Source organism: Momordica charantia (genome assembly GCF_013281855.1).
Source record: "Momordica charantia cultivar OHB3-1 chromosome 8 unlocalized genomic scaffold, Mcharantia_2.0 BLBB01000008.1, whole genome shotgun sequence".
In the NCBI taxonomy this organism is placed as follows: domain Eukaryota; kingdom Viridiplantae; phylum Streptophyta; class Magnoliopsida; order Cucurbitales; family Cucurbitaceae; genus Momordica; species Momordica charantia.
In genome coordinates, this window is record NW_028275166.1 from 31,567,049 (window position 1) to 32,124,401 (window position 557,353).

The window sequence follows — 557,353 nt, forward strand, 5'->3', positions numbered from 1 at the left end:
AAGATTCGAACCAAAGTACATAAATAGAAATTAAGGGTACTTTCGAAATAAAAAAAATAAAAAAAGAAAAAAAAAACCTGGAGTTTTGGGGTCATATTAAAGTATGTGGAAAGGGCCAATTTAAAATGAAGTCAATTGGTCCCAAATTTAAACAAAAAGTGGCTTTTAGATCCAATAGTACAATTCATGCCACTCCTTGTCCGACAAAATTTAAAAACAAAATTATATTTTCTTTTAACCATTATTAAAATTTTGATAATTAGGAGAAAAAATATATAAAAAGAATAAAAAAGAGGTATTATTTGTGTTTATGAAAAAGAAAATGTCCGTCAGGACCTGAGACAGATGCTAACTTGTCAATACCTAAATATTTTTTCAAATTTAATTGAATTCTAATTATATTTGTTGACTTATTTTGTATTCTATGCCCAAATAGTTACTTGGTTATTTGTTTTTCACATGGAAATTGAACTAATACTTATTTCTTACCTTTTAATTAATCAATGGTGGAATCTTAAAATACAAGTTTCGATCAATAAATTACAAGTGAATATTGTGTTAGCTTCATTTAATAGTTTCTCAGGTAAAATAATAACAATTGAATCAATTAGATCCCTTTCCTATATGCTATATTACATTCTTCTTATATATATTTTCACAATAAAATGTTGAATTAAAAAGCAATCATAAGCTTTAAACAAAAATTATTTTGAGGTTTAACTCTCTTGTCAATATTTTCTTATCAATTTTAAATATGTTATATACATACATACACTAATTAATGAGGAAGAACATTACTTTTCTTTGTTTTGTTTAATATATTACATTATATATGGATAGAGATTCGAATTTATGATTCTGTAAAGGAATAGAGGTATCTTAGACATTAAATTATACCATAGACAAAGGTAAAACAGTTTGGTTTAGGTTGATTTTCGACTAAATCATTGAAAAGATATGAGTTTAATAAACAAATAAATAATTTAATAGACCGAATTGAAAGCAATTCCTAAAAAGACTAATCAAATAAACCCATTTAATTTTGTTTGATTTAGCTCAGTAAATTTTTCACAGGAAAAATTTCATTAAATAAATGATGTGAAATAAATAACACCAATATTAATAATAAAGATTTTTAACTTCTCTAAAAAATGAGAAATAACCGTCATCGATTTTTTTATCGACATCAATATGTTACAAAGTATATAGGAATGTTTGAGTACTAATTAACTAGAAATTTGAAGTCATTTTATGATGGAAATTGTTGCAAGAATCTCTTGACTTCTTCTTGCTTTCACACTCAAACACTCAAAATTCCCTCTCTTTTTGTTTCACACCACACAATCTTTACAAAAATACCCTTTTTTTTGGCTTGCATCATGCATTTGCTTGCCTTAACAAGCAACTCAATGAAGTAAGAAATTGATTAATTTTTAGGGTTATGATGAAAACAAAATCTAATTGGGATTAGGGTTATCTATTTTCTTGAATTTTGTTGTTATTCTCACAAGATTTGACTAAAATATTGAGTAAAAAGCCTATTTGATAATGATTGTATTTTTTATTTGTCGAGCATAGCTCAATGATCGATAATTGTCATATATCACCAACTAAGAGGTTGTAATTTCGATTCTCACCCCACATGTTGTACTAAAAAACGATTATACTTTTTATTTATTGACAATCGAATTTTAGATGATTTTTTTTAATCCCAGCCATCTTGTGAAAGAGAGAATAGCTTTCAAATTCTGTTTCCATTTTTTAAATTTGATTAATATGTAATTTTAAAATACTTTTTTTCCCCTAAAATAGAAAAGTTAAACAAAGATATTGTTAGTTCATAAGTTAGATATATATATAATTCTTCATATATACATTTGCTTTTTTAGTTGTCATAATTTCTATTATTTAGACTTTTGTTGTGCTGTATATATTTGCAGTAACTCATATTATACTTGCCAATATTTTTATTTTTCATGGCATTTGTAACACTTTGATTATTTAACTTATTTGAAATTTGAAATTTTTAATCTTGTAATTCTTTTCAAGAAAAAATGTTTTTAATTTTAACTCAATTATTTTTAATTTTATTTTTGGAAAAAGAAAAAGGCAATAATATATATATATATATATATATATATATATATTTTAAATAGAAGATGAGATAATTTCCTTCCTATATGTTAATAAGAAATGAAATAAAATGAAAACTATTTCATCCTAAAGATTGATATTTTTTTCCTATTAAGAAAATAAAAAATTGGATTTCTTCCAAAATTAAGTAACCATATAGTTGACATTTTATATGCCACGTGCTTCTTTTTTTCTAAACATGCTTTTGATAATCTTAGCTATGTACTTAAGTTTTTAAGTCTTTCAGGACCATCCTTCTATAGTCGTCTTAGGATACGATCCCTCTCATTTCGATGTGTTGTCAGTTTATTCATTGTGCTCCTCTATTCACCAATCACACACATTAGCTATCATTTCACCCGTGATACATAAGTATATAAAGGGTTTGAAAACTTAAAATTTAATTTACATCTTACCAATTAATCTTTAATAATATCGAATTTATGGAGATTATTTAAAATATACTAACTGAACTAATGAAAAGTAACAAAGAAGAATTCACTTGAATAGCCGTTGAGATAGAATTTTTTTTTTACTTGACTAACGGCTAAACAGATGATAGAACACTTACCCTCATATAAGAAACATAATTCCTTATCCCAATCGTCAAAACGAGCATAACTCCTGATAATTGACATATATTTCCAACCAATAGGATGTGAATTCGATCCCCACCTATACCCATCCTTATCCTAAATCAATGCATTTCATAAATTCTCAAACAAAATTCTAAGAAAGAAAATTGAATTTCTATGGACCATATGAAAAAAAAAAAGAGAAAAAGAACAATGATAATGTGTGGATTGGCCAAAAATGAAAGTGAAATTTGAGCAAAAACCCTCCACTTGGTCCCAAAATGGGTGTGTGGATGCCACACTCCACACCATAATGTGGCCTAAAAGCATTGAGAGTGATGGGATGAGGTTTGGTTTTGAGTTAGACCATTATAATTTTTCCATCCAAAAACTCAATACATCCAAAAATGCCCCTATCTTTCAAATACATATTATAGTGACATTTCATTTTTTGTTGTCCATTTCTTCATAACTATTTACCATCTTCCCTCACTTCTCAATTATTGTCTTTTGCTACATACTCTCATATAATTGCATTTTTGGAACCAAAGTTCAAATTATCTTCTTGCCCCTTCCCTCCATTTTTATTCTCTTACCCTTTTCTTTTTATGATAAACTATTTTATATTTTATTTTAGTCCTTGTGATTGTTCGGATAAATTATTCAACGGAAATCTAAAACGATGTCACTTTTTTTTATTTAACATTGTGTCGATACTTGATTTTGGCCGAGATGACAGTCAGCAGCCAGTTATATGTGATTCTGTCTTTTATCTTAGGGGAGCATTGGGAATCGAGAATCTACCACTACGACTATCATATTTATCATTCAATGAGTTTTTCGTCAGTATTTGGAACAAGATCATTTGACAGCAGAAACAGCAGAAAATCATCCTTCTACTGAATGTCAACAGATTTCTTGTCTGTCAAAATCTTTCTCCTCCTCATCCTCTGTTCGAGCTTAGGCTCGGATACACATATTCTAATAGATGATGGCCACGTGTTTGTGTTGAATTTTACCTCATAACAACATGCTTGAACATATGTGTGCAACCATATATGTAGTTTTAAGTGGTAGGTTTCCAAATAAAATTGGGTTCTTGTTAAACAAATAGTAGAAAAAAGATGAGGGTTAAGGTAGTCTTTTATTTTTCTAAAAATAGTATTTTTATATAATATCAAACTCATTGTACTAATATACATAAATTTAAGGTTTATTTTGATTCATAGGTCAAGCTTTCTTTGTAGCTGGTCCAAATGGAGCCCATTTACCCCAAATCTCTTCTTTTTTCTTGGCCCAACATAGAAACATTAAAATTTTAAATAAAAAAAAAAAAAAACTAAGTTAATGATCTCCAAAGCTAAAAAAACTGATCGATTTCTCTTTCAAATATTTTTACTTCTTCGAGACTAATAGTGAAAAAAGAGTAACATCTAAAATAAATTGTTATGGATACATATATTAACCAAAGCTCTAACTATTCCATAATCTAACCCATTCCATAATCTAACCTCTATAATGATCTTATATTCATGTTTTATGTTTTATCAATACAAATTCAAGTTTTCATAAATTAACTCTCTCGAGCATAACCCAGTGGTAATTGACATATATCTCCAATCAAGAAGTTGTGAATTCGGACTCATGTTGTACTAAAAAATAAAAATAAAAAAAATAAGAAAGAACTCTGTATACTATTATAAAACTCTTTAAATATATACTTATTGAATCCATATTCTAAGTAATGCAAAATCTTAACATTTTATTAGTATCAATTTCTTCTCTTGTCACATAGAGTTTGGTGTATAGAAGTTTAGATAGCTAGAGTGAGCTAGCTATGATTCTTGGTTTCGAATCGAAGATCATGGAAGAAAATTACCGATATTGCATCAAGTGTGTTCTTGAAGAACGAGAATACATGCGGATGTTTTTTCAAAAAACTTCAGGAATGGATTAACTTTTCTCAATATTTTATAAAAAAAAACGTCGGGAAAAAGTAGCTCTATCGCAACGATTTATATTTCATTGGGAGAAAGAATTTTGTCAAATGAATTTTGGTGTGTCGGGAAAGTAATTAATTCTTGTAGTGACAACGTTAGTGTATATATATATATATACATACATATTTCAATGCATGCACCAATTATTTTCTCATTCCATAAAGATATCAATACTCTGAAACTCGTATACACCTATGAATAAGATACTTAGGTGCATATTGGTTCATATTCTGAAACTCGTATACACCGACGAGCGATGCGATTAAAAATTTGATAGTTGTTTATGTTTTTTAATATATATATAGTTTCGTTAAACTTCTCTTCACATTCATTCCATATTTATTCCTTGGGAAACTGAATCCAACTTACATGCAGAACCAAGAAAAAACCATGCAATAATATTTTCTTGTTCCACAAACATTACAATTAGATAGTTTATATATATCATATATTCATATGAAAGTAGATATATATATTTCTTTATTTTGGATAATTAATTTTGTAATGTGTTTAATTAAATTAATTAAACACATTACAATCGAGCCAACACAACAGAATTGATAACCTCGTCCGTGGGATGAAACACTGTAAGAATCTCAAACCCTTGGAGATCACGAGCTTCCACAACTGGATAAAGGAAGGCGCGTGCTCCATACGCGCTCCTCAGCATCAGCAACGCGCCGCCGCCCATGTTTTTCCCCAAGTGCTCGATCACCTTCACCTTCTCCTCCCGCTCCATCCCCACCAACGCCGCCAAAAATACCACTTGGAACCCCCTCAGCTCGCCGGTCACCTCCATGATGTCCGCCGTGTGGAACACCATCCGCCGCTCCAGGTCCCGGTCCCCGGCCACCAGGGCCGCAGCCTTCGCGTTGGCTGACGGGTCGACGTCGAAGTTGTGGAACTCGGTGGCCGGGAGGTACTTGGAGGCCATGATGATCGACGTGAACGGGAGCGCCCCAGAGCCAACGAAAGCCACCTTGGACGGCTGCGCGTGGCGTTCCAAAATGGAGAATTCAAGGTGTGCAAGTTTCAAGTAGTTGGAGTAGTAAGGGAAAATGGAGAGATTTTCAAGAGGGTTTTCATGGGAAGCTAAAATGGAGGAGTAATGGTGCTCAAGGAGGGCCTCGGCCTCGCCGCAGAGCTTGATGAGGTGGGACCTCATTTTTTGGACGGCGGAGCCGAGCTTCGAGACGTCGATGGGTGGCGGTGATGGTGGCGGTGGGGCGCAGGTGAGGACGAGTTGGGAGAAGAGGGAGTTGACATCTTTGGAGGGTTTGAGGCTTTGGAGAGTGGAGATTTTGTGGTAAAGTTCTGAGACTTTTTGGACCAAAAGCACTTCTTGGCAACACATTTTTGAGCTAAATTTAGAAGCAATGAGGAAGAAGACGAAGAAGAAGAGAAGAAGATCATAGGGTAGCTCTAGCTTGCACCAATGGGGTCCTTTTATATGTGAAGTTTATGGGGTTTTGCCACACGAGAGGGAGATTAGAAGGTAGGCATTTGAATCTTCGATCTAGATTATTAAGATTGAGCTGTGTTCGAGTTGACGGTAGATATTTTTAAGGGAGAGATTACAAGTGGGAATTTAAAATTTCAATAGGTAAAGATATTCGTTACTGATATTCGAGGTACATTCGACTGGGGCAATGATGTTTTAGTTTATAACAAAGGAATTTTTGGTTATCTATTAAAATGAGGAACGTCAACATATATATATATATTTTTTCTTTTTTATATTTGTGAGTGTCCGAACAAGTTTATACGCATCTCAATTAATCTCACAGAACAACCGTTTGACTTTACAACATTTAGTGTCGAGAAACACACACGAATAACTATTGTATCGAGACTACTTTAATTAATTTATTTAACAATTGGCAGGTCTCCACTATTTTAAAAACAATCATGTAGCAAACTAATTTTGGTTCTAATTCGTCGAGTAAGAACAATTGAAGTAGCTTGAAAAAATAAATAAATATAATAATGAAGAAATTAACTAAAACTTATTATAGGTTCAGACTAGATGTTTTAAGTAGATGGATTAAATCTTAAAATATCTTCGAATTAATATTCAAATACAGCGAATCTAAAAATTCATGGACGAAACATAAATTAACCTAAGGATTTCATATTGAAACTTTTACTATTCTTATATGATTTAATATTTCATCCTTTAGTGGGATCATCTAGTTGAATTCACATTAGTGAAAAGTGTCATATTTTTTAAGATGTTATGAAAAGTACCCTAGTTTTAAATATATCAGTAAAATATATAATACTTTTTTAAAAAAATTAAAATTGGATGCTAAATACGAAGAAATTACCTAATATGTATGTATTCCAAAAAAAAATTTACCTAATATGTGTATATAATAATTTTCAAATTCTAAAAATTTAAGGGCCAAAATGAATAAAAAAGGGCAAAATCTTAGGTATTTTATATATTTTTTTTAATTTACGACAAAATCCTCATTTTCCACTCCACCTTCGAATATGACTATCACTCAAATAACGACTCTCAAGAATTCGAAAGATGCGTGTTTTTCAATCGTTATGCATCTAATAGTTATAAGAACACTCAGCTACGTAGTATTTTATTTCATGTTCCTATAATTAAATGAAGAAATCGGACTAAAAATTTTCTCCAAAAAAGACCAAATTATCCTTAATTATAGTATTTTGAGTAGTTTTCCCAATATGGTAGAGCATATATTGCATGTGGACGTTATATTTATATATTGAAATGACATAAATTCATGAATGGTGTGCTATGTCGACATTCCTAATTAGATTTGATTTTGATTAGGTGCATGTTGCAAATCATTAACTCATTGACATTAATATAAATCATGATTAGTTAGAAATGTGTCCAATATCAATAAAGTTTAATCCAACTATAATATTTTGATATATCATACCTTTGTCTTTTTCATCATCCAATGGCTTTCCAACAATTATATATTTCTTATGACATAAATAAATTGGCTTGACTATCATTAAATTTTTTAGAAACAGATGAAGAGAGAAATGAAGAAAAGATGTTTTTTTTTTTGTTTTTTAAAAAAATAAAGAGCTCTCAAATTTTTAAGAAGATCAGTGTTGATTGGTAAGTACCGAAGTATTATTGTCTTATAATTTGACTTGTGAGATTTGGTGACAAATACGAAGTTATTAATACCTTAATTAATTAACTTTTTGCTTTGCTAGGGCGGGAGATTCGAACTTATAACCTTTTAATTAGAGACATGTGTCAATTGCTACCGAGTAAGCTCATATTGGCATTTTAATTAATTAACTTAGATTTATTAGATTTAAGTTGATATATTTTACCATGTTCAAAAATTTTTAACTTTTAGCTAACTTTTAAAAATAGAAAAAAAAAAATTGAAGTTGTTTTTAGGATTGTTTGATAAATTGCTTATTTGTTTTTCTTCATAAATTTATTTTAAAAAAGGTTATAAAAAAAATTCTTTCTTGAATTCAATGTCACGAGGATCGACTAATATAATAACTCTAACGAATGGTAGGTTTCATGAGTTTAAATTTGATGGTGGAGGCAAAGTAAGGTTTCCATTTTCCTCTTCTTGATCTCTAAATCTCAAAAAGTGGTGCATAAAGACATAACAATAATACAATCATATGTTTGGAGATGAGTCCTCCCTTTGGCATTTTGAATGGCCATTAGCCATCTAAAGCCAAAGTGGGAGTGATTTATAAATCAAAGTGTGGGCATTGCATGCCACCATGTGCCCTCCACACATTGTTGTATGCCTTGCTTCTTCCCTGCTGCTCTTACCAGTGTGCCATCCCCATGCCATTGCCACACCCAAAAACTAGCTTCCATTTCCTTTGGATGTCCTTTGCAACCAAGCCTGAAAAAGGGTAATTGAGAGACACTCACTTGCAATCTTGTCGTGTTTTTCGCCATGAAAAGATTGATTGATGTGCCTGTATTTTCACTATTGTACACTTTGATGCTTCTAATCAAACTTTTGTTCGACCATGTTATGTTTAAGAGTAGATGGGTTGCACTCCCCATATTTCTTTTCTCATAAGATTGTAGGGGAAGATATATCTTTTATCTTTTTGATATCCATAAGTGTCCGAACTAGTTTACGTGCACCTAAGAGAACCACTTGACTCTACTCCATTTAGTTACTAAAAAGATACAGAAAATGATATTAAATCTTTCCCAAGTCATATACCTAGTTTTATTGCATTCGTGGTAGCAATGTATTTGATCTCAATCATAGATAATACTATCACTAATTGTAATGGTCACATTTTTTCCGAATAGAAATCGGCATCTCATAAGAGACCTTCTTTTATCCAAATCTCCAGCATAATCAAAAGTCCAGAAAACCAAACTTCCACTAATATTGAAATAAGAGGGTTAACTCACTTGTTGGTTTCTTATTTTCCAAGTGAAATGGCTAATGTTTAAAGAGCTGCCCTATAGGGAGATTCATCAATTTGACATTTGCCATGTTAACCTTCGTAGGATTTCTCAGTAACTAGACTACAGCACCCTTAATTTCTCCAGCTTACTTACTATTATGAGAAATATCCATATCAAGAATTCTACTTGGCAGCCTCTAGATCTTTCATTAAAAACTTCAAAGCTCAGAACAGGTTTTAGTTTTGCAAGTCGTGTTCGAGGCTTACGCTCGAAGGCCCCATCTGAGTCTTATGCCTTCTTTGGATCATAAGAGGCGTTGCACCTCTATAAGAATATTCGAAGGCTTTCGAGTCTTGGGTGTCTGTAATGGTTAGAAAAAATAATATTAACCTGTTATGTACCTGTGCTGTTGATACATTTTGGGTTATGATAATTCAAGTCATTACTATTTCTACCACCAATATTTTGAAAACATTAAAAGCTAAAATTTGAAGTGTTTTGATCCTATTAGTGATGATCATGATAATGATGATGTTAAGTATGACATTTTGAAATTTTTATTCAAGTATCAGCATGATTTTTTTTATATTTTCATACATCATACATTTTAGTGATTTATATACTTTTTATTTAAATGGAGACCAACTAAAAGAGAGGAGATTTTAAAAAATGAAAAGACAAAATATTCAACATGTATAGTAGAGCATCATGTGTATCATGAAGATTAAATAATTTTACTATTATGATAGAACATCACAAGACACTAATCTGTCTACTCGGTTAGCATCACCATAAACATATGCTGTACATTATACGAAATTCATCAAATATATGTGGGGAAAAAAAGAAGCATACAATACAACAAGATGTATTAATTCTACAATTGACTGAAAGGTACAAGAAGCCAGGATTCAATCAATTTGATTCTTAAGAAATCAATCTTTCATGGGTTATAAGTTTGAACTGACCTCCAAGCTCCGACATGGTTACAAAATCATTTCGATTTCTTGTCCGAACCAGCAGTACTGCTATCAACAGTTGATGTGGCAGCCAATTCCATCAACCTCTCATAGTCAATCTCACTAGACCTGTATTTCAACTTGAAACCACTTTGAATCCATGATTTGATACAAAGGAGAGCTGTTGTGCTATCATGAGGCATGCAATATCTTTGTTTGTCGATGTCGTCACCTCTCCCGCAAAACAATTCTTCAGGAGCCAGTGAAGTTGCCTGCACGGCCAAGAAGTCTCGAGCCATAACAGAGAGTCGTGGATAACGTGTGCTGTTAACTTTCCACCATTCTAAGACATCTGTTGGTATTGGAGCTGGAGGCTCTGATAAATATTGTGTTAGCTCATCAGTCGCGTTGCTCATGCTCGCCCTTCGCTTCTTTCTAGCAATTTCCTCAGCGAAAGAGACACTTCCCCCATCCTCAATCTCCTGTGCACTATAGCCACTGGTCATTGATGGAAAATGGTTGGAAGAATAATATCTCATGAAATGAGATCTGGCTTCCTCCAAATGGTTTGCCGAGTTAAGATTCTCTGGAATCAACTCTCCTTTGATTCGAGGATCAAGAATTGCAGTCATGTATGTGAAAATGTTGCAAACCTGATGATTGTAATTCTTTGCTTTCTTGGCCATATCTTCTGCAGCACTCTTTAGCCAGTCCGGGTTGTGCCGAGATTCTCTACAGGCACCAATAGTCTCAGAAATGTGATCCATAAAGAATAGAACCAACCCAACAGTTGGAACCTTATTTGTGCATATATTGTTCGTGGTCTTATAAAAGGGTTCTAAATATTGATGCATAATATTAACTATGTTCTTCTCGGCAGTGTTCAAAAGCATCTTGCTTCCAAGTGTTTCCTCATACTTCCTGATAACAGCTTCCATGGATTTCCCTGCCTACATACAAAAAATTTCCATGTAAACTTAGTGGACGTGGACCAAACATTATATACGTGACAAGGGGAAAATAAAAAAGCACTACCGTAAACATTCTACTGATATATCATTATATTGGACAAACATTAATAACTCATAGTATCCAACTGTGGGAGCCTAAGGCAATTCAAATCAGTTTGTGCAGCAAATGTTCAATTTTTGGTTTGAACTCTTAGAACACATTGTCAGATGAGGCATGTGAGGTATGAACTATCGATTCTAAGCCATCTATCGGAATAAATTTGTCTGAAGTGCTTTTCTTGCATATTCTTGATAAACTATCGTTTCATCAAGTTTCTTTGTTTTTTTCTTCTTATTCGAGAAGGATTTACTCAGAGAAGATGTATACTCGGCATCTATCTCCCTCCCTCCGACGAGGGATTTACTTATATATGAAATCCTAAAAGAGGCTAAGAAAAAAATTACTAATGCAAATTACTTCTGTATGAGGCAGAAAATTTAATCTAGAGATAGGAGAAATTACCTTGCGTACAATATCGAGCATCTGATAATTTCCACTCCACCTTGCTGAAGCATCAAGTGGAAACTTCCAATTACCTTCTTGGTAAACGGCAGTAAATTGAACAAAGTCCTCAGAGATATCCAAGCAGGCATTCAATTCTAGTGCAAACTCCCGAACTTTTGCAATGATTGGCTTTGTGGTTCTTAATCCGTCATCGATGATCAGGTTTAGAGTACGGGCGGCACAAGGAATATAACAGAAAGGCCCGACTTTCTGACCATCCAAATGCTCTTTTAAAGCATGACAGGCATGCATTGCGTTTTGACTGTTATCATGAGTACATGAAAGGATTCTATTTTCTATGTTATACACCTTAAGAACTTTCACAAGAGAGTGAAAGATCTCCGCACTTCCACATGGATAAGGTATGTGAGCGATATCAAGAAGCACCTTTTGGAAGGACCAGTTTTCATCAATCCACTGGCATGTAACACTCATAAAAGAAATTTGATCGTATGAATTCCAGAAATCGAGAGTGACTGAGATCTTAGATGAAACATGTTCCAAAGAGGCTCTTACATCTTCCTGCATGCTTCTGAAAACTTCCCGAAATACGGTTTTATACTTTTCAGCAGGCCATAGTTGAATAGATGGATTGAGAAACTTATAGGAGTTGGCCAGCCACTTTTCTTCCAAGGTTGAAGGAGGAAGAGAGGATAATACAAGCCACTTAATTATCAACCAATTTAAATGATCATAATCAATCTGTTGCGGTTTCCCTTGAGGTTGAGATTTCTTGACTATGGTGACAGGCTGTGGTGCGGGATTATTTATAATATCGCCAGACTTATCATAACCTGGATGCCGATTACTTAGGTGTCTTCCCAAATTGCCTGTTCCAATGAAAAGAAGATTGTCATTATAAATGAAAAGACATGCAGGGGCTAAAAAATTGGAACTTGCGGATTTGCAGCATGTAGAAACATAGATTAAAGTTCAACACTTGATCTGAAGCAAAACCAATTATGAAATCATAAAATTTTTTAAGTTTCATCTTGGCGTCTTTTTTTGCAGTAAAAACTAACAACACCAATGTAAGAAGCTCCATTACTCCTCGCAGATCATTGAAACACTCTCATTCATTCTTCAATGTTAAACATAATCAACCAATAAATAGTATCAAAATTACCAGTAGCTGTTGCAATGGAATAGCTCTGTCCACAAAACTTGCACCTTCTGCTTTTTCCATCTGCAGCAGTTTCAAAAAATTTGAGATAGACTGATGTCATGGTCTTTTTTCTGGGCTTTGCTGAAGGATTAGGATTCCCCTTGTCAGAAGAACCCAAACCGATATCTATTGGGTCAATGTTTGGTATGAGCGACATATCCATCACGGACTTGGGTTCCAAATCTACTCGCAGAAACACAGAGAAAGAATACAGTCATTATAATGTACTATCTTATTTTTGCACAGAACCAATATTCAAAGAAAGAATAATACACAGACAAGAGCCAAGACCATAGAAAAAAATTATGTTTACTCTTCCATGTTACAAGCACACACGCAAAACACCGCACACAATATTTCCAAGTTCCAACCACAAGCTAATAATCTACAAACCAGTGTCAAAAAATTTCATCCTAAATTGTTTTCTGTAAGAAAATATATCATAAATATACTTGCACTTAGATGAGTTATATGGAAGAACTTTAAGCAAACAAAAGGAATTCTGACTAGTAAAAATCATTGTTGATGGCTTTGTGCCTGAGTCCAAAGAACAGTCAAAGTGTAAACAAGTTTGCGTGTACATGCTTTCTCACTAACACTTACAAGTTACGATTAATAATATGGTATAAAATTCATTATCTCTGCGCCTAAACACTGAAAAACCATATAATTTGGAGCAGATGAAAAAGAATCATGTGCATGATACATAAGTATACAATTACCTTTAAATGTTTTAAATCCATTATTCACACTCCAGTCCATTTGGTTTCCCGCTTTCCCACTAACAGTCCCTGTCTAACAGCGAAATAAAAATAAAAAAAAAATGGAAGGATAAATAAAATAAACAACATGAACAAGCCGAGTTTCGATCAAAAGATTCAATTATGCCACTAATAAATTGCCTTGCCTTAATAAGCAACGGGACTGTTCATACAAGCATACAAAATCGAGTGATTCTTTTCTTCTAAATTGTTTAGAACACGTTTATACAAATGCCGTATAACTTTTCAGAATGTACCCATAACAAGTAAAATCACCTAGACTGAAGTTTGTACAGACCACAAAAGAACCACTTCAAAGAGTATGAACTCCATTTCCAGACATGACAATTAAAGTTCACCAGCAGAGAATCTAACATTTCTAAACAACCCCATTCAGTAAGTTTCTTGATTCCAACTCAAACTGATGAGAGCACGTACAAGCAGCTCATTTACTGACGATCAAGCTACAAAACACTAAATGCTAATGCTAACTACAATCCGAACGAGAGCAAACAAAAACAAAACTTCTAAGCAGCTGCTGAAATTAACGACTTAACTTACCCCGAAATACATGGAACTGAAAGCCGAAACTCCAACGGCCCAGTCCTTATTCCAACGCGGCCCCAATTGTCAAAAACACACCCCCAACAAAGGGTCCTCCAGAAATCCGGCCAAAGAAACAGAAACCCATTTCCCAACTCGCACAGAAACTCAAATCAACCACCTGGGCGAGTGAGATGAGGAGGGTAAATTCAAATTAGCGGGAAAGATTGAGTAGAAATCGAGTTGGGTTCGTGGAGAAAGTGGGTGAGGGAGCGATGGAGCGGCGCGGGAGGGATCTGAGCCGGATCGAAGCCGGGAGGGAGAGGGAGTTGAGTTGAAAAGGGGAAAAGGGGCTGAGTTTGAGCAGAGCCGCGAGCGAGCGAGCTTGTGATTTGTGGAGTGGAGAGAGGGAGAGAAGAAAAGGGGAAGATTGGGGAAGAGGGTCTGCGATGGCTCGGCTGCGCTTTGGCCATTTTATAAAATGGAAGGTCGAGTGGCTGAGCGAAGCGCAGATTGAGATTTGGCGATGCGCCCATTTCCCACTCTTCGCCTGCGCCTAAGCCAGCTTAGCTTCCTTTCTCTTTGGCGCGTGCTCGCGCGTTTCTTACAATTTAAATAAACTTCATTTTCTTTTTTCGTTTCCAATTACCACCTATATATATATAAAAGTTTACACATTATGTTGATTTTTTTTTACTACCAACCATTTCATCATCGAGAATCCAACCTCCAAATCTCTAAAAAAAAAAATAGATATTAATTATAGTTGAACTATATTTATGTTGGTTTAAATTAAATAAATCAATAGTAGATTATGTATATTACTCTACTTTCGTTGATTTATTTAATTTTAGTTTTTGATCGTTTTGATTTTTTATTTTTGAAATATCTATTTTGGTCTCTCTACTTTTAACAAGGTCAAATTTTTCGTTTTTGATTTTTTTTTTTATATTAGGTAACACTTCCCTTATTAAACTTTTTGAAATTTGATCATAAATTTGTATTAAAAAAATTTTATTGTATGAACATTTTGTTACGAAATTTTGTAAATCATTTTTAAACGACTATTGCAAACTAAATTTAATAGAAATAAAATTACAAATGTAAAAATTAACCAAAGTCAAAACTACATTTTGACTAAAAAGTTTTTTCTTTATTCAATTTTTACTCCTAATTTTGCAATAATCGCCTAAGCTTTCAATTTCATTAGATTTGACCCTAAACTTTATACGTGTTGCGGTTTTTACCATTTTTTTCCTTTTTTTTTCTGCTAAACTTTCCATTAAGTTTGATTAATGCTGCCAAAGTCATAAAATTAAACTAAAAGCCACACTAATGTTTTTTTTCTCTAAACTCTGTTAATTTTATATTTGTCATACGAGGCACCTGAGGTTTTTTTTTCCTTTCTTTTTTTTTCGATTCTTTTAACAAAAACTCATCGAAAGATAAAAAGGGTAATATTTATATAAATTTAAGATAAATATTGCAATATTTATTATAAAATTGATATGAAAATTTGGGTTTCTCCCCTATTTTTATCTGGTTCTTTTTATAATTCCTTAGCTTTGAATTTCTCGACTTTTTACATAATTTCTCTCCTTTCTCTTAGAATGTTTAAGATGCTTACCAAACAAATTTAGTTTTAAAAGGAGTCCCTCGACTTTCAATTTTATGCATCGATTCATAAAATTTAAAATTGTTTAACATATCCAATTTATTATCTTGTATCTAATTACATCTTAATTATATCTCCTACATGTCAAATTTGTATCCAACCTTACCCAGACACGAAATGACGAAACATTCCACTCTCAATTTTATGTCTAGTTCGCGAATTTTTAAAAAAATTTATAAAAAGTTAAAACCTATAGTACACTTTTTAAAGTTAAAAATATGTATTAGTAGAACAATAAAAGAACCTTAAGCTAACTACAAAAATAAGGCTTTTTACTTCTTTCAATTAAAAAATTCAGTCAGCTACCCATTTTCACTAATGAACCAGCAACAAAAATGTAAGCTGACAGGTAATCTAGAATGTCTCCTGTAAAATTGTTAATAACACACTATTGTTGAACCATTCAACTATGCATCCAAAGTATTCATCATCTAAACTCAGAGTTTTCGTATGCTTCAGAATCATCAGACGATGTAGATTTGTAGTTGTACGATTCTTCAGAATCTTCAGAGTTGGCGTAGATAGGAGCTTCATTAACATGGGAGTCGTCGTCGAAAGCTTCATTTTCGACGTAGGCTGCCTTTTCATGGACTTCACTTTCTTCTTCACCTTGAACAAAACTGAGCATGTAATGCACTCCATTAACAACATCATATATCATCAGTCCTAATCTACCTCCAACCCAACTGCCCAAATGACTTGCTACAAGATACCCGAACCTTCCGAGCCTCTGCTCACCGAGGAAACCTCCTGCGTAGGCGCCGAAAAGAGTCCCCGAGCCCCTGAGGAAGCCTTCAGCAATGGTACCGCCATAGTATAGAGCTTCGAAAAAATCCCATCCAGAAGAGATGATCGGCCCTATTATGCGTTTCGCTTGTCGCTTTGCCAGCTTTGCTGCCTTGGCTCCCTCTTTCTGTGCTTGTTTTGCTGCATCTTTTGCAGACAATCCCTGGGACACTGCATCAGCCAATGCGGTCTCGAGTGCTTTGTGTCGTGCCATCTCGACATGGGCAGACTGTATGTTGTAGAAGTAGAGCTTTACCCCCTCCTTCACACCACAAGCAACAGACCCAGAACCCATGTCAAAACAATTCAAGAATGTGAACTTCCCACTTTGGGATGAAGCGTTCTCCCCAACCAAATGTCGACATTTCTCCGCTGTTAATTTTTTTTTAACAAATGAAAGAGAGAGAAAATATTGTGAATACAACAAAAAGATGTGAAATTTTGAGGATGAAAATATACACTTAATGATATGATATGATCAAAGATTTTAATTCCTTCAAAAACCTATAAGATTCAGTCTACTAAACAAAACCCACATCCAAGACATAAAAACTTCCATCATTTAGATGCATAATTTTCTGCGAAAAGCTTAAAATTTGTTTAGTAATGTTCCCGTTTCTTGTTTCTTGTTTCTTGAGTTGCTCTTGTTTCTTGTTCATTGTTTTTAAGAAACATTTCTAAAATTGTGTAAAACAAGAAATAAAAAATGGTCACCAAATATAAAATGTTTCTTTTCTATATTTCTTTTTTCGATAGAAAAGAAAGAACAAGAATCGAGAAACAATTATCAAACGCGATTCTATTTTTCTTTATTAAAAAAGAGAGAGAAACAAAACATGAACCTTACCAAATGGGCCCTTATTTTTTCCATATTTAGCTTAGCTCAGTGAGTCAAAAACTTTATTTGGAAATGAAATTATGATAAATTGGGTTTTCATCTTGTAAGATGGGAGAATATCATTCTCCCCTAGAGAATGGAGGATTAGGTTTAACCTTCCAGAATGAACAAATCTCTCCTTGCAAATGGATTTGGAGATACCACTGTGAGAAATCTGCCCTTTGGAGGAAAATTATTGATGCTAAATATGGCTCTACTCCATTGAACATTAAACCGAGATCTTCTTCTCTAGCATCCGCGCAAAGGGACCGTGAAAATCTATCCTAAAATACCAAAATCTGATCCATGATAGGATGATTTTCAAGGTTGGAGATGGAGCCATTACTTCATTTAAGTTGGAATGAAATGGTATTTTCTTTACAAATTCCCTTTTGCATCATCTTTCTCAAGATAGGACGTCTCCTATTTGGAAAGACCATCATCCAAAGAAGGTAGAATTTTTTCTTTGGGAAGTCAACCATAAAACCATCAAATACTCATGACAGATTACAAAGAATAATGCCTTATATGTGTGTGTATATATACACACAATTTAAGAAATCAAACTTTCATTGAGAGTAATGAAAAAATATACAAAGGAGGGCATAAAAAAAAAAACTTGACTACAAGATTTCCCTTATACAAAGGGGCTCAAATCCAAAAGAATAACACCAACTAATTGAAAAATATACACAAGACGAATGCCTTATATGAATTTTATCTCCCCACTGGTGCACCTTCTGCAAGCATGTTTTGAATCTCAAGGTCACATTTTACTATCCTGTGATTTTGCAGCAGCTTTTTTGGAGGAGATATTATTAGCTTTCGGGCGGTTTTGTGACTCTCCCTATTGATCCTACTATTCTCCTCTCACTCACTCTATCTGGACACCCGTTTAGAAAAGAGAAGAAATTTCTTAGAACGAACTTTGTTGAGCTTTTTCTGGAGTATTTGGAATGAAAGAAATCACATCTTCTTTCTTGAAAAAGAGGTCCCTTTTTCTAGGTTTCTTGAGTTCATTACTTTACTTTTCTTCACTTACATCCAATTGGAGATTCTTTTTTTTTTTTCTTCTTGATTTGGGGTCCTTCCCCTATTTTGTAACTTCGTACCATCAATGAAACTGTTTCTCATAGAAAAATATATATTACCATTGAAATTCCTCTTCAAGATCAACACTAAACACATCTCGGCAGTGAAAATTTAATAAGAAACCCAATGAATGAAGCGTATTATGAACAATACGGGTGCCCTGGTATGTAATAAGAAAAAAGAAAAAGAAGAGGAATTGGCGATAACATGTTTTCTAAGATGCCTTCTACATGTTTCATAACTACGAATCAAAATCTATGAGAAACTCAAACAAGATCCAAGATAAATCAGCACACGAAATTCAGTTCCATTAAGATTCTCCCACTCCACCCAGCTTCTCAGATTCCAATAAATCAAAACAATATTACACCTAGCGAGTAATACGAAGATTTCACTTTCTTTCTTCTGTTACCCTCCATTTTCTCGAGAAACAAACATAATCGAATACCCAGAAAAGAGAAAACAACAGGGTAATTTAAATGTACCTGTGAAACTGAGGACGATGGTGCCGACGATGAACACCAGAAATTGGATGCGCTTCTTCTCAAAATCGAAATCCATGGGAAAATTTTTCTCGACCCTACTGGGATCTTGGTAAGAAAATGGTAGTTTGATGATAAAAATTGACACAAGAATCCCAAATATGTGGCAGAGAAATCAAGAAATGGAAGAAGATTCGGGAGGCAAAGTGTGGGAGGACTAGTAAAATAAAGCCGTGTGTGATTTGCTTGTTGACCCGTTGCCCGTTGGGTTTTATAGTTTAATTTTTTATTTTATTGTAATTTTGAGTTCTGTTTGTTTAGTTTAATTGATTACTTGTTGAATTGAATGGTCTTCAAAGAAGGAAGGATATTCAAAACTCATTTCGGATGGGGAGAAATTAATCATCAAAAAGATAAAATTATAAAATGAGGAGATTATTTTCTTTGAGTTCACCCATTCCAACGTTCGAACTTTAGATAAATAAATAATGTCCAAACTAATTGAATTATACTCATGTTAGTAGAAGGAATTCAATTTTTATCTAGGTAACTTTAATCAAATTTGTCTTAAAAAAAAGTTTAATCAATTTTAATCCTAGTTTTTTTAGTTTTGTTTTCGCAACGAAATGGATTAAGGTCAAATTTGGTCCAGGTATGACAACTAAAGATCTTGAGCGCCCTTGACAAGAAAAGACACACACAAGAGAGGTAAACACTATGACGCTCAAGTCAGTTTAAGCTCGACTTTAATATGGAGTTCGAGATAGAACATGATATGTGATGCAGAGATACAGTTTGATACTTGATGTGGAAGTAAGGTCGTCGATAGGTTATCTGATAGGCGGTTATTGATCTCATCCCACAGATCGGGTGTCAAACGTCTATGGTCGAATTCGGGTCATATCTTCGCTGCAAAAGAGTATCAATGTGGCATTTACGGCCTAGTATGGAAGGTTGGTCCCTACTAAGGTGGCTCATAGGTAAGACTTTATTCTCCAACCTTCCTCCGTTCTCCACCTGAGTGTGAGAAGGCTGATTTTCTTTCCCAACAAATTTCGAAGTGCTGTAGTTTTTAGATTATGTAAAAGTTCTGTTACACTGGATATTAATTTTCATGAAAATCAACCAAAGGTGTTTGGTTTATTCTTTGACTGGTATGCTCTCTTCTTTAAAGCTTATGCCGTAGAAGCTGACATCAGGCTATTAGCGTTTTATCTGCAAGTTTTAAAAAACCAATGCACAAGATCAATAATTAAATAAATTTCTCGTGAGTCAACCATTTCAACAAAAAATTCAACTTTAATCTCATATTTCTCATCCACTTCAATATCATTTTTTTAATTATTGGATGAATATCATTTAACTAAAGTTCTATGAACTTTTGGTCACAGATAAATATTTTAATTTGTTGAGTTATACTAGTTGACATTAAACTTACACGTTAATAACCTAAAAAATGCCTTAATACCTTAATAAATGTAACATTTTAAAAGTAAAAAATTAACTTTGCCAAAAATTTATAAGAATAATGATTAAAAAAAAGTAGGGTAGGGTAAAAAAAATAATAAAGTAAAAGAAAAAAGAAAGCTTTGTCCAAAATTGATAAGAATAATAATAATTAAAAAGGAAAAAATAAAAGGAAAAAAAATAAAAAGAAAGCTTTGCCCAAAATTGTTAAGAATAATAATTATTAAAAAGTAAAAAAAAATAAAAGGAAAAAAACTGCGCCCAAAATTTATAGGAATATTAATTAGAAAAAAAAGAATAATGATAATAATAAAGTAAAAGAAAAGAAGAAAGCTTTTCCCAAAATTGATAAGAATAATAATTATTCAAAAGGAAAAAAATAAAAGGAAAAAAAAAACTGCGCCCAAAATTTATAGGAATGTTAATTAGAAAAAAAAAAGTATATTTTAAGAATATTTTTTAAAATTTGTTAAGATATGACGATGCCGTCCCCTCCTTTGCTGCAGCAGCAGAAAAGATAAGAATTAAAAAGAGAGAAGAAAAGAATCGTCGCCTGAGAGATTCGAACTCTCGCGGGGAAACCCCATGTACTTAGCAGGCACACGCCTTAACCACTCGGCCAAAGCGACGCGTTGTTGTTCATTCATTGTTAATAAACTTAATTATTCCATATTTGTTTAATATTCTTATCTTTTACAACAACAAACGTAGAATATTGTCTTTTCAAATACTAGTGTATTACCACGTGCAGTAACATTTTTTTTTAATTATAAGGTAATTTAAATTTTATATAATTTCACGTAAAATATTTTAAGTATAATTATTTTTAAAAATAATTAAGATTAATTTTTATATATATTTATTATTATTGACAGCTAATTACTAATAATAAAATGTACTATTTATAATTATTTTTTAAATATACTATTTATAATTAATTGTTAATGATATATTTTGTAAATAAATAAATTAAAAGTAAAGGAAAAAATTATATATTAATAAAAAAGTAAATAGGTATTTTAATATTTTTATTTTTAAATTATTTCAACCTAACATGGGTCCTTTATTTTATTTTTTTAATATTTTGTTTGTTTATTAAATATTTGTTTAGAGCTGACATTTTGTTATATATGTTGAATTTTTTAATTAAATATAAATTATTTTATTGATCTAATTTTATATTATAATTAAAATTATTAAAGAAAATTTCTTCAAATTATATTATTAGAAAATAAAATGACCAAAAGTTTTATATTCCACCTTTTAAGATTCTATATAAATTATTGTTTATAATTAATTTATTAATTAAACATTTTTTTATGTATTGATTTCTATGATTGTTTTTTTTTTCAACAATAAGAACATGAGCTTGTAATTATCTATATTTTAAACAAATATTCAAAATAAAATTGCTCAAAAAAGAAACATTCCAAATAAAAAAAGTACACTAAACAATAAAAAAACATTAGTAACAAAAAGAAAAATCCAAATCCTAAACTAAATAAAATTGCTAAAAAAAAGAAACATTCCAAATAAAAAACACACTAATTAGAAAAATAACAATAGTAACAAAAAAAATCCAAATACTTACTATACACTCATCTTTTAGAGTAAATATGCTCATTCTTGAAGATTGCTTGACATATACTATTATTCAACTTTGTAAAATTGTGGAATGGTAATGTCACAAACCTAGTATTCGAGATATGTAGATTCAACATATGCCTCCCTTACAACTTGATGAATATGTCACAAATATCTCGAGATGTTTTCATGATTGAATCATCTTTGAGAGATGTTTGAAGGAACTAAGAATAAAAAAGTATTGAAACTTGTGAAAAACATGTAGAAGAAACCTATTTTTATAGTAGTAGAGGATAAAACGTTACAAAAGTTTTTCAAATTCTAAAACTCTTGAAATTCTAGTATGAATTTTAATTAAAGAAAAAATTAATTTTATGTTGTTGGAAAACTTTGTGCATTCCAACTTTTTATATTCCATGCATTTATAGTATGGATAATTAATAATTAATAATTAATTTAATATTTGTAATAATATATTAATGGTATAATTAGTAATTTGTAAATTTAGTAAAGGGCAAAAGTGTCCAAAAATGTTTTTCCACATCCTACCTTTTTAATATAGTATAGATAAGCTCTCGGCAAGAAATATATTGATTTTTTTTGTGAGAAACAAGAAATATATTGAAATTATTTATGTTTTATTTCGTTAATTAATATTTCCTAGATTTCAAAATTAAATCTAAATTCAATAATAAAATGTCCACCAAGGTAAAAAATATTAAATATTTCATAGTTCCAAGCCAAAATAATATTCATAACTAGCCACAAGATTCAAAAGGAAAAAACATAATAACTAATTAAAATATTAATCTCACCAATGAAATCGAGTAGTAAAAAATGATAAATTTCAAATATTTTATTATTATACAAAAAATTATTTCCCAAATAACAGTTATTGACATTCAATTTAAATTTTAAGATTTTTTTTTATTATTTCTCTCATTAAAAGAATTAGAAACTTGAAATATATATCAAGTATGCCCTTTTTTTTAATTACAATAATGGTACTAAATGATATTTTGTTTCAAGAATTGTAGAGTTGGAAGAAAATGATTTCTTTAGATCGAGGAAGACATAAATTCTCTTAGAGTCATAGGTTTGAATCCACACACCCTATATTTATTGTACCAGAGAAAGAAGAAAAAAAAATAATGCATAAATACCTTACAGAATTTCCAAAAAGCAAAGTGGACAAGCAATACCAACCTTAACCCATAAGATTCATGGTCATGTTGTTATTATTAAAAAAATAAAAAATAATAAAATAAATAAAAAGAAGAAAGAAAAAGATCAATGATCATGTGCTTAGCAAGCAAAGAACTACAAATTGCTGCAATCTGAGTACCTTTAATATCACAGGTAAAGTTAAAAAACATTGTATACAACTTGCTTCAATGTCCATTGTCCTGTTAAGGAATTTTAAACAAATACATAGATTCAGAGTTTGGGTCGACAAAAAGACCCCAAAAAGAAAGAGTCACGATATGCTATTGATCGATCCTTTTGTACCGACCCGACCATCATATCATTCTTCGATATCCACCGACGCCATATGTAACTTTGGACGCTACATTCACTCCTGACTTGAAGATGACGACACTGGATATCGAAGAGCAGTTGTCATTACTTATGGACCCGAAGTCGAACCTCCATTCATCTACCCACGACTATTACGTAGCAAGAGATGAAATCAGCAAATGCAGGTCTAAACAAGCCAACTGCGACAGATCAGCATATTTCACATCTCGACTCCACGAGCAACTTCTGCAGCTTCCATGACTAGCTTAAAACTTACATATTCTAATCAACATCAATGAAAGCGAAGTTCGGTCAATATAAGACGAGAGACACATTTTTTTAGCGTATTGCAAGATCTTGCCTTAATGTAAAACAGAGTGCAGATCTTCACTGCGAGTTTGGATTATGGTCGGTCACCGATCCTGCAACGAGGACCTGAAATGGAGAGGAAGTTAAGGTAACTATAGATGACAAGAGAAAGAAGAGAATGAAGCATTCTTCTCTAAACTATGGAGAGGAATTATATCGGCATCAGCATAAGAACTAACTACTATATTACCTGATTGATTAAAGCGCAACATCACAATCTCTCCTAAAGAGTAAGGACTTCTGAAGATGGTGTCTGTTGCCATCTTAGATGCATTCATTACCTTGAAACGTCTGCTGGCTTGGATCATGTCGGGTTGATCAGCGACACTCAAGCCGTTATCCAGTTCACTCTAAAGTTGCGATGTTATCTATTGACTTCTATCGGGACACTTGATAAAGATGACCTTCTATGTCGGGAAGAAATCCTTTCTCCATCATTTCTTCTCGAATTATCTCGTAAGTAGTTCGGTTGGGTATCAATCCCTTCTCCAGCATCTCATTAAGAAGTCCATTTGCATCTTCCAACTTACCCTTTCTACAATAACCTTGAATCAACACGTTATACGTCACCACATTAGCCCACCTTCCATCTTTCTCCATTTGCTTCCTCACATTCAAAGCAGCCCTTAAATTTCCTTCTATACAATAGCCATTCAACAAAATGTTGTATGTCAAATGACTTGGCCGTAGTCCCCTGTGAAACATCTCATCTATGAGTCCTGCTGCCTTTTTCGGCTCCCTTTTCTCACACCATGCACTTATCAAAATATTATACGTTACTAGATCAGCTTTCAGACCTCTCTCTTCCATTTCATTCAAAAGATTCTCGACTTCCTCCATTTTGCCCTCCTTACAAAAACCGACAATAAGGCAGTTGTAGGTGGAGACATCGGGTGGTAGTCCTTTCTCTAACATTAAGCTTCGCAGCAAAAACGCCTCGTCCATCTTCCCACACTTACAATATCCATCAAGTAATGTATTAAATGTTATAACATTAGGAGCCAGCCCTTGTTTTCCAATATTATCAAACAACTCCCTAGCTTCTTCCAACAACTTCTTCTTACAGTACCCATTAATCAATGCATTATAAGTAACGACATTTGGCTTCAAGTTCGAATTCGACATTTCATCAAGCAAAGTATTTGCCTCATTCAACTTACCTTCATTGCACAAACCATTAATCAAGGAATTATACGTCACAACACTTGGCTTCAGGCCCTGAATCCGCATTTCCTCGAACACCTTCAATGCAGCTGATATGTTCTCATCTTTACAGAACCCATCAATCAATATGTTAAAAGTTACATCATTTGGGCTAACTTTATTTGCCACCATTTCCTTCAAAATGGCATCAGCTTTGTACATCTTCCCCACCCTGCCCATTTTACAGTATCCATCAATGAGAGTGTTATAAGTAACCACATTGGGCCAAAATCCCCACACTTTCATATCATCAATTACATCTCCAGCTTTGTTTAATTTCCCTACCTTACACAACCCATTAATCACAATATTAAATGTAATCAAATTAGGACTAACTTTCCTCCTAATCATCTCCTTATAGACAAATTCCACGTCCCCAAATTCACTCTCCTTCACCAGAGCACTCAACAATGGGTTGCAAGATAATACAGATAACTTATACCCATAATCACCAGATCGTTTAAACGCCTCCAATCCCAAACTAGTTTTCGAATTTTTCACATATGCCAGCACCAACATATCAGCAATTATCGAATTGGCACAAAATTGGTCGCCACACACCGAAAGCGTATAAAAAATCAAAGAAATCGTGCAATTTGTTTCTCCCTTGACAAAAGAATCGAGAAACGATCGAATTTTGGGGTAACATTTGGCATTGGCTAATAAATTTAAGAGTCTGCAGAATAGTTCGATGCTGTAATTAACTTTAAGCTCTTTCTGGGACCAGTTGAAGTACCTGAGGACGAGCAGCGGATCGACGGCTCCTGAACCGAGCAATAGGTGAAGAAAATCGATGGGGCTTTTGAACTTGAAATGGGATTTGAGGTTCGACCACTGTTGCCGGGAAATTAGCTCTGAGATTATTTGTGGATCGAAATCGTTCGACGAGGACGCCGTAGAGGTTGAATTGTAAGTGCAGAGCGGCGGATGGGTTGTTGAGAAAATGTATTTCCGATCAATTTTCGCCGGGAAAATTCTCCACGGGAGACGATTGACGGCGTTCATGTTTTTCAGTCGGAAGACCGACAAGAAGAACTTGGGGATGGTGGGGGCAAGATTTTTTATTTTTATATTTTATAATACAAGATAAAAACAAGTTGGCATAGAATAACGGTTTATATGTAATTTTGGTGTTGTTTGTTTGATGAAGAAAATTATCAACTTTAGTGCGTGAAGTTCGGACTTTGGATATGACTTACGAGCTAGACCAAGATCTCTATTTCTATAAAAGTGAGCTTTCGACTACACCTTAATGAGGAGTGTGTCTAATGTCTTGTATCTACACACCTACTTCTTGAGGTTTATTCGACTTCGTTTGTCGAGTTGTTTGGACTTGTCCAAATGATAAGATTTATCCAGCAATTCTCTTCATCTAGACGAGTAATGATCCGATGTTGATACGTGGCACGTAAAAAATAAAAAAATTTTACAAAATCAATTTAATCCAATCAAACTCAAGTTTAACTTACTTCAATTTTTTTTAAATGTACGTTCACTGGAAACTTCACTCTATAAAATATAGCGATAACTTTTATTAGTTTATAGATACAATATTATCGGTAGGAAATATAAAGAAATATTTTGTTTTTTTCCTATTTTAGTACATGTGGGGATGATGATCAAACTCACGACTTTTGGTTGGAGATAGTTATATTCACTCTAGCAATATAGGAAAATGTTGAGAGTTATCTCGTGACGCTTCAAATCTAAAATACAAATATGATGCATTACAATAATAATCAACTTTTTCTTAAAAAAAAAGAAGAAAAACTAAACCAATTTATCACTTACATTTATAATATGATAACTTAATCATATCACATAATTTTATTATTTTTCTATTGAAATGAATATCGCATAAAAAATTTGTTCGCACCTGTCATTGGTTAATAAAAATAACAATTTAAGAGATTTAACCAAAATATTTGTAACGAATTAATTAATTAAATTTTTAAGATATGCAGGCTAAATTAAAATCAACTTTAGACTAAGGATAATTAAACCAAAAAAGTTCAAAATTACCGGATGGGGTGGGTTAGCATGCAAATTTGGGATTACGAATTTACGATTAGGCGATAGTTTTCCAAATTTCAATGTTTTTGAAAAATAACCCTATCTATTCTACAGTCTGCTTCAACTCTCTTCCATGGCGACTCATTTTTCCGCTTCTCTTTACTGCAGTTGAAAAATTCACGTTACGGTCCGCTCTCTCTCTCGCAAGATTCTCGGTTTCTCGGCCTCTTACATTCCACTCTCTTGGCCATCGCAGGCCTTCGAAATCTTTGGTGAGTTTGTTTTCATACTTAATTTTACTTGTGGAACGTGTTTTACTTTCAGTGGAACTGAAATTTCGAATGTTGTTTCCCCTTAATTTTATGGGCGCGACTGGATTTGGGGTATTTCTATGCAAATTCTTACAAAAAGGAATTGACATGTTGATGATTTCCTTTTTTTTTTTTTTTCTTTTCAAGGGTTATGGAAGAGGCAACAAACTGAATGTATCTCATGCTTTAGCATTGTGTTTCTGTAACATTGTGCCTCTGAAAATTGTTCTAATCTTATCTGTATCCGTTCCAATTGTTCAGAATGACAATATTAAACGAATTGAATTAGGACTCTCCCCTGAATTTGCAGAAAATGAAGGAGAGGTTAATTCTCCTTCATCTGTTATTGGAAAGATCCTTTATTGTTTGAAAAACAAAGGGCTTGTGAGATACATTTAGTAGAGTGGTTTGTCTTAAACGGTGAGGAGGGAACTCCTTTCAGTTTGCAATGTAGAGGAATTCCAAGGAGAGATCTCTTTGTTATTGGCCAAATATTTAAAAGAACAAGTTGATGTGGCCTTTTTTTCCCCTCTTACTTCTTCATCTCTCTCTTTTATGCTTGATTTTCTTTTAACTTTTCAAAAATTTGGACCATGTGATACTTTCTGGAAGAGGATTTGGACTTCCAATATGTGAACTAGGAGGTAAACCTAAATCCATTTTGTAGTGAATTTTAGTATTGTTTACTTATCTTCTAAATAGGGGTATCACTAATCTATCGTGTTCAATATTTTTTAAAATATATCTTGATCTTCATAAATATTCTATGAAGAATTTTTAATTTAAATCTCATTTTGGTCCTCGAACTTTCAAATTTTTTCTATTTTGGTTATTGAACTTTCAAATGTAACACATTTTGGACCTTGATCCTTCAAAATATCTATTTTAGTCCATAAACTTTTAAAAAGTAACTACATGGTTCTTGATATGTGCCATTTCTTTTCAGGTGCCCTGGGGGTATAAAACCTTGAGGTATGATGATAAGACGCCATGCTGGTGTGGTAAAACCTAATTTTTCCATCATAGTACCTAAGATGCCTACTCTTAAATGTTGTAAGTTCACATTTACTACCACATCAATTTTCCAAACGCCTTCTAATCGTGATAGAAGAAGGGGTTTGATTACCCGGCTCCAATACTCTGATGGTGATAGAAGAACAGTATCCAAATCACTGCATTCAACTATTACATCAAAGCCATCCAGCACTAGAGTGGGTAGAAAAGAAGGAAGTGCTTCATCATTATACAGTCACCCTAGCTTGGTGGAGATGAAGAATGTGAGGTTGGAAAATCGTGCAAAGGTTTACGAGTTCTTATGTGGAATTGGTATTGTTCCTGATGAACTTGATGGTTTGGAGCTTCCTGTAACAGTTGATGTTATGAAGGAACGAGTTGATTTTCTTCTCAAATTGGGACTTACAATTGAAGATATAAATAACTACCCACTTGTTCTTGGCTGCAGTGTTAAGAAAAATATGATACCAGTGCTTGATTATCTTGGTAAATTGGGTGTTAGGAAATCTACTTTCACCGAGTTCTTAAGGAGGTATCCACAAGTCCTCCATGCTAGTGTTGTTGTTGACCTTGCTCCAGTAGTTAAGTATCTTCAGGGCATGGATATTAAGCCAAATGATATCCCACACGTTCTTGAGAGATATCCAGAAGTACTGGGCTTCAAGCTTGAGGGAACCATGAGCACTTCAGTGGCATACTTGGTAGGAATTGGAGTGGCAAGAAAAGAAATTGGAGGGGTTTTGACCAAATACCCTGACATTTTAGGAATGAGGGTTGCTCGTGTAATCAAGCCTTTTGTTGAATATCTCGAAAGTTTGGGCATTCCGAGATTAGCAGTGGCTAGGTTAATAGAGAAGCGACCACACATTCTGGGTTTTGGATTGGAAAAAAAGGTCAAACCCAATATCCAAATGCTCTTGAAGTTTAATGTAAGAGAAGAATACCTTTCTTCTATAGTAGCACAGTATGCCGAGATCATAGGAATGGACCTTGAAACTAAGCTTCTAAGTCAAAGGAATTTACTGAAATCGATAATTGAATTGGATGATGATAATTTTGGCACTATTATCGGAAAGATGCCACAAATTGTTAGCCTTAGCAGTTCAGCTGTAATCAACCATGTGGATTTCTTAAAGAGTTGTGGGTTTTCCTTGGTGCAAGTAAAGAACATGGTTATAGGTTGCCCCCAATTGCTTGCTTTGAATCTTGACATAATGAAACACAGCTTCCAGTTCTTCCAAATGGAGATGGGAAGGCCTCTTGATGACTTGGTCACTTTTCCTGCATTCTTTACTTATGGTTTGGAGTCCACAATAAAGCCCAGACATAGGAAGGTTGTGCAGAAGGGAATTACCTGCTCTCTTTCATGGCTCCTCAATTGCTCTGATGAAAAGTTTGCGGAAAGGATGACCTATGACACCATTGATATGGAGGAGATGGAAACTGCACCAACATTCGATATGAATTCTCTTATACAACCCCGGAATGATGATTCAGATTCCGACTATGAAGAGGACAGTGAAGAGGAGACTTAACAGGTTATTGACTTGGCTTCAAGAAACGGTCCAGACTGGAAGATAGTGTCTATTTCTGACAATTGCGGGATCTCATTAGAGTTGGCGAAAAGTTTGGAATAGGTAATCCCCCCAGTATTGTTCTACCATATTAAACTTGAGTACAGTTTTTGTTCACTTTTACCAGGCAAACTGTTTACCATTAGGTGTGACACACGCAATAATTCTGTAGCATTGACCGTTATGTAATGTGAATGTATATTTATGGCTCGTAGAAATTGTTTTGCATGAAATTTGTTGTCGCTCACAAACTGCATCTGTCATCCTCTTGTAGCTATCTTGCTGTGGAGGAAATTAGATTAGTCTTATGATTTCGGTTTACGACTCTAAACGTCTCAAATTTAAGAGATGTAGGTTACCTACATGAGTAGATGAATGGAAAGAACATGATAAGATGATAAGATGCAGACATGTATGCAGTAGAACTTGTTTCTGTGATACTTGGGGGACAAAGTACCAAGCCACGAGCAGTGAAATAATTGCTCCATGCTATCAATTAGGGTTTGCTGATCGGACTTTACTTTTCAGGATCAGATTGGGGAATAGAGTCTCATATTTTCATTGAACAAGTTCCCTCGTAAAAGGCCATTGCTGTGTGATTATGTGCTAAAGAAGTTCTAGCTTGTGAGGTGTAACTTGGAATTGGTTTGTTCTATGAACATTTTAATAACACTATTTATGCTTCAATCCTGTGGACTCGATGCAGCACGGTCAAATGAGCTTGAGAATAGGCTATTTAGCTCATGGCTAGTTATTTCAAGATTGTGTCGGATAGATCCTTGAATTGACAACTTTGTGTCATCCCTAATAACTTTTTATTTTGTGTTTAATAAGTACTTTGAATTTTGCATAGGTCTCTAACCTTTTTGATTTTTATCTAATTCATGAATTTATTTGCCACAATATGAATTTTGTTTCTAATAGGACCATAGTCTTTCAATTTGTGTCTAATAGGTCCATAAATTTTAAAAAAAATTGCTCATAAGTCAGGACTTGTTAGACACAAAATCGATAGTGATAAATTTAATTACACTTTTTTAAAGTTATATTAGACACAAAATTGATAGTCCAAGGATCTTTTAGACACAGTCTTAAAAGTTCAGAGAATAAACTTGTAAACTTATAATTTAGCCGAACGAATGGTAGGTTACTATTTGTATACAAATTTGTATTATTATCTTGGCTTTATGGCTATGTCAATATGTTATTTGACTCGGATGTTAATGTGGCAGGCTGGATGGAAACAAGAGAAAATGAGCCAACGAGGAACTTCTTGATTCCAGCAGACACTATTTAGGAAGAAGAGAGCAACTTGAATGTTTGTTAAAGGCAGAAGAATAAGATACCAGAGAAATGTAAGAGGAAGAGAATTCTAATTCTTGAAGGATTGCAGGCTTAAAAGTGGCACTAGTTTACTTCGTGATTTAATAAATTTTAGTTTTTGTAGTTTCGAGTTGGCAAATTTATGTAACGTACGTTTCAATCGTGCAAGTGAATGTATTATAGAACTTGGATTTATGCAACTTGTGTAATTTTGTAACAGGATTCTTGGTCGTGTTGGTAGATCTTATAGTTCAACTTTTTCTAAATGTCTGCCTTAGTTCTTCAAATTTAAAAGTAATTATGAATGGATATTAACTACTAAGTTGACTCGAGCAGAAATATCAACGAAGTTATTTCTCAAAGTTTAACCACTAAAATATATATTTTGAAAGTTTATGGGTTAAAATATAATGATCCAGAAAGTTTAAAATCTTGACCCAACTTTAAATACTTTTTTTTCACTAGAAAAAGCAATAACCATTAAAAATTAATGTCTTTATTTTTTATTTTTTTATTTTTATTTTACAACTTCTAAAAGCAATGACCAACTCGAAAAGTTGTTTCGATCGACGCACAACGATGGGGAAGAAGGATGGATTTCTAACTTTGCTGTTTGGATTCATAATATAGTTGCAAGTGACTTTTCTTGATTTTAGTTTTATTTAAGGTTTTTTCAAAAAGAAAAAAGAAAAGAAAAAAAGAAAAACCAACTCGAAAAGTGAACTCAATCCACTGTTTTTCAAGTATTCAATCAATGCTCTTAAAAATAGGTCAAATTTATTAGTGAGATATGAAATAAAACATTTGTTTTGTTTAAATTTTATGTTATAATTTGAAAAAATCTATAATATTATTACTAAATTAAATTTGAGACAGCCAATTTGAACATAAATTTAGTGTCACTCGTTGCTTTTCTTTAGGTTCGTGGTTCTATTTTTCGTTTCATATCAACTTCTAATGGTCGGAGGTTCGAGTTTATTCTCGATTTTATTGTTTAAAAAAAAAAAAAGAGAGGTAATTGTCAATTACTTTTATAGCTGCCTTTAATTAAGAATGGTTTGGCTAGGGGTAATTTTGCTCAATTTCGACCAGGGGTGTTTCAGTAAAATCACAAACTAACCGAGGGTTTACGAAGGGTTTTAAAAATACCAACCTACTTGTGGGTTTTTTTTTTCAGCGGAGCTCTTCCCCGTCCATGGCGGTTGTTGCCGATCAGAAGACCACCACCTGAATTAGAACTGAAAATTCGCTTCAAGAATCCCATAAGGAAATAGCATATTTTTTCGATTCCAATTCAATGTTGAAGGTTGTGAACTCCTCATGCTTCCGGAGCCGGCTCCACAATCTGGCCCCGAGTCTCCGGCCGGCGACCGAGTCGGCCTCGCCTCTGGCTAGGGTTCTTGGGTCTCTCAGAGGACTGGGCGGGAGAAACTCGAAGTTGTGTGGTCGGGCGTTTTTCTGCTCCGACGCCAGTGATGGGTCGGAACAGGTGGTTGAAATGGAGGCCAAGGCGGAGGAGGCCGGGGCGGAGGATGCTGAGGCGAAATCTTCATCTGCTATTGTTCCGACGAATCCTCGACCGGAGGATTATCTGACGGTTGGTATTGAGTTTTGATTTTCATTCGATGTGTGGACGAGGAGGGCAAAGGAAAAGGAGAAACATGTTCTTTTCCCCATCCATTGAATTGATTTTTCTGTTTAATTGGTGAGGGAGGAGTGGGAAGTAAGAAATTTTGAAATGCCAGTGATGTTGAATACTGTGAGGATTGAATTTGGTGTTTTGATTGGTGGGCTTACTTGGCTGAGCTGAAGGGTTGAAGAGAAAAAAGAGAAGAATACAAAAGGATAAAACTTCATGATTATGATGATATATTTGAGTTTGGAGGGTTTAACTAGACTAAGTTATATGATACATTAGTATTTTGGTGAAACTCTCCTCTTGCCATAAAAGTTTTATTCTTGTTTTAGCGCGGTTTGATTGTTAATTTGACTGATCCAGAATGATCTTTTTCTTAAAAAAACCAAGAAACGAGATTATTGATGTTAACTTTCTTATTAATTCCCCTCCAATTTTTTTTCTTTGGACAGGTCTTGGCGTTGCCATTGCCTCACAGGCCATTATTTCCTGGATTTTACATGCCAATTTATGTGAAGGTAGCATAAGTTCTTGGCACAATTGGATTACATTGTCTTGTCATTTAAGTTGAAGAGCTACCGTGTACTTTGATATTTTAGTTCCGTTTGGTGGTGTTGGTATCATGCTGTTTATATTTCAATTTACATCAATTAGTATGCTGCTAATGGACCAATTTATTAGAGGCATTTACTTGTTTGTGGGGAAGGGACATGATACGTGCAATGTATTGCAGGATCCTAAACTATTGGCAGCTCTACAAGAAAGCAGAAGAAGGCAAGCTCCATATGCTGGTACCTTCCTTCTTAAGGATGAACCAGGGACCGATCCTAGTTTAGTTTCTGGAAGTGAAACAGAAAAAAGTATAAGTGATTTGAAAGGCAAAGAATTATATGATAGGCTTCAAGAAGTTGGCACACTTGCCCAGGTACTTGTATTAGTTTTTGCCCCTTATTTAATTTGCAGCAGGAAGCCCTATGTTTTAGTACATAATGAGTTGATTCTATACTCTCTCTATTGTTATTTCAGATTTCAAGTATTCAAGGAGACCAGGTGGTGCTTATTGGTCATAGAAGACTCCGAATTACAGAGATGGTAATAGGAATAATTTAATACATAGTCATTCTGCCTTTTCTCTTCCCCAGCCATATGCTCATCTGACCCATAAGGGTACTTAAATTGCACTGCAATATTTTTTTCTTAACGATTTTGTATCAGGTTTTTATTTGATTGTTTGAATTACTGAGCTTATGATATTTATGGTTTTTGAATAGGTTAGCGAGGAGCCCCTAACTGTGAAAGTTGATCATCTCAAGGTATGGGGTTTTACATTCCCCATTGAATCGTTTTTTAGGTTTCATTTGAGAATGAATTTGTTCTCTGTTGCTAATTTTGTTCCACTTTTCTTCAGGATAAACCTTATAATAAAGATGATGATGTTATAAAGGCAACTTCATTTGAGGTTATATCTACACTAAGGGATGTTTTGAAGACCAGTTCTCTTTGGAGGGATCATGTTCAAACATACACCCAGGTACCCCCTCCACTTAAAAAGAGTGAAAAAAAACAAAGGAAAAAAACAAATCAAAGAAAAAAACCCCAAACATAAAAAACAATCTAAGCATACTTGAAGATTTAAATGTAAGTAGATATTTGATAGACTCCATTTCCATTTCAAAGGTTGGCCATATGTAAAATGTGGCTGTTATGACTACTTTTATTTTGATTGTGATATTTTTCTGCGATGTGCAGCATATTGGCGATTTCAATTTTCCAAGATTAGCAGATTTTGGGGCGGCAATATCTGGAGCAAATAAATTACAATGCCAGCAAGTGCTTGAAGAATTAGATGTAAGCAGATATTTGACAGACTCTTAAAAATTTTGGTATTTATTGGGTTGGGTGCATCCTTGCAAAGATAGATTTTTTATTTTTATACGTTTTTTGGGCAAAAAGATTAATCATCTTCATTGATCTGAATGTGTCAGGGATTTAACTTTTCACAGTCTAGCAGTCTAGCATCAATTAACTTTGCAGCTTATTTCTTTGGTTCTATTCTATCTGATTCTCTTACTCCTTTTCTCCCTCTGACTTAGGTATATAAACGATTGAAACTTACACTTGAGTTATTGAAGAAGGAGATGGAAATAAACAAGATTCAGGTATGTTCTGATATTTTCCTGATATTTGACATTTTGAACAATGTATTAAGACTAGTCCTTTACCATGTTCAAATGAATGTAGAGGTTTTAATTTCCTTTGTAATAAAATAGGTTCTAAATGTATATGTTTAAATTCCTAATAGCTATGGTTGCCTAAAAGAATTGCATACTCTGAGCCCATTGGCTAGAGACCCCTTGAGAATTTGATTTTGGGATCCTCTTTGCTGAAGCACGAAAAAAAAAATAAAGATTTTATGATATCAGAAGAATCCATTCTCTTAACTTCCATTCATGGTTCTTCTTTAATGGGCTGTTTTTTTGTATGTCCTTCTTGCTCTCCTTTTCATTTTTCTCAATGAAAGATTGGTTTCTTATTAAAAAAAGAAAAAAAAAACTTCCATTCATGGTGCTACTTATCGATGTGCTAAAAGTGATTGAAAGAAGGGCTATGTTTGAAAATTTTCAATTGGAGAGTGGTCAAATGGTCCCAAAAAAATCACCTGCATTCCTCATTTTCATCTATTTAAGGTTATTGGCCTTGCTGATACTATCCTTTAAATGATTACAATAGGAATCTATAGCAAAGGCAATTGAGGAGAAGATAAGTGGCGAGCAACGTCGTTACTTATTGAACGAGCAACTTAAGGCCATTAAAAAGGTTTGTGCACCACCTTGAGCATCACATTGTTATTGATCCGCATCTGCAAATATAGTTCTCCCAATAGTTACTACTTACTAGCGAGGCTTTCCTCTTATCTCAAACTTTTGACACAGTTTATTGGAATTTCTATGTTCAGGAGCTAGGACTTGAAACAGATGACAAAACAGCTCTTTCAGGTGAGCCAGTGATGGATTTTATTTTGGTCTGTGTATATACTCGATATAAATTGCACAGGGAGTTCTAGAAAACTACTAGATTTCTAATGAATAAATTACTAAGAAAATGTTCGCAAGAGAATTTGATGACCTAGACGTGAGTGGATTATGCAGTTTCTCAAATGAGCTTGTATGAGGAAGATTGAAAAATTGAAAATGACTTATGTTGAAACCTTCATCTATCACCATAGGAAAGTTCTACTGAATTTTTGGGAACATGTTAATAATGATTTCAGATGTATTTTATATCCTTGAAAATGTTATGGTGGTGATTGTTGGTAGCCCCAATAGGATAATGCAGACTGGAGGGACAAAGTTAGGTTTTGCTTTTCATTTTTTCCCCCATCTATTATGGTTACACTAATATTTTACTTCTGCTGCAGCAAAGTTTAGAGAAAGACTTGAACCAAACAAAGACAAATGTCCTCCACATGTGGCACAAGTTATCGAAGAAGAGCTTACGAAGCTGCAGCTTTTGGAGGCCAGTTCGAGTGAGTTTAATGTTACAAGAAACTATCTGGATTGGTTGACTGCACTTCCTTGGGGAGTTTACAGGTTTGTGGACTTCAACCGCTGCAGTTTTCATTTATGACTTGCTGATGCAATGATGGGGAATGTGACGTTTGTCTCTCTTTTTTTTAATATTACAACTGCAGTGATGAGAATTTTGATGTTCTTCGCGCACAAAAGATTCTAGATGAAGATCATTATGGATTAACTGATGTGAAAGAAAGAATCCTCGAATTTATTGCTGTTGGAAAGCTCAGAGGAAGTTCACAAGGTTTTTGATGCTCTCTTCTTTCTGATTGTGGGTTAAAGTACATGCTATGATAATAAAATTTTCTCATTTCTCAATTCTCCCCATTTTGTATGTTTCATATCATAAATGAAATATTTGTTTCTTACCAAAAAAAAAAAAAGAATTGTCATTTCATGCTTGTTTGACTCTCTTCTTTCTTACATTTTGCTGGCTTGCTGACGTCTTTCCTGACAATAATATTTTGATGGATGTTTTTCTGTACCTTGTTCTTATTCTTTATAACCTTATCGCTGTATAGTTAGATGTCCAATGATACCATCCTTGTTTCTTTGATATGCTTGGTGATTTTCTGACAAACAATATCACTGAGTCATGCTCGAGTATAATACTTTTGTTTCTGGATGATGCAGAAGCAAAAGAGCTGGTTAATTGTTCGTAATGTACATCATAATATGCTTAATATGGCAACTTACTATTATTTTATATTAAAAAACAAGTAATTATATTCTTAATTTGTTAATTCGTGAACAAGTGAGTTACTTCACTTCATGACAGGAAAAATCATATGTCTCTCTGGTCCACCTGGAGTGGGAAAAACCAGTATTGGTCGTTCAATTGCCCGTGCCTTGGATCGTAAGTTCTACCGATTTTCTGTTGGAGGATTAGCCGATGTTGCTGAAATTAAGGTTATTCTCGGGCTGAATCCTTGTACCTTTGAAAAATTATTTCATGTACACTTACTCCAAAACTGTATCCAGGGTCATCGGCGAACCTATATTGGTGCAATGCCAGGAAAGATGGTGCAGTGTCTCAAAAATGTTGGAACTGCTAATCCTCTAGTCCTTATTGATGAGATAGACAAGGTATATGATTGCAGGAAAGACTTGAGAAATTTGGCCTTCTTCTTAGAAGTGTTCATTCACTACAAGTTTAGCTTTAATCATTTATCTTGCTTCTTGCAGCTTGGAAGAGGTCATGCTGGAGATCCTGCTAGTGCTTTGCTGGAGCTTCTTGATCCGGAGCAGAATGCTAACTTTTTGGACCATTATCTTGATGTCCCAATTGACCTTTCAAAGGTGGGTTAAGGTGATAAATTCTTTGTTGGTCATAAGGTTTGATCATTCTGTAAAGAAATTGAACTTAGCATATGAAGTTGGAGCACTAGTTTTACCAAAAGTGGTTCACCGTTCGGAAATGTCTATTGCAGGTTCTTTTTGTCTGCACGGCAAATGTTGTTGAAATGATACCCAATCCTCTTCTTGACAGAATGGAGGTCATTGCCATTGCTGGATATATTACCGACGAGAAGATGCACATAGCGAGGGACTACTTGGAGAAAGCTACACGCGAAGCATGTGGGATTAAACCTGAACAGGTTTCTCTCTTTCGCTGAGGCGCCTGTATGTAACTATAGGATACCATGAAATATGTATAATTCGATTAATTTCAGGTTGAAGTGACTGATGCTGCCCTTCTTGGTCTCATAGAAAACTATTGCCGAGAGGCAGGGGTTAGAAATCTACAGAAGCACATTGAGAAGATCTATCGCAAGGTTCATGAAAGTACTTGACCTTTGGATTAATCTTGAGATTTATTTGATAATGGAAACTAGTTTTCACAAGCCATAAGATATATCTTGGACCTGTTGCATGGATCACAGGATAAATAACCTTACCATGTAATTTTATTTGTAATGTGGCAGATTGCTCTTCAGCTTGTAAGACAAGGAGCATCAAATGAACCTGCACCGGTAGAGGTTGTCGAATCTAATGAAGAGAAGCTAGAGCTAATAGACGAATCAAGTCAAAACAATAGTGAAAGCGAGAGTCAAAGTGAAAGTGAATTGATCAATGAAAGTAGCCAAGATAAAAAAGCTGAATCCTTTTCCGAGGCCGAGAAGATATCGGGTGATCTTCTAGCTGATGATTCTCATCCCAATCAACCTGTGGTTTCCAAGGTATCTAAGAAATATAAGTGCATTATCCATGTAATTTAGCTGAATTCCTCCCCGTTTCTAACATGGGAAAATGAAATCTAGCTTGACTCTCAAATCTAAGCAAAACTGGAGTAACTTATGCAGTACCACTACCAAAGTCATATCCTTGAGCTAAATCAGATTTCATGTCCTGAAATTTTCGTGGCTTTGGCAGGATGAATCAGAAACAAGGCAAATCACTGAAAGTGAAGTCACCAGCGAAATCGAGAAAGTGATCGTGGACTCACCAAATCTAGCTGATTACGTGGGGAAACCAGTTTTCCATGCCGAGCGTATTTATGACCATACACCAGTCGGGGTTGTGATGGGGCTTGCTTGGACTGCCATGGGAGGTTCCACTCTCTACATAGAAACCACTCAAGTTGAGCAAGGAGAGGGGAAAGGGGCGCTTCATCTGACTGGTCAGCTTGGAGATGTCATGAAAGAAAGTGCTCAAATCGCTCACACACTTGCCCGGAGGATATTGCTCGAAAAAGAACCAGATAATCCCTTCTTTGCAAACACCAAGCTTCATCTTCACGTTCCTGCCGGAGCAACGCCCAAGGATGGACCGAGTGCTGGTTGCACCATGATAACATCTCTATTGTCACTTGCCATGAAGAAGCCTGTCAGAAAGGATCTAGCCATGACTGGAGAAGTAACTTTGACCGGAAAAATTCTTCCGATTGGTGGGGTAAGTTGAAGAATTCTAGCACTTGCTATAATTTATCTTTTTCATGCTATTATCCTAGACTTGAGAATACAACCTACATTAGTGGTGGAAGCTGAAATCGAGTAAAACTGAAAGAACCAGTGAAACCAACTGAACGATCAAACTAAAAGAACAGACGAAACCAACCGAACTGATGGCCTGGTCAGTTTGAAGTATATTTGTTGGCTGGTTTGGTTTTTTCCGTATGAAATCGAAAGATAGTAAGTTGGTATGGTTTGAATAGATAGTAAGTGGTCACCTACTTGAGATTTACTATTACTACTGCCCTTAGACAACCACATGGAGTGGTATTAGGCAGTCACTTTGTGAAACTAGTTGTAACGTCCGAAGCTTTACTTGAACACTCACGAATATTTTGGGTAAAAAATCGATTTTAATTTGGCTTAGTCAGTTTTTTCCACGGTTCGATTAGTAAGACTTACAGACAGTAGGATAAAATGAAAAGATGATGTGTTTTGCAATTTACGAGTGACAAATTAATCTTACTCATGTATTTTAATCTTTTGTGTTCTTTTCATGTCCTTTACTTTTAGGATAATACTTGGCTCCTTAACAGTGATGATCAAATCTTGTCCTCACCACCATTAAAAAATTGACAACTTATATTTAAAAATAATGTTCGTTTTTGCATTACCCTGTCTTAGTTATCAAACATTTAATAAACATTTAATAGGGGTAAGGACAAGATTCCTCCTTACCCTTGAGGAGTCAAGTGTTTTCAAGAGGTTTAAGAAGTTCTTCCCACATTCAAAACATTGTTCTCAATCACACTCAAATTCCATCTCTTCCTGTACTTGCTTTTACAGGTGAAGGAGAAATCCATAGCTGCAAGAAGAAGTGAAGTGAAGACAATAATATTTCCTTCTGCAAACAGGAGGGACTTTGATGAGCTTGCTTCCAATGTCAAAGAAGGTCTTGATGTTCATTTTGTGGATGAGTACAGCCAGATATTCAACCTGGCATTTGAGGACAAACCATAATGAACCAAAATGAAATTTGATCATACACTACTTTACATTTAACACTCATCTGGGTTTCTTCATGACTAATTAATGATTTATGACACACAGAACTACCCAGTTTTGTATTATTTATATGTCTTCAATTGATGAAGGGAGAGGCTTTGATTAATAACCTCACCCATTCTTTCACCGGCTTCTCTATTCTCAGTGTAATATTTATGAACATTAATTATTAAGATAAGTGGAGATCAATCTTTTCTTTATTGAGGTTATGTTTTTCTAAATCAAAAGAAATATTGAATCTCAGTGTCTTCAATTTGTAGTCGTGCTCTTACTTAGGTGCTGCCTTGTTTGAAGACTTCAATTTAAACTCTTTTCTCAAACCTCAATAATTGTAGGTCTTTAGGGGAGGAAAATATATTTCCCAATGAACTTAAAGTTGATGTATTAATCTATATACTGTTTCAATTATACTTAATTTTGGATTATGCTTCTACAAAAAATCTCATATGAAAAGTAACATATTTATTAGTCTCAATTGTTTCCTACAATGTATCAATTCAATCAAAATTAGACTTGCTACACCAGAATCTTATTAATGAAGTGAAATAATTCATGATTTAGAAACATAACAAAAAGTCTAAAAGATCTGTTTATTCTGGCATTAGGTCTAGAGCTCTCCTAAGGCCCTGACTCGCCAAATAAAACCTGCCTCTTGACCAGTGCGGTCTAGCCCACTTTGTGAAAGACTGAAGTTAGAATTCAAATGTAATTCAACATAAATCATAATAACTCCAACACTAGGTAAAAAAAAAAACAGAAAAAGGAAACCATTCATGAAAACTGAACCAGAGATATAATCTACTGAACAACGTCAATACATATTAATATTGTTTTTCGCAGTAATGACATTGGTAGATTAGATTACAAGAACTAGTTTTTCAGGACTAAGCATCCTAATTTCTAACCATAAACTAACGGGAAACATTAAAGATCATAGAAGTGGTCATATGTGTCAACACAAACAAATTTTCAGACTCCCATGGGTTGCGTGTGCAGCATGCATGTGATAAATTTTGTTCCTATTTGTGTTTGACATGGCCACACGGGCCATGCTCATCAGATTAAGAGGGAAAAGCTTGAACCACACCTGTCAGATCCCGTCGTCATGGCATGGTGGTTCCTGATGTGGTATACGTCTTCAAACTCAACTAAGGTGATCTACTGAGTTCTTCAGGTAGAGCTAGATTTTCACCAGCTCCATTTGCAACATTGTTTTCCTCTCTGCCATTCATATCATTGAAACTCCTTTTCCTGACAGAGTGTGATTTCTCCTTGAGGTAATCATCTTCAGGCTCTTTTCCCTTGCCTTTCTCATTCTCAGGTTCTTTGACTGATGCCATATCCCCATTTTGAGGAGGAAACAATGGAGGTTCCCTGCCACTCAATCGACAAAATACTTTTTCGACTGTGTCGTTTATTTCTTTGCCCAACCCATTGTTGTCCAAAATCAATTCCCAAACAGATTTGGAGGCTTTCTCAAGCACTGGTGCTCTGCATAACATCCAAAATTATTTAAATTGTAAGAAAACAAAACATGTTAGTTCATTTACATCTTTGTAACCTCTTAAATAGAGAAATAATCATGAACATTCTAGACGTGGTACGAGATTCAAAAACTATTAATACATAGAGGATACACAATCTGCTTTTGTTTAAGCTTTAGGATACTATATTCTCTTCTATTCTTTTCTAAAGAATTTATTGTTAATAAAGTTCTCTCTTTTTTCATGACGGAAACAAACTCTCTTCCTAAATCATGCTCATTCAAATATATACTCATAGAAACTTAAGCATGCTTCAACCACAGACCTCACAAGATGGAAAAACAAAAAACTCAGTGTGCAATCCTTTCAACAAATTGAAAAGACACAGTGTGATGAACTTTAAGTACTTCCTCGTGTTCAGTTCAGTTAACAAGAAAAGTGAAAAGAGAAGAGGAAGAGTGGGGAAGTAATAGACGTTTAAACATTAAAGTAGAAATAATAGTAGAAATAATACTGACTCAAGTTCCTGTCGAAGAGAATCAAACAACTCTCTTTTGGTCTGCTTTTCTGCCCCAGGGGTATTAAGGACTTTGCTCTGTTCTACCATTTTAATGGTGGTATTCTTAAGCTCTTCCTGTAACAAGGAAGATACACGAATCTTCAAATGCCAATCCAAACTCAAAAACCATTCCATCACAGTATCACCTTATCATATCTAAATTCAAACAGTTACCAGATAAGCCAAGTAAACAATGTAGAGCTGAAAAAAAACAGTAAATTTCTCTTACAAACTATTGTCCCGACAGAAAAGCATAGATTATAATCCCACTACTTGGCCATTACTTAGGAGCCCCAGCAGTTACTATCAGCAACTCGATACACCCCCATCCATATTGGATAAAATGAGAGAATGTATTACTTTACTCGCTAAGAACACTAAAGAGAACGATTCAGTCAGACATGGTTCACGGATTAGACTTGTGTAACGTATGGTTAAAAGATGAAATCTAAGTTTGGTAGGTTAAATTGCTTAGTTTGTTAATCCCACGAACTGCTTAAACTCAGGCTTATGAAATCCACCTTCTATACCAAAAACCAACTTGTTTTCTACAACTTATTTCACCCAAACTTTGCAATCTCACGCTTATGCGTCTTATTCTGAGCTAGAGATTACTGCATAGTTGAATCAGTGGTGCCAATTTGAAACCCAAATAAAATAAGACAGGTTTGTGGAGAGAGAGGGAAACTGACATTGGCTTTGAGCTGGTTAATGATCTTCAACCTGAGAGAATCGATAGTACCATCATTCATCAGCGACTGCAGCACGTCTTCTGGAGTTATTATTGATGAGGAACTCATGAATCCCGTTCTCGATTCCGCTGTCTCCGTTTTCTCTTCAATTCCAGTTTTCTTCTCGCTTCAAATCGCGACAAAGATGCTTTCAATCTCAAACCTGCGAACGGAATGTTAAAATAACAGACCGAATTCCGCAAGACTGCCCAAAATTACATCAAAGTGATTTGTACCCGAAAGAATAAGAAGAGACATAATTAATGATCATGAAACCCCACGAGGAAGCAAAATTTCGGTCGCGTAAACAAAATTTTCAAGCGAAACAAACAGGGAATATAACGCGATGAGATGAAATCTAACAGAAATATTCTGAATGATTGAAGCATATGGATTTTTTCAATGTGATTCCGAATTTGAACAGATCTTTCGCACCTTGTCGTTGGTTTATCCTGAGGGCTACCGCCAGAATAATTTCGATGAGAGTTCGTGGGGTGGGAAGGAACTAAATATAGTTTTTTTTTTCTTTTTTTCTCTAATTACAATTTTAACCCAAGCCTTTTAAAATTCCATCTATTTGGTCTAATTTTATTTTTCTTTTGAAAATATTTAAAATATTTTAGTCAAAGTTTAAATTAGATCTTGATCCTAGTAGTTTTCCTAAATCTAATAAGTCATCGCTAATTTATCTTTTATTTATAAAAAAATCCGCTAACTTTTTTTTTTTTATATATTTACCCAACTCTGAACTTATTAAAAAAATACCCTTTTATTGTCATGTAAATAGGAATATTTTTTCAATATTTTCCTCCATATTCAATATGAAAAGTTGACAATACCTTTTTAGATGAGCCTGGGTAACACGTTCATTTTGCGAGTTTGACAACTAAAATTGAGACTTTTAAAAACACATGTATCAAATTAAAACTAAACTCGATGAAATCAGCAATTTTAAATGTGTGAGATGAGAATTGAACTCACACTTTCTTAATTGTAGATATATGTCAATTATACTAAACTATGCTCGTTTGACAGTCAACAATTTAAATTTAAAGAATATTATAATTGTAAAAAAAATGTGAAATTTGTTGATCAAAATATAGGTTAATAGATAAAAGTACTTATCATTTTTAACGAGGTCGAAAGTTGAGTCCTTAACTCTACATTAAAGACAAATAGGAAAATAAAATTATTTTTGACCCTCCAAGGTTGTATCAATTTTCATCACTAGCTTTCAATTTCATTGAACTGAACTTAAATAAGCATCGATTTTTACCTTCTATTTACTAATTCATAGGTCAAGTTTAATAAAAATAGAAATAAAAAGCTCTAAAAATTTACTAGTTGAATGAAAACATTAAATTTGATTAATGCACAAGTTCGTCACCCGAACTTACAAATTAAATAAAAAACAATTATAGTATCGTTTTTTTTAATAGGATCAGTTTCATACTAAATACATATTCTATAATTTATCTGACAAATATTTGAATTTTAAAATGAAAAATCAAGGATAAAGATCGCAACTCTTCTTAAAATAAAATTTCTTTTATGAAAGTACTCTTTAAAGTTTAAAGTTTAAGATGATATTGTAACATTTATTTAAATAATTATTTTATACACGATACTTTTCTTTAAGTTAAAAATGAAAATTACCGCATTTATCTAAGTTGGAGATGAAATTGGGTTAAATTTAAAAGTTGATGTTATAAAAAAAAAAGATTTTAAGTTTTGAGACAAAAACAAGCTTTAATGACACAAATGGCCCTCTTCTTAGCACTTCAGCCCACCTTCTTAATTTCCCACAAAACCTTCGCCAAATTCTCGAAACCCTTCTGCTTCCACAGATTCCGATCAGCCAGTATGGCGGACCCATCAATTCCGGTGACCGGAAACAGCCCAGCAACAGGACAGAATTATCCAATACCGCTCTCGCCTCCACTACCGGCCATATCCAAGAACTTGGAGCTCGCTAGGGCCATGGCGGCCTCCTCTAAATCCAGCCTCTTTGCTTTATCAGCAACCGATGTTATATTCGAGGACGAGTGGCTCATTGCTGTAAATAAGCCCCAAGGGGTTTACTGTGAAAGCGTTTTGGCCTCTGTTCCTCGTCTTCTCGGTGATTCGGCCATGGCTGGTGAGCAGAGTGGAGGTACTACAACTCTCTGCCTTTGCTTAGCTCGTGAGTTTGCCATTAAGAGTCAATTGAATTGTGTTTGGGTGTTATTTTGGAACTTTTTTTTCTTTTTTTGAGAAGTATTCAAAATTTGGACTGAGCTCGGCAAGCTGAATTCATTTTTACTCTAAACTTTCAACTTCATCGAATTGGATTGCTGCATTGCAATCTGCAACTTGCTCTCATTTTGAATAGTTAAAAAACATTATTACGCTCTTTTCATGAATTACAAAATAGGTATCATGATATGAAAATTGAGACGTGATACCAAATCTTTGAAGCTTCAATCAGGGCTGAATTTTTGTTCAACCTGTTGAGATTTAGGAGCTTTGTTCGACCGTAGATCCTGTGCATTGATTTGCTAAGGCATAACTTTAGTGCATTGAAATGTTATAGCTTGATTTTCATTGAAGTTAGTGGGTGAATGTAATGGAAATATAATGGAAGTCGAACTTATGGTTGGAAAGGAATCTTCGCTCTTTTGAGGATAAGGCTAAGTCCTTTGAGTCATTTTGTGATAGTGTCCATATTAACGCACGCCTCATAGTGGTGTCATACAAATAGGAAGCTCTTTTGCAATTACAACCTTTCTATGATTTTACAGGATTGGAGAGTCATTCTCTCTTAGCTTTTCCTTTTTTGGAGAGGGACTTCTTGTCCCTTGTCCTTAGGCTGTTCTTTGGTTCTTCTGTTTATAATATGTCTCAGTTTCTTATTAAAAAAAAATGGAAGTTATAACAGTCATTTAAGTTTAGGGTTCAATTTGACGAAATTGAAAGTTTGAAATGAATAATTACTCGCTCTGCCAATTTAAAGGGTAAAAATTTGAATTTTTCCAAACTTTTTTAACCATAGAAAAGGAATGCTTTATGGAATCTGTTTTCATTTTTTGAATCTATTTAAAAATGAAATCTCATATGTTCTCATCCCCTTTTTGTTTTTTCACGAAACACCTTGCCCAATGGTTTTGTCAACAAGAATCCATCTTTAGTGTTTTTTAAAACGAACAATATTTTCTACTCAACTTTCAAAGAAGTATTTAGGTAATCTCATAAAATTAATGGTACTGATGTTTTTAGGGGTGCTTAGTGGTATAGTATAGATAGCATGATAGGTGGGGATGCCTTGGGAATTTGACATGAATACATTTACTTAAGTGGTTTCTACTGCTTTCCCTATATTGTGGAAACATTTTGAATGTTTTTTTTTTCATAAGCCAGTTGATGTAAAGGGTTTAGCTGTATTCTGGTTGTTGAACAGAGAGGTGCTTGAGTGTGTCTGAAGTTTAAAAAATTTGTCTAAAATGATGTCATGTATTTACATCTTTTGATTGTTCTATCATTACCAATTTCTCAGATTATTCTTACCTCAGATTCTCCAAATGCAGGGATCCAAATCAGCTTGCCCGAGCTTCATCTTGCTAACCGCCTTGATCGTGACACAAGTGGGGTGATGGTTATAACTAAGTCGCATAAAGTTGCTTCTAAATTGGTGAAGGCATTTACTGACCACAATGTTTCAAAATCATATATTGCCTTCTGTGTTGGCTCTGCTCCGAAATGGAAAAAAATCAATGTCAAATCTGGTCATGGAAGGTCAAAGTTTGGGGTCTGGCGTGTCTATGCTGCAGCAGATGTGGGTCGCTCCTTACCTGGCGGTTCGGTGGTCAGAGACATGGAAACCTATTTTGAAGTACTGTCTGTAAATGGACAAAGCACCATGGACGAACTTCCAGAAGTAAGGAAAGATGAAGAAGAAACTATTGTAGTCCAATCGAAATCTTTGATAGATATTGATGCCCATAAGGACGAGATCTTGATTAGAGCACGACCTCGCAGTGGAAGAACCCATCAAATCCGCCTGCACTGCCAATATCTTGGAATTCCTATTAGAGGAGATGTTAAATACGAGGGTGTCATTGAGTGGAATGGAAATATTTATGACAGCCATGAGCTTCATGCTGAGAGCTTGTTCTTTGTGCACCCTGTTACTGGTATTCCTCTCAAACTGCAGGCTCCTCTACCATCATGGGCAAGTCAAGCATTGCTGTCCCAACAACAAGAAGTGAGCTCTCCATCAACCTTGAAGCATGTGTCTTAACAAGATCATTGGCACAGCTAAATGAGAACCAAAGAATTTTCTTATTAAATGAAGAGCCAGCGAATGCCGCTATAGCAAAATGGGCAATGTTCAATCAACTTCCAGCAAGTGCCACTATGAACGGTGTTCTCACCGTTGGCTCCTTGTCTGCAGTTTCTCATCTACACTTGATATTTCTGCTCCTTATTGAAGCAGAGATTTGAACGAGCTTTTGTGCGCACAGAAGTTTCTACGAAAATATCAGTAGAGTCGTAAACCAACCAACTTGCAGAATTAATCCTGAATATTTGAGAGGATGGATGCTCACAACAGGTTCTAGAAGGGAAAGATGAAGTATGCATGTATAAGGCTCATAAAGTTGTGCAAAGCCCTTCGGGAATGCATCTTCTGCAGGCATTTTATTGATTAAATTTGTGTTGAAGCAGAAAATTCTATGGTTGGGATGTTGTTGTTTTATATTGAGACTCATTGTTATTTCTCTCCCTCTCCGTTCAGTTGAGCAACTTACTGATCAAAATATGAAGGAATAATAAAGCTGTTCATGCAGCAATAAATTATGAATAGAAGAATAAGTAACTATAGAATTTTTATAGAATTTTTTAAGATAAATCTTCCTCTTTTGACATTTTTTGTAATACTCTTCAATTACACTCTTCTTCAATTACACTCTTCTTGGTGGTGTTATAGGCATAGAAAATCCTTTTGTAATTATAGCCTCTAAATGATTATGCAAGATTGGAGAGCTATTCTTCGGTGGGGGGCTCACCGTTTTGTTCTATGCTTTTGTCTATAAAATGTTTCTTATAAAATAATAATAATAATAATAATAAATAGAAGAATAAGTAAGCATGTCGAGTACGATCTTTGTCGATATTTATCTTTTATCGATAGATGCAGTTATTTTTTTACATGAGATAAAGGCTGAAAAAACAGAAAGGGAAACAAAAATAAAGGTCTGCCCCATCTTTTAGTGATTTCTCTAAATCAATGGCAATGTGATGAAGAATGATAGGCTTGTAAAAGTAGACGATGCCTTTTAGAATGGAAAGACAGCTATTGCTCTGCACATCTCATGGAATATTTTATACCACAATATTGAATTTAATTAGGGGAAGAGATTTTTTTTTTTTTTAATATCTTTTTACCCCCTTGAATCACAACCAGAAATGTAGGAAGAAAATAGTAGCAATAAATTTGACTGACTTCGTACAAGTTGACTATAAACTTGAGATAAATGAACCTTCAATGCTAAGGAAAGGAAGTTGATGAAGAAAGTCATCGACCCTTTAGCTTTTTTCATTTTTTGGTTCCTTAAATAATCTTTCTTAAATTCAACATGATTTGGTTTTGAAAGTTACAAAAGTTTGACTTTTTTCCTTCCTCTGCATTCTGATATTTTGTCATTGTTTTGTTGTCTGAATTGGGCGAAACAGATGCTTCTGAAACCATGCTTCTTTCTTGTCATCAAAATTCAACCAATTTCGAGCTATCTTTAACTTCATATTTTCAAAGATTTAGATCCAAATCTAGGGAACCCATTGAAGAGAAAACTTAGCAATGAAGGAACTAAGTTACCTCAGTTTGGATTCCTCGTTGAACTTGAAATTTTCCAACTTTGTGTTCTGAATAAATAAATTAAGGTTAGTGTAACAAGTAACCAAGGCAAATTGCTTTTTCCATAAATATAAATTTGGTCAAGTCATATACTTTTCTAGGGAAAATAGGACTTTTATCTAATGTTACTTAGAATTAGATGATGGAGGCTTTCCCACACAAGGCAATAACAAATTCTCGTCCACTTTTTAATCAATAGTAAAAAGATAACTAATTGTCACTTTCAATAACCAGAGAGACTTTCTGTACTTTTACTGTTTCATTGAGATAGGTTCAACCAGAAGTTTCCACATCATTATCTAGTATATTTAGACAAAGCCTCTGATGAATGCCAAAAGGCCAACCACAGTTTTCTGGTCAAACCAGCCAGTTTTAACTTATTATAGACTTCTGATGGCTTTGCAGGTAATTTAAACAGATCCTTTGGTTTTTCTAGTTTGGAAATTATACTTTTTCCAGAGTCGCTTCAGACTGCTGCACATCAAAACCCGAATTTGCTGTTGTTATATATGCCAGGAAACCTCAGGGAACATTGTGATCTTTGAAAATGGGTGGTTTGAGTGAGGGTCTGACACAGTTGCTGATACCTGCAGCTGCCTTGCTTGGTATTGGGTTTGCCCTTCTTCAATGGCTTTTGGTCTCAAGAGTTAAGATTTCTGACTACTCTGATATGGATGAAAGCCAAGAAAATAACTTGATTGAAGGAGGAGGAGAGGAAGGTATTGACGATTTTGAGGTAGTCCTAAAGTGTGCTGAAATTCAGAAGGCCATTTCTGTTGGTGAGCTTTTTTTTTCTTCTGTTGAAAATTTATTGCTTTTCCTTTTCTTTTCTTCTAAAATACATTTTTGACAATTACTTGATTAGGATCTCTGCTCTCAACTTTTAAAAGCTTTATGCATCTCATTTGGAGAAATTCATTTTTTGTTTGGATATCAACTCTCAAGAAATGATAAATTTGTTCTAGGACAGGACATCCTTGTCTTCCAAACAAACATTGAAGAATAATCTCTTTCATTGCCATTTTTAAAGATGAAAAAACACAAAAAGGTGAATTTGAAAGGATGCAAAAGTACTCTCTCCCTTACCCCACGGAAAAAATATAGCATTATCAAGTGATAATCAAGGTAGAAATGACATAATTTTTGCTCCTATGACATTGTAGAGTTGAATCCCCTATGTCATAATATGTCCTTGAGTTTATATCCGAAAATATCTTCGATTTGGTGCAATGCACAATATGCTGCAGAAAGATTGGATAGAAGATTGTTGCAGTGTATAAGATGAACTAAAAATTTCATCCTTGCGAAGCATTATAAAAAGTATAGTAGTATATTGATCTGAATTATTTGTTTTTTTGCTTTCAGGGGCAACATCATTTTTATTCACCCAGTATAAGTACCTAGTTGTCTTCATGGTAGCATTTGGAGCCATCATTTTCCTGTTCCTTGGCTCAGTTAAGAGCTTCAGCACCAAAAGTGAACCTTGCACATACAAGAAGGGAAATATGTGTAAACCAGCTCTAGCCAATGCATTCTTTAGCACTATTGCCTTTTTGCTAGGTGGTCTTACCTCGGTTCTTTCTGGTTTCCTTGGAATGAAGATTGCAACTTATGCAAATGCCCGAACGAGTCTAGAAGCACGAAAAGGCATTGGAAAAGCATTTGTTATCGCTTTTCGCTCGGGTGCTGTGATGGGATTCCTTCTAGCTGCCAATGGCCTCCTTGTATTATATGTCTCCATCAATTTGTTTAAGCTGTATTACGGTGACGACTGGGAAGGACTGTATGAATCTATCACGGGTTATGGTCTTGGAGGTTCTTCTATGGCTCTATTTGGAAGAGTGGGGGGAGGCATATACACAAAAGCAGCTGATGTTGGAGCTGATCTTGTAGGGAAAATTGAAAAGAATATCCCTGAAGACGATCCACGAAACCCTGCTGTAATTTTCTATACATTTCTTTTGTCACTCTAATTTCTATGGTACTTTTCAATACTTGAGGAATTAAAGAGAGATTATTCACTCGTATTCGACTCTATGAGATTATCGAGGCGTTCAGTCTGATGATATATAATTTGTTTTCCAGGTTATAGCTGACAATGTGGGTGACAATGTAGGAGACATAGCAGGAATGGGCTCTGACTTATTTGGATCTTATGCTGAATCAACCTGTGCAGCACTTTTTGTAGCATCAATATCATCCTTCGGCTTCACACATAACTATGCAGCCATGTTGTACCCTCTACTTATAAGCTCAATGGGCATTGTGATTTGCTTAATAACTACACTTTTCGCAACCGATCTCATTGAGATTAAGAAAGTGAGTGGAGTTGAACCATCATTAAAGCGACAGCTTCTTTTCTCCACTGTCCTGATGACAGCAGGGGTAGCTTTGGTCAGCTTGGTTGCTTTACCTTCGAAATTCACTCTCTACGATTTCGGCAACGACAAGGTCGTAAAGAACTGGTACGACTTTGCTGATTACAAGAATCTCTTTTCCCCCGTAAACATTAGTCTTTATGCTGACTAAAATTATATCCAAATGCAGGCACCTTTTCTTCTGTGTTGTGACAGGATTATGGGCAGGACTTGTGATTGGATATACAACTGAATACTACACTAGTAATGCTTATAGGTAAAATATCTCTTGGAATAAATATATTCTAACCTATCGGCGGAAGCTTTTGAGTTTTCTAGTAGTTTTAATATGATATCGAAGCAGGAGGCTTTGAGTTGAACTCGTATAACGTTATGGGAGTGTAAATGTTAAGAATACATATAAAAGAATAACTTTATCCTAATCTAATTTAAACATTTGGCATTTGGGTTTAGTGGTTTAACAATATCTTTCTTGAAATTGAAAAAGGCATTCGTATAAAATCTGATATATGGCATGTCTCATTTGGCTGAAACATGAATTGTGATGAGATCATTTGTGCAGTCCGGTGCAGGATGTGGCTGATTCCTGTAGAACCGGTGCCGCAACAAATGTGATATTTGGATTAGCTCTTGGTTACAAATCCGTCATAATTCCCATATTTTCGATCGCCTTATCCATTTACGTGAGCTTCCGCTTGGCAGCCATGTATGGAATTGCGATGGCTGCTTTAGGAATGCTTAGCACCATTGCCACTGGTCTAGCCATTGATGCATATGGACCCATTAGTGACAATGCAGGTGGAATAGCCGAAATGGCTGGAATGAGCCACGAGGTACGCGAGAGAACCGACGCTTTAGACGCTGCAGGAAATACAACTGCTGCCATAGGCAAGGTGCCACTTCTTCAACAATCATGTTTCTGTTCTAAACATTCTGAGAGCTAGCTGCATCATGTTGCTCGCAACTTGCTGTTCTTATATTGTGCAGGGCTTTGCCATTGGATCTGCTGCTCTTGTTTCCCTCGCCTTGTTCGGTGCCTTTGTGAGCCGAGCAGGCATCGAAACAGTCGACGTCATGGACCCGAAAGTTTTCATTGGACTGATAGTAGGTGCCATGCTTCCATATTGGTTCTCAGCAATGACAATGAAGAGTGTTGGCAGTGCAGCGCTGAAGATGGTCGAGGAAGTTCGACGACAATTCAACTCGATCCCGGGGCTGATGGAAGGCAGGACAAAGCCGGACTACGCGAATTGTGTGAAGATATCGACGGATGCTTCACTTAGAGAGATGATCCCACCTGGAGCTCTGGTTTTGGTAACACCACTTATTGCTGGAACATTCTTTGGAGTTGAAACTCTTGCTGGGCTGCTGGCTGGTTCCCTTGTTTCTGGTGTGCAGGTATGTCAATCTAACTGTCTCCCCACATTTTAAACAAATTATTCTGTTACAAAACTCCGGAGAATTTCATATTACTTTAGGCTTGTTTCATGACGATATCGATATTCTTTTCAGTTTTCTGTTTTTAAAATTTGTGTTGGCTTCCGACACCATCGTTTTTTCACATTTTTTTTCCTTTTACATGTTTGAATTGACAATTTTTAAGAACATAAATCAGTTTTTTTTTTCAATTTTTCGCTTAGATAACAAAACAAATAAATACAGAGGTAGAAGTAGTGGTTTTAATCTTAAAAAACAAGATAGGAAAACATTAATGAAAAAAACAATAAAAAATAAACAAGAAATGAAAAAGAAAAATGAAAAAAAGTTGGCCTTTAGTTTTTCTATCCTCATTTCTCATAGGTCCCCTCCACTTCTTTCTTTCCTTTTACTACTACAAGGGTATGGACTCCTCTTTTTTCGACAAGGACATATTTATCGTTGACTTCTTGCTCTTTTTCCCGATCCTTAACTTTTAACAAGATTGATACACGTGGAATTGATGCATAGAAAGTGGTAGTAATATTTTCCCATGAACAATACTTAGATGCTTATTGATCAGCACCCACCAATCAAAATTTGATGGCTCCGAAAAATAGAAAAAAAATATCTCTTTTTCTACATTTCTTTCTTCTACTTATTAAAAACTTAACGGTGGTCGGTAAAATATGTGGGTGCTAATAGGTAAGTACTTAAGTATTGTTATTTTCTCTCTCCTCCCGGTTTCTTTGCCAGCTTTTCTTCTTCTTCATTGCTTTTGTCATGCTTTAACCTTGCTTGAAACACAACCATTGTAAGTGGCAATGATGATGAGCTTTCTTTACCATAACTTTACTTCTTCAAATAAATGGCTCTAAGTTGTCTCTCTTCAAACTTCTTAGGTTGCTATCTCTGCTTCAAACACAGGTGGGGCTTGGGATAATGCCAAAAAGTACATAGAGGTAACATCTCCTCCACACTCTTTTTAGCATTCTTTTTCTCAGTTCGAATGTGTTCGGGAGTGTTTTTTCAATATCTCGTAGTGCTTTTGACTCGCTTTTTAAATCTTTCGTAGCTCTTGGACTATGTATGAGAAAAACGCTTTTTAAAACTTCTAAAATACTGACAGTACTTCAACATAGTGATATATTATTGTTTTGTAAGAACTATGATTGGGTGGATCAAGTCATTTTGATTAATCTAATACGACAATAATGGTTTCGATCGAGAAAATGCAGGCAGGAGCAAGTGAACATGCGAAAGCGCTCGGTCCGAAAGGGTCGGAGGCTCACAAGGCAGCTGTGATTGGTGACACAGTTGGGGACCCTCTCAAAGACACTTCTGGTCCTTCACTCAATATCCTCATCAAGCTCATGGCTGTTGAGTCTTTGGTTTTTGCCCCATTCTTTGCTGCTCATGGTGGCCTCATCTTCAAGCATATATGACAACAATAACCAAACTTGTTCCTTTGGTAGCTAAACTAAATAATGTAGATTACACATCATTTGCCCATTTTGATGGTTTTGTTTGGGTGGATGCTCAAAAATCTAAGTGTCTTATAATGTTAACCGTTTTTCTCCTTTGAGCTGGTGGGAGAGAGAACAAGAGTGTCAGTAATTCAACAACATATGTCAACTAAAACATAGCCCAACTTATAAGACATATATCATCGATTAAAAGATTAGATATTCGAATCTTCACTGTCACATATAACTTAAAGAAAAAAATTCGACCTTTATGTTACCCCCACAATTTAATAATGTTGCATGTTTTTTAGTGTTCGATAAATACTTATTTTAGTTTTAATGTTTAGTTTAGTGCATAATAAAACTTGACATGTACATTGTCCAAGAAACAGTAAAAAGAAAAAAGAAAAGAAAAGAAGAAAACCCTCAACAAGTACCTTGATAATAAACAATGTCTCAATATTTTTTGAAGTTAAAAGAAATAATTTTAAAAAAAATATAATCGCATTACTCAATTTGTTAAGACAGCTATTTCTGACTACAAAATTTATAAAACGAGGATAGTTTATACTAGTAAAATTTGTTTATTTTAAATTTCAAATATTTCGACTTAAAAATATTGTAAAAAATATTTAATAATAATAATAATAATAATAAATAATTATGGAGAGAGATGATCTTTGATTGACTTCCAATTTAAGCATCCAAAAGATCCAAATGATATGAATGAGTGCCAACCTACTTGGAACATTATTTTTCTAAACAAACACTTGGCCATATCTTATCCTATGGTGCTTTGTGCCCTTCATGATCTCACTATTAAACCATTTTCAAATAAGCATGTAATGGCTTTCCCCAAATGGATTATATATTTTTAAATTCCATTTATTAATTTTGTTAATTAGAAATAATGGCAAATAAATTACATTCTAGATAAACCCTTTCTTATTTCTAACTTTGAAAAATGGGTAGAAATTTTGGAAAAGACCCAATCAAAATTTTCCCATTTCTAGTTTTTCTTCCCCAAAATATAAATAAAAATATTATTTTAAACTTATAAAATGTATAATAAATATTAAAAATAAATAAAAGGTAAATTTTGTTTTAATATTTAATATAAAAAATTAATTTTCACATAACAAATTTACTGAGAATGAAAAAGAAGAAAAGGTTATAAACATTTTTCTATTTTTTTAGTTAAGAAATAAAAACAATCAACAATCAACCATTACAAAATGTAATTATATTTTTATTTGTTAAAAAAACAGAAACAAAAAATAAAAAATATATAAAATAATTACCGAACACCCCCTTAATATGGAAGCCTATCTGATATCTGTATCTGTTGGTTACTTCGATTTCATTTCTATTTGATAAAAAATCTCAAATATCAAATCTCAAATTATCAATAATTTCTAAGTTTGAAAATTTTCTCCATCTTTGTAAACATTTCAAGTTTTAGTAAATTTCTTAAATTAGTTAGAAATTTGAAAAACTACCTACCGTATCAAACCAATTTTATTTAATATTTTTTAAAATTTAATCAAATTTCAAAAATAAAAGACAAAAATAAAGAAAATGGTCTATTTTTTACTATTCAATTTGTTTATTTCTCATTTCTCCAATATAATTTTAAAAATCTTGTCCAATTTCAAAAATAAATAAATATTTTTCTAATTTTCAGAATCCTACTATGACATCGAAAGCGTTTTCAGAAATAAATTAGAAAAATTAAAAAATGAATATAATATTTAAAAATAGAAAATAAAATAACAAAATTGTTATCATTCAGCCGAATCCATCGTTTACCTCTTTCTCAAAATTAAATAATATATTTAAGCGGCATATTTTTGTCCTCCGGATAATTCCATTGGAAAAAAATTACAAAATTTAAACGAGAAAAATCCCGAGAAGGAATCTGCTACAACGACGATACACAGTTTTCTTCCACCCATCCAATAAAAGCCATCCACGTGTCTAGTTTGTAACTGATTTACCAGGTCATAGATTCAGTCCAATGAAATCAAGTTTAACTCTACACACGTGTGGCGTCCAATAGAAACCCGAACAAGTCGTGTAGCAACCAATCAGAAGACGCCACGTATCAGAAAAGTCTATTTGGGAACTCTCTATTGGATACTCTTTTTCCACGTCAGAATATATTTCTGTTTTAATTTATTTCCAGGATCGACTGAGAATTTGTGACGTACGCCCCCTATATAGTCCCAGTGATCCTCATTTCGCTCCCCCACTTTGCAATTTCTCTCTTTGCCTCTCTCTTTCTCAGTGAAGCTTTGAAGCTTGAAGCCATGGCGTTTAGGGTTCGAAACCCTAATTTACTCTCTCTGATCCTCCTCTCTCTCGTCGCCATCGCTTCCGCTAAGGTGTTTTTCGAGGAGCGTTTTGATGGTATAATGAATTTCTTTTTCTCTCTCTGTTTTAAATCATTTCTAGATCCATTTTTCTTGGCTTCGTAATTTACGTGCATTTTTAGATGGCGATCAATTCGGACCGTACGTTTGTACAGTTGAAGTTGAATTTGGAAGTTGATTGTGATGGATCGGCTGTATTGTTCTTGTCTGATCCTGTCTTCGATCTGTTGATAATCTAAATGTAATCGTGTTGAATTTAATGTTGAGGTCACAATGTAGATTATTCGGCGTAGATCCGTTTAATTTATTTATGTCTCTTCGTTTGAGAATCATGAAATGTTTGAATTATTTGTTTGATATGTTGAAATATTGGTACTCTTTGATGAAGGCTTTTGATGTCTTGAAATGGATTCCAATAGAATGAGATATACTGTTAAAATTTGGTGATGGATATCGTTATTTCTTTAGTGGATGCGCACCATTTATTATTATAAAATCTATATAATTTGTGTCGATCATCCTTTTCTGATACATTTCCATAGGTTTTGGAATATGAATCTTATTTAGAACTTGATGTCTGTGATTATCCTGCGTTGTATCCTTCGCATTTTATCATCAGTTGCTATCTAGTCGTGATCTTATTTCAAATTCTAACTATATTTGTTGGTAATGTTAAAGATGGATGGGAGAGTAGGTGGGTTAAATCTGACTGGAAGAGAGACAAAAGTTTAGCAGGAGAATGGAACTACACCTCTGGAAAATGGCACGGAGATCCTAATGACAAAGGTGAAGCTCTTACTATGTCCATTTGATAACATTAGTTTGACTTTCCGTGTGTAATGGTTGGTGCATACCTGAGTTTGAATGGTTTCAAGCAATATTTAGTTTATTTTATATTCCTTTGATGTCCTAGGTATCCAAACTAGCGAAGACTACAGATTCTATGCTATCTCAGCTGAGTTCCCTAAATTCAGCAACAAAGATAATGTTCTTGTTTTCCAATTTTCCGTCAAGCACGAACAGAAGCTTGACTGCGGTGGTGGTTACATGAAGTTACTCAGTGGTGAGGTTGATCAGAAGAAATTCGGTGGTGAAACTCCTTACAGGTTAATACTGAACCCTGTGAAGTTTCATTTTATTCATTCATTGTTTATTAGTTATTATTCATGGAAAATATTGTATTGACTTTCTTACGATTTTCTTGTTGCTTGCAGCATCATGTTTGGCCCAGATATCTGTGGCTACAGTACTAAGAAAGTGCATGCTATTCTCAACTATAATGACACTAATCACTTGATCAAGAAGGAAGTTCCCTGTGAGACTGACCAACTCACTCATGTTTACACCTTCATCATTCGCCCTGATGCTACTTACAGCATCCTCATTGATAATGTAGAGAAGCAAACAGGTAGTTTGTACAGTGATTGGAGCCTCCTCCCTCCAAAGAAGATTAAGGATCCCGAAGCCAAGAAGGTAAGTACACTATAAGCACATTAATGTGGAGCCCATTTAAGGATGATGTTTGAGGTTGTGGATTCTTAATGATGTCTCTATGTATGCTACTTGCAGCCAGAGGATTGGGATGACAAGGAGTACATTCCTGATCCAGAAGATAAGAAGCCAGAGGTAATGATACCCTAGTTATCTAGATTCCGCTTGGTATCCAAATTTGCAACATATATCTTGAGTATATGTATTCTTAGATTCACTTGTTTCATGTAACAGGGGTATGATGACATCCCTAAAGAGATAACTGATCCTGATGCCACTAAGGTAGCTATTGAATTTTTTCCTTTTAGCTATCTTTTTAAGGAGAAACTCTGTTATTAATGTGCCAAGCTACTCGTTTCAGCCACAAGACTGGGATGATGAGGAAGATGGTGAATGGGTGGCTCCAACCATTCCCAATCCGGAATACAAGGGACCATGGGAACCTAAGGTAGGGTTATGTTGTTCCTTCTTCACGCTAATCTATGCAGATTAAAATTATCTCGTTTTCCATTTCTTTATTTGGGAATTTTAAATATCATTTTTTGTTCTTTGCAGAAACTTAAGAACCCTAACTACAAGGGGAAGTGGAAGGCACCATTGATTGACAACCCAGGTTGTTTTCTATTGCTGTTTTTAACCTCAGTTATGTTGCAACGATCATCAGTTCGTTGGAAGACTTTTGTTTCTAATTCTTTTGAACCCTTTGCAGATTTTAAGGATGACCCCGAGCTCTATGTTTACCCCAACTTGAAATACGTTGGTATTGAGTTGTGGCAGGTACGTTTTCCCTCTTTTTTTAAAACCACTTCTGATTATTTATTTGTCTTGTTCTTAGTTTCGTACATTGATGATGACCCAAATTACTGGATATCAGGTAAAATCAGGCACCTTGTTTGACAATGTGTTGATTACCGATGACCCTGAATATGCAAAGAAGGTTGCCGAAGAAACATGGGGCAAGCACAAGGAGGTACATTTTAAACTTTCTTGTTATGGTTTATTTTCATAGTTTATCTACTCGTTTCTGATTGAGTTTCGTGCATCCTTTAAGGTGGAGAAAGCTGCATTCGATGAGGCAGAGAAGAAGAGAGAGGAGGAGGTAATCTTTTTGTTCTTTTACTGCTGAAATAATATAGTTCGAAGTAAAAAGCTTTTCGTTTTATTCATAGAAAACAAATTTAATAATTATGAACTAAATTATCGTTTACCTGAAACATGCCATTTAACTGTTGAATTTGTTCATTCACCAGGAAGCCAAGAGTGATCCCGTTGACTCAGATGTAAGTATCATAGAGAAACTCCATCTTTGAACATTACAGCGTTTGAGATGATTCATTCTGTGATATAATTTTAATACATTCTTTCTATCTAGGTCGAGGATGAGGACGAAGACAAAGCAGACGATGCTGACTCTGATGTAGAGGCAGATTTAGACAAAAAGGATGACGGAGCCGAGAGTGAGGAGGAAGACAAACATGTAGGTTTTTATTCCCTATTCAAATATTAAGGATCCAAGTCCAGTTCTAGCATATTATCTCCTGACAATTCATATGGATTTATTCTTTGCAGGATGAACTGTAAGGAGAGAGCACATGGAGTTCACTTGCAGAAATTTTCCCTTTCCCCTCTTTGTTTTTTTTTTTTTCCTCTTTCTAGTTGTAGAGTTATCCGTTGGAGAAGAAAGACCAGTCTGATGCTTTTATGCAAAAATGACTGGTTTTGCTTGAATTTCAGTTTTATTTTGAGCCATTAGGAAGAGAGAGAATAGGACAGTTTGATGAACCAAAGGATCCTGTGTTGGATTTTTCTTGAAAGAATTCTCATAATTGATTAACGAAATATTATTCTCTTGTTGGATCCTAACTTCTAATTTTCATCTTGGGATTTAGATGGTCTGTTCTAAGTAATAGGGCTGAGATTTTGAACAACTTTTGATTTAAGGTAAAATCTCAATACTTCTCCTCCAAAACCTTCTAAAATAAGAAATGGTGCTTTTAGAGAAAAAGTCGCAACATACTTTAAATGCTTTATGGTGGGAGTAGCTTTAATCTTGTATGAAGGTAGGTAGAGCAGCAGAAACAAATATTTCATTGTTCATGTCCTTTTTGAAGAACTCTTGATTAAAAAAAATCTTACTCAAATCCTAGTTATGTAGCTTGCAATTAAATGTAGGAATGGGACAGATCTCGGAGGTTTCCGACTGCCCCTGAGTTCTATAGCACTAACTGTCTAAAACTTAACCGTCAAGATGACTTTCATGACTTACTACTAGCTTTAAACAGAAATGAATAAATTTGCTTTTCTGTTATATCATAAAAAAGGAAACTACTTTTTTTTTTTTGGCGCGCTATCTACATCTAAAATTTAGTATTTTAGAGTAATGGGTCGAATTAAAAGTTTTCCATTATCAGATTGGTTGGTGCAATGTGAAAAAAGAAAACAGAAGAAGGTGGTGCAAACCCCAAATCCAAACCAAATAGTGAGACGTTTCTGCGAAGAAAAAGAACATTCTTGCTGCTCATGCTGCAGAACAAGCCATAAAGGAAGCTATTATTTTTAGGAGATGTTAAGTTACCGAACAAAAATTTTGTCAACTTCTTCGCCAAATTCGAAACTATTATTTTTTAAGTGGTCTAATTTTTCTTTGGAGTTTCGCCAGAAGAAAGTACAAAAATAGACTTTCCACTTCCAAATATTTATTTTATATAAATCCAATCCTTTGGATTTTATATACTTCTAAATATTTCTTTTACATAAGTCATTAAATCTAATCGTCCAGATCCTAAAAAATATTATTAAATATATCATATTTCTAAAGCATTTTCTTTAGGTATTTATTTACCATCTTCCAGATAAATCTTAAGACAGAAAATTAAAAACCGATTTAATCTTAAGACAGAAAATTAAAAACCGAAATCGTCGATGTGAAATACTAAAAAATTGACTTACTTATTCTAATAATAAACTAGAAAATAGAATAAAAAGTCAGCTGGGTTTTTTCAATAATTACACAAACTTCACACCTACAAGACTTCAATTTAAAAAGAAAATAATAAAAGTTGTACAAATTGCTGGGAAAAAGAAAAAAAAAAAAGGAAAAATAGAGGATAATTCTATTTGTTTCCACAGTCTTTAGGCTTCTTTACTATCAAAACGGGGCACTTCACGCTCTTCGCACAGTGGTTGCTCACACTCCCAATAAATGCCCTGCAAAATTTACCTCTCTAATTACACATCAAATTTTTCTAACTTTAACCCCAAAAATTAAATATAATTTATAGGTTTATATGTCATTACTGTACTTTATAAACCTCTATTTTTATTTCATATTTACAATTTTTTTCATTTCAGCCTTTAATATTTTATAAAAAATGATCATATTTTAGTTTCTATTTACAAAAAATTTAACATAAATTTTACACCTAAAAATCCTCTACTACAATTTAATAGGTACATTTCACGAAATTGTGTTGCGACTAAAAGAAATAAGATAAAAATAAAAATGAATGTACTAAAATAAAGTATAGAGACCAAATGAACCTTTTTGAGAATACAATGGTCAAAGATGAATCAAGATCAAACCTAATTTATATAAGTTTAAACTTGACAACTCGTTTATCTACCCAATTTAGACCTACATTACACAAGTTTAGGGTTTCTGATTTTAAATTATATAAATTTGAAGTTAAATTAAAGACCAAACTTTTAAAATTGTAAGCCAACTTGAACCTAATTATTTAAGACATATATTATCGATTAAAATGTCAAATTCGAATGCCACCTTCATAGATTAATTAAAAAAAAATATAGTAATGTAAAGTTTAAGGTATTGTTTAATGACTATTTTTTATTTTATTTTTCTTGTGTTCGGTCTTTCAATCACATTTTAAAAATTTGACTTCTATTTTGAAAATGTTTACAAAATTTACGTAACATAAACAAATGAACACACACGTGACATGTAAAAACATAAAACGAAATGGACCACTAGAAATTACTAACCTTTTGATAGGACCATAGCCGTGGCTACCCATGACCAACACGTCAGCATCCAATTTGTCCACCATTTGACAGATCACCTCCCTTGCGTCCCCACTTACAACTTTCGTCTCCACCTTCACCTGTCCCCACACCCAAAATTCATCATTTTCATTTTCTTTTTTCAAATTGATGTAACTCATATGGCCCACAAACTTTGAAGTAGCGTCTAAACTTCAAATTTTACAAAAATTTCTAATCGGTAAGTTATTAAATTTATTTTTTTAAGTAATATAGTTCAATAATGGATAATTAACACTATGAATTTGAACCTATTTGTACTAAAAAAATATTTTTTTTCTTGGTAAAGAATTGACTTATCCAGAGATATAGTAGAAAGTAGAAACTCCTTTTTAGTAAACTTTACAACCTTGGTAAAGTTCCTTGTTTTTCTTTTTTCTCTTTTCAACACTATTAATTTGATACTTATTTTATATTTCTTATTCTTCATTTTTTAGAAAAATGTTCAAAATTATATAAGAATTTAGAAAACAACAAAACTAATTTTTTTCCCTCGTTCCCGTTTCAATATAAATAAAAAATTTGTTTCCTGTTGGGAGTCATGCAATTTTACTTCTTTTTTTCTTTAATAAAAAGAAAGAAAACGAAAACAAAAAATCAGAAACGAACGGATCCAAAAAAATTTGATATCTTCAAAAGGCAATGCCAAGGGTAGAAATGGAATTTCGCATTAAAAAATTAAAAAATAATAATAATAAGACACTTACGTTTTGTAGATCTTTACATAGCCTGTTGGCCTTCTCGACAACGGCCTCCGCCACGTCATTACTATACCTCTCCAACGCGGCCACAACATCCGCCGAAAACAAATACCCTACAAAATTACAAAAACACCCACCGTTCAGACCAACACTAAAAGCCCCAAAATAGCCCTCGGGATCAGTCAAATTTACGCACCTGTGCCATCCAAGGCGGTGTAAACCGGGCGGGGCGGCCGCGCGTACAGAAGGACGAGGGCATCTCTGGAATTTTGAGAAATTACGTTCTTCAGACACCATGAGAGCGCGTATAAGCTCTCCTCGCCCTCATCGACGGCCACGAGGATCCTCCTCTCGCGTTCTGACACGTCACCCATCTGACGATCTGATGCGAATCCGACGGCCGGTAATAATTCTCGAAAACGGTTGCCGATTAAACAGTACTACAAGCGCCGTAGCCAGTTTGCTGGAAACACTGGATTTACAGCCGGCGATATTTATAGGAGAAGAGATAAAAAAAAGAAAAAAAGAAAAAGAATCTATTTTATTTTTTGTTATTTATTTAAATAAAAAGGAAAAGAATACCATTGGCGGTTTTGGGTTCGGGCTTACGGGTTTGGGCTTCCGGTTTTGTGGTTTGAAAAAGAGAAGTCTGTGGGCCAGTTTTTGTATTTATTTAAATTTTAGAGGGAAAAAAAATATTTTCAAATTATTTTTATTGCCAGCAGCTGGTTTGGAATACAGAATTGGGCCCCACTTTGTTTTATTCTTCTGGTAAATTCAAATTCATTCTTCTTTTTATCTCCCTCAAAAATTATTTTTCATATTAGTATATATTATATTCGCAACCATGGAATTCATGACATCCTAATTGAGAATATTATGTCTCGACTAATTAAATTATGTTCAGATTAACTAATGATATAACATTTGATTATAAGAAACTAGTAGGATTTTAATAACTTAGTAGGGGACACTCCAATTTTAGCTCATATAAATAATGTATTTATTACCGTTACAAAAATAGATGGTTTAACTTTTATTATGACGAAAAAAAGAAAAGAAAAAAGAAGAAATAGTTAACAGCTATTATGAATCTTTTTCTAGGATACATTTTTATTAAACTTTTATATTATTTATTAAACAAATATTTATATTTTAGTGTATGAACTTTAAAATTAGGTTTCATCACCATAATATTATTTTCGTTTATACATTTTTGTGTTCTGTTTTATTATTTTTAAAAATATTTTCAAAGTCTAAGTAAAATTTTGAAAACTAAAAAAAAATTATAGTATTTAAAAACTTGTTTTCTTTTTAAAATTTATTAGGAAAAGAAAATAAGTAAACATATTAAAGAGACTGAGCGAAAACAAGCATAATTTTTAAATACATAAAATTAAAAACAAGATTGTTTCATAAATTTTTTTAAATGATAATTTTGGTCATTGTCCTTAGTTTGTCACTAAAATTTCGATCCACCCAATATCTATCTCAACCAAACATGTGTACTATAATACGTAATGTTAACATGAAACTGTGAATAGACATTTAAACTCACGATTGTATTTACTATTTTAAAATATTCTATTGTAATTATTAATACTACGAATTGAAATGTTTGTTTTATTAAAATTTGATGATCAAAATATAATACATCTAAAATTTAGGACTAAACAAAATAGTGTTAAACAGGATACATATATATATTTAAATTTATGTTGTTATAGATTAAATTTGTTTAATCATAATTTAAAAAAGTACTTTTGATTATTTATTTAATTTAGATAAAAAAGGTGTCATCATTTCTTTCAAAGGGAAGTTCAGAAAGAAATATAAAATTAATGAAGAGTATTAAAAGCTGGGGATCAGATCTCCACCATATTATAAAACCATAATTAGAAAACTAAGTTAAGAATATGACAACATACTGCATCTAATTTAATGTTAAGGATAAAGATTAGAAAACCCTAAAGTTAGACTTTGTATCTTTCATTTTTCTTTCCCCGTATGGTCAAAATTTTCTTTCAAGATTCGAAAATAGTTCACCAATATAATTTGTGATAATATATTAAATTTCATGCTTATCCCCTATGAATCACTGGACCACATTCAAATATGTGTCATTGCTTTTAATACAGTGAAGTGTCGTACTTGTTCAGTGTGCCTCTCTTTCACTAGATGCTCTAACCGTCTTTGACAATATTTATTATGGTTTGGGTATTGTTTCCAAATGAAATAGGGTCAAGTCACAAAACAGAGTGAAAATATATATATATATATATATTTTGTTTTTTTTTTTGTTTTTGAGTACAGCATGATTTTGGTCACGTTGGTTTTTGCCTAAAATTAGCCCAAATCTATTTATTTTCTTTTGTCACTTTTAACATAATTTAGTAAAATTAAATGCATAAATAATTTTATAACTAAGGGTCCATAGCTCAGTGGTAGAGCATTTGACTGCAAATCAAGAGGTCCCTAGTTCGGCCCTTGTTTTTTATTTAACTTACAAAAATATCTAAAAAAAGAGTTATCAATAACATGAGAAAACATTATAAAAATATGCCTACCAAAATATAGAGAAACAAAAATTAAAATCAGCAGCTATAAGCCATACTCTTAAATATTAGAAACTTCATTTTTCTCAACATTTACATAAATATGTATTTTTTAAATATAGTAAATTCTTATAAAAAAATCCAAATCAACCTCAAATGAAATATAATATAAAATATAATAAGAAAAGTCACACTTATACTAAAATAGTGAAAATTTATGATATTTTTTAAATACATATTATATTTATGGTATTTAATGAAATTTATCCATTTTTTTTTCAATTCAAATTATGAAAGAAAATCAAGTTTTACACAAAATTAAGACCGAGACCAATTAATACACAAGAGATTGACCTTTATATAAATATCCAAAACCTTATAAATCTCAACAAAAATTCATGTGATGTCTTTTTCTAAAGTCTCATCAATTTATTTCCATATATATAATTTGTAGTTCAGTGGAACACACGTAGTATTTTCTTTCAATGATTCTTCAAACGATGCCTCATCAAATGGTACGAATTGCAATATTTTTTTAAAATTCAATAATTGTAATAGTGAGAGATCAAACCTTCAACTTCGAGGAATGCAATTGGTACCTTATGTATATTAACTATACTCGGAGTGAGGATTCAAAATCTATATATAATATTATAAAATTAAAAATCTAGGATAGAAATTAGTAAACTTTCATGCTTATAGGGGAAAAAGTTGAAAATTTTTGGAAAATGACCAAAATATGGGCCTGTGTTTTCCAAAAGGGGAATGGGATAGGCCCATTGGGCCTCCATGTGGGCCTGCCTAGGGCTCCATTTCCCCCCGAGCTTCCAACAGAAATGGCGGCCACCACACCAGTCTTCTCTCACCTACATATTATGCTAATATTAACGTTTCCCAGATGCTGTTTTTGATTCGTATTATTCTAAATCCCTAAAACTGCCCAGTTGCTCTTGTTTTTGGGGGATTTTAGGGGCTCGATCTGGTGGGTTTACGGTAAAATTTTGCAGCTTTTCGAGGTCATTTTTTGCTTGCATTGCATTCTGTCGGAGGTAGATTTTTTATTTTCTGTGTTGGAAGAGGAAGTTAGAAAATGTTTTTGGTCGATTGGTTCTATGGAGTTCTTGCATCTCTTGGGCTGTGGCAAAAGGAGGCCAAGATCCTTTTCTTAGGGCTGGATAATGCGGGAAAAACGACCTTGCTTCATATGTTGAAAGACGAGGTGCGTTTTCTTCTGATTCTCAAGTTAAATTTCTTAATTTATTCTGCTCGATCAGTGTAGGTGTTTTGTCTTGTTTTGTGTTCCTGCTATTATTTGTCCGATGATGGAACTTTTCGGTTGTTTTTAAAGTTTCTCTTGCTGGATGCAATTGAAAATTGACGAAATGGAATGCATCCAATGAAGATATCATTGAAGTGCTGTTGAATCTCGATTGTTGTTTTTAATTCAGGATTATTTCTCAAATAACAGGGAAACAGATGTTTGGATTCAGAATTCTGAAAGAATAAAATGGTTACTTGTCGTTTTTTAATCAAATTTGTTTACTAGATTTACCAGAACGTGGGGTGTAGTGTCAGCGATCAATTAAAGAGCTCATTTCGTTAACTTGTTTTCATATTGTAGAGATTAGTTCAACACCAGCCGACCCAGCATCCAACTTCGGAGGAGCTGAGCATTGGTAAGATCAAGTTCAAGGCCTTTGACCTGGGAGGGCATCAGATAGCTCGCAGAGTTTGGAAAGATTACTATGCTAAGGTATATTTTGTCCACACGCTTTATTTGTCATTCTTAATTCTGGATATTGATTGTTTGTGCAGAGAACTATATGGGTCGAAATGATTCCATATAATGGTTGTAGTTTATTTGAGTTGAAAGTCTCAGTCGACTGAATGAGTAGTTTTATACAGAAGAAATGCTAGTCTTGAACTCTTGTTACTTTTAACTCAAAAGGTTATTAAATGGTTTCATAATGCTACTGAACCACCTTTTCAGTTTTTTTTTATATTCACTGGAGGCAGAAATTATACGGTTATTTTCTGATGACACATCATCTCCTTGAAAGGTTCTGCTTCCAGTACATAATTGATAATTGTATGGTAACTGAATATTTTATACATCATTTGCTGTATCGTGTTGCCTTATTTGAGGGAAGATTTAAACCTTTACTCCAAATGATACCTATTTGTACATTCATTGATTTTGTCTACCTTTGTGGTTATTTGAGCTTCAAACAACTTTACCATTTCGACAAATATCCGCTGCCTTCATAATCCCAGACCAACCAGTTTGTGTTTTTCTGATTCATGGGAGGCAGAAATTACATGGTTATTCGCTGATAGCATATCTTCTCCTTGAAAGGGTCTGCTTATAGTACGTAACCATAAATTTTTCTCATTATTTAAACCACTATTTAACTGTAATTTACTTAATGAATTTATGCCTCATTTACTATATTTGAGATCCCAAACATTGCGATACCACATTGCTTTATTCGAGGAGGAATCATCCTCTGCTTCCAAATGCCAACTATGTTGTCAACATCCATTGTTTTTGTTCACATTTGTGGTAATTTGAAGTCCGAACCATCACACTGTGTTCAAAATGTTTCCTTGCCTTCATAATCCCAGACAAACTTTTTTGTGTTTCTCTGATTCATGGGAGGCAGAAATAACATGGTTATTCGCTGATAGCATATCTTCTACTTGAAAAGTTCTGCTTCTAGTACATAACCGTACATCGTCACATCATTCAATTGTAAGTAATACTTACTGAATGAACCTATTGCTTTCGTCGAGGAGGAAAGATTGAAACCTTTGCTTCCAAATGCTAACTATGGTTTTAACTTTTAACGTACATCATTTCATCTGCCTTTGTGGTTATTTGAACTTTGAACTGTCTCACTGTGTTCAAAATTTTTACCTGCCTTCATAATCCCAGACAAACCTTTTTGTGTTTTCCTGATTCATGGGAGGCGGAAATCACATGGTCACTCGCTGATAGCATATCTTCTACTTGAAAGGGTCCGCTTTTAGTATATGACCTGAGATTTTTATTGTCATTGAAGCCATTCTTCAACTATTTTTATTGTCACATGGTCACTCGTATTTTGTTTGACATTTACTAAATTTGAGATCCCAAATACTGAATGACCCTATTGATTTCTTTGAGGAAAAAAGACTGAAAGCTTTCATCCTATGCTTACCATTTCACTGTGTTCTTTTCCCTGCCTTCATAATCCCAGACAAACCTTCTATTTTTCTGATTCATGGGAGGCAGAAGTCACAAGGTTGTTCGCTGACAGCATATCTACTTCTTGAAAGGGTCTGCTTTTAGTATATAACCGAAGATCTTTCTTGTCATCGAAACCATTATTCAACTATAAATATGACCTACGGATATTTTATGACATTTACCATATTTCAGATCCCAAATACTGAATTTACCATATTGTTTTCTTCTGAGGAGGGAAGATCAAAAGCTTTGCTTCCATATGCGAACTACGGTTTTAACATCATTTCTTCTACCGCTGCGGTGATTTCAACTTTGAACCACCACTGTTTTTACCACCTGCCTTCATAATCCCAGACGAACCTTTTTGTGTTTTTCTGATTCATGGGGGGCAGAAATTACATGGTTATTCGCTGATAGCATATCTTTTGCTTGAAAGGCTCTGCTTATAGTACATAACCATATATTGTTCTCATCTTGAAAACACTATGTTTTACTTACTGATATTTTGTGACATTTTTACCATATTTGAGATTCCAAGTACTAAATTAGAGGAGTCAAAAGCTTTGCTTCCAAATTCTACTCATGGTTTTAACATACTTTGATTTCTTCAACCTTTGTGAAACTGTGGCTATTATATGTGGTTCTTTAACATGTTCTAAAATATTGTCTGCTGACACTGTCTTACAAAGGGCAGATTTGCTCACTCATACGATCTTATACTTAATATGTCGTGTCATTTTCTGAAGGTGGATGCTGTAGTTTATCTGGTCGATGCGTATGATAAGGAGAGATTTGTGGAGTCAAAAAAAGAGTTGGACGCTCTCCTCTCCGATGAAGCATTAGCGGACGTTCCATTTCTGATTCTGGGCAACAAGATTGATATTCCATATGCTGCATCAGAAGATGAATTACGGTTCAATTTAGGCCTAACGAACTTCACCACGGGCAAGGGCAAGGTAAACCTGACCGACTCCAATGTCCGTCCTCTCGAGGTTTTCATGTGTAGCATTGTCAGGAAAATGGGTTATGGGGATGGTTTCAAATGGCTTTCTCAGTACATTAAGTAGATTTTATGTCTTCTCTTTCTTCTGAGAAACAAATTATTTGTTTAACATTCACTGTTACTGTTTTCTGTTGGTATGAATCTATGAGGGGTAAGATTTGTTCTTTTACCTTTTTTTTTTCATTTCCAATTGAAACTCCCACATCAAAGTTTGATCATAAAACATGCTGTAGTGAATTGGCTGCTCTTTTCTTCATTGCTTCTCTCTATACACGTGAGGACAAGATTTATGACTCTCTCTCTTTCTCTTTCTCATTGTTTGTGACCATTATATTTTTAGAAACATTTTAGAAAGTTGGATTCTACCTCAATTCAGCTCTTGTAAGCCTAGTATAAAGTAACCATCAAACAATAATGTTTTCTCAAGTCCCTAAGATCCAATTCATATGTAACACAAATGGAAACTTGGAGAACTAAGTGATAAAGTATTAGAAGCTACTTCATTCAAATAATAATGTTTAGCTGCTCCTGCAAAATATTTGACAAAAAAATATATCATCTCACTCTTTCATTCCTCTCCTAAGGCTGAAGCCATTTCAAGGTTGGGGACACTTTGTATGTAAAGGTAAGACTCCTTGGTTATCAATGAAACCGAAAGCAAAAAAGACTTGTTAGCAAGATTTTTGGCTTATTCTATATTGGAAAAAATTTAAGGACAATGCATGTATTTTAATGATCCTATCTTTGGAATGCACCAACTATAGTTTCATATTACACTCTTTGATCGACCTGGAAACATCACAAATTTATATGTTTCGCATCTACTTACTTATTTTTAGGGACATTTAAACCTTTTTCAAATTATAGCAGAAAAACAAAAAACTCCCCCTAGTTGCCAATTCACCTCGACAACCAACACTTAAGCTTTTACAGGGAACCTTAGGTTCCCTAACTATAGCCGTGGGATATGCTTCAAGTTGTAGATACGATCTTCATTCCGTAATTGTTGAACTCTAAAAAAGAAAAAAAAATTATGGTGTTGTAATTGTACTTTAAAAAAATGCTGATTATTTGTATTCATCTTCATAAATAATTTCTATTTGAACCTATGAAATTAAAAATACCACGCTATTATATTTCAGCATGTTTTACTTTCCAGTTTCTAAATTGAAAAAATATATATATGTTTTAAAATTTGGTGACATTGATATATATAAGAAAACTACAATAATGAGCTATAAAGATTTCGATAGTATTATTGATATATAAAAAAAGAAAAAAGTGTAAATCAAATGGGCATATAGCTCAGATGGTAGAGCGTTTGCTTAGCATGCGAGAGGTACGGGGATCGATACCCCGGATCTCCAAATTCCTATTTTTCCCCCAATTTTTACCAAAATGAGATCTTCGCAGCCGCATCAGTAATTGACCCAACAGCAAAGAAAAGAACAGCAAATGGGATCGATGAGAAAAAATGAACGTAAATTCTTCTTGTTCTTTTGCTCCAAAAAACTGAATATATAAATTCATTTTAACTCGACGAAGTGGATAATTAGTTACATTGCGAGAGTTTGAAGTTTCAGTTTCAGATGAGAAAACTTGTCCTTTTCATGTAAGAACATGGTTCCCATTCACTTCTCTTGATCCTCTGAGGTGTACCTGCCATTATCTTCTGTAAATACAGACAAATATTGAATGGATCTTCATAGCTGCCCATTATTCCAAAGATGGTATTCCAGTTTCCATTTTGATTTGAGGCCAGAGTTCCCACATCCATAGTAAGAAAAATCCATCTCTATTGCTCTTGGTTGGCATTCTTTTCGATATAAATCACAAGAAGTCCGTAGTCATTGATTAATTTCACTATAAAGCTACACAATTTGTTTACGCACTGCTAAGCGTGTCGAGATGGCTGAACTGCTTCATTCTAGTTCAACGGGTGTTCTCAACATTAAGCTTCAAACAGAACTCGAAACATCTGTCTGTTCTTTTAGTCCTCCACAGATGTAACAACACAGAACATTAAAAAGGTAATCATCAACATAAGATTAATAGTTTAGCCATTGGCACTCTGCCCAGGTGCTTTCGTGACGCTCTTTCCTCTCATCCAACCTCTGACATTCTCAACATCTTCCCATCTCCCTTCTGCCGCCAACATATTTGACAGCAACACATAATTACCAGAGTTCCATGGTTCAAGACTGATGAGTTCTTTCACTGCCAGTTCTGCAAGTTTCAAGTTACCATGAGTTCGGCAAGCACCTAGCAAAGCACCCCATAAAGTAGCATTTGGCTGCATCGGCATGCTTTTAATCAAGTTGTGAGCCTCCTCCACAAGTCCGCTACGTCCCAAAAGATCAACCATACAACCGAAATGTTCAAGTTTTGGCACAATTTTGTACTTATGCATCATTGAAGAAAATATCTCTCGACCCTTCTCTAACAATCCCGAATGAACACAAGCGGTCAAGAGGGCTACAAACGTTGCATCGTTAGGCTTCACATCCTTCCTTCCCATCTCCATAAAAAGGTCTGTAGCAAGTTCTCCCTTCCCATTTAAAGCAAAGCCCAAGATCATTGTATTCCAAGAAACAACACTTTTGCAAGTCATTTTGTTGAAAATGTTGTAAGCCCCTTCTGTATTCCCACATTTACAGTAAAAATCGAGAAGCGAGTTCCCAACGAATGTAATATCTACCAAGTTTCCCTTCGAGCTCGCATAAGCATGGATCCTTTGTCCAACAACGGGAGCTCCTAAACGAGAACATACAGGCAATATTGTAACCACAGTAACCTCATCTGGCGCAAAACCCTGTTCTTCCATCTGTTGAAACAGTTCTAAAGCTTCAACATCACGCCCACTTTGTGCTAGACAGGAAATAATGGTGTTCCAAGAAACAATACTACGGTCACTCATTTGCCTAAAGAGATATATCCCCAAATCCACATTACCCGTCTTACAAAACCCACGAATCATCAAGTTCCAAACAATCACATCCCTATGAGGCATTGCATCGAACACCTTCTTCGCATCCTCCATCCTCTCACAACAAACGTACAACTCAACCACCCCAATACGAATAGACCCAAAATACTCAAACCCACGTCGCAGAACTTCGCCCTTCACACACTGACCAAGCTTGTAATCACAAAGATTCGAACAGGATTTAAGCAACGGCGCAAAAGTGTACTCGTCGGGAACAATCCTCTGTTTCTTCATGGAGGAAAACAGGAGAAGGGATTGTTCAAAGGGGCCACATAGGGAATGGGCTTTAATCATGGAATTGAAGAGAAAAATGTTCGGATTTTGGGATTGGGAAAAGACGCGAATCGCATATGGCATCTTGTCGAGAGCCCCACAAATGGAGATGAAATGGGCAAGAATTTGATTGGATTGGTGAAGGCCATGGCGGAGGAAATGGGCGTGGGTTTGAGTGAGATGCATTCGAGTTTTGTGGCCATGAAGAAGACGCAGGATCTTCCGCTCAATCTCACGAAAATTTTTGTTCATCTTACAGAGAAAAATGGAATACGGCACACAGAGAAGAGGAAGAATTGAAGAACTGGATTACGAAATAGGAACTTTGGCGGGTAATAGAACAAGAAGATTAGAGGGGTATAAAAGTAATTACAGAGTGAGTTTCAGATAATGTGGGAGCGGTATGCAATTTTTTCATCCCAAGACTGAATTTCTTCCCTTTTTATGTAATGTCACTTATTTAAATTTCAATAATTAGAAATTTAGAAGATGTCACACCGACTACATTTTTTTGTTGTTTTTATTCGTGACAACATTGAACGAGCTTGATAGGAAATTTAGAGAACCACATTATTAAGTAGTAAAATTCGAGACTTTTGAGGCTCAATAATGCACAACAATGGTCGAGCTTCGACCAACATGTGAGAACAATATTTCCAACGAGTTAGGTAAAACTTTACTAAGAGATTCAATATCTTTATTTATCAATTTCATTTTATTATTTAAAGAAAAATTATGAAATCCTTGTTAACTTTTCATTAAATATATATATATAGTGAAATATATATATACACACATATATATTGACTACATGTGTAGTTATTTTCTAATAGTCAGAATATCGACATGTCAATACCAACTTAAGCATAGTTGTATAAGTTCGAATTCCTACTCCCATGTATTGTTGAACTCGTGAGAGAAAAGATTGACATATCTAAAATAATATATGTATTCAAGTTTGAAGCGAATTTGACAAGTAATTTTTATAATTTATTTTAATTTTTAAAAATATCAGGTCAATATTTACTAACCTATGCTAGAATTGTGCATTGCCAATATTTTGGAAACCAAAAATAAGAAAATTAAGAACAAGTACATATTTTCTATAACAAGTTGGATCAAGCTCATCTCAAAACTGACCTAGCAACTAATTTCATCCCGAGACATGAAGAAACATTGTATATAACATATGAATTAAATGTTACAGCAAATGGCCATGTTAAGCTCTTCTAATTCTTCAATGTTCATATTGAAAATCTTCAGAACATATAACTTACAGTCTTGGGAGGTGGGAAACCCAAGTTTGGACCTTCCCTTGCACATCAGTTCAGATAAAATAACTCTGTAAGGATCACAGGGGCAAAGCTAGAAGATGAATCTGTAATTGTCACTTCTTGGATGAACGGAAGCCCCCGAATCCCATCATTGCCGCAACGTCGGGATCAATTTCGGGTTCCTCTTCTGCTGCCTTCTCTTTCTACACTCGAGGAGGAAAACAAAAGTGTAGAATGTGATCTTCTCTTTCCGTAATAGAGACTGCATGTTTTTGGCCTAAATGATGAAATGGTGAAAATGAAATCACAGTACTAACCTTCTTCTCTTTCTTCCTTTCTCGACGCTGGCGTCTCCGTTCTTCTTCTTCTTGTTGCTGCTTTACTATACGCTCTTCAAGATCTAAGGAAAGACAGAAAAGATAGTGCATCAGTTTCCATCACTCAACAAATCATAATTCTGAAAAATGAAACAAAAGAATAGTAATGATATCCGGTTATGATAAATTTTTGGAGTCAATCATGCACATAATAATAACAATAACAATCCATCTATCCATCGTGAAGCAAAACTAACTTATAAGCCTAACCTTGCTCTGTGAAGCTTCCAGGCGTTTTTCTCTTCTTAAGAACTTCAAACCGCTCCTGCACCTATTTCACATAAAAGCAACTTAGCCCCGTAGACACCGAGATTTCATTTCACAAATATCTATAATAATAGACTAGACAAATAATTCCATCTTCCTAAGTATTTACTTTAGAGTACCTGCTCCAGAGATGCCCGTTCGACCCGCATGGACATACCCAAGGCTCTCTGATCTACAACATAAAGTCAATAGAATAACAAGGTAAAGAAAATATAAAGCCTGGATATTTCACAAAATTGGTTAAAGTTGTGTCGAAAGTTGATAGCGTACGTTTCTTTCCATTGATGTGATCCAAGTAATTTGCAGAATCCTTGACCACACATTCGCAAACGGAACAGTAGTATCCAGCCTGAAGAAGAAATCATTAATCAGAAAAATAATAAGGTAGCAAGTGCAAATTATACTTCATGACAGGGGCACACAAGGGACACACTCAGTTCAAGAGCACAATTACCAAAACCAGACATGCAAAGCCACCTTCACCTTTTCCTCTCAGCTTTTCTTTTCAAGTGCTCAAATTTATTTCAAGATTCAACTTCAGCAATTGTGAGAGAAAAGATAGTTAAGTGTAATACCTGCTGGCTTAGAGGTGCAACTGGAGTCACAACCTGCACAAAGGTGATTCATCATTCAACCATCAATCCAAGTATGATACAGTTCAGAATCACGACAGTAAACAAGAGCCAATGACCTGTTTTTTAATCCATATCATATGTAATTAACAGAGCAACTGTGATCTTAGATTTAGAAAGCTATTTTACCAAGTATATGTAAGACAACTGAAGTTAATAGTCTATTTGCCATTAATCGAGAGTGACTATTCACCAGTTCATAGGAGAATTCATCCAAATAGGAGGCCTAATGAATAAAACACATGCTGTAAATTCACATTCAAAATAGTCATTCCCCATCATATAAGTGCCTTTATATAGGAAATATAATATGCCAGTTAAACATGTACGGGTAATATGAAAACTAGTCTTATATGTCTGGAAATGATGCTCCATAGAGCTTGAATCTACATCCATACAGAGGCCACAGCCAATCTGACAGCCTAAAATTTTATATACTTGAGTTTTTGAAAGTTAATGTGCTATTTGCAGAACAGAGTGGAAAAAAAAAACATAGTAGCTCAAGACGGTCTTTGCTTCTAATAGAACCCCTATTAATAAACAACCAAAACTCCATGAACCATTACAAAAGAGAATTTCAAATACAGTTTTTCCAACAGAGAGACCAAAATACAAATTGATTCGAGTAACAGAGAGAGCCTGGCCCGACTTACCTGAGTCTTTCCCAAGCGGGACTCGAGGTCTACCTCATAATCTCTATGTTTCAATGGTTTTCTCTGCACTGGTGGACCTTTCACTGCAGAAAGAGGACAAATTAAATTCGAACCATCAAACCAAGTCTACATATTATAGCATCTATACTTACAGGTGAACACAAGAAAATACTAAACAGAACCCAAAAACAGCAGGAAAGAAAATTCTTACATTTGGACTTAACCCTCTCAGCCTCCTGAAATACATTTTAAAAACGTCACAATCAGCAAGAGGAAACATTTGAGGAACACTCGCGTAAATAAGCACAGCATGATTATGAGAACGATAAATTCCAAAAGCCCCAACCTGTTTTTCACGGTCACGAGCTCGTTCCAAATACTCCTCTCGATCAAATTTCCTTCTGAAGGTGTTATCAACTCCAGCCGCCTACAGAAAAGAAATCGTCCGAAATTAGTTGCAAATACAGCACATCGTATTGCGATAAAGAAAGAGTAAAAATTCTTGATTATTCTGAATTATTCCGCTTGCTTTATCCTATTAAATGGGGAAAAAATGGAGAAGAAGCACTCGGACCATTCTAGTAGAGATAGAGCATCAGTGACTTAGGGTTTTAAAATCAAAACAGGCGATAAGAACTTACAGGATTGCTGGTATGAGCCATCGCTGCCTCAAAAAACTTGACCTAACTACGGAAACTCAAATTTGATTCTTCTGAAAAACAATTCCAAGAGAATATCAATAAGCAAAAAGGAAGTAACAAGAATGGATACGAATTCGAGAGCAGAAGAACGCCGAATGAGAGCGGAAGCTTTAGAAGACAAGATGAAAGCGTAAAATCAAAGATTATCATAGAAAAATTAGGAGATGGAGACGCACAGGGCGTTTGGTCTAGTGGTATGATTCTCGCTTCGGGTGCGAGAGGTCGTGAGTTCGATTCTCGCAACGCCCCCAACAACTTTGGCCGCCGGCCGGTTGCCGGTTTTTGATCCTTTTGCTCTCTCTGCTTGATGATTTCACCGGTGCGATATGGCAGTTTTCAACCCTGATTTTTCTTGCTTTTCTTTTGCTTCGATCTTTGAAAGTGTTAATATTGGCACTTTCGATAAACTTTTTCTTTCTTTTTTTCTTTTTTTTTTCTTATCAATTTCAGAAGATAAATTTAATCCTTCAGAAAAGGAAAAAAAAAACATGTTTAGTTCCTCTGACCTTCTTTAGAAACTCATTTGCGCTAATATAAAATAAAGAAATATATGGATGAAAGTATGGTTTATCAACTTAATATTTAAAAACTAGATAATAAAAACAAAATGATTATGGACCTTAATTTTTTAAAATAACACATTATAATTAAAATTTTCAATTCAATTATATTCGCATTTCGCTCCAGGGAAATTTTGCTTCACGTAAAAATTTAATATGTGTTCTAAAAATGTCACAACTTTTTATTTATTCTCAAATATAAAATTGTGCAGAGTATATGGACCGCGAGCCCCAACATAATAAAATTATATAAATAAGCCTTTGTGTAGTGGTGCACTTCTCAAAGTTCTCAAAGTTCTCCTAGTTGCTGGAGTTCGTCTCTTCGTCCATGCATTTTTCATTTAAAAATATATAAAAAGAAAAATTCTTACGTTCATTCTAAATAAATATTTAGAATACATTTTTTGTTTGATATGTTTCTATTTGATCTCTAAATTTCAAAAGCTTATAGTTTGGACTTGCATTAGAGTCTAAGGTTGGAGCTTTTTATAGTGAGAGAATTTGTAACGAAAACGAAGAAAACAATATAACAGAAACAAGAGATAGAGTGTATGGAAGAAGAACCTTTCGTTACAAATGAAAATATGTTTTAGTTAAAATTCATAAAACAAAAGTGTATTTTACTCTAAATTTTAAAAACTACAATAATTAAATTTACAAAAGAAAGTGTGGAGACTGGGACTTTTTGAGATCATTTAGCAACGTTCTCATTTTCAATTATTTATTTAGTTTTTGAAACATGTGCATCTGAATTCTGATCTCTATAAACATTTTAGAAGAAAAATGTATAGTTTATTTTTCATTTTTTCCTATTATGAACTATATTCCAGCACAAGTACTGACACGAACCAAATTTGTTCTCTCTTTTCTACGAGATTTCTCTTGCATTCTAATGTTTTCTGATTTTCTCTTTATGTTATTGGAGATTCTCATGTTTTTAAACGGGTTCGAAACTGCCATTTTTTTGTTACCCCAAACTATTACCACCAAACTGGGTCAACAATGCTGGCGCAATTGTGTTGTGGGCTGAAAGGGATGGACAATAGAGGCCCAATACCAAGGCCCATAAATGGGGTTGTTGGGTTTGGCAATGGGCCAAGGATGAGAAGCAGACAAAAAGAAGTGGGCTCAGTGTCCATCCCATCAGCTGTGGGGGGTGGGTGGATAGGATGTTGACAGTGATAGAGACTTTCTCTGTACTTCTTGTTGATGGGTCTTGTAATAGCAAGAAAATGATGGTGTTGGACCATGGGGGATTTGTTTCTCACGCCAATAATCTCGATCACCGCATCAATTCATCTTTTAAGAACGTCAATCTAAATATAGTTCAATTAATTAGGAAAGGTACGAGATTAGATGTTCAAATTTCTACCCCATGTATTTGTTGAACTCGAAACAGAAAACTCATCTTTAGAGATGGCAAAAACAATTTTTACAAGAGGTTGAAGTCTCCATACGATGTCTTATTCTTTCAGTGATGTGACTTTAATCTTCGAGACGTGTCGTGGTAGGTAGTATTAAGAAAACTTTGCCCGAGCAATTAGGTTAGCTTTACGAATGTTCAATCGTTTGATCCTTTTGTTTTTTCTTTTCCAATAAGTGTGATTGTTCTGATTGTAACAAATGTATTTTGACTTATACTTGAGACTCTCTTGACAATAATGAAAAGATTATGTTCAGTTGTAGTCTTTTATCTTTTGATTAAGATTTGCTAGATATTACTATCTTTAGTGAAAGGTGATAAAATCTAACATGGTAAATTATTTTTAGAGATGGCAAATGAGTTTCATGATGTAATAATTTGGTTGTAATTCATGTCAGGATTGAAAGCATCATTTTGATATTGAAGAAAATAAATTAGGGTTTATCTTGACCTCAAGTGCAACCAAGAATGTCTAGCTTTTAGACTTTAAAATACAGCAACTCGTCGTGTTAGATTTTGTTATTTCAGGAATTTATTTCATTTTATCAAAAAGCAGGAAGAAAAGATATTAGCAACGTATTAAAAGACAAATATTCAATGAACAATGCATGTTTCATCATTAAAAATAGATATTTTAACCATATGAGAGGAAGAAAACAAGAAGTCAGAACGAGTATAATTCAACTAGTTAAGACATGTATCCTCGATCAAAAGGTCAGAAGTTGAAATCTTCACATCGTGAACTTAAAAAAAATACCATAAATAAAAGAATGATTGTGATGTTTGTTGAGAACCACCCATGTGAGCATATGAAAAACCTACCAAAGCATTTTAGTAGGGGAAATGTCTAGGAAAGTTTGGTCACTTCACTTGTGCAGCTATGGGAAGAAAGAAACAAATGTCTTTCTTAACTTCTTCCCACCTCCCCTTTCACAAAGTAGTCAACCATATGTTGCAGAAGTTGGTGCTTTCCTTAAAAAACTAGAATAAAACAACCCCCATCCCAACCCCGATTCAACCTCTAGATCACTCTACCCATGAGATTCTCGATACCAAATATTGTAAGGTCATTGCTGAGATCCTATGAGATCAATTGAGTCCCCCCACCTCCTCGATACCCTGGTTCACCCTCATATCAAAATCACCAACATCGAGCCAAATCTCACTCGCCACAAATTTTCCAACATCAAATGTTGTAGAACTAGGCTTTGATCGAACGAGATCACCTGAGATACTCCTCTAAAAGATCAAAATCCACAGCATTGGTTTAGATCTCTCTCCCCCACGAGTTTTTCAACACCAAATATTATAAGATCGAGTTGTGTGGTCCTATGAAATCTATTGAGGTGTGTGTAAACCGACCCAAAAGAAATACATGTAAAAACAATCAAGTCAAATATTTCCATCACTCACCCACCACCCATCTCTTTCTCCTTTATGCTAATGTCCAGGAAACAGCATGGCCCCATAGAGATTAGAGATACAAAACGCTTGGGTTAATTCATTGGGACATAACATATCCATATCCACTTCCCCACCCTATTGGCCATTATTCTCACAGAGCTTCCTAATTCAGGCAAAACAAAATCAAACTCGAAAAGTTTTACCTTTTCTCCTACCACTTCCTTTTAAACAAAACAAATTCACTTTTGTTTCCAAAAATAAAAATGAAAAAACCAGTGATTGGATCTCATCAACAGTCTGGACCCTACGTAATAAAATAATATATCTATCGATTACTCGATTACATGACTCTATGGCATACCCCTGAGTCTTGTCTATCGGGCCTGGTCTTAGGGTGGGCAAAACAGAACCTCGTTGAGGATTACGGGGTGGGTATGAGCATAGTATGTAAGGAAACTCGGGTTCCCGATACACTGAATATCAAAAATAGAAGAAGAAGAAAGGAAAATTTACCTTAAATCTCTTCCAAGTATCCAGCAAAAGGTAGGCAGGGCCACAGAAGATGAGAATAGCACCAAAAGAACATAAAGTTATCTCTTGCAATTTGTCTGTAAATGGGTCATCCCTTGTGGATCCGTAGGTTAAGATGGGGCCTATTCTGCTGCCCTCACACAGCAATGTCCCATCAAATAACATGTGAGCCATAGCCATATAATTGATTTCATTTCTCACACTTAACCAAAAAAATCAACACTATTTCTCTCTCATCATCATCATCATCATCACAGTTTGGTTTAGGGTTTCAACACAAACCCCATAAAAAGTCACTAATGCATCATTCATCATTGCACAACCACAAAATGCACAGATTCAACACAATTACAATCTTTTTCTCTTTATGTTTGTCTATGGTTAAAGAGGAAAAAGTAAGAAGAGATCTAAGAGGTTGTTTCCAACTTTGGAGATATTCTCTGAAGTTTTAGATTCAAGTCCTCAAGTGAAAAATTTTTAAATCCAAAATCCTTGATGTGTCTCCAATCCGCCTTTTCAGGTGGGTGGAACTTCTTTGAAGATTAGTAGAGGAGTGGGCCATGAGCATAACGCAAAGAGTGTGCTCTCCGATACCCAGTTATTAAAAGAAGAAAAAAGAACACCGTTTCTAACTTTAAAGAACAAAAACTCAATACAAAATATTTGGATGATTTTATTTTATTTTATTTTTCCCCTTAAAGAGTTACATTCTTGCTCCAACCTGTTCTTAGAACAACTAAAACGCTTCCAAAACCATAGATTACTTTATGAGTTGTTCAATCATAGTTCTGAAAAAACAACTTCTAAAATCAGAGGAAACAGCAACAAATATTATATAAACTACATTTGAGAGTAGCATTTGTTTAGAAGCTGTTGTCTAGAGTTTGTTCTTACTCCCACAATCATAAACTTCCACAAGCTAAATCTCATCTTATACACAGATTTTTATGGAGAAAATGGGAGATAGATAATAATCTTAGCTGACTGAAACAGTGCAGCAGAAGAAAGGGTATATATTACAATGCTGGAAGAAACAGTAACTTAACACAAAAGCCATTGGGGGTGTTATAAAAGAAACACCCCATTGATTTCTAAATTCTACAAACACCCCCTTTGTGATGGGGTCCTCAGAAACTTGAGCTCTTTTGGATTAGAAAAAGAAGAGAAGATCAAAACAATAACAAGAATACATTAATATAATCATCATCTTAGCAGAGAGAGCAAGTTTCAAGAAAAGGCAAAAGGAAAAATTGCTATACAATTTTCTTTGAAATGAAAAGCTAGCTATATCTTATTGAATTTATTTGTCTTGTTTTTTTACCTGGAAGAGACAGAGTTTAAAGCCCTTGCAAAGCCATTGACAGCTCCATAGCCCTTTGAGCTGAATCCCAAGCAGCCAAGCAAGCCTTGTCTGTAAGGCAAGAATGTCTTCCTCCTCAGCTCCTCAGCTTGAGCTCTGTTTTTTGTGTAGTGCAACTCGTGAGGCGACGGTGGAATCCGCCGTTTTCCGACGCCGTTCGTCGGCTTTCCGGCCGCCGGCTTCTTCGCCGGAGCTTGCCCACTTCCCCCTTTAACCTTCTGTGCTGATGGTTTGGCAACCTTTTGCTTTGGAGCAGATGAAGTGGAAGTGGAAGTGGATGCTGCTTGATTTGTGGGAGGTTTTTTCTCTTTTGCGGAAGAAAATGAAATGTTGGACCAGAATTTGTGATTACTGCTTCTTCCTTCGCTCTTGCTTCTGTATAGAAAATCCTTCAGAGAAACCCATCTCTTCGAGTTTCTTCCGGCGGAGGAAGATCTTGAAGACGAAGCAGAAACTGAAGGAGTGGTCGTTTCTGAACTTATAAACCCTTCTTCTTCGTTCTTCTCCATAGTTTTCCCCTCTTCGGAATCGTTCTCCAAAAAGCCCTCTGCATTCAAATCTCCATCGTCGTTTTCCGTCCATTCCGGCGGCGTATTCCTCAGCGGCGACATAGATCTGGTTCTCCGCCGGAGAGACTTATCGCGAAGCCGCAGATCTCTCCCTCTAACAAACCCTACAATTTCTCCCCCTTCGTCTTCTTCATCTTCCCCTTCAAGATCCAGCAATGGCGCCAGAACCTGAGGCTGTTCCAAGTGAGTCGAGAGCTTCATCGGCCGGATCTTCCCGTTCAAGAACAACTCATCCGCCGAGCTCATGGACCCGACTGAACCGGAGCCATTAGACCCGAACCTCCCGGAGAACTCGAACTCAAACGAAAACGAATGGCTATCTTTCAACGAAGACGACGGCAACTGAGCAGATGAGCTCGAGGCTTTAGTTATGGCGAAATGCATTGGACTAGCCGGAGCGCTGTAATAGAATCCACCAACGGGTCCACGGCCGGGGCTCGAAGGGGCACTGACATAAGGAGTGGAACAGGCGCTGTCGACGTCTTCAAAGACCGATTGGGGATCATGAGCACCGTGAGTTGCGCCATTAACGGATTCTTGAAGCTCGGTTTTGATATCTGAATCCAAGCTTTCGCCGCCATTGTTGCTGGTTTGGAGCTCCATTTGCTCTGCAATCTATTTTCTGCGCCAAACTGAGAAGAAGCTCTGAGAAACGAAGGAGCGTGGCTGCGACTTAATAATTTGGGAGTGGTTTACTAAATTGCCGTTCAACTTCGCGTTTATTACATCTATGCCATTGTCATGATTTTTCCAAAACACCCCTCGATGGCAAGATCCATGTCCATTTTCCTAAATTTATATTTGGTAATTTAAATGGATGTTTTTTTTAGGCAAATTTAAATGGATGTTATTATTTATTGGCTTCACAAAATTACATTTTGTATTCAAAAATAATATTGGAAATTTAAACATAAACATAGAAAAAATATTTATTCTGCGCACTTCTTTCTTTAGGTTTAAATAAAACTAAAAAAGTCTCTGTATTTCGACTTTGATTCATTTTGGATTTTATTTTTATACTTTTAAAGAGTGATTATTTTTTCTTTATTTCCAAAATTTTAACAAAAATTTATGGGTACATTGTAAGAAATTTAATGTATATAATGATAAATAAATTATTATGAAATGATTAAAATAGTTACTTTTTAAAAGAATATGAGATATAGATACATAACAAAAATTGAAAGTATAAGGATGAAATGGATATTAATTTTTTATTCTACTGTTTTTTTTACTTCTTATTTTATTGTTTTTTAGTGTTGTTGCAATTGTATCTCTTTTTTTGTTATTGTATTATTGTTTATCTAGGAAGAATATGAGATATAAATAGAACCGTTAAAGTAGTTTGTTATAAGATGCTTTTAGCTACTTACCTTTAATTTAAAACGAGTTTTTCAATTTAAGTAAAATTTAGAGAATACAAAGAGCAACAAAATAAATCTTTTGAAAATTAACTTTTTTTTCAAGTTCTCCAAACTTAATAATTTAAAAAACATATCTAAAAATAGACCCAGAAAACAAACACAAACAGTGTCATTCTAAACCAAAATTTTATCAAACGGAGTCCTTGATTGATCTATCTAGCATTAAAATTGTAAGACGATTTGATGAACAAACGTCAAAAAGTCACAAAATAAACTACCAAACCAATCAAAATTAAACTAAAAGAAACTCGAGAACGAAACCGACTAATAAATATAGTTCAAACGAACTAGATTCGATTGATTTTTTCGGTTTTCACCTCACTAGATTTCAAGGACTAAAATAAAATATTGAAAAGTTGAGAAGTTGAGAGGGGTAAAATGGGTATTAAACAAAAATGGTAGTTAGATGATGAAAATGGAGGGGTAATTAGGGCCAAGGGGAGGAAGCACATAGGATTCTAGGCTTGGGTGAAAAGGTAAGGAGGGACCGAAGCTGAGGTTCGGAGTCCGAAGCTGGGACACAGATTTCAATCAATAATGAATGATGAAACCCATCAACTGTTTGATTAAATTAGGTGATAGTAATCAGAAAAAGGGAATTAAATGTAACCTAAAAACTGCATGAAGTAAGCAGAATTCACACTTTTCTTTTCCTTTTTTTGCTCTTTTTAGCTCTTTTCCCAATGAAAAGAGAATATTTTGCACCAAACAAATTTTACTCCCATTTACCAATACCCTCTTTTAGCTTGAAATTCAGATATTTGGATTTGTATATTTCATATTTGGACTCTATATCCAAGGTTTAAATCTTGTTTTATTCTGTCAATCCATCATGGTTAAAAGATTAATACACTTATTTTCATCTTATTTTTTACACGTTGTACTAAAAATAATATATTTTTTTAATTTGTGTACATTCATATCTATTTTTTATTTATTTTGGTTAATTTTTAAAATGTTTTATTTTCAATTTTTTTTCAATTTAGTCCTTATAATTTTAAGACTTCTGTTTTAGTGATTGTATTTTAAAAAAGTGATCAATTTAGATTTAGTTATTGTTTGTAAAAGTTTAACACTCAACCTCCGACCTCAAATGAAAGGAATAAGATAACTGTAGACATTTTTTTTTTTTTTAATTTATGTTTGGTTTTGAAAGCTAAAAGCTCCGTGGTAAAATAATGTTTTTTTCTTCTTCTGTTAGAAAGTTCGGCTAATATTTAAACAGACAAAACACAAGAATTTAGTTTTCAATAACTTAACTATAAAACGTTAAAAACAAAAAATCATGAAAAAAGAAAAAGAAACATAATGATCTTTTTCTTTTATTTTTTTAATCTATTAAATTAAACCGATTTAAATTAAATCTTTTACTTTTATCATATTTAAATTTATAAACAAATTATATTCCATCATGTGAGAATGAGGATTGAAACCTCCTATTTTTAGTCAAAAAATATATAATTAATTAATAACCTCAAAATTATTATTATAATATAGATTTGAATCCAATCTGGAGGGTAATAAAATAACTAAAAGAAAAAAAACACAAGTAGCATATAAAATATTATCTAATTTGAAGAGATGACATAGGATCACATGTAAAGGATGTGAATTGAAATTTTTGAAAATTTTCTTAAATTCATAAATCAAGGTAGATATTGAATAAAAATTAATTGAAATTAATTATTAAGATATAATGAAAGATTTGAAAGTCAACATCATATCCTAAATGGTTGATTTTCACTTCAAATTTTTCAACATGTGACAAGAGAAGATATTCAAATATGATAATATGAAAATTTTCAAGAAATCCAGAGAGGTTGAAAATAATCTCTTCTAAAAAATAACCAAAATCTTCACCAGAGAAGTTCCCCCTTTGTTTTTTTAATTTATTTAATTGGTTGATAAAATTAAATATTAAAAATTACACGTGCTTTCATATATAATGTAGAAGAAATCACTTTTCAAAAAGAAAAAAAATCGAAATTTTATTTTTTAAATGTAGACAATTACTTCTATAAAATATTCAACACTTCAATAAATAAGTTAATTACGTATTTAATAAATATAGGTTTTCAAATAGTGGGACTTATTTTATTTGGTTCATTATCATTTTTTTATTATTTAACAAAAAAAAACTAACTTAAAATTATTTTTATATTCATTTGCCTCATTAATAAATGTCTACCTGTAATTTCTTATATGTAATTATTTTGAGTCATAAAGCAGATTACTATTCTTGTTAAATGATTAGTAAAAACTTAAAATTGGGGCTTTGATTTAGTCTCTAAAGTAAATTTCAATACCTAAAGAATATTTAATTTAAAAGTTTAAAAGAAGCAAAAACATATAGGTCGTGATTAGGTTAAAGTCATCATCTAGCAAGTTCGACTCACAGACAATCAACAAGTGAAGCACCGATTCTTTTACACCAGTTCTATTAAGAGATTGACACTTGGCAACTCACGAGTAACATATAGATTCATTGTTGCCTTTTACTCATTCCCTTTCTTCTGATGGTCCTTTCTATTCTTTTTCTAGTATGGTTCCCCGGTAAAAACACCGAACGCCCAAATAAAATTCGAGAAATTTTTTTTTCCCATCTAACCCCTCGAGTCAAGGGACTGCTAACCCTAAAATTTTCCTCTAGTCAGCATTGCCATTTTTTGCTAACCCTAAAAAAAAAAAAAAACTGTTAGTGATGATGGAAAGTACTTGAATCCAGAAATCACAGCTTCCTCTGCAATATTTGTCTGCCAATCCCATTAGTACCACCACCAGCTCTACACTACATGAAGGACAATCAGTATGACAAGTTTTCTTTTCCAAGAAAACAAAAGAAAAAAAAAAGAATCTAAAAGAAACTCACCATCTGACCACTTTACATCATCAGTAAGTCATGTTTGCATTTTGCAACCAGAAAAGAAAAAAGATTAAGCAGAGATCTCACGCAGTAATAAGAAAATCACTGACCAATTCATTTACTAAAGAAGTTAATATCCTCTTCTCAATCTGAAGCCCCTGTTCATAGGCTTCTTGGTCAAAGTTGAGCCATTTCCCATGTTGGGTGCTCATATCCTTGTCCACAAGTTCATCTACCATCCATTCGTCCATGCATTTCCATCCCTCAATCTCCCTCCATAACTCCTCTGCCAAATTACCATTTTCAAACAATTTGGCCCATGGAACCCGAGTTTTCGAACTTCCAACTACTATTTGTTTGAACTTTAGTTCCAAACACTCATTCACGCAGTCGAACAGAACCTTCTGTTCAAGCTTGAAACATTCCGGTGATGCACTGTCTTTGTTATTTTCCTCAATCTCCAGGTTATTGTAGAGACTGGGAGATATGACCATTGGGGCAGCACCCAATGTGAAGTTTTCAAATGCTAGCTCAGCTTTGCTTAGGATATCCCTCACATATTGGAGTTCCCAGTCATCTGATCTGTGAATGTTTATTGGACTCGACATTATAGGTGACTGATTTCTGAACTTGTCTCGGTCATCGATGGTTGATGCAGAGTTGACTACCTGCGTCTCGCCAAGCATTCTTGGGTAGAGATTTGTAAGGTCTAACTTGATTGCATCACCACGTGGAACTGAAGAAGACACACAGCCTGAAAAGAAGAAGAAAAAAGGTAAATACCCAACAAAATTTACTAAATGCGATGCTTGGAATTTACATATCGTCTTACAGTAACAATTTCATATGATTTGGAATGGATGAAACAGATGACCTTTCTTTTTCTTTTTTTCTTTTTATAATTGGGAATTGGAGCTTCCCTCCTTTATACCCAGGGGCACTTGCACCTGCTCTAAAGTCCGGACTCGGGAGACATAAGCCAGTATGACCAAGAGACATCAAGCACTTGCCAACCGGGCTGCCCGTTGGAGGCCTGAAACAGATGACGTTTCAAAGTAGACAACTAAGACAGTCTTCTATTGCTGTCGTATCATCTAATCTATTTCTGTTTTATTTTCCTTTCCCAACATGATGCAAGATTCTGATATCTTCCCCAGATGTGACATAAAATCTAGAATCTAAGTTCCCTTTTTAAACAGAAAATGAACATCCAGAATCTAAATTCCTAAAGTCCCTTGAAATTGCATGATTCTATGCAATTTTCCTGATAAATTTTGGATCGAAACTTACTAGTGACAAACTGATTTTTCAGAGGATGCATTCTTCACATAACTCAAAAAATCCCCAAAGGGAGAAAGAGAGAGAGAGAGAGAGATTAACCATGGATGCTATTTCCATCGTCTGGGGAAAACCCGTCCTCAATTGAAGATCCGCTCACGGTAACTGTTTCAGTGTTGTTGCTATCGTCAAGTTCTTTCATTTCTTTCACTCCCTGAAATTGGAACAAGTTTAAGCATATAGAAAGAGTATTGAGAAACAGCAAATTATTCCCGATTCGAATTATTAAGAGACTCCATTTTCTGTATTAGGAACGTAATGAAAATACCATCAGGTGAGAGATGCAGTAGCAGCAAGGAGAAATACCTGATGCCATTTATTGAAAACCAGATCGTTGCTATCAGTCGACAAGTGGTCACAATCATGAGGACTATCTGAGTATCTGCAGCTCATGTCATTTTCTTTTTTGGCACATTCCAGTGTGGCAAAAGCATTTTGAAAATTGGATCCAGAACAAGAAAGAATGCCATCTCTCTCCATACAAGATTGGGAGGACTCAACCCTACATGTCAATTCCTGAAGTTTTTGTTCCAACAAAACACTTAAAGCATCACCGTTAATGACGTTTAAATTGGGCGAAAATGATGATAGGTTCTTTAAATAATCATTCTCACTACAAGAATCAAAGACCAAGCTGTGGTTAATTTTTACAACCTCGTCCGAGTGAGGTTCTGAGATAGATTTCTTCAGTGGGGATGTGAATGTAAAAGAAACAACGTCCATTCCCAGCTTCCTGTTTTCATCACAGTTCATGGAACCATCAACTGCAATATTATATTTGACAGATCTCTCACCATCGTGGTTCAAAGCATTAGATACAGAACTTCCATCACTACTAACATCCTGACTAACAGATCTTTTTTTCCGTGAGGCAGAATTTCTCTTCGAAGATGCAAATTCTTTTTTAGCATCAGTTTCTCTAGTGCGTGTGATTTTGGATTCTACTTCAGAGTTGAGTACAACCTTGTTTACCGTTTTGCTAGAACCTATGTTACAATTAGCAGACTGAGACCTTTTGACAGGCTGATTCAAGACTGGATGTTTTGAAGGCAATTTTTCTTTGTTGGGTAGAGAATTCTGTTTCTGATTGTTTTGCGCGAGTACATTGTTATTCCTCTTCATGGTTCTCTTCTGCGCAGCCTTTTGCATGCTGGGCTGGCTCTTGAAAATTTGGCTTGATTTTACTTCATTATGCTCTTTCCGATCCATTGAAGCCGAGTCGCTACAAGAAGTTGAATCCCCTTTACTATGAAGATTGACCCTTGCTTGAACTGCAAGAGAAACTGGTCTTCCTTTATCTTTTGAAGTGTTGGAATTACTTCTATCAGCTCCAGCAGACTCCATCTTTGACGCTAGAAGATGTTCTGATCCACCATAGTTCCTGTCACTAGGCTTTCCTTTTCTATACTTGCCAATATAATTTTCTGATGGTTTTTCAGCTCCTGATAACTTACGTGCAGTTTCCACTTTTTCTTTCAAATCCCGGATTCTCAAGGGAACTGAGGAATTGGTAATAGATGTCATTTTACTCTTCACAGGCTTTCGGGGACTAGACTCAATTATCTTGGTGGCTGCCTCCATTAAATAACCTGTGTTCATTGTTGGAGTAAACCCAGGGCTCTTGATAGGAGACAATAACTTATGATGAGTTATAGGAATAGATTTAGCAGACCTTGGAGGCAATACTTCAGTTTGAAATCTCTCGATTGGAGTCTTCGGTATTTTCTGTGCCCTAAAATCTAAGAGATTCCCTGAAAACCTCTCCAACTTGTTGGGCATATCAATATAATCCACAGAATGACCATTCCATACACCATTGCTGTTATCTTGATGAGATGCCCTGACAGAGCGGGATTCTAAATATGGGGTAGAACATGGCTCAGGTACGTTAGAAGGCAATGAATCTAACCCCATAAGTCTGGCAACTACACTCGGGACTCGGCCCCCACATTTTTCATCACTAGTTTTGGTTAAAGCAAAATCCCAATCACCATTTAACTTATAACTAGAACTTGCTCCATCATCAATTGCCTCTATCTGCAGATAGATAATCATTCAGAGAAGAGGATAGATCAAGAAGAAAAAGGGAACAGAAATACCAAGGATCAGAACTAAAAGTAGTTCTCACCTGATAGAGCTGTGGCTTTGACAAGTTATCAACATTTTCTTTGCCTTGCTTCATTCCTTTTTAGGGCAAAATAGGAGGGATCAAAATATTAAATCAGTACACTACATGCTTAAAAGTTAAAAGTTTCTTCAAAATTCATTAAATTCATTTCATTATAAGGGTAAAGCAAGCATAGAACCCGAAATAGCTCAAGCCAAAAAAGTATTGTGTACCAGATAATTCATTGCTGCTTGAGAAAAGCCTTTTCCGAGATTTGCCATTCCAATCAAATAAGTTAAGAAAGCCTCCTTTAGAGCGTTTCTTCTCAACCTCCATTTTCTCATCTACAGAAGGCCTGGACAGCAGCCATTATTTTTACAAGAAGGAATACCAAAACAGAACCCATAACCAAAAATTTCTCAGAATTTATCTCACACATTATCCCAACAGCACAACCAACAACAGAGGAATTTGATCCAATAGGATCGATACGTAGATATTTAGATGGTAAAAAAAATGTAGCAGGAGGAAGGACAATACAAGATGAAAAAAAATGAGAATCCACATTTCTAGTACCAATGAGCCTTCCACGAAACCCTAATTTTACAACAAGAGAGGGAGAACCAAGCATATCTAAATCCTCTCATCAAATAACTATTTAGCATCCAACAAAGAGACCCAAATTTCCCGAATAAAAAACAAATGAGAAAAGACCGAAAAGGAACAGAAATAGCAGGCACTGCACTCCATCAAAATGGTGAACCGAGACCTTCACTGTTCGAACACAAATTTCATCCAAACCCCAGCATCTACGGAGCCGCATTTCCAAATTCGAATTAAAATATTCATCAGTCAGTGAAGAAAACTACCAAACAGTTACTATTTCAGGCATAAACAGAACCCAAAACTCACCCATTCCAATGGAACCAAATACATACCTCTCAGCAAACAGATCCCAATTTCCAAATCGCTGGTTTGTGACAATAACAGATCTAATCGGAAAAAGGCGCAGAAATTGACCAAGATGAAGGGTTTAGAAAGAAGATAACCGTGACGAAGGGAGATCGTCAGGCGCTGAGAGAAGAAGCAGTGAAGCAATGACAGGTTGGAAGAAGACGAAAGCATTAAAAATGGTGGAATGAGAGAGAAAGAGAAGCTGAAAAATCGGTCTCGTGGTGGAAATATTTAAGGAATTGAAGGCTCCTCCCTGCTCTCTGCCCTCAGTGAAGTTCTCACTTGAATGCTGCTCCCTCCATTTCTCTCTCTACTTTCTCTCTCTTCTGCCATGTGAGAAGCAGGGAGGTTTTGTGCTTTGGCCCATATTGCACACCAAGGAGAAAACCCAACTTCGAGGTGGGCCCCACTAAGTCAAAATTAAGATTAATTTAAAAAAATATTTCAAATATTTGGAACGGATCGAATCCGGACCGTTGAATTTTTTTTTTTTTTGTTAACGAGATTTTGTAATAATAGTAAAGAAGAAAGAAAACATAGAGGATAATTTTCTATTGCCTATTTTATTTAAATTCTCGTCTCTTCTTTTTCTCTCTCTACTGAATATATTATATTATAAAGTTTCAAATTTGGAAAAAGCTTTCTTATTGGTTGATGGAAATTTTGGGATGGCCAATTAAATAATATCCTACTTCCCTAGTGTTTTGTTCTTTTTTTATTTGGAAAAATGGAAACTTTGACCCCAAAAAAAAAATTTAATGTGATATATTTTTTCTTTTTAATTACAATGTCTACATGTGGAGATTCGAACTTACGATTTTTTGATCGAAGAGTGCATTAACTAAAATTGAAGATTCAAACTCACAACTATTTTGATTGAAAATAAATGCTAACTATGGCTCAGGTTGGCCAAATTTGATTCATTTTGGTCTTAGACTTTCAAAATGTTTATTTTTTAATATATTTCCAATTTTTCATATATTACTCACAACTTTTTTATTGCAGATAGATTTCTTAACCTATTGAACTATGTTGAGGTTGACACCTTACAAATATTAATTCCAAAGTAAATTGATCAAATACTAAAAAGAAAAATAAAAGTAAATTGATCAAAACTTACATATCTTTATGTACGATTCTAAGTTGAAAAGGGTCAAATGGGGTAGGTTTGGAACATAGTAATACAGCATTATTTTGGAAAACAGTGGTGTGAAATTTATGAGACTAATGAATAATTGTATTATAGTTGTCTTTAAAGGAAGAAACCCAAGTCTCTAAAGTAATAAAATGCAGGTTGAATTAGGTAAAAAATAGAAGTTAAAAAGGCATTTCGATAATGTTCTCATATTGTGTTTCTACTTTTTGAGAAAGATAAATAACAATCTATGACCATCATTTCTCATTTTTAAGAAACGTTTCCAAAATTGTATAGAAATTTTTAAAACAAGGTAATAAAAAAAATTAATTCTTGTTTCCAATTTTATCTCAAATGTAAACAAAGATATTATTTTATCATTCTTAACTCATGAAATGCATATTAAATATTAAAAAAATAAATATAAGATAAAAATTTTGAATACATAATTTAAAGAATTAATTTTCATATATAAAAAATTAATTTTTAATTTAAATATGAGGGAACTAAAAACAAGAAATAATTACCAACATTTCTCTAAAACACAAAAAAGAAAAAGAAAAAAAAAGCAAGAAATAAAGAAAGAAGAAGAAGGAAAGAAAATTAAAGATAAAACCAGAAACCCAAAAATGTTACTCAAAGAATCCTAAAATATTGGTGGTTTGCTTCCATTATTAAAGAGAATAGTATTTTTGGACAACTATTAAATAGAACAGTTGAAAAATACGTTCTAAATTATTCAAGTTATAAATAGTTTATAATAGTGAAATTAAATGCTCTTTAATTCCACCTAATTCGAGGAGGTATTTTTCGCTCTTAAATTGTCTGTTATTTTTTTATTTTTTTATTTTTTATCATTCTTCAAAGTGGAAAAGGAAGAACGTGTAATCTCGAATGAAGGTTTTGACTTTTGAGTCCACATGTCAGTTTGTTTATTTCGAAATTAAATTAACTTCTAAAATTCGCATCTCATGTTTCACCAATTTAAGTTTTTTAATACTCATCTTAATAATTTTTATACATCCCAAGTCCACACTTTCCCAATTTCAAGCTACACAAGTTCAAAATTTCATCAACCAAAGTCTTCTAAATAAATATGCATTTTAATCAAATTTTAATAGTCGCTGTAAAGACAAATTCACATTCAAAGTTATGAAGCTAAAGTCAAGAAATTCATAGTTAACCACACCTCAACTGATTTAAGACATATATCATCCACTGAGAAATCGGAAGTTTGAATCTTCATCCCACACATTGTTGAGTTCAAAAAAACAAAATGTCAAGATACCCATCAAAATAGGAAGTTTAAATATCCTAATCTGAAGCAAACAAAAACCGAAATATAGTGGCACAATCTTAGCATCCTCACCAACTATCACATCCCAAAATAACGTTGAAAGATAAATAGAAAAATACATTAAAAGTTAGAAAACTTTTCAAACTAGCTATGCTATAAATGTCTAAAACAAAAGAATTACAAAACTTTGGAAAAACCCACCACCAAATAAGAGAGACCATACCTGGACTTGTAGGAGCTAAAGAATCAACTGAGACTGCCTTGAAATATATGTGTGAGCTCCATTTGAGAAAGCAAACCTAACAAAATTTTCCAAGTTGAACACGGAAGCCAAGAAACTCGTCAGAAACATGTGTAGGAACATGAGTAGAGAATAGACACTACATAAGCAAACTCACAATGAATGATTGGTTAAATATAATAATTGCAAACAATCAATAGATTTATTTTGATTGAATATTATTTAACAGCATTTATTTTTGAAACAATTCTTGTCAGTCTCATTCATCTTCCTATTGATCCTGCTGATCGCCACAGCTCTTTCTTTTTCAAAAATTTAATAGTAAAAGATGGATGTAGAGCAAGTACCCAAGTATTATTCGGGACTCAAAGATGTTGAATTTTCTTTCTAATAATAATGATCCAATACAAATTTGACTTGGAAAGCATAGATTCGTGACAAACAAATAGAGTCAGCAGGACAATGATTGGACTTAGCTTCTCGCCACACTGAACGTGAAGTTTGGTCCCACTTCAATTCTAGCATCTCTACATAACATTTATAGTCAATGATTCAATTGATAAATTTGTAGTGTTTTTTTCTCTCTTTTTTTCCTTGCATTTCATTTCATTTCATTTCATGTTTTGATTTGAAATGAGAGGATGTTCTTGAGAGAGAATAAAAAAATGTCTACATGCAGACGAAAAGCAAGAAATCAAAATAAAAGAATGTTATCGAACACTCAAGCTTACACGATTCAAATCCCTCTGTTTCTACTTTTTACTTTATACGTTTAAAAGAATAGTCTCAAATATTAAATTTGCATAAAATTAACATTTAAAACAAATAAAATGATCCTATTTGATTTTAGCACAAAAAAGTAAAAACCATGTTTATTTAACTATTTCCTAAAAATAGTTTTTCTTTATTTGACCCCCACTGTGCCTATTTTCAGAGCTGAAATCTGACATTCTTTCAAAATTTTACAGGCTTTTAGATAATCGTACAACTTAACATTGACCAGCAACGTCATCACAGTACTTCAAAGTTCAAACCAATGCTACAGCAACACAAACCCAAATCAACATGCATACCTCAAGAAACAAGTATTAACTAACCCTCAACTACTAATAAAATTGTTCCTCCTCAAATTGAAGATTTAGTGAGAAAATTGTGATGCGGGGAAATTTTCTAATCAGTACCTACTCCTCCCCTTCACATTTTAATGCATCATTAAATAATATATTGTTTTATTTAATGGGCCCACGCTATTCTTAAATGTTGCTTTTATGAAGTGAAGGGAGGAACTGTAGTACTGGAATTTATTCTGCCATCAAGCCACAATAGTTGAGCATATGTGAAGTAATGGGACTTAGTAAAAGTACCTGGGTTGAGTTGAGGGGAGGACAAGCAAGTTTGTGAATGAGAGTAAGCGTACAAGAAAGGAGTGTCCATGTGAGTTAGGAACATACACGTAGTGGGAGTGGGGCCCATAAGATTACGTGTGGGCTCACGTTGATAGGGGAATATAGGGGAAGTTAGTATTTTTGGGGGAATTATCTTTTATCAGTATTTTTCTTGTGTTTTCTATCCTGAGAATTGGGAGAGAGGGGGACCTCTCTAATCTCCCTTATTTGTGCTATTGATAACTAAAATTGAGGCTGAGGCCTGTCAATTTTTGGTATCGGAGCAGTGTTCTAAGGAATGGTGGGTAAGATGGAGGCCAGAATGAAAACTCTAAGAGGAAAAAATTATGGAAATTCAGGTTGTAATGGAGGAGAAGTTGGATTTGAAGGTAGGGCACATTAGGGAAGAGACAAAAACGATGTTGTAATAGATTGGAGGCACATGTTTAGTGCGGTTTAGGCTTGACTAGGAATATTCCAGAGGGAGAGAGTACAAGTACCTCAAATTACTGGATAGTTATGGTAGCTTTTATATCTTTTATATTTCAATATATTTGTAGTTGTTTGGGTTCTACCCATTTGCAGTCAAGAAGGAAGCATTTATAGCCTGCACTAATGGTACCATGACAAAGGTCTGAACTGTTGTCCCAAGGATTAAGGCGACATGGTGTTCAGTTTAAAGTTACCTTTAACAGCTAATGTCATATGCTCAGGAAGACTTCTTGAGACAGTTATCACATGGATTAGAGCCATATTTGCATGCTTTTCGATCAAACGACTCACCAAAATGCTGAAGCAACATTTGTCTCCGACATTCGTCCTGTGAAATTTTACAATAAATGAAGGAACAAAAGTCAGCCTTCAACTAAATCAAAGTTACAAAATTATTGAAAATAACGAGGCATTTGATGCAATCCGAGTTCCTGACCTTGAGTTCACAGAATTGTTGCATTTTCTTCGCTTGAGACATTGACAACTTAAAATTTTCACTCTTAAATCCTTTTCCATTACGTAACATGCATACAACTCGGCTGAAATCCTTTTTCTGGTATAAGACAATACATGAAGCAGGGCAATCATCCCTTCCAGCTCTTCCTGATTCTTGATAATAGCTTTCTATTGATTTCGACATTGTATTGTGAATAACAAATCGCTGAACAAATACAGAGAAGAAAGGAAGAGGGATGAATGATGTAATAACGAAAATGTAGTCATCAAAAATGAGTTGTAAAAACTTGCAAGTAAATAGAATATGCTGAAGAATACATAAGATAGCTTCATATATGCCTTACTCAAAAACATCAAGCATATGCATATAAAACACATCACCAAAGTTTCCAAAGCTACCTTTACACAGCTGGCAAGCTTTGACTTCTCAGAAAGATTAACATTAGAACATAACTTCGAACAGACCCTAATAACATTCAAGAGAGAGGGCAAGACTATGGTACCTAACCAACTACTTTGCAGGAGTTCTATAACAGCGTGAAAGTAGGTGCATTGACAAAGAGATGTATGATATATTTTGGCATTTTATGAAAAAATTACAGATCCTTTCTTCTTTTCTCTCTCATGATAGGGAGGAAGGAAAGAGGGCAATATAGTAAATAGTTCATTCATGAAACGTCAAAGTCAAGTTTAAATTTTATGATTTTAATATGTAAAACATTAGTACAAATTTTAAGCAGACACTATAACGACAATAACTGCTACAGTTGAAACTTTAAGATGCCATTATCATAATTGGGGAATAATGCATTCTTCAATATTCCTCGCATCAGTGTTCTAAATTGGAAACCAGTTAAATATCATCTCTCGTGTTGCACAAATTGGTGTAGTTCAGCGATGACCAACAATCTCAAACAATAGCACGCACATCATTATGACATTCAAAGCCTCAAACAATAAATGAACTTACCACATCTGGCTTGTCTATTCCCATGCCAAAGGCAATTGTAGCGCAAACAATCTGGATATCTCCTACATGCCATTTCTTCTGTACCATAACTCTCTGGCGAGCCGCTAAACCAGCATGATAATATGCTGTCTTGATTTTAAATTTTTTATCTAAAGAATCTGATACCTCTACACATTCACTTTTTGAAAGACAATACACAATTCCACAATAATTCTTGAAACGATCCGTTATGAGCTGTCCAAGCTGCATCAGAGGTTCTTTTGTCTTACACACTACTTCATACTTCAGGTTAGGCCTGTCAAAGCTTCTTTCAAGGATGAGAGCGTGAGGGATTCTTAAAGCTTTTAATACATCCTACAGCATATAGAATGAGATGATGAAATACTATTTTAAGCAAAACACACACACACACACACACACACACACACACAAAACAAAACAAAAGAATGAAACCGAGCCAATGGCATCTCTAGTTACCTCACGAACTGACTGTGTTGCTGTTGCTGTCAGTGCCATCACTGGGACATCCGGGAAATTTTGCTTGAGACATCCTAGACTTCGATAATCTGGGCGAAAGTCATGTCCCCACTGGCTGCAACATTGGAAAAAACAAACCCCACTCAATGGCATGATTTCCAATGTAAGACTAGTCTGATTTACCTATCCCACCACGCTTAGCTGTTTACTTTTTTTTTTCTTTTTTTTTTTGAAATCCGTGTGTCCGAGCCAGCTTGCGCGCACCTCGACTAATCACGGGTCAACCGCCTGACCCTACTACATTTGGTTGATAAGGTAACTCGTAGGATATTAAATCCTAGGTAGGTGGCCACCATGGTTTGAACTCATTCCCTCTAAGTCCTTTACACGCTTAGTTGTTTACTAAAACTCATTTTGAGGTTTTCTCCTATTTATCTGCCTATTATCTCTCATTTTGAGGTTTTCTCCTATTTGTCTGCCTATTATCTCCAAGAAGGCTTTCACACAACCTCGAACAATTATTATCATACTTATCAAAACTGGTAAGATTAGCAAAAACCTAATAAACATATTGGCATGCTTCCTGATGTAAACAGATAACTCACGGTCTTAGAAATGGCATAACAAACGACAAATTAGATTGATGCTCATGTATTTGTTGGTTCAGTCATTGAGCGGAAATTCTTTGCAATACTGATGCTTCTTGAAAAATGAATGGAGTGCCCACCCTTTGAATTTGTGTACCATCTACATCCAAGACCCATAAGCTATATACTTTATCAAAAAGTTCACGAATTAAACAAATAAAATTCCATACCTTACACAGTGTGCTTCATCGACAACAAAACCCGCAAGTTGTCTCTGTCATCATATTTTAAACTTATTGTTATCTATAATATATGGAAGTTTCACATTAAAAATAAAAACTTCATCGCATAAATTTACAAGCCTTAGAAAGGTCACCTTCAGATACAGGAATCTTAGAATCTCCAAAAATGACTGATTTGCTATTCTCTCAGGAGTCACATACAAGAGCTTGCATGAAGGTTTATCTTTCCTACAAGCAAGAAAGAAAACACGATTTGAAAATGTACTCGAGAAGTATAAAATAAGTTCTGAAAATTTCAATGTATAATTGCTTAAAGCACGTATGTCATGTTTTCTCTAAGAGATTTGAGCTCGGAGAACTCCGAGAGCATTAAAATAAATATCCCAGTAGAGAAACATAGATATCATTCTCCCTAAGACAAGGAACAGCTTTTTGTATGTATCATATCATGTACATTGTAGAAATATGAACATAGAACAAGCTTAAAACATCACCAAATATCATGACCAGAGAAAGAAATAAACCTTGCCTCAATTCTTGAAGGACAGCAGCTGCTTGAGAAGTGGTTTGTTGAGAATTTAGAAACGTTGATGGTATTCCAAACTTGAGGTTCAATGTGATTATTTGATCCTGAATTAGGGAAAGGAGAGGAGAAACGACAACAGTAACACCTGGTTGAATTGTTGCAGGAAGCTGTGGAGAATAGGCAGTTACATACATTCAGAGTGGTGTAGAAAATTACAAAAGAAATATTAAAAGACATGCATACTGACCAATACAAAAGTAAACAAGTTCCTCTTCAGCTTCAGTTTTAAAAACTCGTAACATACAAAACATCTAAAAGAAAATATTTACAAAGCTAAAAAGCCATGTGGGATGGATGACATTGAACCTACGACATTCCATATGACAGGTATTGATGCCTTGGATAATCCAGGGATACAAAAAGCAGTCAAAGAATTTTTTGGGACCATAACAGCCATACTTTGTAACATTGTATATATGTTACATGTCTCGGAAACCTTTTTGCTTCTTGTTCCAAATAAATCTGTGAAAAAACCTTCCTCGATGAAAGAATTTTCAAGAAGTAAGAAAGATAAAAGCCATCAGGAACAAAGAAATCCCCAAAACTTAGACTTGAGCAGCACTCCCATTAAGGGTGTGTTTGGAGTGATTTTGACATAGCCAAAATCACTTTTGCCATTGTAAACTCGCTTGCCTTTCTATTGATCATGTTTGGCAAAATTAAAAATTGATTTTAGGAAACTTTAAAATCACTTTAAATTGATTTTAAAGGTATCACTTAGATGATGATTTTGAACAATCAATTATACTTTAATCTCTTTTTTTTAATATCACTCGTTTTACCATCACTCCCAAACACACCCTAAATATTGAAAAAGTAAATAAAGGCAAAAGAAGTATCAGTACGACTGGTAATAGATGCCAAGCTGAAATATAAATCATACATTTGGTTATCTTTCTATCTCCATCTTAGTCTTTAAAAGCGTGTAGGAAAGGAAGATAATTTTTTTTAATAAGAGTAGGAATGGAAGAGAATATGACCTGGTAACATAAGCTTTTGCCACCTCCAGTTGGCATAAGTACGAAACAATCCTGTCTTGACACAGCTGCTTTACAAGCCTCGTGTTGCAGAGGTCGAAATCTTTTGTTTCCAAAAATAACAACATTTGCCAATTCAAAATCATCCAAAGTCTGTAACTCTTCGTAACTAAGAGTCTTGTGCCCATCCTTTGATGTCCCAGAGGACTGTCTTTCCACTGAACCTGAAGAAACTGAACCCCGACCAGTGCTGCTTTTGCAATCCTTCAACATAACTTATTAACTCAGTACTTAAAAAAAAGCTAAAAAGTTTCACTCTCGTAAAGGACAAACAAGTCAATATGCCCTCGACGATAACATGGATTACTTGCCTAGATAGGCTAGATTTAAAATAAAATTGAACCATCTTGTCATTAGGTTATGCATTTAAATTTCTAATTCAGTGTACTATTTCAAGGCACTTGTAGTAACACTGTGGTTGCCAAAAAGGCTTACCCTTGATCTTGAAGAATATTTGCTTGAAGTGAGGATAGAAATAGCCTGATCAGAACAATAAGAAATGGCAGAATCAAGATTTCTCTTCTTTGAAGCTATGAAGTCTACATCATCACTTTCACTGGATGAATCAATGTTAACCAAATTTGGTTTTCCCTCGGTTTCGGATGTATCTTCTATGATATTGATTGTGCCTTTTCTGTCATGGAAGTTGTGAACTCCATCTTTTTTCTGGATATTTTCATCGAAGATAATATCTAAAGCACCACAAGCTTCGGACTCCATTGCCTGTAAATCATCCCACTCCTCATTATCTTGAGCAGACTCCGCAAGAGCCACCAAAAAATCATCTCCACAATGCTCAACAGACACAAATTCCTGCCCATCGTCACCTGAACAGAGAAGCGCATCATAAACAGATAATTGACGGTGCTAGTTTTACTCGTTGCTAGTTAATCTTACTCTAATAAGATAATCCCATGCGTCAATCAGTCAGATAATCTTCAACGCGCATCATATGGATCGTGTAACATAATTTTTAAAACTACTTCGAAATAATACATTTATAATAATGGTGTTCTTGATACGGCAACAGAACAAGGATTAATGATTTACACTGAATATTATGCCGGTATAAAACCATATTCTCGTTTGAACCATCCACAAATTCCCACGACATGGACGTTTTACCCACTACGTTGCACAGATGAATTCAGTAAATATAAATTAATTAAAAACGAACGAAAACGAAAAATTACAGTTCTTCATTTCCTCCACCCATAACTGGGAAGCTAGATTTATTAACATTGCCAAAACCAGATTCTTACTGTATACATTACAGAATCAACGCAAAATAGGTTAAACGATGTTCAATCACCCTCATTCCAGTCACGAGACAAGTATACAGATGAAAATGAAGTGGAGTTTAGGGTTCGGAAATGGTACCGTATAGATTGATTATGCGGTCCAAGCATGCCTTCGCCGATTCCTCGTCGAAACCGAATTCGGCGGCCAAGCTTAGCAATCGAACTCTCTCCAGTTCCAAGTCGTGGCCGCCCATTTCTGTGGAGTTTGGTTTCTCCCGCGCAAAATTGCCTTTTGAAGCTATTCGACCTTGATCGCGCGAATTTCGTTTTATATATATTTCTTTGTTATGGTTATTTAACAGGCTCCTAAAACTTTAAAAAACTGTAAGATTTTGGTTAAAAAAATAAAATAAAATAAACGGTCAGATCTTGCCAAAGCTTAGTAATTGGCATACATCTAGTTCGAATCCCCTCTCATTTTAGTTTTTTTTTTTATTTGGTTGAATAATTTAAACTAAATTAAAAATAAATAACTAAAAGACTGAAAGTACTTTTCATAAACTTATTTTTATTTTTTAAATTCGGCTAATACTTCAAATAGTATTTTAAATGTAGGTAAATGTATATTCTAAATAAAATGTCAACAAGCAAACATAATCTTTAAAAATATAAAACAAAAAATAAAACCCAAATTGTTATAAAAAATGAGCTTTAACTTTCAATTTTTTCCAGTCCCTATGTTTTCAATGTTTTAACTTTTAGGTATTTTCTTTACCTTTATAGATTTATTGATTTGACACGATATTTAAAGTTTAGAGACTTGCGTGGTTTGGCAATACCTCAAGCCCAAACTTGCGTGTTCTCTCGAACGATCCACATGTCAATTATTTATTATGTTTATTTTGTTTTGAAAAGGATAACTTAATTTTATTCAAAATGGGAACAATAAATATGATTCTATTATTAAACATCAAATTCTCCCTTCTAAAGTCAGCTCGATCTAGTTTGAGAGACACCTGTGCTTCTACACATAATAAAATTACATGCAGGTTTTTTCTTATTATAGCAAGTATATGTGAAGAATTTAACTCATATCTTATTGGTTGGAGATAGCTGTCTTAATTTAAGTAGGTTCAAGTTGGCTACACTCAATGTGTTTGTTAAAATGTAATCATTAATTTATAGTAACCTGTATATGTTGTGTCGATAGTATGTATTAACACTTTGCAAATAAAGATTACAATTATCACTGTTAGGAAAGGTACGTGGATTAAAACAAACATCTTGACAATATGATGGCTAAAATAAATCAAAGTTTAGACAAAAATGAACATTTTGAAAATATGGCGACCAAAACGAATGAAAGTTGAAAAAACCAAAGCAGTAATTTAACCTTATATTCAAGTAAATGGTTTGTAGGTTAAGATGTTACTAAAGAAATCATAACATGTAATACGGTCTTGTCCCATTCTTAAACTTACCAAATAATTATATTCAAATTTTTGTATAAATCTTGTTTGAGTTTAAATTCTTGATTTAAGTTGACGTGGGGTTTTGTTTATTGACATATCAAGCATATCATTGAGTAGTCAAAACGAGTATAGTTCAGTAGTAATTGACATACATCTCTAATCGAGAGGTCAATATACCTAACAAATTTTTTTTTGGCCTTTTGCCTAACATTGAAGTATATTAAACACGCGAAAGATATAAACGATATACTTGATATTAATATCATAAGAGTTTTTATCATCTTTTTAAAATAATCGGGTACAACTGACTTTCTATTTTGTATGCCGGTAATTTTTGCTGTATTTATGAATCCCAATTATTAATTTTTTACTATATTTATTTGCAAGCAGCGTAATTTATTCATTAATTTGGTTTCCAGCAAAATTTAATTACATTGGCCTGATTCGGCTTCCTCCATCATTGGCTCCGCGTGGGATATAGAACTGAATCAAAAGCCGGGACTGGGAGAGAGAGCCGCCGCGAGAGGGGGACAGAGCCGATAATGGAGACAGAGACCCGAGAGAGATCTCTGCATCTTCCAGGAAACTGTGAACATGGAAAACAATGGGGTCAGATTTCGCGAGGAAGTTACAGAGTTCGAAAATTTCAAAAGACCCCAGTACAATCGCCGCATTGACTACCGATACCGACCCGGCGGTCAGTCCACACACTGCGGAAAGTTCATGTAACAACTCTTCAATCAATCATTTCCTCTCCATTTCCTGAAATAAACCCTAATTTTTTAGTTTTCGTTATGTTTTTATTTTCCCCCTTTTCGCAGTGGGGCCAATGAGATCAGTTTTGTCTGTCCTCTCCACGTTTGAAGCTCCTTCCAACTCGCAGAACATCTAACTTTTTGTCTCACTTTCAAAATTCCTTTTGTTTTCACTGTCGCCACCGTTGGCCCATTTCACGTGGGTTGGTCGTTCTCAAGGAAAATGGTTGCTCCATTAATGTTCTAAGTGCAGCTACTTCGATTTACTGTGAATTTTCCCAGAACTTCCACGGCAATTTCAGCCTCTTGAAGTTAAGAGCTTAAATGGAGTTTCATGGAAAATTTCTTCTGTAACTTCTCTGCTTCTTCTTGATCATTTAGCCATGCTCCTTGATTTCTCTTCAACTTCTCTTCCAGACCCACTCCCCAGTCACGGTCACCTAGGAACACGTAAACATTTGGTATTGGTCGATATTTTATTGTTTTGTCTCCGCTATTAGACAAAGGACAGGGCAGTTTATTTAGTTATCTAAAGCCCAGAGAATTTCTACCAACTTTCCATGACAAAATCTTGGCAATGTCAAGCTCCCTTTAGAAAATGGTTTTTGATGATTTTAAATTTTAGTTTACAATATAAAATTGACTTCAACTATTTACGCGTTTCTTCTGTAGTTTAATGGAAGCTTCCTCCTCCCTTCTGAGTGCCATTGTCAATTTCCGTTTCTTTATAAATATTTCTTGTTTGAGTAATTCGTTAGAGATTTTGGTTGTTTTGGGTTAATTTCTTGGTATTTGATGGTACAGAAGAGGCCCTTTCACGTCCAACATGGTGATGGTTTTGGAACTCCGAGTCAAGAGCCAAAACGAATCAATATATTCCGGACGTGAGTATATAGTTAGTTCAAGAACATTGGTGCTTTGTACATTGAAAATTTGTTTTCTCACATTTGGTCTTCATTTGTGTTTTTGCAGGGCTGTTGGAGAGGATAGCTTGTTTTCTATTCTGGAACCTTTGATTCGGAAAGTGGTAAGACAAATTTCTTATCGTTGGTTACAACTGAACCAAATGATAGTTATCTGGATGTTTTGTATGGTCTTAGATCTTTTTCATTATTCTCAATGGAAGTGTTGTTTCTTATTAAAAAAAAAAAAGAAAAAATTGTAGTCAATTTTAGCTGAGAGCCTGAGAGGAAATTAGAGTGGTAGACGTAGATCTCATACACGTTTCTATCTAATGCTCAAAATCTGGTGGCTTGATGGAAAACAGAAGCTCTGTGTTTGACTAGAGTCCCTTGTGTACTTAATCTAGTTTCTACGTTTTTTTTCTCCTTTCAGGGAGAGTCCGATGGAGTTTTTAAAGAGTTCCAAAAGAAAAACTTCCATAAATACTTGAGATCATGTAGGAATTTACACCTAGTTGTGGGCCTCTTTGTCTCCCACCACTTGTTAGTTTAAGTTTTAAAATTGTATTTAAATAGTAAAAGTAAATATATAGAGATGTGGCTAACACACTGCATAGTTCAAATGTTTGGACAAGCTGTGATTATAGATAGTGAGCAGACCTTTGATTTCAATCAAACATCTGACATTATTTGTTTTCTTTACTTTATGTTTGTGGATTAGGTAAGAGAGGAGGCAGAATGTGCCATTTCCAAAAACTTCCCATCATCTTCAAGGTACGTACTTTACCCTGTCATTGCTCTATTTTTACATTTTTTTTTTCCTTTTCTGTAGAACGTTTTTGAATTTCCTCTCGGCTAGTTAATCCTTTTCTCCTGTAAGCTTTTTCTGCGGTCAATTTTAGGATAACTGGTTTGATTTTTGAGTCCAGTCGTATGGTTTATTAATTCATTAGTAAAATTCGTTGGCTTACATGTATTTTCTAACGTGTGATAACTGATCCTCTTTCCTTGTGCTCCATCTAATTTTAGCTTCCGTTTGGTTCTCCAGCAGCTCAGTTCTTGTAGCTGAAACAACATCAGATGGATGTAATCTGCAGCTGCTGTTTGACAGCAAACTGCCAAAGCGAATATTCACAAATAATCCGCTGAAAGATGAGGATGGCAAACCATTGAAAATTAAACTATACGACGCCAATTCCAAGACTTTGGTGGAATCAGGTCCACTATCATCAGCAAAAGTTGATTTTGTTGTCCTCAGTGGACTATTTGCTAGTGATCGAGAGGATTGGACTGAAGAGGAGTTCAATTCTAAAATTTTATGTGAAAGAGAAGGTAAAAGACGTCTATTAGCTGGACCCCAGAGCATCGTCTTGAAAAATGGGGTTGGATTAATCAGTGATCTAAGCATCACAGATAATTCCAGCTGGATGGCGAATAAGATGTTCATACTGGGAGCCAAAATTTCACCAAAAAGTTCTGGAAAACAGAGAGTTAAGCCGGCCAGAAGCCGCCCTTTTTCTGTAAGAGACAGCCGTGGAGAGGGTAAGTCGCAATTTCTTGGCACTTAGAACTTTGGATAACTAAATGGCTTTGTGGTCCAATTAGTGGTTTATCTATTTGCCTCAAGTAGGAAAATCGTGAACTTTGCATTCTTGTGACTTGTTGATTTTCATTTTCTGGACGCCAGATTCTCATATACTTGTTTTACAGCTTAAAGCTTGCAACTGACTGGTTAGTTTTCAGGGTATACGAAGCACTATCCTCCAAGCTCGCATGATGAAGTATGGCGTTTGGAGAAAATACGAAAAGATGGTAAATACCATGAGCAGCTGGCTTCAAACAACATATTAACTGTCGGGGATTTTCTCATGTTGAATGAAATGAATCAACCCAAGTTACGCCATGTAAGATAATCTCTTGTTGTGTTAACTGCATCGTTTATGTTTTCCCGTTTATCTATTTGACTGACTCTAGGAAGAATAATCTTGTAACTCACCCTTGGTTTTGTGTATATGACACTGCAGATACTTGGCCTGTCGGATAAGATGTGGCGAAAAGTTTTGAACCATGCTAAAACCTGCATTATGGATGATTGCACGGTTTCTAAATACCCAAATGGGTGTGATGGGGTATTCTCTTCTATTCAACTCCATCTTTAAAGTCTGCCGTGTTTCTGTGTTCAGTGACTATAATTTTTGTATCGAAGGAAAAAAGAAAACAAAAGAGGAAAAGAAAAAGGAATCATGATCTTTATCATCTTAAAATAATTCTTCACTCTTATATAAATTTCTGGTCTGAAACTTAGTAGCAATCATTTTCATTGGCAGGCATTAGTTGAAGATCTGAATCAGCCAGCATACCTGAACAGATTTGATGAGCAACCAGCTAACAGACTGGCTTTGACCTATCAGCAAGCTGGTCCTTTTATTCCTCCAAATCTAGGATTGCAACCATTGGAACCTTGCATCGTACATCCACAAGGTATTATAATCGTTTTGTATTTTGTTTTAACCATTATGGGTTTGATGGATTTAGAGGGAATGAATTCAAATCATGATGTCTACCTACCTAATTCAAATTATGATATCTACCTATCTAACATTTAATATTAGTTTCCTAAATGTAGTAGGATAAATTGGTTGTCCCATAAGTTTAGTCGAGGTGCACGTAAACTGACCCAGAAACTCACATATATAGAAAATTGGTTTTTGTTCTTTCAGGGGCCGATTTGACGATTCTTGTACCCTTAATAAATACTGTAGTATACCAGATTACACGTTTCTTCAAAAAATTCACTGCCTTCAATGCTAAATTAGCTCTTTTTTTCCTGCGTAGATGCCTTCAAATTCACTTTTCTGAGGCAGTTGATTTTCAGGAAATAAATTATAGCAAAAGGGGCATAACGCCTTTAGTCTAAGAGATTTATATACTTCTTTATAACTGTTTTAGTCTGTGTTTGAACCATCAGTTTGATCGCTTTGATCTCTCGGGTCTTAGCATGAAAAACTCGTCATGTTAAGATTCCACAAGTTGTCTTCCTTTCTTTTCTTGCGTGTGGCACATGATTGTATATGATGAAAATGCGATTCGAATCTCGGAATGTAAATGATAGTTTGAGTTCAAGTATCTATCTTCAATGTCTTCTTCCGCCATTTCTAATTCTCTGAAACAAACTAATTCTATTTTCTGAGCAGATGACCTGCTAATTCACGCTCCTACAACAAACAATGACAACAGCGAAGGAGATGGAACTCCCTCAATTTTCCAAATCCAGAACGATTTGGACCGAGTATTTCATCCGACACTGCAACCCGGTTACCATGTCGAAGACTTTCATTTTCTGCCACAAACTCCGTTTTACTTCCCTCCTCAAGCAACACTTGAGCATGGAAATGATCGTCCTTCTTCGAGTTACACCACGGAGGCTGGGGGGCGTGGCATATTTCCTTCTTATCTGGATCACGGTGCCAATATCTTAAATGGGGCGGATTAAGTTTCAACGCTTAAGCGATATCAGTTGGATCTTCAAACTAGAATGGCAAAGCCATTCAGCTTCAGATATCGTCTCGCCGTGTTCCAGTTCTATCAAACTTTAGACAACTTTCTGTGGTCTTAGTGTCAAAGTCACTCGCCATGTTCCGGTTCTATCAAATTTTAGACAACTTTCTGTGGTCTTAGTGTCAAAGTCACTCGCCATGTTCCGGTTCTATCAAATTTTAGACAACTTTCTGTGGTCTTAGTGTCAAAGTCACTGCACACCCAAGGAGAAAAGTTACTGCTAAATTTGCAGGTCCTTAATCTGCTTAAGTTTTTGTAGATAGTTTTCTTCTGTGTTTTCCTGCACTATTTTTCTTTCCCTTGGGGCCAATGTGCAGCAAAAGAGTCTTTGTAAAGAGTCAGCTGTCCTCTTTTTAGCTTTTTTTCAACTCTGCAAATTCAAGTTGTTGTATTATTATCAAGTGGAAAGGAAAATGTTTTTCTTTGCAATTAAACTTGTCAAAGATGCAGAGGTTCCTACCTCAGGAAGCCTCGTTGGCTCACGGCTTGGGGCGGCGTTCTCCATCCATTTGGAGAACTTCATAATGGAAAAAGCTGCCACGTTACGAAGTACTCGTGTTATCGAGTATTGTCCGGATGAGTCCTATGTGACAAATATCTAAAGAACAAAAGGTGAAAGGTAACTTTAACTAATTATACAAGTAGTTTCTCAAATGAAGCCTTTTGTTACTTGAATTATAGAAAGAATATTCTTGAACTTTGTCATTCGTTTAAGAAATATCTTTATCCTTTCAAAAGTTTAAATACTGTGTTTGATTTTTCGTAAACCCTTTAAAAATATCTGACAATTAACGTGCCAACTTATCTAAATTGTCAATCAGAATTTTCTCAAAGCATTATTTATCTGTTGTTAATAGAATTTCCAAGTATTTATAAATCTACTTTTAAATGATAGAAGTATTTTTTAAACAACAAATTCCAAGGGAGGGTATGAGAGTAATTTCGGGCTTCTCGTGGTCCCATTTCTCAAGCGAGTGGCATCTGTCGTAAATATTGTAAATATGAGTGGCATCTTTCGAGGGATAAAAATATCTAGCATAAAGTTTTCGATTAACCAGCAAAGAGAAATCTCTCGAACTTTCCTTGTACATAACTTTTTTTTTCATCTCCAGATATTTTCATCTCTCCCCTACCGTCCACACGCCAATCGTTTGAAAAACCATCGCAACTCTGGCCCTCGCTCTACTACTTCTTCTTCCTCCTCTTCTCTGCTTTTGAAGCTCGCCGTGCTATGCTGGTCTGAAACTCGTTTTACTGCTCTCTCTGGTGGTCGTCTCCCGAGGTTCTGCGGCTTCTCTTTGTTCTGATTCCGGTTTTCTATGGATCGGGGAGGAGGATCCGACGGCGGATCTTGCTACTACACCATCCTCGGGATTCGTAAGGATGCCTCCTTCTCTGATATCCGTACTGCGTATCGCAAGCTCGCTCTGGTACTAAATTCGGCGTCTCTTTTTTTTTTGCATTCTCAATGTGAAATTCGATTTTCTAGTTATTCTGTCTGAGATTTGCGTGGCTCTGTTTTGGAATGAAATTTGGAGGAGTTTCTTTCTCTCTCTTTATTTTTTCCTCTTTCCGTTTTGTTCGATTGGAGAGCGAATTTGTGAAATCTGAACTGTTCTTCTCGTTTCTGTCTCGCGATCAAGAAATGGCATCCGGACCGGTGGACGCGGGATCCGGCGGTGGCCGGAGAAGCCAAGCGGCAATTTCAGTTAGTACAAGAAGCGTATTCAGGTGAGATCATCGGTTCCTCCGCCCAATCCCTCTCAATTGTGTAACGCCGTTGAATTCCCCGTCACTGGTTATAGGAAAGGGCACTAACGGGCGTTAGATTGCTCCGTCTGCCTCTCTCACAGTTCTTTCCGATCAGGCCAAGAGGTCCGTGTACGACGCCGGTCTTTACGATCCCACGGAAGAAGACGATGAGGTTCGTATATATATTATTTTTAATTATTATGAATTATTATTATTCCCTTTTTTTTCTTCTCTCTTCTCATTTGGCTCCGGGTTTAGATATTTTTGGCATGCAATAATCACATCCACGAAAAGACGGTGTCGTTTTTATCGTGGTCTGTAATTTGAAAAAGGCATTGGATTTTATTTATTTACTTTTCGCCGTCGTCCTTGTTCATAATTTGCCTTTGCTTTCAAAAGCTGTCATCCAATGGCGTGTTGACAACTTCCTTCTTTTATCATTTCCAAATAAATTTTCCGTGGAATTGTTTTACACTTTAAAATTAAGTATAGATTTAAAAAATATGTTTGAAAAAATAGAATTATTATGGAACAAACGTTTTTAAAGGCAAAAGTTTGAAACCAAAATCAAGTTTATTGTTCATTTATCTTATCAATTTTTATTTTTTAAAATTGGGCAATAAAAAGTAAATATAACATAAAAATCATCTGAAAAGTAAAAAACCAAAAAAAATTATAATTATTAAAATAAGATACTCGGTCAAACAAGTAATTATGAATCAAATTTTATGAAGCATATTTTTTTATGAGTTAAATCCAATGTATTACGAATCAAATATTTTTTTAAATTAATAATTCATATTAAACAATTTATTGTCTTTCTTTCTTGAGAAAAAAGAATGCTCTCTCTTGTCCGCTTGCGGTGCAGGAATTTTGCGACTTCATGCAAGAGATGATCACAATGATGAACAGCGTCAAACCGGAGGTAAATCCTGACGTTGAAATTTCCGAGTAATTAATATCAACGGACGATACCTGTGATCTAATATTTCAAGTTGGTTTTTCTAGGGTGACAGCTTCGAGGACCTACAGAGGATGTTTATGGAAATGGTCGGTTCAGATGGCATGGGAGGGCTAAGCGCGACCGACAATCCAACGACCACGAAGAGGCCACGTCCGAACGGTTCCAGATGTAGCGCGGCCAAGCGCAACGCCTCGCGCTGCTAAATCAAAACGTCCCGTCAGCGTAAGATTTCTTCCGTTCCGTTGTAATTTGTGACAATGACGAAAATATCCCTGGTTGACGTGGAAAGATGTGATTGGGCGGTGGGGAATTTGCTGGGCTATTTATCCCATTTTGGGCATTGAAGGTGACCTGTTAGTTTGCGTAATTTAGTTCAAGTTGGAGGGGTTTTACGGATTTTCCTTGCTGGGGAATCTTTGGCTACTCTTTTTCCTTTATAAATAATAATTATAAGATCATCTCGTAGCTTCCCTCATCGGCTTTCAATTCTCCCTCATTTTCTTCCAATACGGCGTCACATTTTACATAAAAAAAGAAAAGAAAAGAAAAGAAAAGAAAAGAAAAAGGATCGTTTGGTCAATTTGAAAATAAATAATTTAATAAGGAAAAAAAACATAATTGTATTTCTATGTTTTCTTGATTGAATATGCGTTTCGCAGCAGATTTTAAAATTAACTCTCAACTTTAAGTTTTAAAGTTAATAATGTATTTGTAAACCTGTACATGTTGAATCTAAAATAACAACAATGGCTAAAATTATTATTATTTTTTTCATATTTTAGGGTTTAAAATTTATGAATTAAAATAGTTAACTTTTTATTCTTTTTCAATAAAATTAATAGATTAATATACATTTACAAATTCATGAACCAAAATAAAATAAAATTGAAAAGTTGGGATCAAGATATGTTTATTTTTTATTTTTTTAATATACATCGAGAATGATTGAGAATTTGAATTCATGATGTGTGATGAGGAGGTATAGGTATTTCCTATTATTTTTTTTAGCACTGACAAATCATATTTGTGGAGATTAAGAATTTAACTTTCGACCTAGAATGAATGAGATATTTTAACCATGGAGTGATATTTATATTGGCAGGCATACTCCTATGGGATAAGTACGTAACTAATCTATTTTGAGTTTGAAATTACAAAAATGACTTAACTATTAAGAACTTACACAATTATCTAAAGATTGTCTCTTTATAGATGGACCCCGTTATAAAATTACAAATTTCTCTTCCACAATATAGAATTAATAAAAATATAAACACAAAATCAAAAAATGGAAAGGAAAAAAAAACTAAATATTGGACGATTTTGATACAAATTCCTAAAATCATTCATAAATTTAACCATTGAATTGAAATCCTTAAATCCCTAAAATCATGCCTACATTTACAATTCAGTTGAAATTCTCAAATCCCTCCGTTTATTCGCATTGCCAGTCTTGTGGAAAAGAGATGTTCTTCGATCTTCACGCATACGTAGCACCCTGAGCGGTGGGAACTTCATGGTAGAAGCACCCAAGCGCAACGACTCCATAGTAGAAGCACTCAAGCGATAGCGACCCAACGACAGAAGCTCATGAGTAGCGACGATCGGGTACGCACACGGCTGACGACAATATTTGGAGGTGGGTTCATGGTCTACTAGTGCGCCACCGTCTGAAAATGCACGGGATGGAGGGATGTAGGGGTGGACAGCGGATTAGAGGAGAAAAAGGGAGGGAAAGGAAAAAGTCTAGGTTTCAACTATTTTTTTAATTTTCTTTTCTCGTTCTTTTTTCGGGAAAAAAAATCTTGCCACAAAGGTTATATATTATATAAAACCTCCAAATTTTATATTATTTATATTATATAACCTAATTTTTAGTACGAAAACCTCCAAATTTAGGTATACGTTGAATACTTATGTTGGGTATATGTTAAGGTATAACGTTAATATGGATTAAATTTTGAATATATGTCACATATACTTCAAAGTATATATTATATAACCTAATATTAAATTTATACATAGAATGTGTTGATCATACTATAAATTGGAATATATTATATAACTTAATAGTATATGTACCAATAAAAAGTATATATTATATAACTATATATGTTTATCATATTATTGCCAAAAAAGAGGCGTGAAAAAAGAGACCAAGAAAAAAAATAGGTAAAAAAGATTTCATGATATAGAGCACTCGCAGCGGATTCTAACAAATACTATATTCTGTGCTGTGCATCGAAGAGGAATAAGAATAATAACATTCATTACGAAAGATTGGAATTGCCTTTAGGTATCTATATTCTAGGCTTTCGGCTAATTTAGTCTAATTGACTACTATTCCTAGTGCTACTCCTACAGCTTCCCTTACGCCGTAGTATATAGACACTTGTTCAGAGAACCCTTCCTTTATGTTATGATATAAATTGGAAAGCGGAAACAAAAGAGAGAAGAGCGGGCATATGCCAAACGTGAATACCCCCTAAGCTACAGGTTTTTCCTGGTAGAGAGACCCAATCTTGATAAATGCCACGACTTCAGTCTTTTTCAATAAAATCATCAAAATCAACAAAGCCCAAATTCTCTTTCCCCTTCAAGTTTATTGATGCGTGAATTATACTCTCCCGGATCCTTCCAAGATGCACACCAAACTTGATAATCGGGGATCGGAGAACCTACAAAACCAATCAAACCTAAACCGGTGTGACTAAGGACGGTAGATGGATAATCAAGTTAAAGTGTAGAGAGTAGGGTCTTTTTGCATACCTCTAGGCTTTGCCTCACCATTCCATTTATAGAAGTCGAGTTCTCATCCCTTTAGGGTTTACCCCAGTCGAATCCTTATACATCTTAATATTTGGGCTCGTTCGGTCGTTGTGGACTTTAGGTCAAATCGAGAATCAAGTCGGGATACTTCGAGTGGGACTGCGAAACGGTTGGGATAACCGCTACGGTTCTCGACTGGGGGGCCGTGGAGGCACTGTTCGGCCAGGGCCGACCCAAGTCGTCGGGTGCCGAGCCCTCTTTCCTGGTTCGGGCTTTCTCTCGGGTTTCCTTCGGGCCCCGTTGCTTGGTCTATTCTTCTTTTATCTCCCCATGACACACTCCATAACAGTATATAGTTTATAGTTCATAAGTTTATGTGAGCTTGATTTCGGTTGATCGATTCTTTATCATAAAATCAACACTTATTGTTTATAGTCGGATATATAGTTTATATCTACGAATAAATACCAAGTTTGTAGATGATTCTGCCTCAGTTATAAGAATTCAATAACCTGATATAGTTTATATATGTTTTTATCGTCTATTGGGATATATAAGTGTTTGTATCCTTTAATGTATATATGATATATTAGTGGATATATCTTACAACGCGGGCCGGCAGACTGCGCGGACGGGGTCCGTCGTATGTGGATATGCGGATATATGTTTATTGAGACTTCAAAAGATGTTTATATAATTTTGAATTGTCTTTAAAGATTGAGCATCAATGTGGGAGTGAATTAAGGAAAAATCAATCTTTTTGAATGAGTAAATTATTGTTCCGGGTGAATTAAGGGATCTGTGTTGAAAATTGGTATGAGATCGATAATAATTAAAGGATTATGATAATAATTTATGAAATTAAATCTTTTATATTTAAAAAAACAAATAATATAATAAGTGTAGATGCAATAAATAAAGGTATAATCAAAATTAAAATAAAATCCTGCCCGCAGAAATTTAAAAATATAAAATTAGAAAAAGTTAGACATATGTGTAAATAAATTTCTAAAACAGTCCACGTTATCTCTGCTCCTAAGTGGATTATGACTCATTGTTCTGGCCAATTGATTTGGTTTGGTAGTTTTGGATTCTAAATTATAATAAATTAGTTATTTTATAAGCAATATATTCCTGCCAATAGAGTATTAACAGAGATGACGGTTTTTTTTTTAATTTAATTCATACTATGCTAAAAAAGTGTTTATCTAAATAATAATCTACGTTCAATTTAGAATTATTTGCAATGTCATACATTCAAATACAAATATATTCCACATTGTTGAGTTTTTTATTTTTATGTTTAAATAATATTTTTTTCAATGTACCATCAAAATGTCAATTTTAATTCCACTAACTTTAATTTACTTCAATCAAATACTTTTGAAACGACCATTTTGATATGTGTACTTTTTTTATCATTTATTTGTTTAAAAAAATATTTTTTTATTTAGGGGAAAAAGACTTTACATTAAAACAAAATAACAAAAATCTAACCATTAAAAAAAAGAACTCTAACAAAATGCTAAAATAAAATATTGTTTGTTTGAACAAATCAATTTAACTAATTAAACTTTTAAGATTTAAATCTATCTTTAAAAGAAAATGAGATGAATATTAAATATATTTAGATTCAAATTGAAATTATGACTCAAATGGCACCTTGAATTATTGGATTTCTGGCTTCCAAACATCTGTTTATTTCATGACGTTCTCTACAACCTAATTAAGCATCGAGTTATCGGTCTCCGACCTGCCAACCAGAGCTGCAAAGCAACGATTTATTCAACACAATTTCGTTTTTTTTTTTTTTTTTACAAGTTGTTAGATTTGTTTTTTCAGTTTGTATTTTATGTTGTTTTAAATAAAGCATTGAACTAAGATAACTCCCAAACACACTCATAAAACGTTAAATAAGACCTGCAAGATTTTTTTTCTAGTAGAGGTGAGGTTCGAACTCATGAACTTTTGATCAGAGATAGGACCTACAATGTTTAAATGCTCATATATATATCTATACAATATATAAAAATAATGGTTACTAGGAGAAACTTTATCTCCGAATTTTGTCATTTAATTTTAATGTTTTATTTATTATTTTAATTACAATTTTGTCCTTTCATCCCCCGCTCTCAAATTTCAATTCACTTTTCTCTTTCTAAATCCTTCGAGTTCCACTCATTCTCTTTCTCCTATCTCCTCACGCCACCTTCCTAATTTTTATCATCTTCTCAATACATTTATTTAAATTAAAATGAACTATTGAAAAAAAAGAAAATAATTGGAAAATTTTGAATAAAATTGTTGTCGATTTATTATTAAAAAATTAATGACTTATCTTTAATTATATAATTAATAATAAAATTTCAAAAATTATAATGTTTTAATTGTTAAATAATTATGTTTAAAAAATAAATATTAAAATAAATAATTAGGTGAATGAGTTGATAAAACAAAATTAAATGATAAAAATGTGAAAGTTTGAATGTAAAATATTTTGTCGATTTATTTTAAAAAACAATTATAAATTTTTAACAATCGAAAATAGATTAAAAACATCTATAATATTTTGGAAAATACTTTTGCACAATTTTAATTATCTATAAATTTTTTAATTTAAAAAATACGTCCCTCATAATTAATTATCAATAATTATTAAATTATATTATGTTATTTTAAATATAAAAAATTTCATGATTTTTCTTTTATTTCTTTCCTTCTTACCATTTTATTTGACATTATCAACATTTTTACATTGAACTTAATTGTTACTGTCAATAATGATTTTACCTTCATCACAATGATCAACTATTATTACAATTTGTCCAAACTGTAATTCTATCAGTCGCTCCATAATATAATTCGTAATAATGTTCTTTACAAAATTTCACATGCATCGTCGTGCTAACTAGTTTTTTTTTTTCTTCTTTTGATAGAACGTCTCTAACTAGCATAGATAAAATCATTACCGGAAAAAAAATCCATAATATAAAATACTAAATCTAATAAGAATAATTAAAGTGTCAATTCCGTAATAATCTCCCAATCTAAGTCGATTTACAGAACACAGCCCGCTCTTCGGCACGTCCATATAAATTGATGGGTAGGGTTCCCAACGTTCACTATCGGTTCTCTCTCTCTCTTCCACAGTGAAAGAAACTCAAAACTAAAAAAAACTTCGTACCAAGTTCTTCCTCTCTCTCTCTCTCTCTCTCTACTCTCTCTCCTTCACCGGCGAACAAAACCCCTTAATCGTCACCGCGGCATCGCCGATTTGCTCTACTTATCGGCGTTTCAGTTCGGCTCTTTGGTGTTCGCACGATGTCGTTGAGGCCGAACGAGAGGGCTGAGGTTCGGCGGAACCGGTACAAGGTTGCGGTGGATGCAGATGAAGGTCGGAGAAGAAGGGAGGACAATATGGTCGAGATTCGGAAGAATCGGAGAGAGGAGAGCTTGCAGAAGAAGAGGCGCGAGGGTCTTCAAGCCCAGCAACTGCAGACTTCCACTCACTCCTCGGTACTGGAAAAGAAGGTCAATCTCGAATGACTTTGCTTCGTGATTGTTTTTTTTTTCGTTTCTGGATTTTATGTGCTTTGGGGGGAGAGTTGTGATGTCGTGGTTTGGTGGTGGAGTTTGATTTTAGTGGCTGTTTAGGGTTTGCTAGCTGGGCGATCGTGTTTTATTCAGTTTATTTTTTGGAATTTTGCTATTAGGGAGTTGGAATTTATGCTTCATTCTTTGGACTTTGAAGATCAGGCTGGGAGAATTTCCGTTTCGACTGTTGGGGAAGTGGAAATATGTTGCGTCCATTATAACTGCTGCTTATTGAACTTCGAGAGAATTTTAGGCATTCTAGTTAATTGGATTATCCAGAGAATGGAAATTGATTGACTTATCTTTTTGTTATTCGATGTATTTCAACTGCGCACTCTGATTCCGAAACTTGAGTCTCTCTCTCTGTACTTGGAGTTTCTGAAACCAATTTAGCTTCAGTTGGTGAACGTATTTTTTAAGTGAATTATTGTGATCCGAACCATGTGCAAGTTTTTGTATTTGTTACTCAAGATTCTACTTTGGTCAAGCCGTGTAAATGAGCATTATCACTCCTGCAAATATTTATCCGTTTTCCCTTATACCTCGGTGGATAGAGTTAACAGAATCAGTCTGAGTTATGTAATGGTACTAAAATAAGTTTCTTCATTTGAACTTTGAGTGAGTACTTTATGATTGGAAATCATGTTTGTTAGTGTGAAATGTTTCACTGCAGTTAGAACATCTACCATCCATGGTTGCGGGTGTTTGGTCTGATGATGGTAATCAGCAACTAGAAGCAACTACTCAGTTTAGGAAACTGCTTTCAATTGGTCGGTAGTGTTCTAATATTGTTTGTTTTTTAAACTTTAAATTTTTATTTTTTTGTTAGTAACCTTAAAATATTTGTTCTTCAGAGCGTAGTCCCCCAATTGAAGAAGTTATACAGTCAGGAGTTGTTCCTCGTTTTGTCGAATTTCTCATGAGAGAGGATTTTCCACAGCTTCAGGTGTGATACAGGTTATATTATCTATGATTATAGCATTGTAAGATGTGATGAAGTGATAACGTCCTTGTTGCATCAAAATTATGTAGTTTGAAGCTGCTTGGGCTCTTACGAATATTGCTTCGGGAACATCAGAAAACACTAAGGTTGTCATCGATCATGGTGCTGTGCCAATATTTGTGAAACTTCTTGCTTCACCAAGTGATGATGTTCGGGAGCAGGTGAACTTTTTGAGTTTCTTTACACAAGGATGTCTAGCGGCACCTTTTCCTTTTCCTGAAAGTGTTAATTCCTCACCCTATATTTTAGATAAGTTTGTTTCCTCCACTTCTATATAATAGGATTATTTAATTCTTATGAAATGGATCGAAAATAAATCCAGATTTTCTATTCCAGAAATGTTGTTAATTTAGTTGATTTGTGAGTGTAGTTGGATCGACAAGCATTATAAAATGTTCAATTATCTTCTCATATTGTCTGCAGGCTGTTTGGGCATTAGGAAATGTTGCTGGGGATTCTTCAAGATGTCGTGATTTGGTTCTTGGTCATGGAGCATTACTGCCTTTACTAGCACAGTTGAATGAGCAAGCTAAGCTCTCTATGCTGAGAAATGCTACATGGACACTATCAAATTTTTGCAGGGGCAAGCCACAGCCCGCTTTTGATCTGGTGGGCAATTTTCCAGATATTTTGGGTTTCAAATAGATACTGTAATTGTTGGGTTTTGGATTATTCGAGTACTACCCCACCGCCACCCTCCACCCTTTTGCTTTTTTATGCATGTAGGAAGGTTTTCAAGAGTCGGTGGATAGCCATTGACTGTTCATGGAAAGTAGGAACATACATATTTGATGTTAACAACTTGTGGGGTTTTATTTCCTAAGTCAGTTGGCTCATTTTTCTGACAGGTCAAGCCAGCACTTCCTGCTCTTGCACGTCTGATACATTCAAACGATGAGGAAGTATTGACTGATGCTTGCTGGGCACTATCATACCTTTCTGATGGTACAAACGACAAAATTCAAGCTGTTATTGAAGCAGGTGTTTGCCCTCGGCTCGTTGAGCTCTTAATGTGAGTACGATCATTGAGCGGTGTTATATTTTTCTTCTTTTATACATCTAAAATAGATGGTTTATTATCTTCTAGGCATCCTGCTCCTTCAGTGCTCATTCCAGCCCTTCGAACTGTTGGAAACATTGTTACAGGCGATGATTTGCAAACTCAGGTATGAGATTTTCGGTTCTTGTTGTTGCATTAATTAGTAGCTGCCTCCTGGACACCTGACCTTAGTCGACTAGTGTGGTAGTAAATTTCTTTTTTATTGCCATGAAGATTATTTCCATCTCTTTGAACTTGTATGATTAGTTGACTACCTTTATGTGTCTACCCTTTGAACTAGGTTTTGAAATAACTTTACACACATTTTTTGGAAACTGTTTGTGAAGTTGCTTTTAGATGCTCTAGCCTTTTCAGAAAGTTGAGCAGAAACTGTATTGTCATGTCATTCCCATTGTTGGATGTAAAGACAATTTCATTCATTGTATTGGAATTTAGAAATAATATCGTTATGTAGTGAAATCATATTTTTATTCATAGATGACTTTGGACTTGGAAGTTGGAAAAGTGTACCGGAGATTATAAAACTATTGTTTCTTCGTTTTGGATAGTTCTTTCTGTTATTTCCCTGACTTCCTAATTTTAGCTAACTGTTATCTAATAGGGGAACCAAAGAATTGAAATAGGAATTGTTTAAAGAACTTTTAGATCATGGAAATACAATAGATATGCCTCTAATAATTTAGGAACTTAGCACCCCCCTTATAAGCAAACTTAGCCCTAAATAACTATGGCCCCGTTTAATTACCATTTTGTTTTTTATTTTCTGTTTTCACTACTTCCATCCATGTGTTCCTTTGTTTCGTTGTCAAATTTTTGAAACCTTTTCCAAAGCCACCTATGTATTCCTTTGTCCTGTTATCAACTTTTTTGAAAATGTTTTCAAAATCTTATCTAAATTTTGTAAATGAAAATGTTTAAATCAACTTTTTCAAAAACTTGTTTTTATTCTTAAAATTTGTTTAAGAATTCATTATGAAGAAAGATGGAAAACATGGTAAATAAATGGTGAGAAAATAAGCACAATTGTTTGAAAGAAAAAACTAAAAATGAAATCCTTATCAAACAAGGCCTAAAATAGTCCTAAAATAATTGCCTTTACCCTTCTCACCCACTATTTATGACAAGCTAAATTAACAGAATGTTAGAAAATTAATGGATGCTGCGATAGTTGTTGAATAATCTCTTTTGATTATCTCAATAATAGTCTTTGACCTTTGTATTATTTTAAACCTTGTTTGGGTCATCCAAGCTTGATTTTGTATGGAGCAAGAAAAAGCACTTCACCAGCCACTCCGTCTGTGAAACCCACCAAATTACTGAACCTGGCTGACTGGTTGCTTCTACACATGCTTTCTTCTCTGATAGAAGACCTACCATCCTTGTTTCATTACTTGTTGCTCCAATTCAGCCTGTCGTAGTAATACTTGTAACATCTTAATTAATAGTATTCTTAACATTATCCTTGGAAGACTAGTGATTTTAGTCATCAATTTATTGGGTGTTGGTAGATTATTAGCAATAATTACCATGCATTTTTTGATGTAAATAATAGTACATATGATGACAGCTAAGGAACCATTCAGCCTGTCGTAGTAATACTTGTAACATCTTAATTAATAGTATTCTTAACATTATCCTTGGAAGACTAGTGATTTTAGTCATCAATTTATTGGGTGTTGGTAGATTATTAGCAATAATTACCATGCATTTTTTGATGTAAATAATAGTACATATGATGACAGCTAAGGAACCATTCAGCCTGTTGTAGTAATACTTGTAACATCTTAAATTAATAGTATTCTTAACATTATCCTTGGAAGACTTGTGCTCTGTTTCTCTTTCATTTGGTTTCTTCTGGTGCCTGAAAATAACAGAAACTGAAGTTGACAGTATATCTGGAAGTATTTGAATTACAATATTAAGGTAGAGCTCATGGGTGTTCATCCTGTACTAAAATTAAAGATGAGAAAGCTTCTACTAAGTTCTCTGTTATCCACACCGATGTACACGGCATCTGGAGCCTTACTTTTTTTAGACTGGTCCCCTCCAACTGTCAGGTGGGATTTGGACTGATAGGAATAACAAAATCTTTAGGAGGTGGAGAGAGTTAGGGAGTATGTTTGGAAGCTCATTACTTAAATTTAATACTTCTATATGGTTTTTTTTTTAGGAGTCATGGATTGGAGCCCTTTTCTTTTTGTTGTAGGGCTGATTTTTTGTATGCCCTTATATGTTCTTTTTTCATTTATAGGTTTCTGATTAAAAAAAAACTATAAGGTGTCAATGATTAGTGGATCTCTTTGAATCTCACTGATAATGATTCTTTCTCCGTAGGTTATCATCCATCACAATGCCCTACCTTGTCTGCTAAATTTATTGACTAATAATCATAAGAAGAGCATCAAGAAAGAGGCCTGCTGGACTATATCCAATATAACAGCTGGGAACAAGGCACAGATTCAGGTAAAGTCACATAATCAAGCACCTCAACATGCTCACTAGTATGTGTTTTGACATGTAATGGATTAATTTCAGCTATATGATCATCTTTCTTTCTATCTTTCTAGTCTGTGATAGAGGCCAATATAGTTGCTCCCCTTGTTCACCTGCTTCAAAATGCTGAATTCGATATTAAGAAAGAGGCTGCATGGGCAATTTCAAATGCCACATCTGGAGGTTCTCATGAACAGATTAAGTATGGCATTTTCGTCTCCTGGTTCCCAATTATCTAGTGCATGTCCTAGGCATCATTTTCATGGATTGTTTTTCCTGCTAACAGGTACCTAGTAAGTCAAGGGTGTATCAAACCTCTGTGCGATCTTCTAATTTGCCCAGATCCTAGGATCGTCACAGTTTGTCTGGAAGGACTTGAGAATATCTTGAAGGTAGGAGAAGCTGAAAAGAACCTGAACAATACAGTAGATGTAAATCCCTATGCCCAAATGATAGATGATGCTGAGGGGCTAGAGAAAATCGAGAACCTCCAGAGTCATGACAATACTGAAATTTATGAGAAGGCAGTGAAGATCCTCGAGACTTACTGGTTGGAAGATGAAGATGAGACTATGCCACCGGGTACCGCCTCCCAAGCTGGATTCAATTTTGGTGATCGGCCTGCCGTACCATCTGGGGGATTCAACTTTGGCTAAGAAGGTACCTCTTTCTTTTCTTCCGTTTTTTACCTACTGGATTAGAGTCAGATCGATACATGACTTGAACACATATTTTCTATAGGTTGTACTACTGTGTCCTTGATAAGTTAGATTAGAGTCAGATTGGAAGTTCGAGTTCCAGCAATTTTCGAGAAAAAATCATTTTGATCTTACTAATTGCAGGTTGCCCAGCTGGTTATTTTGATGACATCTCCAGTCAACGAGTCGGGTCGGGTCAGGCGTGTATGTTGTTGTTTGGCTATGCTTATCCCAGTCTCAGTTGTTATTTAGTGTTGCTGGACTGGCTCGGACGTTTTTTTACATGAGTTGGGGATTGACTGGTGATGAGACGGTGGAATATATATTATATCAATTGGTAATATAGTTTCCACAGATCTGAGAAATCGGAGTGATTTCGTTTGGCGAACTGTGATTTGTTATTGTTTTTCTTAGTTATCAACTTGTCATAAACATGGAGTCTAAGCATTGTTTTTTCACACTATTACACTCTTATCATTTTTTGTTCATAGTTTTCCAGCCAAGAGTGATTTTTTAGATTTATATACCGGATACCATTTTGGCTACCTGGCATCTTTATGTTGTTATGTTCAAACAACATAGGGAAGAAAGTTTTGGTACTATCTTTTTTTTGCTCCTTCTGCTACATGACTTGAATTAATGATATTTCAATTGTTAAAATTCTATTTTGGTCTACACGGAGCGCTCTCGATGTATCTTTACATCTCGTAGCTTTGGCAGATTGATTAGCTTCGTTCATCTTCAATGCAAGATTGTAGGTTTGTCAGATTGCTCATCTTCAATGCAAGATTGCTCAATCAGCGAGCTATTACACTCTTTCAAGGGTAGTTGACTCTAGTTGTTCCTACACCCCTGCCTACATCCTTGGAGCTTTCTGTTTTTTGTTTTTTTGTTTTTTTGTTTTTTTTTTTTTTGATAGAGATGGAGAAAGTGGACAAAATAGATATAGGAGCGAAATGATGAGCCTATTGTTATTGGAAGAGTCAAAATATCTGATGAAGTGAAGAAACATCTAAATTACCCTCCTGAAAACTATATTTTGATTGACCCTCAACCATATTAATTGTTTATGGTTTTTAGCTTTTGGTTTGTATATTTTGAATATGTTTATTTTAGTTCTTATGTTTGCAATTTTTCTCCATTTTAGTTTCTATGTTCTCAAAATATTTTTAAGTTTTCGTTTTGGTTTTATCATTTTATCGTTTATACTACACTCAATATATATATACACACACACTTTTAATGAATTTGTGTTAAAATTTTGCAATTTTCTAAAAGTATGACGATCAAATGAAAATTTCGAATGAATTAAAGTTGGGAAGTATAGGGATTGAAATGAATTAGTACTACATGTGATTCTTTCCCAACGTAATGTACAACTTTTTCAATGTTTTTTCATGATGGTTGACTTTTCCAATGTTTTTTGCAACTTTAAGGTTGTTATCTGCCATTATTTCCAATCCAAATTTAAAGATCGCCTGAAGAATGTATAATCTATGAAGTGAAAGAAATATCAAATGGCTTCAAATTTCACATCTAAACCAAGCAAAATTGGTACAAACCGGATGGGAAGGCTTTATGTTAATTTTATTGCACGGAGACAGAAGTACAAACATACAAATAAGAAAACAAAGTGATCTCGAAGTAAGTTGGACAGCCAAGATCCAATCTTCTTTTATAAAAACTCTAGTGAAAAATCGAAAGAATTATCGGTATAGGTACGATGACAAGTTTCCTATGCTCTCGATCAAAATCTCTATACAAAATATTTCATTCCAGACACTGAAATTCAAGAGGAAGAAGCCATTTCCTCGCCGGAAAAACCAAAAATTACCCATGGAATGAGTGAATCTGCTCAAGAATTCCTTCTGATGAGCCTGGAAACGCCACTATCTCTGAGTGTAAAGTGCCTCTGAGGAGCAATATTGGTAACTGTGCACTGGAATTGTATGCTTGAAGATCAAAACAGTATGGTTTTTAGGATCAAGAGAACCAACATGACAAAGCACATGATAATGAGCACGGACGCGCACATTACCATCCCCCCCTGTTTCTGTGTTCTCTCTGCCTGCACGACGACGTAATTACAGATGAATCAGAGAGATTTCCCTACAAGATGGGGTATCTTTTGAGAATTTTTTAAAATTAGAAGGGATTAGTGAACTAGGACTGACCTTCTGCAGTTGCTTAAGGCCCTCCTCCACAGTTGTCGCTACATTTTGAATATTGTAATCTATTCTATCAATAATTGTGCCCTGTTGAAGAAGTGTGTATGTATTTATATATATGATCAATTAGTATGTACGGATATGTAATGAACTTTCAGGATGGGGATGGGAATCTCTAACCTGGTCTATGACAAGTACTGATAGATCCTTCATGATCTGAGCGAGCTCATTCACAGATTCGACAACCTGGATTGAAGTGAATTGATTGAATAATGATATATACAGAAATGGGGATTGTAGGGAGTGCTTTACTACTCACTTGATGGATTTCTCTCTCTCTTTCAGCAGTAAATGCTTCACTCTTTCGAAGCTTAGCCATCTGATGCTCATTAAATACCTATGCACGACTTAGGCATTAGACAATAAAAATCATAGTGAATGTTGTCGTTTCAAACTTGTGAGAATAAAAAGATGGAGAATGTCTAGAGTACCATGTTTTCCAAATCATCGTCCTCCAGTCTTGATCGATTTCCGTTTAGATTCATCTCTATATCAATCCTATCTTGACCTTCCTAATTCACAAAAAAATCAGACCGGGATTTATATATTTGAAGTTGAGCGTCAAATATGAACATGAAGAATTCTGTAACTACGGCAGTTTCTCTCTGTTGTCAAATGAAGATATGCATGAGGACATGATCTAGACCTCTACTCAATACCAAATGAAATATTATTTCTACACCTCTTTTTGCTGCTGTAGGCGCTTTAGATAAGTTGACTGTTTCTTGCGTAGCTCCATGGAAAGGTTCTGAAGGTCGGTGGCAAGAGCTCGCTGCATCATAGAAGCATATTACAATATGAAGTTTAGGACTGGACCCCAATACTTGGAGAGATTTACTGTAAATGTTGACTTGCAATGGGAGAAAAGAAATCAAATTTGCTTTTGCACTAAATTAACAATTTTAGAATGCAAGTTGGGGAGGAAATGAGATGGTGAATATAGTACTCAGAGGAAATAGACGTCAAAACATGTTGGTTTATAAATGAAGTCAACAATTTCACCTTCCCTACCTGCCCAAGCACGTTGAGCCCTAAAGATTAGCTAGAACAAAGGGCTTGCAGTAGATTATTACAGTAAGGCTATTAAATTCGAGAAAACTCATCCATGATTCCAGCCAAAAAGATTAGTAGAAGGAGGGATCGAGAATGCCATATCGAATACTGATAAATAAGTAAGAATTGCCTCAACCAAGAATAATGGAATTGTACCTAAATAAAGATCCAGGTTTGTTATCGAATTGGCAAACAAAGAGAATGCAAGCTATGCAAAAGTGAAGAGGGTGTTCATGCCTAGAAGTTTCTCATCAAGTAGAATGGAAGGCCTAAAAGGCATTGGTATGAGGATCATAAGGGTCGCCTGCAAAACTGACGGTTGACAAACCATCAAGGCAAATGAGAAAGAACAGAGGAACTAATGAGAAGAAACAAAGCCATTGTGTTCTTGCCCTTCTGCAAGTTCGCCAAACCCATAAATTTTTAAATAGAATTTAAATTTTAAGAGATTTTATACGAATTTCTGCATGATAGAACAAGGAAAACAGAGAGAGCAACTCTGTGTAAGAGAAGTGACTTAATCAGCCAACATATATTCAACACATTAACCATTTTCATCTTAAAGTTATACCTGAACGTTTTTTCTGATATTGGAATCCTCAGAAGGACCAGCCGCAGAGAGTCTCTGTAGTCCCTTCTCCGATTTCTTAATTAAATGTGTTATTTCTTGCGTGAGAGCCTCAATTAACCTTTGATCTTCTTTACCATCTCCAAACGAAGGCATCAAAGCCTTCGCATGAGCTTTAGCTAACTCTGTCATCTTTGCTCGTGCACGTTGCACATTTGCAGCTATTTCTTCGGATACATCGACCCAAGCCGGAGGCAGACCCACGGTATGAGCACCCTTACTGCATTAATACACAGAGATAACTCATAAGCCAAGAACATAACGATATGGGCGGGATTTGAGAAAAAGAAAAATAATAATTACAAGTTTAGTCATTGAACTTTGAACTTAGATGTATTTGTCTATTTAAATATACAAACTTCACAAGATTTAAATTGCCGCCTTGAATTTTGAACTCATAATCTATTCAGCATGTGCCGTTGACTAAATGATGTCCCAACATGCTTATCAGACAATTAATTGTTTTCTTTTATAGACTGTATCCTTCTATTTTTGACCACATGTTCACTTCCTTTTGGTTATTTGTCAATCGTCTCATGCTAAACCAATCAACATTTGTGCATAGACACAACACATAATTCCAGTCATAATCTCTAAGACATAATTCCAACTTCAAAGATTTCAAGCATAAAACAGACACAGCTAGAGATGAAATTTGTAATATAACCAAAGGAGAAACCAGACATTCTTCAAGTTTTTATGACTATACTCAATGGTATCCGTAGTTCCCTCGGTTATTCCACCATAATTGTGCAAAATGCGTCCTCTGCTTCTGTAATGGCTATTTCACACTTCTTTACCTTATATACGTTGAACCAACCCAATGCTGCATTTCTCTACTCCAAACGTTAATCACCTAGGAATTCAATTTTCTCATCCCCTTCTTCCATGAAAGTGGCAACTGCTAACTGGCACTAAATCTCAATTTAGACGAGATCTTAAGCGATGCCTTCAGCAAAACCATCACAAACCACATTTCACTTTCCAACATTAAATTCTCAAGATTTAGACCAAAAAAAGAGATTTGGATCAAATTCACATATACCAGCACACAGTCATGCACATATGTATATAGACAGAGATAGACCTTGAATTACCCGGATCCTCAGTACTTAAGGGGGCATAAGTCCGATTCGGATGCAGCAACGACGAGCTCACCAATTCAATCACCGGACCACCAGCGCCAGAACTAGTCGATGGCGATGCCGAAACTGGCGAAGAGCTGGTAGGAGCCCTCACACTTCTCAACGCGTCCCTGTATTTCCTAAAAAGCAAAGTCCGATTCCTTGACGCCATGGAGGGAGGGGGGAAGAGCTCGAATTCTCGTTGCAAAGAATTCCGAAACTCTTCAAACTCGAAGTCCAAGGATCTGTTAAAATTTGTTCAAGTAGAAAATCTCATTGCCGGGAAGAAGAAAAGCTCGAACGAACGGGAATTTCAGGTAAGGTGATCGGAGATCGGGCAGAGGGGAGGAGAATGCGGCGGCCGGAAGAAAGTCACGTGCCCGGCGATCTGATAGTGGCCGAGTTACGTTGTTGAATTTTGGAGAGATCGTAAACCGATGGCACGCGTGAAGACTTAACCCCGTCGGCATGAACTTTGTTGACATGTTTCGGGCCCCAGTTAACTGGGCCTGATTGGATCATCGGATTTGGGCTGTTCAGACTGGGCCCAGTTGGAAAGCTGTGTTTGGGCCGCGGAGCCCGATTTCTCAAATTTTTAAAATAATATTTTCGTAAATAGACAAAATAGTTCTTCTTGTGCAGAAGTTATTTTAAGTTTCTTTGTTAGTCCTGTTTTGTATTCCTAAACAAAATAAAAAATAAAAAAATCCAAGATTTGTTTCCGAAAATTTCTCGCGAAATGCTCAATCCCGTGTTTTTATTGTTATCTAATGGGGGAACCAAAGAATTTGAAATATGAATCGTTTAGTTTAAACAACTTTTGGATCATGGAAATACAGTAGAATTTGGAAACTTAGCACCTCCCTTCTGAGCAAACTTAACCCCGAATAACTAACGGTTCGTTTGATTACTATTTTGTTTTTGGTTTTTTATTTTCACTACATACATTCATGTGTTCTTTTGTATTCAATGTGTTCGAGGAAATGTCATTTTTTTTACTTATAATCTATAAATTGATTTTTTTAATAATTTGAAAAAATATGCTCACCAATGGTATCGATAGATATTTCGGTTAAATAATTTGAAAATATATGTATAGTTTGTTTTGGTGAGATAACGTAAGAATTGACTTTTTTTCCTAAATAATTTGAAATCGACTTGTTTTTTTTCCCTTTTTACCAAAGTTTCTTTCTATCTCTTTATCTCTTATAAAAAAATATTAAAAGAAAATATCATCTTTGATATTAGTTAAATTATATCACCGTTATTTGTATATAATAAATTTTATGTTTGAAATTTTATACATATTTCACATATCTGGTTTAATTATGTAACTAAATATTAGATTTGATTAGAAATTATCGATAAAATATAATCAATCAACAATAACTTTAATTTACTAAGTCAAATAATTTACATGTAAGTATACTAATTCAAATAATTTACATGTAAGTATATATAATTTTATTATGATGTTATCATTATAACGACATTTTCTTAAGTATATTATTTATATATTTAGATATGATGGTCAAAATTGAACAATTACGAGCTAATTAAACTACAATTAAAGTTTTATTTACTAATTCAAAAAATTTGCATCAATATTCACAATTTCCTTGTTTTTTCCCGAAATATCCATCGACATCGACATGTCCGTAAAATCGGGATCTCGACATTTTCATCGACATCGACATTTCGATAGTTGGTATATATATATTTTACGTCAATATATTTGTAAATTAATTGAACTTATTTTTGCCAGGAATATAAAAAACGCATGATTAAAATATATAATATTATTTATATAAAACCTGAAAAGAAAAAAAAATATAATAAACGATAGCCCATACAAGCATAATCCACATTTTGAAAATATATAATATTATTTATATAAAACCTGAAAAGAAAAAAAATATAATAAACGATAGCCCATACAAGCATAATCGACATTTTGTTCCTTGTTAGGGCCTATCGAAGGTTGAATATTTCATATTTGCATTGTAATAAAAAAAGAAAAAAGAAAAAAGAAAAAAGAAAAATAGAAAAACAATGGGGGATAAATTTAGGGCATGTTGTAAATGAAACTTATTTTAAAAATATAGTTGTTTAACTAAAAATATTGTAGGTTTTGAAATTTTTTTTAAAAATATTGTAGTTTTAAAAAACAAAAGGGTAGTCGTCCCTTCAAGAGATAACCATTTAGACGTGGCGCTTGGCGCCACATAAATTTTTTTAAAAATTTGAACGTAACGACCATGTGGGATGATCGTCTCCGGTCGATTCATTTTTAGAAAAAAAAATATATAATTTTTTATATTATATATTATTTAATAGTTTTAATGTAAAAAAATTCTTAGTGGTGTAGTGGATGTACTACTCTTCTAATATTTTTTTCATAACTACTATATAATATAACAAATTTTTTAAAAAAATTTACGTGCCACGTGTAAATGGTCGTCTCTTGAAAATCTTAAATTTTTTAAAATTACAATAATTTTAAAATAAGTTTCAAAATCTATAATATTTTTAATTAAACAACTATATTTTTAAAATAAATTTCATTTACAACAATATTTAAAAAAAAAAAAATCTTTGTATACATAGAATTTCCCAATTGGCCGATTTTCTCCCTCTCTCGGTCTCTGGTTTCTATTCATCTGACAATTAGGGTTTTGATCATTCTCCTCTGTCGATTTATCTGGAACCATACGCATTTCGCTGTTCTATAGCCGGTGGTTATGGCTAATCGAACAGACCCAGCTGCGAAGAGCATAAGGGGAACGAACCCGCAGAATCTGGTGGAGAAGATTCTTCGCTCGAAGATCTACCAGAACACTTACTGGAAGGAGCAATGTTTTGGTTTGACTGCGGAGACATTAGTGGACAAGGCCATGGAGCTCGACCACCTCGGCGGTACATTTGGTGGCAACCGCAAGCCCACGCCTTTCATGTGTCTCGTCATGAAGATGCTTCAGATTCAGCCGGAGAAGGAAATCGTTATCGAGTTCATCAAGAACGAGGATTACAAGTAATTTTTTTATTGTCATTTAAGCTCCCATTAAGCAGAACTTTGCATTTGGCTCCCTAGAAAAGTTGAGGAGTAGGGTTCATTGGAGGGTGAAATATTTGTGGTTTTGATGTTTCAATTGTTTGTTTTAGGGATTGAGGGAAAGAAACCATGATTAAGGGAACTTACTGCGAACCTTGCGAATGAAAAGTAATCGTTGGTCAAAAAGTTTTTGCAGTTGATAAATGAATCGGAAGTTAGGGATAGTGAATGATCAGCATGAGAAATGGACGGTTAGGTCTTATCGTTGAGCTAAAACAAATACGGAAAGGGGTTCTGTATCTTATGGTGTACTATGGTTCTTAAAGGTTGTTATTTATCGCCTTGATTTCCAATTACTGGTTTTATAATGTATGGTCTTGAAAATGAGTTGTCTGCTTGGATCTAAATCTCATCTGTCAGTTCATATCTATTTAGTTTTGTGAAAACTCTCTCTCTCTCTCTCTCTCTCTCTCTCTCTCTCTCTCTCCTGATAATGGTAGGTTGGCTTTCTAGACTCTTTCAAGCATTCTTCTGAAGTTACCTTTTTGCATTGGTCTTAGATATGTTCGGGTTCTTGGTGCCTTTTACTTGCGTCTCACTGGGACTGATGTTGATGTGTATCGTTACCTGGAGCCTTTGTACAATGACTATCGGAAATTGAGGAGAAAATTAGCCGATGGATGTAAGATTCAGGGCCTCTCCTTGAATTTTTATATATTAAATTATTTGTGAAAATTAGTTGATTTTACTTTCTTGTTGCATTAATGTATTACTAGCTATGAACTTGATCTTATTTTTACCAGGTTTTTCTTTAACACATGTGGATGAAGTCATTGATGAACTTCTTACTAAAGATTATTCATGCGACATTGCTATGCCACGTGTCAAAAAGAGGTATGGTATTGATAACTTAAGTGGCTATTTTCCAGTCAATTTATTTTTCAAGCGGAAGTTGATAATGTTTTATTGAAATCTGGGCTTTTGGAGAAATATGTATTATTCATCGTTTGACAAACAGAAGTACATGGGCCACAAGCTCTATATATCTACTGTTCTGTTTATTTCACTCTCTTTATGTGTCAATAGTGTTCAATTTTGAATGGATAGACTTCCAACCTTCTTCAATGGCTTAGTTTTCTCTGCTTCTAATGGATTCTCGTTCTTTTCTCTGTTTCAACCCCTGAATTTTGAGTGCTGTACTGATTCTGAAGTTACATAAGATACACTTTGTACTTTGTGATGACAGATGGACCCTTGAATCTACTGGTTTACTGCCTGCAAGGAAAAGTGCTCTAGAAGATGACTTTGAGGAGGAGGAAGAGAAAGAGGATGCTGAGGCACTTAACGACTTAGAAGATGAGATTCACGAGAAGGTTTTAAATGCATTTTCTATTTGTGTTTGTCAGTGAGTATCCAGTATGTATTTTCTTCTCCTTGTTAACCGTTTTGAGATTGTGCATCTGCAGAATCATTACCGAGGGAGAAGTCCTGGGCGGGAGAGAGATAGAGATAGAAGGCGTGATAGTCACAGACACAGGTCCAATCCCCTCTTCTCTGCCTTTTTGTTTTCTTCTCCCTCCCTCCCCCTCTCGATTTTATGGATGCAACTATGATCCTATTGGTGAATTTGTGAATATTTGTTCTTGTAGAGAGACATCAATTGAAATCTCGAGTCTATTAGCTGTCTTCATTCGTAGTTAAACTTTTCATTGAACACAAATAATAATGTCCAAGATCGAAATAAATAATTTTGAACTTTTCCTTTTGTGGTCTCTTAGTACAGTTGGTGTAAGCCGACAGTTGAAAATTAGATTAAAAAAATTTAGAAGATGAATGGGAGAATGGAAGTTGGGGCTTGGCTATCCATGCTATTGCCTATCTTGGAATTGAATTTATTGGGTTCCTAGATGTTTTCCTTTTTGACTAGCTTGTTAGGTCCAGCGAGTGCTAAGTTGATTTTTGTTTTTGACTGCCAAAAGAGAAACTCCTGGAGAACAATAGAGATCTTTTACGTTCCTGAAATGATATCTTTATGCCATTGTATTAAAATGGATCTTTGCTTGATCTGGCTCTTTGTAGACTTATTTTGATGTATTCTTCTATGGAGAAACTGAGTTTTATTTATCTACTTAGTTGGAAGCAGTTGGAACCTGTTATTCTTGGAATCCTTTCCATACTAGTCAATGAACATTCATATGTTTTCTGTCACTACCATGGCATTTCAAGCCATTGGTTGATGGCTGCTTCCTAAAATAAATTCTTACGATCCTGCCAGGTTTCTCTGTACTGACAGTGTGCAGCTGAGAAGTATGATGGATCGTACATATATTAGTCATAGTGATTACATTTTCCAATTTAATTATTGTATTGCATTCAATGATTATTTTGGTGACTACAGGTTTTCATATTTGTTAATTGTTTGTAACTGCTACTGTAAATGTGCCACTTGTAGGATACTGTTAATTAGAATTTTTGCTCTTTGAGACTAGATATTTATATGAGTGAGAAATGACAATGAAATAGCAAGAGTTGTTGATCTGACCTGAAAATTTTTTTCTATCTATTTTTAGCTTTATGACGAAAAGGCTAATTCGATTGTATTTACAAGATGATCAAGTTTGTTTTTAGTTCTTCCAATAATTTCATCTTTTCCAGTGATGGAATTACCTGTTTGTGCATTCGGTAGAAGATATTTTCTTCATACTCTTTTGATCCCGAAAACCTATAACCTTGTATAGAATTCATTATTCAGTTGTTGCATTGATAAGTTGTCTTACTACGTTCCATTGAGAGCGAACAATTTTAATTTTCTGACCCCACGTTTTTGTTGTTGTTTAATCTTAGGGACCGAGATTATGATAGAGACCGAGATTATGACAGAGACTATGATAGAGATCGTGGACGTGGACGTGAAAGAGATAGAGATCGAGAAAGGGATAGGGATAGGGATAGGGAGAGGGATAGAGATCGAGATAGGGATAGGGATAGAGATAGAGACCGGGACCGGGATAGAGAGAGAGATAGGGATAGGGATAGGGATCGCTATCGCCTAAGGGATGAGAAGGAATATGGTAGAGATCGAGAGAGGGAAAGGGAAGGCAGGGAGCGGGATAGGAGAGACAGAGATCGAGATCGTGGTAGGAGGAGGAGCCATTCAAGGAGCCGAAGTAGGAGTAAGGATCGGGAGGATGGGGAGCACCGCAAGAGACATGCCCGCAGTAGTGCTAGTCCTAGAAGAAGGGATGGAGCGGAGGATATAGACGAGCCGAAGAGGAAGAAAGAAAAGAAGGAGAAGGAGAAGGAGAAGAAAGAAAATGGGGCAGGTGTGGCGGAGGATCCAGAGATTGCAGAATGGAACAGGATTCGGGCTTCTCTTGGAATGGCACCTCTGAAGTAAGATGACTAGTTTTCCATTCTTCAGTTGCTTCATGATGTATCTGTGAGTAAATTCTGTTGCACGAGTAAAAGAGCTTATGCTGATTTCTGTATTATATTTGGTGCAATTACAATCTTTGTTGGGATAACACTGGAAATGTTGCACTACAGCTGATCTCAGCCCTCTTCTTCTATGCCTAACTATACTTCAATTACAACTTTAGTTCATGTAATTTTAGTTCATGTAATTTCAAGATTGTCCCGGATTAATAGGTCATCAAACTCTCAGTTTTGTGTATAATAGTTTCTTAAATTATAATTTGTTCTTAAATTTTTAATTTTGTGTTTAACAAATGTTTTATCTATGCACCCAAAAAAGTATATGGATAAAGTTTACTTGGTTTGGATTCTTTTAGAATATATTTAGCCTAGTCTCGAACTTGAGAAGTATATTTACATTATGGCATTTTCTTTAATGGGGTTATTTTTGTTTTTAAAATATATTTAGCTTAGTCTCGAAGTTGAGAAATATATTTACATTATGGTCTTTTTCTTTAGTGGAGTTATTTTTGTTTTTTCCAAGTCAAATTAAATTAATTTAGACTTCTATGTCAATTATCATTGATTATCGAGGACAGTTTTTAAGTTTTATTGAAAATACAAGGACAAAATCAAACATCAGTACAAAGATTTAAGTACAGTGATTAAAGTAGAGTAAATCTCAAATAAAAGATCAAAATATTTTAACGTTTATAGTATTTTATATGGTTAAATTCTCGATTATCTTATTTCCAAATAGTCTCTAAAGCGCTAATCACAGTTGGGCCAAGAAAGAAAAAGTCTGCAAAACTTGGGCTAAAAACAGTTGGGCCCTCAGCATATTTTAGAGCTTTTGAGTAGCCCAGCCCAGCCCAGTCCAATTAGCAAATATGGGTTGGGCTCGAAAATCTTGCTGTCGGCACACATTTGCAGTGTTGATTGATGTTTGCGCAGATGTACCGGGCGGCGTACGGCGGACGTTGACGGGCTCCGCCGTCTCAGCCTCTCGGATTTTGGCTTTCACCGGATTTGCAACAAGCTTTTTGTTGAAGACGAGTTCGATTGTTCAGAGCTTTCACCAAGCCTTAAGGATTTCGCCTGGTTCTCTCCTTCCTTTTTTGTGTTGTGTATCATCTTCTCTTCTAGCTGGTTCCAAACTTCAACACTTGATTGAACGATGAATTAATGCTTTTCGTGTCAGCTATTAAGCATGGATGTTTGAATATTTAGTATCCGAAGAGTTCATATTAGCTATTTTCTCTCTGGCTTGAATTTCTATAGTAATTTCACGTCTCCTAAATTCCTCTTTGAATTTCATGAGGTTTATTCATAGTATTTTGATCTGAGTGGCTTTAACTTAGATTTACAAGGTCGAGGGACTTATGTAGTTATATGATCCTTTACCGCGATAACTGTCGTTTCTCGTTACATATGTTTAGAGATTCTACAGATTGTTTAAGTTAGCCTGATTCGGTTCTCCAGTAGATTTGAGGTTCAAGGAAATATAATAACCTTAGTACGCAAACGCATTATCGTTCGACAGGTGGTATCATTTGGCTATTTCTTTATTGGACTGGAAGTGCTGTCAGCCATTCGGTCGTCCACCATAAAAGTTTGTTTTCTTAATAAAAAAGAATCTAGATCTGCAAGGTAATGGAAGCATTATGTTGTGTTTGGAACCTTTAATACCTGAGGAGAATTACAGTCCATGCCCATCCACTTTGAGAAACGACTCAAAAGGCAATTTTGTACCATAAAGATGTCTAAAAAAGAAAGTGGGATTTGGTGAAAGTTATTTTGACACCTGTTGGCTCCACCTGATATCAAAGAATAAAAGATCAAGCAAAGATTCAAAAAGTGAAAATGGAAGACTTGTTCAGTTGGAGATATTTTTATCAGATAGTCTTCGTTTCTTATCATAGTCATGCATATTATGATTTGCAGGTCTTTCATATCTGAGCTGATATTGATATCTTTCAGCTGTACCTTAAATAAAATTCTAGGCATGTCAATAGATATAATGCCATTCAACAACGTGCTGGGAAATTACTTGTTCTCTCTTTTCTGCCCTCGCTATACTTTGGTGTTAGGACAAAAAAATAGAAAAAGGAAAGGGAGTCGAGAAAGGAGAATTCTCTCAAGGTCATATAAGCTTGATTAGTTTAAAAACTAGCGAATTAGCTACAAACTTCATGCATCTTGTGATAAGTTTGATTTATTTCTCTCTTAATGGTTAAGTTTGTATATATTTTCTCCATGCACTGAGATCTGTCTTGCCACAATGTGGGTTTATAAATTATAGTGACAATTATAATTCATAAAAGAGAACCCACTAAGATTGGATGGCACAGTCCTTTGGTCTCCGTACATCCACATTATGTTCCAATCTCGCAATTATTTATGCATCAGATCCCCGTGGGTTTTCTATAAGTAGACATTTGGCTCTGAGCACATTGTAATTCTCTATTGGAATCTCTCCACTGCTTTCTAAATGAAGAATATCAATAAGACCATGCTTTTGATATTCGCTCTGTTTTTTCATGTATCTAAAGCATTAGTTTGTCATTCTTGTCCCAAATGTGGAAATCTTGAAGTTCCTTATCCGCTTAGCACAAATGACAACTGTGGAGACTCTAGGTACAGAATCTATTGCTATGACGGTATTCTTCAGTTCAAGTCAAGTGGTGGGTTTTACTATAATATCCATTCCATTGATCCCGATGCTTATAAGCTTATTATAAGGCCACCCCAAATAAAGAGAAAGAGTTGTTACTCTTCTGATCTCTCTTTAGGAGGTTTAAGGCTGGATGAACATTTGCCTTTCAACATTTCTACACAGAATACTGTCATGCTGCTGAATTGCTCAGATAATCTTATAAATTCACCCCTAAATTGTTCTACAAACAGCCTCTGTAGGCAGTTTGAGGAAAAAATGGAGGAATCAAGTGGGTGCAAGAACACCCTTTGCTGCACCTACTTGAAAGATTCAGCCATGACTTCCCACATGATAAGAGTCAGAATTGGAGGCTGCACTGCTTATACTGCTGTGGTCAATTTGAAGCCTGGAGATCCATTTGAAACCTGGAACTATGGAATTGAGTTGCAATGGGTCCCTCCAAACTAGATTGGATTTCTGGGACTGGGATGATAATGTTATATATCATATCATGCTATGAAGCGGCTGTACTCAAAATATGGTGTTTTTTTTCCTCCTTTTATCCTTCTTTTGTGTGCATTTTACTGGTTGGTGAAATCTTTTGATTGCTTTTGGTTTTCTACCATGTACTTTATTGTTTGGTTTTCCTTCCTATTTTGGTTTGATGCTGAATGTTAATGCATGGCCTACTATTGAGTTTTTTTTTTCTTGTTTCCTTCATTGTTATGTACATCACACTTGATGTCTTTTGTGGCCTCCTTTTGCATCATAAATAATTCATACCTAGTTGTTGTGAGGGTTAAAACATCTCCAAACAAACTAAGGGAGGTCTCTCTTAACGAGCAATACCCCTTGCTTTGGCTTTGTTTTTTGACCAAGAGCTCTTTCTTTATCTAGGCTGTTAATCCCTTAACAGTGGTTTTATTAATAGTCCGATCAAAAAACTGTATTTCTTAGAAGGATTTTGTCCTTTACCCTTTTATGAAAGAATCCAGAAGAAATGGAAGCATATCTTTCCTTTTCTCCCTCTTACTTCACATCTTCGAAGCTTCTCAACTCGAGATGACAAATGGTTGAAAAGAAAAGGTTCTTTTTTAGGATATCCCTTAGAATAGATTTTGTGGAAATGAGGTGATGCTTTTAGCTTAGAGCATCAGAGCACGTGACTTGACCATAGTTTTAGGACTCAAATCCCTCCTCACCACAACTAGCCAAAAAGAGGGACAATCTATCTCCTGCCTTTGGTTAAGTAATGACTTCAAGCATACTTCACTGTGTGATTTTTTTTCTTCTTTTAAGAATAGCTCTAATAATAATCTTGGGGACTATTACAAAAGGCTATGTAAAGGACATTCCCAGCTAAATTATGAAAACAAATTGTTGTAGCATTATCGAATAAGATGAAGTCAAAACATTTAAGAAGTTTAAAGTCTAACCTAATAGTGTAGAAACCATGATTGATTAAAATAATAATAATATGAAACCAATTTGTTTATTACCATACAAAGTATGATGGTCCCATGAAAAGTTTTTTGGATGGTAAGGCTCACTCAAAAGTCAAGACAAGGTTGAAGTTCACATATGAGTAGTGGAATGGCAAGTGCTTTCACCATTTCACAATGGAATCTTACCCAAAAAACAAAGAAAAAAATGGGAATTTTAGTAGAATAAGGGACTTTCCAAAGGCTCTTATAAAAGAAGGAAGGAAAACCAAAAAAGGCAAGTGCACAGTTGCAAAGGCTTCTACAAAAGAAACAATGACAACCAAAAAAAGACAAGTCCACAACACAAGAGGAAAGAAAGTTTGAATACAAACCAAGAGGCTGATTCCACATTGAGATAAAAAAGGAAACCAACACTCCATTTTTGTTTTTCTGTGAAAAGAACTTCCAAATTGATGGAAAGCAAACGTTGGTTAGACCAATTGACTTAGTAGATTCAAAAGGTTGGAGAGTTTGATGGTTGTGCATTTCTAAATTCAAATCACTGTGCTCAATTATAATTTTTGTGGTCTGTGAAATCGTCTCTCTTTAAGCAAAATTTTGATTGGTTGTTGCTATATAGGTTAAATTATGGGTTATTTACATTTAGATGCCATTTTTTAAAAATATTTATAATACCATACCGCTCCTCTAGAATATTATAATTATATATCTTTTGCAGCAGAAATGGAATCAAATGGATAGTAAAGTGATGGATGATAAAAAAAATGAACCTAAGTTTCAGGGATGGGGGAATTTCTACTGAAATGAATTTTTTGAGAGGAAAAACTCTATGGAAATGAAATAAGATTTTTTCCTTTCTCAAAAATTGAAACTTAATTTATTACAACAAAGAAGGTAACCAAATTTCTCTCTCTCTCTCTCTCTTTTTTTTAAAGGAATTTTCTTAAGCAAAGATCAAAAGGAAAAAAAATTCCAAAGTGAGAACCATTTTTCATTTTTACAAAATGAATAGGAAACAAAAAAAAGGGGAAAATAATTTTTTAAAAAAGACCATAGAAAGAAATAAGCTTACCCGTGGCTCGTGAAGTTCAAGTAAAAATGAAAATTCATATTCATTTTGGTCTGTGCCTTAATTTGGTCCTTTTAATACGAAATTTTTATTATGTCTACAAGTGAAGATAAAAAAAAATCAAATCTGTGAAAAAACTTTTAGTTCAACCATTAGAGTGGAGTATTGGAACATTAACCTTTAGTACGGTAATAAATGCTTTATCTATCTTTATCTATTGAGCTATATATCACGATCCAATAATGGGTAAGAATCATGTTTCATTGTCCACTAAGAACTTATACTTCAGTTTGAAAAAAAAAATAATAATAACTTCCAAATTGATCTTTGTATATAATTAAATATATTAGCATACTTTTTTACATAAGAAGGTAAAAACAAGAGAGTAGAGTTGTAAATATTAGTTGTAGAGAAGGATATTTTATTATTATGCATCGTATCCCCCTGGACAACCACTAGTCTATATTCTTTGAAAGTATATGTACTTACTTGTAAACTTATAATGTGTTTATGCAAGAATATGCACAACAACGTATTTCAGATTGCAGCTCGAACTCGGCCTCCGGACCGATCTGAACACTTGCGCGGACCTACACAAAAAGGTGAGCACTCCGACGATCAAGTCAGTATAGGTCGGATTCCCAGTTTAGTTCGAGGTCAGAAATCATCGTACCTGATCGTGGAGTGAAGTCCTCTACTTATGGGCGGTAGTCCCGCTAATCTCGCGACGGTTACACCCGGTAATCTCGGGACCGACGGTTACGCCCGATAATCACGCCGCTGATAGTAGTTCACATCGACCCCTACCGAGCTTCCCGGCAGGTCGGACCTGGGGCAGGTTCACCTCGGCCCTCATACTTAGCACTTGTCGACGTTAGTGGCGGCCATCTCGACTACCCGAGCTGGGATGACTCATGAGTCATCTTGGAGCACCAATAGGGGTCCTCCACGTGTCCAGGGTATTTTCCTCTCCAAACATTGGCCCCCTCTCTGCCTGGTCCGATCTCGACCTGGCAGAGAAGTTCATTCGATTTACCCTGGACACGTGGAGGACCCCTATTCGTGGGAAAACATAACCGCTACGGAAGATTTATCGTCGGGAAATTCAAATACTCCGACGCTTCGGATCTTTAGGGAGGATCCTAGCCGTTCGTTGATTACACGTGTACGGCGGGGAAATTTTTCCGACGGGCTATAAATGCCCCCAACCCTTCAGGTCATACCTTACGTTCCCTGAATTCCTGGAGTTCGATCTGAAGGCAGCTCGAACCCTTGGTAGGTCGGTCACTTCCCTCACTTTCTCTTTCGAACGTAGTTGTCATGTCGTCCTCTTTTAGCAGCAACTTAGGATCCGATGAGGACCTAGCTCGTAGGTTAGAGTCCGAGCTCGAGGAGGTAGAAAACTTTAGACTCTCCGATGACGGGGAGGACAGTGACGCCTCCACTTCAGGTCAGGGTTTGGAATACCCTTCTAGGATACCTGAGCACTACCTCGGATCCCTTCGGAGGGGGTTCGCTATCCCCGAGAACATCCTCCTCAGGCTTCCGGAGGAGGGGGAGAGAGCTGACAATCCTCCAGAGGGATGGGTCACTCTTTACTTCAAAATGTTTGAGTACGGCCTCAGACTTCCCCTTCACCCTTTTGTCCAAGAATTTCTCTTCCGGACTGGGTTGGCTCCGGCTCAAGTGGCCCCCAATGGGTGGGGTGTCATTTTCGCTTTGGCCATCATTTTTTGGCTACGAGCTCGGGATAGTGAGGAGGCCGAGCTATTAGACGTAGATCAGCTCCTCGTGTGCTTCGAAGCGAAAAGGATAGCTAAGAAGCCTGGTCGATTCTATATGTGCGCAAGGAAAGGCGCTGGCGGTATAGTGAAAGGGCCGACCTCCATCAAGGGATGGGTGAGGAAGTGGTTCTACGCTTCCGGCGAATGGCTCGCAAAGGATGAGTCAGGTCGTTCCTTCTTTGACGTCCCCACTAGGTTTGGGAACCTTGGTACGGAGTAGCTCTTGCTTTTTGTAATTTTCTTTTGTCATTCAGGTCTAACTCGGATTTCGTCTCCGTGCAGTTTCGATCCGACCAGTTCCCGAGCTTACACAAGCCTCCTTTGACACGCTGAAATATTACAAGGAGCGTTTTCCAAGGGGTAGGAAGGTCGGAACCCTTGGAAAACGCTCCTTGTAATATTTCAGCGTGTCAAAGGAGGCTTGTGTAAGCTCGGGAACTGGTCCGTTCTGCAGAGGACCATCGACTACGCCGCCGAGGTAAGACTTGCGTCCCCATTTTTTGCTTAATTTCGCCTAACAGGTAGCTTGGTCTAATCTTTTCCTTGTACCGTTTCTCAAGCGTTCGTTGCTTCCATTCAATCGGCTCTGGCTGTAAAGGCTGAGCTGGATGGGAGGGAGGTTTTGGCAGCGAGGGAGAAAGAGGAGTTCTCTGCTGCCTTGGAGGCTGCTTCCTCCACCATGAAGGATGAGCTGCTGAAGACTCACTCTGAGGTGGAGACTTTGAAGGCCGAGGTGGAGTCCCAGGCCGAGCTGCTGAAGAAGGAAGAGGACAGGCGCAAGGCCCAACTTCGAGCTGCCCACGCTATCACCAGGGGCTTGGAGAAGGAGAAGTTCCAGCTCCTGAAGGAGAAGGACGACATGCTCCAGGCGCTTGAAGCGAAGGATAAGGAGCTGGAGCATGTGACTGCCGAGCTGGAGACGGCGAAGGAGCGCCTCAGCAATGGAGTCCTACTGGAGGAATCGTTTAGGCAACATCCTGACTTCGATGGATTTGCCAAAGACTTTTCTGACGCGGGCTTCAAGTTCCTCATGAAGGGCATTGCTTCCGACATGCCCGACCTTCAGATCGATCTCAGCGGTCTGAAAAGGAGGTATGTCGAGAAGTGGGCGTCTGGGCCTGGCGGCACCCCTGGCCCCCAAGCGTTGGTGGATCGGTATGTCAGAGATCTGGACTCTGACTACTCCGATCTTGAAGAGGACCAGGTCGGCACCACACAGGAGGGCGCTCCTCAGGCGGACTCTTAGGCGACCATCCTTCATGAGGCTTTTCTCTGTCTCTCTTCTCTTCCTTTTATTGTTTGTAGGCGTCAGGGCAGAGCTGCAAGGTCTATAAGCCTTGGCTCTGCTCTCCATTAATGAAGAAGCTTTATTCGAATTTATCTTGGTGTCGGCAACATCTTTCATTTCTTTTCCTTGAACTGCAGCCAATGTCACCTCGCACCTCTTGCTTTTGAGGTCGCGCCTTCAATTAAAATAATTGAAAGTTTGAATTTGAATCTCTTAATGTTCAATGCATTGCACCAACTCTGGATCTGTTAACATCTCACCCTTAACTTAAAAAAGGTAAAAAGGCTAAAATCCTAAGTCCGTAGCTATTCTTCATATCGCACCTCGTACCTTCAAGTTCGGAGGCTTGATCATTTTGAACTTTTCACATTGCCCCTTTGCCTTGAAGAAGGTTTGAATTTTAAGTTCATCAGTGGTTTGGCATCGCACCTCGTACCCTTAGGCTTCAGAGGATTGAATTTGAACCAACTGCTGGAATGTGATCGCGTGGGAGTCCGTGGCCCCCATTTAATTTCTGGTCGAACTCGGAAGGATGAAATTAAATCATCACATTTATTCTGATCATAATTCTTTTGGAACAGTCTTTACAGAGTCATTGAAAATCCTTTTGGCATTTCAAGGATAATAGCGCTTCAGGTGCTCCGCGTTCCACGGGTGCGCGAGGACGTCTCCTTTCAGGTCGGCCAATATGTACGTCCCAGGTCGGACGATGCCCTTGATCTCAAACGGGCCCTCCCAGGCCGGATCGAGGGCACCTACATGTGTTTGGACCCTCCTTAAGACCAGATGTCCGACCTGAAAGGCCCGAGGTCGTACGCGGGCATTGTAATGTCTGGCCATTCTGCCCTGATATTCCGCCAGGCGTAGCTGGGCCATTGCTCTTCGTTCTTCCAACAAGTCGAGGTTGAGGAGCAGCTCTTCCTCATTTGTCGTAGGTTCGTAATGCTCTACTCTGTCAGATGGCATGCCGATCTCAACCGGGACTACAGCTTCGGAGCCAAAGGCCAGGGAGAACGGGGTCTCACCCGTCGACTCTCGTTGGGTGGTCCGGTACGACCATAGAACCTCTGGTAGCTCCTCGGCCCACCTGCCTTTCTTGGAGTCCAGTCTAAGTTTGATGCCTCGCTTGATGATCTTGTTGACTGCCTCCACCTGCCCATTTGCTTGCGGATGTGCGGGGGACGAGCTGAGATGACTTATGCTAAGTTTGCTGCAAAAGTCTTTGAACTTGGCGTTGTCAAACTGCTTCCCATTGTCTGTCACTATGGCCTGTGGTATACCAAAGCGACATATGATATTCGTCCATACGAAGGACGTGACTCTGGATTCCGTTATCTGGGAGAGCGCCTCGGCCTCGACCCACTTGGTGAAGTAATCCACAGCAACCACAGCGAACTTGGTCTGGCCCTTGCCCAAAGGGAAAGGACCAATAATATCCACCCCCATTGCGCGAATGGCCACGGGGCCGAGATGGGGGTGAGCAGCTCGGGAGGTTGGTGGATTATGGTTCCGTAGCGTTGGCAATTGTCGCAAGTTCTAACGAACTTCTTGGCGTCCTGGCTGAGGGTCGGCCAATAGTATCCTTGTCGGATCACTTTGGCTGACAGCGATCGGGCGCCTGAGTGATTGCCGCACACTCCTTCGTGGATCTCTCTGAGGACGTACATGCCCTCTTCAGGGGTTAGGCATCTCAATAGAGGCAGGGAAAAGCCACGTCGGTACAATGCACCATCTCGGACCACGAACCGAGCTGCCCGCCATGCCAACTTTCTGCGCTCCTTGGGATCTTGTGGTGAGTTGCCCCTAATGAAGTTCGCGATGGGGTCCATCCATGAAGATTCTGGAGCGCCGATCTCCATCAGATCTGGCTCTGAGATCGAGGGATTATCTAAGATCTCGACGGGGACCGACCTGGCCAGGTCGGTCTCGTACGCCGATGCTAACTTGGCCAAGGCGTCAGCATTAGAATTTTCTGCTCGCGGAATCCGGCTTACTTCGTAAGTTCGAAACTAGGCGAGGTACGATCTGACCTTGCCCAAATATTTCTCCATCCGGGTGTCTTTGGCTTGGTACTCGTCCTTGATCTGGCTCACAACCAGCTGGGAGTCACTGAAGACCTTAACATAAGAGGCCCCCAATGCTCTAGCGATTCGTAGGCCGGCAATAAATGCTTCATACTCAGCCTCATTGTTAGAAGTCCGGAAGCCGAACTGCAAGGCATACTCAAATCGCTCGCCCCCTGGTCCGAGCAAGAGGACCCCGGCTCCACACCCCTTCTCATTGGAGGATCCGTCGACATAGACTGTCCAAGGTAGGTCGGACTCGCTCAGCTCGGAAGGTGGTGTGAGCTCGGCTATGAAATCTGCCGCTGCTTGTCCTTTCAACGCGGTTCTGGGTTCGAACTGGATGTCGTACTCACTTAGCTCTATTGCCCACTTCATTAGGCGTCCAGAAGCTTCCGGCTTATGGAAGATGCTTTTTAGAGGCAAGTTAGTGAGCACCACCACCGTATGGGCTTGGAAGTATGGTCTGAGCCGTCGGGCCGAGGTGACCAAAGCGAGAGCCAACTTCTCCATCTGAGGGTATCTAGTCTCGGCTTCGGTCATAGCCTTGCTTGTGTAGTAGACCGGGTTTTGCCGCGCTTCCTCTTGCCTGATTAGGACCGAGCTGACGGCACTATCAGACACTGCTAAGTACAGTTGGAGCTTGTCCCCCGGCATGGGCTTGGCGAGCAAAGGTGCCGAATAGAGGTAGCTCTTCAATTGCTGAAACGCTTGCTCGCACTCCGCTGTCCATTCAAACGACCCTTTCTTTCGTAGGATTTTGAAGAAAGGAAGGCACTTATCTGTCGACCTTGAAACAAACCGGCTCAGAGCCGCAATCCTGCCATTGAGACACTGAAGCTGCTTCAGCGTCTTGGGTGCCTCCATCTCGGTCACGGCTTTAATCTTTTCGGGGTTGGCCTCGATTCCCCGATTATTCACCATGAAGCCGAGGAATTTTCCGGAAGAAACTCCAAAGGCGCACTTAGCGGGGTTGAGCCTCATTCGATATGCCCTCAGAACCTCGAAGGCTTCGGTCAGATCGGAGAGATGCGACTTAGACTGCTTGCTCTTGACAAGCATGTCGTCCACATACACTTCCATATTCCGGCCGATCTACTTGGCGAACATTTTGTTCACCATTCTCTGGTAGGTCGCTCCCGCGTTCTTTAACCCGAAGGGCATGACCTTGTAGCAGTACAGACCTTGGTCTGTTATGAAAGCGGTATAACCTTCATCTGGGGCATGCATCTTGATTTGGTTGTATCCAGAGTAGGCGTCCATGAAGGTGAGCAGTTCGTGCCCGGCTGTGGCGTCCACGAGCTGATCAATCCTCGGCAGTGGGAAGCAATCTTTCGGGCATGCCTTATTTAAGTTCGTAAAATCTACGCACATTCTCCACTTGCCGTTAGATTTTTTAACTAATACAACATTGGAGAGCCACTCGGGATACGAAATTTCTCTTATGTATTCAGCTTTCAGAAGTCTGTTAACTTCCTCAATAATTACATCACTCCTCTCCTTGTTTATAGGTCTTCTCTTTTGTTTCACTGGTCGGAATGATGGATCTATGCTGAGGCGATGCGTCATAATTCGCGGGTCAATGCCAGACATGTCCTCATGGGACCACGCAAAGACGTCCGAGTTGGATCTGAGGAAGTGGATTAGCTCCTCCCTGTCGGCGGCCCCCAGCTTGGTCCCTAGCTTACCTGCTTCGCGGGACTAAGCAGAGGAATAAGCTCGAGCTCCTTAGTGGGTGCGGCAAACTCCTTCCTTGGCAGGTCGGCCTCGAACTCGAGCGCCCCATCCCTACCGGCGAGCGTTTCGAGGGCGCAGACCGATGAGCCCTTGAGTGCGGAGGCATAACACTCCCTCGAAGCGGCCTGTTCTCCTCTAACCGTGCCCACGCCATTGGGGGTGAGATACTTCAAAACTTGATGCAGTGTTGAGGGAATGGCCCGAAATGAGTGGATGACGGGTTTCCCAAAGATGGCGTTATAGGCCGATCTACCGTCAATTACCACGAACTCGGCCATTTGAGTGACCCGAGTTCGGTCCTGCCCCAGCGTGACCGGCAAGTCGATGCAACCCTCTGTGATGACCGATTCTCCAGAGAACCCAACCAGCGGTGTCGGGCTTCTCTTCAATTGCGACCTCGTCCATCCCAAGGCGAGGTAGGTCGGTAAGGACATGATGTTAGCGGATGCGCCCCCGTCTACCAACACTCTCCTGACCACCATATGATCAATCAGGGGAGCAATCACAAGTGCATCATTGTGGGGCAGGTGGACCTCCTCCAAGTCTGCACCGTTGAAGGTGATTGGGCAGGTCGGCCCCTGCTCCCTGATGATGCACACCTCGCGCCTGGCTGCACGGGCTAACTCCTTTCTTTTATGTCCGGACTGACCCCCGTTTGGCCCTCCAAAAATGGTATTGATGACCGCAGGTCGGTCAGTGCGCCGGGGCGGCGTCCTTGAGCGCTTTCGCTCTTTCTTTTTCTCTACCGAGCTAGCCCTGGGCTTTCCCACAAATTTCTTGAAGTAGCCATCTTGAATTAGATCCTCAATTTGGCGCTTCAACTCCCAGCAGTCTGACGTGTTATGTCCGTGCTCCCGGTGGAAGCGGCAATACTTGTCCTTGCTGCGCCTCTCCGGGGCTCCCCGAAGCTTCTCAGGACGATTGAGTAGTTTTTCCATTCCAGATTCCTCGATGTTCGTTAGGATCTCGGAAATTGGAATCGTGGTCGGGGTGAAGCGCTCGTAAGGTCGGCTCCTGGTAGGTCCGCTCTCCACCCTTCGATACTCTGCTCGGCCGCTGGAAAAGGATCCCTTGTCCTTGGACTTGGGATCTGCCCTTTCTATATCTTTTCCACTTCTGCCCCGGCCGATCTTTCGTTCAGGTCGGCCGGTTTTGGTTCGGAGGAGCTCCTGTCCATCGATGACTTTCTTCGCCTTCTGAAGCACCTCGGCGAAGGTGGCCGGGGCCTCCTCCCCGAGTTTCACTGTGAGGGCTTCGTCGGCTAGGCCGGTGAGGAAATAGCACATGGCCGAGTCATCGGAGCAGTGTGCGACCTTCAACTGCTCCTCCTGGAATCTGGTGACATATTCCTGCAGCGTCTCACCCTCCTTCTGCCTGATGGTGGCGAGATGTGTTGCTGTCTTTTTGTCATAGTGCCGAGAAGAGAACTGGGCGAGGAACTCCCTTCTCAGCTGAGAGTAGGTCGAGATCGACCTGGCTGGCAGTCTCCGATACCACAATCGCGCGCTGCTAGTAAGCGCGATCTGAAAGGCGCGGCATTTGATTGCGTCTGATGCCGCTTGGAAGTCCATGAGGCCTTCAAAAACCTCAACATAGTCTTTGGGGTCCTTCGTCCCATCATAAGGCTTCACGGTAGGAGCTTTGAACTTCGGAGGGATTGGTGCTTCCAAAACGTCCGAGGTGAAAGGCGATTCTCCCAAGTCGCCATCGTTCAGTGAATCGTCTTTCTGCTCACATTTGACCTTTAAGGCCTCCATCTGAGCGTCGAGCTCTCCCCTCAGCTGGTCGAACTCCTCCCTTGTGATTATCCCTGCGGGATTGTGAGAGGATTCAGCCTGCTGGTTGGAGCTCCTGTGTGAGCGGGATGGTGACTGCCCTCTTCGGAGAGACGAGCCTCTCTTTCTGTTGAGATGCTCACGGAGGTCTCCCCTCTGGCGAGTGTACCCCTCGCTCTCGTTGTCTTCGGGACAGCCGAGGTGGGAACCCCTTTGCTCGCGTACGTCCACGCGCGTTACTCGATTTTCAGATCGGGACCCTGCGCCTGCAGCTAGCATCATTTCGTTATACATTTCCTCTATGGAGCGCATTTGTGTGCGCATTGCCTCCATCTCTCTCTGGAGCGCATCAAAGTTTTCGCTCGTTGGAGCCGGGGCTGAACCCCGGGTGCCCTTCTTAGAGGTCCCACCTCGGCCACGGGTGGCCTTGGACGTCCTCGGGTGTGCAGGCGGTAGGGCAGGCGCGGTGATCCGTGCCGACCTGCGGAGGGGTTCCGTCGCTAGGCCGTCGTGACCTTGCCCCTCTACCGCTGCTGCTCCGACCTCCCTCTGGTGGGCATCGCTGGCAGCCAGAGTCCTTCGGTCTGTCGTATTGGTCGAGTTCGCTGGTTGAACCATGTTCGCTCGCTTGTTGGTTTTAAAGGAATTGGGATGACTTAGATTGTCGTCCCCACAGACGGCGCCACATGTTTATGCAAGAATATGCACAACAACGTATTCTAGATTGCAGCTCGAAGGAGGCCGAACACTTGCGCAGACCTGCACAAAAAGGTGAGCACTCCGACGATCAAGTCAGTATAGGTCGGATTCCCAGTCTAGTTCGAGGTCAGAAATCATCGTACCTGATCGTGGAGTGAAGTCCTCTACTTATGGGCGGTAGTCCCGCTAATCTCGCGACGGTTACACCCGGTAATCTCGGGACCGACGGTTACGCCCGATAATCACGCCGCTGATAGTAGTTCACATCGACCCCTACCGAGCTTCCCGGCAGGTCGAACCTGGGCCAGGTTCACCTCGGCCCTCATACTTAGCACTTGTCGACGTTAGTGGCGGCCATCTCGGCTACCCGAGCTGGGATGACTCATGAGTCATCTTGGAGCACCAATAGGGGTCCTCCACGTGTCCAGGGTATTTTCCTCCCCAAACATAATGATAGTAGAACTGTATTTTTTTTTTAAAAAAAGGAAAAATTAGAATTCTTTTTTGTTCAAAAAAAATAAAAATAATATATATATATATATATATATATATATATCTCAAAGGAAAGGAAAAAAAAAAAGTTGCTTCAAAATTGCATTGGCAAGCTACATGAGACAAATTTTCGGAAGTCCAAAAAAAAAATTATGGTTAATTGTCCTAAATAAGAAGCAAAAATATTCTAATAAAGACGTTCAACTTTTATTCATTTAGGTCTTTACACTTTGATTATTTTGACCCTTGTACTTTCATATTCTAGTCTATATAAAATTTGTGTTAAAATAATTTTGTAAATAGAATTACATTAGTCACTTTTTTAAAGTAAAGAAACCAAAACGAACGAATAAATATTAAAAGTATAAGGACTAAAATGAACGCTTTAGAAGCATGATGAACTAAAACAAACCAAATACAAAAGTACATGAAGTATTTAAACCAAAATAATAATAACAATTCTTCCAAATTGATCTCTGTATTTCATTAAATATATAGACTAGTTTTTATGTAATAAAAATAGATCGCACAAGAAAGTAAAAAGGAGGGAGAGAGAGAGTTGTAAAAATATTTGTTGTAGAGGGGTTGGGTGTTAAGTAGAATATTCAATTATGAGTTAATTACAATAAATAAGAATATAAGAATGTATCTCCTAACCATTACATATAATTTGATGTCCAAAACTTACATTCTTTTGACATGGAACGGAACAGAACAGAACAGGTGAACCTACTTGACTGGATGACCTATAAGGTGATAAAATTACAGCTGAAAGTGAAAAGAGAGAGTGAGAGAGAGAGGGAGCCATTGGATCTCATCTTTGTATCTGATCTGGTGTGTGGTTGCTGGTGGTTGATGATGACGCCGTTCTCCCGTTCAGAATTCCGTTGTCCATCGGTGGACTTACTCCCCACTTCCCCTCCGATTCTGTTGGCTCGATCACTTTAACAGATCCGTCTGTCAACCCGATCGCTAACTGGTTCGGTTCCAACGGATGTGTGGCTACGACGAGCGGGTACACAGCTTGGCTTCTACACAAGTTAGAAATGACACAAAAATGGCAATGCCCATCATCATCAGAAATGGTTGAATTTTAACAAAACAACTCTCAGATGTTTCTTGGGAAGCATGGATTTTGATTACTTACGAATTCAACACTGCTGGTGGTAAGTACACTGCCGGGCCAATACGGCACCTTAGTCGCAGGGCATCGGCATCAAACACTCCGATGTTACCATCACAAAAGGTAGCGTAGACCAGCTGACTGTTGCAGGAATATGCTGCATAGGATATAGGGGCTGGCAGCACGTCTTGTGGAACCCACTGTGGAGAAGAATGAAGAGTTATATATCATGATATAATACCGGTATTTGGAGTGAATGTCGATAGTGGTGTCTCCATACCTGCCGAATACGATCCATTTTAGAGGCATCATATACAGCTATCTGTGTCTCGTGGACTACCAGCAAACGTATCTGATCAGAATGGAACTGTACACGAGTATCGCCAACAGGCGCCTTTCCTGCCGGGATCTGGATTGTTATGGATTTCCTCTTCTCCCAAGTATCAATGCTCCACAAACACAGCTGCAGAGTTCAGAAATTATTGATAAAAGATGAAAAGGCAAGAGCCACGGTAGGAGGAAAATATTACGCCCCAACAAAAATCCAAGCCGTACCACCCCAACGCCCGAGCATCGGTCTCTGGGGGCTCTCTTGTATCTTGGAGAACCAAAACATTTGCACATCATATGAGTATAAGAATTGGAGCAAAAGAATGAGGAACACATATGCTTAGACCTGATGCTATTATTTTATCCTCTTTTTTAGTAGGAACTAAAAAGAAGTGGTTGGTTGAAGGTAAGAATAAGACGTGATATTATTTTATATATATGCAAATATACCCATTCTGAAAAATACACATGGAAAAAGAACGAGAAGTTGAGATCAGGAAGAAATGAAAAGGTTGATTAATCCCAGCTGACAAAAGGAAATTCAAGTCATGTAACATTGTTAGCGATGATAATAGAGACAACAGAAATATATTATTGAAAAGAAAATAAAATCACTCACTTGAGCATCAGCACCAGAAGAAACCAAAATATTGAGACTGGTTGAGAAGGCCAAACCAGTTATCCGCTTCTGATGACCCTTCAATTTTGATTTTACCTTAAGAGAGAAGACATAATATGAGCTATTACTATAAGGTTAAGTTCCATCTCAGAACCTTGTAGGGTTAAGGTTAAAGCATATCGAGGTTGATGCATCTCGTTGGATATGAGAAACATTTGGAACCAACTAGAAAATGCAGACGGATGTAACTATATTTCAAAAAGAATTACCTCATCCACTCTAACATTGTATATGTGAATGGTTGAATCCTCCATTCCGATGGCAATAATGTTGTTATCTTGGGGGTGGAAAGCTAGGTACGTTGAAGCAGGGGGAGGAGGCATGAATGTTGTCATCACCTACAAGTAAAAAAGCGAGGTTTTCCATTAGAAAAAAGAAAGTCAAATCAATTCATCACTGAACAGAGAAACTAACGGTTAAAAAAAATTAGAGTTTTTGTGGATAAAATACCTTAAATGTCATCATGTTGAATAATGAAACTTTTCCACCAGATGCTGACATTACGTACGAGTCATTTTTTGATAGCGCTATACACGGGACAGCTTCTTCAAGGTTTACACCTGAGACGTCATTAGTCATGAGAAGACCACTGTTTGGTTGCCAATGCTGTGGAACAACATTGGCAGTGGCCTATAAACTCAACGGTTCAGATAACTCTCTTCCAAATGAATAAAACAAGAGTGCATGAATGTAACAACAGAGACTAATATCTCTGCAAATACGTGTGAGAGTCCTATTAGGGGTAGTTTGGGAATGATATTAGTATTGTAGTTAGGAACATTATGCTAATTAGTTAAGGGTGAGTTTGTTATAAATAGACGTATTAGGGAGGGATGGAAGGTATCTTAGAGAATAGTTTATGGTGAGGAACTTGAGAGAGTTCTTGGGAGAGAGATAACCCTCTCGAAAGGCTATTGATATTGTAACTTCTCTCTAATATTGCAATATAGTTACTTAGTTTCATTCAGTGTATTTGGGATCCTAACACTGTGATCTCAAGAAAGTGATGGAAATCAGCATATCATAAGCTGTTCAAGCTAGTACCTTTCCACTTGGATTCTGTTCATTCCGCGACCATTTCCAGAGCTTCTGGATTCCATTTGACCCAAGGGCCAGAAGACCAACACCAGAATTTGTGTACAGAAGTCTAACAACCTGAATGGTATGTAAGAATTGAGGCATGTGGAAAATAATATCTGAGATCACAAAAATTTTGAACATGCAACAAACCTTGTAGGAGGAATCCGTGTTGTCAGGCATGGCAACCAACCGGCAGTTGGCTGGATCAACAATTTCAGCCAACTGCCAGGGTTTGGCTTTATCAATTGCATCTTCTACAGTTCTTGGTTTGTCCACATTTCTCCCCAAGCCTTCGACTCCATTCTTCAAGAAGTGATTTATGAATCAAAATAGACAATAGTTCTAGCAGCATAATAATTCTAAATGGCAAATACATTAAAAGCTTAGAAGAAATTAAGGACGGCACTCTTGAACTACCTATGACTCTAATGACAAAGGCATCTAAGACAATTAAATTCCCAAGTGCATAAAATTAAAAGCGAGAATCAAAGAGTCGGGATATATAAACGAAATCAATTCATAATTGCTCAACTTTAAGCAACAATATCACGGCTAAAACCAAGTAGGATAATAGAACAATCTCCAAAATCACAAAAAGAAAACATGACTTACGAGAATTGAAGGTGGTCTGACTGGGGAACTTCTTTCTACTTTACAATTAACTGGACTAACACTTGCAATGGCAGATGTGCCAGAGACCTAAATGTACATATTTGTGAGTTTTAAAGATCATATTAGGAGTTTCTTAAAATATTAAATCAAATAAAGAGTAATCCTATAATGACATCAAAGTGACGAGGTATGGACCTTCATGGCAGATTCCATGGGCGATCTCAAAGCTTCAAAAGGTGTGGTAGATTCCATTGCTTTTAAGGATCTCATTCCCACAGCATTGGCAAGTATCTTGAACCCATTATCTACCGTAGTAACAGCAAGAAGATTTCCTTCCTTATTGAACCTTAAGCGAGGAAGACTCTGAACAAGCACACAGGACACAACTTAGTTCATCAAGATCAAGGATAACCTAGAATAAAAATGATCTAAAGATGAATAATACAACATATACTAACCGGAAGTCCACCTTCTGCATCTGTATAAGTGAGAATATTGACGTTATCCATATCCCAGAACTTAATCTGACCATCTTCACCAGCAGCCAAGAAGTGGTTCTGAGTAGTATCAAACTGCACAACACCAGCTGATTTCTTTCTAAATCCAGCATATGTCCTCTTTATTGCTCCCTCACTCTCGTTCCATTCAACCAGATAAGAATCTCCATCTTTACTAGTTCCACACGAAAATAATCTGAAAAATGAGGGGACAAATAATTATGAATTTTCATGCAAAATTCAAGAACAGTCGAAAGATGAATATTAAAAAGTAAAAGACAGCTAAAAGTTAGATAGGAAATATGTCTTTTGTTAGAATATTAAAAAGTAAAAGACAGCTAAAAGATATATGAACAAAAATATAGAGCATGGAACTAAAACTATACGGTTCATATATTACTGTTAAAATCCTCCAGAGATCTACATAACTTAGCAATGTAGGATTTGAGGGAAGTGAATTATAGAAGTGGAGCGGGGAAGGCAAGAGAGATAAATGGTAGAACAGAGTAGGAGAGGGGGGAATTACAGTGAGAAGATAGGATGGCAAAAACTCAGTAGTTCAATAAATATTAATAGCTAAGTCTAACAATCACATAACTTTGACTGTGAGCACCTTTTTGTTGAGTCATAAAAAACTTAGGTGATTCAAATCAGAAACAACAATCAAATCCAAAACATAGCAAGAAAAATACTAGAATTTAATAATATCATTGATATCCTAATATAGTAGAGCTGATCATATTTTTTTCCCATTTCAAGACTTCGTACCTACTCCCATCCGCACTATAAAGCATTGTTGTACACCACTTTCCAGGAGCATCATAATCAACTCTTGAACCCATATGATCATAAAGCCATGCCTTTATCTTCCCATCAAGAGCTGTTGAAAATATGAACTACAAAACCGCAAGTTAGTATATAACATTAAGCTCCCATTGAAGTTGCACCAACAGGTGCACAAATGCATAGCTATTATCAAATTAGATAAAATGCTAGATTCCTAATCCAGTGAAAACATAGTGCGTAATATCGAGAGAAGGCTTTATAAAACTGAGAACAGCTGTCATCCATGTGGTGTTGGAAAATGACTATTAAGAAAGAAAATACACAGTATATGATCCTGAGTCCCCCGCACTAACTTCAGTCTCCCAAACAGGACAAGTCTCAGTGGTGTTCACTCTCAGTTCTATTCAAGGATTACTCATTTACAACAATCTGTTCTTCTTGGTAAGCCTTTTTAGAACTCTATCTGTTTATCTCATGTTTATGTTATGTTCTCTGTTATGTTTCTTTTACCACGGCTTTCATTTATTTTCATTCCTTTGGGAATCTGTATCTTTGAAAATTCTATTTGTTTTCATATATATCAATGAAAAGTTGTTTACTGTTCAGAAAAACAAGACAAGTCTCAATGACAATTAAGATGCTCCTCCCAAGGTGCATTCAATTCAAAGTAGAGTTCCCCGGACAAAGATAGCAGCTGGAAGATAACCTCTTCCATCCATGTTTCTAAATGAGAAGTACAAAATTTCGTGCATCCATTTGAGACATACAGAAATACTGGAAAATGAAGCAGAGATAGCATAGTAAGAATCCAGTTAACTGCCAGTAAAATTTATTGCACGAACTCACTTGAATGTTTTCCTTATGATGAGGACATATGGAATACACTGGTGCCTCATGCCCTTCAAAGGTAAATAGCTTTCGTCCTGCTGTATCCCAGACCTGTTGGATTTCTCAAATTAAATGCAAAAGACAAGATTGTCCACAAAAAGTAATACAGATTTCTTAAATTAAGGGTGATGGTCTCTCTACCCTAATGAGTTTATCTTCTCCACAAGTAATCACACAAAGCATTTTATTTGGATGGGCGAAAGCCAAGTCATTCACTCCACCTGTGTGGGCATCAATCTGTAAAGGGAAGAGATGAGAGGTTAATAGAATCTGAAGTTGTCAAATTAAATATGCAAAAAAAGTAAGACCGAACCTCTAAATGTTGGTTTAGTTCATTCGAACTATTATATGAGTATAAATGAATTAAATGTTTGGTGAATGCCACCCCTGCAGCAACAAGAAGTGAGTAAGATAATCGATTGGGCATCTAAAATCAGTTGCCATCTATGACAATGAATAGCAAAAAAATTTGCCACTGTCAAAATGAACGTACCAAAATAATTCCCATCTGGACTCCAAGTGACTCGGCTGACAGATATTGGTGTGTCTTTTACCATGGCAGCCTGCATGCATGTTCAGTAAGACGCCAATCTCAGATCATGACTTCAAATAACTTCCACATATTAACATAAAATAGGACAATTTTAATGTTCCCAAAGGGAATATTAACATAAAATTAGACTACCAAAAGCTCTAAATTAGAATAAAACCTGAAATGCCAATGGCCTAGTTGTCATGTCCCATATCTTGAAAGGCTTTGAAATCACTCTCTCCCGAAGACCAAGTTCCCAAAGAGTAACTTCACCATTATTAGAACCAACTGTCCAAAAGACCCAATAGGTGAAGATTGAACAGTAAAGGAAAATTTTAAATCTTAAAACTTCTCCTAAAAAATCAGGTATATGACAAACACAATGTGGTTCGTACGATTCACAATCATTACCAAGAAGTAAAGTGTGGTGAGTAGGATGGAAATCCATGCTTGTAACAGTAGACCCTTGGTGCAATGTGAAAGCTACCGTTCTTGGAAGGTCTTCCAATGACCAAGAAGCTTGCTGCCTGGGTGCTGGATACGTGACCTGAAAAATGTATAGAAAACATGAGAAGACCCAACATTATAATCTTAAATCATCGAAAGTTGCACAAAGAGATCAAATTAGAAAAGATGATGAGTTGCAGTTACATCCATGATATAAAAATTAAGGGAAAACTTACCTCCTCAACAGATTGAGCAGACCGTAATCGCTTCATTAGTTGTTCATGCTCAGGATTTTGATAATCAACCATACCAGGATTTGCTGGAGGTGTTCTTGCATGCTTCAAGATTGAGACTGCGTATGTATAATGTAAGGTTGTCATCAGTATGCAAGGGCAATATAGAAATAATATCCCTCTACCTAGGTGTGTGTTGTGCAACAGAGGAGGGGTTAAATAACCCATTTTCTATAAATTCCTCTTCATTAGAAAGGTTAGGTGGAAAGTGTAGCAAATTTTTAGGTTCAAGTGGTGCTGTCCTCTCAAGATTCAAGTATTTCTGGTGCAAGTTCTAACAGGCCACTATTTGAAAGGAAAACCTAAGCTGTTATGCACTGATGCTACAATGGCAGCTTATTGAATTATTTGGATTGATTTTCTTTGTTTAGAATTGTGGAATTGGAAATCGTAAATACCATTGAGGACTTTTTTCATACTCCAGGACAAAACTCCTTATCTAAGGCCTTTTAGGATTAATTCCTTGATTCAAGCCAATTGGAAACCTTCCATACAATCTCTTTTGGCTTTTGAATTGGGAGGATGGTCTTTTCTTCCTATCCTTTGATATACAACGTTTTTAAGAAAAATAGAACTCATCAAATCAAAAGAGATGGATTGTGCATGCAGCAGACGTAGAAAGAGGATAACACCCAACCGTTGTTCTTCAAAGCAAAATTTGATCGAAACCAAATAAAGAGATGGCATTCAAAACATGTTTCATTTTTAATAACCATGGGGTGTTACAACCAGGCATGTTAAACTACCACAAAAATGCTAGGAAGCATACTTTCGAAAATCTTTGTTTCTACCTAGAATTCAATCGACCTCCCTGCATGCACAACTTGACACTAGGAACTACTACAGTACTCGATAGCTAGTAAATTGGCATTATGATTAATATTTCAAGAATGTTGTTCCCAGCTATTTGATGCCATGCTACCTTAATCATCCATAGAAACAGTCAATCCTGGGGTAGAGAAAACTCTTCATTGTAAATGTATTGCTTTGACACTCCCTATATATATTATACTCAAACTGAAGAAGAGAATAGACCTTGATTTTGTGGAACAGGAATGGATGAAGCAGTAACCACAGCTGCTTGGACAGATGAAGAAGCTGAGGCATTTGCCATCCAACCAGCTAAAGCGTTGGCATTAGCTGCAGCTCCAGCCGGAGGAAATGGCTGTTTGATTAAAAAAACCAAAAAGAAATTTAGCAATGACTTAATAGTCAGATTTATCCAAGGAGAGTAATATGTAACACCATACACTATGAGCTCCAAGTGGGGCATAGGGCGCAGGTTTTGCAACTGGAAGATTGACCGGTGTTGGTGCAAGAGGACCATTCGGTGGTGAACATGTATGGTCCATGAATAAGGTCTTGATATCAGGATTTGGCCGGGGGTTCTTGCACAACTGATGCTGCCAGTTCAAACTGCATCAGGCATCAAGTAAATATTATCAATGGTACGGAAGCAAAAGAATGAATAGCTCAGCATCCAGAAGTACTATTAGTCTTTTAATGAATTAGAATTCAATGTTGAAGCATCTGTTGCTCATAATATTCAAAAGAAAGTTGTTTCTCATTATAGTCAAAAGAAAGTTGTTGCTCATTATATTCAAAGAGAGAGATCATTTTTACTAAAACATATTAATCATCAAGGTGCAAAGTTCAATGCCAAAGATCAAAATCAAAAGGGGTGTAAGAGAAGAATCTGGGGCCACAAAGCCAAGGCACAAAGACGAAAAACTGCAGAAATATATCAGTAAGTCCGCTCAACAAACATTTGTGCTGATGAAGCACTACCAACTTAAGGTGGAAGTTTCAGGATAGAACCCTGCCGTCGCACCAACTAAGATCCTGACCTTTGATTGATGAGTGTTCGTAATCTTGACGACTTCAATGTTGGGAAGACAAGCTTGTCTCGGAAAAGGGGATTTGCCTCTATAAGCTTTTTCAACTCTATCAACATTATACTTCGGGCAGTTTTTGTGTCACCATACTTGGAAAGCTGCTCATTTTCCCTGGTAATAATTTATTAAAAAAAAAAAATAGGACTCAGTCCATGTTAACCACGTCCATATACAATAGCATAGTCATTTTTTATTTTTTTTTAACATGTTTTATTTTTTTTTAACAAGAAATAACATAGTCATTTTTATTTTATCACCTATATATAGGATCGGAAGGATATTGGATCGATTTTGATAGCTTATTAATAATGCACATGCAATAACTTACCTAAAATTACCAAGAGTCAAAAGCTGTGTAATTTCTTTGTACAACTCCTCGTTAAATGTCGAGAAAACTTTCAAGTCGCTTACCAATATCTCCACAGCCTTCGCCTTGTCATGCCTTCAACATTATGAAACAGGACAAGTTATATATTATTCCTTTTAAAAACAAGAGAGTTACGGTTCCTAAAACAGGAAAAGCAATCTTGTACGTGTGTCTGAATTAGAAAAAAGAGAATCAAGTACCGGTCAAGGGCTTCAAGATACTTTTGCTTCCTTATTTCAAAAAATATCTTCATCGAGTATCTGTTATCATCAACTTTTGTATATCCAGATAAGTACTTCTCAACTTCCTCCCATTCTCCAGCCTGAACTTTTTCCTCAAAGTACTTCATATTGAAGTAAAACCCAGATTCTTTCTCAAGCCTATAACATAAAGAATTAATTCCTCAAACAAAACATCAGCAAAACTCAACAGAACTCAATTTAAGGAGGGAATAAATGCTACATAATAATCAATGATGCTGATACTGAAGGTGTATAACCTTGATATTGTAATAGCAATAATAATAATAATAGAAAGCATCAGACTATGAAGAAAATCTTTTGGTTTCATCACATCTTCAACTGTCATTTCTCTGCACTTTCTAGCAACCAAAATCTTTACTTAACATGAAAAGGACAATTAGAAACTAAATATAGGATATTTTTTATATCTACTGATACGAAACAGAATGACAGCATTATATAATACCACATGCTACAAAGTCAGGTAGATAAAAAAAAAATTCCTCTCCTCCACTATTCGTCCCCACAACCAGATATATATATATAAGCGTTAATCTGAATTTCTCAATGTAAAAAAGATAAAAGGAAAATCTCTAAAAGCATTAAAAATCAAATATGCTCCAAGTACACACTTGCCAGAATAGAAACCGGGCTGGAACAATAAGTAATGTGTTTTAGCATTTATTCAACACACATACCGAACGACCACAATTCAGATTCACAAATTATACTCCCCCTATTCCTGTCTAATTCCATTCAAATAAATTGAACAACTCCAATACACAATTAAGGAAGACCAGGGAGAGAGAAACTTACTTGTGCACGGATTCCTTGAACTTCTCCTCCTCGAGGAATTGAAGTATGAGAAACACCAGTTCTCTGCTTAAAGACGACATTTATTCCAACTGATAATCCCAAAACCAAAACCCTGCCGTCCAGAAACCGAACCACACAACCCAACCTCGAAGCTGAGAGTTCAAATTCCCCACCAAACACGCCCGAATCCGCCCCAATATCAAACGCAACTTCCAAATCTATGCTCAGACTTGCCGGAGAACCTCAAAACACGAAGAATCATAGAGCTTTCAGGCATCACTCGGAGCGAATTCCAAGGAATTCTAGGGTTTCAGAGGCTGCAGAGACGAGAGAGAAGAGGACTTGGTCTCGCTATCTTCGATGCGTTGTACAGGGGTCTCTCTTTTTCTACTTGCCTATCAGTGACAAACTTTGATAACTTATTTCAATAGTTTATCAGATCTGTAACCTCACTTATCAATAAGCACTTTTGCTTATCGCTTCTGAGATATAAGAGCAATTAAGAAGCCGTGTTGCGGATTCGAACCACTAATTCAAATCTAGTGAATATTCGCAACACACGTCCAGTCGTACCCTACTTCCTCTCTCCTCTCTCCTCTCTCTCTCATCCCCATAACTCTCTTCGTACAGTCGCTTTCGGTTCGCTTTAAATAGGCTTTATCTCGTTCGCCAATAGTTATCGCCGAGTTTCTCGCGGTTATTATGGTTTATCGCAAAGTTATCGCGCTTCTTCTTTTCAGTTTTTTATTTCTGCAAAAAGTAAAAAGAGTCTCACTCGCGAGCGGGATTGATGCTTCCCTAACGGATTGGATTTGAGTGTCGACAGTGGGCCCCACTTTGGATGCCTCAACTTTTTCTGGTTTTTTTTTTACTTCTTAATTTCATTTCATAAATTTAATAATTATTTAATTTTATTATAATTTTTAACTCTAATCTGAATTGTACTATTTTTATAACATTTTGATTTTCTTATTATATTTGAAAATATACATTTATGGAGATATTGCTTTTTTTTAAGATAACAAATTGTAGATGATTATTTCTTAAAAAAATGGAAGATATTTGACAATCAATTCAAATTTAATTTTTAATTTTCGAATTTACCGTGTCAAATAGATTTTGAATTTTTATTTGGTGGACTTAATTTCTAGAATAACATTTTAACTCTGTTGAATGTGTCTTCAAAGCTCTAGATTCTTATTCCCTTTTTAGGTAGGTTTGTCAATTTTTTTATCTTCAATTTAGTTTCATTTTAATTATACATTAATAATTATTTTTGTATTCATAAACTTTGTAAACTAATAGCATAGTATAAAAAAAATTACTATTCACTTTACCAGTTCAATTATGTTCACATTGACGTTTATTTGTTGGGTAAGATAATAAAAACATGGTGTGATATTGAACTTACAAAATTGGTGACAAAGACTATTAAATATAAATTCAAAATTCAGAAGAATTTACAAATCAGCTATATAATTTATTATCGATATTAATTTTGAAAATATATCATTACAACTCTGTGGTTGAGAATTTAGTCTATAAAAAACATAATTAGTCATTGTTGGGCTTCATTGCTGACTTAATATATTTTGTTATTATTGAATAGCTTAATGGATAAAGATTGCAAAATATTTTTTATTATATAGCTATAGATTATTTATATAGTTACATTTTTTTAAAATATATATTTTGATATTAACTATACATATTATTATTATTTTTATAATGCTTGTTTTTGAAGTTTGAGATAGCAAGTCTTTTACAAACGTCGCCGTCGTTGATATTATTAAAATAATTTTAACAAAATCCAATTACACTGATCCATTATTGTATTTAATTAAAAAATAATTGGACTAGCCTAAAACCTAATTTGATTAGGGCATAAGTAACCTTATAAAAGTCAACATTTGTAATTTTTACTCCTACGTCTATAATATTATATTATATATATGGAAAAAAAAAAGATCATAGACTCGATAAAACCATGTACAAAAATTTATATGCAAATACCTCTTTAATAATTATTTTTTCCATAGAAACAAATCTAATTTATAAAAAATAGAAAACTAAAAACTAAATGGATCGAAATGACATAAATGGTATGTTTTGAAATTTTAACTACATTTTACCGGTAGTACGATATCTCGTAAAGGGTTTAAAAGGACATAGATATTAAATTAAATTAAACCAATATGTTGAATTAAAATAAAATAAAATTAATATTTAAAAAAACCAATAAGCACATTTTTTTTAAATACTATTTTGAATTTTTACTTTCAACTCTATTTCATTTTGATTGATCTACTCTCAACTTCTATTATCTTAATTCATACTTTTAAAACGTCTATTTTATTCACCTACTATTTTAAAATTTAAATACTACTTCGATGCTTTAAAAATATAGATATTAAAATGGACAAAAGTTGAGAGTAAGAAAAGTCGAAATCAAAATAAATTTGAAAAATATGGGTATAAAAATAGTATTTTAAAAAAATTTGTCATGCTCACACGTTTCAGTGGAAACCTCTGGCACGTCTCAACATGCTAAATTTTTGAATAAATAAATAATAATGTTGAACAATTGACACTTTTTATAATAATAATTATTATTGACATTTAATTTTTGTTCAAAATAATGAAACATCATTTGTCTCATTATATAAAAAGATAAGGCTTCTGGTTGGTGAGAATTTTAATTTCTCTTTTTTAAATTAAAAAAAAAGGAAAAAGAAAAAAAGGGGAACTTTTTAAAAGCTGTGAGCCAATGTCCTTCAAGTGGGGGCCCACGAACTTCCGTGACCAGATTTATTGGCCACGTGGAGGGGCAAGGACTTGCCACGCGTCGACGCGCTTGAGGGAGCGCGTGAAGAGCGAGGGAGGCGAAGCACATGTTGCGCGCGTTGTGGTGGCGTCATGATGACAGCGATGCAAATCGGCTTTTTTAAAATTTAAAATTAATCTTATTTTTTTGGTAAAAAATTGTCATTTTCTCGCGAGATGATATCGTCGTTGGCAGAACTGACGAATTTGTACGAAACTCTTACTTTTATCGTCTGACACTTTTGAAAACTTATGGTCTCGCATTTATGTGATAATTTTTAGTAATGCGATCTTCATCTTAAAATATTTTAGATTTCAAACGAAATCAGTAAGGCTTGGTTGTCAAAATATTTCCCAAATTAGTTTTTTATTTTATTTTTTAACAATAATAATTGAATAAAAATATTCATTAAAAAAAGAGTATAAATATGTGTTAGTATATAAGGTAATATATATATATATATTTTCAACTTTAGTTCATTTTAATCCTCCTTTTTATCTCGATCTCTAAACTTCTATTTTTTTTTTCATTTTAATCTCTATAATTTCAAAACATTCGTTTTGGTCACTTACACGTCCTTTAAAAAATTGACCATTTTAGTCTCTTCATTTTTATCTTTATCTCATTTTTTAATCAAAATTTTAACCTATCACTCACTCACTAAAATTCTCAAAATGTAGCCATAATTTGTATTAAAGGTTTTATTGTGTATGATCGTTAAAAATCTACAAAAATAGACTAAAATAGTCATTTTTTACCGGTAACAAACAATATGTTTTGAAAGTACATGACCAAAATTAACCAAAGCCGTAAGTACTAAAACCAAAATAATTTAGACATATCTTCAGTGAGACCGAAACATATTGTTTTAAGAGAGCTAATCATTTATTTTCTTGTCTTAGAATCTTATTAGGTCTTCAAAAAATTTAAAAATCTTTTTGTTCATATTATGTTTTGAAGGATGTGTAAGTTATATTAGCTGAAAAACATAAATTTAAGACAAATTTTAAAGCATTATATTGACTAAAAAATAAGTTGTGACATAGGTTAACCTTACCGTGAAGTACAAGTAATCAACCAAATCTATTGTATTTATGTGATTTAGAATGTCATTTACAAATAATTTGTTATGTTATATTTTGTTACATTTGATCGACGTCAGAGACCTTTTATAATTTAAAAAAGTAACTGACGGAATAAAAAATGTAATATAATTCATAAGCAGGAGGATCAAGAACTATTAATGGTATACTATTTATAAAAAATATCATTCCACAAATAGTTGAATCAACCATGTGAAAAAAGGATAAAAATGGCAATGATTAAACAAGGAAAAGATAGTAAAATTCATTGAAGGTATATTCTTCAAAAATGAGTGGGCATTGCATTATCTCACTTTGAGAACATGGAAAAAAAGGGGGACTAAATAGCAAAAATTACCATTATTAAAATGTGTGAACTTAAGGAAATAATTTTATTGGGAAGCATATTTTCCTAAGTGAGTGGGATCATTATGATATTAATTTCATTTTAGCCAAAGTCTAAATTTGGGATTCTTTTCATTTTAAGCATCTTTTTTTTTCCATTAAAATGAGTGTGCAATTGCACATGCACTTACGAAATTGGGTGCAAGTAATATATCATGATGACACACAACACAATATATATTGAATAATTCATGGGAGTTTAACACCTTCTTGAAATTTAATCAATCATGAATCTTATTTAATAAGGATAATTTAAAATTTTAGTTATGCAATTTAAATTTAGCAGGTAATCAAATCTACGACTTAAAAAAAATGTTGCTAATATTTTAGTGTCTTGATTAATTGAATTTTTTGTATGCCAACATGAACATAACTTAACGATCGTAACATCTCACTTATTCCTTATATAAGTTTAACAAATTAGGGTGAATTCAAATCTTTTTCTTTAATAGGTATTTTATTCACTATAATACAATACTCAATTAAGAAATAATATTCTTTTCATGAATAATGATTATGTAATTGTTTCAATCAATACATGATTACATTACTAAAATTATTTCAGAATTAATTTTTTAAAAGCGTTTCCTATTTTTTTTTTTCTAAAAAGGTTTGAAAATTATATTATTTATTTATTTACTCTTCATATTAATTTTTAAAATACAACACGTTTGAATTAAATTATAATTCAAAATTAATTAATGAATAGATATGATCGGTAAATTTAACCAAACATGAAAAAAATACATGAAAACAATAAAATAGTTTTTAAAAATTATTATGTTTTTAAAAATTATCCCATCAAACAAATTTTCTGTATCAATTTTATTTTCAAAATTTAAAAGTACAGTGAGGCGCAATTGAATTATCAGCTTATATCACAAATACAATTTTTAAATTATGGGTAAATTTTCAAAATATGCGAGTTTAGATTTTTTTTTAGTACAATAAATGGGGTGGGAAGATTCAAACTAATGATATATTGATTAAAGACATGTGCCAATTACAACTGAGGTAAGCTCATGTTGGCATGTGAATTTAAAAAGTTATCTATAATATCATGTTTGAAAATCCAATCTACTTTACGAACGAAAATAAAATTAAAAAAAAAAAGAAAAAGAAGAAGTTGTTTGTGATATCATACTACTTCTCTTTTTAAGGAGACAGAAAATTGACCCGAATTATTTTACACAAAATTTTGATTTATGATTTGTTTTAACCTATTATGATTGAAATGGTTACATCAAAGGTAGGAAATTTTGGTTTGATTAATGAAAAATTGACTTAAAAAATCCATCAAGGGAAATGATAAATGCATATTTAGATGTCCCTTTCAAGAAAAAAAAAAAGAAAAAAAAATGGAAGCAATCTCCTACAAACATTCCTATGAATGGCTTAATTATACACAGTCTCCAAATCATCACAATATCTTTGGTGGGCTCATTGGCTACTTTCAATTATCTTCAATTTGATGTTCAAATTTCTATTTTTGTATTGTTTTTCATTTTGGGGATTTTTTTTTTCAAAAAAATATTGAATGGACCATTGAATAATAGCCTATCTATCAAATGTGATTTACTAGTAAATTTGAATCAGATTTTTTATAATTTTTTGGTTGAACAATAAGGTGGTCTCCCCACAATTCTCACGCTTTTTTCTTAACTGCGCTTGTTTCTTCCATTATAATTGATAATTCAAAAATAAATAGACAATTTTTTTAGTTCAATTATTATAGGAGCGGAAAATTGAGCTATTGATATTGAGAATAATAATGTGTTTTATATGCTAAAACATACTAGTTTTAAGAATATGATACTTCCTATAATATTTCATAAAATATGATACTTTTACGGTTCTTTTTTTCATTTCTTAAAAAAAAAGGTTGTTTCTGGAATGATAGACAGTTATCAGATGCTACAAATGCTATTAATAATTCAAAAGAATGTCAATAAATTGTTACTTTTTTTTTTTTGTTAAAGATAAATATAACACAAAAACAAAGAGACATGTACCTTTAAAAATATGGTACTTCCCATAATATTTTGAGAAATATAGTACTGTACGTTTAGGTAAAAGACTTATTAACAATTTAAATATATATTGAGTAGGCACCCAAAAAACAATAATAAATAATAAGAAAAAAAATTGACCTACAATTGTGTATTGCAAACCTTTTGTTTGTGTTTTTTTTTTATTACAACCTTTTGTTATAAATTAAATATTTTTACGCTACTCAAAAGTACTCAAAGCACTAATATGGACAAAAATCATAAAGGAGGTGAATTTAGCCTCACACGTTTGACACATGTTGATTGGAAGAAAAGTGTTACACGTGGCAATCATTGACAAACTTCATGTTTCATCATCTCGGTCATACATTCCTTGACCGAACCAACGTCTTGTGTAACTGAGCCGATCTAATTTCAGGGAAATACACTCCTTGTTGTTTCTGATTAGCATAATCTCGACTCAGCCCCAGTCTCTGTCAGAGACCATGACAACATGTCGTGATTCACGACCACCTTAAAGAGTTGTTGAGACACTATCGGGAATATTGTCGGGGAAGTCGCCTATAAATAAACCTCATTCACTCCATTTTCAAGTACATGAATGCTTAGTTCGACCGGTTACAAATTTTAGCATCGAAGTGTGTTCTGTTTTTCTAGTCACTCGTCCAGCTCATCCTTCGAGCAACTCTCAGTCCGAGCCAAGGTTTGCAGTGTTGGTCATTTTTTTGATCAAACAACTTGAAAGTCTTTAAAAGGGAAAAATGAAAAAAACTATAGTATGATACTCAAGTTAGTAACGTTCGAGGTTATCTCAAAACGGACTATCAATCATACATTACTATTTATATCAAACCAAAAGTTACAGAGTAGATTTCAAGTTAGTAACATTCGAGGTTATCTCAAAACAGGCTATCAATCACACTCCCATTTATATCAAACCAAAAGTTACAAGCGTAGGTTTCGCCATCATGGAGTCAAGGTTGATAGAAGTTATCACCTCGACATCGTGACATGACATACGATATTTTAAAGGAAACTTTGAAATAAAGAAAAAAAAAGAGCCAAAAATCAAGAAAGAAAAATTAAATATGACTTGATGACCAATTTGAAGAACTTTGTCACCTTGAAAATTATTTAAAATGGCCAAATTGTGTGCCACCACTTTTGCAAATCCACTTCCAAGTTGCATTTTATAAATAATTCCTTTGTCCTCACATTCTTAATTCTTATGTCATTTGGTTGTGCACAAAGAATCTTATACTTAAAAACATCTCATTCTTTACCATACAAATTTAACTTTTATTCTTTCCTTTTTTTTAAGTATCTATCAATCTAAGTTCTCCCCTCGATATAAAAAAGCAAACTACTTTAATTTAATTCATAATTAAATTCATCTATGGAGTGTCAAAATTCTACACGAATACATAAATCATACTTATTATGTTGGGGAGCAAGTCATTCCAAAAAAAGTAAATCTTTCTTATATCAACCATTTCTAGTCCTCGATATTTCGATTAATAAACAACATCGATGAAGACGTGTGTGTGCATTATTACGCTAACCTCATCCCACCTGCCCCGTTTATACCCCTAGTCCGATAATAACAATATATTTTTATTTTTGGATATAAAGTTTGTTTATAGATAATTTTATTTGTAGGATTCGAAGTTTTATTTTACCATTTTGGGCATGCCAAACCAAACACTAGAAGGTAGCATTAGAGTTTTCATCTATTTTGACTGCCAAAGATGCCCCCAAGTCTTTCAAAGAAACTAATTGAAATGCTAAAAAGAAACAGATCAAGAAGAATTGGGCCTTTTTCTATTGAACTGCTAAAACTGAAGATATTACAATTGGAATGAGAAGTAATTTGTTTTTGCTTATTTGCTCTTCTCCTATGGCGTGGATACAAGGCCATCTTCTTGCTCTGATGAGGAGTGGAAGAAGAGGCAGATAGCTGATATGTCATCCATTGCAATGCCCCGTCTCTTCCGTTTCCATGCCCGAACCGCACACTCGACCAGTCGTTTTGCTGATTTCGCTCTTTCCGGTGCTGACGAAACAATCTCCACAGCTTCTTGGTTGGAGACAACATCCCATACCTAACAGAACAGGTGGAATAGAAAGGAAGTTGTTTCAATCGTACTATTCTCCATATGTGTTTTTGACATTTTTGGGACGATGTTTTTTGAAACACGAAAAACAGGGTAGCGACATATTTAGAAAGTCATTTGGCTGCAAAGCAAAGGTTCTTCTTACTTACCCCATCAGTTGCCAGTATAATGAACTGGTCTCTGCTGGTTATGTTTCTATGTGTCACTTCTGGCACAGAAATGAGTCCAAATTCTTTTATACAATAATCACCAAAGGCTCTCGACATTGCCAATCCGGGTGACTCCTCGTCGGGAAGCCATACCCGGTGAACTCCCGGTTCGTCACTTAAACAAAACACCCTCCCGTTGCACTGGATTATCCGCTCGGCCTCCTCTGGAGATAATTAAAGATCAATACATAAACAAGGATGAACTTCATTCATTTTCCAGATGGAGAGAAGAGAGGGACTTACGAGGTAGGTTCGGTTTGAAATCAACAGTGAGCTGAACCGGAACTACCCTTCCATCATCTGATGTAGTAGCCAAAACGGCTCGAGAGTCACCTACATTGGCTACAACGACTAGTTCGCCCTGGAAATGAGTAGCAATGGTTAGGCTGGTTCTCAGAATGATAAGACAACGACATTCATATTTGCAAAGAAGATCCAAAGAACTGTTTGATCATCCAAAAGTATATGAATCCAGTTTGTCAAAACATGATTTTAGAATTCGATTCCATGGTTAAACACATCTCTGACGCAGGTGTGGAAGAAGTTGAGGAAATAATTGAATATTAACATTCAATTCTGCCAAGTGAAACATAAACCAGCTAATTTTCTAACAGATTCAAGTCCAGTGTATACACATTCATCTTCTAGATCTTTGGGCTACATATTCAGATAGCGTCACGATGCAGAGTCGGTAGAATTCACCCATTGATTATGATGCTTTCTACTTGGAAGAAACAAAAAACCAAAATGCATCTATCTTTAGCAAGTAAAAAAAAGCAAAATCCATTTTACCTGTTTAACAATGGACAGGGCAGTTGTTCCGCTGTAAAACGTATCAATTTTACGGTGCTGCTCGAGTTCGTGATCAATAGCAGCACAAGTTCTTAAATACGAATTCTTCCATATATCAAATCGCTGGTGCTTCTTTTCTGAATCCAATTCCGGGTCGAGAAAACCTTGAGCAAGTCCCTGCTGCCAATGGCACAACAACGACGGCGCCATTGATTCTCTTACCGTCTTTGCGACGAAATGACCCCACGGTCCATGCCCATCGAAGATCCCACAGAATATCATGTCTTCTTGACATCCAAATTCCTATACACAAACGCCAAAAGCCAAGCAATTTTTATATGCTAACAGGCAGCCCAAAAGAACCTCACAAACTTCACTTTATTTGATTGGGACTCTTACCTCCCATACAATGCAGCAATCTTGGTTTACTCCTTTTTCACCTTTTTTCGAGAAAACCGAAGCAAAGTTATCTGAACCTTCTGCATTGAGAACACCGGAGGTTCGTAGTATCAAGTCTTTCTTTTTTGCATCCTTTGCCATGGCTTTCGCTGCTTCTCTTCCTCCTTCATCACCTAGATTCCCGGAATTCCTACCTTTCTTGAAGGAAAATGACCTTGCCAGCCCATTGAACATGGTGGAGAAATGCCCCATTAGTTTGCAATTCCAATTCTCTCAAAATCCCCACTGATCCCAAACTTTGCTTCTTCCTTTTAAAGAATCAGTTTCTGAACTCAAAACTGCTAAAAAAAAATCAGTTAAAATCCAATTCCATGACCATGTGCACCAAGAAACTGTAGATTAAAAAAAGAAGAAAAATAAAGCTGTTTTTTGAAAAAACAGCTTCAAAACAGCCCTAAACTTTCAACAGTTTCTTATGAGAAATGAGAATCAAAAGGAATGGTTTTACTGAGAATAGGACAGGACCTGCTTTCAACAGTTTCTTATGAGAAATGAGAATCAAAAGGAATGGTTTTACTGAGTATAGGACAGGACCTGACTCAGAAAGTTAAGAATCTTGAGCTTTTATAACAGGAAATGACATGTCACAGTGAATTTGAAAGACATTATTATTATTACAAAGAATATGCAGAGCATTTCAACAAGATTTCTGAAGAAACAGGTGAAACTTGAAACAAAAATATTGTATAAAATTCACAGTAAGGGCAAAAGCAGAAATGCAAGACAAAAAAGACAAAAATGCTGGAAACTTTTCCAAATTTTCTATCCCCCACTTGCCTTGGGGATCAATAAAAAAATCAACCCACTTGTTTGATCATCAATGGGTGAAATTATGTAATACCAAAGAAATCTCTATGGTTCCCTTTTTGCAGTTTGGCATGTCAGAAGGAAGGCTATTATTTCTTTCACTGTGAGAATTTTTTCCTGTTGTTAATCTTTTGAGTTTTTTCTCAGCCCCCAAACATAAAAGCTATTCTTTCTTTCACTTAGAGAAAACTTTCCTGTTCATCTTTTAAACTTTTCTCAGCCCCCAAACAGAAATGCCGTTCTTTCTTTCACTTAGACAAAAATTTCCTATTGTTCATCTTTTGAACCTTTCTCAGCCCCCAAGCAGAGAAAAATAATTCCTGTTGTTGAACTTTTGAACACTTCTCAGTTTCCAAACAGAAAAGTTATTCTTTCTTTCACTATGAGAAATTTTCCTGTTGTTAATCTTTTAAAATTTCTCAGCTCCCAAACAAAAACTCAAAAAGGCGTGATCTGGTTGACAGAACAGACCTGTAACCTTTCATATTTTGCTGAAATCACTTCAATCAAGCATCAAAACTGATAAAGAAAAGAAGAAAGGAAAAAAAAAAAAAACCCCACAAGAGCTGCAAAACAAGAGAATCACTTCAAAATTTTCTTTCATTCCAAATTTTCTCGACCACCAAACAAACAGGGGAGAGAAAATTCAGGACGAGACAAAAATACAAACCCAGTCCAAAAAAGGCAAAACCCAGATTCAGCAACCGCTTAACCAAAACAGAAGTGCCATTGAAAACCAAAAACTCAACAAAAATCGAAACGACAAAAAATCCCAGAAAAGCAACCTTGGTTTCTCAGAAACTACCGGACTCCACGAAAATGGTAGACGAGTGAGGCAGCTTAGAGAGCCGGAATCGGAAGCAATCGCCGGAAAGCAGGGCGGCGGAGGGAATTCCGGCGAAGTGGGTCGGCGGTGGGAGTGAAGGAGGAGAGAAATCGATCAGAATCCATAAGAAGAATGTTGGATGGAGGAATTGGGAGTTCTGGGAGTGGGTTTTATGAGAGGAAAAGAAAGAAAAATTGCAGAGAGAAACGAAGTGAACGTACGCGAAAACTGTAACCAAGTGGTGAGTGTGTGTAAAATGTGTTGCTTTGACAGCGGTTTGTTAATGGCTGCCTTCCCCCTAATATCCTCCATTTTTAGACCGACCTTGTGTGAATATATCCATTGTGGGACTATATATTATTAAAGCTTAAATACTATTTTGGTTATTGGGTTTATTTTCTAATTTATGATACTCGAACTTTTTAAAACGTGAATATTTTTGTCTTTATTGATAAAATTTTAACAAAAATTATATATACAATAGAAATTCTTTAACGCAAAGTTAGAATTACGTTTCAAGAAATTTGTTGAGTGTAGTTTCGAGTTGGAATTAGAATCGAAAAAATGAGATAGAAAAGAAAATAAAGAGACCACGTTCAAGGACCAAAGCGAATGTTTGGAAAGTAAAAACTTCTGTGGTATTAAAATTTTCTATAAAATTCATTAAAGTTAAGTTTTCTCTCTTGTTTAGCAACCTACCAAACACAAAATTAAAAATTCATAAAATTTATTAGATACAAATTTAAAAATTCACCATATGATATTATTTATATTTAAATTGGAGGGATCAATTATTTATACCATTGAAAGTTAAGACATCAAATAAATAATTTGGGCTTTATTTTATTAAAAATGCAAGAATAAAAATAATGTGTGTTTATAATATGTTTTGTCAATGTTTTTATGTATGCTAAGTTGGGTCACTTTGGGTAGCATTTTTATTTGTTTTATTTTTTTTGCCAAAACTTTGGATATGTCTAACTGTTTTTATATATGTCTAATTTGTATGTTTCATATTATAGAAGAGTTTAATCTTCTTTATAAATACTTTGCATAATTTAGGGTTAGACAGTTTAGAATTGTGTGATAATTACATGTTAATAAATGAGAGATACATAAAATTTTATTTATTAGATATCTTTTGTGTTTAAGTTATAAGTTTGTGATAAATAACATTAAGTATTTAATTTGAGAGGTGGGTTTTGGTTTGGTTTCATGTAGTTCGGAGGTTAGCAAACATGTAATTTCGGTTAAGTAAACTCATCGATCACTCAAAATGTAAAGTTTCAATTCACTATTTTTAGTTATACATATTCAACCCACGTGAATGAACATGTCATGATTATATGGGATTGGTATTTTTTTTATTACACTGATTCCATTTTAAGTAACACTAAACATAAAATTTAACAAAAGTTTAATAAAAGGTCTAAGGAATGAACGGTAAATTGAATAAAAACTCATTAGTGATGAAAAGTTAAAATTCTCTAAATTTAGGGAGCGGAGGAAAAAGAAATAAGAGAATTTTATATACGATGACCATGTTTAAACAATTTCTACGACTTCAAACTATTTTTCTTCATAATCTTAATTAATATAAAATTTAGGAGTCTAACATTTAAGCAATTGACTTGGTCACAATTTTTATTTATTAAAAAATTTTAAAGCAAAATCTATCTATTTATTTTGTAGTGTTATAAAAGTAAACTATTCTCCACACTTAAAATAGTGTTTGTAATCAATTTTAAAATCTAGGAATATAATCTATAAAATAAATAAATCGTATAAATGTAATTTATAATTAACTTAATTTGGGACATAAGTTTTAAGCTTGAAAAATAGTGAATATTTTAAATATTTTTAACAGCCTAATGCTTCTCCCAAAAAATCTACCTTACACGTGGCAGTCTATTCACCAAGCAGTTATAAAACGGCACCGTCCAAATCATATCTTCATCAATTTAAAATTACAATATTCTAATAATATTAGTATATGGTTTGAACTTTGAAGTTAACATAAAAAAAAAAAAAAAAAAAACTTTGAAGTTAACTATATGCTTTTATTAAGTAAGAAAATAAAATATTTGTAACAAAGAGAATATAATGATTTAATTTTGGTTTGTTAGTATGATAACAAAAACCAACCAATAATAGTATGCCAACTGTATATTGTCACACCAAATTAAAGCATTCAAAATGTTTGTTGACTTTTAAATTAAATTAAATTTTGCACTTCTCAATATTTAATATTAATCACAATATTTCTATACCAACAGGTTTTGTTCTTCTTTATATTAAAAAAGGTGCCAAAATAAATTTATTTTCATCGATTTAAAAATTTAGAACATTATGATTAGTTTGAAATTAGTGGGCTAAAGAAATATCCGAGTCCATAAACTGTGTTTATGGCAAACAATCAATCATATCAAATTAGAAGAAAAAAATAGTAAAAGCTTTTTAAAAGTGTATAATTAATGAATTTTTAGGTACAATATGATCAACTATGATTTGAAAGTCTAATCCAATGACTAAAATAAAAGAGTTATCATATATACACTGAAATCGCTATTTATAAATATATAATTTGATAAATATTTAAATACTATTTTAGTTTATATATTTTCAGCATTAGTTCATTTTGATTCCTATATTTTTAAAGATTCTCTGGTTCTTTACTTTAAAAAAAAAAATATATATATATATATATATATATATATATATATTTTAGTCTCTATTGGTAAAATTCTAACACAAATTATATACAAAATTAATAAAAATAAAGAAAAATTGTCACTTTTTAAAAATACAATCGAAAAGTAAAATGATTAAAAAACTAAAACTAAAATCAGAAAGTACATAGACAAAAAATATTTTAAATTTTTTATAAATTGAGCATTTAAAAATTAATTACTTTTGAACTATTTTTCAAATCTCAATTCTAAAAAACGTAGAACTAATTTCAGAAACATAATTAGTAAAACTTCTTAAAAGTATACAATAATACATCATTCATAGTCGCATCCAAAACTATAGTTGAAAAAAATCCATTAGACTTTGTTGATAACAAAAATCTTCGCATGATCCAATAGATGCTTGACACATAATTTTAAATTTTCAACTTATATAATCATTTTGATCTAATTGATTTGGGAGAAAACAAGTTTAATTGTTAAGGGACAAAACTATCCAATCTCAATGAACATATGCTTATAAGAAATAAACCAAACAAAACGTGTTTGGAGATTCAAATATGGAAAATCCAAATGGACTATATATATATATATATATAATATTAAAAAGTAATTTTGAAGTTCAAATCTCTCGAAACATTTATAACGTACGTGACACGACTTCAAATTATGAGCCACATTTTACTTAAAAATTTATTTTATTGCTTTTCATTTTTATCCTTCTAGGATATGTTTAAGTTGAGACAATTTTAGTCATTTGTTTTAACCAATGATGTAGTCTTAGTAAGAGTTCTTATGTTTAGACATTATTTGTAAAGTACTTATTCCATCTCATTAGGGGTAGTATAGTATTTTAACTTATCCCATTTGAGATTAAGGTTTTAATCATGTGAACAGAACAATGATTACACATAAGGAATTTTCTTGCATTTTTTGCTTGATGATGAATGAGAGTTCATTGACTCGTGGGGTGTTCAACCTGGCTTTCGAATATCAAGCTAAGCTGTCATCTACTTCCTTTGTGGTTGATTTTTAATTGATTATTTAGGGTTTTAGGTGTTGATAGTTAGAGATGTTTGCAGGGAGTATTAGAATCAAAATGACTCTTTTGAAAATACAATAACTAAAATAAATAAAAAAAGTCGAAAACAGTGACCAAATTAATGAACCAAAACTAAAAGTAAAAAAACTAAAATAGTATTTAAACACATCTCTCTGTATATAGAATACATACACAATGTATAAAGAATATATATGATATTATCATACCAACCTGAGCATAGTTCAAATAGGTTAAAACATCAATATTCGATCAACGTGAGTTTGAATCTTCACACTATACTTTGATTGGTGAGACTATTTAATTAGAAAGTATGAATAAAATATCAGATACGATAGTCTATAGATAATAATTGATCTGTTTGAACCACATGAATCCAGCTCAACCGCAAATGACATCTATTTTTTTCATTGAGATCAGAAGTTAATATTCTTATACCCCAAATCTGTAATACTAGGAAAAGAAATTACCGGTTTGAAGATCTTGCTCTTATAAAATTACTTTTTATATATAAAAGAGACCATTCTACTTTTTTTCTTTAAAAATAATTTTTATTTTTATTTTTGTTTGCTTCCTCCCTTCCTTTTTAAAGATAAGTCCATAACGTTTTCAAAGTTGAAAATATTTTTGTATTTTTCTTCTCAATTCCCATTGTTGCTTTACTTAATTACTTTATGTACCATTATAAATTATGAGCTACTAAAATATATTGTTCTCTAATAGTTTATTTATTTGATAAAATCTAATAGTTTATTTTAAATAATAGAAAGTAGAGAAGATTTATATTATAAATTAAATTTAAAGCCACTTTAGGGATTGGATCCTTCCAATTGGCAACAATTCAAAAGGTATATATTTGGATAATTTATTTTATTCGTTTCATAATTTTTATTTTTATTAATCATTAAAGTTCATCAAGCAATGATGACTAACCCAAGATAGATAAATTAAAAAAAAAGGTGAATTACATTTCAGTCCATTAATGTTAACATCTGCACTTATTTGGTACATAAATGTTTAAATTTGGTGATCTAAATACTGATATTTCAGCAACAAATCTAATTTTTTTTAATAAAAAAAAATCTACCTATTTTCCCATGGTTTTTTTTTAATCAGATCGGCGAAATGTTTACATTATACCCAATCTGTGGGGTGAAGATTCAAACTAAGCACCTTTTGTTTGGAGATATCTATCCTAATAGTTTAGTTATGTTCAGGTTGGTTCATGTCTATAGACTTTTAATGATAAAAATTAAACTCGCGTGGTTACATAATTTTAAAGTTTCAATTCTTTAGGACTCTTTTATTAACGTTGTCGTTTTTTTGTTTATTGTTTCCAATATTGTTGAGAACTTAAGCATTTGATAACCAATTATGTTTGTTGTTTCTCATTTTTTTAAAACATTCCTAAAATTGTATAGAAATTTTGGAATTTTTTTTATTTCTTATTTCCATTTCTAACAAAATTATATTTTTCTTTATTGAAAAAGAGGAAAACGAGAATATTACAAAGCCCTTAGTTACCTTCCATAAAAAATATCGATGGGGAGAAAATCATTAGAAAGATAGAAATGAATTCTTTCAAAGAGCAGCGAAAGAAAGATAAAATTTTTGTTTAAATACTATTTTGATCTTTAGACTTTCGGCTTTTGTTCATTTGAGTCTATGTACTTTCATCGTTTGTTCATTTTAGTTCCTATATTTTGAAACCTTTCATTTTGATACCTACCCTTTTGAAAAGATTTTCATTTTAGCTCATTTATTTCCATCGTAAATTTAACATGTTACTTCACTTATTAAATTCATTAAAATGTAGCATAGAGTTCTATATTAAAGGGTTTCTATTGCGTACAAAATTCTATAGACAGGAACTAAAATGAATAAAAATTAAAATGAATATTTTAAAAATACATAGACTCTTAAAATAAAGAAATTACCTAGGATTAGTACAACAATTTTAGAGACGTGAGAACAAACCTCCAATTTCGAGAGAAAAAATTAAGTATCTAGACCCATTAAGTTAAATTAACCGGCATCAATTCCCACCTTTTAAAATCACATGAATCCATTACAATAATATACGGAAAAAAAAAAGAAAAAAATTAATTAAAATTTAATTTGTTTGGCAAAGAAAGGCAGTTGTCACGTCATGGGGTCCTAATCCCATGCATTGCATGCCCATCATACTTAGACGAGGAGTCGTGATCGGGTGGTCCCGTGCCCAATTACAACTCCATGCTCCTTCATCATCAGCCGTTTGATTGGATCCAAGATCTGTCGTTTGATGTGATTGATCTGCCTTTTTTTCTTTTTTTTTTTTCCAATTGGTGGGGCCCACGGTGCAACTCCTCCTTTTTTGTTGGGGGGAAGACGAATCGTGGTCGGTAATTATCATCCAAATCTAAAGGAGAGAACGCTGGGTTTTGTTCCGTTGTTATTGTTCACAACATTGTTTCGGTACATTTCACCTTTTAAAATTAAAATATTACACGCGTAAGTGGATGAATAGACGATTAACTTTTATCCATTTGACTACCCGTACTATTGAAATGTTCGTTTTGATCCTAAATCTTTAAAAGATAATCGTTTTTGGTCCCTTTGATTTTTTTAATCTAAATTATTTTTATCACAATTTAAACATGACACTACATTCAATATATTTTTTGAAATGCAGCCGATATAAAATTTGTGTTAAAATTTTTTAAATAAATATAAAAATAGTCACCTTCTAAAAGTTCAGTAGTCAAAATCTACATTTTCAAAATACATAAGTTAAAATAAATCAAGTAAAAAGTACCAAGACAAAAATAAACACGTGGTCCACGGGAAGAAAAAACCAAGCATTAAATTTCATGCACAAAGCAAAATGAGATTTGTGGGTGAGAAATTTCTTGGTTATTTTAAATTGTCACATCAAAAAGAAAGTTACTCTTATTCTTTCTAAGAATATGAAATGAATATGGCTATATATTTCCAATGACACCTTTTTTTTCCCCTCCATGTGTAAGATAGTGTTAGAAAAAAAGAATTGACTTCAAAATAATTCTAAATTGAAAATTGACTACATCTTAAGGCTTAAAAGAGGCTGTTTTGTGTAAATCATCTCTTTCTATGAAATCTTAAGGAAGATTTTTTCTTCTTTTTTTTTTTTAGAAAAAACTTGACGAAAAAGTAGTATACTTTTGCTAAAGGGACCTTTATTATTATTATTTATCTATTTCGAACAAAGTGGAAATTAAGATTTATACTCAAAATCATTTATAGAATTAATCAACGGAATTAGCATAATGATCACTGAGGTAGGTAGAGAAAGTAAAAGAGATTTGGGAATAATTAGTTCAAATCTTGCCATGACCACTATTTATAATATATAATAGGGTTAGAAGGGTTAGACGATTTTCTCGTATTTCTAAGTTAAACTACAAGTTTAATTCATGAACTTTTTAAGTTGGGTATCATTAACCATTAAATTGTTAAAAGTGTCTAATAGATCTATAGACTTTTAATTTTGTGTCTAAAACCACCTTGGCCTATCAAATATTTTTTCAAAATTCATGAACTTATTAAACACGTGATTGAAAGGTCATGGTCCGATTAGACACGTACAATTTTGTATAAAACAAATTCATGAATATTAATAAAATGTCAAATAGGCCAAAAACTCATTAAACACAAAATTGAAATTGCACAAACCTATTGAACACTATTTAAAATTCAGAGACTTATTAGACATAACCATAAAAGTTCAAAGACTAAATTTAACCGTAGGTTAAAAAACATTTTTAGTCCTTGTACTTTTATTGAAGTAACAATTTAGTCTTTGTACTTTATTTTGTAACGATTCAGTCCCTGTATTTTCAAATTGATTACAAATTAGTCACTGAACTTCAATATGTAACACTTTAGTCCTTATAGTTTAAAAATAGTAACAATTAAACCCCGACAATGAAAAATCTCATAAAATCGACCCTCATACGTGGCTCATTGGTCCAAAGTGGCTAGGGCTAATTAAGAGTGAATGAGTTCAAACCCCATGATGGCCACCTACCTCAGGAATTAGTAATTCACATAATGTGTTTCCCGACATCAAATGTTGTAGGGTCAAACGGAGATTAGTCGAGGTGCGTGTAAGCTGGCTAGCTTGAGCTTGCACATACCCTACTAGATTGACTCTTATTGACCACTAAGCCAACCCATAGTAATTAATTGGTACATAGTTAAGTCCACTAAAATAGTATAATTTAAAAGTAGAAGAACTAAATCGTTACAAATTAAAGTTCATGAATTAAACGTATTTACATGACCAAAAAATATTTTTTAACTTAAAAACATTATCCCTATTTCTAGAAATACATTAGAAAAGGGGAAAAAAAAGAAGCTATTTTGGGGTACGAGTAAATCACATGCAATACAGGGGATGGGGAGCCTCACTTGGGAAATAATCTAGTACAGTGGCGACCCACCATAAGTCCACAATAAACACATGGTTCTAAAACCAAAACTAAAGTAAAAAAAAAAAAAAAAGTGATTTTGATTTTGACTAGTGGGTCCCACAGAGGAGTAAATTTTAAGCAAATGAAAAGACGCCACGTAACCTTTTCTTTGCCAACCCAACAATCACATGTGGGGCGGTGCAGGCAACCAGATACCGACACCCAGAAGCTTCCACGTTATTCAAACTCGTAAATCTAAAATAAGACCCAAAAAAAAAAAAAAAACAAAAAAAAACAGGTAACGTATTCTATATAAATATTATTATTGAAATCTAAAATAATATAAATCCAAAAGAATTCCAAAACTAGTCTAGATTATACTATCCTATCTTTTCAAAAAATTGCATAAATAACAGCAAAATAGGAAAAACTCACAATTGGATTTTATTCTTTATTTATACACGTGAAACTAAAAAGAATTCGATTTTCAAAATTCTTTTTCAGATTTTAAACAAATTTGTAAATGTTTATTGTTAAATAGGTATGAAAATCAAAATGAACGTTTTGAACAAAAGTTGAGCATATCATAAGTAAAATGGTATTTAAACCTAAAAAGTATCAACCCAAATTTGAAAACAAAAAAATATATATTTTAATGAAAAATAAAAAGTAGGAAACAAAAGGAAGAAAATTGCCAGTAAACAAACCTAATTCTTAGAATCGCTATCAACTCCGAACTCTTTTTTTTTTCCAAAAAGAAGAAAAGGAAAACCTAAGAACACCACAAAAGAATCCATTTGTTTCTACAAGTGGGGTTAGGGCAAGAGTAAACTTGTAAATTACTTCAAATTGGTTGGCTCATAATTACTTGGGAATAATTTGCACACAAAATTTGACAAATTTGGAAGAGTTTTGATTACAAGGATTAGACACCACAAGAACAACCTACACACTAGAATACAATTTGCATAGTAATTATAAATTTGGTCAACAGAGCTATGAACTCAAGTGGGTTGGTTAAGTATTCCTATTGGCCTATGCCTAATCAACCTAATTCAAGATTCATAGGTTCTGAGTTGTAGGCTCTTTGTCACCAACTAAAATTCCATTGGAAAAAACATGGACTGATGAAATCTACAACAAAGAGATTTGGTCAAGGTCACAATCTAAATCTCCCATATTATAATAGATAAAAGGCTTGAAAAGTATGCAAAACAAGAGTGGAATAGGGATGAATTTCCACAATTTTATGCAAAACAGTATAGAATGACAATTTTATGCAAAACAATATAGAATGATAATAAGAAGGAAAAGAAAAAAAAGCTACCAAAGGGTTAAAAGAAATTCACAATCCATTAGTGGAAAATTTACCAATTTGAACATAGCTCAACTGGTTAAGGTACCTATCTCCGATCAAAACATCGTAAGTTCGAATTCCCACCCCACACGTTGTAATTGAAAAAGAAAAGTTAAATGTCAAATCATATTTTCAGACATCACACTTAATCTTTCAAAAGTTCCATTATTATACGGATCCCGACATATTTGCCATTAGTATAAAGTAATAAAAATCCAACCTAACAAGTTATTTATTAATGTGACAAACGATATTTTGTTTTAATGAGATGAGGATTTGACATGTCAAATTGATCAAAAAACATGGAGTTGGATTTCAAGATATTATTTGGTTGAAAAGTGAATACAACCAATAATATCTATCAACTTTTTTACTTCTTTTGGAAGGGAACTACACAATATCTTAAGACGTTAGAATTCAATCCCTCACAAATCCAAATTTGGTAAGCTTATATCCAAAGATAGAGTTCGAAAATAAAAATCTCAAATACACAGAGACCAAATTAAAGCCTAACTAAAAATCTAATAGAACCTAAATTGAAGGATGATTGGACTAAGTACAAAGTGCTGGAATGGTGTACCAGAAAAAATTCCCAATTACATCCATACAAGCCATCTTTAGTCACTTCAACTGTTCTTTCTTTTTCCAGCTAGTGATCTCAACTGTTCTTCCTTTGTCATTGATGGTTGTTTTGTCCAATGGAAGGTGAAATTAAGGGTCGTGATTTGAATCCTCTAATGTAAAGGAACCAAATTGGTGAAATTGGATCATGATGAACTCCACAAAACTGGAAAGGAAGGACCCTACTCCTACCAATCTAAGCCTATTATTAGTCACAGTGTGGGTGGCTCTGTCCTACCAACCAACTCAATAATGGTTGAGAATGCTCAACGCGTATCTTTGATTCTTGTGACACCTTTTTTTCCCTTTTGTTTGACTAGTCACGAGTGAACGCTTGTTCACAAGCCAAAAATGAAAGCATTTACACTAAAGATAATGTCCCTAATCTGACTGTGTGACATATTTAGACGCGCAAAGGAAGGGCCATTGTCTCTTTTCTAGATTTGTTTTGATTTTTTAATGTACTTACAAAAAGTAACAAACATAAGGTCATTTGAAAAGTGTGGATAAAAATAAGGCAGTTTTATTAGTAGTAATTTTCTAGTAAATCATATGTAGTAGACACAATTTACTAATATTTGTCTACGTGGTAAAGTTACATCACAATTAATCATGTTTGAGAAACATAATTATGAACATGGTAAATAATGTTTAAAAAAAAATTTTGTGGCCTTGGTAAGAATTAAAAAAATTACCCTAGTTTTGCCAGTACTTTTTTCAACCACCCTATTCTAACCGACTCTAAATGTGCAAAAAAAACCCACTTTTACCAGCAAGAAGTTCATTCAACACATGAATATTAGTGGAAAAGTAGTTTACCTACTGAGATCTTGTTTACAGGATGCAAAGGAAAAGGTAAAAAGTCATTCCTACTTTTCACATTTCAAGGATTTTAATTAGCTGGATTACCTCTGTCGGTGAAACATACGAGAGATTCTCCCCAAGGCTAAAAGTGAACTAATTTGTCCTCTTGTTGAAGTGATCAGCCTGAAATTGTCTTAACAGCTGCAGGGACTGATGATAAAGGTTGAGGTCAATGCCGTCAACATTCCTGCCTACACGTGCCTGCAGAGTTGCCTGAAAATGCAGGACCATTAAGACTCTACCCGTCCATACTTTTGTGTGTGAACATGAGACAGAGAGAGAGAGAAAGAGAGTCATAAAATGGTATTTCACCTCATTATCTGATTGAACAAGTAGTTCACCAATAAATTGATATATAGAGCCAATGCGAAAGCTAAGTTCTCTCAGATGCTGGGTGTCGATCTTCAAGTTAACATTTCCATCAACGATTACGGCCATGGCTGTCTCTACAGAATACTCCACTAGTCTGCCTTGAAGAACAGATGGTAATTATCTTCATCGTCAAAGGAAAAATAAAGGAAAAGCATTTAAAAGATTATAGTATTTCAGCCATCTACATCATAGCAATAAATTAAAAGAATTATTGCATATACATCAGAAACTATTTTAACAATAAGATCATCTTCCATTATTAAAAGGTCATCAACAGATAATCTGTTGTCACATCGAGTGAGAGATGAATATGATGTTGCACTATCAGATTATGTTTCATTGTTGAACCCAGATTGATTAAATGGTAGGTATACATGGCTTTTGCTAAAGATTTTAAATATCTCGTTTCTGGAAAAATGCATATTAGAAAGTGAATATTTTAAATAGCCAAGGAAATTTGTCCCTTCGACATCAGATAAGCTTGAAACAGCCAGTGGAATTCAACATTGAGTAATGATACAAACATCAATCCGAAGGATATGCAAATTTATTATGCTACCCATAGTGGGTCATTACTTTAGATCAAATCGGATACATATCAAATCCAATTTTACGGTTTTTTTTTTTTGTATTATAAATTTATCTGCAAGGAAATTATTAATAGGCTGCAGTTAAATAGTTTATTGGTGGTTTTTAGTTTTAAGAAAATAGTGAACATCCTATCCTAAGGAGAAAATGTAACTGGATCATTTCATTGCTAAGGAAATCAAAGGCTGCCCAAATTTTAAACAGACAGAAATTCAAGACAAACTATAGCAAAACCTAACAGGAGAACAAATGCATTAATCAAGTCCAATTCATTATCAAGTTTAAGCCCAAATTTTGGGCCCATGAAAAAAGTGGTAGAAAGCATAAGGAGGTTTTCCATATAGGTAAATTTTACTTTCCAGTAACTCTAAGTGAGGCTCCATCCTTGAAGAACTCAGAAGATGGCTTCAGATCTTTTAATGGAACTAATGCCCCTGATTTTATTGCAGACGATGCCATCCAGTAAAATCCTCTTTCTCACAAAAAGCACTCTGATTTCTACTGCAGGTCAAATCCTATATGAAAGATATGTAAATCTGAGTAAATAATCAAAACATTCTTCATAATGAAGATAAAATGATAGGGTAACTATTAAAGTTGTCCTCCCAATTCCCATGTTAGGGAATCGTCCTTCACCCATTATTTTTTACTCTAAAATGTCACATGTTGCCATGTTACACAGTTTCAGATCTTAACACAATGCTTGTGAATCCAGCCCATGTCTCTAAATTGAATTATGATTTATGAATACCTACTACAAACATTCATAAAGTCATTCAATCAAGCTGCCATAAGAGGATCCTACTTCCCACTTCCCAGCAACAAAAAAGACCCCCCACTCCTCTACACATAATGAGTTGCTTTTTTACCAAAGATAGAAGAATTCCAGGTCCATTTCATGTCATTTTGAAAACCAAAACCTTAAATATATTCCACATCCAGTAAAGTTCCACTAGCAAACGATTCCTCATGCAACCTAACAGTGTAATTCCATTAATACTTGATGCCATCACATACATTTAGCAAAAAGGGATGTTTCAAAAGATTAATGACTACGCCTACAGTACAGCGCCTATTTCTGTTTCTCAGCAACCAAACAGAATGCGGAAACCCTAAGGATTCCAGACGGACAATACACCAATTTCTAGTAATCAATCATGAATTCAACAATGGATTGAAATGCGAAAAAAGTAAACAAAAAAAAGCGAATCCCACCGAGAGCACAATCTTAAACAATGGAATAATGGATTCAGATTCTTTATACGTCTACTCGGCAAGCAAAACAGAAAGTCAGGCGCCATAATTGCAGAAGCGAATTCAGAAAAAAGTGGAGCCACAAAATTCAAAAGAGAGAGCACGCTCAAATTACCTTGTTCGACCTCCCAAGCTCCAAACCGAGCGACACAGTGAGTCAGTGACGAGACGACAAATTATGACTTCGAAAAGCAAATTTTCTGAGGAAAAATCAGCAAAATCAGCCTATTATATATTAGCATGGATTAGTCTTCGCATTCAACTTAAAAAATAAATCCGTATTAAAAAAAACTAAAAAAATAAATCCTTTGAAACCATAAATAGAAGAGGATATTTGGAATTAAAATATCCATAATTTTGACATTATTACACAAACACCCATCTCAATTATTTTGGATTATTAGCCTTTGGGCCAAAAAAATTGTAAGTTGGTGAGCCCTAAAGGGCATTTGCATGGCCCGCCTGCCAAATTGAAGCCCAGTAAACCACTCAAATGGGCTTGGTTTATTTTCACGAACAGCTATTTCTTAATTGAAACTTACAAAAAGAGCACAAAATAGATTACTACCATCATAATTTTCCATAATCTTCGATATATCCATTTATAAACCTGTTATCGTTTCAAGGAAATCAAACATAAATAAAAAGATAAAATAAAGTATACAAATTTGATAATTTTGTGATTAAAAAAGAACGATAAAAATGCATACATGACTAATAATTTATATATTAAGAAAATTTATAATGAATCTTCTTAAGTTTATCATAATGAGATTCTTTCGTTTGTCCTCTCTCATCTCAATTGTTACTCGAACAAATAAAAACAATGTGTTAGTCCAGGTCGGAACAAAAATGAAAAAAACTTCATTCTCAATTCTACTTTATAAAGTCTTTATTTAGTGTTTTTACGACGGAAGTTTTATTTTCCCCCGCCGTAGAATAAATATGAAGGAATTCATTGCATACCCAAAATCATTTTGGATATGCTACAAAATATCATCTACAAACTCAATCCCAAAAGAAGAAAAATAAAAGATTGTTATATACATAAATATTTACACTCATGTGACAGGACATCTACAGAACATACAATCTTATTTCTAGACAAAAGAATGAACAATGTAAACTAGATTTAATGGTGTATCAATTAGTGCAATTTCCATCTATAATTGGGCATGAAGAATATATAACTCAATGAAAAACTTGAGGAGCAGCATAAAACTCACTCTCAATGAACCCTGGTCTGAGATCTTCTTCCCACATGAACTCCAATGGGAAACAAACCAGATGTCCCCTAATAGATTTCAGCCTCTCCATTGGATCTATCTTCTTAACTTCTCCATTTTCATGGCTTTCTATCTTCTCAGCAGCTATTCCTAAATCTATTGTATTATGGCCATGTTTTCCCCTCAAATCGGCCAAACTTTGGCGTAGAGACGATCTGAATTTGGCACACTATGACATGAGTAAAGAAGAAAAGTACCAAAAACGTTAGAGACTATAACGGTATGCAGTCGTTCAGTTACCTTGAGTTTATGTTGTTATTGGGGATGCAAGAAAAGACATCTTCATATATTGCTGTGTTTTCCTGTTTTGAATTCGTAGAACATTTTCAAGGATCAGTAAGAGTGAAAGTATTTGAGAGAATGAACAGTAATTATACAAGTATGCAAGTCTTTCTTTTTCTTCGAGATCAACACAACGAGTGGGGCTTTGAACCTCAAACCTTTTGTTCGAATATATATGCCTTAATCAATTGAGTTATGCTCAAGTAGGCCATTTTTCATTCTAAGGAAAAGTATGCATCATTCAAAATGTTCGTATAACACTGGAGAGAAATCAAAGTTTTTATGTAGCCTAATAATAGGATACACATAAAAACAGAGTGTTCGTGTTTCCTAGATCAAAAGTGACTTTGTGCACCAAATTCCATAGATGACAGTGAAATGGTTCCTATAGTTTGGGGTACAGGTTCAATTTAAATTTGGACTCCATAGTTTAGTTAAATCTCATGAGTAGTTCCTAAATTGTGCTGTACCCAATCAAAAAATTCACTTCGAGTTTTTACTTAGCCATAAACTCTAATATAGTCAATTAACATATTAAACCAAATAGAAAACATCAACTCATTGCCGCGTTAAAAAAATGTCAACATGGCAACAATGGGGATGATTTTTTGAAGTTTGATTAAACTATAGGGACCAAATTAAAACAAAGTCCAGACCACAAGGACTACATTGAAACCTTTAAAACTATGGTGACCAAATTACTCGTCATTCGTACCTTTGCTGTAGCTAACCATATATCTTTGTATGTTGCTTCTGCTATAGGATCACTGATTTGACTGACCTGAAGTGATTAAGGCATACAGGTTTAGTTTAATGATGGCATTTGCAAACTAATGAGTAATGGGAAAAGAAAAATATTTCTAATGATTGAAGGTTTCTGAGAAAACTGCTGTTATATATAATTAGATCAACCTCTTCAAGTCGAAGACCGAGGTGCTCACACCACAAGGAGCATCGAAGACTATGTGCAAACTTTCCAGCCTTCCAAGGCTTTCCATTCATGGATGAATCAACAAACTCTTTATCCTCAATAAATACCCCAATCTGCAATGGGAATGGTATTAAACTTTTTGCTGTATTAATTTAGAACAGAATGAGTACATACACAAGCTACATTCTTCAAATAGTAATATTTGTAGGCACTTTTCTTCCTCATTGGGAGGGGAGAGAACTTTATCTTGCTTTATAATGCACCTTATTCTCGTATTAGATGAAAGAACTAAACAGACAACTTATTCTTCTTTCACAAGTCACGACAGTCACAACGAAGCACCATATTTCATATGGTCAGTAATGCTATTTACTCAAGAGTTTTTTTTTTTTCCAGAAAAAGGAAGAAGAAAGAAAGACTATCATAAGTTCAGGAATTTTATTTTAAACTTAATGATGTTTTATAGGACATGAAAGCAGTTAACAACTGAACTATTTTTAACAGGCTCTAAATAGCTTAGAATGATACCTCAGAATCCCTGGATCCAAGTAAACTTCTGTCATTAATATTGGAGGAACCAATAAAGGTTATACAATCGTCAATTATCATCAATTTGCTGTGCACATATACCTGAAAAATGACAGTCAGGCCAAAATGATAATATTTTTGAACAACTTAAACTTTGATATTATTAACACGTTTTATTTAACTGTTGCAGTTTATCTGTAGCAAATAAAGATTTTTTGGGAGATATATATTATTTCATGACAATTCATCTGATGTGATTAAACATTCTATACAGCCAAAGTTAGGATCCAAAAGGATAAGCAAAAACTAATAGTAAAAAGTATAAAATAAATAAATTAAGATAAACCATCCACACATTTTGGAAGGAAGAGATAAGTACCTGACTTGTGGCAATTGGACCACCATCGAAAAGTCTGCCATATGATCTAAGACCACAAAACAAAATATAATCCTGCGTTTTTGGACCGAGTAAAAGATTAAGACGATACAAAATTGATGTTTTTTCCCAACTAATTGTTCGATACTGCCAATGCATCAAGGCTCGAACAGTTGCTGCACCATTATCATCTACACCACCCTGATAGATGTACAAGGAACAAGCAGCATATAATCCATACAATTCAATTATAAAGAAAAAGCTAAATACAGAGAGCTAGAAATATAAATTTATAAAAGTTAACTGAAATAGACAATTATGCACCTGAAATCCAGGCAGGAGTGGTAAAACCACAATGACTCTAAAACATTGTTGTTCTTTATCAGCCAGTAATATACGTTGGTACAGTGCTTCCAGAACCCGGTTTTGTATGGTCTCATCCCCTGATAAACCTGATATGAAAAACTGGTTCTGAAAGTAAAACAGAAACATATTCATCTCACTTAGTGGCGCATTGACAGAAACGAATGGTTAGTTATCAGTCTTTGTTACCTGGATAAGTTAGAAATAGGCATTTTCGAAGTAAAATTTCACATCATTCTAAAACTTTATTGCTAATTCTATATTTTGCTAATTCTGTTCAGTGATTAAATGCAGCCTATATTTTGCTTCTTTTATCGTTCTATGCTTCTCTTTTGTAAATGTCCTACTGTAAATTCTAGGTTCCTTCCTTTCAAGACCTAGTTTTTACATTAGCAGATCAGCTTTTAGGATTGTTGTGGGGTTGCATGATTCTGTAAGTGAATAAAATTTTCCTCCTAAATAGTGTTCCATAAAAAACTAAAGTTCTTGTGGCTAAGCTTGTTACCTCAATGTAGATGAAGTGTTTTGCCTCTTGAATAGCAAAACAGTAAGCGCCATGGATGCTTGCCTCTGGTTTGCTTGTTCCTGCTGACCACTGACTGACACTTCTTATCACCTATAGATCCACCAAGCAGACATATGCTTACATACATAAGATTCTGATATGAATGCTATTGGATAGAAGTTAGGGATATTATTATGTATGATAGTAAGGATATATTCGTTATTAGCAAAAGGATTGATTATAAATAAATGGGTGGAACGAGTGAAGGTGGGACAAGAGAGATAACTAACCTGACAATTGCTAGTAGTAATGGGACCAATTTCTTTCACATCGTTAACAGCAACAACATGATTGCTTTCGGGTTCAGTTTCCAACCAGTCGTCTGAAGTTTTCATGTATGCTGGAGCATCAATAGCAGCTTCCCTTGGATGACCCAAATCACCAAACTCATCCAAAAATCCAAATTCATCTAACGATCCATATGTTTCTGCATATTGTGTCAAAGAATCCATAAGACGTCTTTGTATCTCCACGGGCTTATTGAGAAAGTGATGATTCATGGAAGGGCTACTTGTTTCAATGTTTAAATCTGGAAGTCCACCAGCTTCCTGAGGCAGAAGTAATGGAATATCTTGCTGTGGAGATAAGGAGGAGTAGAAATCTACAGTAGTCTGCTTCTGATGATCTTGTTCTGAGTCTTTATTTTCAAAGCTCAACTCTGTGCTTCTTCCCATGTAATGTGGAAGGACCATGTGGTGTTGTGGCATTAGTAGAGGTATTTTTTCTTCATTTGGGGCTTTGTTTCTCTAGAAATGAATAATGCTTTGCCATGTTAGAAAGGAAAACATTAAGGTTGAAAACACATGTATATGTTACAAGATTTACCTTAGCATGGTTCCATCTTTGGACAAAGTGTCGAGCAATATCACGGCATGGCGATCCCCAAAGAGCACAGTGAACATCATGCCACGGCATTCGAGGATACTTCTCTCGATCCAATTCATCTTTCATTGTGTCTTCCCAAGAATTTGGTTCAGATTCTCTAACACAAGCAAGGATAATCGGAAGTTTACGAATAACTCTAGCCCTCTTAGATAATCATTTTGTTTTTGGTTTTATATTTTTTAAACAATACTTTCACTTATGTGTTCCTTGGTTTTGTCTATTAAAATTTAAGCAAAATTTTAAAATCTAAATAAAAGTACTTTTTAAGAATGTGTCTTTGTTTTTGGAATTTGGCTAAGAATTCTAATTTGCTTTTAGGAGTGGTGAACAACATACCATAAAAATTTTGAGGAAGCAAGCAAAACTTCTAAAAACAGAAAACTAGAAATAAAATTGTTATCGAACGCGATCTCTACTATTCAAGCAGTCATATACATGTTTGAGAACACAGCAATAGAGAATGGTGATATTCTAAATTAACTGCAACAAGTTCTAATCTTTTTCATGAAGAATGATATAACTACCTTGGGTTGTAATAGTCCTTTCCTGGCCATGTATAAGGAGGGAAATCACTCACTTTATGCTCCATTGTATCATAGCGGCCAAAGCATAAATCCAAACCTCCAATGAAGCATATATGGTGATCGACAATGACAAGTTTTTCGTGATGCGACCTATCATTATGCAATGGAACCGGTGACAAAAGAGTTGAAACAGAAGCTAAGAGTGACAAGTGAAACATAATCCACAAAAATGCTCACCAATAGTAAATTCCAGTTGACATATGATCAGGAGAACGTAGTACCTTAATATTCTCATGAATATTTAGAAGTCTCCTCTTACTATACATACTGTTAATTTTCAGAGCAATAGGAACCTCCTTATACATTAGGATGTAAATCTGCAAAAAACATTAGCTTCAAAGTGAAAATACATCAATGATGAGTTCAAGAAAATGCATTATATAAAAAATATACGTATAGGTAAAACTACTCGGGGCAAAATTGGAGGCTGTTTAGACCCAAAAAAAAATCCAAAGTCAAACCAAGTAACAGCTAGAGTAATGTGCATATATACAACTTCAAGAACTTCATAAGAGATGATCGAAAGTTTAAGGCTTTAAGCTGTTTAACGCCTAAAAATGAAAAGTTCAAAGTTTTGAAACAAAATTTTCTTTCACTCAGATCTTGAAAACTGTTTAAACACCTTGACACCTTCTTTTGCCTTTGTTTCCAGTAATGCATCAAGCCGTGAAGAATAATGATATTGAAAAGGACGTCGCATATAAAGCTCGGGGCAAAGCCACCAACCAGTGATGAATATCTGCAAAGAATGTTAGACCACTTAAGTTGACAGTGAGATTTGACAAGCATGTTGTGACAAGCATATTGTTTCACTCTTCATGTGGACTATAGAACCTCTGATTTTGCAGCCTCAATAGAGCAAGCGATTGCTTCAAAAGCTGCCCCACCATCTATGAACCACTGAGCTTGGCTTTCATCATCACTCAAACCTCTCTGAGGAGCAAAAGAACCAAAGCGATGAGGGTGGCACCAGCCATCTTGAGGTCCGAAACCAGCATCATTGATTGATGATACCCATTCTCTAACTTTAGCAGAACTTGTGGTTCTGAACTTCATGTTTCCATTTCCGCATCTAACCTTTTCATAACAGTCTGAATTCATTAACCAGAATTACACAAGTTCAACTTTCATAATCTCAATTGAAAATAATTTCAATTCAACCATCTTGCAGAAAATTGTGGTGGTTACAAACACGTTGTGTAAAGAAATTACAGAGAGCTGGATGGAGTAACTATAACAAAGGATTGAATTACTGCAAATCTTGAAATTGAAAATAAGAAAAGGAAAAAGAAAAAAGAAATCAAACCTTAAATGAATAACGTAAAGGATTGCGCTCCTTGATATGAGATGCTAAGTATGCTTGGGATTCCTCCTTTTCTTCTAATGATGGTAGAACATCAAAAACAACTATATCTAGGAGTTTAGTGTCTAGAGGATGAGCAACCAAGGCCAAGAAACCTGGTTTCAAAACAGCCCAAACCTGTTTGTCATCAGGGTTTGTCAAAAAAAAAACCAAAGATTGATGGAGATAAATGCAATTCATGATTGACACTATATAACCTTCTTCTAAAGTAATCAACATTCAAAAGTAATATGAATTAACTCATCATAGAAAAATTTAAATTTGATCAAAAGCATAGGAGTTTAGTAAACAAACCTTTTTCCAATTGTAATCACAGCAGCTGCACCAATGACATGCACAACATTTTATACTAGAATCAGATCCTGTGAGTTGTTTTAAATGCTTCACCATTAGGTAACCTTCTTTCAACTTTGGACCATATTCTCTTACAAATGACATCTTGGAGACTTCTAAAAACTTGCAGACCTGCTTTCCGAGATAACTTATTTAGAGAAGCTGAGAAGGTATGGTGCAATGTGAAAGAATTGGAATCAGAAATTTTCAAACAACCACTTACACATTTTCTTAGATAATCAAAAGGACAAGAGGTTTTCGTGTCTAATACTAATGGTTAAATTACAAATTTAGTACCTAAACTTTTAGGATTGTGTCTAATATATTCCCAAGCTTTCGATTTTGTATCTAATAGGTCCTTCACCTATTAGATACTTTTTTAAGATTCACAGATCAAATAGACACAACATTTACTCGTTAGGGTCTTATTAGATAAAAATGAAAGTTCAAGGACCTATTATATATTTTTAAAGTTAAGAGGTTTACTAGACACAAAATTGAAGGTTTAAGGATCTATTAGACACATTTTTAAGTTCAAGTACCTATTAGACACAAACTTTAAAGTTCAAGGACTAAACTTGTAATTTAACCTTCTAATAATTCAGATTTATTGATATCAAAATACACCAAAAATAAATGAGACAAGTTGCTATTAATTTCCTTCTATTGAAATTTATGGTCCTTTCTTCTAGAAGTAGATGTTTCAAGAAAATTTCACATACTCACCTCACGAGAGTTTACAATATCCAAGTTCCCTAAAAAGTGATTTAAGTAACCCTGCATTGCTAGCTTTGCCTTGTCTGAAATGGACCGCTGTCCTCCCAGTGCTGGCTTAATGATAGGTAAAGCAGCAACAGAAGGAACATTCCTGTACATTTTTAGAAAAGGAAAAATCTTCAAAAGCATCAATAGCTCCCTTCTACTCAGTTCATACACCCCAAAAGATGGAACAAAAACCACAATATCAATCATAAAATGAAATGGTTTATTTGGTATAAAGCATAATGTATGTTAGTTACCTGTTTCTTGTAGTTTGTTCATCAGCTGCAACATCAGATTCATCATCATTATGAACTACTGCTGTGTGGTCAAATATTCCTAAGTTTTGAAGCCATTCTTTCACCTTCCACATAGAAGTGGGAGGACCAGTCAAAACAAAAGTTGTGATGAACAAAACTAAAGAGGATCCACACATGTTGACATTAAAGGGCCTGTTTGTAACATTTTTGTTTTTGATTTTCTATTTTAGAAAATCACACACTTGTTTACTAAGAATTTTCTTCAATTTGTAATCTGCGTCTAAATCATAGATAAAATACCATTCAAATTCTAGAAACTAAAGAAGGTAGTTTTAAAAGATTTATTTTTTGTTCTTTAAATTTAAATAAGACTTCAAAAGTATTTTTAAACAGTGAAACTAAACAAATAAACTTACTACATTATAATGTAGTCTCCAAACGTAGGAGAATTATATACAAGTATAGAAGCCTTGTAAAACGTTATAGAAGAGGTTTACCTGCTCTTGTTTCTCGTGAAGTTCTTCAATAAATGTGCGTCTCTTCAATGCAAAATGTAAATAAATAACTTGCGATGCTTTCTTCACTAAGTTCCATTTAAACTGTTAATAGTGAACTTAATGTCAGTATCTATTTACACAATATAACAACATTTTCTATTCGGAGGGGATAAAGAAGATAATAAATAAATGGTCAAAACCATAAGTTCGGTTCAAGACTGTCTCTATTTAGCCCCCTTACTTTAAAAAGCTTTTTTATAGGTTACTTTTTATGTATAATAAGTCATAGTAGGTAACTCGTTTAACATTTACATAGCACACAAACTATTTATTATTCAAGGATCATTATGAGCTCCTTTCAGACATAAATTTTAAATAATATAGTTAACATGTCATCTAACCGATAGGCGATAACAATAGAGACTTAAAATTTAAACACGTATGCTCGGGGTAGAAATTTTGTATGTAGTGCCGTGCTATTAAGTATTTTGATTTAAGTTCTTTTCTTTCTAAGATGTGGAATATAATAACCCGGTTGAAGCATAATCATCATACAATATCCTATAATAGGTTTCATTCTTACTCTTTCCTAGGAGTCAATGACTATTAATAGCTATTACGTTGAAGCACTGCTTTATTTTTGTCCTAGTTGATATTGATTCGACATTAGAAGTATGTTGATTTTTCCTAATAGACTTGTCAAAAAAAAAAAAAAGAAATGCAGGAACTAGATAGAAAAGATTAAAAAGAACTATAGGGACTCATTAGAAATTTTCTAAAGTACAAAAACTCACTGATTAAATTTATAATTTCACCCAAATAAATAGACACACCATGAAAATAGGTCGATAAAATATTAGATTATTACTCTACGCCTACCAGTCATTTCAAAATTCTCAAGGGATTCTTCCCTTTCTCATATTCAGGCACTCATTAAATTTTCCTTCCATATCTGCTGAACGCATTACATTTTCACATTTAACAAACAATCAAACCGAACAAACTCCATTTCCACTTCTTCGCCCAACATTTTCACAATAAAATTGAAACGCAGTAAAGAAAAATCAAATAACTCAGCGAAGAGATAGAGCGAGAAACAGAGAGAAGTTCCATGCCTGTTTGTACTGGATTTGAATGGTGTAAGATAACAGCAAGGGACTAATATCTCCAGTATCCGGCCGAGAAACCGATACAATAGAAGCAACCGGAAGCTCCTCAAAAACCCTAGCCGGCTCCCCACACTGCCGGAACGAATGCGACGCTGCAACAAGCCTCGGCGGCTCAGCCGCCTCCGACGGAGCCGTACCATTGGGGATCAATCTCTCCGTCGACATAACAAATGTTCAACGTACTCGCGCGATTACAGAGGATTCATGAAGAACAACGTTTCAGGAAGTGAAATCGTGTAACAAACCAAATGAAGAATTAGCAGTTCCAGTTCGTACAATTTTTTTTTTCTGGCATTACTTGAAGAAATATAAAGACCAGCAGAAGTTAGTTATTTATTACGTTTTGGTGGCGTCCAAGGCATTTAATATTTCTATGCTAACATACTTAATGACCAAACTACCCCTTTTATTTTGGTCAAATTCTCAAAATATCAATTTTGACTGTGGTACTTCTAACTTTTGTTTATTTTAATTCGTATATTTTGCAACATTAATTTTGAGTCCTTGTAATCTTAACAAGAGATATTTTTGTTTCTATTTGCAAAATGTAAACTCAAAATTTATACATAATGAAACTCTTAAATACAAATTTATAATTATATTTAAAAAAAATTTAGTGAGGAGATTGTGCTAAAATTTTAATTGAAATAAATGAGATAAAAATACAAATTAATGGACCGAAATAGTTACCTTTTTAAAGTCCAACGACCAAAATAAATATTCTAAAATTATAATAATTAAAATCAACAAAAGCGAAAGCATGAAAATTAAAAGAATTATTTTGAAAGTACTGGTTCTAAAAATCAACAAAAAGTCAAACATAAGCAGTATTTAAACCTTATTTTAAATAAATAAAATTAAAAGAAAAAAGGGAAAAAAACGACCAAGAGTCTTTAGCAAAAGTAGGAATTTGGTTGCAAATGGAGACTGGTGGAGGGCAAAATGGTAACTTTAGGTAGACTAGTAGCAAGAAGTTGTTAGTGGTAGGAAATGCCATGTCATGGGATGGGGAATAAATCAAAGAATATCCACCTTTTTGTGCTGCCTACCAAGAATATGCCAAATGGATGTTATTTTATTTATATAATTTTTTTAGTACACCACGTGAGATGGAAAAAGATTCACTTTGATAAATGGATGTGTATTTGCTTTCGAATTATCTTCATCGTCATAATGATTAATGGCCTGGAGAAATATATTTTGTATTAAAATATTATTTTTGTCCCTATACAATTTTTAACCGAGTTGATTTTAGTTCTTATTGATTTTCATTATTATACTAGTATTTTCAACTCTTATTTATTGTAGTCTTAGCATCGTCGAGGTATTAGTTTTAGTCCATACACTTATAAAAAGAGATCGTTTTTGTCTATTTATTTTATGTTTTATCTAATTTTTTTCGGGTCACAATTTCGACATGACATTATACTCAACATATTTTTTCAAATGTAGCCATAATTTTATATTAAAAGAGTTTTTTTTTAATGTAAAAGGGTTTTCATTGTGATTGTGTATTGAGTTTGTGTTAATATTTTACAAGTGGATGTCAAAATAGTCCATTCTTAAAAAAACAAAGACCAAACCTGTAGGGATTAAAATGAACCAAAGATAAATGTATGAGAATCATAATAAACCTTTTAAAATTAGGACAAAAATAAATCATCATTGAAAGCGGGACCAAAAAAAGTATATATATATATAACACGATGACAAAAGATACAATAATCCGATCAAATTTTTTTAAGTAGGATCCTTCATTCGATCGGCTCAAAACAAATCTTTTACCACAACAAATGTTGGTTAAAACCACGATGAGTTAGCTCAGTAATTATTGAACCAATAAAAATATAAATAAGTTGTGGAGGTAATAAGTTCAAACTATGGTGATCGTCTATCTAAGATTTACAATCTTACAGATTTTCATGATCGAGTTGACCCGAGATTCATTCAAGTTTGATCCTTCTCCTCCTCGATGCTGAAAATCCAAGGTCTAACATATAGAATTTACCCAAAAGGGGAAAGAAAAGGAGCAAATTTATAGAATATGGTGTTTAAACAACTGACTGAGAGTTCTTCAACTAAAACTCCAGTTTCGACAGAGGCAGTGAACTTTGGCGAGAGCAGCCATGTAATCATCAGACCTGAAAAGGGAGGCATTGCCTTTTAATTGAACTTATTATACAGAATCATGGATTCCTTTGGAGTTTATGTTTTGATGGATTCAAACCTTTGTCCATAAGGAGACTGGCAGGCTGCAACTATATGTTGTTTGGCTGCATCCAGATCTTTCTGTAAAAGAGGAAAAAGTAATGCCAGGAAATCACATTTCTTGTTGTTCTACAGAGGAAATATTGCAACGTTTCATGTCTATGTCATCTCATTTCCTCATGGAACACAGTTTGATTTATCAATAAAAATCATAGGGATTGAAATTGAAGAGTGTGTTTTCCTGATTGGATTATTTTTGTGTCATCAGGCTCGTCCAAAAGAAGTACTTTTATTTGATTAAAATTTCAGTTATGGCGGTTTCTAAGATGAACTTCAGCAAATATAGTTTTGATCATCTTGAAAGTACCTAGTGCAGGGACTTGGGATGCTTGAAGATATCTTCCAGATTTCTAAGTTGATAATTTAATGACTTAAATCCTTGTGAAGCTGGTTTTCGGGGGCGAAATCTCCCTAGAGATTAGTGGGATAAGCCATGAGCATAACACAGTTAAAAGAAACTAATATGATTTTGATTCGATTGCAAGATGATGTGTGCCAGAAAAAAGGACAAGAATATTGCTTCAGGCTATTATTTTATTTTTCACACAGATTACAAAATAATAGTTTGCAGGGATAGATTAGCAAATAAGCAAAAAGTTTCAAGTCTTATAACCAAACCTCTGATTCGTGATAGAGCCCAGCATATAGAGAAGCATAAAAATATTCATTCTCACGGCCACTTGAGAAGGCAGCAACAAGCTATGAAGTAAAAAACAACTCTTCAGTCAGATCATATTTTAGGAAAATAAACAACACACGCAGCAAAATAGTTCACTGAAAAGGTAATTTAGAGATGGTTAATTCAGCAATGGCATTGAAAATCTACATACAAATGTTGAGAAAGTAAGAAGCCCAATTAAACTTGTAATGACAAAATGACTGAAAAGGAGAATTGAAGATAAGAGGAAAATAAAGAGAGGTTCCATACTTTCTCTGGATGACCACCATCTTTAAACATGTCGTAAGCTTCCCGCATGACTGGTCGTGAATCTCTACCTACCTGCATTCATATATTAGTTGTAAGAACATTCACGTTGCATTATCCATAACCACCGGACGTAATAGATTAGGAATACTAAAATATAGGATTAAATTGCATTATTTGAAACAGTAAATTAAACATGCTGAACAATATAAATTCCAAACATGATTAAGGATGACATATATATATAATTTTTTGATGTCCGTGAGTGTCCAGGCCAACTTATGCGTACCTCAACTAATTTCAGGGGACAGCTGTCTGACCCTACAACATTTGATACTGAGAAACACGTAGGAATTAATTCATAAGGTAGGTGGCCATCATGGGATTTGAACCTAACGATGAGTGTGCTATCAAGATGGTGAAAAGTATTTTTAGCAGACTAAAAGCACATTTTTAAATTTTCATGGTATTTGATAATATAGCCAAGACTAATTTTGAAGATTCTAAAATTGGAGAAAGCACTTAATTATGCTTCATCCAAAAGTGTTTTGCTTAAAAACACAAACCCTCAAAAATCATCTCAAACTCACTCAAGTGCTGTTATAATATTCTCGAGTATTTTCCTCCTAGCACACTTCCATGTATTTGATTCACTTTGTAAATCACATGGTAATATTTCATTCCTGCTTTAATCATTCCCATAAATACTTCGTCAACTTTTCATGAAAGTTATTCAAATTTTAACTTACCTCAAGAAACCGCCTTCTTGATTCATCAACTCCATATAATTGAGCTTCACAAAGAAAGCACCATATAGACTCCTCTGTGTCATTTGGATTCTGGGCAACATCTAGTCGGAACTGCTCAGCTCCCTCTTCAAATCTAAAAAGAGATTCCTACTACAACTATTCAAAATCTCAATCTTAATTTACCTGACAAACTTTATTCATGCTAATGATGAACTTAGCAGATTCTACTGTGATTCTCAACTTTAACGATTTCGAGATGATGATTAGTCAAATTCGTTTCTTCTTCTCTTCTGGATTTCCTCCTATCATAAATTTAGCAGAAATGGAGCAGATTGGTACCTATCAAGGTAGTACAGTGAAAGCCCTCTTTGCCAAAGATCTGATAACAAACATACCAAATCTGAGTTGATTAAACAAAGTAACGCATATACACTGCTAAGAATTAAAAATAAATCACTTATTCTAATTCCTATAACTTGCACTCTAAAGCAAGATATCTCTGTACAAATTTGAATGTTGTCACTTTTTTATTATTCAGAACTTGATATAAACAAACTGGCTGATAATTAAGCTCAAGAAATCAATTTTAATAATCGAACCATATGACTAACATCATAGTAAAATTGCAGGAACCTACATGCCTTTTGACGAGGATCCAACTCAATTGCCTTATCAAATTCTGCCAAAGATCCCGAAACATCGCCCTAAAAACAACAAAAACTCCACGAATTCAACCCGATACTCGATTCTAATCGAAGCAATTTTACGCGAGTTGATTAGAACAAACCTGCCTGAAGAGAAGCATTCCGCGCCGAATTGCAGCAACAGCGTCGCGGGGGTTGTTTCCCCCAGTTAAGGCGTCCCAGATTCCAGAGACTGAAGGAACGAACAACCTTCTAGACAATGACGATATCGGGATGCGATTAAGCTTAATTCTCATCGGAAGCGAGTTCGGAGAGAGGAAAGCTTCATGAGTAATGATGGAATTCGGCAAAGAAGGCGCGGTGAAAGACGTAGGAAGCGAGCGGGGCATGGAAATGGCGGGTTTGAGACTGGAAATTTCAGCCATTGATGGAGATTGCGATGAGAAGCTCAGTGGGAGAGTGATCGTGAGAAATTTGGAGACGATGACTCAGTCAGTACTGTCCATTTTTCAGATAAAAGAGAATTTGATGAGATAAAGCGCCAAATTCTAATTTATGAAAATTGAGGGGCTGTTTGTGTAATTGTGCTTGGGTTTGTTTTTAAATTTTTTTACTATTTACTCTTTTTTTATTTTAAATTTGTTGAAAAGGGTTTTTCTCAATTAATTTATTATTTATATTAATTTTCAAATAGGTTCAAGTTAGGCTCGATAAAGAAATAAATACATACATAGATATTTATATTTATATATATTAAATAAATACATACATACGTAGAGAAAAAAAAATTTACCTCTAAATTCCTCCATTTAGCCTCGTTTTTTCCCCCTTTCTTTTCCTTTTTTCCTCCCCAAGTGCAACTGTAAATGTTATTTTTACTTTCCCCTCATGTTCTAAAAAGAAAATTGGCAATAGAGAAAAAATTACCCTTGGAAATCCGACTCCAGTAAATTTTTCGATAATTTTTACCCGTCTGACATATCTAACTTTCAATTTCATAAAATTAGACTTTCAACCTATATAAGTTGAAATTTCACCATTTTATTTTTGTTAAAAAATATATCTAAATACTTCGTGTAAATTATATGGAGAGTTTTAGTATCAAATTGATGGGACTCTGAAAAAGATAATAAGGGGATTTTTTTTAATTTGTTCCCTATTTCTCTCATGAATTGATTTTTTAAGGATTGGATTTGTCTATTGGTTTTTGTAAGTGATTTTCGTTGAAAATATATAGTGGATTTTGTGATATATATATAATATATATATTTTTTGAACTTAGTGAATCAAATGTAATGAGAATGCACCCTTTAGGTAATATTCTATATATATATTGAACTTACTGAATAAAAGAGTAAGGTTTAGATAATATTTTGGTCTCTATTTCTAGTTTTTATTCACTTTGAAAATAAATGTACTAAAATAATATTTTAACTTAAGTATTAATTAAAAAAATTATAAACACGGTTAGTATGTATAATACATTTATTATCTTCTATGGTTAAATTTCCCAGCTTACCATAGTTGAACTCAAATTATAGTAAAAAAAAAATCTTTTGAAAAATGTAATTATTATCAAATGTGCATATGTTACACTTTCTTTTATAGGTGAATGCGGTGCAAAGCTCAAATCACCCATAAACCAAAAAATTCACTTTTATAATGAGATCAACAATTTTCTTTGTGAAAGTGGGTTTGGTTCAAAATTTGGTTAAATTCCCAAAGTGGTTGAATTCAAATCCAACACTCAAATATGAGAGAAACTAAACATGGGTTGGTAACAAAAACAAAAATTTGAAAATAAGGAATTCAATGAAAATCAATTTCAATATTTTATTTGGCGACGGATTTGATAATTAAATTTCAATTTAAAAAATATGTTTAGTGGTTTATTACCGACTAAATTTTAGTTTAATCTAAACTTATATTAATTAATTTATTAACATTTTTTTATAAATCTTGTATAATTATTGTTCTAGAAGGTTATATAATTTAAAATATATTATATTTTACATGTTTTAATTTTAACGAACATAGAATGATTTATAATATGAAGTAATATATTTATCAAAATTTTTATTATTTTTAATATAATTCTGCATTTTAAAATTTTAAAATTCTGAATCTGAAAATACTCAGAAAGCATAATATATACCTGGATTGAGAATGATTGTTCCACTCCAGCAGAGTGGGTCAGAACTTCCTGTTATGGAGAGTTCTCTTGCAGACAAAATGTAAGAAATTTTCCCCGAATATTTTTCCAACTCGAAGCTCTGCACAAGATTTATATATAATTTATTTATTTTTTTCTTAAATGGAGGAGGGCAAATTTATGGAGTTAATTTAATTAATTATTACCTTTTTACCGCCGTCGAGGAGGACCGGAGAGCAAAATCGACCATCCTCCTCCAACAACTCGCTCATAATTATTTGAAAAATCAATAATTCAAATTTCTTTTTTTAGAAAGAAGTATGTTAGGGACAATAGAAAACCACCAACATAACAAGAGTGAAGATGTTGAAAAGAGAAGGACGAGGTAATATACTTTAGACCTTAATCGATGTTACGTAAAACACAGTGAAGTGATAATTCTTACGAACCGTCTGTTAGAATTTAAGTTAGATCGATTCTCAAGATTTATATACACAAATTTCTAGATAAATGAATTGTTACGTATGTGTAAATTAATGTGTGAGCTACATGAATGGTATGTAAATATGTATCTATATTTACATTTGTGTTTTTTTAGGTGTCTCTTGGGTATTATACAAAAGCATTATTTCTCTCCTTTGTAACCAAGAAAATTGAAGCAATTCAATCCAGAAAGAAAAGTGGACAATACTCTTCTTTTGTATATTCTTGAGTTTTATAAGAGAACAAATTTATTCTCTACAAAGTTTACGAGATTTAAAGTGAATTTTCGTGAGGCCTTATCGATACTTCTAAAATCATCCTATGATGAGCTAAGATTCTTGTAAAAAGTGTCTAATAATCTCAGGTGGGCGTGATCACTTATCGCTAGTATAAATAGAGGACAAATCTCATATTCAAGTATGCACGTTATTGATAGATTGTCCAGAGGTAACCTTGAAAATTACTAACTTGAACATCGTAGCGTGATTTTTCTTTTTTCTAGATTACTCAATCACGTCAGAACGCTCTTTTCATGCAATAACAATATATTTTTTTTAATAATTCAAAGATTTCGATCTCTCCAAAATAGAAGTTTTTTTCTTTGTCAATTTTAATTTAATTTTTGTTTCTTCAGGTTAGAAAAATGTTTGTTCAATTATAACTTTTTCCATTTTTTTTCCTTTTTTAAAATGTCATTTTGAAGTCTTAAGGCAAAACCCCAATTCTTTCATTTTCTTTTTCGATATACCAATTGTTGATGCAGAAATTTGGCCTACTTGAGATTCTGCCAAATTCGCACCAATCTTCTATAATAAAAGGGATCGACAAGACTTGCAAAACAAAATAGCATTAAAGATCGGTGCGGCTCTTGCCACACAGGCTCCAATGCTTAATTCAGAATTGAAGTAGTTGAGTATAAAGTGTAGAGTGTTATGAGCATAGGGTTTGGCTTATTTCCCTATTTATAGGAGTTGAATCTTGATCCCTCGAAAGATTGTGGAATTCGAATTCTGATACATCTAGGAAATCTGAAATTTGGTTGAATCTTGAGGCAGGATATCTTCTCCTTTTGAATATATAACAATAGCCCCCACTCTCAAAGTTGAAGATTGTCAGACTTCTACTTTGAGAGTATTTTGTGTTTATAGGTTTACTATTTTTGTGGAATAGCCCTCTTTTTGGTCGTTGTTGGTCGTCGTCTTTATGAGTTGGCTTTTCCTAGCCCTATTTTTTTTTTGTAGTTGGCTGTAATCAAGTCTCTTGGGCTCTACTATACGGTTAGTTTTAACCGTTAGATTTTGGCGTTGGGATCTAACTTTTGGGCTAGCCGTACCACCTTTAAGTTTCTAAACTGTTTGGGTTTTGCCCATGGTTTTATACTCTAGGTTTTACTCTTGGATTTCCAACCTATTTGGCTTTTGCCAATTGTTTTATACCCTGAGTCCAGTCAATACCTTCATGTCGTTGTCGGTTGTCGTTTCATGGGCTGGTCTTCCTAGCTCCATACTATTTCTACATAGTTGGCTGCAATCAAGTCTCATCGACTCTACTATACAGTTAGTTTTAACCATTAGATTTTAGCCTTGGGATCTAACTTTTAGCGGTACCACCCTTGGGTTTCTAACCTATTTGGCTTTTGCTCATAGTTTTATAACTAAGGTTTACTCTTAGGTTTCTAACCTATTTGGTTTCTGCCAGTTTTTTACCCTGAGTTTAATCAACACCCTTGGGTTGCTAACCTATTTTGGCTTTTGCCAAATGACTTTATACCTTGGGTTTCCTTGATTGGTTTGACTTGCCTGCTTTACGTTTCAACCTTGCTAGGCCTGTACGCATGCCTTTTTCAGCACCTTTGGAATTCTTTTCCCCAGTTTCACTGACTGGCTTCTAGCTTATCGGCCTGCTTCTAGGTCTGTCCCATTCGAGTTCCTTGACCGTTGTTACTCACCTGGCCCCCACTTGAGGAGGTTTTGTTTAAGGTATCAAATGAAAACTTTCTCAAGTACTTCAAGCCTTGTCGTTTTCTCTTATGTCGCTTTCTTCTATCTGCTCGTGTCGACTAAGTGACTTCTCATTACCAAGCACAATTTTTGGAGACCAGGTCGGCTTTCCAAGTAGCTCATGCTGCTATGTGTTGCTGACTTTTGCTGTCATGCAGTTATCGGATCTGGTCGGCGGAATAGACCTAGTCGGCAGAATAGGTCTGATCGACAAAATAAGCCTGGTCGGTGGAAGACACTTGGTCGACAGTAGAGACCTAGTCGGCAGAAGACATCTGATCAGTAGAGACCTAGTCATACTCTGGATCTGGTCATGCCTTGGATCTGGTCATACCCTAGGGTCTGGTCATGACCAGTTATGTAGTTTGCTTGTCAGGTATTTGTAGTAGCTTTGTCCTTCCGTGGACCTTGGACGGGTGTAGGTTGCAATTTGTTGTTCGAGTTTTTCAAAATGAGGGTTGTGTTTTTTATACTTTCCCTTGAGTTTTCATAGCAGTTAGTTTGTCTTTTGGATGCCTTAGACTTGATCAAGTTGCTTCCTCCATTCTGGAATTTGTTGATCGTTTCTCCCAGAACCTATTTTGGAATCTGTCGATTTACCTCATCCAGAATCTGTCTTTGAACTTGTTGATTTGCTTGCTCTAGGTCCTGCCCTAGAACTCGTAGACTTGTTTTGCCCTAGTCCTCATCGGGTTTGAGCAGTTTTTATTCTTCTTATGGGTTGACTTATTTTACCTAGGATTTGTCCTGGAATTTGTTGATTCGTTCGCTCTGGTTCCTGCCCCAGAACTTGTTTATTTGCTTTTTCCTCGTCTATCTCAGAAAATGGGAGCCTTTAGAATCCATGTCGATTTGTTTATCCCTAGATCTCCTCGGATCCGAGCAGTTCTCGGTTAATTCGTTGCTCTTCGGATGTTAAAGGGATCGATTCTAAATCTTCAGCACGTTTTTCCCCATCTCGGATGGATTCCATGTGATGACCAGGGCTCGAGTTGGCCTTTTCATCGCGGTCGATTGTGTCGTTATCTGTCGAGGGTATCAAATTGGTTGCGTGATCTAATCTCATGGCGTGATCTATTCACATCCTTCTGGTGGTTAAGTGGTCACCTACTGGAGATGTTGAGCTACTGACATGACATGTTCTCACTTCACCATGAAGACCTTACCGTCCATCCTCGTTGATCTGATTAGGGTTCTGGACATGTTGTTCTCCCTGTCTTGAAACTCGTGGGCTTATCTCCTTCGGAATTTCCTTAGTTCATCCCTCTTCTCGAATGACAATCGTAGTCAGAACATCGTTGATCTCTCCAGAGTTCATATTGTTGGCTTTTAGATCTTAGTCGTCCTCACAGACGGCTCCAATTGTTGATGCAGAAATTTGGCCTACTTGGAATTCCCGCCAAATTTGCACCAATCTTCTATAATAAAAGGGATCGACGAGACATGCAAAACAGAATAGCATTAAAGACCGGTGTGGCTCTTGCTACACAGGCTCCGATGCTTAAGTCAGAATCAAAGTAGTTGAGTATAAAGTGTAGAGTGTTGTGAGCATACCTTTAGGATCTTGAGGCAATCAAATATCTTCTCCTTTTGAATATATAACACCAATTATCAATAACTTGGTAATCTTAACGAGAGATGAAATTGTGTTGGATTAATAATGAAAAATAAAAGAGATTGGGTATAGAAATCTTATTCAAACCAACATAAACATAACTCGAATGGTTCATAAGAAAAATGATTTGTAAAAGTATTCTTACGTGCTTTCAGTGAATTGTAATATATATAGTAAAAGTATTCTTGCTTTTAGTGAATTGTAATATATTATATTAATTTCATTGTGCAACCCTCTCATTCATGAAATTAATGAATATATAATTTCTACATGTGTAAATATTTATTTACATGGTTATTCTATATTTACTTTAAATTGATATATCTCTATTTCTTTTTTTCAGACAAAGTATTATTTTCTTAAACTTCTCTATCTTATCATAAGCTGTATTCATGTTGGTCTCACATTACAATTGTTTTTCCTTTTTTTAGTACATCATGTGTAGATGAGGGATCGAACTCACAACCTCTAGAGATATATGTCAACTATCATTGAACATTTTGGCTCATCTTATGATTTTTTTTTACAGACTCATCGTACCATTGTTAAACTTAGCAACCGAACTTTTCTTTTTTTGAAAAATGTAATTATTATCAAATTTGCACGTGTCACACTTTCTTTTATAGGTGAATGTGGTGGAATGATCAAATCACCCATAAACCAAAAATATCATTTTTATAATGAGATTAAAACGAATGCTTCGTGGAAGTGGGTTTAGTTTAAAATTTGGTTGTAAATCCCAAAAGTGGTAGAATTCAAATCAAACACTCGAATGTCCAGATGATCTGGATAAACTAATATCTTTGGTAAAGTTTCCGTTTTTTTATTTATCGTTTCTAATTTTTTTGAAAAATCTAAATATTTAAAAATTATTTATATTTCTTATTTTCCATTATTTTAGAAACATTTTCAAAATTCTATAGAAACTTTTGAAATAATGAAAACAAATTTTGTTTCTATGCAGTTGGAGTTATGTAATTTTATTTTTCTTTTAATAAAAGGAGGAAACAAAAATAAGAAATGTGAACATTATAAACGGGTTTTTAGTTGTCAAATATTTAGGTTTTTAAAAAAAATTGGAAACGAGAAACCAGAACAATAATGAACGGCTCCCAAAGATCCAAATCCAAAACTAACTTGTTTACTTAAATCATTAGAGTTAAAAGTTAGATCTAAATTACACAATATAATATTTATTACATAATTAAAATGTAAAATGATTTCCTAGGAAAAGAATAAATTTATGATAAATCAATCGAGATGGGTGAACGTAGTTCAATTATTTTACACTTCAGTTAATTATGTTCTATCTTCTATATAACGTTACATAGTTCAAAGTTGATGAATTAAAACAAACAAATAAACGAGGACACTTCAGTTAATTATGTTCTATCTTCTATATAACGTTACATAGTTCAAAGTTGATGAATTAAAACAAACAAATAAACGAGGAACTACGTCTTTGACAAATTTAATTTTAATCGCGTAAAACTAACGATTTTAGAAAGATGAGACCACCACATTTGATAGGTAAAAAACGTCAATTATAGTGATTGATGACATTTTTTAGGCGTCAACAAATGTCAATTTTATATTAGCTAGAAAATCTCTCAAAAGCATCCCACACCAATTAAAAAAGAAAACTAAAAAAAAAAAAATTCTATTTCCCCCTATTTCTCCTTTAGAAATTATGAACGGATGATAATTCATTTTTTCTTTAAATGTTATACATTTTCTAATATGAAAGTTCACAAAATGGCGGTCTTATTACGATAAACCTTGGATTGGAGAACCTGAATTTGTATGTAATATAATCGTGGTGTTTGGATTATGAGATTAAAGATTGTAAAAAGTTTGTTTAATATAATTTTTAAAACTTAATTTAAGAAACTAAATATATTATAATATAGTTTGTTGTCAACTTAATTCACTTAATTACATTTCAAATATTTGACTTTTTTATTTATTCAATAATAAAGTAAGTGTTATTATTATGTTATTCCATTAGGATCTCTGCAAACACTTCTCCCTTGGCGCTTCAAATTTTTTGACTTTCTTAAAATCGAATATTTTATAGTTGCGCGACCTCGAAATATCATTATTTATATTTCTTGTATTCTTTCACATTTATATTTCTTGTATTCTTTCACTATTTATATTTCTTGTATTCTTTCACGTTACACGATCTAATCAACATAAAAATAAATGAAAGAACATGTTCAATTCCAAAATTTTAATATTCTTTAAAAGAAAAACAAATGAAAGAATCAATCTAATTACATAATCTCAACCTTTTTTTTTCTTTCTTTCTAATGTTTAGGCCTAATTTGAATACCTTGAAGAACAAGTCCAGCTTTGAGTTGAAATCCTTTGATCTCCATTAAACTCATCTTCACTTCTTCATCAGTTCCATTTTCTCCGCTGAAAAATTCCCCCAATTCAATCTCCAGCCACCCATCTTCCCTCTCTTTCAAAACCCTGATTGATCCATTTTCCTCCATTTTCTCTCCATTTTCCACCAATTTTCTCACCCTTTCCCTCCGATTCCCATAAAACAAACACTCCATATCCTCCTTTTTCTTGTCTTTTCTCTGCAGCCAAACGCTGCCCTCAGAAACCTGGGCCTGGGCCCCATCCCCTACTTGTACACAAACTTGGGCCGGAACCAAGTCCAGTCCATAGGCCCAATCTGAGATCTTCACCAGAAGATAAGCTCCGTATAACGTGTTCGACGACAGCGTTTTGGTTCCGATTTTTCCATTAATTTCCAGCCTGCTCACTGTTCTTAGCTCTGCCACTTCTGCAAATCTGAAAATTTTTAAAGAATTATTCCAAAATTTGAGGGATCATTATACATATTTGTTAAAAAAAAAAAGTTACCATTTTAAAATGGGATGAAATTTACCATTTAAAAAATTTTCAATCTAATATGTATATTTAAAAATATTATCATTTTTCAAACTTTGTGAAAATATATATTTATTTTATCAACTTAATATATATACCTGGATTGAGAATGATTGTTCCAGCTCCAGCAGAGAGGGTCAGAGCTCCCTGTTATGGAGAGTTCTCTTGCAGACAAAATGTAAGAAATTTTCCCGGAAAATTTTTCCAATTGGAAGCTCTGCACAAGATTTATATATTATTAATTATTCAATCACTGAAAAAAAAAACAAATTTATTTTTCTAAATGGAGGAGGAAAATTTTATGGAGTTAATTTAATTTTAAATTATTACCTTTTTACCGCCGTCGAGGAGGAGCGGAGAGCAGAATAAGAAGAAAATTTCTCTCTTCGAACAAAATGGGGACTCGCCGGAGATGTCAGCGGCGGCGAGAATGTGGGCGTAGTTATCGGGCAAGAATCTCCCCCAAACGACGTCGGATTCCGCCGCCGACCGGAACGCCGCCGATACGACAGACAATCTTCCGGCGTCCGACGGAGTTGTCAGCGACAGAATCTCCGAAACGCAGTCCTCCGGCAACATTCCGATGCTAAAAATTCCGGCCATTTTCTGTTGTGTCAGCAAAAAAATTTGAAATCTCTCTCTCTAGACTTTACTTTCTCTCTCTAGTTTCTCAGTCCTAGTTTGAGGAATGAGGTGAGAGATGCAGTGGGATTTATATAAGAAAAAAAAATTAACTTTTTAATTTGGGCACATGTTAATTTTGTTAATTATATTTTACAAATGTTTAACTACTTTTTGACCAAAATTATAACAACTGGAAAGGAAATGAAAAAAATATATATATTATACAAAGACTAAGGAGTGATTGGAGAGTTTCTGATGCAACTTCCTATGGGTTCCCCAAAATTGACCATCCTCCTCCACTTCTAAGACTTCACTCATAATTATATAAAAAATCAATAATTCAATTTTCTTTTTTTAGAAAGAAATTTGTTAAAGGGGCGAGGTAATAGGTCTGGAACAACCAAAAAAGAAGTGAAACTAGAAAATCATATGATAGATGTAACGGCCTTGTGCTGGATAATCGGTGTGCTCATCAAAAGGATCTCGAAGACCCACCAAAGCACGAAAGCTAGAATCTTTCAGAAAATGAATTCCTATTCGAAGAGTGCATAACTGCATGGATAAGCTCACACTAATCCATCAATTTTGGATCCAATTCGAAATTTTCCTTGGGAGGTATCAGGAAGGAAATTGGAATGTAATAATATCGATTCCTACAAATACAGAAGAAAAGGTTCTCTATTGATTCAAACACTGTACCCGCGGGATAGGGATAGAGTATCAGTGGGGGAATCTTTAATAGACTGGGGTGACAACTCACACGAATTGTTTGTTAGAATTTAAGTTAGATCTAATTCCTTAGAATATACACGAATTTGTAGATACATGAATTGTTACCTCGTATGTGTGAGTTAATGTATTGAAATACTGAGTGAATTTAGTGAGAGTTTGTCAATACTACGAGTATGATGACAGATCCTACGCTAAAATTCTTGTGAAAGTGTCTTATAACCAACTCTCGGTAAGCATCACTTACTGCTAGTATAAATAGGGGACAAATCTCATATTCAAGTATGCACATTATTGATAGATCCTCAAAAATTACTAACTTGATCATTGTACCGTGATTTTTCTTTTTTCCGGATTACTCTTCGTGTGATAATAATATATTTTTTTAATAATTCAAAGATTTTAACCTCTTCAAATGCAATCTTTTTTCTTTTTCAAGTTTAATTAACCATTTTTGTTGTTCTTGTTTTTTTTTTCCCCTTCTTGACGTCTATAACTTTTTCCTTTTTTTTAAAAAAAAATCATTTTGAAGTTTTGAGACAAAACCCGATTCTTAATTTTTTTTTCCAATATACCAATAATTTGGGTCATCTCAATGAGAGATGAAATTGTGTTAATTATAAAAAATGAAAGAGATTAGGTATAGAAGTTAAGTCAATGTGTATTAAAAAAAAATTGTTCAAACCAACCTAAACATAATTCAAGTGATCATATAATAGTAGCTTTCTTTTTTAAGTTAGATACTTTACATCTTAATCTCACCTACTCATATTTGAACTAAAAGAAAAAAAGGAAAATATATAGATAAAAATAAATTTTATCTTATTTGAACCTTAAACTTAATAAGTGTTGTAATTTTATCTTAAAATAAGTATTACAGTCTTTACCTCCCAGTACGTTTTCATAAATAAAATCATTCGTAAAAGTATTATTACGTGCTTTCAATAAATTATAATATTATTTCTTTTAAAGATCAATACGCGGCATTTCTTTAATTGGAACATTCATTCAGTTTTTGTTGTGTAAGGAACAATTGAGATAGTTGAATTAATTAGAGATAATTGATAAGAGTGATTAGGCCAAAAGAACTATTGGGTTTGGTTTGAAGTCAATTCAAAGAATTTAGTTGATAATATTGATCAATTATTTGTATTGACAAAGCCATCTTTTTATAATATTATATTTAATGACTTTTGTATTTGGATAATCCTCTCCCTCTCCACCATGTTAAAGTTAATATTCAACGTATTTAAATTGTACGTTTATTTATATGCATGGTCAATATCATATTTATTCTTGCTTATTTCATCTTAGTCTTTTTAAAAGAGAAGTGTAGTTTTCGAGAAACGGTTTTTAGAAAACATAGTTCGAGAAATTTTGTTAACACTGGAAAATATTTTGGAAATATGTTGTACGCTTAAATTAATATAAGATAAACAATGACACTTTATATATAGCATACAACTTAAAGTACGAAGGATCGTAAATAGTGGTACTCTTGTAAGAATTCTAGCACGTGTGAGTATGAAAAGTGGCTAGGAAGCACTTCCCACCAAATGTACAATGAAACGAGAACGCAGAAGTACTAAATACATAGAATGAAAGCATGAGGGAAGAGGATGTTATGAGCATGCAATCACAGAATAAATCTTTGACGAGCATGAACCATGACGTTTATATTTAGAAAAAAATGTTTATGCATATATTGTAAACTTTGTTCCTTATTATTATTATTATTATTTCGGTGAGAATTCTATTACCCGATCTCTAAGTTTTAAGCCAGTGTAAAGTTCCTTTGAGGTTTCGAGAACTTATTTAACTTTTTAAATTTTGAATTATTAAAAAATCTTTTTGGCTAATTAAAATCATTTTTTTTTAAATATCGTGTTAGATTGACAACGAAGTTACTTTAAAATATTCTAAAACCATTCGCAAAACATTCAAGTGCTTTTAGTGAAATCATTTAGTTACAATATCATTTACAAGAAAAGAGTATTATAGTACTTTAAGAGAAAAACGCTTAATTAATGCTTCTTCGTCAAATCAAAAGTTATATATATATTTAAACAAATTCAAAAGTTATATAACTCATATAAAGTTTAACATCACAATAAATACTATGGTTTGATTACCTAAAGTTAAATTTATATTTTATTCTCCTCTTTAATTAAGATGTCCCACCCAAATAAAATTAGTCAAGAAAGGTTAAAGAAAAACAATTGGTAAATTAGCGGAATATAAATGGAGAGTAAAAATTGTAACACGTATCTAATTTTAGAGTCTGATCAAATTGAAATTTTAAGATGAAATTTGATACAACTAAGTAGATTTTTCTCATTATTTTTTAACCTAATTTTGATATCTTTTCAAATTTCAAGTTTTGAGTTAAATTCGATGAAATTTACAAAACTGAATTGAAAAAAAAAACCTTTTCAGAAAAAAAATCCCTTTTTGATTATATAACTAAACACAATAATTTTTTTTTTTTGAATATTTTTAAAAGTAAATCTTTTCCCCAAAATAAAACTCCCTTTTTCACCATGTAACTAAATACTATAGGGATTTTAAAATAATTTTTTAATTAATTAAAAGAATTTTTCACAAAAAAAGAAAAAAGAAAAGAAAGAAAAAGGGTAAAAATGGAAGAAGCACGATGAATCCCCTTTGGACGCGTTTGGTGGAGCAAAGCCATTAGCCAAATGGGCATAGTCAGAGTCCCCGGTATTTGACTTTTGACCAAAGCCCTCAGTTTTTCCTAAAATTACAAATGGGCCCCGCAACCCAACCAAAATTAATTAATTAATTAATTAAATCAACGGTCCAATCCTCCCCTTCTGGCTGACTTTCCCAGTTACCGGTTTTCCGTTTGGCATGCAGCCAAGCAAGACCCTTTTTTTAAATACTAAACATTCAACGTGTTTTTGTGGACCCCACCACCATCCACTGGAAAATTTCTCTATCATTATCGTTATTATTCTTATATTTTTATTTTTTTAACTGTAATATTAGGCCCTTGGATGGAAAATTTCTCTATCATTGATCGGAATTAGATGTCTTAAAGCTATGTTTAGGTTGATATCATTATCGTTATTATTAAATCATTATTGTTATTATTATTTGGTTAAAATACTACTTTGGTTCAATTTTTTTTTTTGTTTCTTGATCTTTTGATTTTGATTTATTTTATTTTTGTAGTATTAAAATGTTTGCTTGGTTCATAATCATTTCGATCTCTATTTGCAAAATTTTTATACAAATTTTATACACGACAAAAACTCTTTTATATAAAGTTATGACTACCATTTTCAAAAATATATGGACTGTACTGTCGTGTTGAATTGTGATTGAAAAAATGAGATAAAATATAAAATTAATAGACCAAAATGATCATCTTTAAAGGTATAGAAAAAAAAAAACATTTTAAAAGTATAAGAATTAAAGTAGACAAAAGTTTAAATTACAATGACCAAAATGGACGGTTTTAAAGTACATTGATGAAAAAAGCTGATATTAGAGGGACCAGAATAGTTTTTTTTTTTCACTAATTTAGGTTAAATAGACCCCATGGTCTCCAATAATTTCTAAAATGTACCCATAATGAATCAAAATTTCTCAATGAAGTCATTCACTACAAAAAATTGTTACAATTTGTCAATAAAAAAGTTGATGTATCATTAAACTATGATTTTATTCACTGCGAGTGGCGTGTTCATAGATACATTAACAAAACAACAATTTAATAATGCATCGATTTTTTATCCACCAATTTTAATATATATTTCTAAGGAATAACTTGAGAATTTTTAATACATTAAGAAAAAATTTTAAAAAAAAAAAGTTGAAAGACTGGGTACTAAATTGCGAATTACTTTTTAAAAAATTAGGCTTAACAATTTTTTTAAATGAAAAAGTTTAACTCAAAGGGCCATAGGTTAATATCTTTAATATAGCAACTAATTGAATTTCACAATTATTTAATATATTTTTATTTACGTGATCCGGTGATCATAAGATTCGCTATGAAAGCCATGTTTAAAATTATTTTTTATTATTTTTATTTGTACTCATGAAAAGAAATATTTTTTAATTAGAAATATTAAATATATATATATATATATATATATATATATATTTGGCAGAACATGAACAACTTTTGGACACTAAACAAAATTTCACAATTATTTAATCTTTTTATTTACGTGATCGTGGGATCACAAGATCCATTATGAAAGCCATGAAAATTATTTTTTATTCTTTTTAAATATAAAACATTATTTGGAGAATAATTTTTAGACAAATAAACCACTAAGATTAGACAGCGAAATAGCTAGAGTTGGATTGGTTTGAACCATGAATATTAGCGAGTTCATTTTCATAAACTAAAAAGTGAATTTTTTAAAAGCATTTAAAAAAATATATTTTAATTAAAAAAATTAGTTGTGGGACATGAAAGAATAATTTAAAAAAGTGTTGTTAATAACAAAATGTCTCACCAATGATAAACGTTTTTTTGTTGTGTTTTCTTAAATTAAAAGAAAGAAAAGAAAACAATTAAAATATTTTAATGTAGCAATCGTTTTCTTTCGAATATTTTTTAAATAGGAAAAATGCATAAAATTAAAAAAGAATCTAACATAATATTGTAATCTTCTTCACCCTCAAAGTCTCAATAAAAAAACATAATAAAATAAAATACTCTACCCTAGTTTCCATACGTCGTCTTTAAAACAAAATTAGGGTTTCTTTTATTTTTCTTTCTTTTAAAAAAGTTCAACATATCATGGCGTTGGACCAATTGGGTTTTTAGTGATATTATTTATTATATATTATTGTATAAAATTATTATTATTATTATTATTAAAATACAAGATAAGACAGGTCGAGGTGGGGATACTATATCTCTCATCCGAACCCTCAATAAATCTTCGATTTGACTTCGTACTCAATCAAATTGGTAGGAAAATTATGAATATTTTGTTTTGTCATCTCACGATCTCTTTGTTGTAAATATATGTCAATTACCACTAAATTATGATCGCTTTAACTTTTTTTTGTCATCTTTAATTATATTTGAATAGAAGAAATTATAAAAGTACAAGAACATTTTAATAGGGCGACTTTGAATAAGTAAACTTATTCCAATTCATTAATATTGTTATTTTTTTAGTACAACAATTTTGAGATATGGGGATCGAACTTTTCGACTTCGAGGGGAAGGAGTATATGCTAAATACCGATGAGTTATGCACATGTTGACATATTGTTAACTAATTATATGTTCTTCGATGTGACTTAGAAAAAAGAAAAAAAAATTTGACTTTTATAATGTCTATTTTAATGAAAGTTTAGACCATTTTTATAGTAGCCATTAATTAATTTTGTTTCTTTTTCTTGCAAAAAAAAAATCCTATTGTTCAGAAATTTAGTTTGGTCCAATTTGAGCATAGTTCGAAAACTAGTTAACGCATTTATTCTGATAATTTTTTTTTCCTTTTAGAATACACAAAAGGAATATTGAAAAAATGTGTTACTATTAAAGAGTTGGTGGATGACATTTACCTTTCTCGTTTTTATTTTTTATTTACAAATATGCATAAATGTTATCTTTTTTTTCTCTCATTTTTAAGAAACCATAAAAACGAGCATACGAAATAATTACCAAACACTTTTTTTCTCTTGGAATAAATAACCTAAAATGAAAACAAAAAACAAGAATGATTCTAATTACGTTCAAATAATTCCATTTTGAAATTAGGAAAAGAAAAATAAAGAAGAAAAGTTCGTAACTAGTAAATAAATTAATTTTTTTACTACACCCTCGTAAGTTTGTAACCAGAGGTATCTACCTACTCTTTAAGATGGTTCGTATTATCGATCGATTCCTATTCTCTCACATAAATATATGTTTATCTCTATATTCTTGAAAAAATACTTAGGTGTTTATCAGTCAATACTTATCTTTTATTGACCACCATTAAAGTTTGACAAATAAGAGAAAGAAACAGTGACGTTCGAGTAGAGATGAAGGGTACATAAATGAACGGATACCACATATGAATGAGAGAGATCATGAGATCATAGAAGAATTGTCAAAAAATGTTTAAAAGAATTTATAATTACTACTTATACTAACAAGGTGCACCTTCCTTCTTCGAGAACTAAAAAATTCCTGGGACATTCCATAAAAGCAAAATAGATTTTATTTAAAAAAAAAAGGTTAAACAACTGCCAATTAATTAGGCACCTAATTATTGTTCATATTCTTTATCCAATAGAGATTGATGTGTAACGAATTTTATTCGCTAATAAGTTATTAATATATGAAGAAAAAGTCACGTCCTCAATCCCTATGAAAATTTAGGTTTTTAAAGGGCATAAACAAACTACATTATTTATAACTCAATTAATAGTCTAGAAGTAAGGGAAAGGCTCTAGCAACAAAAACAATCTCATCTTAAACCTTATTAATGTTCTAATTATTGTTCTTCTTTTAAAATTTCTTTTATTTCTTTACCGAACTGTCATATAGTTTGGATCGTTTGCCCGTCGCAAGTAAGAAAGAAGGTTCGAGAGTTACCCCTTTCTTTGGTTGCATCAATAACCTCGAAAATGTACATTTTAAGGAATCCGTGTTGGAAGCATGTACAAATAATATGGAGATAGAAGATTGAGCATCGATACCTCTAATAAAGGGATAAGGTAGCTCAACTGCCGAGCTATGCTTATATTAGTATTGACAAAGTGATTTACAAACTCTTTACTAATAATAAATGATAATAGAGTTATTAGTGCGAAACAACCAGGCTTCATCTATAAATGTTATTGTAGACCCTTTCGAAGACTTATTTAAATATCATACCAAATATGAGTTTAGATCTAATTGATTAATCACCTATTAATTCCTAACCATATGTCAAACCGTGCACACTTTTAACTCATTCAAAACTAAATAATAAATTAAATTACAAGTTTGGTCTCTAAATATTAAAAAATATCTAATATATTATTGGACTTTAAAAAGTTTCTAATAAAGTCGGTAGGTTTCAATTTTGTGTATAATAAATTGATGATTTATTAAATATTCTTTAAAATTAAATAACTTACTAAATACAAAACCAATAAGTTGGAACCAAACTTTTTACTAATATTATTCAGTTAGACGCAAAATTGAAAGTCTAAAAATCTACTAGAAAGTTTTTGAAACTTACAACGCCTATTAAATCTAATATTATCGAAAATTTAAGAATCTATTAGTCACATTTAAATTTCAAAAATTTATTAGATACATTGTTATAAAAGTTGAGAAACTAAACGGGTAATTAAATAACCCTAATATGTAGCCATGTGGATCATAGAGAGAGAAAGGACCAATCCATAATTATAAAGAAAGTCCAAAAATATACACAGAAGAATAAATCATAGAGAGATAGGACCAATCTACAATTACCCCAAAAAAAAAGTCCACAAAAATACACGTAGGATAGTCAATTTCGCAAAATTGCACCTAGGACGGTCAAATTTGGGATTCCGTAAGCTAATACATACGTGGCAAACAATTTTTATATTTTATCCTACTCAACTGATGACTAGGAGAGAGAAACTAGACCCCCACTCTTTCTCTCTCTAAACTCCCAATATAAACACACCCACTGCCGTTTGCCTTCCGTCAAGAATTAGAGAGAGAAAGTAGAGAGAGAGAGAAATGGCCGGAATTTTGAGCATCGGAATGTTGCCGGAGGACTGCGTTTCGACGATTCTGTCGCTGACAACTCCGTCGGACGTCGGAAGATTGTCCGTCGTATCGTCGGCGTTCCGGTCGGCGGCCGAATCCGACGTCGTTTGGGGGAGATTCTTACCCAACAACTACGCCCACATTCTCGCCGCCGCTGACATCTCCGGCGAGTCCCCATTTTGTTCGAAGAGAGAAATTTTCTTCCGACTCTGCTCTCCGCTCCTCCTCGACGGCGGTAAAAAGGTAATAATTAATTAAATTAAACCCACAAATTTTCCCTCCATTTAAAAATAAATAAATTTGGTTTTTTTAGTGATGGAATAATTAATTATATAATAAATCTTGTGCAGAGCTTGGAGTTGGAAAAAATTTCTGCGAAAATTTGTTACACTTTGTCTGCAAGAGAATTGTCCATAAGTTGGAGCTCTGATCCACTCTGTTGGAGCTGGAAGAACCATTCTCATTCCAGGTATATAATTAATTAAACTTTTCGCTAAATATATATTTTAGAGTAAAATAATTGAACTCTAATTAATCTTTGAAAATTTTTAATTTCATATGTTCCTAAATTTTAAAATAAAAAATTTACCCAATTACAGGTCCGGTCTTCACCTCCTCTGTTTGAACTAAAAAATTACTCAATTCTTTACCATTTTATTTTTGTTGTATAAAATTGCCCATTATATTAAAATATTGATATTAAATTAGCAACTTCTTAAAATTAAAAAAAAAATTCATATATGGTGATGTGTAAAGTAAGTTAATTGAAAAATAAGACAAATTAGAAACAGCAAATCAAAATTACTGGTAACGAAATTACTGGTAACGTTGTCGTTTATTGGTAATTGTTCCTATTTCTTATTTCTCATAAATGTTTTTAAATTATGTCAAAAAGTTTTAGAAAAAAAAATCAAGTTTGTTGTTATTGTTTCCAATTTTTTTTAAATATAGGTAATTGTATCCATTTTTTTATTTAAATTTTAGATAATAAAAAACAAGCTAGAATGATTGACCTACATTTTTTTTAACAAAAAAATAAAAAGTAAAAAGAAATAAGAAATATTAACGTTACTAAAGGAATCTATATGACCAATTAACTTCATTCTAATTTCTTACTCCAATGATTATTTTGATCCACTCTCACCAGAATCTAATTCATTTCCTCTTTCAAAAAAAATTAAATAATAATTGTGCAGATTTGCAGAAGTGGCAGAGCTAAGAACAGTGAGTTGGCTGGAAATTAGTGGAAAAATCAGAACCAAAACGGTGTCGTCGAATACGTTGTACGGAGCTTATCTTCTGGTGAAGATATCGGATCGGGCTTATGGGCTGGACTTGGTTCCGGCCCAAGTTTGTGTTCAAGTGGGGGATGGGGCCCAGGCCCAGGTTTCGGAGGGCAGCGTTTGGCTGCAGAGAAAAGACAAGAAAAAGGAGGATATAGAGTGTTTGTTTTATGGGAATCGGAGGGAAAGGGTGAGAAAATTGGTGGGAAATGGAGAGAAAATGGAAGAAAATGGATCAATTAGGGTTTTGAAAGAGAGGGAAGATGGGTGGTTGGAGATTGAATTGGGGGAATTTTTCAGTGGAGAAAATGGAACTGATGAAGAAGTGAAGATGAGTTTGATGGAAATCAAAGGATTTCAACTCAAGGCTGGACTTGTTCTTCAAGGAATTCAAATTAGGCCTAAACATTGATGAACTCATTAAAAAGAAGTGAAATTAGTTGATTGTATGTAATTTGATTGATTGATGTTTGATTATTCTTTAATTAGTTTTTAATTAGTTATAATCCTATCGTGTGTCAATCTAAACATGGCGTTGAGTGGTTAAGATGGATATATTTTTCCTAAAATTTAAAAAATTAGCCAACATGAAAATAGTTCGACAATTGCAGGCTTGTTCGATAATGTTTATATTTCTTGTTTTCTATTTTTGTTTCTCATCTTTAATAAACGTTTCAAAATCGTGTAGAAATTTTGGAAACAACAAAATAAAGGTTTTTGTTTATGATTCCTATTTCTTTTTTTTTTTTTGAAACATAGATAAAATTATTATTTTATAATCTTTTAACTTATAAAATACATAATAAATTTAAAAAGTAAATATAACATAAAAATTTAAATTTAAATTTAAAATTTAATTTTCATATAAAACTCACCTTTTTAATTTAAAATTCTAGATAACAACAGACAAGAACTGTATTTTTGTTTCTTTTTCCAAAGAAAAATAAAGAAACAAAAAACAGTTATCAAATACAAATTTTTACCCACATATTTTCAATAATTAAAAAAATTGAAAATTCAAATTCTAGCTCCACATCAACCATGAGAACACTTGGAAAGTCTATGGAAGAGAGAGAAATTGACATTCAATGAATTTATCAGGTTAAAGAGGGCGGGGAGGCAACAAATTATTGAGAATGTTTAGAAATACAATTTGATAGGACTCAACTCATTGAGCCGTTTATTTTCGATCAAAATTTTGAATCCACAATTGTTGATGTTGTTTTCTGTCGAGTTTATAGATTGGTCATGAGCTGACGTAGACGAACTGTCAAGGTAATCCCAAATTAACCTATACATGAAACAAACACTCTGACACCCAAGTCAGTTGCGAACTCGAACTGTATTAAGTCGTTTTCAAAGAAAATGGTGTACCTGAGACTTAGTGGAGTGTAAATTTGATGAAAATAAATAATGCATAAGGTACAAATAAAACTATTTATAGCTAAGCTAACTCTTAATTTGAATGAAAAATGAGAACTCTTGGAAAGTCCACGAGAGAGAAAAAGCTGGGACTCCATTCAGTCTATCATTTGAAATAATTAAATCTTTTTTAATTGTGGAAATAGGAAGATTTAAAAATGAATTATGATTTCTCATCAATAAACAAGTGTTAGGTTCTGCTCTGCTCGCAAACTAAACTAGCGGCAGGAAATACCGCTTTCAAATTTCACCAAACTATGCAACAAATCTAACAAACCTTTAATCTTTAATTTCATTTTTTAATTCCACTTGAAGTTGTTTCTTTATTTATTTGATTTTTCCAAGCGCGTCGCGTGGTGCGGCAAACTCCTCAAAATTAAATTAAAAGAATTTTTAAATTTAAATGATGTTAATTTATTTACTAACATATTGTAGAATTATTATTTTACAATTATCATATATTCTATAATATATTATATCTTACACCTTTTTATTTTAGCTTATAACGTAATATAATATATTTATAAATAAAATTTTACACTTCAAATTTTCAATTTCAAAATCTAGAAACATAAAAATGTTACTTTTAAAATTTACATCATCCAAAATAGTTTTAAAAAACATTTCTGTATTCCATTGACAAAATTTAATTCATTCAGTAAATCTAAAAATAAAAAACAAAATCACATGCCCTAAAATAGTGTTCAACCCTTAGATACATTAGAACCGAAATCCTCAAAGTATTTACATTCAAATTTAACAACAAAAACACAAATCAAATCAACCTAAATTAAGTGTTCAAAAAAATCTCATTCAACTACAAGAATTATAAACCTTTCTAACAAATACAAAATTAACTTATTGGGGTTATTTACCACTCATCCAAGAATAGAGTTTAGATTTAAAAAATTCAAATTGATAAATTTTAAAGTTAAAAATTAAAAGTGAACCTCTTGGTTCAAGGGTAAACATCAGACTAAAAGCTTAAAACCATAAGATAATTGGGAAGAAAGAATAGAGTCTTAAACAAGAGATTAAAGTGAATCCGATTTTGATTTTATAATAACGAAAACTTGTACTAAAACATGACCGAGTCTGGCATAATAATATTTCTGCAAGTCTAGCAAAACGTGAATTTTTTGTCTCACAAAAAAGGTTGAACATGTAGGAGAGATTAAACTCTGAATCCCCTGCTGTTTCTCTTTCCCCTTGCTCTCTCAAACTTCCTTCCCTTCGACCTCACATACGGTTTCGTGTGGCTGTGAGGCACACCAGGAGCAGGTCCAAAGTGCTTCACTGCTTCACGGGAGTTCTTCGGTCCTCGAAGAAGAACCTTCAGAAGCAAAGATAACAGAAGTTTTTAAGATCTAAACCATTGAGCATGTGTTTGACAAACCAAACTAAGTGGCTCTTCTATGAAGACATAAACGAATGAAATATATGGATGGCAAAGCCATACAAAATTGGTGTATCCGAAATTGGGATTTATAATCGTACCGTGTTCTGACCAAGAGGAGCCTTCAGGGCAAGCTGATCAAACGTCAAGCATTCACCACCTGCCTTCTCAATCCTTGCCCTTGCAGTCTCGGTAAACTTCAATGCTGTAACTTTCAAAGCTGGGACTTCATAAACACGAATGTCATCGGTCACAGTTCCAACAATCACTGCAATTTTATTTTCCTGAAACATGTTAACCACCAGAAAATTTAGACAACGAAAAAAACACAAACACTCAAAGGCAAAGTCAAAATGTAAAAAATACATTATAAATAAGATCACACACCTTTCCCTTCATGAACTTGATAAGTCTGGATAGTGAAATTGGTGGCTTGTTGACCTTGCTCATGAACAAACGCTTGAGGATCACTGCATTGAAATTGCTTCCAGTTCTTCGGACAAGAAACCGGTACAGCTGAATTCAGCAAACAAGATAAAGATTCATCATTTAGGCAATTCAGATAATAAGGCATATAAATCTACAGCATAGCATGAATTGACATTGAAGAGTGAAAAAATGTATCGGTAATGATATACAAACAAACACAAAGCTCTTCCAGAACTAATTAATTCCAGAGTGTATGCCAGTTCCCTCAGAGACATAAGTTGAAGAACAATCATCATGCGATCAGTATTAGCATGGTTTAAAAAGTGAAACATCACAGGGAACAACGACAACTATCCTTCCACAAAGGCAAAAAGGAAGTCCAGATTCAATATAAAGAAGTGAAAAACAAAAATACTGAGAAAACAGGAAGCCTGCAACTCGAAGAGCAAAGAAGGTAACTATTGAAATCAAAAGGCTTTTAGGGCAGAAGATTTGGGGCTCAGATAAATATGTGGATTTTGTCCAGTCCTTGACCTTTAGAAAGTCTCATAATGAGCTGGGTATCACATATTTCATCATTGCTACGGAGAATTCCTCCCGGGTTCCAGATTGATTCACACAAACGCATTCCAAAAAAAACACAGTTAAAGAGAAAATCAAAATATTGGTTCAATCGGAAAAAAAGTACTTTGAATCTAAAACATCACAGTTAGATAGAAAATAAAATTATTGGTTCATAATTCACATTCAAAGTACAGGAGTCTAGCTTCGTTCTGGGCTCAGATAAATGTGGAACTAGTTCATTCCTTGACCTTTGAAAGGTCTCATAATGAGCTGGGATACACAGATATCATCACAGCATATAAATTCCCCCTACTTTCTTATCAAACAACCATATTGAAAATGTAATTAGGCTTGTAGATTCAAGAAAATAAACACGAGGGGAGAAAAACAAGTAAAGTATTAACAATGGCTGAAGTTTAGGATGCCGATAGCGAATTAGATTCAGAACTCAAACTAATTAACCCAGTACATATTTTTTTCATCGAAGAAACTACACAGATTTATTTCCATTCTCTGAGAAAATAAATCTGTGAATGCAAATGCTCTTTCCTGCTATGAGAACAGCGGAACCAATGATTATTAGAGACACCAACCTTGACGAGGAGCTTCAGGTAGATATCGTCGGACTTGGGCGCCGTCCTCTTCGTCTTCTTGCTCTTGCCACCTGCTACCAAATCGATCCCCTGTAAGAAATAAATGGAAAACGCATCTAAGACATTGATCTACGCCATTGGAGGAGTGAAAAAGATTGAGACAAAGAGAGAAAAAAAACCATTGGAGCTTTCGGTGGAGAATCCCTTCGCTTCTGCGCCGGCGACTGAGAGACTGAAACGAAAATGGTTCTAGGGTTTTTCAATACCCTATTTATTCATGGAAGATGAGGGAGAATTCGAATCCTGTGCGGCTTGACCTACATGAGAAGTTTAATCTTGATCGTACACGTGTACGATCAGGGAATCTACAATGAAATTTTGGGTTTTTATAATCAATTAGGTTTAAATCTCACTCTTTTAACTTTATTTCTAAATTTTGAAAATTCTCTATTTTAGTTTATAAATTTTTGGGTTTTTTCCATTTTTTCTAAACTTTTAATACGTCTATCTATCTTACTTAAATTTTAACCTTTTTAAATATAAAAGAATTTCTGTTATTTTTCTTTGATTTTTTTTTTTTGAAAAAAAATTTCTTAGATCACATTATTTTGTTTTTAGTTGTTCAATACATGTTAACATGATATATATTTTTTAAGAATATAGCATTACATAGATGTGAGGATTGAAATGGTCGACAAATAGGTAAGTAACTAATTTCTTAAGGATTGAATTATGTTCAAATTAACAAATTATTGAGGCGAGCGTGCATTAAGCAAGTAAGTTTAAATGAGTACTAGTGGATTGAATTTAAGCGTCAAAATAATTATAGTTGCTGCATGATTTTGGCATGAGAGAGTTTACTAATGTCACACCAAAGGTGGGTATGACTGGACCAAGGTGATGACGTGCACCTAATACATTTTTCTACCTAAAGTAGTATTTAGACCAAGGTAATATCGAACTAAACATAAGTACTATAGTTTATCCAAATCCATGTTTTGTAGGTTTAGGACCTCGGCTTCCTAAACATAATTTGACCTCACAGGGTTATCGACACTCCCAAATTTACCCCAGGTTAATTCTTAGGCTATCGATGTCGAATTTGTACTCCAAAAGCCTTGGTAATATTTCCAAAAGACATGACCTAGCTTAGTTAATGATAAACCAATGTAAATCTCACCGTGTTGTTGTAGCATATGTTGATTACGAACTACGAAGATACCTGTGATTATGGTGGTTTCTCAATTGTTTGATAACTTGCAATGTCTTGGTTATGTGCAAACATGACATTTGATCTCGATGTCTCGATTTTTAGTATATGAAGACAGAGACATGCATTAGCTTAATTATTCCACCATTTGGAAGATGGATTTTGTTCATTATCACATATTGGTAAAAAGTAAACTAATTGTTATTTTAAAATTATGACATGTTACCTATGTTCGAGTCAACGTCATATCAAACATTAGCCAAATCCATGTGTGGTTAGGGTGTTCACGAGGTGGGATGAGACGTAATTCTCCATCCTTGTAAAATTACATAAGAAATTTTGAGATCTAGTTTTCCATACGAAATTATTCACGATTCAATTATTTTATTTTTCAATTAAACATTTTTTTAAAAATAAATTTTTAATTAATTGCTTGACTCCCAAAGATAAAATCCTATTTACATGGTTTAATCCACGCACATACACGCATGCACCCACAGACACGTGCGTATTTTATGTCCTTGCCCCATTTAGGTGACATGAAAAATCTTCCTCCATCCCCACCCTATGGAGGACCTAAATGGAAATTCCTTGCCCCGTTTAAGACGGGGCATCACGGAGAAAATAGACATCACTATCTATGTGTGTTTAAGACAATCCAATATACTCAAATGGTGAATGAGATGTCACGATCAAATATGAAGGGTCCTGAATCATTTTGACTATTCAAGTATAGTCTATATATAATTAAAATCTAAATAATAATAAAAACAAAGCAAATCAAGTCTAAAACTTTTACTTATTTTGACAGTGTTTACTAAAATATAAAAATAGAATGAGTTCGAGAAATACAACCTCAAACTCATCCCCTCCTAAAAAAACATTTCTATTATAAACTTTTATTCACGTCGGTCCACGCAATTATTAGTCCAAGTGGAGAAAGCTTACAATTTACTTCTTAAAATAATGGTCGTTTTATTTTTAAACAACAAGTCGTGGATCCACTTCCGACACCATCGGTTGGGTTGGGCCCGGCCCAGCCATAAAAGCGTTCTAAAGTCACCTGCAAACACTCTTTGACACATAACGACACGTCGGAATAATATTGCGGAGCGGGCCCTAATACACCGGGTCAGATTCTTACCGACCCGATACAGCTCACAGGCTGTTTTCTTTTACGCCGCTATTTTCTCCGTCTCTGCTTCAGTACGTTCGAAATCGGAAAAAAGAAAAGAAAAAAGAAAAGAAAATTCCAGTTCCCGGCAATGGCCGACGAGGAAGTGGAGCTCAACGACGAGCAGAAGAAGGAGATCGCGAAGTGGTTTCTTCTTAACGCTCCGGCCGGGGAAATCCAATTCGTCGCTAAAGGTAATCAATTACAATTCGGTTCATGTTGATGTGTATTTTGGCACATACATCTTGCACAACCATTTCCGGTGATTTTCTGTTCGGATTACATTTGTGATGCTCCGTGTTTTTCAATCTTCAGATGTCAAAAAGATTTTGAACGACGATGAGTTGTACCACGAGGCAGCATCTGAAGCTTTTCCACAGTACAACAAATCGCACATGGTTTGCATCGAAATGCCTGGCCTACTAGGAGATGTAAGTTTCTAATGTGCATAGTCTTTGTGAGCAGCTTTTTTCTTTACGGATAAGGTGGGGGAACTAGTTTCATTGATTCGAGATAATTGTAGTGAGTGTCGTGAAGAGCCTGCATTTTGTTTTCATGGTACGCGTCAGACTTGCTTTTGTTTCATTCAAATTACAAAAGGAGAAGCAAAAATTTCACAAACCAGAGTTAGTCGCGAAGATTTTGAACATATCTAGTGAAACAAAGTGATATGGATGGTTGGTCCAGTGGGTGGTTCTATAATTTCAAAAATCAAGCATTCGTCCAATTTGTGAAAGGAGTATTTGGCTCTTATTATCTTGAAACTACGTTCTAGAAAGCTTGCCCATTAAATATGTAGTTTTCTCGATCCTTCTCAGTTTTCTAATATCGTGTGAATTTAGGTGATTCTTACACCGTTCAATGAGCTTGAAGAAAACGAGTTTCTTGACCCAAGAACTGCACAAGTTGCTATAATTGACAATATCAAACAGGTAAGAGTCAAATTAATTTTTAATCTCATCAGAATAACAGTTGTATGGACATAAAAGACATTTTCAAGTGGCTAAGATAAGTATAGACTTCTCCCTTGCTTGAGATGTGGAGAGACGAAGAAAGCATGATTAAGATTGTCAGTAGAAGTGATTAACTTATTGCGGAAACTTGAATCTTATATATTATTTTGCTCACCATTTTTAAAGTTTATTACTATTCCTATTTTCAGTTGATGTTCCATTATTATGATTGAATCTGAATCATGTCATTTCGCTTACGGTTTAGCATTGTCTGTTGATTTAACCTGTATTAACAAAATTAGAAAGACCTAGCTGTTTAATTTTTATTCATGAGAAAAACTTTGACTAAATTGTTAATTACATTAGTATCTAATAATTTCTCATATCTTCTGGTTTATTCTATACATAGTGTTGTCCTTATCAGATCATGGAAATCTTACCTCCTTGCACACTCCCCCCCTTCCTTGGTCAAGCTCTGCATTCTTAGCTGTTTTATTATTTGATCTGTTCACTTCATGTTAAATTTGGTTCAGGTGTGTACTGAAGTCAGACCTGCATTGGATGAAGAACTCCCATCTGCATATGTTGAGGAATTTCGGTAGGCTTTATGACTAGTTTGAAAAAGAATGAAATCAGTGACAATTCTTGTTGGAGTTTTATTATATTAAATGATTAGATGGATGCGAGTTTTAAAATTTATAGGATATGTGATTAGGTGATAAGACACAGTCTCCTTGGAAATGAGTCAGTTTCTTTGCTTATACCGACCTGTCTAAAGTTTTTCTTTTATTTAACATCAACAGAAGTCTGTTGTGTTTAACAACAAATATTTGTACTTTTATAGCATAATTGAAAAACAATTTAAGCCATTTTTCGGAGTATGGAGACAATAGACATTACCGAACCACAAATTATGACATTTTGTTTTCTGTACAAGATGCTTAGAGTCTAGACCATTTCAGGTCAAATGAGGACCCTACACCCAAAATTTGTCTCATATAAGTCCTTCCTGAAAGCTGAAGTACAGCCATTAAGTAAGAAAAGGTTAGGAGAATATGTAAATAAAGATACGAGACAAAATGACTTGATAAAGTTGTAAAATATACCTTAAGATGTTTATCAATGGCAATGAGTTTGTTTTGTTATGTATTCTATGCTATGGCAGAGGCTCCATAGAGGCAGAAATTGCTCGATATGTTGGTGAAATGTATCCTAAAGGCGTTTACTCAATTTACTGTGTAAATGGAAAAGATGCGGATGGACCTGAATTTGATTTCGAGCTTGTTGTGGTTATTTCTGCTACTAGACATAGCCCTCAGAACTTCTGGTACGTGCATAGTCATCAAAATATGCCTCAGCAACTTCTTGACTCGTCTATTTGTCTTCTCCTATTTGTTTTCTATTCCCTCTCTTTGTTGTGATGTGTACGGTTTGGAAGAATTATGTATCATCAAGTTTCTATATTGGATTTGTTTGTAGTTGCAGAAAATCTGATGCTTTTGGTTCATATATTGCCGAACATATTCCAATTCATTAGTGTCGATGAACTCATTTTCCAAACTCCAGATTCAGCTCCTCCTCCTTTTTTTTTTTAAATGTTTGTTGCCATTATGTGCAGTAATGGAAGTTGGCGTTCGACGTGGAACATTGAGTTTAAAAACGATTTTCAAACGATTGAAATAAGAGGGAAAATGCAGGTACTCTCTGTTACTTGATCCAAGTGTACATTTCTTTGATTTGAACCTGCTCTTTTATAATGTGTTATTAAAACCTCGTAATTCCATACTTTGGGGCTCTTTTCCTTTCTACTCTTCAGGTAGTTGCGCATTACTTTGAGGAGGGAAATGTCCAATTAGACACAAAGCATGAATGTAATGATTCAACTATCATGCAGGTCATTCCCTATTTAAAAGTGTCTTTTTATTTTTTTAAACTATTACTTCTGGTCAGTACTGTTATCCTTAGGTGGAATCAAATGCTTGATTATTTTTGCTGATTTTTACATTGGTCTTTAGAACATTCCACCATGCAGTACAGCGTGGTTATGTAAAATGAATCTTCATATGTGATAGTATGTTCAGTTATGTTATTGATATTTCTCTAGAAAATCGGCATATTCACTAAATTCTGTAATGTATTTACTTTGTTTGTGCCTCAAATGTTATTATTTTTAATTTTGGTATGCTGTACTTGGAACTTTTTATCTGTTGCTTGTATCTAGTTCTTGTGATAGAGAGATTGTTTATCTCACTATTAGAATGTATTCATTATCCAATCCTTTTCAAAATCGTTGATATTTGTTATAATTGTTTCAGTCTCCTGAAGATTGTGCAGTTGCAGTAGCCAATATTATTCGTCATCACGAGGCAGAATACTCGGCATCTCTTGAGGTTCGACATATTTTTATTATCAGTATAATTTATTATTAGCTCTCATAGAGAGATTGACTTATGCTTGTCCACTTGGCAGACATCCTATTCAAACTTGCCTGATACCACCTTCAAGGTACTCCTTTTTATTGGGTGAAAAGCTATTGCATTTCTAGAGTCTTCCAGTGGCATAAATTTTGCTTTGTTATGTCAAATGATTGTTCATCTATTGTCCCATTATTCTCACACCATCTAATCCTAGAAAAAGTGAAGGATTAGAAATTAAAAATAAAAAGTTGATTTCAATGAAATTAAGGTAAAAATTCGCCATGAACTCTAATATAATAACGATATTAATAACCCTTGAAGTATGCCGATTCTGTCGATTTTTTATGGTTGATTGCTCAATTGGAATGTTAGTTGTATGCATACTGGACTGTCAATTTCCAGTTGTCCTTCTCTGCATGCTGGACTGTCAATTGCCAACTCCATCATCTTATTATAAATTTTAAACGAAGATTTCTTTGTGGATTTGATTTTTTTCTCTTTTTTCTGGTTAATCTTATGCAATGTGTTAAGTTGGAGTTATTCATAGATTGTACAGGGGTTGCCAGATTTTCTGGTCACAGATTTTCCTCTCTACTCTGATGCTGTTATTTGGCCCAACATTATCTTATTATCTCATTTCCTTAAAATTTTCTTTTTGAAAAAAGGGGGAACTGATGTTTCTGATGTAGTTTCGGAATTTTGTGTTGCTAGAGATTTTCCCTTTGCGGTCTTAACCATCGCATGTTCTCAACGAATCCGTTAGTCATCTCGGATCTTTTATTATGCATTGCAGGATCTTCGGAGGAAGCTTCCTGTTACTCGGACCCTATTTCCATGGCATAATGCCTCGCAATTCAGCTTAACAAGAGACATTGCTAAAGAACTTGGAGCTGGAAAGTAAATGCTCAAACATCAAAAACAGGAGAGCCTTGTTCACATTACAGGTAAAACAAAGATAACAAATCTCATTCCCCTTTCATCTGCCTTTGGAGTCTTTTTTCTTTCTTTCCTCGAGTTTCGCTTCCTTGTTTCGATTTCTTCCATGTTGTATTTATTCTTATGAGTTGCTGTTGTATAGCTGGAAATGCAATGGGATCATACCGATTGTATGTGCACATAATTTGTAAAGTGATTGCTATGTGTTCTGTTTTACTGGGTTTGATTTTGAAATAGATTATAGTTCTTGCTTCATCTTGTTCTTCTCATCTTTTATTTGCTGTCCTCTTCAATTATTTTGGCTCCCTTTATTTTGTAATCCCACTTATTTACTACAATTATTGTATTGTTGTTATAGTTATTGTATAATATTCATAGTCCTTTGATTTATGCTACCCATTCAAGCTAGGTTGGATTCTGCAATGGAGGAAGAAAAAATAATAATTTAAATCCTATTTTGGTCTTGTAGTTTTAGTTTAGTTTTGGTTCATTATGGTCTACGTACTTTCAATTCTGGTTCATTTTAGTTTTTATACTTTCAAAATATTCATTTTGATCGATACTTTTAAAAAGTGACCAATTTGGTCCCTGTTCCTAAGATTTCGGCACATATTTTAGACACAATGGGAATTATTTAATGCAGATTGATGTGTACGTTTCAGTAAATTTAGCGGGTAAATTGTCGTGCTAAAATTGTGATGGATCAAAATGATCATTTTTCTAAAATTAGGAGGCTAAAGTAGATGTTTGTGAAAGTATAAGCACTACCATGAATAGAAATTAAAATAATAGGTTGAAAAATGGACGTGTTGAAATTGAACAGGACCAAAAGAGTATTTAAATTGTTTAACAAACTATTTTCATAGCTTTTTGACCATATTTCTTAAACTGTTTTTAAGAACTAAGGTCGAATGGTTTCTAAAGGCTGGTGTTATTGTGCAGATTTAAATTTTTATTCACAAAATGACCTTTTTTTGTTTCTAAGTTTTAAATGGATAAGGAGAGAGAAGAAGTTTTAAAACACTTATCTGAAAATGTTTTTTTTTTTTTTTGAGAAAATATTATCTGAATATGTTTTAATTGAATTTTTGTTCTAACAAAATAAAATAGTCTATGGATTAAAACAACACAGTATGCATTTACAGTTATTAAATGTTATCAGTGTTGTATACCTTATTTCCATGGAGCAATTATTTAATAACTTGCATGAAGATATAGTACAAATTTTTAAGGTAATTAAGAAGATACCTGCTTTAACTCGATCAATCGTATTAACTTATTCCAATCAATATAGACGACTCAATATAAACCGACTGATTAATACATTCACAACCATCCGAACTCAAATATCGAAAAATCAAATTCTTACCACATGTTCGAGTGGCAATGAGTCCTTTTTTTTTTCTTTTTTTTTTTATCCTTATTGGCATTTTATGTGATTGTGCCATTTCTCTGACTCATTCGAAGTTTTGACCTTAATGCGTTCAAGTTTATGAGTTTCTAGCTCACGTTGGCCTCTTTAAGTTAATTTTTTATTGTCATGTCGTCATTCTTTTAATTAATAATTTAACCTTTTAAGTTTTGCAGGGTTATATTTATCCCTTCAATACAAAAGAGTTAGGCCACACCTATGACTGCAAGACATCTCTACTTCACAATTTAGGTTAGGTTCTAATTCTTAGTAATGTATAAAATAATAAAAAATAAAGAAATAAAGAGCCAACTTGACTTTAGCTCGGCACCTAGTGGCGGATCTAGGATTTTACGTCAGAGACACAAACGCATATAAACATAATGGAAAAATATTTATTTTTAACTTGAACTTGATAATGTGTATCAATCTGCACCTTTTGTAATTTTCACGTGTTGCAAATTTTACCCTTCGATAAATGTTCATTTGAAAACTTATTGAAAAAAATATTATCGTGTGTTAAATGAAATAAAAATTGGTATGAAATAATTGATAGGATTCGAAAAAAATAGACATTATGAATTGATTTTTTAGCTTAAATTTATAAGATTTGACATAATTATTTAATAGTAGATTTTGTGAATTAATCAAATTTGAGAAACTTGATTTTTATTAAATTAGTGGGATTTTGTGAATTTTTTTAATTTAATAAAAGGATATCATCTCTGACATTTATAAAGTTTAGAACTATAAATTTAAATTTTGTAAAAAAAAAAAGAAGTTAACTAAAAAGAAAATAAAAGTTCACTCAAAAAACAAAAAATAATAGTAATAAAAATTGGAAAACCAGGCCAAACAGCATAATACATGGTATACTATATTTTAATTAATTAAAATTCAGGGACACGTGCCCTTGGTTTCAACGTGGATCCATCCTTATCGGCACCTATCTCTAACTTCATGACCTTCACGGAGTTTGATGTATTAAAAAACAAAGAAAAAAAGAAAGTAGGGCACACTTCACGTGGAGTGGAAATTCACTTGGCCAAATAACATTTTAATTAATACATAGTATACTATATTTTTTTAATTAAAAATTCAAGAGCACGTGCCTCTAGTCCCAACGTAGATCCGTTCTATCGGCATCTATCAATGATTCATGAATCTTCTTAATTATAGTTTTTTGATTGGAAATATATGTCAATTACTGTTGAGATATATTCACTTAAATTAATATTCCGAATTTGTTGTATTAAAAAATAAAAATAAAATGGAAAGAGAAAAAAAAGAAAGAATGAAAATAAAAGAAAGGAAGAAGACTGGCACGACTTGCTCGAGAAAACCAGAGCTTTCAACTTCCGAGCTTTCATTTGTCCATTTCCGTTTCTGAGGAAAAGTCAATTTTCTAACAAAAGATCAGTTGAACTGAATTCGAATTCTTCGAACCCATCATGAATCACCGCAATCGCAACAGTCCAAACGAGATTTCTCAACCAGTGAGTGATTTTATGTTTTCTTCTTACACTTAACAATTCAATCATTGCCCGTTTTTGAGCATCCATATATAATTCAGTCGTTCACTTCACTTCCGCAGCTCGTTTCCGGTTCGGCAATGGAAGAAATCAAGTCCGATTCCACTCCCCAGCACCGCCTCATCCCGGTGGAACCCCAGGTCGTGCTATCAGAACCACCCAAATCGAAGCGTGTTGCGTCGCTTGATATCTTCCGAGGTCTCACCGTTGCGGTACTTCTCTCTCTCTCTGCTCTGTTATCCCGCCGTGTTACTGTTGGTTCTTCTATTACTTGGATTGGTTATTGGATGATTTCGAAATGGATGATACAGAGTGCTTTTTCGTCGGGTTTTATGTGTTTTGTAATTGAGGAAAAGAGTTTGTCAGAAAAATCTCCCTCTGGTCACAATTCGTTTGGAGAAAGAGATAATATTTCTTCCAAAACCCATTTTAATGTCTTCGAGCAATTTTGATGTAGTGGATTCAATTGTAGCTTTCTGATCTTTAGTTTGAGTTGTTAGTTGTTGATTGGTAGTTAGTTATTGGTTTTCTTTGTTTGTAGTTTAACACGCTCTTTTTATACTTCATCCCTTGTGTTAGCAAAAATTGAATAACGAGGACTCTTGTAGAAGAGTTATAGACTCTTTTATGCTAGATTGCATCAAATAAATTTGATAAAACTATTAGCTAGATGTTATTCTTTTGGCCTTTGGGTTGGAACCCGTTTCTGTAGTTTGAGGTTCCTCTTGGCAGGTATTTTTTTGTACGTCTGCTTTTTGATTGCTCTTTTGTATTATTTCATTTATTCAATGAAAGCTGAGTTTCTTAATAATAATAATTGGAAAAAATTGCTACAACAACCCCTTTTTATTTTTTTTATTTTTTCTATACTTGATTTTGAAACGAAATCCATTCTCCATTATATCAGTCTCTCGAAATTACTTAATATGATGTACAGATAAAAGAAATTAATAAGGATAGTGCTTCTTGGTGGGGGGGTAAAGAAGCACAAGTAAAAAGATTGAATGTAGAAGAAAATTGGAGAACTTTTTAGTATGAATCTATTGAAAAATTAGACCAAGTTACCTACGTTGATGTGAACTTCTCAACTTCTGAATATTCTGACCTGGGTTTAGTGTAGAAGAAAATTTAGAGTTTAGTTTGCATGGTTATAATCTGACAAATTTGTTATTTGTCTCTGAGTCCTTCAGGAGCACTTGGGCGAGTTATCATACTCAGAATGATCATCACTTTCATGTAAAATTGTACAGTTACTCATATATTAGGTTGATGCTCATATAATCAGTAAAGATATTATTGAACATTGTAAATTGTAATGATTAGTATGCTATTTAATGGACCTCCTCGATGTAATGGTGCCTGTAGTTGATGATTTTGGTTGATGATGCTGGGGAAGAATGGCCTATGATTGGTCATGCACCATGGAACGGTTGCAATCTTGCAGATTTTGCGATGCCTTTCTTCTTGTTCATTGTTGGGATGGCCATTGCACTTGCCCTTAAGGTTCAGCTTCTATTAATATTTGTTCTTGATGACAAGCTATTGGAGGATGATTTAACAGTATTTATCATTCCTGGTTTGGTTTTATTTATAGAAAATACCAAGTCAACTTATGGCCATTGAAAAGATCACCCTTAGAACTTTAAAGCTCCTTTTCTGGGGGCTTCTGCTACAAGGTCAGCTTTTGCTCCAACTCTGTCATTTCAGAACAGTGCACTGAAGATTCGGTGCATTCAACTAAATCTGTCCTTCCCATGTCACATCTTGTATTTTGGAATGTATTGCTATATATCTAGAAGATTACTTTTATGTCGATCTGGTGGCAAAATTCTTGTTTTGTGAAATTTCTCCATCTTACTGCAGTCGAATTGTAAGATTTCTTATGTGTTGTACTTGTAACTTCCACTGAGAGTCTCTACGTAGGATGGTGGAGAGGATTATTTATTTGGATAAGACTAAAACCGATGTTCTCTCAAACAAGAAAAGTGGATTAGAACTGAGACATGTTTCAGGTAATAATATATTGGAGCAAGATTAAAGCAGCAAGACGATTCTTTGAGATTCTTTTCTAATTGGGAGGCTTTTATCTTTCCTTTTATAGTATATTAAGATGCTTGTACTTTATTTGTAGCTTTGCTCTTATTTTTATTTTTTCCCCTTTCACTCATCTAGGAGTTTGTATCTTTGAACAATTTCAGTTCCTTTTCATTTATCAATGAAAAATTTGTTTCTTTGTTAAGAAAAGAGATGATTGAGAGAAAATGTACACGATGCCTTTGTTTTTATGTGTCATATTCTTAACTACAATGGCTATAGACTGAGGTTTCTACCTTTTGATTCTGATATAATCATTGTTTGCAGTTTAAAAGGCTTAATTTATTTTGTCAAAATAGATTATTATCCATTCACGTCTGTAATATATTGATCAGAATGAAACACTGAGGAAGGTTTATTTGCACTGAAAGTGCATTCATATCTTATTCTTCCCCTGGCACTGTATTGTTTATTATGAACAAATGAATAAAAAGATGGAGCAATTATCTTATTTGCCATACAAATTTTGACTTTTCTTCAACAATTTTATGAAGGTGGCTATTCACATAAGCCAGACAAACTGACTTATGGCGTTGACGTGAAAAAGATCAGGTTGTGTGGCATTCTCCAGGTATTTTGATATTGGACTTCACATTTGTTAATATTGTACAGAAGTAGTTGCTAACTTCATGGAAAAGATGCACCCAATAAACGCTTGAATTATATTCTATAGAGAATTGCTTTTGCATATTTGGTTGTGGCACTTGTGGAAGTACTTTCCAGAAAAGCACAATCCAGGGATCAACCAGCACAATCCAGGGATCAACCATTCGGCCACTTTTCTATATTCAAGTCATACTTCTGGCATTGGTAACCACTTACATTACTATTGACCAAAGAGCTATCGGTTCCGGGTTATCAAAAAAAGAAAAACAAAAAACATTACTATTGATCAATTATCATTATCATTATTATTATTATTTTTCATTCTCAAAAAGAAAAAAAAATCATTATTTCTTTCGTCGTAATTTATGAATAATTTTCCTTCTTAAATTGCAGGCTGGTTGGAGCTTGTATTCTTGTTGTTTACTTCACTCTCCTCTATGGAACATATGTTCCTGATTGGCAATTTACCGTCAATGACAGTGATAGTGATTATTTTGGAAGAAACTTCACTGTAAGTTCTTTGTGACCATTCAACTTATTCTCAAATAACGAATTATCAGAGGCATTGGTAACTGCAGTTAATTTCTTTGTCCAACTTCATTACTTTAGTTTCACTGACAGACTAATTTTAATTTTTTCTTTCAAATCAACGATTTTGTGAATAGATACCATATAATGAGCATTTTCCTGGATATTATTGATTAAAATGATTTTCTTGCCAAGGGCTAGGATCATCTAAGCAATTGCCATACCAAATTTAGGTAGCATGTGGTGTTAGGGGAAGTTTGGATCCTCCATGTAATGCTGCGGGATATCTTGACAGAAAATTGCTGGGAATCAATCACTTGTATCCGTACCCTGCTTGGAGAAGATCTAAAGTGTGTATATTCGTTATTTGCTTCTCATAGAGCTGTCATAAGTTGATGACATTTACTGTTGATGGCTCATAATATTTGATACCTTTTCTTTAAGTGCTGCAGGCTTGCACCGAGAATTCTCTATATGCAGGGCCTTTTCGAAATAATGCTCCATCATGGTGTTTTGCCCCTTTTGAACCTGAAGGAATTTTAAGGTCTGTCATACAGATATGATTCAATATTATGGATTCTTGTTTATTTTAGGATTCTAGAAGGCCTTTTTTTAATAATTTTTAAATAATGAAAATCCAAGTGAGAAAAATGAAAGAATACTAAAGGTCATACAAAAAAACCCAGCAAAGGGGAGCCAAACTGAAATAACAAGCTCCAATCAAGCAAGATCAAACCTAAGAAGTAATTACAAAATACTTTGGACAGTGAACACAAAGGGAAACATGAAACAGGGCAAGGGCCCACACCTCCTCCCTAGATCTATCTCCACCTAATCCTCTCATACTGCAAACTCCGTAGAACAGCAAAGAAATCCGCCTGTGGTTTATTTAAGGATTCTTGATGGTTCAAAAACCAAAACACAAATTTTGAGTTTCTGTTTTTCCTGAATCGTATTCATATATGTGTGTTTGCTCGAAGTAGTTGGCACTTGAGCATATCAGATGGGCTTACTAGATAGAGAAGATGAAACCTTTGGACAAGATTTCTCAATTATAGAATTTGGCACATATTCTCTCTTTCTCTCTCTCTCAAATCATTTAATATTGCAGCATCCATAGTAAACAGAAAATTGAATGAAATTAAATGTTAAAGAGATGCCTACTTGTTTGTGATACAAACCAAATAATAAGACTTGGAAATTGTATTGAAATATGAATAAGAAAATACGGCAAGATATTCCAAGTATTTTGAGGTATTTAGACGCTGAAATACTTGAGATTAAACCACTAAAATATTGCCTATTTTAATCCCACCCACTCCCTTTATTAATATGCCCTTACCTTACTGTACCAATAATATTTCTAAAATTCTAGCCTAATGGTGTTCCTAAAAGTTTTTTCTTTCTGAGATGAAATATTCTGCTTTTGTTCATTATAGTTATAGTACTAGATTATTTTGAACCTCACCCAGGATACACATGCTTGCACCTGCAGTTCTATATCTTCAATTCTGTCCACAATCATCGGAGTGCATTTTGGGCATGTTCTAATACATTTTCAGGTTAGCTCTGTAACTCTTACAAGTCATTGTATGATTTCTGAGTTCTAACATGCTAAAGCCTTAACTGCTCATTGAAATGCAGGATCATTCAGCTCGGCTAAAGCAATGGATTACTATGGGATTCGCTCTTCTTATTTTTGGACTTGTTCTTCATTTCACTCACGGTGTTGCACATCACCAACTTTCAAATTTTGCAACTCTCGCCGTATTTATTTCATTTCTTACGAATAATGATATGCATCTTTGATTGATGCAGTAATTCCAATAAATAAACAGTTATATACTTTAAGCTACGTCTGCGTGACGTCAGGAGCTGCAGCATTGGTTTTCTGTGTCTTCTACTCTTTGGTACTCTGTCTTCTTCTTGAAACTACCTTTCAATCATGCCCCCACCTTAATTTAGTTGGATTTAAGGATTACAGTTAGATACTTTAATGCATATGAAGGTCTTGGATTCGGTTTCTTTCTCCAGTCTGCCGATTAAGAGTTTGTTTTTATGATGAATGCAGGTTGATATTTGGGGTCTGAAGTACTTGTTTCTGCCATTGGAGTGGATCGGGATGAACGCGATGCTCGTGTTCGTTATGGCAGCAATGGGCATTTTTGCAGGATTCATCAATGGCTGGTATTATGAAGACCCCCACAACACACTGGTTTGTTCTTTTCTTTATTGTTTTAAAAATAATTTATACTTTTAGTTGTAAACTATAATTGGTGAATTATGTTTTTCAATAGAAAAGTAAATGAAAACACATGAACAAAAGATAGAATTCCATATGACTTCAAAAATAAAAAAGAGGGAAAAGATCAATTTTGACCCTTGGCAAAGTATATCAATTTTTTCCCCTAAAATTTCAAATTTCATTTTATCGCATCTTAAACTTGGATAAGTGTTGCAATTCTCACCTTAAATTTTTAAAATTATAGTAATTTTTACCTTTACTTAAGTTTTCATTCGAAGAACCACTGAGAAAAGTATTCTTACGTGAGTTCAATGAATTTTATATATACTTGGTATGAAATTGATGAGATTGAGTAAAAAACGACCTTACAACTGGTTTTTGTTGAAAACTTTCTAAGTTTTGCCAGAGTTATTTAATGGTATGGTATGTTTTGGGTACTAATCAAACTTAATTTTGTGCAAAACTCGATCTTCATTTTATTAATGAGTTTTTCACATTACTTTTGCTAATTAGTGGGTGAATTATCAAAAATTGAATAAAGAGTAAATTATCTATATTTAGGGTTCAGTTTGATGAAATTGAAACTTCAGGTGAAATTTGATACTGCTGGTCAAGTTTAGATGTAAAATTTGACTTTTTCCCAAAAAATAAAAATAGAAAATGCTTAGGTATGGTTGGCTCATTGTTTCAATCCACTCGGGTTTAGGAGACCTAATTTTTGTGTTTGGATTGTGTAAATACACGAGATGTAGAAACATGGTTTTATGTTACTTTTTTTACTTCCACTCGTGTTTGATCTATGAAAGCTGTCCCAGACGCTCACAGATATAAGGAAAAAAAAGTGTTTGATTTGTGAAAGCTAGAATGAGGTAGAAAATGAGTTTTATAAATTTGGGTTTATGTATTCTTTGAGATTAACACATCCTTAACTTAACATAAGTACCCCGTACATGATAAACGACTTGTTGATTACACAAACTGACCCCATAAGCCAAAGTAGAAAAAGAAAAAAAGTAATTTTTCATACAATATAATTTGCATCAAATCCAGCATCCTCATCCACCATAAACTTGTCATCTTAGTTTAGTTTATCATCAAAGTTGGACTGATCGAACGTTCCCAAAGATTCCAAACCGTAAACACCGTCTTCTTCGACCTTTTTGTTTCTGTTTCATGAGTTTGTTCTAATAGATTATTATCTGTTTAACACTTGACATTATCAATGGCAGATATATTGGATAAAGAAGCATCTTTTCATTGGAGTTTGGCATTCAAGAAGAGTGGGCATCCTCCTCTATGTAATCTTTGCAGAGATCTTGTTTTGGAGCATTGTCGCCGGGATCTTGCACCGGTTCCGCTTATACTGGAAGCTATAAGAAGACACTTTATTTTGGGGCATTGTTGTCGGGATCTCACATCGACTTCGCTTGTACCGGAAGCTGTAGGATAGTTTTTGATTGTTCTTGATGCTGAAACTCTGTCTCTCCATGAACAGATTATCTTCTGTGTACTAAAAAGAATGGTTAAACTGAGTTCTGATGTTGTATATTTATTATGTATTTGGGGACGTATTTTAACATTTTTCTTTCTAGTTAGGATCGAACCTTCAACGATAAGAAAAGTAAGAGTTGTACTTCTATCCACTGAGTGATGTTTGAATTATGGGAGAACCCTAATTTAATGGTTATAAATGTGGGGAGTTTTCCCACGGAGGTAGTTAGGGAGAAAATTTTTCATCTAGCATACTAGAGTTTCTGCAAAAGAGTTCGTAATAATATAGTAGAAAATTTTCATTTAATTTTATTTTTTTAAATATTGTAAAAATATATATGATCAGATGTGTTTTTTTTTTTCTGTATAAGCTTATTTCAACCATATTTACCAATTTTATAATGGCAAAACAATTTTCAATAATTGTTTAAAAGAAAAAAATTGTTTATATTCCTAGTTCTTTGAACAATAAAATAATGTTTAATCAAATAATTATTGATCAAATATGTTTTTTAATCATATATAAATAAAATTTGTTCATACTCTTCGTTCTTTGAACCGTTAAGCTGTTTTATTGGTCAAGTGTATTATTTATCATCCTTTCTTTGTCATTTGGGACAATTTTCTTCTTTCGTGATTGTGATGGTGATACCTAATCACCACTCTTCTAATGTAATCCCGGGTGATCATGTTTGTTTTAGATTTAGATGCAGTATTTCTTGGTTTGAAAAGGAAAAAAAAAAAGTAAAAAAAATTCAATAATTGGATATTTTTCTTTACCAAAGGCCCAAATCGTTAAAGTAGGCCCATTAAATTGTCGGCCCAATTAGCCCTCTTCTATCGCATGTGGACCATTGTCCCCATTTCTTCGGCGACAAGTTAGCTTTGTCTTTTACCTTACCTTCTTCCCCTGGCCTTCTCCATTTCTGCTGTTCTTACATCTTCGTTTAGTTTCCTTCCAATTTCTGTGTCTCCAAATAGTTTCATCCAAATGGCGACGGCTATGGTTGAAGATTCCAACTTCGAAGATGATCAGCTTGCTTCAATGGCCACCGATGACATTATTAGGGCTTCGCGTCTGCTCGACAATGAGATTCGGATTCTCAAGGTCCCGTACTCTTCTTATCACTCGTTTCCAGTCATCTGTCTCTACTACAATTCTGTTTGTATGTATGTATGTATGTATTACATTTGGAGAGTTCTGATTTTCTGACTGGTTATGGGAGTGTAGGAAGAGGTGCAAAGAACAAATCTGGAGTTGGATTCATTCAAGGAAAAGATAAAGGAGAACCAGGAGAAGATTAAACTCAATAAGCAGCTGCCTTACTTGGTCGGGAACATTGTCGAGGTATGCTTACAGCTTACTCTCAAACTAATTTTTTTCTCTAAAGAATTATTTGTATGTGCATTTCATTTTTTTTCCTAGCAGCAAACCCATTTCTACTTAGCTAGATTTTGTACATGAAATGAAATCAATTATGTCTTTGCGTCTTGCAAAGGCTGGTGGACTGGAGTTGGTCAAATGTATATAGAAATATACAGAAACTAAACTGGTTTATTATGAATTCTAGCATGCATGTGAGCTCTAGTTGGAATTGTTTCCGAGCTTGATATTATACATCAACCAAAGAAAATGTGAGGGAGAGAATCCTTATTGTTTAATCATGAAGTGGGTTCGATGGAAATTATGCTAGTGGATATAATGAAATAAAGGACTATAAGTTACTTCCCAGGTGATCAAGTGATCTTAGTATTTATTTATGCTTTATTTTTGGTTTTTCTAGCCTCTATTTTTGAGCCAGAAACCTCAAGTAATTAGGCATTTTTATTTGGTTGACTCCATGGTGAATGAAGGTGATTTTATACAGTTATCGGTATATGAGGTTTAGAGGGTTCTATGCAGTCATTTTTAATTAAGAATAGCTGGTTCTCTTCCTTGAAATTTTCCATCTAATGATGGTTAATCATAGATCAATTGTTGACTTTTTATTCTATATCCTCTTGGAACCACAGTTGATGTGTTACTTTTAGTGCTTCTAAGGCCTATTTTCTCTCATTTTTAGTGGCCAAGTAGGTTTTTGTTTAGTATTTGTCCGCATTGGCTGAACTCCTGGTTTTCAACCGATTGTTTTTTTTTTCTTTTCAGATTTTAGAAATGAACCCAGAAGATGAAGCAGAAGAAGATGGTGCAAATATTGATCTCGACTCACAAAGGAAAGGAAAATGTGTTGTACTGAAGACATCCACTCGCCAGGTTTGCTATGACCAGATTTTCTTGTATGATCATAATATAATCCACTTTTGTGTCAATGTTTGTATACCTCTAAAAGTTCCTTACAACTAATATTTTATTTTTAATCTGGCAGAAATATAAATTGATGTAATCTTCATTAAGTTAAAATCAACATAAATTTTTCTAACCGATTGCTTTCATTTGACATAAGCTGTAAGAAATTGTAAAGAATTTTATTTAATTATAATTTTTTCTTGGCTGCAGACTATCTTTTTACCTGTTGTTGGGCTTGTTGATCCTGACAAGTTAAAGCCAGGTGACTTGGTTGGTGTAAACAAGGATAGTTACCTGATTTTGGATACTCTGCCATCTGAGTATGATTCTCGAGTGAAGGCTATGGAGGTTGACGAGAAACCAACTGAAGACTACAATGACATTGGAGGGCTGGAAAAGCAGGCACTTTCAGACTCTAGACATCTGTTCATTAGTTTGCTGGTTATGTTGGATGCCATTTACAATTGCTTGTTATATTATTTGCACAGATTCAAGAACTAGTGGAGGCCATTGTCTTACCCATGACCCACAAAGAGCGGTTTCAGAAGCTAGGAATTCGTCCACCTAAGGGTGTGCTCTTGTATGGACCTCCTGGCACTGGGAAAACTTTGATGGCACGTGCTTGTGCAGCACAAACAAATGCTACCTTCCTGAAGTTGGCTGGCCCGCAACTTGTCCAGGTACAGATTTGTCTGTGCAAAATAGTTATTTGATCACTGAACCTTATCGTCTTGCCTGTTTTATGAATTTTCACTGTTACGCTAGTTTTCTTTGCATCATACAGTGTTAATGAAGCTAAAATTTCGTTTCAAAAATGAAAAATTCTGTTCTATTAGGTTATTTTTGATGTATCTGATGCTATTGAATTGGCTTCATGTGTTTTTATGCCTTTTTATCACTCTTTCCTTTTAGATGTGTCTATTAGCAATTTAACTTGGAATTATTGCAGATGTTCATTGGGGATGGAGCAAAACTTGTTCGAGATGCTTTTCAGCTTGCAAAAGAAAAATCCCCATGCATCATTTTTATTGATGAAATTGATGCTATTGGAACAAAGCGATTTGACAGGTCTGTTGATGCTTGTACTAGATATTTTTATAAAGCTCTCTTAGATGATATATTTATGTATTATTTTTCTTTTGCTTCAGCGAAGTAAGTGGAGACAGGGAGGTGCAGCGAACCATGTTGGAGTTACTCAATCAACTGGATGGGTTTAGTAGCGATGAACGCATTAAGGTTTTTTTTGGTTCTTTTCTTGAATTATTTTGATGTGAATCACGTCATTGTTTTACCTCAGGGAATGCTGGGTTTATGTTGATTTGATTAGCACTTGACTTGTACCTCAAAAAATCTCTTTGCTTTTGGGGCTGAGTTGTATTTTTCATGATGTTTGAATCTCATTTTATTAAATTAGATCTCTTATAATTGCAGGTTATAGCAGCAACAAATCGTGCAGATATTCTTGATCCAGCACTCATGCGTTCTGGTCGATTAGATCGGAAGATCGAATTTCCTCATCCCACTGAAGAAGCAAGGGCTCGAATCATGCAGGTTTTTATGTTTTTTTTTTTTTTAGTTCTCATGTTGCCTTTTGCCTTGTAATTTTTTGTCATTTCATAATCGTTGCAAAACACAATTGTAGATCCACTCAAGGAAGATGAATGTCCACCCAGATGTCAACTTTGAAGAACTAGCTCGGTCCACCGATGATTTCAATGGTGCGCAACTAAAAGCAGTTTGTGTCGAGGCGGGCATGTTGGCTCTTCGCCGTGATGCAACTGAGGTGATTTCTCTCACACTCATGAATGCACATACACATGATTAATCATGTCTTTTAGATATATGTAAGGGGTCTTTGACGATACAGTGATGAGGTGGTAAAAATCTGGAACAGACGTTTGGGGAAATTTTTTTCTGGGTGGAAAGCTTATTTGATATCTCTTGAAATCTCCGTATAGAATAGTGGGGTTAGATTTGATACCATACCACGAATAGGAAAAAAAAAGGAAAAAGAAAAGGTATGTAGATGACGATGTGGGATCGAGCTTATGGTGCTTGAATGAAACTCTTTATTTGGCTTTCATTTTAGAGAATAATCTGGAGCATGCACTTACAACTTTTGAAGTAATGGATTCATTTGATTGTTTCTTTTTCTTTGGAACAATCAGGTGAACCATGAGGACTTCAATGAAGGTATCATACAAGTTCAAGCCAAGAAGAAATCAAGCCTGAATTACTATGCATAGAGCTATCAAACATCAACCAATGGTTGTGGCCATGGCAAATCCAGAAACAAATGAGCGAGAAGTTCGTCAACACAGACCCGACATTAGAAGCTCGGCTTCTGTGCAGTTCAGTTCGTGTTCTAAATTTGGAGGTATGATAGCCAGGCAGAATCAGATGCTCCTCTAAAGATTGTTATTTCTTCAACTGGAAATTGTTGGGTCCTTTTTAAAAAAAATTAGAATTAGTCTGTTGTCTGATGTGAAAACTGAGAGAAGCTTTTAGATCTTACACCAGCTGATAGATGTGTTTATTGTTGGTGTTGTAAGAAAGTTTGTAAGTTTACGCGGAATGCTTCTGGTGAAAGTGCTTAGGGTGTGTTTGAGAGTGATCGTAGGAGTGATTTTGAAAAAATAAATTTAAGAATAATTGATTTTTCAAAATCACCATCCAAGTGATATAAACTAATTTTAAATGATTTTATGTTTTCTTAAAATTATTTTTTGAAACGATCAATGGAAATGTAATTGATTTTGGTAACAGTGTAAAAATCACTCTCAAACACACATTTATTTAGATCCATATCTGTCTTTTCAAAGGAACTTTGAACTTTCTTGGTAAGTGCTTCTGGTTTTTATTTCAGATGATTTCTAAGGATTATTGTCGGAAATTATATATAATTTATAAACCTTGAAGATAATTATATAAATTTGTATTTGCATTAGATTTTTGTACTAGAAAAATGAAACACGACTCAAAAAACTGTTTTAAAAAGTGTTAATGTTGTCATGAGAAATTGTATGGAGAGATGGAAAGAAAGTGGGTATGAATGTCAGATATTTAGGCTAATTTGGATAGAGTGAACTGTAAATTTTGATTATATTGCCATTAATTATTGGGTACAAAATTATGCATATTTAATTAAATTTTAGATTATATTTGATATTAATTAAAGTAAATAATTCTTTTACTAATAATAAATAATATATATAAACAAATGTGTCTGTGGAGCCTTCTCATTAATCCGAAAAACATAAATTTATAATTGCCAACTCTGTTTTTGGGCCACAGTTCATAAAAACATGAAAGAAAAAGGTAAAAAAAAAAAAATGAAGTAAACATGGGATTGTATAATAAATGGAATTCTTGAATTTCATTAATGAATCAATAAGGACCTAACTAAATCCTAACTAAATCGTAAAGATTTAAAAATAAAAAAACATAAATATAAACCACACGAACTAAATTTAAAAAATGCAGTGCAATTTTGGGAAGATGTCGTGGATGAGCCAATATGCCATGAATTTGTAAGCTTTTTGCGTCAAATGGATTCCATCCCAACTTATATGTTCATGAGGGTTTGGACAAACTGGTACACCAGGAAGTCCGCAAATCTTCATGAGGTTAAAGTTGTAGTTGCCTCCAATCCCGCAACATGATTTTTGCAAAGAAGCTTCATCAAATCCTGCTCATATAAATATGGTTGGGAAACAAAACATTAGTAATTTATAGAAGAACAATACCAAAGATCTAAACTTTATTTTGTAAAATGTAGAATAACATACCGAGCACAAAAGCATGACGAAGAATCCAAAGCAATGCATTATAGTAGTCGCCATATACAATAACAGTATGTGGATTCTCCCTTTTCAGTACTTCAATGGCTTGCTTGATTTGATCATTGTGATAACTGGCCAAACTATTCAAACCCTTCAAACAATGAAGTTCATCATAAGCGGTTGTATCATTGGTTTGGAATCCGGTGAGATAGATGGGTAAACATCCAATTGGAAAGTTTCCAGGAACAATGACTCGAGTAGCACCATAACTTATCACTTTCTGCAAACCATCGACATAAACCAAAAGAGGGGATTAGATTAGTAGGGAAAGTCTCAATGATCCACATCACTTGTAAAAAGTATATAAATATAAATATAAATTACCTCGACAGCATTCTTTATGGTTTGAACAACATCCGGCACCATATCTTTCACCTCTTGAATAGTTTTACCTTGAAACAGTGCATAATTATAATCATTCCCGCCAATCTCGCCCACCAAGAACAAAGCACTCCGTAACTTCTCAATGCAATCTATAGCATATAAATACAAAAAAAAATCAATATGTATAATAACGAGAGGAAAAAAAACTGAAAATATTTACATATATAAAAATAGAAGGTTAGTAAACAATGACCTCTTTCATTTAGACAAATAGATTCAAAATGAGAGTGCATCCAAACAAGCTGACGATCGAGAGAAGAATTGGTAACTGGAGAAAAGATTTTATTGCGGAAAAGAGTCTCGGAAGACAAAGCGGTAGAACCAGCCACTGCAAAATTCACTCCACGATTCTTCAAAGCATCTTTGTTAAGATAAGGATTCACCAACGGAAGTCCCGCATCCAAAGCTACAAAATCACCATTAACGGAAACCTTTATTAGAAAAATTGGAATAGAAAGTGAAATTAGAAAAATAACAAGAAGATAGAAGTAGAAATAAGTTACCGAAGTAATCGAGCATGAGCAAGCCGTTGGAGCAGCGGCCAGTGGCTCCATGGAAGAAGGTTTCACCATAGGGAAGGCGAGAGAAGGTAGTATTAGGATTTTCACGGATGAGATTTCCAGTGTCGGAGATTGAGTCCCCGAGTTGGTATATTGCATCGAACGTGCAAGTCCTCAGAAGATGGGCGGTGGAAGGAGGAGAGAGAAGAAGAAAAAGAAGAGGAAGAAGAAGAGAGAAGGATGATGATGTAGTTGAAGTAGCCATTGACACAAAAGGGAGAGATTTTGGTGTTAAAAGGAATTCGTTGGGGGAATTGTGAGTGAAGAGTGGAATAACGGTGAAGCCTTATTTATAGGTTTTGATTTCTTCCTAATCCTCATCGGATAGTGGTTTGAATTTTTATTTTGACTTTCCTATTCCTTATAAGATTGGGAAATTCCTTCTTATCATTTTTGAAAATTAAAAGTAAAATAAAGTATTAAAAAAGATCATAATTGATTATTTTTAAAATTGTTCTAAATCATCATGTAGTTCGATGTGGCAGTTTTATGCGTATACGGGACATAATTTTCAATTTTAATTATTATTTTTTATTGCTGACATGAAAAAAAAATTGACTTAAAATTTTGAATAAATAAGATTCTTTTTCTTTAAATAAAAATAATAATTGAAAAATAAAATTTTTCTTATCTAGAAAATTTTGAATTAATTTAGCCCGACTTAAAAAATATTCAACTGTTTAATTAATCAAGAAAAATCATTTTATGTTACTTCCTTTGAGCTTTGATTGATTAATTGGTCAAATAAAATCATTTTATTTTGTTTTCATTTAAAATTTGATTAGTTAATTATATTAACTTATTTTCGATATTGATAATTTGATTTTTTTTTCTATTAAGTAAATTAAATTATTTCCTTTTGACTTTTGAGTTTTTATAAATTGCCAACTTCACAACATTTTTCGAAATCAAAAGCAGTGGTAGGAGGAATTCTTAATCAAAGAGAGATAAAGAAATTCAAATTCAAAATTTAAAATCAAAATTCAAATACTTTTTATCCGTTAAGGAATCGGAAGAAATAAAAAACTATCAATAATATTTTAGACTGATTTTAAGTATTATTAAATAAATTGCATTGTTATAAAATTTCATAATGAATACTAATTATAATCTAAAACGGCTTTATTTTCTGATGATATTTGAAGTTTCAAAATATCTTTTTCTTGTAATTTCAAAAAATAATCATTATAATCATTTTACTTTATAAAATAATTAGAAGGAATTCCCAATCTTAAAAGGATAAGGAAATTCTAAATTAAATTCAAACCCCTTTTATCCAGAGAGGAATTGGAAGAAATCAAAACCTATAAATAAGGCTTCACCATTATTCCACTCTTCACTCACAATTTGCCCTACGAATTCACTTTACACCAAAATTCTCTTCCTTTTGCAGCAATGGCGATTTCCTTTACAACATCATCTTTCTCTCTTCTTCTTCCTCTTCTTTTTCTTCTTCTCTCTTCCGCTTCCACCGCACATCCACTAAGGGCTTGTATGTTCGACGCAATATACCAACTCGGCGACTCGATCTCCGACACCGGAAATCTGATCCGTGAAAATCCTAATACTACCTTCTCTCACCTTCCTTATGGTGAAACCTTCTTTCATGGTGCTACTGGCCGCTGCTCCAATGGCTTGCTCATGCTCGATTACTTCGGTAACTTATTTCTACTTCTATCTTCTCATTCTTTCTCTAATTTCACTTTCATTGCAATTTTTCTAATAAAGGCTTCTGTTAATGGTGATTTTGTAGCTTTAGATGCGGGACTTCCATTGGTGAATCCTTATCTAAATAGGGACGCTTTGACAAATCACGGAGTCAATTTTGCAGTGGCTGGTTCTACAGCTTTGTCTTTCGAGGCTCTTCTCCGCAATAAAATACTTTCTCCGGTTACCAATTCTTCTCTCGATCATCAGCTTGGTTGGATGCACTCTCATTTTGAATCTATTTGTCTAAATGAAAGAGGTAATTATTCACTGACCTTCTATTTTTATACATGGAAATACTTTCAGTTTCTTTTTCTCTTGTTATTATACATATTGATTTTTTTTTTCACATTTATATGCTATAGATTGCATTGAGAAGTTAAGGAGTGCTTTGTTCTTGGTGGGCGAGATTGGTGGGAATGATTATAATTATGCACTATTTCAAGGTAAAACTATTCAAGAGGTGAAAGATATGGTGCCAGATGTTGTTCAAACCATAAAGAATGCAGTTGAGGTAATTTATATTTATATTTATATACTTTTTACAAGTGATGTGGATCATTGAGGCTTTCCCGACTAATCTAATCCCCTCTTTTGGTTTATGTTGATGGTTTGCAGAAAGTGATAAGTTATGGTGCTACTCGAGTCATTGTTCCTGGAAACTTTCCAATTGGATGTTTACCCATCTATCTCACCGGATTCCAAACCAATGATACAACCGCTTATGATGAACTTCATTGTTTGAAGGGTTTGAATAGTTTGGCAAATTATCACAATGATCAAATCAAGCAAGCCATTGAAGTGCTGAGAAGGGAGAATCCACATACTGTTATTGTGTATGGCGATTACTATAATGCATTGCTTTGGATTATTCGCCATGCTTTTGTACTCGGTATACTATTCTACATTTTACAAAATAAAATTTAGATCTTTGGTATTGTTCTATAAATTATTAATGTTGTGTTTCCTATCCATATTTACATGAGCAGGATTTGATGAAGCTTCTTTGCAAAAATCATGTTGTGGGATTGGGGGCAACTACAACTTTGAACTCATGAAGATTTGCGGACTTCCTGGTGTACCAGTTTGCCCAAACCCTCATGAACATATAAGTTGGGATGGAATCCATTTGACGCAAAAAACTTACAAATTCATGGCATATTGGCTCATCCATGACATCTTCCCAAAATTGCACTGCATTTTTTAAATTTAGTTTTTTTTTCTTTTTTCTTTTTTACTCTTTCTTAATGTTTATGATTTAGTTAGGTCCTTATTGATTTATTAATAAAATTCAAAGATTACATTTCATATATAATCCGGTGTTTAGTTTTTTTCTTTTTCCTTTTTCAACCTAAAAGAAATGTGAAAATCAATTGCACACTGTGGTCTAAAAAACAGAGTTGGCAATTAATTAAAAATTATGGACTCGAGTAGACATGATTTTTTAGATTTCTCTGTGAAATCTAAGAAAATTTCAGAAAACTCCACATTGTTTATTGATATATATTATTTATTAATTGTAAAAATTTTATGTACTTTAGTTAATATAAAATATAATTTAATATGCATAATTTGTTCTCCTTAAAATTTTCAATTCCTAAATACAAAAAATATATCCCTAAATTTGCTTTTTGTTTAAAAAATAGTTTTTTTTTTTTAGTTTCAATATAATTACTATCATTCACCTTTCCGGTGCGTTTCAATAATACAGTAAACATTCGCTAACATTTTAAACAAAAAAATTGACATGGTAGAATATAAAATATTGATCCTCTCTTTTAACCCTTAAAAGAGCGATTGCCGGGAATAACTGGAATAAGACTCTCTTTTTCATATGTTGTGAAAATTAGACTATGATCTTTAGTCTCCAATTATCTTTCTTTTCTTTAGCTAAGGATAATCCAAGGTTGAAGTTAGCATATAATTTCATGAAACAATAGTCAAGATTGATATCGTGCAATTGGAGGAGAAGATAGGTAGCTTGACTCCTCATGGAAAACTATAAAAAGCAATTCACAGTTGACGTGACATATAGGTCCCCATTTTGCCAATTTTTTAAAAAGCATTGCCTTAATCCCTCTTTTAAAAATGATAGTTGTTATACAAAGGAAAAACGACAAAGCAACAGACCGACAGAACAGGAGAGGAGCAAAGAAGTCATCGGAAGAACTGGACCGCGGCTCGGTCCTGATCCGAGGGCTCAGCACATTGCCAAGCTCGGTAATCGCCCTCTTCTGATCTCCACGCACCTTAGGCCTTGCAGTGACGAACTAGGGCTCATTTAGAAGGGTCTGGAACCTTCCGAGCGACTATAAATAGGCCATGTAGTGTAACCCTAAGGTAAGCCAAATTCTACACTTAGAATTCCATTATTCATCTACACTCCTTGCTAACTTAGACATCGGAGCCCGTGTGACTGGATTCACACCGGTCTAAGCTTTGTTCGGTTTTGCAGGTCTTCGATTCCCTGATAATCAAGTTTGGTGCGAACCTCGGAAGGAACCGGGAGAACGTAATCCACGCATCAACAATAATTTCTTTTAGATTTTCTCTTTTTTTTTTTGGGACTCAATCCAAGCTTTCACGTTAATTGTCATGTTGTTGATCCAAATTCTTTTTCAAACAATTATGAAAGATCAAGTATTGAAACTTTTAAAATAATAGAAATATTTTTTAAAAATGATAAAATTTAGAGATATTTCTGATAATTTAGCCTTGCCCTAAATATCATATATTGATACTCGAACAATTGAACCTCTGACCTCGAAAAAAAGGAATATATGTCAATTACCGCTCAGTCATGCTCATATATTGGTAGAAGTTTTCATTTTTTTTGTGAGACAAGAAGTCTCCTAACAATTTATATTATGGAAATGTTCACACTTTTTAATGTTTTGTTTTTTTAGATAAAAAATCTAATGCAAATATGATTTTGGCTCGTTTAGATTATTCGGGTCACTTATTCAAAGTATTGTATAACAAAAAAAAAAGTAAATGATAATATCTTCATTCTTAACATTTATTTATATATTGTCTAAGTAGATTTTTATTCATAAAGAACTATTGAATGAAATAAAATCAAAATAAATAAAACTATATATAATTTTTATGGTACCTAAAAAAATAATTTTAGAATTAATAATAAATTCGGATTAGTTCAGTTCAACCTAAACGTATTTTTGGTGAACCTTTGAACCAATCCAACTGATAGAATTTTCATTTATTTGAACCCAATCCAATCCAAACAAGTTTATGACTAGGTTGATCGGTTTATTTGGGTCATTGAATTTTGTTGTACACCGCTAAAGATAATGTTTAGGGTTAAATCTTATCTTAATCCTTAAAAGGTTGATATTAGTATCATTTTAATACCCAAACTTTCAAATCATTCAACTTCCAAGTGTTGGTTTTTAATACCCAAATTTTTGGACTTCAACTTAAAACATTATTTCAGCCCTTACCTTTAATTTCTCATTAATCATTAAACAAACAGCAAAATGTATACACGGTCAATCCTGGAGTGTACATTTGATCTCTAAAGTTTTAAAAGGTACTTCTTGTCACTCGACGAACGGTTGAAAAAATAAAAACATGACTTAAAAATTTTATTTTATATAAAATGTTAACATTTTCATAATAAATTGATCGGAGACTTATCTCACAAAAAATAGAATACTTCTCGTCTCATAATATATTGTTGGCTTAAATATTAAAAAAAATACTTAACTTTGCCAATGGTCCATTATGTTATTTAAGAAATTTCAAAACTACTCTTAATTTTTTATAAACATTTTAAAAATACAGTCTTTTGAATATATACATGCGAATTAATGTTTTAATTTTACCTTAAAAATATTCTTTCTTCAATGTCAAGAGAGCTTGCTTTTATATCGTTTTTTTTCAATTTTATCCTAATTCCTTCTTAAAAACGATAGCTTTTTCCGTACTTTCTCTATTTTTTCAAACATAAGCTTCCATATTAACTGTTACGTTTTAGAAGGATGGAATTGTTTATTAAACCAATGGCAAAGTTCATGTAAAGAAAGTGGGTATCAATGTCTGAAATTGAGGCTTGAATTAAAATTTTTGATTACATTGCGATAAATTATAATTAGGGAACAAAATTATGCATATTTCATTGTATTTTAGATTATATTTGATATCAATTAAAATACATGAAATTTTTACTAATAAACAAAATATGCATGCAGAGTTTTATGAAATTTACTTGAGATTTCATTGACAGATAATACGAAAAAACATAAATTTCTACTCGAGTTGATAATTTTTAATTCATTGCCAACTTTGCTTTTTTAGGCCACAGTTCATGAGGAAAAAATAAGTAAACATGGATTATATAATAAATGTAATACTTTTCATTAATGAATCAATAAGGAATCTAATTAAATCATCGAGCTTAACGTAATTAGCATCTATTTCTAATCAAGAGAAGAGACCAATAGGTCATGAGTTCAAATCCTCTGTCCCTAATTGTTGTATTAAAAAGAAAAACCCTAACTAGATCATAAACATAAAAATAAATAAATAACCACTCAAACTAAATTTAAACAATGCAGTGTAATTTTGGGAAGATGTTGTGGATGAGCCAATATGCCATGAATTTATAAGCTTTTTGCGTCAAATGGATTCCATCCCAACTTATATGTTCATGAGGGTTTGGACAAACTGGTACACCCAGAAGTCCGCAAATCTTCATGAGGTCAAAGTTGTAGTTGCCCCCAATCCCGCAACATGATTTTTGCAAAGAAGCTTCATCAAATCCTGCTCATATTGTAAATATGGATAGGAAACATGACATTAATAATTTATAGAACAATACCAAAGATCTAAATTTTATTTTGTAAAATGTAGAATAGCATACCGAGTACAAAAGCATGGCGAATAATCCAAAGCAATGCATTATAGTAATCGCCATACACAATAACAGCATGTGGATTCTCCCTTCTCAGTACTTCAATGGCTTGCTTGATTTGATCATTGTGATAACTCGCCAAACTATTCAAACCCTTCAAACAATGAAGTTCATCATAAGCGGTTGTATTATTGGTTTGGAATCCAGTAAGATAGATAGGTAAACATCCAATTGGAAAGTTTTCAGGAACGATGACTCGAGTAGGCACCATAACTTATCACTTTCTGCAGACATCATCATAAGCAAAAAGAGGAGATTAGATTAGTAGGGAAAATCTCGATAATCCACATCACTTTTAAAAAATATATAAATATAAATTACCTCAACTGCATTCTTTATGGTTTGAACAACATCCGGTACCATATCTTTCACCTCTTGAATAGTTTTACCTTGGAACAGTGCATAATTATAATCATTCCCGCCAATCTCGCCCACCAAGAACAAAGCACTCCTTAACTTTTCGATGCAATCTATAGCATATAAATACAAAAAAAAAATCAATATGTATAATAACAAGAGAAAAAGAAACTGAAAGTATTTACGTATATAAAAATAGAAGGTTAGTGAACAATTACCTCTCTAATTTAGACAAATAGATTCAAAATGAGAGTGCATCCAACCAAGTTGATGATCGAGAGAAGAATTGGTAACTGGAGAAAAGATTTTATTGCCGAGAAGAGCCTCAAAAGACAAAGCTGTAGAACCAGCCACTGCAAAATTGACTCCGTGATTTGTCAAAGCGTCCCTATTTAGATAAGGATTCACCAATGGAAGTCCGACATCTGAAGCTGCAAAATCACCATTAATAGAAGCCTTTAATAGAAAAATTGCAATGAAAGTGAAATTAGAGAAAGAAAGAGAATATAGAAGTAGAAATAAGTTACCGAAGTAATCGAGCATGAGCAAGCCGTTGGAGCAGCGGCCAGTAGCACCATGAAAGAAGGTTTCACCGTAGGGAAGGTGAGAGAAGGTAGTATTAGGATTTTCACGGATCAGATTTCCGGTGTCGGAGATCGAGTCGCCGAGTTGGTATATTGCATCGAACATACAGGCCCTTAGTGGATGTGCGGTGGAAGGAGAAGAGAGAAGAAGAAAAAGAAGAGGAAGAAGAAGAGAGAAAGATGATGTTGTAAAGGAAATCGCCATTGCTGCAAAAGGAAGAGAATTTTGGTGTAAAGTGAATTCGCAGGGGAAATTGTGAGTGAAGAGTGGAATAATGGTGAAGCCTTATTTATAAGTTTTGATTTCTTCCAATTCCTTCGATGATAAAAGGGGTTTGAATTTGATTTTGAATTTCCTTATCCTTTTAAGATTGGGAATTCCTTCTCGTCATTTCATAAAGTATAAAGTAAAAAGATTATAATGGTTATTTTTTTAAATTACAAGAAAAATATATTTTGAAACTTCAAATATCATAATAAAATAAAGCCGTTTTAGATAATAATTATTATTCATTATGAAATTTTATAACATGGAATTTATTTAATAATACTTAAAATTAGTCTAAAATATTATTGATAGTTTTTTATTTCTTCCGATTCGTTATGGGATTAAAGGGTTTAAATTTTGATTTTTAATTTTAATTAATTTCAATTTTCTTTTCTTTCTCTATTGGGAATTCCCTTTTGCCACTACTTTAGACTTCGAAAAAAATTGTGAAGTTTGCCATTTATAAAAATTCAAAAGTCAAATTTACTTAATAGAAAAAAAATCAAAATCGAAAATAATTTGATATAATTAATTAATCAAATTTTAAATGAAAACAAAATAAAATGATTTTATTTGACCAATTAATCAATCAGAGCTCAAAGGAAGTAACATAAAATAATTTTACCTGATTAATTAAACGGTTCGATATTTTCTAAGTCGGGCTAAATAAATAAAAAATTTCTAAATAAAACAATTTTACTTTTTAATTAATTTTTTATTTGGAAAAAAGGAATCTTATTTATTCAAAATGTATCTTTTGTTTACTGATATTTAAAACGTAAAAAGAGGGAAAGTGGTTATTGATATTTTTGTTTTTATCCCGTTGAACAAATTTATTGCGACACAAAATCAACGAAAAAAAATTCAAAAAGTGAAATAAATAAAATAAAATATGTGATAAATTTAAGAGCCTACGGGAGCTATAAGGGCATATTTTAATTTTTAGTCAAATTTTTCCATGTTAACAATAAAAACAATAATTAAAACTAAAAATTATGTCCCGTACATACATTAAACTGCCACATCGAACTACATATTTAAAACAATTTTTAAAATAATAATTATGATTTTTTTAAACTTTATTTTACTTTTAATTTTAAAAAATAATAGATATAAAAAAATTTTAAAAAATAATAAGAAGGCGTATTTCCCATTCTTAGAAGGAACAGGAAATTGAAAATCAAAATTCAAACCACTATCCCATAAGGATTGGGAAGAAATCAAAACCTATAAATAAGGCTTCACTATTATTCCACTCTTCACTCACAATTCCCCCGACGAATTCCTTTTAACACAAAAATCTCTCCCTTTTGCGACAATGCCTACTTCAACTACATCATCATCCTTGTCTCTTCTTCTTCCTCTTCTTTTTCTTCTTCTCTCTCCTCCTTCCACCGCCCATCTTCTGAGGACTTGTATGTTCGATGCAATATACCAACTCGGGGACTCAATCTCCGACACTGGAAATCTCATCCGTGAAAATCCTAATACTACCTTCTCTCGCCTTCCCTATGGTGAAACCTTCTTCCATGGAGCCACTGGCCGCTGCTCTAACGGCTTACTCATGCTCGATTACTTCGGTAACTTATTTCTACTTCTATCTTCTTGTTATTTTTCTAATTTCACTTTCTATTCCAATTTTTCTAATAAAGGTTTCCGTTAATGGTGATTTTGTAGCTTTGGATACGGGACTTCCGTTGGTGAATCCTTATCTTAACAAAAATGCTTTGAAGAATCGTGGAGTGAATTTTGCAGTGGCTGGTTCTACCGCTTTGTCTTCCGAGACTCTTTTCCGCAATAAAATCTTTTCTCCAGTTACCAATTCTTCTCTCGATCGTCAGCTTGGTTGGATGCACTCTCATTTTGAATCTATTTGTCTAAATGAAAGAGGTCATTGTTTACTAACCTTCTATTTTTATATATGTAAATACTTTCATTTTTTTTTATCTCGTTATTATACATATTGATTTTTTTTGTATTTATATGCTATAGATTGCGTTGAGAAGTTAGGGAGTGCTTTGTTCTTGGTGGGCGAGATTGGCGGGAATGATTATAATTATGCTTTGTTCCAAGGTAAAACTATTCAAGAGGTGAAAGATATGGTGCCAGATGTTGTTCAAACCATAAAGAATGCAGTTGAGGTAATTTATATTTATATTTATATACTTTTTACAAGTGATGTGGATCATTGAGGCTTTCCCGACTAATCTAATCCCCTCTTTTGGTTTATGTTGATGGTTTGCAGAAAGTGATAAGTTATGGTGCTACTCGAGTCATTGTTCCTGGAAACTTTCCAATTGGATGTTTACCCATCTATCTCACCGGATTCCAAACCAATGATACAACCGCTTATGATGAACTTCATTGTTTGAAGGGTTTGAATAGTTTGGCCAGTTATCACAATGATCAAATCAAGCAAGCTATTGAAGTACTCAAAAGGGAGAATCCACATACTGTTATCGTATATGGCGACTACTATAATGCATTGCTTTGGATTCTTCGCCATGCTTTTGTGCTCGGTATACTATTCTACATTTTACAAAATAAAATTTAGATCTTAAGATTTTGTTTATTTGATATTGTTCTTCTATAAATTATTAATATTTTGTTTCTTATCCATATTTAAATGAGCAGGATTTGATGAAGCTTCTTTGCAAAAATCATGCTGTGGGATTGGAGGGAACTACAATTTTAACCTCATAAAGATTTGCGGACTTCCTGATGTACCAATTTGCCCAAATCCTCACGAACATATAAGTTGGGATGGAATCCATTTGACACAAAAAGCTTACAAATTGATGGCGTATTGGCTCATCCATGACATCTTTCCAAAATTGCACTGCATTGTTTAAATTTAGTTTGAGTGATTTTTTTTTATTTTTACTTTTTCGTAATGTTTATGATTTAGTTAGGTCTTTATTGATTCATTAATGAAATTCAAGTATTCCATTTATTATATAATCCCATGTTTACTCCCTTTTTTTTAACCTTTTTCTTTCCTTTTTTTCCGTGAACTGTGGCTTGACAAACAGAGTTGGCACTAAATTAAAAATTATCAACTCCAACCCAAAAGCTTAAATTGATGGGTTGGGTAAATTTAATTCGTTTATATGAATTCTAACAATGTTTTTTCTGATTATCTGTCAATGAAATCTTAAGTAAATTTTAGAAGACTCCACATGCACATTTTGTTTATATATATGATTTATTATTAGTAAAAGTTTCATGTACTTTTGTTAATATAAAATATAATTAAATATGCATAATTTTGTCCCCTAATAATTAATGGCAATGTAATCAATTTTTAATTCTCGTTTATCAAGCCCAAATTTCAGACATTATACTCATTTTCTTTCCATCTCTAGACAGTTTTTAAGCTAAATTACAAAAAATACCCTTAAATTTTGATATTGGTTTAAAAAACACTTCTTATTTCTGAAAATGTAGAAGAAGTTATTATTTTTAAGAGGATATTAGGGTAAAATTGAATAAAACAATATAGGTTAAAAGATACAATTAGTCCTTGTACTTTTACTAAAGAAACGATTCAGTCTCTAAACTTTAGTTTGTAATGATTTAGTCATTGTATTTTCAACGAAGTAACGATGATTTAGTTCCTGAATTTTAGTTTGTAGCGATTTAGTCGATGTAGTTTAAAAATTGTAACAATTTAGTCCTTATCATGAAAAATCTTACTAAAATTAAGCGTCCATTTTTATCCTATAACAATTTACTCTTTCTAATTTATAAACATATTTTGTTTGATTTATCAATCATATAAGAATCTTAACAAAAAAAAAATCACGATAAAGACTAAATTGTTACAAACTTTAAATTACAAGGACTAAATTGTTACATATTAAAGTTCGGAAACTAAATTATTACTAATTTGAAAGTACGGAGATTAAACCGTTACAAACTAAAGTTCAATGACTAAATAGTTACTTTAGTAAAAGTATAAGGACAAAAAGTATATTTTAACCAACAATATATAAGCAAATTCTCTTGACAATGAAGAAAGAATACTTTTAAAGTAAATTTGAAACGTTAATTGACTCGTACATATGTTTTCTCAACTGGCTGTATTTTTAAAACCTTTGTAAAAAGTTAAGGGTAGTATTGAAAATTTTTAAAGAGTATGAACAGACGAATGACAAAGTAAAATTATTTATCTTAAGCCAAACAATATATTATGAGACAAGAAATATTCCAATTTTTGTGAGACAAGTCTCCAATCAATTTATTTATTATGAAAACGACAAAAACGAGTATAGCTCAATGGTAATTGATATATTTCACCAGAGATTGCAAGTTCGAATCCCCTCCCCCAAATGTTGTACTAAAAGAAAATTATGAAAATGACACTTTATAAAACAAATTTTTAAGTCATGTTTTACATGATGAGCTTAACTATTTATTTTTGTCACCACTATAATGTATTGCTTTAGATTCTCCGACATACTTTTATATTTTGTAAGCTATTCTATATTTAAAAAATAGGACAAAATACATTTTTTGTTATTTGAGCTAGATGTTTATTTAGTTCTGAAGTTTCAAAAGGTGCACTTTTAGTCCCTAAGGCTTAGAAAATGGTTCTAAATGGTCTTAAACGGTAAGTTGACTAATAGAAGGATGATGTGGCATAGTTCACCTGGCAAATTTGAGAGGGAGTGTCATTTTTTTTATGAATTTTAAAGTATTATAACTTATTATGGCTTTTTATTGGATTATGTGGCATTCTTCCTTCTTTTTCTTATTTTTTTCTCTTTTTCACTTTCTCTCTCTTCCTTCTTTCTCTCTTTCTCCTTTCCTCTTTGTCTCTTCTTCTTCTCCGGCAATAGCTTGCCAATGCCGACCACTGGTGTCCGACGCCACTACCATTTTAGAATATACCGGCGACCACTCAGCGCCAACGAATTTTCTCTCTCTTTTCTTCTCCTTCCTCTCTTCTTCTTCATCTCCGGCATAAGTTTGCCACTGCGCTGAAAATCCACGCCTTCATTTACCCTTATTTTTACCATCATTCTTCGCACCTACATATCGTTGTTCAGATCTGAAACTGAACATTCTTTTCAGATCTTGAACCAAATTTATTTCGGATCTGAAATGACCAGAGGGTCGTCGTGGTCGCCAGTGGTTGTGGGCGTGGAGCGGTCGTCGGTATATTCTGAAACGGCAGTGGTGCCGGACACCGGTGGTCGGCGTTGATCGGCGGTAGTCAGCATCGGCAAGCTATTATTGCCGGAGGGGGAGAAGAGATGGGGAGAAAAGGAGAAAGAGCAAAGTTCAAAATGTCGAGAGACATGTGACATATCGCTGGACATGTCGATGTTTCGAGCATGTCGACATCGACATACGGAGAAATCATGTCGTCGACATGTCAAAATATCGATAAAGTGTCGATATGTCGACTCAAATGTTGACATGTATTTTTTTTCTTCTTGTTATTCTTTAATGTTATTTTATTTCATCTTCTTCTTACTCGATGTCTGTAATTTTAGTCTAAACATTCGAATTTTAATACTGTCTAATAAGATTTGGAATTTATTTTATTGATAATTTCTAATCCAATTTAGTCTTTACTTACACAATTGAAGAATATATGTGAAATATTGACATATATAAATATTGAAATAATCTTAGAATTTTTAAAAAATAAAATATTATTAAATACAAATAGTAGTGAAACATGAACTAGAATAGATAACTTAATTAATACCAAAAAGATGATCTCGGATAATCTAGTGCACCATCTTGATAACTTTGATATAAATTACAATAGTTCTCCTCAGTAATCCTAGACTGAAAGTTTTGAAGATAATTGCTCAAATGAGTAGAATACGAAGAACATGTGGATCTCATTGGTAGATAATTTGGGAAAATGACACAATCAAGGTGTTTGAAAATTGTGTAAATTTAATTGGAAAATTGAATTGATGATTGATTTGAAAATATGTTTGAAAAATGTGTAAATTCAAATTTGAAAAGAGAGGTAGGTAAAAAGTAAACAATTAATTAGAATTTAGAAATGTGTTTGAAAACCAAGTCGGTAATTATCTCATCTCCAAATGAATCCTAGTCAAATGTTTACAATTAAAGTTTACTTTACATATTCAAATAATTTTCATCAATCTTCATTAAAGGAAAAAATCTTTTTTCGATATTTCCATCGACATTGACATTTTCATAAGTAAAATGGTCATATTGTTACATTTAATGGTTAAATGTGATCAATTATAGCCTAATTAAGCTACAATTCAACTTTTATTTGCTAATTCAAAAACTTTTCATCAATTTCCACGATTTCCATTATTTTTCCCGAAATATCCATCGACATCGACATGTTCATCGACATGTCCGTAAAATAGGGACTTCGATATTTTCATGGACATCGACATTTTGAACCTTGAAAAAGAGGGAGTTAAAAGAGAAAAAAAAGAAGAAAAAGAAGAGAAAATGCACATAATCCAATAAAAACCACATAAATTATAATAATTTAAAATACAAAATGACACTTGATTTAAAATTTGCCATGTCAGCTATGTCATACCATCACTGTGTTAGTTCAATTTACCTCAAGGACCATTTAGAACCATTTTCTAAATCTTAGGGAGAACCATTTTCTAAACCTTAGGAATAAAAGTACACCTCTTGAAACTTCAAGACTAAATAAACATTTAGTTCAAACAGAACGAAAAAATGTGTTTTACCTTAAAAAATAATTTAAATTGTAAGATTGTTGTTTCGTATTATCTTTGATTAACAAAATATTAAATTTCTCAATTATTAGTATTGTTGCTTGCCATATTTACACCGGATTTGATAGAGCTTATTTGCAAAAACCATGTGGTAGAATTCATTGATAAAAGAAGAGACTTTACATGAGTTTATAATAAACATAGGCTACTCCTCTTATCGGTTTTGAGATGGAATCCCATGAATATTAATATGGTATCAGAGCCCAAAACTCAAACGAGAATCTGATCCAAAAAATGGGATCCAGCCAAGATCGATGAGTCAAAAGAGCCATGATCTTGAAAGGGCATGTTAAGGAGACATGAGCTACTCCTCTCGTTGTCAATTGGTTTCGAGATGGAATCCCATGATTATTAATATGGTATAACTACAATTTTAACCTCGTGAAATTGGGCAGACTTCCTGAAATACCAGTTTGACCGAATAATAATAAGTATATTAGTCGGGATGAAGCGGCCTCTTTGACGTAAAAGACTTACATGACATTTTTTTCTCTCTCTCCAATATTGCATTGTATAAATTTTGTAATTTTGTTATTTTTTAATGGTTTATATTTACACAATTTGTTACCTTATTAATTATATATTAATACAATTCGAGTACTATTACCTATCATCTGTTTATGTTCATGCTACATTAAAAATGACTAACTGAATAATCATATAATAATGACGTTATAAATCTTTCAAAGCTTAGATATTTAATTTTAAACAAATATAGGAACTAAAAATGAAAAAGAATACAATCGTTTTAAAAAAAAAATTCAATCAACAAAATTAATTTGATTAATTTATAGTTGATTTACCAACAACAGTATAAATCAGAGGTAATTGTCACTCATTTGTTCCTATTCTCAATTTGTTGTATTATAAAAGATTTATGTTTTATTTCCGTCTCTATATTTGAGGAACTAAGTCAATGGAGATTTTTAGTCATGAAATTTTGAAATGAACATTTTTAATCTTTTCTTGGAAATAAGACATTTTAAGTCTCTAAAATTTTAAAAAATAGTTCAATCAACGGAAAGATATATTGAAAGATAGTTGGATCAAAATAAAGAAAATAGTTTGGTTTTCACACATGAAAAAGAGAGTCTTGGAATTATTGCTGACAATCACTCTTTTGAGGATTAAAAGAGAGGACCGGCATTCTAGATTCTACCATGTCTACTTTTTCTTTATAATGTTAATAGATATCGAAATGAACTAGTGATAGTAATTTAAATTTAAGTAAAATAAGGCTATTTTTAAAAACAATTAGCAAAGTTCATGGATTTTTTTATTTATTTAACCTTCATGATAATTTAGATAAAGTGAATTGAAAATTTGGAGGCGAAATTTTTAATTAAAGTAATAAATAATATATATTAACAAACTATGTGGAGTCTTTGAAATTTACTTGAGAAAATCTGAAATAAATGTCAGTCATTGCCAACTCTATTTCTTTGGGCCACAGTTCAATTGATTTTAACACAACATTCTGAAAAAGTAAAAAAGAAAAACAAAATCACAACAACTAAATTTAAACAATGCATTGCAATTTTGGGAACATTTCGGGGATGAGCCAATAAGCCATGAATTTGTAAGCCTTTTCCGTCAAATGGATTCCATCCCAACTTATACGTTCATCAGGGTTTGGGCAAACTGGTACACCAGGAAGTCCGCACATCTCCACGAGGTTAAAGTTGTAGTCGCCCCCAATCCCGCAACATGACTTTTGCAAAGAAGCTCCATCAAACCCTGCTCATATAAATATAGATAGCAAACAAAGCATTAATAACTTATATAGAAGAACAATGCCAAACAAACAAAGTCTTAAGATCTGAATTTATTAGGTAAAATGTAAGAATAGCATACCGAGCAAAGATGCATCGCGAAGAATCCAAAGAAATGCATTATAGTAGTCTCCATATACAATAATAGTATGTGGATTCTCCTTTCTCAATACGTCAATGGCTTGCTTGATTTGATCATTGTGATAACTTGCCAAACTATTCAAACTCTTTAAACAATGAAGTTCATCATAAGCGGTAGTATCATTGGTTTGGAATTCAGTGAGATAGATGGGTAAACACCCAATTGGAAAGTTTCCGGGAACAATGACTCGAGTAGCACCATAACTAATCACTTTCTGCAAACATCATCATAAAAAAAAAAGGGATTAGAATATTAATTAGTAGGAAAAATCTCAATCCACACCCCTTGTGAAAAGTATCTAACTATAAATTACCTCAACCGCATTCTTTATGGTTTGAACAACATCTGGTACCATATCTTTCGCCTCTGATATAGTTTTGCCTTGGAATAGTGCATAATTGTAGTCGTTCCCGCCAATCTCGCCCACCAAAAATAAAGCACTCCCTAACTTCTCGTTGCAATCTGTAACATATAAATGTAAAAATTAAAAAAAAAAGTCAATATTACAATGAGAGAAAAAAATTGAAAATATTATACCTAAAAATAGAAGGTTGGTGAATAATTACCTCTTTCATTAAGATAGATGGAGTTAAAATGAGAGAACATCCAATCAAGTTGATGATCGAGAGAAGAATTGGTAACGGGAGACAAGATTTTATTGCGAAGAAGAGCTTCGGAAGACAAAGCTGTAGAACCAGCCACTGCAAAATTCACTCCATGATCCGTCAAACCATCCTTGTTAAGATAAGGATTCACCGATGGAAGCCCCGCGGCCAAAGCTGCATAATCACCATTAACGTAAGTTTTTATGAGAAAAGTTGCAAAGAAAGTGAAATTAGAGAAATAAAAAGAAGAAGAAAAAGTAGAAATAGGTTACCAAAGTAATCGAGCATGAGTAGGCCGTTGGAGCAGCGACCAGTGTCACCATGGAATAAGGATTCACCATAGAGAGGGTGAGAGAAGGGAGTGTTAGGATTTTCTCGAATCAAATTTCCGGTGTCGGAGATTGAGTCGCCGAGTTGATATATTGCATCGAACATACAGGCCCTTAGTGGATGGGCAGCGGAAGGAGAAGAGAGAAGAAGAAAAAGAAGAGGAAGAAGAAGAGAGAAAGATGATGTTGTAGATGAAGTCGCCATTGCTGCAAAAGGGAGAGAATTTTGGTGTAAAGTGAATTCGTAGGGTTAATTTCGAGTGAAGAGTGGAATAATGGTGAGGCCTTATTTATAGATTCTGATTTCTTCCCATTCCTTTTGGGATAAAAGGATTTTTTATTTAATTTTGAATTTCCTTTATCCTCTTAAGATTCGGAATTCCTTCTCATTAATTTTTAAATTTAAAAGTAAAATAAAGTAAAAATCCAAAAATCAAAATGATTGTTTTTTAAGTTACAAGAAAAACGCATTTTGAAACTTCAAATGTCATAATAAAATAAAGCCGCTTTGCTGAATAATGACTATTCATTATGTTATAACATTTATTTTTTTACTAATACTTAAAATTAGTCTAAAATATTATTTATTAAAAAAAAGTAAAATATTATTTATAGGTTTGATTCTTCCGATTTCTAGTGGGATAAAAGAGTTTGAATTTTGATTTTAAATTTTAATTTTGAACTTCTTTATGTGTGTATGAATGAAAATTCTCTTTGGACTTCAAAATAAGTCGGACAATTTATGGAAACACAAAAGTCAAAAGGAAATAATTAGGTTTAATTAATAGAAAAGATCAAATGATCAAAATGGAAAATAATTCAATTTAATTAATTAATCAAATTTCAGTCGAAAACAAAATAATATGATTTTATTTGACCAATTAAACAATCAAAGTTGAAAAGGAAATAACATAAAATGATTTTAATTGATTATTTAAATTGTTCGGGCTAAATTAATTAAACTTTTCAAAATAAGGAAAAAGATTAATTAAAAAATATTTTATTTAAATAAAAAAAAAGAATCTTATTTATTCAAATTGTATTTTTTGTTTACTGATATTTAAAACGTAAAAATAGGGAAAGTGGTTAATTGATATTTTTGTTTTTTCCCCGTTGAACAAATTTATTGCGACGCAAAATCAATGAAACATAGTGAAAAGTGAAATAAATAAAATAAAATATGTGATAAATTTAAGTGCCTACAAGAGTTAAGATAAGAATATTTTAATTTTTAATCCAACTTTTCCATGTCAGTAATAAAAAACAATAATTTAAATTAAAAATTATGTCTCATATATTGCACATAAAAATGTCACATCCAACTACGTGGACTATTTAAAACAATTTTAAAAATATTAGAAATTAAATTGTTAGATTCTGAAATCGAATAAACTAAATAGACTTCTTACTAAAATCTAAGACTAACAGTATAATTTTTCCAAAAGTTTAATAATATTTTAGACTAATTCAAGTATTATAAAAAAAAATACATGTTAAAAAATTTCATAACAAATAATATTAAACTGTAAATGTATACTTTGTTGGCGTAGAAGTGTACAATAAAGAATTAACTTTTTTACACAATTTTTTAAATTCTAAATATTTTAAAATTCAAGATTCTGGATATTCTTAAATTTAATATAATAATATTCTTAAAATAAATTTAATATAATTAGAGGTAATAATATATTAAGGCCTTTGGTTCCAGGTTAAATCTAATAGCTTTATTTTATTATGATATTTGAAATCTCAAAATGTGTTTCTCTTTTAAAAATAATCATTATAATAATTTTACTTTATTTTATTTTTAATTTTAAAAAATAATGGGAAGGAATTCCCAATTTTAAAAGGATAAGGAAATTGAAAATTAAATTCAAAATCCTTTTATCCCAAAATGAATGGGAAGAAATCAGAATCTATAAATAAGGCCTCACCATTATTCCACTCTTCACTCACAATTTCCCATACGAATTCACTTTACACCAAAATTCTCTTCCTTTTGCAGCAATGGCGATTTCCTTTACAACATCATTTTTCTCTCTTCTTCTTCCTCCTCTTCTTTTTCTTCTTCTCTCTTCCCCTTCCACCGCACATCCACTAAGAGCTTGTATGTTCGACGCAATATACCAACTCGGCGACTCGATCTCCGACACCGGAAATCTGATCCGTGAAAATCCTAATACTACCTTCTCTCACCTTCCCTATGGTGAAACCTTCTTTCATGGTGCTACTGGTCGCTGCTCCAATGGCTTACTCATGCTCGATTACTTCGGTAACTTATTTCTACTTCTATCTTCTCATTCTTTCTCTAATTTCACTTTCATTGCAATTTTTCTAATAAAGGCTTCTGTTAATGGTGATTTTGCAGCTTTAGATGCGGGACTTCCATTGGTGAATCCTTATCTAAATAGGGACGCTTTGACAAATCACGGAGTCAATTTTGCAGTGGCTGGTTCTACAGCTTTGTCTTTCGAGGCTCTTCTCCGCAATAAAATCTTTTCTCCAGTTACCAATTCTTCTCTCGATCATCAACTTAGTTGGATGCACTCTCATTTTAACTCTATTTGTCTGAATGAAAGAGGTAATTGTTCACTAACCTTATATTGTTATATATGTAAATACTTTCAGTTTCTTTTTCTATACATATTATTTTTTTTTGTATTTATATGCTATAGATTGCATCGAAAAGTTAAGGAGTGCTTTGTTCTTGGTGGGCGAGATTGGCGGGAATGATTATAATTATGCATTGTTCCAAGGTAAAACTATTCAAGAGGTGAAAGATATGGTACCGGATATTGTTCAAACCATAAAGAATGCAGTTGAGGTAATTTATATTTATATATTTTTCAAAAGTGATGTGGATTATCGAGATTTTCCCTACTAATCTAATCTCCTCTTTTTGCTTATGATGATGTGTGCAGAAAGTGATCAGTTATGGTGCTACTCGAGTCATCGTTCCTGGAAACTTTCCAATTGGATGTTTACCTATCTATCTTACTGGATTCCAAACCAATGATGCATCTGCTTACGATGAACTTCAATGCTTAAAGGGTTTGAATAGTTTGGCAAGTTATCACAACGATCAAATCAAGCAAGCCATTGAAGTACTGGGAAGGGAGAATCCACATACTGTTATCGTATATGGCGACTACTATAATGCATTGCTTTGGATTCTTCGCCATGCTTTTGTGCTCGGTATGCTATTCTACATTTTACAAAATAAAATTTAGATCTTAATTAAGATTTTGTTTATTTGGTATTGTTCTTCTATAAATTATTAATATTTTGTTTCCTATCCATATTTATATGAGCAGGATTTGATGAAGCTTCTTTGCAAAAATCATGTTGCGGGATTGGGGGCAACTACAACTTTGACCTCATGAAGATTTGCGGACTTCCTGGTGTACCAGTTTGCCCAAACCCTCATGAACATATAAGTTGGGACGGAATCCATTTGACGGAAAAAGCTTACAAATTCATGGCATATTGGATCATCCACGACATCTTCCCAAAATTGCACTGCATTTTTTAAATTTAGTTTGAGTTGTTTATTTCAATTTTTATTATTTTTTTATGTTTTAGTTTAGTTAGGTCCTTATTATTATTTTTTTCGATGATAATGTTCATTTGACGGAAAAAGCTTACAAATCCCATGTTTACTTTTTTTTTCTTTCTTTTTAACCTTTTCTTTCATATTTTTCATGTACTGTGGCCTAAAAAAAGGGAGTTGGCAGTAAACTAAAAATTATCCACTCGAATAGAAATTTATGTTTTTTCGCATTATTTGTCAATGAAATCACAAGTAAATTTCAGAAGTCTCCACATGCACATTTTGTTTATAAAAATTTCATGTACTTTAATTAATATTAAATATAATCTAAAATATAATTAAATATGCATAATTTTGTCCCCTAATAATTAACGGCAATATAATCAAAGTTTTTAATTCAATTTATCAAGCCGAAATTTTTGATACTCACTTTCTTTTCATCTCACCAAACAATATAGGTTAAATTACAAAAAATACTCGTGAATTTTGTCATTGGTTTAAAAAATACTTCTATACTTGCAAAACGTAATAGTTAATGTGGAAGCTTACGTAGATTAAGTTTGAAAAAAGAGAGAAAATGTGGAATAAATTATCGTTTTTAAGAATATTTTTAGGTTAAAATTGAACGTTAACGGATATTTTCAAAACGTTTATGAAAAGTTGAGGGTAGTATTGAATTTTTTGAAAGAATATGATCAACCATTGGTAAAGTGAAAGTATTTTTTGTAACTAAGCCAACAACGTTAAAACAAATCTTTGTAAAATCTTTCAAAGCTTAGATATTTCATTTAAAACAAATATAGGGACTAAAAATGAAAAAGAATACAATCATTCAACAAAGTTAATTCCATTAATTTATACTCGATTTTGTTTCAGTCTCTATTATTTAATTAAATTCTCCAAAATTCTTTTAAATAAATTTTAGATTAAGAAACACATTTACTCCTTACGTTTTTACATAATACGAAGATTAAATCGTTACAAATTGAAAAGTATAAAGTTATAAACTAAATCATTACTTTAGTGAAAGTATAAGGACACTCAATTTGTGTATAATCCCCCATTCTTTCTCATAGAAAGATGTAGAAAATCTGTCCCTCAAGAAAATATCCGATGAATTTGCGACATTTCAGCACCAATGGACATACCAAAATCAATCCTTCATCCAATTCTTGAGCAAAGACCAAGGAATGTCTCGACTCTTTCCATATCAAGATCCACCATTAAATCTGAAGGTTTCATCTTTTGTTGAAAGGAGATAATGAAACCTCGAAGATAAAAAGAAAAGAAAAAAAAGCAAAAGCTCACTCATCACTTCTCTCAAAGTCGATGGACCAAAAGTAATTTTTAACCTGTTCCTTGCAGTTATTGTAGTTTAAGAACAAAGAAGTAATTAATTTAGAACATGTACCAAACCCAGCAAAATCACTCAGGACAGAAGTAAAGATAAAAAAAGTAACATTGTTATTGTAATTTCCAGGTGGATGCTGAAAGTGTTGGCTAGATTACAAAAATGGTGACTCCCAAAACTATATTTGATCTTCAGAGACAGTGTTTAGTTTTGTTTTGTTTGAGAATTCTGAAACTCAGTTTGTTCCAAATACTCAGTTTCAATGGTATCCTTGAGGATGAACAGCCTTTGTATGACTACAGGCTGATTCATATTCCTTGCTTCCCTCATCTCTGTATCTTCCTGGTTCAGATGGTATGAATCAAGCATTATCTTTATCCACTTATGCAGCTCTTTTGGAGTTCTGCTCAATCACAAAAAAAAAATATATATATATATATATATATATATATATTTATATTTGAGCAATGCTAGCACAAAACAAATATTCACAAATTACGCCCTTGGAATTTCGTCATATGATCATTTTTGCCCTTGTTATTAGGTGGATGACGTGGCCTCAAATTTGTATGTTAACGTGCTGACATGGGCATGTATTGGGACTTGATAGGCTGGCTAAGATGGGTACTGGGGATGATGTGGACATGTATTGAGTGTTCGTGCCATACAATACCGAGTACTTGGGTTAGCCGGCCAATGTGGCTTCAATAGAAACCTATGTCAAAACACATTGATGTACATATTTGAAGCTACGTCATCCATTTGTTGATAACAAAACAAAAGCAAAGATCGAAATGGTAATTTTTTTAAACGTTCAGAGACCAACACAGAATAAATTTTAAAGTTCAAAATGAAAACGAGGGGTGGTAGGTGGATTCCCCACTTTGAATTTTGGCTAATATACGAGGTAAACTCTGCAGACTAGTGACTAATGAAACTTGTAGGAGAAATATGTAATCACAATGAGAAAGTTTTCAATATGATGGAGATGAAGCTTACTCACGTGTACATTGCATTCGGATCTCTGGCTTCGCTTCCATCACCAGGGGCGAAGGCTGTTGCTAAAGCAGAAAATCGTTCTTCGGGATCAACGATATTTAGCAAATGCTTTAACAGCTTTATTTCTTTTGGGGCCATGCTTCTAAGACTGCTTTTGGTGGCTCTGTATAATCGATACATTATTTCCTTCACCTACATTATAGAGATAGAAGGGGACGATATAATACTTCATTTAGAAGTGTTTGAGAAGTTTTGGAATGTAGAAACATTTTCAATATATCAATCATAATGAGAAGGTACAACATCTATTTTATATGATACGATACTCGTTTGAACATGATAAAATAGTTGACACAAGCATACAACAAATGACACTGTATTTTGTTTCAACATAGACATGGTTAATGTTGAAACAACAGAGAGCTCCCCAACTCTTCCATAGATCGACTTCAAAGTTAACAACCAGGAATTAATATTTTGGACAAGTATTTTGGTCAATGCATTATTAAATTATAGTTTAGAAGCAGAATGAGCAAATTTAATTGCTATTTGATACACATTAAATTCTATATTAGTCCTTCAACTCTTGTGTTAATTATATTTTTGTCCCTCAACTTTCCAACATTCAATTTTAGTTTCTGCCTTCAGATAAAATAACTATTTTACTATTTGTCTGTTAATATTTTAACAAATCTGACATAGGTACTTTTTCTTTGTTGTGTGCATTTTACCTAATTAATAAATGTCTATATGCAAAAGGGCTTCAATGTAATTACTAATTTTAAACGTAATTAGACTTTCGTTTAATGATTAATGAGAAATTAAAGGTGAGGGCTAAACTAATGTTTTAAGCTAAAGTCCAGAGACAAAAACACAACACTTGATAGTTGAACGACTAAAGCAAACTATTTGGAAGTTTCGGTATTAAAATGATATAAATATGAACGTTTAAGGACTAAGATAAGATTTAACCTAAACATTACCTCATTCTTCATGGTTGTGGATTCTTTTGCAGAAGCCCATGCACTGTTTATCAAAAGAATCAATGATGAATCAAGTTCCTTTGCCTTTGCAAGACTTTCAATCTTCTCACAAGCCACATCCAGTGAGGGAGAATTCAGTATATCATCAAATTTGGCCTGCGCACAATCCAATGTGTCCACATATTCTAATGTTCTATCGTAAGCACTAACCGCAGACAGACATCTGGCCGCCAGCCGAGCCACCGCTGCTCAAATAGAAAAAATGATTTATGGAAGACAAAATCTTTGTTTATTTTATCTCCAAGTTAAAATGCTGTTACAACTCAGATTATTGAGAAATCATAAAGGTGAATAAGAATGAAATGTATGTTACAGTGTGAATACATGATGAAAATTGTTGAATAATCCTAAAACTAAATTTAGAGAAAAATATGAAAATTTTCATTATTCAGTTCTCTGATGGAAAAATGCATGATGGGCGGGCTTCTCCATTTAAAGAGAACAAATATATTATCCTAGCTAAACTAAAAGATTAAATTCATCTGAAGCACTTATAAAGATGGTTAAAAGATAAAAATCTAAACTAAATCTTTGGTTAAATTTAAACTCAATCAACAAGAGTCTTGGTTTAATCAAACACAGACACTCAGGCTATCAAATGTCAAAACTAAGATCAAGAACTGAAAATTTTCAAACTATTACCATCACGGTCTTCTAAACTGTCGTGTGTTTCCGAAATCAAAGTAAGGAACTTAAAGAATTCCTCTGTGAAGTCTTTGCGCCGCTTTGCAACTATTGCATTAATGTCGGTCGGGCTGTCCTGTAATTCCTTGAAGAGTTCACTGTGGATCTCCATTTCATCATCAATCTGCATATTTTCTCAGTCGTGATCAAAAAATGCAAAAAGATGAAAATTTGGATTCCTAATTTTTGACACTCTAGTCACTGGAAACAATCACCAAACAATAAGCAGTGAATATTTATAGCTTAAATTTTTCCATAAAATGAAGCAAGATATGAGGAGCCATTAAGTCTTTCATAAAGAAACATCATAGCAGGAGAGTTAAAAGAAATGGAAGGGAAGAAAAAGAGGACAAATACATACCCTTTTCACCTTTCTCCTAAGTGAAATTAACCTCTCTTTCATACTTGGATCGCTCTCCCAATCCACCCGCCTTTGGCAATGACTGTAGAAGCTCTCCCTATACTTTTTCCACTCCTCCCTAAATACCAAAAGCTTCCTCCATTCTTTAGTCTTGGGCTTCTCATTCAAGAAAATGTCAATTATTTTATCACAAAACTGAGAAATGGTATATCCCTCTGCAACTTCCATTTCTGATTGCGCTTCCATTTCAGCTGTAGCTACATCATTCGCTCCTAAACCTGAGAAGCAATTTTTTGCTCTCAACTGACAGTGAAGCCTTGGAACTCTTCCAAAACCCAAGAAGCACCACACACACACTTAATTCCTACTCTTTAATTCGATGATTGCCCGTTTCCAAAATAGTTTTCATGTGTGAGTGAAAACATCTATAAGGCTATTAAAGATACCGTTTAAATACTATTTTGGTCTCTCTACGTTCATTTTGGTCTATGAAAAACATCCACTTTGGTTAATACTTCCAATTTTTGGTCCCCATAGTTCTATAAAGTGACTTCCAATAATAATTTCAGCACGACACTAAACTCAATAAATTTATGTAGGCCATAACTTTGTAAAAGATTTCCGTTGCATAGAATTTATGTTATAATTTCAAAACAGTGACCAGAATGGCTACTTATCCAGTTGGAAGACAGAGGATTGAAATGAACCGAAAGTACATGTTAAAACTTAAAATATGATAAACGAATGTAGAATTAGGAAGCCCTAAAAATCGAGGAAGAAGAGAAGAAAACTCACTTGCAGTTGCTTTCAATTTCGTTGGGCTCGTAATTGAAATAGTTGTTGGATGGTTGGATTTGGATTTCTTGGGTGATAAAGCAGAGGAGATGAGTGGATTTCTAGGAGCTTCTGGGAGTGCTTTTGGGAAGATGGAAGTTTTGGGTGAGGAAGAGGAGAGGTGAAAGGGCAAGTAATTCGCCATGGCCATGGAACAAATTTTGAAAGAAAGCAAGGGAAAAAGCCAGATATGGTGGCCGCACTCTTCAATTATCCCATGGGTGAAAAAAAAACCAACTACATCGAACCGACCCGGTCCAATCTACGGGATTGGTTCGATTCTTTAAAAGAAATTGGACTCCTTGGTTGAGAAAATCCAAAAATTTAGAGAGAATTTGACGGAACTTTGGTTAAAATAATAATGAGTCTCTGACCAGTAACGATTTAGTTTTAATATTTTTAAATTATTGACAATTTAATCTAAGTCTTACAATTTAAAATTTGTAAACAATTTAATCCTGTCATAAAAAAATCTATCGTTAATTTTTATCATATAATAGTTTTATTTTTGTAATTTATAAACACGATCTACATATATAAAAAGAAAATTTAACAAAAAATTTCAACTAAATCATTACAAACTATGGACTAACTTGTTATATTATAAAATTTATGGACTAAATTGGTAAATCCTTGTTAAAATTGTAAAACCAAAAATATTATTTAAAAAAAAACCAAAAAGACCAAAAAAATGTTTTTTAACCCAAATTTTACAAAATAAAACTTAAAGAACTGCATTTAACTTTTAAACAAAGTCTCTCTCTCACCGCCCTCTTCTTTGTCAGGCAGCCGGCAGGGTCTCTCCCCCACCGTCTCTCACTCTCTGTTTACTAAGCCGCCGCGGCCGGCGGCCGGCAGCCGTCTGGGATTGTCACTCATTCTCTCTCCTCTCCGCCATTGCCGCTCTCTCTGAGTTCCAGAAGTTTGTTTCTCTTCGCCAGTTTTTTTATTGTTCCCTCTTTTCGCATAATTGTCATACAAAGTTCTCTGTCTCTCTCGCCTTCTCCCTTGTTCGAGTGTCAAACAGCACGCGGCCGGAACTCTCTTGGACCCAACGAGCAAATTCGACGAAGGTAATGATGGCATACTGTAAGTTCAGTAAAAACTTCTGGGCCAATTTTTGGAATTACAATGTCATATTTTGTTGTGATCGGATTGATCTTATCGAAGGGTTCAACTCTTGATGTGTGTTGCAAATTGGATATTTGAAATCTTTGCTATTATAATTTGTATGCCCTTTTTGTTATGTAATTATTTAATACGAGATTGGTTATACAACCTCCGGGAGAAATGAGATTGTTACACCCAATTTCTGAAATGTTCTGGCTATAACAACAATAACTTATTGGATTTTCAGCTGTCCTGAATTTTCTCTTCATTGTATGCTGAAATTTTTATCTGATTGTGGTGCTTGTTCGTTTGCCCGGTCTGAATTAAAACTGCCAATTACTCCAAATTCTCTGTTGTAGAGATGGAGATGATGGTGATGAAAAAGGAAAGGGTGCACAAATGGAATGTGCTCCCATTTTCTGCAATAATAAGTTGATAATTTTCATGAAGGATTTATCTAACCTATTAGTTTAAGCTTAGACTATTAGTTTGAATCTTTGAAATGTCATTTCCTCTTCTTGAAATTAATAGTTTACGTGTTGGGCTTTATGAATAAAATTAATATCAGAGCTCATACGTGTTAGAGAGTGTTAAATATAAAAGATCAAATATATTTTATCATATCATGTTAAGCAAGCTTTTGGATTCAAAGGTGATTTAACCCCTTCACCTAAATTATTTTGCAGAATTGAAATGGAAGAAGTTACATTTGATCACAGGTCGAAAGAGAAGATTTTCAAGATTTTTGAAGAATTCATGGCTAGGTAGTCTTAGCCCCATTTTTGTCATTATCTTTTAAAGATTTTTCAGGAAAGAAAAATCTCAACTCTATACTCATGGCCGGTTTTTCAACTGATTTAGAAAATGTAGTTTGTAATCAGCCTGTATCATTTGAACTTATGCCATGTTGCTCCACAAAATTAGGAGTCTCTCGTGTTCGACTTAACTTTTTACATCCTTTCTTTTATACCGTTCGTGTCTATCATTAGTGAATGTTCGATATCAATAATTTTCCAGTGTTGCGAAGCTCGAGGAATTGGGGACTCTAGGAAGCGAGTTTCTTTCTGGCTTTCAGCAAGGGCTTGGTTGGTGTTCTATATCTTAAATAATACTTGTCATTGCAATTTTGTGGGGTTTATTGCTGGAGAGAAATAGTATAATTTTTAGATGGGTGGAGATGCCCTTGGAAGAGGTGTGAGAGGTTGTTGAGTATAATACCCCTTATGGGCTTTGATTACTAAACCATTTTGTAATTTTCAGTTAAATTTTATTCTTAAAGCTCAAGGAATTGGGGACTCTAGAAAGCAAGTTTCTTTCTGGCGTTGTGCAAGGGCTTGGTTGGTGTTTTGTATCTTAAATGATACTTGTCGTTGCTATTTTGTCGGGTTTATGGTTGGAGAGGAATATTAGAATTTGGAGAGGCCCGGTAAAGAGGTGTGGGAGGTTGTTGGGTTTAATACCTCTTTATCGGTTACTAAACTATTTTGTAATTTTCAGTTAAGTTATATTATTTTTAAGTGGAGTCTATTTGTTAGTTGAACTCCTTTCAAGAGGCTAGTTTTTTTATGCCAGTGTATTTTCTTTCATCTTTCTCAAATGAAAGCTTGGTTTCTCATAATAATAATAATAATAATACTTGTCATCGCATCTATTGTTTGGATGAAATGTTGTGTTTCATGGTGATTTTTTTCCCTTCCAGAGCTTCTTCGACGACCTGCTATAAATAGATCATCAAAATTGATTGAGGATGTCATAGAAACTAACAATACGGAGAATCTTAAATCATACTTTGAAGCTGGATGCATCAACACTCATGATGGTGTCCAAAGTACAAAAAAGTGTATGTTTCTATCCCGACTTCAAGTGAGTGAGTTTGTCGATAATTTAATGCTTGTATTAGTGAAATTGATCTCTGTTTTACATATAAATGAGAATTGAAAGGGTAGTCTCATTCTCTCCCTTCATGTTTCTCTCCTTTTCCACCTCACAATGTGCTTATTTCAATCAGAAGATCTTATGTAACAACTAGCTTAAACTGATTTTCTTTGATGTTTGCATTTTTTTTTTTTTTGGTGTCTTAGTTACTTTCCTCTGTCCATTTTTCCTGGTCTAATATCAATTTCTTTTTCACATACACCAAAAATTTGGATACGGAAGTGCATACATGCCGGATTGGACTGGATGATCATTTGAAAAAAGGTAAATGAATATCCCTATTAAGATTGAAACTTTTCACTAATTGTTACATTCTGTAAGCATACATCTTTCGTAACAACAAGTGCACAAGTTCTTCTCGATGTCTATATGGCTTCCTCTATTGGTTATGTTACATAGGTTTTATTTTTTTCGTTGGCACAGTTTTGTGGAACTTTTCTGCATCCTTATAATGTACTAAGGCACATTCTTGTTTCTCCAATTGACACTCGATCAGCCTGAAGTCTTCATCTTTGTTATTTACTAGATTCGTTCTTCTAGGAAGATATTTTCTTATTCTACTTCACGTATGTTAGTCATTTCAGTACATTCTTTGGCATCATATTGATATCTAATTATTCCATGCAACAACAGCAAGGAGCTTAATTGATGAACTCGAACACCTACTCAATAATGCGAATATTGCATTGGAAACTGAAAATTCACCGCGTGCTTCAACTGTCTCCGATGAAGATGTAGAATTGGATGAAGAAGAAGCAACCGTTCCAGATGAGGTAAACTAGGACTCCTATTTCTTTTCATTTTCTTTTATGGTTTATGATTTTTCAAAAACTTACATCTATTGTTACTTAGAAGTTGGAAACATCGTCTCGGGCATGCATTTTTATGTTTTTCGTTTTAATTAATTCCTGCCTTGTTCAGAAACTTGATGCTAATGAATATGCTTTATTTATGGGGATCATCAAATTTATGGTCAAGAAAGACTACATAATGCAGGTAAAGTTCTTCCTCCTTTGTTATTTTTCCTAGCGAAATACCAATTCTATCCTTCTCTTCTTTTTCTAGAACTCGTTATCGAGGACTTCACTCCTTACATTATGTTTATAGCCCGCCCCCTATAAATCCCGGGGGAGATATCTCCAAGAAACGCAATGCTATCCAAATTTAACATTATCACAACTGTAACTTGATGCAGGAGAAGATTATTTCTGGTCTAAGTCTCAAATCATCCTCCGGGGAACTCGAAACGTACTGCGTCATGTGGTCGCTACGACCCTATATTGACGATGAAATCATACGTCGAGCTTGGAAGCTCGTTCTGTGACTGGTAACAACTCTCTCTGTGAATGATTTTGTCTTTGAGATATCAATAGCTTGCAGTAAGTTCAATAGCCAAAGGCTGATAATTGTGGTTTCTTTTAAATCAATATCCTCCCCGGGAGCATCAGAATTTGAAAGTTAGACAGCTTAGTTGATCTTGTGATTATGCTTTTTTACAGATTGAATGGAATTTTTTTCATTATGAAGTTTGTAAAGAATGACTTATATTACAGATATATGACATAAATGCATATTTTTGTTGGATTTGTTTATTGGATAAAAATAAGATTTAAACTTAAATCTATGCTAGCAGTAAATATTGCCAATTAACTTTCCCTGTCAATATAAAATCTTATTAAAGTGTTGGTTAGTTTCCTAGCTACAAGGGAATGTGTTAGATTTTAAAAGTTATAGTGTCAATTTTACAAAAATGTTGATGAAAATATTGGCAGATATTTCAAGAGAATTTATAAAAATAAAATTATAAAATTTATTTAAATGAACAAACAAGTATTTTACTCTAGATAAATTTGTTATTAATGTTATGCATATATTAATGATTTTTTAAATATATTTTAAATATTTTGTCGATTTTTTTACTATATATTTTTTATATCAATATTAAATTTATAGACATATGAAAATATATCGATGAAAATTTATATATTTTTTATATCAATATTAAATTTATAGATATATGAAAATATATCGATGAAAATTTAAAATGTTTGGGAGCATGATATTTGTAAATTGTAAGGGAGCCATTTTGTAATTTCTGGGGTCTAAAGGTAAATATTTACTTTGTCAAGAACTTCCAAATAAACATGGAATTTAGTGTCTAATTATTGCCATGAAGTGGGGCCCACAGATTACTCAAGCAAGATCGATTATGTGGGCAAATTGGTATTTTTGTCCCTTTTCTTCTTTTAATTTGGACTTTTAGCTCCTTCTAAAATCTCATATTCATGATCCTCTCTTCTAATTTTTGACATATTTTCACTTTTTGATTTGGTAAAATTGTCAAAATATTTTGTTATTAAAAATTGTAAATTTCTTCATAATCTTTATTCCCTCCCCCAAATCTCTTACCATAAACTTCACAATAATATATTCAATTACAAATATAAAATATCTAACTTTTAAATGTGGAAAAATCAATTATAAATTGAAAAAGTACTCAAATAGTTAATGACGAATTTAATATAGAAAAAAATCTATTTAAAAGAAAAAGTTGAAATTAGAATATAATTATTTAATCGTCCGGATTTAATTAAAAAAGTCAAGATTCCATAAATCTCTAGTCAATCCGAGATTTAATTGACAAAGAGGACCAAGAAGGAGAAGAAAAAACTGAAACTGTGTTGATCCCATCCCGAGATAGCACCATCTCGGACCAGGATTGCATAATCCATACTGGGATTGTGCTATCTCAGGCTAGGATACACACCGTTCCAGTTTTTTATTTTTATTTTTTTAATATTGTGACATTTATTATTGGATCAAGCAATTTTTTTTTTCAACATAATTTAGTTATTGGAGATTTTTGTGGATTGTGTCATTGGTTTTCAATTGGTTATTATATTGATATTTTTTTCATATTAGATTCAAATTAAAAAGAATTTGTGAGGGTAAAGATGAGAGACCGATAGAAAATTTTACTTTAAAAAAAAACAGAAATATTTTGGTAATTTTACAAAGACGAGAAATTGAAAAGGGTAAAATTAAAATAGGAGTCGATGAGGGGTACAAAATTCAAATGGATTATAGAATGAGTCAGAAATCTCAATTTCCTTGCCCTCACTTTATTATTGAAATTAATTTAAATTTTGTTTTGGCTAAAGGTTAATTTAATAGAATGGTATCATTCCTAAACTTCACAAACCGTTAAATTACCAAATTGGCCTTTATCTAGTTCCATATGTAAAGTTTAATTAATTTCAATTTAAACTCTTTAATTTTAAAATTTTTATTACAAATCATCTCTAATTTTTAACATTACAAGTAATTACCATATTAAATAAGTGGATCATATTCTATCTATTTGGTGATGAGTAATGACTATGTTAGTTTAATATACTTTTAACCTAAAAGTCATATAATTTTAATTTTTTAGATGAGTTATGAGAGTTAACTAAATAATAGAAACAAAGTTAAAATTAAACTGATCCAAAATAAGAATTTAACATATTTTCTACACCGAAGTTGTGTGAACAATTCCAAAGCTACTTAAAATTATTTATTTAAAATAAGATAGCGATCCAAATATATTTTGTTCTATGCACTTTCAATTACTTTCAAGGTCAATATATTTTCAATTTTGGTTCATATAATATTTGTACTTCTAAAATGTTCGTTGGGTCTCTAAAAAGTAACTCTTTTAGTCTTTATTTTCAAAAGTTGAACACAAATTATGCATATAATGGAAATTCTTTAATATAAAGGTACGGTTATATTGAATATAACATCGGGTTGAAATTGTGATAAAAATAAAATTAAGAGATCCACTCTTTAAAATTATTAGTGTAGACTAATGTCTGATTCTATTTATTTCCCACTAAACCAATAATTTAAATTTAAGTTGATGTCTTTAGAATGAGACTAATAAATCTAGCAATTAAATCATTTAATTTAAGAGATGATGGGATAAAAATCCTGTTAACCATTTTTCTTATAAAAATGTGAATTTTTTTAATTATAATTTGCTAGGATGGGTTCGAAATTTTATTTTGATCTCTTGAACGGTTCATATATTTGTTCAAATTAACTAATTCTAATTTGATGATAAATTTAACTTTTACTTTATCATCTATAAGCTAATTTTACTTTATCGTATATAATCAGCTTAGTTAATTCATTTTATAAATGTATTGAGAAATAAGGAAATATATACCTACCATGGAAAAAGTTATATATTCCATATAGATTTGTATGTACGTGTGTTTCTATATATGAATTTTCCGAATTAAAACTAAATAAAAAACTACAACCATAAGTAATTTCATTGGGAATTTTAATTTTTTGTCAACTTTGATTTAACTTCTGTTTTACCCATTTAACATAGAAACTTGAAGATGGTTTCTAAATAATTATTCCTCAAGATAAACTATAATGCTCTTTGGCAGTCAATATTGATTTTTTTTTTCTAATTTAATATAATTCAACTCGTTGAGGCACCTTTCACTTAAAGATTTTTTAATTTAAATTTTTACTGCCATAGATTATACTAAAAAAACAGTTTTTTTTTTCTTATCAACATTGAAATGGTAACCTTTAATTTGCATTATTGAAGGAATCCAAATACTTGACCAAATTCTATCTAAGATGATCGTTTCCTTGAATGCTGTGAAAGAGTAATTATGTTGTCCTAAATAGAAAAACTTGTTTAAATATGTATTGTTTTAATATTTCATTTTTATTTATTTGTTTAATATAAGATGTCGATTACATAGGAGAGGGAAAAAATTTAAGACGTAAATAAACAAAGTAAACATTTGTCCAATTGTATTGTATATACTAGCATTATTTTGAATCGAAGAGTAATTACATACAATAACAATGATATGTAGGAAAGTCAACGATGAACATTGTTTTGGTGAAAATACTTAGCTCCTCACTCGTAAGGAAGAACTTTGTCCTTACTACCATTAAATATTTGAGTTCCTCCAATATTTTCCTTATTTTGGATGGCAAGCAAACGTTTTCGAAGGATCTTGACCATAGTTTGAGGGTTGAGACGTCGATTGTCGAAGAAATTGCATGGCTCAAAATCCAACAAGAAAGGAAAAATATCAGGACACCGCCATTGCATAGGGCTATAAACGCAACCTCCATGCACGAAATTATAGAACTTGGTCTCCTTAAACAGATGGCTCACCACAACATCAGAGGAGTAAAATGCCCTAGGCATCTCCATGGCCAGATCTAACTTTTTGGTCCATATTCTCTTCTTGTAATTCTCCATCACCCATACCTCGGTCGCTTCCACCCTCGTCCCCTGCACCATCATCGCGAGTTTTCCTTCGTACTATGAAAGCTTTACTCGATGATCAAAGTCGTCGTGGTTTAGCGGGCGATAAAGGAGCAGCTTTCGGTGTGAAAGTCGAAAGTGAGTATGGTTTCGTAGCTAAGGAGCCAATGAGCCAAGCCACGAGCAGAAACATTAGGAGAGTGAAAGGCTATGTCGCCCATCTTTAAGACATACCTGGCGCTCTACATTCAAATCTTTGAAAAAAAAACATTTTAAAATCAAATTAAACATTTAAATAGTTTTTAATGAGATCTCTCTAAATTATAGTCAAATTGTCATATTTTAAAAAAAAATCCGAAAAAGTTTTTATCTTTTTTCTCTTTTTCAAATTTAAATATAATTCAAATACTGTTTTTAAAATAAAAATATAAAAAACGAGTAAATGGTTTTAGAAGGTAGATGTTTTTAATTTTAGAATAATAAAAAATTGTAACAAAAAAAAAGGTCAAGATATTTTTTTTTTTTTTAAATTATCTTTAAGACGAGTGCCCCAAACTTCTAGCTTCTAGACTATTTTCTAATTATATCCACTTTACCACTTTATTAGAATAAACCATCTATTTTTTTCTTTTTTTACATGAATATTTTTCTTTTGCTAATTGATTATAATATATACATAAAAACTACCAAACCAATAATGTAAATTTAAGTTGATATCTTCATAATAATGGGATTAAGTAAATATAAGCAATTAAATCATTTAATTTAAGAGGTAAAAAAAAATTATACAAGAAAGATTTGAAATTTTTATTTTAATCTCTCGATGTTCGGTTCATATATCGATTCAAATTAACTAACCATAATTCGATAATAAATTCAGCTGAATTAATTCGAGTAATTTGAATAGTTTATTTTATATATATGTTAAAAAAAATAGTTAAATTTTATATCTACCATTTTGTACAAAGGAAAAATTATTTATATTTTCATTTACTTTATATGTACGTGTGTGTCTATATATGTATTTTCCAAACTAAAACTAAAATAAAAAAGTACAACCATAAGTTATTTCATCGGGAATTGTAATTCTTTTTTTTTTTGTCAACTTTGAGGCAATTTACTTTTTTGGTCCCACTATCATTAATGCAATCAATCTGTAATATCTTTTGATATAAGGTAAATTAGTCACCAACTTTGACAAAATTCTTCCATGGGACCATTAGTGATGAAATTCAATAATTAATAGTGGCTCTCATTGAAGCAATTTCTCACTCTTTTTTATTCACAAATTAATGTTTGGTCAAATTTCTTTCCTTCGTTTTGGACTAGCAATGAGTCGCTTTGTTGATTTTAAAGTTAATTATTGATCATAAATATAGGTATTTGTCAACATAAACTTAACTCAATGATTAAAACATTTTGTTTATTTCTTAAAGTTCGAGGTTTATATTTGTTGTACTAAAAAATTTACTAATTTCAATAATAAATACTCAAACAGAATTACTTTTTTATTACTTGTATTCAATACATTGGAGAATCCATCCCAACCACATCTTGAAACTCAATTCCCGATTTTTTTGTAATTTTAAAGAAAAAACTTGTATTCAAGACTAATTAAATTATCCTTTTTAATTCTAAATTTCTATTGCAATTCTAAATTTATTTAATCTTCTAATTACATATTTACATCCAATCCTGATTATTTAAAAAAAAAAAAAAAGTTCTTTTACCCCACCAAGTAAATACTAAATATCTTTAAACTGAGGGCATTCTAGTACTTTAGCATCAGTAGAACCGGCCCGACTCTCCACCTCCGTTAAGTCCACGTGTCACTTATTTCTCTCAAGAACCCCGAGTCGTGGGGTCCGCTTGTCCAAACGTTCTTATCCTCAACAACAGCTCTTCTCAGCCGACCGATCCATTGGATCGAAGATCAATCCAACGGTACAGATTTCATCTCTATCCCAAGGCGACTTGTTCGATGTTTAACGCCCCCAATTCTCTTTAAATATCTTCTCCGCTCCGCCTTCAGTGATCTTACATTTTCAGCACCGCCTCTTCCTTCGCCGTGCCGGAACGGAACAGCCATCGACCATTTCTATCTTTTCCGTTCGATTCGCCGTTTTCTATGGGCTTACTCGACCATCTCTGGGACGATACCGTCGCCGGACCGAGGCCGGAAAGTGGCCTCGGCAAACTTCGCAAACACTCCACGTTTCCCGGTCGATCTAGCTCCGGCAAGGGTACGCTAAGCCCTTCTTTATTCCAGTGCTCCCATGGCGGACACTTTGTGAACCTCGATTAACTTCAGCTGAAAACTCTAATTATAAGCATAATCTTGGAATATCGATTTAATTTTAGATGTAAAAGAGAGATTCTAATTTATTGTTGATAAATCTTTTAAACGAGAGACCTACTGTTGATTTTGCCGTAGAAATAACCAGCAGCCCGGATTTGTCCGGCAACTTGCCTGGATCTATACTTTTGAACTGAAAAGATGCTCAATAGATGCCTTAAACTCCATAGTTTTCTGTGTTGACTTTTATTTTTTTTCTTGTTTTTTTAATAAACTTCTTTTGGATCAGAACTGGATGGCGGGAACGCGAGATCGTACGGCGACGAATCTTCAGAGTCGCCGATGAGGATCACGCGGAGTATTATGATCGTAAAACCTCCAGGTTACCAGTTCAGTTCGCCTCCCATTTCACCGGCCGGATCCAATTCTCCGGCGTCTCCCTTTTCTGGTAAGTTACAGAGTCGTCCTTTTCCCTTTTCTCTTTAATGGAAATGACCAATATGCCCTTCATATAGAGTCCAAAAATGCCCAAACATTTAAGATTTATCTTACACGAGGGGGTGTTTTTTGTCCTTTGGTGATGTGGTCTTCTTCATGATTGGACAAGCTCAACGCACAGTGGGTGTTTGTTGAAAAGCCATGGTGCTAATTAAGCCGGGTTTCATATTGTGGTTTCATTCAAAGCTTCTCTTTGTTTAAAGCTTGATCACCATAGAATAGTTGATCCAGTGACCCACCGTATTAATGGGGAATTATTATCAAATTTCGGTTCAGTCGTTGTCAATTCATTGCATGCTTCTATTTTTGTGGACATTGTTATAGCTTTCTAATGTGGAAATGGAAAACTGGGCCATTGCAACATGTTCTTCTGTTCTCTGGAGTGGCAAGGAGATTGCCTTGTTTGTTGGTTAGGAGGTCTTGTCAAACTTTAAGTGAAAATATTTTCGTGTGGATCTGCTTCTTTGATACAAAAAGTTGGATGAGGTAGGTGGGAATGGTGGTTGAAAATGAAAACGTAGAGCTTACTTCATAAGCATGCATTTTGGTCTAATAAAAAATCTGGATCTTGTGGAAATATTATTAGCAAACTAATGATCATTGTTACTCTGTTGACTGATATCCATACACCAAAGTTTTTTCTCTTATGGGTTCCATTTACTGTTAAAAAAAAAATCATCCGGAAATTCATTAACAATTGAAAACTTTCTGTGATTTTGCTTTGCTTCATGTTTCATTTTTGTTAAACCACTACTGAATCCAAAAGTTGGGTTATACAGTAAATTTAATCATTTATCCATGAATCCAGAATTGCGGCAACCTACTAGCTTAAGCTTCAAAGGTGATTTAACCATTTTTAGGGTCCCTTTGTTTTGTTCTTTCATTCATCTTTTATGAGAGCTAATTCCTTGTATAAACGATTCTTATCTTTGATTAACATACTTTTATAAACGGTTTAGATGAAGTTGTAGATTCATTAGAGAGTTCATATCTTAGCTTCTTGGAACTCTGTGTTTGTTTATAACTCATTTCTCCCTTTTGGAGGTAGAGAATCCTTCCGGTTTCGAAGAAGGTCGACATCAGATGGTTACGAGAAGGCAACCGAAGGTGGACCCGGGAGCTCTTCTTCTCCTCACAACATGTGAGATCTAAGCCGCCCTTCAAGAAATGCTTCTCAAACCTTCATAGATTATGTAAACTTTTTTGTTGTTGTGTATTGTGTAATGCAGCTATATGCTTGTGAATTTCTGTATGAAGGTGTTAGAAAATTAAAGTCTTGTAGGAAGGAAGTTATCTATAAGTATAATATATCTATAGGAGGATATCTAAAAGCGAGGGAGCTTATGGTAATTTTGATGTGTGTAGATGAGGGGGTATTATATGTAAATATAGATAGAAGAAGGCATCTTTCAGTTTCATGTAGTAGTTGTGTCAACCTCTTTTGCTGGTTTTGTTAGTGGAATCAAAAGGCAAGTTCTTTTCATGTGGGCCTTCTGGATTGGCTTTCATTTTCATTTGAAACTGCAATATTTTCCTTTGGGTGGTGCCCACATGGCACCAAATCAATTCTTTGGACAGATGCTTTTTATTTAATCAGTGCCACTTTCAAGTTTTAATGCCACTCCTCTTATGGTAGGTTTTTTTTTACAACATGGGTGGATTTGAACTCGTCCTCTTTTAGTTGAGGATGTATGTCTTAATCGTTGATGATATATGCTTTAATTCATTAAAGCTATATTCGATGTTCGAGTTATGTGGGGAGATTTGAACTCATACTCTTTTATTTGAGAATGTATGTCTTAATTATCGATATATCTTAATTTGTTAAAGCTATGCACGATGCTCAAGTTATGCTTGGATCGTGTTATGTCCGGAGTGGTTGGATTTTGAGATGGGATTTTATCTCATTTACATCATACTTGAGGATGAACCTAATAATTGATAAAAATTAGGTTAAAAAAGACTTTTAGAATTTGTCCATTCGCTAAAGTAATAATTTAGTTTTTGAACTTTAACAATTTAGTCCTTATATTTTTAAATTGGTAACAATTTCCTTAACTTTAATATGTAACAATTTATTCATGGTAATTTAAAGTTGGTAACGATTTAGTTTTTATAATGAATTTTTTTTTCTTTTTTTTTGGTTAAGTTTCTTATAGGTATAGATTGATAAACTAAATAGGGACAAAATATGTTTATGAATTAAAAAGATTAAATTATTATATGATAAAATTTGATACTTAATTTTAATAAAAAATTTTACGATAGGGACTAAATTATTACAAATTTTAAACTACAGGGACTAAATCGTTACAAGTTAAAGTTCAGAAACTAAATTGTTACTTTAGGAAAAGTACAGTGGGACTAAATCGTTACAAACTGAAGTTCAAATACTAAATTGTTACTTGAGTGAAACTACAGGGACTAAACATATTTTTTAATCTAAAAATTATATTGAGCCTATTTTAAAAATTTTAGTAATTAATTGTCTTATTTTAGTCTTTATATTACCAAATATTTTGTTATTTCTCGTCTTTTATGCAACCTTTTATGTTCTTTTACACAATCTTATCTTTTTTGTTACACTGGTTTATAGGTCTCGGGTTCGAACTTTCTGGTGAGCTTAATAATAAAAATTTTTAACGTCTCTCGAGTCCAGATCTTGAGGTGGACGTGGGTGCCCCTGGGTATAGGAGAGCAAAGCTACGATTCCCTTTATCAAAAAAAAAATAAAAATTAGGTCTCCCTGTTTCAAACTCTGTTAAATCTCGCAGCAAGTCAATGTTGGCGACTAATGCAAGTTGCAAACCATTATTGGAAAATATATTTAAAGATTATAATGTGACTAGACAAGTTTGTCCTAATTTTCCTTTTTTTTTTAAATTGACTAATTCAAAGTGCAATAATTATTAATTCTAATGTGATTGTCACATTAAGATTTTCTATTCAGAATAAATTAATAAAATCATAATAAATAAATTGAAAGACAAATAAGTGAGTCATAGAGTATATAATCAAAAAATAAGTTTAAATGCGATTTTAGCTCGCAAAGTATGTAATTCAAAATTTACTCAAAAACAAAAATCCAAAATTAACGTCTTTTTTTTTTTAATGACAAAATTAATAAGTCAAATACATGTTGAGTTTGTTTATCTCTGTAAAATAGTGTTATGAGATATTTATATAATATTCTTTTTTATATTTGTAAAAAGAAACATATTCTTTTATACCATTAAAACACAAATTATGCATTAATTCTACTCCTAACCTCAAGCATATGGACATGAGTCAAAAATTCCCTTAACATCTAGAATTTAATCTTCCACTTTTTTCTACATGTAACTATTCGAGAAAAAAAAATTACAATAGAAATTTAGATTTTTTTTTTTGAGTTTAATAATTGAGGAATGGAACCATTGATCTTTAATATGAAAATATATATCTTATCTACTGAATTATACTCGAATTGATAACCTGGCGATCAAATTCTTGGTGGGAATCATCAACCTTATAATGTTTTAATAACGGCTCACGCGATAACAAAAATTTTAGAATTAAGAAAGATAATTTAACAAAAAAAAAGTCTCGTAATTAGTCGAGGTGTACATAAGTTGGCCCGAACACATAGATATAAAAAATAAAAATAAAAAGTTTAAGTTAGTGAAGATCGTTATCAATATAGTTTTGAATATAAGTTTTTGTTGTTTGTGTTGTACCTTTCTTTGGAATTTTGAGACACTTTTTGGAATATAATCTTAAATGGGCACCACATATTTTGTTTTCAATTTTCAATTAGCATTAGGGATTTTCCTATTTGGATGCTACAATCATAAGTGGATTCCAAGCAATTATTGCTAATAAATAAATTTTCTGATGGGAGAATTTGGTCATTTTAAATGCAGAATATATCATTTAGTCTCTGTAACATTTTTTAAATTTTCAATTTCGTCTTTGATATCTTTTTTTTCAAATATTAAATACTAGATTTTAAATCGAAAATCAATATTTTTAAGATTACTTTTTGAGAGTAGAAATATAAAATTAAATAACTTCATCAATCATATAATAATAATGTTAGCAAAAGCAAACATAGTCTAATTACCTCCAACCGTGAGTTCGAATCCTCCCAACATATTGTACTAAAAAAATATATAATAATAATATTATATATATACATATATATATAAAAAGAAGGTTTAGCATAGTTGACCAGGATTAAATATGCTTTTTATATTAAAGAAAAACTTTTGTGAACGTACTTTTTCTTCCTCTATTTTGATCCCTAAACTTATATATTTTATACTTTTATGGTTTTCTTCTTCTTCCATTTTTAAGAAACTTATACTTTTAAATTTATTTCATTTTAATTCTTCGATTATCAAAATGTCTATTTATATTCCTAAAGCTGATTTTAATTATATGTATTAGACTATGCTATTGAGTGGATGATATTTATTCATATTTAATATGTTTAAATACCGTTTTAGTTTCTATAATTTTAATTTTGGTTCATATACTTTTAAACATCTATTTTGGTTTATATACTTTCAATTTTTGTTTATTTTAATCTTAATTTTTGTTTCATCCCTCTACTTCTAAAAGGTGATCTTATCTCATTTGTTTCTATCACAATTTTAGTGCATTAAATTATTTCTAATGTATATAAAATTTGTGTTAAAATTTTACAAATAAAGATCAAAATATTCACTTTTTAAAAGCACAGAAACCAAAACCAACGTTTCAAGTACAAGGAACCAAGTGGAAAATACAATTACTATTTAAACCTATTTAATACTTTTTATAATTAAATTTTCAATACTTTTATAACCTTCTTTCTCTCTCTAACTCATTTTGGCTCTTTCTCTCTCTCACCGCTCCCAACTCAATCCAATCATATTATAGTTGAACTTTCTCCCTCTCATAATCTGTTAGACCTAATTCAATTCAATCATATTGGTATTGGAATTTAGTGGTTCAAATTATTTTAGCAGAGACCATATATAATTTTATTATTTTCTTAAAAAAATTATAATAAATTCGTAAATATTCACTGGGCCATTCATTAATGAGTCCGGCCCATTCATTTACAAGCCCAAATGACATGGGCCTAGAACCAACAACAAGCCCAAAAAATTATAATTGGGCCCAATTTGCAGCGAGGACTCTGATTGTGGAGTATCCACCGGCACCAAAAATTTCGTCTCTCTGCAAATCAGAGCATTGTCTTCTTTCTTCGCTTCTACGAACTGTAATTTGCACCCGAGAAGCTCAAAAATGGAACAAAGGACCAAGAATATAAATATTCGGTACTTATTCATGCTGCTAAATTTCAATCTGCTGCTTCCCTTTTTATCCGGTAAACTTTATTTCTTGATTTTCTTTTCTTCCTCGATTTCCTATGAGTTGTGCGATAGTGTTAGATTTATAGCAAAATGATCCGTAATTGTGTTGAATTGAAATATATTTGGTGATAATTGTGATTACTGTGCCTAATTTCTGGAGATTGCAGCTGGGTTTTGGTTCCGTTGTTTGGTTGCTGGGAAAATTGTAAAGTTTTTTAATCCGTCTTGTGTGTAGTTTGCTCCTACTTGAGAAATTGGATGATGTTCTTTCCATTTTATCTAATCTTTTGTCTCGTATCTGGAAAAATGGTTGTTGTTCCGAATCTCTGAAATAAGCAGCCATCTATCAAGTTTTGCGGCACTCAATATGGGATTGTATTTTTTCTTGTGTAACACAAAAATTTATGGCATTTTCTCCTTTCTTATTAATCTATAGGTTGACTTGATTATATTAGTTTGGAATTTGGATGAACTTCCGCTAATATGTTGTTCAATTCTGCGTTCCTGCTTATTTATTATTGCTTATATGGGAGGTAGAAACAGCTTCGTTGTATTTTCTACCTTGTACTGCATTACTAGTCCAAGTATAGGTATTGTGAGGTAGATTATTTTTTTACCTCTTTTCTGTTTCATTGTTTTTCATAATGCAAATAGGAGTTGTTTGACAAAATTGTGTTTTTCTTGCAGGTGAGTCAAATGATGTCTGCATTTCGCAAGGTGGTCGTTTCCCACCCTTCTCAATGGAAGGAAAACCTCCAAAAAAGGTTAACAAAGCACAAGATTTGACGCTTTGCCGAGTCTTCCGAAAGAAGACTTGCTGTGGTGTAGCCCAAACGCACCCGGCTTTGCTTTCTGTTAGGAGGCTGGCTTCAACAGGGGAAGGCAACCAGGAATGCTTGCAATTATGGGAACTTCTGGAGTGCTCGATCTGTGATCCACAAGTTGGTGTTCAACCTGGACCTCCTCTAATATGTGCCTCTTTCTGTGACAGAGTCTTCAAAGCTTGCTCTGATGCTTACTTCTCTGTCGATGCTAAAACACAGGTGAGCGGATGGTAGGGACCTAGAGATTTTTTTTTATTTTTTTGGCTGGTAATGTGTCGTAAACAGGTTTGGAGTATTAAATAACCGTGATAATTTTCATCATATGAGGTTCTTAAAAACGATTGTCTTAGTTGCACATAGATCATGGCACTGATTTTAGAAGGAAAAAGAAAAGGATATCTTATGACTAGTAAATTCCTTGGTTAAGTTATTAATTTAGTCTCTAAATGTTGAATATTATGTGTATTTGGTTCTTCAACTTAAAAAAAAAAAAAAAACAATGATGTCTCACAACTTTAGGTTATGCTTCTATTTAGTATCTATTATTAATACCATTAATACAATGTTAGTGCGATATACTAATAAATCTATCTAGTTATTTGGTACATCATTATAACTGTACCAAAATTTATCTAATGGTCATATCACGTTAATATTCCATTAAATAAACACAATGTTCAAAGTTGAGGACTAAATTTATACTTTTAATGTAAAACTTTTAAAGCATGGTGCCAGGTGAATTTTGTTGTTAGTTTCTGATTGGAACTTCATTAGAATTATGTTTATATGTTAATTTCAGCTTTCCAGATGCACTGTGTTTTTAACCAACATAATGAGAATTGAGATAGTAAAACATGAACTCGAACCCAAGACTACATATACTTCCTGATTAGATTTTATGGTTCAGGTTCTAGCACCATGCGGAGTGAATGACTTTGTGTGTGGCAGGGCTTCTCAATGGGTCTCGAATGGCACGGAGCTTTGCAGTACTGCAGGTTTTTCAGTTAAGATGTCAGATGAAGAAACCTCTTGTTATGGTAGTAAAACTAGACTAGACTCCATTGCTAGTTCGTGGAAGACTTCATCATCTCCAGTGTCGTCCCGAGGAACAGGGTACTTGGGTGTTTTAGAGGATTTCCAGCAATGGGTAAGAGAAATGAGTTTCGGGGAACAGGTTTCTTGGCTGATTGGTTCCATGGTGATTACGGCAGGCCTTCTATTTTCCAGGTTGGGGAATCTAAACATTTTAATTACATGGTGTTTTAGTTTCCGAGGCTTGAACATGTCGATGGCTATGCTTTAGGTATTAACTTCAATAAGATGGGACCTGTGGTTCAATGAGGAAGACTCAAAAGGTAGTTAGAAATAAAAAGTACTTGGCTTATGTTCTTAATTCTAATGAATACTCGATCAAATTAAATGTTTAAACTATGTTAGTGCTTGATGCGTATGAAGGACATTAGTGGGTTTTCAATCTTTTTATAAGTTCTGACTATTAGTTACTTGACACTACGGGATTGAATACTCAAGTAAAACAATAGCAACCAAATTCATAAAAGATAAGGGAAGGAGTTTAAGACTCAAAATGTTACAGTTCTTTGTTTTCATCTGTTCTATTCTTATAATGTCTATAATATGCAGCAAAAGGAAAAGTCATAACCAGCGCCAGAAATACGCTGCTATTCAACGAGCAACAAAGAAAATGGAAGCAAAGACGAGCCAGAATTCAATTGGTACTCAAGCAATCAGGAGAGGAAGTAGAAGATGACTGTCACCTTACATCTAGAGACAATATGTCTGGCCAATTTGTGAGTAAAACTATACCTCTTTTCTATGCATTTCAAAAAATCCCAAAATTTTTAACGTTTCTTCGCGTCGCTTCACCGTATTCTTCTTGTCTAGCTTATATTCATTAAGGTTCACTATTTGCAGAAAAATTGGACTCTGGTCTCCACCAAGTTCTGATGCTTCAAAGTAGCAGCCATGGTTGCTCTTCCATTAAAATGAAAGAGAGAAGATAAAAGGGGAAAAAAAAGTGAGTCATCTAGTTGTACAATGGTAGGAAGGATTGAAAATTGTGATAATTTCCATGGAATTGTGTATTTAAAATCATCTCTTGTCAAAATTCAGCCATATTCAGATTTTCTCTTTTTGTAGAGAGGGATTTTTTTAATCATAGAAGAATTTTGGGTGAGCCATAACAGTTTGTTGATGACTTGATGTATACTGATGAAGCAGCTTCATTAACTTGGTAAATTCTGTAATTTAGTTTTGAAATTTATTTGCTTGCTTTCTTCCCCTTGTGTTTCAATGGAGAATGGGTTGAGCTTTCAATGGTAAAACGAAGCCTCCAACCAACAAAATGTTATGAGAGTTGTTGGTGAAAAATCTTTGAATATTAGGGTTTATTCGTTGAAATATTGTTTCTCAGGCTAATCACGTGTGAGAGTGAAGATTTAAATTTTTGGGTTTTTAACGTGTCTTGTTCTCAATTAATTGAACCATGTTCAGATTGATTTGAAAATATTATTAGATGGCATTTTGAAAATAATTCTTAAGAAAATTAAGCTAAATGTTAATTAGATAATGTGGGTTCATTTAACATAAATATAATGGAAAAGTGATCGATCAATTGAATAAAATAAAATGTTTTTGGATAAAAAACGGTTAGTAATTGTTTTCAAAAATCAAGTATGATTCAAATAATTATTGATATTATTAATAATATATATGACTATTGTGGTAAGGTCGTATGGACCTATCAATACCATATCAATACTTTTATATTCTTAAAATATATTTCTAAATTCAATGTTCTTTATTATTACATTCTTGTTGACATATTAGTATTTCTATCTATCTCAAAGCGAGCATAGTTAAAGGAAGTGAATTCGATCCTTCACCTCATATTGTACTAAAAAAATATTTTTACCTGTCTATAGACTTAACATTGACATTTTCACATTATCACAAAATAATAATAATAATAATAATAATAATAATAAAATATAAAAATATAATCAAAATAACGATAATATGAACATAATATAAATATAGATAATTTTTATCTTATTTAAAAAATATATAATGTTCATTTGTTAATTTAAATATTTGTCATGAATTTTTTATTTTTATAATTTTTCAAAATATCTATAAGATATTTTATCGATATTTCAAATATCAGAAAATTGAGACCTCTTCATTTCTTAAAAAAAAAAAAGAAATAATGATAAAATAATAATAATAATAAATTGAGACCTCTTCAAAATCCAAAAAAAGGAAGAAAAAAAAACACTATGAACCAATGACTTTATAATCATAACATTATAAATGAACTCAAATCACTTTATAATCACCATGGAAGAAGCAATCTCTTTCAAGTCATTTCAAAAGAACTATGAACCATTGCCTTCCATATTTCTACACACAACTTCTGCACTTCAATTAGCAAAGCCATTGGAGAATCCACTGAAACCTACCTACTGTTCGGATACCGGGATAGGGGCCTAACACGGTTTTTACAGGTTCTATCGGTAGGCCTCCGGCGTGGTCATAGCAAGCCTGAAAACTATGGAGTGCAGAGCACAAACAACTCATTGTCTCCAAAACGACTAGAGCTTGGTTTCGTCTCTCGCTATCGAAAAGGAACTCTCAACTAGTCAACCTCTCCCAATTTTGGGAGGCTGCTCAAGGAAAGATAGAGAGAACATTCAACACAATACTCTAACAAGCTCGATTCAGCAATGCAACCGAAAGTAAAAGCAAGTGTAGGTGAAGATATTCGGTACCTTCTTAAGAATTACTCTTGAACCACTTCCTGATGCGTTCTGATCAACAGGTTTCAATATCTCGAAAGAACAAACTAGAGATTCGTCGACGCTCAATAGAGCACCCGCATTGTCAAACTCTCCGCCGTAGTTCGGAGCAGAAAATATGGTGACTAACCTTCTTTTGGCAAAAAATTCATATCCATCCTCCACCACCTGTGGAAGGAGATCAGAAAAATACAGTTGTATAAGAAGGGCAAAGCACATTTGAGAGAGCAGTAACATTCGAAACCGTTCCATTTTTCTCTTCGATGCAACGAAGTAAAAAACATGGTATATAAGACTGTCATACACACCGCTGCATTTGTATCATAGGCAATTTCCAGGGCGTGCTAACGATATTACCGATGGCAATTCAAAAGCAAAATTTCATATGGAAAGTTAGTGTTAAACTTCATGGAAAAAGTATGTTTACCTGATGACCGCGACAAATGAGATCAAGGTCATTCTTATCTAAGAATTCAACCACTTGATCTGGTCCGAAAGTGCACGAAACACCTCGATCACTGTCTGCCCAGCCCTTAATACTAGGATCAGGATCGGACCAAAGCAGATCACAGAGAAGACCATTGTCGGGAATCTCAGTAGGCCTCGCAAGTTCCTTAATCTGATCCAAATTATGCAAATCTGGAGATAGTCCTCCATGCATACAAAGTATCTTATCGTCGATAAGTCCAGCCACGGGCATGCAGTTGAAACAATCTGTAAATATTTTCCAAAGCCTAACATTAAACCGCCTTTTACATTCGTCATAGAAACCATAGATTCGGTTGATCTTCGCATCCTCATGGTTCCCCCTCAGGAGAAATACTTTATCCGGGTGTCTTATTTTATACGCCAAAAGTAAACATATCGTTTCCAAACTTTGCTTCCCTCGATCAACATAATCCCCGAGAAAGAGATAATTTGCGGAGGGAGGGTACCCACCATATTCAAATAGTCTGAGAAGATCTTTGTATTGACCATGTATATCACCTGTAAGAAGCCAGCAGAACCCAAACATTTATGTCAAAGTCATAATTCAACAGAATTGGATGCTTTTTATTTATTATTTCAAGCTCATTCCCTAGGCCTAGTTCTAGTTCATGAAAGTACGCTACAATATCAAACAAAAAGGAGAAATTGTATCAAAAGACCAGCATTTGGGACACAAAAAAGCTTGATTCATCTAGCAAATACCTAAGGAAATGTACGGGTTCGATTTCGAACTTATGTTTTCTAACTTTCGAAAGTCACCGAACAATACATTAACCTAGCAAATCACAATCTTACATACCAAACTTAGACTACACAAACTTACGTTCGTTATAACTCATTACTCTGCAAAATACATACATATGCTACACAACTCTAAATTTTGTCTCCAGGTTACACCACTTCAGATTTCTGAACTCCGAGCTACACAAACTAAGACTAATCAAGACTACGAGCCAAGCATCCGAACAACAATTTATGCTACACGTCACCATAGCCTTTGCTAAGATCGCAAACGTTCGTACCCGCAAATGCAAGAAATTTTATTGTCCAGATTTCCTAACTCTAGGCTACGCAGTTCATATTTCCCAACTCTAAGCTACACAAACTCAGACTTATCAGAACTACAAGCCGAACATCAAAACAAAAATTTAAGCTACAATTCACCATAACATTTGCCAAGATTGTCCCAAAAACCATTAGAAAATATTCGCATCCAGATTTCCTAATTCTAGGCTACACAAACTAAGACCTACAAAAACTACGAGCCAAACATCAAAACAACAATTTAAGCTACAATTCACCATACCCTAGGCCAAGATTTGCCCAAAACAGCATTAGAAAACAGAAAAAATCCACAGATGAAAGAAACAGAAGAAGAAAGAGAATGAAGACTGACCACAGATGCGAATAGGAGCATTCACGCGGAGGAGATTTGGTTGGGAGAGGAAGATTTGCCTGGCGTTGACACAGAGATGGCGGATTTCAGCCTCCGAAAGCTGAACCTGTTTTCCCCCTCTCCCTTCCAATAGCCTCCTTATTATGTCATCCAAAACCCCCTTTTCCATTCCCTCCATTGTCATCATCATCCTCCTCCAATTCTTCCAAGATTCACACCAGAATATCAACTTCTCTCACCTAAAACTTGCCCTAATGCCTCAATTCCCCCTGCTCGAAGAAGGGAATTGGCTCTTCAGAGAAGGGAAAATCAGTTCTGGCTGTTCCAAGTTCAGGAGAAATCAAAAGGGCATGTTCAAAATTGGAGAAAAGTAAACACCCAACTCTTCAAAATAGGCAGAGAATCAAATCAAAGTTGATACGATGAATTCAGACAATAAAACAAGAAGAAGAAGAAGAAGAAGAAGAAGAAGAAGAAGAAGAAGCAGCAGCAGAACAAAGGGGGAAGAAAAACCCTCCCCCAACAACTTTTCAGATAGAAGAACGGGAAAGAGAAAGATGGTCAACACAGAGAAGCCAAGAAACAAACCAATTACACGTAATGATTAGAATTCACAAAATCTCGGGGAAGAAAACCAACAAGAGAGAGAAAGAGAGATTGTTATTTACAGAGAAATCTGAGAACATCAAACTCTGAAGCTGAATCCATATTTGGGGGATAAGGGATTTTCTTCCAATCTTTCGTTTCTTCTGGTTGAAATCTTCAAACGAGCGCTGACCGGTGCAGGATAGCAAAGCAGCGCACTTTAGGAGGTTTTCGAAATGGAATTGTTCTGTTCTTCTGAATTGGTTTCCATTTTTAACAATTTACAAAGTATTTCTCTTGGCAATTGATGTTCATACTAATCCCATTCTCTAAAATTAATTTGATTTTCTCTTGATTTTGGAAAGATTCAAACTGATGAAAGAATTGAACTTGGAATGGGAGATGGTCATAATTTTTGCTTCTTCCTCTTAGTCTTGTATATAAATCTTGAGATAAAAGCTTAGTTGGATTAAATTTTATAATTCTTGTTTCAAAATTTTTTGTTTTATATAATAAGACCATGATTTTTAAGTTGAAATACATCTTTGACAAAACGGGAGTTGACTTCATTTGATAATCTCATGTTATTGAATTGTTCTAAAATAATAAGTTATCAAAGTTGTTTTTACCACTACTCTAGTTACGGATTTTTGGTCACTAAATAATCTCAAAGATATTGTTTTAGAACACCAACTTTGATAGTGACGTAAATTTGTTATAGGTACTCGTTTGGGAACACATATATGAGTCCCAACTCGATCATTAGAGGGACAAAGTGAGACTAATATAATCACCTGTCATCGATTTGAAAGATAGCTCAACTCGACTCCCATATGAGAAAGGGAGTTATCCCAGTGAGAAATCTGTTGACTCCACCTTTGAGAAGGCGAATGGAACTAGCGAAAAATCTTTTAACAACAGAGGCATCAGAGTGGCAAGGCTACACTTCTCATGGAGTCTCACCTTTCTATATGTACATGCAATCTCTAAGCAACCTAACTATACTCGGTTCAACATAAGCTCAAATTAAGTATTAACTTAAACTTCAAAGTGTACATCACTGGGCACCACATCGGTGTAAGGTTCTATTAGTTAGTCATTAACTAGTCTCATTCATAGATCATTTCGACTCGCTAGCTGGCGTGACACCTTGTCCAGAATTCTACATCAATAAAAGTGATTAGGTATTTATGTCTCACCTTACGAATTGCAAATTTGAACAAAATGAAAAGATCTTCAAGATCATAATCAATGTAATAATTAAATTGTATGCATAACATATAATTGAAATTTTCATTCAAATAGAACCAAAGTTAGCTTACATTTATTTATATATATATATATATATATATATATATATATATATATATAATAGCTTCGTCCATATAACTTATATTAAAATATAAGTTTCTAAATGCTCTTTTACCTTTAAATTAAAGTTAGCTGGTTGTCGAATTAGTATATTTAAAGTTAGTTGGTCGTCGAATTAGTATGTGAAGAGAGAAGAATGTCAAAAGATAACCTTTTTTTTTTTGTATTAGATGTGATTTTTTTTAGTACACAATATACATGGACGAGTGTTCAAACACACAATTTTTTGGTCGAAAATACATATCTTATTTTTAACCAGTTGAGCTACGCTGAGATTAGTTTGGATATGATTTTTTCTCATTAGCTTGGACCACTATCACAATAAGAAACGTTGAAGACGTGGGGTAATCATACAAGACTTTTGCCACTAATTACATTAATAGTGTATTGGACCTAGTTATCATATTAGAAACTTCTCTAGTCAAGAGGGTATCAAACACAATGATAATTGTGGCAACATTGAGCCCACATCTATACTAAGGCTATACAAATTGCAAGATCCTTGGTTTGCAGGTGTATTATTTGGCTCAAGCACGTTCGGGCAATCAACTTATCTTAGCTTATTTCTATGTTAAAATAATGTGTCACTTTCAAAGTCAAAGAGTGGTCACGAGAAGTGTACTGAAGTAATTGGCTCAACCATAGTGATCATTATAAACTAGTAAATAACAAATACGTTAACTTATCTAAAAAAATAAAAATAATAAATAAACTCTTTTAATTAACTGTAATTCATAACAAAGTTTTAAAAGTAATAAAAAAATCATTGGAGAAAGTCGATTCTCATTGGAAGATTCTTTCAACACATCTTGATTCTTTGATTAAGAAATAAGATATGCACAAGATTATATTCTTCTAAGGTCAAAAGATAAGAAGCAGGGAAGAAAAGTGATATATATATATATATATATATATAAAGAAAAATAAAATAAAATAAATAGATCAATATTTTTTTTCTTTTTCTTTCTTTTCCTTTGCCAAATTGGGAAAAACCGCGTATTTTGAACAATTCCCTTTCTTTTATTTATTTTTTTGGAGTCCTTTGGAATCCCTAAGGAAAAGAGAAAATGTTGGGCTCAATCATCCAAGGCATGCCCACTAAGAAATAATGAACAAATCATAAATGCCACGTGTGCTTTGACAAATGGCTGCCACCATTTTTTTTTTCAAAATAATATTTGTTTTCCTATTTCTAGCCATCTAAATTTCTAGAAGATGTCAACTAAATTTTTTACAAGACCAAATACAAATGTTTATTTGTAACTTTTCTCAAAAATAAAAATAAAAGTAAATAATAAAGTTAGGTTAAATTATTAGTTTAGTGGATGAACTTTGATGGTTGTGTTTGTTTAATGTCTAAACTTTTTCTTAGTTCAACAATACGTGGATTGAAGATTTGAACCTTCAACCTTTGATCAAAGATATATATCTTAATAAGATGAGTTATGAGTTATGAGTTATGTTCACGTTAATTGAATATGTTTCAATTGTATCTTTGAACTTTCAATTGTAATTTCATTTATAATATGTGTTCTTATATTACTGGAAAACATGATAAAAGAAAATAAAAAAATTTATCGGTTAAGCCGCGTAATTAGTAAGAATCAACTTATAGATTAAAGTGTAAGGACGTAAGCGGTTAATTATATCCTTCTAAATGCTGCTTTAGCGTTTTTTATGATCAAATTACTTTAGTTTTAATAGTAATGTTTGAATTAACATTTCATTTTTATTTAAGAGATTAATTCTTTTCAATTCAGTAAATAAATAAATTTGTTAGGCCGATCATTTTTACCGGTCAAACCAACTAAAATAATGACTCAACTAGTTAACATCCGTTCAAATGTTTGAATTAATGTTTTAACCTAATATTTATAAATTTTTATTTTAAAAAATCAAAAATTCAAATTAAGTGAATGAGAAGGTATACCTATATACACCAATTTGCCTTCTTAATTACATGCAGTCTTCTGTCAAAAAAAAAAAAAAAAAAAGTTTACATGCAGTCTGGCCCAAGCCCAAAGCGAACAAACTCGATCCACATAAGAGGCCCATGAAGACTAAGTGGGCCTTCTTTTTCTTTAATGAAAAAGCAAAGCCCATAAATTGGTAATTGAACCTTAAAGAAAAAGAAAAAAAAGATATGTATGGGTAACTAAGCATTTATTTTTGAAAGGTTGCTCACTTTCATTTTCGGTTTTTTTTTTCTCTCTTTGTGAGAACTATATAATTTGGTGCATCTTAGAAAGAAAGAAACTTGTTGTTATTAAGAAAAAAAAAACTAATGAAAAAAAAGAATAACTTTTAAAATTTTAGGAAGTCAGCCTGTAAGGATCTTATTTAGTTGAAAATATCTATTGAAATAAGAAATTATTAAATAAATTCAATACAATTGAAACATTGTTGTACGATACAGTTCGATATGACTTGTAATTTACAAATTGATATATATACTGTAAAATTTACTATTGACCCATTAAAATATCAATTCAATTCTCTGCAATACGTGGCAAGGCATATATGCAAGTAAACAACGAGTGATATCATGTGTAAATTTCATTGAATATTTTTCTAATGCAATACGACTCATGTTTCTATTGACATATGTGCATTGATCATCTTATCAAAACTTAAGAATTCAATATCAATTCAATTTACCGATAAGAGTCACATTCTCCAAATAACATTGAATAATTTTGACACTATCTGATTGTGCTTGTACCATAAATAATTCAACAAATAATTAGACTCGTTCGATTTCTGAAGACCGCGTCGTATCCGAAGGTGGTAGAAGAAGATCCTCATGTAGCAATGAGTACTCCTCTTTGGATGATTGGGGCCCATTCATGTAAATGGCATAAATTACCAATTGCATGGCTCCTAGAAGGAATCCAATCAAATTGGTCACCTACAAAGATAGAAATGTTATCGTTATGGCAAGAAATTTTAACTAAATTTTCAATTTCATTGAATTCTATTAATACTTATGGGTTACCTCTCAAAATAAATAAGTTACGGGAGGAATAGTTTATACCTATTATAAACCATTGTTAGGTCCTTATCTTTTAGGATCCTTAACAAACTCAACTTTAAATTAAAGAAGTCAAATATTAATATGCACGTCTCAAAATCAAGCTTGAAAATTGCTAGCAAAAGTATAAAGTCTAAGTTTCATTAAATTTCGAATCTGTCAAATCGAGCATAGCTCAGTAATTGACGTATATCTCTGACCAAGAAGTTATGAATTGAATCCTCCCCTCTCAAGTCAACTTTTTGACTTACTTAGCTAATAAAACACGAGCTTATAAAGTTTGACTCTATAACTATCTTTTTGTTGTGGTTAGTTTGGTACCGATGTACGAGATTAAGAAATGGACTATAACAATATCGATTAAAGTTATGAAATATAATATTAATGTTTAAATACTATTTTGATTCCTATATTTTTGTCTTTGGTTAGGTTCATGCACTTTCAAAACATTCATTTTAGTAACTATACTTCCAATTATATTTTTGTTCATTTTAGCTCGTGTACTTTCAAAACATTTATTTTATTAATGTACTTTCAACTTTTATTTAATTGTAGAACCTCTATTTTCAAAACATTTCTTTTAGTCTATGTAATTTTAAAAAGGTGATCATTTTTCTCCCTATATGAAAATTTAACATAAATTTTATACATAATGAAAATCTTTTAATATAAATTGATGGCTACATTTCAAGAAATTTTTTGAATGAATTGTCATGCTATAATTGTAATCAAAATAAATCAACAAAAATTAAAATTAAAGGATCAAAAGGGTCAATTTTTAAAAATAAATTACCAAAATAGCTATTTCGAAGGTACGATTGGGTTTGTAAGGTGATTGCAAACAAAGTCTGGCTAGGAAAGGGAATGATCATGGGTATATAAGAGAGGACAATTATCTCCATTGATATGAGACCTTTTGGGTGGAACCAAAAGCAAAACCGTGACGGTTATACCATAAAATAAACATTTTGAAAGTATAACGAGCCTAAAATTGACATTTTGAAAATATAGAGACCAAAATAAAATAAAATCGAAAGTACATAAACAAAAATAGTATTTAAACAAAGCAGACATACTAATTAGGTGTGTATTTAACATATTTTGGTGAGGAATAAAAAGAATTGAGTAGAATATATATATATATATATATATATATATATATATATATATATGAATATGAAAATTAAAGAACTTACTCCAATGAAGGGATCTTTGACAAGCACAGCATAGAAAGCCCAAACTCCAGAATTTACAAACATGCAAAAAGTAAGAAGGAAAGGCATATACTCCACACTTTTACTTCTCACCACTTTTTTCTGCATAGTTAATAATAATAATAATAATAATAATAATAATAATGTAAATTCACAATGATAATTTTACTAGCTTGAAAAACTAATAATATGACGGTGAAATCGATCTTAATTTCGAGATCGAAAATATATAATCAGGTAGTAGAAATATGAATGGGTTATAGAGAGGAAGAAATTGTCTCGATCTTGCCTTCTAGAATTATTTCTAGAGGTCTAGAAGATGACTGGTAAAATGTTAAAAGGTAATTATATTGACGTTTGAAATCACTGTTTATGAATTTATAATTAATTGATTCTTAGTTTGAAGGAGTATTTTTCCCACGGCATGGAATATAAAATCCTAAATTTTGATAGAGTAAGAAAGTTTTAGTACTAACCGCTATTCCGAGAGGTGAACCACAATTCATGATATTAAGAGCAGCACAAATGAATCCAATGACATTGATTCGAGAATTTCCATGTAACATCAAATACGATGTCAAGATTGTTCCTCCCACAAATCCTACATCAAAAATCGCCACTAGGATTGTAGTCCTAACCTACAAGTATACATGCATAGCGCGTATATATATTTAGTATCTTATCAAATAACCAAAAATAAATATAACAACAACAAATCAATACTAATCATGATCAATTATAATAATATAGATGACATCTACAAAAACAATTATAATAATTATATATAAGCTTAAGAAAACTAAAGTTAATTTTCTTCCTTAGTTTTTTTTATTTTTTAGCTGAATTTCAAAAACAAAATTATACTTTTAAAAATGATATATATTTTTAGTTTTCAAACATTCAAATATGTCAAAAGAGATACTTAGTATAAGGGAGGTTCAAAATCACGTTAAAGCCATCAAAGTAATGTAACTCATAACAACAAAGATCATACATTGACGCTAAATAATGAAGGAAAGTATAGCAAATAAAATTAGTTTAGGGACGTCATCAAAACCATATATCCAAACCGTAAAAGTAACGACAAGGATCGAGTATCGACGAGTGACAACATACTCTCATGTTTGGAGGTGAAAATAGAAGGAAAATGGAGAGGTAAAAAATTTGAAAGGTAATTCCAAAGATATTGACAGTGACAATGAGAAATCCATCAGGCTTTATAAATCCATAATATGCCCAAAGAGAAGTAGTGAGAAAAGTGGAAATATAAGGAAGACTGTCAAATTCCTCTGTTGATTTTTTCTTCAACACTCTCCAAAATGTCTTCCTGCATAACATTAAAAACACATCACCCAATTATTCATTAATTTATATTTCTCAAAATAGATCCACAAAAGAAATAAAAATAATAATAATAATTAATTTTTTATCTTGCTCTAATTTGCACAAGTTTTTTTTTTTAATTTTTTTACACGTTTGATATAGATTTTCGATTGGATGTTTGTTTAAGTTTTTGAACTCTAATACCATATTATTTCATCTCAAAATCAATTGGCAATGAGATGAGCAGTCCACTTACTTACATTATAAATTTTTGTTCGTTGTCTTTTAACAATAATGTTTTGTTTTTCAAATTTGATTTCTAAAATTAAAAAGAAACTATCTTTTGTAGGTTTTAAAATCTTATTAAAATATTGGTACGAAAAAATTATATAGTTAAGAAATTGTAGTCAGGTAAACCAGCTTATTTTTTAAAACCAAAACCAAACTATGTTACACATTTTCGAGGTTTGTTTTTCATTCTTTTAAGAACACCCGAGAAGTTTAGCGGTATTTGAAAAGCAATCCAATATTTAAAAGAAGATTATGTTCAACAAAGTGTAGATTAGAAAAAGGTTGGTTCATAAGGTTAACATTATTAAAGAAAAATTGAAAACAAAATCAACGTGAAATAAGAGTTGAAATTTTGACAAAAACTTACAAGGGAGAAAGGAAGAACAACGCAGAGAAGATATTCCCTGAAAATGAAAAGGAAAATATAATTTAATCCACTGTTAAAATGCATATAAAAATTAAGAAAATAATATAATGAAGAAATAGATGCAAAATAAATGTGGTTTTTTTTTTTTACCTATCACTCCAACAAAGAAACTAAGAGTTTCCATATTGTTCTTGAAAGAGAGAGATATTCAAAAGAAGATCAATACTCTTTTTTTTTTTTTTTGACAGAAGATCAATACTCTTTATATAGCTTTGAATGTGATGAAAGCATTGAATATTATTTGATTTCGAATTTAATTTGTATGACAAATTAGGATATTATTTAATTTCTATGGCAGTGCCAACTCAATCCTTACAAAATACCACTAAATTTAAGGGAGAGAGATATTTGAATTGGGATCTTTTAATAATATTTTTAGAAAAATGATAGTTCATATTGATATCTCCTCCGAGTTATAAATGTAGAGGTTGGTGAAAATATATATATAGAGATATTGAAATGAGTTACAAATTATTGACATTAATATGATGTGTTGTATTTTACAAGGGATTAGAGTTAATTAAGAGGGAACGTATTCAAATCTCATGATGGCCACCTAACTTAGGAATTAGTAATTCTTAGAGGTGCGTGTAAACTGGCTCGGACACTCACAAATATCAACAAAAAAAAATATTAGTGATATTTTATTGATACTTTGACCATATATACACTATATACAAATATCAATTCACTTAAATGTCGATAAACATATAGAAATGTCGACAACAAATAAATATTTTATCATTTTTAAATAAATTAAAAAAAGTTTGGTATTATTCTTATGTCTATATTAATGATATTTTGTTGATTTTTTTTAAAATACTGTAAAAATATGAATTCACCACTCATATCAAATGGAATCCATGAATAAAAAATAAATAAATAAATAAATCCTTGAGAGGAAGCTCACCACTGAATATTTGATAACTCATTATTATTTTAAAAAGGTTATATTTTTGTATTTCTCCCTCTGAGTTATCAAACATTATCCTGAAATGAGAGACCCATGTGAATTCTCTTATCAATTTTAAAAATCTTCAACTTTTTTATCGAATAAATGCTCGACCTCACTGGGAAGTTCAATGAATCCATGTGAAGAGAGAAAAAAAAAAAAAGAAAGAAATTACACGTAATGATTTAGAATTCACATAATCTAACAAGAGAGTTATTTAGAGAGAAATCTGAGAGCATCAAACTGCTGAATCCATATTTGGGGGATAAGGAATTTTCTTCCAGTCTTTCGTTTCTTCTGGTTCCAATCAACTTGCCCATGGCTTCGTTATAGGTAGCTTCACAACTTGTCACGTAAGTGGATCAGTTGCTTTGAAAATACATGTTTGAGTCTCAGTTCGATCATTAGAGCGGCAAGATAGGACTAGTAGAATCACTTGTCGATTTGATAAAGATAGTTCAGCTCAACCCCTATCTAAGAAAGGGAGATACCACCACCGAGAAATTCGTTAACTCCACCCTTGAGAAGGCGAACGAAAAATCTTTTAACACCAGATATAGACATTATAGTGGTAGCTAAGGCTATACTTCACAAAGCTCCTCTATAAAAATCAGAGTCTCACCGTTAAGCAGCCTAACTAAACTCAGTTTGACACAAACTCAAACTAATTATTAACTTCGTCGGGTAGCGCACCAATGCATGATTCTATTAGCATGTCATCAACTATTCTTGTTTCGTCATTCGTAGATCATTTTGACTCCCTAATTGACGTGACACCTCGTCTAGAATTCTACCTAAATAAAGTGATTAGGTATTTATGTCTCGAACTAAATGAAAAGATGTTCTTGATTTGGTTTCTAATCAATGTAATAGTTAAATTGTATCATAACATATGATTGAAAATTTCATTCAAATAGAAATAAAGTTTTTTCAATTTATGCTATTGATCGTGGTCTTATTCCTATTTGGGTGGAGATATACTATGTTCCATTTGAGATTTGACGAGAATGTTATACCTACTTATATTAAAATATAAGTTTTTAAAATGAATATCATGTACCTTTAAATTAAAGTAATTCATTGGTGATCGAAACATGATTTGAATATTCGAATTAGTATGTAGAGAGAAAAGAAAGTAAAAAAGAGAAAACAACTCTGTTTTTTGTATTGTGTATGATTTTTTTTAATACAATATGTATGGGTGAGAATTCGAACATACGACTTTTTGGTCGAAAATACATATCTTAACTAGTTGAAATGTGTTAAGATTAGTTTGGATATAATCTTTTTTTTTTCTTCATTAAGCTTGGACCACTACCATTATAGGAGGCATCAAAGACGTGGCATAATTATTCGAGACTTTTCCCACTAATTATATTAATAGTGTATTAGACCCAATTATCATATTAGAAACTTCTTTTAGCTATTCAAACAAGAGGTATCAAACACAATGATGATCGTGGAAACATTGAGTCCACGTCTAGGCTGAGGCTATACAAATTACACGATGTTAATATCTTGCAAGTATATTATTTTGGCTCAAACACATCCGGACAATCCACTTAGCTTATTTTGATGTCAAAATAATGTGTCGCCTTCAAAGTCACGTAATGGTCACAAAAAGTACTGAAATAATTGTATATATGGTCAAGTCAAATACTTTATGGAAGATGAAATAAAAAAGGTCTAACCTTTTAAACTAGTAAATCAGAAACACGTTAACTTAGGATCTATAGAAAAAACATATACTCTTCTAATTAACTATAATTCATAACAAGGTTTTAAAAGTCAAAATAAATCGTGGTAGAAACTCGATTATTGTTAGACTTAGAAGATTCTTCGACCCATCTTAATTCTTTGAATTTAAGAATATATATATATAAAAGAAATAGAAGCAATAGATCAATATTTTTCTCCTTTTTTTCTTTCTTTGCCAAATTGGGAAAACCGCGCATTTTGAACAGCTCCCTTTCTTTTAATGAATCTTTTTTTTTTAATGAAGATGTCCTTTTTATTTTTATTTATTTTATTTTCATTTTCATTTTCATTTTCATTTTCTTTAGTCCTTTTTAATCCCTAAGGAAAAGAGAAAATGTTGGGCTCAATCATCCAAAGTCATGCCCAACAAGAAATAATGGACAAATCATAAATGCCACGTGAGGGTTGATAAATGGCTGCCACTTTTTTAATTCAAAATAATATTTGTTTTTCTCTTTCTAGCCATCTAAATTTCTAGAAGATTTCAACTAAATTTTTGCACAAGACCAAATACAAAGGTCTGTTTTGTAACTTTTCTGAAAAAAAATTAAAATAAAATAAGTTTAGGTTAAATCATTAGTTAAGTGGATGAACTTGATATGGTTGTGTTTGGTTAATGTCTAAACTTTTTTTTAAATTCAATAATATGTTAGGATAGAGATTTGAATCTCTTATCGTTTAATCGAAGATATATACCTTAATCAATTGAGTAGTTGAAAATATTTCAATTAAATCTTTCATTTCATTTATAATATGTGTGTTCTTATCATCATTAACGAAATATTGACATGATAAATAAATGGTAAAAAAAAGCAGACAACTAAATAACTGAACAAAATACACAGTGATACAATTTATAATAAAAAAATTATTATAATATGTTTATTTCTTTTTTCTTTGTACTTGATAGAAGAAAGTAGTCAATAGGGGTTTTTTTTTCACCGTTGCAATATTATTGGATTTCAAGCATCAATCGATAAAAGAAAATAAAAAATTTACCGTTTAAGCCACGTAATTAGTAAAAATCAGCTTATAGATTAAAGTGTTAAGACATGAGCTGTTAATACCCTTTTAAGTGTTGGTTTAGCTTTTTTTTTTAACCAAATTACTTTAGTTTTAATAGTAAAGATTTTGAATTAGCATATTTAAGACTTAAGAGATTGATTCTTTTCGACTCAATGCAATAAATAATTTTGTTGGGCTAATATTTTTGCTCCCACTAAAATAATGATTCAACTAGTTCAAGCATCACTTAATCTTATTTATAAGTGAAATGTTTGAATCGTGGCCTGTATACTTGTAATAATTTAATCTAATATATATTATATATATATAATTTTATTTTTAAAAAATCCAAAATTGAAAGTAAGTGAATGAGAAGATATGCCAAAGCAGCATATATCAGTGGTAATTGGTATATATTTCTGACCAAGAAGTTATGAGTTTGATCCGTGCTAAAAAAACACAACAAAATGAATTGAGAAGATATATACACCCATTTTTCTTCTTAATTATATGCAGTGTGGCCCAAGCCCAAGCGAACAAACTGGATCCACATAAAAGGCCCAGTGAAGACTAAGTGGGCCTTATTTTTATCTAATGAAAAAGCAAAGCCCATAAATTGGTAACTAAACCTTAAAAAGAAGGAAAAAAGATTATTTATATATATTATATATAGGGGTAACTAAGCATTTATTTTTGAAAGGTTGTTCACTCTCATTTTCAGTTCTTTTCTCTTTATGAGAACTATATAATTTGGTGCATCTTAGAAAGAAAGAAACATTAGTTGTTGTTAGGAAAGAAAAAAAAAAAGGAAAAAGAATAACCTTTAAAATTTGAGAGATTCGACACACAAAAAATCTTATTTAGTTGAAAAATATCCATTGGAACGAGAAATTATTGAATAAGGTCAATACAATTGAAATATTATTGTATGATATTGGTTCAATATGACTTGTATTTTATAAATTTATAGATATATTGTAAAGCTCACTATCCACCAACTAACACTTTTTTAAAAAAATGTTTGTAAAAAAAAAACTTTTTTAAAAAAATTAATATCAATTCAATATTCTACAATATGTGGTATATACGCAAGTAAACAACGAGTGATATCGTGTCAACTTCATTGAATATTTTCCTAATGCAGTGTGACAGATGCTTCTATTAACATATATGTATTGTCCTCATCAAAATTTAGAAATTTAATATCAATTCAATCTACCGATAACAGTCACATTGTCTGAATCATTGAATAATTTTGATACTATCTAGTTGTACTTTTACCGTGAATAATTCAACAAATAATTAGACTTGAAGAGTGCGTCGTATTGGAAGGTGGTGGAAGAAGGTCCTCGTGTAGCAATGAATGGTCCTCTTTGGATGATCGAGACCCATTCATATAAATGGCATAGATTATCAATTGCATGGTTCCTAGGAGGAATCCAATCAAATTTGTAACCTAAAAAAAAAAAATAAAAAGAGATATTTTATTGATTATACGAAGAAATTTTAACTGTAAATTTTCGATTTCATTAAATTAAACCTTGAGTTTGAGAAGTCAAAAATGAATGTGCTCGAAATCAAGCTAGAAAATTACTTGCAAAAGTTTAAAGTTTAACTTCAATAAATTTCAAATCTAAAAATCAACTTTGACGACTCACTAATTAGCTAATAAAATAGAGCTTATAAAGTTTGACTCTATTACTATCTTTTTGTTGTCGGTAATTTCGTACCAACGTACGATATTAACGAAATGGACTAGAACAAGTATCGATAAAATCATCAATATAACTCGTCCTTAAAGTTAAAAATATTATATTAAGATTTAAATATTATTTTGGTCATATATTTTCGATTTTAATATAAATTTTATATACAATGGAAATTCTCTGATACAAATTTATGGCTACATTTCAAGAATTTTTTTTTAATGAATTGTCATGCTAAAATTGTGATCAAAATAAATGAGATAAAAATTATAATTAATGGACCAAAATGACCCCTTTTTAAAAATAAATTATCAAAATACACGTTTTGAAAGTATAAAAACCAAAATTAACTCGAAAATATAGGGATAAAAATAGGTATATTTTGCATATTTTGGTGAGGAATATATGTATAAAAAGAAGTTAAATAATTATGAAGAAAAGAACTTACTCCAATGAAGGGATCTTTGACAAGCACAGCATAGAAAGTCCAAACTCCAGAATTTACAAATATGCAAAACGTCAGATGGAAAGGCATATACTCCACACTTTTACTTCTCACCACTTTTTTCTGCATAATTAATAATAATAATAATAATAATAATGTAAATTCACAATGATAATTTAGGCATAAAACTTTACTAGCTTGAAAAACTAATAATATAAGGGTAAGATCGAAAATATATAATCAGGTAGTAGAGGTATGAACGGGTTGTTAGAGAGGAAGAAATTGTCTCGATCTTGTCTTCTAGAATTATTTCTAGAGGTCTAGAAGATGATTGGTAAAATATTAAGGTTATTGTATCGATGTTTGAAATCACTGTTTATAAATTTATAATTTATAATTGATTCTTAGTTTGAAGGAGTTCTTTTCCTCCTTTTTTTTTTATAAAAATGTCATGAATCCTAAATTTTGATGGAGTAAGAAAGTTTTAGTACTAACCGTTATTCCAAGAGGTGAACCACAATTCATGATATTAAGAACAGCACAAATGAATCCAATGATATTGATTTGAGCATTCCCGTGTAACAACAAATACGATGTCAAGATTGTTCCTCCCACAAATCCTACATCAAAAATCGCCACTAGAGTCGTTGTCCTAACCTACAAGCATACATGCACAACATAGATTTAATATTTTGTCAAACAAAAAAAAAACAATAACAACAAAGAGCAGGCATTGACGCGAAACTAATGAAGGAAAGTATAGCAAATAAAAATGTAGGGACGTCATCAAAACTAACATCCAAACCGTAAAAGTAACGACGATGATCGAGTGACGAGGACATACTCTCATGTTTGGAGGTGAAAATAGAAGGAAAATGGTGAGGTAAAAAATTTGGAGTGAAATTCCAAAGATATTGACAGTGACAATAAGAAATCCATCAGGCTTTATAAGGCCATAATATGCCCAAAGAGAAGCAGTGAGGAAAGTGGAAATATAAGGAAGACTGTCAAATTCCTCTGTTGATTTTTTCTTCAACACTCTCCAAAATGTCTTCCTGCACAACATTATAAAAATATCACCCAATTATTCATTAATTTATATTTCTCAAAATGGATCCCAAAAAATAAAAATTATTTATTTTTTCATCTTGCTTTGAATTATTTTTCTATTTTCTGTTTCATATCTGATAGTTGTTTGTAATCCACAGACCATTCATACTGACGGTCCAAATTTCTTCAAATATGTCCTAGAATTGATCATTCGAGACATTGGGCAAAATTCATATTGGGAAATAATATGATCCATGGGTTCCTTTATTGGAACTATGTTGCTATTTATTTTTCTTACGAATTGTTTTTAACTTGTTTGATAATGTTTTGTTTTTCAAATTTTGTATTGAATTACTCATTGTTTTGTTCTCCACCATGAGGCCAAATTTCAAAAATAAATGTGTCGTGTGAGCATCAAATTTATGAAAAAGAAAAAATCTATGTTTTTTAGATTTTAAATATACTTAAGAAGTATATAAACAAACTTATTTTTTAGAAGTAAAACCAAAACCAAATTAAGTTTTTTTTTTTCTTTTTTAGGTTTGTTTTTCATTTTCTAAAAGTACTCTTAAAATTTTAGCTAAATTTTAAAAACAATCTAACACAGAACTTAAACACAGGTAGATTTTAAAAAGAAAAAAATATATAGTTGGTCTAGAAGATTAACTTTTTAAACCAAAAATATAAATTATAAAACAAAATCAATATAAAATTATAAGAGTTGAATTAATCTTATTGTGGTATTGATATTTTGTCAAAAACTTACATGGGAGAAAGGAAGAACAACACAGAGATGATATTCCCTGAAAATGAAAAGGAAAATATAATTTAATCCACTGTTAAAAATGCATATAAAAATTAAGAAAATAATATAATGAAGAAATAGATGCAATATAAATGTGGGTTTTGCTCTTTTTTTTTCTTTTTTTTTTTTCTTTTTTTACCTATCACTCCAACAAAGAAACTTAGAGCTTCCATGTTCTTGAAAGGGAGAGAGAGAGAGATTCAAAAGAAGAGATCAATACTCTTTTATATAGCTTTGAATGTGATGAAAGCATTCATTATTTTATTTGGGATTTCATTTCCAAGACAAAGGATATTATTTTTTAACCAAATTTATATTTTTCTTCATCGCCAACTCAATCCTTGCAAAATACCACTAAATTTAAGCTGAAAAAATTATATAACAAATATCTTATCTTTTTAAAATAAATAGAAATTATTAGCATTAATATTATGTCTATATCTTCGACAATAGTCGATATATATTATGGAAATATTAATTCATTCTTTATGTCAATGTTCAACTCATACACATATAGAAATATCGACAAACATTTTACCATTTTTAAATAAATTAAAATATATATATATATCGTTATTATGTCCATGTTAGTAATATCTTGTTGATATGTGTTTTATATTTTGTTGATTTTTTGACAATACAATAAAAAAGTCAATTCACTCTCATATCAACGTCGAATCAATGAATATAGAAAAATATCAATATGTTGATAAAAATTTAATACGTTGCTTCAAATATGGTTTTAATATTATATAGATCTATAATTGATGCTTGTCAAAAAAATAAAAAATAAAAAAAATAAAGATCTATGATTGATGTTGCCTGCTGTACGAAACATTTAAGCTCTGACCAAAGGGAATGATAAGAAGACGTGGTTTAAGAAGAAATGAGAGACCCATGTGAATTCTCTTATCAATTTTAAAGGAAAAAAAAATCTTCAACTTGTATCAAATAATTGCTCAACGTCACTGGAAAGTTACGATGAATCCATGTAAAACAAAACAAAAAAGAAACATGTCAGTTCGGTGAAATTATAAATTTAGTCTCTAAATTTTAATAGATCTATCTATTTAGGTTAGACCTGAGACTTAAAAAGTGATATCGAATTCTTCTCATAAACGATGTTACTCTATTATTTCGTTCTATCACGTACTAAATCAAACCCATGTTTGCCAAATTAACAAATATATAACATCATTTTTAGTTACTATATTTCAAAGTTCAAAATTAATCATTGAAACTTTCTAAATTCTAATAAATAAATAAACACAAATATCAAAGTTTTTGGATGCTAAATTTCTAATTCTCGTTTTAATTAAATGAAGCTCGAATTGAGGAAGTTGTAATAGAGGTTCAATAAAAATGTCGAAGAGAGGGACATTAGGATGACACGACCGAGTTGGAATAGATCGAAGATCGCTCTAGTAATGATTTTAGTAAAGCATATGTACCGAAGTTTGTTTGAGATGGTCAAAAGCACTCTTCAATAGTTTCAAGTTACATAAAAGTGTTCTTACAAAAAGTAAAAAACACGCCTTAAATTACCGAACTATAAATTACTTAATAGACTACTTTTAGCCCATATGCTTATTATCAAACACTTTTTATTTACGTACTCATGATTTAAATACAGAAACGAACGTAAAACCATCCTAATCGTTTTTTAGGTCAATGCTGACTTACACTCCTACTACTACATGCATATTACACTATCTTATAATATCGAAAATTTCACTATAAGATTTAAACTCATTCTTCGAAAGTATCTTATATTTTCACTCGCCAGAACGGTTAGAACAGCTACGAAAGAATTCAACGAACATCTTTTCCTTCTAACCTAAGTTTTTTTTTTTTTTAAACAAAGATTAATTGGGAGTGAAATTTTGTAATCTTACACAAGCCCTAATCTTTCATGAGTCAGCTACCACGAGGTGACAACTTCTCACTTCTCAGCATGATAAGATAACGATTCCTTTAATGATTTCTGAGAACTTGCAGTTGTCTCTGTAATCCGACGTGCGAATAGCAACTACAGAAACTACGAACATTTCAAAGAGAGAGAGATGAGAAGATATTTTCAATCACTAACTAGCAGGAAACCATGTCAGAGATTTGGTTGGATCCAACAATGAAAGAAGGGGCAGAGTTAACTGGCAAAATCATCTAAATATCTTTCCAGATAATGTATTAAAATCCATCAAGTTGCAGGAGATCTCATTCATCGAAAGTTGTACCTTTTTTTTATCATATTTACATCATTGAGATGGAATTGTTAAGATTTCAACTGAGCAGGAGCAACTAAATCAGCTAAAAGGAATTGGAAATCTATGGTCTAGGTCCTAGAGAGAGACAATTTGGACTGACAAAATTATGATTCTCTCCCTCTACTAAATCTCAATTCCTGAGAGACCCTGAAAAAAAAAAGAAATTCTATTGGCTCTCTAGGACATCTGCATCTTGAGTACTGAAGCAAAGAACAAAGTATTGAGCTTGCAAAAAAGAAGAAACGATCGGCTTACTTGACATGAATGGAGATCAGTAGATTTGAGAGGGATCTAGAATTCGTCTGCGACTTTGATGCCAGCTCCTTTGTCCCATTCCTCCGGGGCAGCGACATCAGCCATGATCTTCTCCTGACCGCGCCAGAGAATCTGGAGCAAACTCACCAAATTTGAGTTATCATCTACAGGCATGAGCAACAATGCATGCACATCGCATTATAATCCAAGAAAAATTGTGCATTAATTTACCTTGTCGATAACTCCGAATTCCTTTGCTCTTGTTGAGTCCATGTAGAAGGGTCTTCTCATCACATTAGACACTGTCTCTAATGACTGAGAGAAGATTTCAAGTTGTATAATGAATTAATATGGTAGTTGATCATATGGATCTCATGAGTTCATAAAAAAGAGTGGAAATAAACGTTTCCTAGCTAGGCTTACATTTCCAGTGTGCTTTGCTAGGAGTTTCACAAGTGTGTCCCTGTTTGTTATCACCTGAAAAACGAGTTGAAATATACAAAGCTCAACTTGTATTCTTCTAAAAACTGTTGTGAATGGCTGAAAAACGTTTTATTTTTCACGATATAAATCATTGAAAATCTTTGGGATCAAGATATAAGTTACCCAATTATTTTGAATCATTTCACTCAATGTATGAGGATGCAAAAATTTCCTAACTGTGATTACTTGATTGAGATTTTGAATAGAATTGCCTTTTTCACTTCTTTAATCAAAGTGCTAAGAGCTCCAGCAAAAATCAGTGTCATGAAAATTGAGTTCAACTCCAAAATAACTTATGAAGCCTGAAATTGATTTCGTTATCTTAGTGAAGCCATTTAAGTCGAATATTTGAAAAGATATCGAAGGATATTGACCTCTTTTGCACGAATGAGGACGTCACTAGCAGGCATCAAACCAGATGAAGGGACACGAGGCTGCTGTATCATGGCTGGAAAAGAATTCGATTATTGTATATAAGCAAATCTAGGTACCAAGTCAAAAACAGAAATTAAGATGCCAGATGCATCAAACCTTTGGCATGTGGCATCATAAAACGTTTGCCTTGACTTCCTGCAGCAAGCAATAAACAAGCTTGACCTATGGCAGCTCCAACAGCCACTGTATGTATCTGTATGAGATATCGGTTTCATATTATTTATTGAGCATCTTGTATTTCATAAAAAAAGTGGGGACAATATAGTCCTTACGTAACGGCCATTGCGTACATAAAAGAAAAGAGGATCAGAATACACAAAATCAGCAAGAGATTCAAATAACAGAGCATGATTATTTCCAAGGACACTGTTTACATTAAAAATTATTTACTTTCAATATTTTTTACAAAATTAAAATTATTAGTTTATGCAGGTTACTGGAGCAAAAGAGGTCAATCAACAGTATGTCATTTCTCAAGCCACTTGTGACATATCACCACCGTGACAACTTTTTGAAAACAATTCTCATGACCAGAGAGACCATAGCCTTGATGCAGTGTTAAGTTACACCAAGATAAAAATCTATGATATTAACGAGTATATCAAGACTCTCAATGTATCAGGTTACCATCTTGCCACCAAAAGAATAGTAGGAATGAACGGAATGGTTATGACAAGAAAACATACCTCATTCTTTAACTGCATCATAGCATCATAGATAGCAAAACCCTCTGTCTCCATCCCCACCTGAATGGCAAATAATTTAAGTATGTTGAGGAAAAGGATATCAAAGGAATGCATACACTTACTAACCAAACAAGATATAATGCAAGTCTTTTTTATTAATCAGTTAACCTAGTATAATAACCCACTTTTCAAGGAAAAACAAAAGATCATTTTAGATATTTGGTTTTTCATTTTCAGAATCAACAGAAATATAAGGTGCATTTTTCAGAAAAGCGAATCCCCAACATTATTATACACATATCTCAGTCTTGGACCAACCTATGCAGCAAGCTAAAACCCATCCATACTGGTTCAAACCCATTATCCACCATCAAATTAGTAAGCTAGTTCTTGAAAGATCCATCTCCTCTCCAATACCATATTCCGCAATATTTATCTAAACCATCCATATTTGTTCAGACCCATTTCCCTCCATCAAATTAATAAGCTAGCTCGTGAAAGACTCATCCCTTCTCCGTTCACAAATTTTATAATCTTGTGAAAGATCTACATCTTTTCATAATCAAATCTCATAATCTTGTGAAACACTCATCACCTCATATTACCCCATCTTCAGAGCTTGTGAAAGACAAACATTTTTCCATCGAAAGACTTCATAATCATGCGGAAAACTCATCTCTATACTATCAGATTGTTCATTCTATGGTATATGTGATGTGTAAGTCTCAAAAGTAGCATGACCATCTTAGTTAACAGCGTTCTAATGACACAAAATAGATTCACTCTCTTGCCACATAAATATTGAGCATGTTTTTATTATTAGTTTATTATTGAGATAATCACCACAAGAGTAAACAAATGTTGTTTATCAAATAATTCACCAAACATGCTCTGATATTACTGTTTTAAGAAAATACACCAACGCCCAATCTCACATATTGTGGATCAAGAAGCTATTCTTAAGAATTACAATCAAACATGTTTTCGGAAATGTAAAATCTCAAATTTACGATCTCATTTTCAATTTTCAAATAAAATAACCAAACCCTGAAGAACCCACAAACAAAAGAGCATGCTGGTCATTCACATATATTTTTTAATCCAGCAGCATCTGAAAGAACAGAACTCCAGGTCAAGACAAACAAGTCAATATTCATGTCAACACATAGATTAAGGGGCATGACTTATAGTCTGCAGGCAAGCCCTGAAGAACCCTGCGGTGGGCAGAAGCTTGTATAAAGCAAGAGGAAAAAAATGCTTGCTCTTTTCAACTTAATTTCACTTGTTTCATATAGCTGAATAAATTCAAAGCTTACAGTTTCGCCATCATCACGAGTTGTTCCTGTGGAGTTTATATAAAGATATATTGGCTCTTTTGGGTCCATCCATTGCAAGTACATCAATTCAGCAATAACTAGCTCCGTCACAGCTGGAACCAACTGAGAGTAGAAATGATTGAATGAAGAGTTATCAGGAAAGTAGCAATGTACATTACACAAGAAACTGAAATTTTCTTATTTATAAGAAGAAGCCAAAAACTCTCAGAATGTCGACACATGGAACATTCAGAATCAATTGTGCCTGAAAAAAAAATTACTAATATTTTGAGTGGCTATTTCAGTAGAGCTTATGCAACTCAAGAAAAAGAAACGCAAGTCAGTCTAAAACAAATTGAGCACTTCCAAAGAATTTCTGTCAAATTCAAAATCAGCAGCTGGATGTAATCACAAATCATATTCTTGCACTATCATAAGACCGAAGTACTCACCACACAACTTCATCGACACTTCCAATTTCAACCAACAAGGTTCATTATCAGCTTGACATCACTCGTCCCTGAACTATAACTTCACTCTATAGGCCTCTAAAGGTCTAAAATATGCAATTATCACGAGATGCACCTTTCCAGTTTGCATTAGTTAAAACTATTCCAATTGTTCATAAGTTCGAATAACATGCTTCTCTTCTTCTTTCAATGAAACTTCTCAACAACACGATATTGAATAAAATCGTAGTAATACTCTCCCCATCGGTAAGTTGAATAGTTTCTCGATTAATGAGTAAAACCGTATAACAGTGGACTAACGCTAATTCAAGCACTTACAGGCATTCCGATGTAAACAATTCTTCCATTAAGTAATAATGAAGGCAAGTCCGGCGGTGGCCTCCTCGGCCTATGCTCGTTGTAGGAAACTGATCTTTCGACCTTATCCAATAAGAAAACCACCAAATTCGCAACATTAGCTAACTAACAAACTTACTTCAAATTAATATGAATTGATTTAAAGAAAACTCCGTTTGCTCTCAGAAATTCATACAAGTACCTGTAAGAACATACAAGTAATATGAAAATAAGCGAGGGACGGCTAACTTACTTGCGCAGGTGCAGCCATGAGCTGAGGAGCATCAAACAAATCCAAATACGGAGGGGAATCAGAGTTGGAAGGCCGGTTCAGCAACGTTTCAGGTGAGGTAGAAGCTACTGAAGCGAGCTTCGAAAGAAATGGATCCTTCGGGTTTATCGGAGGCAAAGGTATTTTAGCTTTGCTTGTAGCGTTCGTACAGCAAACAGTTCTGAAATTGGTGCCTCTCGCGAGAGAAGACGATGAAGATTGAGACGCCATGGCCATGGGTTTCTGCAAGCTGATGGCCATGGGCAGCTTCATCCCAGTGGCCATTTTCTTGGATTTCAGCTTCTTCTCGAGAGTTTCAGAGAAATTAAGAAATGTAAGGAGTAGAATTACCTTATGACTCGTAGACGTTCGAAAGGGCCGATTGTTTGGGCCGGATAAAATGAGGAAGACCCAATTACTTGGACCGAAATCCATTTCATGGCCCAATTAGTTGGTCCAACTATCCATTATTGAGTTATTATAAAATTAAAGGATAATTTAGGTGCATTTTAAAAGATGGGTAGGTCTATTTTATTCTTGATATTTAAAAATAAAATCAATAATGTTCAAAATTTGTCTCCCCTGGTTGAGAACTCAAATAATTTTTCGAACATAGAAGAAAATTCTTTAATCACATTACTTAAATATTAGTGTGATACATTAAATGTATTAAGGAGCGATGGTTTAACACGATTTATTAATAGGTAGTATGGCGAACTAATTAAATAAAAAAATGGACAATCCAACCATTTTGATGGGACAAGTATAAGATATACATTTTAAGGCAAATTTTATGGTCCACCCAGCCTTGTTTCCTTAGTGAACACTAAAAGAATGAACATCTGAAATACATGTTTTATTTGTCTACCTTATAAGTAATTGTCTATCTGAGCATGACCAAATTTTTGAAGTCACACGTAATAAATCACGCATTCAATTTTCAAATAGACTCGTGTTTATATATATTATTGGAAATTACACTATATGATAGAAAAATATATATATATTTATAAAAATAACATTACTTTTTTTTTTTAAGATTCCCAAATTTTGGTGCTTTAATTAAGTACAAAATTGAGCTTCCTTAGGTCTAAAGGTAATTTATGCCACTTTTGTAAAATTTTAAACTGAATTCTATGTATATAAATAAATAAATTTTTTGGTGCTATTTTTGTAATGTTCTCTAAAATAATTTATAGAAATAATTCGAACCAAATAAAGATGGTTTGGAACTTTGGTTACACAAAATTTAGGCTAAGAGGCTAAAACAAATTATGTACAATTATAGGAATCATACCAAATTATTATTATTATAATTATTTTTTTGGCAAAGATTTGTTGTTTCTATTAATTTTATTTAATAGGAAGGCGGTCGCTTATTCACATTATTAATGGAGTTTTAATAATAGCTTTAATTATCATCATTAACGCGCTTCCAAGTTGTAAGATAATAAGATAAAACCCCAATACCCTAATTAATATCTTGATTTTTTTTTACAACAGAAATTAATATCTCAATCAATCACTTTATTTGAAGCATTAATTGCAAGTTTTTTTTTTCTATTCAAACAAATGTATTTTTCTTGCACACCAATTCCATCGGAAAATAAATGTTCCAATAAAATTATTAAAAAAAACGTGCATACTTAAAAGGAGTACAAACAAAGAAAAGTGCGAAAAATCTAAGGAAAATTTTTAGACCGAGACTGTTTGTGTTAAAACTTTTAAACAGAGAAGAAGAAACAGGAAACTGGATAACTACAAATATGTCAATTTAAATATAGTTCGATTAGTTAAAATATATATCCTCGACTATATTATTGGATTAAAAGAAAGAAATTGATACAAAAATACACAAATACTGAAAATATATGGGTAGAGTAAAAAAAGGATACCCACTTAATTTTTTGTAATTCAAAAGGTATATATAAATTACCTAAGATTTTGTAATTTTCTCTCATTTGCTCTCTTCAATTTTTTAAATTGAAAAATTAGCATGTAAAATTGTTCGACTGCCTAACAAAGTTTAGAAAATAAGAAACCTCTAAACCAACCCAATTCCTCTTCTACCAACACAAATATCAAATTTTCTCATAATTAATCTATAACAACGGCTCACGATTTCATTCATCGCAAAGCTAATTTGGGCACAATTCTGGAGGTTGATAGTTCGATTTTCTACTCTACAGCGCTGAACTTAAATTCAATTCAAAATTGGTCGACTTTTGTTTTCTTTTTCTTGGTCGGAAAATTGATATGACAAATTGGGGTAAACATAATATCCCAACACTCTATGAACACTTTTAAAAATGCTTTCAAGGTTAAGTTACAAGTTCAATAATTGTGTCTAATTGATCTATCAACTTCAAAAAGTGTATAATAAATCTCTAAACTTTCAATATCGTATCTAACATTTCCCTACACATTTAATTCTGTATCTAATAAATTCCTCACCTATTAAATGTTGTTTTAATCACCCGTTAGACACAACTAAAGTTTAGAAAAACTTTTTAAAGACCTATTAAACACAACTTGAAGTTCATAAACAAAACTTATAATTCCTATTTCCCGTTCTCATTTTAACAAAATAGTCAAGTTTCTTGCTTCCGTATCCAATTTTTCCAAAACATAAATAAAAGCATTATTTTATCAACTTAAAAAGCATAATAAATATTAAAAATAAATATAAGATAAAAAAAAACTTTTGAATATTTAATTCAAAATTCAATTTTCATATAAAAAATTACTTTTTTAATTAAAAATTATATACATCGAAAAAACAGAAAATGATTACTAAACATGTTTCTGAAATAATTGTCAAATGTAGTTCTGTTATCATTTATTAACAACGAAGAAACAAGGAACAAGAAACCAAGAAATGAAAAATAAAAACATTAACCGGGCCAAAAAAATCCGAATAAGGACCTTCCATGCCCTTTGCCAAGGACAAGGAATAGAAATAAGACACTGAGAAGAGTGATGTTTAAAAGGTGGTTCGTACAACTTCTAGTTGTAAAGGGAACCACAATGTGCAACAGTTAGGTCACTGCTAGGGTGTCATGGCCCAGCCATTTATTAACTTGGTCATCAACCAAACAAACATTACATGAAAAGAACACGAGACGAAAATAGATTATTCTCCCAACCCGAGTGTAGACTGTCGCTCTCTTTGAGCCGTTTAGATCAGTCATTCAGATCATCTACACAGTCTCAGATTCATCTATCGAGAACCGAGATCGACATCATACGACAATGAACAAATCCCAGCAGAACAAGTTAGATCCGTGATCCATTCAAATCAAAGTCAAAAGATTGTGCTGCAGATTCAAATCCTACAAGATCTTATAATCTGCATTTCCTGCCAAAAGGCTAACTCAACCAAAGGAAATTGTATAAGATCTGGAAAGGGGCTATAAAGAATCGGATTCCTTCATTATCACTTTGTTTTCCGAGATCGCTAGATCGATCAATCTCGAAACACCCATGTGAATTCATATCAGATCTGCATTGAACTTAAAGCGGGAAGAGAAAGGTGATATGTTTTGTCACATTCAAGTTATCAAACAACATGGTGGGTAGAGTTTGGTTGGTAAAGTTGGAAATGTAATCTGCCAAAATATGGTGAGGTTTTCCAGAATTGGTTTTTCTTTCTTCAAAAGTACTTCAAAAAAAAACTGACATTGAAACTATGAAGAGAGAGAGAAAATTGACATGTCAAACTCATACCAAACTCAAATAGATATAATATATCCATCCAACAGCTCGCTTTTTCTCAGCATGTCAAATCAAAACAACAAATAGGACATCACAACCACTTCTCAAATTTGAACCAAATTCAATTCTCTTGTCCAATAAGCCTAGTGAAACCCTCAATTATTAGAGGCTCTCTTTTGGATTTCTAACATGACACTTTTAACTTTAAAATCACCATCTTTCAAATCTAAACAACTTCAAACAAACATACCTTTACCTTTACTTTTCCATTAATATATATATATATTGTTCAATCCAACTCATGTACACCTCGAACTAATTTCGTAAGCAACTACCTAAATTAGATAACTCGTAGAGTATTTAACATCCTTGTCGACAACCACCATGGTTTGAACTTATAACTCAACATATAGTTTGCCCTTTGATCATCGAGCCGAACCATGGTAATTCTTTTACTCCCTTTTTTTTCTTTAACAAAAGTTGAACTTTCATTGAGAAGAATGAAATAACACAAAAGAGCATACAAAAAAGAGTCCAACAAAAGGGAGTCCAATGTAGCAAAATCAAACCTAACGAGTAATTACAAAAGGTTTTTGGGCATAAAGCCCAAAGAGAAACATGAAACCGCAAGAACCCAAATGTCCTCACAATTTCTCTCAACCCCTCTAAAAAACTTGTTATTTCTCTCCTTCATTCAATTATGCATTCTTTTTACTTATTGAATGCAGAATTTTCCTCGATATTATATTAAAACTTAAATACCAACCACAATCAATGCACATACATATCGTATGCTTTTAGATGTCTGATATTTATTTGTGTTGTCAATACATTGTACTGTTCGTTGTTAAATACACAACCTCATCATGATAGCCCATTCAAGAGCACCAAGAATCAATATGGTAGCATGAATTCTCAAGAAAAGCTTTTCCCCTACATACTTTTCCAAAAGAGCTCAAGATTCTTTACCAGAGATAGATGAGAAAGGAAAAACAGAGAACAATTGAAAAGAAAATGTTTTGATCTGATTGCCACAACCCAAATGGAAAGAACATGGCCTTGTAAATGCAATCTAAACCCACAAAAATAACATCAGAAACAGAACAACCTTGGCCATTTTCTAGAAGAAAAATATACTTACAACAACAACAATCGATTAATTCTCACTGTTTTCTAGTGGGATCCATAATCCTCTCCAATTCCAACTTATTACAGCCTTTCTTCTACCTCCTTTTCTCTGCAAACTCCTCTTTTCCCATCAATGGAAAAAAGAAAAGGAAGAGAAACGAAAATCTCCAAATCCAAGCCACCAAGACTATCACATTATTGAGCAGAGATATATAATTAATTAATAGCAACAATTTTCATCACTTACAAAGACGACAACGACGACACTGTATAATCAATCTCCCCATTTCAATTTATATAACAATCACAGCCATCTCAGAGAAAAGAGAAAAGATCAATAAACATTTAGAGGGAGATAAAAGAGATTATTAAACAAAGTAAACAAACAAATTACTCAACTCCTGCACCTCGTGATGGCGCTGCAGCCACGACCGTAGGGATTGGCTTGAGCTCCAGGCTGGCAGTTGTAATAGGAGGCGCCGCGTCTAGAGCACGGCACAGTGTTCCTCTTCAGAGCGCCGTAGCTGATGTACTGGCTGGTGGCCAGGATGCGGCGGCTGATTTCCGAATCAAATTCGAACTCCTCGCCGCCGAAGCACTCTGCTATGGAGCCCTTGCAGGACGATTGGTCCGGAATCCATGCGAGGCTGTGGTGGATCCCGAGGCCGCCGTGAACGGCGGTTGAGGAGCAGGTGAAGACCACAAACACGGCGGCGCAGATCAGGAAGGTCGGAGAATGGAATCCGGCCATTGCCATGAAAAAACAAGCTCTCTCTCGCTCTGGCTCTGGCTCTCTTCTCGTCGGAGTTGGTGGTTGCTTCTGCTCCGGCGGTTGGTCCGGTCCGGCGGTTCGTCGGTGGCTTCTTGTTCTTCTTCTTTAGCGATGAAAACGGACAGTGAAGAGGGCAGTGGAAGACTTATTTAGAACGTGGTCTGAAAATATGCCATTCGTTTTGCTACTTAATTACGAATATGCCCTTCTGTGAGATTCTTTTGAAACGTCATGGACAACCACTCCTACCAACTCGCGGAAAAATAAAGTTAAAATATATATATATATATATGTATATGTATATTTAATCGAATTAAATATAAATAAACAAGTTTGCCAAACGCCGACGTTTTAAAAGATGCCATTTGGTGGCAATTTCACACCACTAACTTTTGGGTTGATTTTGATTGAGTATATATATATTTTACGGGTAGATTGTGAAAGTAGAAATTTCAATTCAGACTAGCTGAGTTAAGTTGACGATTTCGATTGATAGTAATAATAATCATATCATATTCTCAAATTTATGAAAATTTATTGTTTTAAAATTTGCAACTTATAATATTGTAAAAAATTGTTTTTGTTTTTGTAATTTTATGAAATGTATAATGTATTTTTAAGATATATGAAAAATATTTTAAAAAATTATCATGAATAGTTAGTTCATCCTGGAGTAAATTAAAAGAAAATGAGTTCAATCACAAATAATTGAAAAAAAGTGAACATAATATTTAAAGATAGAAAATTAAAACGAAATCATTATCAGTAATTTTTTTGTTATTGATTATTATTTTAGAAGATTGTTTTTTCAATTATTTATTTTTTTTATTTCTTATTATACAAACCATACTGATGAATCTGACTTTATCCAATTGGTCCATTTTTTAGCTTCACAAGATTACCAAGCAATGGCATTTTGGTAATTGAAACATAATTATGGAGGTATTTGAGACTTTTTGAGTTCCACCGAATACAGATAGTTGACCGTCTGTCTTCCTTCCGTGGTTGGTGAGGAGAAAAAAATGAGATTTTTATTTTAAATTTCAAAAAATAAATACAGCTTATAAATAATTAATCTTTTTTCTTTTTTAAAGAAAAAAGAGGGAGAGGAAATTATTATATTTATTCTTTAGAAGTTAAAAAACAACTTATAAATAATTAATCTCTCTCTTTTTTAAAGAAAAAGGAGAGAGGAAATTATTTTTAAAGTCCGTCAAAGAATCTGTTAACCGAAACGCGTTTATTCCATGCTTTTCCTTTGCGTCTCTTTTTCACCAAACTCCCCACTCATTTCTCCGTTAGCTCCGTTACCGTTAATTCCCAACCATTTTTATATTTTATTTTATACATATTTAATAAAGTGGTTTGTTTATTGTTTATGGCGTATTAATTAAGGATGGAATACAAATTATACAAAATTTTAAATTATGTTTATTTATTGTCTAAGGAAATATTTGTGGTGCCAACGAGAGTTAAGTGTTGATTGAAATTCAAAAGAATTAATTAAACCAATTTTATTTGGTTAGTTTGGTTGATTGATAGAAATTGAACAAATCGAATCAACCGATTTGATTTGATTTGAAAAAATTATTGTATAAATTAATAAAAAGTTTAAAATTCTTTTAGTCCTTGTAATTTTGAATTTTTTTTCATTTTGGTTTCTAGTCCATTTATTTTAATGGTTGTACTCATAAGAGTGATCATTTTAACCTCTATTTAGAAAATTTTAACACAAATTTTATACCAATGGAAACTTTTTACTACAAAAGTATGACTGCATTTCAAGAAATTTAATAAATGAAACATTATACTAAAATTTTAATTGAAATTAATGAGATAGAAATGAAAATAAAGTCTCAAAATAGTCACTTTTTTAATATTAGAGAGACAAAAACAATCGTTCGAGAGTATAAGAATTAAATAGAACAAAATTTTAAATTCATGGGATCAAAATAAACGTTTTGAAATTACAACAATCAAAATGAACCAAATCTAAAATGCAAATACTAAAAAAAAAATTTATAACATGCTAAAAATCTATTTAAACATAAATAAAAATTTGGTTTACACCCATTTATCTAAATTTGCAGATGAATTTAATGGAAATAAAATTGAATTATTGGAAGCTTTTTCAAGAGAATAAGACTTTTAAAATTGGCCATCAATGACCTCGAAAAGGCCTTCCAAAGATTTTCCTTGTCTGTCATCTTTATATTGAAGTTTTACTTTTCAATTATCTTTTTCCATTTTCCTTCTAAATTCCCAAGTTTTTTACTTTAATTTGAAGAAAATGGAAATGGACAAGCTAAGAATATATACTTATTCTTATCCCTCCTATATTACAAAGGGGAATAGTTAGAGAACCATTTTTAGACCTATTTGTTATATATATAATTTTAAAGTTTTAAACTTACCCCTAATAACAATAGTTTATATTTTATTTATTCCACTATTTTATTAGAATTAAATTAATACTTCTGTTGAAAGAATTAAAATAAATCTCGTTAAATAAAAAAATGTTCTTAAATCTTAATCTAAAAATAAATAAAAAATTAAAATAGACAAGAACAATTTTAACCTGAACTTGATAAAATGTATCAACTTTTACACTAAACTTTTAATTTCATCAAACTGCACTCTAAACTAAGATAAGCAGTGCAATCTTAAACTTTAAAAAGTGTTGCAATGTTTACTTTCTAATAGATTTTTTTTAAAACGCTAATAGATTTTCTTTTAAATAATTGTTGAAAAAATTATTCTCATACACCTCCAATAAATTATAAAACATATTCTACTTCAAAAAAAATTATAAAACATATATTTAGTATTGACATTAAAATTAGTTTTTTTTTTTGGAAATTTTAAGTTTTAAAAAATTATTTAATGGTCAATTATGTGCATTAATCAAACTAAATTTTGTGCTAATATTGATTTCCATTAAACTAACAAGTTGTTTGAGTTTTTTGTTTTTTTTTCTTTGGTTAAAATTAGTCAGTAAATTAACAAAAATTAAATTGATGATAAAATTTACAACATTTATCTAAATATAGAACACATTGATGAAATGATAAATTTACGATAAACTATACTCACATTAGCACAAAATGATACCTTCTTTTCCTCTTCGAGGAAAGAGTATTTTAAACCCAAACATTATTTTAAATAGTTAGGTATGATTAGATTTAATACCCACCTTCACTCTCTTTCTAGATCTCCTCATTTTCTCCTCTCATTTTAACTTTTAGCACCCTCTTTCATCATTCTTCCAACAGAAGGAAGAGTATAACAATGTCTTTGATTTTCTATTTTTATTAAACTTATTTTTCTAATGTTTTATTTTCTAAAAACATTAAAACTCTTCTTCAGTTTTCAAGTCTTCAAAATGAGACTATGATTGAAGAATAGTTAAAAACAAAAATATATATATATATATTCATAAGTAAGCATAATTTATAAAAATAGAAAATAAATGCAGAAAGTGTGAATCAAAAACAAAATTTTGGTTGCTCTCTCATACTTAAGCATGACTAGTTAATTATCTTGTTACTTAGATGCATATAACCATGAAAATGAATTAGAATAAAGAGTATATATTGTGGTATGAATGGGTGAAAACCACCAATGTACGCTCTAATTCTATTGCACCTCTTCTTATTTAGATCTTCCTTCACGAGCTCCCTTATATCCCTTGTATTAAAATTTCTCCTAATCTTAAAAGAGGTCTTTGTCATCTTCTCTCAAGATCATTTTCTCTCATCTCAAATAAGTTTAGATTTAAAACACAAGCAACTAATTAAACAAGTTCATCTTAAGCACTCAAGCAAGAACTCCAAACATTCCCTTAATTTAACAATAAGCATGCACTAGTAAGTGGTAAGTAAATTTCAAACTTAAACAAGGACTAAAGTCTCCCATTTGTAGTGATTAGTGAAGTTTGATGGGCAATGCTTGAGAAATTAAAATGGCAAGAGTCCCCTGGTTAGTACTAAGCAAGCTAGAAAATGGAGAGGCATTTGAAGATATCCCAACTGTACAATTTCAAATCAAGTCTTCATTCACAATAAAGAATCAAAATCTGCTCGTTAAATCATCAAATAGTCACTGGGCCAAGTTAGCAAATTTGTACTAATCAATCAAGATCCAAAATTTGTGGATTACAAATGAAAAAGAGTAATCACCCCTTGAGTGCATTCCTTCCTTTCAAATTACAATTTAAAAAACATAATATGCCAAAAAAAAAAAGTTAAATTATAACTTAAGTTTGTGTACTATAAGTCATCTTTTTAGTTCTTAAAAAATTGACAACCAAGAGAGATGAATGCATAAGGAGAAAGAAAATATAATAAATAGTTGTCACTTTTTTAATGGTATAAGTAAGAAAATACCTAAGTACCTAAATGTTATCCTTTTATAAAGTTCAAGGATTGAATAGATACAATATTCAAGAATATTAAAGAGAGATAGTGTGCCTAACCTAACTATACTGCAATTAGTTAAAGCATATATACTCGATCAAAAAGTAAAGATTTCAAATTTTCTTCTTGAACTCGAGAGAAAAAAAATGAAAAGAAGAGAGAAATCAATTATGCAGTCAAGTAGACATGATTACTGGGGCAATTCAACAGTGAGAAATAAAAGAGGGCTCACTAGGCTTTTTTTCTTCGGTAAAAAGCTTTTGGTCTTCCACCTCATACAAGATTCGAAAGTTTCCAGCTTTCACGTAATGGCCATCATATCTATAAGATGACATTAGAAATACCTGAAATTAATGCAAAAGAAGGTACAAACGATCCCAAACCAACAGCTGGTTCTGTTTACAACTATACAGGAACAGTAGTGGGGACTGGATGCTAAAAAGTCAACAGTTTATGATCAACATGAGCCTATGATCATGCCAAGGATACAGATACAACCAGCTAATTGAGAGAGTTGGCATCTTCTTACACTGAGGTTGATTATACAATACAATACGCTTTCACCTGAGGACTGAGCGAGCGGAATCGATGGCATTTTCTGAGGTTGGACCCATCATTTAACTTTGTACAAATAATGTATGCCAAGAGTGTAACAACTAGGTATGCGTTTACCCTGGCATATGAAGGCAGGTATGAGTGGAGTTCAGAAAGCAGACAACTGATACAGTGCAAACAGTATAAAAACGTAAATCAATTAATACAGGAAAATTCCCACCTGCCAAAACTATTACATGGTGTTTTTCTGTCTTAGCATACTCGAATTGCATATGAAAACAAGTTACTTAACCTACAAATGGAAGTTTGAACTTGAAGACGCCCTCTGTCATGGTTGTTATAGGCTATAACAGCATCAGTTTTGATTATAAAAAAAATAATAATAAATAAATAAATAATCGGGAGTCGGAGCTTTGATCCCCTATACTCAAGGACACGTACACCATTCTCAATGCTCGGACCCGGGAGACATCAAGGATTTTTAGTATTAAGTTCACCTAAGAGTTTGAACTTGAGGCCTCTAAACCAATATAACCAAAAGATCCCCAGCCATTACCAACCAAGCTGTCCATTGTTGCTTCGATAATATAATTGTGCATTATGCATATGTTAATTTTAGAGGAGAAAAAATAGAGAATGACAAATAAGATTTCGTTAAATTGAAATACATTCGGATACAAAGCTAATAACCTATTTATACTACCATAATCCTAAATCATGATTCAAATAGGAAATATAATTCAAATGATATAAACTAAATTCAAATAACATAATCTAATGATAATTCAAATAACACCATCTAATAATATAATCTAACAACATAAACAAGCTCAATCAAACTAATCTATTATATTGTTAACTGAACGGGTACGTATCACTCAGATTGGGACGCAGTTAATGTGTCTTGCAAAACCGAGCAATGACTGTCATGTGCTAGAGCCTTCTTGCAGACAAAGAGGGAAAATACGAAACTGAAAATAACATTTACAAGATATAGCATGATATTTAAATTAGATCCACGACAACCCGCATACGATCTGTCTACATGAGGCTTCTTTCGACAGCCACTTTTTTTAATAAGAAACCTTTGTTAAGTAAAAAAGGATAAATAAGGAAATTCATCAAGCAACTGAAGGAGGTTACAGAAAAAAAAATCTCTAATTAGACAAAATAAGAGAGAGAGACAGAGAGAGAGCGGTATGAACATGAAATAACCCCTAAAGAAAATACACCTGTTATAGGAGCTCATAATCTACCTTGAATATTAAGTGGTAAATAAGCTTAATTACGTCAGTTTGTTGCGTCGTTGATGGAAAAGGTACATATCAAACCTCAGACAGCAACATAGTTCATTTCAAAACAAGCAGCGACCACATTGCTAAACTTGCAATCAATGTGCAGGGTAAAACAGAAAAATATACCGGATTTAAAAGAATTAAAAGATACGGTTCAATATCCAAATTCGATCCATGAGCCTACAAGAAAGTAGATGCAACATGCAAATGTAGACAAAAAAAGAATTACCTTTCTATCGTTCTTCATAGTATGGAGGTGTTGACTGAACACACAATTCGTTGTCATCCCCATCATCTTTGTCATCATCCTCATCTTCTTCATCTACCCAGTTGCTGGGATGATGTTGTGAAACGGCAGGGCCATTTATATCAGACCTCTCTAAAAGTACCATGTAGCCCAACAGGAAAAAAGTTACAAGCAGCAGGTGTAACAAGATAATATGATATTTTCTAGGTATTTCTAATAATATCAAGTGTTATTCCTAATTTTGGCATTTCTACTTTCTGGAGTGCTAGGTTAGCAAATGAGCTACTGACCTTGACGTTCTCTTCCCCGATCCTTTCCCATAGGATTGTCACTACATTAAACAGTCAAGCTAATCACTTAAAAATTACAGGTAAATATATCTGGAGAAAGAAGTTATTTAAAGAACCAAGAATTAGAAATGAACTCTAAGGTAAGTTTTCTCAGGTAAGCACAGTTACAGTTTATAAGTTACAACATAATCCTGTTGCTGCACAGTGATATGCCCCTGTCTTCCTTATTTTCAGTCTGCTTTGTCTCATCAATTGTGTAACCATTCTTCTTCATTATTGTTTTCCATACTTTACCCAACTGCTCCGCACTTCTTTAGGCATTTTATATTAGTTGTCAGATCTCTGTTAAAAAAAATGCAATATACAAAATTCATGTTCTTCAAAATATGATGACAAGCCAGTGCTTTGTTTGGCATGAGGTACTTTACTTTTTGACATAGCTAGTGAAAGGACATAATTTTCCGGCAATGATATCATTATTCCACTTGCAAAACCTTGTCCAGTCCAAAAGAAAACAAAAACGGAAGAAATTTAGTTGGATAGGACTGAAGCTTCTAAATTAGAGTAACTCCACATCACCTTCCAATACTATAAATATTATTGGAAAAGTAGATGTTCAACCCTCGCAGAAAAGATGAAGTCACTGTGCCCAATTTTATTCAGTAAACTAGCATTTACATATTGGTGCAAAATTCATAGAAAGTGCTACACCCATCATCATATAAACATAACCAGAATATCACTTCAAAAATAATTAATATGGAAACAAGTTGCACTGTAAAGGATACCTTGTACGATCAACAAGGTTATTTGCTTGAGCACACCCAGCATTTGAAATCTGCATTGTACTAATTCGTTGAATTTCCATCTGTTCACAAGAACTCAAATTTCTCTCACCTTGTACCTGTCCTTCAGCAGCATTACCACTTCTTGGTGCACTTCCTACGAAAAGGGTTGAAGGATGATTTTAAATAAATAAAAAAATTGTCTATTTATCTAAGAAATCTTATCCCAAATGAGAAAACCAAAGATATTGTGACAGGGATAAAAAATGAAAAGGTTCATGTTCGGGCATGAACAAACAGTGACCTGAGAGTTCAGACCATATTCTGGTATGATCGGATGGATGCCCAGAAACATTAGCTCTGGACCCATCTTGCTGTGGTTGGGATGCAGTCCTGTGATCAGATTCACCATGCTCAGTGGCAGCCTCTTGTGGAAGCTGTGCTCGGCTTCCCACATGGAGCTGTGATACTAGCATGGTAGCAAGTACAAGTGTAACATCAAAGTTTGAACCGGAACCATCATCTAGACCGAATTTTGGTGCCATTAGAATTGGCCTGTATGCCCAAATACAAAATCCTATCTCATTCCAGATCAAAGTTAATGGTGTATGAAAGTTTATTGCATCATAAATGACCAGGCTAGACAAATTACTTTTAAGGATTAGAATAGGATGGACGTAATAATCCTCCCTGGGGGAGTTAGGATACATAATCCATAGACTACAAGATTCAAAACTATAAATAACTTTCCACCAGATCTACATGTCATTTAGCATTTAACCATGTAGAATTCATAAAATATATATATAGACAAATCTTGTACATTGTTTATCTTCCATTCATCTCATTTCTCTGAACTATCATCCAAACCCTAGTTACCGAGTGCTAATCAGAAGAATGAAAAAAACATTTTCAAGCCCAAGTCAAGCAGTTAGAAGTACAGACCCAGTAATTCAGCACTGTTATGATAATTACCTCTAACTGTTAAGGAAATTAACAAAACACTAAAAAGAACAAAAGAAAAGGAAGCAAAAAAGTAAATAAAAAAATATGTCAGAACGTGTTCAATTCTTACTCCCCAGCCTTTTCAAAATATAGGTGGATGTCAACTTCACAGCACTCGCAAAAAGAAAGAAATGCCTGAAATTTGATAATGAAAGTAGGTTAAAAGAAATGCTTAAAAGATGAGTATCAAAAAATAGAAGCCGTAAATTTATCATGCTTCCTAAATAATAGCATATATCATTTGCCGAAGAGCATGTAAGCTAACGCAAGCTTGTCCAAAATAATAATAACAGTAATATCAACTCACCACAAAACATATAGAAGAAAAATTTAGTACCATCAGAAGGGCAGCACTCCAGACCCAAAAATAAAGGTTTAATTGGAAGTACCTTCAATTCTTTTACTCCAAATGTTATGTCTACTGGATCTCCACTGTGAGAATAATGGACAAACTCCTCCATAGGATCTATCCAGAGTTGAGTATGGAGCAGCGCATCATTGTCTGCAGTTAAAGAAGGAGGCATAACCTGAATCTAGGTAGATCCACAGAAAATAACTATTCTTTTTTTACAAGAAGGAAAATTACATATTTTCAAGTAGCAACATCTTTATAGTGGAATGTATTTAATTGATTTAGGCATGTACAAATGATCATTACCTTTGGTTGGGTCTATATAACTTCTAAGCTCAACAGCCTTTCCTTCAATCTCACTTGCAGCTTCAGAAGGCAGAGAAGTCGGTTCTGTTGCAATAATGGTGATCTCCTGCAAGGATGACTGAAAATTTGAGAGTAATCTATTCAGATCTCGAGGCCTCACAACTAAGTCACTGGGGAACTGTCTCCTGTCAAGAGACAAGTGTTGTATGTCTGGCTCAACGTTGCAAGAAATGCAGTATGTTTTATTCATTCCTGCATGACAGATAATATTGACATATTTAAGAGAAAACTTATCATAAAACTATAAAACCGTGTGGTATTGAAAACACAAGAACATTTGGTAAGACCACTTTTTATAAACCAATTCTGACCAGTTTAGGATAATCTTCTTTGATCACTAGATGGAAAGTAAACATGGAATGCAATAACAGACATCGTCGTTGCTGACTTTTCATCTTTGCATCACTTCAATGTGCTAATTGGACATAGTTATATATATATATATGCCAAAGGTCTACACACTACCCCTCTCTTCTTCAACATAACTACCAGCATAATTGCATTTGCAGCATCAGATGCAATAATGTTGTATGCCAGACGTACATGGCACTAAAATTCTTAAATTTGCTTTACTTGCACTCTTCAGTTGTAGTTATCAGATGATTTACAATCAATCAATGTCAACACATCAGAACCATGTAAGTTAGACATCATTGTATGACATTCCTAATATGCCAGCATCTGCATTTACCAATAGCACATATAAATTGAACATGGTTTTTAGCATAAATGTGTGAGTACTCATATAAATTGGAAAGGGCAACTCACCGTTGAAGCATTTCAAACTCCATTGCACTTTTAATGAATCGGGATCTGGTAACTGCACTCTCAGATGGTCTATACTTGCAATTGGTGTCCTAAGAACAGAGCAAACAGCCTTACATGGCACAACAAGTAAGCATGAGTGCCAAGTAAAGAACTTTTTGTGGATACAATACAACATAGTATCACACATACCTTCAAAAGAACACTGCATTGCACTTGATTACCAGAAACGACATAGGCATCAAAGAAGCCAGGCTCAAATGTTATAGCTTGATAGGCAGATCGTGATGCATTGAGGGTGTAAAATGCAAGCTGAACTTGACAATAAAACGATCAGCATTAAAATTGATCCTTTCATATAATTTTCATCCCGAAACATTTTGCAGACTAAGCAAGCATTAAGGTTTCAGCCATATTTACTTCCCTCTTATTTTACAATTTGACATAGAACGTTCATTTCATATGAATTGCAGTAAAAAGTAAGTCCATATAGGACGATGGTTTGGGGTATAGTTTCATGTCTTATTGGTTCAATTCTAAACTTTGCTTTTAACTTCTCACGTATCAATGAAAAGTTTATTTCTTGTTTGAAAAGAAAGTCCTTTTATAGGATAAATGTTATAGTCATGTATATGATGGAGCGTCCCTTGTTTCAAAGAGAGGAGTACGGGTTATTCACATTTCATTTGATGGTCAGGGGCAAATTGAAAGCTAAGCAATGGTATGTTTGAGAATGTGAAGGAAAAGGAAATACTGGAAATGTTGAATACTGAAATTTTATGTAAGGGAGGAGGCGGGGGCTCTCCGGGGAGGGGATTTCAATGGAGGAAAAATGGCAAGAAGACACTTGTGCCAGGTCATTTTAAAGGATAAGATGAGAGCATTCAAATAAGAAAAATGGTTGAAAGAAGGCGATGAGAATATGGGTTTTTCCATAGGCTCTCGGCAGCTGGAAAGAGGAAGAGTTTCTTGGCTAAAATTATCTCAGATGAAGGAGTTAAGTCTTTTACAAGAGCACAAAATTGAGGAGGTTGTCAAATTTTTCAAAAACTTATCCAAAAGAGGTAGGAGAGAGGTTTGTTGCAGAAGGAGTGGAGACAAGTCCTATTAACCAAGAAGTAAGTTGTTGGTTGGGAGACCCTTTATTGAAGGAGACACTTTGCCCAAGTCCAAAGAGTGTTCCTCTATGATGGAGAGAAGATTATAGTGGACTTGTCGTTTCCTGATGAGGGTTGACCCTTTGGCGTGCTTTTTTTTCTTTTTGTGAGGCATTTGGCTTGAGAAAAATTAGTAGGATTTGTGAGAGGTTGAGAGATCTTGGGAAGAGTTTGACCTCTTGCCAGGTTTAATGTTTCTCCTTCGGCATCAACTTCTAAGTATTTCTGTAACTAATTCGGTAGGCCTTATTCCTTTGCATTTGAGCTCTTTTGCTCTTTTTTTGTACGGTTAGTTCAAGTTTTGGTTTGGCTCCTTTTACTAGGTGAAAGTTTCGCGTGATGTCGATGAGAAGAAATTTACTGGATGATGAAATAAATTGATATGTACAACAGGCTAATTGGAAATCTTAGTGGTTTTCACCCGATGATTAGGGAGGAACCAAGATAGTGGCCTTTGCATCAATCTTTGAGTTTCTCTGTAAAATCTGTATGCTCGCATTCTCTGATTACCAGTTCGACAATAGATGCAACCTTCGTGAAAGCTATTCCGGCTCTCATTTCATTAGCCAATGACAAAGGAAAAATCCGTATTCTATATAGAAGTTACTTTCACTAAAAGCCACCAACCACGTTCCACATGCATAAACGGTGTAAAAAATTAGATATGGATTCAGCGGACAATGAACAGTTACAATTATCGCTTACACAAATACAAATATTTCCACCTAATTCCGCACTCATCAAAACTCAACACTGCAATTAAGCTTACAAACAACTCAATTGACCGATCACACTGAATATGAACATCCAATTCGGTGAGATCAAAATTGGTGACGATGTGGGGATTTGTAAGGGCGAACTACGAACAATACGGAAGCTGAGGGAGAATATGGAATACCTGCGACGGAGAAGCTTGGATAACGAGCTCGTTTCCAATGCGAGCAAGGCATGTGACTGAGCGAGCGAAGGTCTTGAGAGCATTTCCGCTCAGACTGAACTCCATTTTTTCTCACTCTCTCGCCGTGAGAGAGAGAATCGCACTGGTTTTGTATTGGCGGGAAGACGGAGGAAGAACGAAGCGCGAAGTTTCAGAGTGTGGTTTATGAAATTCTTTTTAGTAAAAGTTAGGTTAAAAAACATTTTTTAAATGACGATTTATTTCCTCACTTCATGATTAAACGATTCAATTTTTTTAAATAACTAAATTTTAGTACGTAACAATTTAATTTATATAATTTAAAATTTAGTTTTTATCTCCAATTTTTTATTAATTTTTTTATAGGTAGATTAATAAATCGATGTGGAACTAAATATGTTTATGCATTACAGAGATAAAATCCTTTTACACTTAATTTTGTGAGATTTTTTAACCGTAGATAATAGATTGTTTTAAATTTTAAACTACATCAATTAAATTGTTACATACTAAGTATAAAGATTAAATTGTTGTCAATTTGAAAGTGACTAAATCATTACTTTAGTAAAATTATAGAGACTGATGTTTTTAACCTTAACGTTTTTACTTGGATTAAATTGTAAATTTATAAGTTTAACTATACCCTTTAAATTTGTTGATCGTTTTCTTTTTGTTTATTCCATTCATTTTATAAATTTCAATTATATATTTGAACTTTTTATTTAATTATAATAAAACTCTCTTTGACGTCGCAATGAGAGTGGAAGTGTTGTAACGACATGTAGTTCAACTCTAACGATTATAAACTAATGACTACACACATTTGCATTAGTCAAGTTATTGAAAAACAAAGACTTTGATTTGTCAAAAAAAATGACAAAAGAACAAAAGAAAAATTAATCAAATTAAATTAATTTCCTAAGAAGAGTCCTCCTCGATTTACGAAGAAGGTCCCATTCTGGGAGGGAGATACCACTCTGGAAGAGCTAGAATTCCAACATTATGTCAGGACCTACTGATCAAAGGGACAGTTTCTATAGGGCGTAGGCTTCCAAAAGGTTCCTCGCTTAAACAAAAAAGCTTTTGGAATTGAAAATGCCTTTCGAATTTATTCCCAAATCGGTGACGAAAATTTGGATGGTTAGAACTAGGAGAGTGGAGCGAGGACGGGAAAATGGGAGAGTCGAGAGAGGATGCTAGAGACTGATGGAGGGAAATATTATTTGTTTGTCCCATGATTTCTCCGTCAAACAAACAAGCAAGAAAATAATAGTATGTACTAAAATGAAGCACTTTTTGAAACATTGACAGTAAAAATGTCAAATTTTAAAATATAGGGACCAAAAATATAATATTTTATCAGATTTCATTTTAAATCATTTAAACAATTAAACACAACCCACTAAAAATGATTACCACGTCGATCAAGACTAAAATGTTAAATCATCTCGAAATAATGGACGATACATTTATTTTAATAGTGCAATTCAAAAACGTGTCTAATATTTTGACTAATTAAACTACATACCCTGTGTAATGAGATATTGCAAATATGTGCAAAATGTATGGAAACTTGAGAGAGAAGGTGGGGGAATAGATTTGGACGAAGGAATTAGATTCTGTGATAAGATGTGAAATGGATTGGAACATTAGATCATCTAAATGTTGCAATTTGCTGCATATATGTGTGCTTGCCCATCAACGAGATTCTCATGTTGGTTACTTCAAAAATTTAACCATAATATAATTAAATTGGGAGAATAACAACTACAAATCTTGTACTCACTACGATTAAACTAATTCGATGACTATGATAGAAAAATGAAAAAAACAAATCGTTTTATTTTATTTTTTAAATATAATGAGTTGACAAATTTTCAATAGTGGTGAGGATAATATTCGATCCTCATTGTTAAGGAGTCGAGTGTTATGTATCCCAACTATATATGTATATTGTTGATACCGATTTATGGGTGTGGTCCACACGTACGTCTTCGTCTCCAAAATCTCGTTGCTTGCACACAGAAATCTAATATCAGTGTAATGTGCTCTACCGAATGCACTTATATGCTTAAGTTATAACTTGGGTTGGAGCAAATGAGTATGAAGTAATAGGACTCTGTATTGTGGTTTGGTACGAGGTGTCTCAACTACATGCGATTTTCTTATTGACCCGATCCACATGGTTTATATATATGTATATAAACTATTAATTTATTTTTTTTTTAAGGAAAAACAAACGCTAAAGTTTTTTTTAGTACTAACATGTTGGGGAGGGGATTCAAACTCACAATCTCTTGGTTAGAGGTATATGTCAATTACTGTCGAACTATGCTCACTTTTGCAATAAATGCTAAAGTAGATAAAATGAAGTATGATTGTGTATTTTTGTTGTTGTTGTTTTCTATCTAGTGGCGATACTTCGAGATCATTGTTTTAAATTAGACAAAAAATGGAAATATAAAATATATGCCGGTTATATTTTTATGTTGAGGAATGCATTTTGTCATTTCTCATCCATATGTATTTTGTCTTAATTGATTGTCAACTTCAACTTAACTCAATTAGTTAACGTGTTTATCTCCAACTAAAAAATCGTAAATTCGAATCTTCAATCTCACGTACTGGTACGTTTTAAATAAATAAATAAATAAATAAATACATGTTCAAATTGAAATTTATGTGTATATAAATTTAAAACAATCATGATATAAAATTCGTGAGGACTTGTTGTGTACATATTATTTGCAATAACTTTTCATATTTGCCTCTTGCCCATTCCTTGGGGACTTAGTTGTTTGTTAAGAGAATGAGATTATGGTTTTAGCATACAGGAGAGTTGTCCTACCGTCCTACTATATCTTGTTGATACTTGCACGTTTATTCTATCTTCGCAAAATTACCGTTGCACCCGTGATAGAAGTTACAATAAATTAAAACAACATAATCACGAACTCGAGGATCTATATTGTCTACTTTTTCATGTCTACATTATTTCAACATTTTTATGTGGTCATTGGCCAAAATGAAGGTGACCCATAAAAATTAAAAGTTTGCACGTGTCATTTTATCTTACATGACCATCTTTAAAAATCATTGCATGGAGTTATAGTTGAAGGATTATTATTATTATTATTTTGGTTTGAGAGAATAGTTGGCATTAAAAGTCAAAATATTAGAGCAAACAAAAATTGTAGTTAATTTTTTTTTTCTTTTTTTGGATTTTATTAAACAACAAACGGCTCGAAAAATAACATAAATAATAAATAAATCAAATATGTTTTTTACCAATAAAAAAAGGCAAATTAGAATATATTAATTGTTAATAAAGGCTCACTTCAAAGGAAGAAATAGAATAGGAATAAAAACAATGATATTGTATATGATGTGAATGAGAATGTCAAGAATGGGGATTTTTAATGTCCAAGAGAATATATATAAAAGAAAAGGGGAAAAAAAGCTCTCTAGAAATTGAAAGAATGAGAATATTAAAGGTGAAATTTGGTGGGTATTGTTCTTTGTGTGCGCTTTTATTCTCCTCTTTATTTTATTATTATTATTTTATAAATTTTATCATTAGATATGGAAATATATTGGTCCCAAATGAATCAAATCAAATATTGGGGATAAAAAGAGATAAGAAGATGGATTGGTGACTTCTAAATAATGTTAGACCAATGAAATTAAATATTTTTACTATTTACCATTTTAACCTTGATGGTCCACGCTTGGTATGATAGACAATGTACTCTAGGGTATATTTGAAGGATATTGTGGTAATATAACATGTGGGATTTTATTTTGTTTATTTTTTTTAAAGTTCAACTGCATATGGGATAATAATGACTTGAATTTATGACATTTTAAATATTAAAGATGTTTTCATGTTCTTTTAGTCCAATAGGAGTGAAAATTCAAGCATAACATTTTGATAGATGATACATATCAATATGCTTTAATCTGACTATACACTTGCCATGTTTCAATAGATTTAAAAATTATTATGAATATTAAAATAAAGTCAATATTCAAATGATCACTTTAATAGTAAAAAAATTGATGATAAAAAAAGAAAATTTTCAAATATATTACAAACTCAATAATCAAATCATCACTTAATAGTAAAAAAAAAATCATAATAAAAGAAGAAAACTTTCAAATATATCATAAACTCAAGTTTTAAGTATTTTATCAATTGAATTGTGTTTAGGTTAGCAAAATATATTATGCACTTCTACCCATAAAAATTTGTTTATAGATATTTCAATAATTACTAACGGTCAGTGATAGAACTTTATTAAAATTAGTGGTAAAATTGAACTATTTTAAAGTTATAAGACTTTTTTTTATATATAAGTTGAATAATATCACCTCTAACCTTTAATTATTCCATTCGGTTGGCAAATGACATATATTTTAGTATAAAAATCTCATCTGTTTATTTTTATTGGAAAGGAAACCTCATTTATTTACACGAGAGGCTGGGAAGGAGAGAAAGAGAGTTTCAACATTTCAAAATGTACCATCGCCACCAAAAAGCGCTGATATCAAAATAGAAGCCACCTGTACATTACAAAACTACCCCTCCACATACTCTTACAAGTAGTTTAAGATTTCGCATTTAGGTTGCCCAATATGGTAATTTCTTAGCAAAAAAGGAAAATTCCCTCACACGACTGAGCAGCCATTAGGATTTTCGTCGCTGAATATCTCGAGAGAACCGGACGGCTGAGATAAATATGGCTCGTAATCGGACGGTGGAGGATCAAACTCCGTCTGTACACCTGGATGAACGTACGCATAGGAATACTGCTGCGGTGTGGCGTAATGTGATTCGCTATGAGGTTGAGAACATGTTGCGTATGCTGTACCGTACCGCAGGGAATAAAGTGGGTGTGTAGTGTAATGCGGTGGGTATTGAGTCACGAAGTGACGTGGACGGCTCTCGTTGGCTAGAATTGGAGACGGGCCGGGTGCGGGTTGTGGCCCGGGTTCTGGATGACCCGGAGCTGGACCAGGCGGTGCGCCTCCGTTCGCCGGAGCATCACCGGCCGATTCACCGCCGGCATTGCCGCTGCTCTTCTTCTTCTTCTTCTTTTTCTTCTTCTTACCTCCGCCGCTTGTCTGGCCGCCACCGGTCGTTGAAGTTTCAGGTTGCTTCGCTTGGCCACCGTCGTCGTTGATTTTTCCGGCAGCCTCTCCATTTTTCGTCGGGTCCGTGACTTGAACCTCGAATTTCACCTTCTCTTTTTCGTCTTCATTGCCGCTGCTTTCGGAGTCGCTCTGTTTCTCTTTCTTCTTCGATTTTCCTTTCTTCTTTCCTTTTGAATCCGACTTCTCCGGCCACAGCTCCGCGTGCTTCCCTGTCTTCAACAATTTCTTTATCAAAGTTTCCGATTCGACGTTCCCTTTCACAACCACTTTCTGTTGCTTTAAATCGATATCCGTTTCATACACTCCTGAATAGTCGGATTCAAAATCAGCAGATATTTTCTAATCCATATTCCAGAGAAAACAGCGATTTATAGAGAGGTAAACTGTGAAAAACGCCATTGCATATCATTTTTCAAGTTATTGTGAAATGAATATGCTAAGAAAGGAATAATAGCAAGTTCCGAAGAGTGATACTCGATCAAGAGAGAGAGGCGACTGTTAAAAACGCCATTGAAGAACTGAACTCGAAGAAAACAGATCGCAATACGAACAGGAGTGAGAAAAAACTTCATCGACGAACAACCGGGAAGAAAGATTAAATAAATGAAATCAAACTTCGAAATCGACCTTCAACGTCCTTCAAAACTCGTTTCACCTTCCTCTTGCAGGCTTCGCAGTGGATAGAGACTTTCAGAATCCACGTCTGATGAAACAGTAACAAAAAAATCACAGAATCGTCAACAGAAAAACCGTATAGCGAGAGGTTGAAGAATGGATGAGTTATAGATTTGCAAAAAAGAGTAGCCGAAATCGAAACTACCTTGTATATGAGAGGAGGTTCCGCGATTTCTTCTACTTCTTTAGGCTCTGGCTTGGCTTCTGGTTCTGCCATTAAATGCACTGAAGCTTCGAGCTCTGTTCTTGAGAGAGAGAGATGGGAGATGCTTTGGAGGCACTTCAAGTCTTTTTGAATGAATGAAGACTCCTTTGTAAGAAAAGTGAGTGAATTTTTTTCTTTTCTTCAAAAAGTTGCTGGTTTATATTACTTTTTTTTATATAATAAATTGCCTTTTCTTTAAATGTTTTTTTGGAAATGACAAATTTTAGTATGAACTATATAAAAGAAAAATGCAAAATCAACGGTGAAAATAATTACAATTACACTCTCCAACTATAATTTCAACAATTTCCTAAGAAATTGTTGTAATTAAATTCTTTTATTCTTATATATTGTAGTTGTACATTTATTGGTTGCAACTAAAAAAATGTGCATGTCATCTATTAATTAAAAGGGTTGTTGCTGTTAAATATCAAGTTTTATAATATTATTACAAATATACTATAAATTCATGAAGACACCTATCTCCAATCGTGAGTTCAAATCTCGTCAACCACATGTTGTACTAAAAAATAACTTATAATAGTATGATTTAATTTCAACGGGTGATTTTGAATACTAATGGCTCCAACTGAAGGTTGGGAGTGCCAACTCAATAATTTTTTTATATTTTTTTGCATTTTCCCCCAAGATACAAAATATACAATATGATATAACTTTGGCTACTCCACTTTAAGCATCGAGTTAGATACATCTATAACCTTTTTTTTCAGATTTATGTAGTCCATTCAAATTGAAAAGATTGGAATAACCTTAATGTGTGATTGGGCTTCCTTCATATTAGTTTATAAGGTATACAATAAAATGATTCAATTCCAAAGCAAAGATCGTAGTTCTCGAACAAGCAATCGAATAGATCATGGAGCATCTTTAGGCTAGGTATTGTTCATCTTATGATCGTAGTACCAAGTACTTCTTATCGAGTTATAATATGATCATATTTATAAGTAAGCATATACTGCAAGATAATGATTATCTAGTGAATCTACTCAACAAATATTTATTATTCTAGCACAATGTGACGAATAACTAATAAAATAAACTTGACAGTTAATTAAATATTCGTATTTTTTAGCATTTTTAAGTTATTGTTGTTATATACGTTAAAATTGGCTCATAGCTAGTAAATATACACAACATAGTAATGAATGAATGAACATAAATTTCGAGAATAAAGTTCGAAGTTTCCACCAATTTTTTAGAACCCTAAATGAAGAATCAGAGACTTTTTATATATTTATATATTTGTGACATATTTTACGTTCTAAAATGTTGTCAATTCATTCGTTGGTATGTCAAATAGGTTGATCCTAAGTTATTTTGAATAATTGCTATCGAGTTACTAAATTAACATATAACACGAGCGGTTATATTTAAACTTTTTTTCATTAATAGTAACTACATTGGAAACAAAATAATACTAAAACATATATTTAGACAAAAATCATAGTTCACGTGCTGATTTTGTAATCTATCTAACGTATTATTGTATATATTTAATATAAAATCTTTTAGAAATTTCTTTTAAATCACACTATTATTTGATCGATACGACTAGTATCGTTGAAGGAATTAACCAAACATGACATATCAATTATATTAACACTGGTATGATATGATTTTGTGAAGGCTACAAAATGTTTTCAAATTATCTATACAAAAAAGTAATAGTATTTGTTGATAAGATAAATAGGGTGAACTCAAGATAAAAATATTTATAACTGAAATAATTAGAAGAAATATTAACATTGTTTTTAAAACCAGCTCCATAATAAAACACAGACGATACTTTTTTAAAAGTATTTATAGCTAAAAAAATACATTATGCTTGTCCAACAAGTGATATCAAACTTACCATTTTGTTACTTTTACCGTTTAGCACGAACAATTGTTATTATTATTTTTATTTTAAAGAGAGAGATTGGATCACTAACCTCTAAGATGATAATTGATGTTTTTACTTCGAGAAGTACTTATACTTATATGTATAATTTTTTATTTTTCAAAATTATTACAGATTTAAATACTATTTTGGTTAGTTTACGTTTGATTTGATTTATTTTAATTATCATATGTGTATTTTGATAACTATATTTTAAAGTTTGTTTATTTTAGTATGAACAAATATTGAAAAGTAAATCACAATTAAACAGGGATAAAAATTGTATTTCAACTAATATTATAATTTTATTATTATGGACGGAATCCAGATGACCACACTTGTCCTAAAACGACGCCGTACGAAGTATCAGATTCAAACAGTCGGAGGGGTCGAGGTTTTAATTTTACTCGGATCAAAACTAGTAAACACTTCCAAAATTTTCCCACTAATTCTTTTCGCGCGCGACAGTATCGAAAGAAACGAAGCTGCCACGCTATTCAATTTTCCGTTCGAATATCTCATTGCTAAGTCGCGTCCGAAATTCCTCTGGATCATTTACTTTCCGGTACGTCGTTTCATCTCGATCTTTCAATGTTCTTGCTAGCTAGAAGCGTCTGCTCTGCATGATTTACCGATGTCTGATAGAAATGCTCGAGGAACCTGACTGTTTACTAAGAAAAGAATTAGGTTTATTTGGAAATAAATGTTTCATTATGTCTGTTCGTTTTTCGAGTTTAAAGAAGCTGTCGGAAGTCTCCACGAATGTAAATGTTCTAATGATTGAATGGTTAACTATACAGTTCTGTCAATTTCATACTTTAATTATTATTTTTTTAGTTTGGGAATTTATTTACTTAATTGCAGCTACACATTGAAAATGATATATATTAGGATTTATATTTCTGCTGCTTAATATTTCATAATGAAAATTAACAATTGATGTTCAAATTCGGTTTGGAGGTGTGCATTGAATTTGATGAAGATAACATGTCGCAAAAGTTATGATACAAAACCTTTCATGTCGCAACTATATCATACATTGTCTTCAGCAGCGTAGGAAAGGAATCTGGGAAAACCCACCTTTGCTTCAGCAAACTGGAAAAAGAGCCCAGTGTAGGTTCTAATGCGACAGTCTAGCATTCTGGATCATTTTTCTTTTAACAATAGGTGCAAACGAAGCAAGGCTGAAGCCGAACCAGTTCTTCCAATTTTTAGACCAGAAGCATTCCCTTGTCACGTGGAAGATATTCAGGAACGACGAAGATGTGACCTTCAAGTTGAATCAGATTCTTATCTGGTTGATTTGATACAAGAAACAGATACCCAAACGGATTGGGAGAAGAAATTGAATAGGATTCTGAAAAAACATTTTGGCTATCCGTTCTTGAAGAAGTTCCAGAAAGAAGCTTTGGAAGCATGGATGAATCACCAAGATTGTCTGGTACTTGCTGCGACAGGATCTGGTATAGCTTTGCTCTCCAGTCCTTCCTTCCACATTTATTTACTTGAATCGTTAGGTATTGCAGTGGATGGAAGATAATCTCTTTTGCATGCTTCCACATTGTTTCAGGGAAATCTATCTGTTTTCAAATCCCAGCTTTATTAACAGGCAAGGTGGTTGTTGTTATTTCGCCATTGATAAGCTTGATGCACGATCAATGCTTAAAACTAGCAAAGCATGGGGTTTCTGCCTGCTTTCTTGGGTCTGGGCAACCTGATAGTTCTGTAGAAAAGAAAGCAATGGGAGGTGCATATAGCATAATCTATGTATGCCCAGAGACAGTTGTAAGGTAATTTGCACGTGAAAGTCAATGACATATTGAAGGAAATATTTATTCTCTTGCAAATTGCAATCGTAATGCAAGGTTAATCTTATTCTTGCAGATTGATTCAACCACTTCAAAATCTAGCCGAAACTCGTGGAATTGCATTGTTCGCAATTGATGAAGTACACTGTGTTTCTAAATGGGGCCATGACTTTCGGCCTGACTACAGGTTCTTCCTGAACTGGATAAATAATTTGCTTATATTCCTTGTTTTCCGTGTCGCATGTGGACTGTGTGTGTCTTGTATCCTCATAAGTCTTAACTGCATAGTGGGCGTCTGTTTATATATATTTGCCAACCTCAAGTAAAAGACTGGAAGTAATTCCAAAATGATGCTCAAATTTGGAGTAATGAGTCTCTATCCACAGTTCCACACTGAATTTTCAATTTATGTTCCATTTATATTTAACATACAACTTTCTTTAAGCTTTAATAGCTTATTATTATCACCGCTTTGAAATTTCAGGGGTATGTCTATTTTGCGAGAGAATTTCAGCTCTTCAACCCTAAAATTTTTGAGATTTGACGTGCCATTGATGGCGTTGACCGCAACTGCCACAATTCAAGTTCGAGAAGACATTTTAAAGTCGTTGTGTATGTCGAAGGAAACCAAGATTATTCTAACTTCGTTTTTTAGGCCAAATCTTCGCTTTTCTGTGAGTATTGTGTTTCATTTCCCAAAAATTTATAATTAAAACAGTAAAGAAAATATGAATTTCGTATTCAATTTTGCCTTTTACATTCTTTTGGGAATTGCCAGTCTTACTGCCTTTTGCATTTTTGTTTTTACTCTGTTTAGTTTATATCACATGTAGCACTCAAACTGTAAATTCTTGTTCTCATCGTCAAATCTTATTATTTACTTCTTTTCTTAGGTAAAACATAGTAGAACATCTTCACCATCCTCCTATAAGAAGGACTTCAGCGATCTTATTGACATATATGCTGAAAATAGAAGATCTAGCAATAAGAAACAAACTGCAATCTCTCAGAAGTTAGATAGTGTATTAGATTGCTCAACCGACAATAGCTTATATGAGACAGACAAAATCTCTCCAAATGATTTAGAGGACATTGATGATTCTGACTCAGATAGAGATGATGAAGGAGATTCTGCAAAAGAATGTTCGCCAACCACCTCAGAAGGAAGGACAATGTCCGTTGAGTACTTGGAAAACGAGGTTGATGTCTTTCAGAGCGTAGATGATTGGGATGGTACTGAAATTACTGTATAAACTCTTGCCATTATACTGCATCTGAACTTTAGAAGCCTATGACAATGAGTTAGTGAATCATGTATGGGCTTCAAAAGAAACATGAAAAGGTTCAATTTCTTAAATAGTTGTTTTTTTTTTTTCCTTTAAATCTGTGCAGTTGCATGTGGTGAGTTCTGTGGACAATTGCTTTGTGGGGACAGGGATGTAGATGCATCATTGAAGGAGATTGATCGGCTGGATAAAGCAGAAGAAAGACAAAGAAGTTGTCAAGAGACTTTTGAACAAGGGCCAACTATTATATACGTTCCTACTAGAAAAGAAACTTTGAGTATTTCAAAGTATCTTTGTCAATCGGGCGTGAAGGCTGCTGCTTACAATGCATCAGTATGTTCAAGAATACATGGTGCCAAATTTTTGCTTATAATCTGTCAAGTTCATCGCATCGTAATTTTGTGGCCACTGCCCACCATACAATTAAAAGTTTCTTTATTTTAGTCTTGTTTCTATTGTAGACTTTCTTCTTTTTAATTTGAGACCAATATCAGGACGTCAATGTGTTTCAGATGCCTTTATCTTTCAAGGAATTGTATTTCCATGCATTCCTAACTGTTCATTATTATATTAATGTGACATAGTACTCCATTGCCTTGATTTCTTGCCTAATATTTATTATGGATGCATAATGTTATCTTATTCCATTTCCCTTTCTTAGAACTACCTCCAGCTATCAAAATTAGACTTAATGTGATTCTTTTTCTTTCCAGCTTGCGAAATCTCATTTAAGGATGGTTCACAAGGACTTTCACGAGAATAATGTTGAGGTCTGTTCAAGATATATATTCTTTTTTAATTTCCTTGACTAACTTCTTTACCTCTCCAGTTTTGTTAATTTTTTTTTCCTTGTAATAAGCAAGCATTTGGAATTCTACCTTTGAATTTAAATATATTGACACAGAGGTTGAGCAAACACACTTCTGCTAGGTGCGGATTACAAGCATCTTTCCAAGTGATAAGTAGGTTTACTGTTAGCTTCTTCTGATAAGAACATAGTTGACACTATATTGTGTTCAAACCTCTCTGTGTTTCTCTCAAGTATTTAAGTCGTCTTGGGAAACTCTGCATATTCTAGTGCACCCCCCTTCTCGTCGAGGGAGAGAGATCTTTGGATTGAGTACCTCAGAGATAAACTGATCATTTATAATTAATCAATGTTAGCAATCACCGCCAAAACTGGAGCTTTTCTAATTTCATTCTTTAGATTTGACATTATTAATAATTAGTGATGCATACACTTTTCGGAAGCTTAATATTTTTAGATATTGACCAGCCTTTAACCACAGCTGGATATCTTTCCTAAACTGCAAGCTAGTTACTTGAATAATTTAATTTCTTTCTCGAGCAACTTTTTATGCAATCAAAACAAATATTGTATCAGTAAACAATACACAAGTCTTGTGATTTGGTACTAAAATGATGTCAAATCTCAAATTTAATTTCTTAGGCACCCAACATTTGCATTCCAAGTCTCATGGAGTTCTTTATAAATTTCGTACTTTATGAATCCACAAGGGGATTTTTTTTTTTTTAAATATTCATTGTTACTGATAGCTTCACTATTTTACTAGGTTGTGGTTGCAACAATAGCATTTGGAATGGGGATTGACAAGTCGAATGTCCGGAGAATTATTCACTATGGTTGGCCACAGGTGATCACTCAAATTACAAATTTACTAGATATAATAATATTGTTAATGTGCTCATTTTTGTTGTCTAAAAAGCAGAAAATTTCTGCAATCAGAATCAGTTTGTTTGCAGGTGTCTAACTGTGGTCTGCTTTACCTAATTCGTGCATGCATTCTAATGAGTCTTTTCTATGTTATGTCATCGCCAGTTGTTACCTTCCGAGCTTCTTTAACTACTGCTTTTGTTTCAGAGTTTGGAAGCTTATTATCAAGAAGCTGGACGTGCTGGAAGGGATGGAAAATTGGCAGATTGTAGTAAGTTCATTAACAGTCTAAAAGTACACGTAGTTGTTTAGATTGAAGCAAGAAATAATTAACCTCAACTTATTATCTTTGATTTTTCGGATCAGTAGTACTACTATCATGGTATTAGAGTAGAAGAATTTGAAGGATCCAAAGTTAAAATATTTATATTCTTAGACCATACTAAATCAATATTTACAGATTCATGATCATTTATTGAAGTAAAATTTGATCCCCCTTGAAAGTGGGCTATTGAGGAGAATTATATGAATGAATATGGTAATCTCGTGTTAATTTAACATATCGGTGGCTTTATCACACAAGGTGAGAAGTTGTGTGGAAATTGTTGTGGCTTTTAATAATTCCATTTTTCCATCCCATGGCCATGATAATATCTTTTTGGGACGTATCTTAAATCCCTTATTTGATAATTGATTTCATCTTGTTATTGTTGATTGATTCGATTACCGCCTGCGGCATGAATTTTTCTGAATATTGTGATAGTATTTACTATGTCGTAGTTGAGGCTTAATACTATTCCATGTTAACTTGGGACAATGTTTCCTACACCTCTCACCTCTGTAAACAGTTCTATTTGCAAATCTGACAAGAATACCCTCCCTTTTGCCAAGTCGAAGGAGTGAAGATCAAACTAATCAGGCATATAGAATGCTGTCCGACTGCTTCAGGTTATGTACTTCTCTTTGCAGTTTTACTTTCAACCTAAATAAAAAAAGGCGCTATTTGATCAAAGGGATTTTCTTTTCTCATTCTTGCAGGTATGGGATGAACACTTCAAATTGTCGTGCACAGAAACTAGTGGAGTACTTTGGTGAAACTTTTGATCGTGAGAAGTGTCTCATGTATGTAACATTTCTTTCAATTTCAAAATCAGTTCCCAGTTTGCATTCTGGCCACCATTGTTTAAGTTTGGTCCTTCTCTCTTTTCTTTATGGTTCGCATCTCATGGTTATGCAACTTGAGCAAACTTTATTTCTCCCACGTATATTGATGGAAATTTTTGTAGGTGTGATGTTTGTGTGAAGGGACCTCCAAATATGCAGAATTTGAAGGAGGAAGCAAATATATTAATGCAGGTCGTTGCTGCACATCATGTAAGTATTTTGATGGTATATTAATATTTGAGTTTGTTATGTCTGTTGTGTACATATTGTAATTTTTCCAACTGGTAATTTTTTTCTTTCAAACTCTACATATGTATACAGTCCTGAAACTTATGGTTCTCAATCTAATCTTCATTCCTTTGTTCAAGAAGTTTCATACAAGATATTGGATTTCACAATCTCATTTTACCGTTCTAAATATCATCTTGATGAGTTAGTATTCATTTCCCAAACAGCGATATTTAGCCGAAGGATTCTATGATGATTTCACATATAGTGATGTCAAACAGAGATTCAGGGAGAAGCCTAATTTGAGGATGTTTGTCAGTAAAGTGAGAGAGCAGGTGATGTTACTTACTCTGTTCGCATTTTGATATGTTTGTAATTTACTGAATGCTGTACTGTTCTTAAAGATTCCGAGTTAAAGTTGTTTACATTCAATGGGCATGCAGTCTCTGAAGTTCGTGGCAACTGATTTGCTTTGGTGGCGGGGTCTTGCGAGAATTTTGGAAGCTAAAGGTTACTTGAAAGAAGGGGACAACAAGGTATGTTATCAGCGATTGTAATTAACTTCAGTACTTGTCTAGTTGAAACAGTTTCGTCTTGTGCTTTAAAAACTTAAATGAACAAATTTGGATTGGATATACTTATTCTATATCATTAATAGATTAAACTTACCGGTTTCAATTCATGCCGATTCCGTGTTTGTTCTGGTCTAAAGAATATTTCATGCTACCAATGATTTGTTTGATATGTGTATGATCTTTCATGTCTGAGTGTAGTTTAAAAATATGGAATGATAAACACAAAACAAATGATTAGAAAGAACAAACCAAGCTGAGCTAGTTCGATGGTTAAAGTATATATCCTCCACCAAAATGTTAGAGGTATGAATCCCACCTCCACATGTTAGAACTAAAAAATATGAATGATTAGAATAATCTTACACAAAGTAATAGGGACATCACTGCCATATAAAAAGTTCGTGTCGTAAATATAATCTCAGTTTAAATCATATGTTAGTTGTCAAAACAAATTAAGATTTTTGTTAAATAATTCATGAAAAACTAACCGTTACCAAAATTATTTTTTATTCAAAGTTTGGTTACTAATATTGAATATTTGTAAGTATGAAACTTACAAGGATTTGAACCAATATGTACCTGAGCTTAAATTGTTGTGCAGAACCATGTTCAGATAAAATTTCTTGAGCCAACCAAGCTAGGATTGGAGTTTCTATCCAGAAGTGACCAGACATTCAATGTTTGCCCTGAAGCAGACATGCTCCTCTCAATGACCAAAAGCAAATCCTATTTATCCTTCTCAGAATGGGGCAGGGGCTGGGCCGATCCCGCCATACGTCGCGAGCGACTAAAACGGAGACACTTGGCCGACAAGTCACACGGGCCACGGCCACGGAAGACAAAAAAAAGGAAATCAAGTAAGCATAACTCAGACTTGAGAACAGTTCGAGGTAGAATAACTGCTAAATTGTCATCAAAGAAGTGATGGTGCTGAACAAGTTCTTGGTTATGTTAATCTTATGAATATGATTATTGATTGTTTTTGAGTCATTACTTCGTAGAAAGCTACACTAAATGAAGTTAAATGAAAAGGCATGTTAACTTCGGTTTGGTTGAAATATTTTAAATTATGAAAGTGAATTGGAAAGCAAACCCTCTCCCTCGTGCCAATCTAAGCATAATTCTAACTGGTTAAGACATCTATCTCAGACTAAAGAGTCGTGAATTCAAATCTCTACTTCGATTTATTCTACTAGAGAAAAGAAAGACATTTTCGTAAACATTGGACAAATATTTTGTTAGCTTTGAATGGGAAAGTCTTGTTATCCATCTTATCTAAATTAACTTTTTTGGGTTTGTTTAAAATAATAATAATAATAATAATAAATTCTTTGTATGAATGGTAAACTTTGATTCTCAAATGGTTATACAGTATTCTCAAGCTTTAAAAACGTTTGTATTTCCAATCATGTAATTATTAATTGTGATTAATTTCATTGGAGACAATTTAATTTTAAAAGTATAGTGTTAGTAAATTAGTAAATCAAATAAATAAACATTTAGACAAATTAATATTAAGTCAATATAATGATGTTTTGTCGTTTTGTAACAATATTGTATAAATGTTGATTCATTTTTATGTCGACGTCAAATTCATACCACAGGAAAATATTGATGGACATATATTGACATGCGGAACGAAAATTAATATCCCTGCATAGGATGGACAGAAATTAATCATTAAATGGTAATTTGGCTTTCTAATTAACAATAGACAAAACTTCTGATAAATAAATGAATTGTATAAATGTTTAAGAAAAACATGACAAATAAAACCAAATAGTGTTTTCATCGTCAACAGCGCATCTGGTGTAGTGGTATCATAGTACCCTCCCACGGTACTGACCGGGGTTCGATTCCCCGGATGCGCATTTTTTGTCGCCAATTTTAAATTCACACATCTTAATTAATAACTCTTGGTTATTTTTTTAAAGGAAATTCTTGTTTAAATTTGTACTTTATATACATTTGTTTTTTTTTGGTCCATATATATTCTTTAGTTGTATAATAAAAAATTGTTCAATATGATTTGTTTTGTTTTGACGTTTAAACTGTATTTGAGTCATTTAAATTTAAAAACACTAACTTTAAAACATATATTTCAGTCCATAGATTTATTAACAAAATTTATTATTTTATATCAATATATTTTAGTTCTTTGATTTTCAATAAATAACAACTTTAATCTTTGTCACCTAATATTTGTATAAGCAATACATGCTTTAACTATATTACATAACAGTTCAAGCATAGATTAATTGGTTAAGATATGTTTTTTCGACCAAATGATCGTATATTTTAACCCAATACGTAGCTCTAATACATGACACGTCAATACACATGCTCCCACCCTAACAATTGTCGAACTAAAAATTCGTTTTTAAACAATTAACTCAACTTTCTTTTAATATAAGAACACTTTCATTAAAACCATGTGCTTAACTTATATTGAGTTAGGTCATACCAAACATAGCTCAAGTGGTTAAAGCACCTATCTCTGACCAAAAAGGTCAATAGTTCGAACCCCCACCCCCACAATGTTATACTCAAAGAAAAAAAAACACTCATATTGAATTAGGTTACCTCACTAAACAGTCATAGTTCATCATTTAAAGCTCTTCTCGTGGCCATGACATTCTCCAAATTTGATTTGCTGGCATAACTTCGTTGACATACTCCTGTAATTGAAATCTATTCCCCTTAAATATTTTTCAACGTAGATTATTTTTCAGCCATCCACCAAAATTTTCTTTCCCTAGTAGAGCCCAACAAAAATTTGTCAACTATTGACACTAAGTTATTTTACGAAAATTCATAGACTAAATATATATGTTTTTTTTTTTTAATACAACATGTTTGGGGGTTGGAGATATATGTCAATATACTCGCTTTCGCAAATACATATGCTTTTAAAGTTCAAGAATCGGAAATTGAAAAATATGAAACTAGAATTAAACCTAAGAATATGGATGATCATAAATTAAATTTATTAATTTTTAATTAATTTCGAGAATTTGGTTATCCGGGTAGGTTGAAATCAAAACCCATGGACTGTCCAATGCCCCGGATTGCCAGCGTGGCACAAATCCAGCCGTCAGATCCCATTAAGCAAAGTACACACCTCCACGCCAAACGTGACATCGAAAAAGCTGCAATCCGATCCGCCGGATTAAAAGACGTGGATCGCCAGCGTGGAACAAATCCCAGCCGTCCGATCCATTTTCGAACAAAACAACCATCCCGCCATCGCAGCCCATATATATTCAACCTCCCGTTCTTCACAGCAATCTCAATCGTCAATAGTTTCAATTCTCCTTCGTATTCATCAAATTTTCAGAACTTCATTTTCAGAGAAGTATTCCGTTTCCGACGAGAGTTATCAATGGAGGGAACGAAGGGCGCCGGAGGAAGAAAAGGAGGCGACAGAACTAAGGTCTCGAAGTCTGTCAAGGCCGGACTCCAATTCCCCGTCGGAAGAATCGGACGATACCTCAAGAAAGGACGTTACGCCAAGCGTACCGCCGCCGGTGCTCCGATCTACCTCGCTGCGGTGCTCGAATACCTCGCCGCTGAGGTAATCACACAATAGAGACGAAATTCATTTTCCTTCGCTTTCTCAGTATCCAAATGGGAATCGATTTCTCAAACTTATGTTGTGTAATGTAGGTTTTGGAATTGGCGGGGAATGCAGCGCGCGACAACAAGAAGAACAGGATAAACCCTAGGCATGTTCTTCTGGCGGTCCGGAACGACGAGGAGCTAGGAAAATTGCTTCAAGGAGTAACCATTGCTAGTGGTGGTGTTCTTCCGAATATTAATCCGGTTCTGCTTCCGAAGAAGACATCGTCGAATTCCACTCCTTCGACTGCTGAAAAGGCTCCGAAATCGCCGAAAAAGTTGTGAATTAAGTAACAAGTTCCTAGAGTAAATTTAACTTTTTTTTTTTTTTTTGTAAAAATTTTAGGACTCTCATGGGATCCTTAGAAGAATCGATGGTTTTGATATCTGGTTTGCTTGTGATGTACGTATCCGTTTCACAAAATTTAATGAAAAATTTATCGTTTATCTAGTTGTTTCGTTGATCGGCTCGTTTATATCTTCCCTTAAATCATAAACAAAGGGAATAGCTATTTAAGGATGATTGGCAAAAATACCGATGAAAAATAAAAGAAATGGTCTTTGATCAATTCTAGTTTTAAAAACTACAGAGACGTAAATGAATTTATTTTTGTATTTGAAATTGAATTGAGGTAAAACAAAATTAGTAATACGGAAATTCGGAGTATATTAGTTTGGGCTTTTGTTGAATGGCCCATGGGCCGATTGTTATAACCAGGCCCAATAATATAGTCCTAGAAGCCCTGTCGGAACCCGCCATTTTCCTGGCCGGAGTTTTACCGTAATCAGGGTTTAGGCGGGGGATTTGGAGGACACGTCTCGATTTAACCACGGCGAAAGAGAATTTCGTAGCCAAAGATAACGCAGATGATCCAATTTCTGGTACCATTTATGTGGATTGTTCTTCAATCTTCATCTGGATGCGGTTTTTTATTTTTTTTTAAAGCTTTTTGTTGATGTCTTTTACTTATCGACGAATCTGATTTTGACAGAAAAAGGTTTCGAAATCGCATAACACACTCATACGGATCGCGGCTTTTGCTGCTGCTGGTTCTTGTTTCTTGTACGGCAGAAGCGAATTAGATTCGAGTGAGTTCTTGAACTCTTTGATTGATTGTCGAGAAATGGATCAACATAGCTGAATAGTTTGGGTGTTATTTTTCCGTTTTTCTGCCGAGTTCACACTGTAGTTGAACGTAAATGTTCAATTAGTTAACTTCTTGAAAATGTCTACTCATTTGTCTGCACACTGTCATCCATTCGCTTAGTTTTTTGGGTGTTTTCCACGTTTCTTCATTGAAGGACCCACGGTAGCATTGTCGATTCCTGCTTCTTGGAGCGAACCACTGTTTCTTCCATGCCAGACCACGCAGGGCTTAAAGGTTTCGTCGATTCCGGCGTTTGATCACCGGGGATTGGGTATCTCTCTTGATTGCAAGTTAGTTTTCTATTTCATTTCTGTTTTTACTGGAAATTTGCTTGATGTGTGAAATTGTAGGCCTTCCGTTGTTCGCTTCAAGAGTCGGTCCTGCTCCACCATCTGATGCGGAAAAGGAAACGCCTGGAGTTGCTGGAGATGGCCAGAAGCCTTGTCCACAATGTTTGGGAAGAGATACAATTGCTAATGCAGCAGCAAATGTCGGCCCTGCTGTTGTAAATATATCTGTTCCTCATGGTATTTGAGTTTGCAATTTTCATGTTATTTTTCCCATGGTTTTCCTGAAGAAAAAAAGAAGTCGTAAGAGTTTGTTTCCTTAGGTATTTATGGAATTGCTGCTGCCAAAAGCATGGGCTCCGGAACTATTATTGACAAGGATGGTACAATTTTAACATGTGCCCATGTTGTGACTGGTTTTTACAGTTCACGAGCTGTATCGAAAGGAAAGGTAAGCAGTTCTATAGCTTGTTAGTTAGCTTTCTGAATTTAATAAGAATATGAATAGCGTTGTTTTGTAGAAATATTGATATGTTTATATTGCTTGGATTTAGTAAATCTTTTTTTACTTTATGCCAATTTTTGAAAATTAGATTAATTTTCTTCCATGGTCAATACTATGTTCTGTTTGTTACGATAATTTCATGTTAGTTTATGTTTGTACATAGTTTGCAATTATGTTTTTGACAGAACTTTTCCAATGGCGAATGTCTTTTTAGCTCTTCAGACCATTGATAAGCCACAAATGTCTTCATAATTCTCTGTTGAACCTTCATATTTCGTTCAATTAAGTTTCAATCTTAGAACTGCTGAATGCTTGCGCGTTATTTTTTTAAAAATTATTTTATATTTGAACTGACATAGGTAGAGGTTACTTTACAAGATGGTCGGACGTTTGAAGGTACAGTAATGAATGCTGATTTTCACTCTGATATTGCCATCGTAAAAATAAATTCTAAAAGCCCTCTTCCCATGGCAAAACTTGGTTCTTCAAGCAAGCTTCGACCTGGGGATTGGGTTGTAGCAATTGGGTGTCCACTTTCACTTCAGAATACTGTCACAGCTGGTATAGTAAGGTAGCCAAATGGTGAAAGTTTCTCTGTCCTTGATATTTTATTTCCATGGAAGAGAGAAAAACATAAACTGTTTATAAACTTTTTTCACATCGTTGTTAGTGAACATATGAATGAAACATCCTCCTTTTCAGGATGGCGTGCTTAAGATTAACTGTTATCTATACTTACTGAACAATCTAGGTCTACATCTACTCGCCGAAATTAGAAGGCGAAGATTGAAACAAAATTAACAGGGTAGCTGATTAGAGTTTATGCAGGTTTTTAGTAATATTTGGTTGTCTACTTTTCTTCTTTGATCCAGTTGTGTTGACCGTAAGAGCAGTGATTTGGGTCTTGGTGGAATACGAAGGGAATATCTGCAAACAGATTGTGCAATTAATGTGGTATGTATCACTTTCTTTTTCTACCGCATCTCACCTTGCAATAACCTATATTCCTTATTGTGGTAGAAGTTTGTGAACTTATTATTCTAGCCTTATTGTACACAAAATGTTGGCATTCTGTAATCTATATTTGTCGTGTAGGGAAATTCTGGGGGCCCTCTTGTTAATATCGATGGTGAAGTTGTTGGTGTGAACATTATGAAAGTGGATGATGCTGTTGGATTAAGTTTTGCTGTACCAATTGATTCAGTCTCCAAAATTACAGAGCAATTCAAGAAAAGAGGGTAAACCGAATTTAGAGACTATAGTATGGTTGCTAGTGAATTGGATTGAATTGAAGACTTCATTTGTGTATGTAGAAGAGATCTAGTTCACTCTCATTTTTCCTCTTTACCTTGAAGTATCCTCATTTTTCTGTATCATTGCTTTAATTCTTTTTGCCCTTTATTTTGTCTTAGTTGTTTGCTTGAATCCTCTAATAGAGTGGTGAAGATTCATTTGTCTGAATTGAATTCGTTGAGATGTTTTCTGTGATCTAGAATGTAATATGATTTAGTTGTGAATTAGTTGAGAAATTGCATTAAACCTGGTGATTTCATCTACAAAATGTGGGCGGCTCTCTCTCCCTCTCTTTCTATCTCCATCTATAAAATTGATTCTCAATTTTGTTTGCCAATAGGAACTAGAATATGCTTTACTTCCTGATCTATTTTTTGATAGATGATGATAATGTAGTGTAATGACGCAGGAGAGTTATTCGGCCTTGGCTCGGATTGAAAATGATTGATCTCAATGAAATGATCATCGAACAACTTAAAGAAAGAGATACCACTTTTCCAGCTGTCACTGAAGGGGTTCTTATAGCTATGGTAATATTACAATCTGATCTAGGAGTACCGACGTGTCTTTGCGTTTAATATAAATTTGGGACGAGTGAATAGATTCTTCAAATGCTTCAATAGGTAACTCCTGGGTCCCCTGCTAGTCGTGCCGGATTTCGTTCGGGTGATGTTGTCATTGAGCTCGATAGCCATCGTGTTGCAAGTATCAAAGAGGTATTCGAACCTTCTTAGTTCCCATTAGTAGTATTGTGTTTTAGATCATTTTCTACTTATTACATATCAGTGAAGCTCAGTGTTTAATTTTGTTGCAGATCATTGAAATTATGGGAGATAGAGTTGGGGTTCCATTAAAGGCAGTTGTGAAGAGATCGGTTAACAGCACCATCACTTTGACTGTTCTTCCGGAGGAGTCCAATCCAGATATGTGATTTTTTACACTACACATTTATATTGTTTTCCTTCCCATTTCTGCCCTTTTTTTAATCAACTTTCTTTCACTTATGAAATGGGTGGAATGGCAATCATCAATTTTGGTTTAACTTCGCAACTAGCTTGGGTGAAAAGAAGTGAGTTTTGTAGTTAGAGTTATATTGTTCACATTTCTCGTATATCACACATTTGTTACATGTGTTGAACTCAAAAAGAAGACTGGAAAAAAAAAATTAATGGCCTTATTTTTAAAACAATAAAAAAAGGCAAGTTTGATGCTATATATTCATAGTTTATTGTTTTTGCTAATTAGCTATATTTAACATCTTTTAAAAGATTTTGATGTTGAATGTATTTAATTTCACAATATAAAATAGTGGTGGAAAAAATCCTAATATGAAATATAGTTTAATACCATAAAAGAATGAACAGATCGATTTAGAATATGCGGTATTTTTTAAAATTTTGAACATTTTGATAGTAAAATTTCACCAAAAAAAAAAAAAAAGAACACGCATTATTTTTTTTATTTTTAATGAATCGACTGAATTTCAATGGATTATGGCAGCAAATTACTCTCAGTGTATTGTACACACATATAACCCTAAAAAAAACACGTTTAACCCTAAGAAAACACTACCACGAAAGTAGTAAAATCACGTTTTTAATCCAAAATTAGTCATAAAAATGTAAAAATGTCCTTTCCCAACTTGATCATGTGATTTTAACATGTGATTCATAATCCACATCATGATGGGGTATAAAATACCATAAAATAAATATATATTTTAAATTATAGTAGAAAGTTTACAATTTTACAAAAAACATTATAATTCAAATGTCAATTTTAAATTGTGTAATTTCTCCATTCCTTTTTATTGGTTAAAGATAAATATCAAAATCAAGGACATAGTTTTTAAAAGGTCAAATTAGTGTTTAAAAATGATATCCAACTACTAATTAATGATAGTTTATAACAAATCAAGTTCATTCCCAATTAAGAGGTACTTACCATCTTTTCAAACAAACAAAAAAGAAGGTATTTACCATATTTCTCAAAAAAAAAAAAAAAGAAAAGAAAAGAAAGAGAGAAAGTATTCACCATATTTTAAATAACAAAATTTACATATTTTTTTAAAGAAAAAAACCCTATCAACATTCAATAAATCAAGGAACATGCATAGAGGTTAGAGTAACCGTATCAAGAATTTCATAACTTAATGTAACACATACATAACACACCTAATGCAATATAACACAACCGTTGCCATTATCGAACCACTCCTAAATTATTGAAATTTTCAAGAGGATAAAAAAAAATATCATAAATGCTAATATGTCAAAAACATCCCACCGATGATTTTATCTAAGAGTTGAATTTTGATCCTAATAACAGCATAACAATATTGAAATATTGCTTTCTTCAACTATAGTATAACTTAGATTGATTAAGGAAAAATACTGAGGTCTATAATTTCAATCCATCCGATTAACAAACAAAATCCTCTAACAAATGCATAACACGTGAAAAGCATCCAACCGACGATTGAATATCCTCGCAATATATGACAAACTAGAAGGATAAAAATTAATTTCAACCATACCAAAATCTAACCAGCAAAGGCAAGAATTCACAAGATAGCAAACTCTTTAATTTGAAATTACAAAGTTTTTTTAAGGAGAATAATATCAATCAAAAGCATAGCACATAGTTAGGGAGCATATGACCAACACGCAAACAAATCAATTACATCAAATCCTCGGCAACATATAACCAAATCATTATAGAGTTAAAAATAATAATTATATAGCAGAAGGATGAGGAAATTATCACTTGGTGTAAATAATGTGCCTCTAGAAAAACAAACATCCATTTGGAATTTAAGCAAAGATATATGATTGTTTCAAAACAAGAAGCACCCAACTGATTGTTTCAAAGCGAAGTTTCAAATCCTCTGGCTGGATGATCAATTAATCAAAGAGTCAATAGAGAAATTAAGCAACAATTAACGAGTTTATATCAACACAACCAATCAAAGAAAATTCACAAAAAATAGTCATCTAAGATACATTACCAACTATTAGACCATCTAAAAGTAAAAACACTAAAATCCCCACAAAACTATCTCCTACGATCAGAGGAGTAATTTTCAAGGACATCCGATTTAAAGATTTCTATTTTGTATCAAATCCAATAACATGTGAAAAAGAAATAAACAAACAATTTCAAGTAATAAACCAATTCCATCAAGAGTGAAACTTTGATCCTATGCAAAAACTAACTTTGACAACAAAAATGAATAATCTTTCACTAGAAAAAGCCGACTTTGAAACTTTAAGCAAAGAAATAGGATAACTTGAAAAGAGTCCAATGTTTTTTTCTTCCTTCGACCAATGCATAATTTGTCTTAACCATCCCACTAATGATTCCAAGGCTTTTTTCTTATCCTCCTACTATAACTCATATTGAATATGCTCATTTGTTTCATTAAAGGAGGATCGATTTACCCAACCATCGAAGAGTCAAATTAAATATGAGTTATAGTAGGAGGATAAGAAAAAAGCTGCCTTTGAAACTTTTCAAAGAAATAGGATAAATTGAACGAGTCCAATGTTTTTTTATTTCCTTCGACCAATGCATAATTTGTCTTAGTCATCCCACTAATGATTCCAAATCGATCCTCTTAATCTTATTTCATGATTGCTTTAATGAAATAAAGGATTATATTCAACAAGATAACGGGTCAATAGTTTCTAATCCTCAACCACATATAACCCAACCATCAAAGAGTCAAATTAAATATGAGTTATAGTAGGAGGATAAGAAAACTATAGCTGTTGTAGATAATATCCCACTAGAAAAAAGCAGCCTTTGAAAATTTAAGCATAGAAATAGGAAAATTTGAAAAGAGTCCAATGTTTTTTTTTCCTTTGACCAATGCATATGGGTCAATAGTTTCAAATCCTCAACCACACATAACCCAACCATCGAAGAGTCAAATTAAATATGAGTTATAGTACTAGGGCCTTTGAAACTTTAAGCAAAGACATAGGATAAATTGAAAAGAGTCCAATGTGATTTTGTCCATCGACCAATGCATAATTTGTCTTAACCATCCCACTAATGATTCCAAATCGATCTTCTTAATTCTATTTCAAGATTGCTTTAATGAAACAAAGGAGCATAGCTAACGGGTCAATAGTTTCAAATCCTCAACCACATATAACCCAACCATCCAAGAGCCAAATTAAATATGAGTTATAGTAGGAGGATAAGAAAACTATAGTTGTTGTATATAATATCCCAACAAAAGCCACCTTTGAAACTCTAAGCAAAGAACATTGGATAATATTCCACTAGAAAAAAAACAGCCAACCATCCTTGAATCTTTACGCAAAGAAATAGGATAAACTTAAAAGAGTTCAATGCTTTGTTACCCTCCAACAAATGCATAATTTCTCTTAAACATCCCACCAATGGTCATAATGAGAGAGCAATAATATTGTTTTCATCTATGGTAGAAAAATCTACGAAGTAGCATGCAAGAAATTGAAGTCAAAACACCCACCCATCTCAACTAGAGAGCAATAAGGGTATACTGAAAAGTAATAAAAAACATTTCATCCATCTATGATTCCATCCAAATATCTCAAAAGCTGAAGTTAGAACAGAGAGCATTCCCACTAAACCACCATGTCCATCGATCAAACAAATAATTTGGATTTCATTCTAACAAATATAGCAGGATGTAAGGGACCACCAAAACGAAAACCCTATACCATCACATAGGGCATGTATAAAGCAATTCCAATGTTGCTCAGAGTCCGACCATGCATAACCCAAACAATCATCTAAATTTGAAACAAGATAGTCAAACTCCTAAATATGAAATTACCAAACAAATTTAGGGAAAAGACACATCAACAGAGAGCATTCCGTATTAGAGGATCTTAAAAAAATTTATGGACCGCAGAATACTTTCCGAGTTCATCTCTCAAGACCGACCTTCGAACATCCGTCGTGCTTCACGGATTATTACTCTACCCCCGATTTATAACAGATCACGAGATCGTTTGAAAGAGAGCTTACTCGAAAATAAAAGGACCAAAAAATCGATTAAGAGAAATTACCGAATAAACCCCATCAAAAAGTTTCGGATCTATAAACCCTACCGAATAAAGCATAAATCCATCAACGAAATCACGATGCCTTCAAATATTCTCCACATCCCCCCGTTCGAACTTATTAAGAAATCACAGGTTGAGAATCGACACACGCAATACGTATAAAGAATCGTAACAATAAGAGTGAATGGGGGAAAAAGTACCTTCAGATCGATGAGGAGTCGGAGTTGATTCAAGGGAAGGATCTCCCATTTTATACTGTGGGGATTTCAGTAATCTTCTCGACATTTCCCCGCCCACAAAAAAAAAGGAAGAAAGAAAAAGGGATGAGACAGGAAGAGGGAGACAAATCCCTAAAGATCTCATCGCCATGTTTTTTGGTTTTCTTGCATCGCAAGCTCAACGGTCACTCCAAAAACCCTCAATTGAAATCGCCCAATTTCCATTGTCTGATCTTTTAAAGCGCTCTCTCTTACTCGATTTTCCCTTTTTGCCCCAGCAACTTCCCGCGCACACCTGTCAAAAAAAACTTCCCGCGCACTGCAAAGTCGAAAATGCCCTCGAGTCACGCTCACCTCCACGTCATACCCGTTTATTTTTTATTTTTTAGGAAAAGCCCGTTTAATTTTTAAATAATACATTACGACATCGTTTATTAGGAAATTGCCTTCGTTTATTCAAATGTACTTTTCCGGGAAATTGGGTTTCTAACCCATTATATAGGATTTTTGACCCTTTTTTAAAAAATTTAATTTGTGATTCCTACGGTTCTAATTTGTGATCTCTTTTCACTTTTTGTCTAGGTAAAATTATCAAAATATCATTGTTTATTTTAACTAAAATTATCCACCAATATATTCTCTCAACACTTACCATTGTTTTTTAATTTTTGAATCGATTAATTTAGGAATCAATTACTTAACATAATCCACACAAAAAAAAATTTGTATGATCCAAAAATAAATGCATAAGATTTGTCCGGATTTAATTACAAAAAAAAATTAAGATTTCATAAATATCGGGCCAAAATTGCATTAAATGCCCGAGATCTTTGTAATCTTGATTTTTTTTGTAATTAAATTCGCACAAATCTTATGTAATTATGTAAGTTTTTTATTTTTTCATATTAAACTTTAGTTAGATTTTTTTAGAGTTGTAATTAATTATTGTGAGGGATTCGTAGAGGGAATAAAGATTGGAAAGAGATTTGTGGGGATATTGATTTTGAAACATGAGGGTACTACGTTAATTTCACATTTAAAAATTATGAAATTATTAATAAATAAGGAAGAGTGAGGTCATTAGATTAGTTTTTTTTGAAGAATGAGGTCATAAATACAAAGTGAATTATGGTAGGGGTCAAAATTTTAAATTTCCCTATTTTTCCCTCAATTTTCATTATTAATGTTTTCGAAATCCAATTTTTCACCCTCAATTTTTTACTCCCATTCAACTTTACTTTGTATAAAATATTAGAATATTTGCTTCTGTTTATTACTTTCATTAACTAATTTTAACAAAGAAAAAAAACATAAAATCTACCAAAATTTATTATTATTATTTTTTAATATATGTGATTGTACACGCCAGCTTAGGCCCATATTCACTAATCTTATGGACTAATCACTTGACCCTACAACATTTGATGTCGGGAAACACATATGAATTAGTAAATTAGTTTAACAAAGAGAAAGAATGACATCAAATTAGTTTACCCTTAAATAATAGATCTCCCAAACTCACAAATTCTTAGTAAAATTTGTATTCTTTAAATTCCGTAAATTTTATATTTAGTCTATGTTATAGCCTAGGGAACAAAAGCAAAGACTAGACCGGGGAAGAAGCGCACGGGTCAAGTAAGCGCCAAAAAACGTCGACCCGGGCCAACCTGGGTCGACCTTAGCCGACCAAGCGCCTCGGCCCGGAGACCTCCTCGGTGCCGAGTAGTTCTCGGCCTTCGAACGAGAACTGTAACGGCCCACCCGACCGTTTCGCAGTACCTCCCGTTTCGCAGTTACACTCATAACGAGTTTGAAATCCTAGGATTCATAGGGGACTGCTATAAGAGGGAGATGGACGGAACCCTAGAGGTATGCAAAAAATTAAATACCCTACTCTCTATACTCTAATTTTATATCCATCTACTTTCCTTGCTAACTTAGACATCGGAGTCCGTGTGACTGGAGTCACACCGATTTAGGTTTGATTGGTTTTGTAGGTTTTTTGTCCCCTGTTTATCAAGTTTGGTGCGAACCTCAGAAGGAACCGGGAGAGCATAATTCACGCATCAACGGTCTCTATTTTATGATTGGTTGAACCTATATGAGATATATTATTTTACCAAATTTTCAAATAAATTATAATATTTATCAAATATTTTAGGTAAATAATAAGCTTTACAATTTTAACTTCAAATGTTTTGAAATCTTTCAAAAAGACTTCAATTTCTCCTTAAATTAAGGGATTGTACAATCCCTTATGCCAAAACGAGCATAACTCTACGGTAATTGACATATACCTCCAACAACAGGTTGTGAGTTCGATCTCTCACCCCACATGTTATACTAAAAAAATAATCTCTTCGTATTCGACTTTATTGTATAATCTTTCATGAATGTTATTTATGACCGTAGATCCAAAATAGTAACTTAGCATTTAGTTGGATTTTATAACATTAATTTCATGAGTGCTCTCCTCTCTACTAGTTGCCTACTTTTGTGAATAAGAAAATATCCTATGAATCTTCTTTTATACCACACGCTACACACATTTTATATTGTTTTTCCTCCCATTTCTGCTTTTTTTTTTTAAATCAAATTTCTTCCACTTATGATTTGGTATAGTTTGATTTGAAATGGGAGGAATGACAAATCATCAATTTTGGTCAAATTTGCAACTAGCTTGGGTAAAAAAAAAAAAAAAAAAGTGAGTTTTTAATTATTGTATACTATGAGATTTGTTAGCTAGGTTATTTAAATTTGGCTCCTGAAACTTATTTATAAATTATCCATTTTTATATATGTACTCCTACTTATCAAAGATATGCTATATAAAAACTCTAAGTGATGTGGGATGTATATTTGAATTTTGGATCTTTTAGTTGAACTATGTTATTTGGTTAAATTGTCAATTTGAATATATTTCAATGGTTAAGATACACATTTCACCTGTTGAACTCGACAAGAAGACTAGAAAAAAATGGCTTTTATTTATAAAACGATATAATGATACATCAAATTATCAATAGAAACTCTACATGATGCCAAGATAAAATAAAGGTGATGCTATATTTTCCCACATTAAAAAAAAACTAAACTAAACTAAAAAAGTGAATGACGGTTTGGAAAACTTTTACTTATTTTTTAATTTTCAAAATGTTTATTAATGAATTATAAAAATTAATGTTATTTCACAGCTTCATTATTTTGAAAAGAATACCCTCCGAGGGTTGAAGATATTTTCCAAAAGTATTTTCAAAGTTTTGTTTGTGATTCGAAAATTCAAAAAAAAAAAAAAAATTGACGGAGCTAAAATAAAGAATTTAGTAGTATTTTTACAAATTAGAAAAACTATTTTGGAACTAAAATTCAGAGACTTCATAATGAATTTAGAGAATGTTAGATGAAATCTATCTATTATTAGAAACTTCGAAACATAATAATTTTTATTGATATTTTTAAAGATAAAAATAATTTAATAGTTATGTATGTTAATAATTAGAAAATCTTCGAGGGAGGCTCAAATTTTATTTTCTATTTTCGTTCTGAAAAAGGAAGAAGAAAATTTTGAAATTTGTCTTTGACATGTCTTCAAATTACCTTAGATACAATTTTGAAAGTTAAAATAAATAGTAATTTGTATAGTATTTAATTGTTTTTCACTTTTAATAATTTTTTTCTAAACAAATTAAATTAAAAGAGAAGAAAATATTACTTATGAATTTGAACAAGATAAGTAATGCTTTCAGAACCATACTTATATTAACTTCCAAAGGAATCGAACAATTGGTTAATTGAATTTTGTATCGACAAAAAAAAATCATGAAATTAGAAAATTAGAAGAAAAAACCAAAAACTACGAACACGGCGGAGCGACGACGCCTCCGCCGTCACTCCGTTCAGTGGCACGAATCGTCCGGCCAAAGCAATACGAAAAATACAAAATGCCGCGGCGGCCGCCGGCCGGCGAGAGAAGCCACGAGAAACCGCAAATTTGATCCATAAAATTCAAATTCGAATCATTACAATTCAAAAGATTTCCGAGCCGAACGAAAGCTTCGGCAATGGCTTCGTCTCCTCCAAAAATTCGTTTCCTGCGGAGTTCAATCCTCAGAGTTAGGGCATCCTGCTGCAGCTCCGATTCCTCCAAACAGAATCTCATCGGAAAATTCCAGACCGGATTGTCGCCGAAGTAATTAGCGAGCGGCGTAAATTGGACGGCCGGCTCGCCTCCGACGACGGAGACGGCCGCGTAAACTTTGGTTTTCTGGAAAAAATTGACGAAACTGAGAACGCCTTTTTGGCCTTCGGCGCAGGTGATGTTTATGTTGAATTCTCTGAAATCAGTCGACATTTCGAAGATCGAAAATGAAAGTGAAAATGGAGGATTTGAGAGAGGCGTTTGTTTCTCGAGAAAAATGAATTGAATGTGTGAATTTTGATGTGAGAATCTTGTGTTGGTTTGTTTATAAGTTGAAGGGAAGATTCGAATTGGAGAAGGATTAGGAGACGTGGATTTTGAAGTTCTTTTAGTAGCTTTGAAATTTGTTATCTATAACGATTTACAACTCTTTTTAAATTTTCCTAAAACTATAACGAGAAGATAATAAAAAAAAAATATCTTAATCTTGAATGAAATTCTAAATTTAATATGTATTTTTAAAAATGTTATAATTTTTTTTAATATAGTCCAAGTTTTAGAGGTTGGAAATATGGAAGTGAAAATATTGATAAAAAGTCGAAAAATTATTAAAATAAAATAATTCATAAGAAGTATTTGAATTAAAAAAAAAGCATTTTGCATTTTTTAAATAAGTTAGAAAATCTTATTATTAATATTGTATCTATATTAGTGAATATAATATATATATATAGTCGAATTTTTTGTGATAGCACCATTGATTCACCCTTTATGTCGATGAAAATATTGACCTATTAAATTTAATTCTTTGGATCTAACATAAGCTTGTAAAATTTTTTAACTTCTTCCTATATGTTTTTTCTTTTTTTTGATATTCGTGAGTGTCCGGGCCAACTTACATGCACCTCGACTAATTTCACGGGACAATCGCTTGATCCTATAACATTTTGTGTTGGAAACACATAAGAATTACTAATTTCATATTTATTTTAAGGTATTTATGGAAATGCCTCTCTTTTTTTTTTGAAGTATGTGAATGCCTCTATATATAATTAATATATATATACACACATATACATATGTATAAATCTAATCTTGTGCAGAATTCAACTTTAAAAAGTTGATTAAATTACAAGTTTAGTCTTTAAATTTAAGAACTATGACTAATACGTGTTCAATTTTTCAATTTTATGTCTAATAGGTTTGTGTAATTATAAAAAAAATATGTAATGAGTAAGGAGATAGATTAGGCACATAATTGAAAGTTCAGAAATTTATGAGATACTTTTTAAAGTTTAAGAACTTATGAATACAAAATTGAAGGTTTGGGGATATTTTAGATCATTTTTAAAGGTCAACGACCTATTAGATACAATCTAGAAGGTTTTGTGATTAAACTTGTAATTTAGCCTAAAAAATTGGATAATGGTTATAATGTCATTATTGTTAGTATCATTGACACCTAACAAGAAGTCCTTGTGGTTGTACTCTTTCTAATTTTGCCAAACCTATACATGGTTAATAGTTAAGGCACCAAAAAGGTTCTCTCAATAAGTTAAAAGGTTAAATTAATACACATAGATCATTAGCATTATGTTAATTATAACGGTATTAACGGTAGAAACTTAATAAAGCATGAACTAAAGTTTAAATTACTACCTTAAATTTTAGGTTAAGGTACTTTGAATTATCATTGGATGTAATCTTTATTGTTAACATTGTTAGTCTAAATGATGTCATGACATATGCCTATTAAACAAATATTTGATTTAGTATAATGCAACATTGATGAAGCACCACATGTTAGAGCCCGTGACCTCAAACATTTTAAATTTTTTTTATCATGGCCTTACCCTAACCCGACTTGGAACTTTTATTCCGTAGAATTTATCATTTTATTTTACTAAATAAAAAAAAAGATTCACATAAATATCATAAAATATGAAATTAGCATGGAGTTTAAAAACCATAGACCTGTTAAAAAAAAAAAAGAAGATAAATATTAAACCTAAAATAGAAAGTTGACATGATTATAAAGAATAGAATAACAATTCACCAATATAATTGTTGCAGTGGTTTATGATTTGAGATTCTAAAGTTGAATCAAAATGTCAACAATAATGAAGTGTATGAAAATCAGAACTTTGAAAAAGCCAAAGGGAAGAATGTTTTTCCTTTTCCTAAGAGATTAATATCCGTCCAGTTCATGTTCATGATCATGTTTCATGCCGCCTTCTTCTTTAGCATATATTCTATTCTGTGGAATATTCCAATTTTTTTAAACCTCAAATCTTCGTAACCATTCAATGCACATTAATATATAAACTAAAGTTTCCTCTCACTACAAAAATTCCATGAAAAAAGAATTGCTGTTCATTAATAAATACGGTTCCTTTTCTTTTCTTTAATTCATGAAAAAAGAATGTATATTCCTTTTTTACTCTAATATTTAACAAATCTCTATAATTTGACAAGAAAAGTCCCCAAAACAATAGGACTAATCATCAAAATGTGAAGAAAATAGAAGAGAAATAATCCATAGGAACTTAGAGTTTTAATATGCTAAAACATTATAACTTCAATAAAAAGAGCTTAAAGCCAAAAAGTCGAGAAGTTGAAATCCCACAGGGAGATTGAGAATTGAACTGAGCCTATTTGGATATAAGAGTTTATTTATCTCCAATTTAGAACCATATGAACTAGCAACTCTCATGCTTTGAGAACTCAAATTTTAAAAATTACTTTAGCATTATATACTTATCTGTACAAATCAACATTGCATATGGGTAAAATCACATAAGAAACAATGCATGCATTAATACCAGAAGGAAAATCAGAAGGTAAAAACAGATTCTATCTCATATCAGTGAACGATTCTTTACAAACTTTTTCAAAAAAATGCAAAAAACTAGTCATTCTAATGGAAACTTGCAACAATTTATTTTAAAAACTTCTGTAATCTAAAGCTTCAAAGCCTCATATACATGGCAGAGACATACTGATCAAAAAGGAAGACGTCTGAAGAGAGAGAGCTTAGAAATCAAAGCCATCACCAAAGCCAGCATCATATCCAGCATCATAGGCTGCAGCATCGCCCACATCTGAAATCATATCGCCGATCAGCAAACCTCCGAGCAGACCAGCTCCGGCTCCCAAAGCCAATCCACCCATTCCGCTCCTCTGTGGCTTATGCGGCTGTTGCACCGGCGGATATCCGTACCCCGGCGCCGGCTGTGGGTAGCCGCCGTACGCGTATCCAGGTTGTGGAGCCGGTGGATATCCGTACCCTTGCGGCGGAGGCGGATAAGCATAAGCGCTGCCTACCGGAGGCGGATGTGCACCGCCGGCCGGATATCCGGAACTAGATCCAGGATAACCTTGGGGATAAGCCGTCACAGGCTCGGCGGCTTTCTTTGCCGGTGGAGGCGGCGCCTGAACCGTGTATTTTTCCCCAAATTTGTAAGAAAACTCCACGGTGCCTTTCTCCTTTCCGCTCGGCGTCCTGACGGCGAAAGTCAGAGTTCTCTCGGATTTCTCGCCAACGCCTTTCGCAGTTTCATCGAGCAGTTTCTTGATCGGAACGAAAACCTTACCGATCTTCTTATCGCCAAAACTCCTATCGGAAACGAGTTTGATCTTCAGAGTAAGTCGGTTACCCTGTGCAGCAGCCTCATCGATTGTGAACCTCATCGAGTGATTCCACTGAGGATCCGTGCCGCCGTCTTTAGCCACCGGCGTCTTCTGCTTCGATTTCCCACGCGGATCGCCGGAGATCGAAACGACGGCGTAAACGTCCATCGTCGAGAAGAGATTCACGTTCTTTAAACCCTTGGCCCTCTTGATGTTGATATCTAACGTTCTACACTCCATGGCTGAAGAATCAGAGCAAGAAAATTCAATTCGATTCAAGGAAAATCGAAAGCAAATCTCGGAGTTCGGAATTCTTCTGGAAAATGAAACGAAATCGGAAGCAACTTGTGTTGTAGATAACTGTGAGTTCGCAAATGAAGGCTTCGGTTATATATAGGGCAGGAAATTCCGGGAAAATAAATTGGGGATATTTTCCCGGAAAGTGGAATTATTAAAAATAAATAAAAGGCCGACTAAAAAAGGAAAAAAAAATTGAGGGATTTGTGAACGCTTTGATTTGAAGCTTCTTTCTGGGATTCCAATTCAATTCCTAATTTTTTTTATTTAATTATATACGCGTTTTCATTTATTTAATTATTATTTCAATTTTATTTTTTGTCGCCTTTCAAATTTTTTACATTAACTTTTTTTTGTTTTTATTAAAATAATCAGAATTTTCAAATAGATATGAAGAAACAGAAAACTTTGAAAGGACCTTAAATTTCACACATGGAAGTTAGGATTTATAGACTTTGAAATTTATTTTTAAAACTAGATTATTTTTAAAGTTTGTTGTCACAATATAACCACCTCTCCAATTATCGATCCTCGTTCAATAAACTTCTATCATACATCTACGTAGAATCTACCAACCTTAACATAGTTTGGTTAAATCATTCTCTCATTTATTTGAGATTGGAGATTCAATTTTTTATCACTATATTTCTTACGTCATGAAAAAGTGATCCACTACATTATTTACCATATTTGCCTTAAAACTACTGAATTATGCTCATATTTGAAATATTATTAAATAAGAATGAGATGTATTTTTTGCCACGTAGAGATGAAATTTAGAGTTAATAAAAACATAAAGAAAATTAATATTTAATATTTATTTATAATCAAACCTTTTTTGCAATGAATTTTTCTCTTATTAATTGAAACTTTTTCACATCTAACAATGATTGTACAATTAAAAATATATGATGATTTCAAAGCAACAAAAGGTTAAAAAGATTCGAACTTCCATATTTATTAAGAGAAAAAAAAAGATTCTAATTTCCATATGGAATGAAGTTCAGAAGAAAATATTAAATATGGAATTTGTTAATATTTAAATTTTAATATCCCGTTAAGAAAAAAAAAATAATAAAAGATAGCTTATACGCGTCAAATGCGTGTGGGAGCGGCGCGTGAGGCGTGACGCACACTGAAAGCGCCTTTTTTTTTTTTTTTTTTTTGACAGAATTGAAAGCACAATTGAAACGGCAAGTTGCATCAGAAGCGGAATAGCCATGACAACTCCAAAGTCTTCTGGACTTCACCAGATACAACCTTTTTTCTCTTACTTATTTTCAAAACCAAAATTTTACTCATTATTATTATTTTCTTTTCAATAATTATTTATGACTTTTTTTAAAGGTTATATAAGTAAGTTTGTTCTCCGTGATTTTCTTCATTTATGAATTTTATTTTATTTTATTTTTTACTCAATGAAAATCCTTTTAATTCAACAATTTGAATTGTAGAGTGAAAGATCGATCACTATTTTAATTGGATGATCATGACCTCAATAGTACTCAACCCAACATAAACTCAATAGTTTCAAATTATTTTGTTAAAAATTTTATTATACTAACAACAGTTAATTTGATGATCGTTACGAGCTCCAATAATACTTAACTCAACATGATTTAGTAACTTAGAAAAATTATTTGGTTAGAGTAACTACTGGTGAAAATACTTTTTCATTTGTCAAAAATATTACATCACCAATGTAAAGTGAGATGGAGACCCTTGATGAAAGTATCTTTTAAAATTCATACATCAAGTAAATATATGATTTTAAAAATTCAATACGTGGTGGGATGAAATATAAATTCTCAAGTACAAAAAAATAAATACAAACAAATGGTGTATATGATCTTTAAAATAAGTACCACCAACGTTAGTTTAGAGCTAAGCATAAGCAACTAAAAATTAGGAGCTTATTTTTCATTGCCTAAAAGTTTTAAGCCAAAGAAGGAAAATGGTGACTTTTTTTTTTCTTAAAGTAAAATTGGGAAAATGGGGTAAAGTATTCTATTTTTATATTTAAAGCAAAACACATAAGGCAGAAAATAAAGCAAATTTTTCTCACTAGAGTCTCACAGTTCAACACACAATGGAAAGTAGAGAGAGTGAGTACTCACTCTTTGAATGGGATTCGTGGTCCACTACTCCATAGTCAACAATTTACATGAGAAAATTTGACCCAAAAAAAAAACAAAAAGAAAAAAGGAAGCAATTGAGCAATAATATGACCATATACTATCTCAATATCAGTACATTATGGTATCAACTTCAAATCCCATCTCCATCATCTTTAAGAAAATTGAAGCCCACTTGGAAATTCCAGAACTGCCCCCCTCTCCCCCCACCCCCTTTTTCTTCTTCCATTGCCCAGACTTCAAAAACACACCCCATTTAGGTTCATTTTGGAGGAAGTTATGAATTAAGCTCCCAAACGAGAGGCTGGGTTTCAACCAAACCGAACCAAGCCACGCCATGCTACTCGTTTCCCTCTTATATCCAGGTTCGGGTATGGCGGGGAGTATGTGAATTTTTTACCCTTGCAAAAAACTGTGCAGATTTTTTGTCATCAAAGAGGGTGGTAAGGCACGTAGCCTAACAAGCCAGTTACGTTGGTGACCACATCGCTGCACCTTGTTAAAAGGCTCAGCATCTGTTGGGAAATGTCAGTGGCAGCAGGGACGGGGGCAGGTGGTGGTTGTGGCGGTGTCGGTGGTGCCGTGGAGGATGTGTGGTGGTGGTGGTGGTGGTGGTTGAGTGAATTTCTGGGTGGTGGCATTTCCGAGTGTTGATGCATAATATTTGTAGTAATAGTATGAGTATGAGGGGGTTTAGCGAATTGGGGTGGAATTGGGAGTGGAGGTGGAGAAACGACCTTTTGAAAGAAGTTACTATTAATATCCATTGCAACAGAAGATGTTCCACCATCTGCAAAATTAGCATTGATGTTGTTGTTTCTATTACCAATCATCATCAATTGCTCTCCCTTGCTACTTTCTTCCCCGCCCAACATGAATTTCACTCGCGCCGTTCCTTTGCTGCTGCCTCCCATGCCGATGCTGGGTGCACCGGGTTCGTCGCCTGATGACTTCTTCAGGCATGATTTGAGCTGGACTGCTGGGAGTGGTAGAAGGGGCGGTTGATGTATGACCGGGGTAGATGCCCGCCCTGGTAAGACCGTGGGATCCTTCATCCTGGGAGCTTCGATAGGATTGTCATCTGTGCTGACCTTCTCGGATTCGGGTGCTTCGGTTGCAGGAGCTCCTACTTCTCGAAGCTGGTACTTCACATTTACATTCCCAAATAAGGACTTGTTTCCCATTGCATACTTGAATGCTGCTTGCGCATCGGATTTGTAAAGGAAAACAACACGACATGTTAATGATTTCCAGAAGATGCGGAGACCTGACTGGTCAATAGGCCCAAACCGACCAAACCTCGCCTTTAGTTCATTGAGAGATGGAAGCGATGTGTCGGGAGGAAACTTCAAAACCAGCATGGTTGGATCGACTTTCCTTACTGAAGGAGGCTCCAACTTCTTCACAGAATCTCGCTTGACCATCTTTACTGTTGTAGGTAATGCAGAATCTCTGGATTCTCGTTTCTGGCTATCAACAAGTTTCTGGGTACCCTTTTTCTCTGATGCCAACAATTTCATATCACTAATTTTCTTCAACTTCTTTGCTGCCATTTCCTCCAGACGATCCGATGGGACACGTTTCCGCCCAGATTTTGTTGGATCTTCACGTCTGAGTAAGGGTTTAACTGAGTTCGAGGACGACAAATCTCGAACATTCTCACTTAAATTATCAGTTCCAAGGCTAACATCTGGAGATTTAACTGCACGAAATTCATTAGATTCAGCCTCAGAAGGCGGAGACGATGATAGACTTTTCTGATAAACAAGTGAACGAAACCGCAGGAAGAACTTCTGAACAATCACATGGCAATTCCTTTCAGTCCCATGGAAAGGATCAAGAGCAAAGGCCTGCAAGTCACTTAATAGTTGGGGCACATCGGCCTCGTCATTCCCTCGGCCAAACACTGGCAACACACTAGCATGTGAGATGGAGTTATTTGAGGACGCAATGCTTTTTTTCTGATGTTCCAGCCGAAAATCCTCTCTCGAACTGGAACCAACCTGGTTGGATTTATCTGCAAGTTTTCCTACAGAGCTCCCAATCTTCTTTGAGACCAACGGCTTTTGTACATGGTCAGAACCTATTTCCACACCTAAATCTCGCTTCTTTTTCTTCTTCTTTTTCTCCACCATAAATGAGGTTCCAGAGGAGCTCATGTCTTCTGCTGGCCGTTTTAGAACCTTTGGCTTCATGACTCCTCCAACAGAACTATCTCCATCCGAATATTTCACACCAGCTGATCCAGCTGATGAAGGATCGGGGGCGACGTGGCTGTCCAAATTTTGATCCAATGTGCAGTCGCCTTCAACATTCACTGAATTACTAAATTCTGGTTGTTGAGGAATTTCAGAAGACTTCAGTATAATTTCAGCCCCCGAAGCTTCAGCTTTGTCATGAAGAGGAGGCTCACTATCCACCAACATGCTAGGAAAAGCCCTCTCACTTGCCATATCAGGGGGCGCATCGTTCCTAGAACCAACAACTTCACTGGGCACCATTGTCTCTTTCATTTCCCCTGGAGGAACTATTTCCTTATCAGAGGATGCCTCAATGCCCATAGAATGCACTTGGCTAACAACATTGGCACCCACGGCCACCTGACCCATCTCGGCTACACTGCTAGGTAAACTCAAACTAGAAATTACACTATCCCTACCAACAAACCCGGTGTGTTCACCTTTTGCCAGTATGTGAGGCCCGACAGAAACAGTTGGAGTTCTCTTTAACAGAACGTAATCTCCAACGCCTCCAGTTTCAGCAGATTCCGCCACAAGAGATAAGGGAACAGTAGAAGTTGCCAGCTCCTGATTAGTCCCAATGTCCTTCAAGTTACTCGGTTCATCTCGGCGTTTGAGAAGGTACCTGTCTTTCTTAGATTGGTCCTTCAACTTCATAGACTTTACTGCACTTTTCCCACCCCCCAAAGCTTCAGCAATCACCAGGGGGCCACTCAAAGGAGCTGGTAAAAGCAAATCCGTCAGAACCAGATAAATATAACACACTTAACATTTCCTAGTTCATAGAAAATTAGTACAGGAAAAAGAAGGGATTTAAGGATCTGGCTGAAACTGTAATTAGCTTAACAAATTGATGAGAAGAAAATGCACTTCAAAAGTAAGTCATACAAGCAAGTTATGCAAGATAATTCTTCACTCAAATGGCAGCAAAATAGAATAAAATTAATACAAAATTTCATATGGAATAGACCACAATCGAGGCATACGTATAATTCAGTTAGGAGATAAATATTAAGGGCATCCCTGTTATAATTGACAAACAGAGAAGATGCTAATGATACAAAGTCAAGCAGTCACCGGAACAGAAATTTTATATGACCAAAAAATGGCTCGACAGATATTTTCAATGATCCTTAGAAAGGAAAGGAAGGGAAGGGGAAAACTACCCATTTCGATCAATAGATGCATGATGCATTACAAATTTAAATGCAGTATTCTAAGACAATTTTACTTATAAGACTGAAGTTCACAACTGCAGAAAACTACATCGGCACGAACGAAAAAAGGGGAAAAAAACGACTGGTAACAGCCAAATACAGAAACATTAAATGGACCAGTCAGATCATTTGATAGGTTCATTAACAATGGTCAGTTGATTAAGGAAGAAACTTCATATACATGGCATGCATCGAGAGTTTAAATCAAACATTGTATATAGTGATGATAGAGATGAAAGAACCATCCTTGTCTATTACAAACTTGAAAGTTACATTCTGAATACCCTATTTAAAAAAAATGCAACACCACACTTCCAGCCTTTATTCTCAACAGTCAACAGTTCCTTGGCTGTACGAGCCATCCAAGATCTGCAAAGTGAGTATCGTTTCCCATGCATAATTGCACGCGCACAGATTCCTTTTCAATTACTAGAACAGAAAATAGCGGGAATGTAAATCAAGAAACCATGACAAGCACAGAACTTTTTCAATCTCCACATGCCTGATTAAAGTAACATAATTTCTTCCAACCCATGAAACCAAGTCATGCTGAAACCTATTTATTTCTGTTGTTGGGAGGGGATGGTAGGACTTGCAAGGACAATGGAGGGTGATTGAGGTATTGAAAACAACTAAGAACCTACGAATCCTGTAACTAAGTACCTCGAGCTGGTTCCCTAAGCTGATCCAATGCAGCGCGAGGGGGCCGCCCAGGCCCAGCCGGCACACCAAATGCCTGAGCATATGTCTCGTCAAACTCTTCATAGACCGCTCTTCGATAAGAAAATACTGTAGCTTTATTGTTCACAAAGTTAATGCTTCTATGATCACCGCCTCGTGGAGTCAATGCCAGTTGCTTGATAAATGAAAGAGTCTCACCGGGTTTGAAACTATCTCTCGACTTCCTAATCTGATTCCAGGAGTAAACACCTCCTGCCTCAAAATCTGGAACATCGACTGCAAAGTATCCCTCAACATTCGTCTGCCTAAAATTGTAAGGATTCCTACACTTGCAGGCCAGGCCAAGACCCCGTCTCCTACTCGCCTCATCGACTGCCTCCTCGACAGCCTTTACAAAGGTCCTAGAATTTGTTTGCCTCGATTTCTCATAATAGTTAGGATCAAATGGTATCAGTTCAGCAGGGTCAAACCACCCATAACTGCTATCCCCGAAGAAGGCCACCAAAACATATCCCTCCCTCCTAGTGCGTCGCACGGAAGGAGAAGCCAAACCTTCGTTAAATATATGCCCAGGCCACCACGGATGAGACTTGACCTTACCCCACACCATATCCCCCACCTCAAACCCATAGCTCATCGCCCTCGAAGTAGCCGCCGCTACCATTGCTCCACTAGTCTCATTCGCGACGTAATCATCAAACTCGGACATTAAAGACTTATACTGAGACAAATTAGCCTTTCGATCGTTCTGTGCATCGAAATGACCAACTGAACCATCAAATCTATCAGTTTTTGAGACTTTAACATCAACAAGAGAGCTCGAGAACTTCATTTCCATACCTGCACCTCCACCATCGCCTTCGCCAACCGAACTGACCAGAAACCTCACCTCCTCGGACGGGAAAACCCTAAACTCCGCAGATCTACCATTCGCCAACATCTTCGCATCGAACTCACTCCCGGGAGCTCCGGGATCCAACTCCATTAAAGAAACCCTAGCTTCGTTAAGAACTCCCGAATCAGAAACCTTCTCGTCGGGATTCGAACTGTCAGCGGCGTGCTCCAGAACCCTGCCCTCCGCCCGCAACTCTTCGAGGCCATCCGGTTCCTTCTCGAATTCAAAATCCTTGTTCATCACCGATATCATCTGTACTGATGTGAAATCATTTCATAAACCCTACAGAAACAGCATCCACGATTACGAGAATCGAAAAGCGCATAATTCGAGTGGAAATTTTGAAAAAACAGAGCCGGATATTCCTGAAGAAAGCTGAGAAAGTGTCTGATTTCGAGCAAATCTAAAACCCTAGAAAGAGTTTGTGTTTGGGCGGTAAGAAAAAAACTGGGAAATAATTTGGGAACTGAGTGAAATTTTTTCTCAGCCTTTTTATTTTGAGAAAACGACAAGATCACGAGAGGCTTTATCTTTCCAATATTGCCACCACGTCATATACTTATATAACGATATTGAAAAAAAATATATGCTGCAATGATAATAAAAATAAAAATAAAATTGGTTTTTTAGGTATTTGATATTGTAATTTTAAAACCTTGTTAGGAAAATATTTTAAATAAATGGGGGAAAAATACATTAATTTTTTTTTTTTTTTGAAAAATAAAAGGTTTCATTAAATTAAGCCACGGGGGCAACATTTAAAAAAAAATACATCAGTTTTACTGAGGCGTGGCAATAAATTCAAGTTCATATATACTTTTTATAACGTCTATGTTAGGGGTAACACTCGACGTGCTATATGGCCCTCTCATCAAGGAATACGTGTCTTGAGCCAAGCTCGAATCGAGAATTACGAAGGGCTGGTATAAACTCATCTACCCACAAAGCAAGAGTCTAGTTGGAGTACAACTTGGAGATGTGAATATTGTGAATTAGATATCTAATGCTTAGATAAATACGGTGGTGCAATCTAGTTGCATGAGGTGCTGGATAATTTTTGGGCAATTAAGTGCTGAATTCGAATTTTGAATCCTAAGGGTGGAGTGTTACAAATAACCATCAATGAAAAATCAACCGACCGCAAGTATGGACTTCGAATTAAGTTGTAACTCAAACTTCAAAGTATACGCATGACCAAACACCACACCAATGTAAGGTCCTATTTTTAAGTCGTCAACTCAACTAATCGGAAGTTCACATAAATGACACACATATGTGAATCAATACTATCATTATAATCATCATCCTAGTAGAAGAGACCTTAATATTTTGTCATTTTAACAATACGAGTTGGGATTCAATCTTCTAATATTTTGGTCGAGATTATAATACTGTAACCTACTAAAAGCTTCATATCTTAGTAACTATAAACATACCATGGAAATATGTTATTATTATTTTATAATTAATTTTAGTTCTTTTATATTTTACAAAGTAATTTAAACATTTATAATATTTTGCCCCCTAAAGAAATACTTTGGTTGGGTGCATGATATATAATAAAAATTTTACGAAAATATGTTTTTCAATTGCATCCGATATTATAATGCAAATTTACTAAAATCAATATAAATTTTATGTATTTTAAACTACAAAATTTAATCGATGCATTTCACTTTTATATATCTTTTTTTGCAAAGATAAATATATTAAATAAAGAAAACGAAGGATCTCATGAGATCAAAGCAAACAAAATTATAAATAAATGTTTAAATCGTAAATATATCTTTTTAAATTTTAAAAACAAAATCGTAAATAAGAATAAACTTTAGTTGCCATACTTCTATTGGACCTTTCTTTTTTATAATCTTGTTTAAAATTATATACTTGTAAAAATGAATTTTAAATATATAATAACATTTATTTTACAAGTAACAAAAGATTATTGGGAAAAAATAAATTTGTATCCTAAACTAGCCATAGGTCCAATCAATTAAAACCTCAAACTAAAAATTGTATCAATTAATCATGTGTAGAATTCTTTAATTACAACATTAACCAAATATTAGAGAAAGAATGGTAGAATAGAATGGTTGGTAGTAATTTCTATTAATATGGTCGATTTTCCATATTCTCGTATTCCTCTATTTTTCACTTGCTGAAAACCGTTACAATCCCCTTGATTTAATAATTTGTTAATATTACATTTAAAGAAGTCTACACACTTGTGAGAACGAACTATTTATTAATGATTTTCAAGTAGAAACTACAACAAAGAGCGTAAATTAATTCACTTATGAAAGTTTAGAGTTCTAACAAACGCACTCATTAGCTTAGAAGCATAAATTTATCTTTTTCCAAATATTCTTTACAACAATTCCAAAAATAAAAGCAAGACTACGAATTGGGAAGCCTTTTTGTAATCTCAATTTGAGATGAATTTATCATCAACCATGTGTTATGTAACAACATAAACTTCCACATGAAATTACATTTGTGAAGGAGTACTGAACTTATTCAAAAGAGAATAAACAATGAAAATGTGTGTATGATTTCATTATCATTATAGCTATATATCATATTCACTTCTAATACAAAACCTTTGAAAATTTGGCAATAAAAGAAATACACAGCACTGAGATCTCAGAAGTTATAACACATTCATTTGGGTTCCCTAATGGAAGAACAAAAAAAAAAAAAAAACTGACAGTTTTATTATCAGTTGCAGAAAAATTACTATGTGATGGGGGGAGGGGACCAAATAAAATTGAAGGAAAAATGTAACAATTGTAAGCTAATGGTAACTAACCAAATGAAAGGGTTGAGAAATTAGGCATCTTCTGGAGGGGAACCAGCCAACCATCCCCACACACCACCTGAGTTCTGCTTCTGTTTTTCCTTCAAGGCCTCCTCAGATGCCGCCTTTTGTCGCTGTAGAAGGTCGAGTTCCTTCTGTAACGTGTCCATCGTTTGGAGTTTCTGTCGTAACTCCGCAACATCGACCTGATTATCGTTGAAAGATGAGCAGATAACCAAGATATTTATGGACTTGTAAGAGGAAGCAACATGACTGCCTGAGTATTATCTTGGACCAAGGAAATTAGCAGGTTGGTTAAACAATTTTGTAAAAAATGAACCAACTGACTAATTTTAAATTTATATTTTTTGATATGAAACTCAACCCACGATGCTCAATCTGACTGAACCGACTTGATTCAATGAAATTTAGCGGTTTTCTCAATTTTGACTTGCATCCAGCAACAGCAGACAATGAGGGGGACTAGGGAATACGCACCTCAAGTTTGAAACATCTCGACTGCTCAGCCGCAAGTTGCGAACGTACAGATTGCAGCTCCTGTAGAAAAACCATGGAAGTCAAGCATTCAGTGTCTTCACAATAGGAGTTGTGGAATGGAAATTTTTATGAAATATTGTGCAATATAAATTCCGTATTCTACATGGGGAAGTTCCTTTCAATGCTACCATCCCTCCTGAGTTACGAGATGAATGATTGCCTTTCCAAAGCAATGAACATCGATCGACATGAGTTACAAGGAGCTATTCCGATATACACGACCTTACTTGAACAGGATTTATCAACCTTGAGTTCTAAGGAGCTACCCCGACATACATACTTTGCTAGTTGGTTGAATCAGTTTTGGGTATAGCGATTACCTTGTACAGCTCAGTACTTCGGTTCTCGGCATCAGCTAACTCTTGCTTTAGTTGTAAAGAGTGTATCTTCTCCTTGCTGAGAGATGATTCCAGTTCTTCCTTCTCTGCCTTCAATGTTGCTACAAGATGTTCTTTCGTTTGCTCGCTTTTATTCTTCTGTGTGAAGTTTAAAGCATTAGTAATTTTTTACACGCTAAACAATAAAAATTATATATTTTTAATTCAAGTAATAGGAAGGGCATATAATCATGGGGTGAAACCGAGAAAAACAAGTCAAGATTATAGTGTTTTCTGAAGACAAATGGAAGTTCCCCTTTCACTCCTTTTCCACTATATATCCATACATTATATATATATAGATAACTTCTTCTGCTCGATTATTTCGCAATTTCCTAAAAGTCAGCTCACTGTGAACAGTTAACGAAGTGTAAAATGGAATAGCCTCTTTATATTCAGATTCGACGAAAATTTTGAGTGTTACAATATGACAGATCAGTACTCACAGCACAAAATCTTAAAAGATGAGAAACCAAAAGCTGCAAACATCATGCGGCACGTACCAAATGCTCTGACTCTATGTTGTCCATGACAATTTCCCTAATCTTTCCTTCTTGCGCTCCTTCAAACTCAGATTCCACATCCCTGGTGGGATTTGTTATATTATGCACAGCTGATACACTGTCAGGTACCGGAGTCTCGATCATCTTCGATTGCAAGGTTGATTTGTGGCTTGGTTTAAGAACATTAACCTAAAAGCAAGATTCCGGGTGAGTTGGAGGGAGAAGCCAGCAGACAAGCCAACACAAGAAATCACCATTCACCTCATTGGTATAACGTCCATTGTATCCTCCAAATGACACGATAATATCTTCACCCCCACAGGAGCTTACAACCAAACTAAGGCCCTGTAAGATGGCATTTAATAACTAACTTCAATGGTGACAGTGAAAAGTATATCAGTATTCACAGTGAGAAAAAAGATTGACATTCTCCAAGGAAAAAAGAATATGGGACCTTTACTATTTTACGTGGTTCAAGCAAAAAGCTTAAGACACATCCTTAGTTAATGAGATAGCGAAGCACACAGTCAATAGATTAGAATAATTTTCACCTCGCTAGCGATGGGAACACGCCCTTGAACAGATGTTACCACAGACCAAACAAGTGTTGACATATTCAGCACAACAGTTTCCGAGACCCCTGCACGAGATCGATATTTAGTTAATGTGTTAGTGGAGCATATGGTGAATTTTTATGATAAGTCCAAAACTTTACTCAACATCATGGATGACTTGCAATCTTCAATACTGTAGTAACCTACTAAAAAGAAATTTGATTTCACGGCAGTAGAAGGGAAGGTGGGAACATATCTCAAAGAAGCGCCTCAAAAGGGTTTGCCTTGGAAATCCTTTGGAGTGTTATTGCAAGGGAAAAGAGGTGAACTCACAGAAAGGAAAGCATATATTTGATCCTTGAATAATTCACTTCAAAGCATTTTTATGGCTTCAATTATAAAAGAGTTACTCCCCTTCCTTCTACCTTTAGTTTTCCCCTTGTCTCACTAGATGACTAACTAGTGAGATGCATCACCATGACTTTCACGTACACTTATTTTCTTGAAAACACTAATAAAAGAACCCAGCAGCGATTACTTTTCATCTACACTACAATAACGACGGCAAATCTTGTACTCTTTGCATCGTCAACAATTAGGAGGTAAAAAACTACCGCTTACACCATGTATTTGAAGAGCTTGTCCATCCAACGGACAGATATTCTGATGAATGTCCTTAGGGGTTAAAAGTTCAAATCTCTTACTGATCACATGTCCAAACAAATTAAAAAGAACTAATTATAAGCCCAGTAGACTATTTACTTGAAAAACTAATATCCCCTGCCTTATTCAAATTTTTGAGGTCTTGTTAATCTTATAATTTGTAACATCCAAAGAAGAAGAAAATAATCATTTAGTCAATCCACTTTTTTTTTTGGTTAGCCATTATTGCTTTGATATTGTTAATGCGAGGATATTATGAGGGTTGGTCCACGATGTGCAAAAAAGCAAGGATGATTGTTGAAAACTGTTAAATGCCAAAAAGAAGACTATACCACTCTTGTTGTCACCACCACCAACAATGAACCAATTCTCTCCAACTGTAACACCTGCATGTCCAGCTCGTGGAGTTGGTATCTCGCCTTGCTGAGTAGGTCTTGACCATTCCATCTATACAACCAGCAACCCATTTATTTGATACATATACTATTCATCGTATACCATCCATAAATAACAGTATAAATCAATAATCTCACAGCTTGCAGATCAAGGACATGCAGATCATTGAAGCAAGTAGCATGTGAACCCCCACCAAATATGAGAAGATAACGCTCAGCATGTACTGCAGCAGCATGATCAGACCTTGGAGAGGGAGGAGCCCCACTGCAGTATTGTTATCACTTGTCAGCCAAAGATATCATGGAATACTTTCAATCTGTTGGAGCTAATAAAAATTCAAAAGAGACCAAAAATCCTCCGTATTCTTCAAGTCACGCAAGTTAGTTTTCAGGGTACAAAAGAAGAATCAATAAAATCAATAAAAAATTATTCCCTGTTCCCACCCAACGAGAAAAGAGAACTTAAAATAAAAGTACAGCTCCGTGGGAGAAAAAGGTACGCTGGAATATTTTATATTTTCTTACACTGCATCAATTTCATCCCAGGTCATAGTTTCCAGATCAAGAATGTGCAAGTCATTCAGAAGAGTTCTTTTTGCATCTTGCCCACCAAATATCACCAAGCTTGTCCCAACAAGAGTCACTGACTGACCACCTCGGGAAACCTACAATTTACAAAGCCCAGATCAATTGGAAACACATGTAACAGCTGTAAAAGGGCACCCCATGTCAAAGTGATTTCAGTAAATTACTAAAAAAATATTGAAATTGCAACCTAAATCCGTTTCCTAATTCAACATGTATAATTTTTTCTCGAACGAAATGCTGAACTAAAATCACTGATGACAATAGGCCATCAATATTGCACCATCACGAGAAAATAACAAAAGCCAAAAGTTGATTTTTGAATTTTGACACCTTGAAAGAAAGGATGAAAAGCAGCATAAATATGTGCATAGATATAAGTTCTACATCAACGGGAACAAGTATACATTCAGTTCTTCAGTGTAATTTATTTTTCAATTATTATTTTAAAAATAAGATCATTGGGACTATACCGGTGGTTTCCCGTAAGTCTTCAAGGTAGACCAAGTGGAGCTTTGTACATCAAAGACTCTAACTGTAATGAGAAAAGGGAAGAGAACTGATGCAATTAGAGGAGGGGAGAAACAATCTCTCTTAAGAGGACAGTATTTATAGCTTTCCCATAAGGATGAAGATCATCTCTAATACATGGGAGAAAATAAAAATATTTTTGTGAGTTCTTCCTCCGGACTTCCCTTGTAGAAGAAAATGTTAAAGAAACAATTTTATTTTTTATTTTGAGAAAGTTAAATATATAATTAAACAGTGAATAACTTACACAATCTTGAAGGTACCTTCCAGTAATCTATCCACCAAACTTAAGTAAATAACATGACAACAGCATTAAATTTGTACCCTGAATAGCTTCAGAAGGATCCTTTGTATGACCAGCTATTGACAGAAGCTTGTTCTCCCATGTTATCTACAGTCAAACAAGGTAGATTACTAACTGCAGAAATCTGACATTGTAGCAATATCAATATCAAGTAAAAAAGATATATATGTATACTTTTTTATATGAAGTAAAAAAAAATACTGTATTTCCAATAATTATTATAACATTTGTAGTATGAATACGGCAGAGATAAGCACACTAAGACATTAACTGGAAGAACAATATGACCATATCTACAAGAAAACTTCTGTAAAAAATAAAAATAAATAAAAAATTTGTACTAACCAATGAATGACCAGCACAGGGGGTTAGCTTTTCAGGAGGTGATTCAGGAGACTGGGTCTTCGCCTCAACTTTTGTCCAACCCCAGCTTCTCAGATCCAAAACCTACATGTGAGTGCAAGAGTTAAAAAAGAGACCTACATAAAGAAATCAACAACTTCAGTCACAAAAAGGGGTGCACGTCAGAACATAAACTTATCAGCATCACTTAGATTGCCTGGGACTTTCTGTTTTATTTTTTCATTGGACAAGAAAAGAATCAATTTCGCCATTGGCTGTAGACAGAAGACAGAGCAGATATTCCACCACCCAATGAAGATAAAGGGATCTTAGAATTAAAACTTCTGAAAAACATATTTCAATTTTGAAAAGAAAAAAACATTCAGAGGCTGGAGTTAAAGAATGACCCAAACCAGAATGAAATGGGAAATTGCATGAATACAGTGAAGGAATGTAAAACATTTTACTTACATGGAGATCACTAAGATAACGACCATTGTGGTTTCCTCCAAAAATATACATCTTGTCCTGAATAACTGCTGCTCCGTGCTAAAAATGTCAAAACCATTTATTTAGAGAATGACGTGGTAGAAGATCGTATTTTTAATGAGCTAAGGAAGAAAAGCCAAAACCTCATATCGTGCTTTTGGGCGCAGACCAGATACTGGGGGTGAAATCCACTGATCGTAGACAACAATTAAGCCAAAACCTTCCACAAGAACATCCTTATCTTGAGTTTCAAGCAGGTTTCCATTTTCTGTTGATATAGTCTTGGTCTCAGGAACTGAATTCCCATTCTCAATGATCGGCTCAGGTTTTGAATCATGCTAAAAACAAACATAGCTATAAGTTTAGGTATCTAGAAAACCAGTGAGAAAAGGTGGTAATATGAAATTAAGGCCATATTAACTATACTTCAAGTTTGAATTCAATATTAAGTTCTTTATATTTTAACTTTTTTTTTTAGTACAACAAATGTGGGTGGGGATTTGAGCCTCCATTTTAAGAGGAGTAGATGCCTTAACAGCTATCCTCATGTTGGCTCTTTTTATTTTAACTTCTTTTTTTCTTTCTCTCTTTTTTGTTACAAGCTGAATGGACATTTTTAGTAACAATTTTGAGAAGTAAAAAAATTCTAATAATAACTTTGATTACTTGCTTTATTATGAAAGGCTAGTTTCAAATTTTAAATCAGCTTTATAAACAGTCATTGATGCTCTCCGCTACTCATGACTCTATCAATTAAATTATATCTACTATATCATTATTAGAGACCAATAAAACTTCTAATGAGTATATCTACTAAAAAGGTAGAAAATTTAAAGAGTTTTTAAATGATCATTTTTGACTTACTATTTAAACTATTTCAAGCATTTATCAAATTTGGAAAAACTTGAAAATTTAGAAAGCTAGTCTGAACATTTAAGTTATGTTCGTTAAGAAAAACAATAATTTTAAAAAAGTGAAAACATATTAGCTCTAGAACAATAGTAAAATAATTGTAAAATTTACTAAATTGGTAAGGGTTAAAATTAAACATGAAAACTGGGGCAAAGGATAAAATTAAATGTTTCCCTCTTCAAGACCTTTTTAGTATTACATTAGAACAATATACAAATATATCTTCTATGTTACCCTAAAATATCAAAATCAAACAATTTAAATGGTAATAAGATTCATAGTAGATTCCATGAGCTCACATTAATTTGCACGTCTAAAACTGGTTGTGGCTCTGGCTCTGGCTCTGAGACAAAGTTCGATACTCTTGAATACCAACCTGGCTCTTCTTCCTACCACGAGCAAACAAACATTAATTAATTGAAATGAGATTGCAACAACAAACATGGATTCCTCGTGTCAGATTCACACATACCTCTAATATTTTCACAAAAAGGCGCATAGCTTCGACAGGAGGCATGTTCCCAAGCCCATTCCAGCTGCAGAATCCCCAAATAAGTTCCTCAGAAATGCTCAAAATGATGGAAGAAAACTCATATTAAAAAAAGTGAGTAGTAAAGCATATTATAAACTCCTGTGCAGCCTAATCACACTGTCTATCCAATTGCCTAAAGAATGGTTAGTTAACTGTTGACACAAAAGCAATCACTAACTGAAGATGTGAAAAGAGGTTACGAATACAGCGTAACGAAACCCATCTTCGAAGAAAGTAAACCACTATCTGGTTGTCAATGACTGCCTTCAAATACAACACCACCAAACCATAACATAGATATACAATGCAGCAATTTACTACTAATTACTAGCTAACGATAATAAGATTGAACAATAATATTTTGAAAGAAATTATGCTTAAAAGCATCAAACTAATTGATGCCAAAAGCAGCCAATATTTTGACAAAAGAATGGTGATTGATCACGGAATATACTGGCATTGGCATTAATAGAATTACAGCATAACTGACACATATTGACCTCAGTATTGTAGAAACAGTATTTCGTTCTGTCTTTAAAAAAGTTAAAGACCCTCACACAGAAATGAGCGTAGCAAGTAGCAACTACTCATTAATCAGTAGCATTGGTCGAATACCATAACTAACCTTCTCCACACATTACTTCCTCCTGTAAGCCAGAGCCACAATACAACTTAATTTAAAAAAACTTGTAGACATTTTCTACAAGAAGATATCAGAAATGTAACAAGTAATGACCAACTTTTTTTGCAAGCACCAAGATGATAGGGTAGGTAATGATTAGCAAGATTCTAAACCTCATATAATCAGTATGTCGTTTTTGCATGTTGATTTAGATACTAAGGCATTTATAACGGCACGACAAGCAATATAAGCTCACGAACCTCTTCCATTTGCTTTTCTCAATTGCATGCCAACTACTGGGTTCAGGTACATTACAGCGCCCTACTGTAGCCTGTAATAAGAATAGTAAAGATTTGGGTGGTTAAATAGCAAAATGGTCCTTACCATAACTCAGGATTCTTCCAAATAAAGCTTAAACTCAAAGGGGTTGTGAATATACAGGCAATAAACCCATTCCTTGTTAATGATAGCCTATTCAATAAGACAATCTAATCACGACATACATTTAGCATTCCTTATTGTTTGAGAATTAAGTAAGCTTTAAACCCGATCTATTTCCTCCAAGCAACAAGCATCTCACTAATCAATCTCCCCGTTACATAAATTTAAATCGTAGAGTCAGATCCGCCCAACTTGTTCCCAAGTTAACAAAGGAAAGTATGGACTCGAGACTCTATATTCCATAACTTGAAAATTGGCAATCTAAAATTACAAAGTAACTCCGTAATTCAGTAAATCCGCAAGCTCGCATTTCGCCAATAATGCTAAAGATTCCACCTATAACAAGACAAGCGAATCGCACTTAAACCTCGAAAATTTCGTAGATGGAATGGACATGGCAATTCGAACAAAATACTAAATCAAACACGCTCGAAACCAATAACACCATCGCTAGACAACCAAGTCCATCAACCAGCACGAGCATGCCACCGCCATTGAACAAATTCAAACGGTCTCCGCACAAATCAAACACAAAATGCAGCCAAAACCACCCCAAACATGCACCAATCTCGAACCTCAACAAAACTGTAGAAGAAAACGGCAGAGGAACGAGCACCGCAGAGTTAGAACACGTGGGTCGTACCTGCTGATACAAGCCATACAGCAGCAGGGCGGCCTCATCGGAGAACTTGGACCTCACGGCCTTGGAAGACGACTTCGGCGATCCATCAAAACCAGCATAAGAGGCTGCGGCATAGAACCGGTCGGGATATTGCAGCCCGGAGCTCGCCCTCGCCATCGCAGCCATCTCTTCTTCCTCTTCTCTGCGAGTCTACGAATTGGAAGAACAAACAAGAATTCAACTGACGGAAGAGATGGAACTGGAGCCCGTTTGGTACCAAAAAATTTATCGTCGTTCTTGTTTTATAGTCTTAGATCTGATTTAAACTGGTTTTCTTTTTTGCTTTCTTCTTTGTTAAAACTCTGGACTGGATCTGTTCCTTTTCAATCACGAGAGTTTGCGCATGGTTTTTTTGTAATTACCGAAAAAGATTGAAACAATTTCCATTTTTCTTTAGTATAATGAAAAAACATATATGGAAATTAAAAGGATTTTTTTTTTCACCGTCGCCCCTAATTGTTATTTTTATAAAATTATTGTTGCAAAGTTGAAGTGTTTTAAGTGTACCTCTTTTATTTTAATTTTAATGTAAAATTATTTTTAAACTTAATTTTGAATTTAAATCTGTAATGGAGATTTGAATGTTTGATATTTTGATTAAAATATGTAGCTTTACTCAATTGTATTAATTTAATTATTTGAATTTAATTTAATTTATTTAGGGACGTTTTTGTAACGTTATCGTTTCCTATTTCGTGTTCCCGTTTTTTATTTTATGAGAAATATAAATGTTTATATCTCATCACATTACTCATTTCTAGTTTCTTATAAATGTTTTCAAAAAATTAACTAAATCATAAAAAGTAGTTTGGTTCATCCTATTATCTCTTATTATTTACCTATCCATTGTTAACTTCATATTAAATAATATATATATCATATATTATTGATCAACTAATTTTTCTGTATGTTGGCGGACATGCACCTATAATTTGATTTTTCCCCTCGCTTAGCAAAATGCTTATTCCTTTTTATATTTTCTTAAATAAATTAAAAGTATTTTGAATTTTTGTTTTTTTTTTTCAAGTTAATAGTTTAGACATTTATATCAAATAAATTTATATAGTAAATCATATGTTCTTCAATTAATTATATTCTTCAAATAAATGTATATCTCTCCATATTATATTTACTAAATTTTATTTTAATTTAAAAAAAATAAGTCAACTTGAATTTTTTTTTTACACATGTTGAGATGAGGCATCCAAGCTTACAATTATACTCGCTTTGGCAAGTCAACATGGGTTGAGGCATATATTCCCAACCAAGTGATCGAAGATTCTTATCCCACTAAAAAATTATTAAAAATATATTTTGTTCCTATTTATTTATATATATATTAAGAAATAATGAACAGAAGTTACTAAACATGTTTCTGTTTATAATTACTAGAAAATTATAAACCAGAGAAACCTAAAACATAAAACAACAACATTCTTAAACGGTGCTTAAGTTTTAAAATGCATCGATCTTTTTAATACTTATCTAAATTAAATATAAAATTTTAGATATAAACGTAGACAAATAAAATTTGGCTAAACTAAACAAAATATAGATGATTTATTTTGTTATATAAACTTCTGGTATTTTAACGTGCCAAAATATTACCTATGCTATTTTGTAAAATAATATTTGTCGAAATTATTGATTTGGAATATAATAAAATATTTTATTTTTACATTGTTTTATTGAAATAAAACAAAAAATAATGTATTATACTGTATTTTTTAATTTATGAAAAAAAAAATTATTGATTCCATAACAGTTATACTATTTTATGCATTTTTTAATCTGCATGAATATTGTAGTTCATATTACAATCTCTAATCATTATTATATGAAATTCTTTTTTTTTTTAATAATTTGTATGGACATTATAGTTCGTATAATACTAATCATTGTTGCTATTACATGAAAATGTAAGACCGCTAGTTTGAGTTTAACTCAATTAGTTAAGGCACGTAACTACGATCAAAAAATATGTACATGAGACCGATAACGAGAGATTTCGTGGATGATGTCGTGACAATCTTTAAAAATTTTGCCGTTTTCAAATCATTGGTGGAATTTGATGAAGTCATAGCGCTCTAAGATGGAATACGATTACGATTGACACAATACTTAACAATATTGTTAATATGAGTAGAGACGAACTCATCTGTGATATGGAACCGACTTTTGAAAAATATGAGATAGAAGAATGAGATACAACCACTAATCAATTAACTTCATGATATGTGAAGAAGAAAGATTTGAAATGAGGTTACCAACACTTCGGTCATTCACACAATAAGTGAACTTCGTCGTGATTATTAGATTGAAGAACCCCTCATGAATTTAGAAATATATATTTGCTTTGATTGAGTTTATATCTTGTCCATCCTCCACTCGTCAAGACAACCATTTTTTACATGTCAAATGTTGGAGTCTCTTCCTCTATAATTGTAATACTATATATATACACACACACGAACTAAATATAAATCATGTTAAATTTCAATTTTAGGATCCAGGATTTTAACTTAGTTCAAATTGGTCTATACAGTTTGAAATATTTTATTTTAGTTTACTCATTACGTGTTGCCTGAAATTTTAGTTTGGTCCTTATAATTTTATTTCCACCCTAGTTTATACTTGGCCTAAACTAATATACAATCAACTGACTAAACATAAAACATTAACTTGTTGTAATGTAAATAAAAAAAAAACATATCATATACTTTACATGGTAATGACAACTACAATGTTGTGAGTGTTTAACTAATTCATACCAACCAAATTGGAACATTAAATTACAAATTTAGTCGGTAAACTTTAAAAGTTGTGCCTAATGGATACTCAAAACGAAAAAAAAATGTTAAATAAGGTTATAAATTTTAAATGCTATGTCTAGCGTTGATGTTGTTTTCCACCAAGCTCACAGGTCAGTCACGTGCTAACGAAGATGGGTTGTCGAGATGCTTACAAGTGAACTTGCTCCACAGAGAACAAACACTTCGACGCCCAAGTTAGTTGCGAGCTCGAGCTGTTTAGGTCGTTCTCGAATGAACTAGCGTACATGATACTATGATAGTGGGGTGGAATGTCCATTTTATGGGCCAGCAGGGGAGACAAGCCCATTGGGCTGTTATGACCGGCGATTACGATTGTCGTACTTTCACGTGTGTCAAGTCTGATTTTGACCACCAACACCTAGTATGTCATTTAACTTTTAATTTCGTACCTAATAAATCTAAGACAATCTTTAAAATTAAAATTGAAGGACTCATGAATATGATATTGAAAGTTAGGAAGGTTTATTAAGTATTTATCTAAAGTTAAAATATTTATTAAACACATATTTAAGAGGTTTAGAACAAAACTTATAATTTAACCAACAATTTAAATCTACAAGGACTAATCTAGACTAGATGCGAGATACCGGAGGTATAATCTAACATGTAAAATATAATTATTTAATTATAAGTATAAATACTATATTTCCGTTGTAGTTTTACTCTTAATTCATTTTGATTTTTATACTTTATACTTTTAGTTACCGTACCCTCAAAATGTATGCATTAGTCCTTGTACTACGAATTTGATTCCTATTTTTAAAATGTTAACACAAAATGTATATGCAACAAATTTTTTTTAATACTAATTAATGACTACATTTCAAAAAAATTTAGCTAGAAATATCATACTCAAATTATGACTAAAGGGTATAAGACAAAAAATTAAAAATATAATCAACAAAATCATCTCTTGTTAAAAGTAAGAAACTATGTTTGAGAAGAGTATATGTCAATTATTGTTGAAACCAACTAAAATTAAGAATAAAAATGGAGAAGTATTAGTACAAAAATAATATTTAATTATAATTATATTTTGGTTGAAAGAAATTATTTTGGTGTTTCCCTGTGGCTCGCAGAAGAAAATTGTAAATGGCGAATGTCCGCTGGCCGTGGCGGGTTTTGAACAACTCGCTACCTCGACGATTCGCACCAAAATCTCCCAATTCAAAACCCTAGTTTCCACCTCCACTCTCCTCCCGCTGAAGCTACGCCTCGAATTCCACGAGGCGATTCCATCGATGGATCATCAACGATCAGCTTCTGCAAACGGCGAGGACGTCGGAATTCCAGACGATTTACGGTGCAAGAGGTCGGACGGGAAACAGTGGCGGTGCACCGCCATGTCAATGCCGGATAAAACAGTGTGCGAGAAGCACTACATCCAGGCCAAGAAGAGGGCGGCGAATTCTGCAATGAGAGCGCACTTGAAGAAGGCGAAGAGGAAATCGTTGGAGGAAGGTGATATGTATTTGGAGGATAAGAGTGACGATTTCGATACGCCTTTGTCGACTGCGGAGCAGTCTAATCCAGGGAAGAAGTCGTCGAAGAGTGCCCGGTACTCGCCCGACACTCCGCCCACTAGGAGCTTGCCTGTACGTAATAGCTCAAAGCACGACGATTCTCAGAGAGATTTGTCGCAGCATGAAGAGAATTGGAGGTCTTATAAGACAACTGCTGCGGATTCTTCGAGGAATATATCGCAGAAAAGCTTTGATGCTAATGCCACGACGGTGAGTTTTGCTGAATCATTCATTCTCTAGCTTCGGTAAACAATTGAACCTTGAGTACGGGTGACAGGATTCTCGAGTAACGTGTATCCGTAGGACAATCTCGTTCTTTTTTTCGGAATAGAGCACGTGAAAAAACTAAATTGTTTTCATATTCTTACTCATAATTCTACCTTCGTGAAGTTTGAAATTTAGTTGAAGAGAAACAATACAGACGGTCGAAACGGTTCTGAATGGGCAAGGCCGGTTGTTCTCTTAATAAAAATTCCCTTCCGTTTTTTTCCGACTGCTCATTCTGGGGTGGGTTAATCTGGTAATCTCGTTACCTGGATAAGAATGTGATGTTTAATCTAACGACTTTACAGGAGTATTCTGATGGAAGCACAAATTCTTCTGAGGAGATTGGTGGGCAAACATGCCATCAATGTCGAAGGAATGACAGAGATGGAGTAGTCTGGTGTCTTAGGTGTGATAAGAGAGGATACTGCAGTAGCTGCATCTCTTCATGGTTGGGATATTTATTGAAATCTTCTTATTTCTCTCTCTCTCTCTCTCTCTCCCCCCTCGTCTGGTGGAGTTGTGTGCTACCTTGTCATTATTCTGAGGGCCTCTGCTGATATCTTACAGGTACTTGGACATACCATTGGAGGAAATTCAGAAAACTTGCCCTGCATGTAGAGGTATTTGTAACTGCAGAGCATGTCTGCGTAGCGGTAATTTGATAAAGGTATACTTGAGAGTTATTGAGAGTCATTACCTTGTGGAATATTGGTATAGTTTCATAGGGCCGTTTCTCTTATTGGTTGATGAACTATTTTGATTTTTTATCTGTGTAGGTAAGAATAAGGGAAATACAGGTTTTAGACAAGTTGCAATATCTCCATTGTCTATTGTCATCTGTACTACCTGTTATCAAACAAATCCACGTTCAACAATGCCTTGAAGTGGAACTTGAAAAAAGGATATGTGGTAAGATTTTGGATGGTATCTCATGGCGTGTTTGGTACTTTTGAAAGTTTTCTATTCCTATAGTACCCTCACATTCTTTGTGTACATTCCAGGAGCTGATATATATCTTGCTAGGGCAAAGTTGAATGCAGATGAGCAGATGTGCTGGTAACCTTTTATTCATATGTATTTTCTGTTTCTAAACAGTTAATTTTAGCATTTTTGCATATCATTCTTTTTTCTGGTAACTTGCTGAAGATAATATTCTGGTTAGTTAATCATTTTAATTATTTAAAGCAAAATCATTTGTTGGATTTCTCAGATATTTATATAATTTTGTCTCTTTTGAAGATTAAACTGAAGCCCTATCTGTCTTTCAGCAATTTTTGCAGGCTACCTATTATTGATTATCATCGGCATTGTCGAAGCTGCAACTATGATCTGTGTCTCAGTTGCTGTCAAGATCTACGGGAAGCATCCACATCAGCAATTAGTGGACGCTTGTCAGATAGTGAGAATGGTTTGACAGGCCAAGACGAGAAACTTGTGTTTGAACAAGCATACAGACAGAGATTGAAGTTTTTGGATAAAATCTCCAACTGGAAAGCCAATTGTGATGGAAATATACCTTGTCCTCCAAGGGAATATGGTGGCTGTGGCTATTATTCATTAAGCCTGAGTCGCATTTTTAAAATGAATTGGGTTGCAAAATTGGTAAAAAATGTGGAGGAAATGGTTGGTGGCTGCAGGGTTCATGATTCTGGAACTTCACTGGACACGGAGTCGATTGATCCCAGCCTTTTCCAGTGTGCTCATCGAGATAATGACAATGACAATTTCTTGTATTTCCCAACATCATCAGACATTAGATCTAATGGAATCAGTGATTTCAGAAAACATTGGGCTAGGGGTAAACCCATAATCGTCAGGCAGGTTTTTGATAGCTCATCCATTGCAAGCTGGGATCCAGTGGTTATCTGGAGAGGAATTCAGGATACAGCTGATGAGAAAATGAAAGATGAGAATAAAATAGTGAAAGCCATTAATTGCTCAGACCAGTCTGAGGTAGGCTCTTACAGCAAGAGTTCATAGCCCATTGATCCTCACGTTTTGAATGATCATATTTAGCTCCTCTTGATGCTGTAGAATAAATGTGGTCACTGATGTTGTATGATGAAATACCATTTATTGTTGAACTTTTATGCGATTGCAGGTCAATATTGAGCTTCTTCAGTTTATTGAAGGATATTTCGATGGGCGTATCTCGGAAAATGGCAGGGCAGAAATGTTGAAGTTGAAAGATTGGCCTTCCCCCAGTGCATCTGAAGAGTTTATTTTGTACCAGAGGCCTGAATTCATTGTTAAATTACCCTTACTTGAGTATATCCACTCCAAATGGGGAATACTTAATGTTGCAGCAAAATTGCCACACTACTCTTTGCAAAATGATGTGGGACCTAAGTTTTTTATATCTTATGGAGCCTTTAAGGAACCTAGTGCGGGTGATTCTGTGACTAATCTTAGTGTCAACATGCGCGACATGGTTAGTTTTCTTAAATTTCCCTACACATCGTTGTTTTTAGTAATGCTGCGTTTAGAGTCACTGGTGTCTGGTTGAAAGTAATGTTATATTTAATAAAGTTGCATTTAACGTTGCGTTGCCATATGCTTTTGTGCATTAAGGGAGGCTGTCTCTTTGAGTTTGCATTCGTCTTTATGATAATTATTGGTAGCAAATTCCTAATTAAGAGTTCATAATCAAAGGTTTTAGAGCCTATTAAAATTTCGTTAAGAACCAAATAGGCAACTTTAAAAGTTCAAAGACTTATCAAAGACTTTTTAAATTACTAGACACAATCTTGAAAGTTTAGAACCGAACTTATAATTTAACCTTATACATATCCTCTTGAATAATATAATATGTGAATGGATCATGGATTCACATTGCTGAGACGTGGTCAGGTGTATTTATTGGTTCATGCTCATTCAGTGAAGCCTAAAGATGCTAAGGGGATTGATATTGAGTGCACGGAAAATACTACTGTGAAATCTGTGGTGAACGAGGTACATGGCGATGTAGAAATGTGTTCTGGTGACGGGGGGTCAGCAGAACTATTAGTTCATGGTCATGGATTGCAGGATGAGCATGAGGCTAGGGGTGAAGCAGAGACGGAAGTTACAGTGTCAAGTAATGAGGTGGAATCTAATAGTACTGATGAGAAAACTGCCAGCTCAAAAATATCAGATAGAGATATCTTTAAAAAGACTTGCTTGACAGCCGTTTGGGATGTATTTTGCCGGAAGGATGTTCCCAAACTGACTGAGTATTTGAGACTACATTGGAAGGAATTTGGGAAGTCTGCCAAAATAAATGATGAGCTGGTAAGTTATCACACCCCCACCCTCTCTTCCTAAATAATGGGGGGAAGCCCTGTTTGTAAATTACTTCACTGCAATTTTTTTCTTGAATGTCAGATTATGCGGCCTCTTTTTGACGAAGCATTGTACCTCAATGGACATCATAAAAGGAAATTGAAAGAAGAATTCGGTATACTTTGTCTTTAGCTTCTGTTGTGTGTGAGAGAAAATGACTATTTTTATAGTTGCCGTTCTACTTTGCACAAACTACGTTTATAATAAGAAAAAAAGAAGCATGCGGGTCTAGTCTCTAAGGGGAATTAAGTTAAATTATCGATGTTGGCCATTTATTACATAAACCACATCGATATCTTTTACTTATTAGTGTATTTTCTGAACTTGAACTAATTGCACTCTCTTTTTTCTTTTTCCCTCGAGCTTATATTGGTCATGGTTGAGAACAGGAATTCAATTCTATGATACCTAATGTTCTGTTTTTCCGCAGTAGCTCTCCTTCAATGCATTTTAACTCCTCTCATGCATATTTCTTACTCAGGAGTAGAGCCCTGGACATTTGAGCAGCGTTTGGGTGAAGCTGTTTTTGTTCCTTCCGGATGCCCTTTCCAAGTTAAAAATTTTCAGGTTGTTCAACTGTCTGTTTACTTTTTGATTAAGGAAAGTTATTCTGATCAAAACATTTATTAACTGCCTCCCCACGAATGAGGCCAAACCACCTCCCAAATAAGATTCAAATGACACCCACCAAATAAGAAGCAAATGTGCCATGGTGCCTATCTTGATCCTTGCGAAATACCGAATAGTAAAGGTTAATGCGTCCGTATTGGGAAATGAAGGAACTCATTTTTTGAACTTATACTAAATTTGAGGCCCTGTATAATAATTTCAGCAACTAAATCTTGAGCCTACGGTTCAAGTGGCTTAATTTTCCTTGGGCAACAATTTTTTTGTTCGACATGGGTAGGGGTATAAACTTTTTTATTTATTTTCTTAAGAAGTTTGACTTTCCAGTCCTGCCGAAACTTACAGTTTCATTTCTACTACTAATTGAATCAACATTCTATATAATGAACAGTGACATTGAAGTCCTGAAGTTTGTAATGGAAGATGTTTTCTTTAAATTTTGATTTCTAAAAGTTCTCTTTAAAATTTGGTTTTTAAACCATATTACAAAAGGCGTATCCTTACTTTCCAAGTTGCCTCTCAGGCCATCTTGACAGGCAATTTGGAATTACTAGGTGATATTTACTACTGATAACTGATTTCAATTTGATCACATGTCACAGAAGTAGAGTACAAAATATGTTATTATACTCTTTAGTTATGGCAAGTAGAATCTAATTCTAGGTTTTTTTGTCATTATATTTCTGGACAATAGCATGCACCTGTGGCAGGAGTAACATTGTCAATCTTCTTATGCTTTATTACTGTATACTCTGCAGTCCAACGTCCAATTGGGTCTTGATTTCTTATCTCCTGAAAGTGTTGGTGAGGCTGCAAGATTGGGTGCAGATATCAGGTGTCTTCCCAATGATCATGAAGCAAAACTGCAAGTGTTGGAGGTTAGAGATAAGGATAACTTTGAATTTAATTTATTTACTAGTTATCTCATTTTCACTTTTCTTTACATTTTTATTCATTTACTTTTATGTTCGTGAGTGTGTTCGTGAGGTTGCTTGACACAACAACCTCTTTTGGTCTTCTTTTGTTGTTTTTTCCGTAAGTTATAAATCAATATGTATCTTATTTTGGTCTATCATTTGCCGGAGTAGGTGGGAAAAATCTCACTTTATGCAGCAAGCTCAGTTATCAAAGAAGTTCAGAAATTGGTGCTCGATCCGAAGTGAGATGCTCTGTTCTTCAAACTTTTGTTGTTGTTCTTTTCATATAATCCTTGATCAGTATGAAAAAAACTCTATATAACTGGCTTATTATTCTCATTTCCACATCAACTTGAATTACTTCTGTTTTTTGATTCTCCCAGACTAAGCGAAGAGCTTGGATTCGAGGATCCTAATCTGACTGCTGCTGTTTCCGAGAACTTGGAGAGGATGACAAAACGAAGGCAGATAAGTTGTGCTTAGTTTGTTTGTATTTATGTACTATAGATCAATACCAAAACTCACTACCGGACTCGAAGACCTGTACATATGAATGCATGCAATAGTGAGATCTTGTGCATATACCAACTAACAAAAAATATGTTTGAGGTTCTCAGCCTGGTGTACGTACATTGTGAACGTATACAATATAATTCAGAAACGGGAAGACGAGGGGTTATACATTCATTCTAAACTTTTGACCCCGTCAAAAGATCTCCTCAAACCACACCTCATAACAACAACATAAGAACCTTTTAAGCTGAGAGACAAAAGGAATTGGCAATTGTCTTGATCTCTGGTTTTAGGACTGGCCATTCTGATTCCGGTGCCTGTGCATTCAGTGTATATAATTTGCCCCGACGAGCACAACAGACAGCGATGTTGTGCCGCTGAAATGAGGAGCTCTCGACTTTAAATTCCAGTTCATAGTACTTGACATTTCTCTGCAAATCCTCTCTCAAAGTAGTTTGTATCAAGGTTCCTTTGAGATCAGGGCGTTTGCTGGCCTTTGTAATAGTCCTGATCACAGCCTCCCCTACTTCCTTTGGACCTCCGAATGCTTCAATTCTTTGTAGGAATTCGAAGAACCAACCAAAAAAAAAAGGAAAAAGAAAAAAACACATTAGAATCAAGGTCATTTCAATCAGCCAAGTCCTTTTAACAAAATTTCAGTCATTTTCCTTGTTTAAAAACCACCTCTATTTAGGCATCTACTCCTGTATGAGAGTTCAGAGGTTTAAATCCCCACCTCTATAATCGTTGTACTGCAAAACAATCACCTTCATTAAGGATGAGATATCGACCTGCAGGTTTGTTTCATTTTGAACTATCTGCTCTCGATGTGGAAGCTTACAAAAAACCTGAACCTAGGACAAGCCCCGATGATTGCAAACCGTACATAATGAATCTAGAACAATCTAGAGGGGCTTATAGTGTAGGTATATGAGTTTGCTTATTGAAGTTACCAAGAGTTTGTTAACCCTATGGAGTAGATGAACAAGTTCATTACATCCTCTTCTTATATTCCATGGTCATTTTAAAAAAATCATAAACCCACTAATTAAGTGTAGGTTATAAAATCATTGTGTTCAAAATCTCGTGGTGGCGGATATAATCTTAGTGTTTCTGAACGGTCTAGGTTGTAAGGTCTTTGCCTGTCTGTCCTATAAGAATAATCCGGGCGATCTATGATAAAAAAAGAAAGAAGAAAATCTAGGTTATCTGAACTTAGAAAATCTTAACTTATTTTGTTACCATCTAAATATGGATTATACACCTTAGACACCATAAATTCTAAGTAGAGTTTATAATAAATAAGAACTAAACATTTTCTCTCAAGTTTTTAGAAAATCTAGGACATTTCTGTTGATTTAAATAGTATAAGTCGAAGCTAGTTGGCAATGGCTTGGGGTTTCTTGGTCATATGGCTTCTGTCTCTAATTTTGAATCTCTCAATGATCTTAATACCAAAAATCTTTGATGTCTCTTGGGTACAAGCATCCTTTTGGTATAGGAGAGCTAAGTTCCGACTCTCAGTTATAATAATTAAAAAAAAACATATATATAAATAAATAAAAGCCCGAATCCATTCCTCTATCTCTCTTATGTTAGAGCTGGAGAGGATCATAGAAATTCAACTTCCTATTTGCATTGTAGGACTTGCCAAAACTAAGAAGTAACTGTAGATGTAGACGAGTTAGCGTTAACTTACGAAAAATCGAGTGGGACAGGAGACACAATGACGCTAACATTGAGCTCTCCGCTCGAGCCTGGGGGACCAAATGCAACCACGGGCTCATTAACATTCCGACGACGGCGATCTGCAGTGGAGGTGGTCAAGGGTGGGGGGTCAAGTGATCTTTCAAATTCTGACTTTTCAGCTGCTCGATACAACAACCTTTGGTCTCCAACCCAACTTTCTGGGTATATAAACTCTGGATGCTCTTGAAACATAAAACTTTAGGCAGTGTGCAGTGTGATAATGGAAGAATTCAAAACCCTAAATGCATTATAACTTATAAGGAATTTCACATTTATCAGACAATATGTAAAAAAAACCTGAATTACTTTGCAGCTGAATGTATTTTATTATCACTACCCAACTTACCCAAAATTTTGTTTCGTAGTTAATAATGTAGATTTTCTTTGTTGATTATATATAAGAACAATACTTAAATTTACCGATAAACACTTACGCTTGTGCTAATCGCCAACAAAAATCTAACAGTTTTTATATTTTGAAAAATATAAAAAGTCAATTTTTTGAATTTTATCATCTAATTGTCAAAGGTCAGTAAAGATGGATATCAATTGATAAGCTCAACCTTAAGTATTTTTCTATATATAAATTTTTTTACATATATCTTGACTAATTTTATGGAGCAACTGGTCTATTCTTTTAGTTTCAAGAAATACATAGAAATTAATTCTTAAAATGAGCGTTTGAACTCATTCTCTCTCAATTTACTATAATCCCTTTAGACAAATGAACTACTCATAATGATTATTTTTTTGTATATGCTTCTCGATGGAATTTTGATTAGGACGCATATTTTAAAAATTGAAGTTTAGAGTTGAATTCTATTTGTTCTTTAAATTTTAATGTCATTTTTATTTTAGTCTTTATAAAGAAAGTTTATATAAATACAACATTTAATCGTAGCCATTAACCTTACGATAATATAAGATTGTTAAAGTGTAATTTATGAATTTTTTAAGGTCGTATCTATTGTTGTTAAACTTTCAAAAGTGTCAAATAAGCCATAAATTTTCAACTATATATAATGACCTCATTAACTTTTGATTGCTTTGATAAGTCTTTGAAGTTTTAGTTATGTGCCTAATAGATCTTCGACTTTTTCGACATATTCTTAAATTGTGTTTATTAAGAAATTGAAAATTCAGTTACGTGTTTAATAAGCTTATGAAATTAAAAAAATGTCTAATAGGTTAGGGACTTGAAAACACTGATGCTTTCTAAAATTCAGAAATTTATTAAATCTGTTATATATATTTTTTAAGTTACTTACAAAATCCAAAGACTGAATACAATATTTAAGAAACCAAAATTCGAACTTTTTTTTCGAGTACGACGAGCGTAGGATAATTAATTCAACACTAATTCAATTAAAAGCTTAGTTGGAAAAGGAAACTACTAAAATTTATAAGCGAGAGAGAAATTTCAGAAGAAAAAACAAATTATCGGAAAAGAAATATTTGTAGGATGCACAACATTACTTACGAAATCCTTCGTTGGCTTCAAAGCACCGACTGTACCCTCCGATTGGATAGACCACATCCAGCCTCAGGCGGCGACTATTCTCTGGCGAAAAACCCAGCAGAAAGCTCGTAATGCCGGCCAAATTTGCGCCGACGGCCACCAGAGAGGCTGAGCCAATTCCAACAGTTAGCCTCCGCCGAAACGTTACTGCCAGCGGCGCAAATTGCTCCGCCGCAGACTTGCCGGCAGGGTCGTCGGACGGCGACTGTGCCGATGTTATGCTCCGCCGGAAATACGTGATTTGGCTGCCGGAAAAGCAGCGACTCAAAGCCATTTTCCGATGGGTTCTTTTTTTTTTTTCCAGAGGGGAAATGGAGAGCTACTTAATTGTATTTCTATTTATTGGCAATACAATGTGGGGGTAGTTTTTATGATGATTGCCAAGTTAGGGGCAATAGTTGAAATCGCGAAGAGTGGAGGGGTATGAAGTGATAACGTGAAAGTTTTAAATTTTATTTTGATTTTTTTAATTTTCTTACTTTTTCTTCCTTTGTACTCTGAAAATTTTGTGTTCAAGTCTCTATATATAGTTATTGAATAATCCTTTTAATGAAGTTTCTTTTTTTGGAGATATTAACGATAGCTATGGATCTTTTTGATAAATAAACAAAAAAAGATATATACATGCCAAGTTTCCATTAAATAATCAAAACTAACTTAATTTTATATAGGATTACAATATGACTGTCCCCTAACCATTGGATGAATATTCAAAATTTGCACGCCTCCAATAACACCATTGGGTACAAATTTAGAATACATTTTATATTTTGGCAACCTCTAATTTATCCCCTCAACGCTGAAAAGTTTGATCAAGGGTTGTTAGATCAGTAAAGAAATTTGTGATTTTGAACTTTTTTTTTAGTTCAACAAATGTAGGAGTGGGATTCGAACATCGAACATCGCATAGATGCTCATCTATCGTTTAGAACAAAATGGTTATTCCTCCCTCACACTTTCTAATTGAATCCAATTTGATCACTAGGGCAGATGCATCTTCTTTTTGGACAGAAATGGCCCAACCAAATTGTGAAACTGATAAGTGCCACCGGTTTTCAATCATATGATCCAAAATCCAATTGCAATCAAACTCATTTTGCCATTGTTAAATGTGGTTGTAAATATTCATGGCTGGCTGCAAATCACATCATATTAATATCTAGATCTCCCTCTACCAATTGCTACAAGAGCTGCTAAAGACCAATTTTGAACAAGGCTAAGGAAATTCAGCAAACGATAACAAGAAGTTAAACAAATAGGCTCTTAAAAGCAAGCTTACAAGCGGTTACTATGAGATTTGAACCCATATCACAATTCCTTTCACTTTTTAATTTGTCTCTCACTATAAAGCCATACACTTTTTATCTTAACTAATTTCACTGAACAACTTTCCGGCCTTATGATATTTGGTTGTCAAAAAGTTGGTAGAATTTTAATATACTGAGTAGGTAGTCACTATAGCAACTTTCCGACCTTATAAGATTTGTACTCATAAACCTAAAGTCCCCTCTCATAAGTTGCTAGACAGCTCTAATTCTAATTTAATTTTGTTACATGGGCAATTTTCTTATTAATTTCAAGTCCACAAACGCAGTAAACAAACCTTGTCAATGAAATTGTTCCCTCTTGTAAACTAACAAACTAGATCCTCCATGATTCTTGCAACTATAAGGTACCTTGATCTCTCTACTATGGTTCAAGAGGAAAGCACCTGCCACTATTACTTGGATGTTTTCCACCACTAAATCTTCTTTATAAGATGGAAGAAGAGGACTCGCAGAAACAATAATTGCTAGACGACAGATGCTTAGAAGACAGAAAGCCCAATAACAGTCCCTGCTAGCTTCTGGTTTAATAGCTTTTCCCATCCTCGTGAGTCATGAGGATGAGGAAGATTTTAAAACCTAATTGAATCTAGAACTCTTGCTTAACAATAATCTCTCAGCATTCAATTTCAAGCTACCATACCTACCTTCCCTAGCCAAACAAGATACGAATTTCACAAAGAATGAATAATATTTAGGTGTTTATTGGTGAGCGCCATTAAAAAATTGACAACTATTTAGTCTTTTTTTCTCTCATCCTTTATACATTCATCTCTCTTAGTTGTCAACTTTTTAATAGTGGTGAGTACGATTATACCTACTTATCGATGAGCACCTAAATATTATTCTTTCACAAATGTGAATCACTTTCGGACCATTCAGTGAAAGCAAGTGGACTACGGCATAAAATCCGTTCCACAAAGATCAAGCACAGAATGCAGAAGAAAATCATGAAATGGAATTTAAAGTTTGAACAGTTAAGTAATTCGGTCAATAAAAGCTTCTATATATCCCCATCCATCATCAACATCAGGTCCTATCCAGTAGCCAACTATTACCCTATTCCTGGAACTAAAAGAAACTACTCCCCAAAAAGGTCTTGAAGTTACCCGTAAAGGATGGGAACTTCTCCACTTCATAGATAGGGATTTATTTGAGCAACAGGATAGCACAAGCTTCGATGCTGCAAACGCAATTCATATCATCAGCAATCCAAAATCTTTAAAATTTAGTTTTTAATTCAGATGAGCAGAAGCTTTAACAAAATAATGATGGGTACAGGACTACCTTACATGAGTATTGAAACAATGCTTTTATCATTACCATTTATAGTTTTGAATCCTAAGGTACTATAAAATTTTGATTTTCCTTTCAGTAAATTTGCAGCGTTTTCCTAATTTTCAGGTGAAAATAAGATATAGCTAGAATTTTTTAGGCCAAAATGCCTCTAAATGATGGTGCTCCGACTTATTGCAGACCATACAAAAACTGAGAATGAAAAACCTGTTCCAGTAATTGCTCGGCTTGAAACTGCAACTTTGTCCAGTTTCCTTGGTTGCATTTCCTGACGCATTGTTCAAACGATAAAGTAACAAAAAAAACTTCAGTTATGTAATCAAAACTTTAAAACTCGGATAAAGAAATCGTTATCAACCATGGTTTTAACACCTGAACTGATATTCCGAAGATATTATGTCAAAAATTACAGTTGGAAATGGAACTATGATCATTACAATAAAATTGGAAGAGCATACTATCAACTAAATATTCCGTCAATCGGCGAATTCTTTCCATTTCGAGCAAGAAATATTTCACATTTACTGCCATTTTTCTCAAAAATCACCGAACATTTTCCAAGCATCCAAACAAAAACGTCTAACCAAAACACAAGCCTCGCAATTCCAAGTTTCCTATACCGAAACGGGCCACCGGAAAGCATTACGCAGGAAAAAAAAACACATTCGTCTTACAAAAAACGAGCAGAAAACAGAAACCTTAACAATCTATCTTGAACGGAATTCTCCGAGACAACAAACATTACAAGAATCGTAGAAGATTCCGCAACTACAAATGTGATTAACGATAGATAGATAGCGATGAGGAGCGGAGAATACCTTGAGCATGGCCTGTGGAACGGAGAAGCTCACAGAAACAAAGGCCGCCATGAAAGCGACTAACGAATTACGAAACCCCAAGTTTTTGCCTTTGCCGCTCCGCTGCTGCTCTTTTGAAATGGGCGAGAGAGTTCCACTGAAGAAAAAACTAGACGACATGTAGTTGATGGACTGAGAATTTGAGATAGTTTGTCGACATGTCGACTTTACTTTCATAATTTCATTTTATTCAAAATGATTTACACAGTATATTTATAATTTGTTTTTATCTTTTTTAGTTTAAAATTTTGATTATTTTTAACCTTTTTTTTATTGCATTACTTTTATATATATTTAAAAAAATGGCCAATTTAATTTCTACTTACAAATTTTAACATAAAATTTTCACTTATGAAAATTTTTAAAAGTATAGAGATCCAAAAGAATGTTTTGAAAGTATAAAAATTAAAATAAATAAAAATTGAAATTCTAAAAATGAATAAAAAATTTTTAAAAAGGATTTTGTGTGCCTAAAGTACTATTTGAATCAAAATTTTATTTTATTTATTGTTTAATTATTTTCTATATCACTCCTTTCGCTTTTTGGAAAGAAAATTAGTAGCATATTTGGTGATTATTTTTAATTTCTTATTATACACATTTTTAAATGAATAAGATTTTTTTAATGTTTTTTTCTCTAAAATGTTAAATTACAAACTAATTTAATTAAAAAATATTTTCTAAAATAAAATAAAATAAAAATTGTCCTATCATTTTATATTTTGAGATAAATATCTTAATCACTAAATTTTAAAGAGTAATTTGCCTTTCAAAATCTAAACATTTTTTTTTGCTCCATCTAACATTTTCTTTTTTCTTTCTGAGTTCAATAGGTAGAAGTGTATATTTGAACCTCGACATTTTTGTCAAAAATATATGCTTTAACCATTAGTCGTATACTCAGATTTTTTTAGATTAGGTAGGAGCTCTAAAATAGTCTCTAGAATTAATTTTCTATAAACCAAATAATATATCATTTTAAAAAATTGATTTTAATGTGGCAACAAAAGAATTTATTTTTACAATATTTTAAAGGGTGACCTTACCCCAAAAGAATCTTTGAAGAAATGAATCCCTCTCTAATAAAACCAAGCAGGCCTTAAAATCATTATAATAGTTAGCAACTTGTACCAAAAAAGAAAAAAAAAAGTTAGAAACAAAAACAACTGGCAAGAGGTAGATTTGTAACATAAAGCTGAAGCTGCAAGATCAAAATATTGGAGTTATTAAGGATTACACACTACTTACTGTACATATGAAACAGTGAGGATCATATTGAATTCAAGTTGGAACAATGGCTAACAACTGAGTTTTGATTCTTCCAATGCAAGTTTCAATCTCTTTATAAAAATGCAGGTTCTGAGAACATCTTGGGTGTAAACTTTTTACTGCCGAACCCAATATCTGAGCCACGTCGCCCGGTGGATACGGGCACTCGATACACGCCTGCAAGTTACCACATATCATTGAAATAACTAACTTTGATACGTTGATGATGATCTAGAAAGGGTTATATGAATTCTTCAAAGTGAATGTAAAGTGAGCCATTTATAGTATTGAACTTCAGCTTTAAAATTCAACCATCATACCAAGTAAAATAATCCAACATGGGGTTTAACTTTTAGAAGGAAGGCTAAAATCCTCTCAGCAAATGCTCTTAGGGCTGTTTTTGAGGGAATTATGACTAAAAAGTAACAGGAGACTTTCAAGATACCTATAAGGGATATTTCAGAATTTTCTCTCATTGCGGTATATCTAAAAACTTATAAGTAATAGCAGTAAGATTAGATGCTTCTCAAGCTTACAAGTAATAGCAGTAAGATTAGATATTCGATCCAGAGAGTATGTTTGGGAGCTTATTAGATTTAATACGTCTACGTAAGGATATGTTTATAAGATTTTCTTTTGTAATTATCAGTTCTGGGCAAAACACGAATAACTCATATTGTTATTTTCGTAGTACGGAGAAGGGAGAACACTTTTGTACCTCAAATCATTAAGTAAGAAATGCATTATTCATAACCTCGTAAATCAAAGCCTTATTAAAAACTAACAATTACCTGTATCATGAATAAGGCAGCCACACACGAAGTGATTAGATCTGAAGGAACTCCAGCATAACCTTGGTCAGGATGTCTCAAACTTGGAATAGATGAATCACTGGCAGAAAGGTGTTCTGATGAGCAAAACTGATTAAAGTGACCTAAGTTATCATTCATAAGATCTTGAGACTTGATTGAAAGTTTCTGATACCCAGATGATGATATTTGATTATCAAAAGAATGCAAAGCCCCCCAAACCATTGTCAATGGATCATCACCTTCCTTTGTGCTTGATAGGACCTGAAAATATATGGTATGAGGAAATCGCTTTTACGGCTACTGATGGTGTGCACCATCTATCCTAATCCTTCATCACTAAGAAAAGAGTAAAGAAAATTTAATGCCTAGAATCCAAGGAATTGATCAATGATCAACTTGTTCATTGAAGTGGCAAAGAAGATGATGATATAAGGGAAGCAAAACATCAAACACACAACTTGAGTTTTTTTTTCTTGATATCTGTGAGTGTCCGGGCCAGCTTGTGTGCACCTAGACCAATCTCACGAAACAACCGCCTGACCCTACTATTATTTAGTTGCCTAGGTAACTCATAGGATATTAAATCCTAAGTAGGTGGCCACCATAGTTTGAACCCATTCCATCTAAGCCCTTTGCTATTTACATTGGCCCTTATTGACCACTAAGTCACACCATGATGGTTTGCAACCTGAGATATTATGGCATTCATTTGTGCCAGTGAGCAGAACAGAGCCCTACGCTCTACTACATAATAGTTTTAGATCATTTACAAATTGAAGGACAGATATTTGCAGTAAATAACTCAGTCAATGAAAGCCCACATTCATATTCAAATTCTTTTATTGTTGTGCACATCTCAACGATGATCTCAATATTTATATTATTTCAAATAGCATCTCGGAAAAAAAGCCATCAAGATCATCCCAAAAAAATGTCCATCACAAAGTCATGGAAAAAGTGAAATTCATAACCGCTTCAAATCTTAGCCCGATGCATCACACTCACACTGCATACTTCCATGAAGTTATTAGGAAAGTAAAGCATTTGAAATAAGGTTTGAATAAAAAGATGGCTGGAAAGTTGAAAGTGCAGTGTGATCAAATATTATTATCCTTGTGCTTCTCCATTATTAACTTCTTTGCTCAAGTTAAGTTCCCAACCATGTTAAGGAGCACATTTGTGGAACTGATACATCATCATTTCCCATTAATTTTATTATTTTGAGAAAGTTCACAAAGTAATTATCTTTCTTCTCTACATTAGTCCAATAATTTATCTTTCCAGGAAATGTACTATCAATTGAATAAAATTGAATAAAAATTCATATATAATCTTCTAAGGAGTGAGCCCAAGTTATACAATAAGAAGTAATCAAGTAGAATCCACAGTTTCAAAATGTGTGATAGAGAGAGAGATACCTCAACAGCAACATTTACCATCAATTGTGCCTTTTCCCTTGAGCCATTGACAATATCGGCCACCCTACATCCTGATTCTTGAGAAACATTTAAAGAACAAGGGATGCTTCTAAGTGCACTGGTATTGGCTTGAGGCTTCAACCACAGAGGCAATGAGTACCCAGAGAAATTATTGTGCTGCTTCAGATTAAAGGTAGTGTAAGGAACCTACAGATGCATATAATAAGTTAAGATGTTTGTATGAAATTGAAGCAAATAACAGATTCAACACAAAAAAAAATGCATATTTATGGAGGTGCATGGAGATGGTTAATGGACTTTGAAGATTCAAAGTAAAAATATCTAACATATTTCCTGGACCACTTTAAAGTTCTTTTGCTATAGGTTTTTTTTATTTGTTTGCATGCTCAATACAATACTTGAATAAGACTAACACACACAACACAAAGAAGTAGACATACATATGTTGCATTTTTTGACAATGATTAAAATAGATGTAACCAATCATCGCAAAAGCTAATAGGATAGATTGATTCTAATCTCCATTTGGTCTCTTGTCCTCGACAGTATACACACAAAACTAACTACAAAAAATAGAAAGTTAGAAAAGAGGAATCCCTGGTTGAGAATAAGAGATAAAGGATCTAAGAATTCCTTATAAGTATTAAAAGGGAACTCTATCAAGTTATCAAAGTATTGATCCAAATCAAAATCCACAAGCAATATGCTAATCCATCCATCAAAATATAAAAATTGAGATTTGTCATTAATGGCTGCCAAATCTGTAACCAAATATAGAATCAAAATTAGGAAGACAACATAAAATCTTATTATCCAAAACTTTAAAAAACATATAGAGTAATTTTAATTAGAAAATACTCTGAATTCTAAGTGTGTTACCAATCCATGAGTGGTGTGTTGGCTGGATGCCTTCTCCAATTTTCTACTCAGATTTGGATGCATATTTGCTTGTGGCTCTTTGCATTCAAGATACAGTGTGTTGATGGAACAGCTCTGTCGTTTAAGAGCTTCTGGCAAATTATACATTGGATTGGAAGGCATGCAATCAAAATCCTAAAGTGAATTTTTTCTGTGTCAGTAAATAAATAATGACTAGTTGAAAGACAACTTCAGGATCAGCAGCAAAAAATTAGGCAATATCAGCACTGAAACTCATTATTTTTCTTCAATGAAATTAGTTCCTAAGACAAAGAAATATATATATAAATAAAGAAAACATACAGATACAAAAGAGAAAGAAGGCTAAAAACCTACCTCTTGGAATATACTGGGTAAAATGTGAGAAAGAGTAACCTAAGCAAAAATATGGGAGTATCGGTTTTCTGAGCTAAAACTTTCTAGAACTCAAGGACATAGTTGTATAACCTATAGAACAGATCCTGTTCGAGTAAGGTCGTGAGCACCCTCTTATATCATCTAATTATTCCATTCACAAAGCAGCTACTGATATGGTCATCTATATTTTTAAATTTTAAAGAAAGGGATGATATGCTCTTATATCATCTACATTTTATAGGTCAGGGAGAAAGGAATGATATGCTCTTCAGAATTCCACTGAAGTAACGAGTTTTGATGTACTACTATTTTTAAATTTTAAAGAAAGGAAATGGAATAGATTTTTAATAAATGCGCAATTTGAAGAAGCATAATAGGATTCTCATCACCAGAACATATTTACTAAAATTTAACTTTAATACATAGCCCAGATAGCTTAAACTTGCAATTAAATAAACGCGCTTACTAACAGCACCAGAAATGTATTTTGGTCATATTGAGATTTATGAGTTCTTTCTTTTTAAGTTCTTTTTCATTCATGTTTCTATATTTTAAACTCTACATTTTAATCATCTAAAATTAATTTTGCCTTCGTATTTTTTCAAGTTTAAGATTATGGATCTTAAATAAGATTTATTCTCGTCCTCAAGGTAAGCGTGAGCTTCAACGTGAGTTATGAATCATCAATGAGAAATAATCTTCCTTTTTTAGATTTCACTCTTAAATTTAAAATTTCTCTTTATTAAATCAACATTAAGATTTCAACTATTGCTTCTGCAATATCTTTATCATTTTCTTCCCTATGGGTCACACCTGCAAAGGTTAATAGTCAATTGATCACTCCAGATAAATACCGTGGCCAAGAAAGTTAAGATTGGTTAACAAGATAATAGATTTTACAAGACCTATGCGTTCACCAAGTGGCAAAAGAAGTGTTTGTGCACTTGTGACCTAGTGCAAGTACCTCCAATGTGAAGATTATCGACCATCAGACAAATTGTAGGCAGTGTTGTAATAACCCTATTAATATGTATCAATATCATATAGCTTTCAAGGATCTCCGATCCTTTTCATCAGCACAAAATAGATGATCTATTCTAATTGAACAAGATTCTAACCAAAGGAAGAGTATCAGTATCAAATCCGATTTAATCCATGATGAGGAAAGAAGGCCTACCATCACTAGTTTGACTCCGACCATTTGATCATCAAACAGAATCCTGCACTTGTCATTATAAACCGTTAACACACTTCCATCGTGAACTTCTCTTGTCTTTGGATGCAAAGCTATAACACGCTGTCCAACAGACAAAGGTCTTGCCAAATCTGTAGGAAGTCCTTCGCGAATACCAGCACAAAGTTCAGAATAATGTTGTCTGACAGATTCCCGGTAATGTTCAAGTTTCATTCTTTCCACATGAAGAAAACGTTCAGAAAACCGCCGAGGTTTACCGAGGGAGCTGCAGAGACACATTTCAGACTTTCTCCATTCACAGCATTCTAAAGGCTCAAGTAAGCATTAATTTAAAGAAAGATACCTTCTTACGACACCCCATTCAACACGAGTTAACCTTGGGAGGTTTTCCAGGCCAACATGATCCAAATACTCAATAAATTCCCTTCTTGCAAACCAAGGATAATCAATTGCACTATAAAACCATTCAAAAACACACCATCTACGTACCAAAGTGGATGACATGCAATTAGAAAGTTTATCCTGAGTCGTGGAAGCAAAGGTAGGAACTGTTAACATTGTACAAGAGTTCAAAAGCAGAAACAGAGAAGATGGCTATCACAAGGGATTGCGTCCAAATAAGGAAGAAACTGAAGATCTTACCTTGAGGAAGAATCCTCTGTCTTGCGTAGAGGTGGAATATTTCATGGGCATTTTTTCCAATTTGTCATCACAGGACTTCGTCTTTTGAGGGGTCAATAATTTTTTAAGTTCCATCTTATGTCTACTTCGACTCCCCAGCTTAATTGGTAAAGTGACTTGATTTTCTACAGGAAATGGAATTAATTGAGCGTATCAATTCCTTTTCTTCTCTCTAATCATTATTCAAAGAACTACTGGTATAATGAATTATTATTTCCATTATTTTTAAATGCAAAATTGACAGAACAAACTCATTTACCATTATCTATTGGTTCAATATGTTCAGATGTGGCCTGCAAAATAACGTACACAAGAAAAATAAGAAAAAGGAGATGTGCAATAAAAGTAACTTCCAAAACCATTTTTCAAGTTTTTTAATAATCAGGATTTGTTATCATACGAAATGCAGGGATCCCATAGAGAAATAATAAGTAGAACCATAGAAGTAATGGCTAGAACCTACATAAGAGAGGACAACAGAAAACTAGCAATAGACAAAGACGTCATTGGAGATAGCTACCTACTATCTCTCTTGTCCAAGGTCTCTCCACTTTTTATTTCTCAGCCTTCCCCTCTCGTTCTCACACATTTATCAAAATTACTTCCTAGCTCCCATCAGTTAAAAGGTAAAAATTCCGAACCACATCATTGGAAGTCTTAATACCCAAAGGAAGTTAGTTTGCCTTTTGGTCTTTGAATCTAAATGGTCCAACCAATGCGGAGTATATAAATTGAATAAATCATCATGTTGACTTTTTCCAACTGGTCTCTTCTATCTGAAGACTCTCTAAAGAATTCCAACCATCTTGCCAACCATTTTGGAAGAATTATGGCAGATCCTCCTTGCCGTCCAAGAAGTCCTTTGTAACATTCCTTTTAAAAGAAAGCAGAAGTGCATGCCATGGGGCTTCTTCTTCTTCTTTTTTTTTTTTTTTGAATAAGAAACTTTATATTAAAAAGAGGGAGAAAAAAGACCAACTAAGGGCTGGGGGAGAGGGATCCCCATCCAAAAGACCTATACAAAAGCTTTCCAGTTGTTCAAAAACATGGAAAGATTGTAGTTACAAAAAATTTACCATAGTTGAGACACCACCAAGAAGTAGTGTGCTATACACTTCTATCAAAAATTTCAAAAGTAGAGGCCTTATCTTCAAAAATACGACGATTCCTTTTCAGTCATAAATGCGCCATAAATGAGCCCTTGCACCACAATTCCAAATACACCTACTTTTCTGGGCAAGAACCAACCCATGAGGACCTAAGGGAGTCCGTCGTCAATTTGCTTGGAAAAGCACACCTAAATGCCAAAGAGGTCCAGGAGAAAAAACCAGCTCTGAGCTGCAAAGGAGCAATTCACAAAAAGGTGGTCCATGGTCACATTGCAACTTAAGCATAAGCTGCACACCGAGGGGGAAAGAACCCAGGTTCTACATTTCTTTTGGAGAATGTCATAAGTACTCAAGCTTCTAAAGGCCAAGGATCAGAGAAAAACCTTGACTTTCTTTGGTATTTTGAACTTCCAAATATAAGTAATAAGGGGGGACTTCAAATGAGGAGTGCAATCTGTCAAATTCAAGTAGGCAGACTTGGTGGAAAAGACCCCATCCTTTCCCAGAGACCAGCTTCGCCCAAGCACACAGCATCCAATGTTTGTATAAGATCCAACCAGCCATCTACTTCCCAGCCAAAGAGACCTCTGCGCAAGCTAAGATCCCGATCTTTCATTTCATCATTCCGGCAGTTGGCCACAGAAGCATCTTGTTTCAAAGAGATGCTGAAAATGTTTTGGAAGGAATCACGGAGGGTACTGTCTCCTACCCATCTATCATTCCAAAAATGGAAGGTGCCATAGGGCTTCTTCATTAGAAGATTTATTTTAGACGAAGAAAATAATTTTTTAGGTTAAGAATTGGAAGGATATCTAGAAGAAATTAAACTTTGGGATCATTGGGGTGTACTCTTTCATTCTCCACTTTTATGTTACTGCATTTCTTCTTTGATTGTTACCAATCAGAGAAAGTTTCTCTAAATTCCTTGTAGCTAAAGTGTAGTCAATGAAAGGTTGTTTTGTTTCATCAAAAAAATAATTTTAATAACAAAGCAAAAAAAAAAAAAAAAATACGAAGGCATTGTTGACAATGATTTAATATTAGAATACAGTGCCTCAATCAGAAAAAGCAAAAGCATGCCATCAAACTAACCTTCCCAGAATATATGAAATTCACTACCAAACTGAGTCCAACACTTCCATTGTGAACATTAAAAAATGGCATTTGTCATAGGAAAATAATTTATTAGTGCAGTATGCAACTTTACTAACCATACTGATGACCAGACACCACACATGCAGTGCAGAGAAGTTAATAGACCACACATTTAAATGTGAAGACACTTTACACTTAATTTCATTTGAAAGACATGAGAACAACTGACGGGAAATTAAGGGTGAACAAATGTCATTATGTACATAATTTCCACTACAATTCATTAAAAAGAGAAATCCTACTACTTGCCTCCTTGATTTTAAACTTAAAAATTAATCCTATAATAGAAACATAACCAGAACTTTCTAAAATTAACATGTTTTATGCTCATTTTAAGAAACATTCTTCTATCAACAGAAAGCGGTTATTTTTCTTTTATCTTTTTATCTTTTTTTTAGATCAGCCTTCATTTAGAATAATAAAATTACAACAAAGAGAATATTATGAAGTGTAGCAATTATGAATTAAGATTCTGCAAAATGCAAACAACAGCATCCTTTCTTCTGAATTTCACCTTATAATTTTGTATGGTGAGAAGCTGTGAGAATTTCAATAAAAAGGTTCACTTACTTCAGTCTTCAAATTTTCACATAAATGGACATCCACGTGAACTTTTGTATCATCAGGTATCTGCAAATGAACAATAAACATGAATTGGATGGGTATGATAACAACTCGCAGACTCATGGAGAAAACCTTCAAAAGGAGAGTTTGAAAGAAAGAAGCTTTCACGTTGAAGATTACAAGTTTTATGGATGGGTATGATACCAATAACTTGCGTTTTCTTTTCCATGTTGTGTCAGGTTGTTCAAGCCGTTTTTTCTTTTTAGAAACAACATCGATTGACAAGCCCCTTCCAGATTTTGATTGCATATAACTTGTATTCCCAATACCGGAAATTGCATTAACCATGGTTTGCTTTCCTTTATCTCTACTTCGAGCTGATAATGTAGCTTGAGGAATACAAGATTTGTCTTCCAAATTGAACGATTCAGTTTCCTCCACCAATTGGGCAGATGATTCTTGATCCAAGATCAACAATGATAAAATATAATAAGTTAAATATGAGAGGAAATAGGTAACAGATGAATCATATAAAATAAGGCTACCATAAATTAATAAAATAAATAAGGAAACTTATATTGAAATAAAGCATGAAATCTTTGCCAGTTTAAGAATCAATAAATCAACATTCATAAGTTAGAAAGGAAAATAACAAATTTAGCTAAGAATTGCATCTGTCTAATGAGTATTTTATGTGCCATTAGCTTCATCTATACAATTCCACTTTTACTACTGGTGGAATTATCAATAGGTAATGAAAGAAAAAAAAAAGTAAAAGTAAGGTGAGACTTGACATAATTACGTGTTTAATGATCCCTCAAGCACAAAAATTTCAATAAGCGGATAAAAAGCACATCAACTGGAACATTGTGAAGACACCTAAACCAAACCAACAAGAACAGTTGATTCAATTAAATTAAGTTTGATTTAGAGGGCAATACAACATTGCTAATTAAAGCATAGCTGCCAAGTGATTTCATTTCCAAATTCAATAATGTTAAGCACCGTGTCTATGCTACAAGCAGAGACATTTCATTTATTGCACAACCAAGAATGTTAACTTTATGAAACAAACCATCGTATCATACCCCTATTAAGATAAATTAGAACAAATTAACATGTACTTACCTGATTCTGCGGCAGTATATGGCATCATTAAAGACAAATCAACTAAGGTCTGCAAAGCATCTAAAGCAGTGTTCTCATCTATCAAAAAAAAACATCAAGTTAGTAACCTTTTTCGAATGAACATACAAAATTTTAATTAGACAAATAAAATTAAAGACCAAACCAACAAGGGGACTAGAAAACAAAAAAACAGCAAATTAGTAACTCGTCCTACAAAGACTCAAAAAGGGCAGCTTTATCTAGATACAGTAGGATAAGTAATGCTGAACTTCAAAACGAGAAAATTATAGGAAATGTATAGTTGAAAGACTGCAGTAAGTTGCTTGCTTTATCTCGTGAAGGAATTAGTCGCCTTTATTTTTTCTCTTGTATAACCTATTGTCTAGATTATCCTGTAAGCTTTAAACGAAAGGTTGAGCATTATCTATTTAACCAGCTCCAAATTTGTGCAACATGAAATTATACGATTCTGACAAGCTTGCATTTTCTGTGAACACTAGAAGTTATGTCTGCATGTACAAGAATGCAGTTAAGCTATTCACCACTCTTATCAAAAAGTAAAACTATTCACCACACAAATAGCAAAATATTGCAATTCTGTTTTGCCAATGACAATCTTGAAATGAACCTAGAGCAAGTTAGCAACACAGAAATTTGATGGTTGACTCTTTCTCATCAACATAAGATGTATAAGATCGTTGCATAGATACAGAATGAAAGTAGAGCAACAAAATTACCTTCATGCAACAGCTTCCTGCTTTTCTTTCCCTCAACTAGTGGAGACAATAGCTCATATTCTGCATTTGAAATTTCAGTACCAACGTTTCCCTCTGGAACGCTGAGGCTGCATAAGTCATCCATATTAGATGTTTCAAGTCTATTTTCTGTTAAATACTCAACATTTTGATGAGACCGCCTGTTTTTAACATCTATAACTTTCTTCTTTCTGTACCATTTCTTCGTCTTGTGATGAGCTTCAACTGTCTTTACACATTCTCTATCTACTAAGGAGTTAGGATCGCAACCATATTCTTCATATGGTCTCCCTTTATGTCCTCCACTGACCTGAAACCAGTCCTAATCTAAGTTAACATCATGAAGCTTGAACTGTTTCCAACTATCTTCAAAAAGCAAGAAAGGAGAGGGTGGGTACTAATTGAATAAACAATTAAGATATCAGGCATAATATTACTATCAAACAACAATATTACTGAAAGTAACTTCAATAAATATTTCCCTGACCTCATATGAGGATTTCATGTTCTCTTTTATCTTGCAAGGCACAGATGTTGAGGGAGAGCCTCTTCTTTGTGAGGCTTCAGTCAAAGCTAAGGCGGCAACATGTTCAACTTCGTCACTATTAACATCAACTTCTGATTTCTGCCAACTTTTACTTTCAGAAGCACGACTTTCCCATTCATCTCTTGTATTTGAACATGAAATAGGAAATCGAGGTGTCCTTTTCCCCACAACACGAGGTTGATCACCTACATGAAGTTAATAACAAAAATTGTCACAGGCCAGGGTTTAGGAAAAATTAGGTCATGTTAATCTTGTAATAGGAGCAGTGTGAAAACATTTTCATTGACAAGAAAGAGCATCATTAAATCTATCAACAACATGTACAGAAATGGTGAATATTCAAACTAATTTCGTGCTATTTTCTACATGTTCATAATTAAAATAAATAAAAAAGAATACCCAAGGAAAGCATTTGAAATAAATACACGAATATATGTTTCCAGAAAGAATTTCAAAAGCACTATATGGAAGATACTGATGTAGTGTTTTAGTTGTTATTTCAAGGTTTTCCTTTAAGATGTAGCTTTCAAGCTTTGTTCTTTATTTAGTTGTTAGTTACTACACAGTAACTAGTTTTTACTGTTTTGTGAGTTGTTAGCCAAACTCTATAAATAGAGGCTGATCTCTTAATAAAAGATATCTTTCATTCTCTTCAAGAAACCATTGTGTTTGTGTACATCAGATACACTGCCAACAGAGTGGTAGCTTGCTTTAGCAACAACTCCAAATCCCAACTGATCACTGATGACAGTTCACTAGTAAGTTTTCTTCCTCATGACTATAAACTGTCCTTAAACTATAATCTCAACTCCCGCACCTGGACAGTTTCCCAAAAACCATGAAAGGGCATCAACTAAACTGCATGTGATGAGTCAAAAGTGAATGAAACACAAAATACAATGTGTTGGTTTATTATTTATGAAAATTAGTTGTAAATATTAATTCTTATTTTATCCATATTTCCTTTTATGTATTGAGCCTTTGAAATCTGACAAGAATACAGAATACAGATTAGAAATCAAGATCACATGGCATGTCAACATCAGGCAGCATTCTTTTACATTGTATCTTGCTCACAATGTACTTTATTTTTTTGATATGTAATGCTAGTTAAATGCTTATGTTAAGGATGAATAAACCACCACTCAACCCAAAAGCTTAAATTGATGGGTTGGGTAAATTTATTTCATATATATGGATTCTCAACAGCTTCCATTACAGTAGAATATAGTTATTCAAGTAAATCAAGCTTATTTCAAAGTCTAATCTGGAAATAGTTCTCTGTTCAATAAAAATGACAAAATAACAAATACATGGAGACGGAATATGCATGCAGTATGTTGGAGTCAGTTTGGAGATTCTTCATCCAAGAAGGAATCCGTTGTAAAAGGCATTAAAAGTATCTAGATCGACTGAATGGAACTTCTGGGCTTAGCAACGTTACTAAACTTCAAAGGTCCCTGCAGCACTAATAGGAAGATTTGAGGAAACAGGGTGGGAGACCAAAAGAAAAACGAAAAAGTACATGGCAGAGAAAACCAAAAAGAAAAAGAGCCTTTAGAAAGATAAGTAACCCGAAGAACATAAAGTTCTTTTGTGGTCCTCTTCTCAGAATGGGCTTAATACAGCGGACAAAGTCAGGCAAGGTGCTGTCTGTGATGCTTTGGATGTGCTAATGTGATCACAGTTCGTAGATGACTAAACCATTCCTAATGTTGGAAAAAGTATGTTGCTGTTGGCATAAAAAATCAATATCATTTTTTGGAATATAGATTGTTGATTAGCTTTTGCCAAGCTTCTTTTTTTATTGTCAAGTGTTTGGCTGTGCAGTTCTGCATGATGGTTTCTAGACTCGGTGGATGTTCTTGATTGTAGTTTGTTGGGTTCATTGGTTTGTATTAAGCTATTGTTCTTTGGGTTCGGTTTTTTTTTTTCTTGTAAGTTTGGGTTATAGGTTGGTCTGAATATTTTCCTTCTTGGGAGTTTGTGTAACTTTAAGTATAATTTTTCATTTTATCAATGAAATCTTTCTGTTTTATTTTTTATTTTTTTCCCCCACTACACTTTCTCCGCCTTTCTTTGATGGCAGCTGTTTGGCCTTTCTGATTTTTGTGGAGGGCCTGGCTCCATTAATGGATTCCTCAATTTTCTCCTACAAGGTCATCAATACAAGTGTAAAATAAAGGCTCTTCTGGCGCAATGCTGTTTGTGCTACCTCGCAGGCTATTTGGAAAAATTGCAACAAAAGGCCTTTTTAGGATGATTTCAGAGCTACTGAAGAAGTCTGACAAAAAGTTTTTCTTGCCTCCATGAGATGCCAACCCATTAAATATATTATTTACCAACAAAAGCATAGAAGAAAACATTGAAAACAGCCCCTCATGCACAATAGCATTTTAGAATCATCTTACCATAATATAAACTCCTAAGCGAAGACAAGCATCCACCACTTGCTGTAACTGAATGAGTAGTCAAATGGTCTTCATTTGAGACACTCATTTTAACTTTCCCTTGATTGGTCTTTGGAAGTTTTTGAAAACCTGAAGCATCATAATTCTCACGTTCACTATCACTACCTCCCTGTCAATTTATCAATTGACAATATTAAAATTTCAAAGCAAAGGAATTGGAAAAAAAAAAAAAGGAATTGAACAAAGTGTTGTTACATTGGAGTTCGTAAACAAAGATCATCTGATAGGTTATCCATTTGGAAGCGGACCACAGAGAGGGAATACAGTTTCCATCACTTATCCTTCCGTGAAAAGATAAAAGAGTTTCTAAGTTTAAGACATATGTGCTAATTCCAAGATTAGCTACGTCTGGAAAATAAATTGACTACAGATTCAAAAAATAAATAAAGAAAAAGACAAGGGACCATATATGGGCTATTCAGATGATACAAGGAGCAATCTCATTTCCGTCGGAAGAACCTGTTAGTAGTAAATGCACGTCTTCGTAAATATTTTAGACATACACTGACACTATGTTCTGGAAACCCATGTCGTCCGATACAGTAAATTCTTTTCTCTGGTCTCCTATACTAAGAAAGCTTAATACTTTTTTTCCTCATTGTAGTGCTCTATGATAAATGGTAGTGCTCTATGACACATGTGTGTTGTGTGCTGCAAATGGAGAAGATCAGAACCATTTATTTTCTCTTTGTCCTTATGCATCGGTCTGCTGGAGCTTATTCTTTCAACTCTTCAACATTTCTTGGGCTCGGGATTTGAATGTTTCTATGAGTCTTCTATAGCTACTGTTTGGCACAAAGCTTCCGGCTCAAGCTAACATACTTCGGATTAATGGTATAAAGGCATTACTTTACGAAATTTGGTTCGAAAGGAACCAAAGGGTGTTCAAAGAAAAAAGGAGGTCTTCCCTAGATTGTTTCCACATTGCCAAGTTTAAGGCTTCCCAACTCCTTGATTTATTTGCTAACTTCTCTCCTAGCATGATTTGTATACATTGGGAGGCTTTTATTTGTCCTTTATGGTTTATGTTTCTATCTTTTTTTTTTCTTCTCGCTCCTTCGAGAGTTTGTATCCTTGAATAATTTTTGTTCCTTTTCATCGATCAATGAAAAGTTCATATCTCGTTTAAAAAAAAAAGCGCTCTCTTTTTTTTTTTTTAATTTATGCCAATTGGAATCTCTTTTTGCAGGTTGATTCCTTATCCCCGGTTTTTGTATACCTTCTTTTTTTTATTGAAATATTTACAGTTCATCAAATAAGGGTTAGACATTTGAACGACTTTTAAGGAAATTTACTAATGTAACAACTAGTTGAGTTATGCTTAGATTAACAATCAAATAAATTGGTTGGGATGGGGGGATTCTTAGTATCCCGTATTCTTTCATCAATTAAAGTCACAATTCACTATGAAGAATGAAAAAAATAGTTACATTCTTCATTTACTTAATTAATATCAACTTGAGAATCTTTCTACGATCTTCCTTAGTTTTTGGTTTTCTTCCCAATCAATATTATTTCTCATCCTAAAAATATTACATGAAAATCTTAACTAGTTATTCAACAGCTACAACTAGATTATCCAATGTTAATTAAATTTACAAATATAAGTTTAGTGTCCCAATCCTGAAATCATATTTCTACATAGCACAGCACATGGGTATCGATTATCATGCAAACTCTAGGTGCTCAGTGCCCTATGTCACATCCTTCACTTAACTTTGCTCAGTAAGTTATACACGAAAATAAATTGCTTTGGTAGCTTGAATTATTTAACAGAATCAGGCACAAACCTGACAAACCAAAGATTTGAAAGGACACAAACAAAGCCCAATTAAGAGTTCAAGTAACAAACTTTTTTTTTTATTACTGGAAGTCAGAGTCTCGCTCCCCTATACACAGGGACATCCGGACCCAGGAGAAATCAAGGGTTTTTGGTATTAAGCTCACCAGAAGGTTCGAACTTGAGACCTCTAAGTCAGTATGACCAAGAGACCACAAGTCCAAGCCAACTGGACTAGTTCAAGTAACAATTTATGCTCCTGAAGATGAAAACATAATACAATCTCACCATAACATGATAGTAATCTGTCATCAACGCTGTAAGACCAACAACAGAAGCTGTTCCCTCTGGCAAGGAGAGATATGCCTGGAAAGCAAAGGCATAACAAAATCAAAAGCAGCTCAAATTAAGGACCAAAGAAAAACATATTCCATAGCTTATCAATGACTCAAAGAAAACTCCATCATCTATATTAGAATGAAGAAAAGTAAAAGAATGAGATGTATCAAAACCCCAACTCTTTTATCCATCATATTAGAATGAAGAAAAAGCCACTTGAAGATAAACACATTTGCAATTGCAAGTCTCCAATAAAATTTATTCGTGATCAAATCCCAAAAACAAATGACCCCAGGATTATGGCCTTAGAGAACAAAGTACAAAAGGAAAGATGTGAGATAGACCAAGCCACCCCTAGCACCACTAAATAAACACCTCCAGAATTCGTCAAGCCAAAACAAACCCTCACAACCTATGAAGTACATTTTGGTTTGGGTAATACGCCCATGTTTGACATGTATTGGACAATCTAACATATCAACACTTGTTGGACTAAACAAGTAAAGAATCTGTGTAAATTTGCCAGCATATGTGTACTAAACAAACCTTGTTCGTATTGTAAAGAGCTTCTACCATCTCTATTGATCTATCATATATAGAAGAAGCCACCTGAAGAAGGTAAATAATAAAATAATACAAAAAGGAACATTTGATTTTTGAGATCTGTTGATGACAAAATACAAAATACTGAGGCGACTAGTTTAAATGCTGAAGAGGCATGCCTTCTCCCAGTCTTGGCCGAATTTCCTATAGCCTTCATAGAAACACTTGATTTCCTCCTTGCTCCATTTAGGTCCTAACTTATCAGACAATTTCTTCTTCTGTCAGAAGATTAACAAAAGACAACACAACAATCAGATTCACAGATATGAGATTGATCATCTTTGAAATGGAGATAACCAGAGGACAAAGGACACTGTGTTGGATGACTTTGAATGAAAAATTCACACAAACACACTCACACGCACAAAAGGGAAAGAAGGAACCTGCTTTTTTCATGAAGCATGATGTGATGTCTATATATGTATATATATGTGTGTGTGTGTTTTTCTTTTCTCTCTTTTGATATCTATGAGTGTCTGGTGAGCTTGCCCATACCTCGGCACAATTGTCCAATCCCAATACATTTGGTTGCTAAGAAAACTCTAATCACGGAGAATCATAAGTAGATGGCCACCATGGTTTAGAATACTTCCTTTAAGCCCTTTATTTTTCTATTGGATCTTATCGATCACTAGTCAACCTATAGTGATGTAATGTCGATAGATTGACATCTACACTGTTTATTATCCCAGAAAAAAAAATAGTAAATTACTAACAAATACTCGAAGGATGTTCTATTCTTCGCGGCATTCTGTCTCCAAACTTAATCTTATGGAGAGAAATAATATAAAATCACATTCACAGCTAAAATAACAACTAAGATCCAGTTAGAAAGCAACAAAAGCTCACAACCCAATACTATAAATTCCAGAACATAAATGAGACAGGACAACATTACTTGATTCTTGCAGCTCCTATAATTTTTCTGAGCCGAGGGGACATTTGTATGAAGTGGTCTCCCGTTCAGGCTTCTAGATTTTTTTTTAGGCGCCATTGAATTTTATCTGTAACCCACTAAAGCAATTGGTGAACAAGATTCGCAATGCATCTTCCATAAAAGAAAGAGAAAAAAAAAACGATAAACCAAGAAAATTAAAGACTGAACATGGTGGAATTACCTCGCCTATTCGTCGGCTAACACTCAAAACCACCATCTTTAACTGCGCGAAAATGGAGCATTGGTAATTTTCTTCCAGAAGATGGTGAAGGTTCGGCGGTTTTTTCAAATGTGGCTGAGAGAAGACCGCCGAATTTTGAATTGCTCTTTTGAAAGATCAAATAATAAATGCATGAAATGTAATCGTAAATCGTAAATGCAGGCACGAAACAGAAATAATCATAATAACGAAGGTTTATTAATTATTACGTCAGCAAATAAAATAAAATAAAACTTGAAAAATACAAGAAAAAATATGTATGGTATTTTGAAAAATGTAAATTACACTGTTTTTTCTAGTATAATAAATTAGAGGAGGGACATTTGAACCTCAATAGTGCGTGATCAATGCTGATGTTGGTTATAAATTACACTATTGGTTATTGATGATTGTTGTTGTATTTTCAAAGATTTGATATTTTAATACATTGAGTTCAAAGGAAATTGCTTAAATCCTACTAGTAATAACTCATCTTTATGTTGAGCACAATTGACCGCAAGGTGAAGGATCAAACTCAAACATAAATAGATACTTTATGTATTGAATTTACGAGTGTTTATTTTTATTAAATTAATACGTTATTATCTTAATTAATAAATGTATTTATTAGTTGATTTGATCCTTTAAATTAATATAATTTTATATTTATTTTACCATTTCTAAGATTAAAATTTCTTATAAACAAATGTTACAACATACGATTTTACTCATTCTAAATAATCTACATTTATATTATTGTTTACCAACTAATGACAAAAAGTAGAGGAACATAACTAAAATTTATTAAAATATATATCATCTAAATTGTTGGAAGTTTGAATCATCAGTTTAACTATCTATAAAAAATTAGAAGCAACAATAAAATAAAATAATTACCAAAAATACAAAGTGTCACAAAACAGACCTATAATACAAAATGTTGCTTATTAGATGGCAAAAAGTAGTTATTATTATTATTATTTAAATTAGTTTATCGTGAAAGCAAAGTCAAAATAAAAAATCGAATAAAAAAAAAGCGTGGTAACGCAAATACGGGATTGCAGCATGGGGAAATAAGTAAATTTGAAGAAAATATAGTGGCTAATTGAGATTTGCAGAAATTAGTGGGCACATTTGTAATTTCAACATTACCACTGGTGCACAATGCAATTACAGTTTCAATTTGGCGTCGAAGAGTGTGGTGGAAGTTTTCAGAATTTACACAATATAAAATGCTCTTCCACCGCGCCATTTCCCTTGCGCCAAATTAATCAAACACGAAAAACAGAAGCGATTTGCTTTTTGGTCTGGTGCAGCGAAGTTCACCAAATTCAAGTTCTTAATCTCATCCAGTCATGGATTTTCGTCATTCCCACCTTTTAGTGTATGGTTACACATCATTGTCTTTGTTCCGGTGAATTGGAAGCAAGACAATGGCGGATTCGCAATCAGAATCGAGTATCTTCAGTGTTCGGATCGTCTCCATCGATTACTACCTCGCGCCTCCAATTCCAGGCCTCGGAATATCTTACAGTAGCTTTCAAGGTAACTTTCACTACTTTTTCGTATCACGCATGGCTTGCTTAGTTCAATCACTGTCGTATCGACCATGGCTTTTCTTTGAGTTCCAGTCTTGGCAGTCAATGACAGGTTTAGGATTAATTATGCTAATGTTTTAATCTAAAGTCTATGTTAGAAGCGATAACGGGGGTAGATTCTATACCCTGTTTTTCTATGTTTGGTCTCACCCGTGCTAATAGTTGAAGTTGATTTAGGAGAGTGTATAACATGATCGTAGAATTTACTTGCGATATATATCATCCCCTTTATTTGTCTCGAGTACAAACCTAGCTTTGGGGATTTTCTTATGGATATTTCGTATCATTTAATTTGAAGGCGGGAAGGTGAACGAGGTTCCTGTATTGAGAATATATGGTCCGACTCCGGCTGGTCAGAAGACTTGCATCCACATTCATGGGGTAAGGCTTCAATGCACTTCTACAGTTCCACTGAGTTTTGAGTAGGAATTTGAGTACATTATTCAAATGGTAAAAGGGCGTAGAATGCAGGCTGCTTAGGATGAAATTGTTCTATTTATCGTCATTATTTTTCTTGATCAGTAACCAATTTACTAAGACGAATGAAAGTTAAAAAAGAGAACCATATAAAAAGGCCGAAAAAAGTGGGGTGTGTAAAGCTTACTATAAAAAGCATCAACTTTGGGTAATGAAAAATGAATGGTTTTTATAAATCAATTTTGAATTATGTCAGATTGGAAGGCTTAATTTGTAAGTAGTTTGTTTCAGGGAGGAAGCCTTGTTGAGCCTCCTTTCATCAGTAAAGTAACTGACTAAGAACATACTCACAACAACAAGTAAGAAAAAGGAGACCCTCTACCCCGACATTGATTATGATAAAAAGATTAGTTAACTGAATACAATTACCCACTCATGTCCACCATTGAAACCAAAATCACTTTTTTTTTAAATTTCACGAGATCAAATCTTGAAACTAGCAATTTACATGGCAGCAATCGTGAGACTATAATAAAGATGGTGCCTTCTTTCTTCCTAACTTGGTATTTTTTCCATTAGTATTTGATCCGAGATTTATCTTCTGCTCATGAAAGCCTATTGGGTAGAAGAGATGTTATGAGTGTCATTATTGTAAAGATGACTTTGCTGATGTTTCTGTTGTTCAAGATCCTTAAAGTTTTTGTTCTTGGTTCCTTGCATCTTGGAGGCTCTTTCTGGTAGTAGCTTTGTTGGTATTTTTGTCGTTTATCTCTTTTGCTCATTTGGGTTGTACCTCCCTTTTTTGGGGTTCTTTTTTCCCCATTTTCTTCTTACTATTACTTTTTTTTTTGTTTTTCTCGCTCTATTTGGGAGTTTATATCCTTTGAACATTTTTATTCCTTTTAACTAATCAACAAGAAGTTTGTATTTTGTTAAAAGGGTCGTTATTGTAAAGCTTCAAGAATTTTTTTTGTAATATATCTCATGGTCAGCATGAAATTTATTTAGCATTTACTCGACTTGAGTCATTTTTTCCCAATGCACTCAACTGTCATTTTGAAGGACATATATACAATTTTATAGACATATATGTATTTATGTTTTTAAAAGGATGTATCTTGTAGGTTTTACCCTATCTATATGTGCCGTGCTCAGAGATTTCATTGCAATTGCAATGCAAAGGTATGCACCTCATGAAGATTATTATAATTTTATTTTGATTATCAATCAATTAACTACGAAGCATATATTGAGCCTATTTAATGAACATGTAACTGTTATATTTCATATTATCTGTATTTACTTTACTTTCTAGATAAGATTTTAATCTGTCATGCTTTATTTAACTTGTTGCATAGCCGGCTCTCTCTCTCTTGGACTCTGAAACTAATCTAGGACTTGGCTTGTTTTTGACATAGGGTCTCAGTTTTTTGTTTTTTTGTTTTTTTTGGATTACTTAATGGTTTCTCCGGCATGCTATATTTACATTTTCTGATTTTTCACCTCCTTGAATCTTTGTTGCATCTAAGTGTTATCTTATGGTGCTACGATATGTTTATTTTGTGCAGGAGAAGCTTTTGCAAATGATGTATCTCTTGCACTTGAGAAAGCCTTGAAGGTATTCTTCACTCGGACAATCAGGAGATTATGCTTCATCTCACTTACGTGTTAATCCCACGTGTCCTTTCATTACTAACGACAATATTTTGCTTCCTTTGAGTTCTTAAGCTGAAAGGCAATTGTGGTTCAAAGAGACAGCACGTACATGGTTATAATCTTGTTCGAGCAAGGAAGCTTTATGGTTACCATTCATCAGAAGAGCTTTTTATAAAGATATATTTGTATCCATATGAAACTGAGTTTTGTTTGCATCCATGTTCTATATTGTCTTTGTTATATGCCTTCTTGCCCCCATATTTTATTAATGATCTGCAACATGTGATTGAATGCCTTGACAATAATTTAGATATTATCCACAAGATATCACCCGCGCTGCAAATCTTCTTCTGGTACAGTTTTCTGATGTTTCACTTTGCTGCCTTTCTTATTTATTTTCTTCTTGTTGATTTAGCTGCTAAACTGGATGGTGGAAATTTCAACGGCATCTGTTCCTCTGAAATAGATGATTTGTATACTGTATTATATGGTCAGTATATATGGAGAATTTGCAGTGAAAATATGATATAAATTACAAGCTATATCAGATCTATGCTATAGATGAGAAGAGGTTTGAGAATAGAGACTTTTGGTTTCTTTTTAAGCTCTCATTTATGAATTACTTGTTGTGACTTATTACAAAGTTGGTACTCATATAATTTTTGTTGAAACCTTGAGTTTGGTCCTATCACCATAAATATAACCTATTTTTTCAATACTACAATGTAGATGTTTTGCTTGTTTCGTTTGAAGGTATCTTGGAGAATCCGTGTTTGGTGACTGTATTTACTTCTTTTCTTTCCCCAGAATGGTGCAATTTTCGAGAAGAGTTTACAGCCTTATGAATCCCATATACCATTTGTCCTGCAGTTCCTCGTGAGTAGCTTTATGAGTTCCAAAATAATCATAAATGACATAGACATTCAGCTACTTTGTGATTAGTTGATAAGTGGATTTCATCTAGCTTCCTGATCTAGGTTATTTGTTTGTCTGTCTTTTTCTTTCTTTCTTCCTTCTTTTTTTTTTGGGGGGGGGGGGGGGGGGGGGGTAATCCAGGATAAATATGCTAGAGTCGAAGCTAGCTGTTAACTTGATTTTACCATTACCTTTTCATCTTGTTCTCATCAAGCCTCAGTAATAGTTTTATAGCTATAATTTACTCAAAACTACTTTGAGGTATCAGGTAATGAACTAGCTTCTGGCTAATAAAGTGCCCACTTTGCAAGCAGTTGTTTGTTTTATTACTCTAAGCACTTGTTTTATCATATATACATAGAAAGTTATATTACATCGATCGTTTTAGGTACTCATCTGCAATCTGTGTATCTCTGTCAGTTGGGGCCATCATACTCTGTATTAAAAAATGCAGCTATCACCGTATTACGCTGCTTTTCACTTGTCTGTATCATAAATATCTTCCTAGTAAACATTTGAGTAAATGCTGCAGTTCAATTCATTTAGGCACATCGAAATTTTGGTTATTTTAATCTTTATTCATGTAACTCTTGACCTTTCGGATCTGAACTTCTGTTTCTGCTAGGTTGACTATAATTTGTATGGTATGGGTCTTCTGCATCTATGGAAATTGAAGTTCCGCCATCCAGTACCAGATGCTCCAGGGAAGAAACTAGATCACATTTTCCAGTACTTAAGTGAGAATCATGCAATGGATAATCCAACTTGCATGCCTTCTCATCCTCAGGTCTCCTTTGTATTTTTGCTTTTCTTCCATCTAGTCTAATGAGATTGCGTGTGTTCATTATGCAAATATAATGGATGTTCTCTTGGAAATTTAATTAGGCAGATCCATGTACTAATGACACAGCATCAACTTCGCCAGTATGGATATCTTCTAAAATTCCAACCGATTGGATGTGGAAATTTCCTACTACATTGGATGACTCAAATGATGATGGAATCAATTTCTGTAAACGTCAAAGTGTTTGTGAACTCGAGGCAGATGCTGCTGTAGAAGGTTCATTTGGCTTCATAATTATGACGTGAAAATAATTTTTTTTACCAGGTTGTAGAAGGGTTCCTTATCAATCATTATTTCTTGTGATGTCTAAGGCTTTCAAGAATTTTGATCTGCAGATATCCTTAATCAACGTTCTAAAATTTATACATCCTTTTCCCAATCCCATTCGGATGTGAAAATGGTTCAATCACTTGTATCAATTTGGGAGGTTCGATATTGTCTCATCCTTTATTCTTTCTCTATTTTATTGTTACATTTATGTGCATTGACATGCAGAAACTGTATGATGGACCTTTAGGTGTAATATGTAATTGGTATGTATACATGCTTGTTCAGTGAAGTAACTTATTGTCCGTATCCTAGGAGGAGTATAGGAGAACTGGGCTGCATGAGGTGCCAGTGCCACCCTATCCTGGAAAACCATCACCAAAAGAAGTTCTGGAGACTTTCTCACTTGGTATGGACTATGAGAAAAAACTGACTGAATTATACGAGAGACCAAAAAGTCCATCGTTGTTGACTCCACTTGAAAAGGATGAAAGGTTGGTGCAGTCATTGACATCTTCAGCTAATGAAGCAAATATAATTGGACTAGGATGTTCTGATCTTGATGGTGAACCTTTGAAACATTTTAACGAGATAGGCAGAACTGATTCTGACTCGTTTGGTCCTTCTTCATATGAAGATCATGGCAAAATGCTGATTGAAGGAGAGGATGTGGTTCCGAGATTGTCTATTGATGAAGTTCAAGTTACTCCCAAGGTAACTGATTATTGTTGTTGTTGGGCATTCTCTCTTTTTCGCCTGAATGTCTGGTGATTATACATTTGATATGTAAAATTTTTATGTTACAGTTAAGGTATCTATAAAAGATTAATTTTACTGTAACTCATAAGGTTAAGTCATTAGGTTGATTGGTGATTTAACAAGATACAAAGTGAGAGGTCCTGTGTTCGAACTTCTGTAATGTCATTTCTTCCCTGTTTAATATTAATTATCATTTGTTAAGTTTTGTGCAAATTTTCAAATCCACAAGTTAGAGGGAGTGTTAAGGTATCTATAAAAGATAAATTTATTGTAACTCATAAGCTTAAGTTTTTGGGTTGATTGATGATTTAATAGTTACTTTCTGCTTGGTCAATATGTTATGCTTTCACTGATATTCTTTAGATGCTCATAATATACTTAACTATGGGTCATAACTTTAAAATGTTCTTTCAGTTCTATAAATTTCAATATTTTGTAGAAATGTTAATGATGGGAAAATCCTTGTACTCCTTGGGAGTTCTTTTCAACGTCAATGGGCAAGGTTCCAGGGCATGGATTTTCCAAACGTTGGTGGTACTCTCTTGGATTTGAAAAAAATATAATGTATATGAGGTTATAATTTTCTCACATAAAAAAAAGAGAAGAAATTATTTAGTAAGGTGAAGTTCCTCAGGAGCTGGATTTTATTTGGTTAGTGGTTGGAAGATGAGAAGATAAAAAGTGATTGTAACTGTGAGTTTTAGTCAATATTGAGTTGAAACAGTCCAAATATTTCATTTTATTTTTATGTCAGTCATGTTTGGGTTTTAATATTTTTTGGAACATTCATCTTACCAGGCTGTGGATGAGGAGGCACTAGGTCTCCTGAGGTGGCTAGCTACTTCTCAGGCTGCACAAGATATTAATTCCGATGATGAACTTCTTTGTGAGACAATTTTGGGCCCCTTTTTGCCTGCAGCAAACATGGATCAAGTGCTGGAGAGAGCTAGCCAGGATTATGGTTCTGAGTCTCAAAAGGAGTGTCAAGACATTCTTGATTCAGTTGAAGACCTTGATGAATTTGAGGGTTTTAACAAGAGAAAATGTTGTCCTGATGATAATTATCTTTGCAGGCCTTTTTCTGGAGAAACTATTCCCCAACTTGATGGTGCTGCAGATGATATGTTCTCTCCCTGTGGTGGGTCGACTGAAAACTCACCCACTGGAGATTCAAATTTTGAGAATGAAAGGTCTTCCAAACGTGCGATATTGCAGGACATTGATTCAGGTTCTTGCAGTTACAAAAAAGGAAAAAAAGAAAAATCATTGCGGGGCTCTTTACCTTTTCACAAGGCTCAGAGAGTGAATACAGATTCAACATGCGTCAATTCTTGCAAGCCTGATATATCTGCAAATTCAACCAAAGATTCTGGATCTGCCTGTTGCTTTTCTGGAGAAGAGGGAATACAGATGGATGTTGTATTACGAAATTCAGGTACACGTACAGATAACTCCAGGGAAGGAAGTGTACTTGCACAAAGTTCTTTACGTGACTTGATGAGGAGGAAGCGTCACTATCGAAGTGAATATGGTGAACTTAAAAATTGTACCGTTGATAGCAAGCTAACAAAAGTGTGGTCAAGAGACTCAGATTTTCAAGCGTTGCAATCCATCGAGCCTAAATTGAGTTTTCAGGATTCTTCCCTTTTAATGCCATGTTTAACTAATCAAATCGCAAGTTCTGTAAAATTTTATGAGAAAAAGTCTTCTTGTTCTGATAGTTCCATGTATGGTAAACTGCCGCTTGCAGATGGCTTTGATGGCTTAGTGCAAGCTAGCTCACCAAATATAGGAGAAATCCCAGGATCTGAAACGGTTACAAGTCCTTCTCAAGTGTGCTGTGATCCATGGCTTTCTGAGCCAGAGACCCTAGGTCCTGGTTCTCTTGGTTGTTGTGGAGCCTTAGCTAGCAAGAAAGCTAATTCTGATTTGAGTGACGCTGTTGCCCATGACGGCATACCATCCATGCAACATGCAGATGAGGATTTAATGGCTCCAGAGACAAAGAGAAGATTGATTTTGGTTAACCAGAATAGTAATGACAGAAAACAAAAAGAGGATTCTGTTTTGTCTGGGCTTGGCAGCTCTGTATCTATGGTTGCTGATTTTGATGCTGAGCAAATCTTATCAATTGGTATGACTACTCTCAAAAAGCCACCTAATGTGGATTTGATGCATAAGGGACCTATCAACGCTTCAACTTCGTCTATCATGTCAAGGACATTTGCTCTTTTGGATGATAAAAATGTTGATGGGAGAACAGGTTAAAATTCTATTTTCTTAATGCATTTGGTGTTGATACTTGTCTTTACTTTCCTAGTTTAATTTTTGCATTAAGGTTTATTTTCCTTTGGGGTAGAAGTGCAGGCTTTATGATTTTTCTACTTTATTTATTAGTTCTGTTGGCAATTGGAGGTGTCGCTGGGGAAATTGTACTGACAATGGATAATCCTTAATTTCTTCAGGAAGAGCTTTGGATGATCTTTTACCAATTTTTCAACACAAAGACAAAAAGGATATTTTTGAAGACAATGGTTTTCGTTCTCCTAAAGAAGCTGTCGTGGGTGTTCCCATTCACTATCGAAATGATGGCTCCTACATGTATATTTTAACACCTGCATACTCACCTCCTTCTGCAGACAGTGTTTGTCAGTGGCTATTAAGTGAACAGAGAGGTGACTACCAGAACTCAATAGGGCCTAGATTATTGTCTTTCGTTTTTTGTTTTGGATGTCTATATAGGATTAGGTTGACTAGTCTAATGCAAGTAGATCCTTCATCATCTATTGGAAAATTACATTTTATTTTATTTTATATTTTATTATTATTATTATTTTTTGTCGGAAAGTTGGCATTTCCAACAGCTTAAAATGTTTACATACTTTATTTACAGCTCTCAGGATCAGCTCAGGAAAACCTTTAGTTGATGATTCGGACAAGTCTCTGCCTCAACCTGCTTCTTCATCTCATACTAGTCATATGCTTGATTTAGTTAATCATGGAGGTCTTACTAACTCATCTGCAGATGAAACTTCTTTTCCTGAAAATTTAAAACCAGCTAAAAGCAAAGGAGTTACATCAAAATCAAAAGCTTGTTTGAGTTTGTCACTAGATGTATCTCAAATTTCTGGCCCAGATGGGACATCAAAAGCTACTCCTCTTAGCCAAATTGGATTTTGTGATCCTGCAAGTGTTGGTGGCATGCAGCAATTGACATTGTTAAGCGTCGAGGTATTAAATACATAATTTTCTTTTCAATTTTTTCTTTTGTTTGTTGGAAGTTCGAAAATATTCTTATTACAGGTAGCAATAGATATTGAAGTACCCCTTGACACTGCTCATTTTTAGGTTGGAATCCCCTTTTTTCATGGAGTTTGAATTTATTTTGTTCAGGAAATTCTGGGGGTCCTGATAGCACTCTTCTTTTTGATCTTTCCTTGCATTTGTCTAGTGGGAGCCATTATCGATATTTCTGAGCCAATATTTTAGCTCAGAAACCAATTGGCTATTGTTCGTACAAGTTATATAAATGAAAATCTAAAATGAGTAGCAAGTGGATTAGCCAGATTATTTTCTTATTTTTCATGTTGAGGTACATTTTCCTTTCTACATCATTTCTTTCTTTCTGCTAAGTGGATTAGACAGATTATTTTCTTATTTTTCATGTCGTGGTATAGTTTCCTTTCTACATCATTCTTAGATATCCAATCTATGAATTAAATTTATCCAACCAATCAACTTAAGCTTTCGGGTTGAGTGGTGATTGATACATCCTTAACATGGTATCAGAGCGGGAGGTCCTGTGTTCGAACCCCTATAAGGAAGAGTGTTAGATATCCAATTTATGAATTAAATTTACCCAACCCATCAGCTTAGCTTTTGGGTTGAGTAGTGGCTTATTCATCCTTAACCCTCATTTATTTATTTGCTGCTATTATGTATTCCTGTCACTATTTTGTCGTGCTCAAAGCTGATCCATCTTGTTCTAGGCAACTTTATTTTGACATGCTATCTTTTTGCTTGGTCACCCGTTTGAATAGACTTGGCAAACAAATTTAGTGATCTTTCTTGATTATAGGAACTTACGCTTGATACAAAATTCTTCATGTTTTCTTTTGGGCTTAAAAGTTTCTATACTCGGTGATTATCTCATACTTGGCTCTGGTTGTTAGGTTCAAGCAGAATGTAGGGGAGATCTCAGGCCTGATCCTCGACTTGATGCCATCAAGATGATAGCTCTTGCTGTTCAGACTGATAATGGCCCTGCTGTTGAAGTTGTTTTAATTTTATGTACTAACACTGATTCATCTAAGAGGTATGATATTTATGACCACAATAAAAAGGTTGTACTATTGAACCACTACGTCTTTGTTGGTTAATAAGTTCTGATTTTATGGTGAATTTGGTTATTCCAAATATTATGCTATCTGCTTGCTAAAACAGTGCACATATGCAAGTCTCCTTTGTATCCTTATACTGTTCTTCATTTGGTTTTGTGTTTGTGAGGCATTTTTTCTTTTTATTCGGTGTTAGTGAGAAAATTCTGGGTGCATTTCTTGTTGTTCAGCCACCTTTTATCAATATACAAAGGTGTATTGTAATCATAAAATCTCCTTAGATAATCAGCTAATTTCCTGCAATAGGAATGATTTCATTTGGATGTCTTCCACTTTATTGGCATTCGTGTTTTTTTCCCTGAATAATGTTTTTCTCCCTCTCTCTCTCTTCCAGGAATCGTGATGGGATAGGCTACAAAGTTTTGGTTCATTATGAAGAGATGTCCTTATTTCAAAGTTTTATGAAAATTATATATTTAATTGACCCGGATGTTTTGATTGGCTGGGATATTCAAGGTAGTTCTCTTGGATATTTGGCAGAGAGAGCCTCTCAGCTTGGCATAAGTTTACTAAATAAGATATCTAGGATACCATATGAAGCCAAGATGATGGATGAAGATTCAAATGCTCACCCAGAAATTCCAGAAAACCTGGTCTCTGAGTTGGTAAATTCTGATTCTGCTGCAGTAGAAGATATGATAATTGAAGATGAATGGGGTCGAACTCATGCCAGTGGAGTCCATATCGGCGGTAGGATTGTTCTAAATGTATGGAGGCTTATGCGCAGTGAAGTTAAGCTTAATATCTACACGCTTGAAGCTGTTGCTGAAGCTGTTTTGAGACGAAAAGTACCTTACATCCATCATAGAGTACTAAAAAAATGGTTTAACAGTGGTCCTGCACAAGCAAGATTTCGGTGCATTGAATATGTGGTGGAAAGAGCAAAGTTGAACCTTCAACTAATAAATCAGCTTGATATGGTATTTTGATAATATTTTTATTCATAAAATGATCGCATTATGTAGTACATATGTACATAGGTTGTTGCTACTGCATAGGCTGGCCAAGTGACTTTCATCTTCTACTACTTCCAAGTTTTTTGAGTTTCTTTTCTTGTGCATTTAGAGAGGGGGGGCCTTCTGGGAAAGAGTTCATTATCTGTTCTCAAATATCTTTTCCCATTGGCCGGATAAGTTATTTAGTAATAGAAACTAGGTTCTTCAGAGAGCACTTCCTTTTAATGTATTTTTGCTTTCTCCATCTTGCCATGATTTTGGTATTGAACTTGTCAAATTATATTTTTTATTTTTAAAATTACCTATGCTATTTAGGTTAGGGTTTCCTTCTTCTATTAGGTAAGATTTCCTTATCCTAATAGGCAAGAATTTAGTTTTCTTTCTTCTTTGTAGCGGCTATTTATAGCCTTGTATCAATTCTTTGAAAGGACGTAAGAATTATTTTTTCTTATCAATTAAAGTAATTTTATTAATATGGGTTGACTAAACCAAAATATATTGTGAAAACAGGAAAGTTAGTAAGAAAATATGAATTTAATTGCTCCATTTTCTTGAACTTATCAAGTCTTCTGGTAGGAGGCAAGATCCCTATTTTTAATTGTCATAGCATGTTAATGGATAATTCTTAACCTTATTTTCATGATAGAGGGTTGGTAGACCAGTTTCTCAATAGTTTTAGTACTTTTGGCTTGAAAGTAATAGGAGAAAATTTAAGGGCATCGAAGGCACTTTTGAGGATGATTATACTCTTTCTTGCTCATTTAGTTCCTCCCTTTGGCTTTTTGCTTCTAAGATTTTTCCTTGGTAGTTGTCTTCTTTCCTTGATTTCAAATAATTGAAGCCATTTCTTATAATTATTATTTGTTGTATTTATTTTTTTTGGAAGTTATTTCATGTTGTCTTGGCCTGTTTTTTTTTTTTATGGCTTTGAAAAGGAAAAAAAGGTTTGATGCACACTATAAAGGATATAGCTAAAACAAAGGAGTGTTGACATTTTGGTTTTGTTGGTTATAGTTTAGTGTTATCTTTTTCTTCTTTCCTTATGTATATAATTAGAACCTCATTCCTGTGTATTTCTACCATGTACTCTCATCCATCTATTTATTTACGGAATTGATGTCTTTCATAGTTTCATTCACACGATTAAAATTATATCACAATGTGTACCTGGCAGATAAACAGAACTTCAGAACTTGCTCGTGTGTTTGGCATTGAATTTTTCTCCGTTCTCTCTCGAGGCTCACAATACCGTGTTGAATCTATGTTACTAAGATTGGCACATAGTCAAAACTATTTGGCAGTCTCCCCTGGGAATTTGCAGGTCTGAATTGATGGTCACTTGCACTTTCCCTGAATAATTTCGATAATGTAGGAAATTGTACGAAGGCTTCTTTTATCTTTATTTTTGCTACTTTTTTGTGAAAAATCTTTATCCAAGGTGTATCTTGTGATAAATTTTTAGTATACATCCCATCTTCATCACCATATATGATTGTTCTTTCTGCAATTAATATTTGTAAGAACTAGGTGGTCATGTGCCTTTCTTCCAAGATAATTTACTTATGTGCATTAGATGTCGTTGGTTATATTAAATATAAAATTTAGCTGTGTTATTTTTCTGAATATGCTAATGATTGGCAATTTTTTTGTTGTATTTCTTTCTTGAATGTTATGCGTAAACATGTTGTATATGAGTCAATTGATTGGTGAAATATGTAAATACTTGATTTGTAGTCTCAGTATTTCTTTTTACAAACTTAGTGCTTCACAATTTACCCATTTACATACTTAGCATCTGACTGTGTTTGTGATCTTTATATTTTCCCCTCTCTCTCTCTTTCTCTCTCACTTGTTTTCCTTTAATATGCATGAAAGGATGTTAAGGTCTATTTGATTACGAAGTTATTACCCAGCAGTTCTTTCGTGCTTTGTGGCCTTTGTGGTCTTTATGGCTTTTCAGTTTTTTAATTATTTAAATCTAGTTTTTTTTTATTTTTTTCCTTTTGTTTAACATCCTCATTACATCATGAATCATATTATTGTTTATTTGTTTTTTCTTTAATGAATCAGGCCAAATACACTGGGAGTTTCCTCTTTTTTTCTCCTTTTTTTATTATTATTACTGTTACGTTTCTTGGGTCCATGTTGTCAGTGTCGAGATACTATTAATTTTATAATGAATTCCTTGTTTGTTTCAATGACGAATTAACTTGGTTGAGTGAAACATCTCAATATTTTTTTGCTAGGTTGCTTCTCAGCCTGCAATGGAATGTCTGCCCCTTGTGATGGAACCTGAGTCTGGTTTTTATGCTGATCCTGTTGTTGTATTAGATTTTCAGTCTCTTTATCCATCCATGATAATTGCTTACAACCTTTGCTTTTGTACATGCTTGGGCAAAGTGGCACCTTCAAAGGTTAATACACTAGGGGTTAGTTCTTATTCACCAGAACGACAGGTTCTCGAGGATCTGAAAGATCAAATGCTGTTCACTCCTAATGGTGTCATGTACGTACCACCAAAGGTAGATCTCTGGAAAGATGCTTTATATGACTATGGATAATAAAGAATATGACAATATGAAAAACAAAGAAATATGTCAGGAGATTTTATATGCCTAATAAATTTTTTTTGCTGATTGATCTAAATTTCTGTATGATCACAATTTTCTAACACCATAATTTTATTAGATGTTGGGTCAATGTATTCCTTTCTACATGAAGGAGGTTAGAAATAGAAATTATTTTGACCTTAGCAAGCATCTTTTTGTTTTGTGTTTTTTCTTCCCCTTTTGAACGATCTTTTGGAATCCATTTATATGGAAAATAAGTAGAATCATAGTGGAAATCAATTTGAATAGTTGTGGAATTGGAATAAAACTTCTAATATTATATTTACTGATTTGAAAGTGTAATATGGTATTGCGATAGATTTTGTTTACGTATGCTTGGAACAAGAATCATTGTAAATTAACTATGTATTCCATTGCAGAAGTTAAAGATAAAAATATATTGTTAAAAAAAATAAATACTAGATTGAGATTCTTTACCTTTTTGAAGGGAATCTCATTTCTTATTTTGATCAGGGATCCACAAGGTTGAAATCATTCGTAACTTTTTCTACATACCAGTGATAGAATGAAGAGAATGATTCTCATTTTTTGATAAGTAAACACTCTCTTGGCTTTTTTTTGGCCTTTTATCAACGGTAGAATAGTCTCTAAATTCTATGTATAGTGGAATGAAAACAATAACATCAGTGCTTTGTTTCCTATTAATTTTCAGGTCCGTCATGGTATATTGCCTCGTCTTCTGGAGGAGATATTATCGACTAGGATCATGGTTAAACAGGGAATGAAGAAGCTGGCTCCATCACAGAAAATTCTTCAGAGGGTACGCTATATCAGACATAAAATAGTCTATTCTTTTGGAAAATCACTGTTCACGTAATAGTTTATAAATGTATTGATGACATGATGTTTTCATTTTTACCAGTATAATATTGAATATTAAAAACTATTTTTTTTTTGGTGTATGAACAGAACAGAGAGTTTATAGATATTAATTGATATTATTATGTATAACCTGCATTTTTATGTTTTCAATATTTGATCAATCATGTACATGAAGAACAAATTCGATCGAAAAGCTTTTAATTTTAATTTAGTTATAGTTAATGGTTAACAAATATACATTTAACATCTTATGCATTTTTCTTAAACTAGTATATGAAATAGTTGTAAAAATTTGTGATTGAAATAACCTAAATACATCGAATTTAGCTACAAAAGGAATTTCCTGTGATCAAGACACTACCGAGAAGAGGTGGCTGTAGCTAACAAAAGAATTTCCTGTGATTAAAACACCACCAAGAAGAGGTGTGCTGTACATTCCTAAAAAAAAAAAAATGAAGACGTTATCGTACGATGATTCCTTTAGTTTCCAACCAAATATGCCAAATAAGAGCTCTAGCTACACAATTCCTAAGAAATTTAGCTTTTCTAGGAAGAGTCCAACCCATGAGGACTTCAGATAACGAACAATCGATTTGTTTAGGAAAACAAACCAAGATGCCAAAAAAATCCAGCAGAAAATACATCAGAATTTAATCCTTACTTCGTCAAAGATTTGTAGCCTTGGAAGTGACTATAGTACTTGATACGTAGTGAGAATCCTTTCAAGAAAAAGTAATATAAGACAGAATGCGTTCAAAAATGTCATGTGGAATATGTGCTAAATGGCTGGTACAAAGAACACATGAAAAGGCTTGGTCTTTTTTTTCATTGGATAATATGTACATGTGTGCATTTGTTAGTTTTCTGGATCTATTCAACATTCCATTAGGTCATTTAGTGCATAAAAATGTAAAATAAAATGCTTTGCTTCTTTGGATTATCGTATTCCATTAGTATCTTCTTGATCATTCTTTAGAGGATAGATCATACGATAACATGATGTGTTGCTGAGTTAGTGATCTATTAACTTCCCAGGTATTTAATGCCAGACAGCTTGCTTTGAAGCTGATAGCAAACGTGACATATGGCTACACAGCAGCTGGTTTTAGTGGTCGTATGCCTTGTGCTGAACTTGCAGATAGCATTGTTCAGTGTGGCCGCTGTACACTAGAAAATGCAATTTCATTTGTTAATTCACAGGAGAAATGGAAGGCTAAAGTTATTTATGGGGATACTGACAGGTAAGACTCAAAAAATGAGTCCTTGCAAGACATGATCTGGTTACTAGTGTATCCTTGAGTGCTAAGGTAACAAATTTCTCAATGATGTATGTGTCCTTGTAAGCCTTAAACACGACCATATTTTGAAAACTAGTTTTTTAGCATAGTTCCAAAAATTAACATTGTAAACTTCTTTTCTTGGGCATTTATTTAGAGTGGGAAATGGAATTTAGTTTAGAACCTTTTAGGTTTAAGTGCCTGCTTTCCCTTCTCGTTCAGCATGTTCGTTCTTCTCAAGGGACGTACGGTGGAACAAGCTTTTCGCATTGGACAAGAGATTGCATCTGCAATCACTGCAATGAACCCAAATCCTGTCACACTTAAGGTGGAGAAAGTTTATGCTCCTTGCTTCCTTCTCACTAAGAAGCATTATGTCGGTTACAGTTTTGAGAGCCCTGAACAAATTGAACCCACCTTTGATGCCAAGGGCATTGAAACTGTACGGAGAGATACTTGTGCAGCTGTTGCAAAGACAATGGAGCAGTCGTTGAGGCTTTTTTTTGAACGTCAGGATATTTTAGAGGTGTATTTCTCCTCCTGTTGCTTTCAATGCAAAAATTAATTTCGTCTGATAATGTATAAATTGATCGCTTCTTTTTATAGCTTTTAACTGCTGTTGAGACTTGGGAGCACTGAAATATTGCCATAGTTTTAACTTTTATATTAAAAGGTTTTGGATAAAATTTGTATTAGAATTTCGGAAATACGAACCAAATTGGTCACTGTTTAAAAGTAATAGACCAAAATGAACGTTTTAAAAGTAGGAAGATAAAATGGAGAAAATAATTATAGGGACAAAGTGGACGTTTTGAAAATATAGGAATCAAAATAGACCAAAGTTTATTGGATCAAAATAGATTCAAGCTAAAAGTATAGGACCAAAATTGTATTTAACCTTTTTGAGGAACAAAATATCTGAAACTTAGATGAAGTTTAGAAATACTTGTTATGCTAATTGCTCATTTAATGATGAATTTCATAACTACCTGATTGGATGATTAAATCAGTTTTTAAATGCACAGATAAAAACATACTTGCAGCGTCAATGGAAGCGGATTCTCTCTGGAAGGGTTTCAATTCAAGATTTTGTCTTTGCAAAGGAGGTACGGCTAGGTACATACAGCACAAGGTCATCCTCACTCCCACCAGCGGCAATTGTGGCCACTAAAGCAATGAGAATTGACCCGAGGGCAGAACCACGTTATGCAGAGCGAGTTCCTTATATCGTAATTTATGGGGAGCCTGGAGCACGCCTTGTTGATATGGTTGTTGATCCAATGGACCTTTTGGCTGTTGATTCCCCCTATAGGTTGAATAGTCTATATTACATCAACAAGCAAATAATACCTGCTCTGCAAAGAGCGTTCGGTCTTGTTGGAGCCAATTTAAATCAGTGGTTTCTGGAGATGCCTCGTCCGGTCAGGGAAGCATTTTCTAAGCAACCCTTATCGGCTGCGAATCCAAAACGGACCCGGATTGATTATTACTACCTATCTAAGCACTGTATACTATGTGGTGAGTTAGTTCAGACCTCATCTAATTTATGCAGCCAGTGCTTACAGAATGAAGCTGCAGCCACCACAGCTATAATCAGAAGAACTTCGAAGTTAGAGAGTGAAATGCAACACCTTGCTGCCGTAAGTACTGTTGTAATATTCTTCCATTATAACATTTCTTGGATTCTTTGGTTCACTAATCTGCTTTCAACAGAATCTGATGATCCTATAGCATGCTGTTAGATTTACTTGATTAGTTCTGGCGTTACTAAAATTTGATTAATTGTTCATATTTGATCTATTTTATAGGCAAAGTTACAAAAACTACCTGTTAACTATAGAAATTGTTCCAATCTCGTAACATGTAATATTGATTAGTAATCGGGACTTGTTTGTAATTTTGTTTTAGTATGTTGGTTGGTAGGCTTAAATCTTCTATCAATAAAGGGTTATTTGATGTGTTTTGATACACTTTTGAAACATACCAAACATTCTTTGAGAATTCTAGGTTACATCACAATCGCACCCTCAAACTTAGTTTGAACAACTACTCTTTAAGGCTACAGAAGCATTTAAGGCTACAGAAGCATTGCAATTAAGTACAACCACTACAACTCCATGATTGGTTGGTTTTAATTGTAACAATTTTGTCACTCTAGGGGTGGTAAATTCTCAAATTAGAAGCTTGAGCGTGCAGTTATAAGAAACTTTATAACAAGGTCATCTTTACGAACTTCCCCAAAAACCCGAATATGAATATTGGTTGAGTTTAATTGCACCAATTCTATAAGCTCTTTTTTTTTTTCAAGTTGCAATCAACGTAGTTATTACTGTATGGTTTGATAACAACAATTTCATGAAGTCGTTTTGTGTCTTTCAGATATGCCAACACTGCGGAGGAGCGGACCGGATTGTGGAACGTGGTGTGAAATGCACTTCACTTGCCTGTTCAGTATTCTATGAAAGGGTGAAGGTTCAGAAAGAACTGCGCAGTCTCGTTGCTGTTGCTGCACACAGAGATCTGTACCCAAAATGGACAGTGGAGTGGTTTTGATTTCTGGCTTCCCAAAGATTAACAACATAAGATCTCCCCATTTTCCCATAGCAGCCCCTTCAGGTAACCTACATTTGTAGGGCTCCACCCCCAAAATATATAGATTTTTGATGCCCTCAACAACCACCAAGTTATATGTATATATAGCCTTGTGTTATATTTCCTGTATCCACTAATGCAAAATTGGCGGGTACGTATATATATGTATATATTCTCGATTTACGTATATATTCTCGTAGAATCAAGAATTAAGTTTCGAACATCGAGTGTTCTAAAAGGTCTTAATTGTATTGAATCCACACGAGATTCTTCTTTCTCGTTCTTACATTAGTCTTGTATTGATTAGTTAGAAATTTTTTTGGTTGGTTTTTTCTTTTTGATTGAGATGGATGGCTTGTATGCCTTTATAGGTCTAGTTCATGGATTAAAGAAAATACTCTTGAAAGCTTTATTTATTTATTTTTGTTATGAAAATTAAATTTAATAGATTTATTAGATTATTTGTGATCATTCAAATAGTCTGTACAGCGTTGTGTATCTTAATAAAGAACATATCTCTTTATTTGATGGAAGAGACTAACAGGATATATTTTAAATTGAATTTATTATTTTATCTGTTTTTATTTTGTCTAACCTACCTTTTTTTTTATTATGTCATCTCAGATTATCATTTGCTATAATATAAATTTATTAGAGTTAAAATTGAAAGCTTAGAAGTATGATTTATTTCTAAAAAATTTAAGAATTAAATAAATACGCAGGGATCATAATTTAGAAATAATTTTATAATTAATTTATTTATTTGTAAGTTAAAAGGCAAAGATCATAGATGATTTATATATTGAGAAATAATTCAACTGAGGTCTTGAATTCATAATTTCTTGATCGAGACAAGTGTTGAGTTTTGAAAAATTTAATGTAGTAAGAATATGTCAATTATGTTGAGTTTTGATAAATTCAATTGAATTCCGATTATTATGACTAGTTGAATTATGTTGGTATTTGCCTCGTAAATGATATTTATAATATAATATAAAATTTAAAGATATAATTAATGAGCATTTGCAGATAAAAATAAGTTTAATTAATTAAAAATGTAGTGAGAATATGATTAAAAATAAAAAAACCCTCAACCAAAATCTCACGAAAAAGACTAAAATAGACGTAATTGATGGTCTATTAATGATGAAAGTTTTTAGTTGAGGTTGATTGTTGAGTTTGGTATACTATAACGTTTTCTTTATATAACATGTAGGTGGGAAATCGAACTCACAATTTCTTGGTTGGAGATATATGTTAATTACCGAACTATGCTCGTTTTGATTTGGTATACCATAACGTTAATGGCCACTGATTGGATTTCCCGAATGATTAAACAAACATTGGTAAACACATAATTACCCTTAATAAAAAGAAAACCAATGAGATTTTTGAAAATTGAATTTAATGAAATAAGTAAGAAATATTAGTTGCAAGCCAAAAAGAGGAAGTCCCCTTCTTGGTGTTTCATCCTCAGTTCAGGGTTTAAGGTTTCGTCGTTGTTCAGTCGGTCCTCCCATGGCTATGGAGGGTTTTAGCCATTCAGCTCAAACCTAGTCCCTCTCTTCAACAATGGCACACTCCCCCTTCTCTCTCCTCTTCCTCAAGCGTCTATCCTTCTCTGCGCCTCTCTCTTCATCTCTCCTTCCTCATCTCCTCGCCACCGTAAAATCCAACCGATTTTTCACCTCCCAAATCCCCTCATCGCCTTCCTCCGATCCCAAACCCTCTTCCCTTTCGGCCCGCATGAGCTTCATCTTCGATCAAATCGACGCCATCGAGAAAGAGCGCTGTCAGAAGGACCAAACTCTGCAGAGAATTCGAGCCTGGCGTGAATCTAAGACGCCCCGGAGTGATCCGCCCGTCGAGAATCGGGGCCCGGAATCGGAGCCGGAGTCCACGTTGGGAATGGACGGAGCGAATGGGGCGGAGATGATGGAGAAGAAGAGGAAGGAAATTGAGTTGGTGCATCCATGGCCGGAGTGGATTGAATTGATGGAGAGGTTAGTTCATCAGAATTACTTTGATCACAGGAGGAAAGACGAGGACAAGATGGTGGAAGAATTGGGATTCAATGCCTCTGACCTTGCTTTGGAAGATGATGTAGGGTTGGATTTGGCCAAGGATTTCAAAGCAGTTCACACTGCTTGCTTGAATTTTGGTAAGGACCGGTTCGACATTCTGAGGTTAGTAGCTCAAACTCAAGGTTTCCACTTCTGAATTCATTATGTGAAAAAGTTTGACTGCTTGCTTTGACACTGGTCTTGATTAATGGAATGGAAATGAAATGGTATTTTGCTATGAACAGGGGTGGAGCCAGAAGTTTTTTTACGACTCTCATATATATAATCTTTAGGGGCAAATTAGAGGGTAACTATAAAGTTTTTAAGTATTTTATATCTAATTTTTGAATTTACTACAAACTATGGGGGTAATTACCCTGTTCTTTCCTTCTTAGTTGAGTGATAAAATGGGAGTGATCAGAAATTTTTCTCATTGATTGTTAGTCTGTGATTTTCTCTCATTTTTTTTGGATCGGGAGGTGATGATGGGTTTTCCATTTTGTCTAATGACAGATATTTCTAACATCTGGGTTGGATTATTTTTGGGCTTCTTTTGTATTCTTTGATTCATCCTATTGAAAGTTTCTCCAACCATAAGAAAAAAGTTTTACTGAGATTATATATATGAGAGCACATTTTTTTTTTTTTTAGTGAAGTTGAACTTTCCTTGAAGGTAGACTCAATGTTTTAAAAGGCTAAAGGCGGCCTCGAGGCTTTTCCTCTCGAAGAGGCAAGACGTAAGCCTCAATTTTTAATTAAAAAAATTATACAAATCTAAAATTCGTATGATCAACTATTGCTAAACACAATAGTTGTAAAAGTATAAAAAAAATTCACCTGTTAATTGCCACTTAAATAAAAATCCTAGAAGAACATCCTCAATATCACTACAATTATCACTAAGAGGATTGACTTATTCTATATAATTTGTCTCCAATGTTTTTAAAGTCTAGGTAGTAAAAGTAGTAATAGATTGAATTGTTATCACTCCAACGATCCATTCCATACGCAAAGAAACCTTTATATTTTTTAAGAATCGGACAAATTAATAATATTATTCTAATCATTACACAAGGTGTAAAGGCTTTAAGCCCCAGTGTGTCTTCAAAGAGGCGTAAGCCTCTTATGGTTCAAAGAAGGCGAAAGTCTCGAGGCTAAAAGTTAGAGTCTTGCCTCGAGGCGAGCCTCAAGGCGTAAGCCTCAAAAGTCTTTTAAAACATTGGGTAGACTTTCTTTATTGATTGACTTTTCATTTTTTCTCCGGGCAAGGTTAGAAATATGGTTGACTAGAATTCTAATACTTTCTTTTCTTTTCCTTCTCTACCATCAATTGGTTTAATTTTATTCTTGAATTTAGGTTAACCAACCGTCCTGTAAACTGTTCTTGTGAAAAATTAATCCTTGTTTAGGAAACTTGTGTGTAAATTTCCAAAATAGATAAAGAGATTTTGTAAATACTCATCCAAGGTCTAAGAGTTTTCCTTGCAGGTCCTTGTCAAAAAAAGACATCCAAATTTTGGTTGGTTTTGGATGCCCAAGTCCAGACAAGAAGGTCGTTTTCTCTGCAAAACTCTTGAGGAAGCTCGTTCATCTTGATGAAGGAGATGTGAGTTCTTCTTTACTTGTCGTTTTCACTGCTTCCATGCCATGAAATGATGGAAATGAACTTAACACTGGAAATACTTTATCTCATTTCCAACTTGTTTAGTGTTTTGGTTTCTGGTTTTTCCTTTGCACCTTTAACTTTTAATTAGCAACGGATTGGATACTATGTGAGGTACAGATTGTGATAACTGATCAGATTTTATAGTTCCTTGTATCTCTATATAGGAATAAAACCTTTTCTGTTGGTAGTTACAAGTTACCAACTGAGAGTTCATTAGGAAAAGTTCAATTATTCTCTCTCTTAGTACATGTTTTGATAATAAAATAATGTGATTTTTTTGCATGAAGTAATATCAACTAGTCTTCACATACATAGATATTAATTTATTTTATTTTCTGCTGCTTGTGTGACCTACGTAATATTGTTTACTTTCCTTTTTATTCTTTATTACATTTACATTAACGATGATGAAGTGCTGTGCATAATTTTTTTGTCTTCAGGTTTGCAGTTCCTGCAGTTTAAGAAACTCTTGTGAAAGAGCATATTTGGTGACTAATAAAGAGGATGAGGCACGCACAATTGACATCATGCGAATGTTATTTACTTTCGGTTTTGATCCCATGAATGGAGGGGTTGTCAATGATTCCCTTTTGAGACGAAAAAATGTTAAGACAGTAGTTCGCAAATTACTTCATGAGGTTGTCAAGTTGGGTTCGGTCCCAATAGATCCTACTCTCAGTCCTCCCGTAATTAAAAGGCCACCACCAAAAGTGAAGCAGCCACCGCCTCCTCCAAAGAAGCGAGTAGGACGTGATGATGTCGAGATGAAAAAAGGGGATTGGCTCTGTCCTAAGTATGTGTTTCTTATGCTTAATTTATTGTGCCAAATGTTCACTTTTTACTCTCTGGAACTATTTCCTGCGTTCTTGGTTTATTGCTCCATATGTGTAAGGCTCATATGATACCTAGAAACATTGTGGGTGTAAGTTTAGAAAATCAAATGCCTAGAAACTCATTCTATCATAATTGGAATTCTAAGCATATCGAATGGTGTATTCGAATTTGATTGGAATAGGTTTATAAACATCTGATTCTGGTTAGAGTTTTCTGTATGAAAGATCCTCGAGGTCAAAGTTATGGAGGTTATTGTTTCTATACTGTGTTTTGCCTTTGCCTTGTGTAAATGCACTTTACTAATTGGAACTACCAATTTTGGCATATCGTTAGATTTCTCAACATTCTCTTTTTCAGTTGTAAAATTGAGTCTGATGTTAAAAATGCTAAATTAAAAAATGTGTGAACCTCCTTTCAGGTGCGACTTCATGAACTTTGCAAAAAATACAGTGTGCCTACAGTGTGACGCGAAACGTCCCAAGCGGCAGCTGCTTCCAGGAGAATGGGAATGCCCTGAGTAAGAATTTTCACATCTACTTAAATTTTTTCTCCTTTTAGATACTTGAACTGTATGGAGCTTTAAAAGGATGTCTTTTGATCTCTTTCTACAGTATATCAATATTGCAGAGAATAGGTATATAGGGTTAATTTTTAGCATTTATTGGGTCTGCATATAAACACCAGTATCATGATAAGAAATAAGAACAGCTGGGATTAGTAGAAGAATATGTTATTGGTTTGATGAGAAATAAAATAGAATTTCAATTCAAGTGGTTGGAGCTTAAACAACTACTTTCCTAGTAAAAGAAGGAAAAAAATGCAAATTTGAGAGTCAAAAGTGGAAAATCGGATTCCAAGAATTCAGTGTTACGTCGGTTAGTTTCTAACGTCTATACTTTCTGCTATCTGTGGCAGGTGTAACTTTTTAAACTATAGAAGGAATATGGCCTGTTTCCATTGTGAATGCAAGCGACCAGCAGACACATTTCTAGATAACGAAAGGCAAGAAAAACCGCACGTTCCTCAGTCGAGAGTAGAGAAGATTGCCAATAGGCAGGACGTGTCTAATGCCTGGAATTTTGATTTTGATGATGATGAGTCGGATGGAGCAGATGTTGCAGCTTTTGAGTATGCAGATTCATCGGCTAAGGGCGAAGGATCTCATTCCGATAACCAGGTGAGAGGAAGCAAACTTAGCTGGGATCTCCCAGAAAGACAATATTCCGATACTGGTAATGGAGGTCCAGGCATGGGATTCGATGATTTCGTCGATGAGGAGGACGATATTGACAGTTATGAGCTAGATACCTCAGCGAACAAGTCAACGAGGCACTCTCATTCGATCGATTTTTCTGACATTGAAGGCCACTCGGGATCGGAAGATGATAATGGCCCAGACCATAGACCTGGTGTCCCAGCTTCCAATAAGCGTCTAAAGACATCACGTCGACAAGCAACATTCTCTGGCTCCGAGGATGATGAACTTGATTTTGACTCTGAAGATGACGATATTACAGCCAAGAGAAATTGGAAATCTAGTCACTTGGCAGATCGGAGGCAGAAAAGTAGAGGCAGTGGTTTGTCAAGTCGATCGAGGGGGAGATTAAGCTATGGTTCTGATGAAGAACTTGGCCTCGACTCTGACCTTGATGACGATTTAGATGAAAGTCCCCAATCTAGATCGAGTAGAGGCAAGGCAATAGGCCCTGGTAGGAAGCATTTCCAAAGGAGAGGAAGTTCCAGTCTATCTTCTGGATCAGATTTCGATGATTTTGATAGAGGTTCTGGTTCTCATAGACGTGAATCGAGAGGGAATCAAAGAGAAACTAACCGCGACCGCAGACCTCGGGGCGATAAATACACAAGGGGGAATGAGTTTCAATCCAACAATTTCAGGAACGGTAGAAAGAACACATTTTATGACGACTTTGATGACAAGTCCCATCGATGTCGCGGTACCAATCAGAGATTTCGTGACACCAATCATGGTGGGCGTGGAACTTACAGCTCAGGAGCTGACAAGCGGGACTTTCGGGGTCCAAAAGAAGGATACAAGAAACAGCGACCTGGAAGGTATAATGCATATGATTCAGCCACGGATAAGGATTATGGCGGTTTCAGAAACAGCAGGCGCGTTATCGAGAGATAGATCCTAGCTGAAGCATAACTCATAATTCATGTTGGGGTTCGGGTTCGGGTTCGAGTTCGAGTTCCAGCAATCCTCTAAGAGAGTTAATATCACAAGATTCCATTTCACGTCACTGCTAACCAAAGATCTCTTATTCTGTTGCTGTAAAATCCAATCGTGATTCATCTTGCAGTGTTTTCTGGGTGTAAGATCGTAGATGCCCTCTAGAGGGCAAGCCATTTGATTTTTCTTTTTCTTTTTAAATTATTTTTGGTCTTAGAAGTGGGTTCTTAATCCTTCTCACAAATATATTTATTTGGTCTATTTGTATATGTACCTTTTGTAAGCTTTTTTAAAAATAGTACCAACATACATCTTCAAATTTTGAAGGCAATATTTGGAGGATGTCATCTTGAGGGCAATATTTGAATGACCAGTTTTCTAACTGCACCCTCTTAAATTCCTTTGTCTTAATCAAGGTATTAAATATTATATGTTCGACATTTTTATATGGCTATGACATAAAGAGTGAATTGACATAATATCTATATTATTGTAAAAAATTGGACAAATAAAAAAAATATCAATAAAATCTTCCTAATGTGGACATAATAATAACAATTAAAAATATGTAATGAAATTACCTTTTATTCTAAAGGGTGAAATTATTATATATTTTTTTAATTTGAATATTCTTTTTATGATTTTTTTTTGAAATACCGATTTTATTTATATTTTTATGAATATTTTTATAAAATTGAGATCTCCGAACAAAAAGCTAGCTCAATTTTTATCTATCGATTTCATATTAAATTGAATAAATAACTCATTCTAGAATAAATAACTAAAGGGAAAAGAAAAAACTTCCATTATTCAGGAATTAAAAAATACCAAAGAGTTCATAATTTAAGTTATATCCTACCTTGATGAAATAAACTTATATTAAGTTATAACTTAGGAGAAGAATAGAAGGAGGTGGTAAGAAGTCATTTCTTCTCAACCTCGATATAACTCAACTAATTAAAATCTTTGTCTTTGACTAAAAGATAGTGACTTCGATTCCCATCATATATATTATATTAAAAAAAATCATTGGTTAATAGCTTAAGTATCATTTAGGATTTCTTTTTTTTTTTCTCTTATTTAATTTTATATATGATAATAGGTCAGAAATATAAGGTGGAGGTTCAAATTTACACTACTAAGGATAAATTATTATTAAATTATTTTCAAGTTTGCACTAAATAAGCTTCGTCGTAGCTCTATTTTTGTGGTCATTATTTGGCGTTGGGACATTGAATTTTGTATTAAAGTTTTGGGAAAGAGAATTGATTTTTACCTTCTTGCTATATTAATTTTGAACCTAAAATTTTAATTTCATCGGATTGGATCTTAGACTTAGATGAGTATATATAGTAATATGTATCTTAAACTTGAATAGTGTTTAAATTTTTACCTCTTTACTCCGCGTAAAGAATGGTTAAAAAAACAATTTTCAACTCTAATAAATGAATTATAAAACATATGTTTGGTGCAAAATTGATGGAACTTAAAAAAAGACAACATTAAAGTTAGATTTTTATTGAATTTTGGTAAGTTCTCGTAGATTTATTTAATGGTTGATTTGTATATTCACTCAAAAGTAATTAATTTTTGTGGGACATAATTTTTATTTAAATTATAAGGAAAGTTTGGGAGATTTTACCTTATTTTTTTTTTGGGTTAAAAATTAGTGATATCAATTAAGATGATAAAACTATAAGAAATTAAACAAAACCCAAGTACTGAAATAATATAAAATAGGTGAACATAAAATTAATTGTCATCAAGGTATATTAAGTTCCATTGAAATTTTTATTGAAATTTTTATATATCTATGGATTCCACGGTCTGTATCGCCACATGGAGTTTATATTGAATTATGATGGAAAAAGTAACCATGAATAAATTACATAAAACTTTTAAGCTATTGTCATTATTGGTTTACACTGTCTTAAGTGGCGAATTAGCATTTATGTAGTATCGTGGAAAAATTGATAAAATATTAACAAAAATATCAAAACTCATAAACCTACAAGACATTTATGGAATTATTAAACTCAAAAAGTTTAGGCATTTTTTGTTTTCCTTTTTTAAAAATTACGTTAGTACAAATTCATTAATAAGTTTTCATCCTTTTTGAAAACATATTTGAATTTAGTGAAAACGTTTATAAAAACAAAACAAAAGAACGATGTGTGTGAAAGTAATATTTATAAGATTAATTTTTAAAAATAGAAAGTAAAAAACGGAATGATTATCCAACGGAACTTTAGAAATTAAGCTTGTGATTTAAAAAAGAACGAGAAAAAAAAACCTATCTTTCTTATTACTTATCAGAGCATAGTTCAATTGGATAAGGTACCTATTTTTTACTAGAAGATCGTGAGTTTAAATCTCCACCATCGTTTAATGAAAAATGATAGACCTAATTTTCACATTATTTATGATTGTTGCTCACCTAATTTCGTACTTTTCTACCAAACATTTTAGTTCCAAAAAGTTCTTCGAAGCAAAATAAATCGGGCTAGATCGAATTGGAGCAAACTAGAACCAATCCAATCCAACCGATAAACACTCCTATTTTTTATTTCTAAAAAAAACGAACACTCATATTTAGTTGTGTACTTGATAAAAAAAATTATTTTTGCCAACATAATGTAGGTCAGCATCTCTAATCGAAAGGTCATAAGTTCAAATCTTCACACCCCGTTTGATGGACTAAAAAAATCCAACGGATTAATTCTAATGGGTCCATCCAATTGGGGACCTTGGCTAAGAATTATTAGACTCGCCATTACTTTTCTCCCTTTCACATCTTTCACATTGGTTTGTTTTATTATTATTTTTATTTCAACAACTACCTATGATAATAAATATCTTATTTAAGATTTATAGTTTTTTTTTATGTACCAATTTATTTATTCAATTTCTTTTACAAATGGAAAAGCTTAGATTTATGATTGGTGTGAAACTTAAAAAAAAAAAAACACAAGAGGCGTAGGTAGATTTTTCAACCATTATCCATGTGATATGTCAATTACCGTTGAACTATGCTTGTTTTTTTTACTTCACACAATCTAATTTATTTAATAATAATAATTATTATTTACTTTGTTTGAAAAGGTAAAAGAAAAATTGAACCTAACTCAATGATTATCACATGTATTTTACATAAAGGTCACATGTCACAAGGGTTAAACTAATAAATAATAATAAAAAAAAGTAAAAAAGATAGTTGGAATAAACTGGACATTCATGTGAATAGAGTCATTTAATCATCATTATTATATACGTAAAATTAGATATATGTCAATACCGTTGAGCTATATTCATTTTGACATAAATTTATATTTCTAATATTATATTATAGTCTTTTTATTTTTTTTTCCTCTTCTTTTGAAAAAACAAATTTACGATAGAAATTTGAATTCCGAACTTAAAGAGAAGAAATAGATATCTTAATTGCGAAAGGATACTAAATAACACGTTATAGACTTTTATTAACGTGTTTTTATAAATTGAAATTAAATAATACATCAAAAGTAAAGTTGAAATTTTGAAAAAAATAAAGACGAAATTGAAAAAAAATGTCATGTAACAAAAACGAATTTACATATTTAGCCGAGATACTTTTACAGAAAAAGGTGCTACAAATCTACCTAGTTTTTTTTTAATGATTATAAAATATTATAATAACAGAAGTCTTTATATTTTCCACTCCCTCATTGGACCATACGATAATATTGATGTTTTTTCCTCTTTTTTTTTCCTTGAAAAGGGTTAATATTGATGTTTAATTGTTTGCCTCTCTGGAAAAAAAAAAGAAAAAGAATGTATATGTATATATTTGATGTCTGTCGGATTGTACGATAGTATTGATGTCTGTCCACCGACAAATAGTGGCTTATTTATTTTTCTCCCTTTCACATTGAATTTTATTATTATTTTTAAAGTTAAATAACCATTTTAAGTTTTTTTTTTCCCTTAAATGTTAAAACTTAAAAAATTCCTCCACCAAGAGACGACTGAGACACTTTGGTAGGAAGTCATCTCTTGTATGTGGCGCTGTTGAAAGTTTAATTCTCACCACGAATTTGTTGAACACAAGAATGGAAAAAATAAAGAAAAAATCTTCCAATTTCGACTTGATTTTGATGTGCTTCATATAATTTTAAAGTTTCACTACTGTCCCTATTAATTTAGTATTTTTTTCAGAAAAATTCCTATTGTTATTAGATGTTAATTTTTTTTTTTTTTTTTTAAACATTAGAGAAGTAATAATTTGACTTTCTAAGCTAATTAATTGTATCAAGGTGTTAATGGGGTAAAAAACAGAAAAAATTAGTAAGTTTACTTTATTTCCTAATATACCTATTTTAATAGCAACTGTCCTTAAGTTGATAGGTTGACTCACACACACTTTAGATTTGTCGAGATTCGATCATTTTATTATAAGCTACTCTGTTATTTTCTAATCTAGGAAAAAATGCTTTTCGATTATCAAAATTGCATATTTTTTATTCATAAAAAAGAAATATATAGATAACGAAACTGATAAAAAGATATTCATTAAAATTCTATGTATTGTGTATGAACGTGGCTGATCCCATTTTCATTTTTATTTTTGTTTTAAATCCTTTTTTTTTTAATTTCAAGTCGAGACTTTTGATATTTTACATCGTGTTAAAATTGGATTAAAATATTACAAATTAGCTTTGTAGTAAATTTTAATTGCTTTCATCCTCAATTCAAACTTTTGACATATTGATCTAAAAAAATATTGAATTTACTTATCACGTGAGTAATATAGAATACATAAAATTAATATTCTAAAGTAAAAATTAAAAACAAAAGTTGGAGGTTATCTTTGTTTTTTCTTTTTTTCTGAATGGAGTAAAATATATTTTTTAAAAAATATATTGTAAGAGAATTTAACCTATCAAAATTGAGGTTATTTAGGGTTATTAATACATGAATTATTGAGCTAGATAAAATATTTAAGAGTTATGAGTTTAATTAAACTTCGAACCGGTAGAAGATCAAACAACCAATTTGTTAGAATCCATATAAATGAATTAAATTTACCCAACCCATCAGTTTAAGCTTTTAGGTTGAGTGGTGGTTTGTTCATTCTTAAGATGGTATCAGAGTGGGAAAATATGTCTATCCAAAATTTTACATGGTTGATTTATTTATGATTCTCTACGGTAGGTTTGAATAACTAGGAGCATCTCTATTTTAGATAACAAATTTATGCTTTTAAAAAAATGTTGTTAGTGTCGGATTATAGACTTTCATTAACATGCTACTGTCCTTTCATTAATTTTTTGTATTTTATAAAATGATACGACTTAATTGACATTAACTAATACATCAAAAAATGTTTTTTAAAAAAATAAAGAGAAAATTTTAAAAACTGTCACACCGAGAACAATATTTTTTTAGGCAAGATACTTTAATAATAATAATAATAATAAAAACTGGGTATGTCACCATAGTTTTTTTATCCCGTTTGATAATTACTTTTAATTTTTAATTTTTGTAAAAATTATACATGCTTGATAACTTTTTTTTTTTATAATGTTTTCCATTTTTAAAAAACAAAAAATCAATATATATTTGATTACTCTTTTTTGCCTTTTAATTTTAGAATAGTTAGAGATGTGTTATAGAGAGGAAAATCTATGTCAAGATATGAAAATAAAAATTTAAAGACATTGTGAGAAATTTTAGAGAGAGTAAGTTAAAAAAAAAAATTGGAGAGTGAAAAGTATGTAGAGAGAAAATATTAATTTAGAGAAAGAAAAAGCATGTTAGTGAAAGAAAAGTTAGAGTAAAAGGGAACTTTTAGAGGAAGAAAAGAAACTACAAAGAGAGTGAAAGTAAAGTTAGAAAAAAAATGTTGCACAAAGAATAAAAATTAGAAAGTGAAAGAAAATTTAAAGAGAAAAAATTTAGACTAGAAAATTTTATAAATATTTGTTGGAGAGTAAAAATTAAAAAGAAAAAAAAAACTTATAGAGGAAGACATTCTATAGAAAAAAAATGGAAAAACGTAAGAAAACTGAAAGGTTTCGAAAAGATATTAAATTTTAGAGAGAAGAGTGGAGAGACGCGTCAGAAAGAAAAATTGAAGGAGATGAAGATAAAGATTATTGAGAGTGAGATTTTTCTAAAGATAATTTTGTTAATACTAAAATTGAGCATGGAAAAAAATTGAGATCTTTCAAAAATATTATTAAAGACAAAAAAGAAGAAAAAATTGAATTGATTATTAAACAACTTTATTTTTAAAAAGTATAAAACAAAAAATAAACAAAAAATAAAAAAAGTTATCAAACAATGGTTATAAAATATTTGTCCTCAGCATTTTTAAACGTCATAAGATTTTATAATAATAAAGAAATATTTATGACAAAATTTTAAAAATTATTTTACACATCGACATGAACATAATTCAACTAATCAAAATATTATTTAACTTTCCTAGAACTTTGAGGTATGAATCGTCAAATTGAAAACGAAAAGACTACTTTTGCATTGAATAATACCATATATCAATTTTCTTTCAATATTTTTATATCATCATAAAAAGATTGATCAAATATAAAAAAATATACCAACAAGATATCATTAATCTATACATAAAATTAATAACGAGAATTTTTAACTTACTCAAAAAGGGGTGAGATGCTCATTTATGATCTTAATTAAAACACATTTTTGTGAATTTTTATTTTTATATATTTTTTAGAAACATCTATTAATATCCACATAATTTCTATAAAATTGAGATTTCGATAATTCTAGTTATATCATACCCATGATACAAATTATCGAGAAGCATTTCCACGTGGTTGGCTTAGTCATGTAGACACCCACCAGCCAACAAATTTGATTTACACATTTTGATATGATAGGTAGGTTACACATAGTGACCTTACATTTTCTTTATTATTTAATTATTTAATTTGATAATTATAGTTGTCATTTTAAGCTATAGTTCCATGACCAAGATATTTATTATTGTTTTAAAATTGTTGATGGTTCGATTCTCCACCCTATCGTTGTTGAACTAAAAAAATTAATTAAAAAAATTGAAAAATGCAGTTGAAAACTAAATTAGTATATTTATAAATTGTTTGAATCATATTTTAATCTCTAAGCTTGACAAAAATAAAAACATATTTTAAGCTACGTTCTATATTTAACTATATAAAGAAAATTGCACTTTTTAAAATTCAATACATTAGAGAAAAATAATTATATTAAAACAAATGAAAGTGAGAGATCGGGAATGGTACAAATAATAGAGACCAAAGAAATTCAAAAGATAGTACAAATAATGGAGGGGTGCTGAATATATATATTTTTTTAAATTCTAATATTTGTGTTTTTCCAATTTAGTGTTACATATTAAAAAGTTTTCAATTTTAAACTTACACATGATGTGTAAGAGGAATTTGGCCACCTAATAGAAAAACAATTGAAAACTCATTTTCTAAGTTAAAACGTAAGGAACTATTAAAAAACATTCATCAACAGAAATATTAAAAAACATGATAATGTAAGGTATACTAAATTAAAATTTTTTAAATAATAATTAAGGATTAAATAAAAAATCATTCAATTTTCAACCCAGTGATATTATCCATTTTTAATTATATAGTCGGCCAACTATATATATATCAAAGAAATTTAATGACCTTTAAATAATGTATTGAAACCGAAGTATTAAAGAAATTGGATAATATATATATATATATATATATATATATATAAGAAATTAAAAAAAAAAGTTATGAACCGAGGAAATAAACTTTTGGAGTGTTGTCTTTTTCAAATGTAATGTCTCTTGGATTCTAGCTGCACCTTTAAATAATGGATTGAAATCGAAGTATCCAATATATGAAGAACATGTGTTTTTGTTTTCATTAAAAAAAAGGAATGTTTCACATCAATGTTTAAAAAAAAATTGTAAAAACTTTTCGATGCAGAAAATTAAAGCAGCGTACAAGAAGAAGACGACAAGAACGATTATAGTGGTTCGACCAAGGTTTGGTCTACGTCCACTTTACAAAGAGAGCTAGGGATTAGAGGTATTTACTTTGCACCCTCTATTTGCAAATCTCTCTCTGTAATTAAAGTTCTGAAAAAAACCCAATTTACATTACAGAAATTATTAGTATTTATAAGAAGAGAGTATAAAGGTAATTGATGTAAGGAACCAACTGAATTACTTCTTAAAAGAATTTCAACTTCTATATTACAGTGATATAAAAGGGGCAAAAACTTCGCACTTTTCATTGTCCTTGAAATATATTCAGTTTTGCCCAGCACAACAAAGAACTGCACTCTTTTGTTTTGTTTTAGAGTTCACAAAGTTGAAGAAAAAATAATTAAGATTTGAAATTTTTTTCTCTAATTTGTTTTGGTTGTGTTTAATATTAAAATAGAAAAATTTTATATAACTTTTTTTTTTTAAAACGGTGCTGTGCCATATGAAAAGAGAAAAAAAGAAAAAAAGTAAAGACCACGTGTTTCTCATGGTGTTGTCTTTTTTTAGGGATGGTCAATAATGATGAGAAGGATGAAAATAGAGATGAACCCGATTTACATATAATTATGACGAGACTGATTAATTGAAGGAAATTTTTATTTTACTAATTAGTCAATGATTTTAATCAACTTGAATAAGTGATAAAAGAAATTAACACACCTAATCAAAGAATAGATATTCTAATGTTCAAGTAAGTCTAAAGTTCGAATCTTTAGGTCGGTTTCACACATAATTATAGTACACATGATTGGGTGGAGTGATAGTGCGACAATTACGGCAATAATTATAGCAACTGTAATTCTATTGCTAAGGTCGTTAAACTATTCCCAATTGTTCGTGGAAGCTATTGGATTCCTTAATTCGAGTGAGACGAACTAAATACCCTTTGCCTTTGCTTGAAGTTCTAAAGTCATAAGTGGCGAGCTAGGCAGGTTGCTCGGTACCATGAGATTGGTGGTTGATCTTTTTTTTAGTATAACAATTTGGGAATATGAGAGATCGAACTTCTAATCTCGAAGCAAGGAGTATATGTCATTTACCACTGAGCTATGTCCATATTGACGATCGATGACTGATCTTAGCTCTTGGTCTAACATGACATGCTATAATTTTACTTCCCACATTAAACTTAACTAAAAAAGTATTAATTTTACATTTCTTTTTAATTCAATAACATGCGAGGAAGAAATTCAAACATATGAATTTTTTTGAATAAAATGCATAATGATTTTAAGTTTTTTATTTTTATTTATTTTTTCAACACTCAAGTCTGATTCGACTTGTTAAAATATATATATCTTTTAGAGATTCGAATTTCCAACACTCTACCCATTGTTAAACTAAAAAAAATTTCCGAGTTTTTCATCTGAATAGATAGGTTGGCTGTGTTATAATTGAAAGTTAAACCAAGCAGAGAGGAAGTAAAATGATTTTTTCTACCTTTTATTTAATTAGAAATGAGTGAAACTTGTCATTGTTTGAATATTGATACATTTGCTCTATATGTTTTTGAATAATTTGATCATAAAATAATTTCATGAGATATTTCGTTGGGTTTATTTGTGGCACAGTCATCCTTGAAGCCGATTTGAAGTGGCACGGTTCACACGCTAGTGTAATGTCATTTTCTCATGTCCAAAAAAGTTTTCTTTATTATTTAATTTGTAATTAAAAAAAAAGAAACTCGATAGTGTTGGTTTTGATGTTGAGGGTGAATTTACCAACGAGTACGAGCCCCTCATTTCGGACGTTGGCCAAAGAGAAAAACTCAGGTAACCAAATCCAATAGAGGGGCCCACAACTACTCTCGCCCTATATTGAGTGACTTATAGATGTACAGACACCTACGCTCCATATTGAGCGGTTTATAGGTGTGCAACCACCTTCCCCCCATATTGAACGGTTTATATAGGTGTGTAGACACCTCTGCTCCATATTGGACGGCTTATAGGTGTGCAGCCACCTCCATGCCATATTGAGCGGCTTATAAGTCGGTCTCACTTCAACGACCATTATAGGTCGATTATAGCTCGGCCTATAGGTTGGCCTCAGCAGGTCACGCCATAGTACAAATTATAGCGCAGGCCACATGGATGCTGCCACCATGTGTTCACACCACCACATTTCCTGTAAATAGAAAATGACTCCTAATCTTTCAATGTACGTCATTTTCTTTCAAGTCACTCTTTACTTGAACCTCATATATTGACTTAAGCATCAGAGTAAGGTAGGCCGGCACCATGCGGACATCCACCCACCTTCTGATCTTTTGCAGGTCAGTCTTTCAAACAACAAGACTTCGTCCTTCTCCTGTTCACAACATATCAGACCTCATCTTCTCCAAGTTAGACCCAACCTCTCATTGATCACTTGATAGTTAATCCGATTCACCGATCAGTTGTCCAAAAATTGCTTCAATAGTGGAAAAGTAAATTGATATATATATTTTTTTAAAAAAATTAAATGCCCATATTTTAGTCCACCAATGTTTTCACTTTATTCTTTTCGTCTATAAAGTTAACGTATATATATAAAGTTTTTGTTAAAAGGAATTACATAAGAAAAGGAATTACCAAAGGATTTTTATACAAAAACAATAAAGTCTAAGGATTGAACTAAAATATTTCAAAAGTTAGAGACCAGCGAAATAATCATAAAAGTTCAGCAATTATAATATAATTTCTTGAGTTATTTTCTATTTTAACAGTGTACATGATGAGGATGAGACCGAATAAAATGGTAAACATATTTTTTAATGTTCTAAAAACGTAACCAGGAAAAAAAAGTGGGACGTGTAGGGTAATTTATTTCAACCAAAGGTTTCTTTTGTTACCTAAAAGTTGGACACGTATATATATGTCACATGGTGGGTCCCACCCCCATGCTGAACTTAAAATTAGACAGTTGACTGTGTGTCAGACCCATAAGTAAATAAATAATTGATATAAAAAAAGAAATAATAATAATAATAAATAAAAGAAGAGAAAAAAAAAAAAGTACCAAATAATTGAAGCAAAAATGGACCCAACCAATCAGATAAGAAGAAATTTCGTTTTTCTCCTTGTCAACAATATTTCAAAATTTTGAGAAATCGATGATATGTCGAAAATATCGAGAGCATGAAAGAATTAGCGGTCCAAAAATCTTTACTTCATACGAGCCAAATTTTGTAGACAAAGTTCAGTAATTAGACCTGTACTTCTATGGCTGCAGTCCTTTTATAGAGAATTTTTGCTCCCTACTTGAATCCTCTCGACGTGGAACAAATACAATCTCATTTTATTATCTTCTTTAATTTTTCCTATTCAAATCTAATTTTCAAATGTTTATATCGTTAACCTATTAGCAGAAATTTCAAGAATCTATTGATGTTATTAATTAAGTTTCATACTCCATTAAAAATGTGAAATTCAATGATAAATGATTCACTTTGTTTTTCTTTATCTTTCCTTTTTTAAGTCTTTTTTTTCATTATTACTTTAAATTACATTGTTGATTAGTAAAATTAATTAGCTTTATCTCAAACATCAAAATTAAGTTTCGACGCAAATTTGAGTCCAACTCAATTAATTAAATTTTACAACCTCAACTAAAAATGTCAATCGAATCCAGAGGTCGTGAGTTCAAACATTCACCTCAAACGTCCTCTACCTCTGCATGTTGTTGAACTAAATAATAATAATGTCTCATTTTACTAATTTAAACAATTTTTACCCATTTTCATAAATTTTCTTCAAATAGTTAAGTCTATATTTTCATATAAGTATGACTTTTATTTCTAGATACGATAGTTAAAAATTGATCAATTATAGTCTAATTGAACCATAATTAAGTTATCATGAACTTGTAATTGAGAAGATTTCAATGATTTTTCCTAAACTTTTCAACGACATCAACATTTCTTACGATATTTCTATAAGTAAGTTACTTATATTTTTACATATAATAGTTAAAACCGATAAATTATATGTTTTTTTCTAAAATATCCGTCAATCTCGACATTTTCATAACATCAGAGCATCGACATTTCATTGGCATCACTCTTTCAAACTAATTTATCTAACAACGTATCAGAAAAAGGGCCCACTATCTGAATTTTGTACCTTGTGGCTTGTACGAGTAATAAAGAAATCGTGCTGATTAAAAAATTAAAAAGTGAGCTGTGACATGTACTATCCACCCTAAATTTAAGCAACGTATTCCTTTTTTTTTTTCATTTCTTTCTTTTTTTTTCGCCAAAGGAACGAATTCGTTTCTTGCTTTTTAATTTTGTTTTTAGTGCTAATTTTTTTATTATTTGTTTAAATATTTTTTTAATAAATACATGTAGGATTACATTGAATATTTTTTCTTATTGAAACATATTTAGTAACCCTTTCGAATTTATCGTCCTCTAAAATTATATATATATTTTTTACATATTTGGTAACCTATTTAGTTTCGAATCTTTTGATTTGTATAGCAAATCTCATCTCTGCCATCAATTCCTCTTTGCACTACCCTCGACCCTCAGCCCCTCTTTGCAAATATGCCAGAAACCCCCTCCCCTGTCGAGAATAACAAAGTAGAATTTGTTTTACTTGTCCCACATAGGTAATTTTTAAATTGGGGAAGAGATTTTATATTGAGAAGCCTGAGTTTGTAAAAAGATGTTTGAGATAAGTTCAAGACATTTCCCCCGGACTAGTGCACAAATTGAAATCCACTAGTTGGTCGGTTGGCCAATGCAAGAAAATAAAACATCTATTTTAGGAGATACAAAGTCAGATTGTCTTCTGCGAAAAATGTTATGAAATATGATTTTTTTTTTGCTATATGAAAACGTGGGTAGGTCGAGATTTTTCCTTTTTTTTTTACTTATTTATCCTTTACATAATTTTAAATTCCAAACTTATCCTCAACAATGATAGCTTATATTTTACTTATTCCATTATTTTTGTTAGCACTAAAATCATGTTTATATTCTAAAATTAAAATAAATCTCACTAAATTAAAAATAAAAATAGATTAGAAAACCTATATTTGTTTTGCAAATTGGCTAAGACTCAAAAAGTTACTTTCAAAACAAATATAAAATCATAATTAAGTTATTAATATTTAACAACAGTTTTTAAGTTGAGGGGCTTTGTGTCATAAATGTTAGTAGGTAGAAATGCAAACATAAATGTAAGTAGGTAAAAATTAAAAGTGGCACATGTAGCATAGTTTTATTATTTCAACAAAAACTTTAACCCAGCAGAAAATGGTACACACATCCATAAATATGTCACATGATATGAGTCCACGTCCCAGTAATTTTTTTTTTTCGAATGATGGTAACCAAATAATTGAGATTCGACCGTTTACTTCAAGAGAATGAAAATAGATAAATGAAAATAAAACGTATTTGATAATGTTTTCGTTTTTCCTCCCGTAAGAAATTATACTAAAACTAATTAGTTGATGTGACCTCTTTTTTGAAAGGGATGATGTGATCTTATAATAAAAAATGTACTTAAAAAATAATAATAAAAGATTACCTACAAATTTTCTTGGCAATCAAATGTAATGGAATCAGACGATTGTTGCGTGAGATTAGTCGAGATGTACATAAGTTAAGTCTAGACACTCACGAATATAGAAATAAAAACGCAAAAATAATAAAAGTTTACGGACTTCTATTTAATTACTCAATTAACCAATTTTTTGTTTTTATTAATCAATATTGATAAAATTTTTTAAAATAGAATTCATTAGATCACTTAAATATCATAAACAATAAAATTTAATAATACTTTATATTAATAACTGTTATTTTAATAAATAACCATTTTTAGTTGACACGATATTATTTTCATTATTTTAAGTAGTGTTATTATTAGTTAATATTTAATAATTTGTAAAAATAAAAATAATAAAATAAAACAAAAATGGAATAATTTTTTTTATTGTTTATTATTATTTGAATTAAAAATAATATTAAACTACTTGTTTTCATTAATTTATTCTTAGCTGGTTAGAAATATGGGAGGATGTCTTATTCCTATTATAATTTCAAGCACTAAACAATAATATATATGAATCGAATTTCAGTTAAAGGTTTCAGAATGAACATCAAAGAGATGACATTCGTTTCTTATTGATTTACTTCCAATTTATCTTTATTACAAGATTTATCATTCAAATTCTCATTAATTAAACGAGCGGTTAATTTTTAAAAAGGAGAAAGTCATCAAATAATTGATGCTGAGGGTGGGGGTAAAAGGCTAATCTCTATTTTAATTCCCCAAACTTTTCTTTTGCCCACATAATAATATGCCCCAAACTTTAGATTCTTTATTTATTACCCTTTTATTAATATGTTTTAATTCCTAATTTTACCTACAAAATTATTTTATTTTATTTTTTTTGGCAAAGGAATATTGAAAATACTTAATATTGAAATAACAACCGTTTCTTGGTATCAAAAGCAAGACTTTAAATGTCGATGTCGATGTAAATGTCGAGGTCTCACTTTCATGGAAATGTCGATAGAAATATCGATAAAATGTCGATGTCGATAGATATTTCTAGAAAAATTATAAAAATAAAAAAAATATTTAAATTAACAAATAATCATTTAACCATTTCTGAATAAGTTAAAAGTGATTAATATTAATATTATGTTTATATTAGTGAAATTTTGTTGATATTTTTTATACTCTGTCGATTTTTTTTATAATATTGTGGAAATCTCGATTTATCCCTTGTGTTGATGTCGAATCCATGAATATATGGACATGTCGACAGGGTAGGTATATAAATTTTGTGTTATAATTTATCTTATTTTAATCTAAAAATAGGCAGTTTATATATTGTAAAAAAAAAACCCATCAACTTTCAGTTTTCAAAAATTGAAAAATATTTGTGAAATTGTAAGCAACCCTCCAAAAGAAAAAAGATGACAAATGTTATAAAACAAGAATAAATAGAATAAAAAATATAGCTCAACAATTAAAAAATCTTTGTTAATTATGAAAGAAAACTATTTTTTAGCTTTTCAAGATCTCATTTTTTTTCCTCTTCACATCCTTCGTTATTTGAACATTTTCTCGCCCTCCCAATTTACCATTATTTTCTAATATATTTTTCTCTCTCATTGGGTGAGAATTCAAATTCACGACTTTTTATACTTAACCAATTTATTCATACTTTATGTTGGCTTGGCCATTTTTCTTCTCTAAAGGTCTTTCTTAAATATCTTTCCTCTCTAATTTATTATCATCGTACAATATCTCTCTAAAATTTTTATCTCTTTTAACTTATATATGCTTTCATTCGTTCTGTCATTTCTATCTCTAACGTGCATCTCTCTTTTAACTTTTTCTTTCCTAAAATTTCTCTCCATATACAACTTTTCTTTCTCTCGCACTAATATAATTCTCTTTTAACTTTTTTTTTTACTCTCTAACTTATCAATTTCTCTCTAACATATCTCTTCCTCTCTAACTTTTTCTCTCGATCTCTAAAATCCCTCTTTGTACTCCTTTTCTTTCACCTCTTCTAACAAATCTTCCTTTCTATACCTCTCCAACTTTCATATCTTTCTCTCTCTGATTTAAAAAAAAATAAAAAATAAAAACCCAACATACATTATATCAAACCAAGAAAAAAAAAATTACCCAAATATTTAGTTTCAGTGTCTAAGTAACTCATTTACAATAAAATTAATAATATATATATTGATTTGAAAAAAGAAGACGAATCTGTAGACATTTTTCGTGCAAAAGGACAATTTTGGTAATGAGATAATTCAAAGGAACGTACAGAATTATAACATGTGAAATTTATGCAAATTAGGTGGCAGGGGTGATGGGGCCTACTTGAATAATTTTCATTGTCGTTTTTCTTCCAACATTTTCTCTTCAAATTTTCACACATTTTTTCAAGCAATGGGGAGCTTGTTTTCCTGGCTATAAATGGCATAACGACTCCTCGACTTTCTCTACACAACTCCTTTTCTACTACGGAAGAGAAGAAAGAAAGAAGAAGCGAGAGATCTAATGAGCATATTCGGGTTGGGAGGAAAGATTCTCGGGGAGGTCGCTAAAGGCGCCGGTGAGGCCCTCAGAACTACCGGCGACATCACTGGCTCGATCATAGATGCCGGAAATAACATCACCCAACGAGCCATCGGCGATATCACCGGTATCGGGAAGAAGAAGATCAAAGGGAAGGTGATTTTGATGAGAAGCAATGCCTTGGATTTCACTGAGTTACACTCCACTGTCGTTGATACTTTCGTTGAGCTGTTGGGAAGTTCGATTGTTCTTCAACTCATTAGTGCAACTAGTGTTGATCACCACTGTAAGTTGTCTCGCTCTGCTTTTAGTTCCGATCAAAATACCTCAAGTTATCTATATGATAGTAAATTCCGTCGATATTTTCATATATGTATGTGATTTTGACATAAGAAAAATGAACAAGTTATTTAAGTAAGTTTAAATACTATTTTGGGTTACTCTACCTTTCGAATTTGGTTCAACTTTTGTTTATTTTAATAATATATGTACTTTTGAAATGTTGGGTTCGGTCCTTATACTAGTTACTGTTTTAGTTTCTTCATTTTATTTTTATCAAAATTTTAGTATAGACCTCTTACTCACTAAATTTCTTGAAATAATACAACTATAAATTTGTGTTAAAGAGTTTCTATCGTGGATAATATTTGTATTAAAATTTTATAAATGGAGACCATATTTGAAAGTACGATGACGAAATAAACATTTTTAAAGTACAGACCAAAATGAACAAAAAATTGAAAGTACACGGACCAAAATAAACCAATGCTGAAAGTACCATAGATCCATTTAAACCAAACAAATATTAATGAAATATAACTAAAATGAGAATAATATCAATATTAATAATTTATAATTCATTTGAAAATTATAAAATGTTTATCCATTAATTTAATCATCGCTGCAAATTTTCTATTCCTATAAATTTTTCCGAAACAACACCGATACTTTATCATATTTCCATCTACATTTTTCATAAAACTGAAACCTTGATATTTAGAAAATCTTAGTTCTTCCTATATGTACAATCCTTTCTCTATCTAATTAATACGAGATTTTGATCGCATTTCCAACAATCTTACCGACGCAGCAAACAGCCCGCGAGGGAAAGTCGGAAAAAATGCTTACTTGCAGAGGTGGGCGACCACAATGCCACGGCTGTTTGCAGGAGAATCTGTGTTTGAAGTTAACTTTGAATGGGAAGAGGGCTTTGGACTTCCGGGGGCTTTCTACATAAAAAATGGCCATACCACTGAGTTTTATCTCAAGTCCCTTACTCTTGACAATGTCCCTGACTATGGAACTGTCCATTTTGACTGCAACTCATGGATTTATCCTTCACGAAGATACAAGAAAGATCGTATTTTCTTTGCCAATAAGGTGATCATTTTTTATCATCATCTTTTGTTTTATCTCTCTCTTCCTCGATTATTAATGTTATTTTATGTTCGATAGACTTATCTTCCGAACGAAACACCAGATCCACTCCTTAAGTATAGAGAGGAGGAGTTGCTGAATCTTAGAGGTGATGGAAAAGGAGAGCGTCAAAAATGGGATAGGATCTATGACTACGATGTCTACAACGACATTGGCGATCCTGATGGTGGTGCTAGCCTTGTTCGTCCCATTCTTGGAGGGAGTGAATATCCTTATCCTCGTAGAGGAAGAACGGGAAGACCACATGCAAGAAAGGGTGGGAATATTTTCACCTCTCGTTTATAAATAATTATAAAAAATTGACAACTAAGAAAAAGGGAAGGGGAGGGTCAATTTTTTAACATTAAATCTTACTGTCCTGCAAATATCTAAATATTATTGTTTATAAATGAATTTTTAAGTGACGAAAGATGTTAAATCAATTGTGTTTTACAAACGGTTACAAACCTAGCTCTATGCATCTAGTTTTCAAAACTTTAAAAACATGCCAATTTTCAATTAAATTACATTGTTAGCTGTTTTAATGAAATTTGATAAGCATTATTTTTCTTTGAAATGTCTATCACACATCAAAAAATAATTACAATATGTGGTAGTTTGCAATTGTCTTTATTAAGGATTAAGAAAATAATAGAATGTTATTTAACTGTTTTCTTTTTCTCAATTTTATTAATATTTAACCCAAGTTTATGATAGGAAAAAAGTGAGCAACCAAATATGTGGCCATATATAGCCAAGCATGTCTGTTTGGTGGGATATACATATGTAGGAAAAAAAATATTTTTCAATAATTTGAAGATAAAAGGTATACTTATACCAATTTATTTTTGGGATAAAAAAAAGTACAAAAGCACCCTTATTATTAAACCCCCATTTTATACTCATTCTATTTTCTATAAAATAAAAAAAAAAACTAGATCATTGTTTTCTTAAACTAACCATTCATCTATTTTTTTTTGGTTTTTTGTTTTAAATAATAACTAAAGGTGTAGAACATTTCTCCATCTTTTGGGAACCACACAATACCTTATCCACTTAGTTAAAAAAATTTATTAAACCGTTACAAAGAATACTTTTAGTAATATAACAACAGAAAAATGTTATTTTGCCAACCCAAGCATAATTCAATTGATTTAATTAAGACATATATTCGATTAGAAGTTGTGTGATTCGTTTTGTGATACTCATACGTGAATTAAATTTAATCAACCCATCAACTTAAGGTTTTGGGTTGAATGGTGATTTATTCATACTTAACATAGTATCAGATTGCGAGGTCAAGTGTTCGCACCGTGGATGGTTGTTTCCTCCTCATTTATTATAATTTCCGCTTGTTGGCAAAAGCTTAAGCTTGTGAGTTTGTTGGGATTTTCCATACGTGCACCGTTGAACTCAAATTTTCTTTTATTTTGCAGATCACAAGTCTGAAAGCCGAATGAAATCGGTGGTGGGGTTAGATATTTACGTACCAAGAGATGAAAATTTTGGACACTTGAAGATGGACGATTTCCTTGCGTATGCATTGAAGTCACTTTCTTCATCTGTCACGCCAGGCCTTCAAAGTGTATTTGATTTTACTCCATTGGAATTTGACAAATTCAAAGAAGTTCATGATCTCTATGATGGAGGATTTCCCATTCCATTTAATGTTCTTAGGAACCTCACTGAAGGCCTAACACCACCCATGTTCAAAGAACTTTTAAGGACCGATGGTGAACGATTCCTCAAATTTCCCCCTCCTCAAATCGTCAAAGGTATAGACTAATTTCGAATTATATGCTTGCATTTATCGAACTTTTTATTTAATTAATGTTTCGATTTGGGATACATAGATGATAAGTCTGCCTGGAGAACTGATGAAGAGTTTGCGAGAGAAATGCTGGCTGGAGTGAACCCTATTATCATCCAACGTCTTCAAGTAATCTATTATATGTTTGTGTTATTGATGGTTATTAGTTTCTCTTAATTTGGAGGGTTTATTTTGAATTTGTTCCGTTCTTTCAGCATTTTCCACCGTTGAGCAAGCTCGATCATAAGGTTTATGGAAACCAAAATAGTACAATCACTGAAGAACACATAAAACATGGTTTAGATGGACTCACCGTCGATGAGGTGATGGTCATAAAAATTCCCATTTGCGAATGAAAGTAAAATAAAGGGTTGATTTGATTCGATTTGATATCAACAGGCAATGAAGCAAAACAGGCTATATATATTGGATCACCATGATGCATTGATGCCATATCTTAGGAAAATAAATTCAACATCTACAAAGACTTATGCCACAAGAACAATACTGTTTTTGAAAGCTGATGGGACTTTGAAGCCATTGGTTATTGAGCTGAGCTTGCCACACCAGCAAAAGGATGAATTTGGTGCCATTAGCAAGCTATATTTTCCAGCTGAAGAAGGAGTTGAAAGCTCAATTTGGCAACTAGCCAAGGCTTATGTGGCTGTAAATGATGCTGGGTATCATCAACTTATCTGCCACTGGTATAAGCCAATTCTATATATATATATATATATTTTTCTTTTTGATATTTGTGAGTGTCTGAGCCAATCTACGTACATTTTGACTAATTTCATGGGACAACGGTCTGATCCTACAATATTTGGTGTCAAAAAATACATAGTAATTAATTCTTAAGGTAGGTGGTCGTTATGAGATTTTAACTTGGATCAATAAGTCACTCATGATAGTTAAATACTCATTATTGTAGAAAATTATCTTATTAATTTATCACTTTTCTTCTCAGATATCTATATATGAATTAAATCTACACCCTAATCCATAAACTTAAGCTTTTAGGTTCATTGGTGATGATATTAGAACAAGAAATCCTAGGAACCGTGTGTTGTTATGTTATTTCATTCCTATTTATATTCATTTTCTATTAGTTGGCATTTGAGCAAATTTTCAAGCCCACAAGTCAGAGGTAGTGTTGAGATATCTATATATAAATTAGATTTAACATAACTCATAAGCTCAAGTTTCAAGTTTTTGGATTCGTTGGTGGTTTAATCATGTTAAAGATTTTTATTTTGAGATCATATGAGGGGGGAAAAATAATGGCGGGTCTTATTCTTAGTCGGGACCCACAATTGGGTGGGGCTTGTTAGACTTAATTTTTTCTTGGAACCATACGAAAAGTTTTTCAAGTGAGATGGAGTGTTGAGATATCTATATATGAATTAGATTTACCATAACATAACTCATAAAATAAAGTTTTTGGACTCGTTGGTGGTTTAATCATGTTTAAGATTTGTTGTGAATTTGACGGTTGAAAATTGTTACAGGTTGAATACACATGCAGTACTGGAGCCTTTTGTGATTGCAACACATCGACAATTAAGTGTGCTTCATCCAATTCACAAGTTGCTTGCTCCCCATTACAAAGACACCATGTTCATCAATGCATTTGCAAGGCAAACTCTAGTTAATGCTGATGGTCTTCTGGAACAAACTCATTTTCAATCAAAGTATGCCATGGAGTTGTCTTCTTATATATACAAGGAATGGAATTTCCTTGAACAAGCACTGCCTGCCAATCTTTTGAAGAGGTAAAATCCTAATATATAAATATTTATTGATTGGGTATGAAAATCACATGTATAAATCTTTTAACCTTCATGAATTTCCATATTAAAATCAATTGGTTACAAGAGGAGTAGTATATATATCTTATAAACCTTGTTATATCCCATATTAAAATCAATTAGTTACGAGAAGAGTAGTATATATATCTTATAAACCTTGTTATATCCCTTACCTTTTGATTTGAGATTCTATAGGATGGTTCGATAAATGCTCTTGTTTTTTGTTACTCGTTTTCAATTTCATTAAGAAACTTAAGCATTTGACAATTATTTTTTATAAACATTTTCAAGATTGTATAGAAATTTTGAAAACAGCAAAAACAAAATTTTTTGTTCCCATTTCCAATTTGTTCCAAAATGTACTCATAGGTGATGCATGTAATTATATTTTTCTTACCAAACAGGCTCTAACATGCCCTCTCAAGATATTGGGGGCTGTTTTGATGGACCCTCGTTTGAGCTTTTTGTGGGCTCTAATAATACCATCCCAAGAAATGAGTAACTCATATATCTTATAAATCTCGTTGGATTCTTTGAAATTGCAATTGTTTTTTATTTCTGTAGAGGGGTAGCAGTTGAAGATCCAAGTTCCCCACACGGGGTTCGACTTTTGATAGAAGATTATCCCTTCGCCGTCGACGGGCTGGAGATTTGGTCCACAATAAAAAACTGGGTCATAAACTACTGCTGTCTCTACTACAAAGACGACGCGGCCATCCAAAACGACGTCGAACTCCAATTATGGTGGAAAGAGGTCCTAGAAAAAGGCCATCCCGACCTACAACACAAACCATGGTGGCCCAAAATGCACACCCTCGCCGAGCTAATCGAGTCCTGCACCATCATCATATGGATCGCTTCCGCCCTCCACGCCGCCGTCAACTTCGGCCAGTACCCTTACGGCGGCTTCATTCCCAACCGACCAACCGTAAGCCGCAGACTGATGCCGGAGGCAGGCAGTGCAGAGTACAAAGAACTCGAGTCGAACCCCGAAAAGGCCTTCTTGAGAACAATCAACTCCCAGTTCCAGTGCCTCATTGGGATGTCCCTGATTGAAATATTGTCGAGGCACGCTTCTGACGAGGTCTACCTCGGGCAGAGAGCCAGCGTGGAATGGACTTCAGATGCAGCTGCATTGGCAGCGTTTGAGGAATTTGGAAAACAAGTGTTTGAAGTTGAGGAACGAATTATGGAGAGGAATCGAAACATCAATTTGAAGAACAGAACTGGGCCTGCTAATGTGCCGTACACTTTGCTGATTCCATCGAGCTCTGAAGGGCTCACTGGCAGAGGAATTCCCAATAGTATCTCCATTTGAAGAAGCTGTGTGGTTAAGACCGGGCCAGGTTTTAAGCTACTCGTTAATTACTTATTACTATGGAATAAAAGAGTGTGCTTAAGGTGGCTTTAGGTTTCTAATATTCCGCATTTTGAATTTTATGTAAGCAGTTTATTGTGAAAACAATAAAAATTATGCTTAATTTATAATGTGCGATGAGTGTTTTTTTTTCTTTTTGACGAAATATCTAAAGATTGTTATCGTTGGGTATGAGTGAGAGTTATTGGGACCCTCGTTCTCTTGACTGTTCAAGATAGTATTGAGTTTTGACAAAGGGTAGGCATTAGACTCCTTTTATGCCACTTGATAGAAAAATTCGACAAAAAAAGTAGAAAAATATTAAACAATATTCAAGCGTGATTTTTTTATAAGTAACTTCACTACTTAATTAAGCTTGGAGTTTAATTTGAATTACAATTGATTTACTCAATTAAAATGAATTTTTTGATATTTTATTATTTATTGTTATTTAAATTATTGAAACATATTCCTAATCTTAGATTGAATGTTTATGACAGCTATCTGAAAATTCCTTTTTTATTATTTTTTTATTTTTTACCAATGAAAATTATTTTGATTTTTTTTAAAATTTTATTTTTGAATACAATAATTTGAGAAATAAAGGATCGATCTTCCGACTTAAAAAGAAGGAGTATGCCAGTCATCGTTGAGAGCTATATATTCATGTTGCCAATTATTATTTAAGATGGGTGAATGATGGTAGAATCTCGAGGATAAATGCATAATTTTCATCCTCTTCACGACAGCCTATTTGTGTAAAATTTTTATCATTCTTAGGTATGTATTTGTAAATACATTTTAAAAATACTCTACATTAGTATAAATCCCCATCATCAACCTAAGGGTAAAAATGTCATTTCACCCAATGTTGTGGTACAAGCCCATGCCTCTTGACAAATAGCATCTTAATTAAGGGTTGGAGAGATTCAAATTCTAAAATAAAAATCTTAAAATATACCTTAAGTCGCCAGAACGAGCCTAACTCAACAGTAATTAATATATATCTTCAACTAAGAGTTTGTGAGTACTAATATTACTAGTACTCAAAATTAAAAATTAAAAAATACTAATATTACTAGTCCACCGATTTAAAGCAAGCAAAACATGTCATTAGGAAAAAAAGACAAAATAAAAATTTTAAATTTTGATGTCAATGAAAATGTCGATATCTCAATTTTATGAGAATGTGAAATGAAATATGATAAAATTTTGATGTTGATAGATATTTTTGGAAAAATTATAAAAATAAACAAAATCATAACAAATATTTGAATTAATAAATAAGCATTTCACTCTTTTCTAAATAAGTTAAAATTTATTAAGATTGATACTATGTCAATATTTCGTTATATTTTAATGATATATTTTTTTTATATCTTTTGTCAATTTTTTGTAATATATGAAAGTGTGGATCCATCCCTCGTATCTATGTCGAAACCATGGACGATATATATGAATATCGATGGAAATACGGGCATGTCAAAAAAAAATAATACCAAGAGAAAACCATCTAAGTTCTTAATCGTCTCTTAAGAATGATGCGGTGGCAAGAACCTTGGGCCTTGTGATATCACTTACCATGAGAGCCTTAGCTTCGATTCTAGTCACTGTATTGCTCAGCCCAACAACGAGTCTCCTTATAGGGGTCTATTGTATAAGCTACACGACATCGATTTTGCGAAATAAAAATTAAAAGTTCTTAATTAGTAATATTAAAATATTATTTATAATTTTGTTTTATTATCACATCTTACAATTTCAAGTGACAGATTGACCGTAAGATCAATGAATCAACTTGGACGGTGTCCTCTAATTCACTTGAAAGGTTTCACTTAAAATGGACAAATTTGCGAAATGTTTCATTCCATTATCATTTATAGTTATTTACATGAGCTATATATTACTTACAATAATGAGACCATTGAAATAAAAAATCTAAATTATATGTACTAAAAAAATTATAAATTATATATATATGAGGACGTGACTAAAAAATTATCTTTTTTTTTTGGCAAAGGAATTATCACTACCTTATTAAAAGGTAAAATATTTAAGAAATATTTTAAATATGTTGTAAGCCACCCTCTCAAATGGATTTCGGAATGAGTTATTTGGTTAACTAATTATGAATCGAGCTTATAGTAATTTAAAAATAATTTTCAAATTTTAAGAATTAAAGTTTCACTTGCCATATAACTAAACTCAAATTTTAGAGCCCGAAAGCTAACATTTAATTATTTTTTAGTTAAAAAAGTTTCCATCCGATTTAAAGAAATTAGAGTATGAAACAAGAACAACAACCGACATTTTATACAAAGATAATAATGAAAAAGCTATCCCAATATTATTATTTGAAATCTCTTAGAAAAGCACACATTATTCTTTTAAGAAACGTTTTCTACTTTACAAAAAGTCATACTTTTCTGATAAAATTAAGAAAATATTTACTTTTTCTTTAAATTTCAATCCTTATGGGTTTTTTTTTTTAATCTTATTTTTTAATTGTTGTAGATTACATAGCATTATTGTCCTAGGTTTATCGCTATCCAAATGGGTCGCACGTAGAGAATTATATTTATTAATGTTTAAAAAGATTGCCAAAAACGTGTCTTTGAAATGTGTATATTATTCATAGAAGAAATATTTATGTTCTCACCAAAACGAAGAGACTCCATATGGAGTTAGCCGCCCCTATGAATGAACTAAAAAAAAATAGATCAATTGATTTGTCATATGAATATAACACAAGAAATAGAATTAACAAGTGGTATCAGAACCATGGTCTAAACCTAGCTGGATTGGTGAAATTCTCAGATGTCGAACAAAGAAGTGATGAGTCTCGGAATGTGTAGTCATGGTGTTATCTGTGGGTGTGCTCTATCAAGATGTGACGGAAGCCTTGGATAAGAGCAAAGCTCTCATTCAAGTTCGAGAGTAGAAGGATGAGTGACTACTTTGAGAGGAGGCATGGTGGTACTTTCTTCGAGGGTTGAATTGTTGGGTTTGTAAGGAGAATGCAAACAAAATCCCACATGGGCTAGGGAAGGGAAATGATCATGGATACATAAGATAGGACAATTATTGATATTAGTGTTAGACCTTTTCGGTGAAATCAAAAGTATTTATCGCTTTCAAAAGTTTAGGGACAAAATCAATGATCATCGAAGTCTAAAACTAATTATTTGTAGTTTAACTTTTTTTTTTTCATTATAAAAGATTACTTACTTTTCCATAAATAAATAAGAGTTGTTCCGTATTTAGTTCCAAATAGAGTTGGCTATATAATAGCAAATTGAATATCAGAGGACCACACCTTTGCCAAAAAAAAAATAATAATAAAAAGATTAGAGGACCACGACAATGAGGTGGCTATTATTATGTATTAATGATAATTAAGTGAATTCATGAATATAAATACTACCCACGTGACTTACCTTAATTATTTATTAATTTACAACATGCAATAATAAATAATCAATAAAATACTATATCTCTTACCTTAATTGATGGATTAATTTGCCAACAACCTAAACACATATTTTAACTATACTCAACTTAAGATTAGAGATTCATATATCCACTTGGACAATTTCTCTATCAGTTATTGAACTCAAAAAGAAAAGAAAAATGAATTAATATTCCTCTATCATGGATAATAACAAATTATCAAGTCTATTTACCCTTTTTTTTACTTAAACAATTAACATAAGTGAAATAAATATAACTTATTTTATTAATATTTGACTAATTAATAACTTAAAAATTATTGTTAAATATTTAGTAATAAATATTGAATACTTTTTCTTCAGGGGAATAAAATATTGAATACTTGAAAGCAAATATATGATATTAATTATAACTAAATGTCAATTGAAGCCTAGCTTAATAAATAAAAGTACCGGTTACGATTTCAAAAATTGATGGTTTGATTTCATACCCATGTATTAACATTCATGACTTCCATCTCAAGAAGAGTAACCCATGTCTATTAATTGTAAATCCATGTAAGGTCCCTTATTTTATCAATGTGGGATCTTTAACACTATGATTAAACTAAAAAAAGATAATAATGAAGGCCATTTATAGGGACAGTAGTACCACTGGATATATTATTGTTGTTTTCTTTATTGTTTCAACTTTAATTAAATCTTATCCCTGCATAGTAAAATAAGAGGGGCTACACCTACCTTCAATTATGTAATAGTATATATATATATGTGCGACCCACTAAACTTTGAATAATTTCATTTGAAGAGCAGTATTATTTAAATACAAGTAGGTATTTAAAAAAAGAAAAAAAGAAAAAAAAAAAAATATATATATATATATATATATATATATATATAAATAAAAGTAGGCAATTCAATCGAACATAATTTAATTGGTTAAGTCACTTATTTACTATGAACATGTCGTCAATACAAGTAGGTGACCTAGAAGTAATTAGATTAAAACAACAATTTTCTAAAGAAAAAGTGATTGACCCAAAATTCATTCGTAGGATATTTCATTATATATATATATATATGTACGTTGATAAGGATATTCTTGTCCCATTAATTACCCTCATATTTCACACTCATCTGTTTGCCATTTTCCAATTTAAAGCCTAAACCATTAAATGAGTTTTAATTGAAAAGTGGAGGTAGTAAAAAGAAATTTCCACTTACCTCTGTGGAATAATTTTAAGATTATTTCCTTCTTTAGGAAGGTCTGTTTTAGTCTTTAAATTAAAAAGGAAAAAAGAAAAAATCAATTTGGTTTCTAACCATTAAAATGTCTATTTGAAAAGCTGTCAAAAAAAAAAAATTTGAGTTTCTAAACTTTTTAAAAATACTAGTATTCTAACACGATCTCAATTTTATTTAATCATATATTAATGTTAATTTTGTTTTAAAAAGGGTTGAGCATGTATCAAATATATTGTAGTATAAATAAAATACTATAATAATATAGTATAAACAAAATACTATAATATTCAATAGATTTTAAAATATAAGTATAATTTAAAATTCAATAATATAATTCAAACATCTTAAACGTAAAATGAAAAATAACAATAAACAAAATACTTAAAATTTGAGAGCATAAATCTATAATTTTATTAAAAAAAAATTGTTCAATTATTATGTAAAAAAAAAAAGTACTAAAAGATTATCCAATATCCAACTTGCATGTATTTCTCTCATTTATAAATATATTAAAATAAGATTACTAAAAAACTTATTTTAAAAAATATATATATAAACTGATGCAAACTTGAAATCTCTAAAGCGGTTCATTTTGAGAAGATGTTGTAAAGAGGAACGCGATAGGGCAAGAAAGCTCTCATTCAGTTAATAGCTAACTTGGTTTTTTAGGAGAGATTGATTGTTGCTCTTCTCTCTCGAATTAAATTTTAAACTTCAAAAAAGTAAAATATTTCCAGTAACTTGAGATACCCAAATATACTTAGCTCCAATTTCATATTAAAATGTTTCATTTTCCTGCAAACAACAAAATTCTACATTATCTTTTTTGTATTTTACTTTGTCAAAAGAAAGAAAAAAGTTGGTCTGAAACTAATTTCTTACTAAATAAAGCTACTTTAAGATGAACTTTGTACCTTTACTTTATGTAATATTCAAAACATATAATGATATAACAATTGACAACGTAGAAGGAAACAAAGATGAAATTTGAATATATAGAATAGGAAAAAAAAACAATGTTAATTGGTTCTAAGCATTTCTTTAGAACTATGTATATATAGTTGAAAATAAAAAAATGAAAAGTCATATATCTATAGTATATATAAAAGGCAGGACCTGGAGAAACTTTTTTTTGCCGTTTTTACCCTTCATTTCTTATACTTTTGAATATGAAGTTGGAGGCAAATTGGTCATTTTACATGCAACTATTGAATTTCTTATAATTATTATGAATAAATGTTTATTTGATATGCCCCATTTTGCCTCTTTTATTTTCCGTTGATTTTCTTTGATACTTTTGGTAAGAAGTTAATGTTTTTTTTAACTTCAAGTAAGATCGTGTTTAATATGCTAATAATAGTTGATTGCGGTTACAAATGGATGTGTGGAACTTGAAAGGGTAAATTAATTGCACATAATTATAAATTTAAACCTACGACATATTGTCCTTCCCGGATCCTTTCATCTTCCTCTATACTTCCCTTTGGTTCTATACTTCTTCTATATAAATATTTTTCATCTCTTTTCTCATGACAACAAAAGAATCAAGAGGTTGTGGATGAAACAGAAGGAAAATATTTCCAGTTCTTGTGAAAGTATGGCGATTATTTTCCTTCTTTGGCAAGGACAACTACAATGTACGTATGGATGATCGAGAGAAGAATTGATAGTGAAGAGAGATATACTAAAGAAATTAATCCTCAATCACATCAAGGTGGGATGAGTCGATGGTAACAGTTAGCTTTTTCGGAATTTATCATTGTTCAAATTGAAACAAATTGTAGATTGCATTGTGTTGAAATGTCAATACGATAGAAAAAATTGTTCTCATGGTTGGATAATTTAGATAATTATGAGTTTTATTTTTATTTATTTATTTTTAGAAAGTAAAGCTTTTGATTTATGTGTTATGCTCAGAAATATTTGTACACAATTATAGCAAAAAAATAAATTTGTTATCCCCCCACCAACTTTATCAAATTGAACTAGAGAGAGTTTTTTTTAGGGTTTCCTTCTCCTCATTATTGCCTTTATTTTTCACGGGCGAATAAACAAATTTAGGAATTTAGCATTAAAAAATTAACAAACTTAAAATATAATATAATGATAATAATTAAGGAAAAGAAATAGCAAATTAAGAATATGATAGGTTGGTAATATAAAATGTGATCAAGAGCTTTTGAGAAAAAAGAAAAATGCACAAAATAGAACTTTTACGTTAATTTTATTCTTCTATTTTAAAAAATTTCACTATTATTAGGACAATTTTGATTTCTAAAATACAAATATCTCTCTCATCTATTGTCTCTATAGATGTGTCTCACTCATCCACGTTCCTTCAATTAATACACACCCTCTATATTATTTTGTCAATTATTTTTTTTTCTCAAATTAATTTTTCATTAATTATTGAATCATCAAAAGAACTATTAATTATTGAGTAAAAATAAAGAGTTAAGATAATATTAAAAATTAAGATAGGGTTGGTCAAGTTTTGTCTCTTTGTTTCTATAATATTAATTGAAAAAATTATAGTTGTTTTTAATTATAATTAATAATAAAATTTCACAGAATTAAAATGTGTAAAGTTTTATTTCTATAAATTAATTAAAAAAAAGTTGATGTTTCGGGAAAAAAAAAGATTAAAAAAAGTTATGACTTATTTATAATTATAATTAATAAGTTGGAAAGCTGAAAAGTTTGGTAACTCTTTCTCCTACAGTTATACAGTTATATAAACAATTGTTATTTTTTTATTATTTCTCTAATATTTTGTCAGCCAAAACTTGAGTTTTTCTTTTTTTCATTCGAATGTTTCCTTATGTCTTGATTTTTTTTTTTCATATTTTAGTTAGATTTTTTGAACCTTCCATTTTTAATTTTTCTTTTAGTGAATAATTGTTACTTTTTATAGAAGATTTATTATAATTTATTAGAAAAAACCCAAAAATGACATATTTACTTTCTTTTCAATGACTCAAATAAGAAATCAACATAAAGTTTTATTTCTTTTAGAAATTATTATTTTTATGAAAAAAAATGGTGAAAATTTAAGAATATGTGTTAAATTATTTATTCTTTCTTGGTGTATTTCACTTATGAAAAATTTTTAAGTAACAATGTTTCTCAACTTTTTTAGTCACTAAATTTGGGTGATGGGATTTACTACAACGTCATAAGTGGAGAATAACATGTTGGTGAGATAAAAACGTTGAGAGAAAAAAGCCAAATTGTAGTAAACTTTTTAATTGTTTAATTAATTTTTATACTTTTAAACTCTAAAATAAAACTATGAAATTTTTCGTGCATCCCACGTGTTTCTGACTAGTTTATATAAGTTTCATTTAGGTTCTCCCACCCTTCCAAATTCTATTTTTTTTTCTCACATAATTTTCTCTCTCCTCTCCCTCAAAACTCTATTTTTCACGCATCAAAATTTCATATATCATTAATTTTCTTCTTGTTATCTTCATCCCTCCTCCCTCTTTACCCATATAAATTCCTGCTTTTTTTTTAAGTCTCTCTTGATGCTCCCTCCCTACGGACCACCTTTCATATTCTCGTTCAAAGCCTTCCAATTTTCTCTCTTATTTATTTCATGTGATGTCTTCTTGATTGAATATTTAAATAAAGTATATTTTTAATAAATATATAATAAATTTAAAAATAGGATAAGATAGTTTTATATTTTAATTTTAAAATAGAAGATAGTTTTATACTTAATTTTAAAATAGGATAGGATAGTTTTCTTTTAACCCTATTTAAATTGTTAGAATATGTATTATCATTATTGTTACATTGGGAGGGTGTGAGAATTTTTAAAATAAATTATATTTATGACCAAATTAATCAAGAGATAGTTGGAACTAGTTTTATAATATTAATATTAATATCTCGAGTAACTTTTTATTTATCTAATGTTTTCCATAACAATTATAAATTTTTACTAAAACATCTCCATTAAACACTTGATCGACGTTTACGCTGCACATAGAGAAAATACCTTGCATCGATGAAAAGTGAATATTTTTTTCGTAACTCAAACTTTTTTTTCTCTCTCGGAAAGGAGTTATCATTTCATTGAGTAAAAAGGAGAGAAAGCATATATTTACATATATATTATTAGTCGACAATTCAAAAATTAAAATATAACTTTAAAAAATTTAAATATAATTTTTTTTAGTGACATGGTGTGATTCACGTTGTCTTTTAACTCTTAATTATCTTGAACCTATCTCTTATCCATGATCATAGGGCATATCGAGAAATTTCACAATGGGCCAAGCATTACAAATTAAATATAATTAACTTAACACGTGTGTAGATTTAAAAATAAATAAATTATTTTAAAAGTTCCACTTACCTAATCCCTTTAATTAAAATATTACACCTTATAGAAATATTATTTGCTTCGATTGATTATTGCACGTTATGAATAAATTAATTACAAAAATTATTGGGGCATATTGGCCATGTGATCAACAGTCATATATATGTCACCATTTTAGGGTTTATTTAAGTTGAAGATGAAATAATGCTCTCACAAATATATATTTAATTGTCCACACAACCAATCAACCGAAGCATAATTGAGAACTAATAATTGACACATATTTCTTTTGTTGAAGTCGAAAGTTCAAATCCCGGCCATGTGAAATGAAATAAAAATAATAAATTATGTATAATCCTTATCACCATTAACATAGCTAAGATGAAATTTTTCTCTTTTGATAATTTATCATAGTAATTAATGTTAAACTAAAATTGATTTATGCAAAATTTCAAGTCTTTAATAGAGGATTTCAAACTACTTAAACTATAATATTTGTAACTTCATAAATCAAAACAAAGTAAATATCAAGTTGAACCTAATTATAGTTTAATTGGTTAAAAGCACCGACTCCCGACAAAAGATTGTAAATTCAAATCCCAATCGGAAAAAATACAAAAATAAATGGAAAAACGTTCAATTCATAATTTTAATATTCCTTAAATTGTTATTGATTTTTAAAAATTGATGTGGGAACCTCATTTAAATTGGTTACATTTCACCATGTGAGTTGAGTTGTCCAAGAGTATATTGGGATTTTGTTCTCAATAATTCTATCAGCTTTGTTAAGCTTTTTAATTTATTAATGATCAATATATTATATGTGAAAGGTCCTCAATTTAAACACTTGAATATTATTTTCCTCTTTGGTTTTTTTAATAGTTCACTTATTAATTATTGTGCTTAGTTTTCAAGTCCATATGTGTTAAATAATTATATTTAAAAGTAAAATTTACTCTAATTTATTCTTTTAATAATATTTTATTAGCAGGACAATGATAACCTTATCAATTACCTCTTCATTTCTTCTATTAAAAAAAGCGTTTTTAAATTGAAAAACTTCAAATTCTTTAATTATATTATGAATATACTAATCCATAAGGTTCGCATGCATGATAATATGAAATATTATATTAACCAAGTAGGGACTCTAATTATTCTAAAAAAATGACTCTTAATTATTAAATTGGCACAAATGGACAGGAGAATCTTGTATGGATTTCATACAGATAATAAAAGATTAAAAAAAATTGCAAATGCCAATGCAGAAAATTAAAAGTTATTTTATTTTATTTGAAAAATGGCTGTCTTAATCAATTATGGGATCACCTTTAAAGAAAACATAAAATAAATAGGTATGTTTATATTTAATAATTCCAATAAGGTCCAAGGTAGATGATTGTGTAAAGTCTAATATGGATGTCCCATTTCATTCTTTATAAAATATGTTATAAATGTTAGCTACATAATTTAGATTATAGTTATAAATGTAATTTCAAAATATAAAATAACAGTAAACTAAATATTTAACTTGAGTTGCAAACATTTTTTCCCACTAAAATAACCATAAATGCTTCTTGTAAAACAAATGCTTTCCAGAAGTGTTACCCTCAAAAGAATTTTTAGAAATTTCAAACCATACTTGTATTATAAATCTGTATTTTATTTTAACTATGTATAAATATTAAATTTTTTTTTATTAATCTGGACATATACTTCAATTAGTGAAGACATTTATCTCCAATTAAAATGTCGTTAGTTCAAATCTCTAATCTCAAATATTATAAATATATTTTGAAATTTTATATAGAAATGTTTCAATTATGTATGTATTTCAAATCTCACGGGTTGAAATTCAAAACCCACATGTATAATGCTTTTTAATTACTCTAGTTAATTAGTAGTTAGCAAAACGTGGTTTCTAAGAAAATTTTAAAATATTGTTGTAAAAGCTTTCTTCTTGAACTTTTAAAAAAAATTTTAATAAGACATTGATCTTTTCACTATTAATTTTTTATTTAAAAAAACGTATTGTCCCTTTTGAAAATCCTATATTTTTCTTAAATTATGTATTTATGAAAATACATATTTAAAGATATGTGAGAAAATGAGTTACCCAATCGAATTATTTCCCCTCCTTGTTTTCATATATCGTAATAAAAGTTGATGCTTATTTTGTTCAAATTTTTTGTTAAAAAAAAAAAAGAAAAAATCATCACAATTTACAAGGTAATGAATTAATCATCTAAGAGCAGTGATTATTTAAAAAATAATAGGTGCTCATCAAGTTAGTACCTTTTTTTTTTGTACTGATCACTAGAAAAATGTAGAAAATAATTTTTTCTGCTTTTAAAAAATGTCATATTTTATTGGAAAAATATTGTGCTCCTAGCCGGTGAAGGTTAAATCTTGTTTCACCATCTTGGAAGAATTGATAATTCTTTTCTTTATTTGAAAAAACCTATATATTTGTAATCTCTTTTAATTGTCAAATATGGAACCAAGTATTTTTCTTTTATTGGATCGGATATGCATCTAAGTATTTGTTGTTTGTATTTGAATATGAATGATGGAAAATGATGGTCAGAACACGTTTACATTTTTCTTATCATTTATTATTATTTTTCTAATCGAGAGAGAGCACCAAGTTGAAGGTTTTTTGTGCTATAAATAACAGAGGAAATTCATCCACTCCAAATCACAAAGCGGCAGCTTATTCTAGCTAAGAAACATAGAAAAGAGAGAGGGAAAGAATCAGTAACGAGAGAGAGAAAAAATGTTTGGAATTGGAAAAGTTATAGAAGGGGCCTTGAACACCACCGGCGACCTCGCCGGCTCTGTGATCAATGCCGGCGGCAACATTGTAGATCGTGTCACCAATCTTGGAGGGAAGAAGATCAAAGGCAAAGTCATTCTCATGAGAAGCAATGTATTGGACTTCACTGAATTCCATTCCACACTTCTCGATGGCTTCACCGAGCTTTTGGGCGGCGGGGTTTCGTTGCAGCTCATCAGTGCCACTCAGGCTTGTAAGATCTCCGTCCATTTAAACTTTTAAGTTTAATGGTGATTTAATTTAATGTTTGAGCTGCATGTCATTTTCTCTCTATTTGATTACTACTTATTGGACCCTGTGGAACAGCTTTGGACTCGCGAGGGAAAGTTGGAAAGCGGGCTTTCTTGGAGAGGTGGTTGACTTCGATCCCGCCACTGTTCGCCGGAGAGTCTGTGTTTCAAGTGAACTTCGATTTGGAAGATAACTTTGGGCTTCCAGGAGCTTTCTTCATAAAAAATGGACATACAAGTGAATTCTTTCTCAAGTCTCTTACTCTAGAGGATGTTCCTGGCTTTGGAAGGATCCATTTTGACTGCAACTCCTGGGTTTACCCTTCTGGGAGATACAAGAAAGATCGTATTTTCTTTGCCAACAAAGTAATTTCCTCTCCCCACTATATATTTTGTTTTTGACTTTATTATTTATTGGAGTTGCAACATATGCAAATAGAGTCCTAGTCAGGGGGAGGAGTGATCTATGGTATATAAGAGAACGTCAAATTATCTCCAGATTTTTTGGATGAAATAAAAAATAAAATTGTGAGAGCTCTACTTGAAGCAAACAATATCATATCATTTTAAATACTTGGGATACTGTTGTACCTTAAAATTATTGTCTAAAGTTATGGTTCTAATGCAATGATAATTTTTATAGACATTTCTCCCAAGTGAGACACCGAATCCTCTTCGCAAGTATAGAGAGGAAGAGCTATTGAACCTTAGAGGAGATGGAACTGGAGAACGAAAAGAGTGGGATAGAATCTATGACTATGATGTCTACAACGATCTTTCTGATCCAAATGTTCGTCCCATTCTCGGAGGAAGCCAACACCCTTACCCCCGTCGTGGAAGGACGGGAAGACCACGAGCAAGAAGAGGCAAGATTATTTATTTATATATAAATTACTTCGAGTATTTATAGCCATATTTAATCTAAATCAATCCTCGTTTTAATCTTCAGATTCCAACTATGAGACTAGATTGTCAGCAGTGTTGGGCTTAACCATTTACGTACCAAGAGATGAAAATTTTGGTCACTTGAAGATGTCAGATTTCCTTGGATTTGCACTGAAATCGCTCTCTTCAACTGTCCAGCCAGAGCTCGTAAACTTGATAAATATAACTCCAGGCGAGTTTGACAAGTTTCAAGATGTTCATGATCTTTATGAAGGAGGATTTCCTGTGCCATTGAATGTGTTTAGGAATCTCACTGAGGCATTCACACCACCCATGTTCCAAGAACTCCTAAGGAATGATGGAGAAAGATTCCTCAAATTCTCACCCCCCCAAGTTGTGAGAGGTAAAATATTGACCTATGAATTTATTCTTTTAAATTTCATAGTTATTTATTAATTTGATTTTTCATCGATAACAGATAATAAGTCAGGTTGGAGAACCGACGAAGAATTTGCAAGAGAAATGCTCGCAGGAGTAAACCCCGTAATCATTTGTCGTCTTAAGGTAATCTTACTATTTTATTCTTGGTTTAGCCGTGTAAAATAAAATTTTATGTTTAATTAATTTTTTTTTTTTTTTTAACTTAACAGGAATTTCCACCCTTGAGCAAACTAGACCCTCAAATTTATGGCGATCAAAATAGCAAGATAACTGAAGAAGACATAAAATTTGGGTTGGAAGGACTTAGTGCTGATGAGGTAAATTACCTTAAAAACGGCTAAAATTTTGCTGTCTTTTCCTCTGATCTTCATATTTCTTTCTCTCAACATTGTTGTAAAAATGCAATTTATTGTGTTTTTGTGATGAACACAGGCAATAAAACAGAACAAGTTATACATATTAGATCACCATGATGCATTGATGCCATATCTCAGAAGAATAAATTCAACATCCACAAGAACTTATGCCACAAGAACACTTCTCTTTTTGAAAGCCGATGGAACTTTGAAGCCATTGGTAATTGAGCTGAGCTTGCCACACCCTCAAGGCGATCAATTTGGTGCCAATAGCAAATTATATTTTCCAGCTGAATCAGGAGTTGAAAACTCAATATGGCAATTGGCTAAAGCTTATGTAGCTGTAAATGATGCTGGATACCATCAACTCAACAGCCATTGGTACAAAGTACTCTTCAAAATTATAGCTTTATTTGGTATTAGTGTGAAATTAAAGATTTTGAGTTTGTTGAACACGTAAAATTGTACTGCAGGTTGCATACCCATGCAGTACAAGAGCCCTTCGTGATTGCAACACATCGACAATTGAGTGTGGTTCATCCAATTCATAAGTTGCTGGTTCCTCATTTCAAAGACACAATGTTTATAAATGCATTTGCAAGGCAAGTCCTTGTCAATGCTGATGGTCTTCTTGAATCCACCCATTTCCAATCAAAATATGCCATGGAGTTGTCTTCTGATGTGTATAAGGAATGGAATTTCCTCGAACAAGGACTACCTGCAGATCTCATCAAGAGGTAAATCATTTCCTTTTTTAATCTTTCTGATAATCGAGAGTCTCCCCTGTACACAAAGATACATGTACCCGCCTCAAGGCTAGAACTCAAGAGACATCAAGAGTTTTTGGTATTAAACTCGTCAGAAAGTTTGAACCTGAGTCGTCCTTATCAACTGAACTGCTCCCGTGGCTTTATCATTTCCTTTGTAAGTTGTTTTGAGCATTTTTTCTCCTTCGATTTGTGCAGAGGTGTAGCAGTTGAGGACTCAAATTCTCCCCATGGACTTCGGTTGCTAATAGAGGACTATCCCTTTGCTGTGGATGGGCTTGAGATTTGGTCAACAATCAAAACATGGGTCACAGATTACATTTCTGTATACTACAAGGACGACAAGGCAGTTCAAAATGATGTTGAACTTCAATCTTGGTGGAAAGAAGTAAGAGAGAAAGGCCATGCTGATAAGAAAAACGAGCCATGGTGGCCAAAGATGCAAACTTTAAAAGAACTAATTGAATCATGCACTACTATCATATGGATTTCTTCAGCTCTCCATGCAGCAGTCAACTTTGGACAGTACCCTTATGGAGGTTTTATTCCCAATAGACCAACTATAAGCCGTAGGTTCATGCCTGAAGTAGGCACTCCTGAGTACAAAGAACTTGAGTCGAATCCCGAGAAGGCGTTCTTAAGAACCATCAATTCGCAACTCCAGACTCTTCTTGGAGTTTCACTAATTGAAATATTGTCGAGGCACGCTTCTGACGAGGTTTATCTCGGGCAAAGAGCCAGCATTGAGTGGACATCCGATGCAGCTGCGATAGAAGTGTTCGAGAAATTTGGAAAAGAAGTATTTGAAGTTGAAAACAGGATTATAGAGAGGAATAAGAACATCAACTTCAAAAATAGAACTGGGCCTGTTAATGTGCCATACACTTTGCTCCTACCATCCAGCACTGAAGGACTCACAGGCAGAGGAATTCCCAACAGCATCTCCATCTAAGCTCCTCAAGCACATTGTGGAGTGTAATAAATTCATTATGTTGTTTGTGTTCAATTTGAATGTAAAAAAGGCTATTTCTAGAGCTACTCGTCAAATAAATTGAGATAAAAGAGTATGCTCAGGTAGCTTTTTCGTACTTAAATTATCTGAATTAGCTGTCTTAATGAATAAAAGTGGTGTCTTTTTTAATATGTTTTATGTTTTACTACTCTTGCCTCTTTTTTTTTTATTTTTTATTATAACATATGGGGTGGGGATCGAACTCACAATTTCTTAATCGGAAATATATGTAATTACCACTTAGCTATGCTTGCTTTGACACTACTCTTGTCTTTTTATTTGATATCGTTGTTGACTAAGTATATTTTTAAAACTATATGGTAAATAGGTAAAATAAAATTATCTTGAAGTTCAGTTTAATTATTGGTAATAGCCTAACTAGATAGGTAGGTTAATTAACACACTTTTATCACTTTTCTTTAATCGAATTCATCCTAAGATATTATTAAATAAAATATAAAAAAAGTAAAAAAAATAAAGTGAAAAGTATTATATATCAACTTACCCTAAAGGATGGCAAGATCTACTATAAATATCATATAAAATATAAAGATCTACCATAAATATCATATTATTTGTTTTTCTTTTCCTTTGATAACCAGATGTTTGCTCCCCTATACCCACCGGGCCAAATTCATAATTAGTGTCCCCACGTTTAATCATCAAATTCATAAGGTTTTCTTTAATTCAAAACGAGAAATAAATAGATGTTCATGGATTTTTTTATGTGAGGATGAAACATTCAAACTAACGATTTTTTAATTGATAATATACCTTAATTAGTTGAGATATTTCACGTGGTTAATGAATAAAGTTAAGTATTATAAAAGTTGGCGTAATTTAATTTTAAATTATAACTAGATTTCAAAGCTTAAACAGTGAATTATGATAAATTTAGTTTTTAAATATATTATTAACATTTTTCTTTTTGTTGTGGATGCATGTAACCAAGAATTGGATAATATTTGGAATTATCTCAAATTTTAAAAATTTTTGTTTAGTATTTAGGGTAATTGATTTATATGTCTAACTAACAAGTTGTGAGTTCAATCCTCCAACCCACCACGTATTTGTACTTAAAAAAAACTTTTACTTTGACGTGATATTAAATTATTACAAATCAATTAGATGAGCGGTGGTCTTAAAAAATAATAAAAAAAGATGTGTTGTCAGTCATTTTTTTTAGTACAGCATGTAAGGATGAGGATTCGAAGATATATGTCTTAACCATTTGAGCTATGTTCGATTTTGCATGTGTTGTCGGTCATTAATTAACTATGAAAAGGCTATTTTAATAAATTGAATGACGTGAGAGAAATGACAAGAACCAAAGGCCTCTATGGTTTGACAATATTTTTATGTTTAAATTTTAAATATATTCAATAGAAATTGACACTTTGAAATACAAAATTACATATCTTAAAAAATATACTATATCATATTATAAATTTATTTTATTTTTTAAAACTAAAAATTTGTAAATATAATATATTATAAAATTTTAGTTATACAAAATTTATAATATATATGTTAATAAATTAATTAATATTATTTTAGATTTAACTAGAAATTTAGTGAGTAAATACCAATATTTTATAAATATTGAACAATTTTGTAAACTGAAATTCAAATTTTAAATCTACTGCAAAATATATATTGGAAAATAACTCTATTTTATTGAATCCATTATTTTCAAATTCATTTTTTCAGATCACCGACCAAATGCACCCTAAAGATTTAATTGAATATTTATATTAAAAATAAAATATATATCAACCTACCTAACCATATATTTGCTTTTACACATTTTATTATTTTGCTTTTATTCCACGTATGTAATTATTATATATTATATTGAGAGAATTAACTATTTCATTTTTTTTTGCTTTAATAAAAACAGAGTGGTTAATTACAAATGTTGCTGTTAATTATCACATGGCATTATGCTTGAATGATTTTGTAATTAAATTATTGATAACGTGCTAATGATCTTTTAAACAAATAATTTTTGTACAATTGAAATATTATTTAAAAGAGACCAGGTAAGATGAACTTTTTTAATTGTTTTTTATTCTTTTAATTTCTTGACGTTTTTGGTTCAATATTATATTTATTCGTAATATTTGAACAAGTGGGGAAAGGAGTTATGGATAAGCTCCTAATAATTGACTGTTTCAAGAAATTTTTTCGAGAAATTTAAAACCACACGTGAATCACACTTTATAATTTCAATAATATTGATTCTTAAGAATTTTTATCTTTATTATGACAAAAAGGTTTTGAGACCTCATTTGTAATAATTGATCCGCTCTGTAAGCTGGCACATGTCTCGTGATCATTAGTTTGAATCCTCCATCATACTTGTTGTATTAAAAAAATAATCTTATAAATATATCTGGTCAAATATATCCTAACAATGACTACATAGGATTACACAATAGAAAACACTTTCACTAGATCCACGAAATACTGAAAATCCTTTTCACACCCTGACCATAACCGCTACCACAGAGGTTAAATTTTCATAGTCTCTTTTGTGGCTATTATACTTCTTAAAAGCAATTTTGAAAATTTTTAATGCATATTTAATTTCATTGATACTTTGGAACTTGGATAAAAATATTTTTACACCAAAATTTGTATTAAAACAGGATACAACCATTATCACGTGCTTGCTTATTAATTTGCTACATACCAAAAATTTGACGATTATGGATAGTGAAATAATTTTAATGAAGCTTAAATTTTAATCTTAGACCTATTATTTTTAATAGTATTACAATCCAAATATAAGATCAGAATTTGAACCTTATATTAGAGGTATGATTAGTTCGTTTTTTTGTTTGTTTGTTTTTTTTTTTAGGAGTTTCGAACTCACAAGCTTTTGATTCGAAGTAAGTATCAATTATCTATGCTCACTTTAGACACTAAATTTAGGGAATAAATTTTTTTTTTTGCCTTAGTTAATCAATCAATTAATTTAACTAAGTAGTAGAAAATGGAAAATATGTGATTGAAATGAAATTTAGAAATCTTAAGGGTACTCCTCCTCACACACTTTTCTTTTGCACAATTGAAAATATAGAATCATTGCACTAAGGCACAATAGTCATATAAAAAAGGGGGAAAATGGCAAAAGTGTCCATTTGAAAGTTATATATAAAAAACATTCTTTTAATGTAAAAAAAAAAAAATACTTGTTTGACTCGATAAGTTCTAGATCAATTTTCAAAACAAAAATGGCAGAAAAGAAAATTAGTTTTTTTTTTCTTGTGTATTCTCTCCAGTGTATTAAATATTTGTCATTATCGATATTTTTAGGTGTCCATGAATTCAACATAGGTGTCAATCCATAGTATTGTCAAAAAATCGACAAAATGAGAAAAATATAAACAAAATATCACTAATATATATATAATATTAATATTTTAAACTTATTTAGAAAAATATAAACAAAATATCACTCATATATATATAATATTAATATTTTAAACTTATTTAGAAAGGTTGAAATGCTTATTTGTTAATATAAACTTTTTTATGAATCTTTTTATAACTTTTTTCAGAAATATCCTTCGACAATATTATCATTTTGTCGATATTTCTATCAAAATTTCTATGAAATCGAGATATGAACATTTTCATCCGTAACGACATTTTAAACTTTAATTCTCTCTGATTGATGTCTTCTTAAATTTTTTTGTTTATATATAATCCTTATTTAATTTCAAGTATAACACGATTTAAATGTGATATACATATTTTCAAATTAACGTGGAGAGAAATTTCTTTGAATGGAAAAATAATACACCAAATATATATATTAATGTAATGTCATGATATTCCGAAACTAAGTAATTAACAACAGCTCCCCTTTCTTTAAAATTTTCATTCTAGTTTGTTATTTTTTAATTTTTAATTTTTTTTAGCTTTAGACAATTATATTTATAAAAAGTAAAAATATAAAAAAAAATTTAAACGGGAAAATCTCTCCCTTCATGCTCCACAAAGATTAGCTTATTAGTTGGGTTAGCTGCATTTTTTTTTTCTGTTCATTCATTAGGTTATATATGGTGAAGCATATCTTAATGATTAAAAAAAGTTCAATATTTTTTCCTTTATTTTTTTTTAAGAATTTCAAATTATTATTTGTTAAAAAATGTCCCTAAAAAGGAAAACAAGACAGTTTTGGAGAACTGATCCGTTCGTATATGTAGATATCAGTGCTTTTAAATATCATACTCATCCACATGTATATCAATATTATCGAAAGAAAAAAACAACTTTAGAATATGAATTAGATCGAAAAATTGATTTACACAAAAGTTGTAAATATCAACGTTGATGGAAATGTCGATGTCTCGAATTTATAGAAATATCGATGTTGATAAAAATTGTTAGAGAAATCAAAATTTATAATAAAAAAATATTTTATCCTTTTTAAACAAGTTAAAAAATATATTATGATTAATATTATGTGTTTTTTTTATATAAATTTTATCTATTTTTTTTGCCACCTTTCAAATGTCAAATTCATACATAAACCTATAGAAACGTCGATGAAAATGGACGAAAATTTAACATCTCGTGTATAGCCAACAAAGCCTATATGCTAGTTAATTATTATTATTGATATTTTTAGTACGATATGCTTGAGAGAGCACACCAAACTAGGCCCAAGGAAACTTGTTTTAGTTCATAGTTATTTTTTATTTTTTTTATTTTTGATAACTTGTTTTTTTTCCATAGTTGGAGTTATTGAAATTGACATATTCGAGGGAAAGAGAGGATGGTGAGAAATATGGTTTAGATAATTTAAATGTCTTGAAATGCTAAAAATAAAATGGAGCAACACAAAAGACACCAAAAATTATTTCCAATCTGAAATTATTTATTGCTATGAATGACACCCAAAAATAATATATAATTCTTTGCAAAAAGTAATATACAATAATTAATAAATAATTAGTTAATTTGCATCATGGACTTATGTTTGTTTGTGGGCAACTAAATTTATCAAAAGACTCCAAGGAGGTGATTACAATTATTATAACTTCAAAAACTATTTAGAAAATTAATACTTTATTTAAAATTATTGATACGTTCTTTATTAAAAAATTTTCCATAATGATGAAACAATCATCTTTTTTAGTACAATAATTCGGAGATATTGATGTTAAATATGTATAAATGAATTAAATTTACCAAATACATTAACTTAAGTTTTTGGGTTGCGTAGTAATTTATTCATCCTTAACATAATATTAAAGTGGGAGGTATTGTATTGGAACCCTTACATTTGACTAAATGGTCATTAGTAGACTACTAATGCAATTTTCTTCGAGATGCTAAAGATTAGGAGTTTCTATTAAAAAATTTTAAATTATTATTCTCTTTATACCATAGATATTATAAATATTTTTTTAGTTCAACAATTTCTTTTTAGAATGATTTATTTAATGTTTTATTCACTGAGCTCCAAATAACAGCCTAATAGTTGGACCACCCTTTTCAGCCGCCTTCCCCTCTCCGGCTAAGGATAGAGGTGACGACAAAATCATATGGCACCAAACTAGTGACGGGATATACATGGTTAGATCTCTTTGATCTCTGCCTGCATCTCACTGTATCTATAATCCTCTAGAGATCTTAGCCAAATTATGGTAATTGCACCTTCCAAAAAAATGTAAGTTTTTCATTTGGTGTATCCTTAATCGGGGCATAAATACATACGATAAATTATAAATTAGACTCCCTTCCCTCCTGCTGAATCTAAATAGATGCGTTCTTTGTGGTAATTCTAGAGAAACCTTAGATCATCGATTTCTACACTGCCCTTTTCTAGTGGTTCTCCTGGGTTCGCTTGTTGGGTATATTTTACCTATCACTCTCTTCGCATGGATACATCAACAACTTTTTAAAGGAGGTCTTATCTCCTCCCTTAAAAAATCCTCGTAATGTCCTTTTGGTGTATAATGGAGTCAGTTCTTTATTGTGGTCCAACTTGCTGGAAATGAACAATGTACTATTTTTTGATTCTTCTAATTCATCTTCTCTCCTTTAGAAAGACATAAAGGTTTTAGCTTCATCTTGGTCCTCCAAATCCAATCTCTTTTGTAATTATGATATATTTACCATTTCTCTCAATTGGGATGTATTTATCTAGCCTTCCTATTGTATCTTTATATGGTTCTCACGTACATTTTTTTAAATGAAATGGTTTGGTATCTTTTACCAAAAAAAAAAAGAATAAAAATAAAAAAAGCCCAAATACTTCTGCCTAGCTCTTGGGGTAGGGTAATTGAATATCATTATTAAAACACAACTTTTATTCATTAGATAGGAATTCACAAGTACATAACCTTTTGCATTCTTGGAAATCCAAAGCCTAAAGTCTTCTCAAAAACATAAACATGGTCATTATTCTCTCCAAAATGGGCAGCTTAATTAGAATGTAATTTGTGACCTTCAAATTACACAATATAGACACCTCCCATGAAAACACTTCTTCATTTATATGGAGATACTGTTGGGAATTCCTCTCCCAGTGAGTCCCTCAGTACTCGATGGAACAAGCAAAGTGTAAGGCATATTGACAGGCCCAGCTCGATTCTTCAAGTTCACATCTTGATTCCTTCGCATAATTCTATCCTCAACTTCAAACAGCTCTTTCCCAAATTTCTCAAAGGCTTCAATTGCAGATTTGTCTGATGTCCACTCAATGCTGGCTCTTTGCCCGAGGTAGACCTCGTCAGAAGCGTGCTTTGACAATATTTCAATTATCGAGAGGCCAAGAAGAGCCACTATTTGCGAGCTGATTGTTCTTAGAAAGGCCTTTTCAGGGTTTGATTCAACTTCTTTGTACTCTGCAGTGCCTACTTCTGGCATGAATCTTCTGCTTGTGGTTGGTCTGTTGGGAACGTAGCCTCCATAAGGGTATTGCCCAAAATTGACTGCTGCGTGAAGGGCTGAAGAAATCCATATGATTATGGTGCATGATTCAATTAACTCTGAAAAAGTTTGCATTTTGGGCCACCATGGCTCGTCTTTCTTGTCTGTATGACCTTTTTCTCTGAGTTCTTTCCACCATGATTGGAGCTCGACATCATTTCGAATTGCGTCGTCGTCTTTGTAGTAGAGGGAGCAGTAATCTGTGACCCATGTTTTGATGGCTGACCAAATCTCGAGCCCATCAACAGCAAAGGGGTAATCGTTTATTAGAAGTCGAACTCCATGGGGAGAGCCTGAGTCCTCAATTGCTACTCCTCTAGACAAATGCCAAAAGACCAAGAAAGTTGATATATTTACGATATAGGAAAAACACTTAGGTTATGCAATCTAGATTCTACTTTCTTGTTTTGTTTACCAATTATGTGATCCTGAAAATTATGAAAACAAAATTTTTACATTTTTAGTGTTTATTGATTCTAAATAATCTGCATTTGAAATTTTAAGACACATAATTATACATCAAGAAAGGTAAAAACTTTGATATATATAGGAAAATACTTGGCTTATCATTAGTATAAGGAAGAGTCTTATCCACACCACCATTTAATATATGACAAGTCATCATTTTTTAAAAACACCTTTTTGTTTTTGTATTTCTCTCTCTTAGTTGTCAAATATTAAATGGTGGTGTGGACAAAATTCCTCCCTACTAGTGAGGAGCCACTATTTTCCATATATATATCTTCATTGGTGAGAACTTTTTTTAGTAATGAGTTGTTAATTTTTCAATTGTAGTTAGCATAAAATAAATTCTAATTAGTCACGATGATCAAACAAGAAAGAAACATATATGGACGAGAAACTTACCTCTTAATGAGATTAGTAGGGAGTGCTTCATCGGGGAACTTCCATTCCTTATATATGTAAGATGACAGCTCCATAGCATACTTTGCCGGAAACTGAGTCGATTCAATAAGACCACCCGCGTTAATCAAAACTTGCCTTGCAGATGCATTTATAAACATGGTGTCTTTGTAATGAGGAGCAAGTAACTTGTGAATTGGATGGAGCACACTCAATCGTCGATGTGTTGTGATAACAAAAGGCTCCAGCACTGCATGAGTGTGTAACCTGTAGAAAAACAATGCTTGGTATGTCGACTATTAAGGGTCGATAAGAGACCTAACAAAATTTTAAAATAGATATTAGCTACTCCTCTCGTTGTCAATTGGTTTTGAGATGAAACTCTATGAATATTGATGAGAGGAGTAACCATCCTTAACATATGCCTCAAAATCATAAAGTAGCCCATGTCTATTATAAACTTTTGTTAGATCCCTTATATTTTAAATAAAGTTAGATTTTTGACATTTTAAAAATTGTTCGGAAAGATTTTTACCAGTGACTGTTAAGTTGATGGTACCCACTATCATTAACAGCTACATAAGCTTTGGCCAGTTGCCAAATGGCACTCTCAACTCTTCCTTCAGCTGGAAAGTATAGTTTGCTAATGGCACCATGTTCATCTCCTTGCGGGTGTGGCAAGCTCAACTCAATAGCCAATGGCTTCAAAGTACTGTCATCTTTCAAAAAGAGAAGTGTTCTTGTGGCATATGTTTTTGTAGATGTTGAATTTATTCTCCTAAGATATGGCATCAATGCATCATGGTGATCCAATATGTAGAGCTTATTTTCCTTGATTGCCTATATCCAACCCAATTATTTATCGTTATTAATTTTCAGTTGAAATCATAAGAAAAGTAATTAGAATTTGTAATTTTCAGATATCCTTTAAATCACCTCATCAACCGTGAGTCCATCTAAACCATGCTTTATTTGTTCTTCCGTCATTGTACTGTTTTGATTCCCATAAACATGAGGGTCCAACTTACTCAATGGTGGAAAAACCTGCAAGTGTAATTAATAATTTAAGATTAAAACTTGGAAAAGAAATAGTATTTGAGACAATTGATATAGGTTAAGTTAGGATTACTTCAAGACGACGAATGATCAAAGGATTGACTCCCGCTATCATTTCTCTGGCAAATTCTTCATCTGTCCTCCACCCTAACTTGTTATCTGTTCCAAATCATTATATACTATCAATAAAATTGTATTAGGCAGTAACTATTAATGATATCACAAATTCAATCATTTTATTATATATTCTCAATATTTCAAAGTTAATAACTACTTAACCTATAGGCTTGAATATTAAGATTTCATATTTACCTTTGATAACTTGGGGAGTTGGATATTTGAGGAATCTTTCACCATCACTCCTCAGAAATGCTTTAAAGAGGGGTGGGGCGAGGTCCTCTGTGAGGTTCTTAAAAATATTCAATGGAATGGGAAACCCTCGTTCAAAGAGATCGTCTACTTCTTTGAATTTGTCAAATTCTCCTGGGGTTGAATCAAATATAGATTCAAGTCCTGGTTGGATAGATGTAGAAAGTACCTTCAACGTATTCCCAAGGAAATCCGCCATCTTCAAGTGTCCGAAATTTTCGTCTCTCGGTACGTAAATGTTTAAGCTCATCACATCCGACAATCTGCTCTCGTACTTGTGATCTATAAAAGATTAATCCAATTTATAAAATATCGATAAGCATCATGAAATATATATTAAAAAGATATTATTTAGATACTTATTGAGAAGTAGGTCTTATCATCTACTTACCATCATTAAAAAATTGACACAACTACCTATTTTATTTTGTCTCTCCTCCTTTATGCATTATCTCTTTTAGTTGTCAATTTTTTTAATGGTAGTTAGTTATTAGATATATATCTTATCTACAAGTACATAAATATTATTCTTAAAAGAACAATCTTTCCTTTTCTAGCCGGTGGTCTTCCTGTCCTCCCTCTACGAGGGTAAGGGTACTGATCACTCCCTCCAAGAATAGGACGAACAAGGTTAGGACCACCATTTGGATCACAGAGGTCGTTGTAAACATCATAGTCATAAATTCTATCTCATTCTTTACGCTCTCCTGTTCCATCTCCTCTGAGGTTCAACAACTCCTCCTCTCTATACTTACGAAGTGAATCCGGTGTATCGATCGGAAGGCATGTCTACATATGAATAGTTCCATTAGAAACAAATAAATCTTGAGGAGAGACAGAGAGGGGGAAGAAATTAAGTTACATGGTTGGCAAAGAAAATGCGATCTTTCTTGTATCTTCGAGAAGGGTAAACCCATGAGTTGCAGTCAAAATGGACCCTTCCAAAGCCAGGAACATCCTCCAGAGTTACAGACTTGAGGAAGAACTCACTGGTGTGCCCATTTTTTATGAAGAAAGCTCCTGGAAATCCAAAGTTCTCTTCCCAATCAAAGTTCACTTGAAACACAGACTCTCCAGCGAACAGTGGCGGAACTGAAGTCAGCCACCTCTCCAGAAACGCCCCCTTTCCAACTTTCCCTCGCGAGTCGTTGGCTGTTAATTACATGATAATGACATATTATATCTGAGAATTCTATCTCAAAGCCAATTGAAAATGAGGAGCGTAGGTCATATCTATTATAAATCGTCCATTTTCTTTTCAACGTAGATCCTTAACAATAATAATAAAAATAACATTCAAAACTCATGGTTAGAAATGGAGAAGAGAGAGAGGGAGAAGTTACAAGCGTGAGTAGCACTGATAAGTTGCAATGAAATTCCGCCGCCCAAGAGCTCAGTGACGCCGTCAAGAAGTGAGGAATGAAATTCGGTGAAGTCCAAAACATTGCTTCTCATAAGAACCACCGTCCCTTTGATCTTCTTCCCGCCGATATTGGTGACACGCCCTACAATATTGCCGCCGGCATTGATGACGGAGCCGGCGAGGTCGCCGGTAGTGTTCACGGCGCCCTCTATGATACTCTTCCCAATCCCAAACATTCTCTCTTTGAAAACTAGTAGAGAAGTGGGTTGAAGAGGAGGAATTTGATATCGTATTTATAGGTAAAGAAAACTTGGTTACGTCCTTGCTCGAAAATGGAAAAGATTTAGCTCTATTTTTTGTTCTTGCTATCAATTAAATGTTTGACAATTGTAAAGGAAAAGTGTAAAATGTAAAAGCTTTTAGAAAGGGATAGAGTTGTTCTGGGTCCATCTGATAATGTCTCGATTTTTTATTTTTCGTTTTCAATTTTTTTAAATATTTTATAATTAACTTTATTTCTTGTTTCTCCGTTTTTTAGAACGTTCTCACAATTTATAGAAATATTGGGAACAAACAAAATAAGTTTCTATTTTCTAGTTCCTATTTCTAGTTTGTTCCAAAACATAAATAAAAACATTATTTTATCATACTTGAATTCTTGGTGGTCGAAACCATGCAACATATTTTTCTTTTTAAAATAAAGAAATAGAAACGTTACCAAACGAGACCTTAATTTTCAATAACGATAGATTTATATTGAATATTTTTCCTCTTGAAATATAATTAATACACATGGACATACACCGTCAAGCCTCACGATTCACATTTTCACAAATGCTTCATCCTTTGTTTTTATTGCATGGCTAGCGGTGTCTTGGAATTTTAATTTTTAATAGGTTTTTTTTGTTCGGTAATTTTTAACAATTGAATTAATTTTCTTTTTTTGGAAATTGTGAAAATATTTCTCTCTCATGCTTCATGTATAGGAACGTGGATGGTTAAGAAATTTCACATTAAAAAGAAAAAATAACTCATAAAAGTGTAGAATATTCACGAATCCCTCCGTCCATTGTCAAACTCCATCAATATTGATATTTTATCATAGTTCAAAGCATTCGAACGAACATCTGATCTAAAAATTAGATCTAACCAAGATGAAAAGATATGTTAAAGATTCTACGTTGAAAAGATAAGAAACATAACAAATATTTATGATAGATACGAACTACTCTTCTCATTGTCAGTTGATATGGAATCTCATGAATATGGTTATAGATGACAGAAACTATTAAAAGTAGTTGGAACTATATACAAAGAATGTAGATGACTGATAATTTTATACTAATGAATGTTACAAAAGAGAGACATCAATAATGTGATGGTCATGTTGAATAATTTTTTCCGTACATCACAGATTGATGTCGATGTTTGTATGTCAGTTGCAGATATGAATGGAAAATGAAAAAAAAATTGAAAAAAAGAAAAAAGGTCGAGCTGATCTTTTCTCTCTAGATCAGTAGCTTCCAATGTGATGGTGTTTTTGGGCAGTATTCAAATTTGTCGATGTACAAGTCGGTGTAGTCTCGGTATTAGTAGTTTGTATTTTGGAAAAATGATGTCGATCAATATTATTCATTATCTTCAACACTAATTATGAAAGGCAAATATTTTTTTGGAATATACTTCTCAAAAATATATATTTTAAGAGGCGTGGTTGATTAATAAAAATCTTAATTATTTATTACATTTGGTCAATTTAAACTTAACTCGTATTCTGTACGACCAAAAGATTATATGTTTGAATTTTCATCCTCACCTAAAGTAAATTGTTAAGGAATGTAATTTTATATTTATTTATAATTAACATGTTTATGTATCAACCAACTAGAATATAACTCGACGGGTTAAGGCTTATGTATCCAATCATAAGGTTGAGAGTTTAAATTTCCACCCCTACATGTTGTTAAAAAAAAAAAAAGTCTTATAAAATAAGTAAGAGATGATTGAAAGGGTTTGAACCCAATTAAAGGAGAATATAGAAGGTGGTCGTGGGGAGAGAGCATTAAGAGAGACTTAAAAAAGAGGAGGGATTTATATGGGTAAAGAGGTAGGAGAGATGGAGATAACGAGAAGAAAATTAATGAGAGATGAAATTTTGATGAGGTGGGGAAGAGAGTTTTAAGGTAGAGGAGGGAGAAAGTTTATGTGAGAGAAAAAAAAAATAAAATTTGGAAGGGTGGGAGAACATAACTAAAACGTAGATAAATACATGAATTTTCATTTTCTTATTTTCAACTAAAATTATTATTGTTTACTTCGTTTTTTTCTATTTTATATATTCTAATTTCATCATTGTTTATTCTACTTTGTCAATTGTTATATCATTATATGTTTTGAATATTACATGAAGTAAAGGTACAAAGTTCATTTTAATGTATCTTTATTTAGTAACAAATCTTTTTTTCTTTCTTTTAGCAAAGCAAAATACAACAAAGATAATGCAGAATTGTATTGCTTGCGAGAAGATGAAACATTTGGATATGAAATTGGGGCCAAGTATTTTTGGGTATGGCTATATATATTTAGGTCAAGCTTTTTTTTTTTTTTTTAAGTTTTAGGTTTAATTCTGGAGAGAATAACAACAATCAATCCCCTGAAAAACCAAGTTAGCTATTAATTGGATGAGAGCTTTCTTGACCTATCGCATTCCTCTCGATAACATCTTCTCAAAATAAGCCATCATTGAAATTTCAAGTTTGCAATGGTTTATATATTTTTTTAAAATAATTTTTTTAGTAATCTTATTTTAATATTTACTCATTGAACGTTTAAAAAGCTTGAATTATATTATTGAATTTTAAATTATACTTATACTTTAAAATACCTATCAAATATTATAGTATTTTGTTTATACTATAATATTTGATTGATGCTCAATTCTTTTTAAAATAAATTAATATTAATATATGATAAAATAAAATTGAGATACAATGTACAAAGCACGTGTTAGAATACTAGTTATCATTAAAAGTCAAATTTGTTGTAGTGTCAATTAATTGTTTACGCATACATGTTATTTTTATGTTGTTTCAAATACTGCTATGTTAATTTTCCATTCAAAATATTAATAGATGTTTTGTTCAACTAAAATATATATTTTTTTATCTCTTTATTAAAAGTTAAAGGTAGTATTAAAACTTTTAAAATAATAGGGGTATTTTTAAAATAAAAGACAACATTTAGAAACATTTTTGTATTTTAGCATAAAACATTCCAAAAAAATTATTATTATTTTTAAAAAAAATTAAATCTCATCATCTAGAAATCTCACGTGTGGACACTCACACCGTCAAGCCTCACGATTGACATTTTCACAAATGCTTCATCTTTTGTTTTTTATTACATGGCTAGCGGTGTCTTGGAATTTTAATTTTTAATAGCTTTTTTTGTTTTTTTTATTTGTTCGGCTTTTAACAATTGAATTGGAATTTTCTTTCTTGAAAATGGTGAAAATATTTCTCTCTCATGCTTGGCGTATTGTCCCTTAAACTTAAAATTTTCACAATAAGTTTTACAATAACCAATCATCAGATTAACTAATTGAGTGTAATAGTGCCATCAATAAGAAAGGAGTCGACGCCTTTCAAATGAATCATTTTTCTAACCTGTGTTTTAGTTTTTTTAAACTAGCGCAATTTACTGGAAAGATTATGGAGGAACTGATCCAGAAATTAGACGACGATTGTTGTCTTGAAAGCAATTTTAATACGACTACGGTGCTAAATCGTATGTACGCCGGTTGCTCTCCAAGGTTAACACAACTCAAAAGTGAGACGTGCACTCGCCGGAGCCGGATGAAATCGAAGAACACGCTCAATTTCGTCAAAAACTCATCACCTTTTCTCGGGTGCATAAGCAAACTTGATTTGATTTTAAAAAGAGAAAAGTAAAAACGTTTTAGCTTTATTAATTAAAACGTTACAAAACAAAATTAATTAATTAATTTTGTAACGTTCAAATAATTAAAAAGAAATAAAACGTTTTTTCTAAAACTATTTAAAATATTTATTTTACCTTTTGTCAATGCACTTTGTCATTCTCAACAGATTCATCATTCAAGCAATTTCTAGATCGACATTCAATTGAATCAAACAATATAAACATATATTAGTATTATGATCGATCTTTATTCCAAGATATATTTAGAATAATAAATAAAAAAGAAGGAGATAAAGTTGAAAAATAGAGAAATTAAAAGATAAAACGACCTAATTTGTTGAGTTTTGAAATTTGCAATTGTTTTCTTTCCCCACATCTTATCGGTAACAGAAGTGATCCATTTTAAAGAAAGTTACAAAAACTTTCCGTAAATGTACAAATTCATTATTACAACAACACACCTCCTAGAAATACTTTTATTTTCTACAAATGTTTTAAAATCTAGTCAAATTTTGGAAATTAGAAACACAGAAAAAGAAAAGTAGCTTTTTAAAAACTCTTTTTTCATTTGAAATTTAGTTGAAATATTAAATGTGTTTAACAAAAAAGTGACAAAACATACCAAGAGAAGTTGTGATCGGTAAGTTAGAGGATGGTCTTTAAACATTGATAACTAAAAATAAAATCCTTAATGGGACCTTGACAATTACATCTTCCAAATTTTTAAATTTAAACAAATTTTAAGGTTCAATTTACTTGCAAGCAATCCAAATGAAAAAAAATAGAATGGAATAATTGTGTGCCATGATAAATCTTCTCAATTGTTCGAATGAAAGAGTGTTAGTTGTGCTCGACACAACACACTTGTATTTACTTACTTTCAAAACATCTATTTTTTATGAGGAAAAATAATTAATAAAAATGTTTTATTTTTATTATGTTTAAATAAATATATAATTGCAAAGACCACTTGGGGGAAGTTATTAATTTGTCATACCCAAACTTCTGATATAATTATGAATCTTATTAGTACAATAATTGGGGATATAAGGATCGAATCTCCGATCTCGAAAGAGAAGTGGTACATGTCAATTACCGTTAACCTATGTTCATGTTGGCTGGCTATCATATAATTATGAATTTATTTTCTCTTGATGTGTTTAATATATTGAAACCATGTAGCAAGAGATGGTTATTCAAATTAAAATTTTAATAGTATTAAGATATATAAATAACTTAAAAAGTCAACTCATTTTTATCATCGTGTGTGTGAGAGTGAGGGTAGAATTAGTGATTTTGAAAAAAAAAAATTTAAATAGAATTTATTTTCCAAAATCATCATTCAAGTGATACTTTAAAAATCAATTTAAAGTGATTTTAAACTTTCCTAAAATCAATTTTATAATTTGTCAATAATGATAAGAAAAGTGATTTTGATAATGACAAAAGTGATTTTTGGTCATTCCAAAATTACTCCCAAATACACCCTTATGATTCACTTTACAATTATTGGTATATTTTACATGATTAGTTTCGATGTGATATATATATTTATTGGATCATATATTAATTAATAACATGAAACATACTTTTTAAGATAGGAATGAAACCAATACGTTAACAGAGGACTTGTCAACCTAAAGCATAATTCAACTAGTTAAGATACATATTTCTAGCTAATAGATCGTGAGTCCGAATCTCCAATTTCCCATATTATCCTAAAGAGAAAAAAAAAAGATTATCAAAGCATCATTATACTAACTACCGACCATAAAAGCATCATCATTAAATGTTGGTGCTACAAAACAAATTTCATTTTTGATAAGTCCGTCCTTGTTTGTTTAATTATCATTAAAAGTCAAATTTGTTGTAGTGTCAACTAATTATTCCACACATATATATTATTTTCATGTCGTTTCAAATTCTGCTATGTTAACTTTCCATTCAAAATACTATAGATGTTTTGTTCAACTAATATATTTTTTATATCTATGGAAAGTTAAAAATAGTATTAAAACTTTTAAAATAATAGAGGTATTTTTTAAAATAATTAAAGATAATATTTAAAAATATTTTTGTATTTTAGCCTAAAACATTAAAAAAAAGATTATTGTTATTTTTTTAAAAAAAATTAAAGATCTCTCCGTAGATAGAGATCCCTAGCATCTCACATGATTCACATTTTAAATAGGTTCTCAAATAATTAAAAACTATTAATTCTTTCTCTTGTTGTTTCCAATATTAAACAAAAATATATATAGTATTGACTTTGCAATCTCATCATCTAGAAATCTCAGATGTCTTGAAATGCCAAAAGGATAAGATGGAGCATATAAAACATGCCAAATTATTATTTCTAAGTTGTTGAGCGCAGACACCAGCTTATTAAATTTTCGTCCCATAGAATTTTTTGGTATAAGTAGATATTCGAATTCACGATATCTTAACTAGAAATATATGTCTAAATGTATTGAACTACAAGTGGTTATAGTTAGACATTGACATAAAAATAATCGATATTTCTATAATATTTTAAATTTTAAAATAGCCAAATTACAAAAGAATATTAATTAAATATGGACTTATTTCTTAATATTAATACCTTTACTCATTTAAAAAGCGTGAAATATTTATTTGATAATTAAAATTTTTTAATTATCTATTTAAATTTTTAGAAATATTTCATCTATACACATATATTATTATTCTAATTTTGAATATTTTTATTGACATTGAAATTTAAAATTTTGAGTAATACTCCCATATATAATATATAATAATTTCTTTTGAGTTCAAAAGGTATAAAATAACTTACGACAACAGTAATTGATTTAATTTCCAGTACTATGGAATCATTTTTATGTTTATTTGAGGGCAGCTAAATTAAAAGGACTCAAGGTATAGATTACTACATTCTCATTTATAATTATTATACTCTTTAAATGAAACTTAGAAAATTAAAAAATTTAAAGGTAATTTTACACACTAACATAAATTTAATATCATTTTTAAAAATATTATAATTTTTCATTCTTTTAAATATAGTATAAATTTGACCTTTTTCTTAAAGTAATCTGAATTTGATTAGAAATAATATTATTGTGTAAATATAAACTTTTTGCTATATATTATTTTATGCCATTTATATGATAACCTCAAATTTAAATGCTTATTTAATTTTATTATACTTTAGATGATTTTTTTTTCGCACTTTTCTTTCGCACACAATTAATGTCTAGAATCCTTGACTAAGGCACTTTAAAAAAAATGGCAAAACAGGCCATTTGCAAGTTATAAATAAAAACACGTTTTTTTTTTTTTTAATGTAAAGTGCTTCTTTGTGCTCAATAAAATTTAAATCAATCTTGGCTGTATTTTTTTTCTATCCGATGCTAGTTTGAGTTTTTGGACTCTTGATACTATATTAATATTCATAGACTTCCATCTTAAAATCAATTGGTAAGATCATGACTCTTTTCACTATACTTTTTCAACCATATACTCATAGTCATTTGGTTTTGAGATAGAACTATTTCAATAACAATATTAATATGGGATAAGAGTAGTCCAAAAGTTGAAACTAAATATCTGATCCAAAAATAAGTTCCGACCAAGACAATGAACCAAAAATAGGCACCAATGAAACTACTCTCATTTGTAATTGGTTTTAAGATAGAACTCATAAATATTAATACGCTCGAAATGATATCCTAAATACTTTTGTCAAGCTCTTGCGGGATGGTAATTGAGTATTATTATAATTAAAACACAACTTTTATTAAAACATAACCTTCTGCATTATTCTAAAGGCTAATCAAAAGCATAAACATGGTCATTATTCTCTCCAAAATGGGCAGCTTAGAATGTAATTTGTGACCTTCAAATTACAATAAGAGAGCTCCCACACGAAACACTTATTCATTTATATTGAGATACTGTTGGGAATTCCTCTCCCAGTGAGTCCCTCAGTACTCGATGGAACAAGCAAAGTGTAAGGCATATTAACAGGCCCAGCTCGATTCTTCAAGTTCACATCTTGATTCCTTCGCATAATTCTATCCTCAATTTCAAACAGCTCTTTCCCAAATTTCTCAAAGGCTTCAATTGCAGTTTTGTCCGATGTCCACTCAATGCTGGCTCTTTGCCCGAGATAGACCTCGTCAGAAGCGTGCTTCGACAATATTTCAATTATCGAGAGGCCAAGAAGAGCCACTATTTGCGAGCTGATTGTTCTTAGAAAGGCCTTTTCAGGGTTTGATTCAACTTCTTTGTACTCTGCAGTGCCTACTTCTGGCATGAATCTTCTGCTTGTGGTTGGTCTGTTGGGAACGTAGCCTCCATAAGGGTATTGCCCAAAATTGACTGCTGCGTGAAGGGCTGAAGAAATCCATATGATTATGGTGCATGATTCGATTAACTCTGAAAAAGTTTGCATTTTGGGCCACCATGGCTCGTCTTTCTTGTCTGCATGACCTTTTTCTCTGAGTTCTTTCCACCAAGATTGGAGCTCGACATCATTTCGAATTGCGTCGTCGTCTTTGTAGTAGAGAGAGCAGTAATCTGTGACCCATGTTTTGATGGCTGACCAAATCTCGAGCCCATCAACAGCAAAGGGGTAATCGTCTATTAGAAGTCGAACTCCATGGGGAGAGCTTGAGTCCTCAATTGCTACTCCTCTAGACAAATGCCAAAAGACAAAGAAAGTTAATATATTTATGATATATTAGGAAAACACTTAGGCCAGTTTTTCAAACTATTATGTGATCTAAACACTAAAAATTTTAAAAACAACATCTTTTACGTTTTCAGTGTTTTGAAATTTTGAATTTTAAACGTTAAGATGTAGAATTACAGCAATAAATTAGATAAATTTTTTTATATATATGTGTTATAAACTCATTTAATTTTTGTTAACACTAAAAAATGTAAAAATGTAATATATTATAGAATATATATGTTGCAAATAATAATTATACAAAATTTATGACATATATGATAATAATCAATTAATACTATTTTAGATTTAATTAAATATTTCATTGGTAACTACCACTAGTTTACCAATATACAACTAAACACATTGAACAATTTTTTAAACAGATATTCAATTTTCAAATCGGCTACCAAATACATATTTGAAAACACTGAAAACAACTCTATTTTCATTAAATCCTTTGTTTTCAGATTTCTGTTTTTGGATCATCAACAAAAAAAAAAAAGGTAAGGGCCTTTTTATTGATAATGAGTTGTAACTTTTTCAATTGTGGTCAGCATAGAAATGATAGATAGATGAGAAACTTATCTCTTAATGAGATTAGTAGGGAGTGCTTCATCGGGGAATTTCCATTCCTTGTATATGTAAGAGGACAGCTCCATAGCATACTTCGATTGAAAATGAGTCGATTCAATAAGACCATCAGCGTTGATCAAAACTTGCCTTGCAGATGCATTTATAAACATGGTGTCTTTGTAATGAGGAACAAGTAATTTATGGATCGGATGAAGTACACTCAATTGTCGATGGGTTGCAATAACAAAAGGCTCCAGTACTGCATGAGTGTGTAACCTGTAGTTTCAATATAATGTGTTAGGATTTGGTTTTGGACAACGGTATCCTTGTACTCCAAGTTTCTCTACAGTTTTATTATATCGTCAACTTCATTGTTTTTGGTTTCATCCAAAAGACCTATGTCGATGGAGATAATTGTCATTTTTTATAATTTCATAGAAGAAAACGAGAATTGTTTTAAAGGATTTTTACCAGTGACTGTTAAGTCGATGATACCCACTATCATTAACAGCTACATAAGCTTTGGCCAGTTGCCAAATGGTGCTCTCAACTCCTCCTTCAGCAGGAAAGTAAAGTTTGCTAATGGCACCATGTTCATCTCCTTGAGGGTGTGGCAAGCTCAACTCAATAGCCAATGGCTTCAAAGTACTATCATCTCTCAAAAACAGGAGTGTTCTTGTGGCATATGTTTTTGTAGATGTTGAATTTATTCTCCTAAGATATGGCATCAGTGCATCATGATGATCCAATATGTAGAGCTTATTTTGCTTGATTGCCTATCCAACCCAATTATTTTTTGTTATTAATTTTCATGAGAAATCATAAGAAAAGTAATTAAAATTTTGAAATTTAATTCAGATCCTCTAAATCACCTCATCGACTGTGAGTCCGTCTAAACCATGTTTTATTTGTCCTTCAGTCATTGTACTGTTTTGATTCCCATAAACATGAGGTTCCAGATTGCTCAGTGGTGGAAAAATCTATAAATGTAATTAAAATTTAATATTAAAACTTAGAAAAGAAATACTATTAGAGACAATTGATAATAGGCTAAGTTAAGATTACTTCGAGACGACGAATGATTAAAGGATTGACTCCCGCTAACATTTCTCTTGCAAATTCTTCATCTCTCTTCCACCCTAACTTGTTATCTGCTCCAAGTTATTATATACCATCAATAGAATTGTATGAGTAATTATTAAGAATACCATAAATCATTTTATTATATATTCTCAACATTTCAAAATTCATAACTTAACCTATAAGCTTGAATATTAATTATTTGATGAGATGGATACAAAATAAGATTTCATATGTACCTTTGATAACTTGGGGAGTTGGATATTTGAGGAATGTTTCACCATCACTCCTTAGAAATGCTTTGAAGAGGGGTGGGGCGAGGTCCTCAGTGAGGTTCTTAAAAACATTCAATGGAATGGGAAACCCTCGTTCAAAGAGATCGTCTATTTCTTTGAATTTGTCAAATTCTCCTGGGGTTAAATCAAATATAGATTCAAGTCCTGGTTGGATAGATGTAGAAACTGCCTTCAATGTATTCCCAAGGAAATCCGCCATCTTCAGGTGCCCAAAATTTTCGTCTCTCGGTACGTAAATATTCAAGCTCATCACCTTTGACAATCTACTCTCGTACTTGTGATCTATAAAAAGATGAATGCAATTTATAAATTACTATAGATTCTAACGTCTGACTTGTGGGGAAAATATATTATGTCTTAATGAATTATGCTATACTCAGATTGACACATACAATTGCAATTAATAAATTACTATTTGAAAACTTGAAATATGTGTATTAAAAGGAAAAAAAAATTTAAGTGTTTACGGTTAAGCAGGTATCTTTCTACTTACCACCATTAAAATAAAACGACAGTTGCATATTATATTTTATCTCTCTTCCTTTATGCATTATCTCTTTTTAGCTAGTTGTGAATGTCTAGCTAGTTGTGAATGTCTTAATGTTCGTAAGTACGAGATATCTACTTATCTATAAGTACTTAAATATTATTCTTAAAGAAACAAATCTTACCTTTTCTGGCCGATGGTCTTCCTGTCCTCCCTCTACGAGGGTAAGGGTACTGGTCACTCCCTCCAAGAATAGGACGAACAAGGTTAGGACCACCACTTGGATCACAAAGGTCGTTGTAAACATCATAGTCATAAATTCTATCCCATTCTTTCCGCTCTCCTGTTCCATCTCCTCTGAGGTTCAACAACTCCTCCTCTCTATACTTACGAAGTGAATCCGGTGTATCGATCGGAAGGCATGTCTACATATGAATAGTTCCATTAGAAACAAATAAATCTTGAGGAGAGACAGAGAGGGGGAAGAAATTAAGTTACATGGTTGGCAAAGAAAATGCGATCTTTCTTGTATCTTCGAGAAGGGTAAACCCATGAGTTGCAGTCAAAATGGACCCTTCCAAAGCCAGGAACATCCTCCAGAGTTACAGACTTGAGGAAGAACTCACTGGTGTGCCCATTTTTTATGAAGAAAGCTCCTGGAAATCCAAAGTTCTCTTCCCAATCAAAGTTCACTTGAAACACAGACTCTCCGGCGAACAACGGCGGAATTGAAGTCAGCCACCTCTCCAGAAACGCCCGCTGTCCAACTTTCCCTCGCGAGTCGTTGGCTGTTAATTACATGATAATCATGAAAACAACATTCATAACTCATTGTTTACAAACGGAGAGAAGAGAGAGATGGAGAGGAAAAATGATAGGATAGATCAGATTCGTTCATCGTTTCCAATCATTATTATCGTTGTTATTCGATCGACCCAAAAGTTTAAGGAAAAAAAAATTTGACAAAAGTAGAAATTCGGACATATAACCTCCTTTTCTAGTACCATAATAAATTATCAATAGAGGATAAGGTATAAAAAAATTTAATATCTTAATTCCTTAGTGTGTACTTGAAAATTTATAGGAAGCTCAACAAGCAACCATCAATATTAGATGGAGAAAAAATAACATGATAGGACCATGACCTCCAATGCTACCTTAAATCACCAAAAACTTGAAAATTTTGGGATCAATAATGATTCTAAGAGTTATCATCAAAACACCGATAGGATTTATAAGGTGATTTTGCAAACAAAGTCTCAAATTTCTTCATGAGTATATAACATAGGACAATTATCTCCATTGTACGACACCTTTTGGATAGCAAAAACGAAGTTGTGATAGCTGTGTTTAAAGCGGACAATATAATACCATTATGGAATTATGGAGATACTCGGAATAATACTTGAGATATCGTTGTTCAAAACAACCATATTAAACAAAAATCATTAGAAATGGAGAAGAGAGAGATGTTACAAGCGTGAGTGGCACTGATGAGTTGCAAGGAAACGCCGCCGCCCAAGAGCTCAGTGAAGCCATCAAGAAGCGTGGAATGGAATTCGGTAAAGTCCAAAACATTGCTTCTCATAAGAACCACTGTCCCTTTGATCTTCTTCCCGCCGATATTGGTGACACGCCCTAAAATGTTGCCGCCGGCATTGATGACGGAGCCGGCGAGGTCGCCGGTAGTGTTCACGGCGCTCTCTATGATATTCTTCCCAATCCCAAACATTTTCTCTCTCACCTCTCTTTGAAAAACTAGTAAAGAAGTGGGTTGAAAAGGAGGAATTTGGTATGGTATTTATAGGTAAAAAAAAGTTTGTTATCCAATTTTTTTTTTTATAACTAAAAAAGGGAAGTACAAAATATAAATTTTTTTTAAAAGGATAATAATATTTAAAATAAAAATAGATTCTCAGTAACTCAAAATATAATTAATACATGTGGACACTCACACGTCAAGCCTCACTATTCACATTTCCACAAATGCTTCATCTTTTGTTTTTTATTACACGGTACCTGTCTTGGAATTTTATTTATTTATTTATATTTTGGAAAAGGCGAAAATATTTCTCTCTTATACAAGTCAGGACCGACTTAAGGCATAGGCGAGTGAGGCAATACCCCAATCCTATAAGGCCTCATATTTTTCATATATTAGTATATATAATATAATATTGTTATCTATTTAATTTAGTTTTTACTTATAAATGTACTTTGGAATATAAAATAATATATTTTCCATGGATTTTGTTCTTATAATATTGAAAATACAAACTAATAATAAATATAATTCTTCTGAAAAAAATCTAATCTGTCATATAAATTTCTCTAGATTTTAATTTTTGAGGAAGAAAATGGGACTAAAGCCCATCAAACTAAGAAAAAATGATATAAGACGAAAAAATTACAAGACGAGGCATGAATACCTCAATACATACTCAATCAATAGAGAAAAAGAGACTATTGGGTGGCTCTCTACAAATATGTAAACTTAAAGGAAGAAACATTGTTTGATTAACAAGTAAATATGCACGAAAATTTGGTTCACCATAAATTTGTCACACTCCATCCTAAAAAAGGATGATCTCAATATTTAAAATCATAGAAAAAAGAACTCTCAACTCTAATTTTAACTTGACACCTTCAAAATTTGTACTTTTATATTTTTCTGTAGGTTTAAAACTTTTCAAACTCCAATTAAAAAAGAAAAACATTAACATGACCCTTCAATATATTCACAATTAAAATTTTTAAATTCTTTTTAAGAAAAAAAGAGTTTTCCATAAATATATTCAGTAGGTTATACTAATTTTAACTTAATTCTGTTAATCCAAATTGTTAGAATAGAAACCAAAGGTTCAAAGTTTATTATTTTAAGTTTTTTTTTTCATTTCTTTTACTTGTTTGAAAATGTATTTGATATTGTTGAATACTTTTATAAAATATAAAAACTTATTGAATCTAAAAAAAATGTGCTACAAAAATGGATTGAATATCAAAAAATGTTATCAATAAATTTTTTTAGTAGAAGTAAAAGTAATAAAAATGATAAAATAATAGAAGAAATAATAGGTATAGATAAATCAAAACATAAACAAAAACGGTGGATAATGAAGAATCTAATCAAATAAATTTCAACTGAAAAAAATAGTCAGATTAAGTCTCCGTTTCAAAATTTTACCTAAGATCACATATCATCTCGAGACGCCCTGATACAAGTTGGTGTATAGTGGTGGTTTATAATAGATATAGATTATTATTTTTATTGTAAATTTGATTTAGAAGTAGAATTTATTAAGATGGTATCAAAATCTAAATCGTTCAAATGAGACTATCACAAGAGCTACAATCTTGAGAGTTCTACTGCGATATATTTTATATTACACAATATTTTATATTACAGAATATTATAAAGGAGAGAGCATCTCTAACGTGACGGTCACGTCGAAAAGGACGTTGATGTTTGTATGTCGCCTGCAAATATGGAAAAAGGGTTTGCATTTGTCAATTCATTATCTTCAGCACTAATTATGCAAGACAAATATATTTTAACAATATACTTCTCAAAAAATATATTTTCAGAATATTACTGGCTAACAAGAGGTTTAATTATTTAGAAAATTTCATCCATTTAAACTTAAGGCGCTGTTTTACTTGGTAGAAACTGAAATGGACATGAATCGAAATAGAAATATTATTCATTTGATGCTATTTATCAAAAATTTGTTGGAATCGGAATGAATAATGTTGTTTATTAAAACTATCTGGAATCGAACTAGTATATCTTTTTTTCTTTCTAATTAATTACAAATGCATTGTTGTGTTAGTATTTTTTAATTACATAAATAATTTGTTTTATTACTATATTATTGGTAGTAAATATTTTTTATTGTAACATAATATTTAATATTAATAATAATGAATAAATAAATAATTTATTTAATATTTATTTATAGTTAACATGTATATGTATCATATATGCCCTCGTCATTAAGGTTGGGGTAATTTTCAACATAATTAATTTTTAGTTATTATTAAGATTTTTTAAAGAATTATTAACTAATATAAAACTATTCCTTGAAACAAACTAAAAAAACTCAAGCGAACATATCGTAGTAGTAATTAACATATATCTCTAACGATGAGTTATGAGTTCGATCCTACACCCTTAGATGTTGTATTAAAAAAATGTTGACTTTAAAAAAATAATAATCACATGTTTTTATTTGATTTTTTTCTCCCAAAGATAGAAACTTTGATTTTTTTTCTCCCAAAAAATAACGTTGATGTTTTTGTTTTGACTTTTGATTCGTTGCTTTTTTTTTTTTTAAAGAAACTTACATATGTGGTAAATTGTTCATTTTCGGAGCATGCATATGTTTTTATGTAAAGGATTATGGAACATATTTAAGAATACATGATATTTTGGTTTATTTTAGATTTTATATTTTAAAAATGTCAAATATAGTCTACTTATACTCTCAATTTTTGTTTATTTTAGTCTAGATATTGGCAAGATTTCAACACAACTTCTATATACAATGAAAACCCTCTAATACAAATTTACGACTACACTTTAAGAAACTTTTTAATTGTGGTGTTATATAGAAATTGTGATTGAAAAAATGTGATAAAAAAGAAAACAAATTGATAAAAATGACCACTTTTGAAAATTACCAAAATCAAACCCAAATAGTTCAAAAGAAAATAAACTAAATTGTTAGACAAAAACCAAAGGTAAAAAAAATAAAAATAAACATTTTGAAAGTTACAAATACCAAAACAGACTACAACTGATATTACATAGACCAAAATAACATTTAAACTTAAAATTTTTCATAGGTTAAAGTTTCACAATAACATATCATTGGTTTGACAGTAAATTTGGTGGTATGATCTTCGGGATGAAACCTCAAACATGTTGTCGCCTTTGATAATAAGAAATAGTATAGCTTACAGAGTTGTGAGTTCGAAACCTTTTGGTCAAGGACTCGTCTGTTTGGACGTCATGCATCGCTGTCAGCTGCACAACAATCATCCACTCGACACGTAATCGTCCACCCAACACGTAGGTCCCTCGCTGCAGATGGAGGCACACGCTGGCCTCCCGTGCGCCGGCCGGACATTGAAATTTGCAGTTGTTTTCTTTTCCCCATGTCTTATCGATAACAAAAGTGGTCCATTGGATTCCTCCTTGCGTCCTGCCAATTTTGTAAAAAGTCCCCACTTTACATTTTTATTTTAGTTTAAAGAAAGATACAAAAGCTACAAATTAATTAGATCAAAAAACAGTCCATGTACTTTCACTGAAGTAACAATTTAATACCTAAACTTTAGTTTGTAATAATTTAGTTCCTGTACTTTCAAATTGAGGACAATTTAGTCCTTAAATTTTAATATGTAATAATTTCGTCTTTATAATTTAAAATTGGTAACGATTTAGTCTTTATCGTAATTTTTTTTTGTTAAGTTATTTGTATGTGTAGATTGATAAACTTAAGAGAGACCAACTATGTTTATGAATTAGAAAGATTAAATTGTTATATGATAAAATTTGATACTTAATTTTAATAAAGTTTTAACGATAAGGACTAAATTGTTACAAATTTTAAACTACATGAACTAAATCGTTGCAAGTTAAAGTTCAGGGACTAAATTGTTATTTTAGGGAAAGTACAAAAACTAAATCGTTACAAATTGAAGTTCAGGGACTAAATTGTTATTTTAGCGAAAGTACAGGAACCAAATGTATTTTTTAACCAATTAATTATTATGATAGTGAATTAAAAGTGTTAAATGTGGATATCTAAAAAAAATGTTTGAAGTTTAAATTTTATGAAAATATCAGTATTGATTGATATTTTTAGAAAAGTTATAAAAATAAAAAATTATAAAAATTAATATTTCATAATTTATAAATAAATTAAAAATGATTAATTAATTAATAGCAGAGTGATATTTTTCACATTTTATCTTTTTTTTTTTAATACTATGGAAGTATCGATTTACCACTCATATTGATGTTGGAAACGTGGATGGAAATGTCTAACAGATCGTCGGAAATTCGATACTTTGAAGATAACGCACCACCAAACTATCAGGATGAGAATAAGTACTCTCTCTAAATTTACAATTTTTACTTTCTTTTCTTAAGATTATAAATACTATTTTTTTTCATCTAAAAGGTTTTAAAATACAATTCAAATTTTGAAAATTAAAAAATGGTAGTTTTGTTAAATTTTATTTTTGGTTTTTAAATTTGGTTAAAAAATAAAATGTATTTTTTTAAAATGTGAAAGAAAGCATACCAAAAGGAGCTGTGAGCACGCTAGGGCATTGTCTTCAAAAAGAGATAACAAAAATAAAATCAAGATCAAATAGGTCTTAGCATTTACCTTTTCAAAATTTTAAATTAAAGAAACTTAAAAAATATATATATATACTATTAACTTAAAAAGTGATTTTAAATTTAGTATTCATTTGATAAACATTTTGTTTCATTTTTTTTTATAAAATAAAACTTAAGTAGATTTCTTTGTTTGTAAACTACGTTCTTAAAAAGTTTTAAAAAAACCATGCCAAATTTTATAAATTAAAAATATAATTTTTAAAAATTTGATTCTATTTTTAAAATTTTATTATTCAAATGTACTTTTAATAAATAAATATATATACACACACTAAAAAGATATTATGAAGAAGCAAATATAACTTTATAAAAATGAAATTGTTGGAGCCAATATTTACTCTGAAAAGATTATTTTAAATTCAATGATTATAAATGATTATCAATTAATTGCAAAAACCACTTATGGAGAGAGTTTATTAACTTATTACACTCAAACTTCTAAAGTATTATAATTGTGAAATTGTGTCTCGATAGTGTTTAATAATTAATTTACTGAAACTATTTAGGAAGCGATAGCTATTCAAACTAAAATTTTGATAGTACTAAGATTATAAATATAAATCTAACATGATTTTTTTTTACTGCAACAACTAGTTTATTTTAGGGAGTCAAATATGACAAAAACATTTAATAGAATTAGTAAAATTGTAACCATATTTATGTTTAAAATTTTTTCAAACATAGTACTTTTAAAAAAAAAAAATTGAAGTCCAATTTTAAAATGACAGTTTTACTCAAATGATATATGTGTATCGTATATCTGTAATATGTTTGACTACTAATATATGTATTTAATATATATCTGATATAAGTGTCTGATATTTACAATATGTATGAATATATACATTTGATATACTAATGATATGAGTGTCAGTGCAATATGTATGTGATATACATTTAATATATTATTTATATGAGTGTTTGATATACTATTGATATAAGTGAAAATTTATGCTATATTTTAAAATTTTTAAAAATATATGACGTATTTTAAAATACATAAAAGGTTTTTGCCACCCACATCAATTCCCCTTTGTTTTGAGTATAAATCTATCATAATTAATAATTAAAATCAACTACTTTTTTTAGTACAACATCTGAAGAGAGGGATCGAACTCATCCTTTTGATTGGAAATATATGTCATTGAGTTATGTTCACTTTGACAAATTAATTCATTTTTATCCTATGAATTATCTAATTATTATTATTAAAGTGAGTTATAAAATTTAGTGGAACCACTTCACAATTATTGACATGTTACATTGTTGGCTTTCATGTGACATAATGGATCATTTATTAATTAATAATATGGAACATATCTTATAAGATCGGAATGAAACCAATAAGTTAACAAGGGACCATTATACCTACTATATATTCTTTATCATTTATTTTTTATTCATTTCCAATAATTATATTAAAATTATATTTTTATAACAACAAAAATATAATTTAGCACTACAAAACAAATGTTAGAGATTATTGGATCTGTTAGAGAATAACAATTTCTATATTGTTGTAAATTCTGTCATCACGACTCATTTTTGTTCAATGATATTTTTTAAATATTTATGGAAAATAAAGAATAGTATTAAAGAATATTTGGAAATAAAGAATAACGTTTAGGCGTATTTTCTTAAATTTAGTATAAAATATTTGAAAAAAAATATTTATTTTAAAAATAAATCTATCTCCCCCAAGATAGAGCTACCTGCCATGCCATCCCACATGATTCACATTTTAAATGCACAGTTCTCAAATAATTTAAAATTATTAATTCCTTTTCTTGTTGTTTTCAATAAAAATAAATTTGACATTGCATTCTCATCATCAAAAATCTCAGATGTCTTCAAATGCTAAAAGGATAGGATTTCCAAGCTGTTGAATCCAGACATCAGCGTATTAATTGATCTGTCCACCAATTTTTTTTTCTTTTTTGTTTTTTTGGAAAAATAGACTAATTCATCAATGTATGTGAGGATCAAAAGGAAAAAAAAAAGAAGCCTATATAAATACCCTTTAATTAAGAGATATAGTTGTTGAATCATAATTATAAAAACATTAGATTTTGTAGATCAAATAGAAGTAGGGAGTGTAATCTAAATTATATATATATATGATTTTGTAGATAATTAAGATAATATATTTGAATTATTATTATTAAAAAAAGAAGAGAAAATATTTTAACAAAGATGCTAAATTCTTTATACAATTTGAAACATTTGAGTTACCAAATTAAAATTAAAATATGCACAAATATTTTAAATAATAAATGCAAAAATATTAATTATAAAAAAATATTAACAAATAAAAAACATAATAATATAGTAATTATAAAATAACAAATAATAATAATAGAGATTCTAAGAGCAAGACATCGAGAAAAAACTAAAAATAAAGAGAAAATGTAGTTCAAATTGTTGGTGAAAAATGGGTAGAAAAGAAATGCAAAATTTTTGTTACACTAGTTATGATAGCCAGCTGGAATATATGTTCCTCACTGTCATTGACACTTACTCTTTTTTCAGAGGTCGGGTGTTCAAAAGTTAGAAATACTAATTTTGTCCCTGTACTTTTAGTTTGGTTCATTTTAGTTTCCGTACGAAAATTATTATTTTGGTTCCTGTACTTTAAACTTTGGTTCATTTTAGTTATTGTACTTTGAAAATGTTTATTTTGATCTTTGTACCTTTAAAAAGTGATCATTTTAATCCATATTTGAAAAATTTTAATACAAATTTTATATATAAAGAAAACTCTTTAGTATAAGGTAATATTTACATTTCAAGAAATATATTGATTTTATTGTCGCGTTGAAATTACGATAGAAAAAAAAAGATTAAGAATAAAGTTAAGGGACCAAAATTGTTAACTTTTAAAAATATAGGGACCAAAGTGAATATTTTGAAAGTAGAGGGATTAAAATGAACAAGAATTGAAAGAACAGAGACCAAAACAAATATTTTGAAAGTATATGGACCAAAATGAACCAAAACTAAAAATAGAGGGACCAAATTAATATTTTAGTAAAAAAAAACGACGAATAATCATGACAAAGAGTGTGTATATTGATCTAATCATTTAATGCGGTGATATTGAGAAATCAAAGTCAAGAACGAACCCTCATTTACCTTTGAATGTTTCATTCTAAATTGTATTTTTTTTTATTTAAGACAATTATATCTACGAGAGTTATAAGATAAAATTTTATCTCCACCCACATATATTGTACTAAAATATTTTTTTTTTCGTTCAATAAATTGTTGTGTAAGAGATTGAATTATGAATCTTCGAGATGGTTTTAAAGTACCTTGTCCTTGTCTTGTCAACTTGAGATATACAAAGATTAACTGTATTATTTATGATTCATCATTAAGTTAAGGTGAAGCATATCTTAATGACACCTATTCCTTCTCTAGAGATCCGATGTTCAATTAACACCTACTCATTCTTTAGAGGTCGAAGGTTCAATTGTCTACTCTCACTTTATTTTACTAAAAAAAAAGACTAGTCATGACAAAGAGTGTGTATACTGATCTCATCATTTAAATGCAGAATCAAATCAAGAACAAATGCTTATTTACTTATGAATTTTTCAATCTAAATTGTTTTTTTTTTCTTTTCAATTTAAGACAATTATATCTACAAAAGTTATAAGATAAAATTTTATCTCCACCCATGTTGTGCTAAAAAAATATTAGCATTTTTTTCTAGTTAAATAATTTTGTGTAGGAAATCGAATCATCGAGGTTTGAAATGATTTTAAAGTGCCTTGTCCTTATCAACTTGAGCCATACAAAGATTAGCTTTATTATTTATGATTCATGGTTGGTTTAAGGTGAAGCATATCTTAATGTTTCAAATATTTTATATTTTCCTTTTATTTTTCAAAGAATTGATTCATCGTTGGTTTAGGGTGAAGCATATGTTAATGTTTCAAATATTTTATATTTTCCTTTTATTTTTCAAAGAATTTCAAAATATTAAATTTGTCGAGAAATGGAAAGTACACACATTTCTACTTTGTAACATTCCACAAAAAACAAGTATAATGACTTTTAGTAATCCATCCCTAAAAATGGCATATAAACAAGAACTTTGAGCCTTGTGGTATCACCTACTGTGAAATCTTGAGTTTAAACTCTGCACTAGTCACAGTATTATTCAGTCCAGAACAACGAGTCTAGAGACAGAAAATCCACATTGTAACTGGCATCAATTCGTAATCCCATAGCATATGCAAACCCCTAGAATCAAACTATTTTGTCTTAGAACCACATAACATAAATGGTAAAAAAGAAAATAGTGCACAAGTACAATTACATCAACAAACTTTAGATAGAGATACTATTAGGAATTCCTCTGCCAGTGAGCCCTTCACTACTACTTGGATACAACAAAGTGTACTGCACATTTGTTGGCCCAACTCGATTCTTCAACTTGGGATCTCGATTCCTCTTCAAAATCTCACGTTCAATCTCTTCCAATCTTTTCCCAAACTTTTCAAAAGCTTCCAATGGCTGCTGGTCACAGGTCCACTCAAGGCTCTCTCTTTTCCCAAGATAGATCTCATCAGAAGAATGCCTCGACAGAATCTCAACCAATGAAACTCCAAGAAGAGTTTGCAATTGTGCATTAATTGTTCTGAGAAAAGCCTTCTCAGGATCCGCCTCGAGTTCCAAGTATTGTGGAGTGCCTTTTTCAGGCATGAATCTTCGGCTTATTGTCGGGCGATTTGGAGTGTAGCCTCCATAAGGGTATTGGCCAAAATTGACTGCGGCGTGAAGGGCTGAAGAAATCCATATGATGGTGGTGCATGTTTGTACTAGATCTTGTAAACTTTGCATTTTTGGCCACCATGGTCCGTCTTTTTTGTCGCCGTGGCCCTTCTCTCGGACCTCTTTCCACCACGATTGAAGTTCGATGTCGTTGCAAACCGCATCATCGTTGTTGTAGTAGGAGGAGCAGTAATCTGTGACCCATGTTTGGATTGCTGACCAAATGTCGAGTCCATCAACAGCAAAGGGATAATCTTCTATTAGGAGTTTGAGTCCATGAGGGGAGTTTGGGTCCTCAATTGCTATTCCTCTGAGAATAGAAGACTAGTTTTAACGTTTAAAAGCATAAAAGATTAAAGTAAATTAAGGTTAATAGCACATGATCAAAATAAACATTTAGAAAATATAATGACAAAAATAGATGAAAGCGGAAAGCATATGGACAAAAAAAAAGTATTTTAACGAAAACAAAAACAAGAAATCATTATAAAATAAGCATTGGAACTTTCTATTTTTGTAACAATCAATAAAGCTAATGGTCAATATCTATGATTATTTTATACACATCTCGATGCAATTCCAATTGGTTAATTACTAACCTTTTAATGAGATCATTGGGGAGTGCTTGATCAGTAAAAACCCAATCTTTATAAATATAAGATGTCAACTCCATAGAGTACTTTGATTGAAAATGAGTTGCTTCAAGAATCCCATCTGCATTAACAAGGGTTTGCCTTGCAAATGCATTTATATTCATGGTGTCTCGATAATGGGGAACAAGCAACTTGTGAACCGGATGAAGAACACTTAATTGTCTGTTCGTGGCAATTACAAAAGGCTCAATTACTGCATGAGTATTCAACCTAAAACAGGTAAAAAAACACGTTAATTAAACACAATAATCATTGTTTAATCATACATTATAAGAGATTGACATAAAATTAATACCAATGGCTAATGAGCTGATGGTAGCCAGCATCATTTACGGCTACATAAGCTTTGGCTAGCTGCCAAATGGAGCTTTCAACTCCTGATTCTGCTGGGAAGTACAATTTGGTGGTGGCTCCAAGTTCATCTTTCTCAGAGCGTGGCAAGCTTAGCTCGATGACCAGTGGCCTCAAAGTGCCATCATCGTTTAGAAAAAGCAATGTTCTTGTGGCGTAAGTCTTTGTAGAGGTTGAATTTATTCTATTGAGATATGGCATCAGTGCATCGTGGTGATCCAATATATAAAGCTTGTTTTGCTTCGTTGCCTGTACAATACAACACTCCAACAGTGACTAACAATATGGTTTAAACTTTTATTCTCCGGAATTAATCTTATGTTGTGTGTATCCCTGTAATTGAGGCTCGTTGTTTGAATTGAGATACACTATGATCATTATAGGATTTGAATACAAGATCTCATGATCATAAGGCCCCTAGGTTCTTGCCACTTACCCATTCTTGAGGAAACAATAATGTAATTTTCTTTTCATTTTCTTGGAATCGAATTTCCCAGGAAAAAATATATAAATTTGACATTTAAATCATGAAAGGATATTGTTAATGAAAAAAACTCAAAGTTCTAAAATACAAATTTTACTCGATTCATAGCTCGAAGACTCCTCTCCTTTAAAATGAATTATGTAAAAGTGATTGAAAAATCATGATTTAAAAAAGTTGAAGGATGAAACTAGAAACCATATCACGGGTAGAATTGATTCAAAAGTACTTGGGTTAATTGAGAGGGAATGGTTCAAACATCATGATGGTCACCTACCTTAACAATTAATTTTCAAGATGGCCCGAACACTAACGAAAAAAAGAAGGATGAGACTAGAAAATAAAAGAAAGTCCAAATATTAGAAGTTGGACTATTTCATAAATGAATTATCAAACATTTTTTTTTTTATTATAAGATGCAAAAATGAAAAATGCAAAATGAGATAGAAAATTTTCTCAATTCATTTTAGAAAAATTTACCTCTTCTACCGTAAGTCCATTCAAACTATTAATGATGTGTTCTTCAGTTATCTTGCTGTTTTGATCGCCATATATATTGGGATCAAGCTTGCTTAATGGTGGGAACTCCTGTTAATGTCAGACAGATTCAATTAGAGGAATTCAAGAAGAAAATGATCTGCAAAAGTTAATTGTAAACAAAATTTGCAAAAGAAAAACATTATCATTTACTTGGAGACGTCGAATGATTATAGGATTTACTCCCGCCAACATTTCTCTAGCAAATTCTTCATCGGTCCTCCATGCAGACTTACTATCTGTTTAAATAGACCATAGCAAATTTAGTTATTATTAGTATCAGGTACTCACCATAAAATTAACTTAGAGATAAACTTATGTAGTTTATAACCATTTTCAATTATGGATCGTAAATTTAAATAATCATCTCTTCATATTCAATATAAAGAGATTCGAACTTAAAACGTTGTACAAACTATGTTATCATATCAAATTACCCCTTGATTTCAAAACCTTTGTTATACAAGATCTAACACACCTTGACTACTAATATGATTTATTGGAGATCAAAATGTACAGAGATTTAAATTCCAAACCTCCTATAACGTACGTTGAGACTCAAAAGTTTTACTAAAGTTCTATACGTTTTTTGATTCACAGCACGTGATAATAATATATCTAAATTGACAGTTATTGAGAGACAAATTGATCAGGCAACAATAAGGTCGAGATTTGAACTTAGAACCTCCTACAATGATAGCACCCATAAAATTACAATCAAGTGCTAGATATCCATAAATGCATTAAATTTATCCAACCCATCAACTTAAGTGTTTGAGTTGAATGGTGATTTATTCATCTTTTTACATAGTATTAGAGTGGGAGCTCCTGTGTTTGAACCCCTATATTTTCGTTCGGGTTTAGTAGTGGTGGTTTATTAATCTTTAATACCAAGAACTATAAAATCTTAAACTATTAGCACGAGAACAAGTTCGGTCTTTTCGATATTTTAGATATCAAGAGAATATATGTATCCTTTATTGCATACCTTGGATCACTTGGGGCAATGGGAATTTCAGGAACCTTTCACCATCAGATCTGAAAATTTCCTTTAGCAATGGGGCTGGAATGCTCTGCCTAAACTTGTCAAGCAAATTTGTGGGCAGGGGGAAGCCTCCTTCATACAGTTTAAAAACATCTTGGAAGGAGTCAAATTCTCTTGGATTTCTGTTGAAGAGTTCTTCAAGCCCTGGTTTTATTGATTGAGCTATTGATTTCAATGTATAAGCAAGAAAATCGGATTCCTTCAAGTGACCAAATCTTTCGTCTCTAGGAACGTAAATGTTTAATGTCAAAGATGATGACAGTCTACTCTCGTACTTCTTATCTGTTAATTAACCAAAAGAAACATCACATAAATGTTAATACTATAAAAAATATATATCTCTTCATCAAAAAGATCTCGTACGGATTAAGATATTGTTCTTGGTTATAAACTTACATTTATACAATCTTTTTCTTATTTACTAGCCAAATAATTTTATTTATGGATGTTTAAGTTTAAGTCTAATTGTCCACAGTTTTACCATGTTGAATCATTTTAAATGACTTAAAAATAAAATTGTCTCGCCTTTTTTTGAAGGTGCTCGTCCAGTTCTTCCTCTACGTGGATAAGGGTATTGATTTGAGCCTCCAAGAATGGGACGAATATATGTAGAATCACTATCTGGATCTTCTAGATCATTATAGACATCATAGTCATATATTCTATCCCATTCTTGACGTTCTCCGGTTTCATCTCCTCTCAAGTTCTTGAGCTCTTCCTCTCTATACTTGCGAAGTGGCTCCGGTGTTTCATTGGGGAGATATGCCTACAAAAATGATGCAAACCAAATGACATATTTCATCAAAAAGACACACCAACTTCAAGGTTTAGAGTGCATGTCTAGATTAATGTTTAAGCCTATAACGACATTTGATCTCCAATATTATATTGGATCTACTTTAGGTTCGAGTATACGTCATTGTGATTTCGCTTTTGATTCTTCCTAAAATGTCTCTTACTATTCAATGAACTATGTTTATATCTTGAACATTTTCGTATAAAATCCAATGTTTTTTTTATATCTTATATTTTTTTCTTTAATTTATTAAAATTCATGGGATTCAATCTCAAATCAATTAGAGGTATGAGAGAAGTTGTCAATAGGTCTATTATAAATCCCTGTTAGATCTCTCATCTTGAGTATCCTTAACATGTCCTTCAAGACGACAGTTCTTTTAGGCCCACCAATTTTGGCCAGATCGGTTTTTTGAACGGATGTTCATTTGAATTTGCTGGGCTCTGATACTATATCAATATTTATGAGTTTCATTTCAAACCAATCGACAATGAGAGAAATAGCTCATCTTCAACATGTAGATTTCATTTTTGAACCAGATACTCATTTGAACTTATTGAGCTCTGATACCATTTCAATATTCATGCAGTTCCATCTCATAATTAATTGGTAATGAGTGAAGTAATTTATATATATTTGTACATGCAACATGAAATAGGTACAAGCTTAGAAACTAAAATAAGATTTAAATCGAGATATTGATACGAAATTACCTTATTAACAAAGAAAATGCGATCTTTGTTGTACTTTATAGAAGGGTAAATCCAAGAGTTGCAGTCAAAGTGGATTCTTCCCACAAGAGGAACATCTTCAAGAGTGAGTGACTTGAGGAAGAATTTGGTAAAATGGTTATTTCTTATAAAGAAAGCTCCTGGAATTCCCATCTCTTCATCCCAATCAAAAGTGACTTTAAACGTAGTTTCCTTTGGATTTACAGGTACCATTTTGGTAATCCAGTTTTCCAAGTACGCTTTCTTTCCCACCTTTCCTTGAAACTCCTTTTCTGTAAAAAACCACATACAATTCCCGAAAACACATTAATATATTTCCATAGCGAAGAAATGGAAAATCCAAGGAGGACAGCATTGAGGATCCACCCTCTAATCAATGGTAGGTCCAGAAATTTTGTTCATGAGGAATTTGTTTTACTATACTAACTATTATGATTAAAATAACCTCTCAAATTTATAGTCTATATGATGTAAAGTTGAGGAAATAAGGATCGAACTCTAATTGCTTGGGGTTCCACACCGCATATGCACTAAATTGAACTTTTAATTATATGTCTGATGAACCAAGATTAACCATACACTTTTTAAAGTATAATTATCTATAAGCTATAAAATTTAAAATTTAAAACCGAACTCCGATGAGACAAATCCCGAAGGGGTGTTTGAGTGAAAACGAGTAGAGTTGTTAAGTTTGTAATTCTTTAACTCAAAAAGTGATTCGAAAAGTTAATTAGTCTGAAGTTGTTTTCATCTGTATTTGAGATCTACGGAGTTGTTTTAGCTCCGAGTCGTTAGTGCTTCTGATTTAACTTCAAAAGAAGCAGGAAAAAAAAAAGAGAGAGAGGACAAGAAAGTTACCTCGATCTCCATTAACAGAGCTGATGAGCTGAAGAGAAACTCTTGCTCCCCAAAACTCACTGATATTATCAAGAACAGAAGATTGGATTTCATTGTAATCCAAAACATTACTTCTCAATAAAATCACTGTCCCTTTCACCTTCTGCGTTCCTTTTCTTCTGTTTTTTAGACGTGATATGCTATGCAGCAACATCTCTCTTTTTTCTCTCTCTTTATCAGCTTCTGATCAGCTATTGATGAGTCTGAAGAAAACTGGCAAAACCCATTTTGAATTTATAACCAACCAAAATGAAGACTACAATTATTCTTAATTATCAGCTTAGCTGTATATGGTGAGATCATCTTGTCATTCGTCATCAAATTAGCTACTCTTCTTTATAAATTAATGAGTCTTTCTTTAATCAAACAATTGTTTACATGTGGAGAATAGACAAATATGTTTCATTATATCATATAAATAATATATCCCTCTTAAAAGAAACGACAAAAGAACAAAAAAAGAAAAAAATCTAGTTTTAATAGATTCTGCCCTTATCTCTTTGCCCCCTTCTATTAAAAAAAAAGTGAAGGAAAGTAGACTTTTGTTTTGATATATAAAATATATTTTTGGTACATAAAATTTGAGTTTATTTGTCCTTTTGATCTCCAAAATTTTAAAAGATATATACCGTTTTAGTTTCTAAAGTTTAGAAAATAGTTCTAAATATTAATATTCATAGGTTCTATTCGGATCTCATTTTTGGAAATGATACTCGTTTGAATTTGTTGGGTTCTGATACCATACTTTGGTCGGATCCAATTAGGCTCGAGTAGGAATTTGTTGGGTTATGATACCATATTTTGGTCCGATAATTGGAGAGGGAGGATAGAAGACAAATAAGAAAAAGAAGAGAAAAAAGAGGGAGGAAGGGATTTTAGGAGCACGTGGGAATAGTGGCACCGACAAAATGTTGAGAATCCATATATATAAAAGAAACGACATGTTCATTAATCCTTAACATGTCAGAGCAGGAGGTCGATTCAAGTTTCACCAAACTATATTGTCTTTTTTTCCCTTTAGAATACATTGCTTTACAAATTAAGGGCGGGTACCAAACCTTTGATAGAAAAAGAGAGATGCCTTAATTAAGTTGACTTATATTATTATTATTTTTTTTTTTTTGAGAAAAAGTCGACTTTTATTTTTTATGTTTATTTAGTCTTTAATTTTTTTTATTCTACAATTAAAAAAATCGATGTGGCATGAATAATATTTGTAATAAAGGTCACGGTGTGCTAAGATAAAATTTGTAATTCATCCTTCATTTGTCAATGGTTTATATGAACTTCGATTCTTATTTAAAGAAATAATTTTACATGGTTAGTATACTGAGCAATTTGGCCAAAGCCTTCAGTTTATGATTCAAATAATGATAATACACGTAATAATCATTAATAATGAAAGCCAGAGCGAGTATAGCTCAGCGGCAATTGATATATATCTTCAACTAAGAGGTTGTGAATTTGATCTTCCAACCTTGTACTAAAAAAAATCATGAATAATGAGACATTAAATACAAGATAACTTTTGCAATTAACTCCAAGTTTTATTTTATATCCTTGTTTCTTGTGTGACCGTCTTTTCTTCTTTCTTGTTAAACTTTTTTAATCTAAGATTTGGATTTTCTTTGTGTGACTGTCTTTTCTTCTTTCTTGTCTAACTTTTTTAATCTAAGATTTGGATTTCTTTATAAGTATAGCTTAAACCATTATGAGTGGTTTATTTGGTCCAAAAGGGCAGGGTAATTAAGAAGGAATGGATTCAAATATCATAATAACCACGTACCTTAGGAATTAGTAATTCCAATTAAGTATAGCTTAAATATCATTCACACGTGAATGTTATATATATTATTTATGTTTTAACATGTATACACTTTTTCTTTTCCATCATAGTTTTTTTTTTCTTTTAGTTTTTTTTTACTATTTGAGAATTTATGATGGACAATAAATTAACACAGAATTGTATTAGTTTAGATTTTGATTATGTGTATATATATAGAGAGTTGAATTTCTTTTAGTTTTTCATTTTAGACACTTAAATGCCACCTACAGCTGTCATCATAGTGAGTAGAACTTTTTATTATAAATTTCTTAGGAGTAATGCTTAATTTTCCACCATTGGAACATACATTTTAATAAATAAAAAAAATTATTTAATATCTGGCATCCAGATATTATTTTGTTCAATTATTGTTAAGAACAATTAATTATATTGTGTGTGAAAGAAACTTGAAAGGATGAGAAACAAAAAGAAAGGCAACCATCCAACTGCAACTACTCCATAATTGTCGTCTTTATGGTAGAGAATAAATAAATGAAAATATCCCGAAATTGACTTTGGCAATGGCAATGATGATAAGCTTTAAAGGATTCTATTAATAAACTATACAATATTTGCAACTTAACAAAATAAAATATTTTTTATCACTATTTTTAAATCAAAATCAGGTATTAAATTTTATCGACACTTTCAAACGTCTATGAGTTCGGCATCGACTTAAAAGGTAAATCAACGTTTTTATTATATAGTAAAAAATCCAACAAAATATTTTTCAAATATCAACAAAATAGTGATGCCCAATAGTCATAATATTAATAATAAAAATAATGAAGAATTAATAATGAGGATTGAGAGTGTGTGGTGAATCCTCACAAAAATTGTATACGGAAAATGCAGCTTACCTTAATTAAGGTTACTCTTTTTCTTATGTATGGAGAGAGGGGGTAGGGATTGAGTAGAAAGTTTCTACTCCCTTCAACGCTCTGACTATTGGATATCCTTCATACAAGATATATAGGAGCGCTTGACTCTATTGTCAACGCGCTTGATCATACCACGGGTTGGATTCCTGACTCGCTCCTTCACGTGTGACAACTTTTTTATCTGATAATAGTCAAATTTGTAATTTTCTTAAAATAGTACATATAAATTGTAATATTTTACTTTTTCCATGTTTCATATGCCACCAACCCCTATACGAGGATAATATACAATAATCTCTATAGTTTTTTTTAGTACAATATGTGGGAATGGAGAATCGAACTCACAATCTATTGACCGAAAATATATGTCAATTACTGTTGAGCTATACTCGCTTTGACACAATAATCTCTACAGTTGTTAGTTATCTTTCCATTTTTCAACCTAAATTAAAAATATATTTTATATTACTTTTAATATTCACGTGTATATATATAACTCTCTTTGTCCTTTATTGAGAGATGACAGATGTGGGGTTCCTATACCATCAATTAGCAAGGTTGGAAAGTGACACTTGAATTTCTTTTTTCTATTCATTATGTGAATACAAGACTGTAACATGTGAAAACGTCAGAAAGAAAAAAAAATGGTAAGATTGACTTTTTAGATATATTGCTTTAGGTTAACAAGAAGAATGTTTCAACTCCCCTAAACAATAACCTCTTACGTACGTACGGATATGTAGACAGTGTACATATTTGAGACAAAAAGGTTAAAGTACCAGACTTAGAAAAAAAACTTTCAAAATGAAAATAAATAATAAATATACATGTATATATTTATGTTTTTTTTTCTCTTTCTTTTAAACAATAAACTTATTCATACATACCTCTAGAATATTTTAATATTTTTATGTAATAATATAAAAATATACTTTAATACTTTAATATTTTTATTCATACAACGCTGTACATTTTCCAAATTTACTGTCTTTCTTTACCGGTTGAATTGACACTTTCATCAAATTAGTGTATTTCCAAGTCCAATAACTACAGAATAAATATTTTATAGTGTAACGTGATAGGAGCTATTATTTGAAACATTTGGTTGGAGTGAAACAATCGCACCTTTTCGGATATCTCAAAGACAGTTGCTTCACTTTGGGACATCATCATAGATGTTTCGTCATGGTCTTCCAAATCCAACTTCTTTTGTAATCATGATATCACTATCATTTCTCTTAATTGGGTTGCCTTTATCTAATCAACCCCTTCTTGTCTAGTATGTTTCTCACACACTCCTTAATGAAATGATATCTATTTTCTAAAATATATATATATATATATATATAATTTAAGTAAACCCTTTTTTTGTTAACTTATATGTAATTTGTTCCGTTTTAATTTTGTAGGTTGTACTTTCAACAAATTTCATGCATGGTCCTCAACTTTTAGGTTTATTTTAATTTTTATCTTTATTCCACGAACTTGTAAAGGTTATTTCAATCTCACAACATTGAAACATCAATAATTCCATAAAACACAATCACTAAATAAAATAAAAATAAAACCCAAAAAATATCAAGAAGCAATACAGATTAACAGTTTTTTTTAATTATCCCGGAGGTGGTGGCCCTTTAACCTTTTTATCTGAATCCAAGACCTCAAAGATATTCCTTCAAACCTCAAGCTTCCCAAGCTATCCGTCGAGGACAATTCAAATTAACATATGGCTTTTCCCATTGTTTCCATTTGTATTGCTTACTGCCTATTACTTCGTTAACTAACAATTAGGAATCCCTCTACCTATGGGGCCTTGTGTAGGATAAAGATTCCGTATCTTAAAGATAAGAGACCTAATAAAAATATTGATTTATCTTAAAGGGTTCAAACACAGAACTTCCCACTTTGATACTATATGTTAAAAACGAATAAGCTATCGCTCAACCCAAAAATTTAAATTGATTGATTGGGTAAATTTAATTTATACATTGTTGAACAAAATGAAGATTAACAATATAATTATTAATTATTGTCTCAATTTGATATGATCATGTTCTTTCCTCTCATGTGAAATCTCAACTAATGTGTCTTTTTTGTTTTTTAATCCAAAAAACTTTCAATATCAATCTTATACAAGTATATTTTTTAATTTCCACAAGCTCATTTATATAATCTATCCCTCTGAAAAATAACTTTCTAACTCAATAGATTTTGCCCTTTATCCTTGGTCTCCAAATTAAAAATATAAAATTTAGAATAAATGGTAGATGACAAAATTTCAATTTTAGTTATTGTATTTTCTACTTTTATGTATATTTAATATGTTTCTAAATATATGAAGTCAAGTATTCAAAATTAAGTATAAATGGTCTTTGAAAATACATATGTACGTATATCTTGGAGAGAGTTTTGAAGAGCTAACTGGTTAAGAAAAGAAGAAGGAACAATAATTTGGTGAGTTGGTATTTTTAATGTTTAATTGTATGCTTATTGGTAATTAACATTGATCTCCAATCAAGAGGTTGAGTTCGAATCCCCTCTCAACATGTTGTCTATATATATATATGTCACGAGCACTAAAAAATAAAAAGTAAAATTTTGAATAATGCCCTTCACTTTAACGTGATTAATATTATAAACTTAATTAGAATTGACCAATCAAATTTTCTTGACTTTGGAGTATTAAGGCAGTAATAATAAAATATACATTTTTTTTCTAAACTATTTATCTATTTTATTTCTGTGGCTAAAAAAAACTATTAATAATTTATAACACATTAAGTCTTTCAAAAATATATATCTGATTACTTTTCCTCATGTATAAATAAAAAATTAATAAACATAAAAAGTTGCAAAAATGAAGATAAAGCTAGAGAAGTACATTGCCCATCCTTATCCCGAAATTATTTAATTGTAAGAATAATAATTCTAGTAGAAGATAATCTTGTCTTTTGTGAGCTGAGAGGATTTGACTACTTTGTGCCACTAAAAATTTAATTTGCAATTAAGCCGAAGGAGGTACAATTGTCACCAGAGGACTTTATTTTAGAATTTATGATAAGCGATGTTAGGTTCAGTAACTGATGTATATCTTCGATCAAAAGTTGGTTGTGAATTCGATCTCCATTCATACATGGTGTACTAAAATAAACTACAACGACCAAGCTCTATTAATTATAGTATTTTATTTTTTGTAATAATTCATTTGAATACATAATGTTTTTTTTTAATCAAATATTGGTAAAACCAATTATTGTATGTGGAAAAAACTTTTTTGAGAACATATGTGAAAAGAAACTTGATACTTTGGTAGGGTAAACAAAAGACAACTCCATACATGCTAATAGACAACATTTTGTAACTTAAATTTTTAAAAATTAATAATAAATAAAAAATCTATTCTCATCCCTATACTTTTAATTTTTGTTCATTTTGGTTTATGTATTTTCGAAATATTCAGTATGAATCCCTATAATTTTAAAAGGTGACCTTATCCCTTATCATCTTCATTTTATCTTTTTTTTTTAATCACAAGTTATAACATGACACTTTACTCACTAATTTTATTGGAAATATAGCCATACATTTGTATTAAAGAGTGTAAAAGATCAATTTACACGGTATAAAAATTGTGTTTCAGTTTTATAAGAATCGAAATAGTAACCTTCTAAAAGTACAAAGATCATGCAGAAGTATTGAGAGTACCTGAACTAAAATAAACAAAAGTTGAAAGTAGACATATATCAAAATGAACTAAAATAAAAAAATATACAACGTAATGAAAACAATATTTGATCAAACAAAAAGAAAATGGTGCAAAACTTGAAATAACTAACGAGAAGTCATTCAAATATATTACATATTGGAAATACAATCATCACAAGGTATATTCAAATGGAAATGCTATTGGGAATTCCTCTACATGTAAGGCCTTCTTGGCTGGTGGGAAATAGTAGAGTATAGGGTATGTTAACAGCTCCAACTCTATTTCTCAACATGGGATCTTGGTTTCTCTTGGCAATAATTTGTTCAATTTCAGCTAGTTTTCTCCCAAATCTGTCAAACGCTGCCAAAGGCTGCTTATCAAAAGTCCACTCAGGATTGCTTCTTTGCCCTAAATATATCTCATCAGGAGAATGTGTAGATAGAAGTTCAATCGTTGAGATCCCCAAAATATCATCTTTTTGTAGCTGTGAAGTGAATGTTTTCAAGAAAGCGGTTTCGAAACTCGACTCGAGCTCTCGATAATCGTACGTGCCCTCTTCAGGTAGGAATCTTTTGCTGGTTGTTGGTCGATTGGGAAAAAAACCACCGTATGGATATTGTCCAAAGTTGACTGCAGCATGAAGAGCGGAAGAAATCCATATGATGATGGTGCAACTGTTTATGAGCTCTTCAAGACTCGCCATCTTTGGCCACCATGGTTCGTTTTTCTTATCTTCATGTCCTTTTTCTCGAACCTCCTTCCACCATGATTCGAGCTCAGTGTCGTTTTGGATCGCTTTATCGTGTTCGTAGTAGAAAGAACAGTAATCTGTTACCCATGTTTTGATTGCTGTCCAAATCTCAAGTCCATCAACAGCGTATGGATAATCCTCTATTAGTAGTCGGAGTCCATGTGGGGAGCTTGAGTCCTCAATTGCAACTCCTCTAAACAAAGGGAAATTGATTAAACTTTTTTTTAGTACAAACATAAACATCTATGTGGGGTGCAGGATTTGAATCTCCAATTCAAAGGAAGGATGATTTAATTTACTTGCAAGAGTGAATTTACATACCGAATGATCTCTATCGGGAATCCTAAAATCGGCCATTGAATTCACTCCACATGCATTTAGCTCGAATTAACTAAGGGCTCGTTTGGTAACATTTCCGTTTCTTGTTTTTCGTTTCCAATTTTCTTAGAAAATCTAAATATTTTTCAACTAACTTTGTTTATTGTTTCTCCATATTTTGAAAACATTCTCACAATTGTATAGAAATTTTGGAAACAACAAAAACTAGTTTCTCCTTTCTTGTTCCCATGTCCAATGTGTTCCAAAACATAAATAAAAAGATTGTTTTATCATACTTGAATTCTTAGAGGTTGGAACAATACAATACATTTTTCTTCATTAAAAACAAAGAAACAGAAACGTTGCCAAACGAGCCCTAAGTAACTCGATCTTACACTCAAGTTTATGATTGGGGCACAAAGAAATGCTTTCCACTATCGTAGACTAGAAATATATATTAAGGGGTTGCCTAGCTATTTTTTGTTGAATGATAGTCGAGGAAGCTAGTTTCTTTTATAGCGGTTGGCCAAAGCTACCCAGCTCAAAAACGAAATGCTGGACCTCGTAGGTCATAATAATGGAAGTCGGCCGTCAACCCTGATCTTTAGAAAGTTTTCTAAGCACAGTGGTCGAGTGGAGGTCAGCATCTCCGAACTTGGATCGACATGTTCATGGATCAAAGGATTTTATGCACACAAAAACAAATACTTCTACTGGTAGAAATTTGGGTGTTTTTAAACATACAAAATCCTTTTGTGGTGTTTTTTACGACGTCACCTATACCCCATCACGAAAGGTATTCTTAAAAAACGTCACGAAAAGTAAGATTCGTGATAGTTGAAAAACGTCAGACAAAATATAGATATTTATAACGATTTCAACGGTGTTTTACTGTTCATTTACGTCACAAAAACCTCAAATTCTAGTAACGTTCTAAAAAATTAGAAAACTAAGAAACAAAATCGTTAATCAAACGTTATCTAATAACTCATAACAACATGAATGAAATGACAAGTATTACCTCATAATTAGATCAGCAGGGAGAGCTTGTTGAGGGAAGACCCAATTTTGGTAAGCAAAAGAAGACATCTCCATAGAATACTTTGATGGATATTGAGTTTTCTCGACAATGCCATTAGCATTGATGAGGATTCCCCTGGCAAGAGCATTAATGTTCATGGTGTACCGAAAATGAGGAATAAGCAACTTGTGTATTGGATGAACAACGCTTAGTTGTCTATTTGTTGCAATCACAAATGGCTCAATTACTGCGTGAGTGTTCAACCTACAAATATCAAGCAAACAAGATATAAATATATACTACGTGCAAAGAATAATTTACCAAATGTAGATATATTTTTAGAATTACTTTTGGGTTCGATACCATATTAATATTTGAGGTTTCATCTCAAAATAAATTGACAATGAGACAAGTAGCTCACTTATATTATAAACATTGGTTGAGATTCTTTGCTGGATCCAATTTTTGTATTTGATGCTCGTTTGAGTTGCGATACCATAATTAACATTCACATGAGGTTTCATTTCAAAGTCATTTGATTTTGAGGTGGAACCCCACAAATATTGACATGGTACAAGAGTCCATAAAAACTCAAACGAACATCTATTTCAAAGTGGGATCCGATCAAGAATCGATGAACTAAAATAGCCATGATATTGAGGGATATGTATAATAGACATGGACTACTCCTTCCATTATCAACTGGATTTGTGATTCGAGAGTTTTACCAATGGCTGACGAGTTGGTGATGGCCAGAATCGTTGACACGCACATAAGCCTTAGCTAATTGCCAAAGTGATTCATGGACTCCTTGTTGAGCCGGCAACAATACTCTACTGATGGTGCCATATTCGTCTCCTTGAGGGTGAGGCAAGCTCAATTCAATCGCCAAAGGCTTCAAAGTCCCATCATCTTTTAGAAACAGAAGTGTTCTTGTAGCATAAGTCTTCGTGGGAGTAGTGTTTATTTTTCTAAGAAATGGAATTAGTGAGTCATGGTGATCCAATATGTAGAGCTTGTTTTGCTTGATTGCCTATACAAGAAAAGAAAGCACAACATCATGACCTTTTATAACCTCTATTTAGAAGTTTAAATCAAAAGTTGGTTTCTAAAAAAAAAATAATAATAATAACTAAGAACAGAACATGGAATCATTTGATTTGGTAGAATGATTTTTCCTTTTTTAAGTTTACCTCATCCACCGTAAGTCCATTCAAACTATTAATTATGTGTTCTTTACTTATCTTGCTATTTTGATCGCCATAAACATTGGGGTCAAGCTTGCTTGATGGTGGGAATTCCTGTAGTTAATATGTAAAATTCAATTAGAGGAAATTAAAATGGAAAAATATGCAGAAGTTAACTCTAAAATAAAATTTGTAAAAAAAAAAAAAAAAAGCATTGGCATTTACTTGAAGACGACAAAGGATTGTTGGATTCGCTCCAGCCAACATTTCTCGGGCAAACTCTTCATCAGTCTTCCAAGCAAATTGATTCGCTGTTTAATTAAACCATAACAGCTGAGTTATTAATTATCAGCTTCAAACACCTCTTATAATATTAGTATTTAATTTGATGATGAATATGTAAATTAACATTATATTAAATTAAATCACATGAAAGTTCTGCTCAGCCATATCCTTTTTCATATGTAGCCATGAATATTGTTTTGATTCACCTTTTTTTTTAACAAAATTTTGGTTCACAATTTTGATATAAGTGTGGATATAATCAATCTAAAATGAATAGAAAAACAATAGAACGCACAACGTCTTAATTGGAGATACACGACAATTATAGATCGGTAAAAATATTGAAACTTAAAGAGTTGTTATATTATATCACATCCCAAATTACCCTTAGTCTCATTTCTAACTAAAAAGAAATTATTTTGACTAAGGAACCAAACACATTTGACTAATGAAAATGAAAACAATAAAATAACAATATATATGGAGATTTGAACGGTAGACCTCTCATTAAAATGTCATTTTAGATTACCCTAGACTCGAAAGTTATAATGCTCTAACTAGGTTATTAAGAAGACTTACATGTTATATCAATTTACACCATCTGATATTTCGTCTCTACTTATTGTATGTTTTTCACATACTTTTTGAATGAATGGTACATTGTTTCCTCTTTAAAAAAAAACCCACAACGGTCTAAACTATTAACTTTATGAAAGGGAGATGATAACAATGTTAAATTTGAATTAATATCAATATATTAAATCACACTACAAGAAATTAATTATTTTCTAACCTAATCAGTACATTTTGGTCAAAGATTATTAATAAGAGTACAAATAAAGTCCTTAATTGACTAAGAAAGAGAGGTGTACACGACAATTATTTATGAGGTTTTTTTGAATGAAACTAAAAACAAAGTCACGAAGCTTATACCTAAAATATACAATATCATATCATTGTATAGATACATAAATCTGACAAAAATTGTGAGTGGCGAGTAAGGCAAGGTCTTTCACCTTCAGCTGGTAGACCGATGGGAAGAAGATTTTTTTTTTTTTGTTCGAGGAGAAGAGATTAAGGGTGCACACCCACCTAGATATAGTAAGATTTCTTTTGTTCGAGGGAATAGTTGGTTCCAACCCACAAGCCAAAACTTGGATAGAGCTTGGACGAATAAACGACTATTAGGGAGTATGGTTAGGAACAATTATTTCGATTAGTACGAGGTGTTTCGGGTGAAAACAAAAAAAAAATTTAGATAAAAATTCTTGTATGACTATGAAATTGAGAAATTTAAACTTTGAAGTAAAGATAAATAATAATGTATGGGTTAAGAGTAGTACATACTTTGGATCACTTGGGGCAATTTGAGGCGTGGGAAGGGACGATGTCTCTCATAGAGTGTAAATACATCTTGGAAGGAATCGAATTGTGTTGGATGTCTGCCAAGAAAAACTTGAAGCCCTTTCCTAACAGATTGAGCCATTGATTTAAGTTGATGTTTAGTGAACTGGTACTGCTTCAAGTCACCAAATCTTTCATCGCTAGGAACATAAATGTTTGAGCATCTGCTCTCATATCTCTGATCACCTGTTAATGAACCACAAACATGACAACAATTCTAAAAAAATACTTTACATATTGGAAATTAAAGGATTATCCCTTATATATCAACCATTTATGCGTTCAAAGAATGCTTTTGATCCGTATACTTTCGTTGGAGTAACAATTATGTGGTCTATGATTTTTTTTTCTTTTGAAAATTGAATATACTATTGATTATGATGGAGGCGAGAAACATACCTAAAAAAAATGAAGCTTAAATAAAAGCACTTCAATGAAGAGAAATTGTAGTGAAATCACAATTGCAAAAGAGAGAAGATTTTACATATCAAAGAGAAGCAGTAACCGTAATATGCTTCCACAGATTAGTAGATCACGAATTTCGTGGAATCGGAGAAAGTTCTATTGTTTCGCTCTAGCCAAGTGTCCCAAAGAGTATAGCCAATGATATTGCTCTATAAAATGTTTTTCCAGTTGGTAAGCGGGATGGAAAGGCTTTCAATTATGAATTGATCAATTTTATTTGGGAGAACAAAGCTGGTTTGGAAGGAGCCAAAGGGCAATGAAGGAAGAGATGGTCCGATAATTCTAAAGCCACTTTGCAAAGATGGCACCAACCAGGGCTAATAAAAGGGTGAGGTAGACGCTTCTCAAGTTTCTCCCGTGTGTTAAGAGCTCGACAGACTCTTTACCATTCAAACTTTAGTTCGTTACTAAATTGGTTATATAATCTAGGAGTTGAACTTTAATATGTAACAATTTATCCTTATAATTTAGAACGATTTAGTCCTTAAGTTGTTTATAAATTTCAATTACTAAATTATTATATAAAAACATAAATTAAAAAATATGAAAATAGTACAGAAAAACACGTGACCAAAATAAAATACAGTTATGTCTCAAAAAAAACATAAATTTACTTGAAAAAAAAAAAGAACAAAACGTTACTTGCCTAAACTTTTAATTAAAAAAATAGGTAAAGATCGCACCTAAAAAAGGACAAAGAGAAACCTAACAAGATTTATAAAATACACGCAATTACATGACCCTCTAATTATCAATTGGTTTTTAGATGAAACTCATGTAATCTATAATCATATCTTCAAGACACGATTTCGACCATTTTTTTTTTATTATGAATTGTAATTTTATAAATTTAAATATTAATTTTGAGAATAAATTGGTTATTATATTTTAATAATTCTGCATTTTTTCAAAATTTCTTCATACATTTTTAAAAAGTTTTTTAAATTAAAAAAAAAAGAATTGATTATCAAACATAATCTTAAAATTAAAACTAAAAACTAAAATAGGAAACCAACTGGTTACCAAATTGCCCATTAAACTTTTGAAATTTCAAGGTTGGTTTTAATTTTTTAATCATTCTTTATTTTAGTCTTTACACTTTTTTATTTTTTATTTACTTTCGCTTTCAAGCTTTCAATATTCTTTGAACTCCACGCAGATCTCTTTCTAGTAATTTAGAAATTAAATCAAATCTTACCTTCAAAAATAAGTGGTCGTCCGGTTCTTCCTCTTCGAGGATAAGGATATTGGATCCCTCCAAGAATGGGACGAATTGTAGAATTGGATTTTAGGTTGCTAACATCGTTGTAGACGTCATAATCGTATATTCTATCCCATATTTTACGCTCTCCTTGTCCATCTCCTCTCAATTTCATGAGTTCGTTATCTCTGTACTTTTGAAGTGGCTTTGGTGTTTCATGGGGAAGATATGCCTAAAAAAAAAAACAAACGAGAAGAAGAGAAAGAAAAGATAGGTAGGAAAAAATGTTTGGAATTAGATACGCAATGTGATAGAGATGTGCTAGAAGAAAAAAAAGAATAACAATGAGAATTTTAGAAAGAGAAATAAAAAGTTGGAAGAATTTTACTCAATAACATCAATTTAATATGTATTTTAAAAAATGTCAAAATATTTTTTTTTATCAAATATAACGTAAGTATTAACTTTTTCTTTGGTTTTGCTATTACATTTTGTTTGAGTTTAATTTAAATTATGTTGCTGTCATCCAATTTTAAAATTTTTGCTATATTTATTTTATGCTATGCGAAATGAAAGCTTTAGAGAGGAAAAGAATTAGAAATATTTTTCTTTTTTTCTTTATAATTAAAAAACGTTAAAAGAGAAATAGATTTCTGGGATAGAGATACGTGAAAGAAAATTTTTGAGCATATAAAGAAAAGGTGAGATTTTGAAAATATAAAAAAAATTGAAAAACATAATTTGTTGTTAAATTTTTCGTGTTTAATTTAGATTATGCTATCATTATAAATTTCAAAATTTCTATTTATTTTATGATATTTAGATTAATGCTTTCAAATGAAAGTTTAGAGAGGAAAAAGAATTCAAAGTAAAATTCCTTTTTCTTTTAAGTTCAAAAAAGTGAAAGAAAAAAAGTTGAGCATATAAAGAAAAAGTGAGATTTTACCAATATTTTCATTTTTTTCCAAAATTTCTTATAATTTCAATTAAAAAAAATTGAAAGCCACGTATTTTTTTAATACACCAATATGTGGAGTCACACCGTGTTCTATACCACAACATGTGGAGACACAACTATTTAATTAGAAACAAGTGTCTTAATCAACTTAACTAAGTTGACACATTAACAAAATTTACAAATAATTGTCAAATCGATAGCTTTGAAAGTTAATTAGTGCTGGGTTTGCAAAGAGAGTTCAAACAAAGTCTCGTATTGATTAAGGTAAGAGGAAAATTATCTTCATTGCTACGAGGCATTTTAGGTGAAACCAAATAGCAAAGCGCTATGTTCAAAACGGACAATATGATCATACCATTGCAGAGATACGTGGGATACTCAGAGTACCATTGACTTTAAAGAATTAGAATACGAGAAGTAAACAAACAAAAGAAATCACCTTATTGGCAAAGAAAATGCGACGATCCACGGTGAGGTGATAAGGGTAAATCCAAGAGTTACAATCAAAGTGGATGTTTCCGACGGCAGGAACATGCATAAGTGTAAAAGAGTTGAGGAAGAAAGAAGTGGTCTTATGGTTGTTTGTTACGTAGAAAGCTCCTGGAATTCCTATTTCTTCATCCCAATCAAAACTTACTTTGAACACAGTATTTTCCCCTTCAATTTCAGATTTTTTGCTGTCCAAGTAAGCTTCCATTCCCACTTTCCCTTCAAATTCCTTTGCTGCATATGAGAAGTATTTATTAGATCTGTATAATCGAGACTCGTTGCTTGGATTGAGTGCACTATAATTGACTCAGGGTTCAAACTTGAGACCTTACAGTAGGTGGTATCACAAGGTTCTAAGCACCCTTGCCACTACGCCATCCAGAGAGACATAGTCGTTTATGTTTTAACATATTTCAACTTAATCTTTATTGTTAGTGAATGTTAAAATGGACTCATAGTAAATTTACTAGTACTCAGGGAATTGATAGAATTTTAGAGGAGAAAAAGATGATCGATAATAGAAAACTTGCCATCTAGATTCCTAGATATTTAAAAGAGAAATTAGAAACTTCTATCTCTTAGATCTTTTTTTTTTCTCTTATAGATTTATGTCAAATTCACTAAGTTTCATATTTGTCAATTTTGACATTTACTGACCATAACAAACTTGTTAGATATTTATAAATGAATTAAATTTATCGAATTAAGCTTTTGGGTTGATGGGTGATTTATTCGTTCTTAAGAAGACTAAATTTAAATAACGGGATTAAATTGAAAAAAACTATCCCGGACTCAAACGTATATTTAGCCCGAACAAAGAAACTTACATGGGTCACCATTAACGGAGCTGATGAGTTGAAGCAAAACTTTTGGTCGTCGCCAAGTATACAGGCTTGATATAATCACTTTTCCCTCGATCTTTCTTTGCGACGACATATCTCTCTCTCCAAAATCTCTGATTTATGGGAAAAAAAGAAGAAGCCATTTCTTTATATTTATAACCTAAAGCTGACAGCTGCCATAGCAACAAAATTGACCAGAAAACTCTTCTCAATATAGGTTTAGTCTTTTAATTTCTACATTATTATGATGTGGTTAATTTTGAATCTTAGTCTACATGACTTTTTTTTTTTCCTAAAAAGATTTTAATTATTTTATTAATCTAATAAACATATTAAAAATTCACAATCAGATGTGAATATTAGGGTTGTTTAGGGGAAGCAACGAGGCTCCACGTGGAATTGCCTCTTAGGAACACTTCGTAACCTCATCCACCTAAAGAGTGGGTAAGCATAGTGCACTAAATGGCCTCATCCACCTACAAAGTGGGTAAGTAGAGTGCACTGGAAGTAGGACGTTGAACGTACCGAAAAGGGAAGATTAAGTGCACCTACAGAGGCCTCGTTGCAATTAGAGGTATAGATAAATTGATCCAACCGACATCTGGCACAATGTCAGGGGCGTACCCTAGATGATGCACACCACACTGGGATGGTAGGAAAAGGAAACGGAGTGTTGAGAGGGGTCTCCACACTCTCTATTGGCTATCTATCATATTCCGCTGGACTCACCCATTCTTCATATATAAGAAAAATAACAACCTAATCGAGGTAAGTCATCTTCCCACATAACTCCTTCCGAAAATTCAGTACACACTCTCTCAAGCAGACTCTCACCCTTAAGATTACTGATCACTTACTCAATCTACTCCATACTCATTTGCTACCAACTTGAGTGCATTCGACAGAATACCACACTAGTGCTAGATTTTCATGTGTAGGCAACTAGGATCTTGGAGACAATGACGCTCTGGACACCTACGTAGCATGACACAACACTGCCCAAAAATCAGCATCAATAACCTATAACAAATTTTAAAAGAAAATAAAAAGATATAGAAAAATAAAATTTGTAGATTTTCGAATAATAAACAATTGAATATCAACCGCTTTTATATGCACCGGCATAGTCTTCAGACCTTTCTCCATTCTCCACATGGCAGGACTAATTTTCTGCCCCAACACCTAACTTGACGGAATATGTTTTACTTGTTTTAATTAATTTAACCATTTGTCTTCATAAGTATAACTCAACTTCTTATGATACATATTCTCGACTAAAATGTTAAAAGTTTGAATCTCTACCTCCACATAATCATTTAACTAAAAAAAATAAAAAGACACAAAAGAAACTTAACTACTAGTGTCACTACCCCAAATTTAATTTGCAAGGTGTGCAAGTTGTCACCATAGGAGGGTACGACATACTTTATTATAAAATTGATTGGTTGTAACCTTTAATTTTTAACAACGGGAACTTGTCAATTGAAACATAGCTTAAGTTAGGTAAGGTACTTTAAATACTATCTCAAAGGTCAAATTCAACTAACTTAAAAAAAGAAAAAAAAACGTGGCGAAGCTCTATTGAATTATGAATCTGTATTTAACACTTGCCTTACAATAATTTCGAACAAAACCTTCATCCATCTGCAACATGACAAACTGCCATCCAATGGACAATAAAGAAATGGAAATATCTTGGAATTAACTTTTGCAGATGGCAATAATATATGTTCCATTGACTTTTCCCAATATCGATTGTTATGTCATGTTGATAATCTTTGAAAGATTATATTAAATAATAAAATATATTGGATAACTTAACAAAAACGAAACTAGTATTTTTATATTCTTATTCAAAATTTGGCCGTTTAGATAAGGCAATAATTAGTTTCTCCATATTTCTATATTAGTATTACATTTTCCACTTTGAAACTAAATCTACAATAATTTTAGATCCTACTCTAAAAGGTCTCAATATCAGTGAAGTTCATTTTACTTATATGCCCAATATTTTTATGATGTATAACTAACATAATGTGTTAGGACGACGACAACAGCATCTCCATATATCTCTCTATAATTATCTGATATTGTTCACTTTTGGTATAAGCTCCTATGGTTTAAATCTGATGGAGTTTTTACTTGTATATCGAAAATCTAATTGATAAAAAGATTATATATTCACATTTCCAAGAATCGTTCCCTCAAACGAAGGACCAATGAAACCTAGCTCTATTGAAATAGTGATCCATTTGTATAACTCTATACTATATATTGATATCTTGCTCTTAACTATGATAACTTCTATCTCTGGAGCATGATGTTTATTTGATAGAGCTCGACACAAAATCACATAGTGTTTGTTAAGGATTCTACATTGAAAAGAGACGGGATCTAAAAATAATTTATAATAGACATGGACTACTCCTTTCATTGCCAATTGATTTTGAGATAGAACCCTATGAACATTAATATGGTATCAGAGCCCAAAAAGCTCAAAAGAGCCACGATTTTGAGGGGAGATCAAGGGACCTAACCATGATTTATAATAGACATTGGCTACTCATTACCAATTGGTTTTGAGATGGAACTCCATGAATATTTATATGGTATCAGAGCTGACACTTCCACGAAAGAAGTACTAATCAATTTGTTCAAATTCTCACAATGGCCAAAACAGAAAATACTCTTACAATACAAGTTTTCCACCAAAGTTCTAGTCTCATTTCGATCAAATTGAACTCCACCAATTATCTCACTGATGACACGCCACACCAGAAAGAATACATTGATGACAGTAAGGGGAAGACACGATGCAATCCAGAATACTCCACTTGGAGGAACAACGATGGGAATTTTAAGTGTCTGGGCTCTTGGGAAATCCTTAGCACGATCGAAAATACTGATACAGCACGTCAAGTGTAGATTTCTTTGGAGGAACAACTTCTCACCATGACCAAGGAGAACGAGATTCATCTTATTGAAGCTAATTAGTTTTAAGATGGAACCCCATTAATATTGATAACCTTGTTACGAGTGCAAACAAAGTTTTGCATTGACTAGAGAAGGAGGAGATTCATGGTATATAAGTGTGATGACAATTATCTCAATTAGTAGGAGACCTTCTCGATGAAACCAAAAGCAAAACCATGAGAGCTTATTTCTAAAGTTGACAATGTCACATCATTGTAGAGATATGTGGAGGTTCGTTGTTCTTAACAAGTGGTATTGAGTTGCCAGTCGAGAATGACAAATGAATGACTATTCAAGACAAGATACAAGTAGTACAAAGTTATGATGGCTTATGTCTAAAGTAGACAATATCATATAATTGTGGGGATACTTGAGAATGTGAATAATTAATCCACCATTCGAAAAAAAGATTACTGAAGATCCTTCAACAATTTATAGTTAACTAGGGCTCGTCACCTTTTTAAAAATTTATTTTCAACGTCTTTATGGGATAGCTTGAGTGACTTGGAGTCTCAAGTAATATCCTTGAGGTCTTGGATTCAAGTCACATGGACTTGGGGCATAAAGGCCAAAAGGCCGCTGACTCTTGGGTAATAAAAACGAAATTAAAAAAAAATTAATCTATTTCCAACACCATTTTACTCCAATGCTGATTATGTACATTATTCTAGTCATTTGAGTGAGGCATACCATTGTGTGTTTCGATGTTGTATATATTATACATTTGTGTATTGTATAGTCTTTTTTTTTTACTACTGGACACAGGAGAACTTGAACCTGGATCTTTGGTGTTGAACCTCTTGTCATGCACCAACACCTGAGAGTGCACATATATTGTATAGTTTTGAATTCTATACCAACTTACAAAAGTCTATCATTATATATTAACGGGACTGTCGTCCTTATTTATTTATTTAAGATATATTTTTTTGCTTTTAATTGATGTAAGAGTAAAACTATGTTAACATTTCCAACATGGTCCTTATTTATTTACTTTAAGATATATTCTTCACTTTTAATTAATGTGAGATTGTATTCGCATATTCATTGACTTATTTTTATTTTTATTTTTTTGACGAGTTCAACTAGTTTACTTATTTATGGATCTAAATGTTTATCATTTTTTTGTTACATCAATGATTAGACCAACAACTTGGTTAAAATTTAAAACATTGAAAGTGATGTAAGACACAAACATTCTAATATGATTAAAAAAAAGGCATTTAATTTACATTAATAACATAAACTATGTATTTTTAAATATATTAGAAATTTTAAAATTTTGCAAAAATAGCATATAATTACGAATCAAACTCAAATTCATATGCAATAGTAAACACAATAAAGAAAAATTGACAGTTATGTATATTTGAAAAGATTGAAAAGTATTGAATTTAGGCTATCAAGTGAAATTTCTCTACAAAAATAAATATTAAAAGCCCTTGAGGCATGTTTAGCATAAATATAAATATATATATTTCAAATATTACAAGCTATTTAAACTTTATTACAAAATTAACACAATAAAAATTCAGCTTAAATTAAAATGATAATATAAATTACATTAATAATAAAAAGTAAATTTATGTTTTTTTGGTAAAAAAGTATAATATTTTTTAAAATGCATATTAAAACATGTGCTATCCAGTAAAATTTTTAAAACTTTTGCTTGCGATAACATTTAGATGTTATATTTTTGCGGAAAAAAACCATTTAGAGTTATGATAATTTTTACTTAATTATGTACGCAGTTTTATATTTTTACAAAAATAATATATTGAGTGACCTAACTATAACAAGGTGAGATAGTTTGACATTCTTTTACTTTTTAAAAAGAAAAAAAAAAAAGAAGATATCATTCTCTTTACTTTATAAGTCCAAAGATGGAATCCAAAACGAGTATAGCAAAACGATAATTGGCATAATATCTCCAACAATAAAGTTGTGAGTTCGATCCTTATCTCCAAATATTGTATTAAAAGAAAGAAGAAAATAAATTATACTTCCCTTTACGTATGAAACTTGGTTTCATTTTTTTTTTCTTCAATTTAACTCATTGTATGAGTAAAACTGTAATCTGGTCAACTTTCAATTAAAATCCTACCAAATTCGACCTATTTTGAATGAAATTTTTTTGAGATAAGGCGTGATTTTACATTGGATTGCATTTCAAATTCTATTTTTTTAATTCCAACCAAACCAAACACAGGAAATGATTTTAAAATCAAATTCTCACAAATTGGAACTTCCAAACTGGGGTAAATAATTCTACGCCTCCTTTTAGGTAATATATTATGTAGTATAGAAATTTCATCACATAGGGTCATTTACATGTATATTATAAAATATTAAATTTGTAATGAGTAGGTTTTTTTTTTTTTTGCTACATTTACTATGACAATCTTTTTGGATTTTGGAATTTTTTTATTATTCAAGATTTTCCTCGATTATAATTTATATTAATTATAACTAATTTACATTTGAATCTAGGTTAAGTTTTGGAAACTAAAAAAATGTAGGACTTCATAACTATTTTGTTTTCATTTTTTTGTTTCTGAAAAATAAGCTTACTTATAATCAGTTAAATTCAATTTTAATTTTACCTTTCCTGTTTTCTAAAAATGTTTTTGAAATTCTAAGTAAATTTAATAAAAAAAAAACTAGTTTTTAAAATATATTTCAATTTTTCGAAAACTTCTTTTTCTTTCTAGACAAATGGCTCATTGGATTGTAGATGAAAAAAATGCCGAGTCCTCTTTCGAATTGAAAATCGATGTTCATACAAAAAGCAAGTCTAAGTTTTAGTAATTACCAATCGTACATCTGCCAACAATAACAAAGTTCATCGTGTTAAGACACATGTATCCAATCATGAAGTTCAAAGTTTGAATCCCCACCCTACATGTACTGAAAAAATTGCCCACCATATCTCAGTGGTGACGTAGAGTTTAGCAGCATCCTTTCGCGTTAGATCTATGATGCATATGATATTGGGTTACCAATTTGGATGACTCTTCCAAAACTTACACATTTTAAAAATATAGCTCTAGCTTTTTTTTTAAATCTGCAGATATAATTTTTATAATCCATTCGACCCATGTGATAATATTTTTTCTTACCCTTCTTCAAATTATTATGAGAAGATAAAAAATAAAACTTTTATAAAATTGGAGGTTGCTCCGTGGGATTAGTCGAAGTACACGTAAGCTGATCTGAACATTCACGGATATTTAAAAAATAATAATAAATTGGAGGTTGATAGTAATAATGGATTTTTTCCCAAATATTTACGTCAAAGAAGTTGTATTTTTTTATTTTTTTAAATCCTATCAATTTCATGTAGTGAGAGAGAGAGAGTTTAACGACAAAATTTTTGTAGTGAGAGAGAGTCACAAAAATTATTTTTTAAAATTCTATCAAATTTGTTGTAGTGAATTAATTTGAGGGGACTGAGAAAGATCGAGAGAGTTTAACGACAAAATTGCGTCTTTTAATTGTGTCTTTTAATTTATATATTCACTAGATTAACAAACCTTTCCAATTATAGATTAAAAGCAACTAAACACAAATAAAAAATGCAATCAATTTACTCAAACTTAAAGGATGTCTTTTGAAACACTAATCATTCCATTAATTAAAAATCATCAATAATTAGCACATAAATCAAAGGCATTCACATACATATCTCTTTTTTCTTTTTTATTATTGCCTTTTTTGACACCCATAAACTAAAAGCAGAAATGCAAAATAAAATGGAATTACATTACAAATCAAACCTCACAAACTAATTAAATTATTTATTCAAATAGAAATGCTATTGGGAATTCCTCTGCCTGTGAGACCTTCAGAGCTAGTAGGAAACAATAGAGTATAAGGCATCTCCACAGGCCCAACTCTATTTTTCAAGTTGGGATCTTTATTTCTCTTCCCAATATTGGCTTCAATTTCACTAAGTCTTTTCCCAAACTTGTCAAATGCCTCCAAAGCCTCCTTGTCCAAAGTCCACTCCGGGTTGCTCCTTTGCCCCAAATACACTTCATCCGAAGAATGCCTTGACAAAATCTCAATCACTGAGACCCCCACAAGCGCCTGCAGTTGCGACGTGATCGTCTTCAAGAACGCCTTTTCGGGGTTCGACTCGAGCTCTTTGTAGTCCTGCGTGCCTTGCTCGGGAAGGAACCTACGGCTCGTCGACGGTCGGTTCGGGGAGAAGCCACCGTAGGGATACTGCCCGAAGTTGACTGCTGCATGGAGGGCTGAAGAGATCCATATAATTATGGTGCAGCTGTCTATGAGGTCTTGAATGGTTTGCATTTTTGGCCACCATGGTTCATCCTTTAGGTCGCCATGGCCTTTCTCGCGAAGCTCCTTCCACCATGATTGGAGCTCGACATCGTTATGTAGCGTTTCGTTGTCCTTGTAGTAGAAAGAACAGTAATCTGTTACCCATGTTTTGATTGCTGTCCAAATCTCGAGCCCATCGACAGCGTATGGATAATCCTCTATTAGTAGTCGGAGGCCATGTGGAGAGCTTGGATCCTGAATTGCAATTCCTCTAAACAAAGCCAAGGCTTGCAAAGTCATGATCAAGTGGAATTGGCAAATTTGAAAACAATTGAGATGGAATATTGGGGTGGTTTTTCAATGCTTAGGATACCAGAATATCGAACCAAACCAGACATCTTGTTCTAACACTATGTTAATATATCAAAACGAATGCTAATACTTTGAAAAAGAAAAAAATGGGTTAAAAAATATATTTGATCTCTCTTAAACTTTAGTATGTAACAATTTAGTCTCTATAGTTTAAATTTTGTAACAATTAATCCCTAATCGTGAAAATCTCATCAAATTCAAGTGTAGATTTTTATCATATAATGATTTGGTATTTGTAAACAAATTTTACCCCTTATTGGTACGTTTATCAATCTACATATATAAGAAACTTGAAAAAAAATCACAATAGGGATTAATTCATTACAGACTTTAAATTATATAGACTAAATTATTTCGGACGAAAATTCAAGAACTAAAGTATTACCAATTTAAAAGTACAGTTACTTAAATCGACTAAATTATTACTTCAATGAAAGTTTAGGGGCACGTTAAAAGTCTTTTGACTAAAGAAACAAGTCTATAATTTTGAAAATTAGAAATCTAGCTAAAAATAAATCATTTTCAAATAAAATCAAAACGATGATCAATGAATTGTGTGAAAATCATTATAAAAAAAAATGATTATATTACCTCTTAATTAGATCAGCTGGGAGAGCTTGTTCAGGGAAGACCCAGTTCTTGTAGACAAAAGAAGACATCTCCATGGAGTACTTGGCTGGATAATGAGTTGTCTCAATAATTCCATCAGCATTAATAAGGGATTGCCTTGCAAGAGCATTAATGTTCATGGTATCCCGAAAATGAGGAACAAGCAACTTATGAATCGGATGAACAACACTTAATTGTCGATTCGTTGCGATCACAAATGGCTCAATTACTGCGTGGGTGTTCAACCTACAAATCACGATCGAAAAAGATAAAATATGTTCAAAGAAATAATTTAAAAGTTTATAGCTTATTTGGTAACGTTCTCGTTTCTTACCAGTGACTAATAAGTTGGTGATAGCCGGTATCGTTGACAGCAACATAAGCCTTGGCTAATTGCCAAATGGAGCCATCAACTCCTCCCTTGGCAGGCAACAATACTTTACTAATGACACCAAATTGGTCTCCTTGAGGGTGTGGCAAACTTAGTTCAATCGCCAAAGGCTTCAAAGTGCCATCATTTTTTAAGAACAGAAGTGTTCTTGTGGCATAAGTCTTTGTGGGAGTTGTATTTATTCTTCTAAGATATGGAATTAGTGAATCATGGTGATCCAATATGTATAGCTTGTTCTTCTCCAGTGCCTATGATCCACACAAAATTGTTCAAAAATGTTATAAGATCAGAAGCTTCGAAAGTAAAATCCATCGATTCGAGTTTGTACTTTAATTACCTCATCCACAGTGAGGCCATCTAAACCATCTTTTATGTGTTCATCAGTTATTTTGCTTGTGTGATCGCCATAAATTTCAGGATCTAGTTTGCTTGCAGGTGGGAATTCCTATAGTTAAATTTTTGTTAAACGGGATATAAGTTTAATGAATGTAAATAAATTACAGTAATAAATGATAGTTAATAATTAATGATTGAATCATGTGAGAATTACTTGGAGACGACGAATGACTACAGGGTCAACTCCCGCCAGCATTTCTCTTGCAAATTCTTCATCAGTGCTCCATGCGGATTTATCCTCTATTTCAAGTCATTAAAATCACCATTAAAAAGATTCAGAATTTGTTTCTCATGTGAACAAATTCAATATTAAAACTTTTTTTCTGGAAAGAGATTCAATTTTAAAATTTACTTGAACAATATTTTACGTTGGAATGGTTCAATATACTAAATCATATGAGATTAGATGGCATTGAAAAAGGTTTTTTAGTACAACAAATAAGTAAAATTTCAACCGAATTAATTTTTTTGGTGATTAATTTGGTAAATTAATTGATACTAACAAAAGATAATTACTTCCAACACTAGCATGACTCAATATTGAAGCATTTTTACTATTTCTTTGGTTGAAAGTTCAATCATCCATCTTCACATTTGTACTGTCATCGAGGATTTTTTTTTAAATATCATATTTACAATTATTTTTACTAAAAATATATTGACATATTTCAATTTAAAAATGAAAAAGAAAAAAAAAAGTTATCTAATGAATACTGTCTACTTGTTTCTAACTTAAAAAAATAGGTGTATTTGAAAAAAAGGTCATAGTTTCTAATCCCCTCATTTTGTCATGTTCTTGAAACAACCGAAGTTAGAAAATTAAGATATTTTGATTCCCTTTTACTTTTAGACAATTAATTCCAAAATGAAACTCCTATGTTTTTCTTTTTTTAAGAAAAGGTTAAGAACACGAAATATAATTGAGAAAGTACACAACATAGTACATACCATGAATTAACTGAGGAGTTGGGAATCTGAGGAATCTTTCACCATCAGTTCTAAATATTTCTTTGAGCAATGGTGCTGGAATGTTCTCAGTGATACCCTCGAGTAAACTTCGAGGCACTGGCAAACCTTTTTCGTAGAGGGCAAAAACATCATTAAAGTCATCAAATTCTCCCGGGGTCGAGTCAAATAGATCTTCGAGTTTGGGTTTGATTGATCGGGATACAGACTTCAGGCCATAGGCAAGAAAATCTGACATTTTCAAGTGCCCAAATCTTTCGTCTCTTGGAATATACACATCGGTTGGTTTACTTGATGCTGGTAATCTACTTTCACTTTTGGGATCTGTTAATTACATAACACGATAAATATGACCTTTATTATAATCATAGTATAAAATATCCATTAACACGTCGACATTTTTATAATATGTTATTTTCAAGACAAATCAAAATTACCTTGATTCCAACTTCTTTTAAAACTGTAATGGTTACTTAATGACTTCTTTCTCTGTTTTTTAAGATAATTGAGTTTTTCTTCCCATCCCAAATCACATTTGTTAATACCAAACTTGATTTGACATAAAAAAGCATGTTGCATGCGTATGATAAACCTATACATTCCCACGATGGAGAGGGGTAAAAAAGCATGAGGAAAATTCAAAAATTAAATGTTAAAACATTTATTAAGATTATGATTTATGGTGGTATTGGTAAGGTATTAATTAAATAAATTTAATAGTAACAATTTTAAAGTATTACATTCTCATATTTAAATTATATTTAAGTATGGTAATAGTTTGAAAAAAAAAACGAGGAAACTTACCTTTTTTGGAAGGTGGTCTTCCCGTTCTTCCTCTACGAGGATAAGGATATTTAGCTGACCCTCCCAGGACTGGACGACCAAGGTCCAAGTTACTATCTGGGTCACCAATATCGTTGTAGACATCATAGTCATAGATTCTATCCCACTCCTTACGTTCTCCTTTTCCATTTCCTCTAAGGTTTATTAATTCTTCCTCCCTATACTTGCGAAGTGGTTCAGGTGTTTCGCTGGAGAGGTAAGCCTATCATAATTATTTGTGAGGTCAAAAGTTGAATATTTACCTTCAATTAAATAAAGAGCACAATTTATCTATTAAATCAATATTTACAAAGGTGATACATTAAGAATATATTAAATCTCTTAATATATTTAAATTATCAAGGTCAAATAACTATTAGTCACCTCTTATGTTTAATTAATATTATTCACCAGCAATTTACCTCTGAGTCTTTTTATATTGATCTAGTTTAAGCCTAACAAAACTAGAAAAATGCCAAGCAAATACTTTTTAAAGGAAAACTTCAATAATAATGCAACAAGACTTTTACATTGATTCCTTGACAAGAAAATAAATAAATAAATAATCCATGTTTTTTTCTATTTATTTATTATTTCTTTTTTTCTTTTTTGGGTTAAAAAGAAAAATCACATGTCAAGACAACTGTAAGCTTAGGAACTATAAGTGTCATTATTGCAAAACCAGCTGTCTTAATCAATCTATTTTAAAAATCAACCATCAAATCAAGACACCAACTTGGTAGGTCACCGAACAATATCAATTACCACGAAAAATTTCATAATTATCAACTATGTTTTATTATATTAAAAATGACGTGAGTTTTACCAACATTAAAAAATAATTTATAAAAAGTAAAGTTATAGGATTAACAAATTGAGTATATCTTGTATCACTAGCATTTTTCTCCCGTCGCTGTTTACAACTATAGTAAAAAAAAAAAAAAGTTAAATATATAATTTTATTATTTTTATTATTAATGTCATTTCTCACCTTTTAAAATTTTCAATTTCATATAGATTTTAATTTAATCAATTAAGTATATCTCTACCAATATTAAAATTAAAAATATAAACATATGAACTGGACATCACCTTAATCCATAATCACTCATTGGATTCGAAACAAGTTGCTACTATATTAAATAGGTTCATTAGGAATAATATTATATTAACAACACCAACAAACTATGTTAAAGTGAGTATAGTGAGTATAGCTCGACAGTAATTGAGATAAATCTTCAATCTCTTGAATATAAGTTCGATTCTCCACCCCACACAGTATATTAAAAAAACAACTGTCATAAAAAATATATATTATATTTATTTGAAATATTTAGTAATGATAAAGGATTTGATTGAATAATGACCTGATTGGCGAAGAAAATGCGATCCTTCTTGTACTTTCCATAAGGGTAAATCCAGGAGTTGCAGTCGAAATGAACTCTGCCATGGCCAGGAACATCCTCGAGAGTGAGAGATTTGAGAAAGAATTCACTAAAATGATCATTTCTGATGAAGAAAGCTCCGGGGACTCCAATTTCTTCATCCCAATCAAAAGTAACAGTGAAGGCAGTTTCTCCTGCAAATATTGGAATTATTGTATTGGCAATCCAATTCTCCAACTCGGCTGCCTTCCCCACCTTCCCTTGAAACCCTTTTACTATTTTTTTTTTTTTAGTCCAAAAGAGAAAAAAGAAACATTATCAGTTTTCAAGCCACACTTTTTTAGTCAAATTTGGCTGCACATCCAATAATTAAGGGGTTGTTTGGAAGTTGTTTTTTCGAAATATATGTGATTATTTTTATTATTATTATTATTATTTTATGCTCTCTCTTAATTTATTCTTTAGGTGGCCGAGTATTTTTTTTTTTTAAAATAGTCACCACTTTAAAATCACAACTCTATAAATTTTCGTCGTTTTTAATTTTTGAAAAATATAGACACGTTGATAGGTTTATTTTTCTCATTTTTAAGAAATGAATCTAAAATTGGTGTAAATTTTAGAAACCATAAAATCAAATTTTTTTCCTATTTCTATTTTTCAAAATATAGATAAAAATAATAATTATATCGATTGTTTTATTTAAATACATAATAAATATCAAAAAGTAAATATAAGATACAATTTTTGAATTTTTGAAATTCATATAAAACTTTTAATTCTTTTGATTAATCTAAAATTTTAGAAAAATAACAAATGGTTCACCAACATGTTTTTATTTATTTTTCAATAAAAATAAATAAATAGCAAGAACGTAGTTTTGTTTTACTTTATTTTGAAAATAAAAAAGAAAACAAAAAACAAGAAATAAGAAGCAGAAAGGTAACCGAACAACCTTAAATAATTGTACCAATGACCTTAATATTACAAGTCGTCCCATCTTAGTTCTAAAAAACATGCAACCTTTAAAATTTTGCTTCAAAAGGAATTTTTGTTTTTAGAATAAAAAAACAGTGGATAATATTTTTTGTTTCTTAAAATTTATTTGCAATATAATTTTTAATATATGCGAACCAACTCTAGAGTCTTTTACATTAAAGGACAGAATCTAACAAGGAATTTTATATTTTTACATTTTTTATATTCGATAAAAGTAAAATACATAAGAAAGTAAGTAGAGCTCAACCATATTATTTTAAGCGTATATAGTCAGACGGAAAGTTGAACTAATATTATAGAAATATTTACAAGGAATAATTGAATCTTATATATTATTTTAGTTTAATTTGGAATGGCAAGTTGGAAAATAATTTATATAAATATATATATATATGTTATTGATTCCAATTGCATAGTGGACTGCAAAGATTTAAATATTAATTCCAAGGTATTCCAAGTTGCATATTTTAAATCTTTTGTTTTTTTTTTCTTTGGACAAAGTATTTGTACTATTTGAATTGAATTGATAAGCTGAATAATTCAACAAATTTAAAATCAATCATTCTCTTACAACATCTCAAAGTTGTTTTTAAATTCATAGAGAAAAAAAAAAACTTAATCTCAGACTTATATTTATTTCTTATTATTCTTTATATTAACTAAAAACTCGTCTGGATCCTTGAAGAACTTGTTTTGAAAGGAAATCTCCATCGTTGGTATAGTTCATTTAGTACGTTATACGTTTAATGAAAATCTTATTTAACCACGACTAAACATATATTTTAAGCTACATATAAATTCAACACATATCAAGTTTGGAAGATTTTTAAAATCAAATATATGAAAAAATTAAATGGCCAAATTTTTATAAAAATTTAATAATAAAACATAAACATTTCTGAGTTATGAAGATCAAAGGAAAAGAAGTGAGTTGAAATTCTTATGAACTACATTTTTTACCCTTGAACCACGTAGGATAAAACATTTAAATATTGTTTTTTTAGTTCTTAAATTTTCAAATGTCTTGTTTTAATTCATAAACTTTGTATTAAATATGATGTCAGTTATTACCATTTATATACTACTGTTAACTATGTAAGAAATAATCTCGATATGATCCTATGAAATATGACTTTTGACCTTTTACATATAGTTTCAAATACTTGTTGATTTAAATACTACTCATCAAGTAAATGACAAAAGGAAACATATACATTTAAAAGATCACATGAAGAACACTAACAAAGCAAAATAATTGTAATCTTGTCAATATTACGGGTTCCATCTCAAAACTAATTGACAATGAGAGGAGTGGCTCTTTTGGCTCATCAATCTTGGCCGGATTCCATTGTTTGGATCGTTTGAGCGTTTTGGATTCTGATACCATATTAATATTATAGGATTTCATCTCAAAATCAATTGACAACGAGAGAAGTAGTCATGCCTATAATAAACCTATGTAAGGTCTCTTCTTTTATAAACGTAGAATCCTTAACCATTTCATCTATAAGCCTAAAGTGAATCTTTATGCCAAATTTATAGACTTAAATTCGTCTAAAAATTCATAAAACAAAATATGAAAATGAAAAGAAAAAAAGATAGAAGTATAGAACGTATGAACCTTTTTCAAGATTTTACCGACTAAAAAGTTAAAATAGTTTTTCACCGAACTTCATTTAAAAAGTTCATAAGACCAAAATAGAATAAAAGAGGTCGAAATCGAGAAGAAAAGAAAGAACTGAAGTATTAGAAACTCACAAGGATCGCCGTGATGAGCGCTAACG

At 33.1% G+C, this 557,353-nt stretch overlaps 69 protein-coding genes, 1 long non-coding RNA gene, 8 other non-coding genes and 2 pseudogenes across 135 annotated transcripts in view; 33 read left to right on the forward strand and 47 right to left on the reverse strand.

Moving 5' to 3' along the window:
• Window positions 1-5,014: 5,014 nt before the first annotated feature.
• Window positions 5,015-6,139, reverse strand: LOC111023309 (putative nicotianamine synthase 4). The gene has a single exon (XM_022300717.2). It carries the CDS (start codon window positions 6,060-6,062, stop codon window positions 5,241-5,243), a length of 822 nt encoding a protein of 273 aa, XP_022156409.1. The 5' UTR covers window positions 6,063-6,139; the 3' UTR covers window positions 5,015-5,240.
• A 2,123-nt stretch (window positions 6,140-8,262) lies between these two features.
• LOC111023311 (BED zinc finger and hAT dimerization domain-containing protein) lies at window positions 8,263-14,514 on the reverse strand. 4 transcript variants are annotated; one of them, XM_022300722.2, is made up of 6 exons: window positions 14,072-14,514; window positions 13,472-13,544; window positions 12,711-12,932; window positions 11,543-12,414; window positions 10,079-11,019; window positions 8,263-8,583 (listed from the first exon to the last, which is right to left on the reverse strand). In XM_022300722.2, the coding sequence occupies exons 1-5, from the start codon at window positions 14,081-14,083 to the stop codon at window positions 10,105-10,107; spliced, it is 2,094 nt and encodes a 697-aa protein (XP_022156414.1). In that variant the 5' UTR covers window positions 14,084-14,514; the 3' UTR covers window positions 8,263-8,583; window positions 10,079-10,104. The 4 variants fall into 4 exon arrangements, with proteins under 4 accessions (XP_022156414.1, XP_022156413.1, XP_022156415.1 ...); XM_022300721.2 differs by lacking the exon at window positions 8,263-8,583 and adding an exon at window positions 9,096-9,471; XM_022300723.2 differs by lacking the exon at window positions 8,263-8,583 and having other exon boundaries at window positions 9,822-11,019; window positions 13,472-13,540; window positions 14,072-14,513.
• A 1,465-nt stretch (window positions 14,515-15,979) lies between these two features.
• LOC111023290 (uncharacterized) lies at window positions 15,980-19,216 on the reverse strand. The gene is made up of 2 exons (XM_022300692.2): window positions 18,969-19,216; window positions 15,980-16,886 (listed from the first exon to the last, which is right to left on the reverse strand). Exons 1-2 carry the CDS (start codon window positions 19,042-19,044, stop codon window positions 16,156-16,158), a joined length of 807 nt encoding a protein of 268 aa, XP_022156384.1. The 5' UTR covers window positions 19,045-19,216; the 3' UTR covers window positions 15,980-16,155.
• A 1,763-nt stretch (window positions 19,217-20,979) lies between these two features.
• TRNAS-GCU (transfer RNA serine (anticodon GCU)) lies at window positions 20,980-21,061 on the reverse strand. The gene has a single exon. It is a non-coding gene; the product is annotated as a tRNA-Ser (tRNA).
• Window positions 21,062-23,343: 2,282 nt separating this feature from the next.
• Window positions 23,344-26,205, reverse strand: LOC111023289 (Pentatricopeptide repeat (PPR-like) superfamily protein). 4 transcript variants are annotated; one of them, XM_088127672.1, is made up of 3 exons: window positions 24,185-26,205; window positions 23,896-23,969; window positions 23,344-23,816 (listed from the first exon to the last, which is right to left on the reverse strand). In XM_088127672.1, exon 1 carries the CDS (start codon window positions 26,109-26,111, stop codon window positions 24,282-24,284), a length of 1,830 nt encoding a protein of 609 aa, XP_087983798.1. In that variant the 5' UTR covers window positions 26,112-26,205; the 3' UTR covers window positions 23,344-23,816; window positions 23,896-23,969; window positions 24,185-24,281. The 4 variants fall into 4 exon arrangements, with proteins under 4 accessions (XP_087983798.1, XP_087983797.1, XP_022156383.1 ...); XM_088127671.1 differs by having other exon boundaries at window positions 24,094-26,204; XM_022300691.2 differs by having other exon boundaries at window positions 23,344-23,969.
• Window positions 26,206-27,205: 1,000 nt separating this feature from the next.
• BSM (Mitochondrial transcription termination factor family protein) lies at window positions 27,206-31,560 on the forward strand. Of its 3 annotated transcripts, none has more exons than XR_002603102.2 (3): window positions 27,206-27,391; window positions 28,377-30,081; window positions 31,251-31,560. XR_002603102.2 is itself a non-coding variant. In XM_022300739.2 (2 exons), exon 2 carries the CDS (start codon window positions 28,405-28,407, stop codon window positions 29,977-29,979), a length of 1,575 nt encoding a protein of 524 aa, XP_022156431.1. In that variant the 5' UTR covers window positions 27,206-27,391; window positions 28,377-28,404; the 3' UTR covers window positions 29,980-30,228. The 3 variants fall into 3 exon arrangements, 1 of the variants encoding a protein (XP_022156431.1); XR_015792871.1 differs by lacking the exon at window positions 27,206-27,391 and adding an exon at window positions 27,531-28,074; XM_022300739.2 differs by lacking the exon at window positions 31,251-31,560 and having other exon boundaries at window positions 28,377-30,228.
• Window positions 31,561-32,505: 945 nt separating this feature from the next.
• On the forward strand, window positions 32,506-40,705 carry LOC111023269 (lon protease homolog 1, mitochondrial). Its single transcript, XM_022300663.2, has 20 exons — window positions 32,506-32,938; window positions 33,430-33,495; window positions 33,711-33,902; window positions 34,004-34,069; window positions 34,249-34,290; window positions 34,386-34,508; window positions 34,727-34,825; window positions 35,071-35,136; window positions 35,708-35,794; window positions 35,934-35,973; window positions 36,396-36,567; window positions 36,669-36,793; window positions 37,328-37,458; window positions 37,531-37,635; window positions 37,735-37,848; window positions 37,980-38,147; window positions 38,223-38,324; window positions 38,475-38,729; window positions 38,923-39,441; window positions 40,287-40,705. Exons 1-20 carry the CDS (start codon window positions 32,639-32,641, stop codon window positions 40,458-40,460), a joined length of 2,946 nt encoding a protein of 981 aa, XP_022156355.1. The 5' UTR covers window positions 32,506-32,638; the 3' UTR covers window positions 40,461-40,705.
• LOC111023270 (antigenic heat-stable protein) lies at window positions 40,065-43,829 on the reverse strand. 6 transcript variants are annotated; one of them, XR_002603095.2, is made up of 5 exons: window positions 43,715-43,829; window positions 43,241-43,442; window positions 42,508-42,623; window positions 41,593-41,996; window positions 40,065-40,436 (listed from the first exon to the last, which is right to left on the reverse strand). XR_002603095.2 is itself a non-coding variant. In XM_022300664.2 (4 exons), the coding sequence occupies exons 2-4, from the start codon at window positions 43,346-43,348 to the stop codon at window positions 41,654-41,656; spliced, it is 567 nt and encodes a 188-aa protein (XP_022156356.1). In that variant the 5' UTR covers window positions 43,349-43,442; window positions 43,715-43,829; the 3' UTR covers window positions 41,280-41,653. The 6 variants fall into 6 exon arrangements, 5 of the variants coding, with proteins under 5 accessions (XP_022156356.1, XP_022156357.1, XP_022156358.1 ...); XM_022300664.2 differs by lacking the exon at window positions 40,065-40,436 and having other exon boundaries at window positions 41,280-41,996; XM_022300665.2 differs by lacking the exon at window positions 40,065-40,436 and having other exon boundaries at window positions 41,280-41,996; window positions 43,241-43,484; window positions 43,715-43,800.
• A 1,200-nt stretch (window positions 43,830-45,029) lies between these two features.
• Window positions 45,030-48,033, forward strand: LOC111023261 (Pseudouridine synthase family protein). 2 transcript variants are annotated; one of them, XM_022300652.2, is made up of 2 exons: window positions 45,030-45,461; window positions 46,843-48,033. In XM_022300652.2, the coding sequence occupies exons 1-2, from the start codon at window positions 45,032-45,034 to the stop codon at window positions 47,553-47,555; spliced, it is 1,143 nt and encodes a 380-aa protein (XP_022156344.2). In that variant the 5' UTR covers window positions 45,030-45,031; the 3' UTR covers window positions 47,556-48,033. The 2 variants fall into 2 exon arrangements, with proteins under 2 accessions (XP_022156344.2, XP_022156345.2); XM_022300653.2 differs by having other exon boundaries at window positions 45,030-45,431.
• A 1,439-nt stretch (window positions 48,034-49,472) lies between these two features.
• Window positions 49,473-54,531, forward strand: LOC111023264 (pyrophosphate-energized vacuolar membrane proton pump 1). 2 transcript variants are annotated; one of them, XM_022300656.2, is made up of 9 exons: window positions 49,473-49,574; window positions 49,686-49,948; window positions 50,535-51,109; window positions 51,255-51,634; window positions 51,717-51,803; window positions 52,110-52,440; window positions 52,535-52,945; window positions 53,866-53,925; window positions 54,202-54,531. In XM_022300656.2, the coding sequence occupies exons 2-9, from the start codon at window positions 49,717-49,719 to the stop codon at window positions 54,406-54,408; spliced, it is 2,283 nt and encodes a 760-aa protein (XP_022156348.1). In that variant the 5' UTR covers window positions 49,473-49,574; window positions 49,686-49,716; the 3' UTR covers window positions 54,409-54,531. The 2 variants fall into 2 exon arrangements, with proteins under 2 accessions (XP_022156348.1, XP_087983796.1); XM_088127670.1 differs by lacking the exon at window positions 49,473-49,574 and having other exon boundaries at window positions 49,591-49,948.
• A 2,133-nt stretch (window positions 54,532-56,664) lies between these two features.
• CRT1A (calreticulin 1a) lies at window positions 56,665-60,155 on the forward strand. Its single transcript, XM_022300702.2, has 14 exons — window positions 56,665-56,838; window positions 57,480-57,587; window positions 57,715-57,907; window positions 58,016-58,274; window positions 58,371-58,427; window positions 58,527-58,574; window positions 58,654-58,740; window positions 58,848-58,905; window positions 59,002-59,069; window positions 59,167-59,262; window positions 59,344-59,391; window positions 59,543-59,572; window positions 59,665-59,769; window positions 59,862-60,155. The coding sequence occupies exons 1-14, from the start codon at window positions 56,739-56,741 to the stop codon at window positions 59,871-59,873; spliced, it is 1,269 nt and encodes a 422-aa protein (XP_022156394.1). The 5' UTR covers window positions 56,665-56,738; the 3' UTR covers window positions 59,874-60,155.
• A 1,110-nt stretch (window positions 60,156-61,265) lies between these two features.
• On the reverse strand, window positions 61,266-63,553 carry LOC111023305 (universal stress protein A-like protein). Its single transcript, XM_022300714.2, has 4 exons — window positions 63,249-63,553; window positions 63,059-63,165; window positions 62,295-62,413; window positions 61,266-61,499 (listed from the first exon to the last, which is right to left on the reverse strand). Exons 1-4 carry the CDS (start codon window positions 63,424-63,426, stop codon window positions 61,406-61,408), a joined length of 498 nt encoding a protein of 165 aa, XP_022156406.1. The 5' UTR covers window positions 63,427-63,553; the 3' UTR covers window positions 61,266-61,405.
• A 2,911-nt stretch (window positions 63,554-66,464) lies between these two features.
• LOC111023308 (small COPII coat GTPase SAR1A) lies at window positions 66,465-70,135 on the forward strand. The gene is made up of 3 exons (XM_022300716.2): window positions 66,465-66,826; window positions 67,229-67,360; window positions 69,583-70,135. The coding sequence occupies exons 1-3, from the start codon at window positions 66,698-66,700 to the stop codon at window positions 69,901-69,903; spliced, it is 582 nt and encodes a 193-aa protein (XP_022156408.1). The 5' UTR covers window positions 66,465-66,697; the 3' UTR covers window positions 69,904-70,135.
• LOC148209918 (small nucleolar RNA snoR83) lies at window positions 67,875-67,993 on the forward strand. The gene has a single exon (XR_015793310.1). It is a non-coding gene; the product is annotated as a small nucleolar RNA snoR83 (small nucleolar RNA).
• Window positions 68,226-68,344, forward strand: LOC148209919 (small nucleolar RNA snoR83). The gene has a single exon (XR_015793321.1). It is a non-coding gene; the product is annotated as a small nucleolar RNA snoR83 (small nucleolar RNA).
• A 1,169-nt stretch (window positions 70,136-71,304) lies between the features above and the next one.
• On the reverse strand, window positions 71,305-73,469 carry LOC111023267 (Tetratricopeptide repeat (TPR)-like superfamily protein). The gene has a single exon (XM_022300659.2). The coding sequence runs from the start codon at window positions 73,348-73,350 to the stop codon at window positions 71,896-71,898; it is 1,455 nt and encodes a 484-aa protein (XP_022156351.1). The 5' UTR covers window positions 73,351-73,469; the 3' UTR covers window positions 71,305-71,895.
• Window positions 73,470-74,264: 795 nt separating this feature from the next.
• Window positions 74,265-77,389, reverse strand: LOC111023331 (C2H2 and C2HC zinc fingers superfamily protein). 2 transcript variants are annotated; one of them, XM_022300748.2, is made up of 11 exons: window positions 77,179-77,389; window positions 76,943-77,013; window positions 76,648-76,728; window positions 76,513-76,537; window positions 76,302-76,384; window positions 75,592-75,624; window positions 75,287-75,365; window positions 75,136-75,188; window positions 74,960-75,020; window positions 74,690-74,772; window positions 74,265-74,575 (listed from the first exon to the last, which is right to left on the reverse strand). In XM_022300748.2, the coding sequence occupies exons 2-11, from the start codon at window positions 76,961-76,963 to the stop codon at window positions 74,486-74,488; spliced, it is 609 nt and encodes a 202-aa protein (XP_022156440.1). In that variant the 5' UTR covers window positions 76,964-77,013; window positions 77,179-77,389; the 3' UTR covers window positions 74,265-74,485. The 2 variants fall into 2 exon arrangements, with proteins under 2 accessions (XP_022156440.1, XP_022156441.1); XM_022300749.2 differs by lacking the exon at window positions 77,179-77,389 and having other exon boundaries at window positions 76,943-77,126.
• TRNAP-CGG (transfer RNA proline (anticodon CGG)) lies at window positions 77,180-77,251 on the forward strand. The gene has a single exon. It is a non-coding gene; the product is annotated as a tRNA-Pro (tRNA).
• Window positions 77,390-81,884: 4,495 nt separating the features above from the next.
• Window positions 81,885-83,519, reverse strand: LOC111023263 (uncharacterized). Its single transcript, XM_022300655.2, has one exon. It carries the CDS (start codon window positions 83,450-83,452, stop codon window positions 82,238-82,240), a length of 1,215 nt encoding a protein of 404 aa, XP_022156347.1. The 5' UTR covers window positions 83,453-83,519; the 3' UTR covers window positions 81,885-82,237.
• Window positions 83,520-86,988: 3,469 nt separating this feature from the next.
• Window positions 86,989-91,890, reverse strand: LOC111023300 (uncharacterized). 2 transcript variants are annotated; one of them, XM_088127675.1, is made up of 6 exons: window positions 91,520-91,890; window positions 90,815-90,925; window positions 90,603-90,658; window positions 88,781-90,511; window positions 88,517-88,628; window positions 86,989-87,890 (listed from the first exon to the last, which is right to left on the reverse strand). In XM_088127675.1, exons 1-6 carry the CDS (start codon window positions 91,704-91,706, stop codon window positions 87,220-87,222), a joined length of 2,868 nt encoding a protein of 955 aa, XP_087983801.1. In that variant the 5' UTR covers window positions 91,707-91,890; the 3' UTR covers window positions 86,989-87,219. The 2 variants fall into 2 exon arrangements, with proteins under 2 accessions (XP_087983801.1, XP_022156395.1); XM_022300703.2 differs by having other exon boundaries at window positions 90,815-90,936; window positions 91,520-91,660.
• A 2,004-nt stretch (window positions 91,891-93,894) lies between these two features.
• RECQI1 (RECQ helicase l1) lies at window positions 93,895-102,003 on the reverse strand. 2 transcript variants are annotated; one of them, XM_088126911.1, is made up of 11 exons: window positions 101,821-102,003; window positions 100,876-101,267; window positions 100,384-100,644; window positions 99,342-99,510; window positions 98,952-99,040; window positions 98,806-98,849; window positions 97,989-98,103; window positions 97,512-97,865; window positions 96,522-96,746; window positions 96,280-96,413; window positions 93,895-94,266 (listed from the first exon to the last, which is right to left on the reverse strand). In XM_088126911.1, exons 1-10 carry the CDS (start codon window positions 101,933-101,935, stop codon window positions 96,303-96,305), a joined length of 1,875 nt encoding a protein of 624 aa, XP_087983037.1. In that variant the 5' UTR covers window positions 101,936-102,003; the 3' UTR covers window positions 93,895-94,266; window positions 96,280-96,302. The 2 variants fall into 2 exon arrangements, with proteins under 2 accessions (XP_087983037.1, XP_087983038.1); XM_088126912.1 differs by lacking the exon at window positions 93,895-94,266 and adding an exon at window positions 94,563-94,735.
• Window positions 102,004-103,605: 1,602 nt separating this feature from the next.
• Window positions 103,606-108,802, forward strand: LOC111023256 (protein SAR DEFICIENT 1). Of its 5 annotated transcripts, XM_088127690.1 has the most exons (10): window positions 103,606-103,878; window positions 103,975-104,369; window positions 104,713-104,792; window positions 104,881-104,935; window positions 105,532-105,584; window positions 105,862-106,352; window positions 106,554-106,714; window positions 106,835-106,939; window positions 107,138-107,291; window positions 108,005-108,802. In XM_088127690.1, exons 2-10 carry the CDS (start codon window positions 104,292-104,294, stop codon window positions 108,301-108,303), a joined length of 1,476 nt encoding a protein of 491 aa, XP_087983816.1. In that variant the 5' UTR covers window positions 103,606-103,878; window positions 103,975-104,291; the 3' UTR covers window positions 108,304-108,802. The 5 variants fall into 5 exon arrangements, with proteins under 5 accessions (XP_087983816.1, XP_022156339.1, XP_087983819.1 ...); XM_022300647.2 differs by lacking the exon at window positions 103,606-103,878 and having other exon boundaries at window positions 105,859-106,352; XM_088127693.1 differs by lacking the exons at window positions 103,606-103,878; window positions 103,975-104,369 and adding an exon at window positions 104,492-104,509 and having other exon boundaries at window positions 105,859-106,352.
• A 633-nt stretch (window positions 108,803-109,435) lies between these two features.
• Window positions 109,436-111,554, forward strand: LOC111023328 (Chaperone DnaJ-domain superfamily protein). 2 transcript variants are annotated; one of them, XM_088127694.1, is made up of 5 exons: window positions 109,436-109,798; window positions 110,012-110,099; window positions 110,222-110,292; window positions 110,959-111,045; window positions 111,129-111,554. In XM_088127694.1, the coding sequence occupies exons 1-5, from the start codon at window positions 109,688-109,690 to the stop codon at window positions 111,285-111,287; spliced, it is 516 nt and encodes a 171-aa protein (XP_087983820.1). In that variant the 5' UTR covers window positions 109,436-109,687; the 3' UTR covers window positions 111,288-111,554. The 2 variants fall into 2 exon arrangements, with proteins under 2 accessions (XP_087983820.1, XP_022156437.1); XM_022300745.2 differs by having other exon boundaries at window positions 109,440-109,798; window positions 110,989-111,045.
• Window positions 111,555-116,964: 5,410 nt separating this feature from the next.
• Window positions 116,965-123,246, forward strand: LOC111023281 (importin subunit alpha-1b). Its single transcript, XM_022300683.2, has 11 exons — window positions 116,965-117,384; window positions 118,121-118,217; window positions 118,302-118,393; window positions 118,480-118,611; window positions 118,874-119,059; window positions 119,299-119,462; window positions 119,538-119,616; window positions 121,845-121,973; window positions 122,078-122,205; window positions 122,290-122,663; window positions 122,846-123,246. The coding sequence occupies exons 1-10, from the start codon at window positions 117,175-117,177 to the stop codon at window positions 122,657-122,659; spliced, it is 1,587 nt and encodes a 528-aa protein (XP_022156375.1). The 5' UTR covers window positions 116,965-117,174; the 3' UTR covers window positions 122,660-122,663; window positions 122,846-123,246.
• Window positions 123,247-124,265: 1,019 nt separating this feature from the next.
• On the reverse strand, window positions 124,266-128,191 carry LOC111023326 (tlg2p-like protein a). Its single transcript, XM_022300742.2, has 8 exons — window positions 127,698-128,191; window positions 126,554-126,830; window positions 125,612-125,701; window positions 125,361-125,441; window positions 125,189-125,266; window positions 125,050-125,115; window positions 124,876-124,956; window positions 124,266-124,769 (listed from the first exon to the last, which is right to left on the reverse strand). The coding sequence occupies exons 1-8, from the start codon at window positions 127,904-127,906 to the stop codon at window positions 124,662-124,664; spliced, it is 990 nt and encodes a 329-aa protein (XP_022156434.1). The 5' UTR covers window positions 127,907-128,191; the 3' UTR covers window positions 124,266-124,661.
• A 2,159-nt stretch (window positions 128,192-130,350) lies between these two features.
• LOC111023319 (PRP38 family protein) lies at window positions 130,351-134,394 on the forward strand. Its single transcript, XM_022300735.2, has 6 exons — window positions 130,351-130,765; window positions 131,347-131,468; window positions 131,590-131,680; window positions 132,033-132,159; window positions 132,253-132,323; window positions 133,631-134,394. Exons 1-6 carry the CDS (start codon window positions 130,476-130,478, stop codon window positions 134,181-134,183), a joined length of 1,254 nt encoding a protein of 417 aa, XP_022156427.1. The 5' UTR covers window positions 130,351-130,475; the 3' UTR covers window positions 134,184-134,394.
• A 583-nt stretch (window positions 134,395-134,977) lies between these two features.
• On the forward strand, window positions 134,978-137,560 carry LOC111023315 (wall-associated receptor kinase-like 20). Its single transcript, XM_022300730.2, has one exon. It carries the CDS (start codon window positions 136,692-136,694, stop codon window positions 137,322-137,324), a length of 633 nt encoding a protein of 210 aa, XP_022156422.1. The 5' UTR covers window positions 134,978-136,691; the 3' UTR covers window positions 137,325-137,560.
• Window positions 137,561-149,767: 12,207 nt separating this feature from the next.
• Window positions 149,768-160,167, reverse strand: LOC111023274 (TOPLESS-related 3). The gene is made up of 25 exons (XM_022300669.2): window positions 159,796-160,167; window positions 158,938-159,117; window positions 158,699-158,812; window positions 158,323-158,481; window positions 157,726-157,891; window positions 157,511-157,640; window positions 156,419-156,534; window positions 156,147-156,282; window positions 155,914-156,023; window positions 155,697-155,766; window positions 155,517-155,590; window positions 155,345-155,440; window positions 155,162-155,254; window positions 154,298-154,425; window positions 153,491-153,725; window positions 153,228-153,395; window positions 153,033-153,119; window positions 152,571-152,723; window positions 152,385-152,495; window positions 151,791-151,970; window positions 151,550-151,678; window positions 151,281-151,376; window positions 150,612-150,794; window positions 150,356-150,531; window positions 149,768-150,239 (listed from the first exon to the last, which is right to left on the reverse strand). Exons 1-25 carry the CDS (start codon window positions 159,873-159,875, stop codon window positions 150,023-150,025), a joined length of 3,387 nt encoding a protein of 1,128 aa, XP_022156361.1. The 5' UTR covers window positions 159,876-160,167; the 3' UTR covers window positions 149,768-150,022.
• A 7,749-nt stretch (window positions 160,168-167,916) lies between these two features.
• LOC111023313 (Protein phosphatase 2C family protein) lies at window positions 167,917-171,635 on the reverse strand. Of its 3 annotated transcripts, none has more exons than XM_022300728.2 (6): window positions 171,302-171,635; window positions 169,630-169,967; window positions 169,231-169,533; window positions 168,682-168,799; window positions 168,379-168,602; window positions 167,917-168,217 (listed from the first exon to the last, which is right to left on the reverse strand). In XM_022300728.2, the coding sequence occupies exons 2-6, from the start codon at window positions 169,879-169,881 to the stop codon at window positions 168,011-168,013; spliced, it is 1,104 nt and encodes a 367-aa protein (XP_022156420.1). In that variant the 5' UTR covers window positions 169,882-169,967; window positions 171,302-171,635; the 3' UTR covers window positions 167,917-168,010. The 3 variants fall into 3 exon arrangements, with proteins under 3 accessions (XP_022156420.1, XP_022156419.1, XP_022156418.1); XM_022300727.2 differs by having other exon boundaries at window positions 169,630-169,970; window positions 171,282-171,635; XM_022300726.2 differs by having other exon boundaries at window positions 171,282-171,634.
• Window positions 171,636-179,386: 7,751 nt separating this feature from the next.
• MDO1 (telomere-capping, CST complex subunit) lies at window positions 179,387-183,806 on the reverse strand. Of its 3 annotated transcripts, none has more exons than XM_088127327.1 (4): window positions 183,663-183,806; window positions 182,660-182,813; window positions 182,393-182,560; window positions 179,387-179,760 (listed from the first exon to the last, which is right to left on the reverse strand). In XM_088127327.1, exons 1-3 carry the CDS (start codon window positions 183,764-183,766, stop codon window positions 182,441-182,443), a joined length of 378 nt encoding a protein of 125 aa, XP_087983453.1. In that variant the 5' UTR covers window positions 183,767-183,806; the 3' UTR covers window positions 179,387-179,760; window positions 182,393-182,440. The 3 variants fall into 3 exon arrangements, with proteins under 3 accessions (XP_087983453.1, XP_022156373.1, XP_022156372.1); XM_022300681.2 differs by lacking the exon at window positions 179,387-179,760 and adding an exon at window positions 180,345-180,639; XM_022300680.2 differs by lacking the exon at window positions 179,387-179,760 and having other exon boundaries at window positions 182,248-182,560.
• Window positions 183,533-195,061, reverse strand: LOC111023278 (phospholipase D zeta 2). Of its 2 annotated transcripts, XM_022300678.2 has the most exons (22): window positions 194,689-195,061; window positions 193,574-193,675; window positions 193,077-193,180; window positions 192,784-192,925; window positions 192,019-192,189; window positions 191,668-191,841; window positions 191,196-191,438; window positions 190,984-191,100; window positions 190,539-190,678; window positions 190,302-190,451; window positions 189,718-189,874; window positions 189,123-189,638; window positions 188,833-188,943; window positions 188,289-188,435; window positions 187,968-188,165; window positions 187,589-187,690; window positions 187,042-187,173; window positions 186,845-186,910; window positions 186,088-186,149; window positions 185,788-186,002; window positions 184,677-184,761; window positions 183,533-183,822 (listed from the first exon to the last, which is right to left on the reverse strand). In XM_022300678.2, the coding sequence occupies exons 1-22, from the start codon at window positions 194,905-194,907 to the stop codon at window positions 183,816-183,818; spliced, it is 3,360 nt and encodes a 1,119-aa protein (XP_022156370.1). In that variant the 5' UTR covers window positions 194,908-195,061; the 3' UTR covers window positions 183,533-183,815. The 2 variants fall into 2 exon arrangements, with proteins under 2 accessions (XP_022156370.1, XP_022156371.1); XM_022300679.2 differs by lacking the exons at window positions 183,533-183,822; window positions 184,677-184,761 and having other exon boundaries at window positions 185,415-186,002.
• A 1,343-nt stretch (window positions 195,062-196,404) lies between these two features.
• On the reverse strand, window positions 196,405-199,857 carry LOC111023257 (Tetratricopeptide repeat (TPR)-like superfamily protein). 2 transcript variants are annotated; one of them, XR_002603094.2, is made up of 9 exons: window positions 199,472-199,857; window positions 199,322-199,388; window positions 199,024-199,063; window positions 198,685-198,817; window positions 197,939-198,010; window positions 197,629-197,709; window positions 197,318-197,421; window positions 196,970-197,031; window positions 196,807-196,883 (listed from the first exon to the last, which is right to left on the reverse strand). XR_002603094.2 is itself a non-coding variant. In XM_022300648.2 (8 exons), exons 1-8 carry the CDS (start codon window positions 199,751-199,753, stop codon window positions 196,817-196,819), a joined length of 804 nt encoding a protein of 267 aa, XP_022156340.1. In that variant the 5' UTR covers window positions 199,754-199,855; the 3' UTR covers window positions 196,405-196,816. The 2 variants fall into 2 exon arrangements, 1 of the variants encoding a protein (XP_022156340.1); XM_022300648.2 differs by lacking the exon at window positions 197,318-197,421 and having other exon boundaries at window positions 196,405-196,883; window positions 199,472-199,855.
• Window positions 199,858-207,784: 7,927 nt separating this feature from the next.
• LOC111023312 (F-box protein VBF) lies at window positions 207,785-209,175 on the reverse strand. Its single transcript, XM_022300725.2, has 3 exons — window positions 208,816-209,175; window positions 208,584-208,702; window positions 207,785-208,386 (listed from the first exon to the last, which is right to left on the reverse strand). The coding sequence occupies exons 1-3, from the start codon at window positions 209,086-209,088 to the stop codon at window positions 207,888-207,890; spliced, it is 891 nt and encodes a 296-aa protein (XP_022156417.2). The 5' UTR covers window positions 209,089-209,175; the 3' UTR covers window positions 207,785-207,887.
• An 8,333-nt stretch (window positions 209,176-217,508) lies between these two features.
• Window positions 217,509-219,359, forward strand: LOC111023316 (F-box protein VBF). Its single transcript, XM_022300731.2, has 3 exons — window positions 217,509-217,813; window positions 217,921-218,039; window positions 218,767-219,359. Exons 1-3 carry the CDS (start codon window positions 217,541-217,543, stop codon window positions 219,263-219,265), a joined length of 891 nt encoding a protein of 296 aa, XP_022156423.1. The 5' UTR covers window positions 217,509-217,540; the 3' UTR covers window positions 219,266-219,359.
• A 1,950-nt stretch (window positions 219,360-221,309) lies between these two features.
• Window positions 221,310-223,590, reverse strand: LOC111023330 (large ribosomal subunit protein eL18x). Its single transcript, XM_022300747.2, has 5 exons — window positions 223,437-223,590; window positions 223,258-223,347; window positions 222,059-222,187; window positions 221,773-221,955; window positions 221,310-221,608 (listed from the first exon to the last, which is right to left on the reverse strand). The coding sequence occupies exons 1-5, from the start codon at window positions 223,437-223,439 to the stop codon at window positions 221,450-221,452; spliced, it is 564 nt and encodes a 187-aa protein (XP_022156439.1). The 5' UTR covers window positions 223,440-223,590; the 3' UTR covers window positions 221,310-221,449.
• LOC148209920 (small nucleolar RNA snoR53Y) lies at window positions 222,359-222,442 on the reverse strand. Its single transcript, XR_015793349.1, has one exon. It is a non-coding gene; the product is annotated as a small nucleolar RNA snoR53Y (small nucleolar RNA).
• LOC148209921 (small nucleolar RNA snoR69Y) lies at window positions 222,592-222,689 on the reverse strand. The gene has a single exon (XR_015793381.1). It is a non-coding gene; the product is annotated as a small nucleolar RNA snoR69Y (small nucleolar RNA).
• Window positions 222,872-222,967, reverse strand: LOC148209922 (small nucleolar RNA snoR69Y). The gene has a single exon (XR_015793370.1). It is a non-coding gene; the product is annotated as a small nucleolar RNA snoR69Y (small nucleolar RNA).
• A 2,064-nt stretch (window positions 223,591-225,654) lies between the features above and the next one.
• Window positions 225,655-230,202, forward strand: CPA (Subunits of heterodimeric actin filament capping protein Capz superfamily). The gene is made up of 10 exons (XM_022300746.2): window positions 225,655-225,835; window positions 225,957-226,072; window positions 226,484-226,573; window positions 227,128-227,192; window positions 227,760-227,921; window positions 228,213-228,291; window positions 228,411-228,488; window positions 228,910-228,984; window positions 229,064-229,099; window positions 229,805-230,202. Exons 1-10 carry the CDS (start codon window positions 225,733-225,735, stop codon window positions 229,910-229,912), a joined length of 912 nt encoding a protein of 303 aa, XP_022156438.1. The 5' UTR covers window positions 225,655-225,732; the 3' UTR covers window positions 229,913-230,202.
• Window positions 230,203-232,679: 2,477 nt separating this feature from the next.
• Window positions 232,680-240,006, forward strand: LOC111023295 (heparan-alpha-glucosaminide N-acetyltransferase-like protein (DUF1624)). 2 transcript variants are annotated; one of them, XM_022300697.2, is made up of 14 exons: window positions 232,680-232,854; window positions 232,953-233,102; window positions 234,256-234,393; window positions 234,485-234,566; window positions 235,479-235,555; window positions 235,658-235,794; window positions 235,984-236,101; window positions 236,352-236,468; window positions 236,571-236,662; window positions 237,614-237,680; window positions 237,763-237,844; window positions 237,937-238,028; window positions 238,190-238,333; window positions 239,593-240,006. In XM_022300697.2, exons 1-14 carry the CDS (start codon window positions 232,810-232,812, stop codon window positions 239,737-239,739), a joined length of 1,488 nt encoding a protein of 495 aa, XP_022156389.1. In that variant the 5' UTR covers window positions 232,680-232,809; the 3' UTR covers window positions 239,740-240,006. The 2 variants fall into 2 exon arrangements, with proteins under 2 accessions (XP_022156389.1, XP_087983960.1); XM_088127834.1 differs by lacking the exon at window positions 232,680-232,854 and adding an exon at window positions 234,081-234,126 and having other exon boundaries at window positions 232,968-233,102.
• A 756-nt stretch (window positions 240,007-240,762) lies between these two features.
• RPT5A (regulatory particle triple-A ATPase 5A) lies at window positions 240,763-244,730 on the forward strand. The gene is made up of 10 exons (XM_022300733.2): window positions 240,763-240,962; window positions 241,086-241,202; window positions 242,001-242,108; window positions 242,352-242,543; window positions 242,630-242,821; window positions 243,091-243,209; window positions 243,290-243,377; window positions 243,573-243,692; window positions 243,784-243,924; window positions 244,310-244,730. The coding sequence occupies exons 1-10, from the start codon at window positions 240,846-240,848 to the stop codon at window positions 244,385-244,387; spliced, it is 1,272 nt and encodes a 423-aa protein (XP_022156425.1). The 5' UTR covers window positions 240,763-240,845; the 3' UTR covers window positions 244,388-244,730.
• Window positions 244,731-245,514: 784 nt separating this feature from the next.
• LOC111023260 (GDSL esterase/lipase At5g03980) lies at window positions 245,515-247,168 on the reverse strand. Its single transcript, XM_088128150.1, has 5 exons — window positions 246,871-247,168; window positions 246,561-246,773; window positions 246,308-246,456; window positions 245,930-246,203; window positions 245,515-245,829 (listed from the first exon to the last, which is right to left on the reverse strand). Exons 1-5 carry the CDS (start codon window positions 247,130-247,132, stop codon window positions 245,612-245,614), a joined length of 1,116 nt encoding a protein of 371 aa, XP_087984276.1. The 5' UTR covers window positions 247,133-247,168; the 3' UTR covers window positions 245,515-245,611.
• Window positions 247,169-248,320: 1,152 nt separating this feature from the next.
• LOC111023320 (GDSL esterase/lipase At5g03980-like) lies at window positions 248,321-249,929 on the forward strand. The gene is made up of 5 exons (XM_088128072.1): window positions 248,321-248,584; window positions 248,681-248,893; window positions 249,000-249,148; window positions 249,253-249,526; window positions 249,624-249,929. Exons 1-5 carry the CDS (start codon window positions 248,323-248,325, stop codon window positions 249,839-249,841), a joined length of 1,116 nt encoding a protein of 371 aa, XP_087984198.1. The 5' UTR covers window positions 248,321-248,322; the 3' UTR covers window positions 249,842-249,929.
• Window positions 249,930-253,198: 3,269 nt separating this feature from the next.
• LOC148209923 (GDSL esterase/lipase At5g03980-like) lies at window positions 253,199-254,713 on the reverse strand (annotated as a pseudogene).
• Window positions 254,714-256,094: 1,381 nt separating this feature from the next.
• Window positions 256,095-257,628, forward strand: LOC148209924 (GDSL esterase/lipase At5g03980-like). Its single transcript, XM_088127029.1, has 5 exons — window positions 256,095-256,356; window positions 256,454-256,666; window positions 256,769-256,917; window positions 257,022-257,295; window positions 257,411-257,628. Exons 1-5 carry the CDS (start codon window positions 256,095-256,097, stop codon window positions 257,626-257,628), a joined length of 1,116 nt encoding a protein of 371 aa, XP_087983155.1.
• A 5,358-nt stretch (window positions 257,629-262,986) lies between these two features.
• LOC111018809 (GDSL esterase/lipase At5g03980) lies at window positions 262,987-264,686 on the reverse strand. Its single transcript, XM_022295058.2, has 5 exons — window positions 264,326-264,686; window positions 264,015-264,227; window positions 263,762-263,910; window positions 263,389-263,662; window positions 262,987-263,271 (listed from the first exon to the last, which is right to left on the reverse strand). Exons 1-5 carry the CDS (start codon window positions 264,585-264,587, stop codon window positions 263,054-263,056), a joined length of 1,116 nt encoding a protein of 371 aa, XP_022150750.2. The 5' UTR covers window positions 264,588-264,686; the 3' UTR covers window positions 262,987-263,053.
• A 1,703-nt stretch (window positions 264,687-266,389) lies between these two features.
• On the forward strand, window positions 266,390-267,914 carry LOC111018810 (acetylajmalan esterase 2-like). The gene is made up of 5 exons (XM_022295059.2): window positions 266,390-266,654; window positions 266,751-266,963; window positions 267,058-267,206; window positions 267,304-267,577; window positions 267,697-267,914. The coding sequence occupies exons 1-5, from the start codon at window positions 266,390-266,392 to the stop codon at window positions 267,912-267,914; spliced, it is 1,119 nt and encodes a 372-aa protein (XP_022150751.2).
• A 1,459-nt stretch (window positions 267,915-269,373) lies between these two features.
• LOC111018874 (endoribonuclease E-like protein) lies at window positions 269,374-273,396 on the reverse strand. Of its 4 annotated transcripts, none has more exons than XM_088128267.1 (6): window positions 273,166-273,396; window positions 272,371-272,648; window positions 271,968-272,133; window positions 271,266-271,510; window positions 270,287-270,474; window positions 269,374-269,625 (listed from the first exon to the last, which is right to left on the reverse strand). In XM_088128267.1, the coding sequence occupies exons 1-6, from the start codon at window positions 273,353-273,355 to the stop codon at window positions 269,610-269,612; spliced, it is 1,083 nt and encodes a 360-aa protein (XP_087984393.1). In that variant the 5' UTR covers window positions 273,356-273,396; the 3' UTR covers window positions 269,374-269,609. The 4 variants fall into 4 exon arrangements, with proteins under 4 accessions (XP_087984393.1, XP_022150822.2, XP_022150823.2 ...); XM_022295130.2 differs by having other exon boundaries at window positions 269,374-269,686; window positions 273,166-273,395; XM_022295131.2 differs by having other exon boundaries at window positions 269,546-269,686; window positions 270,283-270,474.
• A 538-nt stretch (window positions 273,397-273,934) lies between these two features.
• Window positions 273,935-277,835, forward strand: LOC111018794 (FAD-binding protein). Of its 2 annotated transcripts, none has more exons than XM_088127182.1 (8): window positions 273,935-274,293; window positions 275,001-275,078; window positions 275,332-275,399; window positions 276,014-276,154; window positions 276,472-276,513; window positions 276,883-277,022; window positions 277,171-277,245; window positions 277,445-277,835. In XM_088127182.1, exons 2-8 carry the CDS (start codon window positions 275,008-275,010, stop codon window positions 277,571-277,573), a joined length of 666 nt encoding a protein of 221 aa, XP_087983308.1. In that variant the 5' UTR covers window positions 273,935-274,293; window positions 275,001-275,007; the 3' UTR covers window positions 277,574-277,835. The 2 variants fall into 2 exon arrangements, with proteins under 2 accessions (XP_087983308.1, XP_022150735.1); XM_022295043.2 differs by having other exon boundaries at window positions 273,935-274,277.
• Window positions 277,836-283,563: 5,728 nt separating this feature from the next.
• On the forward strand, window positions 283,564-285,813 carry LOC111018856 (dormancy-associated protein homolog 3). Of its 2 annotated transcripts, none has more exons than XM_022295102.2 (3): window positions 283,564-283,779; window positions 284,122-284,280; window positions 285,379-285,813. In XM_022295102.2, the coding sequence occupies exons 1-3, from the start codon at window positions 283,665-283,667 to the stop codon at window positions 285,480-285,482; spliced, it is 378 nt and encodes a 125-aa protein (XP_022150794.1). In that variant the 5' UTR covers window positions 283,564-283,664; the 3' UTR covers window positions 285,483-285,813. The 2 variants fall into 2 exon arrangements, with proteins under 2 accessions (XP_022150794.1, XP_022150795.1); XM_022295103.2 differs by having other exon boundaries at window positions 283,566-283,779; window positions 285,375-285,813.
• Window positions 285,814-289,496: 3,683 nt separating this feature from the next.
• On the forward strand, window positions 289,497-292,304 carry LOC111018882 (folate receptor family protein). Of its 3 annotated transcripts, XM_022295142.2 has the most exons (5): window positions 289,519-289,686; window positions 290,360-290,715; window positions 291,404-291,723; window positions 291,800-291,851; window positions 292,138-292,304. In XM_022295142.2, the coding sequence occupies exons 1-4, from the start codon at window positions 289,605-289,607 to the stop codon at window positions 291,804-291,806; spliced, it is 765 nt and encodes a 254-aa protein (XP_022150834.1). In that variant the 5' UTR covers window positions 289,519-289,604; the 3' UTR covers window positions 291,807-291,851; window positions 292,138-292,304. The 3 variants fall into 3 exon arrangements, with proteins under 3 accessions (XP_022150835.1, XP_022150834.1, XP_022150833.1); XM_022295143.2 differs by lacking the exon at window positions 291,800-291,851 and having other exon boundaries at window positions 289,497-289,636; XM_022295141.2 differs by lacking the exon at window positions 291,800-291,851 and having other exon boundaries at window positions 289,522-289,686.
• Window positions 292,305-293,793: 1,489 nt separating this feature from the next.
• LOC111018862 (serine/threonine-protein phosphatase PP1) lies at window positions 293,794-297,036 on the reverse strand. 3 transcript variants are annotated; one of them, XM_022295111.2, is made up of 5 exons: window positions 296,865-297,025; window positions 296,197-296,515; window positions 294,739-295,298; window positions 294,285-294,479; window positions 293,794-294,179 (listed from the first exon to the last, which is right to left on the reverse strand). In XM_022295111.2, exons 2-5 carry the CDS (start codon window positions 296,384-296,386, stop codon window positions 294,156-294,158), a joined length of 969 nt encoding a protein of 322 aa, XP_022150803.1. In that variant the 5' UTR covers window positions 296,387-296,515; window positions 296,865-297,025; the 3' UTR covers window positions 293,794-294,155. The 3 variants fall into 3 exon arrangements, with proteins under 3 accessions (XP_022150803.1, XP_022150802.1, XP_087983429.1); XM_022295110.2 differs by having other exon boundaries at window positions 296,197-297,023; XM_088127303.1 differs by lacking the exons at window positions 293,794-294,179; window positions 294,285-294,479 and having other exon boundaries at window positions 294,703-295,298; window positions 296,197-297,036.
• Window positions 297,037-300,698: 3,662 nt separating this feature from the next.
• Window positions 300,699-304,609, reverse strand: LOC111018811 (bidirectional sugar transporter SWEET16-like). Of its 2 annotated transcripts, XM_022295060.2 has the most exons (6): window positions 304,529-304,609; window positions 304,379-304,415; window positions 303,514-303,724; window positions 302,874-303,035; window positions 302,380-302,499; window positions 300,699-301,060 (listed from the first exon to the last, which is right to left on the reverse strand). In XM_022295060.2, the coding sequence occupies exons 1-6, from the start codon at window positions 304,560-304,562 to the stop codon at window positions 300,896-300,898; spliced, it is 729 nt and encodes a 242-aa protein (XP_022150752.1). In that variant the 5' UTR covers window positions 304,563-304,609; the 3' UTR covers window positions 300,699-300,895. The 2 variants fall into 2 exon arrangements, with proteins under 2 accessions (XP_022150752.1, XP_087983267.1); XM_088127141.1 differs by lacking the exon at window positions 302,380-302,499.
• A 4,637-nt stretch (window positions 304,610-309,246) lies between these two features.
• On the reverse strand, window positions 309,247-312,343 carry LOC111018870 (bidirectional sugar transporter SWEET16-like). The gene is made up of 6 exons (XM_088127142.1): window positions 312,299-312,343; window positions 312,121-312,157; window positions 311,149-311,359; window positions 310,800-310,961; window positions 310,308-310,427; window positions 309,247-309,609 (listed from the first exon to the last, which is right to left on the reverse strand). Exons 1-6 carry the CDS (start codon window positions 312,330-312,332, stop codon window positions 309,445-309,447), a joined length of 729 nt encoding a protein of 242 aa, XP_087983268.1. The 5' UTR covers window positions 312,333-312,343; the 3' UTR covers window positions 309,247-309,444.
• A 1,568-nt stretch (window positions 312,344-313,911) lies between these two features.
• On the reverse strand, window positions 313,912-319,012 carry LOC111018868 (ATP-dependent caseinolytic (Clp) protease/crotonase family protein). Of its 3 annotated transcripts, none has more exons than XM_088128164.1 (11): window positions 318,658-319,012; window positions 318,387-318,488; window positions 317,822-317,863; window positions 317,599-317,721; window positions 316,283-316,342; window positions 315,693-315,789; window positions 315,536-315,609; window positions 315,102-315,155; window positions 314,910-314,993; window positions 314,679-314,810; window positions 313,912-314,197 (listed from the first exon to the last, which is right to left on the reverse strand). In XM_088128164.1, the coding sequence occupies exons 1-10, from the start codon at window positions 318,958-318,960 to the stop codon at window positions 314,715-314,717; spliced, it is 1,035 nt and encodes a 344-aa protein (XP_087984290.1). In that variant the 5' UTR covers window positions 318,961-319,012; the 3' UTR covers window positions 313,912-314,197; window positions 314,679-314,714. The 3 variants fall into 3 exon arrangements, with proteins under 3 accessions (XP_087984290.1, XP_087984289.1, XP_022150809.1); XM_088128163.1 differs by lacking the exon at window positions 313,912-314,197 and adding an exon at window positions 314,306-314,570; XM_022295117.2 differs by lacking the exons at window positions 313,912-314,197; window positions 317,822-317,863 and adding an exon at window positions 314,306-314,570.
• Window positions 319,013-323,712: 4,700 nt separating this feature from the next.
• On the reverse strand, window positions 323,713-324,427 carry RALFL22 (ralf-like 22). Its single transcript, XM_022295041.2, has one exon. The coding sequence runs from the start codon at window positions 324,272-324,274 to the stop codon at window positions 323,912-323,914; it is 363 nt and encodes a 120-aa protein (XP_022150733.1). The 5' UTR covers window positions 324,275-324,427; the 3' UTR covers window positions 323,713-323,911.
• Window positions 324,428-328,627: 4,200 nt separating this feature from the next.
• RAD9 (cell cycle checkpoint control protein family) lies at window positions 328,628-336,623 on the reverse strand. 4 transcript variants are annotated; one of them, XM_022295135.2, is made up of 11 exons: window positions 336,420-336,623; window positions 334,557-334,676; window positions 334,368-334,476; window positions 333,540-333,791; window positions 333,271-333,383; window positions 332,952-333,016; window positions 332,181-332,431; window positions 331,880-332,033; window positions 331,092-331,132; window positions 330,784-330,933; window positions 328,628-329,377 (listed from the first exon to the last, which is right to left on the reverse strand). In XM_022295135.2, the coding sequence occupies exons 1-10, from the start codon at window positions 336,522-336,524 to the stop codon at window positions 330,788-330,790; spliced, it is 1,356 nt and encodes a 451-aa protein (XP_022150827.1). In that variant the 5' UTR covers window positions 336,525-336,623; the 3' UTR covers window positions 328,628-329,377; window positions 330,784-330,787. The 4 variants fall into 4 exon arrangements, 2 of the variants coding, with proteins under 2 accessions (XP_022150827.1, XP_022150828.1); XR_015792578.1 differs by lacking the exons at window positions 328,628-329,377; window positions 330,784-330,933 and adding exons at window positions 331,260-331,433; window positions 331,520-331,585; XR_015792579.1 differs by lacking the exons at window positions 328,628-329,377; window positions 330,784-330,933 and adding an exon at window positions 331,260-331,433.
• Window positions 336,624-340,926: 4,303 nt separating this feature from the next.
• On the reverse strand, window positions 340,927-342,596 carry LOC111018813 (Heavy metal transport/detoxification superfamily protein). The gene is made up of 3 exons (XM_088127173.1): window positions 342,412-342,596; window positions 342,219-342,294; window positions 340,927-341,896 (listed from the first exon to the last, which is right to left on the reverse strand). The coding sequence occupies exons 1-3, from the start codon at window positions 342,481-342,483 to the stop codon at window positions 341,106-341,108; spliced, it is 939 nt and encodes a 312-aa protein (XP_087983299.1). The 5' UTR covers window positions 342,484-342,596; the 3' UTR covers window positions 340,927-341,105.
• Window positions 342,597-344,777: 2,181 nt separating this feature from the next.
• On the forward strand, window positions 344,778-352,199 carry RECQSIM (RECQ helicase SIM). Of its 2 annotated transcripts, none has more exons than XM_022295132.2 (16): window positions 344,778-344,936; window positions 345,424-345,834; window positions 345,942-346,161; window positions 346,256-346,366; window positions 346,664-346,853; window positions 347,073-347,412; window positions 347,572-347,798; window positions 348,179-348,235; window positions 349,040-349,120; window positions 349,348-349,411; window positions 349,989-350,088; window positions 350,179-350,262; window positions 350,427-350,514; window positions 350,760-350,867; window positions 350,976-351,068; window positions 351,709-352,199. In XM_022295132.2, exons 2-16 carry the CDS (start codon window positions 345,495-345,497, stop codon window positions 352,030-352,032), a joined length of 2,427 nt encoding a protein of 808 aa, XP_022150824.1. In that variant the 5' UTR covers window positions 344,778-344,936; window positions 345,424-345,494; the 3' UTR covers window positions 352,033-352,199. The 2 variants fall into 2 exon arrangements, with proteins under 2 accessions (XP_022150824.1, XP_022150825.1); XM_022295133.2 differs by having other exon boundaries at window positions 344,779-344,936; window positions 345,421-345,834.
• A 708-nt stretch (window positions 352,200-352,907) lies between these two features.
• On the forward strand, window positions 352,908-352,978 carry TRNAG-CCC (transfer RNA glycine (anticodon CCC)). Its single transcript has one exon. It is a non-coding gene; the product is annotated as a tRNA-Gly (tRNA).
• Window positions 352,979-354,385: 1,407 nt separating this feature from the next.
• Window positions 354,386-355,176, forward strand: HTA7 (histone H2A 7). The gene is made up of 2 exons (XM_022295092.2): window positions 354,386-354,681; window positions 354,774-355,176. The coding sequence occupies exons 1-2, from the start codon at window positions 354,490-354,492 to the stop codon at window positions 355,008-355,010; spliced, it is 429 nt and encodes a 142-aa protein (XP_022150784.1). The 5' UTR covers window positions 354,386-354,489; the 3' UTR covers window positions 355,011-355,176.
• Window positions 355,177-355,448: 272 nt separating this feature from the next.
• Window positions 355,449-359,199, forward strand: DEG14 (Trypsin family protein with PDZ domain-containing protein). Its single transcript, XM_022295093.2, has 11 exons — window positions 355,449-355,607; window positions 355,718-355,814; window positions 356,028-356,144; window positions 356,224-356,400; window positions 356,484-356,611; window positions 357,025-357,236; window positions 357,538-357,619; window positions 357,761-357,903; window positions 358,368-358,488; window positions 358,582-358,674; window positions 358,773-359,199. The coding sequence occupies exons 1-11, from the start codon at window positions 355,593-355,595 to the stop codon at window positions 358,887-358,889; spliced, it is 1,302 nt and encodes a 433-aa protein (XP_022150785.1). The 5' UTR covers window positions 355,449-355,592; the 3' UTR covers window positions 358,890-359,199.
• Window positions 359,200-362,506: 3,307 nt separating this feature from the next.
• Window positions 362,507-363,740, reverse strand: LOC148209925 (uncharacterized). The gene is made up of 2 exons (XR_015792779.1): window positions 363,219-363,740; window positions 362,507-363,132 (listed from the first exon to the last, which is right to left on the reverse strand). It is a non-coding gene; the product is annotated as an uncharacterized LOC148209925 (long non-coding RNA).
• A 3,349-nt stretch (window positions 363,741-367,089) lies between these two features.
• On the reverse strand, window positions 367,090-367,587 carry LOC111018814 (C2 domain-containing protein). Its single transcript, XM_022295062.1, has one exon. It carries the CDS (start codon window positions 367,585-367,587, stop codon window positions 367,090-367,092), a length of 498 nt encoding a protein of 165 aa, XP_022150754.1.
• Window positions 367,588-370,215: 2,628 nt separating this feature from the next.
• Window positions 370,216-371,388, reverse strand: SRC2 (soybean gene regulated by cold-2). Its single transcript, XM_022295024.2, has one exon. The coding sequence runs from the start codon at window positions 371,242-371,244 to the stop codon at window positions 370,408-370,410; it is 837 nt and encodes a 278-aa protein (XP_022150716.1). The 5' UTR covers window positions 371,245-371,388; the 3' UTR covers window positions 370,216-370,407.
• A 1,954-nt stretch (window positions 371,389-373,342) lies between these two features.
• LOC111018799 (PWWP domain-containing protein 1) lies at window positions 373,343-378,954 on the reverse strand. Its single transcript, XM_022295048.2, has 2 exons — window positions 377,557-378,954; window positions 373,343-376,398 (listed from the first exon to the last, which is right to left on the reverse strand). Exons 1-2 carry the CDS (start codon window positions 378,719-378,721, stop codon window positions 373,868-373,870), a joined length of 3,696 nt encoding a protein of 1,231 aa, XP_022150740.1. The 5' UTR covers window positions 378,722-378,954; the 3' UTR covers window positions 373,343-373,867.
• Window positions 378,955-380,997: 2,043 nt separating this feature from the next.
• ACBP4 (acyl-CoA binding protein 4) lies at window positions 380,998-390,066 on the reverse strand. 2 transcript variants are annotated; one of them, XM_022295071.2, is made up of 18 exons: window positions 389,718-390,066; window positions 388,894-388,964; window positions 387,952-388,015; window positions 387,779-387,868; window positions 386,711-386,905; window positions 386,550-386,627; window positions 386,082-386,183; window positions 385,757-385,823; window positions 385,375-385,436; window positions 384,842-384,981; window positions 384,455-384,581; window positions 384,254-384,368; window positions 383,256-383,344; window positions 382,966-383,049; window positions 382,705-382,893; window positions 382,145-382,297; window positions 381,765-381,824; window positions 380,998-381,472 (listed from the first exon to the last, which is right to left on the reverse strand). In XM_022295071.2, the coding sequence occupies exons 1-18, from the start codon at window positions 389,880-389,882 to the stop codon at window positions 381,299-381,301; spliced, it is 2,025 nt and encodes a 674-aa protein (XP_022150763.1). In that variant the 5' UTR covers window positions 389,883-390,066; the 3' UTR covers window positions 380,998-381,298. The 2 variants fall into 2 exon arrangements, with proteins under 2 accessions (XP_022150763.1, XP_022150762.1); XM_022295070.2 differs by having other exon boundaries at window positions 382,145-382,300; window positions 389,718-390,065.
• Window positions 390,067-393,638: 3,572 nt separating this feature from the next.
• On the forward strand, window positions 393,639-399,861 carry LOC111018800 (JmjC domain protein JMJ24). Its single transcript, XM_022295049.2, has 13 exons — window positions 393,639-394,323; window positions 394,686-394,828; window positions 394,948-395,047; window positions 395,157-395,289; window positions 395,382-395,436; window positions 395,649-396,333; window positions 396,482-396,811; window positions 397,231-397,650; window positions 397,744-397,816; window positions 398,183-398,268; window positions 399,087-399,206; window positions 399,417-399,487; window positions 399,629-399,861. The coding sequence occupies exons 1-13, from the start codon at window positions 393,832-393,834 to the stop codon at window positions 399,726-399,728; spliced, it is 2,808 nt and encodes a 935-aa protein (XP_022150741.1). The 5' UTR covers window positions 393,639-393,831; the 3' UTR covers window positions 399,729-399,861.
• LOC111018801 (Photosystem II reaction center PsbP family protein) lies at window positions 399,800-403,537 on the reverse strand. Of its 2 annotated transcripts, none has more exons than XM_022295050.2 (3): window positions 402,988-403,537; window positions 401,458-401,689; window positions 399,800-400,313 (listed from the first exon to the last, which is right to left on the reverse strand). In XM_022295050.2, exons 1-3 carry the CDS (start codon window positions 403,298-403,300, stop codon window positions 400,001-400,003), a joined length of 858 nt encoding a protein of 285 aa, XP_022150742.1. In that variant the 5' UTR covers window positions 403,301-403,537; the 3' UTR covers window positions 399,800-400,000. The 2 variants fall into 2 exon arrangements, with proteins under 2 accessions (XP_022150742.1, XP_022150743.1); XM_022295051.2 differs by having other exon boundaries at window positions 401,458-401,680; window positions 402,988-403,536.
• Window positions 403,538-405,287: 1,750 nt separating this feature from the next.
• On the reverse strand, window positions 405,288-406,601 carry LOC111018854 (uncharacterized). The gene is made up of 3 exons (XM_022295099.2): window positions 406,466-406,601; window positions 405,855-405,915; window positions 405,288-405,534 (listed from the first exon to the last, which is right to left on the reverse strand). The coding sequence occupies exons 1-3, from the start codon at window positions 406,514-406,516 to the stop codon at window positions 405,329-405,331; spliced, it is 318 nt and encodes a 105-aa protein (XP_022150791.1). The 5' UTR covers window positions 406,517-406,601; the 3' UTR covers window positions 405,288-405,328.
• Window positions 406,602-407,584: 983 nt separating this feature from the next.
• LOC111018789 (protein ALWAYS EARLY 2) lies at window positions 407,585-424,916 on the reverse strand. 5 transcript variants are annotated; one of them, XM_022295035.2, is made up of 20 exons: window positions 424,745-424,916; window positions 424,525-424,630; window positions 423,746-423,844; window positions 423,570-423,632; window positions 422,973-423,050; window positions 420,845-421,013; window positions 418,374-418,618; window positions 418,084-418,196; window positions 417,869-417,975; window positions 417,132-417,209; window positions 416,208-416,461; window positions 416,010-416,069; window positions 413,435-413,468; window positions 413,137-413,300; window positions 412,838-413,016; window positions 412,477-412,759; window positions 410,904-411,077; window positions 410,004-410,210; window positions 408,565-408,846; window positions 407,585-407,950 (listed from the first exon to the last, which is right to left on the reverse strand). In XM_022295035.2, the coding sequence occupies exons 2-20, from the start codon at window positions 424,618-424,620 to the stop codon at window positions 407,786-407,788; spliced, it is 2,850 nt and encodes a 949-aa protein (XP_022150727.1). In that variant the 5' UTR covers window positions 424,621-424,630; window positions 424,745-424,916; the 3' UTR covers window positions 407,585-407,785. The 5 variants fall into 5 exon arrangements, with proteins under 5 accessions (XP_022150727.1, XP_022150726.1, XP_022150724.1 ...); XM_022295034.2 differs by having other exon boundaries at window positions 408,565-408,664; window positions 408,758-408,846; window positions 417,869-418,196; XM_022295032.2 differs by having other exon boundaries at window positions 417,869-418,196.
• Window positions 424,917-425,974: 1,058 nt separating this feature from the next.
• On the forward strand, window positions 425,975-444,180 carry REV3 (recovery protein 3). Of its 5 annotated transcripts, XM_022295056.2 has the most exons (23): window positions 425,980-426,307; window positions 426,659-426,741; window positions 427,902-427,959; window positions 428,346-428,395; window positions 428,506-428,618; window positions 428,744-428,786; window positions 429,241-429,309; window positions 429,974-430,135; window positions 430,234-430,408; window positions 430,528-430,619; window positions 430,775-431,173; window positions 432,017-433,481; window positions 433,684-433,893; window positions 434,112-434,449; window positions 435,391-435,533; window positions 435,950-436,535; window positions 437,746-437,892; window positions 438,818-439,093; window positions 439,854-439,961; window positions 441,059-441,264; window positions 441,523-441,826; window positions 442,326-442,940; window positions 443,680-444,180. In XM_022295056.2, exons 1-23 carry the CDS (start codon window positions 426,196-426,198, stop codon window positions 443,851-443,853), a joined length of 5,928 nt encoding a protein of 1,975 aa, XP_022150748.2. In that variant the 5' UTR covers window positions 425,980-426,195; the 3' UTR covers window positions 443,854-444,180. The 5 variants fall into 5 exon arrangements, 4 of the variants coding, with proteins under 4 accessions (XP_022150748.2, XP_087984381.1, XP_087984382.1 ...); XR_015793247.1 differs by lacking the exons at window positions 442,326-442,940; window positions 443,680-444,180 and having other exon boundaries at window positions 425,975-426,307; window positions 441,059-441,330; window positions 441,523-441,662; XM_088128255.1 differs by lacking the exons at window positions 425,980-426,307; window positions 426,659-426,741; window positions 427,902-427,959; ... (1 more) ...; window positions 428,506-428,618; window positions 428,744-428,786 and adding an exon at window positions 428,800-428,923.
• A 1,147-nt stretch (window positions 444,181-445,327) lies between these two features.
• Window positions 445,328-450,993, forward strand: LOC148209926 (zinc finger (Ran-binding) family protein). The gene is made up of 5 exons (XM_088128258.1): window positions 445,328-446,078; window positions 447,444-447,561; window positions 448,062-448,414; window positions 448,874-448,972; window positions 449,371-450,993. The coding sequence occupies exons 1-5, from the start codon at window positions 445,465-445,467 to the stop codon at window positions 450,602-450,604; spliced, it is 2,418 nt and encodes an 805-aa protein (XP_087984384.1). The 5' UTR covers window positions 445,328-445,464; the 3' UTR covers window positions 450,605-450,993.
• A 15,649-nt stretch (window positions 450,994-466,642) lies between these two features.
• On the forward strand, window positions 466,643-473,245 carry LOC111018836 (linoleate 9S-lipoxygenase 6). The gene is made up of 9 exons (XM_022295080.2): window positions 466,643-467,009; window positions 467,814-468,103; window positions 468,179-468,416; window positions 469,576-469,914; window positions 469,993-470,078; window positions 470,165-470,272; window positions 470,349-470,653; window positions 471,458-471,721; window positions 472,322-473,245. The coding sequence occupies exons 1-9, from the start codon at window positions 466,706-466,708 to the stop codon at window positions 473,073-473,075; spliced, it is 2,688 nt and encodes an 895-aa protein (XP_022150772.1). The 5' UTR covers window positions 466,643-466,705; the 3' UTR covers window positions 473,076-473,245.
• An 11,577-nt stretch (window positions 473,246-484,822) lies between these two features.
• Window positions 484,823-488,796, forward strand: LOC111018837 (linoleate 9S-lipoxygenase 6). Its single transcript, XM_022295081.2, has 9 exons — window positions 484,823-485,167; window positions 485,281-485,570; window positions 485,848-486,070; window positions 486,154-486,492; window positions 486,568-486,653; window positions 486,740-486,847; window positions 486,963-487,267; window positions 487,360-487,623; window positions 487,852-488,796. Exons 1-9 carry the CDS (start codon window positions 484,915-484,917, stop codon window positions 488,603-488,605), a joined length of 2,622 nt encoding a protein of 873 aa, XP_022150773.1. The 5' UTR covers window positions 484,823-484,914; the 3' UTR covers window positions 488,606-488,796.
• A 6,180-nt stretch (window positions 488,797-494,976) lies between these two features.
• On the reverse strand, window positions 494,977-499,551 carry LOC111018839 (linoleate 9S-lipoxygenase 6-like; annotated as a pseudogene). The gene is made up of 9 exons (XR_015792878.1): window positions 499,249-499,551; window positions 498,768-499,057; window positions 498,454-498,694; window positions 497,849-498,187; window positions 497,610-497,695; window positions 497,417-497,524; window positions 497,016-497,320; window positions 496,484-496,747; window positions 494,977-495,932 (listed from the first exon to the last, which is right to left on the reverse strand). The product of XR_015792878.1 is annotated as a linoleate 9S-lipoxygenase 6-like (transcript).
• Window positions 499,552-506,943: 7,392 nt separating this feature from the next.
• On the reverse strand, window positions 506,944-512,132 carry LOC111018861 (linoleate 9S-lipoxygenase 6). Its single transcript, XM_088127713.1, has 9 exons — window positions 511,837-512,132; window positions 510,859-511,148; window positions 510,545-510,785; window positions 509,817-510,155; window positions 509,563-509,648; window positions 509,370-509,477; window positions 508,969-509,273; window positions 508,509-508,773; window positions 506,944-507,882 (listed from the first exon to the last, which is right to left on the reverse strand). The coding sequence occupies exons 1-9, from the start codon at window positions 512,090-512,092 to the stop codon at window positions 507,130-507,132; spliced, it is 2,643 nt and encodes an 880-aa protein (XP_087983839.1). The 5' UTR covers window positions 512,093-512,132; the 3' UTR covers window positions 506,944-507,129.
• An 8,679-nt stretch (window positions 512,133-520,811) lies between these two features.
• Window positions 520,812-527,241, reverse strand: LOC111018866 (putative linoleate 9S-lipoxygenase 5). Its single transcript, XM_022295116.2, has 9 exons — window positions 527,004-527,241; window positions 526,128-526,417; window positions 525,144-525,384; window positions 524,562-524,900; window positions 523,727-523,812; window positions 523,517-523,624; window positions 522,500-522,804; window positions 522,151-522,414; window positions 520,812-521,861 (listed from the first exon to the last, which is right to left on the reverse strand). Exons 1-9 carry the CDS (start codon window positions 527,194-527,196, stop codon window positions 521,108-521,110), a joined length of 2,580 nt encoding a protein of 859 aa, XP_022150808.1. The 5' UTR covers window positions 527,197-527,241; the 3' UTR covers window positions 520,812-521,107.
• Window positions 527,242-533,576: 6,335 nt separating this feature from the next.
• Window positions 533,577-542,533, reverse strand: LOC111018876 (linoleate 9S-lipoxygenase 6). Its single transcript, XM_022295134.2, has 9 exons — window positions 542,361-542,533; window positions 541,484-541,767; window positions 540,084-540,318; window positions 538,364-538,606; window positions 536,957-537,042; window positions 536,738-536,845; window positions 536,273-536,577; window positions 535,545-535,808; window positions 533,577-534,398 (listed from the first exon to the last, which is right to left on the reverse strand). Exons 1-9 carry the CDS (start codon window positions 542,467-542,469, stop codon window positions 533,639-533,641), a joined length of 2,394 nt encoding a protein of 797 aa, XP_022150826.1. The 5' UTR covers window positions 542,470-542,533; the 3' UTR covers window positions 533,577-533,638.
• Window positions 542,534-548,954: 6,421 nt separating this feature from the next.
• LOC111018853 (putative linoleate 9S-lipoxygenase 5) overlaps window positions 548,955-557,353 on the reverse strand; it is an 8,675-nt gene continuing 276 nt past the window's right edge. Inside the window, exons 1-9 of the mRNA XM_022295098.2 lie at window positions 557,328-557,353; window positions 554,556-554,848; window positions 553,171-553,411; window positions 552,349-552,690; window positions 551,555-551,640; window positions 551,342-551,449; window positions 550,948-551,252; window positions 550,596-550,859; window positions 548,955-549,903 (exon numbers count right to left, since the gene is read on the reverse strand). The exon at window positions 557,328-557,353 is cut by the window's right edge and continues 276 nt beyond it. Of these exons, the coding sequence (XP_022150790.1) occupies window positions 549,150-549,903; window positions 550,596-550,859; window positions 550,948-551,252; window positions 551,342-551,449; window positions 551,555-551,640; window positions 552,349-552,690; window positions 553,171-553,411; window positions 554,556-554,848; window positions 557,328-557,353 (2,419 nt within the window). The 3' untranslated portion in view covers window positions 548,955-549,149. The remainder of the gene's footprint in view (window positions 549,904-550,595; window positions 550,860-550,947; window positions 551,253-551,341; window positions 551,450-551,554; window positions 551,641-552,348; window positions 552,691-553,170; window positions 553,412-554,555; window positions 554,849-557,327) is intronic.

Bases quoted from the DNA above. Each gene is read 5' to 3' on its own strand.
- LOC111018874 (XM_022295130.2), bottom strand. From the start codon at position 273,355: ATGGCCATGGCGAATTACTTGCCCTTTCACCTCTCCTCTTCCTCACCC. The intron at 272,134-272,370 runs GTATGTATTTGT...GAAAATATGCAG, and splicing joins TTAGGAGAAAGGTGAAAAGG to ATTGATGATGAAATGGAGAT. The intron at 269,687-270,286 runs GTGAGTAAGCTT...GTGATTGAGCAG, and splicing joins GATCCGAATGCAATGTACAC to AACTCCAAAAGAGCTGCATA.
- LOC111018801 (XM_022295050.2), bottom strand. From the start codon at position 403,300: ATGGCTTTGAGTCGCTGCTTTTCCGGCAGCCAAATCACGTATTTCCGG. The intron at 401,690-402,987 runs GTAAGTAATGTT...TTATGTTTCAAG, and splicing joins TGAAGCCAACGAAGGATTTC to AGCATCCAGAGTTTATATAC. The intron at 400,314-401,457 runs GTAAGTTAACGC...ATTCCTACAAAG, and splicing joins CCTGTCCCACTCGATTTTTC to AATTGAAGCATTCGGAGGTC.
- LOC111023263 (XM_022300655.2), bottom strand. From the start codon at position 83,452: ATGGAGCTCCAAACCAGCAACAATGGCGGCGAAAGCTTGGATTCAGAT.
- LOC148209926 (XM_088128258.1), top strand. From the start codon at position 445,465: ATGGCACACTCCCCCTTCTCTCTCCTCTTCCTCAAGCGTCTATCCTTC. The intron at 447,562-448,061 runs GTGAGTTCTTCT...TTTTGTCTTCAG, and splicing joins TTCATCTTGATGAAGGAGAT to GTTTGCAGTTCCTGCAGTTT. The intron at 448,973-449,370 runs GTAAGAATTTTC...TATCTGTGGCAG, and splicing joins GGAGAATGGGAATGCCCTGA to GTGTAACTTTTTAAACTATA.
- LOC111023328 (XM_088127694.1), top strand. From the start codon at position 109,688: ATGGATCGGGGAGGAGGATCCGACGGCGGATCTTGCTACTACACCATC. The intron at 109,799-110,011 runs GTACTAAATTCG...CTCGCGATCAAG, and splicing joins CGTATCGCAAGCTCGCTCTG to AAATGGCATCCGGACCGGTG. The intron at 110,293-110,958 runs GTTCGTATATAT...TTGAGAAAAAAG, and splicing joins CCACGGAAGAAGACGATGAG to AATGCTCTCTCTTGTCCGCT.
- RECQI1 (XM_088126911.1), bottom strand. From the start codon at position 101,935: ATGGGCGGCCACGACTTGGAACTGGAGAGAGTTCGATTGCTAAGCTTG. The intron at 100,645-100,875 runs GTAAGCCTTTTT...GTTATGTTGAAG, and splicing joins AATATTCTTCAAGATCAAGG to GATTGCAAAAGCAGCACTGG. The intron at 96,747-97,511 runs GTAAGTTCATTT...GTATTTGTTCAG, and splicing joins GAATAGACAAGCCAGATGTG to CGATTTGTTATTCACAATAC.
- LOC111023260 (XM_088128150.1), bottom strand. From the start codon at position 247,132: ATGGCTACTTCAACTACATCATCATCCTTCTCTCTTCTTCTTCCTCTT. The intron at 246,457-246,560 runs GTCATTGTTTAC...TATATGCTATAG, and splicing joins TATTTGTCTAAATGAAAGAG to ATTGCATTGAGAAGTTACGG. The intron at 246,204-246,307 runs GTAATTTATATT...GATGGTTTGCAG, and splicing joins CCATAAAGAATGCTGTCGAG to AAAGTGATAAGTTATGGTGC.
- LOC111023305 (XM_022300714.2), bottom strand. From the start codon at position 63,426: ATGGGTGACGTGTCAGAACGCGAGAGGAGGATCCTCGTGGCCGTCGAT. The intron at 62,414-63,058 runs GTAAGTGTCTTA...GTGTGGGGACAG, and splicing joins TATGTAAAGATCTACAAAAC to GTGAAGGTGGAGACGAAAGT. The intron at 61,500-62,294 runs GTTAGTAATTTC...TAAATTTTGCAG, and splicing joins GGCTATGGTCCTATCAAAAG to GGCATTTATTGGGAGTGTGA.
- LOC111023308 (XM_022300716.2), top strand. From the start codon at position 66,698: ATGTTTTTGGTCGATTGGTTCTATGGAGTTCTTGCATCTCTTGGGCTG. The intron at 66,827-67,228 runs GTGCGTTTTCTT...TTCATATTGTAG, and splicing joins TTCATATGTTGAAAGACGAG to AGATTAGTTCAACACCAGCC. The intron at 67,361-69,582 runs GTATATTTTGTC...CATTTTCTGAAG, and splicing joins GGAAAGATTACTATGCTAAG to GTGGATGCTGTAGTTTATCT.
- RALFL22 (XM_022295041.2), bottom strand. From the start codon at position 324,274: ATGGCAATGGCCGGATTCCATTCTCCGACCTTCCTGATCTGCGCCGCC.
- LOC111023257 (XM_022300648.2), bottom strand. From the start codon at position 199,753: ATGGCTGAAATTTCCAGTCTCAAACCCGCCATTTCCATGCCCCGCTCG. The intron at 199,389-199,471 runs GTTTGTTCTAAT...TGTTGTTTTTAG, and splicing joins GAATGCTTCTCTTCAGGCAG to GGCGATGTTTCGGGATCTTT. The intron at 198,011-198,684 runs GTAAGTTAAAAT...ATATGAATGCAG, and splicing joins CAAGAAGGCGGTTTCTTGAG to GTAGGTAGAGATTCACGACC.
- LOC111018866 (XM_022295116.2), bottom strand. From the start codon at position 527,196: ATGTTGCTGCATAGCATATCACGTCTAAAAAACAGAAGAAAAGGAACG. The intron at 525,385-526,127 runs GTAATTTCGTAT...TCATTTTTGTAG, and splicing joins GCATTTTCTTTGTTAATAAG to GCATATCTCCCCAATGAAAC. The intron at 523,625-523,726 runs GTAAATGATAAT...TGACATTAACAG, and splicing joins TAATCATTCGACGTCTCCAA to GAGTTCCCACCATTAAGCAA.
- RAD9 (XM_022295135.2), bottom strand. From the start codon at position 336,524: ATGGAGTTCAGTCTGAGCGGAAATGCTCTCAAGACCTTCGCTCGCTCA. The intron at 334,677-336,419 runs GTATTCCATATT...TGTCAAGTTCAG, and splicing joins TCCAAGCTTCTCCGTCGCAG to CTTGCATTTTACACCCTCAA. The intron at 333,017-333,270 runs GTACTTCCAATT...ATCAAATTTCAG, and splicing joins TTGGAGTAAAAGAATTGAAG to GCATTTCTTTCTTTTTGCGA.
- LOC111018837 (XM_022295081.2), top strand. From the start codon at position 484,915: ATGTTTGGAATTGGAAAAGTTATAGAAGGGGCCTTGAACACCACCGGC. The intron at 485,168-485,280 runs GTAAGATCTCCG...CCTGTGGAACAG, and splicing joins CATCAGTGCCACTCAGGCTT to CTTTGGACTCGCGAGGGAAA. The intron at 486,071-486,153 runs GCAAGATTATTT...TTTAATCTTCAG, and splicing joins AAGACCACGAGCAAGAAGAG to ATTCCAACTATGAGACTAGA.
- ACBP4 (XM_022295070.2), bottom strand. From the start codon at position 389,882: ATGGCTGCGATGGCGAGGGCGAGCTCCGGGCTGCAATATCCCGACCGG. The intron at 382,894-382,965 runs GTGAATGGTGAT...TCTTGCTTTTAG, and splicing joins ATGGACGTTATACCAATGAG to GTTAATGTTCTTAAACCAAG. The intron at 381,825-382,144 runs GTAATCGCTATA...GTTTTTCTACAG, and splicing joins GAAGTACTGAGCTGTACAAG to GAGCTGCAATCTGTACGTTC.
- RECQSIM (XM_022295132.2), top strand. From the start codon at position 345,495: ATGCGACAGTCTAGCATTCTGGATCATTTTTCTTTTAACAATAGGTGC. The intron at 347,799-348,178 runs GTATGTTCAAGA...TTTTCTTTCCAG, and splicing joins CTGCTGCTTACAATGCATCA to CTTGCGAAATCTCATTTAAG. The intron at 349,412-349,988 runs GTAAGTTCATTA...CTCTGTAAACAG, and splicing joins TGGAAAATTGGCAGATTGTA to TTCTATTTGCAAATCTGACA.
- LOC111018799 (XM_022295048.2), bottom strand. From the start codon at position 378,721: ATGATATCGGTGATGAACAAGGATTTTGAATTCGAGAAGGAACCGGAT. The intron at 376,399-377,556 runs GTACTTAGTTAC...TGCTTTTACCAG, and splicing joins GCTTAGGGAACCAGCTCGAG to CTCCTTTGAGTGGCCCCCTG.
- BSM (XM_022300739.2), top strand. From the start codon at position 28,405: ATGATGATAAGACGCCATGCTGGTGTGGTAAAACCTAATTTTTCCATC.
- LOC111023278 (XM_022300678.2), bottom strand. From the start codon at position 194,907: ATGTCGACGGAGAGATTGATCCCCAATGGTACGGCTCCGTCGGAGGCG. The intron at 188,166-188,288 runs GTGCATAATTGT...TACATCTATCAG, and splicing joins CACTCCTGCCTGGATTTCAG to GGTGGTGTAGATGATAATGG. The intron at 187,691-187,967 runs GTACTTATCTCT...GTCATTTTTCAG, and splicing joins GTCCAATTGCCACAAGTCAG to GTATATGTGCACAGCAAATT.
- RPT5A (XM_022300733.2), top strand. From the start codon at position 240,846: ATGGCGACGGCTATGGTTGAAGATTCCAACTTCGAAGATGATCAGCTT. The intron at 240,963-241,085 runs GTCCCGTACTCT...ATGGGAGTGTAG, and splicing joins ATGAGATTCGGATTCTCAAG to GAAGAGGTGCAAAGAACAAA. The intron at 241,203-242,000 runs GTATGCTTACAG...TTTTCTTTTCAG, and splicing joins TGGTCGGGAACATTGTCGAG to ATTTTAGAAATGAACCCAGA.
- LOC111018794 (XM_088127182.1), top strand. From the start codon at position 275,008: ATGGAAGAAGTTACATTTGATCACAGGTCGAAAGAGAAGATTTTCAAG. The intron at 277,023-277,170 runs GTAAACTAGGAC...TGCCTTGTTCAG, and splicing joins AAGCAACCGTTCCAGATGAG to AAACTTGATGCTAATGAATA. The intron at 277,246-277,444 runs GTAAAGTTCTTC...AACTTGATGCAG, and splicing joins AGAAAGACTACATAATGCAG to GAGAAGATTATTTCTGGTCT.
- LOC111023267 (XM_022300659.2), bottom strand. From the start codon at position 73,350: ATGAACAAAAATTTTCGTGAGATTGAGCGGAAGATCCTGCGTCTTCTT.
- LOC111023289 (XM_088127672.1), bottom strand. From the start codon at position 26,111: ATGAACGCCGTCAATCGTCTCCCGTGGAGAATTTTCCCGGCGAAAATT.
- LOC111018862 (XM_022295111.2), bottom strand. From the start codon at position 296,386: ATGATGATGACAATGGAGGGAATGGAAAAGGGGGTTTTGGATGACATA. The intron at 295,299-296,196 runs GTCAGTCTTCAT...GGCTTCTTACAG, and splicing joins TGCTCCTATTCGCATCTGTG to GTGATATACATGGTCAATAC. The intron at 294,180-294,284 runs GTACCGAATATC...TTCCTTGAGCAG, and splicing joins CAAGAGTAATTCTTAAGAAG to CCTCCCAAAATTGGGAGAGG.
- LOC111023300 (XM_088127675.1), bottom strand. From the start codon at position 91,706: ATGCTTTCGTCTTCTTCCAACCTGTCATTGCTTCACTGCTTCTTCTCT. The intron at 90,659-90,814 runs GTACACAATACT...TGCCCTAAAAAG, and splicing joins AAGCAGCAATGAATTATCTG to GAATGAAGCAAGGCAAAGAA. The intron at 88,629-88,780 runs GTATTTCTCCTT...TTCCAATTTCAG, and splicing joins TTTTCAATAAATGGCATCAG to GGAGTGAAAGAAATGAAAGA.
- LOC111023312 (XM_022300725.2), bottom strand. From the start codon at position 209,088: ATGGCCGGAATTTTTAGCATCGGAATGTTGCCGGAGGACTGCGTTTCG. The intron at 208,703-208,815 runs GTAATAATTTAA...AATCTTGTGCAG, and splicing joins TCCTCGACGGCGGTAAAAAG to AGCTTCCAATTGGAAAAATT. The intron at 208,387-208,583 runs GTATATATATTA...AAAAATTTTCAG, and splicing joins AACAATCATTCTCAATCCAG to ATTTGCAGAAGTGGCAGAGC.
- LOC111018861 (XM_088127713.1), bottom strand. From the start codon at position 512,092: ATGTTTGGGATTGGGAAGAATATCATAGAGAGCGCCGTGAACACTACC. The intron at 511,149-511,836 runs GTAACATCTCTC...TGTAATTAACAG, and splicing joins CATCAGTGCCACTCACGCTT to CCAACGACTCGCGAGGGAAA. The intron at 507,883-508,508 runs TAAGTTTCTCAT...CATTTGTCTAGA, and splicing joins CTACTAATCTCATTAAGAGA to GGAGTAGCAATTGAGGACTC.
- MDO1 (XM_088127327.1), bottom strand. From the start codon at position 183,766: ATGGCATCGTCTGCAATAAAATCAGGGGCATTAGTTCCATTAAAAGAT. The intron at 182,814-183,662 runs GTAAAATTTACC...TCTTCAAGGCAG, and splicing joins TCACTTAGAGTTACTGGAAA to ACTAGTGGAGTATTCTGTAG. The intron at 182,561-182,659 runs GTGAAATACCAT...CTGCATTTTCAG, and splicing joins TTGTTCAATCAGATAATGAG to GCAACTCTGCAGGCACGTGT.
- LOC111023326 (XM_022300742.2), bottom strand. From the start codon at position 127,906: ATGGCGTCAAGGAATCGGACTTTGCTTTTTAGGAAATACAGGGACGCG. The intron at 126,831-127,697 runs GTCTATCTCTGT...GTATTAATGCAG, and splicing joins GAGGATCCGGGTAATTCAAG to TAAGGGTGCTCATACCGTGG. The intron at 125,116-125,188 runs GTGAGTAGTAAA...ACTTCAATCCAG, and splicing joins GAGAGAGAGAAATCCATCAA to GTTGTCGAATCTGTGAATGA.
- LOC111023316 (XM_022300731.2), top strand. From the start codon at position 217,541: ATGGCCGGAATTTTGAGCATCGGAATGTTGCCGGAGGACTGCGTTTCG. The intron at 217,814-217,920 runs GTAATAATTAAT...AATCTTGTGCAG, and splicing joins TCCTCGACGGCGGTAAAAAG to AGCTTGGAGTTGGAAAAAAT. The intron at 218,040-218,766 runs GTATATAATTAA...ATAATTGTGCAG, and splicing joins AAGAACCATTCTCATTCCAG to ATTTGCAGAAGTGGCAGAGC.
- LOC111018809 (XM_022295058.2), bottom strand. From the start codon at position 264,587: ATGGCGACTTCATCTACAACATCATCTTTCTCTCTTCTTCTTCCTCTT. The intron at 263,911-264,014 runs GTAATTATTCAC...TATATGTTACAG, and splicing joins CATCTATCTTAATGAAAGAG to ATTGCAACGAGAAGTTAGGG. The intron at 263,663-263,761 runs GTAATTTATAGT...TGATGTTTGCAG, and splicing joins CCATAAAGAATGCGGTTGAG to AAAGTGATTAGTTATGGTGC.
- LOC111023290 (XM_022300692.2), bottom strand. From the start codon at position 19,044: ATGGATTTCGATTTTGAGAAGAAGCGCATCCAATTTCTGGTGTTCATC. The intron at 16,887-18,968 runs GTACATTTAAAT...AAAAATTAACAG, and splicing joins CATCGTCCTCAGTTTCACAG to CGGAGAAATGTCGACATTTG.
- LOC111018882 (XM_022295141.2), top strand. From the start codon at position 289,605: ATGGAACAAAGGACCAAGAATATAAATATTCGGTACTTATTCATGCTG. The intron at 289,687-290,359 runs GTAAACTTTATT...TTTTTCTTGCAG, and splicing joins GCTGCTTCCCTTTTTATCCG to GTGAGTCAAATGATGTCTGC. The intron at 290,716-291,403 runs GTGAGCGGATGG...TTTATGGTTCAG, and splicing joins CTGTCGATGCTAAAACACAG to GTTCTAGCACCATGCGGAGT.
- SRC2 (XM_022295024.2), bottom strand. From the start codon at position 371,244: ATGGAGTGTAGAACGTTAGATATCAACATCAAGAGGGCCAAGGGTTTA.
- LOC111023320 (XM_088128072.1), top strand. From the start codon at position 248,323: ATGGCGATTTCCTTTACAACATCATCTTTCTCTCTTCTTCTTCCTCTT. The intron at 248,585-248,680 runs GTAACTTATTTC...GTGATTTTGTAG, and splicing joins GCTCATGCTCGATTACTTCG to CTTTAGATGCGGGACTTCCA. The intron at 249,527-249,623 runs GTATACTATTCT...TTACATGAGCAG, and splicing joins TCGCCATGCTTTTGTACTCG to GATTTGATGAAGCTTCTTTG.
- LOC111018870 (XM_088127142.1), bottom strand. From the start codon at position 312,332: ATGGAAGCTCTAAGTTTCTTTGTTGGAGTGATAG. The intron at 311,360-312,120 runs GTAAGTTTTTGA...AATGTTGTGCAG, and splicing joins TTGTTCTTCCTTTCTCCCAT to GAAGACATTTTGGAGAGTGT. The intron at 310,428-310,799 runs GTTAGTACTAAA...TTAATTATGCAG, and splicing joins GTTCACCTCTTGGAATAACG to AAAAAAGTGGTGAGAAGTAA.
- LOC111018814 (XM_022295062.1), bottom strand. From the start codon at position 367,587: ATGTCGACTGATTTCAGAGAATTCAACATAAACATCACCTGCGCCGAA.
- LOC111018836 (XM_022295080.2), top strand. From the start codon at position 466,706: ATGAGCATATTCGGGTTGGGAGGAAAGATTCTCGGGGAGGTCGCTAAA. The intron at 468,417-469,575 runs GTGGGAATATTT...TTTATTTTGCAG, and splicing joins AAGACCACATGCAAGAAAGG to ATCACAAGTCTGAAAGCCGA. The intron at 470,273-470,348 runs GTGATGGTCATA...TGATATCAACAG, and splicing joins ATGGACTCACCGTCGATGAG to GCAATGAAGCAAAACAGGCT.
- CRT1A (XM_022300702.2), top strand. From the start codon at position 56,739: ATGGCGTTTAGGGTTCGAAACCCTAATTTACTCTCTCTGATCCTCCTC. The intron at 56,839-57,479 runs GTATAATGAATT...GTAATGTTAAAG, and splicing joins TTTCGAGGAGCGTTTTGATG to ATGGATGGGAGAGTAGGTGG. The intron at 58,741-58,847 runs GTAGGGTTATGT...TGTTCTTTGCAG, and splicing joins AGGGACCATGGGAACCTAAG to AAACTTAAGAACCCTAACTA.
- LOC148209924 (XM_088127029.1), top strand. From the start codon at position 256,095: ATGCCTACTTCAACTACATCATCATCCTTGTCTCTTCTTCTTCCTCTT. The intron at 256,667-256,768 runs GTCATTGTTTAC...TATATGCTATAG, and splicing joins TATTTGTCTAAATGAAAGAG to ATTGCGTTGAGAAGTTAGGG. The intron at 257,296-257,410 runs GTATACTATTCT...TTAAATGAGCAG, and splicing joins TCGCCATGCTTTTGTGCTCG to GATTTGATGAAGCTTCTTTG.
- LOC111023313 (XM_022300728.2), bottom strand. From the start codon at position 169,881: ATGGGGCATTTCTCCACCATGTTCAATGGGCTGGCAAGGTCATTTTCC. The intron at 168,800-169,230 runs GTAAAATGGATT...ACTCATTTCCAG, and splicing joins CCCTGTCCATTGTTAAACAG to GGCGAACTAGTCGTTGTAGC. The intron at 168,218-168,378 runs GTAAGTAAGAAG...CTGTTCTGTTAG, and splicing joins TTATACTGGCAACTGATGGG to GTATGGGATGTTGTCTCCAA.
- LOC111018854 (XM_022295099.2), bottom strand. From the start codon at position 406,516: ATGGCGGCCTTTGTTTCTGTGAGCTTCTCCGTTCCACAGGCCATGCTC. The intron at 405,916-406,465 runs GTATTCTCCGCT...ACAATGCGTCAG, and splicing joins TTCCACAGGCCATGCTCAAG to GAAATGCAACCAAGGAAACT. The intron at 405,535-405,854 runs GTTTTTCATTCT...TTGCGTTTGCAG, and splicing joins CCGAGCAATTACTGGAACAG to CATCGAAGCTTGTGCTATCC.
- LOC111023315 (XM_022300730.2), top strand. From the start codon at position 136,692: ATGAAGAATATCAATAAGACCATGCTTTTGATATTCGCTCTGTTTTTT.
- LOC111018810 (XM_022295059.2), top strand. From the start codon at position 266,390: ATGGCGATTTCCTTTACAACATCATTTTTCTCTCTTCTTCTTCCTCCT. The intron at 266,964-267,057 runs GTAATTGTTCAC...TATATGCTATAG, and splicing joins TATTTGTCTGAATGAAAGAG to ATTGCATCGAAAAGTTAAGG. The intron at 267,207-267,303 runs GTAATTTATATT...TGATGTGTGCAG, and splicing joins CCATAAAGAATGCAGTTGAG to AAAGTGATCAGTTATGGTGC.
- REV3 (XM_022295056.2), top strand. From the start codon at position 426,196: ATGGCGGATTCGCAATCAGAATCGAGTATCTTCAGTGTTCGGATCGTC. The intron at 429,310-429,973 runs GTGAGTAGCTTT...TGTTTCTGCTAG, and splicing joins CATTTGTCCTGCAGTTCCTC to GTTGACTATAATTTGTATGG. The intron at 430,409-430,527 runs GTTCATTTGGCT...TTTGATCTGCAG, and splicing joins GGCAGATGCTGCTGTAGAAG to ATATCCTTAATCAACGTTCT.
- LOC111023295 (XM_022300697.2), top strand. From the start codon at position 232,810: ATGAATCACCGCAATCGCAACAGTCCAAACGAGATTTCTCAACCA. The intron at 236,469-236,570 runs GTGTGTATATTC...TAAGTGCTGCAG, and splicing joins CTGCTTGGAGAAGATCTAAA to GCTTGCACCGAGAATTCTCT. The intron at 236,663-237,613 runs GTCTGTCATACA...TTGCACCTGCAG, and splicing joins GAACCTGAAGGAATTTTAAG to TTCTATATCTTCAATTCTGT.
- LOC111023261 (XM_022300652.2), top strand. From the start codon at position 45,032: ATGACACAAATGGCCCTCTTCTTAGCACTTCAGCCCACCTTCTTAATT. The intron at 45,462-46,842 runs GTGAGTTTGCCA...CTCCAAATGCAG, and splicing joins TCTCTGCCTTTGCTTAGCTC to GGATCCAAATCAGCTTGCCC.
- LOC111018789 (XM_022295032.2), bottom strand. From the start codon at position 424,620: ATGGCGCCTAAAAAAAAATCTAGAAGCCTGAACGGGAGACCACTTCAT. The intron at 423,633-423,745 runs GCATGCCTCTTC...TACCTTCTTCAG, and splicing joins TCGGCCAAGACTGGGAGAAG to GTGGCTTCTTCTATATATGA. The intron at 417,210-417,868 runs GTAATTTTGTTG...TTTTTTTGATAG, and splicing joins CAGGAAGCTGTTGCATGAAG to ATGAGAACACTGCTTTAGAT.
- LOC111018868 (XM_088128164.1), bottom strand. From the start codon at position 318,960: ATGGCCACTGGGATGAAGCTGCCCATGGCCATCAGCTTGCAGAAACCC. The intron at 315,790-316,282 runs GTATGTTTTCTT...TATCTCATACAG, and splicing joins TGATGCAGTTAAAGAATGAG to ATACATACAGTGGCTGTTGG. The intron at 314,994-315,101 runs GTAAGCCTAGCT...ATCTTCTCTCAG, and splicing joins TAGCAAAGCACACTGGAAAT to TCATTAGAGACAGTGTCTAA.
- LOC111018856 (XM_022295102.2), top strand. From the start codon at position 283,665: ATGGGCTTACTCGACCATCTCTGGGACGATACCGTCGCCGGACCGAGG. The intron at 283,780-284,121 runs GTACGCTAAGCC...CTTTTGGATCAG, and splicing joins TCGATCTAGCTCCGGCAAGG to AACTGGATGGCGGGAACGCG. The intron at 284,281-285,378 runs GTAAGTTACAGA...TTTTGGAGGTAG, and splicing joins TCCGGCGTCTCCCTTTTCTG to AGAATCCTTCCGGTTTCGAA.
- LOC111023330 (XM_022300747.2), bottom strand. The intron at 222,188-223,257 runs GTTGGTGTCTCT...TGCTGAATTCAG, and splicing joins ACCTGAAGCTCCTCGTCAAG to CTGTACCGGTTTCTTGTCCG. The intron at 221,956-222,058 runs GTGTGTGATCTT...AACATGTTTCAG, and splicing joins TCAAGTTCATGAAGGGAAAG to GAAAATAAAATTGCAGTGAT.
- LOC111023281 (XM_022300683.2), top strand. From the start codon at position 117,175: ATGTCGTTGAGGCCGAACGAGAGGGCTGAGGTTCGGCGGAACCGGTAC. The intron at 119,060-119,298 runs GTGGGCAATTTT...TTTTTCTGACAG, and splicing joins CACAGCCCGCTTTTGATCTG to GTCAAGCCAGCACTTCCTGC. The intron at 119,463-119,537 runs GTGAGTACGATC...ATTATCTTCTAG, and splicing joins CGGCTCGTTGAGCTCTTAAT to GCATCCTGCTCCTTCAGTGC.
- LOC111023309 (XM_022300717.2), bottom strand. From the start codon at position 6,062: ATGTGTTGCCAAGAAGTGCTTTTGGTCCAAAAAGTCTCAGAACTTTAC.
- DEG14 (XM_022295093.2), top strand. The intron at 357,237-357,537 runs GTAGCCAAATGG...TCTTTGATCCAG, and splicing joins GTCACAGCTGGTATAGTAAG to TTGTGTTGACCGTAAGAGCA. The intron at 357,620-357,760 runs GTATGTATCACT...TTTGTCGTGTAG, and splicing joins CAGATTGTGCAATTAATGTG to GGAAATTCTGGGGGCCCTCT.
- LOC111023256 (XM_022300647.2), top strand. From the start codon at position 104,292: ATGCTCCTTGATTTCTCTTCAACTTCTCTTCCAGACCCACTCCCCAGT. The intron at 105,585-105,858 runs GTACGTACTTTA...TTGGTTCTCCAG, and splicing joins AACTTCCCATCATCTTCAAG to CAGCTCAGTTCTTGTAGCTG. The intron at 106,353-106,553 runs GTAAGTCGCAAT...GTTAGTTTTCAG, and splicing joins AAGAGACAGCCGTGGAGAGG to GGTATACGAAGCACTATCCT.
- LOC111018800 (XM_022295049.2), top strand. From the start codon at position 393,832: ATGGATCATCAACGATCAGCTTCTGCAAACGGCGAGGACGTCGGAATT. The intron at 395,290-395,381 runs GTAAGATTTTGG...TGTACATTCCAG, and splicing joins ACTTGAAAAAAGGATATGTG to GAGCTGATATATATCTTGCT. The intron at 399,488-399,628 runs GTGAGATGCTCT...TGATTCTCCCAG, and splicing joins AAATTGGTGCTCGATCCGAA to ACTAAGCGAAGAGCTTGGAT.
- LOC111018811 (XM_022295060.2), bottom strand. From the start codon at position 304,562: ATGGAAACTCTTAGTTTCTTTGTTGGAGTGATAG. The intron at 302,500-302,873 runs GTTAGTACTAAA...TTAACTATGCAG, and splicing joins GTTCACCTCTCGGAATAGCG to AAAAAAGTGGTGAGAAGTAA. The intron at 301,061-302,379 runs GTAAGTTCTTTA...CTATCTTTGTAG, and splicing joins TCAAAGATCCCTTCATTGGA to GTGACCAATTTGATTGGATT.
- LOC111023270 (XM_022300664.2), bottom strand. From the start codon at position 43,348: ATGAGTTCCTCATCAATAATAACTCCAGAAGACGTGCTGCAGTCGCTG. The intron at 42,624-43,240 runs GTCAGTTTCCCT...TCCTTGTTACAG, and splicing joins TTAACCAGCTCAAAGCCAAT to GAAGAGCTTAAGAATACCAC. The intron at 41,997-42,507 runs GTCAGTATTATT...GATGTTATGCAG, and splicing joins TCTCTTCGACAGGAACTTGA to AGCACCAGTGCTTGAGAAAG.
- LOC111023264 (XM_022300656.2), top strand. From the start codon at position 49,717: ATGGGTGGTTTGAGTGAGGGTCTGACACAGTTGCTGATACCTGCAGCT. The intron at 52,441-52,534 runs GTGCCACTTCTT...TATATTGTGCAG, and splicing joins CAACTGCTGCCATAGGCAAG to GGCTTTGCCATTGGATCTGC. The intron at 52,946-53,865 runs GTATGTCAATCT...CAAACTTCTTAG, and splicing joins CCCTTGTTTCTGGTGTGCAG to GTTGCTATCTCTGCTTCAAA.
- LOC111018813 (XM_088127173.1), bottom strand. From the start codon at position 342,483: ATGGCAGAACCAGAAGCCAAGCCAGAGCCTAAAGAAGTAGAAGAAATC. The intron at 342,295-342,411 runs GTAGTTTCGATT...CTGTTTCATCAG, and splicing joins AACCTCCTCTCATATACAAG to ACGTGGATTCTGAAAGTCTC. The intron at 341,897-342,218 runs GTCGATTTCGAA...CCGACTATTCAG, and splicing joins AGTTTTGAAGGACGTTGAAG to GAGTGTATGAAACGGATATC.
- CPA (XM_022300746.2), top strand. From the start codon at position 225,733: ATGGCCGACGAGGAAGTGGAGCTCAACGACGAGCAGAAGAAGGAGATC. The intron at 225,836-225,956 runs GTAATCAATTAC...TTCAATCTTCAG, and splicing joins AATCCAATTCGTCGCTAAAG to ATGTCAAAAAGATTTTGAAC. The intron at 228,292-228,410 runs GTACTCTCTGTT...TCTACTCTTCAG, and splicing joins AAATAAGAGGGAAAATGCAG to GTAGTTGCGCATTACTTTGA.
- LOC111023274 (XM_022300669.2), bottom strand. From the start codon at position 159,875: ATGTCGTCTTTAAGCAGAGAACTGGTGTTTCTCATACTTCAATTCCTC. The intron at 153,396-153,490 runs GTTAGTATATGT...GTGCTTGTTCAG, and splicing joins ATGCAGAAGGTGGACTTCCG to AGTCTTCCTCGCTTAAGGTT. The intron at 151,377-151,549 runs GTAATTCTTTTT...TTCTCTCTTAAG, and splicing joins ACAATGTTAGAGTGGATGAG to GTAAAATCAAAATTGAAGGG.
- LOC111023311 (XM_022300722.2), bottom strand. The intron at 12,933-13,471 runs GTAATTGTATAC...TTCTGCGAGTAG, and splicing joins TGGATTTAAAACATTTAAAG to ATTTGGAACCCAAGTCCGTG. The intron at 12,415-12,710 runs GTAATTTTGATA...TCATTGGAACAG, and splicing joins TTCCATTGCAACAGCTACTG to GCAATTTGGGAAGACACCTA.
- LOC111023331 (XM_022300748.2), bottom strand. From the start codon at position 76,963: ATGGCTCATACCAGCAATCCT. The intron at 74,773-74,959 runs GTTAGGCTTATA...GTCTTTCCTTAG, and splicing joins TGGAAGCTTCACAGAGCAAG to ATCTTGAAGAGCGTATAGTA. The intron at 74,576-74,689 runs GTTAGTACTGTG...CCTCGAGTGTAG, and splicing joins AAAGGAAGAAAGAGAAGAAG to AAAGAGAAGGCAGCAGAAGA.
- LOC111023319 (XM_022300735.2), top strand. From the start codon at position 130,476: ATGGCTAATCGAACAGACCCAGCTGCGAAGAGCATAAGGGGAACGAAC. The intron at 130,766-131,346 runs GTAATTTTTTTA...CATTGGTCTTAG, and splicing joins ATCAAGAACGAGGATTACAA to ATATGTTCGGGTTCTTGGTG. The intron at 131,681-132,032 runs GTATGGTATTGA...TTGTGATGACAG, and splicing joins ATGCCACGTGTCAAAAAGAG to ATGGACCCTTGAATCTACTG.
- HTA7 (XM_022295092.2), top strand. From the start codon at position 354,490: ATGGAGGGAACGAAGGGCGCCGGAGGAAGAAAAGGAGGCGACAGAACT. The intron at 354,682-354,773 runs GTAATCACACAA...TGTGTAATGTAG, and splicing joins TCGAATACCTCGCCGCTGAG to GTTTTGGAATTGGCGGGGAA.
- LOC111018876 (XM_022295134.2), bottom strand. From the start codon at position 542,469: ATGTCGTCGCAAAGAAAGATCGAGGGAAAAGTGATTATATCAAGCCTG. The intron at 538,607-540,083 runs GTAAGATTTGAT...GTTCATTAACAG, and splicing joins ACGACCACTTATTTTTGAAG to GTGATCAGAGATATGAGAGC. The intron at 536,578-536,737 runs GTAAACTTAAAA...TTTCTTGTATAG, and splicing joins ATGGACTTACGGTGGATGAG to GCAATCAAGCAAAACAAGCT.
- LOC111023269 (XM_022300663.2), top strand. From the start codon at position 32,639: ATGTTGAAGGTTGTGAACTCCTCATGCTTCCGGAGCCGGCTCCACAAT. The intron at 34,291-34,385 runs GTATGGGGTTTT...ACTTTTCTTCAG, and splicing joins TGAAAGTTGATCATCTCAAG to GATAAACCTTATAATAAAGA. The intron at 37,459-37,530 runs GTTATTCTCGGG...AACTGTATCCAG, and splicing joins CCGATGTTGCTGAAATTAAG to GGTCATCGGCGAACCTATAT.